This window comes from Notolabrus celidotus, chromosome 19, assembly GCF_009762535.1.
Source record: "Notolabrus celidotus isolate fNotCel1 chromosome 19, fNotCel1.pri, whole genome shotgun sequence".
Lineage (NCBI taxonomy): Eukaryota > Metazoa > Chordata > Actinopteri > Labriformes > Labridae > Notolabrus > Notolabrus celidotus.
Genome location: NC_048290.1, coordinates 14,081,118 through 14,593,589, shown reverse-complemented (window position 1 = coordinate 14,593,589; position 512,472 = coordinate 14,081,118). Strand labels below are relative to the sequence as shown.

Here is a 512,472-nt window from a genome sequence, read left to right as displayed (position 1 = left end):
CTTGGGTGAAATGCATTCAACTTATTTGGTTTCAGTCACATTATTGCATGTAGAGAAGTTCACCTTTAAATCGTTGGGGATTGAATGTTATCTCTATTGTTACTGTCACATTTTAAACTACAGAATAAAAGTGCTACACCTTAATTAAATATCAAAATCACTCAAATGATTTATTGTTGATATGAGGAATCTGCTTTTTAGGTACCACTCAGATTGACAGACACACAGACAAACAGTGTCCCAACACTTTATCTTTAATTTCTCTCAAGACAAACTTGAAGAGCAGACAAAGGTGCACTGTGTTCAACTCCCTTGATGCCTTTATTATTTCCTTTCTATGAGCTCTTGCACCTTGTTGTTCTTAATGACTGGTCCATGATAAATATTTGATGAGGTATTGTAATCTGTTGTGGTACTAAAGAATAGCCCTCTTAGTGCTGATTCATGTGCAGCGGGGTACTTCTCAGCTCATGTGTTTACCGCAGCCGGATTATCGACAGGTGGCATCACCAGCAAATGCTGAATAAACAGCCGTCAGCCTTCATATGGTCCAGGCCATCTCCTATTTATCAGACCTGACATAGAAAACAAACAGGGCTACAGGAATGCTTTAAAGCAGGGCTATTCGATTAAATATTTGGTCGGGCTGCATTTCAGACTAAGGACATGAGCTGGGCCGGACATTTTTAGATAGGTAAAATCTAAAAATGACAACAACACACTGGATGTTTATTAATGTATTGCCACATCCAAAAGGGCATAAATACAATCAAAGAGCAGTACTTAAACTAAACTAATGCTGAAATACTGCTTCTTTAAATTTTACATTACAGTTGCTTTTGGGCCACTCAAGGGTTGCTTCCTGGCCACATGTGGCCCGCGGACCGCTGATTGAACATCAACAGTGGTTCAGAGATGCAGTTTTGAAAGGAAAGCTAAAAAATAATCAATAAATAAAAATAGGATTTAAAAAAGAGTCGACAAACTATGAAGGATTTGAAATATGAATAGGAAATAATGGAAATAAATAGGATTTAATCATTGAAAGAAGTCCAAATAATTCACAATATAAATATTAAATATGCTGTTACAGGACTCTATCAGATATAAGAATATTTGAATATATATTTGATGAATCTATTTGTAAGAGAAACTCGTAAATTAAACAACGCTTTGATTTCATTAAAATAATTAGAAGTCCTTAAAGGTTTATGAAGCCAACAAAACCAACAAATCATTCAATACAAATAAATTCAGGAATATGTTTGAGTTAAAAAACAGAAGGAGGAGAAAGAAGCAAGGGTGGGGTGAACCTGAACGCAACAAGTTTGATTGACGGGTTTTCCTCGCCCGGTCAACAATAGAAAGGGGAGTGGCTTTCTTCAGTAGGGGGCGTGTCTGTAAGTGATGATAGCCAACCAGGTGGAGGACCATAGTACCGAATGGGCTCGTGCCGCGGCGGAGAGGCGGGGCCGCGTTCAGGGGCGGTGCGGAGAGAAGGAGCTCGACAGTGAGGCAGCAGCGGAGGGAGAGGAGAGAAAGAAGAGGCTGAGGATGTTTGTGAGCGGACGGTAACGTTGCTGCAGGTACAGTCTGATCCGGATACAGGTTTTAGAGCCGCACCGGACCCCGGCAAAACCGCCTCAGGGCCTTCCTCCCTCCTCTTCATCACAACAACCCTCCGCGATGTCTGGCGGAGGAGATGTACGCGTCCTTCGCCAAGAGGCCGGACAAGAGAGCCCGAGGATGCCGGCCTGGAAGCGAGAGATCCTGGAGAGAAGGAAAGCGAAGGGCGGGGGGTCGGGGGTGTCAGGGGGAGCCGGTTCCTGCGAGACCAGCCCCGGTGGAGCAGGCCCGCAGCGGGTTAACGGAGAGCTAACGGGGAATGTGAACGGGAGCGGCGGCAGCGGCGGTAGCGGCGGGAGCGGCAGCAGCAGCGGCGGCGGCAGCGGCAGGAACTACAGCATCTCCACAGCCAGTCAACACTTCAGCAACAACAAAGAGCCTCGTCCAGCGGCCCCGGAGAGGACGTGTTCGAGGGAGGATGAGGGTTCAGAGAGTCTAGTGCTCCAGGAGAGTCTGGGCCCGCTGGAGGAGAACCCATTCATCAAGCTGGAGAAGGAGCGGCGGAGGCGGCAGGACCGAGAACACGCCGCGCGTCCGGTGCAGCACATCCTGGAGCTGTACGGCAGCGTCCCCGGCATCCGGACCATCCGCGCAGACAACATCATCATCATTGAATCAGACCCGGATTACTTCCCGGAAGCTGCAGGGTTAAAACCAGGGTCACAATGGCAGCAGAACGGAGTCAGTGGGTACAGCTCCCTGAACGACCTCCTGGACCGCAGAGGGAGTGCTGTCACAGAGATAAGGGCCAAGGAAGTGGTCATTTATGACACCACGTTAAGCAAGAGCGAGGAGAACTTGAGCACCCTGGGCCGCCCTGACCATGAGGTCTCATCATATGAGACCGGTCAGGGCCAAGGCCGGGTGAGCCGGATGCTGCAGAAGTTTGACAGCAACTATGGTAAGCTGCAGAAGAAGTCCCACAGCACAGAGAACCTCCTGGACCTGGATTGTGGTTCCAGCAGTAGGACAAGACTCTGGGCCAAGCAACAACCAGATCTGGTGCCAAAGCCCAGGCAGGGCCAATCGGTCAGCGGCCTGGGCAGCAGCCAACCATCCTCACCCGTCTTCCAGGGTTCCTGGTCTTCCAAACCAAAGACACCGACAGCTGTCTCTGACCCCAGTAGCCCGAAGCGCTCTGCTGCACACGCCCAGTCTGTGTCTTCATTCAGACAGCGGTTCGAGGAGAGTGGAGGTCGTGGAATGGCTGTGACCACAAGAGATGAACCAGACAGGGGGCAAACAAAGCCCACCAGGGAGAGAGACTGGGAGGGCGCAGAGGTGCCACCCAAACCCAAGGTGCCATGCTCTCCGGAGACCCTTCTTACTCGTGCAGTGTCCCCTTCAAGCCCCGTCTCTAAGGTGTCACACTCCTCACCTGACTATGAGATCCGTCCCTCCCCAAGGCCAGACCTCTCTAGAATCCCTGATGGTGATGTTCAGGCACGGGCTCTTGCAAACCTGCGCCTGCAGTCCAAAAACTCCTTCCAAGTGATCCCTAAGCGGCGTCCCAGCCCAACGCCTTCAAGCCCTGTCAGGTTGTCCCCCTCCCACAGAGTAGCCACGTCAGGAGTGCCAAACTCCCACCCCCCCATGCCCAGTTTGACGCCCTCAAAGAGGAACGAGGAGAAACTGAAGGAGGAGAAGGACGTGGAGAGGCCAGGGAGGCCATCTAAGGCAGAATTATCTCCTTCTGCCACCACAAGTCCTGTGCCTCCTCCTATCTCAGAACCTTTGTCCCCACCTCCTGCTCTGACCTCAGTCCCCTCCTCTCCACCTGCCCCGACTTCACCTCCATCTTCACCTGCCTTCTCCCCTGTTCCTTCTGACTCTCCTGCCCCATCACCTGTTCCTTCTTCCCCCTCTCTCCAAGTTCTTGAACAGCCTCCCACAGATCAGCTTCCAGTCACAAACATCGATGACATCGAGGTGGATCCTCCGCAGCGAGTACCGGTCCCCAGCCCCATGGTGCACAGGAAAAAGGGTAACACCTTCACTGTGATACCTAAACGCAGGTCGGAGCCTGAGGCTCAGCCGGGCTCCCCTGAGCCCCAGCAGGAAGCCTCCAGTGAGGGTCCTCCAGGGTCCACACCCCCACAGGCACCCTACGCTCAGCTGGGCTCCCTGCTGAAGAAACGCTACCCTGCTGTGGAGGAGATCGAGGTGGTTGGTGGATACCTGTCCCTGGAGAAGTCCTGCCTCGTGAAGACCGGCTCCACAGGCAAAAAGGTGAGGACAGAAACTAACCTGATGGTCTGCTTTGTTTAAAGGTTTCACAGTCCTGCTGAAAGTGACAACACTTTTGATATTTATCTAATAATCTAAATAATTTGTCAAGCAAGTTGCTCCAAGACAACTGGCAAAACAAGTGATGAAACTTCATCTGCTTCTGGATAAGACTTTAAAAATCTTTATTGATATTTAAAAGACCAACATGCAATCACATGAATCAGAATGATAAAATTTGATTAATTAATACTAGAAATACTCATTTTTTGAAGCTGTTTTGCAGCCTTGAATGAAAATAAACATGTAGACTCATGAGAACAGACGGAGTATGTAAATTATTTTGTTCTTAAAATTCTTATGCATAACGTGTGCCAACTCTTCCTGAGGGGATCATTACCGTTCCCTCTGATCTAAATTTAGTAGTGAAGCGTCACACAGGAAAGGCTCTGTGACTGTTTCCTTCTTCACGTCTCTGCGTCTGCCTCGTTTCTGTTCTTTATCCAAACCGGTGCACTCCAGTCACCTGAGCTTTTCAGGTATTCAGGCTAGCGTTTCCACTCATGGCTAATCCCTGCAGTTATGTTCCTGATCTGTGTTGTGAGGGGAATGTGTCTGCTGCTCTAAACATCCCATCACTCCACCCTCTCTCAGACCTGACGGTTGGATTACAAGCATGTGTTTACTCAGCCCCTTGGACCTGATGCAGGGCTTTTGCCAGTGAATTGCCGTCCCACAAAGGCATGTTATTTGTCGCAGAGCGCATTATTGGGTTAGGTGGCCCTTCAAGCCTATTGACTGAACAATCTCATCAAGGCTGTATTCAGTGCTGAGGATTTGGCTGGGGGACTCGGAGCCAGCTCTGACCTGTCCTGGACTTTCAGGAACAGATTCTGGTTCCTAAATCTGAACTAAACGACAGCAGAGTTTGTTTTCAGGGCGTCGTAGTAATCTTACTATTATGATCAGATATCTGCTGCTCATTGGCCAAGGTCTCGCTGCAGAGTGCTTCTGTTTTATCTGCACAGGGGATTAAGTTAATATCAGAGAATGTTTCTAATTAATTTGCTGCTAGCTGCAGGCTGCTTTCAGACTCTGCACACTGTCACACATTATTTTCAGTGTGCTGGTGTTTACGTCTCTCTTGACAGTGAAAGATCTCCGCCTGTGGCTCGGATTTTTCCTTTAAAGCTCCTGCAAGTTTTTAGCTGGTTAGGAAACAGACTTTAATTGATAATGATGGCTCTGTGTGACCTACAAAAGCAAACCAGACCGTCAGCGAGTCTTCTGACTATTTCTACAAGCTGGTTTTTAACTGGATCTGGCAAAGTAATTTATCTTCTATATAGACAGAGAAGATTCAAGACAGCAGGATTTCTTTGCTCATACATGTGCAGGACAGGGGTGATCAAGATCCACACAAAATAAAAGTTCCTGCACAGACACTTAAAGTACAAAACTACATTTCTGGCTGCATAGTTGCTGCTCAGTGTAAAGCATGTGACCCCCCCATTAGGACTAGGGATGCACCGAAAATTCGGCCAATGCAACATTTTGGCAGAAAATGGCCCAAAAGTGCGTTTTCAGTTGTCTGGATAAGTCATAGCCCCAAATACACTAGGGGAGACCGGGGACAGTTGTAACATTTTTGACATTTCTGTTTATAACTTTGAGCTCTTTTAACCCAGTGTGTTCAAACTGCTGTACAAACTGCCTTCAAGTGTCTGCTCATAAATGGCCTAGAAAATGCCTGTGCACCACAAACAGAAAATGCATGGCTTAAATCTCAAATCCAAGGAATGAAATGTTACAACTGTCCCCAGTCTCCCTACTAATAATAGGCATATAATTTATTTCAGTTTTTGGTTTCGACCAAGAATTTTCATTTCGGTGCATCCCTAATAAGGACGTCTCCTTTCCTCTCCCCGTACTCTTCTTTTCATTAGGTTGCATAAAGCGACATCACAACACTTCCCTTTGGGATCTTCAAATCACCATCACCTCTGATGATGATGATGATGATGATGATGATGATGATGATGATGAGTGTCTTGGCAGCTCTTCAATGTAGGCCGTTGCTCAGCCTCTTAGACCTTGGCCTGCAGTCCCCTTTCCTTGACCTGGTCTGCTGTAATCTTCTGCTCTCTAAGTAAATTCATCCACCCTTAATAATCAGGGCAAGAAACAGAAATGCAGGCCACTCATGATTTTGTGGAGTGGAAACGGTGACCAACTGATCCCCAGACTGCTAGTTCATTCTCTAATAAGCGTCTTGAATCCCTCGTTTTTGACTGCGTGAACAGGAACCATCTTATGTGTAAGATGAGATTTTCACAATGCTCACGGTGGACATGGACGTGTTGGAAATGCACACCCTCATCCTGAAAGTATATTTAATGAAGTGTATTAACACCGAGTCGACACAGTGGTGAACAAAGACTCTGCTTTGAGTTGCTAGGTTTTTTCAGAGCCGATGTCGCTCGTTTCAGCTGTGTTTACATTCTGCTCCAAATGTCTTTAAGCCCCGCCCACCTCTCACCCTGCGACATGATTGGCTGTTCAATGCCGTCTTCTTCTTCTGTCTAATGTTGAGTGGCAACTAGCATTTAAGGCTCATTTTATCAAACATTTGTCATATTTATATCAAGATAATTATTGTTATTGAATTATCGCCAAGCCCTATTTGAGAGCACTCTTAGATTGCTCTGCCCCTCCTGCTCCTCACTGTAATACAAACACTGATGATCACAGGTAGCCACTGCTTGAGTTCACAGCACAACATTTGATGACAGGTAAAGAAGAATTAAAGCTCTGCATGCTTTGTGGTTATTTGTTGAGAAAATACTGAAACCAATGTTTGAAACCTGCAGGATGAGCCACACATGCTGTGTGGGTGGTGAGCTCCCGTTTTCCGGTCCATCTGGGGACCTAGGATTTGAATCACTGAAAGTTTTGGACAGAACTCTTTTGGTACGTGTCTGCACAGAACTGAAAGTGTGAATACATCTACCTTTACTCCTACTGACAGCTGTTTCCTTATTGAGCTGCTCCTTTGTTAGAGGTTGAGGTTGAACACTATTTTAAAGTCTTCAGCAGGTTTTATTTGTGCAGTAGGATGTGTGCATTTTTTCAATCATGGATGCGTTTCTTGGGTATAAATCTGAAATTCAGGAGCTTCATGTGACCCACATTTCTCATGGATGTCATGCAAAAAAATCCAAGGACAGGTGGCAATGAGCTGTTTATTGAAATATGAAGAATGTTGGACATCCACAGACTCATGTGTGAGTTGGTTGGTAGTCAGATTTAGATACACTTTTTGTTATACCGGTTAAAATGATCTTTATGTCCTGATGGCAATCAATACATAATGTGTTCCTAAAAAAGAGTGAAAAAAAGCTGCTATCTACAGCCGGAGTAAACCTGGGAAAACAACAACCAATCACCGCCTTTAGGGTCCAATTTATTAAACCAATCCAATCCTGTCCTGCTGTTCTGCCTGCCTCCTGCGTGTACATTTCCCCAGCCTGCACTCCGAGTCCCCGTCCCCTGTCTCTGCTTCCCCTGCCTCTATTTACTGCCCCTCTCGCTCGACCTGGGGCCTGTCCCCTCTGACCTGATGATGTGCTTTGCTCAGGACTGTAGTTCGGATCAGAGTCTGAAAAAGCTCTCACCACGGGGGCTCTGACAAGCAAAAGAATGAATGACATTTAGTAAGTCCTACAGAAATGTATATGTACTGTAGCCGACCAACAAAGCAACAATCAATGTTTGAATGAATGAAGAACTTCTCCTCTTGTCTCTCCTCTCTCCCGCTCGCACACTCTACACCTCTCCTGATGCCTTCACTGACTGTCAACACTGTAGGAATTAAGAACATCTACAGTGAACACGTTTAACAAACAGTAGAGCTGTTACAGTATTATATATGTGTTATAACTTTTCCCCTGATATCGTGTCACCGGTACAAATGGATCATGCTAGCATGACAGTTGTGAGTACTAACAGCAGCCATGTCTGTTTGTGTTTTTAACTTTCACTATGATAATGTTTTGGTGAGGACCGGTTTTGAATCAGTCACGATCATATGGTCCCGAATCAGTGGTGCTCGTGCATGTGAGCGGGGGCGCAGTTTGGAGGAGCTCAGAGGGGAGGGTTGGAGGGGTTAGACGGAGTCCTGAGGAAATGCTACATGCAAATTCATGCTAGTTTTCCGTGACTACCAACCCTAGCTTTCATAATGATAGATTATATGGCCATCAGAGTTGCGATGTGCACATGTCTGATATTACTAAAACATGCATTTGACTCTGCTGCTCAGTCCCCTATCAAACCCATGATGAAGACTCTGATTCCTGCTCTGCTTCTGTTAACAGAGGTTTGTCGATGTCTCGTGCAGCACTTTCTCCACATCTCCTTCTTCAGTGACATATTTTCTGTATCACGGCAAACTCTGGGATATAGACCACTATTTAAGCTCATATTCTGCAGGCTGGAGAGATGCTGGCCTGCAGTACATGACATCATAGTACCAGATATTTAGGCTGCTGGCTTTTGAGAGCAGGCCTGACCCATGAAAGCCGGCTGTGGTGAAAGCGCTCTTATTGTGTGCATGTTCATGTAGCCTGCCAGTGACTGAGGCCATGAGACGTGAACACATCCTGCCTTTTGTCCTCTTAAACCAAACACTTTCTCCTTTTGTTGTTCGTCTTCTCTTCTTGGTCATCATCAAGGCCCAGATTTCTTTCCTCTTTTATTTTCTGGGCAGGGCCGTGTAGGCAATTACAAAAGCATCGAGGCTTGGCCTGGCCTGTATAATTTGTGTGGAATTTTTTGTTCAGTGCCGCGTCTGTGAGAGAGCAGCCTCCGAGAATGGCCCGGGCCCAGCGTTCTGGTCTGGGATTGGGTTTTTTAGGAGCTCTTTTTCCGACAAACCCAAACCTTTTTTATGAGGAAGTCGGCTGGAAAAGAATGTTCCATATATACGTCAGGACTCGAGAACTTCACTGGAACAGATCATCAACTCTTCCTTTAGATTTTCCAAAAACAAATCACTCTTTCGACGCTTTCTCGCTGCATGTTCTGATTTTTAAACTTACAAGAGAGCTGCAAGCTGGATCTCATCCAGCACAATCTCCTGCACCCCTATCTCTCCACAAGCACCACTCTGCTTTGTGTTTTCCCCCCTCTGCCCACAGTGTACTGCTTTATTCTTGTGCGGTGATAGTTAATAAGGCCTGTCCCCTTGCTTCCAGCTTCCTGTGATCTCCTCCTCTCTATTGGGGAAGGAATTGTGGAAGAGCTATGTAGGTCAAGTGCAGCTTCTTGTACCGCATCACTCTTTCATTTGCATAAAATCGACTTGGGCTTTCTAGTGAAACACACAGGCCGGGATTGACACAGTTTTCACTCGCAGTTTGATTGGACTGAGCTGTCTTGATTTGACCCGAGCAGAATTGATGGACGGACTCATTTCCTCGTGGTAGACAACACCACTCTTTGTGGAGGAGAGACACAGCTGGCAGCATGACAGGGAGGGAGGCAGAGTGGTTTGATTTTGAGGTCTCTGCTCTCTGTGACCGTTTATTACAGGGACAGGGAGACGGACCCATGTGCTGTCAGAAAAACATTCAAGGAGGGACAGAGGTGGAGATTTTGGGCGCTACTTAGTATGGATTATCTTTAACTTCTGCGTGTTCACATGGTGGGAGTTACCCAGATGTGAATTCTTTAAACCGCAGCATAGATGTGACTGTAATTATAACCTGTGAAGCTCATTTTTAGGGTACGCAGATATTTTCTAACCTATTTTAGCCGACACTGATACTATTACTCTGCAAAGCCAGTCCAAGTTCATCATATCTGCAGAAGTTTACGTCTTCCACCACGCTGAGAGGCTGGTTATCAAGAACAAAGAATTCAGTGATCTTCTTGTTGCGCTCTTTTAACCTTTGGGTTGTTTTTGCTATATTGCTCATTGAAATGACAGAGGTAAAGGCTTTTGACAAGATTCTGCTGGCTCCCATGTTTTTTTGTGATGACTTCTCAGAAACTCCAGGGGCTTCAGGGTGTCGGTTCTTGGGATGTTAAGTTGGTAGAGTTGAAGGGGTGTTGGTTTAGCTTCTCTTCACATCACCTATAGAAGCTTAGTCTCATACTAAAGCTGCCGGTGTGTTTTGATATCTCCCGGGAATGACTTGGCTGACGCGTTGTACTGGTATATGTTTGTCCATACAATACCGTTTACTGTAGTTGTTGAAATCACAGGTCTTAGGCGTAACTTTGGCTTGCAGCACAAAACATTCCATTTATTGCATCACCGTACGCACAGTTAGACAGCGTCCACAAGTTTCTCATTTCGTTGCACGAACAAACATTTTAGACGCGGTCCTCCATGCCGCCTGTCGACGCAGCGTCACAGCATCCAACGTGACGACGTGACAACGTAACAGCGTGACAAGGCAACAACGTAACAACGTGACAACACGACAACGGTCAAAAACCAACTGCCCTTCCGGGTCAAGACACACATCTGATACCTAGGCGGTGCAGTACCTTTATACCTGTGCCCTCAATCAGCAAAATGATGACACCCAGTGGCACAATAAACAATGTGTTTCAAAGCTTGACCCAAAACATGAATATGGCTCTTACACTCCGGCCCCTAATTGTTAGTGACAGGTGGAGCTAACAATTCACACAAACAAACAAAGAGCCATAAACACAAACAACGTTATTAGTGCATCAGTATTAAACCTCTTCAACTGCATTCAATAAACAAAGTTTAGTGACAGGTCTGTCCAACATATTAGACTTTGTTTTCAGGCGAACAGACCGAACAACACCATGTTTGTCAGGGAATGTTTCGATCACTCGGCCGAGCAGCCAGGAGCCACGGGGGGCAGTTGAATCCATGACAATGACAATGTCTCCAGACACAAGACTCCTCCTTTCTCTGTTCCACTTCTGCCTTTCTTGAAGCAGAGGGAGGTACTCCTGAACCCAACGCTTCCAGAACAGATCCGAGATGTATTGAACTTGTCTCCACCTTCTTCTTGCATACAGGTCCTGTTTCACAAACAGCCCGGGTGGTAATGCAGGTTTGCCTTTCAGAAGGAGAATATGATTCGGCGTAAGAGGTTCAAGATCGTTAGGATCCTCAGACAGCTGGGTGATGGGGCGGTCATTCAATATGGCCTCAACTTCACAGAGAATTGTGTGAAGGCTGTCATCATCCAATTGCTGCTGGTGTAACACAGATTTGAGAACACGCCTTACTGTTCGAATCATTCGCTCCCAAACTCCTCCGAAATGAGATGCTCCTGGAGGATTGAACTTCCAGTCCACTCCAGCTGGACTGAGCACTCTCCGGATCTGGTCGTGTTTAAGTGCAGTGAGAGCCTCCTTCAGTTCTCTATTTGCTCCAACGAAATTGGTGCCATTGTCGGACAGCATCTGAGAAACCTGGCCTCTTCTACTCATGAAACGCCGTAACGCGTTTATACACGCATCCGTATCCAGTGAGTTAGCAACCTCAAGGTGAACAGCTCTGCTTGCTAAACAGGTGAAGATCACTCCATAGCGTTTACACAGGCTTCTTCCTCGCTTGACCTCGATTGGTCCGAAATAATCAACACCAACACTTGTAAAAGGAGGGAGATCAGGCAAAATCCTTTCCAATGGAAGGTCTGCCATCTTTTGCTCGCCTGCTTTCGCTGCATGAAGTCTGCACATCCGACAGTCGTTTATGACTTTCCTTACTGCTGAAGGAGCCTTTGTAATCCAATACTTTCTCCTTAGCTTGGATAGAGTGTGGTTTCTACCACTATGCCCCAGTTGCTGGTGGATATGCCTCAGAATAAGTGTGGAGATGCGCTGGTCTTTTGTGAGGATAAGCGGATGCTTGACTTCTTCGGGCAAGGCTGCCCTACTAAGTCTTCCTCCAACTCTGAGCAGGCCGTCCTCCAGGCACGGATTCAGTTTGTAAATAGGACTTTCCTTCCTGACTGTCGACTTCCCAGATGAGAGCGCATCAATTTCCGCCTTAAACTGCTGCTGCTGAGCAAAGCGTACAATTGCAATTTCTGCCTCACATAGATCCTCAGCTGAGACACTCTGACATCCAAATGATCTTTTTACCCTCCTCATCTCCAACTGTACATGAGTGGGTTCATTTTTTGCATCAGAAGCTTGCAGCTCCTTTCTTCTTTGACATAACTTCAAGAGAACTCCTTTGATTTTGAGGAACCAAGCAACAGCAACCTTGAGCCTCCTCCACTCTGAGAAGTATGCAATTAGTTGATCCGTCGCATTAGACAAATCTTCTGAAATAACAGCATTCACAATGAACTCATTTTTGACTTCCAGATCATCCAATGGAATGCTGATCTCCACGATATTTTCTGGCCAATACTTTTCTGGCTTCCAAAGAAAGCTGGGTCCTTCAATCCACCTGCTACCGGTCAGCAGGTCATTGACTTTACTGCCTCTAGACGCATCGTCTGCAGGATTATCCTTGGTATTTACATACCTCCATTGGGACACCTCTGTAGCATTTCTGATGGTTGTCACCCTGTTAGCCACGAAAGTATGAAAGCGTCTGTCTTCATTCATTATGTACTTCAGCACTGAAGTGCTATCTGTCCAGAAAAATGAATCTTCCAACTGCAGCTGCAGCTCCGCTCTCAACATTCTCTCCACACTAACAGCAAGAACTGCGGCAGTAAGCTCCAAACGTGGAATGGTGACGGGCTTTAGTGGTGTAACTCTTGATTTGCCAAGCAGAAATGCAACATGAACATTGTCGTTGTTCTCCAACCGTATGTAGCTCACGGTGCCGTACCCTCCTTCACTTGCATCCGAAAAGTGATGCAGCTGGGCTTTTGTGGGTTGTTCAAACTCCTTTGGCTTAATGCACCTGCTGATGGTAAACTCTGGCAACCTGTTGAGCTCCTCCAACCACTTTCTCCACTGCTGCAGAGTGTCACAAGGCAAGCTTTCATCCCATCCAGAGTTTCTCCTGCAAAGCTCCTGCAGCAAGACTTTGCCAGGTAAAGTGACTGGTGCAATAAACCCCAAAGGGTCATACACCGAACTGAGCATAGACAGCATGCCACGTCTTGTGTAAGGACTTTGTTTCACCAGCATCTTAAACTGAAAAACATCACTCTCTATGCACCACTGGAGACCTAGGGCTCTCTCCAAGGGAAGATTGTCCCTATCCAAATCCAATTCCTTTAAGTCCTTAGCTCTGTGTTCTTCTGGGACTGTCCTCAGCACCCTTCGGCTGTTACTGACCCACTTGGTCAGACAGAATCCTCCTTTTTGACACAGAGCTGTAAGATTTTTAATCAGCTGAATGGCCTCATCTTCTGATGATGTGCTCTTCAAACAGTCGTCGACGTAGAAGTTTTGGTTTACTGTTCGAACCACGTCAGCAGGGAAGAATGCCTGCCCATCCTCTGCTGTCTTCCTGAGTGCATAGGAAGCACAGCTAGGGGATGACACTGCCCCAAACAGGTGGACAGTCATCCGATACTCTGCAATTTCTTGACTCAAGTCGCCCTCCGGCCACCACAAGAACCGTAGAAAGTCTTTGTCGGTTTCTACAACGTTGACCTGATAGAACATCTGCTGTATGTCCGCCATTAAAGCTACAGGCTCTTGTCTAAATCTTGTCAGCACTCCGATTAGACTGCTTGTCAGGTTAGGTCCCTGGAAGAGTTCGTTGTTTAAAGATCTTCCTTTAAACGTTGCCCCGCAGTCAAACACAACCCGCAAATTATTCTTCCTGGGATGGTAAACGCCGTGATGCGAGATATACCAAACTTTTCCATCTTCACCGTCCAACTGATGCTGAGGGATTTTTTCTGCATATCCTTTTCCAATTACACCATTGAGGAAGCTTGCATACTCCTGATGAAACCGTTCATCCTTTTCAAATCTTTTCTTGAGTCCAAGAATCCTTTGCTTGGCCACTGATACATTATTTGGGAGCATGGGCTTCTCTTTCCTAAAAGGCATTTTCAGGCTGTAATGCCCATCCACCTGCTTTGCTGAATGACTGACAATTTCCAAAAACTTCATGTCTTCTCTTGACATTTGTTCCTCCTCCACATTCTTGTCACTGAAGTCGTGGTTATACTGGGCAGCCAACATTTCTTCCAGTTTACACACAGCGATCCTGTTAACCATTGCAGAGGGAAATTCTGCCTCCATGGTGCCACCATTTCCATTCAGCGGACCATTTACAGACCATCCCAGGACTGTCCTGATAGCATATGGGCCATTCCCGCAGCTGTTGACGACCTCCCATGGTTCCAATAACTTGGGAGCATTGGTGCCAATCAACAAGTCGACAGTTTTCTTGACGCTTGGGATGTGTACCTTTTCCAAGTGTGGCCATTTATCCAGATCTTCCTGTGTCACTACGTCTTCAGAATTCACAGGCATTTTCTCCTGTGTGAGAACATCTGGAAGCACATAAAAATCATCGCTTTCAAGACCCGCAACCTCCAAACCAGTCAAGGTGTAGGCAGTCTTCACTCTTTCTTGCCCCATTGTACGTAGCAGAAAGCTGGTTCTTTTACCTGCAGCATTCAACTTCTTCATGAGATTTTCTGAACAGAATGTACCAGAGCTACCAGGATCCAAGAAGGCGTACGTTGTAATGAGGTGATTTCCCTTTGAAGTCTTCACCTTTACAGGAAGAATAGATAGGGCATATTGGTCCTTACCGGCCCCTGTATGTCCACATGTTGTCACAACAGTAGGCTGTGCATTGAACGCTTCTCTTTGCTGCTCTGGAGCTGCTTGCCTTTCTATATGAAGCAAGGTTGGGTGAGTTTGACCACAGGTTTTGCATTTTAACCGTTTTTCACAGTCACGGCTCATGTGACCCACAGACAAACATGCAAAACAAACTCCCTTTTCCCTCAAAAAGTGGATCTTGTCTTTGTGCTTCTTTCCATTCAGCTCTTTACACTCGTCCAATGAGTGCCCACGAGCACAGCAGAGGCATCCAACTTTCTCCATCTTACTTTGAGGTTCAATTCTTTCAGGTAGGTTTGTAGAAGTTACTGTGGTAGCGACAATTCTTTCTTTTACTCTTTCCCTGGGCTGAGTTTTAAAGCTGGTGAGAGTCTTTGTCCCCGAAGCACCAAATCCAGGGTCCTGTATGTTTCCAAACAGCGGGTCTGAAATAATTCTGACATGGCGTTCAATAAATGCCACTAAGTCCTTTATGTGAGCTCTGTCATTTGTTCTTCCCATTATGTCATGAGCTTTGACTCTCCATTGATCTCTCATTTTAAATGGCAATTTGCTAACAATAGCTCTCATGTTGACCGGCATGTCAAGCTCTTGCAAGTACTGCAGGTCCTCCATTGCATTGCAGCAGCCACGCAGAAATAAGGCATAGGCTTGGAGCGCACTCACCTCTTCAGATTTGATTGGTTGCCAGGCCAAAGCACTCTCCATATAAGCAGATGCTATTTTGTAGTGGTTGCCAAAATGTTCCTGTAACAGACCTTTTGCCACTGTATAGCCACTTTCCGGTTCCATATATAAACAGCTACGCACCAACTCTCGTGGCTGTCCTCTGGTGAACTGCTCCAAATAATAAAGACAATCCGCTTTACTTGCCTTTACTTCCACTCCTTGCTCAAAGGCTTTCACAAATGTTCTGTACTTAAGAGGGTCCCCTTCAAACGTGGGAATATCTCGTGGCGGCAGAGATAGGGAAAGCTGCTGATGCACCAGAGTTGCTGTTATGTCATTTTGTCTGTGCATGATGTTAAGTATGTCACCAGTAGGATTGTTTTGACTCATTGTCAGTTGTCCTGGTCCATCATTTGATTGAGCATCCATCGGCTGGCATTGCACATGTAGTGATGTTGCTGGTATATTACTTCCCTGTTGCTGTTCATTTGGTGGCCACTGGGGGCTTGTAACAGTTTGCAACAATTGTACATTTTGTTTTTGCCACTCATCCATGGATTTTAATTTGTCAGATGACACTGATCCTGTCCATTGTTTTTGTTGAGAAACTTTCGATGCCGGCTTGTACTCTTTTGCCATTGGGTTTAAGGCAGTGACTGATTCCGTCTTCTCCTTTTCCCTTTCAAAATAAGAGTCCATGCCGTTTGAGGCTCCTGAATAACTTTGAACATCACATGACTGTAATATTGCCAACTTAGCATTGAATGCAGCTAAGTCCACTTTCAGGTCCAGTTCCTCTTTTTTCCTCCTCAGCTGCTCCTGCTGTTGCTCCAAAGCGTGTATTTCTTTTAAAGCTGCTTGTCGCGCAAGTAGGGCCGCTCTATCCGCCTCAGCTTTTATGCGTGCAGAGGACGTAGTGCTTGAGTTGCCACTGCGATGGCTCCTTTGACTTGAGCGTTTGCTGCCCACATTTGACACGCTGTCCTCAGGACGAACGTCATCCTCCACATGACCAACGTTTCCATGTGCAGTGGAACCATGATGACCCAAAAACCACTTTTTTCGCGTTGACAATACACTCATCATTTGATATCATGCTTGCTTTAAACCACGTTTCATGTTTTTCCTTTTCGACACAAGGCAATAGGGGCAACAAAGAATCATTAATGAATTTCGCTTCGTTACACACCTTTATCAATTCATCAAGAGCATTCTGTACCTCTGTTTTATCATCATTCAACATTAGACATTGCATTGTTTTCCTAATGACCCTTGCTCTATTGAGCTTGGATTTTCTTTCATTTTGTAAGCGCTCTAATTTACCAGCGAGTGCTTTAGCTGTGAGTTTAATCACCCGCTTTTCAGGTAACCTCTCAGCACCGCCAGATATACTGCTGGCTCTTTGAGCAGCTGACCGAACGTGAACCCTTTCGGTCCCGTTAGCCACGTCCGACGCCGCGTTCTCATCCATAGTAAACACACAGTCACAAAATCAGTTCAATAGTTCGCCACGCAAAAGTCAAGTTGGCGCAGAGTCTTATGTCAGTCCGCTTTGACAACCAATGCATTGGATTTCGACAGAGTCATGTGTGTACACATTTTTAAATGGCCATAAACAGTGTAGCGCTACACATACCTCTCCAAACGCTGCGTTGGGCGCCTTGCGGTGATTTGGGTACGATGCTCCGCATGAGTAGCCGTAGAAACAGCACCGTAGCTTCTGCCTCAGGTCCAAAGATCACTGCAGCCGAAATCCTAGCAGCTCCCCGCTCCGGGTCCGACGATGACCGCAGCCCTCCGGGTCCGACGATTACCGCAGCCCTCCGGGTCCGACGATGACCGCAGCCCTCCGGATCCGACGATGACCGCAGCCCTCCGGATCCGACGATGACCGCTAACAGCTCCACGTTCCTCGTGCCTCCTCCAGTGACGTGCCAAACGCGCCGGAGGGTTTACAAACAAAGTTCCAAATAGCACGGGTTTTTGACAATATAGAAGCTTAGTCTCATACTAAAGCTGCCGGTGTGTTTTGATATCTCCCGGGAATGACTTGGCTGACGCGTTGTACTGGTATATGTTTGTCCATACAATACCGTTTACTGTAGTTGTTGAAATCACAGGTCTTAGGCGTAACTTTGGCTTGCAGCACAAAACATTCCATTTATTGCATCACCGTACGCACAGTTAGACAGCGTCCACAAGTTTCTCATTTCGTTGCACGAACAAACATTTTAGACGCGGTCCTCCATGCCGCCTGTCGACGCAGCGTCACAGCATCCAACGTGACGACGTGACAACGTAACAGCGTGACAAGGCAACAACGTAACAACGTGACAACACGACAACGGTCAAAAACCAACTGCCCTTCCGGGTCAAGACACACATCTGATACCTAGGCGGTGCAGTACCTTTATACCTGTGCCCTCAATCAGCAAAATGATGACACCCAGTGGCACAATAAACAATGTGTTTCAAAGCTTGACCCAAAACATGAATATGGCTCTTACATCACCTTTGCTTTACATGCATTGCAAATAGCTTTTTCAAAATACTTCTGACATGATGAAGCTTGTTGTTGGGGCACTTGACCTTTCATTGCTTGCGCACAGGTATTATGTCACCTTGCGGGCAGAAATGTTCATATATGATACTGATAATGAACACTGATTCCAATATTATGCTGATAATATCATGCATCCCTACTCAAGTTGGTTCCAGGAATCTATAAATCTGCAATATTCACATTAACCTGGATGGGGCATGCTTGAACCCATTTATCAAACGCTGCTTTTACACAAAAATATTGAGCAGGGCTTGGAGGACACCAACTTTGTTCTGTTTTTGTAAAAGTTAAAGGAAAATAATCTGGTCCAGTACTTTGGTCTTTCCCAATGGTTTAAGGATTTATTCACCTCCATGATTTCATGTTTAATATCCAGGGCCTAAAACCTAGATGGTAGTATAAGTACTCCCCAAGCAACGATACTATAGACCAGAAGAGCAGTCTAGGAAACAGAGTGGCTGATTGTGTTGGTGAGGAAATATCGCTCTGTCCTAGAAGCTAACATTAGCTAGCATGCTGCACTTGACAGCCTTTCAAACTGATGGGTAATATCACTTCAAGTTCTGGATAAAGTTTGAGGTTTATCATGTCGTCCCAACTGATTTCGTCCAGACTTGTTTTGTCTTCTGCTTCTGCTTCACCTCACTGCACTGTGTTTGATTTTTGCACATCAGTCTATGTTTTGTCTACAATCTAACCATAAGATCATAAAAGATCATGTGTGATGCTGCATGGCTCCATCTGGCATACATAATAATCTTAATATCATCCCGATGTGAGCGTATTGTGATGGTTATTTTCACATCTTGTTCTGTTTGCATGTTTCAGATGAGAGGCGAACATATCTGTGAAGTGTCTCTTTCTGTGCATGATGCAACACTACTTAAAAACCAGATCGGATATTGAACCTCCTGAGGTCTGAGCCTGGGTTTAAGCACACATCAAACAAACTGCTTCTGTTCATTTAGCTTCTGTGGAAGCTGTTTATCAAACTCTGGGGCAGACTCTGATGAACCAGCCGGACAGGGATAGCCTGAAAGAGTTGATCTCACCACAGCCAGAGAAATACTCTGAACTATTTCATGAAGGCCATCACATCTATCAAATGGAACCAGCTAATAGGGCTGTGGGAGAAAGTCGAACTGCTGTCTGGAACAGTCACTCTGAACACTGTTGCAAGATCATTTTGCAATCCTGGAAACAGCTTCTGTATGTGCATTAGCAACAGAGGGTTGACACATTGCCTGATAAATGAGACAGTGAGTCCAGATGCAATCAGACGTGATAATGCTCGTAATAACTCATGAGTGTAAGAGCTCCTTCTGACACCAGAGAAGATTAAAACATAACTAAGCTACAAGAAGGGCGTTAGAAAGAATGATCTGAATGAAGTTCTGACAACTCGGCAATCATTTTAGGTAACTTAAAGTTCCTGTTAGGGTTACGATGAGTCTGGTGAATGAGAAACTAACTGTGACAAAAAAGGAAACATTTTTTTAATGTTCAAGTGCAACAATAATAGCGTAATCTGTAAAAACATGGACGTAGTCTTTCTGTGACGTCACTCATTTTGCTGCAGCCAGCCTCAAGAGGACGCTCGATGAACTGCAGTTTTTAACACTTCTACATCGGCTTCATATTTTAAGACGTTTGCCGTTTTAATGATACTGACTGGAGTACAATCAAGCGGAAAACCTCCAACCGCAAGAATTGAAGCCAATGCGGAAGTGTTAAGTGAACTGTTTTGTTGCCGCCGCCATCTTTAGGATAGTAGCGCCATGAGACGGCTGCTAGTCCCAGTTCTGTCCTTAATATGGCGCCAGGAATGCCGTGTGATGGCACTTGAAGCCAAGCGGCAACCTCCGGCCGCGAGAATTGAAGCCAATGCGGAAGAGTTAAAAACTGCAGTTCATCGAGGATCCACTTGAGGCTGGCTCCGGGAGTACTGGAAACCACATACACTCAGAAAGAAGATCTTTACAGCAGAAAGAAACATGTTTACAGGCTGGTTATAAAACGAGTGTAGTCTGGATAGATCATTTCTCGATCAGCACACACTGTACGGGGGTGAATCTTTTCATAACGCTGTAATTTCGAAGATATTGAGATCACAAGTTTTCCATTACGAGAGGCACAGCTGACTTGATTGACAGACGGGAACACTGTAGCTGTTGGCGAGGAGGCTCAAAACCCGCCTTTTTACGTCACAATCGCTCAACAGCAGTTGAGTTCAACATTTCCAATATGGCGACGATTGGCCACAAAACAGCGCTTCAGGAACAGATGGGTGACGTCACAGATACTACGTCCATCATTAATACAGTCTATGAGTAGAATGAATACATTGGTAATATGTAATAATGATGTGCATTTATGCAAAAACAAAAGTTACCACCAAGACGCTGACTCGGCTCAGTTGTTAAATCCTGCATCCAATGTACAGAAGCTACAGTCCTTAAAGTGTCCGGCCTGGGTTTGAGTTCCACCTGTGGCTCTTCACTGCATGTCTTCACCCTTCTCTCCTGGTTTCTCACTGTATCTCCTGTCCTGCCTCTCTAGGTAAAGGCATAAAAAGCCCAAAATTCAACTGCTACCTCCCTGCCTCTTCGTGTTGAACTGTTTATAATATCTGTGGTCAAGAGGATTATTTTAAGTAGCTTTGGAACAATAGACTTCTCCTCCATATCCACGTTTTGCAGCGCTGGCCTTTGTGCATTGAAGCGAGTGACATAATCTTCATCTAAGTATTTTCACCTTATGGTCAAATGTTATGCATACAGCACAGAGCAGGTTAAAAACACTCGAACCTCAAATGGTTAAAAGCCTTCTGTAACTCAGGAAGGCCACTGAAAGGGCACACTCCTACATTTACATTGTGCGCCTGGGCTACAGGTGTGAAAGTCCATTGTGTTTAATTATTTACCACCCAGCAGACATTCCCCATCTCTCCTGCCTTACTTCCTGAACACCCACTGCCCCTCCCCATGGCTCAATTTAAAACAGAACTTTTTTCTTTTGCCGGGTACACACTTCCCTGAGTGCTTTCTGTCTGTTTTGAAGCTGAGGTGAAATGACAGGACAAATGTCTCAGATTAGGACTGAGTATTAGTGTTACAGTGTATTTTTAACCATTAACTTGAAACTTCCTACCTCGCTCTAGAATCTGTTTCAAGATCTGTTATGTTGGCTTGTGCTTATCATCTCTGTAGTCAAAGATAACCTCATGATAATTCAGATCCAGGAATTTCCCTCCAATAAACACATACTGCAATGAAAATAAACCCTTATGACGATGAGGAGAGTCTGGAGATAAGCAAGCCTTTATGGTTCTGGGTTTGAAATCAGTTTCCCATCAGTGAAGAGGAAGTATTCAAATAAATCAAGCTTCTAAGGTGCTCTTAAAGAGTATCAGAACTTCTGTTGGTTTCTGAAAAGGTAGCCTTAAGATAGCCCACGCATATTGGAAATGCATATTGGAATACTTCTGACAGATCTAGAAACCGGTAAAGAGGTGGAGATGAAGCCACAGCCCAGCCACCTGACAAACAGATGCAACAAGCCCACCTGTCAGTCAAATCAGCAACATAAATTGAGATAGTTATGTATTACTTTTAGTCTTAGAATAATCCAAATTATAAGATAAATGTATGAAATATGTTTTTTCCAATTAAAATACGTCTGAAAAAAGTGGGACTCTCTTTTATTCAAGGTTTAGTTATTAAATTCTAATACTCGTTCACAGCAGTGGACGGCTCTGCTTATCTGTAAAGCTAGTGTACCCTCATGACTGAGCCCAGCCGTCACTCACAACTACAACAACAGGAGAAAGATGGAGAGACACACTGATCGTCCAGAGTGAAGTGGCTCAGAAGTAGGTCAACTTATTCAACAACTGAGGCTGAGTTATGATAATGATGTGAAGATAATTGTTATCTGTGCAGCAGAAGCTTTAAATAACTGAGAAGCAGTCAGGAAACATGGTGTCATGGAGTGTAATGTCCAAAGATGACGGATTGGAAAACAGAACAAAGGTGTGCTCGTTACAACATGCTTCATGCATGTGTTGGACTGCAGGTTATTTCATCTTCATGGGGTTTAAGTAATGGTACCATAAGTGGTTAATGTAAACACGTGAGCATGTGTCCTTTCTTTTAAACATACAAAGTTAGTCTTGATCAGATGGGGTTGTCTTGTATTTGAGTCAGTATGGGAGGTAGAAATGTCATTTTTTTGTACCAGGTTGTAAATATTGTACGCGTTTTGAAATGAGCTCTATTCATGGGAGATTCTGCATGTGACTTTTTTGTTGTTGCCGCCGTAGTTCGGACCATAGCGCCATGATCTGGCTGCTGGTCCCAGGTCTGTCCTTAATATGGTGCCAGGAATGCTGTGTGATGGCACTTGAAGCCAAGCGGCAACCTCCGGCCGCGAGAATTGAAGCCAATGCGGAAGAGTTAAAAACTGCAGTTCATCGAGGATCCACTTGAGGCTGGCTCCGGAAGTACTGGAAACCACATACACACCAATTCAAAGAAGACGATCTTTACAGCAGAAATAAACATGTTTACAGCCTGGTACAAAAGACGAGTGTAGTCTGGATAGCTCATTTCTCAATCGGCAAACACCGTACGGGGTCTGAATCTTTTCATAACGCAGCAATTTTGAAGATATTAATATTATAAGTTTTCCATTACGAGAGGCACAGCTGACTTGATTGACAGGCGGGAACACTGTAGCTTTTGGCGAGGATGCTCAAAGCCTGCCTCTTTACCTCACACTTGCTCGGCAGCAGTTATGTTGAGTTCAACATTTCCAATATGGCTGCCGCCTCCGATTGGCCTCAAAACAGCGCTTCAGAAACAGATGGGTGACGTCATGGATACTACGTCCATTAATTATACAGTCTATGGTTGAACCTCATGAATTAGGGTTTCCTTGGCCTTTTTTGGCCAGCCTCAAGTGGACGCTTGAGGAACTGCAGCTTTTTGCACTTCACCATTGGTTTCACTTTTGAACACTGGAGGATGCCGTCTGTTTGTTCATCTTTGTCGTCTGAACTTTGTGTTTGACTTTCTTTAGCTCTCAGCGCTCTCTGCCTGCAGCTGAAACTTCATATCACTCTACGAAAGCTTTTTGTTGTATCGTTTAATCAATGTTCTATTGTTCGGCTGTCGTCTTGTTTAAGTGACAAAAAGAAACTTTGTAGTGAAGGATGGAAGATGAAGGTGTCCTTGAGTTTGAATCCCAACAAAAACTTAAGAAACATCGATATGACTTTGTCTCTGTCAGCTGTCACCTGAGAGACAGGTGCTGCTTCAGCTTTTATTATTCATATCACTTGCTGCAAATGTGGTTTCCTCTTGTCATTTCTTTGAGGGCCCTGTGGCGGCAGGATGTGAACAAACATGCGCTTTCTCACACACTTACACACATCCTTCATTTCTGTATAAACACCAGCACAGGACACACGGTCAAAAGGCAGCCCTCAGGCTCATGTGCAGCCCTGCAAAGTCAGTGTAATTAGAATTCAGCCAGCAAAGCCCCACTATCATCGTCATGTTTAATTCAGTGTTTGTGTGTGTGTGTTGAGTGTGTGTGTTTAGAGTGCAGGAGTAAGGAGATGAAGAGACTAAAAGCAGAGGACGTTTGCAGATGGGGTTTTTGAAAGTTTATAAAAAGAAACAGAGTGGGCGAGTGAAGAAAGCAGTTAGAAGCCACTGTTTTAGTGCTGCAGTGTTTTTCCACCACCTGCGTCCTTCATGGACATGTTTGTTTGCTTGAATTGATATTTAGAAAGTCAAATAGCTGCTGTTTGAAGGGAAGGTGGAGTTTCGATCATCACAAATGCAACGCTCTGTGAGAAATCAGGAGCAGGATACGTTGTTTTTTGTGCAAAATGTAAATGTTATTCAAATGGTCTCAGTGTGGACGGCTGGACGCCACGTGCACCTGAAGGTTCCCGTGAATCAGTCATGGTCTCTGTAATTTGTCTTCCTGTTGACATGATCAAAAGCTGACTATCTCTTCTGCTATGTTTGTCTCTCTCTCTCTCGCCCGTCTCCACCTCCACTCTCCCCTTTCCCTCTGTCACATATCCATGGCGCCTGTCGCTGGGGCAACACGAGCCGCGGCCATTCTATCCTGTCATTAGGATTCCAGGATAAGGACACACACTGTCTCTCTGCCTCACACACACACACACACACACACACATTGTTACAACAGCGTTGGGTGTTATAGATTTGTAATTGGTGTATGTAGTTGTTACGAGGAGCACTTTGAACCACACACATCACAACCACCGTCTAATAAAGGTGTTTGAACGCGCTCCCCTATGAGTACGTTCTGTAATCAGCACGGCTAAATCAGTGTGTGTGTGGGTGGGGACCCACGCAGCACCGCGCTCTGATGTCGTAGGGAGGCCTGGTTTGTTTTCATGAGGCACGGTGCAAACCAAGGTCAGCTATTTCAGTGCAGGGTTGAAAAAGTTTGAACACATTTTAGGTTCAATGTTCCTCTTTTTTGTCTTTCACCTGCGATCGGATCATTATCCTAAGCCGTGGCAGAGATCGGCCGGTGTTTTGGTTTAAACAGCAACCCTGTTAACTGGAGACTTTCAGCCGGATGTGTCCCTCATAAAGGTCTTTAGACGATCATTAAATATCTGATGAGCATATTTTGAAATCTTAATAAAAACTAAACTAGTTTGCATTCCCAGGAACTCCCTCTGTGTTTCAACAGCTGTGTAAACTCCACAAACACTGACACGTTCAGCTGAAGGTCTCCAGTTTACAGGGTCACTTTTAAAACCGTAACACCAGGAGAAACGCATTCTCACCCCATCTTCTAAGCAGTTTTAGTATACATTTCAAAATAAGTAGTTAGTTGTCAATTACAAAGTTAGTTATTTTATCACCTCCACTTATAAGTTCTCAGTTAATTGTGTAAAGTATTTCAAATTATCCTGACATCTATTGTATCATGACAAATGTGAAATCATGATGTCCTTGCCAGCATCGTGCGCGATTGTTTAAGTGACTTCATTCAAAGAAAAAAAGAAATAGTGAGCCCTCTACATCGGGGGTTCCAAAACTTTTCAGCCCATGACCCCAAAAACAACGGTGCCAGAGACTCGGGACCCACGCTGTTACTTCAGGTGGCTAAACGTTACAGCCATGGGCAAGCAGGCCAACCCAAAAACAGACATTAGGAACTGAAAGCCAAAATATCATCATTTAGTTTCATAGTTATTTAAAAAAGATTGAAAGCAGAATGTGAGTAATCTTCATGTTTAGTCTGTAGCAGCGACAGAATACAGATTCAGATTTGCATTAATATTAACTAATATCTTTATTTATATTTTTATAAGAATGGATAAAATGTAAAATTTCAGATATTCAGAAAAAAACAAAAGCTTTTGAAAGAAACTTTTTTGGATGGGATCTCGTTACCCCCCCATCACTGCCTCATGACGGTCCTGACCCCCCAGTGCTCTACATCATGCAATCTCTCCAAAGCTCTTGACCCTTTGAGGTGTTCTTCATGCTGTTTCTTTAGAAGTGCAAACCTAATACGTGTGATACGTACCATCTTTTCCTGAAGATGCCCTGAAGTTATTTCAGCCATTTATTGAACTCAGTCTCAAAGTTCACTGAAACAATATCAACGCCTGAAATGCATTTTCAGCCTCTCACTGCCAGTTAAAGAAAGGATCCGTGTGAGTCACACCCTGTGGCTCTTAAAACTGGAGACTCTGCCAATTGGAGCCATTAATGATCCATTTTCAGTTCAGTGCATAAGAAGTTCCCCTTATTGTACCCATGGTTTCCTTCTTAGATATGGAAAATACACCATTAAATACTTTGTGTCCAGAAGAGATTGCCCTCCTTCGATTTCCTTGATCCCGTGCTGGATCAATCCCGTCCTTTGTCCTGATTGTTTTTCCAGACACGCCTCATCGTCGTCTAAACTCCCTAAAAGCTCTAACAATGACAGTGTGTGGATCGCTGATAGGTTTCGATCTCCACCCTGCTGGTATCACCTTTCTTATACAAAGTGTGCACTCATATTCATCAGTGCGGGCTCCTTTCTGATGGGACAGAATGGATTTAAAAACGGCTCCACTGCTCTGATGAAGGTCTATTTTCAGTCTTGTTGATACAAACAAGGTTTGAGAATGTGTCTCCTCTGCTATCTATCCCTTATCTGTCCAATAATCCCACCCTGATAGGACAGGGAGACTTGAACAGACACACACATACTCACACAGAGCTGCAAAGGGCAAACTATTATAGCTGTGACTCACACACTCTGGAGACATGTCCGTGTAAACACAGATTTTCATGTTTTGCGCTGTGTGCAACAAACCACCCACTCATGTGAATATCAACCGTTGTATCAGCGTTGAGATATTTATATACTGATGGATAATACTGTTGAGCGAGCATGAACACTGATATCAGCTCACATCTTTAAAAATCTTCATTTTGTTCTACTTCTGAATAGAGAGGATGGTTGAGAAAGTTTTGTTTATAGCAGAGAAAAGATTGTGCAGTGACTGAGAGCAAACAAGTCTGCATTGAATAATGATTCACAACCAGTAGAAGCCTTTTCCTTCTAAATATTTAAAACAGTCTGCATCTAATTTAATTCTACATAACTCTGTACATTTCTTTTTATTTTTTTTATAATTCACTTTTTTTTATTGTTTTCAAGAAAATGCAAAATTCAGGAAGAGATAAAACAATACAGAAAACAAATACATTTCACATAAAAAGTAGTAATAAGGCCAATGACAAAAGAATACCAAACAAACAGTAATAAAAAAAATAAAATAAAATAAACAAACAACAAAACTAATTTCTCACAGGGAACACTCACACACTCTCATCACACTCATGAACAAAGGTACTTATTCCATATTGTATTATATCCATAAAGGGGCTCCATATGTCCAAAAACATCTCCTGTCTGTTATTTACCTTAAAAATGAGTTGTTCATAGGTAGCTATTGTAGTCATTTCTCCCAGCCATTCATTAAAAGAGATGCTACTTTTAGTTTTCCAGTGTCTGAGCAAAATCCTACATCCTGTGGTAAGAGCCAATCTACACCACAGAGTCTGGCGATGTGATAGTCCAACCCCCTCTGTTATTATACCTAAGATGCAAAGCGTAGGGCTCAACAGCAACTTGGTTTTCAGTACTTGATTGAGAAATGCTACTACATTTTTCCATAAACTCCAACTCTGTACATTTCTAAAAAAAAGTCAGCTGTGAAGGAAAAAGAATGTAATTGACAATATTTAAATTAAAACGTTGAGAGACATCTCGGTAGGTTACCTGAATTTCAAAGCAGGGAATTTTAAAGGGAAAACAATGTTTATACAGTATGCATGTCATTTCATACATAATAATGACTTTATTTGTATTGCACCTTTAAAAACAAATGTTTACAAAGTGCTTTGACAAACAAAACATGGTTCAAATAACAAAGTAAACATTTTGACAAAGAGGGAGAAGGGATTTTAACAAAACAGAATACAACGCAAGAGGTTAAAAAGAATACACGTAAATGAAACAGAGTGAATTGGTGTGACAATAGATCAAAAAATCATTGTTTCAGAGGTTTTTCAAAGATAAATAAAAATAAATAAATGAAAATGGAAAAGGACAATAAAAGAGGTTTTCAGAATGAGAGGACGACATTACATTGGGAAAATTAGTAAAAGTGAAAAGGATAAATTAGGAACATTAAAATATAAATGAAAAAATTTAAATGAATATAAACAATAAATAATCAAATGAAATGTAAAACAATTCATTAGTTGGATAAAAGCTAAAAATAATAATAAATAGAAGTAAAAGCGGTTAGAGGGATGAAGTCACTTAAAAGTAAGTCTGTAAAAATGTGTTTTAAGAAGAGATTTAAAAGATGTCACTGACTCTAGCCATATCTCCTCAGGGAGGTCGTTCCAAAGTCAAGAGGCTCTGATGGAGAAAACTCGATCCCCTTTGGATTTGAGCCTCGACTTTGGAGCGACCAAAAATGCCTCACCTGAGGATCTAAGGCCGCGATATGGCTCACAATTTGTTAGCATTTGTTAGCTCCATAAACACACAAGCATACACAGACAAAGCAGCTCGGACATGCAGCTATCATCTCCTCAGGCAGTAAAGCTGTGGGTGAAATTATTAATGTAAAGATTTTTAAATATGTCAGGGAGGTTTCAATTTGTTAAGTCAAAAATGAGTGGTGTGACATGAAAACACATAACAGGGTAGATTCATTTCTGAGGTCTCATTAGCTTCATATTTCCGTATCACTGTATATAGATGGGGTAAGGATAAAGTCTGTGTGTAGCTATGCTCCGTTAACCAGCAGATATCAGGATACCAGATAAATAACTACGGATGGTAAACACTCGTACTACACCTACACACCAGCAGGTATATTCTTGACCTGATTCTGCTCCATGGATTTCAGCCAGAGGAGTTTTCAGTAGGTGTGACTACGACTCTACCTCCCACACTGCTCTGACCTTTAACTTGATCTGGGTCACTCATCGCCCGAAGCTGTGATATTTGGGTTTGAGCTGGAATCTTCGCAACCAACAACTTATGTAGTTGTAAGCTCGCTGAAGGAAATCTGCTGCCAAGGTGTGTCTCCTTGGCAGCCGGGTGCTGTTGGCGCTCAGTAAATTACTCATAATGACCGTGAATGTGCCAACAGGAATGTTCACTCTGCTGCACCGGCAGCTGATGGTTTTTAACTTTACATCAGGGCTGTGTTTCAGAGAAGCAGAACTCTCTTTCTTTTACAGCAAGAGAGGGTTTTTAATGATCTCTTGATGTGTGTGCAGAAATTGTGCACAAAGTGAATAATAGCCATCATTAATAAGAGAAAGAAGCTCATTTTATGGTGTAATATGTAACCGTTTCTGTCACTCCATTGCACAAGTCCCCAGTCATTGGAACCCAGCTAAAAACATCACTGTCTGACTATCTCCCATTAAAGCACCCATTTAGAGTGATTTATTTATGTGTTTTGGGATTTTATAAAGCCCTAAAGATGAGTTAACAATTCTCTCTTTCTCCAAATATATCCCAGCCCTCCACATGGTGCACATTGAAAGGGTTAGAGTGTGGAGGAAAGTTGTGAGGCTGCTTTTAAATGAAACGAAATTTGCTCTTCCCACATTGTAAAAAAAAAAGCATGAAGCTTGAAGAGAGCAGATGCAGCTCTCAAAACACCTGCAGTCACATCGCCTGTTGAGCATGACACAGTATGTCTTAATGCAGAGGAGGAGTTTCTATTCCTCACCTCCTCATCCTGAATGTGTTGCTTCTGGGTTCGTCTCATACAGCTGTCTGCGGTGTCACTGCAGCTTTGAAAGGTTGGCAAATAATGTGAACTTAAAGTGCAGTCATTTCTTCGAGGCATTTCTAGAACTTCAGCGAAGGCTAGTAAAGCTTCTGTACTGCAACACTTCCTGTATGGGGAAAACTGTGGTACAGGCTCATCATGCTCTGCTTGCGTCATAAAACCATGGCACTATTCTTCCTGGAAAGAGTCCTACTTTCCTGGTTGTTTGTTTCTGTTGGTGTTTGGATTGATGGTAGGGCTGCACAGTGACTGCAATGTGAGCATTTGCAACAAACGCATTGCTGAAGTCTGAATTTATCATAAAATCGTATAAAACGCTTCTGTCATCCAGCATGCATACATGTTAAACCATTGGATTGAGGCTTGTGTGGAATGTTTGTTCTTTCACACCATTTTGATCCAGTCAGATGAAGGTGAGGTGCGCTATATTCCTGTATTAAATCTACGCCATAGTATACAGCGTAATTCTGCACAGCCCTGTTCTATGCAGAAGACAACGTACCTAGCCTGGTGTGCACCTCCTCCAAAATGCAGGGTTGTTCTGCCCTGACGTCATTGGTTCACGGTTCTAGACCAGCAAAGAGTTGGAGCCGCCCTGGAACCGGTTTTCCCGGCCGGGAGCCGGTTCACGCGCAGTCAAAACACGAAAAAACAGTTCTCAATAGGTTGTTTGCATATGACGTAATTTCCATTGTGTGGCAGTGGCGTGAAATGCAGATGGGGGTCAGGAAGTGATTTGCAGCAGTCTGCGCAGACACATAAACACAAAAAACAAGCCTTCAGTTTGTGTTTTTTACGGTTTCCCTAACCATGATAAAACAGAGAGAAGTCAACAAGTGTTTATCATGTCCCAAGGGGAATGGTTCACAAGTGGAGGAAACAGTGGATAGCAAGCCTTCGTTTATGGTCAGGAGGAGCAGAGTCGGATTATGCCCGTGTGTGTGGTGACCACTTTGTCCAGGGTAAGTTAAAGTAATGTATGTATGCTGTCTATATCTCTATGTTTAAGTAAACAACCGTTGACAGGACCGTTTAGCTTGGTTAACCTTCGCTAAGTAAACAAACGTTAGTGTTGATTGCAAAAAAAACCTAACGACAAACTGTCGAGCACCTTGATACCCAGGTCGTGGTCCCAACCACTCAAGAAAATTGTGAGCCTCGAGGCTTTTGAGTGCCTTCATTTGCTCGGTGGTGTAAAATGAAGTCTGGAGGACGAGGTAGTTAGTGATGTCAACGGCTAATAAAGCTGGGGTCAGTTAAAAAATCGGAAGTCCTCATGAGAGGAGGATCTCTTCCGACATAATCCAGATTTTTTTTCGGTACCGGTGTCTTATAACAGTGTCTAGAGCAGCACAGTACGGGCTTTCCTCAGTTGCGTCCAATCCTGAAATTTACTTCCTGACCCCTATTTGAATTCCACACGTCACTGGCATGACGTTATTGCAAACAATCTATTGAGCACTGGCTCCGAACCGGCCCTGAAACTGCCTTTGTCGAAAAGGTGTAATTGGGACTGGAACCATTGACCCTCCAGTTCCAAAGTCAAGTCCCTGTGGACCGAGCTACTGCCACCCAGAAAGAGAAGAAGAAAAAAAGAAAAAAATGAGCTATCCAGATGGCACTCGTTTTTTTAACCAGGCTGTAAACATGTTTATTTCTGCTGTAAAGATCGGCTTTTTTTGAATTGGTGTGTATGTGGTTTCCTGTACTTCCGGAGCCAGCCCCAAGCGGACACCCAAGAAACTGCAGTTCTTCACACTTCGGCACTGGCTTCAATTGGTTCAAGGTTGCCACTTGGGGAAAACCCAAAATATTTTGTTCCCTTTATGCTTTTATATCTCTAAATACTTAAAAATAGGTCCTAGGTTGAAATCTACAGAAAGTCACTTCAAGCCCGTTTTACCATCGCAGCTGTTAAAGTAGTTTGTTGAAACATTTGTATTTGACGTCTTAAATGTAAGACACGATAAAAATGGATAAAAGGAGAAACAGTCTTTTTGAAATCTAACTAGAACAAGTCTTCTGTCTCATCGTTAGTGATGCACTCTCTAGTGAGGTCCTCTGTAGTTCACAGTAATCCAGTCCTTCAGCAGCACAGAGGAGAGGTACACGGCATGTTCTGTGTGAGTACATGCAGGCTTTATTTCCCTCTCTACAGGAGCTAATGCAGCTGCTGCTCAACTCCTCAGTCGGTTCATTGTGGTGCTGTGCTAATATTATCTGCCCGGCTTGAGATTAGCTCTAATCAGGCACCTGCTCATCTCCTCCGAGCAGGTACACACTCTTAGTCCTGTTAGAAGACTTTGACAGGCCATGTGAGGTTCAGTGTCAGCAGGAAATTGCATTTCCAACAGAGTCATCAGGTGCTACTGTTAGTGAGCAGGTGCACACCCAATAACAACACGACCTTTGACACCACGCCTCATACCACCTGACCCTGGTGAGATAAATGTAGAAACACTTCTAGAAGAGACACTCAGTATGCAAACATCAGCGCTCTCATGCTGCTGCACCTTCAGCTGCATGCGATTGTTCTGTAGCTTCACTGTTACTCAGCAGCTTTGGAGTTCAGCGAGATCAGTGTGAGGGAAAACACCCTCTGTGTGTGTTTGTGTGTGTGTGTGTGTGTGTGTGTGTGTGTGTGTGTGTGTGTGTGTGTGTGTGTGTGTGTGTGTGTGTGTGTGTGTGTGTGTGTGTGTGTGTGTGAGATTTGTGTGTTCATTCAGTAGGAACCAATGTTCACCAAACGAGGACACGCTATGCTGGGTGGCCTGGAAACATTCCTGGCAGAGCTCCCATCTCGCACCGTTGGCCGAGGCACAATCATGAAGACATAATCTAATCTGCGGACTCTCCTCTTCCTCTCTCCTCTCCTCGCTTCTTCTTTTGTCTGGCGTCCTCGCGTCCTGTCGTGCCTCATAAACCGACACACAAACAGAAAGAGAAGAAGAAAACAGAGGAGATGAAAAATGTGTGGAGTGCATTCCTGCAGAAGAACGTTTATTGACTGAGCAGGGTCTCTGCCCCCCTCTGTTACCTGAAGTCTGGATGTGTTGAAGGTTGCAGCAGATCCCTTCTCTGCAGGAAACCGCTGCCTCAACAAGTTGTTTCATTTTGTTCGCATGCTTCAAAAACCACTTTTGTCTATTTAGAGCACGCACAAAATCCACCACAGAGCTGAAATGACTCGGCTAACCTCCCTCAACTGTTTGATTGAGGTGCAACATGCAAGCCTTTATGTTCCGTTTAAACCTTTCTTCTCATGTCCAACACGTCTCCCTCACATGTGTTGATATTAATTAATTTGTATAACAAAATAACCTTTAAACACTACCAGTCAAAATTTGGACACACCTTCTCATTCAATGGTTTAAATGAATTAAATTACTTTCAACATTGTAGATTAATACTGAAGACATCAAAACTATGAAATAATCTGTTTTGCCATAATCTGGATTACAACAGTAGTCAAACAGGGCTATCCATTGTGTACTAACCCTACCTCTGAACAACACAACTGATGGTCTCTAACACACTAAGAAGGGAAGTCATTCTACAAATGAACTCTTGACAAGGCTCATGTTAATTAGAAACCATTCCAGGAGACCACTTCATGAAGCAGACTGAGAGAATACCAAGAGTGTGCAAAGCTGTCATGAAGGAAAAAGGGGGCTACTTTACAGAATCTAAAATTATAAAACATTCTGCTTTTGTTTAACACTTTTTTGTTTGTTAAATAATTCCATATGTGTTCTTTCATAGTTTTGATGTCTTTAGTATTAACCCACAGTGTTACAAATAATTAAAATAAATACAACCCCTTGAATGAGAAGGTTTCCAAACTTTTGACTGGTAGTGTATGTAGAAAATGTGTCCACAAACTAACATATGTATGCTTTTAGATACGAATAAGAGCAGTGAGAGTTGAAGGATGTTGAATGAATTTGTTTTCAGTCATGGTTTAAAAAGCTGCTGGTTTTCTGGTGTAGCTTGTATTTTGGAGAAAGTGTGTTCAGGATCTCAGAGGCCTTGAAAGATAATTAAAAAGTATCCATGAAGGCCGGTCCTAAACCATTAAGAGGCTTGTAAACAAGTTAATGAACTTTAAAATCAACCCATTAAACAGTTGAAGCGTTAAGCTAAAAACCTGGAACCAAGTTTAAAATCCTGGCCTCAGGCTCAGAGTCAAGAACAGTTTAGTGTTCAGTCTTATCTTTTGTTCTGAGCAGGATGCATGTTTATAGTGCAGTTTGTGTGTTTTGCATCTTGTGTCACTTTCATGTGGAGCTACAGATGGAAATTCTTCGTATTCATAGTATGAATGATTGATGTCACACTGTTCATTAAGATAAATAACATTCAATGAAAATTATCTGTTATTGATGGGACAGCTGAAGAGCTACAGGAAATGTGGAGGAGTAGAGAGATTGAGGGATGACATGCAGCGACTTAATTTGACAGTAGAGAAAGAAAGAAGACGGAGGTCCAGAATGAGAAGCATGTTTTCACATCTTGTGGTGTGACGTTACATTTTTCACAGATTCACAGATTCCTCTATCTCTGAATCTCAGATAATCATTGATCTTGTTGCTTCTTTAAGTGTGTGTTCATTTTAGTCTCGCTCTCATTGCATCATATTTTAACCTGCACACCTTTAGAGGGCTTTCTTCTTCGCGGTCAATGAGTAACCTCTGCTGCTTTTAACACATCAGTGAATTCTTCTAGTCCAGACTGAAGAAAAGAATAAGAAGGAGAAGAAGCAGCGGCTGACAGTCGAGGAAGGTGACGTTTTGGGAGATTATTTACAGAAACTCACATTTTCTGCATTTTTTTACAGACCTTCTTCATCTTATCTCAGGGACAAAATGCTCTTTACCCTCTTTATGTTGAATGTATTCTTTGAATTAACAGAAAACTGAAGAGAGACTAAGGCAGTGACAGAGAGTCAGGAGAGGTCAAACAGCTGCACAGTTACTGACCCCCCTGTCAAGTGTAAAAAACACTCAAAGTAAGCCAACAATAATGAAAAACAATGTCACACCGATAGTATACATTGGAATAATGAAACAATATCTCATGTACACAGATGTTGTCATTTTATTTAAAGTTTCTCAGCCGTAGATTTGGATTTAAAGTATAAAAAAGAGCAGCTTTAATGGCAGGAAGAACCCAGACATAACTTAATGCAATGTTTTAAGATCACTGCTTGTTTAAAGGTGAGGGAGGTGATGGTTGCCAACTTAGCAGAATCTCTTCCTCCTGTTTTTAAATCTGATTGCATTTGAAAAAATTATTCCAGTCGTCGTTTCACGTAATCAGTCAGTTTCAGTCTGTCACAAAGAGTCAGACAGATCCTAGTCATGACGCACAGTCCCTTCTTGACAAATAGAGTCAAACAGCAGAATGAGTCACTGGTTGGTGGCCTGTCAGAGCTGCAGCTTCCTGCCTGAGCACCTGCGGTGAACAAGAAGGACAGCAGGGCTGAGTCTGGCCTCCGTTGGCCCGTCCCACAGCCCGAGGCCAGAAGACGGATTCACTCGTGTCTCTGTGATTTGGGCTTTTATCAGAGAGATGAAGAGGAGCCACAACTGAAGCTCAAACATGAGCAGCAGCGGGCTGGGGAACGTCCCTCTAACTGTGTTTATTGCTACAGAATCTAAAGTCAGGGAGTCGGTGTCATCTCACCAGAGTCTCTGGAGAGGAGAGAGCTGTGAGACCACACGAAAAGAGGAGAGGAGACAGTGAAAGAGGAAGCGGGCCCAGCAGCTAGCCTGATTTATTGATAGACTTGCTTTTGGCATCCGGAGACTTCCTCTAAGACAGGATGCCAGTTAAACCAGGAAACACTTTGTGTGGTGTAAGGTCTTACACAGGAACTAAATAAGGAGGTTTTGGGGCTAAAAATAGGCAATGGCTGGGACAGAGGCCTTGAAGAGATGGCGATACAGTGTCAGAGCCTGTAGAGATATACAGAGTATGACTGGCTTTGTTTATTGCACGGTTACTTTGGCGGACGATGAATGAAGTCTGGTTTCAGTCTGAAAAAGAAAGAAGAGTGTGCTGTTGATTTGAAATGAATTCAGTGACTGAAAGTAAGATCTGTCAGGGTTCAAACAGGAGCAGTACCACTGTCATTTCATCAGTGTTAGTACTTGCAGGATTGGAAGCTGAATGTTGGAGAGCTTGAAGATTTCTGTCTTGATTTAAGATTATTTTATTGACTTTTTAAGCACAACATGGACTAAATCTGACTACCAAAGTCAGATTTAAAGTTTTGTAAACACTCGAGTAGTTTGCGTCAGCTGGTTGCTGAAAAACAGACTGCAAAGCCTGCAGCGTAATCCTGAAGTGTTAACAGGCCTAAGTTTGTCCACCTGAAGTGCTGTGTGTTTGTTTTTTCCACCAACAGGCCGAGATGTTACGTCGCATGAAGTTCAAATTGTTTTAGAGCTTTTAAAACCAGATAAAGGAATAAGACTCCACTGACAAAAGCACTTTAACTTTCAGAACATGGGAGTTTCTTGTCTACCAGCACTTCCATTGATTGTTGTTGTAGAAATGTGATTTCTTATGATCATCAAGGTTAAAAGACAGATAATGTGGATAAAGTCTGCTGGCTTTGAGGAGAACTTTTTTCTTTAAAGCTATGGATCCTTTTTGTGACACAAGGACTTTCTTTCCAACAGTGTCTCTATAATAAAATATTTTGTTTTAGCTTGTCACAAGGTATATTCCAGAGCGACTAACTTCCTTGTTGTTTGAAAGAAATTTGAATTCCAACTAACTGATAGATAAAAATCCCCTAAACATGTCATGCAGGTTTTACGTTTCAGCTATGACATCCTGTTCAGAGCTGCCTGGCGAAGCAGTCTACTGTATGCACCATCAGTCACTGATATGACTGAAGTGGATAAAAATCCGGCCTCAGGTTTATAATACTGGAGTTCTCCTCTCACACGTAATTGGATGAAGGCTTTCTATTGTGACTGTGGTTCACAGAGTTCACAGACTGATCTGTGACTTCTTCTGGTGCCTGACATGAACATTCATGTTAGATCAGCCTCCTGACATCATTATCTCAATGGATTTACTACTTTAGAGCTTTCATGGGCCCTAAGTGGAAGTCAACACTTCATAAATCATCAAAGCATGCTTAAGAAAGTCGAGTGGATTTTATCTGAAGAGTCCTTACATGCTCTGGCCATTTTAATGAGAGTGTTCCTGATTGATTAGAGGTCCATTAGATCCTGATTTATAGATCTTAAGCCTGCTATAGATCCTTACCCTTGTCCTTAATGTAGAGTCCTGAAGTCCTAAATCAGTCGGCTGTTTGTCCTTCAACTATAGACCCGTGTTTTAAATCCATGACTTTTGTTTTACACGACCAGTCAAAAGTTTGGACACACCTGCTCATTCAATGGTGTTTATATAATTATTTCCAACATTGTAGATTAATACTGAAGACATCAAAACTATGAAATAATCTGCTTTTGCCATAATCTGGATTACAACAGTAGTTTAAATAGGGCTATCCATGTGTGTACTAACCCTACCTCTGAACAACACAACTGATGGTCTCAAACACATTAAGAAGGCAAGTCATTCTACAAATGAACTCTTGACAAGGGCTCATGTTAATTAGAAACCATTCCAGGAGACCACTTCATGAAGCAGACTGAGAGAATACCAAGAGTGTGCAAAGCTGCCATGAAGAAAAAGGGGGCTACTTTACAGACTCTAAAATATAAAACATATTCTGCTTTGTTTAACACTTTTTGTTCATTAATTAATTCCATATATGTTCTTTCATAGTTTTGATGTCGTTGGTATTAATCTACAGTGTTTACAATAACTAAAATAAATACAAACCCTTGAATGAGAAGGTGTTTCCAAACTTTTGACTGGTAGTGTATGCCATAAAATAGTATTTTCTTTGTGTCCTACACTAGAAGAGTCACACTGCTTTTTTTTTGCTATCTGATAATGACATAAGAAATGATAAAATATCTTTTAAGACTTGCAAAAGTTAAAGAAACACGTGGTCTTTAAAAAAACATGAGGCGCTCTGAGAGGACGTCACGTTGTCTGTAAAAGAGAGGGGATCTGTTTCAAACAAGCGGCAACCTCCAGTCTCAAAACGTGAAGACCATGCTGAAGTGTTATAAACTGCAGTTCATCAAGAATCCGCTAGAGACTGGCTGCAGAAACACTGGGAAACCACATACACACCCATTCAAAGAAGACGATCTTTGCAGCATTAATAACATGTTTACAGCCTGGTTCAAAAAACTGCTTGGCTCTACGTAGCTAGTTTCTCTATCCACACACACTGTACGGGGGGGAATTTTTTGTTGATGCGACGGTTCAGAAGATATAAGATTACAAGTTTTGCCCCAAATAAGGAAATTGACTGACTTTACTGACAGGCAGGAACACATAGATGTGGCGAGGAGGCTCAAACCCCGCCTCTTTACCTCACACTTAGGCTGTTTTTCGAAAACCGTCTTCTATACTAGCAGTACGTACTGATTTGGCAAAAATTCAGTAGGTAGTATGTGAACAAGAGTAAAATCTGCAGCAAGTCCAAACTCCCCAGATGTCGTATTGATTTGGGAAAATTTCACAGTATGCATCGGACCAGTCTGCCTCATGTACTGTTTCCCATAATGCACAGTGCTCGTTCCGCTTTTTCTTTCTTCTTCTTTTTTTGACGGGGGAACTCAGTTTGTATGTGCTTGTGAAAATTATTAAATTCCATTTAAACCACTTCTTAACTTTTTAAATCATTAGTGATGCTAAAGAAGCAGTTTTTCTATTGTCCATTGTTAACTTCAGCTTTATGAAACCGGAAATCCGTGACGTCTGGCTCAGCTAACGACAGACCAGATCCAACAGAGCAGGCAGACTACAGACTAAATTCAAATGCAGTATAGGTATTATGTAGCAGGCCATTTTGAAATAGCCTATGGTCTCAAACTAAAATCATGGATCTGAGTGAACTCAAAGGGGTGAGCAGATTTAAAGTCACAGAACCATCTCTTCACTATCACAGACTTAACTCTGAAAGCTGAGAATAGGAAACATCTCAGAGTCAGCGCTGACGGAGGGGAATGAAAGCAGGGCAGTTTGAAATCAAGGTTAAGTGTGAACCCTGACTGGCGCTGCCGCTGGCTCACGGCCTGTGATGGGAGATTACTGCAGATTAGATCACAGTCTGCAGAGTGGATGGAGCAAGGTACAGTACGTAAGAGCAGTCAGCTGAGGGACAAGCCTGCTGTTATGTGTTTGTGTGTGTTTATAGCCCGTCGTCTCCATGGCAGCGCAGGGGAAGATACTAGAAGCATTGAGGATGAAACGGCTGCGTGTGGTCAGAGCACATGAATGCAGATTTTTTAGATTGATGGATATTCTGATTGTTATTTTCATGTCACAGACTTTAAAAGGCCAAACCCTCATGGCACAGCTGCAGTGGTCAAACATTTAATTTCCTTTTATTTATCACAACGTCACATTTAATAGAAATAAATATTCCACACGTCTCTCAAGCTTAGGATTCAATGCTTCCTCTCACTGCAGCATAAGTCAAGTTTTTAGTCATACATTGAATAAATCAGCATAAATACATGTCATTTTAATTTGGTACATCTGGGTGCACAACTTAACCTCAATTTCAATTTGCGATTTTAAACCTTTCAGGCAAATATTAATGATTCTGAAAACAAGTTTATAAACCAGGAGAGATCTTTAGATCTCACTCCAATGATACCATACATCAGTTTCTATACTGGAGCTGTTTACTTATAAGATAATAAGTTTGTAATTTGATTTAACATCACACTTTAACAGATCATTTTCCTCCACACACGAGAAACATCTTTCTTATCTCCCAAACTTCATAAATCCGCTGCTATAGATAGAAACAAATAGTGGTGTGTGATTCTTAAACTGTGTCCATGAGGTTAGAAAGGTTTAAAGTCTGTATTTGTTTGAACTGTAATTTAATTATTTTATTTTATTTAGCGGAGCAGGGTGAGAGCCACTTTACGTTACGGATCTCTACAAAGAAACTTGAGTAGTGGTGATGATAGCAGCAGGGTTCAAGTTGTGACATGCCATCGAAAAAGAACCCCTTTAAGGTGGCCAAGTCCCCTCTGCTTTGCGTCGGGGTCTTGTCTCACCTGTTTGGATTCTGTTTCCTATAACAGACTGCTAACCATACATTATCCCTACATAAAACATGGACATAGACTCTGTGACGTCATTCGTTGGTTTCTGGAGAAGCGTTTTAAGACCGTGAATGGTGGTCAGCATGTTGTAGATGCAAACTCAGCATAACTTTAGTTCAACCTATAAGAGAAAAAGAGGTGGAGATGAAGCGTGCTTAAAGACTCCCTTGTCAACAGCCGCAATACTGCAAAATGATGTAGAACAGTGGTTCTCAAAGTGGGGTCCCTGGGACCCCTTGGGGTCCGTGTACCATAGCGTGGGGTCCATGAAATAATTTGAATACATTTCTAATAAATTATTAATTGCGCTGCGTCATTAAAAACAGCATATACCATTGTTATGATACCATTTAGTGGCTCAAAGGGATATGTGAGTCCTTGCTACTGTTATTTTCTGAAAGCTTTTAAGATCAATTACTTGAAAAGTATAAATGCTGTCATGTTGAGTCCACAAGGAATGAAATGACCCTCTGTTTTGAAGTATACAAGTGGTATTTACTTGATTCAAATTTTAGTATTATCTGTTTATCACTATGGTACAGGTCTGACGTATTTTGATTGATAAGTTTTACAATAGAAATAGTTCCAAGGGCAACTAAGAGTTCAAATGGTAGTAAGCATGCTTCATCTATGTTACAATTATGAGGGGGTCCTTGGAAAATGTTCTCACCTGTAAGGAGTCCCTGGCTCCAACAAGTCTGAGAACCCCTGATGTAGAATTCTGACTCTTATATTAGCTTAATTGGTGCACTATAAAAAATGTACACCTGTACAGTGTGGATGAATAAAAAAAACATGTAATACATTAACCTAATCTTTGAACCAGGTTGTGAATGTGTTTATTTTGCTGTAAAAACAGGCGTTTAATATGACAGTGGACACTTGAGGTACTGCAGTTTTTTTTTTGTTTTTTTTTTTGACAAATGCAGTGGCTTCATTTTTCAACTCCAGAGGCTGCTGCTTGGAAAACTCCTCACATTATACCATAACACGTTTCATACAATATCAATAACTTAAGTTGTTGTAGTTTGAGTCACGATAAGTCTGTATGTAGTTATGTTGGGGGGAAAACAATTTGAAAACCTTATAGCAGTGAAGTTTCCACATTGCACAGTGCTGCTGATGTTTCTTAGGGTGTTGTAAAAGTAAACTTCCACAGAGTTGACTTTGAATGTTGAAGCAGCCATTTCATTGTGGCAGGAACTTCTCAGGGAACGTGCCGTCTTCTTCCTTTAAAGGGCTGAGACGTCTCCTCTGAGAATACATGTCAGTCACTGACAGCGAGAAGCACTACAATCTCTGACGGCAGAGTTCCCCTTCATGTTGGATTACATGGTGCAACAAAGTGTAAGGGCCCGTCTCACCCGCTGGATCTATGTTTGCAGACCACTGAAGCGTCGCCAAACAGACATGTCTTACAGCGGACGCTCTGAGACAATCAATCACAGGCCCTCAGCTCCTGCGAGGCTGCCACCTGGCCCACTCAGAGGACACAGAGTACAGTACACGACGCTGCACACAGACCTTAACAAACTGCAGCCAGCTCTCCAAGAATCCCGATGAAGAGCTCTGCTGAATAAGTTATGAGGTAGCCGGTTCGTTAAACTGGCATTCCTGCAGAGTTAGCATAGAGCAGAGACACGTGATGAGTAGAGATGGTTTAATTACAGAGCAATCAGGAAGTCAGACCTGTTAATGTTTACTGTGCTCGTAAAGTGCAGCCATCTTTAAGAGTGATGAAAGCTGGATGTGAGAATCTGTGCTCAGAAATGTTAGGATGTGTGATACCTTTAAATCTTTGCTGATGCACGTAGAGTTTGACTTCTCCACCAGACAGTTCAGCGAGCAAACAGTCGACAGCAGAGCTTTGTTTTCTTAATCAACATGTCTGAGAGGGGAACAGTGATGAGCTCTGCAGAAGCAATTCTTCCTCTCAGTTTGAAGGCCCCAAAACAGACTGAAAAACAGGGATCAGGGAGTTTAAGTTTGCAATTTCATTCTTTTTTCCTCAGTAACAATAATAACTGTCATTTCAGGCTTTGAATAAAGGTTCTTTGACTTTACTAGAGTGTTCAGAAATAAAAAGAATGGACATGTGAGAGCTATTTTACATAATTATTAGCATCTCTGTGAATTTAATAAATTAAAGCATCAGCGTTCGTTGTGGAACTATCGGTGTAAACTGACAAAAGTGGCAAATTAGTCTTTTAGACTGATTTATATGAAGTCATTTGTGCTTTTATTTTCCTCCTTTTGAGCATCGTAATGCAGTTTTAACTCCTATCTATTTGGGAAAATGCTCCACAAATCAAGCATATTTTTATTTTTTCTGATGTTTTTCTGAAATTTTTTCACCTTTTTTTAATTCTGATATCATATTCACCTTATACTATTTACTATGCACAGATTCACACCAGTCAAAGGTTGTGTATATTTGTACCTGTTTACTTTTCTGTTATGAGTGTTGTGAAACTCTCTTTAATTTAAAAAAAAATGTATTTATTCATTTATTTTTTTAGTTTATCTACTCAGTTTTATTCATAATTTTAGACCTAATTTTTTTTCAACTCTTATTCTTACCCTTTTTTAAAATGTATTTATTTAAATTATTTCTATTCTTTTTTTTTTTTTTCATATATTCTTAATACTAATTTGATGCTTTAACTTATTTTAATTACACATATTTTCTTGTTGTCAGTGTGCATTAGTCTCTATTTTAAAATCTATTTTGTTTTTAATATGTCTTACCATTATTTTATTTCTGCTTCTTCCTTGTTTTCAATCGCTGTAAAACTCTTTGGGTTGCATTTGATTCTTTACGAAAGGGGCTCTATAAATAAAGCTTGATTGATTGATTGATTTAAGAACATATGATACAAATGATATAAATGCGTGAAGTGATAAGGGCTCTGCTTCTTTTCTGCACATCCTGTCAGCTGTTTAATGTCATACTGAGGACTGCGTTAAAATCTTTCCCATGTTGCTGGGGTATAAAAAATGTAATATGAAGACGCAGGAAGCCAGTGTCACTGACTTCTAATTAAACTGTTGGTACTGATTGTGTTGTTTGTTCTTCATTGTGTTATTAATAATGATTATTTCCCAGGACAGCAGAAAGTGATCACTATAACCTGATAATGAATTCAAACAACACATTCTGAATAATCCACAGCAGCTTCATCTGACTTCACTGTGCCTCTCTTCGCAGCTGAAGATCTCCTTCAACGAGTCCAGTCTGAGGAGCACGTACGAGTACCCGTCAGAGACCAGCTGGGACAGCGGGGACGAGGATGAGGTGGAGAAGCAGGATGGTAAGGTGTCGGACGAACAGCCAAGCATGGTGGGACGAATCCACATCCCCCGACCCAGTTTCGCAAACTCTCCAACGCATCTGAACAACAGCAACGGTGAGAACACGAGATACAAGACCATGAGAGGAGACACACTTTGAGGTTTTAGTGGTCAGGCAGGTCAGGTCTCAGTTTGATCTAAATGAGAAGCTTTAAAATGTGTTTCAAACATTGGTTCAGACATCTCAACAGCTGTGAAATATGATGTAGTCCCTAAAGGATGATCCATATGACTTATGGTGTTCCTCTTATCTGCTTAACATCATTTGATATTTCATTCTGAATACATCACCCATTGTAAGACCTTAATAACTACATGAAAAAAGGAATGCTCTGCAAGTCAGTGGAAAAGACGAGGACTGTCTTTATCATATGGCAGCACCATCCACTCTGTCCTTTTGTCTGCCAGCTCTATAATTTATTTTTAATACTCTAGCATCGGAAACACTTGGTCAGTGTCACTGAGATACCTGTGAGGAAATATAAAATAAAGTGTCTTCATCTCTGACTCTTCTTAACCTAATTTCTGCTTTCTTGAAAATGATAAAGATATTAAAAACCTGCCTTTATAGTTGCAGACAGCCTCATTTTTTTTAACTGCTGCAGTCAAAATTAATTCAACATTTGGAATTCCCCGGTGTCCACCAAACCTTTATCTGGTTCAGTGACAGACCTGGTTTCCTACTTGTCAGAAGTTAAGAGCTGTTTTGAATCTGAGACTTGAATTCAGTGAAAAGGAAAGCCCCTCGAGGTGGAGCATCTCGTCCGTGAGCGGGTTTTCTGACTACAAAATATTACAGGGAATTCTAGACTAGATGTCATGACGGAAATAAAGACTGTGAATGGTTTCAGAGAAACATAAGGTATGACGAGAGAGACCCCTACTGGTCAAGTTAGGAAACACAATTAGGAACTAAAATATATGTTATTACATTTTTAATTCAGCAGCTTAGTATTACTATGTATAACATAAAAAGTAGTATGTATGTAAGGGGAAAATGAATAGATTAATTTATGGTGTCAATTGAAATGTGTTTTTTGCACTAAGGGAAAGGTAACAATAGAAACAGGTTATAAAAATAAGCTTGATGTGGTTTAAGGTGGCAACATCAAACAGAAGAAGTTCATGAAACGTTTTATTGAAGTGTTTCTTCATTGCCTTTATAGATCTTGCCAGCTACGTCCCCAAACACTCGGTGGACTACAACACCTGGCAGGAGCAGAAACATGAAGAGAATGTTTACCAGGAAGAAACCGCCACACAGCAGACGGACATCTCAGAGGAAGTTATGGTGAGAGAGAACTCCTCTATTCATTTATTTCAGATATTTAAACTTTATTCAACAATGATATACAACAGGGAACAGCAGTAATACTTAAAGCACAAGTTCAAAGCAACAATCATTTATTAGAGTGACAGCAGGTTCTTCTTGTGTCGTGGTGTAGGCCCTTATTTCCGGATTACAACATTTTAAAGTTGTTTTTGGGGCATTTTAGCTTTTATTGGATATGAAAAGTGGAGAGAGAGGAAATGTGGGGAATAGAGAGAAGGGAAGACATGTAGAAAATGGTAGAGGCCGGGAGTCGAACCTGGGACCGCTGCGATGAGGACTATAGCCTCTGTACATGGGGCACGTGCTTAGACCACTCGGCCAATGGCGCCCCAATGAGAACATTTAAAAACAAAAAATAAGAAATTAAAAAGCTTTCAAATAAAATGAATGAAAACTTTGTTTTTCTCTGTGAGTCACATGGAGGCAGTTGGCCCTAATGATTGTATGTCTGTTAACAGCGATAAAAAAAAACAGGAACAACAATATTGGTTAAATTTAGCATTACATTGCTTCTAGAGCATGTTTTGTTCAGATTAAGAATTAAAAAAAGACAGGTAGACTGCTTTTTACTTTTCAAACATGTAAAAGCAGAAGATTTAAATCACATGTTTAGATTTTGGGGAATTTACTGATGTTGGAAAAACACCTGAAATTCAATCCAATTCATTTCAAACAACTTGATTAATCCCTCTGAGTGCAATTAAAAACAAAATAAGTCAAACACAGTGACATACAGACATCCGTAATTTATACATATGTGTGAATTCATAGAATAAAGTCTGAAATGAGTGCTGGTATTTAACACACTGATAATAGATACATAGACTGAATAAAAACAACTAAAGGATCAGTCTAATGAGAGATAAAGAGATCATTAAATTATCTTATTACAGAGGAGATGATTGATTAATATTAATATTAATAATAATAATAATAATAATAATAATAATAATAATAATAATAATAACGTTTATTTATATAACACTTATCAAAGTGCTTTACATCATAAAAACCCACAATAATAATAAAAAATAAAAATGAATAAAGAAACAAAACATGGGGGAGATATACAGAGCTAGCAAGACAGTTTAAGAGGAACAGCTGAATAAAAGATTAAAAGAGAAACGATTAAAAGCAATTAAAACAATAACAAATTTAAAATTAGTAAACAATTAAAAACAAGGAGTGAATAAAAGAAAAATATTAATAATAGTAAATTAAAAATAAATGTAGTATCGTTGGATAAAACAATATTACAGGAAGGCCTTTGGATAAAATATGTTTTCAGCTGTGATTTAAAAGAAGACACTGAAGCAGCTCTCCTGAGATCCTCAGGCAGGTCGTTCCACAGTCATGGAGCCTGAACAGCAAACGCTCGGTCACCCTTAGATTTTAACTTTGTGACGGGAACTTTAACGAGGTTCCTGCCTGAGGATCTGAGGCTGCCCCCGGGCTGGTAGGGTGACAGCAAATCACAGATATATTCAGGGGCCAGGCCGTGAAGTGCTTTAAAAGTGATAATTAAAACCTTAAAATATATTCTAAAAGCATAGGGGACACTTTTTATGAGCAGGTGAAACGTCATGACGATCTGATGGCAGCAGATTCTCTTGAAAGGTTTCAAAAGGAACTAAAAGCTTTCTATTTGACATCAACAATGGTTTTACAGAAGATATGATGAAGGACACTCTTCAGACTGTTTCTGTCTGAAACTGAGAGGCAGTGAAACCAGCACATTAAAGAAAAACACTGAAGACCTTTAATAAAGGGCTGATAACATGACAAAAGCCTCAAAGCTGATCTGATCATTTAAATAGACCTTCAGTATTTGACAGATTTTACAATCTGAACTTGTCATCATGAGTGATGTCCTGCCGTCTGTCTCTCTAAAACACAATCAGAGGAAAAGTTGTCTCCTGTGTGATCAACGTCTGATGTTCTGATCACATAAACATTCAAACTGTCCTCTCTCCTCAGCTCACACCCGCAGACAGCTCCTCCCTGTCTGACTACAGCAGCGAGCCGGCGCTTTACTTCTGATCAGTCGGACCAATCAGCTGTACAGTAGCATCTCACCTGTGGGACCAGACTGCAGCCAGAGCCCTGAGAGGTCTGCGACACCTGGGCCTGGACTGCCTCCAGCTCTACACTCCAGCCGTCTCTAAGCACATCGTCCTGATCACACAGGAAATACAATATGTTTTTTGTTTGGCTGATTTCCTGCCACGGTACCGCTGCACGCCACATTACCAACTGCATATCAGAGCAGAACAGCTTTTTTTGTCAAGTGGCCTGTGTTCCAATCCCACTTTGTCCCTGATCTGACCCAAAAGCAGCTGGACTGTCTTCCCCCCCACATAATCCTGGACAGTTGATCTGTCAGCCTCCTTCCCTCCTCGTCCTCACTAACGAAACATCTGACAGAAAATCATAGGGATTTTCAGAATCTGCGGGAGACGCATGTTTGCTTCTCCTCACTCTGGGAGAAAGAAGTGAAGTCACATCTATGTATTTCACGTCAGTGTTTGCTGGATGTTGACAAGCAAAGGAGCTGAAACACAGGAAAGCCGCCAGTGCCCATGAATACATAATGCCACGGTGACAGAGTTCAGTGTTATCACGGAGAAGTCTCCAAATGTGGAGGACGTGGAGGAGATATCCGCCTGTGTAGATCGCTGGCAGACTCAAACACAAAAACAAAAATGGTTAAAGGGTGCCACAATCGTAGTTTTGTTTTCTGTTGTTTTTGTATCTGCATGTTTGTTTCTCTTAAACTGTAAAGCTTCTGTATGCCTTTTAGTTTTTGTACGTTTTCTGGCAAACTATGCTGTATCGAAGCTGCTGGACGTTTAGTGAGAGAGTCTCGATGGCAAGCAAACTTCAACCCGCCTCCTTTACCCGTGACGGGGGAGGGAACATTATGCACCCCAGGGAAGATTTTCTGTCAGTCAGCAGCGGCTCTGATCTCTGATTGAAAAGCTTGAAAAAGTGACCTTGGCCAACAATGTCTGTATGTCCCTATTGCTGTTGAAAAACAAAACATCATACTGTAGAATGTTCTGTATACTCTCTCTAATAAGATATCTGTGTCACGCCACGATTATTAAATCAGCTGTATGTAAGAAGTGGACGTAACAGACGTGATGTCACCCCTGTAAACTACAACAAAGAAGTCTTAAGTTCGGCTGTCGCTATATTTTTATGTCTTTAAATGGAGGGGACCAAATTTTGTCAAAAGAGGAGAGCTGGAGAGGAGGGGAGGTTGGCAAACTATACAGTTCTATTCATTAAAGCTCCTATAAGGAGTTTTTACTGCTGTTCAAACAGACTCAAATTAGTTTTGAGCTACAAAACAAACAGGATCATCAGAAGAAAGATTATTTATCTGCAGCTGTTTGTAATCCCAGAAACCACCTCTGCAAGGACGGTGTCAGTAAAGTCATTAACAGCACTTTGCTGAATCAGCCTTTTTGCATGTGTACATGACAACGTCAGCAAAGTGTTAGGAGTCAAAATCAACACAACTAGAAGTTCCTTGTTAGTGCTTAAGGTCTCTGTATCCTGGAGACTGAGATTCTTTTGATTGGTGCTGCAGGGAGGCAGGTGAAGAGGAAAAAAACGTGTCTTCATATCACTAAGGCCAAAGAAAGGACATCAACATCCTGACTCTGATCCATGACCGGCTAAAACTACAACACTGTAGTTCTCACGCCAAACACAGTGACTGCAGACCACCTTGTTAATTCAACATATCAAATAACACCAAAATGATACTGAATTATTGAGCTATGGCCCAGGATTCTTTCTCAGTCTGTTTGATGGTAACAGCAGTCTGAGATATTCATGAAAAAATCCCCAAAAGGATCTCAACAGAGCAGAGATGTCAGATTAGAGGACTGGATTAGCTCAGGGTGATGAGGGTCACTCACATGGCCACGCCCCCGTTGAAGAATAAATAAAAACACAGTTCAAAGAGGTGATGGGTGTAAACACAGAAGCTTCATAAACAAACTTTTTGTTCTGGGCTGTAAACACTTCAATCTGTCGTAAAGTCACAGGGTTGACTTTTTTTTTTTTTACCTCTAGTGGTCATTTGAGGAACTGCAGTTTTTGCACATTGTATTTGGCTTCACTTTTCTGCCCTATAGTTTCCCTCTCCATTGTTACGTTTCCATCCTTCCCAGTAACTTCTCAATCACAAGTACGTAGCTCCACCTGTAAGCATCTTTTGTTGTCTATTAATCGTCTCACGTTGTACGTTTTGCTGTGAATCAAATTGTAGTTTACAAAATGAACATCATGCTGTGTGGCGTAAGACTTGAAACTTGCGATTAAGACAATTTACGCATTCGGACAATGTTTACTGAGCTAACAAATACATTTAGAAGTAGAATAATATCCTTATATACTTCTAAACAATCAGACATCAAAAAATGCAAAAGTCTTAGGTACTCTCCAATCAGCTCCTCCTCCTCTTTTTAACCCCAGAGGCTAAATCCACTTCTTATATACTGCGTCTGATTTTATCAAAAGCTGTTAAACCTTTCGTTCTTGCTTTTCGTGTATTTATTCCTGCTGACAGTTGAAGTTTGCATGTCGCAGACCTGCTTGTGTACATAAGACATTTTTTGTAAAAACAGATTTGCTGGTGTTGAAGGAACCAGACTGGTGCAAACTGCCCTGATGGTCGTTTTTAGTTCTTTCTGTTCCGGTCAGACCTCATGCACTCTCACATTCCACGGAGAAAACAGAAGGTTGGTTAAAGTATGAAGGCAACAAGAAGTATGATCACTTATGATTTAGCATGTTTGTGAGAATGGAAGCAGAACTGTGCGTGTGTGAAAGGATGTGTACTTTTTATTATTAAGATTGTTTTATTCAAGAAAGCATCAAGTTTCAAGATGATTTTTTTAAACTCATAATGCCAACGGATTAAAGTGTTGCTGTGACGGCCTCACAGTCATTCCCCACACGCCCCGGGTCCCCCTTTGGCCAGTATTGTTGTACAGTTTCCACCACGATTCCAGATGTTTCTTACTGCTGTCATTCTGTTCTTTTCTCCAATCAGATGAAAGCGTTCAGTTGCTGTTGAGACCGTTTGTCTTTGTCTGATGAATTTAGGAATTATCTGTTTCGTCTGGAGTCTTCTTGGATGTTAAATGTGTTTGCACTGTCATGCTTTGAGCTTTGTTTTTGCACCTCATGACAGAACAGAGAGGGGCGACTGAGGAAGTGTGCACTCGAAAGTAACAAGTCGAAACGATTACCACTATCAACGCCTGCTTTTTTTATACAACCACTGATTGTACGTCAGATACAGAGGGGGAGAATTTGGAGACCTTGGTTGCCAGAAAACGTTTTTTTAAATGATCACTGATTGAGTCCTGTTCTTAGACGAACTCCTCAAACACATGAAGAATGCACTGCCGCTGAATGCCATGTCCAGTTTTTTACTCTGTTTGCCACAGCCTTGCATTAAAAGTCTTAAGATTGTCGGCCTTTTCGCTGTGACCATTAACTGTAGCCTAAACGTTGTTCTCCACACAGGTCCAGTGCTTCATCTAATCCCTGAAGTTACTCAAAAAGAGTGTGTCGTTTATAAAAACCTGTTGACCAAATGTCAAATATGATCCAAAGGACCGTACCAGTGAGTTTGCATGTTTGAGACAAATATCTTTGTATTACTGCCAATCATTCTGCAAACCGTGCTACTGTGGTTTACACGTTTGAATGTACTTTTCTAACTGTTTCAGGTCTCCATTCATTTCTGCTTAATTCAAATGATATGAATACAAAGCAGAGAACTATTAATACGACATCCCAGGAACATGAAGAGGCTTTATTGTTGCGTTGTTACTCAGTTGGGCTTGGTATGAGCTGAAATAACTGTTTCAAAACCAAAGTACATTTAATTGTTGATGCCTTTTTTTGCAAAAAAATAATTTTAAATAAGTTGTATGTTAAAGTCAAGCAGCCAAACAAGAATTTTACAGTTTCAAACTGGGAAAAAAAATCCCCATTATAATAAGAAATATCAATATGTGCAAGAATCTGTGTTTACGTTATTTTGCACAGTAACTAAATCAGTAACAGACGCCTGCAATGATTGACATACTTGTATTAAGTTTGAATTTTTGTCCCAAGAAGAGACTGACCCTCTGTCTATGCATTAAGCATTGATCTTACTCAAAATGTGTGGCCACTGTATTTTTAAAATGACACCATAACACTTAAATGTTGTTACATGTTGCTAGAAAGGACTCAGATGGGCGCGGACTTAGTCTAATGGTTAATTTGCGCGCCCACATGGTGGGCGGCCCGGGTTCGAATCCAGCCTGTGGCCTCTCTCCCAGTTTCCTACACTGTCCTCTCCTCTACAAATAAAGGTCTATAAAAAAAGCCCCCAAAAAGAAAAGACTCAGATACCATTATGTCCGTCAGAGGCTGGTATCAACCCAATATAACACCCTGTCAACAGATCAGTCAGGCTCCATTAGAAAGCACTACCGTCCAGCTCGATTTCTCAAACTGATCTTTCTATAAGTTCTGATATTTTAGGGTAACTTCATAAAACATTTATATCAGGAGGAAATGAATGGAAACCGATGGCTGCTTACGTTTGTAATTAAGGAGCTCAAACTCTTCAAACTTACTGGTACGGTCCTCTAAAGTCTCCACTGGGCCTGCTGTGGAGCTGTGGCTAACAGTCAGACATGCCTGTGGATCCATCTGTGGGAGCTGATGCCTTCAATGACCCAAACACCAAAGAGGTCTTCTCTTGAGTGGGAATCTGTAACTCTCCGTCTCTCTGTAAACCTGAATGACTCCACTGAAAAATGTTCTGACGGCCGCTGCCGGGAAATAGAAACACACCACTTGACTAGATAAGTGTCCACGTGGCGTCTTAACGCAGTGTTCCCCCGTCTGTCGACTCCTGTTGCAAAGTGAGCCATTCGTATTGGTCACGCTGTAGCAGCTCTGTGGTGAAAGCTCCCTCATGTTCCCCCATTACTTCCTCCTCCGTCTGTAAATTGATGCATCTCAGCAGATGTGCTTACTGTAAAGTTATTGTCAAAGATTTGGGCAAAAAAAGAAACAAAAAAAGTGATGTCATACTTGTACAAATGAAAGCTCAATAAATAGAAGACTTGAACAAACGTCAATCTGTTTGTGTGTCTTTTCTGCCTGAGAATGAGCAGCTGAAATCATGAGATAAAGATTCAAGAGGTCGTCTGTTTTCACAGAAATAGTCCTGGGAGTGATAAGAAACACTTTTATTTAATAAGGAGCTTCAAATAAATCCAATACATATATTACAAATAGTCCAGCAAGAGGCAGAAAGTTCATTGACGGCAGAATAAAGAGTTCAGAAACTTTCATCGACATTAAGGCTCCTTCCTCCGAGGCTCTGTGGCTTTGCTGAGGTTTTCTGCCTCTCGCTTCAGGACACTCAGAAGACTCTGAGAACTCTCCAGGATCTATAGGAGGAAACAAAACAGACGTCACATTAAAGATAAGTGTAGAGAATAAGAAAGTAGAAGTACAGAGACCAGAATGTGGTCTATATTAGAAAAAGGGGGCCCCGGCTCTGCCGATTGTCCTGTTTTTCTTTAATAAGGGCGGCTCTGAGAGTTTGTTTGCAGTGATTAGCGTGAGGGCGCAGGGAGTTCAGCATCAGTGAGTGGGGGGGGCAGCTATGTGAGACAGAGCCTCACCAACTACAAAGTACAAGTGAGTATGAGTATGACCCAGTTTTCATTTTATACCTTGTTTTGATTGTTAATAAGGCCGGACTGTTTGGATCAGGTGCTGCTATCATGTAATATTGTTAGTACAGTGTAATCTGATGGCCATGGTACACTCACCTGAGCGACATGGTACACTCACCTGTCCCACAGCTAGAACTTTTCACCTGATTCCATGAGTCATCAGTGGCCACACGCTAGCTTCCACACGATAGCTTCCACACTTACTGTATATGATGAACTTTTTTATAACACAAAACCAAGACTCATCTGTCTCAAACACCTTCATCTGTCTGTACCTGCGTACACACTCAGTACAGATGTTGTGCAAAAGGTCAGTCTCTCTGAATTCTGCTGCACAAAACCTTTATTTTGAATGACCCACAGTTTGGCACGCAGGAGTCACGAAGCCACATACACACCTCACTGTTCAGAGTGATGCAGCTGGTCGGAGAAGAAGTCTCTGTATTCCCTCACCAAACTCCTAATTCATAGTTGTGTGCGTCCATAAGACTGAACCACACTCAAAGACAAAAGATACATGTTCTTTTTTTTTTTTTAAACACAAAACCTGCAACAATTAATTGACTAGCCATTAACTCTAAAATTAATCACTGGCCATTTAATAATGTGTTTAATCACAGAGTATTTTACAGGCCAATAAACTCATCCATAACTGATCAATTGATCTACAGAACAATGAAAATAACACGTATGTCCATCCCTTACTGAGGTTTCAACACTTCAGCACCATATTCTCTCAAATAAAGTCTTCATAAATACTTTATAACCTCTGTCTGGATGTCTGAGGATAATCTGTCAGTGGAGATCTTTTTACAGGAAACAGATACAAACCTGTAACCTCTGTTAAAATCATCACCTCCATTAAACACTAAGTGGACTAAGATTGTCTCAGACACCTGATGAAAACATAATAATGCAGACAGGTGACCCACCTTGGTGTAAGCAGCCTCGGTCTCTGCGATGGTGCGGTCTAAAGTCGCCCGCGCAGTGAGTCTGTGTGACAGGCTCTGCTCCACTCTGTTCAGCTTCTCTGACAGGATGTGGATGTCGTGCCGCAGCCGCTCCTTCTCCTCTTCCTCCTGCTTGATCTGACGGTTCAACTCGTCCCTCTTGGAGGACATGTCCTCGATACCTGAGGGAGACATAATCACTTATAACACCACAGACTACAAGTATCAGCTCAGGCATGTGAGAGGATTCTGTGCCAGTGTTAGGACTGAATGTGACTTTCTTTACTGTGTTTATGCACTTTAACATTTTATAGATGATTATTATCATTTGTGTTAAAAAAAAAAAAAGTAAAGTATCTGACATTAACCTCAAGAGGAAGAAGGTTTGTTGTTTTTCTTTTTCTATGATAGCATATCTTATAATTACATTCATCTACTAATTGTACACACTGGCTTAGGCTAAGTTAACTTATTTAACACCTTTAAAAGTACTTCTTTACCTTACTTTGTACAGATAGTACTTTTATTTTTATTTAGAACTTTTTGATTTGTGTTTAGATTTATATTGTCCTAACTGTCTTGTTGATAAGTACCAGTGTTCCATTCACCACGTCAAATTCCTTGTCTGTGCGAGCTCACTTGGTAATAAAGCTTTCTTGAATCTTGAGTCTAAATGAACTCAGTATCTCTGTTGAGTTTGTCAATGAAAAAGCTGTTAGAAGACAATAGTGTGTGAAACATTTGGATGTTTTGGGTTGATGATCAATTGAAAATTAACTAATGAAATGATCTGACAGAGAATAATTGTCACTTACACAACTACCATATTGTAAAACAGTATTATATCAAACAGAGAGGAAAGTATATATCTAGTGGCTCTGTATAAAGTTGATTTCTAGCCTTCTAAATATGCTGCAGAGAGAATAAACTCTCTCCTGACCCTGCACAGAGACAGATCAGATGATCTGGTGTGGTGTGCAGAGGCTTGGAGGCTGATTTGCAGCTGATAGAGAGAGAACATAATCTGAGCAGGTTAATCAGATTGAGCTGTTACATCCTGAGCAGAGACTGAGTCTGTTCATATCTCAAACTTTCTTCCTATAATACAAGAAAATTAGATTTTAATCAACTTCTATCAAAGCTTAGTAACAATATAAAAAGCATGAAACTTACACTTGACCAGTTCATTGTTGTAGGTCTGCAGAGCTGCAGCTTGTTGTGTCATGTTAGCTAAAGACAGGATCAAAGTTCTGTTTGTTAAATCCTCTCGGTGAGTCTCTTCTGGTCCTCCTTGAACAGACCCGGGTCAGCGGTTTAAAGAAACAACATTAAAAGTGTTTTAAAGAGAGTTCAGACCATATATATATATATACTGTCTATGGTTCATACATGGAGGTTTCCCAGACAACTGAGCCGAGGGACCAACGCTTCCTGTACGTGACGCTCTTCTTCTTCGTCTGCTGTATTCAGGTCCGTCATGTATCATTTGCAGAACGTACGCCCCCTTGTGGTCGTTACTGTAACACAGTTCATTTTCTCTGAATGGGAACAAAAAAATAATAATAATAAACAAAAAAACAATAAATATTATTTTAATTGTCCATGATAGCGTATGGAAAGATTTGAAGTGTGCACTAACACTGTTAAAGTAAATCATTAGAGTTTAATTTTCACAGAACACAACATTTCTGGTTTCAAATTCACATTTAAATAAAATCCCTGGAAACGAATAGCTAACTGAGCACATTCTTCCCTTTCCCTTCACTTTGTTATTCTATGTACATAGCTTTACCATTTTATTTATTTACTCTTCCCCCTTTCTTTCTTTCTTTTCCCCCTTTATTGAAAAACATAATTAATCTGTGTCACTCGTATGTCTTGCACTCTACCTCTGCCTCTGAAGCTTGGAGTGACTTCCACAATGCACTAGCTTGTTTTTCAAGTAATAATCGACTATTTCTGTGTGATCTTGCTTTCTCTAATGTATTTAAATGATATTGCTCTTTTGTATTTGTTTTGTCTGTTTACCCCTTATTAATGTCGGTATGAATGTGAGGTGTGTGTGAAGTGATCAATGTTCTGGGGTGGGTAGGATCTCAAGAGTGTTTTTGTTAATGTGTTTTATAACATCATCCACAGAACTCTGTTCCAACTACTAAGTGTCAAAAAACCTACTGTGTATTTGTCTGTGCATAAAAAAACAATAAAGAAACTTTGGAATAAATAAAATCCCTGGGTGCATATGCTCCATTTTTAAAAAATGACATTAATTTATTTGCTTTGGTAGTTAAGTAAGGGATAATGTATGGTTAGCAGGTTGTTATGGGAAAAAGAATCCCATCAGGGTGTGACAAGACACAGACACAAAGCTTTAACAACCTGCTAACCATACATTATCCCGCTTATTACACGGCCACTGACTTAAAATAAAAAAGACATTGTCAAAAACATTGATTAAAATATGATTTTATTGATTTGAAATGATTTATGTCTACAGTTTTTTTAAAAATAATCCCAGTGATTCCACATCATTAAGTGTTCAATGGTGATGGATTCTTTTCTGCCTGTTAAATGTGACAGAACTCTTTTCAGTGGATTGTTTTGACAGGAATGCGTGTGATTAGTTTGACTCTGGTGTTGCTCATGGAAGTGAATGTTGATAACCGTTGTCAAGGGGTTTTGACCAATCAGAATCAAGCTTCTTACACAAGAGGAAGATCAGTAAGAAAGCTGGGTAATAAGGGGAGTTATCTTGTTTGAGATATACAGTAGAAATTCTCTTCAATTATTTGCTTGTACCGTGCCATCAATATAGTCTAACTAATCATGTATTACAGTAAAGGCCACAGTTTGGTTATTGCCAAAGTAGAGTAAAAAAAAAAAATTAGAAATACAATAATTATAATAATGCATATTTTCTTCGATTACACGAACATTTCATTTTTTATAATTCAATAGAATGTATCTATATATAGTTAGCCAATACAACACAGTTGATCTATATACACAGATAATTATAACAACACAGTTAAATAGTATACAGTTTATCTAAATGCAGCTCCCTCAGTGATCAGAACTTCTCACAGTGGAGGAGAAAGTGCATCTCTGTTTCTACTTCCCCTGATGATCCTGTAATACATGGATATAGAATATTTGTTGGCACAGTACAGTACAGAATGTATACTGTTTATCACAAATTAAATATCAATTTTGGGGTTTCAAATGTCTGTAAGATTGTTTGTGTTTGTTTATAATAATAATGGAATTTTTCTGATAAATATTTCTTCTTTATTTCAGACAAGAAAGTATCAGTCAGTTAAACTGTTAATGAAACTTTGTCCCATTGACACGTCCATAAATTATTTACAAAGATAACTTAGGCAATATAGAACAACTCAACACGTATGAAACATAAACATTTCTTTACACATTTATTTTATCAGGGGAAGACTGGACTAAGAAGGACATCTACTGGTTCAGAACAGACACCACATCAGACTGAACTAAACCTAACAGGGCGCAGAGAGGGGCTGTAGAGGAAGATTACCAGTTAAACCAGGTTTACCTCAGTAGGTCAAGCCTTTCTTCTCTTTCTTTTCAAGCTGAACTTGAAGAACTGGATACTGCTTCAAAGGAGATGTTTTTATTCATGCCAGAATAGTCTCTGCTAAAAGTGAAGCCTAACTGTTTTTATAGCGTGGAGTTAATTTTTCAAACACTTTATTATGATCAGTTTGTTGAATTATTAAGATAGCTTTAGAGCTGCTGGAGAGACAACTTAACCTGTGATAACAAAAATCTAAATAGCTGTTATTGACTGTGAATAAGAAAGTGTGTTAGAATGTTAAAACACATCCACACTAAAGAGTACTCACGAGAAGCTGTTTGAGATATTAGATCAGTAAGAGCACACATGTTTTAAAAATAATTACTGTCCATTACAGTATGACAGTGAGCCATCATGCACAAAAGCAGAACCTAGAAGAAGAAGGAGCTATAGAGAGTTCAGTCATTAATTTCATTATGTGTGCCTGTGTTTTGCAAATTGCATGTCAGAAAGTCTTTCATCAGAATGGACCATACGTTTAAAGAATGTAATGTACTCCTTAAAACACTCTGATGCACATATACAAACAAAATCCACACCGAGACCAGTATCTACATCATTTTTGTACACATGAAGTCCTCAAGCTGCAGATGGAAACACAATTTAAAATTTCCCCTGTGGTCTCACTTCTTCCAAAAATCTAATTCCAAAAAGGAACAATTTTATCTTGTATGCACAAAATAAGATGTTAAGTAACTTGTGCTCACATGATAACAACTTCTTCCCACAATTAAATGATATTGTGCACACAAGACAATTTACTTGTCCCAAGAGAGTCATTTTTAAACACATGAAGTTAGAGAGAAAGTTTTTTATATCATGCACAAGATAATAACAAGGTAATTACATTGTTCACACAAGTTATCTTGTGTACACAATATAAAAGATTTTACTTTTTGGGTCTTCAGGCACTCCATACAAAACCGTTGATATAATATCACCTTGAAGTAATTTCCTCCATGCTTCCTGTTGTGCAGGAGTTCTTTTTCCTTTCTCTATTGGGCTCTCCTTTTGTTGATGATTTTAACTGCTCTATAAGTAGCATAAACTACATTTTGAGGGTTTTGTTCTGATCACAACATGCACACCATTTCACAAACTTCCTGTTGATAATAACTTGAAATGATCCACCAACTATATAGACTAAAAGCTGTTAGCATGTATGTATTTGTAGTGTAATGAGACTAAAAGGAATACTTTGAATAACATTCTCTGCAGCTTGCTGATAGTATAACTGAGTTTAAATTTACATGATGATTTAGTTTGGTTTTTTTCCTTATGTTGATTTCAGCCATGGCCAAATATCTTGCAGAAACAATAAACTCTCTCTTAATATGACACAAAGATATTGCTCTACCCCAGTTGAGCTAATGTGGTCTGCACAGGTCTGAAGGCTGATTTGCAGGTGATATTTAGCATAGAGGCATCATAATCTGTGCAGGTTAATCAGGTTGAGCTGTAAAATCTCACTTGACAAAGTACAGGACTACTACTACAACTACTACAGGACTTAATACCAGAGCAATTCAAGCTGATAATAGACAATGTCGGACAGTGCTACCCATCCAGGCCTGAGGTGAAAAAGTTATTTTAACCAGTGATCTCATGTCAGGTTCTGCCCCTGTTAAAGAACTGACAGGAAACAACCTATGCTGCTCTGGGAGGATGCTCAGAGGGTAGATACTCACCAGGGAGATACTGAGGCCCCTTTTAGGGACCAGTTATAATTAAAGGGGTTTAGCTGTGGTTTTCAGTGTTTTGTAGTTAAATCAATCTAGACTAAATTGGGTCATTTTCCCATGGGTATTGATATTTCTCAGAATATGTTCAGAGAAGTTGAGCATGTTATGTTGCATTTCTATGCCAACATGCTTTTATATGTTTAGATGTCAACACGCCTTTGTAATATTTCTTTGAGTTTGTGTTAATGTTTGACTTGTTATTTACTCCTCTCTGAATATGGGATGAATGCTGTGGCAATGTTTTGTGATTAAAAATGTAAATGTGATAATTGTTTTCATCAATGTGTAATTCCAGACCCAGGGAAAAGTATCTCGGCTGAGGTTAATAAAGATCTGATAAATAAGAAGATAGACATAGTCCACTTGTACGGAAGAGGATTAAGGCCACTGGAAAAAAGGTAAAAATTAGGTCCACATTTTTTTCTATTATCATTATTCTGAGATTAAAGTCAGAATTCTGACTTTTTTCTCAGAATTCCAACTTTAGAGGTGCTGGTGCCTAGCGGTCTAAGCGCCCACATACAGAGGCTATAGTCCTCGTCGTAGAGGTCGCCGGTTTCGACTCTCGACAGGTCAACCATTTCCCACATGCCATCCCCCGCTCTCTGCTCCCCACATTTCCTGTCTCTCTTCAGCTGGTCCTATCAAAGAAAGGCAAAAAGCTCAAAAATATAACTTAAAAAAAAAAAAAAATCTGACTTTAATCACAGAATTCTATCTTTAATCTCAGATTGTGACTTTAATCTCAGATTGTGACTTTAATCTCAGATTGGACTTTTTTCTCAGATTCTGACTTTAATCTCAGAATTCTGTCTTCAATCTCAGATTCTGACTTTTTCTCATCATTCTGACTTTAAATCTCAAATTCTGACTTTAATCTCAGAATAAAAATATAATAAAATATATCTTGGCCCTTTTTTTTTAAGTGGCCCTTATTTTTTCTATTCAGTTCAATATAATGACTGAAACATGATTTTGTCACTCATACTCTCAGGTGTGGTTTTGGGTTAACGCCTACTGCAAATCAATAAATGTGACGTAATCAGGAGTGGGCGGAGTTACCGTGCAGGCACCATGGCTTCGGTCGGGACCCGAGGTGAGTGTGAGTGTGAGTGAGCCTTGTCTTTACGCAGCTTGTGTTACTTTCTCTCTGTTTTCCGGGGCTTATGAATACCGTCCCTGCTCTAAAGACTGAACCTTGCTGAGAAACATGCGACCTGTCGGTGAGAAGAAGCCGTGTGGTCGTTAACTGCTGCCAGCCTGGAGTCTCGAGCTTTGTGCTGGACCGGAGGGCAGGAAGATGCTGCGCCCCGGAACATGAATGAGTCGTGCGGGGCGCGCTGTCCGCTAGCCTTCGTAGTTTAGTCATTCATGTTCCCGGCTCACGTCACTGTCCTGCTTCTGTCCAGCTTTAGCGCTCCAAAATAAACTGAATAAAGATATGAAGCTGATTTATACCTGATGCGATTAATACTGTGAGCTGTATTCTCTATCACCGGCGTGTTGAAGGAGCATTCAGACAGTGTTGCTGTTTAGCTAGCTGCTAGCTTCCGCGCTGTGCACACTTTCTCAAATCCTCCTAAAAACTGATTCTTCTTCATGATCATGTTTTATAAAGAAGAGAGGATCGTCTCTGTGTGATTTCAAACACTACAGCTGAACACCTCGCTCATAATGCTTTGTTATCATATGCTGTGAAGTCGGTTAGCGACATGATAATTGATGCAGTCAAATGAACACTGGCTCAGCTTCACTGTAAACATATGGCGCCAGCTTCTCTTTCTGCATCACTGTTTTTAACATGCAACTATTTTATTATCAAGAATATTCCAACAACTGCAGGCTTGTCTTTGTTAGCTGTTTGCAGTTCCATGCACAGCTTGTATGTAGTTGGTAAGAACCGGTGTATTGCTGATTGGTAACAAGTTATAATGCTGGTTAATGAAGGCTTCATATGTACAGATCATGTTATTGAATCAGTCTCTTGGTTGTAATGGTACTTGAGTGTGAAAAATGGATCAGACATCAAGTCTTTGTGTCATTTTCCCTTTCCTTTGAGGGATAGGATGCAGGGTTGTTCGGCAGAGGTCGCTCGAGCAGCGTGGAGATGGTTGCAGAGTCTTGAAGAGAGGCTCGTCAAGGTGTGGAGCACTGAGCTGTGCAGACACTTCCCTTTGCACTCAGAACCTTGTCTTGTGTATGCTGACGCATTTGACACATGCTTAGATGGATGACTTAAAAGGGACATTTCACCCAAATGACACAGAGCAATTTCAATGCCTATCTGAAGTGGTGTCACCGTGCAGGTAGTTTAAGTTTACCTGTTGAAATTGTAATACTGTTGAATTTCTTACGTGTATGGACTCCCATCATTACGCTGGCCCTGAAGTGCAAATCACAACGGCAGTTCAGAAAACACTACGACATTAACCAAACCAAAGAAGTAGGTACCTTCAGGGGACATGACTCGTCGCTGATTGGACTGATTTGCTGTTGTATTTTCTGATTTGCCGTTGTGATTTGCACTTCAGGACCACCGTACATAATGCCCAAACCAATCCATTCAGAAACTTGTAAGGTGTTTACCCTTCTACAAACAGAAAACACTGAAGCATTGACAAAAATATTGTGACTGAATGAGTAATCCAATGCAACAACAGACTATCTTTAATTTTTTGCAAAATAATTGAGCTGTTGATCTGTCTGTTGATTGATTCATTGATTGGAAGTGTGACTCTTCATTCTTAAACAACATTTGACTTCACTAGCAAGGACCACACCAACAACAGAAATGAGATTTGAAAGATAGTTATTGATTACGGGTTATTGTATTGATCAATATTGAACTTGAAGTCGCTTTGGGGAAGCCATAGCACCCGGGCACGACGAACCCCCTCAGGGCCCTATGGATAGAGGAGAGAGGAGAAGAAGGAGAAAGGGAAGGTATGGAGGGATTTGGATACGAGAGCGAGAAAGGAGGAAATGGTCAGGTTTGAATTTATGGAAAAACGGAAGAGGGCACGGTTGAGGTGTGGCCCTGCTCCTGAAATTTTTACATAATCACCACTTAAAGGTGTAGTTCCAGGCTTTTAAACCAATACTCACAATCTTCTCCAGTGGATATGTTGCACTTCAAATAACAAACAAACTAAAATGAAAACAAACGGTTATTTGGGATTGCATTTGACAAACAAACACAGTACAAACTACTCTTCCAAGGGTCCACACAAATCACAAAAGAATAGAAATTACAAAAATAGGAAAATAATGAATATTAAAACAACCAATGACAGAAGGCCAAATACAAAGTGGCGTAAACAACTTCTAAAGCACAAACAAGATATAAATAACAAAAATATCTGAAAACAGTTCAAGTTGAGCTCAGTTTGGATCAGAATCTGCAGGTAAACTATCCCGATTGGTTTGCAGAGTATGGAAAATATAAATATGGACTATGCGTCTCCACCTCCTCGCCCTCCAATGTGACATACTCTGTGTCTGGAGCCAGATTATGTGCAGTAGAGATCGGCTTGCGTAGTCGTGGTTAAACTGTCAGGATGAAAGTGTCAGGGTTAAAAATGTAGTCGGGGCATGTAGCTGTCTGTATCCACTCAGCACGTGTTGGTAAACCTAACTTGTAAGCAGATATGTCGAACACATAATGGCGGTGCATGGGGGTTAGTGGATCACCAGTATCTGCAGGCTTCCTCTTCTGGGACCATGAATGCCTTTGCATGATATCCCAGAATTCTCTCTGGTAGTGGTTTGGATATTTCAATCTGGACTGATAATCAGATGGACCTTGCATGGCTGTGTTTCTGCTAAGTAGGACCTTTAATTTGTCTCATATCAATTTTGTTCAGTCCAAGTAAGGAATGAACTTCGGCTCTGATAAGACTCAGATTGGGAGCGATGTGTCCAAATGAGTTGAACGTGTACATGATGAGTCTTTGTCCTTGCCAGTCTACCGTAAGCACCTCTTCCTGCTAATGTGTGGTTTCCATTTGTTTTGCATGAGTAATATTTGTGTTGATCTAAGTCCTCACTTGGCCTCTTTCTGCTTTAAACTAGCCCTGTATAAAAGATATCTGTCAGACTTTTTGTATTTTGACAGTCTAGAAACTGTGGCCTGGTTCGAGAGAAGAATGTATTCCCCTCTTTGTCCGTTGAGTTCTGATGGAGGATAAGACTGAGTCTGCCAGGACGAGGTTGTTCCTCATAGTTTAGTTGTGAAACAGGAGAAGCCACCAATATCTCTGCTGTTGCATTCTCGAGTGTCCGGCTGTCCCTTAAGCCGAGAACAAATTTAACATTGCAACATGTGAAGCCTTTACTATAGTATTCTGACAGCAGTTAATGAATGAACAGATTCATAAGGAAATAAAAATACAATTTTCTGGTCCCAGCTCTTTAAATAAGAGTTGTTAGAGGACATTGTTGTCTTTTCATAGACTATAAATTAACTTTAGAGACCAGATACAAAATAAGCCATATTAAAGATTCTTTACTTATTTACGTGCACATTAAGGCTCGCAAGTACAAACTATTTTGAGGCTTTTGTAAGCTAACGTAGCATTATGAATGTATCATAGACTTTCACATGTACTCGATGTTTTTCTGGAAGTTTTCAGGATTTCTGCCCCAGAAATTTTCCGAAGTCGCTTTATCACACGTCTCTCACCGCATGAATTCTTCCCTGTTGGAAGAATTGGGTGGTGCCATAGACTGTATAAATAACGGGCATAGTATCTGTGACGTCCCCCCGTCTGTTCCTGAGCGCTGTTTTGAAGTCAATCGTCGGCGGCAGCCATACTGGAAATGCTGAACTCAACCAAACTTAGTGTGAGGTAAAGAGGCGGGATTTGAGCCTCCTAGCCAACAGCTATGTCCCACCTGTCAATCAAGTCAGTTACGGGGGGTGAATTTTTTTGTAATGTGACGGTTCAGAAGATTACGAGTTTTGCTCAATTAAGGACATGACTAACTTGATTGACAGGCGGGAACACATAGCTGTTTGCTAGGAGGCTCAAACTCCGCCTCTTTACCTCACACAATGTTAGGTTGAGTTCAATATTTCCAATATGGCTCCCGCCGACGATTGGCCTGAAAACAGCGCTTCAGAAACAGATGGGTGACGTCACCGATACTACGTCCGTTATTTATAGGGTCTATGGTTGTACCAAGGTGACTGGTTCCAAGTTATAAAATGAAAAGTTGAAATGCTGACTGACAGACTAATCTAAAGATACATTGAGTTAACACAACGTCACATCCCAAAGTCTGCAGGTAAACTGTGTCAAATGGTTTGCTTAGTGTGACTAACACTAGCAGAGCTAGCACCATCAGCCTTTGGTCGTCTGAGCAGGTTAATAACAAGATCTCATTTTCCAGATCAACATACAGACAAATCATAGACTGTATAAAATATGGACGCAGTATCCGTGACGTCACCCATCTGTTTCTGAAGCGCTGTTTTGAGGCCAATCGTCGGCGGCAGCCATATTGCTGCTGTCAAGTGAGTGTGATGTAAAGAGGTGGGCTTTGAGCCTCCTCGCCAACAGCTACAGTGTTCTGGCCTGTCAATCAAGTCCGTTGTGCCTCTCATTGAAAGACTCGTAATCTCAATATCTTTGAGATTGCCACGTTATGAAAAAATTCACCCCCCTACAGTGTGAGCCGATCGAGAATGAGCTATCCAGACTACACTCGTCTTTTTGAACCAGGCTGTAAACATGTTTATTTCTGCTGTAAAGATCGGCTTCTTTGAATTGGTGTGTATGTGGTTTCCAGTACTTCTGGAGTAAGCCTCAAGTGGATCCTCGATGAAGTGTAGTTTTTTAGCACTTCCGCATTGGACTCATATTTTTAGACCAGAGGTTGCCGCTTGGACTAACTGTGCACATCCCTAATCTGTTCTGTCATGAGCTAGCCTAACATTAAAGCTCTTTAACTTTACTGATGAGTACCATGGATTCACTTTTGATTACTCTTTATTATTCCCCTCTTTTTTATCCCAAGAGGTGCCTTTTTTAAAAACCTCTTCAGTCTGATTGTATTAGCAGTTCCAGAAAAACGTTCCTACTCCTCACCTGATAAATTATCTCACATGTTCGAAAGCATTTATCTTAGTCCTGTTTCAGTACAGTAACGTATTTATTGTAAATCATGATTCCTTAAAAGCTAACTAGAGATTAAAGTGAGTTTCACTTAACAGATTAGCTACCCTGCTTTGCAAGTCGCAGCCTGAGTAGAAAAGGTTCCAAACTTGAGTCCTAACTCGTAAATGAAACTCTGATGAGTGCTTGAGAACAACACAACATTGAATCTGTTATCTGTTCTTGTGTTTCTGTTGTTGCTTTAGAGCCTTTAATAGGCTTTTATCCTCCATGTGAACTAACCTGTTAGTGTCATGTCTGTGAACTCTATATCTGGTTGCGTGGCCCCGACAGCATTTTGCTGCCATTACCGGTCTGTGGCTGAGAGGGAACAAAAGACTCTCCTGTTGGAGGTTCAGATGTGGCCTGATTGTTTCACTTCTCAAGCTCCTCACTTACTTTCAGTTTGCTTCCAAGGATTTACTCTTCACCTCTTACTCTACATTTCCCCCAATCGTATCCTGATGGGGCTCCTTAAGAAGCTCTGTATGCACCACTGACAATAAAACCCTTTACCTCAAGCTAGAAAACTACACTCAGCATGAGAACCTGAGTTGATTATATGTGGTGCAGGATATTTGAGCATGCCTGTTATTGGGTTAAGATGATCTGTTCAGTATTTCTGCTCCAACGGATATCTTCACTGGCATTGAGGTCGTCCAGTTTATGGAAACTGAGTGGTGTTACTGTTTGAACAGACTGAGCATGCTCTGTGGAGACCCTCTGAAGAGGAGGACCGGCAGAGGGAGCCACCAGGTCACATGACCGGCGAGGTGAATGTGCATGCGGGAAAGAAAAGGAAAAGAGGAACAATCTGTTCGACACATTCTCGCGCTCTCTCTCCCTCTCTCTTTCCTCCCCCCTTCCCTCTCTCTCTCTCTCTCCCCCTCTCTCTCTCACTCACACACACACTCCCTCACGCAGTTTGATGCCTTCTTCTTCTCAATGGAGGCCATGAGGAGAAAGCAGGTATGATGCTTCCTGGAGGGACACAAGGGGAAAGACGTGGTGGCGTTCTGCTCCTCACAGTGACTTGGCTGTGATGGTCTGAGGAGGAGATGAACACAGTGAAGGAAGTTTCCATCAGTGGTTTGATCTGGAGCTTCTTGTGGAGATGGTTTCTCTTGTCAGAGACGGTTGCTAATGTTTGACCGTTAAGTGATTGTTCCTGATTGTTCCTGATTGTTGAAATCGTGGACTCTATCTCCAGGAGTTTTTTCTGATGGCAGGGTTTCTGTGTCAAAGAGATCTGAGTGTGTTGGATCCTGTTGTTGAGAGAGCTCCTCATGGATTAGCTCATCAGCTGTATATAGAACAATCTCAGCATGGGGAATATGTCAACACACAACATGAAGGTCTGATCAGCCCGGGAGACCAGAGACTTGTTTTCATCATCCCTTATCTTTGCTCTCTCATTGTATCCTTCATGGTGGGTCTATAACGAGGTCTCTGAGGACAGGATGGACGTATGTGCAGTCTAGACCAGGTGATCAGTCAAATACTGGAATACAAGTCTGCACTCACAGTCCAAAGGATGCGTGATGATTGAGGATTTGATGTTCTGGCTGGGTGTCAGAGCTTGCATCACTTTATCAGCCCGTTTAGAAAATGAGCCAGGAGCGGACGGTTACATTTTTGGCGCTTTGATGGAGGTTAGGAGTGGATTTTAGCATTAACTGAGATCGATGACAATCAGAAGAGGAACGCGACATAAGGAGGGACAGGGAGGATAACATGCCAGATACAGTCTGCAAATCAAACTTGTATATATCTGGATTGATTTGTAGAACTGGGTGTAAGTATCCCTGAGGTTTCTGAACGGGATGATCGTTGGCCTCCCTGCTTAGGAGAAAGAAAATGTGTTGTGTTTACCTGTGAGGAGTTTGGAGTCTATCCCTGTAACAAAACCTGAGAGATATTTGTGATTGGCTGAATTTGGGTGCTTAAAAGCCTGATTTATACTTCTGCGTCAAATCGACGCCGTAGACTACGCCGGAGGTCTGAGTAGCTCCCGTACCTACGCAGACCTACACACGTAGCTGACGTGCACCTCCTTCAAAATGTAACTACATGTAGAATCAACGCGGACTGCAAGCCCTGTGATTGGTCCACTCGCTGCATTGTATTTCCCGCATTTACAGCACTTTCGGGCTCGCCGCACATCAACCATGTATTTCATCTCCTCCTCTCTATTCTTCATGTAATCATGTCTGTATGATAAACAGTAACATGTATCAGCTGTAGATTAACAACACGCTCTTAATCTCTGTGGAGAAGTAAACAGAGATCGTAGCGTGGCGACCGGATATCAGAAAGACCGCACTGCCCTCAAGCGTTTCGGCGGAGAATTGCTGTGCGACGTGGACACATCGAAGCACAAGTATGTGGTGCTGATGTCCGCGTCAGCCCCTGCTGCGTAGGGGCGACGCAGAAGTATAAACCAGCCTTTATGATAACGAATAAAAAAAGATGGAAAAGTTCCAGCTGTACATTTTGGGGATGAACATGAGGCAGACTAATCAGTAAAATGGAAGCAACAATTTTCTCTAAATCTTATTAAAAACATTTGAAAACCATCGAAACACTTCTGCTGCACACAATCCAATTTAGAGTCGAGTGTACTCCACATGAAGCGGCACATTGTGCTCTACAATGTGACAGGATGTGATCTTTACAAAGAATTTAAACACAAGCTTCATCTGGAGAAGTATTAGTCAGTGAAATACAAAGTATAGGAAGGTAATGTTGAATACTGGTGAACAACGTATATTTTTTAAAGATCAACTGATTATATAGAAAGGGCTGGAAAGAAACCAGAGGATTGGCGAATGCTACTTTTTTTTAGCCTGCATTAATATTACACAGAAGGGACAGAGACAGACGGAGTGACGAAGCAGCAGAGGAAGGTATAGCAAGTTGAAAACATGTGAATATGTTGATACCGTTTCCCTGTATTGCATGTGAAGACAGTATCTAGAACTGTTACCGGTTCACTGAGATACATTGGCAGCCTGTCTAAAGATTGTTTGCTTAATGACTCATATTTGTGTGAACGTCAGAATGTGAGCCTTTCAACAAAGAGAGAAAGGTATCTGAAAGATTGTAGTATAGACTGCTGCTCAGTCAGATGAGCTTACAGTTTGGCCTTCTTGTTGATCCATCTATTAATTTAGCTAAATATGTGTTCCCTTTAGACTCAGTGTTCAAAGGTGTTCTGTGTGTGCTTCATGCCATGTGATCACTGTCTTTGTTCAGGTTAATAAAGTGAAATCGATTGTCAGTAAAATGTGTGAATGAAAGCGTTAAAGGACCAGATGAGCCACTTCACCTCTCTTCTCTCTGGCTGTGTTGTGTACCTAAAGATTTGATCTTATTTCAGCGTCTGCACCGTGTCCCTGTTATTGGAAGTCTCACAGATGACGGTGTAACATCCTCGTCTCTTGTGTTCAGCCGGCTCTGACTTGTATTTCAGGCCTTTGGCAGTGGCTTTAAGTCATGAACACCCGGCCTTTGTTCACATGATGGTGAAGGGACTAAATGCATTTAATGTTAGCTGAACAGAGGAGTGTGGAGCATTTTTGCAGATCCAGATTGGACTGTTTGAGTTCATCCCTCCAAGCCTCAGTTTGTCTGAAGCCTTTGGTCTCTTCTAACATCTCTCCATTTTAATCTGCTAATTTTGATTCTTGGTGAACACATGGCACATTTGGAGCTTCTTTCTGCAGCCCCCATATCCTTTACCACCAGCCTTCAGACCCTGACTTCCTCCATCTAGTGGAAAACCGCTGTAATGGCCACGATGTGTCAGTAAACAATCTGGTTGCGAAATGGCGGAGATCTGCAGACAGCCTTCTCTGCTCCCTTCCCCCCCTCCTCTCCTTTCTGTCTCCAGCGTGTATGTTCCACTTTCCACCACTAGGGGGAGAGAAAAAGCTGGTGTTTCTGTTTTGTGACTGGGTTTCCCCTCAATCCATAAAATAAAGGGACTGAAGGATTCTTCTCATGTCACCCTCACATGTGCTCACCAGATTCCTTGAGACCATACACCAGAGAGGATTGTCCAAGACTTGATGTTCTTTGGGAGAGAAGTCTCCACAGCTCGGCTCTTGGTCTGACCTCAATGCTGTTTGACGAGGTGCTTGGATCAGGGACTCGGGAGCATGAATACGTCTTCATGGCTCCTTCAGTTGGTGTCTCAGTTGTGGTGCTGTCCGTCAAACAGGAGAGTCTGACTGTCAGAGTCTGCTCTGTGCCTCTGACTCCTGCAGGTCTTGAGATTGGGCCTCCTCTGTCTTTGGACAATCACTCTGAGCACATGCTTTCTACTTCTCACTCGCGAGGCCCAGGTCCCCGTCAGCACATATCCCCGTGTGTGTACCTTTATCCTGCTTGGTGTGAGTGTCATATACGGCTCAGGAGAGATTAAACCTTCCTGATGTGTTGCTAATCGAGACCAAACTGACCCAGGACCATGTTGCTTTGACACCTGATCACAGCGACTCTGATTGAAGACTACATTTGTGTTGTTTTCCTCTTGCACCTCTTTTTCTCCTCTGGGTCCATTTTTCCCCAAAGTGAGCTCAAGGTTGATCCTCTGCTCTGGAGGAAGAGGCGCTTTTACAGTTCCTGGTGTTGCCCTCTTCTTCGAATGCTTCCTCCTGTGAGATGTAAAGGCAGTCTGTGGGTGGTTGTGATTTCTTTTGAAGCTCCGGCAGTGCATCTACTGCTCTGCTGGTTGGCTGAAAGAAAGAGGAGATAGACAATGAGAGTGCACGGGGGTCGCCCTCTTTCTCTTGGCTTGCTCTTTGGATTGTGATTCTGACTAAGACGCGTCACTGAAAGGCTCAAAGAGGGAGGTTAGTGGTGAGCAGGCGATGCATTAACGGAAGATTTGACACTCAGGCTGAAACCTGGGAGACATTTGATCTGGTGTGGAGTGTGTTACTCTGGCAGAGCCACCAGGCCTTACCATAGGTCCTCAGACAGCTTCCAGTATTATTCCTCCAAAGACACACCACAGAACAAAGCATGCTTAGGTTTTACACAACACAGGTTATTCACTAAATGAAAACATCTACAGTATGTAGGATAAAGTAACCTGATTCAGAAGGAGAGGGGAAACGTTTGGGTTTTCAAGGAGTCTCTACAGTGCCTTCTTATGGTAACAGGATGGTATTGAACAGGGACATTGTGTCCCACTGAACTGGGTGTGCGAGCTCGTTGTTATTTTGGAGGACAGTTATGTGAGCTAATGATAGATTTATGAGATGTTCATTTATACTTGTAGATCATTCATTTAACTCTACAATTAAACCAGTTAGTTCAGTGTAGCCTTGTTTTTCTTTGTTCTGGTTTTATTTTTACCTTTCATCGGTATAAAAACCTCTTTAAAGTTGTTAAATTTGACTTTATAATATGAAAATATAAAACATTTTTTTTACAATGTTTGGTTTTTCTAAAGGGTAACACAAATTCTCATCAATAAGAAAAGGCCAAACATCTCCATTTTCATTCATGTTGGGTTGCAAAAATACTCTTATCAGATAATCTTTAAACTACTTTTCAACCTAATAAGTGAATCCATATCTATTGATGTCAGTTTTATTTATTTATTGCTAATCAACAGTCTTAAAAATTCCAGTTTTCCATTTGTAATGATCTAAATCCTCATAGAAATATATGTTTCTAATTTTACTTTATAAATTTCTCAACAACAAATGGATGAAAATGAAGATTAAAACTGTCTTTAATTACATTTTGGTTGACTGTCTCATCAGATTATTCAAGGAATACATTTGAAAAGTTTTTGAGTCACTATGGTTTCAGCATGAAGAAGGTTGTTTGCACCATTTTGCATAAACAGTGACTCAGCTTTTATTTTGAAACAAGCATTGTTCAGGCTTTTGCATTTGACTACAAAATATTCATTTTGAATAACGGCTCTTCAGTTGTGTACTCCTTTTTTTTTCTTTGTTCTTTCGAGATAGATTTTTATAAATGGAAACCTTTGGCTTTGAACGATCCGGCTGTTTTAGGATTCATTGAGAAGGTACAACAAATATCCATTAATTTGAACTATAATTTCCACTCGTCTGTTTGTTCTCTCTTCATCAGCCTGCTGGTCTCACCAAGAGCAGTTTGGATAAAGGTGCCTCAGCCAAGAAGGAAGAACTAAACGCTGCAAGAAACGGAGAGAAGAAGTCAGGTATTTACTGAGTGAAGCTTCAAATTTAAGACACTAACCCTTTGTTGCATTATAGTTTGTATCATTCATTCATTTGTTTGTTTGTTTTCTAGATGGAGAGGTAGCAGCCAGACTGGCCTCCTCCACTGCAGCCGAGGCGATGCTGAACGGCACTGAACACGATGACATGAGGCACAAAAGCCCGACACGTGGCTCCACGACAGGCAACAAGACTTTACTGCTGGAAAACGGCATGTTGGACTCGGAGCCGCCGCACGGCTCCGTTACTGGAAGCAATGGATTAATCCTCACCAAGCAGCAGCAGCAGCAGCAGGAAGGCGGTTCCTCCCCTCACAGGACTAACTGGTCGCCTTTGGGCTCAGTCACAGGGGGACACATGGCCAAACCCTCAGCGTCTGGGTATGCGCAGAGTTCAGGTGCACTAAGGACTGATCCCAGTGCAGGAACTACGTCAGGACAAGGAACATCAGACACTAAAAACGGCACAGCCTCACCGCCTGTACCGGCTCCAGCACCGGTAACGATACACCGAGCACGCAAGACCATGTCCAGACCCGCTGTCAGCCCAGCACAAAAGGTAAACCATCAGGACCTGGAGCACTATCATGTGCTGTTACTTTCTGTGGAGCTGATCCAGTTCAAATCACTAACACCTTCATTAAAGACTGATTAGAATAACTCACAATTATCTGTTCACTAAACCTCAGAAGATAAGATGGCGGCCAGAAATCACGCCCACATGTGATCATGGATTATGTCTCTTAAAACCATCAGCATTGATGTGCCTCCATGAGAGCCCGCACAGAACATGATCAACTAGATTTTGTGTCCTGTCTCTAGAGATCTTCTCACATGTTGTCAGGCTGAGCTTAGGTCAGAACTGTGCAGCTGAGTTGTTCCGAATCAAACACAACAAATTCAAAGTTTAATCCAAAAGGTCGCTAGACTCGTGACCTGTGTGTACTTGAGGTGTTATTTTGGTCAATCTGTGTTAAAATCAAGGTTATCTAACATTCTGATGTGACTACCTGATCATGTAGGCTCAAACTAGGGATGTAAATTTAAAGTATTATCCGTGATCCATCTTTGGAAATGTCAACGATAGGGATGTCAACAATTAATCATATATCGATAAATTGATTGTTAAGAACCTACTCAAACACATTTTTTAATTTAGATTTTCCATCATGTGGAACAAACATCATGTGGTCTCATACTTACAGCTGTATAGTTTGCAATTCACTGTGTGCCTGAGTCCAGCAAAAGAGAGAAAAGCTGCGCTGGATTTTACAAAACCATTGCAAAATGCAGGAATGCTGCAACAACTAGATTATCTTGGTTATGTAATCGATGGAAGCCAAAATTGCATTGGAGATAAAATTAGATTTTTTGCCCATCCTTGAGTAGAAACATTTTAAGCGAAACCTACAAGGACATCATGTGCTAACTCCGTCATCATTCATGGTTGTGCTTCTTTTTCACCTTCAGCTTCTAAACAAGGAATTGAGAGAAGCGAGGAACGCCAAATTGGAGAAGATGGACACTCATGCTCCACCTGACACTCCCAAATCCTCACAGCAATCCTCCACTCAGAATCATCTACCTCAGAGTACACCGGATACGCCAGCTTCAGCACAAACAGCTTCATCCACCACACCAGCACCTTCTGCAGCTCCGGCTCCTCCACCTGCTCCATCACCTCCTGCGACTTCTGCAGCCCCGACCGCTCCTTCAGCTCCTGCACCTCTCGCAGCTCCTTCGACTCCTGCAGCTCCTGCCAAGCTCCAGCTAGGTAAGATGAAAAACATATGACCTCCTGCAGCAGAAATACTGACTCCAGAGAGAGGAGTCAGTGGCTTCATCTTTATTTATGGTTTACCTGTTCGCTTATCTGTTCCCTCTTGCCGCAGGCTCTTTCTCAGGAGGTTTGTCGTCCCGTAAGAAGAAGAGGAGGATGGGAACATATAGTCTGATTCCCAAGAAGAAAACCAAAGTGCTTAAGCAGAGATCTGTGCTGGAAATGTTTAAGGAGCTCCAGCAGTCTGCCAAGAGCCCACAGGTCAGTAATCCTCACTTCTACTAAACCAAAACAAACACAAACAACTGGATGCTTTCTCATCTGATGTCTCTTTTTGGAACAATGAACACAAATGTAGCATCACACATTTCAATCAATCAATCAATCTTTATTTGTATAGCCCCAAATCACAACAAACATTATCTCAAGACGTTTTGACAAACAGAGCAGGTCTAGACCGCTCTATGTCAAATTACGAACAGAGACACAACACCAATTAATCCACCATGAGCAATGCACCTCGCAGTATTTAGATAGTTACAGCGGCGAGGACAAACTTCCTTTAACAGACAGAAACCTTAAGCAGAACCAGACTCATGTTAGACAGCCATCTGTCTCAACTGAGTTGGGTCTTGAAAGAGAGCTAAAGTAGAATAAGAGAGAAAGGGAGCGGTGGTAGTGGTGAAACGAGTAGTAGAAGTTGTTGCAGCTGGAGTCCAGCACGTCCGTATCAGCTGGAGTCTGGAACATCTACAGCAGGAGGACGTCTATGGCAGCTCAGAGGAACCTACGAGACAAGGGAGCTCAGAGACTCCAGAAAGGTCTATGGTTAGTAACTTTCAATGGGACAGGGAGAGTTAGGTAGGATGTTGGATCCCAGTGTGTCAATGCGCCAGTTCCCCCGGAAGTTCAAGCCTATGGCTGGTCCAAGCCTGAGCCAGCTCTAATTATAAGCTTTATCATAAAGGAAAGATATGTTGTGATAAATCTCATCCTCTCTTGTCTTTTCATGTCCTGCAGACTAAAGAGGTAGCAAACATTAATGGGGCAAAGGTTGAGAATGCATCTGAGGAGGAAGAGTCCGAGGAGGTGGAGTCTGAGGAAGAGGAGCGACAACATGCAGCTAAAAAAACAGTCAGTGCTGTGAAGGAACAAACATCTGAACCCATCGAACAGGTAGAAAGTTATTCCTTTCCAAAGTGTCCTGACATCACACGGAGCTTTCTTTGTTCAATGCAGAACTGATATACTTTTATCGGGTGCACAAAGTAGCAGAAGTTTACAAAGACTTATTAACCTGTTACTGATGAATCAGAGGCTCAAAGGCAGAGTATGAAGACATGAAAAAATAACTTGATCTCTGTTTTGTGTTCTGGTGGAGGTGGAAGAGGAGCAGGAGTCTGAAGAGTCCGGAGAAGAGGAGGGAGAGGAGGAGGGCACAGAGTCCGACTTGGTACAACCCAGTAGAACCTCTTTACCCGACCTGATTTATCATCTGTTGTTTTAAAATAATGCTCCCTCTGTATTTAATAATGTCTCCGTCCTTGTTTGTCTCAGAGCACAGAGTCTGGTCTGAAGAAGAAGCTGAAAAAGAAAACGAAAGCAGACAGCGCGTGGCTGCGGCCGTCCAGGAAGCGAAAGAGGAGGATGAAGGGCAGAGGTGGCTTTTCTGAAATGCTTTCATGACTGAAACTCACACTTCAAATCAAGTCTATGTTGTAGTAATTTAAGTCCTTCCTACATCCTTAAATATACTTTCAGATTCCATTGAGACCTGACCTGAGTTTAATTACTTCATTTGGAGGTCAAATTAAAACGTCCCTGCAAAACATTTCTAGAACTACTACAAATAAAACATGAGCTTTAAACAGCATAACACCTGAGACAAGTACATGTACGCACAAGGGATACACATTAGATGCAGCCTCTTCATCAGCCTCAGCATCTTCATTCAAAATCTTAAATGTAAAATCCATCAAGCATATCTTTTATTCTATTTATTGTTAGCCCAAGGCCTGAAGAATAAAAACAAATAAGATTTATTTGACTCAATCAAAGTAAAAGCAGGGCCCTCATACCCAGGTCTCCATCCAATAGGTCAAATCTACATATGCTGACTGAAGATGCATCTCACTCATGGATATAAATTCAATCTTTCTGGGTGTGTATCTTGCAAATATTTATATTGTGATAGAGACAAACTGTGATCTATTGTGCAGGCATAGCACTGGCTTTTGTCTCTTTAAAACTTAGGTCCATAAAGAAATGATAAAACCAAACACTTGTTAAAACCTTCTGATAGACTTACAACATTTCTGCTCAAGCTTTCCTTCTTTTCCCCTTTTCCTTGTTCTTCAGTTGTTGGTCAACTCTGAATATTTTCCTCACTGGTTTCCTATCTTTGTTCTCAGGAGCAGAAGGACTGGATCAGCCCCAGGGATCAGCTAGTGCCCAGGCAGGAGACAAGAAGGAGTACACACAGATTCCTCCTGCTGAGTCTGCCAACCTCAACAAGCCCCGAACACCAGCTGCTCCCTCGCAGATCAAAGGTGAGGAAATTCAGAAACGTTGAGTTCCTGTGAGGAACGTTCACTTTGTGTCGGTTTCGTTGCCCCCCGTTGAAAAAGGAGTACCTCTTATCTCTTGACTGACTCTGTTCTGTATTTGTGTAAGAAGCAGTGTTTTTGTGTTTTCGGTAAAATCTCCACCTGCTGTCTGTTAACAATCAAGTGTATCAGTCTTGAGTGATACCTGCCATAAAATGTTAAAAACCTCCCACAGGAGCTTTAAATGTGTTTATCATTAACAAGTGAGTCCATTTGACCCAGCATAACCACTGAAATGTGTCAGAAGCTGAGCATAAGTGACCCCATTGTCACAAACACCTGATCCAGCTATTTCAACCTTCACGTAAATGAGTATGTTGATCCATAATGAATTATATGCAAATATTGAACAGCTGCATGTCAGGAAACAAAGTGTATCAAAAGACTTCAGACTGTCCGCTACCTCTAACAGATCAGGGTTGTCACAATAAAAGAATGTTGAACTTCAATACACCACCAGTACAAAATCAAACAATACTGATATCAGTTACAAGATATTGACACCACAGCAAGAAATGTTGGACTGCAGGTCACCCAAAGTGTTTTTTTAACCACATTGTCAACAGGGCTGGTACAGTAAAATGAGCTGAAGTTCTGAACAACATTTGACCAACATACGGGTAAAAATAGTCAAAGGCAAAATAAAGAGAAGAAGTAGTCTAATGGCCCCAAATTAAAAACTGAATGTCCTCTGACGATTATTATTAATCCAGAGGATGTGTGTGGTGGTATGTGTGTCTGTGTTTTCTTATTTTCTGCAGAGGTGTGGAGCTCACAGCCAACCGTCTGCAGGTCAGGACTAATACAAGATATAGATGATCCAAGTGGCATCGCTGTCCCTCTCCTCTGCTCTCAGTCTATCTGTAACAAACATAAACCCAACATGTGTGTCTTTATCGGATGCTAAAAGGACCAAACAGACGTCCATATTTGCTGACCTGTGAATCAATCAATCAATCAGACTTTATTTATAAAGCGCTTTTTATACAATGACATTGTAACACAAAGTGCTGTGCATAAAAACAACTTAAAATAGAATAGATAAAAAAGATAAAAAGATAAATAAAAAGACCCCCCCATCATAATCCCAACCCCAGCCCCAACTCCAAAACCACCCCACAATCCTAAAGTTAAGAACACAATATATGCAACAATAATACTAATAACAATGAAATTAAAATAAATAAATAAATGAAAAATAAAAAAGAAGTTGCTGAACGAACTGAGGAATCGCTCTCATGATATCTTAATGTGGAATCATTGGAGGTAAAATAAAAAGTTAAAACTCAACACAGGAAATTAAACTCACCAAAATTACAAAATACATTTCTAAGATAATAAAACTGTTATAAGAATAAAACTCAGTCAAAAGTGAGACTAGAAAGGTAGGTCTTAAGTTTTCTTTTAAAAATGTTTGAATGAATGAGAACAGTAGTTAAAACTCTTCTTCTTTATAGATGCTAAATATAGTGATCTGAATGAGATGTGGGAGTACATGCATCAGGGATTTAATCCAAATAAAACCAGAAAGACATGCAGAGTTGTTCTAAAATAGCAGACTAGACTAGAGTGATCCCTCAGTCTGGTCTGCTCCTTTTGCAAACAAACATCACTGCTGCTGCATCATCGTGCACAATGTGAAAAAACAAATTAAGATGTTTCTTGTGCAGCTGCACCAACTTTTGTGCATAATAACTGAAAGGTCTATTTTGATATAACTGAAGCAAATTTTAATGATAAAGAGGAACCTTTACCGAGTCTTTCTTTGTGTCCCTTCAGGGTCAACCATCGAGGAGGCTCAGGAGCTCCCGCTCTGCAGCTGTCGCATGGAGATGCCAAAGAGTCGAGAGATTCTCACGCTGGCAGACAGGAAGTGCATGGCCACAGAGAGCGTGGATGGACAGCTCACCCGCTGCCAGGGCGCCATACTGAAGCATGAAATGATGCGCCCCTCAAACTCTGTTCAGCTGCTGGTTCTCTGTGAGGACCACCGCAATGGCATGGTGAAGCACCAGTGCTGCCCCACCTGTGGCTTCTTCTGCAGGGCGGTGAGTACAGTCACATACCTACAGGTGCTCAGCTGGGCAAATATGTTCAGTGAGCCTCAAAGTCATTATTTCATGTTTGTTTTAGTATCACAGTCTTTTCAGAAAAATTATTACCAAAATGTCTGTTTTTGCTTCCTAAATATAAAGCTTTATCCTTTAACCTTTATATGTCTTTAAAATTAATACTCTAGGTTTCGATTTGAGGAAAGGACCCCTGGAATTAAATATATACAATTTCAATGTTTTAATACATAGCATTTGCTAAAGAATAAACACATGCTTATGAAGTCATCTTTCTCTCCTGTTGTGCAGGGAACCTTCATGGAGTGCCAACCTGACGTCAGCATCTCTCACCGTTTCCATCAGGCGTGTGCCTCAGTGCTCAAAGGTCAGAGCTTCTGTCCTCACTGCGGAGAGGAGGCCAGCAAAGCTAAAGAGGTCACCATCGCAAACGCTGACACCACCTCGACTGTGCCCTCTACGCTCACACATGTACCTGCTCCACAGGGGGTCCCTGAGGGCCGGGCAGACACCACTACTGGCAGGTAAAATAAACACTGACAAAGGTGAAACAAATGTTGTAGGTGGTGACATGTCACATCTCTTCTTGCCCCTTTATTCAGCAAAACAACAGAGAGACAGAAAACAACAGCAATGGTAAAATTATAAAAGGCATGATTCTAAATGAAATACTTAAAAATAAAAGCTCATCATTCTGATGTCCAGAGGCAGAGAGTTAAAAGGTTAGGGGCATAAAAACAGAAGCTCTCTCTCTTTGTGAGACACACAAGGAACATTTAAAAAGGAAGCATTCGAGGACCCCAGTGACCAAGCTGGAACATAAAATGATAAGAAATCTGTGATGTATGGAGGATCAAGGCTTCTTGTTTGCTCCATGAATTTCCCCGTTGTGGGACGAATGAAGGATTATCTTATCTTATCTTATCTTATCTTATCTTATAAGAGCTTTAAAAACAAGTAAAAGGACTTTAAAATGAATTCTAATAGAAACAGGGAGCCAGTGCAGAGTTTTATTTTTCCTTGTTAAAATTCTAGCAGCAGCATTCTGAACAAGCTGCAGTTGGGCTCTAAACATCTTTGCTTCACTCTTGAGGGGATACCATGTCGTCCATCTTTTCATAGATATTATCCTTTGTGTTAATTAAAGAATCAGAAATATAAAAAAGCAGCATCATCTTTAGAAAAATGACTTCCTTTTAAAGAAACGTTTTGCTCATTCATTTTAACAATGAGCTTCAAACAAAGGTCTTTCATGCACTCCTCAATAATCACACATTTCTTTTTTTCTGTAGCTCTTCTCATCTAGCTGCAGGGGTTGATGTTAGCGGCCGTGCTGACAGCTCACTGTCTAATCGTTCTTCACATGGATTCGACACTTCAGCCATTCCTGGGTCATCCAGAACCACCGCAACCCTGCAGGCCGGGGCTGAAACCCCCGCGTCCCCTACAGTCCATCAAGGACCTCCTAGAGAGACTCTAGAAAGTCTCCTGGTAGCTCTAGACACAGAGAAGTAAGATCCACCAGAAGAGTTTCACCGTGATCTTTTTATCTGAAGCTTGAAGAGTCTTTGAAATGTTTTTCTTTTTTGCTCAGGCCCAAGAAGCTGCGTTTTCACCCCAAACAACTTTACCTCTCGGCCAAACAGGGAGAACTCAAGAGGGTCCTGCTCATGCTGGGTATGTTGTGCTCACCTGTGCTCTTATTATTCCTCATGTATCCTAATCTTCATAAGATCTGTTTAATAATCTTGTCTTCTGATCTTCCAGTGGATGGTATCGATCCTAACTTTAAGATGGAATCTCAGAACAAACGAACGCCGCTCCACGCTGCAGCTGAAGGAGGTTTCAAAGACATCTGTAACATGCTCGTACAAGTAAGACTCTCTTACTGATCGTATTCAAGTCCTGCCCTTTTGTAATACTTCAGGACTTTCGTAACCCCTCTCTGAGTCCTTCAATGGCAGAATTTGATCTTGGCTGTGTGATGTGTGCCACTGCAGGCTGGAGCAAACCTGGACATATGTGACGACGATCAGCGGACGCCTTTGATGGAGGCTTGTGAGAACAACCACATGGAGACAGTCCTGTATCTTGTGAGAGCTGGAGCCAGCGCCACACACAGGGTAAACCTGCACCTACTTTCCTATCAGAGCTCTGACTGCATTCTTAAGATGCTATTTTAATTATGAGACGGGTTCTAATCTAGAGGATGATTCTTGACTTTCAGATTTTAAAGATTACTTATTTCATCCCATGTTTGTAGTCATGTTCATATGTTTCTGTTACTCGTGTAGAAAGTTGAATAATGAGATTCTCTGCTTCTCTCAGGACGTTGAAGGGTTCACCTGTCTCCACCTAGCGGCAAAGTCTGGTCATTACGAAATTGTGGAGCACCTTCTGTCCACAGGATTGATCAACATAAACTGTCAGGTCTGTAGAGTTTGACATTTTCCTTCTAGCCATTTCATCCTCTCAGTGTCAAAGGATTTCACCAGAGGCTGTTTAAATTGGTTAATTTGTATGAATATGATTTAATTACATAAAAGGATGCCAGAATAATAATATTAATAATAATAATAGTAATTTATTTGTAGAGCACTTTTCAAAAACCAAGTTACAGAGTGCTTCACATGGGCAGCAAAATAAAACAGGCAGTTCATAAAAACACACAAGGCAAGAAAAAGAAATAAAACTTGTTTTAAAAGACATAAAATTCCACTAAAAGAAATTAAAGGAATACAGTTATTTTAAAATATATTTCTTATGAAGGTTAAAATAAAACAAAATTAAATTAAATTCAGATAAAATCAGAAAAAAAGTATGTTTTCAGAAGAGATTTAAAAGAGCTCACTGACTCAGCAGACCTGATCTCCTCGGGCAGATGGATCAAGAGTGTCGGACCCCTCTCTGCAAACACCCTGTCCCTGTTGCACAATTCTCAATAAACCTCTGCCCGAGGATCTCAATGCACGCATCAGCTCGTAAGGTACTAAAAGGTCTGCTATATAGCTTGGTAAATCCATGTAGAGCTTTAAAAGTAATCAGTAAAATCTGAAAATAAATTCTAAAACATACAGGGAGTCAGTGCAAGGAAGCTAAAACCGCAGAGGTGAGGTTGAATTTTTTAATTCTGATTAAAACCTTGGATAATGCATCACTATCGTTAACTCGAATATGATGCTGCTGTCCAATCACGGTCTCCTCCAGCTGATAACACCTCCAGCTGTCTTACCACACACACACACACACACACACACACACACACACACACACACACACACACACACACACACGCTCATGTCTGTATGAGTAGTTGCAAACATACAGCTAATTGTTATTAATATCTGGGGTGTCAGAGTCCAGTAATTCGCTCTTGACATTTTATTATCAAGCTCATTAAAGAACAGCTGATTGAATTTCAAGGGGCCGATAAACTGGATTTCCCCCACAGGAGCATAATGAGCTGGAGTGCTGACTTCACCGCTCTGCTGTCTGGTTATTAAATCCACCGTGAGCCGTGTTGGAGCACTCAAGTCCTGATTTTTAGGATTTGTGACTCGACTCCACTCAAGGTCTGATGACTTGGACTTGGACTCAAACTCGAGCATTGACTGCTTTTGGTCTCAGTAGATGGAGAGGAGACGGTTTCAATGTTTCAGCTAGTTTCCTTTTCTATAGGGAGGCACTACTGACTTATTTAGTTTCTAGCAGCTGGCACATGTGTTCACCTGCCAGCATGTTCAGATGCCATCTGGTTCAGCATCAGTTCATGTCAGGATACTTTAAGGGGCTCCAGTAATTTTTGTTTTGCTTTCAAAGATTTTACCGTAAAATCGAGGAAGAGCAGTGTGACATGTGTTAGATTTAAACAAACAATCCAGGAGAGCCAACAAGGAGACATATGTGAAAGTAAAATTCTGATTAAAAGCAGGTGTTGCAGGTATTTTTGAGTTTATTAGACACCTGCAGCCACAGCCCCCAGCTGATCGTCTCGACTGTGTGCAACACCTTCAGTCAGCTGATTCACATCGAAACATGCTTTAGACTGAAAACGCCTCCCTGATAGCTGAACCAAATATGAGGCCACATGATGTTTGTTCCACGTGGTAGAAAATCAAAACAAAAATGTGTTTGAGTTAACGATAAATATTTTACCTCACTGTGCAGCACTTTGCCAAACTTGATTTTTTTTAAATGTGCTTTATAAATAAAGTGGATTGGATTGGAATAATAGAAGTTTTACACCCTCACTCAGCGACCAGTTTGTTCTGAAATTCTCTTTTTTTTTTGTTGGTCCTCAGGATGATGGAGGCTGGACAGCAATGATCTGGGCGACAGAGTACAAACATGTGGACCAGGTGAAGCTGCTCCTGTCCAAAGGGGCTGACATCAACGTCAGGGATAAGGTGTGATAAAGGCACTTCCTGCTCTGTTTGAAACATTTTACACAAACAAGAAAAGAAAAGTGAGTAGTTGTTGTCTGTTCTTTTGTCCTCCAGGAGGAGAACATTTGCCTCCACTGGGCAGCTTTTTCCGGGAGTGTTGACATCGCTGAGCTGCTCCTGAACGCACACTGTGACCTGCAGGTTGTGAACATCCACGGAGACTCTCCTCTGCACATCGCTGCTCGGGAGAATCGTCTGGATTGTGTTACGTGAGTCACTGCATCAAAGAAAAAAAAATCCACGTATCAAAGTTTCTTTTTCAGCTGTGGTTAAAAACATGAAACAGATCCAGTTGAGTGATTTAGGATGTTCTGTAGAAGTGGCTTGTTGTTGATGATCAGTGTCCCCTCAGGCTTTTCTTGAACCGGGGAGCAGATGTGTTTCTGAAGAACCGCGAGGGAGAGACTCCTCCTGACTGCTGCAGCCACAACTCGAAAGCTTGGGCGGCTCTGCAGGCCAACAGGAGGGAGAGGGACAAGAACAGCCGGCTCACCAGACCAGAGGAGAAAATCCTTCAAAGGTACAAAATATACTGTTCTTTAGGTCTCACTTAAAGGCTGGACAAGCGAAGTTAGAAGAAGCCTGGGTCACATTGTTATCAGCATGTTACAGTGGATGCATGTGGAGATAAAATACCATCCAGAAATGACAGTTTGAGTAACACTGATGCAGTTTTATGAACACAGTGCCTCTGCATCAGTTCTCTGACAGCCCCTAAACCAGTGTCTTCTCCCCTCACAGTGACATCGCTCTCGGGCAGGAAAGAGTTCCCATTCCCTGTGTCAACTCTGTGGACAGTGAAGCTTACCCAGACAGCTACAAATACATCCCTGAAAACTGTGTCACCTCCCCGATGAACATCGACAGGAACATAACACACTTACAGGTGAGTTAGAAACAGTTTCATCAGCTGCTCAGAAAGGAACTATATTTTTTATGTGCTCTGTGACTGATTGTAAGTGTTCTCTTTTTGTTCCACAGTACTGTGTTTGTAAAGAAGACTGTTCAACAAGTATCTGCATGTGTGGACAGCTGAGTTTACGCTGCTGGTATGACAAGGTAAGGACAGATTTCTATATTAGACATTCCTCTTTTTATGAAACTTATCCTGTAGAATATGAACACCTGATAAAGTTAGACGTTACTGGAACATCAGGTCTTCACATGCCAATCTAACGTCAGAGTACTGGCAACGAAGAGGGACAATTTACATGTGTCTGGGCCAAGAAGTTGCTAAACCACACCACAAAGATATAACCAAATGACAGACTTGCATCTGAGGAGAGCAAAGTAACTTTACAAACTAACTAGTAGCTGTATTTGGTTTACTGCTCTTGAATTCTTGGTCTTGCATGACGAACACAGGACAGGAGTTTGAAAGCTGTTGATATAATTAAGAAGACTTTACCTTGCGTTACACACCTTTACCTCATTGCTTACCACTTAGATAGATCTATAATTTAGCTGCTGCCTTTCTGGGAGTATAAAAAAACATATGTGTCTCTCCTCATGAACTGATTCATGTAATTGAAAAGCCAAAGAGACAGAGAGAGAGAGACAGAGATATTTCTGTCATGAACAAGACGCGACTCTTTCACATGTTGCCGGATACTCTTCTACATTTAGGACCTTGATGCTTAGTGATGACTTCATCATCATTAGCTGAGTTCAAGCGGTAACTTCCGGCTGCGAGATTTGAAGCAAATGCGGAAGTTTTAAAAAACTGCAGTTCATCGAGGATCCTCTTGAGGCTGGCTCCGGAAGTACCGGTTCAAAAGACGAGTGTAGTCTGGATAGCTCATTTCTGGATCGGCACACACTGTACGGGGATCGAATTTTTCCATTATGAGAGGCACAGCTGACTTGATAGACAGGCGGGAACACTGTGGCTGTTGGCGAGGAGGCTTAAAGCCCGCCTCTTTACGTCACACTCACTCAACAGCAGTTATGTTGAGTTCAACATTTCCAATATGGCTCCCGCCGAGGATTGGCTTCAAAACAGCGCTTCACAAATAGATGGGTGACTTCACGGAGACTACGTCCATTATTTATACAGTCTATGGCTGAGTTTTGACGTTTAGCTCTGCATGTCTCCGTCCTGAGAGACTTCGCCCCAAAACGGCAACAGACCAAAGTATAAGAGCAGCGTGTCCACATACCGTGTAGTTAGACTGATCAAATAAAGAATATAGACTTCTTAACAGCTATTAAAGGTGTGTTTACTGTTCTTAAATGTAACTATCTTTGGGTCCTGTAGGGCGGCCGTCTCCTCCCTGAATTCTGCCACGAGGAGCCTCCTCTCATCTTCGAGTGTAACCATGCCTGCTCCTGCTGGAGGACCTGCAAGAACAGAGTAGTACAGAACGGACTCAGGTACTCAAAGACTCAAAATGTCCAAATATCTTTAGTAGAGAAATGTTGGAATCATGAGCTTCTGCTTTTTGATAAAGGTATCTTAATGCTGTTGTTAACAACTCTTGTGGTGGTGGAAGTGTGTGAGGAAGCATGGATGCTGTTTTGAGGAAATAATCTGCTTTATGAAGGAATAATAACTCACTCACACCTGTTTTGGACCATGCAGGACCAGGCTGCAGCTCTTCAGGACCAGTAAGAAGGGCTGGGGTGTCCGTGCACTACAAGACATACCACAGGGGAGCTTCATATGCGAGTAAGCCTCAATTACAAAACACTGTTTGTGCATGCTGCTCATTTTAAAGAACTCAACACAGACACCACAGCTTGCATCCTTCATATTTTCAGTTTCAAAGCACCGTCCCCTAATTTGAAAAGCGTTTTTTGTCACTTTCCCATAATTTGAAAAACCTGCAGCCCTCACATATTCAGAGCGTCTGGATCTCCTGCCAGATGGTAGCAGCTCAGACTGAGAGACAGAGTTTTCCCTTCTGCTTCCCTGTGTTCAGAAGTGCAGACGATGTCACTGATACTGATTTTTTGGTGGCTGCGAATAAAACCTGTAACAAGTTTTTCTCTAGCGCTGAGAAGTGAGCTGCAACGATGCCCAGATAAATGAGAATGAGCCGTCAGTCCCAACACTGTTTTTTCCAGCCTAAGTTACCTTCTGCCAATACAGCTGAATATTTGGGCATTTCAAAAACATGTGAGAATGGTCTGCCAGCTGTTCTCCACACTTTCTCCAACACAGACCTCTCCCGACCTCAGCTGTCTGTACACATTTATTTTATTTTATTTCAGGGGACCTAAAAGAGACTTTTTATTCACATTCTCACCTTTCACTGTGTCCGTCTGGGACACCTGTAGAGTTTAATTTAATGTGAGTTTATTTGACGAGAACAATGCACATCAATCAACATTTCAACAGTATGCATCAATGTAAATATGCCAGAATTAGCCCAATAGCTAGATTTCATCCGTAGTCCTCTTTTTTTTTTTCTTTTATAGTTTTTATTTTTCAAAAAGCAGATAGAAATCACAGTGTAGTTTCATATAATGGTTTTTGTTTTTCTTAAACATACATGAACAGGAACATCCCTCCCTCCCCCTCTCCCTCCCGCAAACCTGTTGTACAGTGAGACAGACAAGTAGAAACATACATATATACATAATATCCACAGTGACAGCGACTACCAAAAGAAAAGAAAGAAAAAAAACAAAAAAAAAATAATGTGCAAATGGTAATGCCTTGTGCAAAGTAGTTGTGCAAATACAAAAAGTTTATCCGTAGTCCTCTTAAGGCAGGTACTTACATAAAACATAAAACAACAAGATTTAAAATGACACAATGTCACAAGACCGTTAACAGGACACTACAGGAACTGATTTACAAACACATTTTACACACACAACAAACACTTTAGTGACATTATAAAAACAGGATGATTTATTCCCATAAATTCCTGTTAATTTCCATGGAAAGTTTCTACTTTGAATATTTTGCAACCCTAGGAAAACACATGCAGACACAACAGGACATCATTTATCAGCTACCTATTAGGCATTAGCTATTTTTACATGACCTGCTGTTAATTTCACTCACAGCTTGTTGCTGTTTTGGGTCTTTTTTTGTTTTTCTGTTTTCTTGACTCTTAGTGTGTTTGAGTTTCTGGTATGTGACGATATATGACCAGTCAGGTTTGAAGCACACCTGCAGAGAAATAAAAACTATCATCCAGTGCTTTCTGTATAAGAGCAGCAGTGGTTCCCATATGCACATGCTAATACTTGACTCTGTTTCTCACTTGAAAAGACTCAGAGGATGTTTTTCTCTAAAACAGAATAAATACGAAAATAACCTTTTGGGTGAAATATTTGAAAAGTTTTCAAAACATGAAAGGACTATGAAATCTTTGAAGCTCAGTATCTTAGATCTTCAGTCTCCTCAGATGAAACCTTTTAAATCCACCATCATGAAATCTTGACGTGTTTTAAACGGCATTAGCAGAAACAGTTTCATTGAAGTGTGCGGCTGCTGACGGCTCGTCTGCTTCTGAACAGGTACGTTGGTGAGATCATCTCTGAGGCAGAGGCAGAGATGAGGCAGAACGATGCGTACCTGTTCAGCCTGGATGATAAGGTAAAGTACACGGACACACACCGGACACAAAAAGAAACCTTCATTATGATCCATCTGTAACAACACCTTCACTATAATAAACTCCTTTACATCCTGATTTCTTCCTGTACGAAGTCACCTCTGAGCTGTGCTCTCACTGCTTCTTTCTCACTTTGACTCTTTCATTTATCTCGTCTCTCAGCCACAAGATCAATACTGCATAGATGCCCGTTTCTATGGAAACATCAGCCGCTTCCTCAATCACATGTGCGAGCCCAACTTGTTCGCCTGTCGAGTGTTCACGACTCACCAGGACCTCCGTTTCCCACACATTGCCTTCTTTGCCAGTGAAAACATCACGGCTGGAGAGGAGCTCGGGTAAGAAATGTTTTAACACCAGTTCAGACATCATGTCTCTTTTTACTGGTTTATCACGACGGATGCTGGAGCTGTTTCTTTCATGAGAACATTTTATTGACTGACATGTAAAACAAATGATAAATGAGATCTAACAGATGATCACTGTCCGCCATGATGATGTCTCAAAACGTCTCATTTCACATTCATGCAGTGGCTGATGTTACAACATGACTCAAGAATCATAATTTATGACAAATTATCTTTGCAATGATATTAAAATGCTTGAACTCTTGCACAGACTCGGATCAATACATGAAATATTTGTGCATACATTATATATGATGGGCACCAAAAATAACTTTGTGCCCAAACGACATCTAGCATCATAGAATCCCAGATGATGGAAACGGAGTATAAAGAAGGAATTGTGTCATCTTGTTTTTAGTTTACAGTGGTTTTAATTTCGTTAATGAAAATTATGAGGAAATATGTTCATCAATGACCATTTTTTCATGACGAAAACGAGACTAAGACACGCTAAACTGCATCACTGATAATAAAAACTCTCACGAACGTATGCATCTGTCACATCTTCATTGAGGATTTTTACCCCCGGCGTGCGTTAGTGACAAAGACACAACCGTAGTGTAGTGTAGTGTAATAGTCTGTTTACTATTTGATGTTGTTGCCGCTATAACCGTAAAAAGCTCCCGTCTTCAGCTTGATTTAATCCAGTTTGGGAATACACCAGACACCTTCAGTAAGTTTGGATCAACTCCTTGTCATCAAAGATGTAGATGCATTTCTGAATACTGTGAACTCCTTTTGTCGCTGCGAGGTGCATTCAGGGACCGTCTTAAAGGTGCAATACAGCCCTTACATTGTGTCCATGGCTTTTTTATTTGAATAAAGAGAATCAAAATATCTTCATAGTGGTCACATCAAGAATGTTTTCTTTTTACTTTTTAGCAGGCTAAATCATATAACTTAAGATATTACCCAAAAGTGTTAAAATAGTGAAATATTGACTATTTGAACACTTGGTAGCCCTGATACTGATATCTGATCGACTACATGAATTATTTTAAAGACAGAAAATGTTTTGGCAAAAATCAAAGACTAAAAACTGACTAAAACTAGACTAAAATGTTTTGAGTTTCCGCCAACTTAAACTAGACTAAGACTATAAAGGGCTTAAAAAGACTGAAATGTGACTAAAACTAACAGGCATATTCATCTAAAGACTAAGACTAAGACTAAATCTAGAATAGCTGCCAAAATGAACACTAGTTTACAGTCACTATTTTTTATCTTTTGTTTTTGTTAATAGTTTATCATTAAAAGTACAACACAACCACAAAATTAACAAGCAAAGCTTCAGTCTGAGAATAGCATCATTTACAGTCATTATTAAACAGTTTTGCCAATCCACTAGTTCTTTGTTGCACTGAATTTTGCATTTTCACAACATTGCTATGAAGATATCACAGATACAAAACAAGTAAAGCAGAAAACAAACCTGGAATTAATTAAAACTCATTTAAGAGCTACCCTAAAGAGTGTGAGATACACAGAGACTATAGCGTTTATTTTAATTCAGGCTGTAAAATAAAGGCAGGTTAACATCAAATAGCAGTTTAGTCTCTAATCATGTGATCTCCCTCTTCTCACCCCCCTCAGGTTTAACTATGGTGACCACTTCTGGGAAGTCAAAAGCAAGCTGTTCAGCTGCGAATGCGGCTCTTCCAAGTGCAAGTACTCGTCAGCCGCCATGGCGTCTCTGCAGGCTGACAGCACACCGGAGGACCAGCAGCAGCCCAGTGCATCACCCGACACCAGCTCTTCCAACAGCCCTTCCAGTCCCTCATAAAACCCCTCCACACACTAAGCGTCGCTGCATGAACACGGGACTGACGGACACACAGGGGTGCCTGTCTCCTCCTCCTTAGACTTTTATCAGAGAACTTGTACTGGATCTCTACTCCTGATAAAAACAATGGACCACTGACCTTTGTGAAAACCTGTAAAACGCTGCCACACAGAACCAGATGCACAATCAAATCCTGATAAACAAACTGCTCCTTGATTCCACCTGGTGTGACATGAACAGCAGGGGGCAGCATCATCACGCACAGCGAGTGTCAGAGGGACAGTCTTTACATTTCATACATAACTTTACAGCGGAGGAGAAGAACAGGGCATTTTGTCGTCTTTTACTTTTTTTAAGATACCTTGATGACGTGTTTGATGGCTTTTCCTACTGAGTCATGGTCATGGTATTTTCTGATCGGGGACGAAAGTAATGTTGTCTTTTGAAAAGACAACCTCAGCTCTCAGCTGGGTTTAATTTGTTTGACCTTTTTGGTCATTTATCATGAACCATTCCAACCAAACTAGCTGATAAATATTGAATTATGTTGCCACTTCTTTGTGTAAATTCATTTTTGCTGCAGAGTTGGAACAGACGCTCAACCTTTGCCACCATAGTTTAATATCAATTAAGGATTTGTGAAGACAAAAAGTGGACTGTTTTAATTACAGCTGGAGCGAGTTTAGGTTGCCTGATAGACAGATGCTGAACCATTCCTCAAAGAAGAGGGGATCCTAGTCTGAGTAAATTGGCTGACTTTTTTTATTTAGCATGTTTAAGGGGATTTTAATGTGTCAGATATTTTGCCACACTTGTTAAGAAATGATTAAAGTAAAATGGCGTTACAAAAATCCCATGAAAATGGTGCTGAAAAGGGTTTTTACGTTTGTTTTCATTTTTATTACAGACGTGAACATAGTTTGTAAAATAAAATAAACATTTTAAGTTTTTTTATGTTTAATTTTAACTCGTTTTCTAATTGTAGTTACTGTACTTAGGCTGTTTTTAATTTTGTTTCATGATTTTGCCGACAGAAGCCAACTTGTCTTTTTAAATGTTGTAAGTAAAGCAGTGACTGTTGTGCAAAGTCTTGAAAGATATAATTGAAAAAAAAAGGTTAAAAATGCACTTCCATAACTTTCTGTTACATACTTCTGGACCGTGATCCATCCATCTAATTGGTTGTATCTTTTTCAATAAATTTACTACTAATGCATTTTTCCTCACATGCTTCACTTGTTCCAGTTTCTCTTCATAGGCAGGTTTTATAGAAATGGTACAGCAGACTTTACATTTCTCATTGCTTATATCTGCAGCTCATGCATTTCTAATCTTGTCAAGCACAAACATCCCTGAAAGAACTCCAAACTGAAGCCTGCAGACAGCCTGACCCTGCACAGACTGAGCAGCAGCACCGTTTTGACAGCCCCAGAGCCCGGCGCTGAGATATGCAGCTGCTGACGATTCTTTTGGCTTAAATGAGTTCATACTTTCAAAGCTTCTCATTTTTGCTGTGATTTTACAGCTCAGTTCAAACATTTCAGAGCTCCTGTGGAAAAGCTAGTTATACCCTATTAGAGTCATTCAGATGCAGGACAAATTTTGCATTCAGATTTCAGTTTTAATTCAGAATATTTGGATTAGGGCGCTGGTGGCCAAGCGGTCTAAGCACCCCAAATACAGAGGCTACAGTCCTCTGTAGGGGTCGTCGGTTTGATTCCTGGCCGGTCGACCATTTCCTGCATGACCTCACCCGCTCTCTACATCCCACATTTCCTGTCTCTATTCAGCTGTCCTATACAATAAAGGCAAAAAGGCCAAAAATATAACTTAACTTAAAAAAAGAATAATTTGATTAAATTCAGTGAAAATTGTACACAGAATTTAAGAAACAAAACATGCAAAATCAAGAAGAGAAGATGCAAAATATCTGCTCTTGCATGAACAAACAACCTGTGGATTTGTACCTGAGATTTTCACTGTGGTGCCATTATGCCAAAAAAGCAGGGAGTGAGTGTATGTGTGCATCTGCAGTCCTTTTAGGCCTCATAATCTGGACGGTGATTGCTCCCTTCCTGGCTACCAGGGCGGACAGCAAAAACACAGTCAATAATTAAATCAGAGAAAATTCTCCGCGAGCCCTGAAGACGTTCGGCCTGATAACGGGCTCTTAACTGGCCGGACAGGAAGCAGCCTTTCCGCATTCCAAGGTGGGGAAAACTTTGTTTTAGTCTTTGGTGCCCGGGCCCTGGTGGCTTTCAGGAGAGCCTCTTTCAGACAGACAGACAGACAGACATGAACTGTGAGGGCAGAGTTCTTTATCACTCCTGTATTCAGCTGGTTATGAGCCGTTAACCCTGAAGAGCAGTCATGAGGAGAAATGTTCCTCCTTACTCAAGATGGGCCGAGAGAAGATCCACCGTGGTTTATGGTACGTATATTTATTTGTTCAGATATTGTTTTATATGTCTTCATTTCAGACATCTTGAAGGTAGTGATGCTGAGAGAAGGCTCTTTGGTTTACCTGTATCCTTCATCCGAGGTTCCTTAACTTAAGATCAGGGGCCTCCATCAAGGAGTCAAGGTGATAAACAGAAGCTGTATAAATATGTTTCTGTCAGTTTCTCTCTAAACACTTTTGCAACGTGAGTGATGTACAGGGAAATCAAATTCATAAGAAGATTATTTTTTTAAAGTAATAACAAAAGACTCTAACAACAAGATAGTCAGCAGCAGGAGGACCACTGAAGAACTGATCAGGTGTTAATATTATATCTTACCTATGTTTCCCACCAAAACTACTATAACAGCAAAGCTGCTCTGAAAGTGTGAAAGAGAATAAAGTAGTGTCATGAAGACAACAAGTTTTTTTTTGTTTAACTTTATTTCAATATTGAATTTGAGAAATAAATTAGAAATGATCAGAGGAGATTCAGATGAATGTGCCTGATGCTGGCTGACAGAAATCAGAGGGCAGTTTTATAATTTAGAGATCAAGGTTATTCATCTATTTTCAGAATTGCAAGTTTTATCCACAATAATATTTGACATTTTTTACTGAACATGAACTTGTTCTCAAAAGGCAAAAGATAAGAAGATATATTTTATTGGTCCCCCATTGGGGGAAATTATTTTGTTACAGCAGCTTACAACACGGGACAGGGGAATACAACAATGTACTAACATAGTTGAAAAATATAATGACAATAACAATAGCAATGATAAAGGTAAAATAGAATAAAATAAATAGAATAAAATATGGCAACTATTAAAGATGTATACACACTATGTACACTTCTATCTGATAAATAGATAGGAAGTTGAGGATCCATTATATGGATCGTTGTTACAAAGAAAGTCAGTGAAAGAAAGCTCAAAAGTATAAAAAACACTAAAAACACAGAAAAAAAGAGAAAACAAATTCATAAGAATGACAGTTTTATAAGACTGTACCTGTGCTGCTCATCTGTACTAGAGAGGAAACATTGGAAGAGTAGGTGTAAATATGAAGATAGGATATGAAGATTTGTTTTGTGGGAATGCACTAATGCCAGAAAATAGAACTTTTAACTTCTTCCTACTCCTTTTTGCACATGTAAGGTAACATTTTTCAGTGCTTGCTAATGGAACTGATTGATTTGTTTTCTTTGTTGTATAACTCTTTCTTCTTTTTTACTTGTATGTTTTTTTTCTATATTACTTTTACATGATCGAAATAAAGACATCAAATAAACACAATCAAATCAAAAGTGACAGGACCAGGCTTAAGAGAAAACAATGAGGAGAGGATGACTTCTTTATATGTATTATCATATTCTCTGGCGGTTCTGGGGAGGGGCCAACAGGGGCCAGTGCCCCTGTAACCCCCCCCCCCCCACACACCAAAAGCTTTGGTATCGCTTTTGTGTAAATGTGCATAGATGTTCAGAAAGGTGCTAAATTTTCCATTACACTGCTATCTCTCCCAAAACACAGGTCAGCAAATATTACTTTTTTGTTCAGTCTTTAGTGTCTCATAAGTTGCACACGTTACATTTCTGTCTGTTGCAGAGACAGACAGAGAGTAGAGGAGACAGACCGAAATGTTACCTGGTCCATGTATGACTTTTATTAGTCCTGGCCTGCAGACTGCTGACAGGGAGCTTTACAGCCCCGCACAATGATTAGTACAAAATAAGTATGAAAATGACAGAGACAGACAGAGAGCACCGACTCTGCAGATACAAACACCACTAGATGATGAATGCTCATTTTGAGACTTTCAATGACTTTTTCTGTACAAGCACTCATGTGATATCAAAGCATTATTGTTAAATTTTCTCTGAAATGTTGTTATTGTGACAGCTCTATCCATGTAGTAATTAACAAATTTAATAAGCACTGTTAGCTGAGAAAATACTATGCATTTTTAATGGCTAATAAAACAATTCTAAATTATTTCTGCGTAGCATTACCTAGTTCTAAGTCATTACAAAGTCAACATGCTCATCAGCTGCCCTCAGTCTCTTTTGTCAGGGTTGAATGTGTCCCTCTGACAACACCTTTGGGCCCAGCCTGCCCCCCCCCCCAGTAAAATTGGTCTAGAACTGCCACCGATCATATTTTGAGAACAAGTTTAAAATGTTCAGTAAAAAAAAAAGATATATATATATATATATATATACGTATATCATTGTGGGTAAGACTTGCAGTTCTGAAAACAGAATGCATGAATTCATGGTGTCTTTTAAGCCAATGATATGCATGGCACAATAATAGAATAAAAACTTCAAACTATGACGTTACTAGTTTTGGTGGGAAACACAGGTAGGCTGTAAAATTAAAGATGGAACAGTTCTTCAGTGTTCCTGGTGCTGACTATCTTGGTTTTGGAGTTTAATAACTTTTAAAAAATACGTCTTTCCCCCTCCAGCGGTCCGCTCAGCCACACTGGGCTCCTGGAGGATGCTGACCTTGGGGGCAGAGTACGAGGACACCTGGACCCCCACACCTGACAAGAGCCGCAGCCCTGGTTCGCCCTCAGAGGCGGGGCCTGAGGGGCCTGAGGGGGCGGATACCTGCACTGGAGACCCGGATGAGCCCTCATGGAGGACCGTGGACACAGTGCAGAAGTATGACGTAGTTTTCCACCTGGACGGGCTGAGCCAATCAGGAAGAAGAGATGGAGTACGTCATGCCGTCAGGAGGCACGAGACTCTGAATCACACGCCATGGCCTCGAGGGTGAGACTCAAACATTTCAACTTTCTGTCTGATTTAAAACCTTTAAGTCTTTCATCTTCAGAGGGCTTGTTTGAAATTATGACAGTAAAAAATGACTTCATGTTTCTGACAGACTGACAGTGAAAAACTGGACCAGATATAAAGTGATTGATTCATGAACACGAGGTCTACTGACTGGACTTTATTAGTTCTAGAAAATTACCTGGAGACAATCACAGGTACTTCTGGAGTCTTATTCTCAGAACTGGGTATTCTGTGGATAAGAGGGTCGTCAGGTCTGCAGTCTGAGAATACAGACACCTTGACATCACATGTTTTGTCAATGATCTGGAATTGGCATTTTGACTTTAGACATTTTGTTTTTTGGAACTATAGCTGGACATATTTGGACAGTGGACAGTTAAGTCCCTATTGGTTTACAGGTCCCTTTAGCAGCTTGTCGAGCCCTTAAACATGTTGTATCCTTTGCATCCAATGGGACCATGCAGTGATGAGCATCACTCACTCAAACATCATGGTAGGGGAAGACTAAACAAAAAAAAAATGTGCCCACATCACCCCCATTTAAGCTCAGACCTGCAGTCAGTCCTGTGTTTTATGTCATTACTTAAGACACATTTTTACAGAAAAGCTTTATTGTGTGATTTTATTTAATTTTAACTTTGTTTTTAAGGGTCTGTTTTATAAACTTGCATGCTTCTTAGTTTTTATTTCATTTTATTTTGTATCGCTCCATTTTGCTTGGCACTTCTTGCTTTTATTGCCCACTGTGAAGCACTTTACCTGTATTGAGAAGTGCTATATAAACCAATTAAATAAAGTATTATTAACTCTAAGACTAAAATCAGATTAGGAAAATGATTACTGAGGTAGGAGACAGCTTCAAAGTGCTTATTCTGTGAAACACAGGGTTTATTTTGACTTTTAAAGCATTCTGAAAGCAGTCAGTATAGTGTGCAGTTACTCTGAGATCATTTGTATTACTCACTAGATGTCCAGTGATCCCCGTTTAATGCCACAACAGTTTTCAGGAGCTCCAGTTTGGTTGTTTTCTCTGTTTCATACAGATCCTGTGTGCATGAACTACGGTGGACAAGCAGAAAGACAGAAAGACATGAAGTTAATAAAACCCAACTTTCACCTCAATTCACAGTAAACTCCAAAAAACCAATTTCCTGGATGATTTCAACTGGATATTGTCTTTCATAGGAAACTTCATTATTTCCACGATGGCTTACTGATCAATATGACCAGGAGACGAGATAAACAGTGACTCATGTATTCTTGTGTAGTACTCCAGCTGAACCACTAGGTGGCTCCTCAGTCATATCAAAACACTGATTTAGCTGTAGATGATGTGAACAGAGAGCTGAGTCAGATTTCTTTTCATTGCTGATTAAGTTATAAAGGAAATAATGAAGACAAGATCAATAACAGATGATCTGAAGCTGTATGGTCTAATCTAGTTAAATTAAGGCTGACATTTTAAAAAGATACTTTTAGATAATGCTACAGGTGTGTGCAGTAGTGTTTAATCTGACCTCAAAATGGAACAGATTGAATCAGAAGAGGAAACTTGTCCCTGTGTTTGATCAGAGTTTACACTGTTTGCACACACTGCTGTTCATGAACCTTTAGTTTGTATTTGTGTTCATAAGTTGTAGTGTTACTGTGCTCATATTTGGCTAAATGATGCAAAAATCAACAGAAAGTATCTGTTTGACTGTTTATTTATTTCCATCATTATAATAGGACAACCTCTGAACTGTACCAGGTAATTGTTCACAGCTGGAAGAAGCTCATAGTGTGATATTCAGTATTTTACAGCTCCTTGAAATGAAAACAGAACAACAGAAGTGGCAAATAAAATCAAGTATTGGTCCAAAGGAAAACATGTTTGATGTTGCATGTAATTCATTTTCCTAAATCTAATTTAAAAAAAATAGACATCATCTTTGGGAAATGCTCCACAAAATGTTCCCCATAAAAAATGATTAACATTTACCTTAGCAGACAATCAGCTGCATGTAGAACTGTCTCTGAATCCCTGACCACTCTACTTTATTTCCTTTCTATGATAAACAAGTAACCACTGGCAGCAATGAATGTATTTTAATTTAGTTAAAAATAAACACAGCACATAACACTCACTGTGTAAACTTCTGAAGTGATAAAATACATTAAAACCAAGTGGACAAAAAGCTCCTGGTCAGAGTTTCCTGTGGGATGGATGAGTCATCTTCACTGAGGCAGGACTGAGGATGTGAAAAAGATGAACTGCAGCAAATTAACTGAGGGAGCAATCTGCTTTGGTTATTTAAGGTAATCATTAAAGTTAAGACTTCTCTCTAAAAAAAAATCAGAGTAAAGGCACGTTGAGGAACTTTGATGCTGTGTTGATCCTGGTGACCCCTTTGGACGTAATCTGTCGTGTGTTTCAGGATGAAGACTGCACTTCACTGCTTCTTCTGCACAATCACCCACTGTGCTAAAGATGTGTCTCTTGCCAAGGCTTACATTTGTTGTGGAAACAAATGAATACAGATCTTTTTAATCCTACTTTTCTTTGTTTAACACAATTTTTGCAGGATGCAGAGTGATGAGGTCATGTATCACTAACTGGAACATAACAAAAAAAATGTGTGTAGCTTACAAAAGATGAGCAGACGTACCGGTTTAAAGCTACCCATCACAGCCCCGGCAGTGGCGGTTCTGGGGAGGCGCCAACAGGGGCCAGTGCCCCTGTAAAACTGAACCTGGACCCTCCTGTGTGCAATTAAAAATGCTTCGGTATCGCGCCGATGTTACAGGCGAAACACATGCGTGTGGCACTTGGTTCCAGTCCCTTGGAGCGCTAAGGGACTCAGGTTGAGTGTAAACAGCCAAACAGCTGCTGTCAGTCTGCATTTTGATCTAGTACACAGTAGTATATATGTCTAGTATATAGGGATGCACTGGTGTTTTGTCAGTTTGTTCTCAGACGATCCTCGCCCTTCTCAGTCTCTTTTGTCAGGGTTGAATGTGTCCCTCTGACAACACCCTTGGCCCCAGCCTGGCCCCCCTAGTAAAATTGGTCTAGAACCGCCACTGAGCCCCCGTGTCATGATGTGAGCTCCAGTGTCCCAATAATAACAAAAATGAACTCATAGATAATTTGGGTAAGATGGAGAAAACTGTTTGAGATCCAGACAATCATAAGAGGTCGTGTTTACAACAACACACTGGCACACCATTAAAGCTTGGTTTGAGCAAGATTATGTCACATGACTTCTAATAATAATAATAATAATGATAATACATTTTATTTATAAAATCGCTTTAAAAGTTTCTCTAAGACACTTTACAAAATACATTATACAACAGATATGCAAAGGTTGTAATAGTGGATAAATAAATACACAGAGACATTGTTTAAGATCAATTATACGTTGAGAGCCTTTCTAAATTGGGTTTTGAGTCCGGATTTGAAGTTGGTGAGTGAGGGAGAGAGTCTGAGGTGTTGGGGGAGAGACTTCCAGAGGGTGGGGACAGCGATAGAGAAGCCCCTGTCCCCCTAGATTCGGGAGGGACAGGGGTTTGTATTGCAAAAAACTACATCTGAGCTATATTAACTTTTACCTTTCACACAACAGATGTTTGGTTCTGCAGACAGGGTAGGACTGTGAACCAGTGGAATAAATGTGCAGCCCTCATTTTGATGGTGCAGTTCTTTGTCACTGATTTAGAGAAATGGGTTCATCTTTGTACGATAAGCATTTCTTTGCACAATGTTGAACGCGCCGTTTTATAACCTGTAATCTCCTGCACAGACGACATGCTCTCCCCCTGTTGACGCTCAGAGAAAGATTGATCAACGCTCATGTCGAACCCTCGGGGCTTCTCCTGAACTTCATTAGTGTTTCAGTCTCCTGGAAGCAGCCAACAGACGGAGAGCGCGTCTGCACGCTCCACTCCCCGATAGGCTCCTGACGGTCACATGCGCTCTTCCTTATTCCTCTGAGGACTCTCTTTACAGCCCTCAGCCCCCATACAGAGACGATCACACACACACACACACACACAGGACTACTGCTGGTGTTCGATTGGCTTGTTTTATCTTTGTTGTAGCTTCCAGAAGAGAACCGAAGGATCTTATTTTCTGTTTTTACACTTCTTCTCCTTCTGACTGACACCCTGAACGTTTCAACTGGTGTCTGGATGCTGGCACGATGCTGTCAGGGCTTTGGACAGAGGCAGGGTGGTGTGATTTCATTACAGCGTGATTTTTTTTCTCCCACTCGGAGGATGCAACAGCCTGCAGTGAAGTGAATCATTTCTCAGCTGAAGTGTTTGCGTTAAACTTTCATCTCTTTAATCTAACTAAAGATGAATGAATGGAAAGGATCCAGAGAACATGGTTTCCAATGATGCCACCTTATTTTTCCTTTTTCCAAACGCAGCGCTTCACTCTCTAACGCTACAGCTGTGGGTTTGGATGAAGTGTGTTTGTTGTGATGCGTCTGCCCCCCATTTCAACTGATACCACTTTGGATTTCTCCTTTTGGATCTGTGCGTTTCCAGAATGGCTCGCTTTGCAGAAGATCTCCCCTCCCGCTATGGAGGAGGCGCAGGCGGCGGAGGAGGCAGAGGAGGACCGCCGGGCGCCGGGAGAGGGGGAGCCCGGGGTGGTGGCGCTCCGGGGGGCCAAAGGGTCTACAAGCAGTCGATGGCCCAAAGAGCCCGGACCATGGCCATTTACAACCCGAACCCTGTCAAACAAAACTGCCTCACTGTCAACCGCTCCCTCTTCATCTTCCGCGAGGACAATCTCATCAGGAAGTATGCCAAGCGAATAACAGAGTGGCCATATCCTTTCTGACGCACAGGGCAGGTGCAGCTGCAGCCAGGAACAACACACACACACACACACACATGAAAAGCAGCAACAAATGAGTACAACTAGACCTGTTTGCTAAGATATTTGATTCAGGTTCTGTGTGGAGTATACTCTGTTAGTAGTGTTTAAATGCTCCTGGTTGGTTAGATGTTCACAGCCGTGTCAGTCTATATGTGTCTCCGCGCACCTGTCGCTCTGCTTCTTATCTCCAAAACGACAGAAAGATGTTTCCTCAATAGGTGCGGGCAGTGAAAAGACTTAACAACCGCGTTTTGTGTTCCCAGCTCAACATAGGCGTCTACATCGACTGATAAGTTCTTTTGTGAACATTTCAACAGTAAACTGTCAGGCTGGCGCGGACAGCAGACTTAGCGTTAGTTCAGAACCATCAAACATCGGTTTTGATTGATTGACGCAACAAGAAGTCAATAACAAGCTGCGTGCGTAAAAGTGCGTGACATGGCTGCGTGCGCTCTCCACACTGTCTCCACTAAGGTGATTCTTCTTAAGATGAATTACAGTTTATTCTGATAGATGGAGAAAGCTGGTTCAGAGTTTCAGCACCGCCTCGTTGTCTTAGTGAGGAGCTCTCTCCATGGTGCTGAACTCGCCCACGCTCCCACCGCTCTGCAGAAACATGCCCACTCTGATGAGTCGAGTCATGGTGTCTCTCCAAGTCTTCGTGATTTCTTTTTTTAATTGAAATGATAGATCCTGCAAGGGGGGCAATTATTTGGCATTCTTTAAAGCAACTTGAATTCAACTTAAAAAAGTGTCAACGTTTAAATTAAAACGAGTATAAATGTGCTTTATCTGCTCGTGACATTCAATACAAGAAACATCTTCAAACATCATTCTGAAAATAGGTAATAAAGGTCTGTCTTAAGCATTGCTGCATTTGTGATGCATACAAAATGATTTTTGACTCAGTTGCAACTCGATCCCTTTGCAACAACATGAAATATAGAAGGTTACAAAGTCATACATGCAGTCAGAGTCTATGAGCAGATGACTTGTAGTAAATAAAAGTACTAAGCATTTTTTCACATTGAAATAGATGAATATTTTCGCAGGAAATTGGCTGAGGCTTGAAAGCAGAGCTTCTCTGACTCAAAACACAGGAAGACAGCTGGATCTGCTTAGCTGTTGACAGTGAGATCATGAGCTGTTGTCAATAATAATGGACTTCCCATTCCATCAAAACAAGGAAACCAACAGGACACTGATCCAGAGTAAATTGACCAGTCTAATAAATTGGTTGTAATACTTCCAACAGTGAATGTTTTCATAAGCAGGTTTCTTATGGGAAACATTCTGCATCTTTGCTCTAATGGTCATGAGCTGTGTATTCCCTTGCGATTCATAAACCCTCAATAGGCCCTGACCCGCAGGCACTGACCCAGTGAAAATGGATTGCAGAATGAGCCGACCATTGAAAATGGTTTGAAATGGTCAACCATCTGGAAGGATCATGGGCGCATATATAGGATGCTTTCTTTCTAGAAAGCCTTCAACAACAGCATGATGGGAGGTTTATGCTTTAGTGGACAAAATGTGTGCAACCTCAAGCATAATGGCATTTTTTATGCAGATGCATGCAGGATCATTTTCTCTGGGCTTTCCATTTTTTTGTAGTTTGCTTTAAGTAGGCATCTTTTATTGTGATTCAATAAAATGAGTTCCTGGCTGAAAAGCAGGTCCTTAACCAAGCCAAAGAAAAATATAATTCATGAGTAAAGCAGAGGATTTATTTTGTGAGCAATTTAGTTTGACGTTCTCCAGTTTGCATTTAATCTGTTTAAATCCAGTGATTACATTCTGACTGTATAGGTTAACATGCCTGTCTGCCTTTCAACCTACATTCAGTCTGCAGCTGCATTCACTAACCATGAGCTGTCCTTTACCAGCAAGAGCTAGGGAGCTAGCCTCACAGGAATGACAGAGAATTCAAATACAGCTAGCTTTGAATAGCATGTGAAGTCTGTCACTTTCATGTGTTTGTGGGGAATAGCTTTGATAAACTTCAGATTGGATTATTTCAATATCTAGCTAACTCTTAATGTTTTTTTCTCCCTGGTGTAATGAAACAAAATGCACCTTCTCTTTTAACTTCTCCTTAACCCTCACACTCCATTTGAATACATGATCCTGGCTACAATCATCGCCAACTGCATCGTCTTGGCCCTGGAGCAGCATCTACCTGCCAGTGACAAGACGCCCATGTCGGAGCGCCTGGTAAGTACTCCATCATTGGTGTCTTGAAGGTTACTTTCTTTATGGAAGGATATGTAGAAAGCAAAAAGCCAATGACTGAAGGGTTGTGTAATCAAGGTAGCACTTAAGCTTTGCATGCCTAACTCTTTTCAGAAGAGCCAGAGGACCGGTGTTATGAGGCATGGACCTGCAGCTTATACTGTGTACAACAGCACTTTCACTCATTTGGCTGTTTGTCCCTGATTTTTCTCCTTGTGTTTTTTAGAAAGATTTTCTATATTTATTCAGAGGATAGGAGAGTCCACAAAGCAGGAAATTGTGAAGAGAGAGCAGGGGGTGACATTCAGCAAAGTGCTGCAGGTCAAAACTGAACTCGAGCAGCTTCTGAACATGGGGTGCACCACTCAACCTCAGCTCCCCATCCCCACCAAACGTCTTAGTGTGCAGGCTTTGATCCCTGCTCCGCTCCCTGTTCCCACAGCTGCTCACATATGCTCTCAGTTTAAACCAACATTTGAACTCTGACAGTCACTCAGCAAACCAGCCTCAAAGAGGAACCAGAGAGACTGTAGCATGTTGAGGTCAGATAGCATATCCTGCCCTGTTACAAAGAGGAAAAGAACCGAACAGGACAGAAAAGCATGTGGCTCCATGGCTCAACACTTTTTCTGTTCGTGTTCTGCGGGGTGCCGTAACTCAGGGGAGTTTGTCTTAAAATAGAGACTATAACAAAGAGCAACAGCTTGATGTGAAAGAGTCAATGAATTCCTCTCAGATTCAACCACCTGCTCCTGTTTCAAATAGTCTGCACGACTGCGATGCAAAGTCAGCTGTGAGAATGTTACACCGAGGGAAACAAAAAGGAGCGTTGAGCAGCTGAGAAAGTGATTACAGTGGTTACACAAAGGAGAAAACAGCATCCTCCCCCTGCCTCCTCCACCTTGAGGATGTAATACAACAAGAAGCCTTTTAATTAGAACAAGGGATCAGCTATTATTTATGAAGCTCTGTCAACAGAGTAGGAGGCGTGCTGTAAGCGGAGGCGATGATAGAAGCTTTTCAAGAAGAGTGTTTCAGATTCATTGTAGGTCTTAAGCACTTGCTGTTGCTTGGGAATTTTCCCAGCTGTCTTCTGGGAGAGTATTTATAATTGAAGAGTATTTCAGACGTATGTATAATCGATGTGAACACACTACCAGCATTAGAAATCCTCCTGGCAGCCCTCAGGACCTGTCATTACATAAGACACTATATAGTTTGGTTTATGGATCTCGCCTTTTTACAGCATGCTTAGATAAATATTCTGTAAGTCACTTTGAATGGCTGTCATTGTTGCTGAAACCTTGCAGGCTCTAACATCTCTTACTGGCTACGGGCAGCTAATCTGCTTCTGCACAGCAACAACAGCTGCTACCACAGCTTTTGCACTTGATACAGTAACTCTAGTTCAACATATCCATTAACACTGATGTTCACTGTATCCAGCCTATGCAATAGAAAAGGTCACTTTTCCTACAGTGCAGGCCTGTCACACCGCTTTTACATGATTATTTATGTTGGAGGCTGGGTGATGCTGGGGGTTGGGGGCACTGTCTGTCAGGTTGTAGTATGCTGGGAGCGAGGGAGAAAAATGGAGGGGAAGAGAGGTTAGTGTAGGCGTGAGATATCCTCTGCTCATGCTGTGCACATTGGCCCCGGGCGCTCACAGATATTAATGGAGGCAAAGGAAAAAGTGTCATGTCATACAGCTTGATCCAGCTGGCTTAGTTAAAGCAAGGCCCAGGGTTAACGAAGCCACATAGTGCAAATTATCCCACTGTGACCTGTGACACGCTGCTGGTTTTTTTTCAGGGAATAATGCAGTGGCTAAATCAATAACGCACAGTGATGTGTGTTGTGCTTGTGCTCTGAGTGCCAGAGTGCTCTGTCGTTGGAATAATGTGCTTTTGATTTATCAAGTTAGAGGAGCGCTTGACCAACCAAAGTGATAGTCTGCAAACTCAAGTTACCCCCTACCTTTAGTCTTCTGTTCTACATTTCTGCCTGAAGGTCACACCTAGTGTGCCTTTCTGGCTGGGCGTGATGTAGGCTGAATGCTCCTCTGTTTCGCTCCTGGTAGACCCGACTTTTGTTATTCTGCCCTAAATGTTGTACCTGTAGGCTCCCTTGTTCCATTGTTGTCACTAAGGTTGCAAAGCGGTGGAACATTTCCGGAAAGTTTCCAGTAAATTTCCATGGGACGTTAAGCTGGGGAATTTGGGAAATATTCCAAATTGGAAACTTTCCATGGGAATTATGGGAATTAACTGGTAATAGATTTAATGGAAAGCATATCCAAGCATAAATATTTGTTTTGTACCATACATCAAATTTGTTAAATATATTACCACATAATATCATCTAAACTTACTTCACTCTGTGTAGTCCACAGGCTCAAATGTATGGCTTCAATAGTCTTGTGCTCTGGGCTCAAAGTGTGGTCCAGGATTCCAGAAATCATCTGTGCATGTGATGGAGGAATGCACAGTGCATGTAGGGGGCGTGGTCTCAATAGCCCTGCAGTAAGCAGTGTGCTATGTGCATGTGATTGAGGAGTAGCATAGATATTCAACTGTACTTGCATGAAATCTGGTTGTTTTAGTCAGGATTATGTGACAATATATTTTCCCAAACTATATTTAGGTTCTCTATTAAGAGCCAACCTTCAATTTAGTAAATTACTGGTTTATTCCCGTTAATTCTCATGGAAAGTTTCCAACCCTAGTTGTCACTTCTATCACTCCCAAGGTCCATCCTTCATTGTTTTTCGATCACTCCAAATGGGCTCCAACAGATCAAGCACTTCTTTTCTTAGCCCTAAGAACTAGCTTTGGTTGGCCCATGTGCCCCTTTTGATTGGTTCACATTTCTCCCAGGTCAGCCCAGATGCCTCTGTGCTGGACCTGAGTACCCTTATCATTGGCCCTTTTAACCCCCAAATGCCCCCCACTTGTGATTTCTCTCTCCCTTATGTCATGCTAGAAGACTTATTGTCTCGCCAAAGTGCCCATTTGGTTATCCTCCTGGTCAGTCAGTGCCCTTTAGGTGGGCTCACATCCACAGTCTTCTGCTTGCTCCCTTCTAATTCAGTTCTTAAGCTTGCCCTCAGAGATGCCAGGAATATTTAAGTTCCTTTGTTGTAGTGCTAATGGCCATACAGGCTGACGCTTCTGTTTAGCGACCAGCGGTCAACCAAAGAGCCTCTCTGCTCTGTCCGAATGTCCATTCACACACTCCCAGCCCCACTTAATATATGATTTGTTAATGGTGGGACAGAGGAGATTGAACAACCTAAACAATGACTTGAAACTATTCTTAGTTGGGATGCCCCCCAAGTCAGCCAACACATCCCGGTACTTGGCTTGAGGCCATAAGTACCTCCTTCTTTCATCATATGTTTTAGTCAAAATGGCTTCACACTAAAGGACCACTGATCAGCCTTAGCTCCCTTTATAGGTGTCAATCTAAGAAAGTCGGATTCTATATCAAGTGCTAAAGCACAATTCAAGTTAGTTTGAGTCTGTCAGTTTGCCTCCATATGCCCACAGTGATTTATTTTACCCTACTGTTATACACGGAGGGATTCATGTGCCTTTGTGGTTGCCCCAAATGCCTCACTGGTCAGCGTAGGCATCCCATCTTTGTGTTGAATGCCTCTCTTTTAATCTCAAGTATTTATCTGCAGGACCAAGCATGCACTCTGGTTCATCTGGCACATCTAAGCATCCTTTTGCACAGCCTCAGTCCTCCTGAAATCAGCCTCTATGTTCTGACAGTGGTCCATAAATGAAGCCCAACTCCTACCTAAATACATGTTGATTAGAGATGTCTCTTTCTTCAGTCTGGTATTTGCTCACGACTGATCATACAGGGTTAATAATGTTGACATAATACACTATTCATGGTATATTTGTATCCCTCATGTAATTATCTGCTTTAAGTTGAAGTTAAATAGTTTGCATGCATTAAATGAAGACGCCTGGGGCTTCATTGATTTACAGTTTCCCCCATGCTGTGTTTGTGTGTGTGAATATTTGCGATCAGTGTATTTACTCCCTTTTCATCCCCTTCCTGCACTCCTGCTGGTGTGAGAAGTGAATGGAGCCATCTTTCTTTCTGTCTTACTCGTCTCCCTCTCTTTCACTTAACGCTTCATTTACCACTCTCTTACCTCGAACAAAAAGATCTTCCTCTGCCACTCTCATCCTCTCCCTGATCCTCTCTGTCTTTCTTTAGGACGACACAGAGCCCTACTTTATTGGAATATTCTGTTTCGAGGCAGCCATTAAGATCATCGCCCTGGGCTTTGCATTTCACAAAGGCTCCTACCTCCGCAACGGCTGGAATGTAATGGACTTCGTTGTCGTCCTCACAGGGTAAGTCTGTAACCCGCTGAGTGTCAGCCAGAGATGAAAGTCGTAAGTGAGAGAGTGGTTTCTTTTGTATGGATCTGTGAGATCCCTGAGAGACTGTGTCATGGAATCACCTTCTTCCGGGCTCAGCGTCTGCCGACAAACACCCAAATGTTTCAACAAGTAGAATCCTGGAAAAGATGAGAAAAGAGACACACATTCATTGTCTTTCTGCTTTTAATATTACTGCTGGACTACACTTCGCTTCATGAACTATTTATGTAAACACTTTGTGGCTTCTGACTTTGTGATAACAGACCGGGGAAGGCCTGTTCTTTCTGAAACAATACACTGCTATCATGCTGAAACCATAAGTCTATAAAGAAATGTTTATTTCTTAGTGATGTGGCAGAAAACCTTTGGCTGCTTGTTCGTTGGTATTGCAGACACCTCATGAAGAAACTGCAATCCTTGATGCACGGGTTGCAGGATCGACTCCTGGGCCGAACATGATTTGGTGCCGGTTGATTTGAAGGCAGTACTATGATGCAACAAAAAAAGGAAAGAATTATGTCTCAGATGGCTCAAATATAATTAATCAGGCCTGATTTGAACCCCTGAAGGAGTGGAAAGTAATAATAACCTTTATTTATAAAGTTCTTCTAAAATCTATGGTGCCTGTTGTTTCAGAAAGGCATCTTATTAAGTTCTAATATCATAAAGAAAAGGATAAGAAATTAGAAACATTTGAAAAGACATCGACCTCAGGGTGCCAGTTTAGCTCAGTGGTTAAAGCACACGCCCCGTATACTGAGGCTACAGCTCTCTCGCAGCAGTTCTTCTTTGTTTCCAGGAAATGATGGACTCTAAGAAAGCATTTCAATAACAACAAAGAGACTTCTCTGTGATTGTTGGGCCTGACACACTGGAGACAATCAGTGAAACACAGACAGTATCTGTTAAAAAACGTGAAGAAGAAGAAAAAGATTTGTAAGGAACTTTAATGTCTGGGTTTGGGAGGTCCAACATTTTGGTGTTTTGTTTGGGTGTCTTTGTGCTTTTTTGATAAATGTTATTAATATAAGTTTTTGTTAACACAGAAGAGAAACCAAGACAAAAAAGACAAATGAATCAACAGCAACTGCAATAAAATTCAAAATGAATGTGACACCAGGACTGAGATCAAGAGAGCCTCAAGGTATAAAAAAAGAGTCAAGCTATGCATGCATCAAAACACAACACAGTCTAATATAGTAAAAACAATCCAGTACAGTATTTACCTAGTTAGGCAACTACTTCTGAATATACTCAGTAAGAGGTCCCGGGATCTTTAGAAACTTGAACCAAATCTCTGCAAGACAAAGGGAGGACACACTCTCTGTTCACCATGTTTTAAAAGTAGGGGGGGTGCCTGTGGCTTTGGGATGTAGAGTTTTAGGTAACGTCCAGACTTTGGACTTACTTTAAAACATTTGACTTTTGCTACGTTAACCCCGAGAGTCTTACCTGGTCATGCCTCTGTCTCTTGACTTTCTTCCTGAAGAAGACTGTCATCAGCTCTGACTTTCAGCTCATCACTCAAAATGAATAACTAATCACCGGCGCTGTTGTCTAAGCCTGCTGCTGCTTAGCAGTTCAATTTAGCATTTTGTAAAGCTGTTGGTGCCAAAATGAGCCAGAGGCAAGATATTTTTCAAGTGAATCCTATGTCAGGCTGCGAATGGCTCTACATGGAGCAGCATTGTTTCAGCTGACAGAAACAGTGTCTGTTTAGAGTGGACCGTTTATGCCTGCATGTGCATGACCAGTGTGTGTGTGGTCGTGTAAAATGTGGTTTGATTCATGTTATTATGGACAAACATTAGTTGAAACATGCTGCAGAAAGCCTCTTTTGGACTGAGAACAAAGCGCTGCACAGAAATATGTATTATGGATGTGGAACATAAGGTTGATGATCTAATGGAGCCCCTGCGAGGCAAACAAAAAGAACAAATGTTGAAGTTGTATTGAGTTTAAGAAACAAAGTACATGTCTGGACTGCACGTTGTTAGCTAAGTGGACCACAGAGCTCTTTGACTGATGCTTTTATATAAGAAAGTCGCGGAGTAGTAGTGGACAAGAGAGGCTGCCTGGTTGGAAAGCTGTCAGACTCCTGGGCCCGTATGCATGTCCAGCCATTAGTGATGAAAACGGGCCGTTTGTACTAACGGTGAAAAAGAAATCTATTAGCGGTATGCATGAGCCAGGTTAACACCCCAACAAAGCATTACTTTCCCTTTCTCCTTGTTTGTTATCTTTGAGGATTGACTTGCTGATAATCGCTGTTTGTTCATTCTGTATTCTTGTAATAAAATGTCCATTTCTTCTTCAGCTGAAAACTTGTTTTTTCTTGATCTTCTCTCAGTCACACTGGTACCGCTCGTCATGTTTGTTGTTGTTTATGCGTAGTAGGCATGCGCATTTCCAATTTGTTGGATCGGGGTTTTCCAGGAGGTTCCCTGGACAGATGACGTTTTGCACCAGCCTTGCTTTCATGGCGCAATTAATTAATTGGCCAATTATTTGCAGTCGTGCATGCAGCTAATGCTAAGGGCTGTTCCATAACGGTACGTTAAGACTAATGGTCCCATTTGTGGAATGGCTGGACTTGCATACGGGCCCTGGGCTTTTGGGACGAGTAATGGCCTGTGTGTCTTATTATCAGAAAGGAGTCAGTGACAGAGCAGCAACCTGGTCAATTGTTCTGAGCGATCACTGCTGGGAACTCAACTCAGGCTGCACTGACGTTTTGTCTGTGAGGAGGTGTGGCGCTCCTTTTCTGCTTAAAGGTGGACACTCAGGATAAAGGTGATGGTTTTGCTGGTTTTGGATGCAAGTTCATATTTAAAGCGATTTTTTTTTTTATGCAAAAGGATGAAAGCTAGCATCTGTGAGCATTTATACAAGCATCTTGTGGTACATTTTGTCAAACACCGCCTTAAAAGGGACACCTCATGTGTTGGTGAATTGGCCCCCCCCAAAAGAACGCACTTCACTGGAGAGCATGGCGTTCATACTACAACACACAAAGTGTTGTCAACGTAGTTTGTTATTAAGCTCCATTGGTTTTGATCAGTGTCAACCAGCTGACTAATAAGTTAAATGCTGCAGCACAACAATATAATGCCTTAACACCAGAGTCTTAATATGACAGGCTCTTTTTTAATGCAAGTTTACTTAACGTGGAAGAGTTATCCTTGTAACTTGTTAATCTTGCAGAGGAAGGATATCTTCTGCATTTCTGCCGAGGTCCTGATGTGTTTGTGAGTGAAATTGAGGCTATTTCAGAGAATCAATAAAAACAAACACCAAAGGCAGATACTGAATGAGGAGCAGGAAACAGATTGCAGAGAGAGTGACCACAAGTGTTCGAGGTAATGAGAAAACAGAAGTGTGACGAGGACACAGGAGTCTTTTGTGAATGATAATTAGACTTTGACTTAAAACGTCTTCTTCTCCTTTTAAAGCCAAATTATAGATCTTTTCATTTTCTGTCACTTGTCACATTATTGGGAAGTTTTTAGTTTGGATCTGTGGTGGATTCAAAGCGCTCCTGCAATACCTACACAGTTTCAAAATTCAGAATTCCAGTAAGTTAACGACCATGAGTTTAATTTATTTTTCACCGTTTTTGTCCTGTCTAGAAATGCAACCTTCAGTTTCCTTTTTCCATTTATGTTTCATGTGGGTGGTACTTTCCATTTCCACTTTTTGACGTCACACATGTAAAATAATAACAAAAAAATGTGTGAATATTAAGTATTTCTCAAGCTGCCATGTGCCAAAAATCAGCGTTTTGTGACAGATTTCTTCTCTTCTACGACCAAATCTTAAGACATAGCTCCTCAGGTTTGGCGTCCCGTTGCTGACACAGCTGGATACAAATGAACCATTATGTTGTGTATGTGTTTGCCTGTGGTCCGTTGCCAAGCAACCACAGTAGATAATCTGCCTCGGCGCGATCGGGGGTTTGTGTGAGTCTGTTTGTTTTGTGCTCTACATGCTCCTGCGGGATTGGGGAGGTTGGTTTGGACATCAATTCAGAATCAATCGGATCACCTCTCGGCGTGTTTTGGCTCACTGGATCACAGCTTGAGCTGAATCTGATCCTCGGAGAACTTGTCCTGATGACCGGGATAAAATACCGTGTCCTCAGACGGACACGCTCTCTAAGTGAGGTTAAGCAGATTAAACAAACACATGGGTGTTCAAATCTGGTCTGCTGTGTTTGTCCGCAGAGAGGAGAGCAGAGTAAGAGGTGGAAGAATGAAGCCTGTCACAAATTATGTGATGATAACTTGCAGAATAACAGTCATATGAGTCCAGATATAACGTCTTATTTCAAAAACTAAAAATGACACAAAACCCCTTGGTGGCAATACTTGGAGTGAGCCCGTTGGCCAAAAAGTACTTCTTTAATAACTTACAATATACTACATATATACTACAATATATGGATCCAGAAGGTTTGGGACATTTTTCAAATGGAGTAAATTACATACCAATTAAGACTCCAAAGAGAAACTTTCACAACAAGATGGAGACCCATACTGGCTTTACTAGTGCAATGGAGAGTGATGTTTAATTTAGGCGCAGACAAAGATCATGTTTGTCTTCGCACCTGTACTCTGACACGTGATATATCTGTGTGGATTAGAATTTATTTCTTTATGATTACAATTTTTATTATTATTATATTATTGTTTATATGTATATTCTTTGGAGTGGACATTTGGGTTTTTATCTTGCTTTTGTAATCTATTCCTGCTGTCTTAATATCCGAATCTAACTATATAGCTGGAAAAAGAAAAAGAAAAAACATTTTATATTGAACTGTTATGGTAATGAGAAGAATGAATGTAAAGTAAGTTAGCCTGAGTTCTGGTCATGAGAGGAAATAACAGCCGAGTTTTCTTGAAATCAGTCACGACATCATTCTGAGTAGAAATAAGATAAATCCACTTGATGAGGTTTTTTCAGTGTTATATGAGTCAATAATTCACCTTCTTCTTCTTCAAGTTCTCTCACTCTCGTTATTGGTTCCCCGCCTTTTGTACAATCCTGCAGCCCAGTCCTTAGGATAATTATATCGATACAGCCATCAGCGCCTAATGAAAGGATCTAACTGATAGCGTAGCCAGAGGCCGAGGCAGACCTTTAATCTAGCCTGATAAGGCATTAGGAGCCTAATAAGGGAATGAATCTGGCCTTGTTGCCAAAGGCTTAATCAATAGAATGCTGAGCAGACCAGCTGAGGAACACAGATCCCAGATGATCAGGAGCCAGACACGGCCAATCACACGCTACACGACAGAATCCATGACAGGCAGAGAAAGAGGGAGAGCCTGCTTTACTTAGAAAACCATTTTCTCCTGAGAAACATTTATAACAACATCGTGCTCAGAAAGCAGAGAATCATGACTCAGCTGTGGCAAAACATAAAGAAATTAAATAATCCCAGAAGAACGGGATTAAATGACACTATTATGATTCTAATTTCAGAGGCTACACTCAGAATCCATTTGTAACCACACGTTTTTTCTCTCCTCCTTTTAGGATCAGTTGAGGTGACATCACTTTTAAAGCCACAGAGAGTAGAAAAGTGGTTCTTTACATTTTGAAGTGTAGCCATTGTGGCTTTAATACCGTCTGCCATCTGTGGCTCTTCACAAGCTTTGTGAAGTCTGAGGAAAAGAAACGGCGATAGCTTGGAGACGACAAAAAACAGAGAGCTGGCGTCACAGTCTGAGAGTGTGGAGTGTAACTGGACAGGGAGGAGGTAGAGTCTTACTAAACTCATTTTCAACTTGTCCTGACTTTCAGGACTTTCACACGCGCTCTCATTTGACGATTTTTCAATCAGAGCTGGAACCTGCCTGATGAAGTCTTGAGGACTTAGAGGGTATGAATAAATTCACGGTAGGATAAGGACAGTATGGAATTTTGTTTTTATTCCAAGCTTCCTTTACACGTTCACTCCTGAGAACTGCCAGCTTTATCTAGATGGGGAGTGTCTTCATTCAATCTCATTTCTGTCAGCCCCTAGTACAAGAAGCTGAGGGGAGTGGATGTGTGAACGCAGCAGGTGAAAGTCAGGAAAAATCCCTGCGAGCAAGTCGAGGAGATAACAGCATTGTTGAAGATTAGCAGAAACGTTCTTATTCATGATGCCTGGTGTCCATTTGCCTGATATATTGACAGAACCAGATACTAACCCCCTAATTTTTTTAGATATGTTACATCAATGTATGAGCTTGTATATATTAGCATATAGCAGAATCAGAATCAGAAATACTTTATGTATCCCAGGCAGGGAGGGAAAATCAGTCATTACAGTTGCTGTATACACAATAAGTTATACAAATACAATCATAAGCTATGTAGAAAATAAATACATGGTTGAAGTCCCCGAAGATCAGGAAGAGGGCACTCTGGTGGTCTGTCTGGAGTCTGGCTATGGCAGCATTGAAAACGTTGTACGCCGTAGTCGGGTTGGCAGAGGGGGGATGTAAACAGCTACCAGTATGACATGTGAGATCTCCCTGTGCAGATAATATGGTCGGAGGCCCACAGCGCTCTCAGTGCTATCCCGGTCTGCCCAAACAGTCAGGAAGCCGTCAATGGAGACGTTGTGGTCGGGAATATCCTGATGCAGCCACATTTTCGTGAAGCACACCGTGCTGCATTCCTGAAACTCTGTCTGACTCCTGGTTAGTCCTGTTAGCTCGTCCATCTTATTATCCAGAGATGTCAAGTTGCCTATGATGAGAGAGGAGAGACACGGCTTCTATCTCCTCTCCATAAACCTCCGTCTTCATAACCTCTGTAGCTCTATGCCTAAATCTCCAGAGTTCTGCAGGAATATCCAGCAGTTCGGACTATGAGCCAGTTTGAGTCAGTTTATATATGATGTATGTACATTCTGACCTTTAAGTTTGTCTTGTGCATTGAAATGCTTCACTTATTGCTCGCCTGGCTGTGTCTCTTTTTAAACTTTTAAGTGTTTTAATCAATTGATTGATTTATTTTGGGCAAGGCTTGGGAAGCTTATTAAAATGCAAAAGTCCTCTTTCAAATGAGAACATGAAGAGACTCTTAATCATTTAGATCTGATATTTGAAAGAAATAAAAGGCAGAAGGATAACTAATGAAAGACTCAATGAGCTCAGGGAAATGCTGATATTTTTTATTTCAGAATAAATGCACTGCTTGTATGATAATATGCAGACAATGTGATTATGCTCTTGATGTGAATGATTGTCAGTAACGACTGAAAGGTTAGTGCTTCTCCATTTAACCCTCACCGCCTCTTGGCCTTTGATAGCCAGTCTTTTATTGACCAAATCCTCAAATGGCCTTTTACTGCCTGTGGAAACTTTTATGGAAACCACACTCTGAGGCCCGGGTCAAGTCGTGGAGAACAATATTTCTACTGTCAACCTCAGGGAAACAAAAGCCAGGGCAGTTGTTTTTATTTATTTATCAGTATGTTTGATTTACTCGTCTCATCGGTAAGTGGACGGGGCCAGAGTCTGTGCTCGTGTGGACTTCAAAGTTCTGATGCCCTTTCATGTGCCTCTCAGGCCACGCGGCTAACACAATAGGAGGCTTCAAAGTGTAGTTGCAGAGACTACAGAGGTCGGGTCACTTTAGCTTATGCTCGCACCCGGCAGCATGAATAAATGTTGCCTTTGAACGTGTGCCAAAATGCTGCTGTCTGATCATAAGTCCGGCTGTCTGGCCTCTCTGAGGTTACAGGTGGGACTGATCTGGGCTGGGTTTGTGTCTGTGTTTGAGCTCGATAGCATTATATCGTATTTAACCTTTAGGGGTGAGTCCTAAAGCTAAACCTCTTTCAGTGCTTCTGTATATTCTAGCTGTGCAGGCAGCATCCCTGGCTTCGTCCATGGTAATGTATGTCTGTAGTCCAGCTCTCTGATCCAGACTGGAGTATTTCAGCAGCTATGTGGATGAAGGGTCTGGAAGTTTTTCCACAGCCTTTTATTGTCTGTGGAGAAGCAATTCTCCGGACTTTGGCGATCCACTGATATTCCTCCAGCACTACCGTCAGGTTTAAGTTAATCTTAACTTAACATCTAAATCCATTGCATGTTCTCCGTAGGCGGATTGTAAGAACATTGGTTTAGAATCAATAAGTGGTGTCAATTGATTTTGCCGTTACATGCTGTCATTAGATTTGACCTTTTCACCGTATCGTCATTGTTGACCGGGTCTCTGATCAGCTGAGGTCAGCTTTGAAGGAGTTTTCTCTTTGTTTTCTCTCATCTGTTGGATCTGATCTGCAGGATGCTGAGCCAGACGTCACTGAATTTCCGGTTTTGAAAAGTGGAAGTAAACTACAGCCGAGCTCATCACTTATGTATAAAAAGTTAAGAAGTGGTTTATATGGAATTTATTAATTTTCACAGCACCTAAAAACTGAGTTCCCCTCAAGAGAAAAGAAAAAGTGGAACGAGCGCTCTGCATTGTGGGAAACAGTACGCGAGGCAGACTGGTCCGATGCATACTGGGAAATTTTCCTGAATCAGCACGACATCCGGGGAGTATTGGCATACTGCAGATTTTGCTCTTGTTCACATACTACATACTGAATTTTGGCCAAATCAGTACATACTGCTAGTATAGTAGGCGGCTTTGCGGTTTCCCTTACACAACCAGCTTATTTTGATGCATTTTTAAGTGTTTCTTGATCCTCCCTGTGTGATTTTTACTGATGTACAGACATTATTGCTTATTAACCTACTTCTTATTTTCTTTCCTTGACGGCACTTTTAATATGAAGACGTGTTCTGTCAGATGGGTTTCAGGTTGCTAATGAAGCAGCCCTCTCTGTAATGTTATTGATCCTTTTACCATTACCTGATGAACTGACAGATGAGATCTTTGACCTGACAGCTGGGAAGTGTTGTTGCTGTCTGTATAAGTGTGTGTGGTTATTGTGTTCTTGGTACAGGTTGTTCTGCTAAATGTCTTCTCGCCAGTGAGCGATGCCTTTCATAAACAAAGTGTGCTCTGTGAGGCCGGCTGAGTGCTGCTGATGCTGAGGCTGTGTTGTTCACATCCAGGCAGACTGAATCAAGCTCTGCTCCGTCTGTCTGCGACAGGAGCTCTGAGCGGCGGCTGGGAAGCCTGTCAGCTTGTTCTCTTCCCGCTCACGCTCACGCAGGGATGCAGCCAGGAATACAAAATGAAAGCAGAGATGCAACCAGCAATTCTCTGCCTTATTGGCTGTTATCTTGTAATTAACCCATTAAAAATCATGTTTTACAAGCAAAGAAGTAAAAAAAAATCACAGAGGTCATGAGTGACCACTGAGATTGCTTGTTCTATCCAAACCCTTGACCTCCTAACAAACTAGCTGTATCCTGTATTTTATTACCATCACTCTAAATGCAGATGATTTTACATCAAGGATAATAAACCAATTCTTCTATTTTTATGATGTCCAAAAATAGATGCTAATGTTGGGCTTCACACCGCTGGTGTAAAGTGTTACAGCCACAGATTCACTTTCTGTGGCCACAGTCCAACCCAGACATCCGGCTATTTGAATCCAGGAGCCCATGATAAATATCCCAAAAGTCAAAGTGAATCAAAAAGTTTAAAAAAGCACAAACTTCTAATTCCAATAATCTCCTTACTAAACAAACAAAAACTTTGGTCTCTTGTTAATCTGTTGACCGCGTATTATGTAACTAATCTGTCTATGCAAACAAACAAACAAAATAAGCGTGACAATCATAACCTCACTCTAACACTGCCTTAACAGATCGAAGTCTCATGCTCCTGGGAGATCTGATTGATCCTCTTCATACACTGCGCCTCTCAGATTACTTAAAGAAGCCGTCAGCAGTGTTGTTACATCCCTACTTGCTATTATGAACCAGTTGCTCCCATCGCACTGTGTTACCTAATACCTCAAAGGGGCCGCTGCTTGACCTTTGCAAGAAAACACAACTTTGTTTAAGCAATCACGAGCTTTCATCAGAACCATGACATCAAGACAGCTCTGCTGAGAATCACGAATACAGTATGATGCTGCCAAGAACACAGAAAATACCATATTAGTTATTTCAATTTGTCGGCAGCCTTTAACACCATACTACTACTACTACTACACTACCACTACTACCACTACCACTACTACTACTACTACTACTACTACACTACCACTACTACTACTACTACTACTACACTACCACAACTACTACTACTACTACTACTACTACTACTACTACTACTACTACTACTACTACTACTACTACTACTACTACTACTACTACTACTACTACTACTACTACTACTACTACTACTACTACTACTACTACTAATAATAATAATAATAATAATAATGCGAATAATAATTTATTTGTATAGCACTTTTCAAAAACCAAGTTACAAAGTGCTTCACATGGGCAGCAAAATAAAACAGGCAGTTCATAAAAACACAAGACAAGATAAAGAAATAAAACAAATTTTAAAATACATAAAATTACCCTAAAAGAACTCTAAGGGAATAAAAAGTGTTTTAAAATATATTTCTTAAGACTGTTATAATGAAATAAAATAAAATACAGTAAAATAAGGGCGCTGGTGGCCTAGCATTCTGTGCGCCACATACAAAGGCCACAGTCCTCGCCCCAGGGGTCGCGGGTTTGATTCACGGCCGGTTGACCATTTCCTGCAGGTCCTCCCCCGCTCTCTGCTCCTCACATTTCCTGTCTCTCTTCAGCTGTTCTATCTAATAAAGGCAAAAGGGCAAAAAAAACCATAATGTTAAAAAATAAATAAATACATAAATACATAAATAAATAAAAATAAAATTCACATAAAATCAGGAAAGGCTCTACGATAATAGTATGTTTTCAGAAGAGATGTAGAAGAGCTCACTGACTCAGCAGACCTGATCTCCTCGGGCAGATGGTTCCAAAGTGTCGGACCCCTCACTGTGAACGCCCACTATTGATCATATTGATAGGTTAGGTACTGCGATGGGACAGCTGATGTAGCAATGAACTGTTATGGCGTATGGAAATCTTCTGGGGTAAATTTTTGGGCCCACTGTATTTTAATTATGTTTGTTCTAAGGTTGTCAAAATGTAGTTTTACCAAAATAACTTGACCCTGTTTAAAAACACACCTCATACTTTCAAACTAAAGCTGATGTGAGCAGAAGAAAGACGGCATCATTAATGAAAACAAAGTGGTGAAACAGTAAAATAAGACTTCATTAATAGACTGGAAGGAGAACTTGAAAACATGTCCACACCTCTGCACAAACTTTCTGGAACAGGCTGGTGTTTGTCTGTGTCCACCTGAGGTTGCTCTTCATCCACCTGCTGTGTGACTCTGCTCTGCTCTCTGTCACATCTGCAGCTTGTTTACAGCCACAACACAGCAGTCTGTTCTCACTCACAGGTTGATCAATACTGATGTTTGGCAAGCCTTTTCTGACACAGACAGAGAGGAGGAGCAGAGGAGAGAGACAGTCATGCCACCTGGCTTTTATATGCTTTCTTCTGATTCACCAGTGTCCAATGACTGACACCCATGAAGTGTCCAAAAACAAAGACACAGAGCACTATCTCTGAACAGACACCACCACAGACTTGTTCTTGGATATGAATGATAATTAGAGGGGACATTTCAATTCTGGGTTATTGATTATATTGACAAAAAAATCAACTTATTTTGTTTTTCATTACTATTGACAACAAGTTAAATGTTGGGTTTTTTAAAGTCAATCGTTGACGGGAGCCATATTGGAAATGCGGAACTCAACCAAACTTAGTGTGAGGTAAAGAGGCGGGATTTGAGCCTCCTCGCAAACAGCTATGTGTTCCTGCCTGTCAATCAAGTCAGTCATGTCCTTATTTGGGAAAAACTAGTAACCTAAATATCTTCTGAACCGTCACCAATCGAGAAATTAGTGACGTAGAGCCAAGCCGTTTTTTGAATCCGGCTGTAAACATATTTATTAATGCTGCAAAGATCATCTTCTTTGAATGGGTGTCTATGTGGTTTCAGGTGTTTCTGCAGCCAGCCTCAAGCGGATTCTCGATGAATTGTAGTTTATAACACTTTCACATGGGCTTCATGTTTTGAGACCGGAGGTTGCCGCTTTGTTGGTACATGTTCAGAGACTCAAAAACAAGAACATTACACAATTTTGGTAGCCAGGAGTTAATTTCATGCTGCTGTGGTATCGACACAGACAACAGTAATTGTTTGGCTTTAATAGTGTTGTGAGGAAGTTTAACAACCTCAGTGTGTTCCCCTTAAGGCATGTGATGTATCACTTTGGTCGTGTGTTTTATCATTGCTACTGTGATTAAAAAAAACAGCTTAACCTGTCCTTGAAGGCCTCTCAGATTTTAAGTACTCTTAACAAGTGCACCATGTTTTTAACTGGATGTCTCCTTCAATTTAATAAGAGTTTAACTGAAGTTTTTGTGTTCCCCTCAGCCAGGGCACTGCTGAAATCCTCTTACTCTTTTTTTCTTATTTCCTTTTAACAATTTTTCTAGAGGTCTGGGAAATATTGTTGAGTAGCAGCTTAAATCTGACGCTGATGTCAAGGTAGTTGTTTAGTGCCGACACTTTTATCAAACAAACACTGCAAAACACATCAACTGAGTGTTTCCACAAGTACAAAAGGCTGATTTATATTTTGTTCTGTGCTGCTGTGATGCTCTGTAACCCTGCCTTTCCAAAGATGCTGTTAACCCTGTAGGAGTCTGCTGCGGGATTACGTACTAAGACCTCATATCCCTCTTGCACCAGCTTCCATTTAAATTTTGGATCCAAAAAGATCTATCTCATCTGGGTGGCTTTAAATAATCTTTCTTAAGAGTATTGGTAAACTGAAAATGCCTCATACCTCTGCAAGGCCCTTCTGAAAATGCAAAAGGCCTGAACCTCATTTATGTACTTAATCTCTGGGTCCCTGCTGTGGGGATTTGTCTTCCTGTGCAGCAGGTCTGCAAACTTTTTGCATGACTCAGTCACAGCTGAAGACCCTTTATCATGATGTTCTTTTGTGGAGTGTCTTTGAGTCGTGTGCAGCGTCATTGTGATGCTTTACCTCTATTTGTATCTCTCTGACTTATATTTTTATAGAAAGCACTGAATACTTTTACTCATACTTACTTATCATGAACTCTAAACTACATTGTGATGTAGATTTGACACTTTGTTACATTAGAATTAGAATTAGCATGTTTGGACTTGAGAGCTGACTTGATAAACTTCCTAATCACGGCTCACGCCAACCAGCAGGCAAGCCCCAGTTCATGAATATTTATAAGATCAGAAATACAGTGAGCCAAGGTGACTCAGTCTAACACGGTGGATGTAACAAATCCAGCTCGCATCTCTCTCACTGCCATCATGCCTATTTATGCCTGCTGACTGAGATGCCTGCTTGCTGGAGGGCTTTAGTGGCTCAACCAATAATCATAATGACATATATTTGGCAGGTTCTTGGCAAGACTGTCACATTTTGCATTATGTTCGCTACTTATGAAAGATGACCCCATGTAGGAGGGCACGGCTCATGATAAAGAAGCTGAAAGGGAAGTTGGCACGCGCACAAAAGCATACTATAGCCCGTATTAATCATGCATTTGTTGGACTAATTGATGCTAAATGACACATGCATTTAAGTGAAGTGTGCACAGACACTCATACATGTGTAAAACACATCATGAGTAGCAGAAAAAAAAACGTGAGTAAGCCGCACTCTTCCTTGTACACACACTCACACACACAACTTTGTCTCAGCTGCCAAAGATCCAGTCAACTGTGACTGAAAATGATGCTTGTCATTTCCTGTAGGCAGAGGAAGTGGACCACACCACAGCTGATGTGGCAGACTGGCAGGTTTTCCTCTTCACACATGATTCAGTGCAGAGATAATTACAAACAACGTGTTGTTTTCTGGCAAAAATCCTTGATTTTACAGATACTCCCACTGCTTTTAGAAGGAAGAGGAGGAGAGAAAGAGTGACATTTATGGAATAAATTTATTTTGTCCTTTGCTGATCCACACAGCACCAAAAGACATGAGACATACTGCATCTAAGCCTGAGCTAGAGCATGTATTAATTATAATGAAATATGTAAAATGTCTTTGTTTTTCTATTCATTTAGTTATTCAGTGTCAGAAATGTATGCCCACAATTCCTACGTTTCTACGATGGTGCATTGAGTGTGCAAGCTTTGTTAAAAAACACAAGGAAACTTCAAAGATATTCATTTAGAGATGACATAAAATAAAAGAAAGCATTGCATCCTGAAACCCTGTGATTGGCTGGTGACACAGGAATGGGCTCCACCCCCTGGAGCCTGAAGTGGACAAGCAGGCTGTTTTCGAAACCCCCTACTACACTAGCAGTACGTACTGATTTGGCTAAAATTCAGTATCTACTGTAGTATGTGAACAAGCGCAAAATCTGTAGTATGCCAAAACTCCCCGGATGTCGTACTACAGTATGCATCGGACCAGTCTGCCACGTGTACTGTTTCCCACAATGCACAGCGCTCGTTTTTCTTTATTTCTTAATTTTTTTTCTTTTTTTGACGGGGGAACTCAGTTTTAAGGTGCTGTGAAAATTTCATATATTTAAAGTGCCGTCAAGAAAAGAAAATAAGAAGTAGGTTAAGCATGTCTGTACATCAGTAAACATCACACAGGGAGGATCAAGAAACACTTAAAAAATGCATCAATACTGGCTGGTTATGTCAGGGAATTAGCCCCAGAGTCTGGCTGTTTTCAAAACCGCCTACTATACTAGCAGTTCGTACTGATTTGGCCAAAATTCAGTATATAGTATGTGAACTAATTTCTTTTTTCTTCTTTTATGACGGAGGAACTCAGTTTTTAGGTTCTGTGAAAATTATTAAATTCCATATAAACCACTTCTTCAGTTTTTAAATCATAAGTGATGCTAAAGAAGCAGTTTCTCTATCAGCTTGGCAGTTGTTTACTTCTGCTTTCTGAAATCGGAAATCCAGTGTTCGAAAACAGCCTTAGAGATGATATAAAATAAAAGGAAGCATTGCATCCTGAGGCCCTGGGATTGGCTGGTGATGCAGGAATTGGCTCCACCCCCTAGAGCCTGAAGTGGACAAGCAGAGTGGATGGCTGGATGGATGGATGGATGGATTACATTGATACATTTAAGAGGCTAAAGTTGGGTGGTCTTTGGTGTTTTTGGTATGATATGGGCCAACAGACTGGTCTCTGTCAGTTGATGAATTAACAGCTATTTAATGGATTGCAATGGCACTCTGCACAGTCATTCATGGTCTCCAGAGGAGGACTCTTGCTAGCCTTAAAGTGAGTTTTCACATCTGTGTGGTGTTTCAGTACCTGGTGTATCCTGCACAGATGGGGCAAAGTGGAACAGCCATAATGTTCCTGGGTCATTTTGACCCAGGGCGTATTCAATTATCCAAAAGTGACAGAATCCCCAAAAAACCCAATACACATTTTTTTAAATCTAATTTTTAACTCCATTACTTACCATTTAAATCCAGATTTAGTCCATTGGTGTTCTTTAATTCTCACAGATCATGGTTCAATGAGGATAACTCACTCGTTTTTTAATGAAAATTTGTGTTAAAACTTTTTTTTAATGTACATTGGAAAGCCCTAAATATAAATACAATAGTTTTACATGACAGATTTTTGTTTATTTTTTTTTAAATTTGTATTTTTTTTTTTTTTATGAAGTGATGTTGATAAATTAACACGACTCCTCTTCTGTCATGTGCTGCCCAGATTTTTATGCAGCATTTAGCTGGTTTGGAAGGCATATATTGCCTAGACGAGACTTTATAAAGGGTCAGTTTGACCCTCAACAGAACAGGAGGGTTAAATGAAGCAGTGTAGGGGTGCCATTGGCCTAGCCGTCTAAGCGTGCCTCCATATACAGAGGCCACAGTCCTCGACGCAGAGGTCGCAGGTTTGATTCCAGCCAGCCTTAACCATTTACTGCATCTCCTCCCCCACTCTCTGCCCCCCCAGTTCCTGTCTTTCTTCAGCCGTCCTGTTCATTAAAGGCAAAAATGAGTGTAAGACATTGCAGTGAGAAGCTTTTATCCTGGCTAATACTGCTGTATTTCTGCGTTGAACCTCATTGCATTCATAAATGTAACTTCAGGTCACGGCAGAGCAGACTTTAACAGCTGTGATCAGTTCAGTTGGCAGAGAAGAGTCTAAACTAAAACAGACGCTGTGCTTGATGCCAGTTTGTAGTTTGATGTTCAGCCTGTTGAATGGTGCACACACATTTAAGGGCATGTTTTCTGTGTTTCACTTATTACAGTAAAATTAGCTGTTGGTCAACATTAATTAACTTCAACATGATCCATTCAGAGTCAGGCGCCTTTTTTGGAGTGCATAAAGACACTCAGTGCTTCTGTAAGCAGTTCTTAGCCGATTATGAAACAGGCTGACGTTAACACTGATGTCTTTATGTCACCTGCAAACGCAAACAAGACTATCTCTGAGAAGACTGATGATTTCCACATAAGTCTTAATGCATATAAGTACAGCTGCGGGGTAGGAGTCAGATGAAGTGAGTAACAGTACTCAGCCAAAATAACTCCTACAGTTTCCCACAGCAAGGGTTCAAAGTGAGCGATATGTGACCGTCAAATGAAAGCAAGGTGAGATTTCTGTTTTTAAAATCTGACTGCACATGAACAGAACAAGATCAGCAAAATGTATGAGGTATTTGTCCACATGGGGGCACCACATTTGAAGCTAACCAAAGGTTCCTTAAGCTTTTAAGAAGTAAAAAGTTTGTAAAGATTGTTCCTGTTGCCACACAGTGAATTAGATAGACAGAAACACCCAGACACTTTAAAAAAGAAGCGTTGAGATGGCCACAACAGCCGCGTATTTCTATAAAAAGCACAGATTCTCAGGAGAAAGAAGCTGAGCACAGCGTCATTGAGACCTCTCGAGTGATGCAGACACACCAGCGCATGAGTACAAGTTCTGCCGTTGGTGTAGACAACAGCGTAGGCTCAGTTAAATCACATGTAAACAACACCAGGCTGGGACAGAATGAACACACAAACCTCTACACACATCAGATGAGTCAGCATGCTACTGTGCATGAGGGAGACATCAGATTAGAGGAGCTCATTAATCCGGTGCATCACAGCCTTGTTCCACCCTATTTAGAAAATTGCTAAGTCATGTTTTCAGGTGATGGATTATGAAGCCCATGCAATCTGTCATATTTAAAGGTACGATGTTGAAGTTTACAGCGTGGAATGTTTTGGATTTACACCTAAAATGTAACATAATGATGCATCATACAAACTGGATCACCAAACAAACCTTTAAATGATTGTTTTTTATGTTGCTACTGTTGAAATTAACCATGCATCATCTGCCATTGGCTGCTGATTTGTAGTGCTCTGCAGACCTTGGCTGTTTTCAAAACAGCCTGCTACATACTACCTACGAATGTAGTAGGCGGTAGCTACTGTATACAGCGTTTGAATTTAGTATGTAGTCTGACTGTTCTGTTGGATCTGTGTTGCAGTGTGCTGAGCCAGACGTTACTGGATTTCCGGTTTCGGAAAGCGGAAGTAAACAACGGCCAAGCTGATAAAGAAACTGCTTCTTTAGCATCCATTTATGATTTAAAAAGTTAGGAAGTGGTTTATATGGAATTTAATAGTTTTCACAGCACCTAAAAACTGAGTCCCCCGTCAAAAAAGAAGAATAACAAAGAAACGTAACTTTAGCAATGTGCATTATGGGAAACAGTACATTAGGCAGACTGGTCTGATGCATACAGTACTGTGAAATTTTCCTGAATCAGTAGACATCCGGGTAGTTTTGGCATACTGCAGATTTTGCTCTTGTTCACATACTGCTTACTACATACTGAATTTTGTCCAAATCAGTACTTACTGCTAGTGTGGTAGGTGGTTTCGAAAACAGCCATATACCTGCTCAACACTATCCTGACTTTCTAATGGAGCTGGATCTTAATTTGATGAGCTGGTATCATGAGTCACTGTAGCTCTTTTCACACATGTACTTCAGGCTCTGATATTTTTAGGAACGTGCTTTTCGCACATGCACATGTATGAAGATTATCTGTGTCAGACATATTCACACAGCTTGGGGTCACATATATAACAGTCACATAAGACAAGATAAGATACTCATTTATTTTTCCCACAACGGGGAAATTCATGGAGTTACAGCAGCAAACAAGAAGGTGTACAGTACAAGATTTTCATCAAGAATATATATATATAAAAAAAAAAGTCCATCAGAGACGACAGCTTGGCCATAATTCTCCTGTCAGCCACCACCTCCACAGGGTCCAGGACTGAGCTGGCCTTCTTCACCAGCCCGTCCAGTGCCGCTCTCCTGTATCCTGTCCGCCCACAGCAGGTGAAATCCTTCAAATGTGGCTTTCGTGTCCGGTGTTAGCTCTGTTAGCATGATGCTACTCTGCCAGTATTCCTTCTGGTGCTGGGTTAGCTCGTCCACCTTATCATAGATAGATCTTACAGTCCATAACGGTGGGTGGAAGAACAGGTTGATGTCGTCTTTTTTAAGCTTGCACCTCAGTACCAGCACATCGTCCTCGCCTCCTTCTCCTCAGCTCGCAGGGAACATCGGGCCTAGCATTGTTTAGCATCGACATGCTACGGGCAGCTAACAGCTGATCTCGTATGTAAACAATGTTACCTTAGTTATGCGCAGGATCTCCGGACACACCAAGCGGCAACCTCTGGTCTAAAGATATGAGTCAATGCGGAAGTGTTAAAAGCTGCAGTTCATCGAGGATCAGCTTGAGGCTGGCTCCGGAAGTACCGGAAGTCACATACACATGAATGGGAAAAAGACGATCTTTACAGCAGAAATAAACATGTTTACAGCCTGGTACAAAAGATGAGTGTAGTCTGAATAGCTCATTTCTCGATGTCCTCTTACTGTGAGGGGGGTGATTTTTTTTCTAACGCAGCAATTTCGAAGATATTGAGATTACCAGTCTTCCAATAAGAGGCACAGCTGCCTGTGGGAACACTGCAGCTGTTGGCAAGGAGGCTCAAAGCCCGCCTCTTTACGTCACACTGGCTCGACAGAAGCAATATGGCTGCCACTGCCGATTGGCTTCAAAACAGCGTTCAGAAACAGATGGGTGACGTCAAGGAGACTACGTCCATATTTTATACAGGCTATGGGACACACACAGGAACAAAAATAGTAAAAACACCATTGCAAACATAGCCAGTTTGGTATCCATGGCCAACAAATGAGTCATTAAAAGACATGTCAGGCTCCAAATACAAAGATAATTTAACAGATATGAAAAAAAAGTTGAAAAAAGAACAACGAAGAGAGAGCTGCTGCAACAAGCAGCCCCTCGAGCGGCACTAAGCAACGGAAAAAAGTGTGTCATGTGTCACACAGTGAGAATCTTTTGCATTGAAACTGAGAAAAAGAGGCTGTTTTTACAGGGTGCTGTAAATTTCTTCCATGCATACTACATATCAGCTGACTCAAGCATTAATGATACGCATATAGAAATGATCAGTCATGTCCCTGATGGTCTCCTTTGGTATCGAAGGTCATAAAGAGACATCAGCAGTTTATTCAGTCTGCTTCATAACCACATAAAAACTCCTCACTGGAGTTAGGAATGGTAAAAGCACATGTGTTTGTGGAGCTTCACCGTGCCAAACTGTAAAAGTGTCCGTCTAGTATGTTCAGGGTCAGCCCCCCAACCTGCAGGCTGGGTCAGCGAGGCTCATAGATTATAACTGAGACCCATGAATCCTCAAGCTTCCAGCCAGCAGCAGCAACAGCGAGGAGAATGTCAGCGTTTATCCTGTTGAACATGTTGGCTCTCAAAGAAGTGAGGACGACACTGCAGCCGGCAGGATGTTTATGTGACGATAACCTGTGACATGGGCCCACACACGACTTACCCTTGTAACTGCAGCACTCCTGAAGTGTCGCATCCGTCTGTGGAGAAGCTTGCCCTTAGGTTCAGGACGATGAGCCACAAAGTGAAAAACACACTTGTTTACAGGGAAACACACCATAAGTGTGAATAAAGTCATTTAGCTTTAAAATGTCAGAGTTGTTTCGTGAATACTCATCGCTCTTTTCCACTTTGACTTGTGATCCAGCTCGGCCTCTTCTTTCCATCGGTGGTTAGGTAAAATGTTTTTGTAAAAGCTGCACTCGCCTCTCTTTGTCTTGCCTCGTTGTGCAAACTTTGGTGATGTGTTGGGCCTAAACAGAGTTTTTTTTTTGGTGAGGTTTATTTATTTATTGTATTTGAGAAAATTTAAAATGTCAAAAACAAAGTGAAGCTTTCAGAAAGAGAAAAGACGAATAAGATGAGGTGTTTTTGGACATTTCAACTTTACTCTCAACTGTCAGTTCCTCTTCTGAATCATTTCTTTCTTCTAATATCCAGAGTGTTCTTCCTTTGTGGCAATATTCGTCATGTACAACCCCAATTAAAAAAAAAGTTGGGCATGTCTGGATTACCTACTTTGAATTGGGGCTGGTACATCTTAAAATGTATTTAATGTTTTCAGTCTGCGCATATGACGTATGTTTACCACCTTGCGATGGACAGTTGAGTCTTTCTCATGAAGACGGCAGAAGGAACTTATGTAACGAGAGGCTGGATGTCCTGAAGCTCCATAAGAGCTGGTTTTGGAACAGACACAGCAGGATTAAATCCCACCAACAACAACAGATGGTAAACAATGAATCAATCATTTTAGATTTTGCATTGCATGACAGCGCCTCTTGCCACATAATTATGCATAAGTTATAGTAACCCTCCAACCTGAGCCCCAAACCCTAACCCTTGATGATGATGAAGGAGATTGTTTGTAAGTTTTAGTCCTTTCATTTTTCTCTCTCCGTTCTAAATGTAAGAAACTGGAACAGTGCAAACGTTGAGTTATCTTACTGAGACTCCAGTCAGCCTGCTGGCGTCCCTCTCCTCATTCCCTCCACCTGCAAGTGCACCAGCTGCACCACAGAATGAGTCCCACTTGGACATATTGCCGGTGTAATGGATGAATTGGCTCCCGTTGTTTTCTTCTGAGTCGTATCACGACCCCTTAAAGGACTGAAAAGTGGCTTTCTGCGGTGTCTCCCCCTGTTCCTGAACATCTGCATAATGGAGTGAATACTGGCAAAGAGAACATCTCTGCTCATTGCCTGCTGTCTCTGACTGAGTGGAGGGCGTTGGGGGGTTCTGTTTGCACTGTGGGCTGAGAGAAACAGCATTCCTCTTTCAGTCTTCTTCCTCTCTGTCTTATTAGATCTACCCGGAGGATGCTGCCACTGCTTCTGAAGCACTCCCCTCTTTCTCCTCCCTCCCTCCCCTCCTCCTCTCCTTTCCACTTTGTCTTTCCTCTGTCTCGCCTCAGTGGAGAGGTGCTCTGTTTGTTTGTCCTCCCCGGCTCCCTTGTAAGCTCTCTCACTTTGGAATAACTGACGGGGTGACACACAGAGAGGTGCGGGGCGCATCAGAGACGAGGAAAATTGAGATGGATAAGAGCGTCTGGGATCAAAGGGCTGAAATTTTAGTCCCATAATAAACTGTCTACATAACCTAATGTACGTCATGTCTGCTGACAGAAGGGCATTTGAGCCTCAGTGTGCATCCTCTCTGCAATTTTATTTTCCAGTTTCTGCATCTTTGTATTCATCTGACAGTTAAATGGACTTCAGAGTCACATAACGGACAGTGTGCTATACTGTCTGCGGTAATAGTCCACCGTGAAGGCAGGGAACAGTACGTTCTGTACTGTGCCCCCCTGTGTGTTCATGAAGAGTTTGCACTACAGTCAGTCTTGCCGTCACACATGTGGTAATGTTTGTTTGATCCATTGTTTTTGTCCAGATGTTAATGTTGTATAAACATATTTGTTAGACAGTTGACTCTGTTTACAAAAGTGCAATCTCAGAAGCGTTCATCTAATTATCCAGATGAAGAGCCAGCGTTACAGAAGTACAGTATAGCAAGGACTGTTTTATTTATTTATTTATTTATTTGACAGGGACAATGAATTGATTACATAGTACAACTTCTGCCGGTGTGCATGAGCACAGTTAAAACATGCCGTAACCACTACTATGACATGTTTATAGAGTATTAGTCAATTGTTTAACACACAATCAATTGTTTTATGAATAATTTAATCATGATGATTCTCTCAGCAAGATGACCTGATGATTGAAAAATATGAAAAATCATTACTGATGATTGTACACCAGACAAAACACTTCAGTTGGTGACTGATTGGCACATGCAGGTGGGTTTTTCTGCACAGTGCACATAGGCCTTTGGACATACAACCTGTTCAAATACTAAATGCACGCTGAATTTTGAGGAGAGAATATGTTGACAAACGGAGAGGCCGCCACCGGGCATAAGATTCCAGGCACTGGACCAGACTACAGCAAAAAACACGGTGCCTGTTTCCTCCTGTTAAGGATAATGGACTGCCATTTTATTTTGACTGCAGTAGTAAGACGAGAGATAATTCACTGTGCTGCTGTCATGCAGTCTGTGGCTGCTATTTGACAGCTGGACGTATTGCATCACTGTTGCTGTTGTGAGGTAATTAGTGGCCTGGTTTAATATAAAAACTGGAAGTTACTCAACTGACAGAAGTCCTAAAAACACCTCTCAAATTGTGGTTTGTAGTTTAGAAGAAGTGTATAAGCATGTAATCACCAAAGGCCATGAAAGCGGTTCACCTGCACAGTTAGAGATCTGCAGTGTGTGAAGAGAGAGTCCTTCCCACTACATCTACAACCCTGCCCTGCCCTTCTCCTGCCCTCCTCCTGTCTGTGGTCGCTTGTTATGCTCTTGAGATATTGATCCTGGCAGTTTATTGATAGGATAACCAGCATGTGCTTCCTCTGAAGAATCCTTGTTATTCATGCTACAGGCATCACATCGCTGATTTGGGGGCTTTCAGATGAGTGTCTGTGTGTGTGTGTGTTTGTGTGTATTTAGATTCCTGTTGCTTCTTTGGTTATTTAAGGGCCATAAAAGTATACTGTAGTGGGTGTGTTTGTCAGCCTACAGAGCCTAGAATAAGACAACTTTTTGAAAATGTTGGAAGTATCTCAAGTTGCTTTGTTTATTTTTATTCATTCATATATTTTTTTCAGCATTGTCACTTTAATTTGCATAAATAATTAAAGAGGACTCCTAAACTGTGTTTCCATAAATAAGCCGGGTTGTTGTTAGAAATTTTACGGGTGTGAATTATCTCCTCAAGTTTGTCGTCCTCACACTCATTCATTCTGTGGGTGTTTGCAGCATTGCACTGTACACACATTATTACAGTTTGAGTGCTAATGTTTCCCTGCTGCTAATTCAATGTACTGTAACACCATCATTATCCCATCTCTTATCCATGCAAATTGAGCAAATGCAGAGAGCTCGTACCCTTTAAGGAAAACACAACCTCATGGTCCTGCAGCTGATTCCTTTATCAACCTACTGGGTGGTTATCTGAAGATCGACTCATTTCACAATCAGTTAATACTGACCAGAGAGAATGAGGACACTGGGATAAGGCAGGTAGCAGCAGAGAATTGGTGATATTATCCAGAGCAGCCTGCCTGCTGGCTCTGTCTGTGTATTTTTTTGGTCCTTATGATCATGCAGGCCTCTAGGCAGAATGTCTACTCAGCAGTGAGGCAGACTGAACAGCCCTTTTAACGCTCTGAAAGTGACGATACTGAGAATCGATTGGGTCCTGGATATCATTCGTCCTTCACAGTTCAAGGACTCACAATGCTGGAACCACTGGATTGCTAGTTGCTTTAATTATAACATGTGCTGTACATTTCAGACTCTGTATTTCTGTTCTTTCCACATGATAATTAGCTGATATAAAATAGTGTTATAAATGGAGATACATTTTGTGTTTATTTTGAGGGTGGTGTTAAAGAGAAAGGTCTTCAGGACATAGAAATTAAAACTGAAAGGATTGGATCAACATTGTTATTATTCTGGCCTGATGGTGTTTTAAAAGGAACGCTCCCAACGGAAAGATTTCATCTGATGTAAGTCTGAACGAACGAGCAATATGACACAAACTGGCCCCGCAGATTTAACACATTTGTAATTAAAGCCATTGAAAGGATTCAATGTGTACTGACTTTTGCTCTTGCGTTTTTAAGCAAAACATCCTGACAACCAAAGATTAAGATCAGCTGTAGAATGAACTTGCAGCTTGTCACGGCGGAGAGTAAATCTTGTTAATGTAAAAACAAGATTTGCAGTCTGATAGGATCTTATCTATGCTATGTTGCCTCTGCAGCAACTAACTCAGCCTTAGTAACCTTATTGCATGTAGTTTTGTAACCAAGCCACATGGATGATTCAAGGTTAGTTTTTGGAACGACTTTGAAAATACAAAAATTATTGATTTTTTTCCCCCTGACTTATAATTTATGAAACTCTGTGAGCTTTTATTGGAAAAAATGTTGCCTCATTATAGAAATTATTGGAGAGTTCATTAACCCTGTCTTGAGTTGGATTGATGGGATGGCGATCCAAGGATTGCAAAACTCTGAGGACGAATAAATGTATGACGTTAAATGAAAATGCACCTCTCAGTCTTAAGACTATGATACTGACAGGTGAAGTGAATATCACTGATTGGTTTTGTCAGTGGGTGGGAAACTTCAGGCAGCAAGATTACATGTTGTCCTGTTTGGAAGCAAAGAGATGCGAGCAACTTTCACAAGATTCACACTGAAATGGCTTTCTCCAAAACTGCTGCTCTTGTTGGGTATTTCCAATCTACAGGGGTCAGTACCTACCAATTGGTCCATGGAAGGAAAACTGGTGAAAGGCCACAATGGGCACATGAGCATTAAAACCAGACCATCTAGCAATGGAAGAAGGTGGCCTTAGGGGACCATGGCAGTGTTGACATGGTCCCCAAATCCTCTCATATCTCAATCCAGTTGAACATCTGCATGATGTACCGTACAAGCAAGTCTGATCCCTGGAGGCCTGACTTCACAACATCCTGGACTTACAGGATCTGCTGCTTACACAGATACCACAGCACTCCTTCAGAGATCTTGTGGGGTCCATGTCTATTGAAGGTCAGAGCTGTTCTGGACCTTACCTGACACTATATTAGGCCGGTTGTCATAATGTTATGGCTGACGTGTATGCTCATTCCTACATCTAAAGCAGGCAGTACTTTAATGAGCTGAATAATGCTGACATGCCTTCTCCAGTCCTTCATGGAGTTAATTAGCAAATCATCTCTTACCGCTGGCTTTGGTTTCAATTCGTTTGAGATAAAAATGGACACGGACAGAAAGTGAACCAGGATACTTAATGGATGAGGGTAAGCTTTCATTATACATCACGGTCACAGCAATTAGCTAAGCTATCAGCAACACCATGTACTCTCCGTCTTATCTGACCCTGGTGCTTTACCTCTGTTTGACTTACATAAGACTTTCCTCTTGATGTTTTACAACCAATCAAAATGATACATGATGACCTATGACTGGGCGTCTATAATGGAACACAGGATTGTGTAAAGGAAACTGATTTGGCATGTAAAGAGTTTGGAAGGACAAAAACATATTCGTCAACTAAAACAGAAATTAAAGACAAAGAAGAAGAAAGACAAGTACTGATTACTGAAACTATAGTGTGTTTATAAAACCTATGAAAATAGAATAAAATAGAGAATATGACTTTGGTTGTTGTTGTTTTGGGGGTCAGGAGAAAAACAGAGCTAACACTCAAACTAGGAAAAACTAGACTGAGACAGAGGCGCCAGTTTGGCCTTGTGGTTAAGTTGCTTGCCCCATTTACAGAGGCTACAGTCCTCAAGTGAGCGGCCCCGGTTTAATTCCAACCTGAGGCCCCGTATCGGCCTGTTGTTCCCATAGACTGCATAAATAATGGACTTAGTATCCATGACGTCACCCATCTGTTCCTGAGCTCTGTTTTAAAGCAAATCGTTGGTTGGATCCAAATTGTAAATGCTGAACTCAACTAAACTTAGTGTGAGGTAAAGAGGCGGGCTTCGAGCCTCCTAGCCAACAGCCATGTGTTCCCGCCTGTCAATCAAGTCAGTCATGTCCTTATTTGGGCAAAAACTTGTAATCCTAATATATTCTGAACTGGCGTGTTAGAAAAAAATTCACCCCCCGTACAGTGTGTGCCGATAGAGAAATTAGCGACGTAGAGCCAAGCCGTTTTTTGAACCAGGCTGTAAACATGTTTATTAATGCTGTAAAGATCGTCATCTTTGAATTGGTGTGCATGTGGTTTCCGGTGTTTCTGCAGCCAGCCTCAAGCAGATTCTTGATGAATTGCAGTTTATATTTATAACACTCCCACATGGGCTTCATATTTCGAGACTGGAGGTTGCTGCTTAGTTGCTCCCCTCTCTCTCTCTCTCCCAGTTTCCTGCTGCGGTCGTTTCCTCTCAGAATAAAAGCATAATGCCCCCAAATTAACTATAAAAAAATATATAAAAAAAACAAACTTTGAACTAAAAAGAGCAGCATTAAAAACTAATTAAAACTAAACAGAGAACAAAAAGTTGAAATTAAATTAAATAAAGCTACCAGAAATTTCTAAACTTTGCTCCAGATTAATCAGAATTTATTTTTGCTATGAATTTCTAGCCTAATAATTACAAGAACAGACCAATTAATTAACCATTTTTTAATCCTTGCTCCTACACTGTGTGCAGCCAGCAGGCAGTGCTCCATTGAATAACCAACGATTGTAACTGTTATTATTTCCATTTCAACACCTCTCTATACCAATCCCCACCGTCCCTGACCTGTGTCTTCTCCGGTCCAAAGATAGATGTGGTATAAGAGGAGGAAACTAGTTGTGATTCTTTGCTATTTTGAAGTGAGACTGCAGGTCACCAGAGAGGCAGGTGAGCTGTGTGTTGTGTGATTTCCAGCTCATCTCTGGAGAGCTCTGGTAATACTGGGGTGTGAATGGAAATGGAAGTGGCCCACCCTCCCCAAAGTGTAGAAGCTGAATGTTTGTCCTTCAGAAATCACAGCCCAAGGTTACAGCTGGTCGATATGACAGAAAATATTATTATAATGAATATCTCTGCCTTGATTCACATTGTTTATCTTTATCAGAATCTGTGGTTTTAAAATGCCAACAGTTGGTCATAAAAAAATCCTTCATTGCTCTTTGGAGAACACAACCCGACAGAGTTGGGCTGTAAGCTGAGCTAATATAAGTTTGTTTCTAAGACCTTAGCTTGTCTTCTGGTTGGATTTAATCACTGTGTGTTGTCTTCATGTGTTTAATAGGGGCTACAGTTGCAAGAAAAAGTATGTGAACCCTTTGGAATTACCTGGATTTGATCTTTATCCCGCAGTGCAATATTCCACCCTGCACTGTGAATGTTTACATGGTGTGGTCAATAAAAACATGAAAACATATAATTTTTTTGTGGTATTAGTTTGAGCAGACTGTGTTTGTCTATTGTTGGGACTTAGATGAAGATCGGAACATATTTTATGACCAATTTATGCAGAAATCCAGGTAATTCCAAAGGGTTCACATACTTTTTCTTGCAACTGTAAGTTATTCTTAGGCGTCTCCTCCTTTGGAGATGGAAGGACTTTGTCATTTAAATCAGTAAAATCTTTTCAATTTCCTTGATACATAACTCTGATGGAAGCAAGATGGCGTTGTGCATACATGCAGCTGTTTGCTCTCTCTGAAGTAGTTGTTGTGCAATATGCATAACCCTGCGTACTGCCTGTCTTTATGACCAATATTTTCATATTTGATATTCATTTATATGCTTGAATACTTCATATGTGTTGGTTTATTGGTTGATCTCCGAGATCTGTTTCATTTAAAAAAAACAACAACAACAAACTGGATTTCAAAATCTTAGTTGGACACATTGGGGGGCTGTTTATTTTTCTGCCACTATTGTTCATATAACTCAGCTCATTTTACCATTTTCCTCAGCTTTTGAAGATAAAGAAATACTCCCACCTTAGTTTTTTTTAGTGCCCACTTTTACCTGCTTATTTTCTTCACTGAAGCGCTCCATCTCTCTCTTTAGCAGCTCATGATGATGCTGTACGGTTTTGAAGTTATGCATACCTTGGTTTAATTAATTAATTACAGTAATATTTAGCGTGTTATAATTTTTAATCGTGTTAATCTAATTTTTAATCTCTAACTTTACTGTTTCTGTATATAAATTGCCTTTTTTATAAAATCTGTTTTTATGCATGGGGCTTCTGGTGCTTGAGTTGTTGGGGGTGTCAGTCACATCCTGAAGCTGACATTGATTGGCTGTCATTGTGTTTGGGCTTGTTTATCATAAGCTGATAGGCTCCCATTGCAGTTGGGAGGGCAAGGTGAGGAGCGGAGAGGACAAGTGAAAATGGAGGAGCATGTGAGAGTTGTAGGTCCAATGAATGGGAAATTTACATTCCAAAAACGCCCTGACGGCACCATTGCCTTTGTAAGAAGGAGTTTTCTTACCACCGAAGCAGCTCAAGTTTAGCCTACCACATCAACTCAAAGCACCCAGTCGCGAGTGCAGCCACAGCTGACGTTAGCAGCGAAGACGTTAGCAATATAACTGCAGCGCTACAGAGCAGAGCCCAGCATCAGTGTTGATGACTGTCCCCTGCAGTGGTGGTATGCACACTCAGGAGCCTATGAAAAGCTGTCAGCCCTAGCACGCAAGTACCTGGCCTCCCCGGCAACCTCCGTACCTTGTGAGAGACTGTTTAGCCTTGCAGGCCACATAGTGCAAAATAAAAGGGCAGCCTTGCTCCCAGAAAATGTGACCAAGCTGGTCTGTCTCAGCGACTGGCTTAAAAAGAAGAAATACCTGAAGTTGAGGGCTTTTCTCAGCAATTTTTAGGTGAGATTAAAAAAGAGATTAATTAGATCGATTAATTACAGATCATAATTAATTAATCTCTCATTTTTTTAAATCTCTTGACAGCACGAGTTTAAACATCACAAGTGTATCAACATTATGGAAAAAAATGTTTTTTGTTATCCCTTTCAAGATTGCCTTGTCATGCCATGTCCCTTGCAATAGGTGTGCAGCAGTTGGTCAACATTAAAGAAAACATTTATGTCAAAATTAGTTGCCACTTCTTGATTTATTGATGAAGATTTTTTTCATGCTGTGAGTGGACATGACGATGTTTTCTGGAACTGAGTTGCTGAGAATTGGACCATCTTGCACTCTTGCTATCTCTGCAGAGAGTTGCGCGTCCAAAACAGCGACCTGAGAGTGACAGGTAAACAAATAAGAGCAAAATGGCGGCTGATGCAACAACCATAGAGTCCTTAACCTGGTAAAGTTTGGGAGCATTCCACACTTAACACCGTAAAGAAAAGTGCTGCCAGAGAAGTTTTTAAAGCAGACTTTTCTTATCATGGGAGCAGGTTGGCATGTCTCTCTTTTTAACATAGACCAACTGGGACATTCAAGTTTCCCTGAGAACACTTCTCTCTCCTTCTCTTTTTCTTCCTCTTCTCCCCTTAAACAGTGGAGGAAACTCTTTCTTCATATACCAGCAGTAACTACACTCCACATAAAAACAAAATCCTCCCTCTCACATCAACTCCAGTTAATCTAAAAGCAAAGACTGAACATGACCTGAATGAAGATTTTTTAACGACACGTTTTGAGTTTTAATGTTAATCTAACATTTAAAAACTTAAAGCTAAATTAGAGCCATTGAATAACTGTGCCAGTCATTATCTAAGTAGTCAATCCTTTCAATAATGGATGAGTAGTCAGTTCCCATAATAGTTGTTAGTTTCAGCCCCATATTGAAGGGACATCTATATTGATTCTGTTCTGAAGTACATACACAATTAAGCCACATGGAAGGACCGGGATGGCTCCGTGACAAAGAGCCATGGAGAGCTTAAGACAACATGCACTGCTTAGAATGACGGTGTGGATCTGGAAATACTTAGATATTAATAGGCAAAGGGATTCAACAGTCCAGGCAGTTGATAGAGGTGGACAAAAGAGCAACAGGGAAGATTTAACTAATGCTGCAGGGGGTTGACTGAAGGAGAAGGGGTCTTGATTTCCTTTTGCAGCTTGGAGGTGTTACACCTGAGGCTGCAACCTGCATCTTGATGCAGCGAGATGAATGCAACACAAGGAAAGAAACAGCAACTTTGTGTGATCATTGAGATGCATTCACCTCATCTCCATGCCAACTGGTTTGAGTGTCTTTTTTTCAACCTCCTGCACAATTTGGATTCTCTTTGAGCGATGCTTCCTTGAACACAAAGGATGGCTCACGGGGTGCAGCTGACCACACTGTGTGTTCCTTTTAATCAATATCTTTCTCCTCTGCCTCCCATTTGTTCCAGCTTCCCACTCTCATAACAATATCTGCCTCCTCTAGATTTTTAGGAAAAGCTTTTGAGATAGTGCAGAAGCCTTTCAGTCAACATGACTGATTTACTGCTGTGTAGCCATGCTACGTAAGAAAGGGCTGTAAAGAGACAGATGGGAGAGGGGGAGGGCAGTAATGAAGGAGAGAGAGATATCAGGCAGAAAGAGAGACATCCTTGAACAGAGAGGAGCAGAGACATGAATCAAATACAGCCTTGCATCATTTTCACTTACTGCAGAGATCAGCAGCAGAACGAGGGGAGAACGGCCGCTAATGATCTCCAGATTAGGTTGCAGGATGTAACACGGTTGCTGATGTAAAACATTTGTTGATGCAAGATTGCTTTTACACTGATCAGCCAAAACATTATGACCACCAACAGGTGAAGTGAATAACGTTGATTATCTCATTACACCATCACTGTCAGTGGTTTCAGCTGACGTGATTATTATTTTGATCCAACAGGTGCAGCGTCCTTTACAGCAGCCTCACCATGACCAGATATATCATTTACAGTCTGCTTACACATTAACGAAGGCAGACTAATGACATCCACTTAAACAGCTGTATATCATTTGTGTAGAAATAGGGCAAAGGATTTTTACTTTTGCATCACAGAGTAATCACATGGGGTGCTGGCGGCCTAGCGGTCTAAGCGCCGTGCATACAAAGGCTTTAGTCCTTCTAACAGAGGTCGCCGGTTGACACCCGGCCACGACCATTTGCTGCATGTCTTAACCCGCTCTTTACGCCCCACGTTTCCTGTCTCTCTGCAGCTGTCCTATCCATAAAGGCAAAAATGTCACCCCCAAAAAATATATATAACAAAGTTATCACATAATAAGCCAAGCTACCTATTGGCCCTGTCACACCTTGACGATTTAGCCAGCGTATGCCGGCGTATAAAAAATGTAATGAGTACGCTGGTGTACGTCGCATAAGTTATAATTAAGTTTTGTATAAGTTAAGAGCACGCTGAAGCACGCTGGTATTCGTCATAGTACGTCGAGTAAGTCAACGTATGGATCATACGTCCGGCATACGCCTACCATAAGTTGTAGGTAAGTTCTGCGATGGTTGACACACGTTCACACACGCAGAGATGTGTGTCTGCGTGTGTGTGAGTGTGAGAAGCCTTGGAGCCCTCACTCAGTGTCAAACAGCAGAGCCTCTGAAACAGAAGCTGAAGCCAGCATGTCGGAGTCTGGTGGTGTGCAACGATAAATCTGCTGTTGTTGAATTCAATGAAGTTCAAAATGTGACGTTTTTTAAAGCGCAGTCAATAAATGTAACTCCTTGTAAAGAGCAGAGGCTGTGTTCCTGCTGGTTTCACTCCTCTGACACTCTCCACGGCTCATCAAGTTCTTACAAAGAGAGACTGCAGAGATTTTAATAACACACGTTTTTAATCACCAATGCAAGTGAATCAGCGCGCTTCACACAAGTGGACTATAGTTGGTTAAAGTTATGAATATGCCATGTATACGCCCAAAACTGAAAAAAAAACCATGGATAATTCAATGTATGTCAGCATTTTAGAGGCATTTTGATACGTCGGGAAAACCCTGGCTTAATCGTCAAGGTGTGACAGGACCATATAGGAAGTGGTTTATAAATCCTGACTCCAAAGTACGCTCGTTCTTGAAATTTAATTTTTGAAGAGACATCGTTCACACTGAAGAAGGAAACAGATCTTTTGTATGAGTATGTTGTTGAGCCAGGAAGCCTTCCTAAGTGGTACTGGCAAGTGCTGAAACCCATACAGAAATGTACTTTATACATTTCTGGCTCGCCTCAATAACTACTCAAGGAAGAGCTCTTAAGCGATTTTAAGAATTTGTCTACCTAATTGCTTGGGCAGCTCTTTCTTATCCTGAGGTATCATTTATTTGACAGATGCACCGTGTAAAATTTCTTCTAACTTCCCTGTCTCACCTGGACGTTACAGGCCAACATATTGACATATCCTTCTTCTGAAAAGCAGATATTTCCTTCAATTATAATCACCAGTGCATCGTAGGATTACCAGAAAACCCCCTGATGACAAAACACTGTAACTTACACTTCTGTGTAAGTGTTATATCATTAATTAGAAACTGTGAGACTCATGTAAAGTATTTAATATCCTCAGGAAGGGGAAACATTACAAGAATGGAAAGGTGTCAAAGTTGTGTGAGACTTCAGGGCTGGAGACTAACAACAAGGTGTTTGCGTTTATGCAGATTTGTCATGACATGCATCAAAGTCTCTTTTGATATTTGAGATTCATGATCAGAGGGATGCACAATAAATGGCAGATAAATACGCCTAACCATTTAGTTTACTGTGCAGGTAATGTTCAGGAAAGCTCTTATATTTCCTGTTATCTTTAAGCAAAGGCTCTTAAAATCTAAAGTGTTTTTCATGGATTTGCATAGTCATCCTCCTTGTCGTCTACAGCCTGGTAAAGTGAGCGTCATATATATAACTCATAGAAATGCTGTAATGTCAGGTCCACGTAGCTTTGCAGACGTGTTCCTGCAGAGAACATTATTGGCCCGTCTTTATTTCATGCTCAGGCATAAATCACAGTTTGTGTTGTCAGTATGGCTCCTGTGGGGAATCAGTCCTTATTGCTCTGTTACATAAACATTATTGTCTTCCGTCTTTGTGGAGCATATTCTTTCTTTCTTTTCATCCGCTACTGTTCCTTTAAATCTTCATGAGCAGCAGAAACAGCTCTGCTCATTTCTTGTGACCATGATGCAATTAATCAATCAATCATTTATTTAGGTTAAATGTTATCTAAAGGCACCTTACATGGGCTGGAGCTTATCCCAGTCATCATGTTAGAGGCAGGTACCATGGACTGGTCACCAGCCCTTCACAGGACAAACATACAGTCAATGATCTGCAGCATAAATACATTTCCTTTAACCTGTGACAAACGTGTTTATTGCAAACAAGTAGATGTTACAAAACTAGTGTGCCAAACTAAGCTACTGACCATCTGCATGTTGACATTGTGTGTTTATACACTGGTGAACTCAAACCTTATTCCAAACCGGGACGTGCAAATCTGTGCACCACCCCAACCAGGCAAAATAAACCTTTATACCTTGAGGACGTGGAAGACTCTGTTGTCGCCTTGAGAATATGAGCCACATATTAAAACTAGGGCTGGGTGATAATTCATTAACGATAATTATTGTGATACAATTTTTCTCAATATAAATATAACAAATGTACGATATAAATTTGATAGATTTAAACGCCCGTAATCCATAGTTACCTAAAAAGGGAGTGCACTGCTCGCAACAATACTCTAGAATCTGATGCATAGTATACAATGTGATATATCTTTGTTGTACGTTTAAATCAAATGATGTAAATTACCTCAACCTGAGAAAAATAAGAATAACTAATAACTGATAACTAAAACGTCACAAAAATCTCATGTTCCACAAAAAACAATCAACAATGAGGGATTCAAGAAACTGATCAGAGAACTAAATCCAGATACAAGCGAACAAACCGTCTGAGTTCTTAAACTTTCAAAAATCTGCGTGAAATAATTATTTGATATTTATCGTGATAATTATAAATATCGACTGATATTGAAAAAGATGTTATCACGCTAAAATGTTTCATATTGCCCAGCTCTAGTTAAAACCTTGTTCTCCAGTCAGGTATATTCATGTTTCTGTTCTCTTGGTGTTTTTGTTTTTGTCTCTATTTCTTTACATCATTTCTTTCCCCTGAAGAAAGGATGTAGAGAGAGTAAAGTGCAGCCAACAAGTCCTCCCATCCTAGTGAATAACATTTAAATGTTAACGCCGCCTCAGGTGTCCTTAAATCCCCCAAATAACCTCACATAACCTCTCATGACCGACCGCCCTCTCTGAAACCTCTGTTTTCATTGTGTTAGTTTCTTTTCTCTGTTTCATCTTTATTTTAAAGTTTTGTCCATATATGCTAAACAAATAGTTCCTTCATGAAACTCCCTCTTAAAACTGACTTTTACATTTCTATTCATGTTGGACAAGCTGGGCTAAAGCTCCTTCCCCTTTGCTTCCAGATCTGCCACAAGCTTTGCAAAAACATGGGACTGAAATTCATATTTTCCTTTATGATATTATGAGTGTAAGATCATCTTGTATCTGGTAGAGAGATCTGTGTCACTGTGTTTTGGTGTTCTTTCCAGTATCAACAACATCCGACTGCTCTGATTTGAGCTGTTGGGAATCCCTCGACGTCCCTGTATAGAACATAAAATAAAAATCTCTCTGTGAAGTTTATCGCCACATTGGGCCTAAAGGGAATTTTTCCACAGCTATGCTTGTCACATGAAGTAACAAGGATGGATTATATTTCCCTGCCTGTATTCATCAACACACATCATATTTGAAGCCATGACAGCAATTATGCTTGAATATGTATATGTGTGCGTGTGTGTGCGGCTCCTGATTCTTTCTATACTATCTATTACAAGAAGGATTATGGATACATTTAGCTCACAAATAGGAGAATTCATGAGGATTATAATCCCCTTTCCAGTCATTTTTTACAATCAACATCTGAACAGAGGCTTCCTGTATGTAAACATCCTTTTCAGTATCATAATTTTTGTATGTCTCATCTTGCAGCCATTAAAAGAATCCATATGTCTGAGCATCGTGGCAGAGAGTGGAATTAACAAAACAAACAGAAATATGTGATTCATCACTCCAGCCCCTCTCCCACCTCCTCTCTCTCCCTCCCACCCACGTCACTTTCTGACTCCGGCTCTCGTACTCGCTCCCCACCACTGCCGCCGCCGCTGTGTTTTCCTCCACGAGCCCGATAGAGCCATCCCTGCCATGTCGCCTTCCTGTTTCTATGGCGACGAGGTGCGATGTGTCGCCGGCGAGTCTCTCGCCTGGCTCGGCGCTCCTCGCTTGCCCCAGTGACTTTCAACCATGTCCACTTTCTCATACATGACTGGCGGATCCAGCAGGCTCATGTGCTCCTCTCACACTCACCCACTCAGAAACATTTCATTCTATCTCATGCATGCTAATTATTCTTATTGTATTAGACACACTTAGGTGCAGTTAATCCAGATATTGTTGCATGAAAAATATCATATTGTAATGTATAGTGAAATGGTAAACTGAAAGGACTTGTTAGAGAATCAGTTCACTCTCAAAGGCTTTGAGCTCAAAACACAGAAACAGTGAAATATATTGACAAAGTTGTTTGATCTTTTTGATACTTAGATTTTTTCTTCATCCTCCCTCCTTCTGTTGATCAGAGTCAGGTGTTGAAGATGCTCTGGTACTTCTAAAGTGGCTCTGCTAGTTTTTCCTAAGGCTGTGACACATTTTGACATTTTGATTCTTTGTTGAGTCAGTTGTCATTTTTTCCCCACGGTAAATATTTGATTTTGTTTTGTAGTGATACGTGCCGGTTCTCTCCTCTCTCTCTCTCTCTCTCTCTCTCTCTCTCTCTCTCTCTCCCCCTCTCTCTCTCCCCCCCCTCTCTCTCTCTCCCCCTCTCTCTCTCCCTCTCTCTCTCTCTCTCTCTCTCCCTCTCTCTCTCTCTCTCTCTCTCTCTCTCTCTCTCTCTCTCTCTCTCTCTCTCTCTCTGTTCGTCATTGTTAGCTTAACTTTCGCTTTTGATCAGAGTTAAAGCTGCGTTTTCTGTTGCCTGTGATCTCAGGCAAGGTAGGTGGTCCTACAGTAATGCCAGGGACACAGAGAGCATCGGTGGTGGTCTCGACCGGTCTTGATTTAAAATTCGGAGTCCAAGATCGAGACAAGACCGAGTAAAAATGCTTTTGATTCTGAGACTAGATTGAGACCTTAAATATGTGGTCTCGAGACCAAGACCGATCTCAAGTACCACAAAACTACTAGCACCACCAGCCTTCGGTCCTCCCTGCAGGTTTATATCCACATGCCCGTACTTAATGTGTTTTGTAAGCTGTGTCAAGATAACCATTGTTCATCTGTGCTTGTTTAAGTCTGTAAAGTAGAGCATTTCTGCATCATGGCAGAGCTACAGCCTCAGCTAGTGGTGGTTAGCTGTGCTACAGCACACAGCATGTGACTGGCACCTCTGGCTTACCGTTATAAGATGTAAATAACTTGTTTAACTGAGTAGTAATTCTGGTGCTAACTTGCAAGGCTGATTTCATCTTTAAGTCGATGATCAATGTCAGATAAGTCACAGAAAAAATGTGGACCTCCAACTGAAACAACAGACATGTAAGTGAAAAACATTTCACCATAGAGACACTTACATTACATACCTGATGGTAACATTTTGTCCATTAAAATATAATACATGAAGGAAACAAGCTGGGACAGAATCCCATTATAGCACAAAATTAACAACAACACAAAAGCAAGATCCCCCCATGTCACCTGAGGCTGAATTCAATGCACTGTATTGAGTGTTTTCTTCCCTAACAAAGAGCTCATTAGGAATTAACTGGTTAAATGCATTATTATTGGAACAGACAGAAAAACGAGTGCATGCTTGAATAATGACTCACAGGTTGGCACAGAGTAAAAAGGGATTTCTGCTGTTGGATTAATATTTCACACGTCGTCACAGGATTAATTTTTTGCTAAAATGAACAGAATATTACACAAACACAGCAGACAGCAGTTTGTAAGAGCCTTTGAATGACTTTATGTAATTTGAAGTTAAATGAATTGCATGAATAAATTCAAGCAGCTCTGAAGAACAAACTGTACGTTCCTTCTTCTATTTGTTTAAACAACATTTAAAAAAAAAAACACCAGGTTTCTAAAAATGTGTCCCCCTCTGATACCGTCTCTGACAGACTTTCCCTCCATCCTCTCCCAAACCTCAACCTGTCTCCACCTCTGATCCACCCCAGAGTTCCCTGCTCACTGATCATTTCCTTTATTGGTTCAGTAGCTCATCATAGTTTCTACGTGGGTTGTTGCTGTCTTGCTTTCTTGCTTTGTGTTTTGCCTCTTTGGACTTCTTGGTTCACCTCAACCCGGATCTGCCCACCTACCAGCCTCTCACCAGTCTCTGCTCAGGCTGCTTGCCAACCTGCCTGTAACTGCCTGTTAGCTTTCCTTTGCACAATAAATCATTGAATTGCACCATTCTGGCTGTTCCTAGTTGCATTTGGCTGCTGCACTCTCAACCACTCTGCAAACTGATAAGACGTTCATTTTTAAGCATAGTTTGGACTGGTCGGTTGGTTTGTTATAGAGGTTGACTGCTTTCACTTCAGCCTGATTTAAATTTGTAAAATATATGACAATCGGGCTAAGATAGAGGATCACTTTTAATGTCTGGACTTTCAAAATATCACAATCCTGACATGTAGAGTGAAGTTTTTAGAAGATTTCTTGATACACTTTTTCTTTATTTGGTCGGTCCAGATTGTGTGAGCGCTGTGCCATATGACAATTTATCTGAGTGAGCTTCCCTCACTCTAACATGGGACTTCTACCAGATCCCTGTCTGGTCTGTCTCTGATCCGCTGCGGTCTGGCTCTGTGCTCTCTCGTTCGTCAACAATCACTGGTTGCGTTTTTGGAACACAGCACGGAGCAGGACCTCCGGACAGCTGGAGTCATGTGACCGAGGTTTTCCCGTGGCAATCACTGAATCAAGGATTCTCCTCCTCTCCTCGTCCATATTGTCTTTCTGGTCCTCTGAAAACCTCTGACCTGTTGACTCCAGGCCTGGCTCTGCTCATCATGACGGTTTGTTGTTGTAGTTAAGTGAAATATGATCTGATGATAACACAGAGTGTTTTATTCTGAAAATTAACCGGATGTTTTCATTTTGTTTTGGTGCCTGACTTCCTGTCCCGCTCCATCTGCTCTGTGGAGATTGATGCATCGTGCTCCGGCATCTGCCAAAAATAGAAGTCTTGTGTATCTGATCCGGAGGGCTCCGACCTGCCGGATCTGAGACGCAGCCGGAGTGCAGTGGAGCGGATCCAGTGGAAGTTAACACATTGACTAGAATAGAAACCTATCAGATCCGGTGCCGTGACGGATCAGAGACGGACCGGACACGGATCTGGTGGAATTTGGCCATTTGTGTTAAAGATGATGTCACTGTTGTTGGTTATAGATGTGCTCAGTGGCTTTAAGATGTGTGTAAGTCGAAGTATGGCTTGATTTGTTGAAATTTGCCTAGTTTCAGTGTTTCTGTGGAAGCCGTGGATAATTTGTAAATTGGGGGTTTCAGTCCCTCTCTCTCTCTGCCCATTACAAAGATACTCTGCAGAATCTAATGACCAAACAGGCGTTTCTTTAGCTGGAGGTACGAGCCACACCACACACCTGCTCTCCCTGCTAGACGTGAAGCTGTGAAATGACTTTGGAGCATGTTACGCTGTCACTGGGCCAGCTGGTACTGAACCCCAGGCAGCTGTGAGGAGACGTGATTGGCAGCTTCACATGTGTACATGTTAACATACCACTGTGAAGCCCGTGAACACACACATGCACAAAGCCCCCAACAGAGCTCGAGGAAGCAGCACACCATGATAAATTACATCTGCTTACACATGCTCGCACTGACACAGCGAGAACACATATCCACCTCCTACTCCTTGTATCTTCTGAAGAACAGATGTGTTTGTAGATGGGATATAAATGTTAGATATGAGCGGTGTGAAGGCACCAGACTGTGTGCAAACCTGAGAGGGCAAAAGATTCACATACTTTGAAGTTTTTAACTTCAAAGGGGAACTAAATATACCTTGAACATTTACACTTCAAACCTGTTTTGATTTTGATATTAAATATATATTATCTGACATTTATTGGAAACATGCAAATATGTGTTCATTTAAAGATGGGGTAGGGAAGTTTGGAATAATTAGCATCTAGCTTTGAATTCATCAAAAAAATGTGTAAACATCATCAATACATAAATCCTCCATCTGTGCTAGACACTCTACTTCAATTTAAGGTTGTCACAGGGCTCACATGTCCAAGGTCAAGCTGTCCAGTATCTACCCTGATATAACTCCCACCTGTGACAAGCACAATTCTAATGATGCTTCCCAGATACACTTGTATTGGCTGTGTCCTAAGTTGCAGAAATTCTGGCATGACATCTTCCACACTTTATCTAAAAAAGTGTAAATCTTAGCCCTACTCTTGGTATCGCTGGTGGAGATAACCCTCACCTCACTCCTACAGAACATGGTCGCCTTTGCCTTGCTCTTGGCCAGACGTGCAATCCTGCTAAAATGGAAGGGTGCTGCCCTGCCCACGCTTGACCAGTGGCGTCATGATGTAATGTCCTGTCTGAATATATATATTAGCTATATGCACTATATTAGGTATTACCATCACTGCCGACTGCCGCAGAGACCTGTTCGTCCTCCTTGTTTTGCACAATACTGTACCATCTGTGGCAATGTAGAACATTACCGCCCAACCCTGGTGTTTTCTATGTCTTATTAGTTTGTATTTTTGTGTGTTGTTTTGTACTTTCATATGTGATGGAAACTCAATAGGATATTTGAAATATAAAAAATTTGTAAACATGGCCATAAGACCTCCACCCATCAGGTATACATTAGGAATAAAAAACTATTACTCATTTATTATTAAAGTGATTGTTCTCATTTAGGGCAATACATTCAGACTTTTGAGATGTGTACGTGTATTAAAGGGCTAATTGTTTGGTAATGATGAAAGCACTTTTAATTGTGCAGCCCTCACAGTGAGCTGGTATGTACAGAAAATGGACAAAACTACACACAACACACACACACACACACACACAGACATGCACACGCACACAGCGATGCTCCACCCTGCAGGCTCCTCACCCCTGCCTTCACCCCACTCCGCCTCTGTTACTACCTCCAGGGGAGGATCAGAGGGGGAATGACTTCGCCCCACCATCACGCCTCTGTGCATTACACATTGCAGATGAGATGTAACAGCAGCATTAATATCCTGCCTTGATAAAGCAGTATATAAACGCCTTAGGATGACAGGCTGATAAGCCATCCGAATAATTCACTTGATCATAATGTAAGGATTCCACAGGCATGTGAAACGCCAGAAACGTCAGCATATATTTCTCTTCTTTTGTGTCAAAGCATTTGATTTACTAAAAGTTGTCGTACTGTAAGAGTAATTTCATCAAATTTAAAGTAGAATTAACCTGACACATATCCATGGGATGGGATACATTTCACATTCATGAGGGTAACATCCCATGACGGTGTTTGGGAAGGGATAACAGGAGCTCGACAGGCAGCTGTTGTCATGTGAAAACATGATTCTTGCAGTTTTTATGTAGAAAATGCTCTCAATGAGGTCCTTTGTCCTTTAAGTGAAGATGTGTTGACCAGTTCAGATGAAACTGCTGCAATGTCTGCATCCACGCTGTTTTCTTCATTGTTTACAGGCTTGCAGTCACTTCTTGCTTACGCCACAACCATAGACTGTATAAATAATGGACGTAGTATCCCCATCTGTTTCTGAAGCGCTGTGACGTACAGTGTGTGTGCCGATCAAGAGATGAGCTATCCAGACTACACTTGTGTTTTGTACCAGGCTGTAAACATGTTTATTTCTGCTGTAAAGATTGTCTTTTTTTAATTGGTGTGTATGTGGTTTCCGGTACTTCCGGAGCCAGCCTCAAGCGGATCCTCGATGAACTGCAGTTTTTAACACTTCCACATGGGCATCATATTTTTAGACCGGAGGTTGCCACTTGGCCACAACTAAACTAACTGCACCTGTAGCTGCCGCCTCCTCCTCCTAAAACGATGCTGGTTGGTCCGGCCCTTCTCTCACTGGGAACAAGCTTCTCAGTTTGAAGCTTTGGAGAATGAAAACAACTGATGACAGACATAATCTGGCCAATCCATTGGCTCTTAAGACATTATGTTCAAACAAACTTAGAAGTCCAACTTGTATGTTTTAATCATCATTTTAGTCAGACAACTCACGTTTACTTAAGATAAAGTTTATTGCAGCATGCAGTATTGTGTTTGGCGTATGGGCTCCGAACCTCATTAATCCTCGTAGATTATTTAAATGCAGACATTTAGGAGTAATGAGATAGGACTAAACCCCCTCGGAGCCTGCAGGTGGATGCCGGGGAGGAGGTGGGTACAAAGTTTGCACACAGCACTGAGCAGGACAGCAGGAGCAATTGCAAAGCAGAGGCAGAGACAGGGAGACTTGCAGCTTAAATAGACTGCCAAATGAGGGTGTTGAGATCAGCTGATAGGGAGGATGATGAAGAAGTGTCAGTATGAATGAGTGCAGCTCGAGTTGTCTGCCTGAACTAGCTTGCAGGCGGCGCTCCATTTGTGATGTCAGAAAATAAAAAGCATGCGTCCTGGTAAAGTAATGAAACCAAATGCAGTGTGGAGTGACTGTCCTGCGTGACTCCTGGCTCTGCTGTCTGTAAGCCCACAGACACTAGTGGTGGATCTTGTTTGTTGGGAGGTTGGTGGCTTTTTAAAACTGCACTCTCCTTCCTGTAACACTTGTTATTCATTTAGAAGAAGACACTTCATCTCATTTATCGCAGTGCGCTGTAAATCACGACACTGAAGTGAAGTCGGTGAGTGCCTTTCCCACAAAAATCCTTTTTGATGCCACACTTCACGTTCCTGATCGGTCCACAGCTCCATGGAGAAATGAGACATCAGGAACAAGGCTCATAGAGAAATGAGAAGAAAGAAAAGTGGCAAGAGAACAAAAGTGAACAGAGATATACCGACATCAATGAGGTACATTAACACTGATATGCCGATATGGAGAACTCCCTGCAAGTAATTTAATGAAGTTCATTATCCCACATCAATATTCCTTGTTGAGTTATAAAAGGTCAGATTTGTAAGAGTGTTGGCAGACAGAGTGATGTCTCTGTAGTTAATTTTACTGCCTGTATATATTTCCTATTTCATGTTTCTTTATGGTTTAAATTCAGTGACAGGCCGCAAACAGAGTGAAGCTAACACATTGACTCTGTGGTTCAGTGCTGGCTGGTCAACCAGTCTAACAGATGTTCCATGTCACACCACACCTTTGTTAAGGAATCATCACGTCTATTAGATCTGACTGTAATAACTCCTCTTTATTCCCTGAAATACATTTCTGCTCTGATTTATTCTTGTGCCATGAGTGACAGTTTTAGATGTATTTCAGCTGCAACCTTGTCTGTATCGATGATTCAAAGCAAAAAGCAACTTTATATCTGAGTGCAACAGCTTAAAGGCGCTGCTTTTCACCTATTCGAGTCCCTGTTGGAGTATGATGTTGGGAAAGCACAGTCGATAACTTTCATCAGTGTTTTCCACTTCTAAAGTCATACACAAAATCATACTGGTCTCTCGTCCTCCTCCCCTCATGATCAGCTCACAGAGCGTCATGATCAAGCGCACTGATTGGTCGGTAGGCGGAATTTCAAACAAACTTCCTGTCTCTACATTGGCCTACACATATTAGCATCCTCCCCCTCAGACAACCTTCTGTCAGCCAATCAGAGCAGCTCCTACTTATCAAAGCATCCCCGCCCACTCAAATCACAGCATGGGTAGTGATGTCAGAAACTGAGAGGCTGCAGATGTGATGCTTCTGCAACTGAATTTGAAACCCTGTTTGAAAGATAACTATACATGTTATAAACAGCTGAAAGTGCCATCATATGGGACCTTTAAGCATCATGTTTGTGAAGGGTTTTAACTTTATGGGCCACCTTAGATTTCTCTGCTGTAGCCTCCAGTTGTTGTGTCTCTAACCTCTCCTGTCTTGTTTCTGCCTGTTGCAGTCTCTGTTCTTGCATTTTTCCTCCATAAATCCACCAACCTGATTTCTCTCTTTGCATTGACTCCATTATCTCCAAAGTCTGTGATTAGCTCAGCATCCCCAGCAATGGCCTGTACTTCAATGTAACAGTCTGCTGCTGAGGAATAAAAGTCCATTGCTTTGAAATGTTGGTATGCAATGACCAATCAGAATCAAGGACTTAACACAGCCTTGTAGTAATCGTAACTGATGGGCTGTGATAGCTGTCTTTATCAGAGGTTCTGGATACGCTGTCTCTGTGAACTCTTCTTTTCACTCTCATGTGGTGAAATGTGCGTATTAGCGTAGTTGTGTTGATATTGTCTATCCCTCACCTTCCTGTAGATGTTGTCCTCAACCGTGTGCACAATGTGTAAGTGTAGCTTTTCTGCATTAGCAGCTCTGTGTCAAGGCTTCCCGCTTTCTCTTCAGCTCCAGTTCACCAACATAATAGCCAGACATCAAGAGTGTAAGAGGGGGAGGGAGGGAGGGAGGAGACGGGATGCAGTCGTTGACAAGTTGTTTTTGTGCATGTGTAGATAATGTTCTTATGCGTTTGTGCTCGTGTATGCATGTCGCCCTGTGTGACGCCTCCCTCGCTGTTTTTATGACACAAAGCGCTCGCAGCTATCAGAAGATGGATGATTTATTGCTTCAGTACTGCTACTGGGGTGTAAATAATAGAGGAGTATTGCACATAATTAATCATGACGAGACTGGAGTCAGATTGTACAGCAAACATTATGACATGAAGCTGTAACTGAAAGTGTGTGTGTGTGTGTGTGTGTGTGTGTGTGTGTGTGTGTGTGTGTGTGTGTGTGTGTGTGTGTGTGTGTGTGTGTGTGTGTGTGTGTGTGTGTGTGTGTGTGTGTGTGTGTGTGTGTGTGTAAGTGCTTGTGTGGGACTCCTCTGGCTTTGTACCACCTGTCTGGACCTGTGGGTTTAACATAGAAGATGCATAGGTGTGAATTTCAGGAGTATACAGAAGAGAATTTGAATAATTTCCACCTCATTTATCACAACCTCAAACCACAACCCTCAAAATCCAGCACATCCTGCTTTTCTCTTTTTAAAGGCAATCTAAGTGAAGCGTTATGATATTGTTTTGTTCTTCAGGCAATGATATATTTCCTGAATTCACAAAGTCTGTCACAAAATGATTGACAAGGACCTACGATCGACACCTTGGTTTGAAGGGACTGAGTATTTTGGCTCCAAAGTATGGAGTAGCTCTTCAAGAATGTTGTTTTTTCTTTTTGCACATTTATCTTTATTACAATTTCAGGTTCACAAAAGGAATATAAAATAAAATAAAAGGGAGGTTGTTCCAGGCCATTCAATAGTGCAAAACAGCATATCATTTACACAGATGAAGGGTTACAATCGCTGGTCTATGAGTTCCATTTTTTCTAATATAGCATCCAAAGTAGTTGAAGAGGATGAGTGAGTTTTTAGGGAGGGGTTTGTTGACAGATCCTCATTATTACATTACAACATGTCCACATTTATATATGTTCAAACCCCTTCGACTGTTGGAGACTAAATCACATGTGAAATGCGCATTCCTATCTTATTGAATATTACACGTGATCTCTTTTTTTTCTATCACTCATTTGAGATGGATTTGGTTCAGATCTTTGATTCGAAGAACATTCAATGTTTAGAGGATTAAATCTGCTCCAGATGATCATCCAAATATACAGTAGTTTGTTCTTTTACTCCAGGCTGTCACTATTGTTTGTATGAGTAGTTTAATGGAGGTGTTGAGTCGTTTTTAGCTCTGTTACTCCCTCCACAGCCTCCTTCACTGACCCGGCCTCCTGTGATAAGGGCTTCATTATGTAACAGTCACTGTGCTGATTTATCTTCAAGCTGTTAATGAGTTGAAGGCTGATTACTGCGTGGTTAATAGCTCTCAGTAATGGCCTTGTATAGACAAGGTGATTTATGGGTAATGGTGCTCAGAACACAACCGGCCACACAGGTTCATTTTCAACATTGATTAGCTATAGCCTGCATCCATAACTTTATTTCCCCCTCTCTGTCTCTGTTTGTGTAACAAGATGTGAAGGGTGCAGCATGAATAGTAATGAACCGACAGCAAAAAACAGAAGGAAACATTACAGATCATTATGTTTCTGCTGTTTGCATCTCACAGCTTGAGAGGCTCTGTTCTCCTGCAGACGTTTGTTATTTATGATTCATTACATTGTTTGCAATGTATTCAAAGTTAATTTACCTGCAGACACTTACTCTGCTAGTATTTGCCACAATACACTTATCATAATTGTTTAAAATGTATTGTTAACAAAAGTACTTGAAAAGAATAAATTTGCCCACTTAGTTCTATTTTCACTCTTAATACTTCCTGCAATTTAAAGTAGTCCGTCCTGTCATTTGTGAAGTATTTGCACTCAGCTGTTTTGCAAAGGTCATAAATAATGTATGATGTAATTGTCCTAATTAATACAGTAATGCTCTGTGAACGCTAATATGTATCTGTCTGTTGCTAAACTGTTGCACGCTCTGACAGCTGCGTGACTAAAGAACCAAAATATTCAAACTCACTTCCAATCTTGAGTTTTTGGATGATCTCATTTTCTCAAAGCCTTCCTCTTTTTAATTTGTGTATGTAATATAATTTGGCATTCTTTTCAGGATTTCTCTGTACTTTTTCTGCTTTTTCTGCTTTCGTTATCTATAATATATGAGGAGAATCTGTGAATCTTTTATACAAACAGCATAGAAGTCTGTGACATAGAATGAAAAGTACAGGACTTTTGCATTTAGGTTTTAGAAATAAAAGATGGTGTTTCAAATTCAACAATTGACCTCAAACATTTACATGCTCTAACAAAGTGAGGAGGCACTCGGTGGGGTCAACATTTCAAAAATATTTTACTGAAAGTGTGTTACAATGGGATTGTTGCATTCAGACTGGCTTGATAATGAGGACATTTGGTCCAAAATAAACTTGGCAAAACATCAACAATCACAACACTCAAATATTTCACTTTATACATGTGATGCATCTTTACTACAGCAATGAATTTATTTGATCTTAGGTTGTTTTTTCATTCATACGGTGTAGGTTAGAATCACACTAAAACATATTCTGTCCTCCGGCCTGCACTCTATAATGAAGGGCTTTAATGTTACTTTATTCATGGACTTATTTTAATTTCCATGCACCATCTTACATCAATATTCACTTTCAATTGAATTCTTGTTAAATGTTAATGTGTGAAACTACAATTTATAGAATATAGCACTCATTAATAAGTTCTTTATATCAAACAACAGGACCGTAGACTGTATAAATAATGGACGTAGTATCCGTGACGTCACCCATCTGTTTCTGAAGCGCTGTTTTGAAGCCAATCAGCAGCAGCAGCCATATTGGAAATGTTGAACTCAACATAACTGCTGTCGAGCGAGTGTGCCGTAAAGAGGTGGGCTTTGAGCCTCCTCGCCAACAGCTACAGTGTTCCCGTCTGTCAATCGAGTCAGCTGTTCCTCTTGTAATGGAAAATTTGCAATCTTAATATCTTTGAAATTGTTCTGAAAAAATTCACCCCCCATAAATTGTGTGCTGATAGAGAAATAGGGTGTTAGTTTCAACAGCCATGTATTTTGTCTTAGAAAAATGCAATGCAATTAAAGTACTACAGTTTTATAATCCAAAGCTTGATCCGTAAGGCAACTGGACTGGTAGAAATTCTTGAAGACGTTTCACCTCTCCTCCGAAAAGCTTTTTCAATTCTGACCAGACTGGGGAAGAGCTCGTAGATATAAGCCACTAACAGTCTTGGGTGTGTCCAGGAGTCACAAAGGGTCCTAAGTGGGGTCGTTAGTCTAGTTTCTGGCAGTCGTTATGTACCTCCTGACAATCGTTAACCTAGTTCCTGACAGTCGTTAGGGTGATAGGTCAGCTGTGAGTCGTTAGATTCACATGGCCTCAGGTGTGAGTGTGGTTTTATTGTTTTGACAGAGAATTCAAAACAACATTGGATGTAGGATACAAATGGTGAATTAGTCCACCACCTCTGTTAAGAGAAGGGTGTTCAAGCTTAACATAGATGGCTTCCCTCACCCCTCTTTCATTCCAACGCTCTTCTCTGTCCAGCTTCTGAACCTTGCTGCCCTCAAAGGAGTGCCCCTTGTCTTTGAGGTGCAGATGCACGGCTGAGTCCTGGCCTGAGGAGCTGGCTCTTCTGTGTTGGGCCATGCGTCTATGGAGGGGTTTAGTTTCACCAATGTACCGTTCCCTGCAATCTTTGTTACACTGTATGGCATACACTATAGTATAGTATAGTATAGTATAGTATAGAGTTGCCTTATGGATCAAGCTTTGGATTACCATAACCTGGATGACTGAGAACATTCACAGACATACAGTTTTATAACACTTGTATTGCACTTGCAGTCAGAGAGGTATAGCAGAGGAGATCCATGCTCATTGGATGATGAATAAAAGCTGAATCACTGTCTGAAATAAGGTTTAATATTTAATACTCTTAATAAAATAAGACACAGCCTTAATTAACCTTTAAAACCCAGCTGACCTATAACTCAAAATTCTTGGAACCCACATACTTTGTTTTAAGCTCAAGAGATCCTAATGTTTCCAAAGTTAGCAAATATGTCAGGATTAGATAAATTGAATAAGTGGCCCCAAAAGATGTAGAATATTTATGGAATCATGCGGCCATAAAAACCTCACCTGCTCTCATAAGTGATTTGAAATCAGTAGATGCTGTGAAATGTATATATCTATATTTTTTTGAATGTCAGCTAAAGTTTTGTCGTTTTTAAATTGAAACATCTGTTGATCCAAAGTTATACTTTATCATTTTCTCTCTGTTATAGCGGAGATAAACAAATTATGTCACATATTTCAAGCAATATCTGTACTGTCTGGCTCTATATTAATCTTACTTTTTATGAGCGTCTTTGTGTGTGTGTTTGTGTCTGCACTTATCCTCTATGTTGTTCTTTATTGGCTTTCCTCCTAAGCACCCTGCTCTGAGAAACACAATAAAGATGAAACTCGTCTTACTTTGTTTGAAATACAGTGAGCGCATGAAGTGCACAGACAGAGGTGACAGACAGGAGACTTGTTTTATATGATTCATCCACTGTGCCTCAATCCTGGAGATGCTCCTCATGATATATACAATGACAGTCGATATGCAGAGCGACGTGTGTGACAATGTCAAGTCTACGCCGCTCTGCAGAAAGGGTTCAGCTGACGGGGACTGGGGTTGATTGCCTTCTCACACATAAATCACAGCACATCCTGTCAGTCTCCTTGGAGAGACGTGTCCTCTAACAATATGCTCATACAGGGACCATATGGTTTCCATGTTAATCAATGGCTGCATTACTCTGCATACACGCGGTACACCTGCTCCAAAATATGTTATGATCATAATATTTCACCTCCAAATTATGCCTCCCAAGTATGCACGCTCAACCACACATTAGCAGGCCTGTCAGGACTTCAAACACACAGTAAATAGACAACAAATCAATCGTCTCTACTGCGGCTGAATGCCAAATTTAAATAACAGAAATCTTCCTGGGTTTCTGCTTCTGACATATTTGACAGCCACTCTGACTCCCCGCTGCCTCTGGTTGGATCAATGGCGTAGACTTGTGTGTACGCATCGTGGCTTAGCTCTCTATTTCGCTTGCAGGTTTCGCCAGTGTTGGTGGTGCACTCGTATCTGAGGATGTCGGCAGACAAGAAAAGAAAGATGGACATTAGATATTTCAACAAACAAAGTTTAAGTCACCAGAGGAGAATAGTCCCCCCTCATAGGCAACCGCTAATGAATGCAAAACATTGTTTCTGCAATGTTTCTTGCAGCTGGATACACAGGCGGACACTGGGAGGATGTTTTCCTTCTTTCAACTTTATTCATGTACTTAACAAAGATGTACATTACACAAAAGTCCTTCTCGGCTCCACTTCTGGCCTGTTTGGGATACTGATGCTGAGAAGGCGGGGGGCTATGTCCCTATCAATGTCAAAATCAAACCTACGCCCTTGGTTAGGTTCCATGTGTGATGATGGGTTATCTGGTGTGTGGGGCTGTTATTGGAACACCTGGACCGTCTGGTTTCAGTGATTTCAAACACAGTCTGATCCCTCCAGGACACCAGATTAAAGCAGAACTAACTGCTTTCCATTTCCACTCTACATACTGATGAGACGCTGAATGTGCTGCATTTAAATGTTTCCTTTTCTCGTGAGCACACAAGAATCAATATTGTTTGTTTAAATGCATAATCTAGGAGATCAGATCAGATGTTGGCTTTAATCTGCAAACAGAGAAAGCAGAAGCTCTTCTACAGACTAAAGTGTTTTCACTTTTATTGTACTTAAACCCGTATTTGTACGCACACTGACACCTTGGAGTAAAGGTAGAGTGAAAAACTACCAATATGTCCATGATGAAACTGAAAATGGTCTCCATAAAAAGGCCTTACAGTTGACTTTAAACTCCATGCTCAGCAGAACAGTGTATGGTAAAGCTGCAGCTCAGCACAGTGGATCATTTATCAGATAAAGGGCCAGATATTTCCCTCAGGGTAGAGACTAAAAACAGAGCTCCAGAGGGTCAGTATTAGATCAATATAGGAAAGAACCTGACTCCCAATAAAATGCTTTAGAGTTGAGTTGAAAAGTCACTGCTTAAATGCAAATGATGCAATAAATGTTAATATTCAACTGCATGATATGGATTTTCTGGAATCAATACCAATAACCAATAATGACCTGCTCCTGATGGCCGATAGGGATAAGATTACAGAATGCACACAAATATATTCATATGTTTCATTATGTTTTAACATGTGTAATTAAATAACGCCTAAAGGGAAAAGATACATTATTATTATTATAATCGTTGCTTAAACATTTATTTATCTTATTTAATTATTTATTTCTTGTAGTCATTTGATCTTGTTAACACTACCTTATGTATAACTTTTCTTTTCTTTCCACTCTTACCTTTTTTATTACTTTTACTGAATTTTACTGAATTGATTTTATTTTATTTTTGAATATTTCATTTATATTCATGCCTTTTATAATTTTACCATTGCTTTTGTTTTATGTCTCTGTTATGTTGTGAAGCACTTTAGGCTGCATGTTTATATGTATGAAAGGTGCTACATGAATAAAGTTGAGTTGAGTATTGATATTCTACCAATTCTAATTAAAAACAACTTTGATCTCAATTAAGTTTTCTTTTACATGATTCATTGTATGTAGACCTGACATCTGATGAATGTTTCAATGCATCTCCCAAATTATAAACACTTGCAAAATCTGATTTTACTGAAGCACCAGTGGAAGAGTGTGAAACTGTTTGCAGGGATGTGCAGCCTTGTGCAAACAGGGGGTGCAAACTTGGGACCAATGAGGGTTGTATCACAGCATTGGCAAAACATCTGTAACACACACCCATTATAGTATGGCTAAATAATTTATCTGACGTCCTTCACAGAGAGGGATTCAGGTTGGCCCTTACATTTTTGATGGCTTTAGGGGAAAAAATCCATATCACATCCATGCTGCCTGAATCCTAATTCCTCTATCAGAACAAGGATCAAAAGAGGATTTCTGAAGTGTCATGGCCGACTCAAACCAATGACGATAATGTGAGGAGATATACAACACATTGTTATTCCCAAGCGGCAACCTACAGTCTAAAAATATGAGTCCAATGCGGAAGTGCTAAAAACTGTAGTTCATCAAGGATCCGCTTGAGGCTGGCTCCAAAACTACATACACACCAATTCAAAGAAGACCATCTTTACAGCAGAAATAAACATGCAGCATAAACAAACAGCCTGGTTCAAAAGACGAGTGTAGTCTGGATAGCTAATTTCTTGATCGGCACACATTGCACGGGGGGTGAATTTTTTCCTGACATGGTTATTTCATAGATATTGAGATTATGAGTCTTCCAATGAGAGGCACAACTGACTTGATTGACAGGCTGGAACACTGTAGCTGTTGGCGAGGAGGCTCAAAGCCCGCCTCTTTACGTCACACTCGCTCGACAGCAGCAATATGGCTCCCACCAACGATTGGCCTCAAAACAGCGCTTCAGAAACAGATGGGTGACGTCACGGGTACTACGTCCATTATTTACACAGTCTATGGTTATTTCACATGTCCTTTTCATTTATTTACATTTACCAATCCACAAACATCATGAGGTGTGAAAGTCTGTAAGTCAGTAGTGTTAGTGTTCATGCATGGGTGAAAGTGTGGAGAGTGGATGTAAGGAGAGTGCTTTGGGAGCAGCCCTTCCTCGTCTATCTGACTCTTGACAGTAATGAAGCGAGGCATGCTCTTATCGATTGAGAACATCGGGCCCAATCCACAGCAGCCTGGCGCTGCCCACTGGCACCTGAAACGTGAGTCTCTTGGTTAGATAACCAGGCTGACTAACTTGAAATCTTATTTTTTCTATTGCCAGAGAGAGACAAAGAAAATCTCTTTGAGGCAGATGTAGATTGTAAACATTGGAGAAGTAAAAATTGACAGGCACTGCTGCTCTTCTTGATCCAGCTTGGAGCACGATGCAGCTGCTGCTGCTGTTAATGCCAGACTCTCTCTATTTGAGTCTGTTTGCATCCAACACTCAGATCATATATTAATCATCATGGCTTTATTTAGACTGATTCTGCTAAATCCTTGTACCCCTTCTTAGACTGGGTCACCTTTTCTGAAAACTCAATTATGATTCTGTGTAATCCATTTCTGACTCAACCCTCTGCTCTTTTTTCTGCTTGGACTGCTTGGCTGTTTCGTGAGGTTGTGAGCCTTTTAATTATGGCTCCTTGAGAAATGTGTGGAATGGGTTTGCAGGAATACAGAGGATGCGGACACAGCTTATGTTCTGAATGCAGAGAGGACTGAGGATGTTATAGGAAGAGGCTTCGCAAATGTATTCTCTTTGGTCATGAGTTAGTGGGTGAGGCTCAGACTAGCAGGTGGCCTGGCAGGGGTGAAAATTAAAAATGAGCAGAGTGCAGAGACCCCCTCCCGTCTGCACCACTGGACAGCTGTCTTTTACTTTTTCTAAGTCAAGAATGTGTAAAAAAAAAAAAAAAAAAGTTCTAACCAACTCAGCTCTGTTATGATTACACCTCACCCTCAACTTATCTGGCACCTATAGGATCAGCTTGTGTGTGACTTTTCACAACTTGGCATTGATTGCTGGGGTTTAATCACCAGCAGATGTAGGAAGAGAAGTATGGTTCAACACTGTGTGCACATTACTGTCTGGCTCATCAATGTAGATGTTTGCGTACAGATTTCATTGAACAAGGTAGCCAAAACTTTAAAAACAGTCCCAGATGCTTGCATGATTCTGGGCTAGCAGTTTCCCCCATCTGTGCTAAGCAAGGCCTTAAAAACAGCATGAACTCATTTTTATTGAAAGTATAAAATTAATTGATACCTTCTCATCCAACTACTATTAAAAAAGGATTCAAATGCAAACGAGGAACATCCAAAAACATCCACAACAGACAAACCATGAAAGATGTGTGTCAGTTAGCGAGCTTGAGCCAATCAGCAGTAAAAATCAGCAGGACAGTAACCCACAGTAACCCACAGTATTGATCAGTGGACTTCAGGCCTAACCCGAACCACTCAGGGTTCTTGCCTAACCCTAACTTTTGATCTTTGTCAGTGAACCTTATTCCTAAACCTAACCTTTGGAGATGTCTGTAATGGAACACCTCACCCACAAACTTTCCCTAACCATAACCACTCGTGTTTTTCCTTGTTCCTTTTACTGTTAGTTTTAGTTTATGATAATAACTTGGGGTTTCTTTTGTCATTAAAAGGCTTATAAATGCAAAAAGACAGATTTGGAATAGAATGGAAAATACTTAATTAACATCATGTTGTATGCAAAAATAAAAATAAAAGCCAATTTTAAAGGTGACATATCATGCAAAATCGACTTTTTAATGGTTCTCTACCTGAAATATGTGTCCCTGGCATGTCAACAAACCCCCGGAGAATGAAAAAAATCCATTCTGCCCCTGTTCTGATTTCTCCACCTTTCTGTAAATGTGTGTGAAACGAGCCGTTTCAGACTTCCGTGTTTTTGTTACGTCACAACGACATCCGGTCTGTAACGGAGTCAGAGCTCGGAGCTTGTTCAGCCCATAGACTGTATAAAATACATCTCAACCCCTCCTCCGTTTTCATTACCTGCACATGTGTGCTAACAAGGAGCTTAGGAGGGAGGAATGCTAGTTGTAGGCTGTCTTAATAAACACAAAGGTCGGTTTTACTCCCCACGTCTGCAGATTTAAAGATCTAGTGGATGATTTTTATTTATCATGGATAGGTGCTAGCACTAGTTAGCATAGCCACATAGCTACATGTTTGTAGCTGTGTACCAAGACACACGTCTACATACTGATAAATAAAACAACAAGAAACACAGAATCTGTGACCAATCCTTCAGAAAGGTCCTGCTGCAGGCGCCTCTCCGTCAGGATCAGATTCTGGATCAGATTCAGAGGGTTGAAGTAGCGCGGTCTGTGAGCAGCCGTGTATATTCAGCCAACATGTAAACATTAGATCAACGTGCTGGACAGCGGAGGCCACATCCACTTCCTGAGGGGGCGTGGTCAGAGGGAAAACAGACTGTTCTGAGGAGGACTGAAGAAGAGGGCTTTTCAGGCATTCCAAAATCTGATTTTAAAGTGTTTTTTTTTAGCACAAATTTTAAAGACATGTTTTGGGGACCTCTTAGACCAATATATATTGATGAAAAAAGGGTGATATGTCACCTTTAAAGTGCAATTAAACAACATTTATAACACACATTTACACCAGGTAGGACATTTAAAGAAACCATTGACTGTATAGATAATGGACATAGTATCCATGACGTCACCCATCTGTTCCTGAATGCTGTTTTGAAGCCAAACGTTGGCGGGAGCCATATTGGAAATGCAGAACTCAACCTAACTTAATGTGAGGCGGGGTTTGAGGTTTCTCGCTAACAGCTATCTGTTACCACATGTCAGTCAAGTCAGTCATGTTCTTATTTGGGAAAAACTAATCTTTATATCTTCTGAACCGTCGCCTTAGAATAAGCTTACCCCCTGTGCACTGTGTGCCGATAGAGAAATCAGCAATGTAGAGCCAAGCCGTTTTTTGAACCAGGCTGTAAACATGTTTATTTCTGCTGTAAAGATCATCTTCTTTGATTGGGTGTCTATGTGGTTTCTGGTGTTTCTGAAGCCAGCCTCAAGCGGAAGTGTTCACATTAGCTCTCCACACTGTTTTACCATTATTGTTGTAGTTCAGGTGTGTAAAGTTTATTCTTACCCCAAAGTTGAGAACAACCTCTTCACTAACTGTCGGCTGAAACAATCTCTAATTTCTTGTTTTCTGTTTTCTGTGTAAATAAACCAGAAGGGTGTTAGATCTGAGCTGATCCCAGCCGCAGGATATGAATACTTGTGCTTTTTTTTGGTTGTATCTTGCTTTTTAGTATTTCACCAGTCTAATGGAAGGTGTGTGTGTGTGTGTGCACGTGTGTGTGTGCATTCATATAGTGCTAATTTAGAACCACAGCACTACAGCAGCGGCCATTTTTGACGTCAAGTGGCTCTGGCAGCCAGGATGAGTTCATGAGTACCCCCTTCTGTTCTCATGTGCATTGTGGGAAATGTTTGCTCTCCTGACTCTGTCACAGCTGTCCACTCACATCTTATAACATCACGGCGATCCACACCATCGTCATTCAGACACATGTACCCGCACGTGCACGCTGTTTTGGTACACAAACAGGATGTGACACAGTGAGACTCGTTAATGATGGCTGGCTTGTTTCCTGTTAGATGAGATCGTAGAAACGAGGTTTAATTGGTAAGAAATGACCTGTGTCAATGATTTGGTCTGTTTGCTGGAGTGTGTTTTGGGTTGTGAGTGTTTTTCTGGCTTCGCATGCATTCGCTATTGTGAATGGAAAAAAAGGAATTTCAAAAGTCATTTTGGTTCATTTGTAGAGTGCCAGCTCTGACAAGGAAACAGAAAACATACAATACACCTCTGACAGAACGAGTGAAAAACAGGTAGGGTAAAAACACTTACCACGTTCTTGATTTGGGACAAACAGATAGAGTCATCTCTAAACTCTCTGTGTCCCCATATTTGTTGTAATACATGCTGCATAAAATTAAGTTTTGTCAAATTTCTGACAAGGAGTCCATAACTCCCCTCTTTGAAGAACTCAACACCCTGATAGTGAATATATCTTCCGGGCTTAGAACTCTCAAGTGTTGATTTTGCTGCTTTTTCTGGCAGAGACCAAGTTCATTTTTTTTATTGGATATTCCTTTAATAAGTTATAATTTAAGAGTTTTTTCTTGTTCTCTAACACGTGTGAGGAAGCTGTTGTCATTCCAAACTGTCTCCACTTTTTCTGTGATTATATCTTGGGAGTTTTCTGCATTTTGTGACGAATGCTCATTAATTCTTGTAGTTCCCTCAGTAGCTCGGGATGTGCGCTTTAAGTTGATTGAAGCTCGACTCTCGTAGCATGGCATGATTTGTCAGTATTTTGATCTTTTTTTATAACTAGTAATTTTATTGAGTTTTTCTTTTTTAACAAGAATGATAAACAACAAAGAGAAAACAAATAATATGAACAATGACAACATCAAATAAAATAAATAAATATGTAGAAAGGAAAGAGGTTTGCAGGAAACAATAGGCATTTACCTTTACATTTACATAAATACAAATTTACATATTCAGGAGAGTTACCTTACATTCTTTGCAGGGTTACGTTGTTCCCCCAGTCTTAAAGTCCCTGAAGCTGTCCCATTCTTCTTTAATCATATCGTTTCTGGAGTTTAATTTCCCCAACATGTTCTCACATGCAGCAATTCCTGTCATCTGCTCCCTCCACATTTCACATTTTCAGTGTTGGAGTTTGAGTCTCCTTCCAGAATCGTAGAATTAGACTAGTACAGGTTATGAAGCCAGTTGTTAATATTTGAAATCTAGATTTCAGTATTTTGATCTTGAAAATGGATATAAAGCTGTGTGTTTGATGTGTCAGGTTAACAGGGGCACCGCCAGGGATTTTGGGCCCCATGAAAAAATATCACATTGGGCCCCATATATGTCTTGTAATATACCATTTATAATAACATCATAATCAAAGTTACAATATGAATTTGCCCAAATAAAGTAGAGATCTCTGATACACATTTTATGAAGACATCAGGGCCGTTTTTTTAAATTACCTTATTCTGAATAAAATATTAATTCTGATTATTATTTAATTTTTTTTATTCAATGTCCTGTCAGTCAAGGGCCCTTAGAATCATCCTAACTTTTCCCCCCTATACGGCGACACTGCAGTTTAAACTGACATATAGCCACTCGACTGGCACAATGAGTAACCAGCACAAGCATGTGGACGTTAACCACAAGAGCCTACCCTCAGAATCTATGATCCCATGACTGACTGTGTTAACTAAATAGTGCTCAGTTTTGACAGTTTTCTGAGTGTTTGTGTAAAAGAAAGGGAAAGAAAAGTTAGGTATATGAGTGTCACAGCCACATGTGTACCTGCATCAGTAGTCATAAAAAGACAGATGATTGAGTTGTTCCAGAGGAAAGCAGGAAAGCTTCAAAATAAATCAGCAGAGACTGAGACTTCCTCAAGGATAATAATTTAATAATAGCACTGAGCTGGAATGATGGACAGGCAGACATACTTAATGAAACAGCAGCAGCTCAGAAACACTTTGTGACTGCAAAACAGTCAGAGGCTGGTTCTGTTTGAATGTGAGGCAGACAGACAGACAGACAGACAGACAGACAGACAGACAGACAGACAGACAGACAGACAGACAGACAGACAGACAGACAGACAGACAGACAGGCAGGCAGACAGGCAGACAGGCAGACAGGTGGCGTGACCAGCTGGGAATGTTCAGACACACAGGCAACCAGTCATTCAGTCAGGTTCTCAGCCCCTTGTTCTCTCATCTGTCCTCTGGGAGCCTCCGTCTCCTCTTACCGGGATGTGTGAAAAACTCAATCCCACCCTCCGGCCCCCAGCTGTGCAGGCTCTCCGTAATTAAACTACATCACTCAGCCTCACGAGAAACGCTGTGTTTCCTTCCCTCTCCTTTCCTCAGCTAGACCTTTCTCTTTCAGACTACCTCTGGGTTTATTTCTCATCTTTTCCCTCTCTGACTAGTTGAACATTTTTAGTAATTCTTTTTTCTCTCATGTCAAAAATAAATCTTTAAACCTCACAAATCCACAATGTGTTATTTTACACTGTGGGTTTGGTGATTAAAGATTGAAGATACAACGTGTTAATTGGTGCACTAAAGAGGAGGGTTTGTTTTCTTTCTTTCTTTCTACAAAGAGCAGAGTTAGGTTAGCTGCTTGGCCCTGTTCCCAGTCCTTCAATGCTATGCCAAGTTAAATGTTTGCTGGCAGTCGCTTTACACTTAATGTACAGACGAGCGAAGGGTATCCAGCCTCTCATTTATCTTTCTGCAGATATTGAATCCTTCAATGTTGAACTACGCTTTCCAAACTGAATTCATCATTCTGTGAAGCAAGCTGCCAAACAAACGCCCCTTTTTAAGCTTTCTAAAGTTGTTATGACTAACTCTCTCAGGGCAAAGGACGCCCACTAAAAGTGCTCGCTTTTGTAGCTGACAGGCACTCAGATTGTTATTCAAACTTTCCAACCACATTACAGAAAGGATTGCACCAGATAGAGGTAATTTAGTCCAGGTAAGATCCTTTTTTTAAACCACAAACAGCGACACTACCAGTCAAAAGTTTGGAAACACCTTCTCATACAAGGGTTTGTATTTATTTTAATTATTTGAAACATATTCTAATTATTATAATGTCAACCCCAGCCCATCCCCAAACCCACTCCACAATCCTAAGGTTAAGAACACAATACTGTATATGCAACAATAATAATAAAAACAATACAAATAAAAAATAAAATAAAATGAAAAATAAAAAAGAAGTTGCAGAACGAACTGAGGAAACGCTCTCATGGTATCTTCATGAGGAAACACTGGAGGTAAAATAAGATGTTAAAACTCAACACAGGAAATTAAACTCACCAAAATAAAATACATTTCTAAGATAATAAAGCACTAAAATATTAAACCATTAAAAGAAAATAAGATGCTATACTTAGAAAATAAAATAAATAAATACATAAATAAATAAAATAATATAAAATGGACAAAAAAACTAGATAATAAATACATAAATAAAAAAATAAAACTGCTATAAGAATAAATAAAACTCAGTTAAAAGCGAGACTAAATATGTTGGTCTTGAGTTTGCATCTTCCCCCTGGCGAGCAGGTCACCTGTTGTATTCCCTCATTGGCCGCTATCCACTTCCATTCATGTGTAAGAGAGCTCATCCAGTGAGGACACATGGATAAGAGTAATTCATGTTAAAAGCATATTCCTTTACTGAGGAGTAATTATTTCCTTTTTTGCATAGAGATCTTGAATTGACAGCTGTATGGAGGGAAGGGTTTATTCCCGCCTACATATTGTTATGGGCAGCATGAGTCACTCTCATCTCTCCGTCTTGTTCTGCCATTGTTTCTTCAAGGTTGAGTCTGTATCAGTTCTATTTATATTCCAGCGATAAAAGCAGAATCACAGCAACCAGATATGTATTTGATTAACCGCTCAGGAAATTGGTACTTCAGTCAACGCATCAATCTGAACACCTCTGTGGAAATCAAGTATGGACACTTTTCTGAATGAATTTATGTCAGCAAAGAAAATATTTTTCTTGTTTGTCTTTATTTAAATTTGTAACACTTTACCTCCCCAAACCTGCTTAAACCGCCGTGTGTGACCAAACAGAGGAAAGTGGCATATTTCTCTGTGTGTGAGCGAGTGACAGACGATAAAATCTCCCTCCGTATTTCCTGTCCCAGTGTCTGGGGCCCACATAGATATATTGTGGTGATGATAAAGGGATATTAAAAGTCAAAGCTTCTTCTCAGCCTGCTCTCCCTGCCCGACTGTCTGTCTACACAGCCATCAGACCATCCCTCCACTGCGCGCGCGCGCACACACACACACACACACACACACACACACACACACACACACACACGCACACGCACACGCACACGTGCAGATTTTTCAGAACAAAGTGAGTTATTGATTGTGGAGGACATAAAAACAGCACAGAGGGATGATTCATGTGTTTTATCTCCTGCTCATTCTCTTTCCTCAGGTCACTGTGGCTTTATGGACTGAATAGACTTTTCCTGTTTGTCCATTAACATCGTACTCGTCATTCACTTTGTCTGACTCAAATATTTTTAGTAATTAGTTGCACGTAATGCATTTTTTACATCACTAAAACAGCAGGATATCCTTTCATGTATTTTAAATGTAGACAGGTGAACAAAGAAGAAACGCCATTAGAGGATATTTTATAAAGATGGATGAGCTGAGGAGTTGAGGTTTTTGGTAAAGCATTGCTACGTGGTTGCTAGTTTCTCAGTCTTCCAGGCAAAGTGATGGTTTCTGTGTTGATGCATTAAAGTAACAGCAGGGACATAGGTCTGTCTGCTGATTCTTGGGATCTTTAGCCCACAGGTTGAATGATTTAATCCTCAGATTCAAACACTTATTAAATTGTGCAGGTAAATTCTTTCCCCCTCAGTGTTATCTTTAAGTCACCTCTCACCTTTGCACTCTTGCTTTGTGTTACCCCAGCGCAGTGTTGGGCAAGTTACTTCTAAAATGTAATACATTGTATATTACTAGTTACTGTCATTTGAAAGTAATTAGTTACATTACAATATTACTGTCTCTGAATTGTAATGCGTTACACTACTCGAGTTACTTTCACCAAAATAACTGCAGAAGCTTGACGAGCATTATAAAATGCTAAAATATAGTTTATTGAGCTGATTATAAATCCAGTGAAGGGTGATGTGGTATAGCATGATGACTGTGTAGGCCCTAAGACTACTAACAACTTAATATAATAGGCACAGTGAAGGCTCATGGCGCAATACAATAAGTAACATCACGTCAGAATCACAAAAGCAGACAAAGTCAAAGTCTGGTAAGTTATGATAAAGATATTGTGAATATTTAAACTTAACTTCAGGTTAAACCCTTTGAGGTATAAGTGATTTTCTCTACTTTTGAAAGTCTGGATTTTTTGTGTTATAAGGCATGTATAATCTCATAGGGTTTTTTTTTAAATCTTTTTCTCTTGAAGTGAGAATCTCAGTCTCTTCTCTCTTTCTCTCTCACTCTCTTTCATTGCTCGCTCTACCTGTGTGCGACATCTCTTCCTACGTATGAGTGCGCTGTAACTGCCTGCCCATATCTGTTATTGGTCTGAGACAGCCCCAGGGGTCATCTGATCACAGTCACAGCCATTGATTGGTTGGCTGTCCAAAACAAACATGTCAGCCTTCTATTAGCTCCGTGAGCTGTAGGAATAATCATATTTCAATCAAATGTATCCACAAATCGCTCAGGAACAGATGGGTGACGTCACGGATACTACGTCCATTATTTATGCAGTCTATGGTTGCAAGGTTATTGGTAAAGCATTGCTACATGTTTGCTTGTTTCTCTTTCTTCTAGGCAAAGTGATGGTTTCTGTGTTGATGCAGAGTTCTGTCTGCTGATTCTTGGGATTTTAGCCCACAGGTTGAATGATTTATGATAGTCCTCAAGATTCAAACACTTCTATTGATTTCTAAGGTTAAACTCTGTCCCTCTCCCTCAGTGTATCATATTTAAGTCACCCCTCAGCTTTGCTCTCTTGCTTTGTGTTACCTCTCAGTCACAGCTCATTCTTATCTGAGGTTCCTGCATGAAGCTGAGAACGTGTAAAACTGTCTTATTTATAAAAGTCATAGTTTGTGAGTGGAAAAGAAAAGGGACATTAAGTGTCTGAGTTCGATTAAGTGCAATGCCTTGAAATACATAAAATTATATATTCAATTTCATAAAGCCCTTTCATCCTAACAGACAGATTTCACTCATAATGATAACCTCCACAAAGCACAGATGCACTTTGTTTATTACCATGCCAACCGGCATCAGGGAGCATTAAATGAGCTCTCCTGTTTTGTACTTCTTCCTCTCTCTCTCTTTCTCTCTCTCTCTCTCTCTCTCTCTCTCTCTCTGTCTCTCTGTCTCTCTCTCTGTATGTGTGTGTGTGTGTGCGTGTGTGTGTGTGTGTGTGTGTGTGTGTGTGTGTGTGTGTGTGTGTGTGTGTGTGTGTGTGTGTGTGTGTGTGTGTGTGTGTGTGTGTGTGTGTGTGTGTGTGTCTCTCTGAGTGTGCTGGATTTCTTTCACTCAAGCATTACCGACAAGTGTGCGCTCCCTTCCACATAAAAGCTATTGTACCCTTGAGGATTTTCTGCCTGCTTTGGGGCTCTCGACGGTACTTAACAGAGGAGAAAAAAAAAGCATTTGGGATGTTATAAATAATATCACTTATTCTCAGATAAAGAAAACACATCGTGAAGGAGAGAGTTTCCATTAAGGTCGAGGTTCTCTTTCACAGGAGGTGTGGATGAAGTAAGGGAAGGATTCAGGTGAGTCAGGTTATTGCTGGGGAAACTTAAAGATCCTGTTCTCTGACGATATCATTTATGTAACATGAAAATAAAGATACACAGAGCATCATATCAAAATATGTAAAAGAAGCTATGAATAAATGCATAAATTAACTGCTTATGGTTGTGTCACAGGGATGACTGTTCCCAGCCTTGATCGGTCTACTGATATACTTTTCAGCATGTGAATTACAACTTAAACCTATTTCATATGTTTTACCTACCGTCAGGCTTCAATTAAAAGCCTGGGCTTTTATTTACTTAATTATTTGCCTTAATTTGAGACAGGCGTCCATACCACACAGAACTTAAATTACTTTACTAAATATTGCTCAGTGAAGATGAGGAAACTTTAAAATCACTGTAGTTTACTTTCATAGTTATTCAAAAATCTTGATGCTGACTTTTAAAGATACATTTCAAGCAGTTAACTTCTCATAATCTGCTGTCTGTGTGTCTGAATGAGGGTTGCATATAATGAGGAAAATGTGTGATGTGCCATTGCACTGTTAAATTCTGTGATGATGATATGAAGAGATGAGAGAATGTTAAAGAGCCTCTTAGCTATAGCTCCATTCTTTGTCCGTCTGCTGTTCTGCTACTTACTTTACACAACTCCATGTTTGAAACATGACTCTCCTGAATCCATACAGATCCAGAAAGCAGTTTTTCACAAATACATTGGCTCAGATTAATTAATGGGAAGCTGATAGCTGATAGCCTGAGTGGTTTGAAAGCCTGGACATTACACCCAGTCCTTTATCTCATAGTTAAGATGTACACACACAGAGAGAGGAAGCATTGCTTGTTTACATAAATTACTTTTTATTATATGTTTCAATAAATTACAGAGTCCTGTGATGTGTTTTGTAGCAAATGTTGTTTTTGTCATAAAGATGAAATTGTGATTTGTTTTTGTTTGCTCTAGTCTGTATCACATTAGAGTATGCTGTGGGATCAGTGTCGCCCGTGAGCTAAATGTGGGATCCAAAGACTGTATAAATAATGGACGTAGTATCAGTGACGTCACCCAACTGTTTCTGAAGCTGTGTTTTGAAGCCAATCGTCGGTGGGAGCCATATTGGAAATGTTGAACTCAACCTAATTGCTGTCGAGTGAGTGTGACGTAAAGAGGCGGGCTTTGAGCCTCATAGCCAACAGCTACAGTGTTCCCGCCTGTCAATCAAGTCAGCTGTGCCTCTCATTGGAAGACTCGTAATCTCAATATCTTTGAAACTGCCGCATTAGAAAAAAGTAACCCCCCTGTACAGTGTGTGCCGATCAAGAAGTGAGCTACCCAGACTACACATGTCTTTTGACCCAGGCTGTAAACATATTTATTTCCGCTGTAAAGCAATTTTTGAATTGGTGTGTATGTGGTTTCTGGTGTTTCTCCAGCCAGCCTCAAGTGGATCCTCAATGAACTGCAGTTTTTAGCACTTCCACATTGGCCTTATATTTTTAGACTGGAGGTTGCCGCTTGGTCATAACCTGCAAACATGATGAAGAGGAATGGACTTAGTACTATCAATCAGCTGGCACCAGTGAAGTCCAACTTCTCTTCTTCTCTTCTTAAGTTGACTCACATTAAACGTAATAATCAGGCCGTATCCAAACCATTTGGCTCGTCAGACAGCGACCACTGGACTGAGGAACCCTGCTGCAGCTCTTATGACCTTTGCCTCCATCTGACCTTGTGCATTAAAGGGATGATGACATAAGAAATTATTGGTATTGAGTGACCCTGTATATGTGTGAAGACTTGACCCACAGAGGATGCTGGTTTATAAGACTGAGACAAAATGTTACGGCCTTTTCTATCCTTTCCGACATAAATCTACACTTTGGTTCTGAGACGGTGTAGGAATGTTTTCAATTTAGATTCCAGCTCAAGTTTATTCTTCATGCATCAGATTCTTCTCTTCCTCACTTCCTTGATGACCTCCCCCTCCTCTCCCCCTCCTCTCTCTCTCCCTCCCTCTCCCTCCCTCACTTGGCCTGGAGCATGTTTTTTCTTACTCTATGTTTCAGTGGAGCACTTAAGTCTCCCCCTCTGTGTACAGCCCGTAATGAGGGCTGCCAGCTGTGGCTCAATGGTCAGAGCGTACACACACACACACACACACACACACACACACACACACACACACACACACACACACACACACACACACACACACACACACACACACACACACACACACACACACACACACACACACACACACACACAAATCATTCCACTGTATGTCACTGCTCCACTTGTAGATAAAAGTAGATATACATGGTTCAATCATTCATGTGTGATCAACATATTCGGCAGCTGTGTTTGTGTGTAGAAGAAGGCAGAAATTCAAATTGTGGTGATGCTAGAATGATTATTTCCTGATCATATCTATAAGGCCGTATATTGTATGTCTGTTTATACGGGGAAAAAAACTATTAAGAGATGTCACATTGGATTCCTGAGACTGTTTTTGGTGATGTGATGTCTAGCAAACCATGAAATGGTTCATTTTTAGGAAATCTATCTTTCTGATGTTCCTCAGTTTCCTTAGAAAAGTGCGATCAGTCAGTTTATGTAGTGGTAGAAAAAGAATCAACAGTGTGCTTGGTTCTGATTATTGACACATGTACAAGTAAGCGATGTTATGGAAAGATGAGAGAACAGGTTGTAGTTTCAGCTGTAGTTCATGTACTGAAATATCGTTCATTTGTAAACCAATAACAAAATAAAACATATATTTTGTTATATTCAGTCTTTGAAGTCTTGAAATGATCATTACTTAAAAAATATTTCAATAAAAAAAGCATTGATCTGGAATAAGACAATATATACTTGCAACTGTATGTTTATGTACAGCTGTGTAATAGTCTAATATTCTGTCACCATGCTAAGTCGTGTGCGTCTTTGTGTATTTCCAGGATCCTGGCCACGGTGGGCTCAGACTTCGACCTGCGAACACTGCGAGCTGTCAGAGTGTTGAGGCCCCTGAAACTCGTGTCAGGAATCCCAAGTAAGATTCTCCTCTTTCATTTTAAACACCGTGAAAGTTTCTGCTCTGATTTTCTCACCTGTAGTTTAAGCTTTGAGTGGAAATGTCAGATCCACGTCTTTTCTGCATCTTGTGTTTTATGCTTTGATATTTATCCTTTATTTGATATTTATCTTATCTATCTCATTTATCTTTCTATATTCATTTATTTATTTATTTAGTTTAATATTTATATTTATTTGATATGTATTTTATTTCTTATATTTATTTTATTTTTATTTTATTTATTTTTTCATTTCTGTATATATATTTATCATTGATATTTATCCTTTTAGATCCTTTAGTTCTATTGAAATTAAGACTCAGACCTTAACTTCAGCAGCCAGACAAGACAATTACAAAGTCAGCCTATTATCACCTTAAGAATATATCAAGGATTAAAGGACTTATGTCTCAGCAGGATGCAAAAAAACTTGTCCATGCATTTATCTTTAGCAGACTAGACTACTGTAACGGGGTCTTTACAGGACTCCCTGAAAAAATTGCATCAGACGGCTTCAGCTCATACAGAATGCTGCTGCTCGAGTCCTAACAAGGACCAAAAAAGTAGACCACATCACTCCAGTTCTTAGATCTCTACCCTGGCTTTCTGTCTGTCAGAGAATAGACTTTAAAATCCTGCTGATGGTTTATAAAGCACTGAATGGTTTAGGCCCAAAGTACATTACTGATCTGCTGCTACTGTATAAACCACCTCGACCTCTTAGGTCATCAGGTACTGGTCTGCTTTCAGTCCCGAGAGTCAGAACGAAACATGGTGAAGCAGCGTTTAGTCATTATGCACCACATATCTGAACAAAGTCCCTTTACAGCTGTAGGTCTGCTCCAACTCTCACCTCTTTTAAATCAAAGACTAAGACCTTTTTATTTGCCAACGCCTTCCTATCTTAGCTTATTTTAACTTGCTTTAAATGCAAATTTTAATTTGATTTTTAACATATTTCTAATTTTCTTTTTTTTTCCGGCTTTATTATATTTGTCATTTTAATTGTGCTGTTTTAGCTTGTCTGAATGTTTCCAATGCTTTTAATGTTTTAATGTAAAGCACATTGAGTTGCCCTCGTGTATGAAATGTGCTATACAAATAAAGCTGCCTTGCCTTGCCTTCTACATTTTATACACAAAACAACATTATTAAACATGTGGAACCTCTCAAAGTATATGGGATGATACTGTAGCAGCAAACAGCTCTCCCATGTTCTACACTTGAGAGGCAAGTGAGAAAAAAAATCTAGTCTGAATTAGATATGTGCTTTTCAAAATTTTTGTGACTTAAGAACAGGTTTTAAAGCAGCCTTTTCCCGAATAAATGATCTCATATTACGGTTTATTTGGGAATCAGATTAAATCTGAATGTTTCACTGCTTAAACTTTTTCAATTTTACTGTTTGCACAGAAGGAGAAACCTACCTAGTAGAACCTTTTATTTCCTAACTGTGTCGCAACAAAGCACGATGCTTAGAAAAGTTATGCTGTCACAAACTTTTTCTCTACCTGTTCTCGAGTCACAAACAAAGAGAACAAATGTAGACAATTTTTCTCACTTTACGCCTGCACACTTGTGATTGGTAGAATCTGTAAGCATTAAGAAGGCATAGTACTTACTTATTGAACAGCTAAGCACTGCAAAAAGAAATCAGAATGAGCATGAGAAACGAGCAGAAGATCAGACAATCACCTGAACAGAGATAAACGGTGTCTAAATCAATCAATTTAAGATCCAGGTTGTAATAAAGCTTTCATTTTGTCTTATTGTCTCTATAAAAAAGAACGAGCTGTGCTAACACTTCTTTCCCATCCCTCCTCTTTCCTCTCTCTCAGGTCTCCAGGTGGTGTTGAAGTCTATAATGAAAGCCATGGTTCCTCTGCTTCAGATTGGCCTGCTGCTCTTCTTCGCCATCGTCATGTTTGCCATCATCGGGGTGGAGTTTTACATGGGAAAATTCCACACCAGCTGCTTCAGGATAGACACTGGTGAGAGCGACAGCTTGGCTGCGGCTTGTTTGTTCGACAACACTGATTATCAGCTGAGTTCACGCCAGGAAAAGTTCTTTCCATCTCAGCTGTTTTCCTGCGTCATTTATAGCTGGAAACATATATTGCATTACATATTCATGCAGCCCTGCATAAATAATTCATAAGTCATGCATGTGCATGTTGCTTATGAGGAGCCAGCTGTACGTTCACAGTGCTGGCTGGCAGTATGTCCATATTAGCGAAACGAACTAATGCATGGCGATTCTTTGACAGCCATTTTTCACGTCCTGATTTTGATAAATGGTGTTTTCACAGCGCTCAGGTTTGACTGATAGCATCTGCTGAAACTCAATAGAGATGATTATGTCCTCAGACTCCTGATATTGAATTCTACCTGAGACCATGCTAATGAGGTTGCAGTTTACTTCTCCCGTCTTCTCTCTGCTTTAGAAGTGGAGCTTGTAAAGATATTGAAGCAGTTCTACCTTACAGGGCATTCCTGGCTGTGTGAATCAGAGTTAAGAAGCTTCTCCATAACAATGTTTTGTATGATTTATCTCCGTAAGTGTTAAGTATGTGCACTTCACCTCTCCGCTTGCTGTTTCCAGCTCATGCATCGTCAGACTTTTGAGGTTTCTGTTCGTTTTAGTAGAAAAAATTCAGGCTTCAAACTTTCCTCTCGAAACTTCCTAAATACAATCAAACAATAATTAATGCAGCATAATAAGAGTTTTTTTTAAAGTCTACACTTCATTACATCATGAAAAAAATACACAGAAAAACTTTGTTTAATGAGCTGTGAATTTTTTTAATCGTTTACCTGAAAGTTTCCTGAACAGGCCGAAGTAATTAGGTAATAATCACCGGGGAAATTAGTAAGATATTCATGCGGTGCACCTTCACTAAAAATCCAATTAAGGTTTAACTGAAGCTTCTGTGTCCAAAGGTGTCTGTTCTTGAGTCAGCTCTACTTCAGGGCAAACAAACAGGTGTGGAAATTAAAGAAAGTCATACAATCCAAATAAGCATTCGCTTTTTTTTTTACATTGAACTGTGAACTTTGTCACAATGTCATCAACCCCTGCAGACTGGGTCAACTGTACAACGGAATTTAGATCGTGTCTATTTAAAATGTTTCAGTGCTTTACTCTGACGTCAGAATCCTATTTTCACTCTTCTCTGAGGCGATGCATACGTGCTCTTCTGCCTTACTGAGGACACAAGGAAACCTTTACAGAGGAAAAACAAGACGCAACAGACTGGAGGAGAGAAACTTCTGTGCTAATTGGAGGGCAGAGAGATCCCACGTTACCTGGCAGTTACAGGCTACTGCTGTCACTGAGTAGGATTTCAGGACCTTTCTGAATCAGAGGACACCAGCAGCTCACATACAGCTGTAGTCTGCATCACTCACCATCAGAGTTCCCGCCGTACTGAACATCTGAAAACTATCAAAATTCTCAACATCAGTGTACTGGGCAAAAGTCAAGGTGACTGGTACATCATGGACCTGATGCACTGCAGGTGGAGGAACACTTCTGTGTCACGTCCATGAAGAGTGGAACATTCTGAAGACAAAGTAAAGCTCTGAAAAACTTCAAAATAAAGCGTACACTTACACGACATTACTGTTTCTAAAAATTAGCTAAATTATGCTGTGGCATTGGACACGTCTGTAGCAGCTGATAGCTTAGCTTCGATTATGGATCTCTTCCAGGTTTTTTAATCGAGAGGCCGAGCTGGGGTGCCGTTAGCCTAGTGGTCTAAGCGCACGCCCAATACACAGAGGCTACAGTCCTCCTTGCAGCAATTGCAGGTTTGACTCCCAGTCTTGAACATTTGCTGCATGTCTTCCCCCGCGCTCTACTCCCCACATGTCATGTCTCTCTCCAGGTTCGAATCCAACTGTGGCCTTTTTCCCGCATGTCAATCCCCCACTCTCTCCAGTTTTCAACACTATCCACTGCTCCCTCCTCTATAAATAAAGGTGTAAAAGCCCAAAAATATAACTTTAAAAATAAATAAATAAATAAATAAATAAAGAGGCCGAGCTAACCTAGATCCCCAGTAAGTAATGCATTTATGACTGAAAACTACCTCAAACAACCCCACTTTAAAAAAGAAACCAAAACAACACATCCCTAATTCATCTTGTGAGGGGTGGTTACATCTTTACAAAGCAAACTCAGTCAAAAAAGAAAAACTACATCTGTCCTTCAAAAAAAAACTTCATGCTCACTGTAGGAATTGTACAGAATTAAGAAAATATCTTAAAATAGCAACTTGAGTTCACTTTTTGCCTTTGCAACCATTCCACAAGATGAATGAAGCACAGCAAGCCAGGAGTATCCAAAGAGTAGTACCAACATGTGATCAATACAAAGACACAGCAGCACTTCTACTCCTTTGTCTCCATGAAGTTCTTACTTTGAGTGTGTACAGTGAGGATTAGGTGAGTTTGATGTTTACAGGCTGAAACAGTTTGATAAATACAGAATGATGCAGAATGTGTTTTTAGTCTGAAAGTAAAGTTGAACTTACGTGAGCTCCAGCCACATTACTGTTCTCATTCTGTACTGTTTTTGACTAAAGGGGGAGAAAGGTGGGAACAGAAGCGCCCTCCTTTAAAGGTTGAGTTGGTTCAGCATCCACTCCCTGTGTCAGGTTGCTCTGACAGTCTTGTTATTACTCTACAGCTTTACAGTAATTACAGAAAACATTGAGACTGCTCAGCTGAAGTTTCCTCTGTAATGATGTTATAAAAATTATGAGAGGGCTTTATTCCCTGCTGCTGCTGTCAGACCGAGTGTGAAGACGTAGCTTGAAGATCATCAGCTGTAAAATATGTGCATCCGTCTATCATTGAGTGTGTGTGAGTTTGTGTGAGTTTGTGTGCATGCTTCAGCTCGGTCAGGGTGCTGGTAGCGGTGTGAGAAGATGTGACAGCCTGTTAATGTACAGTACATGTGTTATTGAGTTATTTCAGTCTCAGACGCAGCAGGGTTTGATTACACTGTGCAGCACTGGTAACATTTTTCTACATGAAAGCTGCAGTGTGTGTTGTTTCCTTTGTGTGTGCTTAAGTGAGTCATTAGCAGGTGATGCTGGACCTTGAGTGTCATGTGTCTGATTATAACCACATATCTGAATTAATTCTAGTATCGTTTTTTTTAGTTCACTTGAGCACGTTGAAGACGTCAGAAGTGATTCGTTGCAGCGTTTTCTTTAAAATATTGAAATGCATGACCCAATGTTGCATCATGTCATCCTTAGATAAGATACTATTGATTTATATCAATTCAGCTTTGCTCTTCAACTTATTTAGTGTGTTCACAATCTTTCTCTATTTTTATTTGCTCGAGTTATTATTCTCTTCAGCTCTTTGTTCCCCCCACCCACCAACCTACCAACACAGACACACACTCTACTTGCAGCCTTCCTCCCTTTATGCGCACAGCGGCATGTCCCGCCCCACCTCCTGCTGTCTCTCTCTGTATGTGTCTGATCTTTTGACCATATTAACAGCAGCACATTTTATAAATACACCCAAATAACACAACTTCTGTTTTGAAACATTTCACTAAAAAGTACATTATCACAGCAGGTAATCTGCATGTAGACGACGCAGGATCCAGGATCCATGAATCTTGAATCCAGGCTTGGGTTTTAATTTTGTTTAGCATGCACGTTCGATGGTTTTGATGTTGCAGAGGAAATAATTGGTTACTGTTTTGTGTGTGTTGTAGTAAACTTCTTGTGTTGATTCTTCAGCTAAAAGATAAATGTGTTTTATGTTTGGTAATATAACTGTTGGGAAAAGTTGCAGTTATCAGATGTTAAGAGAAGACGGCGGTGGTATTTGCTGCTGGCTGTGTGCTCCCGTTGAGGAATCAGTGATTCTCTGTTGGAGCATTCCTCTCAAATGTTCAGCCAAGCCTCAGAGCGAAGCTTAATTTACCAGTCAGTCTTTGTACCAACCTTCACCTGTGGACTCCAGGTTTATGTTATGACTGACAGAATGAGGTTGCAGCTTCGCTGTGTATTATAAGGTGAGAAGTTCAATGGTTCTCAATGTGAGGAACCAGTTCAGGTGGATGGGGAGCCTGGGACCAAATGTTACTGATGATTGATGACTAATTGTTATGAGACGAGAGCAGCGTGAGGCAGCTGGGGAAACTCATGGGACATATTGGCTGCTCTGCTGTCCTTACAGAACTGACCCTGATTAAACCTGTTAGTATTTGGGGACATCACGATCATTCTGTCATTGAGGAAGAAATCTACATAAAACTGCTCAACGTGCTTCTAAAGTTCACAGATTATAAAATGCATATACAAACTCATTCCCACCTCTCCTCTCATTTCTCCTTCGTTTAGGTGAGAGAGCTGTTGATTGGCCTTGTGGTATAGAGCCTCCGGCCAGGACGTGTCCTAATGGGACCGTGTGCAGAGAGTACTGGACTGGACCAAACTTTGGCATCACCAACTTTGACAACATCCTGTTTGCAGTGCTGACTGTGTTCCAGTGCATCACCATGGAGGGCTGGGTGGACATCCTCTACAGCGTGAGTTTATCTTTTCTAAAGACTTACCTTGTATCATGCTCAGCTTTTTCTGACCCCCTGGTGATGGTGCTTAAGAAAGTTTGTGTTGATCTTGTCTTGAGACACTTACAGGAAACAGTTTCTGGTCAGGTTGGTATGACTATACCCCAAAGGACCCTTTTTGATAATAGAGACCCCTTAAAATGTTTTCCGATGCTGCCAACTGGTGAATCATGAAGTAAGATATTAATCAGTTGTACTTATTTTGAAAACCTTCTGATCTTCGCCACCCTAAGGCCTGAAAACCCAATCCCAGGACTGAATAGATTATTCAATGGTGCTCTGTTGGTCAGGTTTTTGAAGAAGCATCATGTCCCTCAGAATCAACCATTTTATACCTTTTTCTTCTTTCCTAGATATCCTCTTATGTACCGAGCAGACTGTTTGCTGTCATTCCTAAGTTTAGGTTAACAGAATTAGATTTATTTTGCCATCCTTCACTTTGACATGGTTGATAGTAATGATGATTTCAGCCCCTAAGAGTATGTGGGGTTATTATAATAATAATAGTAATAATAATAATAATAATAATAATAATAATAATAATAATAATAATAATAATAATAATAATGTTAATAACGATAATAACAACAATAATGATAATTATAATAATATAATAAAGTAATAATAATAATAATAATAATAATAATGATAATGATAATGATAATGATGATAATGATAATGATGATAATGATAATGATAATGATATAATAAAGTAATAATAATAATAATGATAATGATGATAATGATAATGATAATAATAATAATAGTAGTAATAATAACATGTCGCTGCAGGTCACAGTCAGATCTCTCTCCCCTCTGATATTATTCAGCCTGAAGGCTAAAACCCCAAAGAGTTCTTGAACAGTTATTTAGCAGCCTGTAGCTGGACACAGTTCAGAGACATCTGGGTCAACGGGACACTTGCCCCCACCCTGGCGTCTCAGTACTGGTCTCTCTGTTGCAAACCCAAACAGTTTTGTTATCTAAATGCAGCACCTCTCTGTTTTCTAGAATCCCAAAAAGCATCATAGTGCCTTTTAAAAACACAGATTTTCAGAGCACAAAGAGAGAGACAGGAATCCCTGAAGGACGAGGGATGTCCAGCCAAGCAGAACTAAAAATGTCTGGGACAGTCCCACAATGGCTTTCTGACTCAGAGCGTCTTCTGTCATATTCTTTTTTTTATTTTTCAACATAAAATGATGTAATGCAATATTTTAAAAGGCACCACATGTTGGAGTGGCAGTACATGCAAAATAATGACATACAAAGATGGTGTCTGCTTAAAGGTGCAGTGTGTAATCTTAGCGGCATTTATTTATAGAAATTGAATATTATATTCAGAAATATGTTTAAACTAGTGTATGACCACCTGAGTATAAAAATAGTTTTGTGTTAGTAACTAAGAATGAGCCTTTTAGATCTTCACAGGAGCAGGCAAAATGCATCGTTTGGATGACAGAAGAAGAAAATAGTTGATTTTGTGCACAAAATAATGTTTGATAGACATTTTTGATGGTAAAACCTTACAAATAGAGGACCATACTTATCATTCATCACAGGGGCTTCTTGTCCTCGATGGCCACCGTGGCTTCACCAACAGGACTGATGAGTATAGGAGAGCATTTCAATCTAGAATCTGACTGCTGGATATCGCTAAATGTTCACATTTCTACTCACTGTGCTGAAAAAAGACAGCTTTCTCTACTAGCTAACTCGTACCTTACATAAAAGACACTGAAATTTCCTTGGATACTACAAAACCTCAGTTAAGTAGGAAATGCATGCTCCTGTTATCTTGAGTGCATATAAGTATCATCATTTCAAAGTGTGGATTTGAAAATGTGTGGTTAAATATCCATGGCATACCTGCTTTTTGTGCAGTTTTCTGTGTAAGTTAAAACATGATTAATCAGTCTACGTACAGCCTAAAGTCATGATCTAATATTCTTGATCCATTGTATTTATCTTGGTAAATTATGAATGTGTTGCAGTATTCAAACTAGTATCCACTCTTATCCACCTTTTCTTGTTCACTCGAATCTTCTTCTTTTGTCTCCTAAACACCTCTACTTTCCCTTTTCCTGCTGCCTTCATTCCTCTTCCTCTATTTCATCTCCATCTTACCCCGGAGATAGCAGTTAACTGACAATACACAGTGAGCCACTTACAGTGCTTTTCTCCTTCGTCTTCGTCTTTCTCTTCCTCCAAACATCTCCCGTAGCTTTCTCCGTCTAATTATCCTAAGCGCTGCAGACTCTCTCTGCTGTGATCTAAGAATGCCTTTTCTCTCAGTTGGTTCTTTTTCTTTGTATTTTATGTCTTCTGCTCAAAATCACTTCTTTTGAACCATCAGTTATTTTTACTCCAGTCTTTTTTTCTGTGGTTTTATTACCATATTTCTTCTTCCTCCCCGCCTATTCAACCAGGACTCTCTCTCTCTGTGCTTCTGAATTTCACCAGTCGTGCCTCGTCTTCCTTTTTTTTTAACGGAGGCAAAGACACCATGAGATTTCTTTCTTCTTCCCTCCTAAAGAAAACACATTTGTTCCTATCTTACATGACCAACAGGAACACTTTCTAATGATGGCAGGCAACATGTCCTCATACCCACACATCCACACCGGACAAACACGTAAAATAAGGGCTAAGATTGCAGTTAGTTATGGCCATGAAAACTACTTGGACAGGCTAAAGATACAAAACTTAAAATGAATGAAGAATCAAGTCACTCATTTAACGTTAGTGAAGATAGCGTTAACTTTGCTTCATGCTGGACTTAACATCAGTGCTGCTTTACACTTATTCTTCAGGGGTTGAGATAAATTCCTGCAAAGATGAAACGTTTCTTCTACCTATGTTGATTGACAGCACATCCTGAAAGCACCAGTAATCCTCCGTCTTAGCAGGGCCAAAATGTTCCACAAAGTTTCCCCCACAGAACGCAGCAATTAAAGGAGACTATGGTGCAGAAACATTGTCAGCATTATGTCATGTAAAGAGTGTATTTGTGTAAATGCAGCAGAGCGTGCGTACATGTCATGTTCACATTGATATCTACATTCAATTCTACGCATTTCAACGCAAACCTTCACTAAAGCAGAGAGGGGTTGGGGGTTGATGTCATCATGAAACCAGAATAGCATCCAGGCAGGGACTCTATTCTCTGGATTATATACGATCCTGTAACCCAGCATTAACCCTACAGACTGATGACTATGCCTCGTCTGCCCCGGGGGAGATCACTCTGACCATCTTCTCTAATGGCGCAGAAGAAAATGCAGAGTACTTCACCCTGTCCCATCCGTCATTACCATCCTGCTCCTCTTTTTTTTCCTCTCCTTCATCCCTGTGCCGTCCTTCCGACCTCTTCTTCATATCTTCACCTCCCGAGGGGAGGCCATGTCCTGGGATCTCCTTGCAGCTGATACAGTGGAATAAAGCAATTCAGTCCGCCATTATATCCCTGAGCTGGAGGGAGCGGTGACAAAATGAGCCTACGCATAGTAGCGCTGAGATGGAGTGTGTTGTTACAGGTGCTAGTGAGGAGAGGAATTATAAAGCAGGAAGACCTGTCTGAAAACATTTTAGACAGGAAGACATCTCAATTCTTAATCAATAAAATTTTAATATTTTAAAGACCTGAAAATCGACTTTATGTGCATGATGCAAACTCAGTGTAAAGCATAAGAAGAGTTGGCTGTGTTCACACTGAGAGCATCATTCCAGTAAAACTTTTGCATTGGTTCAATGGCACAGAGGGCTCCAAAAAAAGGTCTCTGGAAAAAAAAAGTGCTGCAATACATTGCAATATCATTAAGCAATGCCCTGCTCTGGCAAATTGAGTCAATGTGAGAGGAATTAGTAGTGTTCATTTCTTCAGAGTTACACACTCCTGTCTCATAGTATTACATTTATTTCATACTCCTATCTGGAACCTGTGCAAATGTCCATATCAAAGTGCTGTTTGTGCTTGATCTCTCTCTAATGTCAACCAAAAATGGCACACACACACACACACACACACACACACACACACACACACACACACACACACACACACACACACACACACACACACACACACACACACACACACACACACACACACACACACACACACAAACACAACAGCTAAATAACTGAAACTATGTTGTGGTCATAGACTGTATAAATAATGGATGTAGTATCCGTGACGTCACCCATCTGTTCCTGAGCGCTGTTTTGAAGCCAGGCGGCGGTGGCAGTCATATTGGAAATGCTGAACTCAACCAAACTTAGTGTGAGGTAAGAAGGCGGGGTTTGAGCCTCCGAGCCAACAGCTACTTGTTCCCGCCTGTCAATCAAGTCAGTCATGTCCTTATTTGGGCAAAACTGGTAATCTTAATATCTTCTGAAATGTCACGTTAGAAACAAATTCACCCGCGTACAGTGTTTGCCGATAGAGAAATTACTGACATAGAGACAAGCCGTTTTTTGAACCAGGCTGTAAATATGTTTATTCCGGCTGTAAAGATCGTCTTCTTTGAATGGGTGTGTATGTGGTTTCTGGTGTTTCTGCAGCCAGCCTCAAGCAGATTCTCAATGAATTGCAGTTTATAACATTTCCACATGGGCTTCATATTTTGAGACCGGAGGTTGCCACTTGGTTGTGGTACGTTTGGCATGCACAGCTTTTATAAGACTTAAAGGTGCCATACGAGCTGTGTGGCGTGCTGATGAGAGCAAGGTTACTGTGGCTGATAACTTTCCTTCAGTCATCTCAGTTCTTTGTGGAAGCTAGGTCAGTTTTAAGGCCCATCATGTATGTGGATGATTTCGAGAATAGTATTTTCTCGGCGTTTTGGCCACCTGTCTCGGTTAATGGAGTTTTAAGTCACACAACAGAGGTTTTGGAAGTGCAGCATTTGCTTCAATGAACTACTGAAAAGTTTGTAGCAGAGAGAAGTCAAATGTCTTGCTAGTGACCTATTGGTCAAGATGTCCAACTCATGTTAGGGCTTCAACCACTGCACGTGCAAGTCAATGCTCATGACAGAGCAGCTTTCTGTCTCGTATTGTCTGGTTATGATTGTTCCTCAAAGCTATTAGGTCTGATCCTAAATGTCTTTCACAGCAGTGAACAGTTAGCATATCTTATCTATTTACACTACCTTCCTTCATTTGGTCATGTTATTAATTAAGTAAAGCAGATGCAACACCTTTAGAGGACCTGATGGTGTGTTTTATGGTGATTTAGTATGTCAGCTTGTTAATGTGAACTCCACATATAAGAACAACAATTTGACAACCAGATTTTCTTCACCGCCAGGTAATTAAGCTGCAAAACTGACATTGAAAAAGAGGTTTGGAAATGCAAATACCATCATACACTGAACATATACTTCAAACATACATCAACACCATAATATTATGTAAATCAATACAGCTGATACTTAATTTGAACAAAATGCCAATCCAAGTCCTCCCACATGATGAAATCCACGTCTCTAAACACACCAAGAACGCCAGGGAAGGAGAGGATGTCACCAAACTGAGCTGACGCTGCTTCTTGATGTTTTAATCATGAACAGAGCACAGGAAGAAGGAAGGCAGTGCAATGAAAAGAGATTTCAGCTTATGCTAATGATCCTAATGTTGCCAGCTGCCGCAGAGCTGTGCATATGACTCGAGCAGAGCATCTTCCCATCAATGTCATCTTCATCAGCTAAGCCAGAAAGTGGATGGCTGGATTATGGTTGAGTCTATACATCCATAAATATTCACCATTTTGTCATTGTCTTCCTCCACTCTTTGATTTCTTCTTGAGAAGGATCTAAATTGCTTGTGGGCAAAAACAGAATCATCTTATAAATCATCTTTCTGAAGCACAAGACTTTGTTCACCTTCATTCTCACCTTCAGATCCAATTTCAGATGTTGTTGCTTTATCACCGTCCAGCAGTAAGTAGATCAGATCTAACTTTTTAATTTGGAAATCCTTTTCTCTTTGGAGTCTTTCGACGCCTTCTCAGATCAATATTTTGGGAAATTTAGATGTTTATTAAAAAAAACTACTGCTGCAAAGTCAGGACAAGATCATGAGGGTAGGAACCAGGAGAGATTGCACTACTGCTGTTTTTATTTTTAGAATATTATCTGCCCTTTACTTTGAACAAGGAACTTTGACAAACTCAGAAACTATTCACTGTTTGAAGAGAAAATATAAATGTGCACCCAACACTAATAACTGTTTGGCTTAGCACTTACGGCCAAATTCCACCAGATCCATGTCAGGTCCGTCTCCGATCCGTCACGGCACCGGATCTGATAGGTTTCTATTCTAGTCAATGTGTTAACTCCCACTGGATCCGCCCCGTCTCTGATCCGGCAGGTCGGAGCCCTCTGGATCAGATAAGCAAGAATTCTATTTTTGCCAGATGCCGGAGCACGACGCATTTATTAGCACAGAGCAGATGGAGCGGGACAGGAAGTCAGGCACCAAAACAAAATGAAAACATCCAGTTAATTTTCAGAATAAAACACTCTGTGTTAAAACCAGATCGTATTTCATTTAACTACAACAACAAACTGTCAGAGCCAGGCTTTGAGTCATCAGATCAGATGTTTTCAGCGGCAGATAGAGACAACATGGATGAGGAAAGGAGGAGGATATTAATTAATGCAGTAATTACCGTGTGCAAGCCTTGGTCACATGACTCCAGCTGTCCGGCGGTCCGTGCTGCGTTCCGAAAACACAACTGGTGGGTGTTGACGGACAAGAGAGCACAGAGCTGGACCGCAGCCGATCGGAGACGGACCGGACACGGATCTGGTGTTAGTCCCGTGTTAAAGCCCTTGTTGCAGAAGTTGCTAGTTACACTCCCAGTATCAAAACATTTCCTGAATATCATCCACCCACTCTCTGCTCCCCACATTGCTCGTCTCTCTTCAGCTGGCCTCTCTAATAAAGACAAAAATACTCCAAATAAAAACTTAAATAAAAGACAAATTAGAAGAATCGACCAATATGAGGCACCGTTATGACACGATCCTGTGGTGCACCTCCCGCTCCACTAGACTCTCTTTTCAAGAAGATAAACGATGACACTGATCTTCAAAAGACAGCACAGGCTTGCATTGATTCACACTGTAAATGCTGCTTTTGCTCCAAGCCCGTCAGCGGGGAAGTGATACTGTTGTAGCAGCAGGATGTGTGGGTGGTTTCTCAGCGTTGATAATGTGGCAATCTTCGTTTTATGCCCCATGATTTTATTACATTTCCTCTGTCTCTCCCAGCAACCCAAAGGCTGCCATCAAATTAGAGGCAGCCCTAATTACCCCTGCTGTGTCATGTTCAGGCTGAACAAATGCAAGACGTACTGTAAATGCTCTTATTTGTGTCTTCTACTCAAGGCCGAATTTTTAAAGCCTGGGAAATTTTCTCTCAGGCAGTTTCTTCAGACAACTTAAAGGAGCATAACTCATAACATTTGTTTCCTAGATCTTGGTGGAGTGTTTGTCTGGCAGTGCTTCATGCTCAGTGTACACTATAGGTCATGACAGTGCTTATGCAACATGTTAAAATAGTATATAGCTTGCTAGGAAGTAACCTACGACAAGCTTCCGTTGATTTTGCTTGTTACCCGGATGTGTAAAACTCTTCACTCTTGTTGAAGGCCTTCAACAATGAGAGTTAATCTTAAAAGCAAAAGCAACACTTGGGACAGAATGATGACACACTTCGTATCAAATCATTAAAATGAGTTTGGCACACTGTGGTAAAAACGATAGCTTCTGTTAGTATTTTAGATCTGTAAATATAGCAAGAAACATCACAAGATGACCCGGAATTTGTCCTGTTCTGTGTTTTGTTGTACATAAAATAAAAGTATATATTATGAGTATATAATATCTAAAGCCAGATATAGCATCCCAATTGATGTCACAGGTACATTGAATTATGAGTGCACTTTGCTAATCCATGCCAGCACTTACTGTTAGCTGATAATTTGGTGTTTGCTAATCTAAACCCCTCCTGTACTCCATTTTGTTGCTCAAGTACAGTCACTTCAAAATTGAAGTCTTCAAAACCGAATGGCAAAACGCTGGCAGTGGCTACAGTAATGTTCCTCTTAGCAAGTCCTTTATCATAAGTAAATAGTCTCAGGTAATCACACTCGTCTCTGAGCAATAGTCATTTCCCTGCCCAGTTCAAAAACTAGGTCAATTCTCTCAGTACATTAACTTTCCGCATACAAGCTGAAGCTAAAGGTCACATAATGGACTCTGTGTGCTCCTCAGGTATTTCTCTTTCAAACCTACATGGTTTGAATTTGAAAAGATCTCAAGGCTGTCCTTCTATATGTAAGAATCCTCCTCTTACATCAACTGTAATCATGTCACTCTGCCTGAGGAGTATTATTATACCTCTTCCAGTGAACATGTTGGAGACAGAGCTCATTTGTGATCATTCATTTACTGATGATTGTGTCTCTGTTTTGCTGAATAATGTACGTCTATCTGATTCATCTCATCAGGGAGACTGGCTTCAGTTTCAGACAGAGTCTGTGTCAGAACCTTCAGAGAAACAATTAACACAGCATAGAGCAGACTTAATACCATGATTCTCGTGGGAAAGCTAGCCTTAGGGCCTTTTTCTGAAAGTCAACAAACTTCTTTAGCCAGATAAACATTTTCCTCGGGCTAACTCCACCAAGCTGTGATGTGACTTTTTATTTATGTAGTTATTTTTTTTTACAGATAATTTTCATCAGCAGCTACATCATGTGTCCACTCCACTTAATGTTATCACCAACACCCCCTCCTTTCCCTCTGAGCTGTTTTCAGTCAGAACTACAGACTGCCTCATTGACCCAGTGCCAACTCCTGCGATTAGCTCGTGTCTCCCTCCTCTCTGTTATTAATCCAGTCCTAGAACTAACCCAGGAGGGAAAATATTGTTTCCAATCCATCTTAAATCTTGAATATACTTTTTCCAGTGCAGCTTCATCTCAGTGTGTGCAACAGCAGCTTATATAAAGATTGCTGCTTCATGGCACAATGCAATACAGAGACAGTCTTGGCGAGGATTATGAATTACCTGCTAATAGCTGCTGACTCACCATCAGAGTCTGTTAGATCTCACTGCTGCTGCATTTTCAGATGAACCACTTGGAAGAAGTTCTTGGTGTTTGTGCAGTTCATTATGCCACTTCACATCATAACAATATTATATGTCCATTTGAGTCATATTTCAAGGTACACTACTGTATCATATTATATCTCGTTTGGAAACCCTCTGGTGATGTTTGGTGGAAAGAAAATAATGGGTGTCCTCAATGCATGGCTGCAAGCTAATAATGGTTCACAACCCTTGATCGTCACTGTGAATTATCTTACTAAACATGCTCTCACTCTCTCATGCTGCCAAACTAGGATAAAAAGAGACTTTGCCACGATGCTACTGAAGTAAACAGATGCAAAACAAATAGCAAACTTTAAATATCAAACTGATGTCACCTCAGTTGCTGGCTGTGTCTTTGTCACTGACATGCACCGGGAAAAAACCCTTAAGGAAATGAGAAAGATGCAAGGAGGCAATGAGAAGTTGCTCCCACGTCACACTTGTTACAAGTTAGAGACAAAGCTAACATTGAGACCCTAAACTAACTCAGCCTGTTATGGGAATTGCTTGTATTTTGACTATATTTTAATAGTTGAAAAGCACAGTGGAAGAAAATATCATGGATTTTTATTTTTTAAGTTAGATTTTTGGCATTTTTGCCTTTTATTGGATAGGACAGCTGAAGATAGACGGGAAATGTGGGGAGTAGAGAGCGGGGAAAGACATGCAGGAAATGGTCAACCGGCCGTGAATCGAACCGGCGAACCCACAACGAGGACTGTAGCCTCTGTATGTTGGGAGCTTAGATCGCTAGGCCAACAGCGCCTGATGGATTTTTAATATCCCAAGTTCCACCACTAATATTTGAGTCCCATTTTTTCAAAACATCTACATGCTTACAACACCTATCATCTTGAATGCATTCTTATCATTGCACATGTGTACTTTCTTTTAAGTCACAAGATCCCAAAAAATATTTCATGGTGCTATAGGCACTTCTCTCTCTTAAATTGGCCATTGTTAGTGGCAGATATTTACCAAAATCTTCTGTTGTTTCAAATAAGAAGGTGTCTCAGGTTTTTATTTGTTGAAACATTATTGATGAATGCATTTTAGATGTATAAGACTTTTTATGTTATGTGCAGAATATGAGAGGTGTTAAATCCATCACTATGGCATTTATTTTGGTCTGTAGGTGATCTTGTGATGGTTCTGTGTTTGAGATGATTGGGATTACAGGCACCTTTTCCTCTCTCTTCATTAAAGCAGCCTGAGCCACAGAGAGGTGCACAAGGTGCACCTTGACCTCCTCAGTTTGACGTCCTGTGCCGTCCGGGCTGTCATGCTGCTTGTCAAATCCTTGTCAAAGTAAAGCAGCACAGACAGTCAGTCAGAGACTGTGGGGACATAAAGTCATGGCTGTGTTTGAGTCCTTCGGTGACAGCAGATGTGGCTAACTGGATATTTGATATCACTGACAGAACATGGTTGATGTCAAGTCTGTCAGTGTGAGTATCCATGTGTGTCTGCCTCTTTTCATGAACTTCTACATCAAATCCTTACAGGCTATTGGAAGAAGAGGAAGCCCTAAACTTCCTAACAGACTCTTATATTGTAGCTGTGGCTCATGCTGCATTCATGTGCTCCTCAGATGGTCACAGTTTTGGAATTGGACCAACTTTGATGTGTTCACGTGCTTTCAATAAAGTTGGAAAGCCAGATTTAACTTTACCTGACTGTTTAATCAATAACTAATGCTAATAAATGCTGAAATATTTATTTAGCTTGCATCCCATACTTGTTATTACCGGATAAATACCAAACTAATGTTGATAAATAACTTTCCCAGAGTCTAGGTCACTTTAGGTGGACAATAATTAGTGGTGAGAACATATTACATGTTTTATTTTACCAAAAGGTTGATGTGCAAAAGGTGAATTAACCAAAAGTTTCTTAACATTAGCAAAACATTGTTTTCCTGCCATTTTGACAATGAATGTGATCCAAAGTCAGCAAGTCAGGCACCAAATTCTTGTCAAAGCTTCCAAGTTGTGATTTCAGATTTAAAGTTATGTTTTTTGGGACTTTTTGCCTTTATTCATTTTTTTTTTTTTAATATTTTATTTGTAACTTTTGTAATATAACAAGACAAAACAAATACAATCAAACAGGGGCTCAGACATGTGAAATGAAATAAAATAAAATTGGTAATATGAAAAATAAAAAACAGACAAATAAATTAATAGAAAACACGTCAAGAAAATGTTAGTTAAGAAATGATTTTAAATAACAAAATAAACGAAGATAAGTAATAAAATAAATAGAAATACATGTATACACATAAAAACACATATGCACACACATGCATATGTATGCATACACATACATACACACATAAATAATGTAGAGAGAAAGCAGAGAGAAAAAACAAACAAACCATAGAAAGACCATACAAAGCTGCCAATTAAAATGCGTACTCTGGAGTGCTATGTGTCAAGTCTGCATATGTATAAAGACATACTCCACTTCCATCACACGTCAGTCTCATCCAAAAAGGCAAGGAACGGGCTCCAGATAGCTGAGAATGTCTTCACAGAGCTAGATTGCAGGAACCTTAGTCTCTCCATTTGTATGACTGACATCATGTTAAAAATCCATTCCTGAAAAGAAGGAGGGGATGGGGACTTCCATTGCTTCAAAATAAGTCTCTTGGCAACTATCATCCCCAGTGTTAGTGATCGTCGCACAGAGGAGGAGAGATCCTTCGTGGACTGTGAACAGCCAAAGACTGCAAGTACTTTTTGCCTTTATTGATAGGACAGCTGAAGAGAGACAGGAAACGTGGGGAGAAGTGAGCGGGGGAAGACTTGCAGCAAATGGTCACGGCTGGGTGTCGAACCGGGGACCTCTGCGATGAGGACTACAGCCTCTGTATGTGGGGCACTTAGACCACTAGGCCACCAGCGCCCCTGTTATTTCAAATTGAGCAAGACTTGATGTACAATTTCCAACTCAGACAGCCATTTTCGAAGTGTCTGACAACCCCACACTAATGTTTGTGTGAACTAGATGAGTTTAAGCATGGAGATAAAGTATAGAGAGAGTTCACGTCATCTCCATTCAGAACAATAACATCATGGCACTCAGCAGGAAGACGAGAAAAAAGGTGATTATTTTCTGTGCATTGATTATCCTTTGGGTGATATGTATTTGAACACAGCAGCATTTGATTAAGCAGCTAATTGTTTGATATAAGGTATTATAATGGTGTACATTTTTTTTAAAGGCATGAAAAGGAACACACCAGTCAAGCTTATAATGAACAATAAACCTTCTAAAGCTGTGGTTTTCAGTGTCTCCTGGAATAAGACCTTTTTCTAAATGTGATGGTGCTGCTTAGGAATCGGAGCTGTTCCTAATGAGGTAGAAGACCTTAAGATGCAGTAATATGGGTACCAGACTTCAGGCTGTGAGACACATTGGGTACTTAATGTGATAGGAACGTTGTCTTCTCATTAAGTGCTCTGACTTCTGAAGTCAAACTGCCTGATTGAATATCTCTAAAATTAGCCTGTAGCAAATGATTTCACAGTCAAAAAAGAGGGAAAAGAGCACAGACTCTGAGAGGAGGATGAGGGTCTTCAATTCAGTTCAACTAGAAAATTGTAATGATGTATTCTTCTTCCTCTCGGAGCAGCTCTCTGAAGACCTTTTGCTCTCAGTGCCATCAGAGCTGTTGAGCACAGTCACTGCTGCTTGTTGTGAAGGTTTCAGGACTGTGAGGAGCTGCAGATTCAGAGTGGCTGTCTTCATCTCAGCAGGCTTCCTTCTCATCAGGGGAAAGTGTGCATGTTTGCACGCGTGTGTGTGTGTGGTTGTGTGCGTGTGTGTGCGTGCGTGTGTGACAGTACAGTAATCTTAGAGTGGGAACACACTGTCATATCGCAACTGTATGATGCACAAATGATGTGGAAGCTCTTGCTTTTCGCTTTTTCCTCACTGATCATTCAGAGCAGTCAGCCAGCGATGAGTCACGGAAACAACAGAGGTGGAATAACAGTATCAAGTGAACTCATATGAAAACATCAGACTCAGAGGATATAAGTCATTACCTAAAGTTTGTTTTCAAATATCAACAAAATGTGGGAAGAGACTTTTGGTGCATCATACTTTTACCTAAAGCACGTGGACTCTTATACCTTTCTTTTTTTACACGGGGCCATGTGACTTATTATCAATACGAGCACCTGTAGCGAAGGAGGTAGGAAGAGACGAGCAATCTCTGTGATCATCAGCTGATGTCTGTCGCTGCAGTATCAGGGGAAAATAGACTATTTCAAAGTATTACTGTTAAATAGATCAAACTGCAGATTTATCTGTTTGAACATGCAGATATGTGTTCATAGTAGGGCTGTCAGTGTTAAAGCATATTTGCGATCTGATTAGGGTCAGTAGTTCACTTATTTTTGTTCCTTTCTGCACACCGTGGTTAAGTTGTGGCAGCGTCTAATTCGCATTTTTAAACTTTTTTCCCCCTGAACGTTATTATTAATAAAGTGTACCTGCTTTATTCTTCCTCGATGTTAAATTATGTCAAAACAGCAGTCTTTAACAGCACGTTACACTTAAAAAAAACCTCCCAGACGGCTCTGTGGACCAAGTCAAAATGAATATGCACTTTGTGTTTAACAGAATTAAAAGATTACCCAAGCACTGTGATTGGCTCAGCTTGGAAAACTGTCACCTGTGTACAGAGGCCATGGCCTTCATCCCACTGGTCACAGGTTCAACTCCTGCTCCTGTTACTGTTTGCTGCATGTCATCACCACGTCTTCCTCCCCTCTCTTTCTATTTCTTTAGAGCTATTCTATGAAATACAGGGAAAAAATCTCTGAATAATCGTAAAAAATATACACATTTCCAGAACATCTTTGCAGAAATATGGCCCAATTGATTGTCTCAGCAAGCCCCTTATAATAAACAACATAATGCTGACATTTGTTGTTTGACGTCCTCTCCCTGTGTCTGTGGTGACTTTCACAGCTAGGGGAAAATCCGATGAAAAGAGAGAATGTCTACATAGTGAGAAGATAGTCGTTAGATGGCTTTCGGTAAGGAGACTAATGTTCATGTGTGTCATGTTTACAAAATGTCATCTTCTGGAGCGCGTTTATGCCTAGCGGTTTAAGGGCAGCCCCATATCGTTGTCATAGTGGTCGCTGGCTCACCTCCCTGCCACAGCCATTTGTTGCATGTCTTCCTTCTCTCTACTCCCCACATTTCCTGTCTCCCTTCAGTGGTCCTATCCATTAAGATGCTCCCAAAAATAACTTAAAAAAATAATGAAAAATTGAAACTTATTTTATTTATTTAAAGGACAGTTAATGAACTTTTCAGCATCGCATCCATGTAAAAATGCCAGAGTTAGCCATAAGGCTAATTTTCATCCGTAGTCCCCGGCAGGTCAAAACAGAGTTCACAACAAACTCTCAAGATAGATAACATGTAGAAACAGCACATCATGATAGCATGACAATGAAAACAACAATACATCACAGGAGCAAATATAAATTACACAAAAGTGCATTAAAGTGTCGTTTAGCATAATCGAGGGATATGTCCAGATTTGGACCAAATAAACATGGACCAACATATCAGAGTATCACACAAGTAAAAATGCATATATTAAACACGTAAAATAACACACACGCACACACACACTTCACTGACTTACTTCCACATTTAACTAGTCTTAGTATATGGTATTTAATAATATTACGTAGCAATTTATTTACCTCTATACATTCTCATTTGAAGTGACCAAAATCATTTTAATGCAAAGCTAATCTTTTACCTAAACCACTGATTTCATATTCTAATCAAAACCAACTGTGTCACCTCCACAACGTCAACCACCAATTTAATATGTTTATCCACTTCCTCTACTCCTTTTACTGGTTTTGTTCGAAGTTCAAAGTGTTTGAGAATCGCCATGTTGAAGAGTCAGATGTGTTTGGTGCGAGTCATTGAGAATCTTCTGTTGTTTTGGCGTAAGGACTGACAAAGATTTAATTCATTGTTGGTGAACCACTTCAGTGTCTCTGAATAAATGGACCTTTGGCCCATATACTCATAACCACATTTTAATCTGGTCTTTGTTTTCCTCTGTTATCACATTATACTTCTCAAACATATGGGGTCATTAGGAGGACCTTGCTAACGGCAGCAAAAAGCATCAGCAGTTTTGTAATGAACTAACTTGATATAGCCAGTGGCATTGATTGCCATATGCTCTGTATTCGCTCCCATACCGAGCATGCAGCACAATTTAATGTCATTGCGTAGCTCCATATGTAGCACACTCAGCCAATGCATTTAAATTACACATATATACTGTTAACATATGTTCTTATATTGAGAAATGGGTACAGTTTAAAAATGAGGAACTGCATACTTTGATTAAAATCCATGGGTTAGCAGGAAATAAATTAATATATTAATTGATTGTAACATAAATAAAATATAGATGGAAACACAGATGTGCTTGTCTGATGATACCTGAGGCTGTTTATAAAATGGATACTTGAATCACACCCTCCATCCTGAAGTGACATATGATAAATCGAACTGATGGATGTCCTTCCATTCAGCCCGGAGGCCAGAATACAGGTCCATGCTTCTCCTCCTTTGTCTTGTCTTATCTTCTTTCCAATTCCTTGATTAGACTACACCACAATATGTTTATTGTGAAAGCTTTCTTAGTCTGTGTAATGTCTGAAGGTGATTGTTATCGATCGGTCAGTCGGAGATGTTCAGAATCAGGTATTTTAAAACCAATCTCTGTGGTGTCCTCGTTCAAATTTTAAGGTACAGTACGTGTTGGTCTTTCAAAGAGCCTTCTAGGCTGAAATAATCATGCCTAAAATCTGATTTCAGCCATTAATTATCATGGGAAACCTCAAAACAAAGACATAACTTTTCTAACAAGTAGTGTAAAAGCATATTGGTTTGTGCTTGGTTGTGCCAAGCTTGTACAGCCTCTTAAACTATAGTAAAAAACAGCGTCCCTAGCAGCAGCTTCCACCATAAAGACCTTTCGGTGTTACCGAATCTGAAAAAGATTTGCATAAGCTTAACTTAACTCGGCTCGTCTGCCTGAGCAGTCAGCTGAAGAGTTAAGGCCGTGTCAGCAGGAGAGAAAAGTCTTCCCTGCTCACCAGCTGACTGTGATACTGAAAGCTGGTGAGACAGAGTGCATTTCCACTTCATCTCCCCCTCCATAACAGACATCCAGGGATCCCCAGAGAGAGGAGTGGGATGTCTTTTGTTATTCAAAGACAAAACAGAACCGAGTGTTACCTAATTCTAAGCAAAGATACAACTACGGGAAAACCTTATTTACACAGATGACTAGACACAGCATCAATATTTAAACCTGCAGATCTTGACCTCTCGAAACACGCTAAATAAGCTGTGAACTGAACATTAACCTATAGAATTGCTGTCTAACAAAATAATGTTGCTTGAGGATTCAGGGTTGTGCAGTGCATTAATAGTATTCTTTTTGCTCATCATTATTGTGTAATTTGTGAAAGATTTGTAGCATGTGCAGTATGTGTAAAATGTATTCTGAGTTTCTTAGTAATGATTTTCATGTGATGCTTGCTTACTGTATTATAAAGTACAGTAGCATATACCATCATACTGTAATGTGTCGCATCACATCTTCATATTGTATCGTATCACCACATCATATCGTAACGTATCGCATTGCATCCTATTGCATCAGATCGCATCGTATTGATTGGATCACATCGCATTGAGTCCAATGCGGAAGTGCTAAAAGCTGCAGTTCATCGAGGATCCGCTTGAGGCTGGCTCCGGAAGTACCGGAAGTCACATACACATGAATGGGAAAAAGACGATCTTTACAGCAGAAATAAACATGTTTACAGTCTGGTACAAAAGACAAGTGTAGTCTGGATAGCTCATTTCTCGATGTGCTCTCACTGTGAGGGGGTTGAATTTTTTTTCTAACACTGCAATTTTGAAGATATTGAGATTACAAGTCTTCCAATGAGAGGCACATCTGCCTTCAGGAACACTGCAGCTGTTGGCTCGGAGGCTCAAAGCCCGCCTCTTTACATCACACTGGCTCGACAGAAGCAATATGGCTGCCGCCGACGATTGGCCTCAAAGCAGCTCTTCAGAAAAAGATGGGTGACGTCACGGATACTACGTCCATATTTTATACAGTCTTTGATTGCATCGCATTACATCGCATCCTATTGCATCACATCGGATCGCATCGGATCGTGTCGTATCATATCGTCCTTTCACAAGGAGAGTACAGCATGCTCTGTACATTCATCACTTGTGTGTGTGCATACTCATGTAGATTGGATTTTTCAACTGCAGAAAACATTTCCAGATAGGGACGATAAAAGTTTTTCCTGTATTTTCCAGTCCCTATCCCAATAGTTGGCTCTGTGATAAATAATATCTGACCCTCTCAAATCAGAATCAGAATCAGAAATGCTTTATTTATCCCGGAGGAAATTCAGCTATTACAGAATGCTCTTATACATAGTATGAAAAAGTCAAAATATGAATAGAAAGAAGGAATAAAATAAGATATGAATAGAATAATAAAGTATATGCAGAGCGCAGAATAGTTAGAGTTAGCTATGTACAAAAGCACTGGGAATGAAGGTGATATAAACAAGGATGTTAAAGTGGCAGGGATATTGCACATTGCACAGTATATTGCATGGTTATTGTTCAGTTATTGCACAGAGTACAGGTTATTGTTCAGTGATCATAGGGAGGAGTTGTCTGATGGCCACAGGCAGGATTGACTTCCTGTGGCGTTCTGTGGCGCATTTAGGGGGAATGAGACTAGCACTGAATGTACTCCTGTTTGACAGTGTAGCTAAATAGCTAGCTAATTATTTCATAAGTTTTACTTTCACCCGCTGGACAGGAATCGTACAGTGAGCTGCTGTGATTCTGATTAAAGAATACGACTGAACTAAAAAGTGAAGTTGCACGCTGTGAGCCAGGCCAACTTTAGATTGAAACTACATACAGGTACCACACATTAAAATATGTATAAATGGTTAATCTAAGAACTGAAAAAATAAAATAGGTGTAGTAGTAAGTGTTGTATATGGCAAACATATTTTTGAATCTTAGAAAATATGCTAAGCTAGCTGTTTCCTCCTGCTCAGTGAGACTAACATCTGGCTCCAGTTTAAATGCACAGACGTCAGGATGTAATAGTTTCTCGTCACCTTTAAGAAAAAGAATGCATATTTCAAAAACGTTTAACCTTGCCATCATAATTTATTGAAGGGAGCTTAACTGAGGAATTGAAAATATGAAAGGATTGTATGTAATATTCATAGGAAGAGATACAAACTAAATATGAGAGGGAAAGGGCGAGACCGACTTGAAGGTTGAGTGATGAGATGATGAAACAGTGATGAGATTTGGACACGTTAAAAAAAGACATGACGCAGAGCAGCACAGTGAAGCTTCTGCCTGCCATTTATCCCGGTGTGTGTGGGCCGCCGTTTCCCTGACAGCTGAGACAGAGGATGTGCTTCTGTATGTGTGTGTGTTCATCTCACATTCTTGGATGCATAATACAGATTTCCAGCCTGCTGAATCAGCCGCCCTGAAACCTCCTATCACAATTACAGCCAGCATGTGGCAGGGCCCCGACACTGGCGTCGGCAAAATGTCACTGTACTTCACACACCCCATCAGTCGGCAGGTCTGTCCCCCGCTAACAGGCCCCTGAGTGGGAGCGCTCGCAGACATGGCGGATGCTGACTCCCTGAACCTCCCGGCGGGAACTCAGCAGGAGTATTAGTCCCGTTGCAGCTCAGTCTGAATTAAACCGTCAGTTGGGAGACATAGATATCAGAAAGTGTCGAGCCAATCCAGTTTCCTTTGAATCAAATGAGAAGTTTTCATTTTGTTTGATCGCTTTGTCTGCCATTTCTTGCTGGTCAGGTTTTACATCAGCAATCATCGTCTGACGTCAAGAGATGATATATGCCTCCAGGTACAGATAGTCTGTCAGTAATCCTGGTTCAGCCAGCAGTTACAAAACGACTTCAAGCCAAGACTTCATTTTCTGTGGGGCTTAAACTGTAATTTCTTGGTCCATTACAGCCTCAGGGAGAGTGTCCCTTCATCCGTTTCAAATACTGGTAGGTCTTAGTTCAACAGTAGACACACAGGTGCTTCAATCTGACTATCTTCAGGGGTATGAACCTTATAAGACATCTATTTTCTTATGATTTACTTACTATAGTGGCCAATTTTCATAAAAGCTTAACTCAAAAGCATAATCAAAATATCAACTCAAACTTTAACTAAACATAATCAAAGGGTCACTGATGCACCGTGGGGATGTGATGTACACAGGCAAAAGAAGTCCAATGTCCATGCAAAAGTTCAGCGGTTTCCAGTGATTTATTTGAGGGCGGGAAAGCAAACAAAAAGACCAAAGAAAACCAGATCTCCTGCTGCCTCTCTTGCGCTGGTAAAAACACCATAGGCCCACCCAGGTGCATGCTGGTCTTCTGCTACCTACCTACCTAAATAAACTCAGGTGCCCACAGTACTACCTAATCACAAAACAAACAAACAAAGAAAAGAAATACTAAATATACAAAAATCTAAATAAATTAAACAAATGACTAGAAAAAATATATCCCCAAACTCTAACTTAAATTAACTAAAAAAATAAATAAAAAACTTTAGCTAAATCTATCAACTAATACTACTTGTTATTTCCAAACTTTAAAACAACTCAATACAAAAAATAAAATCAACAAATAGCTCCAACACTTAAAACTTACAGGCAAGATACGATAAGATAAGATAAGATTAACTTTATTGTCCCCGGGGGGAAATTTGTCATGGACGTAAGTGCAGTGCTGCTCATAGTCATTCATCATACCAATATTACAATAACATGCCCACTGTCAAAGATGAAAAAACCATGTCACTGTGGCATACAATGACACAACAAAATACCGTTAATACAATAAAATACCAATAAAATACCAATGTGGCAGTAAAAATGGCATTATGTTAGTGCTGATCGTTTGGTGAGTAGAGTGATGGTAGTAGGGAGGAAGGAAAGCTTGTGTGTTTGGGTTTCTCTCTCTCTCTCTCTCTCTCTATGTGTGTGTGTGTGTGTGTGTGTGTGTGTGTGTGTGTGTGTGTGTGTGTGTGTGTGTGTGTGTGTGTGTGTGTGTGTGTTTCTCTCTCTCTCTCTCTGTGTGTGTGTGTGTGTGTGAACAGGCTGCATTGTTTACTGTAAAAGTAGTTGTCCAAACTATTTGTGTCCATGGTCATTTGTGGGGTTGTGTGGTATAGAGAAGTTATATTTTGATTCAAGTTGGCAAAAGTTTTGTTGTAGTTGAAGAAGTTTATAAAAAGTGTTTTTCACAGTTGTGGTTGGAACTGTGAAATCTGGAACACAGTTTGCTGATTCTTTCAAAATCCCCTCAAAAATCTTATTTACTTTTTATTTTGAATGCTTTCTTAACTTTTGAGTGTTTACCCAAATGTCCAATTAATATAAAGTATAATTATGTAGTAAGATAAAACCATCAGAAAGTTAAGGAATTAGTTTTTTCTGCTGACTTTTTTAGTTGGCCCTTATATGATTACAAACTTAAAGCTCCTGTGAGGAGTTTTTAGCTGGTTATGGAAAATATTGAAATGTATACTGATTATCTTAAATGAGCTGCATAGGTAAACAAGACTATCAGCGACTTTTTGAAGCCTTAAACTATACTTGAGGGTCTGTGTGAGACAAACTTATTTTTTGTTTACATAGATTATTGATGAGTGATATGATGAGAGAAGTTAAATGCTTAAATGAAAACAAATGAGAACTTTTTGTTTAAACACAAATTACTCCTGTTCAGCACAAAACCAGCAAAGTGATGAGATGTTGCTTTGTCCACATAGTGCCCCAATATCAACACAACCAGAAGTTCCTCTCAGGATCTTTAACCTGTTTCTATTTTCCACCACACAGAAGCAGCTGAAAACTGTCCAAAAATAAAACAATCCAAACATGTTTTCACACCAGCCTGTTGGTGATATTTAGAAACCGTCCTCTGACTTCCTTTTCTGTTGTTGTTTTTTTTCTCCAGACCAATGATGTGGCAGGAAACGCCTGGAACTGGCTCTACTTCATCCCCCTCATCATCATCGGCTCCTTCTTCATGCTCAACCTGGTGCTCGGTGTCCTCTCAGGGTGAGTCATCACGTCCAAGCACAGTATTCCAGATTAGCTTGATGCTGTGGTTGTTATATTTTGTTGCTTCAGTTTTAAAAGACAACCTTGAAAATCATTTTTTACACCCGCAAAGTGTTGAGAGTTGACTGACAAAATCAAGGTGAACATTTGTGAACGCTGTGTGAACCCTCAGACGGTTCAAAGACTGCTGTGTTGTTGTTTTTTCTTCATTGCACTCCCAGTTTTCTTTGCTTTTTATTTCCAGGAAACATTTTCTGTTTGTTTCGAGTCAACCTCTCACTGTGAAACACTCAGTAAACACAACAGGTTTTTGGTTAACGGGTTTATTGAACAACTTCTTTTCAAAATGTTGTTTTTCTTCTTTGGAGATTGTAGAAATGAAAAGCAACAATGAAAGAATCAGACAATAGGACATATGTGTTTCTTTGTTTTGTGATTTGAGATCCTGTCAGCATATGAACTGTAAATGTAGGATGCAGTGTGATCAGGTCTCTCAGTCAGTCTCTTACCTCTGTGTTACCTGTAAAGAATTCTGAGGTTATAAAACGCTGAGACAAAATGAGTAAAATCAAACTGATTATTCAGCTTCCCGTGCTTCTCTCTTGTCTCTGATCTTGTGTCCCTGTTATCCTCCTGTGTCATGTTAAGGCCTCTCGCTTTAGCTTTAATCATCACGGCTCTTCATTGTGGCCGTGGTCTCAAAGAGTCTCCTCTCACCTGTCGAGACTCGCCGCCGCTCATTGTCTCAGTGAAATCTGGATGAAAGCAAAGACTTGTGCGATCATTAGTCTGGAGATCATACGGGAACCCCTCTGTTGGAGGGGCATCACTCTGTCTCTCTTGTTATGCTCCATGTTTAAACTGTAACCCATGATAAGGAGTTTCATTTTTCTTATCTCTTATCTTTCCCTGCAGTCGTGTTTCGACTGTAAAGTTAGCCTGAGGCGCGGCTAATGAGGAGATGTTTACAAGGAGATGCTGTCAACATCAGAATCCTCTTTGACTCTTGAAAAATGGATAATCTGAAGTTGTCTGATCAGTTAAATAATTAATACCTGCATTAGCTTTGTCACTTTTTATAAGTAGTTCTGAGAGAAAGTGAATATAACATTCAGTGTGACAGAGTGATAGATTATAGGAACAGCACATGCACAGTGTCTTCCCCTTTAAAAAGATCTACTTGGACTGTGGTTTAATTACACCCCGTGCGATAACAGCTGTCTCGCAGGTTCAGTGCATGTTACAATGTGTGAGATAGAAAATCTGTGTTGCAATGCGCCACAGTTATGAAGCATGTCAGACGGTGTGATGAATGCCTGTTTTTTGGTAGACTGCAGTATTAATAGAAACTCCAAACATCTGAGGATTTAAAAATGCTGCAAAACCAAACAGGCCGAAGAGGTTTCAGAGATGAGATAGAAGAGAGGACCAACACTTCTCTTATCTCTGTGTATTAAATATGAAGATAAAATAAGGAGTGTAGCTTAACTTAGCTTGAGGACTGAAAGCTGGTCGAAACATCTGGCCTGGCTATTTTAAAGAGTAAATGTTAGTCTAACAAGGAACACTTATGCTCATGAGTTATCATCCTTTGTGCACACCTTTTCTTTTTTTGGTCATTACTGTTAAGTCATTAAAGGAAAGGTTACAGCTCCCAGCCAAAAGTGGTCCTCTCATAAAATAATGAACTAAAATTTGTATGCATATGTTTGTCCAAACATAAAATCAAGTTATGGTGTTTCATAAGGTCATTGCTGAAGTTGCTGTTAGTTTATTTTCACCCCGTGGATAAAGACAGGCTTGCTGTTCCTACTCTTGTGTTCAGTGTGGCTCTTAACCTGCTGGCTGTAGTTTCATATTAAAGCTGCAAGTTCCGACTGCGTCTCTTGACTAGAACAGAAACCTATCAGATCCGGTGCCGTGACGGATCGGAGACGGACCCGGATCTGGTGTAATTTGGCCATAACTGATGCTGCATCAAGCCTTATGTGTTTGACACTTAAGTCGCAACTTTTTGTGGCAGGTTTTGCAGACAGGTGCTTCATTGTCAGTGGTTGGATTCAAAACTTTTCTGCTTGGCCCTTCTACCACAGTTAAGCTAATGTAGGGTAACCTCCATGTCTATTGACAAGCATTGCATATTAAGGAGGTGCAGCTCTTGTTTTTGTTACATGCAGGTTGCACTGAACATACCGGCCCATTTTGAGGGTGACAATGGATACACTGAGTGAGGCGGCACCTTTATGATTCAAAAAGCGTGACATTTTATAATGAAGTTAATAGTGAATAGTTAATCACTGCATCTCAACCTGTAACCACTGCCATAGGATAGGTGTCAGATGAAGTGATTTAAAGTAGACTACAGGAACAGCCGTTTCTTTACATTTCAAAAACAACTAACACATGTAAAGGATTTATGCAGAGGGGGCGCCAACAGTGATACAAACTCAAAGTTCCTTATCAGAGCTTTGTGCATAATGACATGTGAGTGATATAATTATACTCATCTAACGTAGAAGAGAAGTTGAATATGTGTATTTATGATTTGTTGAACAATTCCTGTAATTAACTGTAGGGTATTTAGAAACTAGAAGAATTTCTCCTTTCGGTTTATATCCTGTTCTTATGCATTCTGTCTACCTCTGATATATATCTCATGGGGAGCCATGAAACTGCTTTATGGTCCGTCATGCCCATACGTCACAGTTTTTGTTCTGCATCAGCACATTTCGATTTTCATTAATTTCTGAAGAATCTGCACACACAGCTGCAGCTTTGCCAACAGCCTATTCCCTTTCTCATGCCCGCAATAACTGCCCACTGTCATCGTAACTCCACTGGTTATTCTTCCTTCGGGTGAACACTTGAATTTGCTTTGTGTGGAGGTTAGCTCACAGCAGATGCAGAGAAAAGACATTTCAAACATGATGTTATATTTTTTTCATTTTGTCGTTTTAACAGAGAATTTGCCAAAGAGAGGGAGCGTGTGGAGAAGAGGCAGGAGTTCCTGAAGCTTCGGAGGCAGCAGCAGATCGAGAGGGAGCTCACAGGATACTTGGAGTGGATCTGCAAAGCGGGTCAGACTCATCTCAGAAACAGCATGAGAGCTGGCGTGTATGTGTTTGTTGTGTTAGAAAACATGAGAAATTGATTAGAAGTCCCTGTGTCCTCTCTCCCTCTCCTCTTCCTCTCTCTCTCTCTCCTCTCCTCTGCTCTCTCTCTCTCTCTCTCTCTCTCTCTCCTCTCTCTCTCTCTCTCTCTCTCCTCTCTCTCTCTCTCTCTCTCTCCTCTCTCTCTCTCTCTCCTCTCTCTCCCCCCTCGCTCCGGCGCAGAGGAGGTGTTGCTGGAGGAAGAAGATGAGATTGCTGAGGAGAAGTCCCCGATGGATGGTGCGTGGTACAAGAGGAAACAAAACCTGCCAGGTGATAACAGGGCTGAGTCTCTGCCGCCTGCTTTCCCTCGGTCCTTCGATGGTAAAGCAGGCACAGAGAGGAACAGTTCATCAATCACATGCAGTCTTTGACTCTCTACAACATTTACATGCTGAGCATGAATCATTTGCCATGAATGTGATCTTCTGACCTGAGACTGGAGAGAAGGTTTACCTGAAACTCAGACTTATTGATATGATCATTGACCAGAGAAATGTAAGGCTTTTACAGATCTTACATTAAACAACCTTTCAAAGTCATAAAAGTTGGTCAGACCTGTCCACAGTCAGACTTCTGTCTTTACTTTAAGATGAAATCCAGTATATTCAAAAGTTCTCAGTAAACATTTAAATGATGTGAATAATAACAACATCTCAAGTTCATTCTCTCAGAGAACAAACAGAGAGCAGTTAACAGGGTAGAGTGTGTATAAATGTTCATGCAGTGGCGATAAGCTTCGATAAAAGAAGTGCTTTTCTAAAAGTCTGCTAGCTTGCAATGCTAACCAAGATAATGTTCAGACCACAATCACTGCAGTTAAACAAGAACACTGAAACATAAGAGAAGCTGTTGCCAAGAGCAGTCTCTGCAGCTTCTTGTGATTTTTCACCAGGTGCAGGATGGGAAAATAATCTCACAGGAATCTAGTTTTAGTCTGAAAAATGTGAACCCAGCCAGATCTCAAAATCTGATACTAAAATGTGAAGTGTGTAGTATTCAGTGGCATTCAAAAGAACAGAACATAATAATATAAGTAAGATGTAATTACTGTGTTATCACCTGAATATAAAAAATGCTTTGCTTTTGGTAATTCAGAACAAGCCTTTTATATCTACACAGGAGCAAACCCCTTCCATCTTACACTTTTAAGTTTCTACAGTAGGACAGAACAGACAAACTACGCTTTTGTATTCAGTGAGAGGCTGAAGGAAATGCACTGGTTGGAAGATGAAGAAGAAGTGAGTGGTTGTTGTGCAAAAACTAATTTGTATTGATAGACATTTCTGATGGTGAAACTAGACGAATGGAAGGTCATACTTATCACAGGCTTTCTTGTCCTCAAAGGCCACCGTCGCTTCACTGACGGGCGAGGTTTGCAAGGGAGCGTTTCAGTCCAAAATCTGAGCACTGAATATCGCTAAATAATCCTGTTTCTTTACACTGTACCTTGAAATGTCTTCAGAAGTAAAAGGGTGTTGGACTTTTATCTTTCAAAGTCTGAAATGACACTGTTGTAGGTAAATTTAACTCACTGTTGGCTGGCAAATTAAAAACCTACTGGAGTTAACTCGATGCAGCTTTTTTGAGATACATGTTACACAAATATTCTTACAGATCAGCTTTAAAGTGAAGAAACTGTTTGTTCGTTTGGTTGCCTGACGATAATTTATAAAATTCAATTTCAATTATATATCCATTTATATTTATAGATGTTATGTTATGGTGTCACACAGCACGTCTTCATTGCATTTATCTCAATGGGAACACTATAATGTTCATTTCTCTCTGTCTCTCTCCCTCTATCCTCTCTTTCTGTTTCACTCTTTGTCGTTCTCTTGCTCCTTTTCTCTCTCTCTTGCCCGTAATCCCAGTTCATTAGGCCTGGTGTGAAGGCAAAGGGGCTAATTAGTGGGATTTACAGCTTGGGTCAGATTGGATTTGTTAGAATAATAAAACTACCACACACACACACACACACACACACACACACACACACACACACATGGAAGCCCATTTCCAGTAAATAGTCGCATACTGGAAACACATCCGGGCTGATGATTGTAGTAAAGTGACAGCTGCCAGCGGCCTGTTTTCCTCAATTAGTTCCATATCAGGGATTAGAAAGTCTGAAACCACAGCCGTAGTAAAAGCACTCTGATGTTGTTGGAGCAGAAAATATGGAGTTGGCGACTGTTGTGTGAATGACAGGTATGAGTAGTGGAGAAAAGAGCCAGTCATAGCCGACTGACTCAGTCGAAAAACATTCTTTGTTGTCGTACAATTTATAAGCGAGACATTGGAGGATATATCCTTTAGGGTAGATATTTCATTTTCAGATAAAAAAGGGTTCAACAGTTGTAGTCTGTGATGATGTGCAAATACTTTTACTATTTTTTTAAAGAAAAGAAAAACACGAGAGAACATTTAATCAATCTCCTCTCTTGACTTTTAAAGGTCGTTTAATCAGTGGGTTTCCTCTGGGCCTCGACGCCAAAAATCTGCATATCCAGTTATTTTTGTAATTTAATGCAAACTTTAAGGGACATTAAATGATATTTGTACATACTTTATGTTCTAAATATCTAATGCATATAAAATAATGAAGTAGTTGGTGTAATTGTAATCTTTTTTGCACATTGCCTGATCGAGGTATGTCCACTGAAAGTATTTTGCATCTCACAGGCCCAGATTGTTTTTGAAGTTATCAGAACAGGAAGAATGACTACGGGGATTCAAACTAGAAATAGCTGTTTCATCAGTCTGCCCAGAGCCACCAGACTCTATTAACAGAAACAGTCATTTTCCACATAGAACACAGGATTAGCTTGTCTGATGCGGCCTCAGTGTGCTTGCCACAGATCTAACCATTCAAAAAATTGAAACTGAATAAGTTTTCGGTGGTGGAGTCTGATGTAATGGTTGTTTTTTGGTAAGGAAACAGGATCTCATCAGAGTAAAACAGGTTTACTCCTGCAGAGCTCATCAGGGGCTTGTGAAAGGGGGAGTGAGTACACAGTAGCTTTATGTGAAATGAGCTCATAATGAAATAAAGAACTGATGTGGAAGAGTGAGGCGACCTGTGGAGAATGCCAATGTTTGGAGCCTGAAAGTTTGTGCAACACCCAGGGGGACATTTGTTTTAACAGTCCGAGCTGTCAGAGGCAAAATCATGCACTGTTAACCAAAGTGCTTTGATCAGACATATTTGCCTACAGGGATTTATTGGAACCATTTCAGCACATTTATGCTCAGGCAAAATATACTAGAGTCAATTCTTAGCTGTTTGTACAATAGACTGTATAAATAATGGATGTAGTATCCGTGACGTCACCCATCTGTTCCTGAGCGCTGTTTTGAAGCCAATCGTCGACGAGAGCCATATTGGAAATGCTGAACTGAAGAGGCGGAGCTTGAGCCTCCTAGCCAATAGCTTTGTGTTCCCGCCTGTCAATCAATCAGTAATGTCCTTATTTGGGCAAAAACTCGTAATCTTAATATCTTCTGAACTGTCGCGTTAGAAAAAATTCACCGCCGCACAGTGTGTCTTGATAGAGGAATTAACGACGTAGAGCCAAGCCGTTTTTCCACATGGGCTTCATATTTTGAGACCGGAGGTTGCTGCTTGTTTTGTACCTGGTCATTTAGAGCCTGAAATCTGTGAATCAGGACTCAGGTTATGAAATACTACAATCTACCTCATCATTATAATAAAGTGTATGAAATGTCAATGCAGAAGAATCAGTTGAGATGAGCCTTTAATAATCTAATCCAATTACCCATCATCAGGGTCATCTCTTTTGGCCCGGCTCCTCCTCATTGCAGCCCTTTGAGCTAAGTCACACATTTATAGGTCTCCAGAGTGAGCCCACCACTCCAATGACAGGGGGCTGGACATGTGACGATCACATTCATGTTGTGCCGGCAGTTTTTCATTCCAAGGCTGACTTCTAACAGGAAGGCAGAAAACCTACAAATGAGAACATGATTGATGCCTGCTATTCACTCCTCCCCTCTCATGCACATGCACGGAAACAAGCTCACACATGCACTTTCTACATTACTTCTTTTGGATCAGATGTTTTTAAAACAAGTTTAATGTTGCATGATAAAGAATTCTGCAACAGGTTCATTCATATATTCATATATTTTACATCCAGACTCATGTGATCTTTTCCTTTCCAGTCTTGAAACGAAGCAAAGTCAAGAAAGGTAAAAATGACCTGATCGGTGCTGAAGAGGGGGAGGATCCTTTCGCAGACATCTCCTCTGTCGGTAAGTCTTGCATCTCCTTCATGCTGGGCCACCTGCAGGTCACCTCTGGCCTTCGCATGCTTTCTGCTCACAGAGTTGACCTTTACCATAAAAGCCTCTCCTCTGTGGACATAACTATGACGTCTGACTCTCTGATCTCCATTTATCAGGGCAGTACTTCATTGTATGTCAGCACTATAAAACATTAGTTAAGATCCCAAAGCAGCCTTAACAATGTACATTATAACTGCAAATTCAGCACCATCTGGATCCGGAGACCTGCAGCTCCTTTTTCTCCTGCCTGTAGAAGCATATCAGCTCCAGGGAAAAGAAGTATAATTAACTTTTCTAATTAGTCTGTTAAATTAAAATAGAAGGGAATCACCTGCAGCACATTAGAATTAGACTTTTAATATTAATTGACTTTATGGTGACAGACAAAGACAACATGTAATTGCTTTTCTGTGGGGTGGAAATGAGCGTAAGCAGGGCAATTGAAACCATTTTGTTCACTTCTTTACTTTTGTTCTAACTCATCTGCTGACTGTTTTCCATAAATTGAGATGCCAGGGGAATAGATGCTGCACAGCCAGATATCAGCTCTCATCTGTCTTGTTTCACATCGTGCCTGCAGTTTAGCATAAGTGTTTGCTGCATATTTTTAATGAGCAGGACATTCAGTATTCAGGTAATTCTACTCTTTTCTGTCGGTCCCTCGGGAAGACGCTGAGACTTTTCTCAGTCTAAGTCTTGGCCACAAACACTTTTTGGTGCTTGTTAGGACAGAAGACAAATGGGTCCCTGCTGAACCCTGCTGAACCGTGCTGTTACGATTCTGTCATTAAAAAAAAACTTGAGGTCTTTCAAGCTCCGATTTCCTTTCACAAGGTAGTGGCACAATTGTGGTGCAAACTTTGCTCTCACCTCCCACACTTGTGTGTAGGTGTCACAAACAAATTTAGCAGTTTTGCTATCTGGAGGCTGAGAGCAATCCTGCCAAAGATTGACTAAACCGGAACAGAGACATGTTTCCTCATTAGGAGGAAACAAGTGAGGCAGGAGAGCTGTTCATTTTTGTGACACTAAACATTTTAAGTCAGAATAAATGTACAGCTTCCCAAATAACCTCTGAAATGGATGGGTAAAATCATAGACTGTATAAATAATGGATGTAGTATCTGTGACATCACCCACCTGTTTCTGAAGCACTGTTTTGAGGCCAATCAGTGGCGGGATCATATTGGAAATGTTGAACTCAACCTAACTGCTGTTGAGTGAGTGTGACGGAAAGAGGCGGGCTTTGAACCTCCTAGCCAACAGCTACAGTGTTCCCGCCTGTCAATCAAGTCAGCTGTGCCTCTTGTAATGGACAACTTGTAATATTAATATCATTGAAATTGAAAAATTAGCTATCCAGACTTCACTCGTTTTTTGAACCAGGCTGTAAACATGTTTATTTCTGCTGCAAAGATCGTCTCTTTGAATTGGTGTGTATGTGGTTTCCAGTGTTTCTGCAGCCAGACTCAAGCGGACGCTCGATGAACTGCAGTTTATAACACTTCAGCATGGGCTTCATATTTTGAAACCGGAGGTTGCTTCTTGAATGCTGGCACCAACAGCCAAGGAATCCCCATTATCACCCATATAAGAAAGCCAACTTTTATGGGCTCAAAGGGTTTTCTCTGTACTTCATTTATTTCTTGGTAGAAGCTGTACAAAGGTGTAATTTTATTTCATAACTTATCTGTTTTGATAACATTTAGTGTAAGAGTTCTGGACAATCAAGCATAGTTAGGGGTGAAGTGATTTCACTCTGCCTGGCAGGTAGGCTAATACTTTTATCCCCGCCCAGTTTCTAAATTATAGGAAGTTAGTTGGGGTCAGCATTCCAATATGGCGACCGCCATCTTTCATAACACCTCTTTAGAAACTGATGGGTGACGTCACTAAGTCCATGTTTTATTCAGTCTGGGGTTTCTGCTAATGAAAAGGTATTGGTTCAATGTAATGCATTTGTGCTTGTTTGCTATCCATACTATTTTGCAAAAGAGATAACATGGGATTACATCCAATTTGATTTAAGAGCTGCTATGCATATATATTTTATTTTGACACAGCCAGGCTAGTTGTCTTCCCCTTTTACCCATATTTATGCTCGACTAAGCTACATGCTCCCGGCCACAAGTAATGAAAGTCAAACTTCTTTAATGACTTAGGTTTCCCCAGCTGAACATCTTTTTTTTTGCTACTTTAACTTTATTTGCAAAATAAATGATGTGTACACATACTCAGGTGTAGCCATTACATAGTTTTAGGGTGATTCAGCAGTGCTTTGAAGGCCAGATGATAATATGAAAGTCACTTGGAAGAACCAAAATCAACTCTTCTCTTCTTTTGCTCTGGAGCAGTCTGATGAATCTCTTCAAACAACTTAATCGTCACAAAATGGCGTTTCTTTGTGTAATGTTGCTAACAAAGTGCAAATTAAGTCCCTAAGAGCAGCAGAAAGGGACCCCCAACTTGTTCTATAACAACAAAACCTGAACTGGATCAATCAGCTGGTTTGAAACCAGAAAATACTGAAACATTTTTTTGGTTGATATTTTTTTCACAGGGTATCTAAAACTGTCCTGATGAGTTGTGTGATTTTAGAGATTCTGCTGATCACAGTCGCAGGAAGGAGACGGGAAATCACACACAGTGATTCACTGTGAAAACTGTAAAAACCAGTGACAGAATTCTGACTGCAGCACACTCACACTTTCCTCTCTCAGCTCCTTCGGGCTCTCCTTTCGGTCGCTCCAGCGTGAAAAGCACTGGAAAGCTGGACAGCTCCACCTACTTCCGGCGTAAAGAGAAGAGGACCCGGTTCTTCATCCGCCGCATGGTGAAGGCTCAGAGCTTTTACTGGATCGTTCTTTGTCTGGTGGGCCTGAACACTCTGTGTGTGGCCATTGTGCATTACGACCAGCCCGAGTGGCTGACAAGGGCCCTCTGTAAGTCTCTTATTCAGAACACATTCATACTCCAAACACTTGATGTCCACAGTATTTCATGTTGATGGCGTATATAATATGTTTTTCATGGTGTTGTTATTTGTCCACGTTAATAACAGACACAGCAGAGTTTGTGTTCCTGGGTTTGTTTCTGACTGAGATGAGCTTGAAGATGTACGGCCTTGGAGTGAGGAACTATTTCCACTCTTCCTTTAACTGCTTTGATTTCGGGGTGAGTCACTGATGACAGTCAGTCACAACTCAATACTTACAGCCATAAACGATCAACCAGGCCCTGTTTGGCTTGTAGAAGCAGAAATAAATGCAGCATGGGATAACTTTGCTCTCTGCTCTCCTTTCAGGTGATCGTTGGAAGTATTTTCGAGGTGATCTGGGACATGATCAAACCGGGGGCATCATTTGGGATCAGTGTGTTGAGAGCTCTGCGATTGCTCAGGATATTTAAAGTCACCAAGTAAGTTCAAATCCAAATGCACTTGTGTACCAAAATACAGTTTGTACTTCAGGCTTCCATCAAAAACAATCTTACTATCCATTTACCACCGGGAAAACAAGACCCTGTGAGAACCAGCTTTTGTATCTTGAGATTTGGATTACTCCCAATCACAGGACAACAGAGTAAATAAAATGTATGAATACATGTCCACTCAGGTCTTCCATAATACGAAAAATGAAATCCAGACTCTATTTTCAATCCCTCATGAGCGGCTCTCTGTCTCAGGGCTTTCTTGAGTTTTTTTCCTCCTGATCTGATGATCCTGTTAGAGTTTTATTTCATTAGATAAGCTGTAATCCTGTGATTCACTAGAACTGCCAGCTGTAGACCCTGACACAATGATTTGTTTTTATGCCACCTACAGCTCAAACTACCATTTGCTCCCTTATTCTGTCTTCGAAGCATTGTTTGGTTGTTTGTTACAGGATGATAAACAACATCTCTTTCTGTGTTTGCTTCTTCCCTCCAGGTATTGGAACTCCTTAAGGAACCTTGTGGTCTCCCTCCTCAATTCCATGAAGTCCATCATCAGCTTGCTCTTCCTCCTCTTCCTCTTCATCGTGGTCTTTGCTCTGCTGGGCATGCAGCTCTTTGGAGGACAGTGAGTAATCTCTGTAACATACCCCGCTGCTCTCTGACTGCTCTTCCCTTTCCTTCCCCTTTTCATCACAGTCACACCCACATACACACTATTATTCCTCTATCTCATCCCTCCATCTGACCCTCCTCCCTGTGCATGTGTGTGCGTGTGTGTATGTGTGTGTGTGTGTTTGTGATCTCTGTCTTGGTGTGGTGTCGGTGACAGACATGTTGACGCAGCAGGTAGCTGGCAGAACAGCAGCCCAGACTGGGGCCCTTTGATATCAGTCTCAGCAGGAGCTCCATGTTGTCTAATGACAGGAACACCTCCTGATTCTTAGCTGACTGCAGTTAATCAAAGGCCGGTTATCCAGTGCTGTCTGACTCAACTTAAACACACATATCTTACTGTCTGTTTCCCTACATGTCACCTTATATCACACAGACTGAGCTAGATTCAGGTCCACTGTGATCTATTTTTCAACATTATATTTACTGCTCTGTGTCATCCAGTCCGGAGGAAAATGAAACTCCTTTTACTTCTTTCATTCTGAGATAATTCATACTTCTTATAACTTGAGGTCTCCAATGAATATTTAGGGTTTCTTACAATCTGGTTACCCAACACCTGTCCTTTGTTGATGATATGAACCTCTGGGAGTGACTGTGAAGTATTCAGTGATTACGGTTGATGGAAAGTGAGGGAAGCTTTCTACAATGAGGACAACTTTACTACTTTTGGTACTTTGGCATTACTAATCTTCCATGCCCCCCAGGTTGAGTGTGACTACGGCTGTTTTTGAAACAACGTTCTACATACTACCTACGAATGTAGTAGGCAGTAGCTCTGTGCTCTCTTGTCCGTCAACACCCACCGGTTGCGCTTTTGGAACGCAGCCGGACCACAGTGGATCGGAGACGGACCGGACATGGATCTGGTCGAAGTCCCATGTCAAACCCCCCAAAAACAAAGTGGGATAATCCATTTCTCTTTAATACCTTTGGTTTGGGGTCAATGCTACTAATTATGACGAACGTGCTCTGAAAGCGTTGACCTCAGATGGTATTCATGTAAAGTCAGGATTGTGTTGTTATTGGTTGACACCTCTCAGTCAGGCAGCGTTCACCGTCAGATAAAAATGCTACTCTCACATGAAGTCACGTCTCCTCTGACTGACGGCCTTCACAAACACCTCGCCGCGACTGGATGTCTTTGAAGCAGCGGGCTGTTGCCATGGCGACTGGCATTACAACAGCCTGTGCCATCATTAGCATCACATTACTCTCCGGTGATGGACAAATGTGAGATGAGTCTGACATCCACATGGTGCTTCCAGCCAGCCCAACACATCAGGCCTCTCTGCAAATATTATCTGTACTAATATTGACACTTCTGTCGGGCCCACAGTTTACCCTTAATGTCTGAACGTGGATCCAGGGGGTCCAATCAATTCTGATTTTCACTTTTTATCAAGTCAGGAATTCAAAGTATGTTAAAAAACAGTCACTCTTAATCCTGTTATTCTTGAGTGTAAGGTTATGTTATCATTGAAATTAAGGTCACTTGTATTGAAGTAAAAACAACCAAGTCTTCTGTCGATGGCTTCAGCTGGTTGGTCCAAAGTAATCCTCAAAATGGATTGAGTAATGTTTTATAAAGTAAAAGTAATTTGATTTTTCAAATTAGTATTTTCATTTGAGAGATTAAGCCCTCCACTCCAAACAACTTAAGTAACCTCCTGGTTAAACTATGAGAATTGAAAAATGGAATAGCTTTAGGCAGAGGAACATTCCCCTGCTGAGACATCCTCAACACAATATGTCAGTGCCCATTATGGCTTCACTTTTTTACTAGCAACTTTCCATATTAATATAAAGTCAGTGCCTTTTACACATTTACACCCGTTTGGACTATTGCAACTCCCTTCTATCACACACACCGCCTCCATCCACCACATCACACCCATCCTGCAACGGCTGCAATGGCTCCCCATCACAGACCGGATCAACTACAAAATACTTCTCCTCACCTTCAAATCCATACACAACCTCGCCCCTCCATATCTCTCTGACCTCCTCCATACTGCCACACCTGTCCGCACCCTCAGATCCTCCTCCTCCATCCACCTCACTGTCCCCCCTGCTCGCCTTGTTACCATGGGGAGCAGAGCCTTCAGCCTCTCTGCTCCCCAGCTCTGGGACTCTCTCCCACCTGACCTCTGTAATACTGACTCTCTCCCACATTTTAAATCCAAACTCAAAACTCATCTGTTTAAACTGACTAACTCCATCTGACCACAACTCCACTGTCCATTCACTTAAAACTTTTTAAATTCTCCCAATGTGTATACTTGTTAATTTCAGGACTTTCAGACTTGATATTTTCAGGAACTTATCTTTCACACACACGTCTCACAGCAAAGGATTCTCCGTGTTGGATGTGCTCTCATTACTTGATGTACTGCATTTGGTTTTGGTTTTGGTTGATGTTGTGTGCTATGTCGTCTTCCATTATAGTGACTGTGTTTGAGTTAATATCACTACAACATGTACAACGACATTTCAGCAAGACAAACACAACACTGATAAACATAATACTGAGAACTGAGGCAAACAGTAAAAAGTATGAAGCAGCAGAACTCATCTCAACATGAATCACCAAACACACTAGCTTGCAGTAGAAGTGTCTAGCTATTACTGCTAACCCACATCAGCTCCCCCTACTGCAACCTGGAGGTGAAAAATGTGCCTGTTTGCATTCACACAACCACGTATTTCAGGATTCACACAATCACGTATTTCAGGATTCACACAACCACGTATTTCAGGATTCACACAACCACGTATTTCAGGATTCACACAACCACGTATTTCAGGATTCACACAACCACGTATTTCAGGATTCACACAACCACGTATTTCAGGATTCACACAACCATGTATTTCAGGATTAGTGTGCTGTTTGAAAGGGACTGTAGATAGTGATAACATTGCCAGTGTTGTTTCTTTTTCAAAATGAACAAATTAAGCCTATGACGAATGTTATTACAAACCAAATTTGGGATAATTTGAACTTAAAACATGATGCAAACATCAGTGACTTGCAATATATACATATTAGATATCAATACATATTGCAGAATTTTAAAAAGTAAGCATATTTAAGCATTTTAGTTTCAGCCATTTGACAGTTGTAAAACTTTGTCTGGGATTAATGAGGCACTGATGTGTTGCAGCCTTCATTACACAGTGGTTGTCCTCTCATATTCAGCCTCTTCTTCATCAAGTAGAAACCAGTTTCATTTCTTATGAGACTGCAGGATGCCGCGAGTGTCCTGATTCAAGTCACAGTCCCAGTGCTCTGCAGCTGTTGTTTTCTAATATCACACAGCCGCCATCTCCAGTTCACTGGTGTGCTCTCAGAGTGCGTGTTGCTTTCACCCACACAATGTAAACCTGCTGCTATTATCTGAAGGATTGATACGGGGGTTTTAGGGCATGAGCATCCAGGCAGGGAGTTTGGCATCATGTGACTCTTGTTTTCAGAATTGATTTAATGAAGTCCCCGTGGATGTTGCTCGGAAGCTGAACAGCACACTCCCAATCCCTATTATCAGAGTAAACAGAGGTCGGTGCACACAGGCACAGCGGCAAAGCGCCACCACCGCTCCCTGCCATGGGCCCACTAATCCTCGAGGAAGGAGGAAGGGGAGAGGAGAGGAAATAAAAAAAGAAAAGGAATGAAAAGAAAGAAAAGGAAGAGCAATGGGTGAGGAGAGGAGGGATGCTTCTAGAAGGAGAGTATGATGACATACCAAGGGAGGAAAGGCTTATTTAATTAGCTGCCCCTCCCCCATTTCTCTCTTTCCCCTCACTCCCTCCTTCCCCCTAATGTATCTACAGTAAATATTAGAGCCAGACTGATACAGGTGGCTTTTATTATTAGCTGATGTTTGGTTTTCAGTGATTCATCACCTGTCTTAAGGAAGCAAACACCTGCAGAATAACAATGCGTCACAGTTCTACGACTCTGACTTTAAACCTGCTGCTACGAAACCCTCTGTTCTTCTTAAAGACTTTGTAGAGCACATGGTGGCTCAGCTTTGAGGTTTTGTTCCCATTCAGTTGTTGGACAGTAAGATTAGTTTCACAGTCAGTGTTCAAGCTCATCTCAAAGGTGTTGGATGAGGTTGAGGTCAGGGCTCTGTCCCGGCAAGTCCATGTCCTTACTTGAAAGTCCCCAAGTTTGAATTTGAACCTGATGGCATGTGTTTTAAAGATTGTTGAGCCGTTTTTTAAAAGATAAGCGACAGATACATTGTGAGTCCCTGAGATTCCACGTTGATGAAGCTCATTTTTTCAGACAATGTTCCCCCTTCCTTCCTTTTCCTTTGTGTGTCTGTTTTGTGGCTCTTTCTTTTTTGATTGCTTTGCGTGACACATCACAAGCTTTGTTTATAGAATTGGGAAAGACATTTTATTCGTTCCATTTGACAGAAATAATGACAGATCTGAATTTAAGGAGATTTAAGGGCCTTTCATGTGTGCTGATATTATAAATTAAAACATTTTGCAAGAACATTTATGTATTAATTTTCATTAAAGCTGTTTAACGTCATATAGTGAGCTTTATACCCAGCATGTTTCATATATAAGTCAGTCAATACAGTCTTATATATGGTTTGTAAAGTTGTGCACACCGAAAATAAAAGCAACCTTTCTACACATTTAGCTCCAAAACGTACGAAAATATCACAACACGTTTTTAGGTTACATTTTTATCACATTTAGAGCAATATTTGTATCCTTTTTCACATTTATGTTTCTCGCCACAAATATATTAAAGATAATAATACTCTTAAATCTAAATGCTAAATCTAAATCTAAATGTTCAACTTTAAATCTAAATTTTAAATATACATCTAAATGTTAAATATAAATATCAATATAAATGTTAAATATAAAAGTAAGATCTAAATATTAACTAGAAATATGAATGTTAAATGTTAAATATAAATGTTAAATAAAAATATTACATCTAAATCTAAATGTTAAATGTAAATGTTAAATAAAAAATATTAAATTTAAATATAATGTTAAATATAAATATAATGTTGAATATAAATATAATATAAAAACTAAATATAAATGTTAAATCTAAATGTTAAATATAAATATTAAATATAAAACTTAATGTTAAATGTTAAATCTAAATATTAAATATAAATATAAATGTTAAATATAAATGTTAAATCTAAATCTAAATGTTAAATGTTAAAAATAAATGTAAAATATAAATACTAAATTGAAATCTAATCTTAAATATAAATATAAATATTAAATCTAAGTATAAATGTTAAATGTTAAATCTTAATATTAAATTGAAATGTAATGTTAAACATAAATCTAATGTTAAATCTAAATCTAAATGTGAAATATAGATATAAATGTTAAATATAAATGTCAAATATAAATATAAATGTTAAATCTAATTGTTAAATGTTGCTCTATGATCCTAAATATTTAGCTAATATTCAAATTCACACTGCCGCCTAGCAGAAATACCAAAATAAAAGCTTTTGTATCGCTTTATGATGCTTTTATTTTGGTACTCCCTCTAGGTGATAGTGTGAATTTGTATTTGGTGCCGTTAGTACCAAAATAAAAGCTTTTCAGTGTGCACAACTTTACAAACGACACCCCGTACTTATATCTACTCTCAGATATCAGTTTTACGAGCACTCTATATAAACTCTATAGAAGTGCTCCACTCTCCCTGCTGCTGTTTGAGGAACTGGAACATTGACACTCCAGAAGAGAAGTCTGTTTTTCAGACTTACCTGCTCTTCTCTCTGCTACATCCAGTCTACCTTCATTTTCCTCTCCTGACAGCTGACGAATAGTCTTCTTCTGTGGTGTTGAGGCTGTAACTGCAGACAAAGAGAGACTCAAACATATGAAACCCTACAACAAACAATATGCATATTGTTCAGATATTTTCTAGTAAGCAGAAGCAGGAGGAAGGAGATCAAATCACTCCTGGAATCAGACTTCACTTGTTATTTACTATATTTTATTTGCTCAATATTAAAGGGTTAATAATCTCTGTTGATTTGATGATGTAATGTATATCAGTGCTGAATGTTTGACTTCTTGTAATGTGATGCAGCACGTTACAAGTGTTGTTGTACTTTAAAGTGTTCTGCAGTGTGTTTCTCTTCTTCTTTGTTTCATATTTTATTCAAACCCGACAGCTTCTTTTATCTGAAACACTTTAACCCCTCTGATGCTGCGAGTCTTTGAAATGTACCCCGATACAGGCGTCAAACTTTTGACTCTTTGACTCTATGTCCCCGATCACCACATGTCTGAAACATTTACAGTTTATAAAGACTGGGGTCTGATTTTCTTACAGGTTCAACTTTGAAGACGAGACGCCAACAACAAACTTTGACACCTTCCCAGCAGCCATCCTCACTGTGTTCCAGGTAAGGCCTGTCTAAACCAATGCGTACACACACACACTAACACACAACCCCAACACACTCTTTGACACATGCAAGGCGCACTTCACACCATCTTAATAAATGAGGTAATATTGGAATAGAGAGAGAGAGATTACAATCAGTCCTTTTAATTAGAAGGAATGACTGGTGTGTGTACCTTTTGTGCCCTAATGAGCTCGCAGATAATCCTTCAATTAGTCTGCGCTCATAACCCTTCACTCTGTACGGTAATTTAAATCTACACTCAGTGAGATGAGCACGGAGCTGGATAAGACGTCTGCGGCTCATTTGTCTCCCTCAGATTCTGACTGGCGAGGACTGGAATGCCGTGATGTACCACGGGATCGAGTCTCAAGGAGGCGTCCGACGCGGCATGTTCTCCTCCGTCTACTTCATCGTCCTCACACTCTTTGGAAACTGTATCCTCTGTGACATCCCTGCAGTGTGTTCAAAGAGAGCAAAGTGAGAATGGAAAGATTGATTTAGGATGGATTTTTTTTGCTAAGTAATCAGCTCCACATATGTCTATATTTACTGATGCTTTAGTGATTGCATTACATCGAGGAAGTGTGTTGTATGACACTGAAGAGCAAACTAGTTTCAATCTGTAAGTGTACCTAAGTTTGAAACTTCACATGAGATTGATGCTTCACTTTGAAATTTTAATAATAAACTAAACTAGTATGCATTCCCAGGATCTTCCTCTGTGTTTCAACAGCTGTGTAAACTCCACAAACACTGACACATTCAGCTGAAGGTCTCAAGTTTACAGGGTCACTTTTAAAACCGTAATACCAGGAGAGACGCATTCACGGTGGGCTGAGAGAAGACTACTGTTACAAGCTGCTCAATCAAGTGAATCACAGCTTCTTCTTTTGAAAAGTACACACACATACAAAAAAGATAGAACAAATAAAAACCAATGAAAGAAAGAGAAATCAAATTAATCACTGATGTGTGTGTGATGTTATTGTGGACGACGGGTAGAATAAAAACACTGTGGTTAATCTACCAATCAGACACGCCCCTCGAAAGTCCAGGGACCTTTGAAAAGTACTACCCCCCCAGCAGGGGCTTTTCAGGGGGAGATTATCTACTCCTGAATTAAATTTAGACCCTGGGTCAAACCGGTCGAAACACATATAGTTCAGGGTTAAAGTCCCTCGAGTCGAAAAACACCGTTAGAGGCAGCAGTGATCATTACTTTTTTATTTCTATTGACTTTCTCTGACTAGAAACAAAGTACTGGTTACATTATGAAGATTAAGTCATCATGAACAATCAACATATCTATCATTTTTCTGAGTCTTGTTGTTCAGACACTCTCCTGAATGTGTTCTTGGCCATCGCTGTTGATAACCTCGCAAATGCACAGGAGCTGACTAAGGTAGGCTGGGTCATATATTAATATATACTGTAATATAGAAGCATCTACAGTGTGCAGTGCAAGTGCTTTCTTCTTCTTTGAGTATCCACATGCATAGGACATCAACACATCACCAGGTATTTTCATTCTGCATCATTTGAAGTGTTTGTTTCCCTGGCTGTAGGATGAAGAAGAGCAGGAGGAGGCAGCCAATAAGAAGCTTGCCCTGCAGAAAGCAATGGAGGTAAAGGAAGTCAGCCCAATGTCAGCAGCCAACATCTCCATCTCTGCGTAAGTTTCTGATAGTCTCTTTCCCCTGACAGCAGCTCTGTTTATCCACAGTGGACAGACTTGTCCCTCTGTCACAGTTTGATCCAGCTCAAGCTCCATGTGGGCTCAAATGTGAATATAAATAACTTGTGCACACACTGGAATTCCTCTCACCTGCACCCACTTTGAGAGCACTTCTTCTGTGTTGTTGGTCACTGAATTTTTAATTTCATCAGAACTAAAAGAAATCAGGTCAGCTATAATCAACCTCATAGATCCATCATCTGAATCCTCGGACATGTTTTGCCTTTTGCTTTTTTGGAAAGCGTTCAAGTGATGTCAAAACTCCTGTGAGGAATTTTTAACTGGTTATAAAACAAAGTAATTTTTTGTCTTTTTATGAGTTCCAAAAAGCAAACCAAATCATAAAAGTAAAGGATGATTACTTCTGCATAGTTATTTTCAAAGTCTGAAAACACTGCTGCAGGCTGGCACCAGACGAGAATATTAACAGACTTTTTTCTTCGTATTCCACTTCAACTAATCTTGATAAATAATACATTTGACTGTTAAGGCTGATTTATACTTCTGCGTCGCCCCTACGCAGCAGGGGCTGACGCGGACATGAACACCACATGCTTGTTTGTCGCTGTGTCCGTGTTGCGCAGCAATTCTCCACCGAAACGCTTGAGGGCAGTGTGGTCTCTGTGATAGTCGGTTGCCTGATTCCGGCCCTGCTACGATCTCTGTTTACTTTTCCACAGAGATTCAGAGCGTGTTATGTTAATCTACAGATGATACATGTTGCTGTTTATCATACAGACATGATTACATGAAGAATAGAGAGGAGGAGATGAAATACACGGCCGATGTGCGGCCGATGAGTGGGGATCCTGGAAGTGCTGTAAATGTGGGAAATACAATGCCGCCGAGTGGACCAATCACAGGACTTGTCGTCTACGTCGATTCTACCCGTAGTTACATTTTGTAACTACGGGTACACGTCAGCTATGTGTGTAGGCCTCTGCGTAGGTACTGAAGCTGCGTGGACCTCCGGCTTAGGCTACGCGGTAGATTTGACGCAGAAGTATACATCAGGCTTTAGAAGAAAGCAGGAAGATATTTCTAATTAGATAACACTACTTACAAAATCAGTTAGTAGAGGGAAAAAGTGACTCTTTTCCATAGAGGGCGCCAAAGTGACCCAAAGTAAAAGTTCAGTGAGACAACTCACGTTTAAATTGTTATTGTAGCAGCAAATACATATTCATGTTTGGCGCCCAGGCTCCGGCCTCATCACTCCCTGCAGATAAGTTTACATGCAGACATTGAGGAGTGATGAGCAAAACATACTGAACACCCCCGGAGCCTGCAGGTGGATGCTGGGGTGGCGGTGGGGATGAAAGAAAATTCAGCAATAGGCATGCAGGCAGCAGAATCGTTGACAGGCAAAGGGAGAGATGGGAGATTTTCCCAGTTTAAATAGACCGCCAATTTGAGAGGCAGAGGGCAGGATTGGATGATGGTTATGCCTGATCTAGCTTGCAGGCGTCGCTCCATTTCCTCACATGAGCTTTAAATGATCACAAAGATTTGGGACTCATGGTACATGATTGGTAACTTTAATCCAGCATAATATGTATTAACAGTTCATCGAAGATCGTACACTTCTATTAATGCTGCCTCAAGACATTTCCTTTCAGAGACATGCAGCAAGTCATAAAAAAAACTATTGGACTGCTTCATAAATGAGTCCAATGTCAAAACTAGAATACTTCAGCTCAAAGAAGCAGCTTTCTATCTACACAAGGGCGTAAAAAAACGTTTTGAAAATGAAAAGAGGAAAACAATTCCCTTAACATTACCTAATCCTTATTGTTTCATTTCCAATTAGACATGTCAGTACAGATCTATCTCATCATCACCTGCACTTATTTGGAAAGTTTGAGTCAACAGACAAACACAGAGAATCAGGAAAGGCAACACGAGTGGTTGAATACAATAAAAGAAAACTTCAATCTCAGCTGTCAGAAGTCCTCATCTTCTCTTGTCTGATAATGACGGATGTCTTCATGCACCTAAATAGCTCCTGTCAAGCTAAAACTTTGAACCCGCCCCCCCTCCAGCACCAGCCTTTGATTGACAGGTCAGGGGTTTTGGAGTCAGCGTGGTAATTAATTTCTCCTCCAAATTCTATTTTTAGATCCTACATGAACAATGAAATGATGAGTCTGTCAAGAGAAGGCTGGTGTGAAACACTGGAACATGTTCACCTCTCACTGATTCAGAGCTGCAATATGTAAACTGGAGGTTCCTCTGATTCCCATCTGCTCTGTTAATGTGGGAAAAACAATAATGCACACTGTCTAGATGTGATTGTGTGTTTTATATTCCCTTGCAGAGTTATGTAACAGTTTTTTTTTTTATTTGAGGAAGTGATCATCTTCACACGCTGCTTAGATCTCATCGTCCTCTTTAAGAAACAGATCAATTAAACTGTAACTGATCAGCTCGACAGATCAACATGAAACTGATTTTCAATTTTTTCTCTCTCACTGTCATCACTGTTGTTATGTATTTGGTTATTACTTCAGTATTTTCAGAATCTTTGATATTGTACATGAACAGGTGGTTAATCTCCACTCTTCAGCTGTTGTTTGTGTATTGTGTGTGCTGTTTCAGAGAAACGGGGTTTCATTACAAACTAAATCACTCTTTTAAGGAAAAACAACAAAACCAATAACCATTTATTATGTAACACTGAGTATATCTTAAACTTACATTTTGAGTTGTAATCATTCATGTAGAAGAAACTCTTGATTTTCTTGCTTTGGAATGAAACTCTTGAACTTTTTTTCAGTTTCTGTCTTTATGAAAATGTCTGAGCACTCTTCGGTTGCTGTTGTGTTATTGAAGTAGTTGCACTGTTTAGTTTTGTACTGTTCTCCGGAGGGGACAGGTGGACATACCTGCAGACAGACAGACAGTCCACCTGTCCCATCAGATTTGTGTCTCATTTTTTCTTTTGTTTTTGTTCTGCATGTACAGTTTTGTAAAGCAAAATCGAGATGCAATCTCTCGCAGGTCGTCCATCAACAGCATTCAGTCACCGTGAGTTCACTCTCTGTTACAATATTATCCTCCTAGTCTTCTCTCCTCTCCTTCCTTGACTCCTCTGCTCTCCTGTAGTCTCTGCTCTTTGTGCCCTCAGCATCTCTTCCAGTCCTCTCCTCTTTTGTCCTTTCTTTCCTCTACTTGTATATTATCTTCTCCTCTCCTCGCCTCTCTCCTTCTCTTTTCTCTTCTCTCTCCAGTCTTCTTTTTCTTCCATCTCCTTTCCTCTTTTCTCTCCTTTTTTCCTCTCCTCTATTTGTCCCTCTTCTCTGAACCTCTGTAAACAACATTGTAGTAAATCATGTCCCCAGGTTAAAGTGAAATGTACTTATGCTTCTTTTTATTTTATTGCATGATGTATTAGAGCCTCATTCAGTGTTTTTGTTCCTTTTCCTAAGGCATGAAATGTAAATTTGACTTTATTTTTCTTGTTCAGTTATGTCTAAATTAATTTTAAAAAGAATATAGATACATATTGACGACATACAGTATGTGAAAACTAGACAAAATGTTAGATTTCTTACGTAAACTAATCAACAAAAGATAGTATTTTATTTTAAAAAACAAAGCCGCATTCCTTCTTATGACCAGCAGGGGGCGACTCCATTGGTTTAAAATAAAGTCTAATGTGAGTGTATTAGAAACTGACGTCACTCCTCACTTAATCTATTACCTGAGTAAAGAAAGGATCCACTACGATCCCACCTGGAGCCTTTCTGTGTGGAGTGTGCAGTTCAAAGACATGCTCATCAGGGGAATTCTTGACTTTAAGTTCTCTGCAGGTGTGAGCGTGAAACTGTCTGGTTGTACGTATAAATGTTAGCCCTGTTATAGACAGGCGACCCGTTCAGGATGTGTACCCTGCCTCTCATCCAATGACAGCCAGGACAGGCTGCAGCCCCTCCCCGCACTCAAACAGGATAAGTGGTTTAGAAAATGAATTGATGGTTTATAATCGCTAGTTTTAAGCCTTTTGAAGAGCATGATGTCCACTTTGTCAGTTATAGTCCTATTGAGAGCAGTCTCAGAACTCATCGGCCATCATCTGAGGACAATGCATTCTCTGGGAGCCGTGGTCAGCTTCAGGTGAACTGATCAGCTGGTAACGAAGAGTTTCTGGACAATACATCCTTTTCCATGTATTGTCTTTGTTTACAGTTGAACTAGCATTTTCAGAAGTGAGACTGAAGTTGGAGTTCATTTAGCAGCAGAGCTAGACGATGGATGCACATGTTGCCGAGGTTTATTTAATAAACCTCAGACCACAAGGACCATTTTCCTGCTTCCAGCTGATGCTCCCTGGAAAAGCAGTTATATCTGACTACAAAGAGCTGCTAGAATTTTTCTAATATTAGCATTTAGATGTTAAGTTTGTAACACAATGTTCAGAGTGAAATTAAGGATAAGTGGGAAAAAAATTTTTTGTTGCTTTTATGATAGGACAGCTGAAGAAAGACAGGAAATGTGGGGAGTAGAGAGTGGGGGGAAGTCATGCAGGACATGGTCGTGGCTGGGAGTCGAACCGGCGGCCTCTGTGACAAAGACTATAGCCTCTGTATGTGGGGTACTTAGATCGCTAGGCCACCAGCATCCCGGGACTATGTTTTAAGGCTACCTTTCATGACCCGGCGGCATGACAGAAAGTCCAACAAACAGTACGATTGCGGTCTTTGTGTGATCTATGGATGACACACATTGTTAATCACAAAGGGTTAAAGTAAAATATGTTATTACAAACTCCTTTATAAAACATAGAAAGAAACTGCACGTAGTTATCACAAACAGATTTTGGCTTTGAGGCCATTGAGAGTGTAAAATGTGGAAAATTAAACACAAATATTCCTCCCTCTGGTCGTCACCAACCATTATGCACTTGGTTGATGGCTGCAGCTCTGTGCCGTCAGTAATCCATGTTACGCTTTGTGCTCCCTGATGTGAATAATTTGTGTATAAATGTTTAATTTCTCTGAGTGTTGCTTTCACTGCAGGCAGTTTAGCATTCTGTTTGTTTTCATAGACCCCAAAGACAGCACTTAAACAGACAATATGAGCCGTGGCCAAAATTAAACAGCCAGCTGTAACTTTGCTCCCCTGCCCTGTTGTCTCAATCGATTAGAGTACAGCTGGAAGCCAAGAGACGCTGATTTAACTTCTCACCTCTTTGAGAAAACACAACTTATCTACGAGAGCAGACTCTAATTTTTTTGACATCACACCCCTAGTGTGTTTTCAGTCTGTGCATGCACTTTAGAAATATACCTCACAATATAATCCCCTACATGTTACTGTCTCACTTTAAAACACTTCCTGTATGTGTGTTGCTCACCTGTCTGTGGGTACTTGTCCTGTGTCTTCTGTGTTTTCTATCTGTCTGTGTCTCCTGTCTGTCTTTCCTTCAGGATGTATACTGTCTACTCCTCCCCTACCAGACGAATCTTGAGGTACAGGTGACCAGATGGAACAAACTAAACTAACCCATAAAGCCCCATGTAAATAAATCATACTGTGCAAAGACAGATACAGTATGAAATGTGGACCCATCAGAGGACTTTCTGTTGTTTTGTTTTGATTTTTATTCTTCTCAAAAATCTCATTTCACTCTTACAAAAACTCCTCTTAATGCAGGAAGCAGCTTGTTGTCTTCCTTAATGGAGAAACATGTTGAGGATGGCCACCACCCACAGCACCTTACCCGCCTGCCCCATCTGCACATGATCCAACATCATTCGACCAAAAACCTCTGTTTCAGTTCTTCTGCATGCCAGATCAGAGAAGTTTGTCACATTACATCCCTGACAATTCAGTTTTCACTGCTGATTTTAATAGATAAAGGTCAAAGACATTACACTACCAGTCAAAAGTTTGGAAACACCTTCTAATTCAAGGGTTTCATTTATTTTAATGATTGTAAACACTGTAGATTAATACCAAAGACGTCAAAACTATAAAAGAGCATAAATGGATTTTTTTAATGAACAAAAAAGTGTTAAACAAAGCAGAATATGTTTTATATTTTAGATTCTGTAAAGTAGCCCCCTTTTTCCTTCATGACAGCTTTGCACACTCTTGGTATTCTCTCAGTCTTCTTCATGAAGTGGTCTCCTGGAATGGTTTCTAATTAACATGAGCCTTCAAGAGTTCATTTGTAGAATGACTTGCCTTCTTAATATGTTTGAGACCATCAGTTGTGTTGTTCAGAGGTAGGGTTAGTACACAATGGATAGCCCTATTTGACTACTGTTGTAATCCAGATTATGGCAAAACCAGATTATTTCATAGTTTTGATGTCTTCAGTATTAATCTACAATGTGGAAAATAATTAAAATAAAATAAAAACATTGCATGAGAAGGTGTGTCCAAACTTTTGACAGGTAGTGTCTCTACTGAAGTTTTTTTATGTTCTTTAGATGTTGAAGGCTAATATTAGCTTTATATTTACTTTACATAAACAGTTTTTACTAACAGAAGCTGCTGATGTTGTTTTCAGTCTGATTTCTGAAAAGAATATCATTAAAAACATCCAAGGTTACAATTCCATACTGTACAGTTTTGTTGTTTATTTGCTAAGATAGCTCGATTCTAATTTGTGAAATACCCGATATAGAAAAAAACTTACAGTCCTCTTGTGAGTCAGACTCTGAAGTCTTAGAGATTCAACCTTCAGTTCTTTTAATATAAATGATACACCTACGTGCTAATTGGCCGAGGCTACATCAGTTCATAATAGGATTTTTTTTTTTACCTTAGCGAGAAAAACAAACATTTCATTTCAAGAAGTTTGAAAAATATAGTTTTTATAAGCACTAAATAACAGCCACAGAGTAAAAGATTAAGTGGATGACACTAGAATTTCATGACCTCTAGAATATAATAACCCACAGCACTAGAAATCCCTGCCATCTGAGGTGCTGGGAATCAATAGATTGTCTTATTTTGCAGTGGAAATTTGAACTTTACCCCTTTTAACACACAGGCATGGTAAGTGAAGGCTCTACCATGGTGAACATTTGTGCTGACGCATCCATAGACCACCTTTTGTCTGCTTCTTTACTTTCTGTCTTTATTCTGGGCGTGATGCTTAGCATTGAATAATGAAACAGTTGAGTATCAGCAGGTGGTGTGCCTATGGATGAAACTGTGGATGCTGGATGTTCAACTAAACCCTCTTAATAAAGTTAACAAAGCAGACATCAAAGTTTTGATTGCTTCTCATGTCCCTGTTGGTTCCTGTGTGCAGTAAGGAGCAGCAGCGGTCAGCTAAGGCCATGTCAGTGTGGGAGCAAAGGACCAATCAGCTGAGGAGGCACAACTTGAGGGCGAGCAGTGAGGCCTTGTTCAACGAGCTGGACCCTGAGGAACGCCTTCGGATGACCACTGCTCTGCACCTGCATCCCGACATGATGACTCACCTGGACCGGCCTCTCGTGGTGGAGGCTAGAGATGGGGAGAAACCCGGTAAGCCACCTGATGGAGGTTGGGAGGAGGAAGGAGGCGGAGTGGGAGACAACTACCACATGCACGCCAGGAAGCATCACCGACACCGCGACAAGAATGGGGAGTGCAGGGATGGAGGCGACGGCCGGGGAGGGAGGCACCACATCCATCATAGCAGGACCAGAGATCCAAACGGTAACGGCACCCACATGAAGAAAGGGGAGCGGAACCAGGATGTGAATGGAGGGCAGGGACACAGGCACCACTACCAGGCTGGCTCGCCTGAGGAGGAGGCAAACGGCCTGCGAGGAGGAGAAGAAAAAAGCCACCGCCACCATCACTCCCATCGTTTATCCAAAGAAGGAAATGGAGTAATAGCTAATGGTGCGCAAGGAGAGCGCAGGATGAAGGGGGTGGGAGGAGGAGGAGGAGGGGACAGTAATGGAGAGAGGAAGGCACGCACACGGATGGTCAGAGCTCAGTCTACTCTGGATGGAGACGACTGTATGAGGAGCAAGAATGGAATCAAAGGTCACTGGTAAGACTGCAGATATTCAATTATTTAAATGAAGATGTTTTGTACTTCTTACTCGTGTTTTTCCATAATGAACGTTTCTCTTGCTGCAGACTAAACCTTCAAATGAAACATTTCAGACATTTTACACCAGAAATCCAGCTGTATTGTGTGAAGAAAACAGGAGCATTATGACAAATAGCTTGTCATGTTTTGAGTAATTTGGATCTCTTACAATAGGACACTTGTTGAAGGATTTCAGGTTGAGGTGTTTTTGGTAAACAGAGGGCTAGTAAGAAAACAGTCCATCCTTTGTTGTAGCATATTCTCAAACAAAATGACAGAGTCTGGTCTGATGCTCTGAGGCTCGTTTAATAACAGATCACACTCAGCTTTTATACACTTCACAATGGTGTCACAGAATCTCTGCTACGTGACGGTCTCCATGAACACCAGGTCAATATTATGCAACATCCTGGTCCAGGTCGGAGTGACCTAGCACTACTTTTAAACTCCTGGGAAGTTCTAACATTTCTAACTTTCACAACCTCATACGGTTACACAATGATAACAGCTGCACAATGCCTTACTGCCCAAGCTTATGGCTTATACGGATCTGATGCCAAACCTCCCAATAGTATTGATTTTCCCAAATTTCTTCACCTGATTGGACAAACACATTGTCTTCGTATTTATCAGCCCTGGGTGTTTTTTATGATGTTTTTTTCCTGGCTCATCCGGAATCATCAGATTTCTTCTCACTAGACAGACTTGTGGTTGCAGAGTGTTGCTTCATTTCATATCTTTGCTGCTGGTTTTGAATTTTCGCTCATAAGGGTCGAGGCAATAACTTGAAATGTCATAACATCTTCTGATCCCCGGCTTCAGCTCTCTGGTCGGCCTCTTCTGTGTTGGACCAGACTTAATTTATTCCCTGGAGGATTTATTTAGACTAAAAGGTTATTTTTCATGAGAGCCTGTAAGTCACAGTAAGATACATACAGGATTTTATTAGTTCAGTTAAACATAAACACCACGTCTGAGTCCAATTCATTTCCCTGCCACATATATTGTGGTCTGTTCCCCCAGGAGGACTAAGAACTTCAGTGCATGGCTCTAATTTGGCAGAGACAGCTTAAAGTACCCTGTGAGCACAGTATAGTGATACCTGTTATGAGATGCACATCTCTTCTTTCAGGGACAGGCATCCAGATGCTGAAGAAGACGGCCTGGCCTCCAGTCCTCTGCAGCTGATGCGGAGCAGCCTGAGTCTTGGAGAAAAACAGGAAGATGCTGACAACCAGAAGAACTCCACCCGGGCCAGCCAGGCCGGTCTCAACAGCAACGCCATCCACATCCCTGTTACCATCACTGCCCCGCCTGGAGAAACCACCATCATACCCAGTGAGTGCAGCATATCAGAGTCACATATAGTCAGGGATTACTTACATGCTGAAAGATTCTTCATTCATTAATATAGTATCACCTCTAGTCATTACTCTGTAGCAGAAACAATGAAGGTTAAAAGGCTTATTTAGATTATCACTGCAGCTCTGGAGCTTCTCAAAAAAATTACGATTGCTATCTTTACACATACAAGAGATATTTAAGAGGCCAAAATAAGCACAGTGCTTTTTAAAGCAACAATAAGCTCTTGCATGTTTCCCACAATAAAAAAGGAGCAGCCGTTCCTGCAGCTCTTTGATGCTGTACTTACAGCAATGCCTTTTGTTTGATACTAATGTCAGCATGCTCACAGTAAAATTACTAACATGACGATGCCTTGTAGTAATAATATTTTCTTTTTTCGCCATCTTAGCTTTGTGCTAAAGCATGCTGACTGAGTTTGTAGCACACAGGACACCTGAGGGAAAGGGATTAATATGACATTTGCAGTAACTTTTCTATAAACCAAAATATTCAGCATTTAAAATGTAAACCTGTTGATGGCACTGGAGAAAACTTGTAATTAATTTGAGATTATTTGATTAAGGACAATGCACATTAATTAACATTGCAACAGTATGCCTCAATGTAAACATTGCAACAGTATGCCTCAATGTAAACATTGCAACAGTATGCCTCAATGTAAATATACCAGAATTAGCACAATAGCTAGGTTTCATCTGTAGTCCTCTTAAGGCAGATACTTGCATAAAACACAATACAACAAGATTTAAAATGACACATTTGTCACAAGACAGTTAATAGGACACTACACAAACTGACTTACAAACAAATTTTACATACAAAACATACACTTTAGTGACTTTATAAAAACAGGATGGAAGGTGAGGACAAAGCCCTCGAGAACGGGCATCAAATGAGGAAACATATTATTCATGTGTACATGACTGGTTTGTTTTTAACCAATGTTTAAATTTGAAGGATTCCTTATCAAGTAATAATCACTCCTTCAAAAGCATGCATGTATTTATTCAAATTCACAGTATTTCATCCAGAATTTCAAAAAATATTTGAACTGACACTCAAGTTAACCTCTCAGTTGGCTCTGATGAAAGTGATTGTAAATTATTACTTTTTCTCCACCAGTGAACAACATCGACTGCGACAACTTCACGCTCAATGAGGAGAAGAAAGATCTGGAGGAGGAGGAGGCAGCTAACGGGCCTCGGCAGATACTCCCCTACAGCTCCATGTTCATCTTCGGGGTGACAAACCCGTAAGTGAGAGGAGTGATGTGGAGTACCATCCATAGTTTTATATGTGTAAGGGATAATGTATAGTGAGTAGGGTTGCAAAGGGGTGGAAATTTTCAGGTAAATTTCCATGGGAAGTTAAGCTGGGGAATTTGGGAAATATTCCAAATTGGAAACTTTCCATGGGAATTAATGGGAACTAACTGGGAATTGATTTAATGGAAAGGTATCATATCCAAGCATAAATATTTTTTTTCTACCATACATCAAATTTGTGAGATATATTACCACATAATATCATCAAAACTCACTTCACTCTGTGTAGTCCACAGGCTCAAATGTGTGGCTTCAATAGTCTTGTGCTCTGGGCTCCAAAGTGTGGTCCAGGATTCTAGAAATCATCTGTGCATGTGATGGAGGAATGCACAGTGCATGTAGGGGGTGTGGTCTCAATAGCCCTGCAGTAAGCAGGGTGCTATGTGCATGTGATTGAGGAATAGCATAGATATTCAACTGTACTTGCATGATTTAGTAAATTCCTGGTTTATTCACATTAATTCCCATGGAAAGTTTCCAACTTTGAAAATTCCTGGAATTTTGCAGCCCTAATAGTGAATAGGTGAGAATCCCTACAGGGTGAGCCAAACCCTGAAGTGAAGCTCGGGAGTTGCAGTATGTTTATTAAAGGACATCTTAAACTCAGGTGAACCTGCATCACATGGTTCCCTGAGGCTGATGCGTGTCCACTCATAATGTCAGGAAAGGAGATACAAGTTGTCCTGTTATGGAGAACTTCACCTGAACAGACCAGTGAGCTGTCAAAACTCTGTGTGTCTTCTACATTTCTCTGTGTGTGTTTATGTCGCAGGGTGCGACGGCTGTGTCACTACGTGGTCAACCTACGCTACTTTGAGATGTGCATCCTGATGGTCATCACAATGAGCAGCATCGCTCTGGCAGCAGAGGACCCTGTGCAAGCCAATGCACCACGCAACAACGTGAGTCAGCTGACATCTAGACTTAATCTGAACACATCTGGACGTACACAACAAACACACAGCTCGTCAGAGGTGTACTCACATGGGAGGGCACTCACACAAGAGGATGAGGATTGTCTTGATGTTTCAGACAGATATAGTAACGTGTATCTTAAAAGTTTTGGATAAATGGCATTAAACATAAAACATCTATTGCCTGATAAGTGGATGACTGGATAATCTACTTGACAAAGTTTTTTAAAAAGCAGCAAAATGTTTCTCTTTATTTCCAAGACAACACATAAGTCTATGTAGACAGATAGGAAGTAACAAACAAACACACACACGCACACGGCTTGAGTTTTTGTTTTGTGACAGACAAGCACGACTAATTCGTGCAGGAGTCAGTGGCACTGAGGGAATCTGAGGTGATGTTGTGCCTCTGTGTGGTGTGTTTGAGAGGCTTGTGTGGGTGAGCAGGAGATGTGTGTGAGTGCAAAGCTGACAAAGCCTGGGAACCCTGAGAAGGCTGAGGAGCACGTGGTGCATATCTGATCCACTCACACACACAAACACATATACCTTATCTTTAACTGAAAACATCTGTCATGCATCTGTGGACTTCATCTCACAGGATGTTTTCTAACTCTTCTCTCAGGTTCTCAAGTATCTGGATTACGTCTTTACTGGAGTCTTCACTTTTGAGATGGTGATCAAGGTAAGGGACTGTCGAGATAAAGGTACGCTTTGATTTGATCCCTGGAAAGCAAGCTCAGCAAACTTTGGTAAACACCTGAGATCCTAAGTAGAATGAAAAGTCTTAGAAATGTGAAACTTTTTCAGATGTTTAGCTTCACAACTGTCTGCTAGAAATTAAATCTTGGATGTCAGACAACTTTTTAAAACTGATGGTCTCCAAATCTGAAGTCATTGTGTTTGAGAACCTTTGAGAACCTCTGCTTTAAATGATGAATGCTCTGTGTCAGTGAAAAGACAGTATTTTGTATCATAAGCAGGGTTTAGACATGTTAATGAGCAGAGAACTGACAGGTTTAAAATATCATTTTCACAAAACAAAGGGTGTGCCTGTGTTATCTTATGAGATGCTTTGACATTTCTCTGGTATTTTCTGTTCTCCGACTCAAGATGATTGATTTGGGACTGCTCCTCCACCCTGGCTCTTATTTTCGTGACCTTTGGAACATTCTGGACTTCATTGTGGTCAGCGGAGCCCTGGTGGCCTTTGCCTGCTCGTAAGTCAGCTTCTCTTTTGTTCTTGCGGTGTTGATGTCCACTTTCACAGCGGAGCTTTAGATATAAGGTCTTATATAAATAGCTACAGCCACACTGCAGGATGTTGAAACAGCAGTTGATGTTCACTGCAGCTGAGCAGGCCGGCTCTGTGTGACCCCGCTCCAATGATTTCGCTCTAGCGAACAATTTCAGAGCATTCATTCGATCATTCCTCATTAATTTTGTGGCTTTTTTGGCTCTCTGGGGTCTTTTGGAAAAGATAAGTAGAAACGTAAAAAATGTCGGATGAAGGTCTACGTCTGAAACGTTGCAAATGAATAAATTCCTGCAGGTTAGACAGTGTGCAGAATTTTGCACTTATTAGGGTTATTTGGCTGACATGACTGTCAGACTCCTCTATCACTGCTATTTTACCTCTCCACAGTGTATTGCTGTAGCAGGCTAATGGTCTACTGTGTGCTCGGTGTAACTATTCAAAGGTCCAGGAGGGAACAGAAGGAGTAGAGGGAGAGATTTGTTGGCACATAATTGCAACACATGCAGCTCTAAACTTTGCAGAAATAATTGCTGTATGACTTCAGAGAAATGCCAGGGTGACATGTTATAATCAATGCATTACAGTTAAGGATACACCCCCTGACATTTTGCATGTTTTAGTTTAACACGTGTGTTAAGATTTCAGTGTCTGTCTTAAATTAAAAAAGACAATGTGTGTGAAATGTACAAAAAACTTGTACGGCACATTTTGATGACTATTTTGATCATTAATTGGCCTATTTTCACCTGGCAAATACAGTAATTATATCAAGAGCACGCACGTTCATTATAAAGTAGTGGGAGGATGTAATCAGTAATTAAAAGGTCACATGATCTCCTCTCATCTGACCCTGTTCCGCCCCTCAGAAGGTCGATTTTATCAGTGAGTGTAAACTGTTCGCAGAAGAGGAAGCAGCGTTAATGATTCTGTCACACAGTGAAGAAACAAAGCTGACCACATCTGCGTTTGAAGTGTCATGTTAGATTATTTTAACAGACACCTTCCAGCAAATTGGAAATGTTCTCCACAGCCTCAGAATAAAGACAGTTAATGAGCCCCTGAATCTCCAGACCTGTATTCTCCCTCCCTGGAGAAAGAAGAGTAATTACATATTCTGTTTCAACAGCACTGTCAGTTATTCTTTGTCCACCTTTGTTTGATACCGACTCTGTCTCGATAGTCCACGGTTAGTCTCCTGTGTATTTTTTACTTGTTCTCTTTTCTGTCGCTGTGATTTTCTTCTCTTTGGCCAGCTGACGTTTATCTGTCGTCTATCTGTTGCTGACACTGTATCTGTCTTCTCTCTTTTGCACTTTTCTTTTCCTCCCTGCTTTGTTTGCTTGCTTGGATTGCTTTCAGGAGCCTTATGGGGTAATGCCTCCTCTCTCTGTCTTTCTCTCTCTGTATCTCTCTCTGTCTCTCTCCCTCTCTCTCCGCCTGTCCAAGTGCTCATCTTTGTTTGTTTGTGTCTCCGGCATCTCTTCCTGTCCATCTCAGCCAGTGTCATTTTCAGAGTTTGGAGACGTGTCGGCAGCAGCCTTCCCCTCTCTCAGCTAAATGTTTGAACAAATGTCATATTTTGTCATTTGCTATTCTTATCATCTCCACCACAGTCACGATCAAAGATACTGGCATTTTCTCTGTTTGTGTTACGTAACTGTGTTTGTGTTTCATCTGTGTTCGGGCTTGCATAAGTGCAATTACCTGTTCTCTATTTATCTGATGCATTTAATGTGTATTAGACGGAACAATATACATAATGCACAGAAAAATGTGCAGCCATAGACCGCAGTTTCAAAGGTTCAAGCTTTTATGAGAGTGAGAGGTTTTTCGTGTAATAATGGAGACAAAGGATGTAAGTGCTGCTGTCTGTGGTAAGCACACAATTAAAAAGATGCTAATGTAGAGTTAATATAAAGCATCCCTCTCATTTTCAGACATAATGACTAAAAGTATAATAAAAATGTGCCTCGATGTAGCTCTCAGCATTCTGCCAGTATCTTTCAAACCGCTAATGCACGGCTCATTTATACACATAAATCATAAACTTGAAGAATGTAACGTCCTCATCGTGCTAACACACTCAGGCAGTGTGCTGTGTTCCCTGTCCTGGTATAGGCAGAAGGGATTATCACATTCAGCCTCATCCCCCACATCTCTCCCTCTTTTGTACACTTTCTGTCCATCTGTTTGTTTCTCCTTTCATCTTTCTCATGCGACCGTCTTCCCAGTAAGTTAGCCTGTAACATGCTACGTTCACACTGTGAGGTTAACAGAGTAACTGTGCTTCTATATAGGTAAATATGTTGCAAAATGCACCAGCTTGTAGACTTGATGTGAGAACCTGCAGAATACAATTTGAGAACTTGTGGATCAAACATTTGAACTAGTATGTTTCATTTTTCACTTGTAAAAAAAATCTCCGCCACCACGGTGGTAGGGGGGTCATACACTGGGGCAATTCAAAGTGCTGTGCAGAGCTTAAGTCACGATTGGAAAAATTCAAAGTCAGTGTGAGAGTTTCATCTTTAGGAAGCAGATCTGGTCAGAACTTCGCCTGGTTTGCTGCAGTGTGAATGTATCGGTAAAGTAGATCATTCTCATTGAGCGCCTCCTCTCGTCTTTGTGTTTCCTCTTTGAAATACTGTCCACAGTGTCATGTCCGTTGTCTTGCTATAAAAGTGATTTATTTACATGTTTTGTAATCTCTCTAATATTTGATCAGACTTGTCTTCCACAGGTTAATACGTTAAAGTGCTGTTATTTGTCTCTTGTCCCTGTATCCTCACGCCGGTGTGTTGTCAGTTTAAAATGTGGATTCTGTCCTGCTTTCCTTTTCTGCTTCATTGGCTCGCTCTATTTCTGTGGGTTGTATTTGTGTATTTAGTGTTTGTACGCTTATCATTGCTTTTTTTCATCAGATCGCAACAAAGCGTGGCCAGGTGGGAACTGTCCCTCTCTATCTTTTGGTTTTGATCCCCCAATCCTTCTTTCCAAACACAGAACCCCTTCCTGTCAACCCTTCAAAATAAACTTAATCACCCTCCATCCCATGGTTCTTAACACCATGACTTCCCTCCCTACTGCCTCCTCTTTCACTTTGAGAAAAGTTCATCCCCATCCCAATATTGGGACATCTGGATGAAAAGACAATATTGGGAACTTGTATAGCTTTCAGAAGATCAACATACACAGCTGCATGCATACACACACACACACACACACACACACACACACACACACACACACACACACACACACGCCCACGCGCAGGTATAAATTTGCTTTGACTACCTCTCTGCATGAGTTGTATCAAAGCTAAAAGTACTTATCGATCGTTTCACCTTCATGTTAATCTCCTGTAATCTTGGCCAAAGTGTTTTTAATTGGTTGAATCACTGAGGAATTATAGCCTGCAGTTTAATCACTTCTCTGCCCTTCACCTACATCTTTCCTTCTTTATGCAGTGCAGTGAACTTAAAAGGAAATCAATAAAGGATTACAGCTTTCACCTGAAGTCACCTTGAGTGATTATTTCCCTTTAGAGCAGGTGTTTCTCAAGGCTGCAGGTAGTGTAAGAATTAGATCTAGATCCTCTTAAACACCAAAATCACATTCTTAAAAGATGAACTACTAGTTTATTAGTGCTGCCCGTGATATGTCATTTCAACGGAAGTTTAGTTTCCAACTAACCTCGTAGTCCAAAGGTAAGAAGCACCATTTATTAAACACAGTGTCACAGAGGCTGCAGGTGAGCTACGTCGGATTGTTTTACCGAGTGTGGCTAACATAAGCAGAGCTAGCACCACCAGCCTTAAATCTTACTTGCAGGTTAACATTCACATGCCTGTGCTGGTTACACATTGCTCTGGTTGAGTGGTTAGACTCCAGTTCAAGCAGACTTTATCTCTATTTTCAGAATCACAATACAGCTACCGCACTACGAGAGTCTGTCGGTTGTACACCACATCATGTTTATGGCAGTAGTCATTAGTAACCGGAGTCACAGCTCTGGCTAGTGGTGATTTTCTGTGCTACAGATTCAATACAACATACGATCGTTGCTTCAGGCCCGAAATGATTGAGATATTAATGACTCGATGAGTAATTCTGGTGCCAACTAGCAAAGGTGATGATTTTTAATCATTTAGTTAACTAAGCGAGCACATCCCTATTACATACATTGTCCAAAGTTATAAAATGTAATCAAAACCTCCACTAAACATGAAACCACAATACCAAAGCAGCCTTGTGCATCATGTAATAGCGGGGTAATAAAGTGCGTCTGATAGGACGTCATATCTTGCGCCCATAAACAGGTAATGCTCCTGAGATTCTGCGACGACCACCGTCATGATGTACTATTAAACTGATCTTTATGCCTGTCAGCTGAGCAATCAGCACTGATCTGCACTACACTGTGATGATCACAGGACCACAAACACACACACACACACACACGTTCCCTAACCACGGTGCTTCTGAAAGCTATTGGGAGTCTGTTCGTGCCGTCTCCATGTGTTGAGGTCCTTGAATACAAGGACTGGCATTGACTTTGCAGATTGCATGCCAGGGTAACCGAGGCATCCGAGCATGACAGCTGCATGCCGTGTTGGTAGATATAGAGTTTTATCTGGAGATTGAAAAAGGCCAATGAGCCTTAACTATATGGAACCATGCTTCTCTCCTGTCATCACAATGTTTTACACCACACGAAGAAGAAGTGTTTTATTTTTCAGATTGTTTTTTTCACCAGGAAAAAACTACTTGAACCGTTTGTTTTCTGCGTCCCTCGGTATCTGCATCCCCCTTCAGTGACAAGCAAGGGTTCATTTAGATTAGTCGTAGCAGCACTGACACACTGATCCAATGAAAGTGTGCATCTCTGTGTGTTTGGGGACAATTTCATCAAACGTGAAACAGATTGGAGCAGCTGTTAATCTTTTTTTTAATACAGGTCTCCCTGTTTTCACTTCTCTTCCTGGAATGAAGGTGATGTGAGCTTGATTTTCCTGGAAAGGACATTTTAATTTAGTGCCAATCAAGGAGTAACACAAAACATGTTCACTTACTCAGGCTCATTTCTTTTTGATTGGTTCAACACAGAACCAGGAAATGAGCAGCAGTGGTTGAATATGACATAGAACAGCACAGCTGCAACAGCTGGCGTTTTATTTATAAGTTTATTTCAGAGGGAGCTGCTAACGTAAGATTAATTTGAATTGCCCGTGGCAATTGGAAACTCATTTTCCCTTTTAAACTCTCTGGACTACAATATGAAGTGATTACTCTTTAATGGTCAGCTGAAAGAACAAAGGTCACTCACTCATACTTACTGAGCTCCATTTTTAACCTGGTGAGCAGACGTATTTGGCTCGTCTATGAGGATAATTGAACTCAAATATTTTGGATAAAGGCTATAATCTTGGTTCAATGGCCTTTGGGTGCGTTTGCATCTTTTTACAAATGTTAGCTGGAGTGAGGAGCTTCCTGCTCTCTGTTGGAGCTGCTCCCTGGGGATGAAAACACTGGCTGGTTTGTAATCGACTTCATGCTGGTGTAAGAAGCAGCAGGGACTCTGGGGAACACTAACAGGGCTTTTAGACTCTCTTTTCTCTTATCATGCTTGTGTTCTTCTCCTCTTCTTTCACACATGATATTATTGCTACACACACATAGAAATACATACAAACAAACAGACACACACACACACACACACACACACACACACACACACACACACATTTTCTACTTCTCCTTGTTTTTTAAGAAATACAAATGAGAAACACTTTTCATGGAGAGTGACAGCCACATTGTGTGTACGTGTGACTGATTAATTAAGAATCCCTCCCCCGCTGCCCTTGGCCAATGTCAGTCTCTGAGTGAATGATGGCTCAGCTGTATGTTATTAACATAACAGCGAGTTTTCAAACCCCCACACCCCACTCCCACTCTGTGCCTGGTTAACAAAACCTGCGGCCCTTCCAGTGACTGACAGCAGTGGTTCCTGCAAAGAAGCTGCCTCTTTCAACAGGGGCTGATTCTTTGGGCATTTACTCCAAACAGTATTAAATGCTTTTATGTTATTCTGCAGAAACGGCTTACAGCTTCATGTGGCTGCATGTTGGGAGTCTGATAGCGACACAGTGAGATAACACACTAACGAGGGCAGTGATGAAAAAACTGCACAAGTTTGTTTCTGAGGCTTGAGAGGAAAAATAGACTCGAAAGTAAAGTGAAAAATGATTTTTATAAACACAAACAGGTACCAGCAATTGGATCTTTAATCAATCAATCAATCAATCAGACTTTATTTATAATGCACTTTTCATACAATGATTGCAACACAAAGTTCTGTACATAAAAACAACTTAAAATAGAATTTAAAAAAAATAGATATCTGTAAAAATAAATATTAAAAGACGCTTTAAAAAAATTGAAAGAAAAGGATGGAAGGAAGGAAGAAATAAAGAAGGGAAGGAGGGAAGGAGGGAAGGAAGAAGGGAAGGAGGGAAGGAAGGAAGGAAGGAAGGAAGGAAGGAAGGAAGGAAGGAAGGAAGGAAGGAAGGAGGGAAGGAAGGAAGGAAGGAAGGAAGGAAGGAAGGAAGGAAGGAAGGAAGGAAGGAAGGAAGGAAGGAAGGAAGGAAGGAAGGAAGGAAGGAAGGAAGGAAGGAGGGAAGGAGGGAAGGAAGGAAGGAGGGAAGAAAGAAAGGAGGGAAGAAAGGAGGGAAGGAAGTAAGGAGGATTAAAGGATGATATCAGAAAAGAAAGAGGAAAAGGAAGGAGAAATAAGGACAGAAAAAGAGAGCCATGAATAAAAATCTTGGAGGAAAACATTGAAGATAAGAAAGAAAGAAAAGCCAGGAAGAGGAAATGGAGGAATAATACGTGGAAGGAGACAAATGAATAAATAAAGACTGAGATAAATGGAGAAAGATGGCAGCAAAGACGGGATCATAAAGATTAAATGGAAGAGAAAGTTTGTGGAGATATAAAGAGGGAAGGTGGGAAAGAAAATGGTTGCATGCAATGACAAGTTCAATGTAAGAAAGAAAAGAGAAGGAGAGAGGAGGACTGAGGGGAAAACTCATTAAGAAAAAGAGAGAAAAGAAGGATTGGAGTTTAGTTTTTACTTTTATTTCTTTTTCTTTTGCAGTTTTTTTGCAGTAAAACGTTAATTTTAAACATTTGAATGAGAAAGAAGACATCCCAGAAACTGTACACAAACCAGTAGATCTGTAATATCTGGTATGTGTAGTTTTGAGTATTTCAGTAAACACCATGCTCCATGTTTCTGTAGAATAACATAATGACGTCACGTGCATGTTCCCCACTAACTTGATTAACAGGTATCTCTATGTGTTTAAAAGAATCAGCTCTTGTAGCCGGCGGTGTCATGACATCACCCGGACTGACTTTACTTTCACTCTGCACAGAGGGACGAAAGGCAAGGATATCAACACCATCAAGTCCCTGAGGGTCCTCCGAGTCCTGCGGCCCCTTAAGACCATTAAACGTCTGCCCAAGCTGAAGGTACAGTACTCCAGTCTGTTACTCATGCAGTCCTGACTAAACACAGAGCAGCTGTGGACCAAGGTGGATGTAAGTCATGTTATTCATCATGAGTCAAATGCATTTACAGCACATGGAGTCTGATTTTAAACAGGATATTAACTCTTTAGACCCAAACACTATTTGACATCAGGGTCTCATGCAGACTGGAGAAGGTAAAGTCACACAGTTTGGAAGTGACAGAAAATTGCTTCCTACTGCATTAGTTCTGTGAAAAGAGGCAATGATGGGCAGGATTTCCCAGAGTGTACACTTTTCAGGAGACAGCACACAGGGGGGGAGACAATAACAGAAACTTGGACGTAATCACTTAAATTCAGAAGGTGTGCACTCAGGAGTATGTAGCTGCTCTTTTCTTTAAGAACAATGGTTGTTGTTAGCATGAATTCACAGCAGTCACAGTGGATTTACAACCAGAAGCTGAGGAGCTGCAAGTGTTTCCAAAAGTTAAGGCCAAGCAGATTATTAATGACAACTTTCTCAAACTAATTTCAACTTGCACCCAAGCATCAGTCATTTCTCTAATATTCCTCAAACCTTCAGTTACACTTATCTGACTCCATCTTATCTCTCTGAAATCAAATGTTGGCTTTTACTTTATTGCTTTACTTAAAAGCTTTATCATAATGACAATCACTTATACTGCAAATCCTGGTTAATGAATTTTGCTTTCTTATCAATGATGGCATCTCTTCTAGCCTCTAGTGCCTGATGACGGCACATAGGAGGCTCTCACGCCGGCCTGTTAACCCTTCCACTTATCAGTGCTGCCTCCTTTGCTTTACTTTGGTGGAGTGAGCAGATGACTTTGCATAATTATTTGACGTGTATCGTTTGACCAGTGTCCCCAGTTCAACCAAATTTGATCCATCTTAGTGGTTGTGTTTTGGGATGTGACTTCAGAGGTGAAGTCCATTTCTGGGGAGTTGTTTTCATCTGCTTTTTTTCTCTTTTAGATTAAAATATGATGATTATGTGTCCCTGTTCCATATCATTTAATGAAAAATAAATATCTCAAGCAATATAAGCTTTCAATGTTCAAACTCCAACCGCTGTACAAGTGGGCAGAAGGCTGGAAAGAGGGGAGAGGCCAGTACATCAGAGTTAGCCTATCAAGGATGGGGCCAGGTTTACAACAGAGGGGTATAGAACCACTTTTAACCTTTAAAATGCCAGTTTTAATTTACCTGGCCCGGCTCTCTAATGTGTAGAGTGAAAGTGGAGTTGTATCATTTGGTTTGCAGCTTCAATACCAGGCTGAAGTGTGCAGAACCTTTTCTAGAGATTAGGAAATATGAGTACGTTTCTGTCCTTTGATACTCCTGCTGGAGGGAGTCCAGGTTTGCGACTTTAAAATTCTGCATGGTGGCTTTAGGATAATTAATCGAAAGCACTGTGTAAAGAGTGTCAAGAGGAGAATCAGTATAAATTGATCCTGACATTTATAAAGTTAAGACCCTCAAAAGTTTCCTCTCATGCAGTAAACGACAGCATCCCTCCGAAGCGTGAAGGCAGCTGATCCTCCAAAAGTAATGGCACTGACAAAAAGTGATGGGAGCAATAAAAGGGATGATTGAGACGGATGGGAGCCGGCAGACGGACGCTCGGACAGAGCGGTTTGACGGACAGGCTGGTGGAGGAGGAGAGAAATAGGCTCCGTCCTTACTCTGGAGACAAAAAGCCTGAATGGAGATCAGTCATGCAGCAGAATATTCATTGGATGGATCGCAAACATGTCAGAGTAGATAGACAAGGCACTTCATCTCAGAGAAAGATATAACAGCGCAACAGCTGGTGAGAGAGTGACAGGCAGGAACACACTCTTACAGACGTTATCTAAAGGTGTGTTCATGTTCTTACTGAGCATTGATTTGGATGTTTGCAGAGCATGATACCAGAAGTTTAAACAAGGGATGTGAATGAATCTTTCTTTTGTAGGTGATATGCATTTATTCTACTAGTTTACTTGCCCCTCTGCTTTTGGCTGCCACAGAATTAATACAGAGCTTCTGCTAGGGGTAGCAATATCTTTGAAGTCCTTAAACCTTTGTTTTAAAGACGGAGGTTCAGTAGAGAACCAGGACTGTATCACGGTCTTCTTAGCAGCAGTTGAACTCGCAAATATGATTTTCCTTAAGGCCAATCTGGCTGTATCTCTGAGAGCAGAGTCATCATTAAATAACAGTAATGATGGTTGTTAAGGGATTGGAAGTTTTAAGATATTTTCAAGGAACTAAACCCACCTTAGACCAAAGAATAAAGCGTCTGTAAGGTGTTGCATAGTATTTATGGACAAACTTATAATGAATGAGTTGGTGGGCAGGATTTCTTGATGTCTTCAGTGATACTTTTGGTTCAATCCACACCCTGGTTTCCACTCAAATAATTGTTCCCCCCTTTAAGTCACAGCTGTAACCAACTCAAGAAGTCAAGTCTGATGTATTTACACTGTTATTTTGTTGTTTGCGTGTTATTATTTTCCAGGCGGTGTTCGATTGTGTCGTAAACTCTCTAAAGAACGTGCTCAACATCCTCATCGTCTACATCCTCTTCATGTTCATCTTCGCGGTCATCGCTGTGCAACTCTTTAAGGGCAAATTCTTCTACTGCACTGACGAGTCGAAGGGTCTGGAAAAAGACTGCAGGTACATCATCCTAAAATATCACTCCTCAGCCTGAGTGTCTTTTTGAAGAGGCTTTATTTTTAATGTCTTAAATCACAGATGAGTGAACACACATCTGTCCCGTGTCTCTCTCAGGGGTCAGTTTCTGGACTACGATAAAGACGATGTGGCAGCTCAGCCCAGAGAGTGGAAGAAGTACGAGTTTCACTACGACAATGTTCTGTGGGCTTTCCTGACGCTCTTCACTGTGTCCACTGGAGAGGGCTGGCCAATGTAAGTCAGAGCAGCTTCATCTGTATTATTTCACACACATCATTTATATCAAGAGGCTTCCCAAACTATATTGGTCAGTGTGTGTGGTCAGCCTCAAGCGGATCCTTGATAAACTGCAGTTTTTAACACTTCCACATTGGCCTCATATTTTTAGACCAGAGGTTGCTGCTTGGTTTAAATGGGCAGAATATTATGTACTGCTTTCAATATTTTCTATTCCACTACAACAACATCATCAATAAGCTGTAAACAAAATAAAATAGAAATATAACCAGTCAAAAAATGTCTCCAAAACTGTAAAAACATGCATTTCATAAATGTAGACTTACACAGAGCTGTTGTTTTCAGATAGCATTAGATTGCACTATCTGTGTTGTAAGCCACTTGTTGATTATTGACTCATTAAATCATGGACTTAATGATTATTGTCCTTGAGGCACTCAGACCACCAGGAGGCTGATAGTAGAGGAGCCATCTTATTTCTCCCAGGCTTAATTACTGTCTATCCTCTAAAGATGCAATCAAGGCTCATTGCAGAGACAGCTTCAGTATGCCTGAGCCGAAGCAACATGGCAGATTTATCATCATCATCAGACTGCCAGAGACTTCTGATGGCTGTTGGCTTATTTCATTCATCATTCTTCCTGAGGATGAAAGTAAATGATCAAATTTAACAAAGTGTCATGGGTATCTAAAATCACAGACTCTTAAACAAACAGAGGCAGCACAATGACACCAAGAGAGGAGTTGCTAATTGTTTTACATTCAAATGTTAATGACTTGATTTACATGAGACATTCTGCTTTCTAACCTTTACCATTATCAGAATCAAGTCTTCTAGCCAGAGAAGCATTTTAATCAGTCATCCAACAACAAACTGAACCAACTAAGAGAAACACGCACACAGTAGAAGCATGAATTGCTCTGTTTGTAAAGCATGATGTGACTGGGCATGATTGATGTGAGCTTCTTACAGACCCAGTAGAAATTTATGATTATGGATTTCCCTCAATCTAACTCTGTTTCCAAGTGTGCTTCTGGCAGTCAACATACCAAGGCCTGAGTCCAGTGATGGAGAATGGAGATAGTATTTCTATTTTTATGCCTTTCAGGCATCTTTCACCATCCTAGTAGGCAATCAGCACGGCTGTGTGATTACAATGTTGGTCACACGAGGCTTAGAATAACTCTATGCATGGATGATAATAATAATAATAATAATAATAATAATAATACATTTTATTTATAAAAGCGCTTTAAAAGGTTCTCCAAGCGCTTTACAGGAAAATACAATTATACAATAGGAAAGCAAAAGGAAAACAGTGCAAAAAAAGCAAAGAAAAGCAAGGCAGCAAAATAAAACAAAACAAGAAAAAAATCAATCAATTATAGTTTAAAAGCCTTTCTAAATAGGTGTGTTTTGAGTCCGGATTTGAATTTGGTGATGTTGTACAGTGTCCATTACACTTTAATGTCATTACTGGAAAGAGGAACTTTGGCGAACATGATGCACTCTAGTTTATTTGCTTTTCAGGCCCTCACAGAAGTTTTCTTCAAAGTCTGTTTACAGACTTTTGGGAGTTATTTTGCTTTAAGGAGAAACTTTGCATGAAGCTGTTTGTGTCTCCTGAGTGAGCTGTGTGGTACCTGATAAATTGCCTCACACACTGTAGATGGAGTTAGCTTGATGTTGCCTTGACTTCTGTAGTTTCTACATCAAATGTTGAGTCTGAACTTGATGGATAACAGTACAGGAAGTGCTCTTGTTTTATGTTTGTTGTGCATGTTGATTTATCATATATGGGGATGTGAAACTAGCATAAATGGTTTGTTTCCTGGGTCTGGGTATGCTGTTGTGCTGTTATAAAATTGCATCATCCATCCCTCCATTATCTTGACCGCTTATCCCGTTTGGGGTCACGGGGGCTGGAGCAAATCCAAGCTGATTTCAGGTGGAAGGCAGGGCACACAATGGACCGCTCAACAACCTACCACAGGGCAAACATGGAAAGACAGACAACCATTCACACACACACACACTCACATCTACAATACAATGCAATTTAGAGTGATCAATTAACCTGGAGAGCATGTTTCTGGACTGTGTATGAGGAAGCCAGAGTACCTGGAGAGAACCCACACATGCACAGGCAGAACATGCGAACTCCACACAGAAAGGCTCCTGCCCGACCGGGGACCTCAACCAGGAACCTTCTTGCTGTGAGGCAACGGTGCAGCCCAAGATTGCATCATAATGTTGTCATTTCTAAAAACTTAAGAGCCATCAATTTGAAGAAAAATCATGTTCTTTTTTCAGTTCATTTAGCTGAAGTCAGCCAGAAGGAATATCAGTGTGACTATTTACAGTAAAACTGAGACTCAGACGTATCTAAAGGGGCAAGTTTTAGTTTTGCTTTGGTCTAAACACAGGGGCCACTCAGTTGGACTGTTAAGACTGCAGTGCACAGAAGAGGAAGTCTTAGTTGGAGGGTCTTTACTGCTGGCTGGAGGCTCAGTTTGTCCCAGAGGCTGTCAGTCTATCATTAGAAGATAATAGTCGGAGGGAGATGGCATCGTTGGTGGTCTTGTTTCTGGGTTTCTACAACTGAGAGAAACATTTCAGAAAGCTAGTAGCAAGTCTCATTACAATGACATTAAAAGATCATTACATGTGCCATGAACCTCTCCCTGACTCTCTCAGGAGCCTGCCCTCAGGTCAGTCATACATGCTGTATGTCAGTTCATCTCCAGAATGACGACGCTGTGGACTCTGTTGTGAAAACAGTTCCTAATTCATCATAATCATCATTATTTGTAGAGCACTTCAAAGGCCACAAAGTGCCTAGCACATGGCGTCATTATAACAAATGCTCTCAGCTGCTCTGTTGGTTGTCAATCATTTGATTTCACAGCAGGAGACGTGTGAGCTCACCAGAGACACCTGGAGTAACCGATGAGTCTGGAGGATAAATATTGCAACCAACAAGTTCATGGCCATATCTCTTGATCAAGAGGAGCAGGGCACCCATGACTCATCCGTTTATTTATAGCTGTCCTCTGTGAGGATTGGTAAAAAACCTCTTCAGGCAGGATGAATGGATATTTTTGAACAGGCTTATTTTGGTATTTCAAGTTGGACTGATTTCATTTTATTATTTTATGAGGCTTGTTTGATTCCACTTCCAGGATTTGATTGTGTGCTTTAGGGCGTCCTGGGATGAAGGTAATGGGAAATGTCATCTTTTAAAGCTTCAATAGGACGTTTAGGAGAGCTTCTGTCACTCTGAAATATATTTGCATTAAGTAATCGTTCATGAACAGAAGGTTTTGGATTAAAAATGTCAGGGTTGACTTTATTGATTCAGAGATTTCAAATATACCTTTGCTAGATTTATTCATCTTGCATTATTGTGAATTTAATATTTTGTGGGTTTTGATTGCCATGAAAGCAAAACTGCAGACTGTATAAGATAAGATAAGATAAGATATTACTTTATTGATCCCGGGGGGGAAATTCAGTTGTTACAACAACCCAGACATAAGTACAATCAAGAAGTTTCAATAAGTAAAATACAATAAAATAAGATAAGTAAAAATAAAAATAGATAAATAAAGCTAGAATACAATTTAGATATATACAATGTTACAAATGGAATTAAGATTAAATAGCAGTAAAACCATGGATAGTCTCTGTGCCATCACCCACTGGTATCTGGAGAGCCATTTGAAACCTGATGATGCCGGTGGCCATTTTGGAAACGCTAACTCAACCTAACTTTTGGTCAGCTTAGACAAAGAGACAAAGCTGAGGCAGGCTTTTCTGTACCTGGCTTTAAGTTGTCAGCCTGTCAGCTAACTCAGCTGTGACCCTGATTTTGCAAATGTATGTATAGCATCTTAACTGATGTGTTAACTCCCCACGTTTCCTGTCTCTCTTCAGCTTTCCTATCAATAAAGGCAAAAAGCCCAAAAATATAACTTAAAAAAATAAAATTATGTCATAGAAGCTCAATGGGACCATTTATGAAAAACAGTTTTGACATTGGTGAAATAATCAAACAAGGCCAGAGAAAAAGATTCTGAACACCTCTCTGTACTGTCCTGTATTCCATCTTCTCTGTCTCTCAGGGTCCTGAAGCACTCTGTGGATGCCACTTACGAGGACCAGGGCCCAAACCCAGGCTTCCGCATGGAGACGTCCATCTTCTATGTGGTCTACTTTGTGGTGTTCCCCTTCTTCTTTGTCAACATCTTTGTGGCTCTGATCATCATCACCTTCCAGGAGCAGGGAGACAAGGCCATGTCGGAGTGCAGCCTGGAGAAGAACGAGGTGTGGGAGTGGGGGAGGAAGTGGTGCACTTTTCTCTGGGGGAGAATACACACTGATCATTTCTGCAGGGAACAAGTTTCTGAAAATGTTTGTCTTTTTCATAACAAATATTTTATTCATTAGCAGCATAGCACATGCTGATCTGCTTCTTAACATCAGTGCAAGGCAAATTAGATCTAACATGACAGAACAAAGTCCTTAAAAAGAAAGCAGGGGTGTTATCCTCGCCGCTCTTTTATCTCCACTTCATACAGACTTTGTTAAAATCGTGCAGTGTTCACTTGTAAAGTATTGGCTACATTTCAGAGAGCTCCAATTTGTAGTCTCATCTTTGAATATTAAGAAAGGCTTAGAAATTCTCTTGTGGTGAGCCAGCTGTCTTTCAATTTTTCAAATGAGTTCTTTCAGCACTCTTCTCCTCTGTGATGAAGGGTGTAAAGTTCTTGTAGAGGAGAGGATTCATGCACTGCCTGGTTTTGTTTTGTTTTTTCATCTCACAGAGGGCTTGCATTGACTTTGCCATCAACGCTAAGCCGCTGACGAGATACATGCCAGAGAACAAGCAGTCCTTCCAGTACAAGATGTGGAAATTTGTGGTGTCGCCTCCGTTTGAGTACGCCATTATGACTCTAATCGCTCTCAATACAGTCGTGCTGATGATGAAGGTCAGTGATTCCTCCTGCTAATGATGCAAAGTGCTATTTCCTCCCACAGACCTCTCGGCCAGAAGAAAAGCTGTGCTTCGGCTCAGTGATGCAGCTTTCACCAAGATCCTGCTGAAAGATTAAAGCTGCTCTCCTAAATGTGTACCATTAAAGAATTTACTTCTTAAGGCAGAGATACAATTACAGAGACAGCTCTGGTCGAGCCTTGAGACATGATCAACAATTAAAACTGAATCACCAGCCGCAGCAGCACACCCCAGTGACACTAAACAGTACTTTGCTGATTATCAGAGAGGGGTGCTCGAGTGTCTTTATTCATCTGCTCCGAGGAGAAATGACTGAGGAATTAAAGTGCCTGTTTGTGTAATAATGCAGGCTGGTGCCAGAGCAGAGCTCACTCACTCTGCACTGTGTGGTGTCATTTACATCATTGCATGTTTAAAATGTGCCTCCCCTCATCAGGTTGTGAGGAAAACATTTAAAGAGACAGTATGAAAGGCTCGCCAGATAACCTGTTGATCCTGATTTTAGCTTGTGTGGCTCAAACATGTTTAAAATCTATTTAATAAATACACTCTTACATAATATTAGCCGAGCCATTTGTTAATAGGCACTAACCAGCCTTTTAAGACGTCTATGCTCAAGCTTTTGCCTCTCTTGACCCTGTTGTACTGATGTTTGGATATTTCATCACCATGTAGCAGGCGTTCAAAGCGGGCTTGTTAGCCATACCAGTGTTTGTCATTCAGGTCTTTATTTGCCATCAGGTGTTTAGGATTTAGGTTCAGGCTGCAGTACTAAGAGGATAAGTTAATTTCATGTTGTTCACACTGTTCCTCTCTGACAATGAAGCAGGTGGTGAGTAAGCTTTGTTCACAGCGTCACGTCTCCTGGTTAGATAAGTCACACGGTTTATATTCTGTTTCCTGTTTTACTTTGTGCCTTTCCCTGTGTTTAACATCCCGTGATCTCCTCGTGTTTAATGCTGGATCTTCATTATTACCTTCCCTGTGACTTTTTGGTTTTCTTCAATGTTCTTGGATTTTGAACTGGACTTTATGGTTGGCGTTTTTTGTTTTGTCTTTTGGGTCTTTTGTTTTAGATTTTTGAAGGCCCACCTTAGAACCATCTACCCCCATGTATGCACCCTGGAAATGCACCTGCTCTTTGTTTTTTTTATTTAGATTTAAACACATAAAAATTGACATATACTGCATAAAATACAAAAAAGGAAGAAACCCACTGTATTAAAGAAGTTAATATTACAAAATAAATACAGACAGTAGGTAGTTCCAAAATAACAAAAAATATAAAATATGTGAACAAGAAAAAGTTACAAAAATAGACGAAAGACAAAAATGAATCTTCCCCTCAAGGTGATATAGTCAAGACATTCTCAATACAGTTTTGTTATACAATGGGACAGTCCATCATGTGCAGGTTTTCAGATAGTCCAGATAGGGTTGTCGTATCTTATAAAATGATTTACTCCTATGTCTCAGGCATAGGCATTAACACATTTATTGATTTCAGAGAGCCAGAGTCCAACAGGAATGTCAACATTTGATTTCCATTTTAAAGCGATACATTTTTTTGGCAATGATCAGCAAGATTGCTGTAAGCTTGATAACAAAAATAAATTGAAATTAATATCAGCAAAGTTGCCCAGAAAACAGATCTCTGGATCCATTGGAAGAATTTCATCATGATTTGTTTTGTGTGCATCTGACAATCAAATCTGTTTTTTGAAAGAAGGTACCTGTGCAGTGACGCAGAGTTTATAAAATTAATGTATGATCCTTTTTTCCAGATCTTCACCTCACATATTCAATCTGTCTTGTGTTCTGTCTTTAGTTCTACGGAGCTCCAGACCTGTACGAGTCCATGCTGAAATACTTGAACATCCTCTTCACAGCCCTCTTCACACTGGAGTGCATCCTCAAGATTATTGCCTTCGGTCCACTGGTGAGCTGTGAAAACCATATGCTGCACTCTGCTCCACAAACAATAGACAATTATTCATTGTTGTGTTGTTTTGTGTTTACACAAACGAGGGAAAATCTCTCTTTTGATATGCAGATCAGGCAGAGGAATCAAGCTGACAGTGGCTTCTTCATCGAGCTGCATCACGTTTAGGGCTCAGTTATTTACAGAATAACAAGATGTATCTCATGAAGAACCTCATACATATAGTCAGACTGAGGAATGTAAAAGCATGAAGGGTAGCGATTCCATTTAGGTAAAGGTATATAAAAATCTGTCACAGAGGATGTATGAAATGTCACACAGCAGTAAAGAAAAACGGGTTCCAGTCTAGAATTGAAGCTCTGGGACGGGGAGCAAGTCACGAAAAGAAGGGAAGAATGGTAGAGAGCTCAGAAGGAATAAATCTCCCCCAACATGGTGCCGTCTGGCCTGCAGCGAGGCATTTCATCTCTGGCTCCGTTCCATTTACCAGGCCCATTTATTAAATGGCTTTTCTCACACACCACTTGCCTCCACCTGTTTAGCTGTTAAGCCCAGACGGATAGGCTCGCATCTGCTGGTATAAACACTCAGCTGCTGCATCTCTACGGTCTGCAGCTGCAGGGCCTCAGGAGCTGGATGATTGACCATTCTGAGGAAAGATCCAGACTGTAGACAGCAGCTCAGCATTTAGTTTATGCAGGAGAGTGTGTCAGCATTTGTGCAAGTGCACTGAATATGCACATATAGATGCATGCACCCAAGGGTGTGTTTTCCTGTTTTCCTGCTCTTTTTAAGAGATAGCAGTGACTTGGCGTGAATATGTCTGTTGATATCACCGAAAACACTACTGGACTCTGCAGAAATGTATCTAAGCTCCTGTGCAGGTTGTGTTACAATATTTCAACGAAGAGATTTAATTGAGTATGCATTTAATTTTAGGACTCTTGTGTAATACTTAAACAGTTTATTTTGAATTTCTTTTTTAAGAAGGGATCAAAAGCTGTAGGTTTGAATGACACTACAGCTGCAGAACTTCTCTTTATTGATCAGTGGAGAGACGGTGAAATCACCTGCAAGGATTCTGATAATAGTTCAATGAGTTGTTCGGGTAGTTTTTAGGCAAAATGTTAATACTAACATAAAATGAATTTGTCAAACATTCTTTTGACCTGATATCTAATAATATATATATTTTTTTTGAATTAAAACATGTGCAGCTAGTCAAAGTAACAAAGTATTTTTTCAGAAAGTGAAGAGGTACATAAAACAGGTATAAGACATTTGTCTAAACATTCTTATAAAATGAGGTGATAATAGTGGTGAGAGAAATAAATATTTTGTAAAAGAAAATTCAAAGCTTGGTAATGCCATTGTGAATAAAGGTAGTGTGCCAGGATTGGTAAACAAACGGGATTGTTGTCGTATACATCTATATAAATTTATACACCCTCGCCTACAAGAAAACATTTAGAAACATATATCTGCACACGTACATACCCACGTACCCATTCAGGGTGGCGATAAATCAGTGAAGGAATGTAAATAAGCTTAAAGTAAATAAACTCTCACTTAAACTTGTATCCAGGCTTACAGATTTAAATCATCACATACTGAGAAAATAAAATAAAATAAATAAAGAATCTTGAAAAAACTTGATCAGAAAAAGTGATCAGTGAACAGATGAATTAAAATCAGCTTTGTCATTTGTGACGCAGTACTAACTCAAATTAACACCTTGGGACCCTAATATTACCACCCATAGTGATATATAAAACAGAAAGGGAAACATGGGGAGGACAGGGTCTAGGTCTAGCTGCTTGCATGTGTTCCTGAATCATGAAATCTTGTATTGACAACAATGAACTATGTACGATTTGATATCTAATAATTTGATACATAAAAAATATAAACTCATTTAGAAATAATATCAGAAATAAATCTGCTCTGCTTTGAAGAGTAATATGATGTAATAAATCCAATCCAATCCATTTTATTTATATAGCACATTTTAAAAACAACAAGGTTCCCAAAGTGCTGCACAACAAATACCAACAGTAGAAATAAATAATAGTAAAATTTAAAATACAGTACATTAAAAGACAAACATAAACTATCATGCTGTATTAAAAGCCAAGGAGTAAAAATTAGTTTTGAAACGTGATTTAAAATTATCCAGGGTGGGGGACATTTTGACTTGGGTGGGTATCTCATTCCACAGTTTAGGAGCTACCACTGAAAAAGCTTGGTCCCCCCTCGTCCTTTGTCTGATCAGCAGACCTCAGTGCAATGAAAATACCCAACATCCATTAAAAAGTAGAATCTGAACATATTAAAGTTGAGTTCCTGTCTTTGTCTCGTAGAACTACCTGAAAGCAGCCTGGAACGTGTTCGACTTTGTGACTGTGCTCGGAAGCATCACAGACATCGTAGTCACAGAGGTCAAGGTAAGAGCTGCTCATTATCATGAGTGATGGGTCACTTTCTACATGAATATCAGGGATCAGTGCATGATCACAAACACTCTAACTGTAGGACTGTGGTCTCTCTGCATGCTGGGATAATAGATTTATATAAGTCCTCTTACGGGACCTGTGCCTTTGGAAAAAAGAGGGAGTTATAATTAAGTCGATGCATGTCGATTATGCAGGGAATATAATTTACATACTACACCTGCTTGCAAGAAATTTGTATTTTTTTGTCATTCTATTTTTTGTCTATTGATGAATTATTAGACTATGCTATTTTCATTTGTTGTAACGTTGCTTTGTATGTAGTTGTGTACATTAAAAATGTGTCTATATTAAACTATGTTCGTAACAAACCACCGTCTACCTCCTTAATGTAGACACCCTGCTGTGCTGTCTTTAACTCTCTGACGTTGAACAAAAATGTAACTTTAAGCACAAACACAAAAATCAATGTGCAAAACAAAAGCAGCCTGAGAACAACAGACGGAGTCAGACTGCATTCAAGGTCTGCAGTATATAGTTTCCTTTGTGACGTTCAGAAAGCTGAACACTGAAGAAGTTATCTGATTGTGGTCGTGGCTCATTAATGTGCTTTCTGTGTGGCAGAGTCGGGTCGCTCTATTTGTCTGACTTTGTTCCCTCATGTGATCATTAGCGCTTCTTTACGGCCTCTTCTCTCTCTTGCTTTCCCTCTCTGTGTTTTTTTTTTCCTCTTTTGCTGTTTCCATCCTCTGCTGTGTCTCTGCTGGTGCCTGTGCCCTCACTCTGCCCCTTCTGTCACATGTGACACTTCTAGACGGTAAGTGGCTTTTCTTGTCTGCTGCTGATTTTGTCAATACCCTCTGTCAGTGTGCGTTTTTCCTGTCCCACAGTCTACCTGCTGAATCCTCAGTGTGACAGGATATAATACCTGCTATCAGGCTGTGAAACAATCACTGTGGCGATATTTAGTTGCATAAGATCTGATGTTAAAATCTGTGCTGCAAAAAAATGTCCACCAGTGTATAATTTTGTCTCATGATAAACCCATGCAGATTATCTGCATTGCATAAAAGATCTCTTCTAGGACAAGCTGAGATGAACGAGGATGAGCAGACATGATGTTAATACTTCCTTTAAATCTGACGGTTTGCAGCTAGATTAGATGACGCTGTTCCCTCTGTGGTGTTGATGCTTAGGACAATAGCACTCTTAATCTTGTTAAAGTACGCCTGAATTATTGTTCTCTATGAAAAGTAGAAGTACTCAAGTAAACCTGAATGAAGACTAAAAAAGATAAAGAAGAAATAACACAGATTTTAGAAAGCAATCCAGGACTTTCTAACCTTGCTGCTTGAATTTAGAAAACAAAGAAATGTTTCATTTAGCTGAACAGACGCCTCTGTGGCTAACTGTGAGAAACATCTGTTGCACAAGTTGTTAATGTCCGTCTCAGCGCTGTCATTCCATTTATGCATAAAATGAGCAAAATAAACCATCATGATGTATTGATAGCACCAGACTGAATAAGGTGTCCGTACTTGAACCACCAAGTCTGAAAACTCGTTACTTGCACAGCATAGATTTAAATCTTTTGATTCTGTCACATTGGGGGAAAGACTTAAGGAGGACCCAAGTGCAGATATTCAAATAAAAAGGTTCTAGTAAAAAAAAGGTACAAACAAAACTCACTTAAATGTCCAAAAACTGAATCCAAAAGGAGACACTGGGGAAGCACAGAACACAGGAGAGATGGACACAGGGAAGACGTACACACCGAACTCAAGGAAGACGTACAATGATCCAACAAGAGACAGGGGAAACAGGGGAACTAAATACACAGAGTAATTAACACAGGTGAGACTAATGAGAGTTATCAAAAAGGAGGGAAACACACAAGGATAGAAAGTAACTAATCTGTAAACACGTGGATAAGAACTACAAAACAGAGAACACAAGACTAGACTAAGAAACACAAGAAAGTACAAGAGACATGGATCACAAAACACACAAGGGACACAAAGGATAACTAATACAGAATAAACACAGGAGAAACTGAGGCATGAAACACAAGGAACAAACTGAACTAAACATTGACTCATGACAGAGTCTCTTTTTTTATGTCTCACTGAGTCTCTGCTGTCTCTTCCAGGATAAGATGATCAACCTGAGTTTCCTGAGGCTGTTCAGAGCTGCTCGGCTCATCAAGCTGCTGCGACAGGGCTACACCATCCGGATCCTGCTGTGGACTTTCGTTCAGTCCTTCAAGGTAAGTTTGGACTCGCAGTGAGATAAAATATGCCTCTGGACATGCTTATAAAAACATACAAGTAAACTTGATCAATGTAGCACATGTCAATATGAATAAACAACAAGTGTTGTACACAGAGGGATGGTAGAAATGCCCTCAGATATGCAAATGTTGGTTCACTCAGTTACGTTTCATGTAGATGTGTAGTTGAGCTAAAGGATAACACAGAGAAGTCAAACAGTGGAATGATAGGCCTAAAAGGAGGCAGAGGCAGACTACAGGCTTCTTGTGTAAAAATCGAACACAGCCGCTCGGAGCAGACAGCAGTTCAGATCTTCACACAGTGCTGCTTTGCTCTCTAAATCCCCCAGGACAAGTTGAGTTAAATGCAGAGCGCCGCGCTGCAGCCGAGGGAATTTATAGCCGGTTTAATGTCGGTGGTGAGAGCTTTTAAGTCCAATGAAAATGGACAGTATCTGCAGTGTGTTAAAAGGTGGCTATTTAATCATAACAAATGTTCGCCGCCTCCTTGCAGCGATATAAATAGCTGGTTAAAAGAATCAACGCAGCTGGTCAGGTTGGCTTCCATAGTTCTTAAATAAGGCTGTAAAATCTCACACAGGAGCTGCTCCTCAGAGTCAGATCTGACAGTGTGTATGAGTGTTTATGTACTATAGGAAGGAGCATATGTGATGAGATCTATCTGAGTCTTTATTTGCTTGTTTTCAGGCTCTGCCGTATGTCTGCCTGCTCATTGCCATGCTGTTCTTCATCTATGCCATCATTGGAATGCAGGTGAGTCGTCACATGACTAGGTGGACTACAGGAAGTAGGACCGTTATTCTTCAGTGACAGATTCCCCCAACAGAGTGGATTTGTAGCTAACCAGTTCAGGGATGCATTGCTAAGACATGTGAAAAGAGAGTTACAGTAATGGACACTAAAGGTCTGAGTTTGGCAATGGTTTGGCTGGTCCAGGCTCAGACTCTGGCCCATGTGGACCCCTAGATTGCGTAGGGCAGGTTTAACAGCAGAGGACAAAACCCCAAGGCTTCTCCTCACCTCTGGAACAACACGGTCAGGAGCTGAGATAAGAAATTCAGTCTTATCTGAATTCACCTGAAGGTAATTCTCTGCCATCCAACGTGGTATACAGTCCATGCTCAACAGCTTTCCTGCAGCCACATGATATAACCTTAGAAGCTTTTTTTTTTTAAATCTCTGGCATGCTTTTTTTAAATGCAAATTTCTTCCTTGCCGAGTTTTAGTTAATACAATTTAAAAATCTCTGATATAACAACCAGGAGTTAGTTAGCTTACCCTGGGTGAGCGTAAAGATTTGATGCAGGTTTCGTTCTGTCTAAACATTAGAGAGATTCCTGCCCACCTCTAAAGCTTTATAAATAACACATTATATATTTATATCTTCAGCAGATTTGAAACTGAAGTGTATAAATCAGTATTTGTGGTTTTTGTCAGCACTCACCTCCTAGAGTCTCTTTGTCAACCTGATGTTGCTAGGCAACCAAAGCAATAGAGATGCTCCTGTGTGATTTTATTTTGGCTTTGGAGAGAGTCCAAGGTGAGCTGATTAACATACTTTTACCAACCAGTCAGATTTGTCAGCTGTGTCTGATCTGGCACAATTTTGTACTGTGTTTGTTACTGAATTCAAGACTTCATGATGTAATAATTAGGTGACAACCAATGCCCAGAAACTGGGCTCAAATATCAGCCAGGCAAACAAGCTGATAGTATCCCATTTGTAGAGACAGGTGAGGACAGAGGACGATTTTTTACCCCGCAACCCTGGACGGGATTAGAAGTGAAAGATAAAGGATGGATGGATAATTGACAGTTTTAGAAACAGTTTCAAATCATCAATTTAATACAACAAACCTTCAATTTTTATGATCCAGCTTTTAAAAGCTTAAAATGTCTGACCCTTTTGTGATTTGCATCTTTTGTGAGAAGGGGCTGTGAATTAAGGAGGATTGTGCCAGACATTTAAAGGAGTAGTCATGGATGCAGCGAGAGGCTATGGACAAATCTTCAATTTAGCGCCCTGCTACTCTGTGGTTTGTCTTAAACTGCAACGCCTCCAGCATCACCATCTCTAGAAGAGTCCTAAAGAAAATTTGATGTTAGACGTTTTAGAAACAAGCATGTGTTTTTAAGCAGTTAGCTTTGATTTTATTACACTTAACATACGTTTTTGTTATGATATATATCCTGTTTTTTCTATTCCTGTGTGTTCGTGAAGAGGCAGTGAAGTGCTGTTGTAGTTGATGGTTAAAGGGACATACATATTTGACTGCTGTCAAAGGTCTCCTGGGCCCAGCAGCCGGTCTTTACAGGCCACAGGCTGGACCAGCTGAAGGGCAGATGAATATTTCAGAAGAGACCTCTGGGTTCTTTCACTCCGCTCTCAGTTCACTCTCAGTCTGTCTTTCATTTCATTTAAACTCAAATGAATATGAATAAAAACATTTTGACTCTCCACATTCATCAGCTGAGTGTCAGTGAAGATAACGTTCAGTTTTTCACACAGTAGCAACAAAGAACAAAACATTAATAATTACAGATAAAATGCATAATTTGGAGTGCATAGGTATGGTTTGATCACATTTAAATGAATGTATCTCCAAGCTCAAATACAATTCATACTTAACAGTTGAGAAATCCTGCACAGAAGTAAGTTTCACTCAGACTTTATGACCTGCTCACTTCAGATCAGTGAGATGAACATGGAGGGAAACAGATATATTAGACTCACAAATTTTTGTGCTCTAGTTTCTTACAACAGCAGTCCTGAGGAAACTAGATAACTGATGATCTCACACTCTGTCCCATTGTTTTCAGTAATACTACTGTTGAAAACTTTACTTCCACTGGTCAGCAGCTTCTTGTGGTCCCTAAGACCAAGCTGAAAAGCAGCCTGCTGCACCAGCAGTGTGCAAGTTTAGTCCTAAGTTAGAGTGTAAAGTCATCACTAAACCATACATTGAAACTAGTTAGTTTGTAAATTAAGTTGTGTCATTGTTTGGTTGCAACACAGGGAAAGTAAGGTTCATCTTTACTAGTAGGCCGTAATGTCTAAACTAACCCAAACATTGTTGCAGACATGACGTTTACACTTCCAGCAGCCAATCAGAGGAAAGCACCAATTTTGATGCAGGGATTATATGTGTTATTTTTCGTGCCTAATCTTCTCGGAACTGACCGACAGCTGAATCAAACTAAAGTAAGGTGATAACTATAGCCTAAATCCTTAATCTGCAGTGTCTATAATAACAGTGACTTCAAGTGGTAAAATGATCAACTGCAACATATGTTAATACTCAGAAGTGCAAATCTCTCTCTTGGATATCGCGCTGCAGACATAATCTAGCTGGGAGAACCCTCTGTATCTCCTCATCCTCCAAATCATCCTACCTCTCAAAACGACGTGCCTCGGCAGCTGATATACTCTACGGAGGACTTTACACCTACTATGAGCCGAGTGTAAGAATTAAGTTGTAACTTAGGCTGACGTTGGAACTATCTCAGCTGGTGCAACGCCCAAAACGTTAGTAGAGGCCCCCTTGTTAGATTTTCCCCAACATTAACGACTTTTAAATCCCGTCTTAAAATGCTGGCTTTTAACCCAGCATGAGACTTGTGTGGTCTCCTGTCTGTTCTTTTATTGAGTTTTTATTTGCTCTTAGTGTTTTTATTTTATTTTGTATTAATTATTTTATTTGTTCGTGTTTTTTTATACTATTTTTTTAAAAGTGTTTTATGTGTTTTATTATGATTCCTTTATTTTATTCTACTTTATTCTCTGACAGCGTTTTATGTTCTGTGTGTTTTAACTTATTTTATCTCACTGTGCAGCACTTTGCTAAACTTGATTGTTTTTTTATTTGTTTTATATCAATAAAGTGGATTGGATTGGATAATTTTGTACTCTGTGCACACCTGAGGGAGAGTGCAAAGGTGTAATGAGTAAAAATGTTTTCATATAATATTCCACGCCTCTCTATTTCAGATTGTTTTCAAGCATATCCTGCAATAGTTGTAACTCTGTGAAGACAAACGCTGGCTAAAGTTTAAAGAGGTGGTCTCTGTTGTTGTCTCAGTGCAGCTTGTATTCTTAATAACAGTACAGTAAGGCTTTAAATTTGGATTTTTTTTGCATCTTAAAAACACCAGCTGTATTTCTGCTGCTTCAGGTGTTTGGAAACATCGAGCTGAACGAGGACACGGCAATAAATCACCACAACAACTTCCAGACCTTTCTCCAGGCCTTGACCCTTCTCTTCAGGTAATCCTGCATCATTAGTCTGATACCTAATGATCCCTGTAAGACCTGCTCCTGTCACTGCGGATCACAGTTTGAGGTCACTTTTCATACATATGTGTCCCATCACTGAGATTTGTGTGTTTCAGGAGTGCAACAGGTGAGGCGTGGCATGAGATCATGTTGGCGTGTCTGAGTAACCGGCGGTGTGACATACTCTCAGGAACAGTGGGGAAGGAGTGTGGGAGTGACTTTGCCTACTTCTACTTCGTCTCCTTCATCTTCCTCTGCTCCTTCCTGGTCAGTATGATGGTTTTTCAGTGTAAAAGAAAAGAGCAGGGTGGGGTGAACTTGTTTACTCTCAGGTTTTGAGCCTTCAAAGTCAAAAGGCTGTCAGGTTTCCTGGTGTGAGGACTCCTGTTTGATGTTTACAGTGAAGAGAAGTATATTATGCACATAGCACAGCTCAGAAATGCTGATGGTTACAGGGGGAAAGGAAAACATGAAAAGAATATGTGAATTGCCTGCTGCTTATCGGACTGAATCTCTTCAAGTAAAGGTAAACAATGAATTGTGCATCATATTTTCAAAATCACACCTCTAGGGCCTGTGTCCACTGACAACATTTTTCACACAGGCAGCACCCAGGACCTCAGTTTCAGTGTATTTCAAAAGTTGTCTTTCAGCACTTCCGCTTCCCTTTAAGATCTTCCTGATTATTAAGATCAGTCTACATTTCTTTATATGCTTTATTCAAATAATATTTCACAAAGAAAAGTTAAAGCAATGGAGAAGAGCAGCTCAAGACCAGGAAATTGTGCCCTTAAAAAAGAATGTGATTAGTTTTCTGCTGATATCAGATTTTTTTTTTTGGATTGGTCAGTGAGGAATAGTGACATTGACGAGCATTGATGTGTTTAAAAAGTTGAACTCTTCTTACCTGAGAGCATTGGTGCAGACACAAAACACAACTGACATTAAGGCAATTTTTTTCTGAAAACTCAGAACTATTTTTGTTTCGTGTAGAAATAAGATGCTGCAAAAAGCAGAGGCTCCACCTGTCAAAGTATGCTTAGAAGAAATGGTAAAACTCTCTCATATGGCGAGAATTTGGCTCTCACTTTCAAATAATCTAGGGCAATATGGCAAGACTTGGGTTCCCCTTCTTCAATATATTCAATATATTGAAAAAACAAACTAAACTAATTACGATATAACATTAATGGCCTCCTCTGGAGTGGCAGGAGGTAAAGTCCCGACAGGGTGGGTGGGTATGGTGGAGGTGGGGAGGAGTGGGCGGATTTGAGTATTATTTTCCCTCTATGTTGTTGTTGTTTTCTTTTAGTGTTACTCACTACATCTGTTGACTTGTATGTTTGTTTGTTATAAGAGTGGTTTTAAAAAAAACTACAGGTAGTTTTAACCCTTAGATAAAAGATAACAACAGATACAGGGTGACTCTCCTCACTGTCAGATTTTTATATTAGTTAGGGTTAGGGTAGAGTTTTAACCCTAACCCCCTAACCCTAACCCTAACCCTAACCTTGTTACTCACTCATCTGTTGACTTGTATGTTTGTTTGTTATTTTTGTTTTTTTTCATTTAATTGAAAGGAGGAAAATATCTGTAACATTGAATGTTTTATTATTGCTACCTCAATAAAAAACATTTAAACAAGAAATAAGATGCTGCCAACAAAAAACATCACCAGTGGACTGAGGCCCTTAATTTTGTATTACCAAATTTTGAATAAAGTTTAGTAAATTCAAATCAATGAATCTCTATTGCTGCCAACAATATCAAAAAAGTGCAGTCAGTACTGATGTAAATCTAAATAAAAGACAGTACAGGAAGTGAATTAAAAGTATTCTGGCAAAAATTCTGAACCACCAAGATTTTCATTTAAATATATAACTGATAATTCAAAATAACTTAAAGTAGCTTTAATCTAAAGAAAATGTAGTTTTTTATTATTTGGCATTGCAACAAACATGTTTAGGTGTAATCTAAACCCCTCTGTTTTCATTCACCAGATGCTGAATCTGTTTGTTGCCGTCATCATGGACAACTTTGAGTATCTGACCAGGGACGCCTCCATCCTCGGGCCTCATCACCTGGATGAGTTCATCCGTGTGTGGGCAGAGTATGACCCTGCTGCCTGGTGAGTGTTCCTGCTGTTTCTTGACCCATCTGGCAGCTGCAGCAGAGATCCTGAATGTCATCCAGTTTTCATATTAAAGAGGAGGGAGGCAGTGTTTAAGATGAGGGGTGGGCTTACAGGAAACTCTAAGAATGGTTCTGAGTTCTAGCTGGTTGATTCTTTGACGGGAAATCCTATCTTAGCAGTGAATTTGGGTGAATGACATTAAACCTGAACCGGCAGTTGACTTATGCTGTTGTCAAGCCCCCTGTCGGCTGGGCTGATGCATGTAAATCCAGCGTTCCTCTTGGTGTCCATTCAGCCCTCTTTGCCTCTAAGCTGGTGGGCTCCAAAACTCCTGAGCCTGCGGGGAGAAACCATTCCTATCTGTCAGACGGAGGATTCAAGTTCATATCTCTGCTGCTCTGCCCCTTACACGCCTCTGTTTAACTCAACTAAAGCACAATGGAAACTGTGGAAGAACCAGAGTGAGGTGTAATCTGTCTCAGATTATGCAAGCCTCATTAAGTTTTAAAGAAGGCTTCGCAGGAGCCGTGTCAGTGAGTCAGGATTCTGGGAGAGGTGTGCGATGTGAAATATGAAACTTCCAGCCCTTGACAGACATTACGGGGGAGGAATTGTTATTTATTCTTGTGAATATAGATAAGCTGCTCTCTGGGAAGTGCCTACAGTCACACTGAGCATATTTTCAACTGCTTTAACTCATTTTTATTTCAGGCTGGAGCCGGCGTATGTTCACGACCTATCATTATCTCTGTTTGTTTGACAGAGGGTTTGAGACCACTTAACTTCACAGGGTGGATCCTTGTTGCTGTTTTGTTTCTGAATTTTGGGTTGTCAGAGGACAAATTACCCAACAAATGTTGAATTTCCTCATAATAGTTATTACTCATTCTGAGTCCAGTGCTTTTACACTTTCAACTCTATTTATTAGACTCCTGAACTTTTGGTTTGTGCCAAATGTATTTGATTTATCTCTGATGATATCATCCTGTAGATCAGGGGTTCCCAAAGTGTGGGTCGGGACATCCTGGGGGGTCGCCAAACACAAATGGGGGGTCGTGAGATGTCCTCCAGAATGTTTTTTTTTTAAATAGTAAATTTTACCCATTGTAGTAAAAAAATATCGACAAAATTGGAGCTAAACCTGAAATAAAACCTTGATGAAAGAAAATGTAATGAGTTTTCTGCCTTTCTTTGTGCCAGATGACTCCTAAGTTTAGGGTTCGTGAACAGTTAATTATCGAAAGCATCCGTAGCAGTAAGTTAATTCATAACCACCCAGGAAACACAGCTACATGCTCATATAGGTAGGGTCATTTTCTGCAGACCAGCTAAATGAAGCCATATTAAATCACTCTGAGGGACAGTGGGGGTCACAAGTCTTTGGCACCTATATTTTGGGGGTCACTGGCCGAAAAGTTTGGGAACCCCTGCTGTAGATGTGTAGGTTGTAGTTTCTGACAAGAAAACATCAAAGAACTATCTTGCTTTCTTTTGACAGTCAAACATGTCACTTAACATTAATATTTGCTAAAGTAAGAGTTCTTTTCATGAGAACAGTGTGCCTTTATTCCTTTTCCTTGACATGTTTTGACTACAAACTTCCTGTAGTCTTCTTCAGAAGAGTCAGTTGACTTTTCTGAAGAAGACTGCAGGAAGTTTGTAGTTGAAACATGTCAAGGTAAAGAGTAAAATGAACTGTCTTCCTGTAGTGTACGGTGTCAGAACTATGGCACCTTTTTGGACGATCAATATTTGCAGGGTAAAATGTTAATCAGAGCAGCTTCTACAGGCATTATGAATGCTATTCAGACGTGATTAAACTCAGTGATGATTCTCTCTTTTGCCTTTAAAGATCATAGAGGGGCATCAGTATTCATTTCAATCTGTTTCATGATTTCCAAATAACTCCTCACAGGAGCTCTAGAGAAAAAACACTAGAAGTGATTTTGTATTTCCCTGGTGTAGTTGTATTCCCAGGACTGTAGCCTCTATGTACGGGAATCCTGCTCCACAGACTGAGCTGGCACCTAAAGCTTTTTTCTTTCCCTTTTTTTAACAAAAAAAGAAACAAGAAAGAAAAACATCTTCCAGCTTTTTTCGGTCAGAGAAATAAAAACTGAATCTTCGCCTGCAGTTTATTACAGTGTTCATGCTGCTACTTCTGAAGCACTCTTTTTGTTTCTGGTATCAGAGAGTCATTTATTTTAGAGGTGTTGAAATAACCTGTGACCTAACCTGTTGAACGTGTTTTATCTTTTTCAGCGGGAGGATATGCTATCAGGATATGTACAAATTGTTGCGTTGTATCTCTCCCCCCCTGGGCCTGGGGAAGAAGTGCCCTAACAGGGTGGCTTATAAGGTTTGCACTCCCACACAGTCCTTCTGTTTTTTAAAGGGGGCTGTGCTGGTCTCAGACCATAAATGTCTGTTGTCATTCCCTACGGTGGTGGAGAATGACCTGGCCACACATGCATACAAACACACATCGATCCCCCACTAACCAGCTGGCAGGTAACCATGGAGAATGCAGGAAACAAAGCTGCAAGTGAGGCTCAAACAAAAGGCATCAGATGCCATGTCTGCGATATTTCCTTACTTCTAAACACTGAGCGGTCAGTAAGGAGAGCATTGTGTGCTTTGTTTCCACTTTGGTTACTGCTAATGTCTCTTAGCATGCAGAAACAGAGGGCATCTTAAAGGAATACTCTGCTGTAAATCTACCTTTTGACTCTGACAAGTTTGTAGCTGCTGCAAGGTCTGCATCTCAACAAAGAGGCTATTCAAATACTAAACAGGGAAATAGAAGCATTAGGATTACATTATAAAACAACAAGCAATACAATCCACAGTTAAATAGTTTGTACCACAAACAACAACTTAAAAAACACAAAGAAACCACAGCCACAATAAAACAACAGAAGAATTAAAGACGTCATAAAATTAAATGTGAAGAAGGGGACAGAAAAAAAGATCGAATGTGGTGAGATCACAGGGAAGCAAACATTTAAAAGCTGCCTGAAGTCAAACAAAAGAGTAAAAGACCAAGAAGGAAAACAATCAATTAAACATCACAAGAGATTAGTTTGTGACTTTAGATTTAAAGTGGTTGCATGAATAAGAAGATACACAATCACTGCAGTCAGGATGAACTTAAGTCTTACAATAAATCAGTGTTACTCTACAGAGATAAAAAAAACTGAAGTAGACTGTAATAGTACTTTTTTCATGTATGCATCAAAAGGGACCTCCAAAGTATGCGTCCAAGTGTGTTTCCAGGTGTTGAAAACTATAACTGATAAGAAATACTGGATACAAAATGTAATTTAGTGAGCACCCAAGGATGCCTCAGCCATGTTCAGAGTTAATTTGACATTTTATAATGGAGCACAATGTGTGCGCTGTGTTCTGGGGCTGCATACAACTCAATCACATAAGAAGTAAGATTTATGGATTATAACCTACAGAACTAAACCTGAATTAATGAAGGGATAGTTCTTTTCTGTAAGTCAAGTTGCAGATACTTGTCAATAGTAAGTGCGTTACCGACAGGGGATCCCGGTCAGCTTGGCTCGTTGAGAAACCAACTGGAGCAAATGGAACGATTAAGATTTGATTAAAACAAACACTTGGTGGACTTTTCTTTTCATTGATGGCACAATTTCAATACCTAGCGCAATGTTTTATCTCTCTGTGGGTAAAGGGATATAAAACATTTCAAGAAATCAATAAATATTGAAAAACAAATGAAGCGTAGGGAATGGTTGACCTCTTCTGTTGCAGAGCTAAAGGGTTAATACTTCAGCTACAAACACTTTAGAGCATCTTTTAAATCCCCACATTGTTAATATCTGATTCTCAAAAGACAGATATGCGATGGAGTAATCCTTTAACATAAAATGCACTCTAATTCCCAAATACATGTCCTCTACCAAGATCCCTCCATTCAGCTTTTCTCTGCACAGGGCATCCTCTGGAGTCTCCTCCCCTCCTTCCTTCTCTGGGATCCATTCCTGAATCCTTAACCCAGCTGGGAAGGCATTCCAGATCATGATATCCTGGAAATCTTATTAACAAGGATTTCTGTGTTCTCCTCTTCTACCCCCTCCCATTCTCTCTTTTGTATTTTACCGCTTTCTGTTGTGCTCGAACTCCTCCCACACCCCTTTTCTACCATAACCTCCTCACCTGGGAAATGTCCATTCCTCCTTCATGGCCTCCTACCATCCTTCCCCTGGGAAGCGGCCGCATGTCTTACCGTGACATGTACGAGATGCTTCGAGACATGTCTCCTCCGCTAGGTTTGGGGAAGAAATGTCCTCCCCGAGTCGCCTATAAGGTAGAATCACCCCCTCCTCCTTTGCTCCTCTCTCTGCTGGTTCCCTCCTTCCACCTTTCAAACATCCTCTGCTTTCTATCGATGTGTCACAGCTGGTATCATCTGTCCTGCTGCTGTGTTGGTCTTTGTGTTTAGCTGTGAAGCTCTGTGGCCTTGTTGTGCACTGAAAAGGATTGCTGCACTGAGTTCATCTACAGGAGAAATCATGTCAAACTGATGAATAAATACAGATCAGAGAGCTCTGCAAAATACCAGACCATGTCCACAACTCATCTGAGAGGGAAAACACAAGTCTCAATGTGAGATGGCATCTAAAATAAAAAGGAACAAGGGGAGATATTAATTCAGTAGGATGTTATGTTGGTTGTATTTATTTATATACTTTATTTAGATATGAAAACTACAGTACATAAAAAAATGGAGGATTTAGTTTTGTGTAGCTTTTCAGCCTCTTTTAGCTCATAGTTTTGATGCAGCAATCTCACAACCCTAAGGCCAGAGATATACTCGCTGTTAGCTATGCAAACACAAATGCATGTTGGCTGCCTCCCGTTTCCACATGTTGGTTTGGTGCATCGGCTGTGCATATCTTCAAAAATCAATGCGACAGTGCAAGGTGCAGTAAGTAAATATAAACAGCAGGGGCAGAGTAGAGGCAGAGCGGATATGACAGAGTAAACAGCAGCAGAGATTTCAAGTGTTGGAAATCTTTGAGGAAAAGCTGATAGAGCAAGTGTGAACGTAAACACCAGCAACGTTACTGCCGCTGGCACTTTTTCCGCCATCATCTCAGCCTTAACATAGAATAACTTCCTCAAATGTCGCCATGTTGTTTGAACATCCCACACATCAGGTAGTTGTATATGACATGAGCTTCATGCTGTGCCCTCTGGAGGCATCCCCCAGTAACTTTCATTGTCAAGTATATTTACAATTACGCTCATGATGCAGCCGGACGTTCACGTGAACGCAAGGCAACACAGCAAGTGTATCTCAGGTCTAATCATGCCCAATTTGCTGCAGCAGGCAGCTGTTTGCAGCAAATAACTCCTGAAAATCCACAGCATGTTTCCCACTCAGAACCAAATGACAGACACACAAGGTGTGGACTAGCTCAGGAATAAAGTGGAACATCTAAGAGATCACATTTTAGCCCAATCTTGACCTCAAGAGTACAAAAACTCTGTAATTTGTACATCTAGTGCTCCCAATCCAAGCAAGGGGGGTAAAAATATGTAGTACCTACTTTTAACTGACTCTCCAGCATCAGATCAAATGTTTTTGTGATTTCAAAGATTTCAACAGTCTGCCTGAAATGATAAAATATATGCCAAGGGCAAAAGCAATGTTTCCACAAAGTGCCAAGTACTGCTCCACTCTGTCAATGTCTCCTGTAGTGAGCTTAACATCCAGCAGAAAGGAAGGGTGGGATCAGACAGATTCTTACAACAGGAATATATTTCATTATATTGAGACAGTGAACATCTCTGAGATCCAGAATATGGCTGCAAAGATTCAACCTGCTGGTTATCCGTTAAACAAACTACTTTAGTTTTATTGCCATGTGACAGGCAAACCCCCAGAGGAGGGTCTTGGATAAATGCCATACAATTTGTCCAGGCATTCAAGTCCCAGAGGACGAATGCTGCCGACTTTGGTGAGATTTCATCTTCCATCACACTCAGGTTGACATATTTGGTTCAGAGTGAGACGTCGTGACAACTATTTGATGGATAGCCAAGACATTTGCAGCTGTTATGTCTGTGCACCTCAGTCTCATCAGACCATTATCAGGTTGAGATTTGACTGTGGCCAATAAACACTGAGTGTGTTACCTGATGTATTTTTTAGAGCGACCTCTGTTAGATGTTCCCGTCAGCTTCAGATTTAGTCGTGTTGTGTTTGTAGCTCATTAGCATGCTCACACTCAAAGCAGTGATGGAGAACGAGGTAAACATAGCATCAGCATGTATACAAGCTAATGCAAGCATTTTATCATTCTGATGTTTGCATGTAGCTCCACTGTGGAGCACAGCATATCTGTAAACTGAGTCCCCTGAGGATTGTTACTGACACATGGAGTGACACATAGAAAGCTAAAGATGCACATGGGGGGAGGAGTCCAGACTATAAAGGAGAGTGCTTTTTGGAGTGATTAGAAGGAGTAGAAACTCAACACAAAGATAAAGTTGCAAAGGTAAAAGCTGCTTTCTGCAACTAAAACATTAACTATCTGATCTTTCTCTTGCTCCATAGAGGCCAAAAAGCATAAAACCAATCCGGGATATCTCAAAACCTGATAAAAGGATTTCAGTGAAATGAGATGCAAGTTCTGGCACAAGAACAAGAGATTTAGTGCCGGATCTTTGGATTTAAATGCAAATCAAGACCTCCTTTCAACACTTAAGAGATGGCACCTTTAAAAAACACTCTCACCATTTTCACATCAGCTCCTGGCAGGAGTACCTGGCACATTAATCCACCATCATGATCATACGTACGGCTTGAGTACTTGTGAAGTGAGAGTCAAGAATATAGCCCAACAATCCTCAGGTAGTCTCTGTGCCAGCTGCTTACCTTTTAGCATGCAGACTTGATGGGAGCAGTTCCAGCACAAGCACAGCTGTCCAAATGAATCACATTTATAGCAGCCCTGCCCCAGTTGTAAATGTCTGGGTCTGACGTGGTCACATCTCCAAATATAACTCCTGCTCTTGTGAATCGAATGAAAAAGATGTAAAACAAAGACACATAAAGAGCTGCAGAGCACTTTAAGGCAAAGATGTGTTATTCCACTTCTCTGTTTTTCTGTTATTCTCCATCTCACTTCATTCGAGTTGATCACACTCCTTGTTAACCTCCTCTCTAATGATCATATCATCCCCCTGATACTCACAACTGTCCCTGTTACCCTCTCATTTCCAGTTTTATGTTCTGTCTCTAGGCTAAGCTTCACTCTTCCTTCTGAATGATCTTTCTTTCACCCTCTCTGGAGACTCTGTTTTCTTCTCTACTCCCTCTAACATCACCCTTCCGTACCCATTCGTGTGTGTGTGCATGAGTGTGTTTAGTCTTTATCTGCGAGCATGTGTCTTCTACATTTGTGCTTTTTGATGATGTGTTTCTTTTTCGTCTGGTGCTCATGACTGCAGCCTCCGTTCCTCTGCTCGCGCTTTCTGAGAAAAAGATGCAAGACTTTGCACGCCTAGATGCTTTCCAGTTGAGGCACTTACTCTCTCTCCTCCTCCTCCTCCTCCTACTCCTCATCCTCCCGCTCCTGTTCACTGCCTCTCATCTTTCAATCTCTCTCTCTGCATTGTTATTCTCCCAGAGTGAATATAATTTAACTTTTTGCATGTATTGCCTTGAAGAAAATGGGAACCATCACGCACAGTTTTTCCTTTTCCAACAAACGTTTCTGAAGCTTGATGCTCCAGCCTTCCACTCCTTTTTTTATTTTCCTACCCCTCCTTTAGCCTCACTGTGAATGTGGTGTACTAATTCAATCATGCATGTGTGTACAAGTGATTGAAAATGCAGCATTAATCCAGATGTTCTTCATGGTTGGATTCTGCTGATCACTTTCAACGTTTCAAAGCAAAAGCCTGATTAATTTCAATTCTAATGCAACTTGATTGCTGCCTGGTATGTTAAAAACGACCAGCGTTAAGCACTGAATAGTTTGCTGCAATCACAGACTGCTAGTAACAGTTTGGAATTCAACCATAAAATGTTTAATATGTTATTGAAAATGAGCTCAAAGTGACATTTTTACATTGAATAACAGTTCAAACAGAAACAAAGCAACAAAGCCTCACATCCGAGAAGCTAGAACCTGCAAATGTTTAGGTTGTCCGACTTCAGGGGCTAGACTATTCATCTTTTCAATTAAAATATTCATAATCAATTGAATTCTAATTTCAGCAGGTAGGAGGAAACTAAGGTTTATTCTTCTTGACTCTTGCTGTAGCTGACAAAACTGCATTGTTAGCTGGAAGTCCTGGCTTACTCGGGTCTCCCTGTTGCATTCAGAGCAATCATCCACTCTTGAGCCATTGTATGATGTAAAAACAAAAACAACTTTATTCTGGTGTTCCTTTAGTGTCACAAAACCAATAATCTAGCAGATGATGCTTGATTCCATTCTAATAAACAATATTCCAGACAGACATGATAAAAAAATGTGCAACTCCAAACCAGTCTAGCTTCTACAGTCCGTGCCACACACCATCCTTTATTAAAGAGACTGTGTCTTCTCATCAAAAAAGGAACCTAAATAGTATATAAAAAACAAAATCCAATTATAATTTTTACATGCTTCACCACAACAATTTCTTAACTATACTAAAGCTAAATAAATCTTTAAACAGTCATTAATAGCCTGTAACGTTACTTTGCCTCATACAGTAGCGTTATGTTCTGTCTTTTTCTAAGTCACAGGCACCAAAGCAAATGTTTTCATGGTGTTGTTAGATTTTTTTTCCATAACATCCCTCTATTTGAATTGAGAGTATTATTGTCACTGCCCTTTTCTCCCATCCTGTCATGGCTGCAAAGTGATCCAGCCTTCTTCAATTAGGAAACTTAGTCTCAGCTCTGTGCATAAATGCATCCTAAATCCAGCCAAAGTTAATATGAAGCCAAAGCAGTCTGAGCCAGGATTATTTAAGGGGTATATTTCAAAGTTTTCACCCATACTGGCTCACTGCGTGCAAGGGTTTAGAACAAAATGCCACAGGAAGTGAAGCCCCCTAACATCGGCCATCATCCATTCAAATACCAGCTGTGGCCCCTTTAAATTAAAGTCCTGGATGCTCTCTTTTCCTCTAGTCCAAAGCCCTCACTTCTATTTACTGTAGGTCTATTTGCCTGGATGTTAGACACCACCAATAACCCTGCATAACTTAGAGATACCCTGATGGCTTCAGCTGAAATGAACCCATCTGTTCGTCTCTTTTTAAAAGGAAGTATGATTACAGCAGGCGAACGACTTCTCTGCCAATATTCAAAAGATAGATCTTATGATTTATAGTTTTCTTACAGTTTTATGTTCATCAGTAAACCCTCTTTAGTCTTCAGGTTTCTAATGCTCATTATTTGTACAATAGAGACAGGCTGCTGCATGTGAGAGCTCAATATGTTCAACAAGTTAACAATGCTCTCAGTGCTGAGCCTCTGAAGTTAGTCATATTCAAGCTTTAAGCAGACGTGTGCTCTGCTTGTGGTGGGTTTCTCTGTAGTCTCATAGCAACAGCAGAAGCCATAAACAGCACAGAGCTCCCAGCATTCATCTGTTCAGTGTCGTTAGCTTAAAGAAGCTGTGTATGGTGAGTACAATGGCTTTGTATTGACAAATCTGCATCAAAATGATGAGAGGTTTCTTAAATAATGATTAGGAACAACAGCTGTCTTTTATTTTAAAACAACCACATTTACAGGCTCCAGCTTTTCAACATGAGGACTTTGTTATGTCATTGTTATAGTAGATAAAATATCTTTGGGTTTTAGAAAACTCAGACTTTTTATTCTAGGCTAATTATATTAAACAACACTCCTGGAATTTAGCGAATAGCCGTTTCTCTAACTTCATCTGCACTGTTGATTGATTGTTCCTGGTTCATGGCCCAACCTCTTTGACTCTTCCCTCTCAGCGATTGGTGAGAATGAACATGCCCATAGCAGAAGACAACACGGTGCATTTCACCTCCACTCTGATGGCACTGATCCGCACAGCCCTGGAGATCAAACTGGCATCCGGTGAGAGACTAAAACTACAAAATCCCAAATCCCTCGCGGCTGGACTAACAGCTCGTATGTTAATGTGATTGGCAGTGATCGCTGTGGTGCAGATTTGATGTGACATATTTCTTGTGGGCGTGTCCCCAGGGGTCCTGGCACAGCATTTGTGCGATGCCGACCTGAAGAGGGAGATAAACCGAGTGTGGCCAAGTCTGCAGCAGAAGACTGTTGACCTGCTGGTGACACCTCCCAAATGTGAGCCATGGTTTTTAATAAACTACCCAAACCTAGAAGTTTGCTCATCACTCAACTTCCTCTTGTATCTTTCTAAAATATGCATTTCATTTCTTTTTTTTATTCATCATTCTGACATATCGTCTGACTGCATTAAGAAAAGCAGACTTTCAGGAAGCAGGGAAAGATTCATATTTTATGAACACTTCATGTCGAGGTACACAGATTTCTATGAACTAAGACTAGATGTATTTGGGTGACACTCTTAATTACTGCATATTTGTAAAGATCAGTAAGTGATCTAAATTTAAGAAGTTAATATGCTTTGCTCTGAAGGAGCCTTAGAAAACTGAAGTACCATTTTACTAATACGCTTAACTTATGAGTTTGCTGAGGAGTTAACAGCCTAGTTAAGTTTTGCAGAAAAAAGAAGAAACATGGTATTACGTTGACTAATGAATAACTAATATGGTGCAGATAATAATGCTCATTAGAAACTAGTAAAAGGTGAATTTGTGTAACATAAAGTGTCAGTAAGATGTAAATGATTCTCTCTTTTTGTGTGTTATTGAGCCTCAAAGGTCCAAAATTGAGTGTACAGTGTGGTGAAGTCTTTACAGCCAGCTTATAATACAAATCTACAAAGCAGGATTCTTTTTAGACTCTAAAGAAGATTCCTGAAAAGAGTTTTTTTTCTAAATGTCATATTAATGATATGCATTATTGTGTCTTCTGTCAAAATACCAATATTTTAAAACAACATGCTGACTGATAAGGATTAAGAAAAGTATGACAAGCCTAAAAAAAATGGGTTAAAAGATAGTTGGGTTTTTTTACAGTGTGCTGCTTTGCAAACTTTCTAGTAACCATTAGAAAACAAGCCCCTGAGTTGTACTTTGTTCATCTGGCTCCATCTACTGCTCACACGGAGGACTTGTCCCTCATCCTCCTCTCTTCTCCTCAGACAACGAGCTGACTGTGGGGAAAGTCTATGCTGCTCTGATGATCTTTGATTACTACAAGCAGAATCGAGCCAAGAGGCTCCAGCAGCAGAACACTCCAGGAGGAACTCAGGTACGCCAGGTTATACAGAATAGGGAGTGTTAGAAGCTCATGCCTGGTTGAAAAACAAAACAGAACTTAAGCCTTAAGGGAGCAGTGGAACAATCAGACAGAACCAATATAAAAATAAATGAGACAGAAGACTTTTAAAATGTATCTATATTTTTAATCAATAAAAGACAACCACATATGATTTTTTACTCTCAGATGAATCCATTTTGTTCTCATTAGAATTCATGCACTCTTTTGGTCAGCGTCACTGTTTCCTCTCTTATTTTCTGCAGAGTAAACTGGGGGCGTTGTTCCGTCCGGTGCTGCCCCTCACTCACATACTGGAAGTAGAACCTCGGATCTCCAGCCCCAAACAGCCCCTCTCACCCCAGACTGAGCCAGAAGTCAAACCAGAGACTATTCTCACCATGACTGCTATCACCGCCGCTACCACTGCCACCTCCTCCACTACTAGAGACGCTTTGTGAGTGATCATCTTCTCTGTTTTATACAAAAGCTTTATTGATACATAAGTATTATGAAATATCTACAAGTCCAAGGCAAGGTCATTTTATAAAACACAATTCATTCACATAGGTTTCAGTGTGCTTGAAGTAAAGGTGTGCCATTTATTTTAAATGATTTTCAAGATTCTTTCAAACTGCTGAAAGTCAATGTTTTAAGGAAATAATGCCTCAGAAATAAAATGTTAACCATCTTTATTGCTTTAGGTAAACACACTAAATTCTCATACGCATGTCAGTTAGATTTATTTTAATCTTACACCATTTTAATTTTAGGGTTTTTATGTTTGTATACATGAACAGCCACATAAGTAACTTCTCATTGGTCCAGTTTGTCTCCCTGATGTTTTAATATTACATTATTTGCATAACTTTCATATTGGAGTTAAACATAATGATGAGTTCTAATACAAGGTACAAAGAAACAAGAGCCACATATCCTTTAGATCAGGGGTTCCCAAAATGTTCAGGCCACAACCCCCAAAATATAGGTGTTAAAGACTCGCGACCCCCACTATCCCTCAAAGTGATTTAATGTGGCTTCTTTTAGCTGGTCTGCAGAAATTAGCCAACCTATATGAGCATGTGTCTGTGTTTCCTGTGCTGTTATGAATTAACCTACTGCTACTGATGCTTTTGATCATTAACTGTTTACCAACCTAAACTTAGGAGTCATCTGGCAACAAAGAAAGGCAGAAAACTCATTACATTTTATATTTTCAAAGTTTTATTTCAAGGTTAGCTACTGTTTTTGTCCATATTATTTACTGTATTGGGTCAAATGTACTATTTTTTAGATAACTTTAAAAAAAACAGCGTTCTGGAAGACATCTCATGACCCACACTTTGGGAACTCCGGCTTTAGATGATTGTAGTAACAGTAAATGCATCTCTGCTGAACAAACAACTTGCAGGGTTTTTTGTATGGATAAAGCTCCCACAGTGCTTTGACTTTTCTCTCTAAGGAGCTGAGATAATAGTATGCAGTTTAAATTTGGGTTACTAGTGTTGTCTGTAAATGTGGGTCAGCTTGTAGAGTGAAAGTGTTCGGGCCTGAACTGCTGCAGGGTTCTTAGAGTGACAGCAGGGAGTCGTAGTGAACAGAGAGGAGGACTGGTGTGGAAAGCCTGTTATGCAAACTCACACAATCCATTGCTATTCCAAATAATACCTCACTTCACATTTCATCCTGCTCACTGAGCTGCCAGTATTACACTCAGAGCCTCTGTGTGTTTTTATTCAGACTGAACCAGAGGAGTGGAATAAAACATTCCCAGTCCGGAGATGTTTCTCAGACGGCACAGAGGCCCAAAGGCCGGAGGAAACTACAGAGAGGCCAGTCAGAAGATGTGCCATACTCAACCCGACCTCAGGTACACCAACACTTTGCCAACCTCTGAATCTTGTTTGTCGTTTGTCAAGACTGTGCCACCTGCGTTTCCTCCATACAAATAACTACTTCTCTTTCTTTCAGGAGCTGGTTGAACTGAAGCAGGTGGAGAACATTTCAGACACAGAAGGATATCCAAGTCTGGAAGGCCACTGCAGGGCAGCCTCTCTGCCCCGTCTCAATGCTGAGTACTATGTAAGCTCTGCAGGGCTCATGATCACATACATACTCTTCAAATGGCTTATTAACACGTTTTAGCTGTATTCTTGTGACTGTACCAGGTTTTGAAATGGCAGACACTGTGGATCCCTTAGATTTAACTTGATATAATTACAAACAGTAGATTCTGCAGCTTAAAAGAACTATACTAAAGGATGGCTTATTGTAGCAGAGGGGGTAGAAAGGAAAAAGGGCTGAAAAAACGGATGCAAAGCTGAGTGATAGCTGGTCATTTAAAGCAGACATGAGCTAAATGAGGCGAAGTCCCTTTCTGTCAGTCCACATCAGTTCATCCTGCGAACCCCGACCTCACCACTCTGATAATATTGCATATTTAACTGTGGAGGAAATTCAGGAGAGAGTCAGACTCAGAAAAGTGGTCAAAACAGATCTGATGACCAACAGACCAGGCTTAAAGCCAACCTCAGCTCCATCTCTTTGCCCGGGTTGAGGTTGTAGTTGAGTTAGCTTTTCAAATATGTTTCCTGCCATTGTTGGACTTAAAATGCCTCTGCAGAAACCAAAGGGGGATGATCTGTGGATGCACCTAAATCAGAATAAGATCCACAGAGTTTGTAATGTCATCTGGAGACCTAAATATTAAACTTTATGTTCACACAGTTAAAATAAATCCACACTTTTTGCTAGAGAGAGAAATTATATTCTGTAAATATAGAGATAACGTGTAATATTCTAGGATTTATATTTAATGTAATACTCAGACTTACCTTCAACAGGCTCTAAACAGCTGCTCAGTTTGTGTGACTGAAACAGTCATTTTGCGGCTATAAATATGAACTGTCATTCATTCATGCTGATTGTTTTCCTGTCACTTGTGAGTAAGAGGATCTGCTCTTGTCTGCAGCATATGGATGTTATGTGAATAATATTTTACTGTCCATCATTTTCCTGTTCCCGGATTGTTCTGCTTGTCTGATCATGTCAGCGTTGAGCTGAGCTGTTTGTCTGTCTCTGTTTTTATGTCTGTCTGTCTGTCTCTCTGCCATCTTGCTCTCTCCCACAACACTGAACATGTGCTTTCCTGATGTTTATGTTGCATTTTGATCTCTCTCTCTCTCTCTTTTTGAAAGGATAAGGCTGGAGTTATTCTGTAGTTTTGTTTGTGTCAGCAAATCCCATGAGAAGACCAAAACCAACAATGCAGTGTTCCATCTCGAAATGCTGCATAACTGAGGATTAAATGATGTTAAAACATGAACAAATATATAGGTATATGATAGAATTAAATACACAAATGTATTCCATATAACAGCTGGTAATATAGTTTTGTAAATTGAGTAGGAATAGTGCTCTTTTACCTGCAGTTACCAAGCAGCAACCTCCGGTCTCAAAATATGAAGCCCATGCAGAAGTGTTATAAACTGCAGTTCATTGAGAATCCGCTTGAGGCTGGCTGCAGAAACACAGGGAACCACATAGACATCAATTCAAAGAAGATGATCTTTACAGCAGAAATAAACATGTTTACAGCCTGGTTCAAAACGGCTTGGGTCTACATAGCTAATTTCTCCTTCGGCACACACTGTACGGGGGGTGAACTTTTTCTAACTCGGCGGTTCATGCGGGAACACATAGCTGTTGGCTAGGAGGCTCAAACTCCACCTCTTCACCTCACATTAAGTTTGGTTAAGTTCAGCATTTCCAATATGGCTCCTGCCAACGATTGGCTTCAAAACAGCGCTCAGGAACAGATGGGTGACGTCACGGATACTACGTCCATCATTCATACAGTCTATGGTTGTTACACATCTGTGGTCCAGCAAGTATTGACCGTGGACTGAAAACAAACTTTAACCACACACCTGGGGTCTGAAACTCATGTTAGTCTAGAAATCCATGTCCTTTTCTTAGAAACTCATTAATGTACCTTTTAACATTATTAACCAACAGATCTTAGTAGGCCTCTTATTTAAACCCAAACTATGATCTATTCTTGACCAAATAAAGTGTTTTTTAAGCCTCAAATCTACAAAACTCTCCTTTCACAATGCTGACCACATCTGCTTTTATTCTTATACTTCCAGACGTATAAATTAGGAAAGGTGTCTAACTGGTGTCTCATTTATTATTGCTAACCTGACATTGGGGTCATGCACTTGCAAAACTCATGCTAAAGGGAGACCAGTTAATATTTTAGTGCATACAAGCTTCTAATCAGGTGATAGCTTCTGATCTGCTCCTTATTGGTGGTGTTTTAACGTTAGTAAGTAACAAGTAGTAATAAGATGTTTTAGACTTTGGCTGCAAACACATCACTTAAAGGGGGATAAGGACATTGTTGATTTTTTGGTTTTTAATGGTTTTTATTGACAAGAAAGAAAATACAAACTATCCTCAGCCTTGTCCGCACTCTCCTCTTCTGTTTTCCCTCTCTCCTTTTTTGATACCCACTGCTAATGTTTTGCCCACCTCCCCTCTTGTGTGTGCTGTCTGATAGCGGAGCCACCCACGCCACGCCCCTGGGACCCACCTGGCAGTATGTACCACCTGTTGTGCCACCTCTTTCAATCTCTTCTTCCTCTTTTTCCTGCTCTCGTCCTGTCCATCCTTCATTTTTGTTCTCTTGTATCTGTGTTTGGCTTCATGAACTCTTCTCATCCTGGTGCAGAGTTCACACAACATCCCACCATCACGAACACAGTAACACTCCGACATATACAGTACTCACCACTCATTTCATGACATTACTGACGAAGACATTACATGTTACTAAGAAATTCCTCTACCTCACATTCGACCCAGATTACATCTTTGAAAAAGAGATGTTTGTTTGTGTATCTGGGGTAAGTCCAGCACTCTGCCCTGCTTTCAGCCTTTAACTACAGCAGTGCAGTTCTACACTTAGTGAAATGTGATTGTGTGTACCTGAGTGTTGTTATGTAGTATCTTAGTAGTGTTGTAGTTCAGTAATGTGTAGCTTTTTTGTGTGTGACTGTGAAGCAAGGCAGGGACAGTACTGCTGCTTTTGTGCTTTTGAAATAACAAGGTTCTTTCACCACAAAATCTCGTCCAGCCTTAAGTGTCATTTGATCTTTTATTCAGTCTTAAAGTCTTTTTAAGTAATTACCTCTTTATTAATCTCTTACTGAGAGTTAAAGACTTCATCAGTCATTCGGTAGAAACACAGGGGGTCTGTTCTTTTTATATCATAGCGTCTATGTTAAAAAGTAAGATTTTAAGACTGCATATTAGACAAAATATGATATAACACATATTAATATTTTCTGCTTTGTGGTGGTATTGTATTCTGTGACTGTAGCTACAGTTCAGACTGTGTAATGGGAACAAAAGTGACAGCACCACCACCTTAAACTGTCTTGGAGAGATTAACTATAGTAAATAATATCATCATGGTCTGAAGGCTTTGTGTTTTAGTTAAGTGTAAATATTTCTGGAGCCTGAAGTCTACAAAAACTTCCTCTTATTACCTTTTATGATCAGACGTGTTCCTAGGCAGTCACCAGCAGGTGGTGTGGTAACTCAGCTGCTGTTTTAGTTCCCATCACATCAGTTTGTCGCCTGATAGCTGTACTGGTCAGAAAGATAAGAATGAGGTGGGGTAAGTGTCCTCTAAGCATTTGATAAAGTGTAAATAAGTGAATGTAATAACAAAGAGGCCTTAAGTTAGTTTTAGAATGATTCCCAAGATTAAAAGTCGGATTATGAGCCTTTCTCAAACCAGCCCATACACCCTCTCCTTACGTACTTCCTCTCTATGCAAAAGGCCGCTACAGTGACCGCTGTCCACACCTTTGAGCAGAGGTTCCCAAAGTGTGGGTTGGAATCCCCTGGGAGGTCGCGAGACACACTTTGGGAACCCCTTTTAGGAATTATCTAAAAATAGTACATTTTACCCATTACAGTAAAAAATAACGACAAAAATAGTAGCTAAGCTTGAAATAAAACCTTGAAAATAGAAAAATATAATGCATTTTCTGTCTTTCTCCGTTGCCAGATGACTCCTAAGTTTAGGGTTAGTGAACAGTTAATCATCTAAAGCATCAGTAGCATTAGTTTAATTCATAACAGCACAGGAAACACAGCCACATGCTCATATAGATAGGCAAATTTTTGCAGACGGCACATTAAATCACTTTGAGGGACAGTGGGGGTCGCAAGTCTTTGGCATCTATATTTTGGGGGTCGCGGTCTGAATAGTTTGGGAACACCTGCATTTGAGTGTCGAGTGGGTTGGTGGGGTTAGAGCCCTCACTGTGCACTGGTACTGGCTTAAATACTGCAGACCAGGATAATGTACAGTGAATGGTTAGTTGATTTAATAAACATTACGTTTATTTAAATCTCTGCAAGGTGAGCAGAACCTCAACATGAAGCAGATCCCTGCTTTGACAATTCAAGCCAGGGTCCTGCTAAAACGCTAAGCCTGCTTATTTGTTGTCATTCACATTAAACTGAACGTTTCCACTGAAGGCAACATTAGACACAGAGAACAGGACTTCTGCAGGAATATTTATGTTGACATTTAGCTCTCCTTTCTTCTTCTCAGAGCTCTGCAGTGACACACCTTTAAACATAAATGAGGCAAATGGTTTAAGTTATTTTATAGCAAAAGTTGCTGTCTGCTGCCGTTGCCTGGATTGCAGGACAGGATGTTGCTCCACTTTGCCCTCTCTAAGCTTGTTGGGGTCCAGTAGCTCCTCAGGCTGCTCTCATATCTGTGCACGCTAACTGTCATTATTTCCCCTCTGTGTGAGAGTAAATTTTAAGCTGCACCGTGCTGCGTGCAATCTTTAAGATCAGTCCACACCGTCAGCACTCAGCAGGGAGGTTTGAGTTTGAGAAAGGCTTGTTTAATAAACCATATATGCCATAAAGGACATTTTACTAGACCCCACCTCTTCTTTGTTCACTAGCAGAGACGACTGCTAGCTTACAAATCACATGTAAGTTCTGTGAGTGTAAGTATTCAAGTTCTGTCCTGGTTTTATGTTCATTCTCAAACGTTTCTGACATCTGTGCTTGGAGATGAACAGGTAGAAGGTTGGTCTTTAAACAAATGTTACTATCCACTTTTGTTAGATTTGTGTGTCGTGGATATTTCTGTGATCCAGTAAACGTGGTTTGAGTGAAACCACCAGAGTCATCCCTTCTTTCTCTACTCGTTCCCAACACCTCTGAACTTTGTTTCTGTTCCCTCTCAGCCGATTGTTGACCTCAGCCCGATAAGACGCTCAGCATCCTCACTGACACAGCACCACCACCAGGAGGGCGGGCTGAGGGGGTATAACCTCGACCGGACTGGCCAGTCAGCAGGACCAGGACAAGTCCAGGACAGAGCCCACCACCATCATCACCATCACCGCTGTCACCGACGCAGGGACAAGGACAAAGATAAGAAGCAGAGGTCTCTGGATAGAGCTGCTTCAGTGCAACCGTCAAGCACAGTTGGTAAGACGAAATGAAACTTCTTTGGTTTCATGGGTGAATATTCTATTTTGCTCCCAACACTTTAGATATCAGAACACAACACTGAACTTTAAAACATGCAAAAAAATAAATGCAGCAGCCTGATTAGTTTCACTTAGAGAGGGTTGCTTTCACAAGGGAAGAGCTAAACATAAACGTGAGTCAAGATATAAAAAAATACCTTGATCAACTTTGTCTTAACTAGTTTTGTAAACTGCTGGATACAATAAGCCAAATATAGTAGTTATCAATGTGTAATCCTATTATGATAACCCCAACTGTCTCTTTCAGTGGTCACCAGCTGATTTTGGTGAAACAAGGCATCGATATGTTTGTAGCTCCCTGCTTGTAGTGTGTTTGACTTGCTCTTGGTCATTGCCCGATGACTGCATCATAAAAAAGCTGAGCAAAAAGAAAGATATTGAATCAAGGGAATTTTACTGGAAAATTATGTTACCATGAATGGACACATAACTGTTTTTCAGTGGAGGCTACACAGTTGGGTCAAATCCCCTTGGACTTCACGGCTGGGTATTTTCCACAGCATCACGATATACATGTTATGATCCATATGTCAAAAGTGAGAAGGCTATGTCACGAAACATCTTACAATTCACACTGATTTTGGATAATGACTATACCTTACACATTAATTACTACTAAAGGCATAGTTTGGAGAATCCAAAACACTAAGGCCCTGAAAAATTCTAGATGTAAATCAAAATATTCTGTTACAATCCCACAGAGGTGTGGACTCGAGTCCCGTGACTTGAACTCAAGTCAGAATTTTGATGACTTTGGACTCGAGTTGACAATATCATCAAAGACTTGGAACTCGACTTGGACTTTGGCATCAATGACTCTGTACTTGACTCGGACTTTAGTGTGATGACTTGAAAATACTTGAGACTTTGAGCATTAGATGAGTTAAAATGACTGTACAACGTCTCCAGAAGTCCATTTGTTGTTGCACCGCTTAGCACTGAGTATATCCTGAATGCTATGTCAGCACTCTTCTTCTGTGCGATTAAGATCTGTCACTCGCACTGGTCTTATTTAAGTTTTCTACCTCTTTCAACAAAATGTCAGTAAGAGTCAATGTAAACACTGAATGAAGACCATTTTCTCTTTTTCTGTGACTAAGTCTTGTCACACTGGTTTTATTTTATTTAGAAATGTCAAATTTAATAGATTGTTACATTGTTAAAATGGCATTTAACAGTGCTTATGACTTGTAAGGACTCGAAAATTTCATGCTTAGGACTTCGGACTTGACTCAACTTGTCTTGTCTTAACTTAAGACTTGACTTGGACTTGCACATCTTTACTTGAGACTTGACTCGAGACTTGGGATTGAAGACTTGAGACTTACTTGAGACTTGCAAACAATGACTTTCTCCCACCTCTGCAATCCCATAGCTAATATTAAATGCAAGTGAAATATTCTTTATTTCCAAGCATTCATAGCCTCTCCTGTTCTCTCTTTTACTTTTAGTTTGTTGCTGCAGCAATAATATCCTGGTTTCATTGGACTTTGAGTCCACTTCTGTTTGCTGCAAGAATGTCCGCTGTTTTTGCTCTACATCTGCACACAACTAACGTACCACAGTTTCTGTTATGAACCAACGAGTGGGGATTACATCGCTCAGCTCACACTGATTAAGCTGCCTGAAGCCTTCGATATAAACAACTCTGAAATTGTGCAAGTCTTTACAAATACGCATAAAAATTCTTTTGTGATCTGAGCCATGTTGAGGAGGGAAATTTTGATTTGAAAGCTTCATTGAGTGCTTTACTTTGAGTAGTTTGCATATTGCATCACTTACATCCGCTTTTCAACTTTGTGGTGTTAAAAATCCAAAACACTCCCTATCTTTGCTTTCAGTTTTTCAGGCCGCAAGTTTCTTACTCCTATTTGTTTGTTTTGAATTGACATGTGCCCTGAATCATGAGGTTTGGGTTTTGCTGCCACAAGGTTGGCTTTATATGTCTTTCAAAACATGTCATCTCAGCATTTGCTGCAAAATTGATCCTGTAACATATGTATGGCTGCTTGGATTGGCAAAGGGGTACATGACAGTATATTGCAATATTGGTTTTTTTTAGCACAGCCCTACAGTACTCATCAGCACAACCAATACAATCTAAGTGTTAAACAATTTAGTGTAAATATGTCATCACATAAAGCTTCCAAAATCATGGACAAGTCCAATAACAGGGCATATTGTAGGTTGTTGAGGGATTCATTTATTTCACACTGGGACATCATTTCATATATTACAGGGAGAATGATATCAAAAAAGAAAGTTGGCATCACCTCCACAGAGAGACGGTGATAGCAGACTAAGCTTTCATGTAGGATCACTAAATGTGTTAAAGCAGCTGCAGACATTCTTTGAGGGATTAAAGTTCCATGATCGGGTTTGAAGGTGAAGGGGTTTCTGCTGAGCTTCAACCACAGATTGTACATGTCAGGCTTTCCATCTGATTAGAGAGAGTTACCAGCTCTCAGGGGAAAATCTGCTTTGCTGGGGGATTTCATTCTCGCTAATGTTTTGCCATTTGCTCCTTTTGTTTCCTCTGACCTTTACAGTTACATTCACAGCATTTTTATTGAGCTCTCAAACAGGAGTTTGGGTTTCTGATTTGACCACTGACATCAAAGTAGTAAGTTGTCTTGTTTATGTTATTGCACGAAAAATGGTGACAATCACAAGGATAGAGATTTGCTGATTAACCTCTTTAAGGTAAGTTTGAAGTTCTTCCAGGCTGAAATGTCAGACAACCTTTGAGTTCAGACTCTTTGCAGCATACTGAGTCGTGGTCTCAGTCTTTGTTTGCCGTCTGTTAGAGCGATTAGAGCCTGAGAGCCGGTGGCAGGCTGGACTTTGTGTTGACACTGGAGGGCAGCAGCTGGGCTTTATTGCTGACATAAAAGGCCACAGTGGACAGGCCCAGTGCAGGGATTTATGGACCCTGTGTGATGAGATAGCAGAACATCCAGTAGCCCAGTCTTTATCTACAGAACTAATAGTGAGAGTGGAGAAAAAGGCATCTTGTTAGTGTTGGTGTCCTTGGCTCATAGATGGAGCTTCAGATCTGGTGTTTATGATGCTGGAAGGCACTTGCATTTTGCAAAGTCCCCACCATGCAGCCACACAAACTGGATGCTTTGTTGGAATAAATCCTCTGCTCAGATCTCACATCTTGTCAAAGTGTGTTTCAATGCTGGGTTGAAACTATATCCTCTATTTTTCTAAAAAATTAACAAAATATTGTTTTCAACATCAGATGATCAAATGAAGAAAGTAACATCTAATCTATAACCTTCTCTTCTAGATTCATTCACCGACCCTTCAGCTGAAGGTTTGTCCAGAGAGCGAGCGAGGGAGCGCGACCGCAGCCGTCCTCATGAGAGGAGGCACCACTCCTCGGCAGGAGAGAAGCAGCGCTACTACTCCTGTGAGCGATACGGCAGCAGAGAGCAGGGTCACGCCAAGTCAGCCGGTCCAAGTCGATCCACCTCCCCTGGAGAGGGACATGTGAGTAACCTCTTGTATTTGGCTCAGTAGTTAACACACAGCTTTACTTGCACAGCCTGTTAAAAGTATTGTTCAAGAGGTGCAGACCTCTGGCTTAAGTTGTAGAGCATTCATACTCTTTTAAAGGCAAACAGCGCTGTAGTTGGTGCGTCCAAATTTGAGAGACATTTTGAAAGACAACCAAGAGGTTTTTGAAAGGTCTTTGACCCGCTTCTTCAGTTACAAGAGCTGATCTGCAGGTTTCCTTCTCCACATTCCTACATTACATTTCTGCAAATGTTACCAAACTGAGGCTTAAATTAACCCCAGAATAAGAACCAATACTAAGTAAATATTAAAGGCTCTTCCATATCAGTATGTGTGTGGTCCAAAAAAAAAAAACAACGCAGACTCTATCTGGAGTTTGTGTCTACATCACTGATTCAAGGTAAGAAGATCTTCAGGGCCTGTTATATCCAGTGAGTTGAAGTTCAGATTCGACATTTCAGTCTATTGTCAAGTCCAGACCTCACCTCAAGTGAAAAAAGGCTCATGCAAAGTCTTAATCCAAGTAGAGGTGTCGTTTGCCTCATTTTGCAAGAGTACATACTCCTAATGCCTTGGGAGTAAACACAATAGACTCCTATATATTCTGTCCTTTATGTCTTTGTGTCCACAGTATGGTAGCACTGTGGGTAAATCTGGCCTTGTAATGCTCCCCTCTGGTTCGAGCACTCCGGGCCGCAGTCGCAGGCAGCTCCCCCAGACGCCCCTCACCCCTCGTCCTGCAGTGACCTACAAGACCGCCAACCCTTCACCTCTCCCATCCGGTGCCAGCACTGCTGCAACAGGGCATCAGACTCGCTTCAGCCGTGGCCTTTCGGAGCATGATCGCTTATTCAGGGGCCTTGAGGAGACTCTGTTACCGATCACTCGCATCGGTTCGGACCCAGATTTAAACCGGCAGCAGCAGCAGCGGGTCGCCTCTCAACAGGCCCTCAATGAGGAGACGGAAGACTTCCAGGACACTGTGAGCAGCCTTGGAGGGGGACGCTCTGCCAGAACCACTGCTTCCACCACAGCCTCAGCCTCACAAGGGACTGCAGCTACGCCTGCCACAGCGCCTGCTATGCAGGGCCGGGCGGGACCGGTGCCCAATGGGTACCACTTCACCCTCGGGGTCAACTCTGCATCCGGGCCCGCAGGCCGAGGAACAGGAAGTCTCAGGGAGAGGGATGAAGACGACTGGTGCTAGCATGGTATTGAGCTGTTAGTTGAAGATGGGGAAGCTTGTCAGAGTCACAGAGAGCTCATGTCAGGTCTGATGAGCTGATATGAAACCCTGAGGATTTACTCAGAAGGAAAGAAGTGAAGGAGAAGCCAGGGGAAAGTGCTGTAAAAGGGGGTCTAAAATCATTCCAGATTTGTAGTCTTACTCTTCATTTTTATACAACAAACTCTGTAAGGAAAGTACTCACTGATGACTTTTCTACCCCCTTACTTGCACTGAAGTTATAGCACAAGTGAAGACCCTTAAGAATTTTGCCTTTGCCAGTAAAACAGTGTTGAAGTCAAAAGCCAAAATCTCCAAAGTGAATCAATGAACTGTGTTTTAGATGGATCTGAATGCCTCACTCCTGATATAACTATGGCTGCTCACAGCACTGCTTTGATTTTCAGATGTTTTATTGTTGTTTATGTTGTCCATTTCAACTCGATCAAAAAGATGCTATCACCAAACTTTGTTACTTTATTTTAATTTTTCCTCATCTGCTAATTTTCAGGATTATCACCAAATTCTTAGGAAACAAAGAAACAAACTGATGTTCTGTAATGACTCAGTGTGTAACGTGACAGAAGGTGAACTCTGGATGGGAGCGAAGAAGTGGAGGGTTGAGTTTTTTATGATTTTTTGTAAATGTACCACGTGTAAATCTTCTGAGTGCAAAAAGGGACTAGATATATCTCTATGTGGTTGAATACTAAGTGCCTCGTTTTCCAAGTTGAATCCAGTCAGATGGGCTTAAAAACAGTGCAGGATGTAAGTATGTAAAAGTATAGAGAACAAAGTTTGGATCTGTATAAATGAACAGAATGCAAAAAAAATACAGTTTTGTACTCGTGTGGTAGGTAAGTCAGGACTGCAGATCCAAAGTAAGCAGTGTAGTGCATGCAGGGTCTTGAACTTGTCAAAAATAGTGTCTGTACTTTTGCCTAAGGGTGTGTGATAAACATTTCGCCTTTCTCTTTCAAATATACTGCCAGTCCGTTGGTAGAAATGGTCTCTGAGTGGAGAAAAGTGCCATTTTTTTTATTCTTATCAACAAAATGATCCATATTCAGAATCATTTGCCTCCTCAAGCAAACAGTATACTGTATATCTCATCTCTGCCATATGTGCCCATACTTCATGGGTTTCCTTATCTCTTTCCTCTGAGAACAGTATCGTGTGAAGGTGTGTAGATGAGGTTAGACGTGTACAACAAAGAGTTGTGTTGTTGCTGCAGACTGTTGACTCAAAGTAGGGCTATGCAACAAGACGACACTTCATCTGCCCTGTAGCTTTACCCTCTGGATTCTCCAGGTTCAGGCTTTAGTGTGAGTGCGACCAGATTTTACAATTAATGTATGAAAAGTTGTAAATTTTAGATGTATTATATGATGTACAGTGAACTGACAACACACACTGAGTCACATAATGTAATCAAAGCTAATATTTGTGAACCACAGGGCATTTTTAAAGGTCGGCAAGTTGACTGCATGACGCCTACCCAGATAGAACCACCCAGAATATAAAACTGTGTTCCTCTCAGACTTGGGTCAAGTTTTTTTTCCAAACAACTTTAACGGTTATAAGACTTTCTTATAAAACCACAACTAACATTATTAAGTTGTCTTTGGAAAAACTATCTTCTTTTCAGTGTGTCTTCAGGATTTCTTTTAAGAATCAGTCAAAATTTGTCAAAATTAACAAATAATTATCAATTTTTTTTACAGTTTCAATAATTCTACTAGTTTATTTGTTCAAGCCTCTTGGTGCTGTTGGCTTAACTTTCAGAAATTGTATGACCATGAAAGTAATTTGCAAATATCAGTTGATCCAAGTCTGAGTACTTCATTGTGCATTAATTTAAAAACCTGTTGTCTCATATTTGTGCAATCTACTTGATGTATCATCTAAAAGGAGACGTTTTTGACTCTAATCATTTGGGTCCAACTGCAGGCAAAGCTCTGCATCTATTATTTAACACATCTTAGATTTCTGTTACATATTTCTTTGAGTTGCCACATGGAAGCAGAGACGTGTTCAACTCCACGGTATACTTTCTCAAAGATCCTTCTTCTTCAGACCTCCAGTGAGCCCGCACTGAACAGGGAGCCATGTTTCCTTCTACAGGTTTTCTCCAACTGCCCCCTCTGGACATGTCCTGTTTGCATGAAATGAAATGTGCATGTGCAAAAGAAAAAAGAGGCATTGTTTGACTCCATTCAGTCCATGATTTGTACAATTTGTTTCCTGGTTGTATTTTCTGATTATCTAAAAATCAAACTGTATCTGTTTCAGGTAATGAAAAGAAAAAAAATCAAGCTTGAATAACATTTTATCACAAAACCACTAAAATAGAGCCAAAACTCTTTCTTAGAAAAGAGGCTCTGGAGTGGTTGAATCCTTCGCTGCCTGATCTGTTACTTGACTGTGTCACTCACAGTCTTTTGGACTGTACCTACAGATTTTGTATGAATATAAGTCCTTAAATAAAGAGGTATGGTATGAAATTAACAGAAGCAGATCCCTGGAGATTACACTGTGACTATATTTGGTTTGTTGTGTGTCTTTTTGTGAAACTGAATTGAATCTGGTTGTAATACTGTGAATATGATAGTCTACAGACTAAAAACAGGTCACATGACCACCTGCAGGCCTGTGGGAAAAGGAGTTGTAACATTCAGAGAGGGAGAACAGCTCTGAAGCTCTCATTCCCTTCATTGAGTTTTCAGTTTCTCTCTGCTTAGTGTTAGCTTGTATTTCTTTCGCTCACTTTCGTTGCTGTCATGGGATTGTTATTGCACTAATCAAGACGCTGTTTTCAGAAAGTGTATGCTACATATCCTCCAAACTGCAAACAGAGAAAAAGTTAGTTACTCTCTGATGAACATGGGGGAGCATTTAAAGGGGAGGAGTCAGTGAAGTCCAAGAGAAGAGCCCGTGAGAGAGGAAATAATGGACTTGCATTGATCAGCTGGACAGAAACTCCAAATGGAGGGTAATACTGTGGACGCTTCTGTAGTATTGAATTGAATACAAGTTCACATTTTGCATTAGTCAAGCTGTGTCTGCAGCTTTTCTTCTGTATAGGCCAAAAGATAATTTATTGCACATTTAATTGCTGTGTAATAGCTACTAAATGGAGGGAGAAATCCTTCAAGTGGAGTAGGAAGAATAGGCACAGAAAAGCACAGTACAGTAGAATGGGCTTGTGTAACACTAATCCATTGAGGTATGCAAACACCAACAGTATGCACTACTTATGATTGGTACTTAACCTATGTCATAAGTTTGAGGGCTTTTTTTAAACTGAACTTTCTTACAGACTCTGAGCTGCAGTGTATCCCAAACTGAGTGATGAGAAGTCCAAATGTGCCTGACAGACAAAGAAAGTGGATCAACCTTTTAAATGAAGACTGAAAAATGTGTAAATTACTTGCAGACATGCCATAAAACAGAATGGGCGGAGGCCCTGCAAGATTTTAATTGGTCCAGATTAGAAGAGAGGGGCGGGGCCTCTGCTCAGTGACGTGATGCAGCTTCAGGAGGAGGACAGGCTTCTGGTGCATGAGCAAGAGGAGGAGGAGAGGTGAAGAGGATGAAGAGTTAGTTTTTGTTTAGGTTGAAGAGTTAAGTGCAGTTAAAGAATGTTCCTGAATTTGACTTCTGGTGAATGAAAAGTACATTAGAGTAGTTGTTTGTTCAGACTGCAGCACATTGAGCTGCTCTTGTTTGCATGTCGTCAGATAACCACACAGGTGATTCATTAAACCGGTAAGATGTGCTCATTCATGTTTAAATGGACCGTTTGTCTACTCGGGCTTTTAACCTCGACCTGCGCCTCACCTGACGACGCACCGGGGGAGTTTGGAGGCGAGTCCGGGTCCGGGTCCGGGATGCTGCTGTCAGGTAAGAGAGTGATGCACCTGCGCAGACACTTCTAGGCTGATGGACTGCACGAGCGTGCTTCTTTGTCTCACGACATTTAATACAACATGTGTTTTATAATTTTTGGAGAAAAGGAGATAATTTATATTTGATTGACTCTTTACACAGGGCTGAAACAAAAGTCCCCTTAGAATGAGTCACTTAATATCAGCTTGCCCATCCTCAAACTGTACCTTTCTTCCTCATGCCAGTATTCCTACATGTGCTTGCACGTTAATTACAAATCAACATCACCTGTTGAAGCTGTTTAACAACCAATCACTGCAGCAGCTTATGTGTGAGTCAGATTCTCTCAGCTGCAGCTCATTACATCATTTGTTCAGAGCAATCTGTGTCCAGATGACACTTCTCCACTTCTCAACAGCCTCTCCTCCAACACTCAGCAGCTTCAATCCAACTCTGATGCATTAAGTGTCTCTGTATTTTCATCCCATAACCAAAAACACTTGTAGGCTGAGTGGATAACTTTGTTTGGCAAGGGGTGAAGACTCAATCCGGACCACAAGGAAACAATAAGGCTTCAGCTATTTTTACAACATGCCAATCAGACTTGATGGCTTTTTCCTCTGTAATTACTCCAACAACTTCTCAAAGTATAAAAACAGTAATTAAAAAGAGCTTTTAAATCACATTTGTAGCTCAAATTAACAGCCTGCTGATGTGCTTTCGATGTTAATAAATCTCCAATAAATCCTTCACGGTTAAAACCAAATTCTGAGGTGTTTCATTAATGTGCAGTTCATGCTTCAAGAAATTTACAACCTTAAATTTCTATTGTTATTATCTTCAATAAATGAATATGTTTACTACTAATTGTCAAAACCACTTAGACATTGCAAAAGTTGCCAAATCCAAGATACAATCTTAAGTGGTGACTTCACATCTGGACCTACAGTCATGATGCCCAGAGGAAGTAACATTTTGATTGACTGATTGATGATTGAAGTTTCCTGTTACATTGCCAACAACGATCTTTGGAAACGCTGCATTAATTACGCTCATAAAATGTCTTTAGTTAGCAGAAACACATGTGAAAATTGAAGCCAAACTCATGCACGATAATTAAGTCTTGTACAATGCTTTAGTCTGTTGGTTACGACATGATTTTTCATTCTTGTATCTGTTGTCTCATAAGAGTCTTCAGTGTGTGAACATCCTTTATTTTATTAGCTCTGTTAAAACAGTGACACCGGCGTATTCATGGTGTTTTAGAGCTGTATCGGGCTTTGTAAATCCATCGGTGAGACGGTGACCTGTTGAAATTGATCTTTAAATTGGAGCAGTGCCAGGCGCCTGAGTGTGTCATGTCTGGATTCCACAGCATCAAACACTGTTTATGTTCCAGTGTGGGTTTTATCACATGTCTCATTGCTATCATCTGTACGTTAGAGCCACACAGGAGAGCCAAACAGAGATGTGAGATAGCAGGGCACAGGCTGAGAGTTTGGATTAGACCTGTGAGGTGACAGATGAGTCCAGCAGTGTGTTGATTGAACGCAGCCTGTTGAATGTTTTCATTGTGTGAGTAAGCATAGATGGCAGGGCATGAGAGCCTTGTGCAAACTTTCAAGGTATATCACTGAATAGGCTGAGGATTGTATAATACTGCTGTAATAATGTTGTGTTTATTGGTGTTTTCACATGTTTCCCCAGTGAAATCTTGCTCCTTCCAGAAAGAGCTGTGCACACTTAGGAATTTGTGATTTCTGTAGATTTCTGCAGTTTAGGAATGCCACAGTAGGGACATGTTCTCAGGAGTTTTCCTGTAAGTAGCAACACATGGACAGATTCATGTGCATGGTTGCTGAAGATGCTCAATGTCTGTGTCAATGTTGGATATGCTGTATTTGAATGGATTTAGCAGACCATAGACAGCAGACTGACATAACCTGTAAAAGAAAGGCATAAGGTTAACTTATAAGCTTCTGTTTGTACATTTGCTTCTGTGTAACATTTTTTGTTAACTCTTTAGCTGAAGACAGCAAACAGAAATAATCATTTTTTAGAGTCTTCAACTCAACATGCTTTAAAATGATACTATATCAATTATTTCTAATCTATCTGAATTAAAGAAAGGGAGCACTAATACAGAAAACGGAGCAGTAACGTAAAAAATGAAGGAGTTATATTCTGTGTTTTTGTTTTACAGTACAAATAACTTTTATACACACCTCCACAGAACCTGTGCAGGAAGGTGCAGGATTTTGTTAATTTGCTGCTGAAGTTGCACTCCTTCCTGCCTGCTGTGTGTGTCTCTGCTCTGCCCTCTGTCAAGACCAATCCAACATTAACTGTTTCATTCACAGGTCGGCACATATGCACACATTATATTTGTCTGTTGAAGTCAGACTGAGAACAGAAACAGCAATGTCACCTGTTCTCTGTATGTTTTCTATTAGTGTAGATGCACGATGATTCACGCTAATAAAACAACCAAACATGTAGGAAAGTTAGAAAATACAGACAGAGCCACTCTCTCTGTAGAACAACCTCACACCTCTGCATTAAGGAGCAAAGGAAGGTTTATAAAGAGTTTAATGTGGAGTTTGAGTTCTATGTGGTGAGTTCTCTGTCTTGTAAACTCGAAATGAATAAAGTATTTTGGGCAAAGATACAAGCTTCTCGCTCTGTATTTGCTTGAATTTAGAATCAGATGTTTGTCATTTTTAATCCATTCGCTCATCCATCCTCCGATGTAAGACATATTTAGCTGTGATATGTGACTCCTCTGTCAGGTTTAGCTTTCTGTAGCCTCTGACCCTGTGAGATGGGTATCGCTGTAGCGCAGTATGCAGACCAGCTGTAACCTGTAACAGGAATTCTGTGATGCTTCAAGGAGGCGGGCCTGTGTCTGAGTCCCTCCATACTTCTCAGCATCGCCCGTCCACTCGTCTTACTGCAAACCCAGCACTCTCTTAAGAAGTGGAAATGCTGACTAACCTTCTTGACCTCCACTGTGAGCGTGTAGGTGCAGTTCTTTTATGTCTCAAGCGCTCTGGAAATTTAAGAAAGAATCATGTCACAAGCAAATGCTATGTTTTCAATCATAAATATCTTAGTTGACTTAAAAGTGTTCTAGATTTTCCGACTTCAAAAGCTTCAGTCTGTCATTTGACGGGCCACAGAAGACAACGGGAAAACTACTGACAGGATCACCATGAAATTTAATGGGGTTCATGCTTCAAAGATGATTATTTCCTAAAAACACGTAGGTAGGGTCCTACTCTGAATTAAAACATTTGTATTCATTGAGAAGTCAATTTCTATTAATTTCTCCATTCATGTTCCCAAATTGATGAGTTTCTAGTGACCCTTTGACCTTTCTCTAATGCTCATGCCCATGACAGACCTTGAAAATCGAAGATGGACTGATTTCAATTAAAAAAAAATAGTCATGGTCCCAAGAGGATGGATCCTTTAGTGTAATGATCCTCTTACCTTTATCTCTCTGTGACCATTGTAATCTAAACTTTTCCCATTTTTCCACCTCTGAACAATGTCATCAAATAAGTTGAATTTTCTAACATTTTCTTCACACATTCCTGCTCACTGGAGGATAAACTATGGAGATTTGTGGACCTACCTCTATCTCTATCTCTATTATCTTCATTTTTTTTCTTTCACCTGTAATTTTAGTATTTTTTGTGAATGAACATTGTAGCCTGAATGTTTTTTCAATGAGTGATGTTTCACCTTAACTGTCCATGTTGATGGATCCAGAGGGAATTTCATTGTCTTCTAAAGTCATAATCAGATTAGGATGAAATGCTATTGTTAATAACAGAAATCCAGCAGGCGCACATTTTTCATGTAGAATGAATTCAAATGAATGTGGTTACACTGTGACTGTTGTGTCACATCACCAAGCCCTTGAGCAAAACCACATCAAAAGTGACAGCCGTGTCACTGCCACACTCATGTTCCTCCAGCAGGTTGAGTCCCTGATGTCATTACCAATATAATGCCAGATCCATAACCAGGCATCTGCGTCCAATGAAACCTGATCTGGGCCGTAGAGCTTGGTGAACCGAGATCTGGAGCCCATTAGCCAGCTTTAACCAAACAGAGGCCCGCATGCTGTGGCGTGAGTGGTGTAACATTCCCTAGAATATACACAGGGTCATCGGTCTGGTTCTGGGTGTGGAGTGGGTTACAGCTTGTGGTTAGCTTTGTGTGAACAAAAGCGGGTGTAGAGGGCTAGGTGCAAACCACATGTTGGGCCAGAACCCCTTCCTCGTCTGTAGTCTCTCCTCAAGCCAACGGGATCCAGATGGCAGATAGAGAGGCTGATACTGTTCAGACAAAGTCCCTCAGATGTTCGGCATTAAAGATGGATAAAAGAAAGAGCTTTTTATTTTTATTTTTTTTAACATTATAGCATTACCTCAGTGACCACTTTGTAGTGTCGTTCTCATGTGTCTTCAATCACTGGGTCACCACAGAAAGTCTGCAGACACGTTCCAGCCTGCAGGACACAAAGACACAGATTTATGTGGAAAGGCCAATTTCAGGATCTGGTTGTTTTGTCTCAAACTATTCTGTTTGTGGTTCCACTTCAGCTCAAGTGTTGACACACAATGTTGTGCCCATTCTCAGAACTGATCGTAAGTTTCCGTGCTGCCTGTAAATCACCTGACCTGTGGTGTTGAATAAAGCTGGTGGTGACATGTGCACCTGGCGTTGCAGGTAGCACCTGCAGTAATGTTCATTTTTATTTCAGCTCTAACTGTTTGACAGCTGGAGTGAGTGTTGTGATTTGAGACTTTTGCAAATCGTTTTTGGAACTGTGGGGCAATGGATTGGGTTTTAACTGTAAGCATGTAGGGTATTTCTTATTTAAATAAAAGTGTGAGAGATCATGATAACAGTATCCTTCGCTGAGAATGATGGTGCACTGTCTCTTACTGTCTCTATTTGCTGTTAAAAGCTGAGCAGTAACCGAAGGGGGACAGATTGTGATGTGTAGATAAGTTCACTGGCTCTGAGTAAAGCAAAAAGGGAGCCCTCAAAGAAATCATTTGTTGGGTGAATGTAATAAAAGTATGGAATTAAAATGCTTTCATTTAGCAAGACACAATTTTGTTGAACCAATAAATTTTAAATATGTTGAGTGAACACACTGTATGTGAGTCGAACTGGCGACCTCTGCGACGAGGACTATAACCTTGATACGTGGGTACAATTGCAGTCAGTCCCAGGCGATCCCTCCCAACTCCCCATAATGGCTCTTCTTTGCCAGAAGCACGCTACCTTGGCTGATGAATAGGGCCTGTCACACGTTACTGCCACCTCCTGCAGATGGGATTCCTACCTAAACCCACTAGGTTGTGTTGACAAAAGCAATCTTGTAGTTTTAAGGATTCAGATTCAGATTCAAAGGTTTTTATGGTCAATTTCACCATATATACAAAGACATACAGGAAAATTGAGATGCTGTTTCTCTCTTCCAACTCTTAGCAAACATTTAAATATAAAATGCAATAAAATTACAATGAAATACAGTTAAAAACAGCCTATGTGCACAGTGCAGGCAGTGCAGTGTCGTGAAAACTTATAAATGGACAAATGAAAATGGATGATAGTGCAAATGATATTAAGGTGCAAACATTATTGGAAATAAAGTATATAGTTTAATGTGCAAAAGCAGCTGAGGTACAGGTAGATTTTGCATGTCACGTTAGAGCTACATGATTTAAAAATGTTTAACCACTAAACATGAATTAATATAATAGAAGCTGCATGTTATACTTATGTACATAAAACAGACAGCACTGTTGTTTTTTTTTGAGTGAGCAGTAACGGTGATCAAAATAACAAAGTAGCAGACTGATGATCATTTTTTTAAATGCTGTGAAACTCTGCAAAACCAAAAAGAGCAGCACGTTTGTGTGGTTATTCTCCAAAGAATCATCATACTGTGCATGTTGCTTTCATTTGTGTAATGAGGTTCAATGTTAAAATAAGAATACAGATAAAGCCACTTTACGCTCTGCAGTGCTATTACTCTGCTAGATTTGACTTAATGATCTGTTGTGTCGTTTTGTAACATCAAACTGTTTATCAAGGTGGAAACATTCCGCTGCCTTCAGCCAAGAGTTCAGCTTGAGGGTTCAGTCACAGCACTTGGCATGACTTTGGCTCTGTGTCTTCAGTCCTGGCAGGCGTGCAGACTGAAATCTGGTGCAGATTGGTATCTAATAGTAGTGTCTGACTTTATTTGGCAACCATTCACCCCTTGGGACACATAAAAACTATCATATTAATGTAATTCATCATGAAAGAAGTCATGGTAGAGCCAGGAGGCCAGTTTTACTGCTGCAGCTGTGACATGTGTAACTGCCTTAATATGCTTGTGTTCCACAAAATAGATGCCAGGTGATGCAATGTTGTTTTATACCAACGAGACACGCTTAATTCCCATTCTTCCCACACTCTTCTGTTTTTCTTGTGTTTGCACTTTAGACTCCATCACCTTTTAAACATATACTTTATATGTCATTAGCTTTTACGATTACTGTGCTATATGTGGCTCTTACATTGATTTCCTGATCACTTACAGACATACTGTTCCTTTGACTGTATGCATTTTTCTTGACCCCTGTTTGACACCCAGATGGTAAAAGAAACAAGGCAGTGATGGCTGTCCCTGTAGTGTTGAATATTTCACTCACAGAATCTCTTGAAAGGGTTATTTTCTAAGTTGAGAGTGTGTCTGTTAAATGGCAAAAAAAAATGAATTTTTTGAGTATATGTTCTAGGTAGAGATTTAATTTCATGAACTTTGTTTCCAACTTTAAATATGTTTCCCACAAATGGACCAATATATCAGCACTGACATTACAGGGCTCAAATGGGCCCGTCACAGACATAACTGTATCAGAGTAATGCGATTTTTGATACAAGTGGTATGTTTTTTCTTACTTTCTGAAGGACATGTTATGCAAATAATGCTTTGGTAGATATAGAAATGGTGTCACTATATCTGACTTTCATGGACTCCCAGATTCCATAGAATAAAATACTCAGAGCTCAGTCTGCATCACAGAGAAACAGGGCATCTCAGCAGATCGAACAGTTTGAAAATAAGTCTTACTTTGCCTAATTATTCGTGCCAAATTGTTGCACAGTTTATGTAGAAGATTATTTTATTAGCCTATCCTATACCAGAAGGGTGCCCAGCTGCATGGACTTCAAAAACTCTGGTAAGCAAAACAAATTAAGCCCCGTTCCACCAAGCGGTTCAGTTCGGTTCGTCTCAGTTCGGCACGCATTTTGTCCCAAATTACTGAGCCGTACTGTCCCACTTTTTGGTACCCTTCTGTTGGGGTGCCAGACATACCGATCCGACCCCAGAAGGTGGAGCTAGAAACACTGCAGTCAGTTGATTGGTCGAAAGAATCGTCACTTCCCATGCGACAGCGGTAATAAAGAACAACACATAACCCCGCCATGTTTAAATCTCCAGTGGACTTCGGGAAGATAACTTTTTTATTCTGTCGTTGCTCTTTGTTTACAGTGTCGCATTTTTCTTCTCCGTTGCATTTATTAGCGGAGTACACTGTGTTGCGCTGCCATGACGTCACGCTATTATGTAGCTGACGCAGCTATCGGCAACCGGCTTACACGCCGCCCACCAGGTAGGGCACGGTTGGCTGTGGAAACGCAAACAGGATCAGACGTTACCGATCCGACCCGTACCAAACTGTACCAATCCATACAAGACCGCTCGGTGGAAACGAGCCATTAGAGCAACAACATAAAGAGAGGAAAGAGCTAATGCATCTCTGAACACCTCAAACGATGTCAGACCAAAAATTATAGATACAGAATTAACCTGATCAGCCAGGCTCTTTGTTCATCTTCCTTTCATTTACAGGACAATGCTTACATGTTGTGCAGGCTACTGTACTTCAAAGTTAAGTTGAATAGATGCTTTTTGTTTTGCTTTCTTGAGCTTATTCTTTGACGATCTTAAAGATGACATTAGATCAATGTTCTTTTGAATGTTTGCCCAGCTGTGTGAAACATCACAGAGTGGAGACTACATACTAAAGTTTGTGTTTCATTAACTCGCCTCACTCTTATCTCTGTGTGAGGTTGATGTGTGTTTGTACGTGCTCCCAGACAAATTGATGTAATAAATTAAATTGAATGGCACCACCGTTAAGTTATGTCCCTGTGGCGTACATATTATAACCTCCCTGCTATTACTGCTGGAGAGCCGTCCTGCTCTTTGAAACCTGGTCTCTGCAAAGAGTGAACTTGTAAACTTGCCAGTTGAAATGAATAAGTCTTAGGTTAATTGAATAGTGTGATAGCTGGAATGAATAGCCCTTGACATGTTCATAAACGTCCTCTATGGTGAGGAACGTGCTGATGCTTATCTTTATTGGTTTGGCTGAACTTGACTGATGCAGGTCCTGAGGTGACAACTCTATTATGACTAACAGAAATGGAGCAGATCAGATGTGGGGCAGCCAGAGGGAGAGACATGAAATTAGTTTTGTTTCCTTTTTTATCCTCTTTGCATTTCTGCGGGTGAACTGTGCCCTCACCTTCAAACTGGGTTCAGTCGCCGTCTGTTAGGACCCGTTCAACCCGTTAAGCTTTTGTTTACTGTGATGTGATTGATTTGTTTTGAAATTTAAGCTTTGTGAGGTTTTTCCCCGTCACTGCTCACATTTCTGCACAGACTGCTCAGGTTTTGACGGCCCTCAGGGATTTGTTTCTGGGGACCAAAGGCTGGGTTTATTTCTTGCCTGCGTGTGCAACTCTGACCAGCACAGTTTCTTGTGTGCCTAAATATTTAAAATTGGATATGTTGTTGGATAAATGTGTGTCTGATCCTTGCAGAAATGCAAAATGTGCCAAACGGATGAGCAGTGCCATTGTACACGTTAAAGGAATACCTGTGTCAAAGTTTTAAGAAAACCTGAAGCACAAATGTTTCTACCTGCATGTAAACCTTCCCCTGACTGTTAAAACAAAGTCAGAATATAACTACATTTCCCTGAACATATAAATGCATATGCCTTGTTCTCATTCGTGTTTAGAACGTGAGCACTCAAAACAAACAAATGCTAGATTTTATCCCTCCGTTTGAGAAAACAAGACTTCAAAGTCTGGGACAAAAATAATTCCACAGGAAGTCGTCTTTTATTAGCATGGACACACATTACAATGACATCCATTTACTTCAGTAATTGCATACAAGCTAACTGGTCCAGATGTCATCATGATTACATCTCTCATCATTAGATGTCACCTACTGCTGATACTCTATTCATATGATTATCAACCAGATTCCTCACGTTTGATCTCTGCTGTGACCTCATGTAATAACAGTCTCCTCGGTAATGTGAGACATTACAGCAGCATGCACATGTTGACAAAAGGAGCCAGTGAGCAGTGAACAAGGGAAGCACAGAGTGGGTGAACACAATGCAGCTGATGGTGCTTCTTCATCCTCTCAGTCTGCAGAGCAGGCTCAGAGATATTACGTCTACTGATCGATTTGAACAGGTTTAATCTACACACATGTTAACATGTTAGATTTTTTTAACACTCAATCACACCTGGAAAAAGGAAAGGTGTCAGTGATGTGAGCCAAACCAACCTGCAAAAGTCTGGAAAACCTTAATAGAAAGGGTGCAAGGCATCACAGATTTCATTTTTTTGGTTCAGTTCTCGGATCAAGGATTTATAGAGATATTTATAAAACAGTTTTGCGCCTCTCAAAGCCGTGACCTGCTTAAAGACAAAATCAATCAAAACGCAGCTCTGTGCGTCTCACTCCATGTGTTCTGAATGCACAGTACAGTAGTCTGTCCTGTGAGGGTTGATCAGTGGATGTGTGTGGACTCTTTAATGTTGTGTTTTGATTTGACTTTAACAAAATTAGGAGATGCACATGTTTATCATTTCCGAGAACTTTAAAGACGTTACTGTTCTAGAGTTTGTCTGCCTTTTAAACTAGAAATCTCCTTTTTTTCACCTTATCTGCAATTCATAAAGCCAAATTAACCTCTTAAAGCTCTCAGTAGTTTATCATTGGTTTCATTGTGGCTGTAGACAGAGAATTATGTCTACACTTGTTTGTGTTCATTCCAAGTGGCATCTAAAAATATGAGCCCAATGCGGAAGTGCTAAAAACTGCAGTTCATTGAGGATCCGCTTGAGGCTGTCCAAATACACGCCAATTCAAAGAAGCCAATCTTTACAGCAGAAATAAACATGTTTACAGCCTGGTACAGAAAGCAAGTGTAGTCTGGGTAGCTAATTTCTCTATCGGCACACACTGTACAGGGGTTGATTGTTTTCATAACGCTGCAATTTCGTAGATATTAATATTACGAGTTTTCCAATGAGAGGCACAGCTGACTTGATTGGTAGATGACCAGATGCTGCCTGGATGCAGAATGAGAATATGAGCAACACATGCATATGCTAAAAAGAGTATTCAATTCTATCTGTCTTAGTTAATGTTCATAAAATCCTCACCCTTTTTTACTTCAAAATGAATGAGACTGCTTCTGAAAATGATATCCTCCTCAGAGCGCTAACAGATCTGTAGCATATCTTCATGTCTTTTATTTTATTTTGGCCTCAGGTTCCTCTTTAAGTACAGCAGGGATAACCTGGATCCCAGGCTCTAGCAGTGCTCTCATCCCTGCTGATTAGGTGAGAGTGATGTAATCTTCTGCGGTCACTGGTGCAGACAGATGTGAAGAGAAAACCACCGGTATCTGAGCTGCTGGCGCCCTTACAAACAGACACATGCCTGTCAGGATGTCTTAGTGTGGAGTTCATTACGGTGCTGCACGGCTAAGACTTGGCACAGATGAAGTTTTTGTCAGCCTATAGGAAATGGGTCAATCTGGGGACAACATGTACATGAGAAGTTATTTTCCAGCATTTATGTCTGTCAGAAAAACAGACAGATACATGTCGCACTTATTCAAAGCTATCAGTCTGGAAAACAAGCATTTCCAGCAGGTTGACACAAATCTGACGGCAATGACAAACAACTTGTAAATGAAGAATTCAGATGTCTTCACTGCTTCACTATCATAACACAGTGTATGACAGAAAGAGCAATGGGCTTCTCTTTGGGATGTTGTTGTTTCGCCGTCACTCTGTCACCTGCTCAGCTGTCCTGTGATTAATCTCCTCTATGATTAATATCCTCTGTACTGAAGTGACTTCCCAGAGACCTAAAGAGTAACTAACTGGGCTGTACTTGACTCTCAGGGTCAGGATTCATACAACACAGGGCCATTTGACAGACCTGCTGGAGTCTTGTAAAGCTTTTAACAAGAGTTTTTACAAGCACTTTAATGACTTTGTCAATATAACTACGGTGTTTTCTTACCCCATCCACTGTGGCCTACGTGATCATGGTGACCTAACAAGACAGGCCGGTGGTTATGAGGGCGGTGAAGACTCTTGAGGTCTTGAGGTCTCTCTTAACCAAAGTCTGGCCAATCTTTCAGAGAGTGACTTTGAGTACAGTGGTCAAAACAGTACAGTGTAATACAATACAGTTTATTGTGAATGTCAGCAGTTAAAGCTTTTTCATTATCAGCTAATCTCTTAATCCTTTAATCTACAAATCTAGAACAAAAAGCCACACTGTTGAAACATTCACAACTTTAATTGTCTGAAGGTCTGTGGGTGAAGTTTGACGGTCTTCACACCAAGGTGTATTTTAGGAACAAAGTAAATACAAGTGATTAAACAGTGCAGAGATCACAGATGTGATCAATTGTCTCTATTGTTGTAAAGTTTTGTAGTGAAAAGCTAAATGTTAAAAATATCAAAGTTAAAACTGGCCTTGACAATTTTCCGTCCATTAACAAGGATAGACAATATAAAGATAGGTTATTGGCCCAATGGAGGATATATAGTAGCATTATTTATTATCCAAGGGTACAATCTTTACCGGTAAATGTTGGATCCATCCATCCATCAATCCATTCATTCATTCATCCATTCATCCATCCATTATCTTGACTGCTTATCCCGTTTGAGGTCACGGGGGGGTGGAGCCGATCCAAGCTGACTTTGGGCGGAAGGCAGGGTACACCCTGGACAGGTCACCAACCCATCAAAAAAGTTGTTTTCATTAACTTATTAATAAGCCAACACATTCAGTCATGGTTGGTGAGTGAATGCAATGCCACGACATGCAGAGAAGAAGAAGCTGACAGGAGTGAAAATGGCATCACCCGTGTGGATGTTCATCAGAGAGATAACAACTTGCGAAACATGTGCTGCAAGTTTTCTGAGAGGAGGAAAAAAGTCCTTAAGTTCTAACACAAAAAATATTTTTTACGTCATCTGAAAAGTCGTAATTGCAACAAAGATGAGAAGCAGCTGCAGCTAGCGTAAGCAATTATAAAATGAAGAGTGCTGTGAGAACAGCAGAAAGTTTGTCAGAGACCTTCTAAAGTTAAAGCAATTAATGACAAATTGCTGAATTTACAGCACTTGATGACCCACCATTTTCTAACGTTGTCATTGGATCAAGTTTTTGGGTGAGCCACATCACTAACACAGTTAAAAAGAAATTCTAACAGTGAGAAAGTTATACCCTGTAATCTTTTAAATAAGTTTGTTGCCTCCTATCTCATTAAACGTGCGCTGGTTGGAGAGAGACGGCTGTTTTATGACTATTTGAAACAAAGTGGGTCAATTTCCCACAATATTGAACATGGCTGTGGAGTGTTTGCTACATGAACACAGACGCGGTGCTGTAAAAATGTTGTACTGTTTGTTCAGAGGCAACAACAGCAGCACTCCAAGTGGAGCTCGGCCAGTTACATGGTGCAGTTTCGATACAGTGATGGATCTGGATCTTATTTATAACGTTGATCTGAAAACACATTCATGTTAGAGCTTTAGGGAAAGAGAACTACATCAGGCTGCTGACATGAAACATGGAGTAGATACAGAATCAGTTATGTAATTTGGAAACTCTGATCTGTTTTTCAGTGCTGGCTCATGGCTCGGCTTCACAGGTAACAACAATCATGGATAGAAATCAACAAACTAAAGAGGCCTGGGAATTATATTTGAATCTCATCCTGTGGAAGGAGTGTTTGTAGCTGATGGTAAAGTTTCCTGTGGAAATAGAACGACCTCTTGTAGCTCTCTTGTTCATCTCTGTGTTGGTTTGCTTCGTTCCGACAGACCTTGTTTTACCTCTGGTTTCCACTCTAGAGATGTGTTTCTCCTTCAGTGTTCCAGCAGGCTCATTACCTGACTCACCAACTCCCTCGGCCATCTAAAATCCCCTTCTCTGCTTTCCTCATTTCATGTGAAACACTCAGTTACAGGCCGTCCTGCCCTCTCCGCCCTCTGCAGCTTTGTTTTGTCTGACTGGTATGTAAGACACATGTAGCACAAAGGCTTTCTCCCTCCATCTGTTTGCATGTTCAGCCGACACATTCCTCATCTGGCTGTGTGGTTCGTGGAATTACAAAAAAGTACATTACAACATGAGGAGGAAGAACAATTAATTAGAGCGTGTTAATGTGCATGTAATCACAAATAGCTGCCTTATAGTCCTACATTCATGTGGTTCTGAAGCTACAGCCTTTAAATAAATCTCCCTAAATACCTGACTCAACATAGTTAAAGCACTTCTCATGTTGCTCATAGGACACAGACCAGTGGATTACCACAGGTGCTGTTTATGTGTCTGGTCAGAGTCCAGCTTGGGGACTGACTGTTTGCAAAGTCGACTTCTCCAGATGTATTTGCAGCTCGTCCGCTCGGGCCCTTTCACCTTTTTCATCTGTTTTGCAGCCCCCAAAGGTGAAGTCCTGCATGGATCCTGTCCCATAGCTGGATGTGCATTGTGCCAGAGTGTCTGCTTTGTGAGAAATGAAACGTCTCTCATGCAGAGCCAACTGTCAGATTTACATCTGTGAAAACATGCAGATTATTTGTTTTAGTTAGAATCGGTGGATCTCTAAAAAGCATTTGCTGACGCTTTAAGATAAATGTCTGACTGCACAGCTTTGTGGCTGAAGCTGAAACACAGAACAATTAATGATTCAAGAAATGATTGAGTAAAAAGAAACAAAGGAGATCAATAATACATTGTCATTATACATTTCAAAGTGACACAAATAAATCACATATTTGACCTGACCTTTGGAGGACTCAGATTTACAACGCAAACAAGACAGGTTTCCTGCTTTTTGGTGGAGGTTTAGATCCACCGAGCATTGAGAATGACTTTAGGTAACTGCACCAGGGGAGTTATTCAGCTCTCACTTTTATTTGATCATTTGGAAAAAATGTAACAAGAAACCATACCTGCAATGAACCGTTTAGTGCAGACGATGTGTCGATTCAAAGTGGCTCAGTTTGAGTGAAAGAAATATCTAGTTATTGAAATACAACCGTCTCTTGACATCTTTTCAGGCACTATTTGAACTACTTTTTGAACTCAGACAAACTTATTTGGAATAATTTTTGGGGCTAACATATAGCACTCCATATTGCATCGCAAATAAATATGTTTTAAGTGAAGTTCAAATCTGCTTAACATTAAAATACAGTCATATAAATGCTCTCAATACAATATTATACATGTTCAAGTTGTCCAGATTATCTCTCTCTACCTTAAACAGCTTTCTACTGAGACATCTAAGTATTTTTTTAACTATAAATCCCCAAACAATAGCCTGCAGCATCCAGTAATAAAAATACCACTCATAGAGTGCTTAATCTTTTCCATGCACAACAAAGTCTGCAGACAGCTGACATCATATTATATGCTAACGATACACAGTGTGTCAGGACTGGATTTAAAATGGAGGACTAGGTGAAAGTACAACTGTCATGCTGTAATATATCAACATATCAAGCCAGGTTTCTCCATTAAATCTAGAATCCTCTTTGCTTGTCTGTTTAGTTACTCTTCCGTTGACCTTCACCTCAGAGACCTAAGGGCCATCATGCTGAGGGGGGCAGTGTGTCAAACAGTGGAACAGTCCTGTGATGGATGGTCAGGATTCCCCTCAGTCTGACTGACCCTCTGCCCTTTTGTCATTGACTGAAGATGAGAAGCTAATGCTACCCTGCCAACACTTTCTCATTTGGCTATTAAATATTTCAAGTTCAGCACCTATCAGTGCAACAGAGAAACAGGAAAATGAAGATTGATATGTGTCATCAGTGATACCCATCGGCTGCACAGCTCTGATGTTCAGAATACCTCTGGGCTCTGCAGTGCCGTAACCGTATCATTAGTGTTTTTCTCTCCTGCAAAACAGCAGGGAATGTGACCTGAGGGCATGTTCGTCACTCCATCCACTTCCCTAGGTGTCTTCTGATGAATTTTTCAGACTTAAAGCAGACCAAGGCAAGTGTTGACTGGTGTTCTTCGACGTTTTGTCTCCCTAAGAGAAAACTGTCCCAAGGCCATGCATGCTTTGTCTTAGAGAGTCTGTTGTTGAGAGTTTTATCAAATCCTCAGAGTCACCTTAATACCATGGAGTTCAACAGTTAACACAACTGTGTTTACATTTGCTGCAATCTTTGGCCATATTTAAAAGTTATTTGTGTAGGTAGGTAAATGAAAAATGTTTAGAGGTCTCAGCAAAATGTTAATTATTTCCATTTTGGTACTTTTTTCACCGCAAGTTTGTGATTTCTGGATATCCTTTGATCCTTTTTTGAAGGAAAACATTTCAATCTTCATGCTAGATGATAAAAACTCTGTCTTCAAAATCTTAGCACGTACTTGTCTTCTGTACTTCTGCTGTTTTTGAGACATCAATAGAGGCGTTTCAGGCCCAGTGTTGTAGTCAGTCCTCTCTCTATGGATCCCGGCTCCTGCAGTCCACATGCTGATGTGTACTTGGGCAAGACGTAGGAGGACCCCAATTTGCTCTTTGTGACAAAGCAAGCAGCGTATGAATGTGTGTGAATGAGATTAGGTAATACTGATAGGCACTTTGGGTTGTCTCTGCTTGTGTATGGATGTGGGGTGAATGTGAGGAGGAGTGTAAAAGCTATTTGAGTGGCCAGAAGACACAAAGTATTGAAGTACAGTCCATTTACCATTTCACACCACATACAGCTTCAAATGTGGTAAAACATGCACTCAGTCAGTGGTGATGGTTTCCATATTACCTCAGAAGAAGCTTGTTTGCATATTCATGTAAAAAAAAGATCCTCAATTGAACCAAACTGGCTAGAGTAGAGTTCTTAGAGAGCATGAGTTATAAAAAGTTTGGACACACCTTCTCATTCAATGTGTTTTATTTATTTTAATTATTTTCAACATTGTACATTAATACTTAAGAGCTTCAAAACTATGGAATTATCTGGTTTTGCCATAATCTGGATTACAACAGTAGTCAAATAGTGCTATCCATTGTGTACTAACCCTACCTCTGAACAACACAACTGATGGTCTCAAACACATTAAGAAGGCAAGTCATTCTACAATGAACTCTTGACAAGGCTCATGTTAATTAGAAACCATTCCAGGAGACCACTTCATGAAGCAGACTGAGAGAATACCAAGAGTGTGCAAAGCTGCCATGAAGGAAAAAGGGGGCTACTTTACAGAATCTAAAATATAAAACATATTCTGCTTTGTTTAACACTTTTTTGTTCATTAAATAATTCCATATATGTTCTTTCATAGTTTTGATGTCTTCAGTATTAATCTACAGTCTTACAAATAATTAAAATAAATACAAACCCTTGAATGAGAAGGTGTCTCCAAACTTTTGACTGGTATTATGTAAAAATATAAATAAAATCGCTGCATTTCTTTTGCACATCAAACTATTTTATTCTGCTCAAAATTTGGTTTACAGTTTTTAAAACTAAAAGACAAAAAATTAACATGAGGATGAATTTAACGGCCGTCTAATCATCTTTCAAATATTTCAGTCTGGACCAAAGTGATGGATCGACCAAATGACTCTTTCCATTCCCTGAGACAGACCACAAGCATGACAGAAACCAAACACTTATCCTCTGAAGTTTCTCTGGGGAACATTTCATGATGGTTAAAAAGTAGTAAAGAAATCTATTGCACTGAATGATGATGATTCTTGAGGGGAAGTCCACCAAGAAAATGAATCATTCAGATTGATTTAATAATGGCATTTTCAATAGTTTTTACATTTAATACATAAACCTGCAGAAGTAATGCCGCTTTAACCACAAAGTACCACATCGGGACTCTTCCTCTCTTTATGCCACCATAATGTTTAATTTAGGCCACTGATGACTGGCTCCACTGTTCTTAATGCCCTCTTTGAAAGGATTACAACAGCAGTTAAGTGAGGGAAAACCAGCACAGGAAGTTTTTATGCTGCTTTCAACTGAGTGATTAGTTGCTGAGGATAACCATTCTGAGTACACGCAGGAAGAGAATCAGTCCTGTGGTCGTAATGGTCCATCCTGCAAGGACAGAACCCATGTTGAGGTTTATTTTACCTTGAAAACAAATATTATGTGGGCATGTATCATGAAGCATGTTTTATTAGTGGGAGTAGGCTGGTGTAAAGCAGACGTAATCAGGATTTACTGGTTCCAGAAGTTTCCATTAAAAAAAAATATTATAGCGCACATGCTGAAGGTCTTTTCCTCGCTACTGCTCGATTCTGGTTTCAATCAGATTCCTCCTGTTCCTCTTACTTTACCTGCCCGACATCATTCCTCCTTAACACGCTTTATGGTCCTGTAATTCCCCCTTAGGAAGGTACATACGTCCTTATTGTTCAGATGAGGAGAGGTTGAAGATGAAGGTTAATATCCTCCGTGCTCTGAGCTGGTCACTGAGCTTTGTAACACATAACTAACAGTAAAGCTGTTATATCCATTCTGTCCTCTGAAATCCCTCCGTGCCCTGAATAAGGCTGCAGGCTCCAGTTAACAAGCCCTCCTTCACACACGCACAGATTTCACTTAAGCTCAGGGATCCCCTCAGTATGGGACACCTCTTGAAATAGTATCCGATCATCGGATCTCTTGACCTCTAATAGTGCTCATAAAGACAGGAGTCTGAGATTGTACTGACAGAAGGTATTTCCATTAGAGCGCTGCATCTGTGAGCGTTTCACATTCTGTGGTCACTGTGAAGCTTAATGTGGTCGAAGGTGTGCTCATCACTAAAGCTTTGTTGATGGCTAACTGATTGAGATGTTTAGGAACATGGAGTTTCTTCTTTCCTGTCTTCACCCAACTTTCCATCTCTCATTTCCTGCTTGTCTGGCCCGGTGATTCCCCCCTTTGTTTTCACAAGGGCAGGTGGAAGTCTTTAATCTTCTGCCTGTTGGGGCTGCCTCTCTGTGGCATAGCAGAGCTAGGTAATTGTACCAGAACATTAACGGACCTATCAATTGGTCCGTCTCAGACTATTAGAGTAATGTGATCCCTCTGCAGGACGGCGTAGCGGCCGGCTCCACTCGGCCTGATTGCAGCTGCTGGAGGTCCGCCAGAGCAGGAGGCCATGGTGTGCAGGCGGGGTTTGTTTTAGATTGGGAGGAGGATGTCTTATCAGGCCCGGTGGTTATCACTGCTGAACCAGCCATCATAAACCAGTGGCTCTCCTCGGACAAAGAAGTGCTTTCTTTGAGCTGCACGAGTAATATCACAGTGAGATACCAAACATAACGTTAGAAAAAGGTCACACACACAAAGTTGGAGAAGTTGTTTGGCTTTCGTTTTTACAAAACACATCCAGCACTCAAGAAAAACATGCATTGTTAACAGTCTGTGCCCACATGAATGTAGCCCACCTCTGGTTTGATCTCCAACTCCTGATAAGAAAATGTCACTCTTGAGTTGTTCATTTCTTCTCTGTGAAATTATTACTTTGTTAAAGTTGAATGCTGCCAAAGTAGCTTACAGTGAGTTTGTCTGAGCATGTTTACAGAAAACCGTTGTGTGAAACTTTGGAGTTGATTGTTAGCTAATAATTCACTTTGAGTTCTTGTGTATAAGGCACTTCTTTCACATTTCATGCATGTAAATTGAAACAGTTTTATAATCTTCTTAGCAATGATTCATAATTTTCATTTCTGTTTTCTGCAGCAGAACAAATTTAACAGACTTCACATAGGTATGCCATAGATCCACTTTCATATGTATTTTTCTGGAGTAGAAAGAGTGGACCAAAGTGTTCACACCAATTTGTCTTGTCCTGCTGTTTGCTTCTTGGAAATGACAGACTGATATCTGCAGAATGCTCTTAGACTGTTTTAGCTCCCCGACTGGATGGGATCGACTAAATAATTAGATTTCACCCCAAAATAATACATTACAATTAATGAGCAAAGAAAAATCAATATATTCATCTCTAATAACATTTAAATCCAACATTAACCTTAACTGGGTGTGTCCACAGCAGAAGGCTTCATACCGTTTTCAGAACAGTTAAGCTTTTCTATATTTCTTTTAACTTTCATTGTTTTTTAATTCCAATACTAGAGATAAATTGAACATGACATTGAACATCACCTTTGATGTTCATACTTGTCGGCCTCTGGTATTTAGCTGCAAGGCCTCTAAAGGCTGAACTTTCTGCAGCAGTAAATCAGGCTGTGTAAACAACTGACAGGTATCACACAATAGCCGGTTCAGTGAAAGCGTCAGTCAAACTCTCCACCTGTGCCCTTTTAACCCTTTAAAAGCCCACTGTCTGCTCCTACACAGTACTGTAAACACCTAAGTTAATAAACTCCACTAGCTCAGTTTCCTCTGTCTCCCTTGAGGTTTGTCACGGTGCCCACTGCAGGGTAAAAAAACTATAAACTGTAGAAACGTGCCTGTCAGTGTTTGAGGAGGAAACGTGCCCCCCTGATTGGCTCACAAAGTCAGCGTGCCGTAAAGACGCTGTGGTCAAAAACGGGAGAACGTGCAGAGTTTGTGTCCTGTATCGTTGACCCTCAGTGACCCCTGCATGCCATGTGTGACCTTCAGTGACTGAAACAGCTGCCTGAGCACCTTAACAGCTCCTGAATCCTCTGGAGGAACTCTGATGTGTGGATATGTGTGATAAATAAGATTCTTATACTGCAAGGCTTTGCAATTCATATTTTTATAGAGCATCAGAGGATGTGCAACAACCGTCTGTTTTCCAGATAACTGCACCGCTCTAAACGTGGTGGCCTTGTCATGATGCCAAAAGTAACAGCTGGAGGGCTGCTCATTTCAGCTCTCACTCCTACTTTAAGTCTTTAATGCACTACTGTCCATGATGCATGTCCCAAACACTAGCTGGGTAAATGTATACTATGGTTGCTTGAAAAAACGATAATAAAAAAGAGAGAACACTCTCAAACTGTGGTTTTGGAACATTCCTATCTTCATTTCCATACCTTTGTATGTTTTCTGTTTATACCCAGATATGTTAAAGACTAGATTCTGATTGGTTGGAGCTCCATAACAACACTGATTTAATTCTCAACAGCAAAATTGAGTTAGCAAGTCAATCCACAGAAATGAGTCTGTCCATTTTACCACTGCCTGTTGACACTGTGGCAAAACATTAGTTTTTTATTAGTATTCTAAATCACTAGGACATTATTTTTAGGACATTTGTCATACTACTCTTAGTTCATTTGGAGACAACATTTTAGATTGGTGATTAATTGCTGACCAGAAGGAGAGAAAAGAAGGAACAAGAAAGGAAGAAATAAGTGAGGCTGATTAAAAAAACAGAGAGAGCTGAATGAAAGAGAAGAGACCAAATTTAAGAAGGCAGACAAAAAATGAAACAGAACACAGTGTCGGCTCTGGCATTGTTAAAGGACTGTTTGGGTGATAAGGAAATTACTTTCAAAGTTTCATAGCAGAAGGCCTTAATCAGGTGCTGCAGTCATTCTATGCATCATCTTTAAATGCCAGCAGAAAATGCTAATGTTTATCATTCACAATGAATAATAATGCTTATGTTAACTTGCAAGAAAACTAACAATCATGCAATAAAAGCATATTTGTCACAGGCCACAGCTAATACACTAAAAGTTTCTGAATATTAGAGGATGGATTTTAAACTGAGTTGTCATCTGGAGGTTTAAATGGCAGCCTGTGTACGATGCCTTTGGCCGGTTCCATCTGACTGTTGGTAGATTAGTTTGACTCTTTTATCAGAGGCTGGACCTGGCACCTTCTTTCTCCTGCAGGCCAGTTTTTCCTCCTTTTCAAATTACCCGCATTGGACCGACTCAGAGCCTGGGAATCAGCCAGGCCCCATAATTGCTGCAACTCCAGAGAGTTACAAAAATAGAGGAATTGTAGACTGGCTTTACTCTGGCCTCATGCCATTCTCTATTGTTGGCTCACGGTGAACCTGAGCTTTGGTACCCACTGTAACAGTCTGCCATAAAGTCTATAAGCTCTTTACATGCTCCACTGATGTCTGAGCCAAAAGAAATTAGTTCAATCATTAGAGGTGTGTCCAAGGGTAAGTGCTTTGGGAATGTGGACTGTAGAGGAGTGTGAGGATTTTCTTTTTGGCCTCACTCAGCTCCAGAGTTAAAGTCAGTTTCAAATAAACTCCTGTTTTCATGTTCACTCTGAAGCTTCATCTCTGCGGAGTGAGAATATTTGAATGTCTGAGGTTTTCACCCCTGAAGATGCAGAACATGCTCAGAGCCTTCCTGCTTTTAAATCACTCCATATGTTGAGCACTTCCATTACTCATTTTTCATCGCTGTCAGAGTGATTTTTATCAAAGACCGTGTGACAGCGCTGTAAGAGCGTATTCTTTTCTTGAGGTTAATTAAATGAGCACGGCCTATTGATGATTTATGTGGTGGGGTTACTGGGAAATTGTTCGATGGATGCTGTTTGTAGCCAGCAGCTAGTATTCTCATTTCACGGCGGGCCACATCCGAAAACAAACAAATATGCAGCAGCACTGCCAGACTACAAACTGATGCTGCTTTTTTATTAGTCACTGGATATATCTGACTTTTTTCCATTAATCTCCTGTGAATATAGGATATGTGTATACATCTGTTCAGGCCGTATATCTAAATAAATCACAGATCTGAATTCCTAAGAGCGCATTTTCAGTCCAATGTGAATTCTGATATTACAGAATGAAACAAGAGGACCCTGTGGAAAAGGAATTGATACACAGTCTAGCTCTGAACCTCACACATTGATAGCAAATCTCCAAGACTAAATGGATGTATCAGGTTTTGTTGTGTTTCATAAACCAAGAGTTATTATCACTGCTTCCCACAGAACGAAGGGAGAAAGGGGAACTTACACCCGTCACCTGTCGATTAATTCTAATGAAACATTAGTTTATACATTCATTGTGCTTTATTCTTCAACTTTTCTAAACTTGCATAAACACACTGCACCTACAGCTTTCTTATCTTCTTATCTCACTCATTATCACGTTATCATATCAGGTGATCCTGTGCGTGGTCAGAAACTACGAGAGTGCAGAATGACATGCGTAGCTACCAGCTGCATAAAACTTTAAAAACAGCAGTATGAGATGTCACACTTTAGTTACTACATGTGCTGTTGGAGCGCTCTCTCTCTCTCTCTCTGGTCACCTGCTGAGCATGTGCAAGGTGCTGAAGGTTATCAGACTCAAGGGGCAGAAAGCAATGACAGATTGTCTAAATCATCGCTCAGATGGCAATATCATATGGATACGATGAATATTTGTTTCTGAAAAGTGAGAGAGAGTTGGTTAGCAGGGTTACAGAGAGCGTAAACCCTCCTATATACACTACCAATCAATAGTTTGGACACACCAACTCATTCAAGGGTTTGTATTTATTTTAATGATTTGAAACATTGTAGATTAATACCAAATACATCAAAACTATGAAAGAACATATATGGAATTATTTAATGAACAAAAAAGTGTTAAACAAAGCAGAATATGTTTTATATTTTAGATTCTGTAAAGTAGCCCCCTTTTTCCTTCATGACAGCTTTGCACACTCTTGGTATTCTCTCAGTCTGCTTCATGAAGTGGTCTCCTGGACTGGTTTCTAATTAACATGAGCCTTGTCAAGAGTTCATTTGTAGAATGACTTGCCTTCTTAATGTGTTTGAGACCATCAGTTGTATTGTTCAGAGGTAGGGTTAGTACACAATGGATAGCCCTATTTGACTACTGTTGTAATCCAGATTATGGCAAAACCAGATTATTTCATAGTTTTGAAGCTCTTAAGTATTAATGTTTAAAATAATTAAAATAAATAAAAATCATTTAATGAGAAGGTGTGTCCAAACTTTTGACTGTTAGTGTACATGATAGAAAAAGAGGATCTTTCTCGTCTTGGTGGATAAATCTGTATCCTCTTCAACAGCCCGGCAGGAAATTAATCGCAACTGACAATAAAATAAAAAAAGCTGTTTTGTATGAAAGTCTTCCAGATATTGAACTTACTTCAAACTTGATTTATTGCCTATAATTTCTATTTTAAGGCCTATATTTAGGAAATGAAGGTCCCATTAAAGTAGAATTAATGATAAAGCAGTTTTTGCTCCAGGACACAGCCTTCATTGGTCGACAGATACCAAAACAACCAGAGAAAAGGCACCACAATGATTATTAACCATTCTGTCAAAATGTGAACACACATGTCTGACTCCAGGCTTCATAAATTTAACCAAAACCCAAGGATGTCTTCAAAGTGGCTGTGTACATGAGCTCTTTACTGCATTCACATCTAAATGATTTCTTGATGGTAAAAAAGAACAAAGACATCTCTGCATGTTTGCCAACTTGCAAACAGAAAACCATGGACACATGGTTTGACATGTGTAGAAATCATGAAGAAAGATAGATATCATTCAGTTTTGCACTGCAGAATGCATGAGAACCATATGTGTTCCTCATAAACATAAAACCACTTTGAAAAAGATCACAGATGAGTTACAAACGATCAGCCTGTCAAAGAGCGATTCCCAGATTGTTAACTCTGCTTGTGTTGAAACTACAAGCATATACATTTCTGGATGATAAACAATAAGGACAAAGGTTTTCATTCTCATCCAAACATTTTTATCCATTGTCATCACCAACTGAAGAGTCACAAAGCGTTAATCTCTCCAGTGAATCAACTTCGATCTGTGCAGTAGCCATTGAAGCAGAGTAAACACAGAAAAGCCAAGGCCTTTTATTGTCTGTTCGTGTTTCTTTCCTGGGGCTTTTGTATTCTTTTGCATGACAATGGTGGATTATTTGATGCACAGATTATCACTTTGCCTCATCAGATGATGACTGCAGAGATTTATGGAGAGGATCAGGACACGCCGTGATGATAAAGACGGTATGCTGTACAATGATTGGGGAATTTGAAGAAATCCTACACAGCTGTTTGTGATTTTCAGTATCTTCTCCCTCTTGCATTATGCTCTGTTATGCTCATCTCTCTGAGTTAATGGATTTGGCTTGTGCTCATTCTGTTTCTTTCACATAGAAACAGTTACCCATGCAACATATGGTGATATTATTATTACAGGTTTTAAATGATTCCACACAGCTAATGTAAAATAAGAAGAAACTATCAAGTGCTTCTTCTCTTAGTGTAAAACATTTAGTCTGCGTGGGTTCAAAAGGAGGAAGCCTTATAATCCAAAGACTAATCTTACCCTGAAACCTCACTGTTCACACGTTCCCTCCGCTTTGTAGGACTCTCACATCTGTTTTACTTTTGCCGGAAACAGAACAGGCATGACTGGCAGCCCCCCCTTTGTAATGACTTGATCCTTTGATTATAGTGTTGGGAAAAAGGACATGAGTATGTTCCTAACTTTCCTTGAGGGCACAGTGTTGGTGCATGAAATGTTCCTTCATGAATTCTCCAGAACGAGTGAGCCTTAATGGAGACCATCAGCATTGGTGTGTGAGAACATTTTCCAGTTCCTGCGGCTATAAATTACCGCTCATTTAGATGTTGTACCATCAACAATCTCACACACTTGCTTCTTGACAGACAGTGGAGTCTGCACTGTGTGATTGATGTTAATGTTGTTATTATGCTTCACTGCAATTTGTAAATTGTTAGAAGCTTGAGTAGTTTTTGGGTCCAAACAAAGAGTAAAAAATGAGGAAAGTTCTTATTCACTGTAGAGAAAAGACATCTGAGGCAGATATAAACAAACAGTACCTCAGACTGATCAGTTTGGTTTGCTGGAACATAAACAGAGTGGTATTATCAGGGTTGTGGCTGAGGTTTAATTACAGAGTTCTTCTTTGAATGTTCTGATTAAAATTGATGTTTCCTTTGGAGATTTCTTTTTCACAGAAATAATCAAGTACTAATGCTTTATTTTAAAGTTAATCTTTGTCAGTCCAATAAATATCTTAAATATTTAGTATGTACTTTGGGTCTTGGGTTTGAGAACTTGTGATGAACTTTTTCACTTTGTGTCTGTTTAGTTGATCAAACACAAATCTGGAAACTCACCACTGATGGAGCTTCATGCTTGAACTCTACTGATTTCTTATGCTTTATGCAGTAGCTGATTTATCCTAATCATACAGGTGGTTTTCAAATGATTCAACGTTACTTGCATCATTAGTAGGAAGATTGTTGATATAAGTATGTGTCCTTTGATTGCACAGTTTGTGTTTTATTACATGTAGCCATTACTGATCTAGAATATACCTTATTTATGGCTGACTTCCTAAAGGTTGACAGTTTGATCCATCAGTTGAGAAGGTCAGTATGGATCAGGGTTTTATCAACAGAATCTCTGAGCTTTTGTTTGATTTGCTGTGTAATTGTACGCGGAGAGCAATGCAGGAGCAGCAGCTAGCAGGATATACAGACTTAACAAAGACCAATGCTCAAACTAAACTGGATTAATAAACCAGATGGTTATTTTTAAACCTTTAAGGACAGTGAGCGCTGTTGTTATGTTTTGTTTCTATTGTACTCTCAATCAGGATTCAACACCGAGCGGCAACCTCCAGTCTAAAAATATGAGTCCAATGCGGAAGTGCTACAAACTGCCGGTCATTGAGGAAATCACACACACCAATTCAAAAAAGATGATCTTTACAGCAGAAATAAACATGTTTACAGCCTGGTTCAAAAGAGGACTGTAGTCTGGTTAGCTCATTTCTTGATTGGCACACACTGTACAGGGGGGAATTTTTTTCTAACACGGTAATTTCAAAGATACCGAGATTGCAAGTCTTCCAATGAGAGGCACAGCTGACTTGATTGACAGGCGGGAACACGGTAGCTGTTGGCTAGGAGGCTCAAGGCCCGCCTGTTTAAGTCACATACTGCAGCAGCAGCAATATGGCTGCCGCCGACGATTGGCCTCAAAACAGCACTTCATAAACAGACGGGTGATGTCACGGATACTACGTCCATTATTTATACAGTCTGTTCAACACCCAGTTGTTATATACTGGCAGGGAGTTCAGCGTGTTTTTTTCAATATTATTTTTAAACCATTTTTTAATTGAATGACTAAACAATAGCAGGATGAAACAAAATGTCATTCTTGGCGTTAGCAGTTAAATCATGTGCTGCAAAATGTAGTCCTGGGGTTGGATTCCAACCTGTGTTCCTTTGCCTGCATGTCATCCTCCACTCAATCCTTCCCATTGTTACTGTGTCCACTGTCCTATCTCTCAAACCATAAAAAATGAAATACAATAGCATATTCTGTAATGAAAAATGTTAGTCATATTGCCAAACCTAAGATAGCATCCTCCTATAGATCTCACTTGATTGGTAAATAGCCAAACCTTCTAGATTCCAAACCTTAAGTATCTGAAACCTCCTATAAGGAGAGTTGCCTCTAGTTAAACTCAAATACAGAAATCCCCCCCTGATAATGTCATCGTTTTTCCCCTCATACTTGGAGCATATTTCATCCTTAAAATGAAACCTCCCCAGCAGCCGAGCCAGAATTAAGTGGAGTCAGTCTGCATGTCTGTATAAAAAGCATCAAATCAGCAAATTTTGTGAGATTGATGTCTGAAAATCGACTGAGCAGATGTTATGTCCGTCATCTGGGTTCCTCGAAGATGAAAATGAATAACAGCAGTCTCATTTATTTATAATTGTGCCTTTAAGAGTGTCTTGTTTTGCTGCTTAGCAAACTGTTTGACCTCACACCCCTTAGGGCTGTTACCTTCAGGTTAAAGTACAAAGAAACCCATTATTAAAATAATTTCTCCTCTCCTCTAAGTGCTTCTCGTCCATATATCTTGGAGGATTCCTGAACAGTTGGTATGCTGCAGTTTTTAGTGCTCAGACACCAGATATGTTTCCTTAGTGCCATTCCTGGAGGCAGCAGAGTGTGACCGCTCGGCTCTCTGCGGACCTGTGATTCGTCTGGCACTGCTGTCAGGAAGACTGTAAAGGGAGAAAGTGTCACAAAGGAGCTGACAAACAATGGTTCATTCAATAACATGCTGCAGTAGTGAGGTTTAATCTTCTCAATCAATCTCATATATATAAGGCAGCAGTCCTGAGGCGTGAGGGGGCATGTTCACAGTGATTAAATCCAGGGGCTCATGTTTCAGGGCTGCTATTAAAACTGAAACCCTGCTGATCATGTGCATCACTCTGACATTACTGCTCTTAAATCAAATGGATTGTTTTCTCCTCCAATTTACTGGAAGGAATCTTCTCTTAGCCTGATGAGTCTCAGCTCCATCTCTGACGTAATGCTACAGATATTTAAGGCAGGAATGATCTCAGCTCCCAGGTTAGAGTGTGATCAATACCCGACTGTACCAGCCTTTGAGTGGTGACTCATGCTCTATGATGAATGGCTCTGTTTATAACCCTCTGGAGAATTTACTAGAAAACCCACCTGTGGGGAGGGCATGACGCACGGCGCTTTACCTGCTCCCATGATATTAACATTTAACACCGTCATAACCTGCATCTAATGATGCAAAGAGCCGGTTAGTGAGAGTTGAAATGATGTCCGGTACTTGAAAACGAAGGGAAATACTATAATAAAGGGTTAAATGTAGGAGTCCTTTGCAGCTTAGAAAGGCAGCTGCCCTGTAGGTGGTTTCCACTTCACAGTATCTCCATCAGTGCTCTGTTCAGTGTGCTAGATTTTTTACAAGTTCCTGTTCTCAGCATGTAATGTTATTTTTGGGGTGCCTGCTAAAGAATGTTTGGTGTGGTTGCTCAGATGGTCACTACTCATACTCTCTAATCTTTAACTTTGCAGAACATACACTACATGTGTGCGTGAACATCCATCATACCCTCATTATTGAGCATGCTGGTCTACATCTATGGCTTTAGTGCACTGCTTAAATAGCCTTGGATCTGGTGGTTTTGGGCTTCCATGAGATTTTGAAATATGAATGCTGAAATAGTCCCTGAATATTCATTGGCAGCTGGTAGTGTACCTGGGCAGCCTGCCCAAGTAAAGTCTGAGTGAAATACTGTTATGGTTTTTCTGGTTGACTGGGGGTGTTGCCATGTTGTAACAGGAAAAGGACTTTCCCCAAAAGCTGCCACACAGTTAGATGCACATGGTTGCCTTCAATGCCATGCTGTAGTATGAAAACTTCATTTTATGAAGGCTGCATGCAGTGATTCCCAAAGTGGGGGGCTTGAAGTTATGACAAGGGGCCACTGCGGGGCTGATCATAAGGCTGACAGGGAATTTACACTAAAGATCACAACTACTAAAACAAAGACAAGATGCTGAGGAGTCAGCTCACCCTTGGTTGATCTCCATCAATGTTGGGCCACCCAATCATTCAAACTGTGGAAGCTGCGTGTTGCTGGGTCACATTTAACTACTACCTTTGTAAACAGGGCTTGTTGGTTTATCAATTTTGAGGTTGCAATTATCTAATCTCTGCAGATATGTTCAAATGATTCCTAAGGGACAGAGATTTGTTAGCAAAGGTTTAATCTGATGATGGATTTCAGTGTATAAGACCATTACTCCTATATTTATGTGCCAATATGTAAGTAATGGGTGACGGGTAGGGGGGAGTCTGGAAGATGGAAATACAACCCTCAACAGGAGGTTAATTCTTTTTAACTACAAGACAAAGGAGGCCTTAGCCTTTTGTTTTTTATGCAGCAAACATGCTGAGACTTGAATGAAGTCGATGTCCCATTATGTAACAAAAAATAGTTTGAACTGCAAAATGCTATAAATTACACATGAAATGGTCATTTTGTTAAATATTAATTTAAAGGAGGTGTAATACTCATTTACATAAAACAAATATACAATTAAATGTGAAGACTTTTTTAACTAATGAGCAAATGTTTATTACTTTCACAAGATTGCATAAAAAATATGTGTTATTATGTAAGATATCACAGGGAATCTGATAAATTACCTTACTATCTATTCATAAGAATGAAGTGTGAATAAATCTGTAATATTTCCTACATTTGGTTTTATTTTATTCTATCGTTTAGTTTTAATTTTAACTTTATTATTACTATTATTATTATTTTTTATATTATATTTTTAACCATTTAAGAACAATTGTTGTATTCACTGTCCCTTGTTGTAATCTGCTGGAACAAAAGAATATCTCCCAATAGGGGATCAATAAAGCTCAACTCATCTCATCTCATCTCATCTCATCTCATCTCATCTCATCTCATCTCATCTCATCTCATCTCATCTCATCTCATCTCATCTCATCTCATCTCATCTCATCTCATCTCATCTCATCTCATCTCATCTCATCTCATCTCATCTCAAACGCAGCTCATGCACAATGATTTATTTTTATTTTACTATGACAGTTTTCATGATCTAGATGTAAAAATCCCAGTCTGTCATCATGCTCACAATTAAGCAACATATTGAACCCTGTATTAAGATCAGAGTCCTGCCAACACACAGCTCTATTAAACATCTTGTGGGTGTAGCTGGAGCTTGTGGTCATGGGAGCACGTTATACATGTTTGCTTTTCTATGCCTTTTTGAATTTATGCCAAGTTGTGTTCTTTTCTAAACTCTCGTCACAGATGAGGTGAATGTTCTGCTGGAGCTGTCGTCTCAGGTGTCAAACAGCAGTAACGCATCCATGACTGTAGATGCCAGCAGGTGTCCAGTGCTGCAGGTGGGACAGTACTCCACGTTGGCTGTCCCGCTTCAACAGCTCCTCATTGACGGGTACGGTTTTGTCTATTCAATGCAAGTTTTATAAAATCATCCCTGTGTAACTTAACTGTATATTTCATTGTGTGATGCCTTAATGAGTAGTACCTTTGTCCTCCCTGGTGCTTACTGTACAGTCCCGCTCCACAGAAAGACCCGGATGTATTCTGGATGTCTTCAGAAGATGTAGAGCTAAATGATGAGTCTCCACGTTTGTGTTCAGATTTGCAGATGAGTTCAGTTTGCTGGTGCAGCTACGGAGTCCTCAGAGGGATGAATACAGCGTCTTCACCATGCTCAGTCCGGACAACCACATTATGCTGCAGCTGCGGATCAGCGCTTACGCCGTCATCTTCATAGGAACACAACAAAGACACTACGAGTGAGCTCCCTTTTCTTTTCCTTTTACAATAAAGAAATGTGTCTATTGAGAGCTTTGAAGGCCTTTCAGCAGATTTTAGAAGCTTTGATTTATGAATTGTTCAAATGTACCAGCAAGAAAAACAATGGCATGCTTTTGACTTTTAAGCATTACCCATTATCCAAAAAATCCAGTTGTCAGCATGTGATTACAACATCCATCTCAGGTAATTGAGGCCCTCTCATGCCCATTCCTGCTTCTTGGCAAAGTTCTTTGCAAGTCTGTCAGCAAATTGAAGGACAGTTCTGTGGAAGTGTATTTCTTTGTAGCGTGTGTGTGTGTGTGTGTGTGTGTGTGTGTGTGTGTGTGTGTGTGTGTGTGTGTGTGTGTGTGTGTGTGTGTGTGTGTGTGTGTGTGTGTGTGTGTGTGTGTGTGTGTGTGTGTGTGTGTTTGTTTGAGTTTGGACTGTGTTTGGCTGTCTCTTTGGTGGGATGATTTATTAGCAGTCTTTTGGCAGGTTTCTCCCCTTAAGGAACCTGAGCTTGATGCAATACATCACTGCAGACAGCAGACAGAACTGGGCCAAGAGATTGACACACCTAGATACTGTATTCTCCTTCTACTGTTTGCACATGGTTACTTCAAGTTTTTAAGAAAATAGGGTTTCAAAGCTCCACTGATTGGTATTTCAGATATTAAAGGGCAATTTTAGAGGTGTAAGGGAGTACTACTGTATGCATGAAAAAGTTGTAATAATCCTTTGATGGCTTCATAGGAAACAAACTGTAATATATTTGAGTAATATGACAAGCAACTCTGCAAATCATCACCTCAAAAAGACTCAAGAGGATGCAAAGAAGAAAACTTAGCCAGGCCAAAAGACTCTATTCAAACTCAGCCCTCTCTTCATCTGTGCTCAAGGTCACTAGCTTAAGACATCCACTGCCATTCATCCAACATGTCTCCCTCCAACCAAAACTTTGGTTGAATTATCCAGCTGCTAAAGAAAAATAAGATCATACCTGTCCATCAAATGCATTGATTTTATAAAGTTTTTTAGAAGGATAACTTTGATGTAGTCCATAGGAGGGCATTACCAATTGTTGCTGTGCACTATGCAGTGTCTGTGCTGTAAAATAAACAAATACGAGTCAATCCGAGTTCTCATCCCCCCCCTTTTTTTTTTTACAGCACCAGCCATCTGTTTAATCAAACATAAACTCTCTGAACATTTACCTGGAGAAAACATCAGGGGATAACTTGCTTGTGTCAAACATTTAGCAGCTAAAGCCAGATTTCTTTCTCACAAGCCTTCAGGCTACTGTTGAAAGGAGGGTGATGATATGTCATTAGTTTGTTTAAGGGAGCTTGTCAGGAATTATTCTGCATCCCCACTGACGCATGCTTGAATTCAGCTTTGACTCTAAAGCTCTGTCAGCAATGTTTTCTGATGGAAAAATCTCACCCTGCTTTCTCTACCAGACAAACATATCACTAACTGGGAACTTTTGCAGTATCTAGTTTAGCAATTTATCTTACACATGCCTGATGGCAGCAGGTGTAGGCATTAAAGCTTCTCACTGATTGGCCTACTTGCTTTTTAGCTTATACGAAGGTATCAGCATTCTCCTCACAGACGCTCCATAAGACCTTTGTACTGTTATGTTAAATATTTTATTGTCTTTCTTTTCCAATGTATGCATACTCAAGCCTTGCTGTCATGAGAGAGATCAGCAGTGTTTGCATGTTTATTTATTTCTGACAGGCCATCTGAGAATCAACTTTTATACTCTAGGCACCCTAAACTTTGTTAGGCCAACTACATGGACCTGAGTCATTTATTTAACCAGTCCTCCTCATCTACATCCCCAAACCTGCATGAAGCATTTCATCATTTAAAAGAAGTTATAAAGTTTTGAATCTGGCTTTGAGTTTTATTCTTATCACAATTTTATTTCACCTTACTTTATTTATCTATTTATTTATTTATTTATTTAAACTATTTATTTATTTTAATTATAGTATCTTATTTTGTTTAAATGGTTTAAAATTTTAGTGTTTTATTATCTTAGAAATTAATTTTAGTTTGGTGACTTTCATTTCCTGTGTTGAGTTTTAACATCTTATTTTACCTCCAGTGTTTCCTCATTAAGATATCATGAGTGTTTCCTCAGTTCATTCAGCAACTTCTTCTTTATTTTTCATTTATTTATTTATTTATTTTATTTTCATTGTTATTATTAATATTGTTGCATATATTGTGTTCTTAACCTTAGGATTGTGGGGTGGGTTTGGAGTCGAGGCTGGGGTTGGGATTACGATGGGGGGTCTTTTTATTTTATTTTTTTTATATATCTTTCTTTCTTTTTTAATTTATGCTATTTTAAGTTGTTTTTATGTACAGCACTTTGTGTTACAATGTCATTCTATGAAAAGCGCTTTATAAATAAAGTGATTGATTGATTGATTGATTGATTGATTGATTGATTGATTGATTGATTGATTGATTGATTGATTGATTGATTGATTGATTGATTGATTGATAACATTACCCATGTGTCTCTGTGTCAGGTTTCCAGTCAGTGGTCTGTCTGATGGAGAGTGGCACCATGTGGCCATCAGTGTGTCTGCCAAGCGTCTGGCACTGTACGTGGACTGCTCTCTGCTGGAGAGTGTGGACTGGGTGTACCACGGCATGGGGATCAGCGCTGACGGGCTTCTCATGGTCGGAGGCATCATTGAGGGCTTTGAGACGCCCTTTGAAGTGAGTGTTTTCTGTCTGGTTTTATCCGTTTCGTCCCGCTCTGTTACTTTTGTTTTCTTTCTTTTAAATTTGACAATAAAACAAACATTTAAAAGGTCAAACTCACAGCCGAACGCCTTAAAAGCCCCAGATGTTTTATTTTGCATGTGTGTATAATAAGATATGTTATATTACAAGATGGTTTATGCAATAGCCACATGATATTTCAAACAACTGTTCCTGGGTTATTGGCCACATGTGTTTTGTCCAGCATATGTGAAGTTAGTCATGCTAAAAAGACATGCTTGCCTGCTCATCCATGCACACATACTCTCAACACACTGAGGAAGGAACACACAAGTAGATATTTAAGCCCATTGGCTCTATTCAACCATGTTTCCTTTTCATCACAGACACAAAGAGGTGTAACCTGTAATCCTTGGAAAACAACTGTTTGTTTTTATAAAGTATGCTTAGAAATCCTGTAACCTGCTCTAACTACAGCCTCTGTTACCCCCCAAGCACCAGTGTTACATAAGATTACAGAGGAAACACTGATGACTGTTTGGACAGAGGATGAGTTCAGTAACCTCAAACCTCTCTCTGAAGACATCTCACTTCACTTTATTGTCTTTGGATCACGGCAGGAATCCCACAGAGCAGAGCTTCTATGAATCATAAGAACTTTACATCAATCCTGAACATTTGAACTCTAACTCTGTGTTTAGTTTAGTTAAAGGTGTGTTATTGTTTCAGAGTAATGCAGTTAATGTACTTATAAGTCTAAAAAACTAAAATGTATTACCTTGGTTACTCCAAGTTTTCATCCCAAGTGCAAGAAGCATTGCATTGTGGACTTGCTGTCCAACAATCAGTCATGCAGCCTGAGGATCAGAAATGGCAGTGTGACTGTATCGTGATGGGGTTAGGCGGAGCGCTACAGAAACAGCATCTGGATTTGTTCTTAACACTAGATAAAAAATGGATTCTCCGTTGCCTTGTTTCCTCTGATGACAGATTTTTACTGCGCTCCAAGGATGGATCACGTCCACACCAAGAGGTGGTGACAGTCTTGTCTCTTGACAGTCTCTTGTGTTATGCAATGTTAGAAATACTTTACTGTACTCTTCTTTTATCTATAACTTTAACTGTCATCCACTCAGCTACAAGTCGTCCTAGACTCTCTGCATTTTTATCCCAAAGTGTGATAGAAGAAGACCCTTTGTGTATTCACAAGGCCAATGGATTCATAGAAAGGCATCTTCATTTATGTGCTCTCGTGTTTTTATGGGTGTTATATTATTTATGTGTTGTGCTACATAATGTTTCCACATTTGCATCCAGCTAAACATATTACCAGAAAATGTAGTCATAGTTCATGTTTGCACTGCACACATGTTTAGTTTGAGACTCTCATCTGAGGTTAAAGTTCAGAGTTATGAAGTAAGACGTCCAACTGGTGTGGTGAATGTGGATGTACCAGCAGTAAAGAAGGCTCTCAGTTTTCAGAGAGAGTGGATGAAAGAGTTTAAATGGCTCCACTACAGTATTTTTTTTTTTGTTTAACCTTTATTTAACCAGGTTAAATATGAGATCTCTTTTCAAGAGAGACCTAGCCAGTTAGACCTAGACAGTTAGCAGCAAAGAAACACAAAGTTACAGACATAGACACAGAGATAACCAAAGTACACTTTACAAGCACAACATTTGTCGCAGAAAGAACAATTACCTAGGAGGCAGTTGTAGCAAGACATACTAGAAACAACGACATCCTAGATTCAACTTCAAGGTCTTTCATTTTAGATTTAAAAACATGAAGTGACACCAGCTCCTTGAGTTTCAAGCCATTCTGCAATAAATTCCAGGCTGAGGGTACAGAATACCTAAAAGCCTTTTTCCCAATTTCTGTACAGTCTTATTAAAAAGTCCTGGGAACACAGTGAGTACTGTCCAGCACTTTTCTGTGTGATAAAGACACAGAGAGCAGACCAAGAATAGCCATTTAAATGAAAGTGCACCAATGTACCAGTGTTGAAATGTATGTATGAAAATGTAGTGGAACCATTGCATGAAAAATCCATGCATTTTAAGTGTGAGAGCTTGGCCAAACATAAGAAATACCAGAACAAGAGTGTGGTAAAGAATGTTTCAGAATCCATCTTTTCTTGCTCATTTGTCAGAGCTGATTGTTAAATTTAACACTAGATCAGGTGATCTGTGAGTTGAGACTCAACATTTTCAATAATTGAAGACCCTGCGACTGATGTCAGTTGAGGAGAACTTCTGAAATGTAGTGATGTCATACTCAGCGTGAGCAGCTGAATAACTCAGTGGATTAACTCAATATGGCCAGCGTGCAATTTGTTCAGCCTGTGGTCTGCATCAGAATGCAGGACATTTAAAACATGCATCTGCAGGTAAGCAAAGAAATGCAATTGATAGAATGTGCTAAAAAAAACAGTCTCTCTTTATTGGAGGATCTTTGACATATTCTAATCCTTCAACATCTAATATCACCTTACAATCTCTATAGTATGCACATCCTTTGTCTTTAGACCCTCAATGCCTTTAAGGAAAAACTCCCACTAAAAGGTTCTCCTTTAAGGTGGTGTGTGTTTTTGCAGTGGACAAATATGAAAAATCTTAACCTATCAGGGTGTGGCAAATATATTCACCTCAGAGAGTTTACACTAAGCTATGTTTTATCATTTTAGCTGTTACCTTGGTCAGAAAACTGTTAGTACAAATGAGGTAGAAATATATGATGCAGAATTTGAAAAGGGCCAGTATCCGTACTGCTACAGGGTTCAGAGGTCATTACAACTGAGCAGCTCTTTTTTAATCTCAGGAAATAGCTCTCATAAAGAATTTTGACAGCTAGATATCTAAGACTTACCTGGAATTTGAAGATTTGTTCACATAATCTCCCTGCAGAGAAACATCCTTGTCATTCAGTGGGAGGTAAAGATGCTGAGTCATGCTCACCTGCGATGAAATAATGCAGTTTATCTTGACTGCGTTTCTTATGTTAACATCTGTTTATTGCATGCGTTGTAAGAACCCATTAGTGCATCTGTGTTTGTTTTAAGACATCTGTTCTTTAACTCATCATCAGTCAAAATTTAAATCACTAGAAATGGTTTCCTAACATGAAAGTTTACAGCAGACGTCTTTGTTTAGCGGACATATGTGATGTGTGTATTTTTAGGGCATTATGGGTTTCCTCTGGCGCAGATTGAGCTACTCTGGAGAAAACATGTGAAACAAAATCTCTGAAACAGCATATTTTCATACACAGTGACGTGTGTATTCATTAAATAAATGAACAAAAGTTCAATAGGTTCCGTAAAACCTACCTTCAACACTTCTGCAGTTATTCCTTTCAAGCATTTTCAGGCAAATGTTCACACCAGGTAATCCCTCGGATGTGTTAGAGCAGCTTAAGAAGCACTTTAAGGAGTTGACGTGACCCTGTCAGGTTACTCAGGCTTCACAGCTGTGGAGGAGGCCAGAGAGAAAAGCTACTCCTGATTCAGGGACAAGATTCTGGAGGACTTTGGGTCTAATTTTCAGCTCTGCCTGTCTGGTTGTAGTTGTCTATGCTGTGATCCTAAAAAAGATACCCAGGTGTTTGAAAAATATCTACAGAAACAAGGTCAAGATTTGAAAGGGTAGATGGTTAAAGATTAAGATGAAGGTTGGCTATATAATTCAGAGTCAGGAAGATGTTACTGAAAAAAGTTAGATTGTTAGGAAGAGAGGAGAGGGGATAAAGAGGGATAACAAAGAAGGTAACAGGGGAAGAAATAGACATGTGAGATGTGTAAGGGAAATGAGAGTGAGGTTAGAGAAGTCACAGATGGAAGAAGATTTCTTTTCCTATGTGATCAGTGGAGTTTAAGGGAAACAGGAGGTAGCAGAGAGTAATTCTCTCTTCCTTCTCTTTTGGAGCCAGTGGCATTGAAGATTTGTTTTCCTTGCCCTCGCTGTCTGACTTCCCTTACTCTCTGAGGCTCCAGACTCCCCTATGAAGTTTTGGCCTGGCTTGTAATAAAAAGCTGGACATCTTGCTGAGTGTCTGATATCCTCAGCTGAGTCCATTTTCCTGCTGTGAGCTTCCTTCCCTCTCTCCTCTAATAACATGCTGCCTCAGACTTGAGTCTGATTTAAGGCCTGTGTCCTTAAGTGCTGTTTGTTTTGTGCTGGCAGCATCCACAACCTCAATCTCAGAGCACCTCTCACTGGTGCTTAATGCTGCAGGGTCACAAAAGTTGTCCTGCAGCACTCTCGCTTCCTTGAGTGGCAACTGTCAAGTCTGCTGTGAATTGCTCTGTATGCTCACATTGAATGGAGTTTATTAAGACAACAAAAACGGTTGCTACGGGCCATTCAATCTGTGTATTGTCGGAGCCAGAGTTTTGTTTGTATTGCCGGCAGTAAGTTGAATTCGTTCCCAGTTGGGGTTGGACTCCGCTAGAGCTGCCCTTTGCAGCCAAGTGAGTTCAGGTCGTTGACCTTAGGATTCCATTAATGCTCTTTGCAGACGATGTGGTTCTGTTGGCGTCATAGTACAGTGACCTCCAGCTCGCACTGGGACAGTTTACAGCCGAGTGTGAAGCAGCTGGGATGAGGATCAGCACCTCCAAGTCTGAGGCCATGGGGCACAGTCAGAAAAGGGTGGCTTGCCCACTCCGGCTCAGAGGAGAGTCTTTCCTCCAAGCGGAAGATTTTAAAGTCACTATGAAGACACCCTTAGTCAAATCTAATCACTGAAGTCTTTCTTCTCAAAATTCATTCCACAGAGTCTCAAACTCAGTTTAGGATCGAAAAGGGCAATAAAGAGAGATATGATAAAGAAGTGAGATATGAGAACATGTCACACACTCACTCAGCTGCTGTCTCTGATAACACACCCTGAGGCTGAGGGTTTTAAATGTCTTGATTTCTTGTTTATGTTTGGCCTGATGCCAGAATCAAAGGTAAAGGAATTCATGAGCCACTTTGAGATAGTTGTCCTCCACTAACCTCATATGTGTGTGTTTGTGAGAGTACATGCATAGACTAAACTTCCTGTATTCTGTGTTCTGTGCCTGCTAGCAAAGCACGTCTCTGCACTAACAGAACTAGAATAACAAACGTATTGTAACTGACAGATTTCTCCCAAGGGTTCTCTTTGATTCTGTGATTTTGTTTACCCTACAGTTTGCAGGTTAGGAAGACCTCAACATGATGATAGTCGGTTATGTTTGAGAAATAAACGGCTGCTGATGTTTTTACGTAACCTTCAAACACTTATAAATGAATGATTAGGGCAGTTTAACAGAACATTAAATCTGAAGTAGCAGATTTTCCCAATAAAAGGCAGGTCAAAAGTTGAGAACAAAAACTAAAATTTTGTCACTACTCTGCAAAATTGAATCAAGTGCAAACTGAAACATCTATTCTGATTTAAATGTCCTAACCACCAGAGCATAATACACCCCATAACTCAACATCACTGCACTTGCTTTTAAAATGCTTTTAAGTTGTTCACTGCTGTCATATTTTTGTATTGTATTGTTCTGTCTCTAGGTTTCTATGTATGTCCTCTCTGTTTTTTTGTTTTGTCTTTTATATATTGTCATGCCACCTGTGTTGCCTTTTCGCCCAGGTCGTTATTGCAAATGAGAATTGGTTCTCAATTAACTCACCTGGTTAAATAAAGGTTGAATAAAAAAATAAATGATTAAGCCAGCTGCATAGCTGTTATTTTAATTAAAGCTAAATTTGGAAGATTAACAGTGACTACTAAACTAAACTCGACTCTCAAGTAGGTTTTACGTCTAATAGTGACCTATATTCCTCAAATATAACTTTAAATCTAAAAGCACATTGGTACATTCAACTTTTTATACATGAAACTATTTGTGTGTCTGTGTAGGGTTATCTCCGGCAGCTGACCTTCCTGATGGGTGACCCGGACGCTGCCAAGCAACACTGCAGCCACCACCCACCCCGCTGCGGTGAGACCGCCCCCAAGCCTCCTCGCTCCCCACGCACCAACAGCGCCCTGGAGGTGAGGAAAGATGAATGGAGGAGCGAAAAGAAAGGGGATCATTTTGTTTTTAAGCATTGTTCCTCTAAGTTGTGTAAACCGCACGGCTCTGACATGTCGCTTAGGTGTTTAAGGTGAAGCCAGATGTCTTTTGAAGCCCACAGACCAGACACCCAGACTCCTGCAGTTAATACTCTGACATACTTATATACAGTGAAGCATAATAAAAGATCAGTGGAGGATGACAATAAGAACTCCACAGTCTCCACTGGGTTTTGATCCAGTCTGGTGAATTTAATAACAGCAAGTGTTTGCTTGTTCATCAGTTTAACCCTGAACCTGTTTGTAGTTCTCAACTTTAGAAACTATCTCTACTGTTTCCATACAGAATATACTGCTGGCCTCAAATGACCTTGAAGACCTGCTGGGGGAAGACGAATCATTTTTCAGCTACAGCAGAACAGTAAGTTTGATGTTTTTACTTTTCTTTTATTGCTGTTTTAAGAATTTCCTCTTTATTGAGCTGTTAAAACATCTAGAAAATCATGCAGTGTTTCAGTTTGCTGCTGTTGTAGTAGAAATATGTAACCCACTGACCGGTCTCTGACAGCTAAAGTCACTAACCAATCGCTGCTCTGATGTCACCAGTCTGTGAAAACGGCGTCTGGCATTAATTACTGCTGCGGTGCAAAGCCTCAGGCGTCTGAAGCAACAACCAGCCGGCCCACCTCTCGGCCTCGGCTGACTGGTCCACTTTGCACATGTGTTTCTGTATATATGTGTGTGTGTCTGTGTGTTCCATGAGACGCCTGTATGGCTGACCTGTCTGTGCTCCGGTACATCAGTCTCTGTCTGCTCACAGGTCTTTGTAGAGCACGTAAAGTCGTTCATCAGCTCTGTTTTGATTAAATGCAGCTTGTGCTCAGATTGTATGGTTTTTAATCAGAATCACTGTCCAGTGGTTAATTGGTGTGTGATTTTGAGGAAAATGGAGAGCAGGACTGCCTGTAATCTGTGGTTATCATCAAGGTCTTTTGGGTTTCATGTGTTGCAAATTGAGGCCAAATCTGGCCCGATTTTTAAGTCACACGACTGATTTTGAAGTTTAGACTAATTTCGTCCTGATCACGCGTTGTTTGCCGTGCAGCGTACAGGCAGGGCAAGAGAACCAATCATGGCAAGATCAGCTGCTCCCGGGTGGTCGGAGTATTTCTGGCACTTCAGAAATTTTGGTGAGCCGACAGCGTACTCTTGCACAGTGAAAGCAGACCACAAGCTGATTGCCCAACTTCACGACTTAGTTTCTGCACAGAATGGCAAATAGCACCTGAATGCACCATGACATCGTGGGATGTGGATGACTGAAATAGACGTAGATTGGCCATAATATTATGACAACATGTGTAATCTGATGCAATCCAATACCACAAATTATAGGCAGGGAAAGGCAAGACAAGGCAAGGCAAGTTTTTGTATAAAGCACCATTCATACAAAGAGCAATTCAAAGTGCTTTACAGAGTAAACACAAAACAGTAACAATCAACAAAAACATACATCAAACATTTCAAACATTTAAATTTTATATGCAGCCAGTTATGTTTGATCGACCCTCTCTCTCTTATTATTTATTTAAATTAGGAGGGATTATTCTAAATAATCAGCCCCCCTTTGCTGCTCTGAAGTCCGTAACTTGCAGAGTCTTACTGTCCCGCCGGACACAGAATCACAGCAGATCTTATCTTAACCAAAATTTACCTTTAATCATTTGCTTCACCTCAGAACTTCTCCCCAAGGATTAAGACTCACACATTGAATCTGTTCTGTGTCGAGTTGCATCCTGAAGCTGGCTCAGGCCTCTTGACACCCCCGCAGGTTGCCCGTATGCCCAACATCTTATCATAGATCCAATATCAGGTTAATTCCATAACGCCATACCTTGTCAGAAAATGTCAAATTTAAAATGTGACATTAAACAAACACAAGCATGAAAACACAACATATTTTAAAATCTAAGATCAAGAATGAAATAAAGTAAAATTGTTTAATGAAAATGTCATTAAAACTCAGTTTGTTCAAATAAATTAAAGTTTGTAGTTACAGAAATAAAAACTAAGGTTGAAAAATGAGTTTGCATCCATTTAAGGGGAGGAGTAAATTATACTCTTCTTCATTTTCATCCTCACCTGAAAAATGTCAAAGCTCTGTCACAATTTAGTGCCCAAAGTGTGAGCACACTGAGGTCTTACTTGATAGTTGTGCCATACAGTGTGAGCTTTGGTTATATGTACTGCTCAGATACAGCTCATAACAGTGAAGTTGTTCAGTTTTATCTCTTAACAGAAACAGTATAAGCAGCGGGACCTGCGCTGGTACTCCTCCCATCATGGTCTAACAATCAGGGAAGGTGTCAGTCATTCTTGGCAGCATCTCCATGTTCATTGTGTTCAACTATCACATTAAACGGGCCATTGAACTCCCTGGCACAGTGTCTCTTCAGCGATGACCTCATGTTGAAGTTATGGGTGTGATTAAGGAGTCCAAGTGAAGCTGGCCAAACACAGTGTGAACCCAAAATCAGCTCCAAACTGATCAGCCCCATCTGAGAGCTCATTAATGAAGTAATGACAACATAACATTCAACATTTAAAACTTGTGCTGATGAGGGTGAATATTCAAACCCTTGATATATCCACTTTGTACCAGCTTGTTCATTCAGGAATGTGTTTGTTTGGACTGTACACACTGTAGTTTAATCTCCTGGACCGGACAAAGTCAAGTACCTGAAACATATTATTGTTGTTTACATGAGCACTTAGAGAATACACCTTGTATCTGGAAACTGTTTGAAATATAAACAAAGCAAAGACTGTGCACCTTGAGTCAAACAGCTGGAACAAATTTACATTTTCATGTCCATGCAATGAGCCAGTATAGAAGCAGCAACATGTAGTTCTCTTTACCGTATGTGGTAGTGTACTGCCTCAGCATGACAGCAGACCAGACCGTGTCGTGCCAGCTCCACCGTATACAGTTCTCCCAGCAGGCTGGCATTGAGATGCCTTTGTGATGATGTGCTCGATGTGTTCTCCTGCTGTTTAGTGCTGTGGTGGATTTATGTTTGCTGCAACAAGCTGCACCAAATCTGTCTTAATAGTCACTGAAATTCCTTCAGCTGGGTGCATCTCTTTCTCATTATCTGTCTCTCTCTCTTCATCTGTTTCTGTTTTTCCCTTTTTTATTGAGTCTGAATCTTCTCTGGCTGTTTGTCTGCACCTCTCTTTCCCTCTTTATTTTTGTCTCTGTATGTTTAACTTCTTGTCCTTCTCTCCTGGTGTCTTTTTCTGCACTCCGAAACAGTGCACCCATTCAAACAACCAATCTGATTATTTACTTTACATCATGTAGTCACATTTATTAAACTATAATGGAGGATTGTTGATTGTTGGAGCTTTGCAAAGAGTTTGCAAATAGATTTTGAAGTTTTTCACAGTAATACAAATTTTTAATGTAAAAATGAGTCTTGGAATAAGTGCCAGGCTACATTATATATTTAGAAAGTAAAATTCAAATCATTAACTGGGAGTTTAAAGTTCCTGATGGGCAGATCTGCTTACAACGAGAAAGAGCCTTGATCCTGCCTGCTTCGTTCATGCCTACCTTTATGGTGAGCTAAGCTAACCAGCTGCTAGCTCCAGCTTCATATTTACTTTAAAGACATGGTCCTTAAATTTCATAGATCTTCTTATTCTATCTGTCTCTAAGCTTTCTCTTTAAAGCCAACATGTTTTCTTCATCATAACTGATCGGCCAGACAAAATATTTAATTCAAATATGGTTTGCTTGTCGTCATTAAAACCTGTGATGACATTTTATAAACAAAATAAAATAACTAACAAAAAAGATCTGCAGATTAACAGTAAGAGTAATTTTAAACTGCAGCTTAGCGAGTAGTGAACAGTGAATGGGTTAGCAAGCAGTCTGCAGCCTGTTCCTCATTAAAGCCACACAGAGCAGACCGGTGGAGGTACAGCCGTCATGTCTCTGGCTCGCCTCACAATCTGCATGTTTAAAAGAAAAAAATTCAAATAACATTAACAAGATCTATTTCTCTTTCACTAAGGTCTGCTGCTGTCGTCTTTGAAGCGTAACATTACTGACTGTGGGGCTACGTTGTAGGGGTTTCCTGACTTTGATGCATGTCCTGTCTGGGGCCAGCAGCTCCCTTGACAGGTGCTCTCTTTGGAGACATGGCACTCCACCAGTTAATCTGCAGCTCTTCCACCGTGCACTAAGATGTTAAACACTCCTGGAGGTCAGAGACCTTAGCTACATGTAATCACAAGGCCAGAGTTATGAACTTCAGCGTATGTTAATGGCTTTGAACCCTCTTCTGTGAAATGCCCTGCTTCAGTCAGAACTCCTTCCTTTCTTTATTTCAGTGTATTTTAAGATATGAGTGAAGTAAATTGAAATACACTTGTTGCTGTTGGGTGTTTGACAGTGAACATGTTATTTTTTCATCAGAAAGTAAATGTTGTGGGTAGAAATGTTCTTGTTCTTAAAATAAAGTGTGTGTTAGAGGGAGAGACGGAGCATGACAGAGCCTGAGTTTGTTTTTTCATGACTTAACGTCAGCACGAGAGTGAATCCAGTTTGTCTGAGGGCTTTCAGCTTTATAAATAGTAGTACCACAGTGTATGTCAGAGAGAGAGAGGCAGACACACACACACACACACACACACACACACACACACACACACACGCAGGCATAAATACACACACTTGTGGTCGTTATAGTCCTGTTCCATGTCCTATCACGGCCAAGTGTTTCCACTGGGGTCCCTGGAGAGGCCGGCTTCATAAAACTTGTCAAACAAAAGCTTTTTAACAGCCAGCTGAGGCAAAAACAAAGAGGTGGAAAAAGCTATCCATTATTTTCACACTTCTCCGTGACTCTGTCAATCCACCAGGGTCTGTGAAGTATTTATGTAGAGCCTGGCAGGAGTTACTCATTAAATAACTTAACCAATGATTGAATTCTTGTGTCTGTAAAGGGTTAAATGATAGTAAAAGATAAGTTCTGTTAAACTAAGAATATATTGCTGCTAATGAATAAATGTCTCATCAGATCTGAAGACCCGTTCTGTTTTTAACTGATTCATATACAAGACGTGAATCAGCACGGGATAATCAGCCGTGTAAAGATTCAGGATTCATGAAGGACAGCAGCTCTAAACAAACTTTATGCACTGTTTGCAGTTGACTGACTTGTTTTCTTTTCATGTTTTTTAATCGCTTCTTTCTCTGATATTCTGCTTCCTACTTGGCCAAAAGCAGCAGCTGAATGAAGCAAAGGTCAGGGGTCAGAGCATTGACTGTATATCAATATGAATGCCATGCCTCCTCCCATTGTGAGGTGTGAAGCCAAAATACCGTCCTGATCATCTCTCTTTAGACAATGTAAAAAATAAATGAAGGAAACATGACTATTAAGCCTGCATTGATGTTATAAGTGCTGTAATGCACGTGTTCCCTGGTTCAGTATGGAAGAGACCTGAACCGAAAAACAACTCAAGCTATACAAGCTTAGCTAATGTTAGAGGTGGCTCAGACCTGTTGACTGTATAAATAATTGAAGTAGTATCCGTGACGTCACCCATCTGTTTCTGAGCGCTGTTTTGAAGCCAATCGGTGGTGGCAGCCGTATTGGTAATGCTTAACTTAACCAAGCTTAGTGTGAGGTAAAGAGGTGGGGTTTGAGCCTCCTAGCCAACAGCTACAGTAGACCCAAGCCGTTTGTTGAACCAAGCTGTAAACATGTTTATTTCTGCTGTAAGAATCGTCTCTCTGAATTGGTGTGTACGTGGTGTCCAGTGTTTCTGCAGCCAGCATCAAGGGGATGCTCTATGAATTGCAGTTTATAACACTTCCGCATGGGCTTCATATTTTGGGACTGGAGGTTGCTGCTTGCTCAGATCCCCTCCTGATGTCCATTGTCTGCTGAGGATACTCAGAGATGCCCTGTATTTGTGTTTGTCAATATATGAAGCCAATGCATCCATCCACAGGAACCACTTCATGTTTTAGACTGTATTTATTTACTTTGTGGCAAATTGCTGCAATAAAAGACAAGGTGTTATCTATTAGCTTGGCACTAAAGATGATTTAAAAACATGTTGATTCTTTTTTTTGTTCTGGAGTTGTAGGGATATTTTCTTCCATTGTTTTTAGACAGATTTATGGATGTCTGGACACTCCTTCAAAGTTCTGATACCTCTGCATTAAAGGGCAGAGAAATACATGGTCACATGGGCATCAGAAGTATTTGAGTGTACAGTATATATCCCCCCTACAAAAAGAGATAAGAATCAGAGCTTACATGTTCGCCCTCATCTTCTATCTGTCTTCGAGCTCTGTGGAAACTGAAGTGAGCTATTTTTAAAAGATCAACATAATCAGTTGGTTGTCTCATAAAACACTTAAATTAAAGAGCTCCAAGCATTAACACAGCTCAAAGTGTGTGTGTCATCTTCCTGCAATGCAGTACAAGATGACATACTGCAGCAGGAACATGTCCGAGCAGCATCAGAGAGAAAAGCAGCAAAAACAGAGCTCTCATTTCTAAGACGCTTATGAAGACTTATACTGAAACAATCCCAACAGTACATCTGGTGTATTAGAGTCTGGATCCAAGACAAAGACTCAGTAAATGATAAACATAAACTTCAAGCAAACAATTGACTTAATTGAAGCACAAAGACGAGGAAGTCTGCTTTGTGTTTGCTGTAAAAAGTGTCAGAGAATGCTTTTGTTTTGAAATGAAAATTACATTTCTGCTAACTGTCAGATGAGAAGTATCTTTTCATCTGCTTGGCGAGGTTTGTAACAGTCTCCAATATAACAATAAAGAAACAATAAAGAAATTACAGACAAGCTCGGTGTCCCTCAAATCATGGAGCACATGCAAGATGAGCTCTTGCACAAGTTGTTTCTCTCTTCGTCACTAAGAGACGCTGAATGATTCTCTCAAAGCGAGAAGCCGCAACATGCGCCAACTTATAATTTACCTCTCCAAAACTGTAATTTAGTACAGAAAATGTATACACTGATGATAAATCAGCTGTGTTAATGCTACGGGATGATAGACACCATAACTGTGCTACATCAGCAACCTGTAGTTTTCACAGTAATAAAGCAAACCATAAGAGCCAACATCTACACACTACAGGTCCCCCTCTGAAATGCAGAACGGATTGTGTTTCCAGCACAGACAGCGGGGCTCTCTGGAAGCTATTATGTGGCAGTGAGACGTACCGGGAAGTTGTTTAAAATTAAAAAGAGATCATTGATTTCCCCCACACATCTGCCCTGCAGCTCTTGAAGCGCCCGCAGTGCCCTGAATCAACCTCCCTCTGCTCTCGTTTATTTTTATTGCAGTTAATGCTCGACCACCTCTCCTTTTGTTCCTAAAAGAAATGAAGTAATGCTTCCTGTGGCAAGAAGCTGCTCCGCAATTCTCAACTTTTATGCAGAGGAGGTCTCCTCTCAGCATCAAACCCAGTCGAGTAAATCAAGCTGACCTCAGACAATCCTCCATCAAAATGTACCCTCAAATTTTCCCTCAACTGTGGTTGTTTTGCTGAATCATAGCACTGCAGCCTTCCCCTGTTTTAATTCTTCTCCAGAGGCTTGTGGTTTCCTTTAGGTCTAGCTGTGTGCATGTGTGAAAGCAGTAGGGATTCCCTTGTATCAACCCTGGTTTCTTTCGTTCTGCTTCCCTCAGTCAGAGAGAGCATTTATTCACTGCAGCAGGTTTTCAGTTGCCCATGTAGTTGTGGTTTGTGTGTTATGCTAACAGTTCACCGCGTTTAGCCGTTCACTTGCATCCTCCATATAGTTCAGTGAGTGGACCGCTGGCTAACAGTTAAAGACATTGATGTTAACATGACTGGAACATGTATTGCATGCTCTGACTTTTTGCAGCATGTCTTCACCGTGTAAAAGCCTGCACATCTCCTCTTGTCTTTCTCTTTTTCAGTGTTCTCAGAGCTGCCTCCACCCTGAAGGCTAATGGGCTGGGCCCAGTCTCCTACATATGCCAGATCAGATGTATTGTCTTTACAAGATGTATGGTTGGTACATGTGGAAGGGTGTGTACCCAGTAGGTGTGTGGGTGTGTCTGCTGGGAGATGGATCAGCCTCCTGTGCAGAGGTCTGCCTTTGGGTACAATGTGCACAGAGTTAAAGTGCAGACAGACCTGAGGTGTCTCCTGCAGTCATGCTCCACCATGTTGGATGGTACTTGCTGCTGGGTTGCCTGCTGCTGTTGCTGGATTTGGACAGGTTGCACGTGCAAGGTCAGAGGCAACGGAAAGGGAAGGTACTGCCTGCTCTAACTCTGTACAGACACCACGTCTGTCTTTACTTTCTCTTTGATGACCCTCATGCAGCAGGGTGGGAAATGCTCTGCAAACCATTGTAATGAACACAATGCAGAGATTATTGTTTTGACTCTAGATGGGAGAGAATTGATTTTCTTACAGATGAGATGTTGGTTTGATTAACACAAAAAAAACATTTCAACTCTCCTTGAGGTTTGACTGTGTTAGTGGAGCAGAACTGTTTTGATGACTGGTTATTTATTCACATATTATTGAAGCAACAAAATCTACTAATGTAAGGACTTGATGTTATTCCTTTTTGATTTATGATATTTAATGAAGATCCTTTTGGGTTCTGGAAAAAATAAAAATAAAATTGCAATGAGAAACAAATTGTAATTTTTTAAAAGCTACACGATCAATGAAATGAATCATTAAAATGTTTAGCTAATAATGACTTCTGGAAATTGCCATTCTAATTAGCAGTCCTCCATTAACATATGATGGAAGGGGCTTATGTATAGATGTAATTTGTCTGTGTGTGCACAGTGTTATATCTCTGGCTGCTGGTGTTTGTGCTGCAATCACAAAGCATATTTGTTGCGGTATACCAAGCAAAATGGTTCTGTTCAGACCGCCAGACACTGTTTAGGATTTTTGACTTCATTATTAGAGATATGAAAAAATATCGATACAGCAATATATCGCTATACGTTGACCTCCGATATAATATTGATATTTTAACTCTTGATATTGATTTTTTTTTTTTGTAAAAATAAAAAATTATATTTTAGTCGAGTTGGCTAAAATACGACTTCAGTATTTCAAAAACAATAAAGTGCAAAGGTTGTTTTCAATCAAGTAGTTTTGACTGTATTTGTCCTTTCAATTTTGAGTAATATTGTGTGATTTACATAGACACCATCTCTATTTTTTTCTTAGTTAACTGTGTTGAATATCCCAATATGTCACAATATTGTGATATCGTGATACTATCGTATTCTGACCCAAGTATCGTGATGCGTATCGTATCGTGAGGTTCTTGCCAATACTCACCCCTATTCATTATTATACATTATAAGACAATACAACAGCACACCTCTCATGCAGCATATGTATTTGAACATTGCAGTCGTGTGGCAAAGCAAGACATCAGAATACAGATAACAGTCACATAAATTGAGTTACCACTAGTGTCCAAGACAATCTCGTCCAATTATAACCAATCATTCCAGTATAATCTTGCTGATTACAGGGTCCTTCTTTGTTCCTTTTACATTTATGACCTCCTATCTCAGGATCACTGTAAGCGATCGGGTTGGCGCTTTGATCACAGCCACCAGTGGCATGTGGGTGGTCCTGCTGGGAACTCAGTCCAGGATCATGGAGGTGTTTTGAGCTCCTGTAGGAATATAAGATCACATGTTTATAGGCGTTAAAATACACCCACATGTATAACCTGCATTCTTGTTGTGATTTGATACTGTTCATTGGTCATGATACCTTGGACAGTGCACGTTTTTGGGGGTTCCAATTAGGTGTCCCCTTACTTAAGAAGGCTTCTGTTGCTGATTTTCAACCATTTGTTTTCAGTTCCTGGGAAAATCTAATATTTTTTGCAACATTTTACTCATTTCTTCAAACACTCCAGTTTGTTTTTAAAAACTCAAACACTGCCATGTGTTTCTGCCCTCAGTCTTGAAACATCAGCACACTGTCGTCATTTTTCCAGACAAAATCGCCTTCTGCTGCTTGCAAGACCAAGCCAGTCTGAGACCGTCTGCATACCTGTGTCTTGGTTAGATTTACAGACCTTGCAATTTGATTAGCCCTTTGTAGAAGTAAGTGTTCATTGTCTGTGTGTGTGTGTGTGTGCTGATGATAGCGCTGTAGCCTGCAGCTCTTTGTGTCAGGCTGAGAGGCCTCCAAAGATTTCTCTTTGCTCTTATAACAGAGGATCTGTTCGCTGCACACGGACACAGCTTTCTGAGCAGGCTTGTGCTGATGGAGGGACACAGTGGTTTGTTATAACCATTAATTTAGTCCAGGTGTGCTGAGTCAACATCTGCCCTAACTTTAATTTATTTACTTTGTTTTACTGTCAGTATTTGTTGAGAGTTGAGTCATGATGTTTAAATGATCTTTCATTGGAAGACAGATTCACTCATAAATACTTCCTGGTAAATGGGACCAACGTGATGGCATCGTTCTTTGTCAAATACATGTGATAAACAACAACCTCATCTGTCAGGTATTTTAAATGTCTTCTCTTTATTTAGCACAGTGTGAAGTCACCGGAGCTTCATTCAAAGCTGTCATCTGCAACATATCCCACCACTGTAGCAGCAGCACAGACACTGAATATTAAGATAACTTTTAACCTCTTATCCTCACAGTGATTCTGCAACTGAGACAATAATAGAATAAGCCCATGTGACAGTGTGATGGATTATTAAGAAGCTTCAAGTCTCTGCAAGTCCGACCAGTGGCTGCTTCAAAGGCTGGAAAGGCTTCCAAAAAAAGTAAAGGCAGAAATGTTTCTATGGCCTTTATACATGTTATGCATTAGCTTACACATTCAATGCCACATGAAATGTAAATGTCTAAAAATAAAAATATGCCAAATGTATAAAATGTTGATGAATTAGTTAGTCTGATAAAAGACAGACCTGAGTTGTGGAGATGTTCAGTACTAAAGCAAACACTTAATACTTTCTTGCAGAAGCAGGATGATGGTGTTTATGCTCTCCAGCCTTGTTTTCTTTGTGTTTACTGTCCTGTTTTCGGACCTTTGTATTTTGATTTTGTGGATTTCCCCTTGCTGGATTTGTTTGCCTTTGCTGACCGACTTGCTGTGTGCGACCCCTGGACTGTTTGTCCTGGACTTTTCTCTGCACACGAGTCCCTGGTCTGTCCATAAACTGTCACAGTAGTATCTAAATTGTTCTTTCCTTCAGCCTTATGATTCCCCTTTCACTTAAACATTACTGCCAAAACCATCAGAAGTAGCCACAGATCTACACTTTGCTGGCTTTGGCTTTATTATAGGGGAGCAGTTGTGCTGTCCATCTTGTTATACTGTCTATGGACTAACACATCAACAGAAGAACAGATAAATAATATGATCCTGTGGCTCAGAGGTGTGAGCCAACTTATCAGAAGATCCATGATTTGATCCCAGACTCCTTTAATCCACGTACGTGCATAAGTGACTTAAGATACTGTACCTGACTTTGATCCAAAAGGCTGTTCCATCAGTGTGAGAATCTGAATTAGGTTAATTACTTAATGATCCTCCACCATAAGTGTATGAATGTATCTGAATGAGTTGTTTTTGAATGTTGTGTAAAGAGCTTCAAGTGGTTGAAATATCAGAGATCAAAGATTAAGTGCAGCCCATCTACCACTGACCATTATAAATGTGGTTTAAGAGTCCCAGGGGTTCACACACTGAAAAAGAAAATACTTGTGGCCTTGCATGTTTTTATTTCAAGGGAAAGAAAACCAAGAGTCGTGGTCTGCCAGGAGAATTAAAAAGCATTATGAGAGCCTGGGAAATTATTCTGTCTGTTCTTCAGCCTGCAGCCATTGCAACCTGCCAGAGTCAAACACTTGATACCCTGACTGTCAATTATTCACCTATAGACCTGGGCTGGGCAAAGACCTTTATTACTCATGCTGTGCCTGTGCTAGACGGTGTGCTGACAGCATATTAAGGCCAGAACACACACATTGAAAAAGCACAGTGTCCGTGCTTGCTAAAGCCTGCTGTTTCAGACTGTAAACACGGTCTTGGCACGGGATGTAAAGGTTTTAAGAGTTATTATTGAAGATATTTTTGACAAGATAACTACTCAGATGCATGCTTTGGTGTGTCTGCTTTGTAGAGACTCTTAAAAGTTAAGTTTGAGAGTAAAGGACCTGAAGGGCTTTGGATTGTGAAGTTTTATGCTCCAGCGTGTTTAATTAGAGGTCATAATGATTAAAGGTCCTTTCACACAGTGTATTTGCTATATCATAGGTATCCCTATAGCTGACATTTACCAGCAACATTAACTTGCTTTTGTTCGAGCCAGCCATCTTCCCCTGACACAGATGTGTCTTCAGGCCTGGCTGTCATGACGGACCCTGCAGGTCTGAGTTCCCAGTCTGTACTGGGACTGGATTGGGTAATTCTTTTTGAGGTTAAAGGTATATTTTTCCACATCTTTTGGTTTAAAGAGATTGTTTGGTTTTGGAAATGTGGTTTTATAAGTGTCATGTCAATAGTGAGTGTACTGCTCACAGGATATGCAGGCAGAGTAACATGCATGTGTCTGCCAATAGTTATGAAACAAAGAAGCTTCCTGGCAGCAAAGTAAAGAGCTGAAAATTGTCTCAATCGCGTACTTAATTTACCCGCATTGGTGTTTGGGTCGGACCTCTTTAAAGTTAGCTGAATATTGTGGTAAAATTGTCCCTGTCTGTTTCTCTGTGTAACCTAGCATCCGTGCAGGTTCTGCAGGTGGTTGCTAAACAAAGAGGCCAAGCTGAACAGCATCTTTTGTTGATATTACACTTACTTTTGACTTTTGACCTCATGCAACTAACGATCCCTTTCAGTTTGGGACTGATGTAACTTACAATAAAATGGAGAAATAGCATCTTACTAAGGTTTTTTAATGCCAAACTGTTCTACTGCTACTAAGCATCACCAAGGTTGGTGTTTATAGGGGAGTTTGTCAGACTGCTGGAGAGAAAAACTGAGGATAAACTGATGCTGATCCTGTGGCACAGTTTGGTCTGTCGCCTATCTCCACCCTTCATGGGTCTTTGTTTACTCGACTAGCTCTCAATCAGGGGCTTGGTTTCCCTTCAGATAACATTTAAAGACCGTCAGCTGTTCTTATATTTCAGATTTGATTTCTGAAGGTTCAGTTGCTAATTTAATTTCAACTTGTGCGAGTAATTAATTTTGATAATTCAGTCAGACCTTGCTCAATTGAGTTTTGCTGTAACAGTTACCTTAAGCCGATTGGGTAAGTCTTACAGATGGGATCTCAAGTTACCAGAGTCACTAATGTAGGTGATGATTCTACAGATAGATATATATTATGGTTTGAAAATTACTTTAACCAGACGTTCTTAGAAAATACTTAGTTATTAGTATTTGTTCAGGTGAGATGTCAAATCATTTGAAGTATGGCATATCAGAAGGAGGCTGGAGTCATGGAGTGTGTTAAATGTTCATCATCAAACGTTCATACGGCTGGAAAAGCATCTGTAAAGTCTGGGTGAATTTATGCCAGAAAGAATTCAGATAATGGGCCAAAAGTAAATCTTACCTTGGATTAAGCAGACAAACATTTTGTATGTCGCTCTTAAAAACTGATTGAAAGTAAAGCTCTCTCTCTCTGATACGTTCAGTATGTTTTCTTTATCATCATCCTCCATCATTATCACCTTCAATCAAAAGTCAACAGCCATGTTCACATCTGTGTGTGGTTGTCATTAAGCACAGCTGGGCTTTGATGCTGACTTCAGGATGCAATCACATCCATGATCACAACGCTGACATGCTAATGTTTAACACTGAATGTTAATCATGTTCAACTTTGCAATGCAGCCTGTAAGTTTGCTGATCAGCTTTAGACACAAGGAGCTGCTGAAGCTGACGATAAGACACCACAGCTTAGACACAAAGTTTGACTGTTATTTTAGGGCATACATTAATTAAAGATATTAATGGTTCATATAACTGCCAAGCAATTCTAATGCCGAGGGAGAGTGATAACGTTCAGCCTTTAGCTGACGAAACGCACACCTCCCTACTATTCAGACACTGTCATATTTTTATGATGTGAAGCAAGAGTTTAACTTTTGATGTGCGCAAGAGAAAAGGGAAAGTGACATATCTAAATATATAGGGTTTTTTTGTTCAATGCAATGCCATAACTTACCTGTATGACATGTTGTTCTCTGCTCCACTCTGAGCATATATCTGGTAGCGTGCAGACTCCTGCTCTCCATATGACTCTCAGCTTCACTTTACTGCTCTCCATCTCAGCCCATAAGGGTCATCAAACTAAATTTACAGTCCTCTGGTCCCTGTCCCTCTCAGTAAGGCTTCTCTCCCTGCACCACTGGTCCCTCAGGCCCAACATATTGATGTGTTTTGTTGTGTGTTTGGGTGCATTTAATGCTTCATGACCAAAACGGAGGGATGGCTGGGTCATAGTGCTGAATGTTGTTCATTCTTCTGTTCCTCCTTTCACCTCTGGATCCCACAAAACTTCCAACTATTGTTTGTTTCTCTTGAAAGCAGTCAATAATAATTACTTTTTGTTCCAGCTCTTGCTATTAACCAAACTGAGGACAACTTTGGTTAATTTTATTGTGAGTTGGTTAAATTTTTCTTGGAGAATCTTTGGAGGAAGGGAGGCTGCTTTCTCCTGTTAAGGACATAGAGAAGTCAGAGACAGGTGATGCATTAGCACATTTCCTAAAAGCTAACACAGTTGGATATGTCAGATGATTCCTAACTTAAGATGATGGAGGTCCATTGGAGTCCTAATAATCAACATGTTTGCTGTGGTTTGGCTCCGTCAGACATCTCAGGAAGGACCATGGAAATGTTGATTGTAGACACTCAAGTGTTGGAAAGAAATAAGACAAATTATTTGGAATGAACAGATGTCAGACAATCCATGGGTTAAGTCCAGAAAAGAGAAACTAATAGATGTAAAGGATGCAGATCATTCCATATGTCAGAGAGACGATGACAGCTATCAGTAAGGGAAAAAGTCTCAAGCTGGGTTTTTAAATTGATGATTTAAGAGAGTTTTTGGACCTTTATGAAGGGATAGTGAAATTACAACAACAAATGATCTGGTTTTCAAAATGATTTTTTCATCCTCTGACAGATTTTCCGTGCTGGGATAGTGTGGCACTTTTTCTGCTGAAATCTGTAAAGTAGTTTAATGTTTTGTGTAACACAGATCCTCTCCTATACTTTAAAAGTCTCTGGAGGTCAGATTGTTTTTGCTGCACTCAAGAGCAGATAAACTCTCTCCAGCTCTCAAGCTATCTTCTTCTATTGATTGACTATTGTTATGTCTAAGTGAAGTATTTGTGATCAAATTACAAACCACAAACTCTTGTGTAAGTAATCTTTATTGGCCCTTAGACGGACTCTCTCACACAGTAACACATCCACACATCTGCAATCTTTCTGCTATTGACATGAAAACATGATACAACCCAGGAAACATCTGTTGGATTATCTGGTAGGCTATTCTTGAATAAACTCCAATAACTCTTTTCCTTCTCCACAGAATGGGTTTCTGCGGCGCGGGAGTCCTCGAGGGGATGGGACGGTGCCTTCTGGATCCAATCGGAAAGGTTCAGTAGGTCGTGGGGATGTCTTTTTGATAGATGAGGACACTGACTTGTTGGATCCAATCTTTCAAAATGGTGGACAAGTCAACCCTCAGTGGAAACCTTCCAGAAATGGACTTAAGGGAAGCCAAAAGGGGAAGCCTGAGCTGTCCTCCAAAGATTTAGAGGAAAATATAACCACTGACAAAAAGACAGATACCAGTGGGAGGACTTCCTCGCTGTTCCCTGGAAAACCATCTGATGACATAGTTGATCCGGACATCGGAGGTGCCACCAAGAAGCCCTCAGTGGGGTTTCCTGCACTTCCCAAAATCCCTTCAGATCCAAGAACAACCACAGACTCTTGGACGGAGGAGGCTTATGAAAGGTCCAGTTCTGTCTCACCCACACCTCGTGATATCGACCCAACTCCGTCTACAAGAGCTGAAGTGGAGAAGGGAGGACCCATCACCACTGATCGAAGAATCAAGATAACTGGTAAACAGCCAAGGAAAGAGAGTCCTGGCACTGTGACCATTGTGTCCAGAGAAGGAGACCTGATCCTGGGCTCAGATGGCAAAGTGTACCGGATCCAGAGAGGACCACCAGGCAGAATGGGTCCACCAGGGCCAGAAGTAAGTGGTCTTCCTGTTGATACAATACCCTGGTTCAATGCTACTTTATCAGTAATCGGTGCTTGTTCCCAAATGGCTATGGAAAGTAAGAAGTCATCCTCCCCGATGTCAACAGCTCAGTGGGAAAATTAATTTTTTGTAGTTTGTATTGTAGCAGATTTTTGGACGTGTCTTGAGACGGAGCTGTGGCTTGTTTCACGCTGATTTATCTCTGTTTTATGAATCATATCAGAACGATGTGATGTTAGATAAGATAAAAGAATAAGAACAAGCTTTTTGAATGGAGAAAGTGTGATGTCTGCTTATGCTTTACAGCTTACAAAGGCTGTTCCCCATCAGAGGCCATCTGAGTTTGATCAGGAACATTACATTGCTCAAACATATGTTGATCCACATGTCTTTGATGCTGGGATCTGAGCTCCAAGGGAACCACACATTTAAAGGGGTCTGAAAAGTTTGTCATAGCATTACTCAATTTGACAATAGTGCCCTCTGGCTGAAGAGTTATCTGATTGGTGCAAGGGAGCAAAAGTCTTTGGTGCTATCCAATTAGAAGTCTTACCTGGTGTAAGAGATGGGTCATCACAGGGACTTCAAGGCAGATAGAACCAGAACCAGACCGCACATCTGGTCACATCTGGACCAGTCTCTGGAGTCGCACCGGCATTAAATCCGCAAGATCACTCAGCACGATTAGAGTGATTGAAGACGTCTGTAGGGAACATGAAGGAGGACCTCCTGTTGGCTTACAGGACTACTTTCTCCTCAGATCTTGCTTTACACAGCCTGGAGCATCAGCCTCAGCGAGAACTGTGTCAAACTGAATGTTGGAAGTTTTGGAGAGAGTTTTGGGGAAATGCAAAAGGGTGTTACTTTGACACAGTCATAGGAAACGCACTTCTCTGATTGGCTGGTGGATGCATTTCCACAGTATATTAAGATTCCTCATGAAGTGCCATGCCTTTGTTCACCTCTGCCATGTCTCTTGTATTTACACATTAAGACACATATTCATTCATACTTTTCTCGTCAGTAATCAAACTGTTTTTCAATCATTTCATCCAAGTTACAAAGAATCCCCTATAACTATGGACTTGTAAGGATGCACTACGCTTTCCCAATTCTGCTCTTCCCACTTCTTGCTCTCTTAGTGTTATAATTTAAGGTGTTGGCAGACCTTATAATAAGTCGTATGTGTTTCAACAGACTGTCAAAGACTATAAACAACCATGGTTGCTTTGTTTGGCTCTCTTTTTTGATGACTTAAGGCTGAAAATCATTAAAGATACAATTAGTGTTGAACTGTTTTTTGAGGGTTTTATTTCTTTCAGTAATCTTGTTTCCTTTGACTGTTTCTCAGGGCTGTCCTGGTGATCCTGGCCTGCCTGGGTTTAAAGGTGATAAGGTAAGACTTGTGACTTGTTTATGACTGTATAGCCTCTGATGATGTGTTAAGTTTGTCCTCTGGTTTTTGCTTGTCTGGCACTGAGGCCACATCTTGTTTTATAGCTTAATTTCACCTTTGACGTTTTAATACCCACTGCTATAAACTCTTGTCCTTTTTCCATTAAGCCCACATGTATGTTATGTATACCAAAGCCCCAGTGCTTCAGCAAATCACAAGTGTCATGTAATATTAGAAAGCAGGCTGGGCTGCACCAAGTAATAAATTGATTTGTCTTGCATTAACGTACCATTTCCTTTTCGTCTTATAGGGAAAGACGGGCCGTGAAGGGCATCCAGGAAAAAGAGGGGAACCAGGGTCTCCTGGCCCTGCAGGTATACCAACCCTGTACCTGTGGAAGAACACAGCTGAGGAGTGGGCTGCCTTCCAGGTAAGACAGACTTACAGGGCTTATTTAAGGCAATGTGGTAGAGTCACGGCCAAATTCCATCAGATCCATGTCCAGTCCATCTCCGATCCGTCACGGCACCGGATGTGATAGGTTTCTATTCTAGTCAAAGTTCAACTTCAACTGGATCCGCTCTGTTGGGTTCCGGCTGCGTCTCTGATCCAGCAGGCCGGAACACAATGGATCAGATACACAAGACTGCTATTTTTGCCGGATGCCGGAGCACGACGCATCAATATGTGCAGAGCAGATGGACAGGAAGACGGGCAGCAAAACAAAATGAAATCATTAGATCTTTTTTAACTTAACTACAACAACAAACCGTCATGATGAGCGGAGCCAGGCCTGGAGGTTTTCAGAGGACCAGAAAGACAACATGGATGAAGAGAGGAGGAGGAGAATCCTTGATTCCGGGAAAACCGGGAAAACCTTGGTCACATGACCCTGGCTGCCCGACGGTCCTGATCTGCGCTCCGAAAATGCAACTGGTGGGTGTTGACGAATGAGAGCGCACGGATCCGGACCGCAGCAGATCGGAGATGGACCGGACATGGATCTGGTGGAAGTCCTTTGTCAGATGTCTTTTAACTGGAAGCTCCAAAAATATTGGAGTGTCCTTGAGCAAGACACTAAACCCAACTTGGCTCCAAATGTCAGTGGTGTGTTGATGCATATAAATGGCATCTGTTATACTTATAGGCACTTTCATAGCAGCCTCTGCCATCAGTTGATATTGTATGAATGGGGGAAAGGGACATATAGTTCAAAGCACTTATGGTCAGAAAGACAAGAAAAGCGCTTTATAAGTACAATCCATTTACCATTTACAAACTGAGTCCTTATGGCAGTGGCCCAACCAGCCATACTACCAGCAAGGCTGTTTGAACAGCAATGGGGTTCTGTTATCTTTGGAGAATTTACATTGAAGTAAGATTCAGACAAACCCTCAAACGGTTAACTTCCAATTGGATGAAATAAAAGGATTCAGAGAGTTTTGAAGTAAGGCTCTATGCCAATGACTTAATCATTGATTTCAAGGCAGCAGCTCTGCTGTTCCTGCGTCATGATATCCTCACGTATGTCATATGACAAGGTAACAGCAAGCTGATGGGGATGAACTGGGTGGGTCACCATGCGTATTATCAGATTCAGAAAAACTTGCAATTGCAATGCGGTTGTATGAGTTTAAATCACTCGTAATTGTACTAGCCACCACGGATGCTGCTGAGCCCGCCGCTGTAATGAGAAACTCCAGGCAGCAACAGCACGCAAGCTAGGTTACAGATCTCTGCAGACGGAGCAAATTCTGCCACATGATTTAACTAATTTGAGTGTTTAAAAATCAAATTGTTGTTTAATGTTTCTTTTTATAGAGCAGTTCTGGATCAGCATCTTTGTAATTTAGAAAAAAAATAATAACAAAAAATTTCTGCTTTTAAGAAATTCTGATCAACTTTGCCAACTTTATGTTTTGTTTGCATATGTTTTAGGGGTGCAAAGTTACCTTGTCTCAGGACTTATATCAAAAGCAAATAGATGTCCAGTCTCTGGTTGTCTTCTTTTATTGCAGAGTTTTAAGGATTTAAAGACAATTGTGTCAATAAAGGCACATATTACAAGAGGCTAACTGTTCCCTCATGTTAGCTCGTGTTTGAGCTCAGCTGCACTTAACCCATCACCGGCTAATCTCACCACGGAACCAGAGAGATGATAATATAATCCATCTTCCATCTAAGCCCCAGTTAGCTAGCACATGGCTTTCTTTAAAACATCTTTCTTGTTGATATTCATAGACAAGATGGCCTTCCCTCTCCTCGTTCCTTTTAGTGAAATTTATTATCAGTTACCTGAAAGATATCAAATGTTCAAAATGACTAAATCATCGTTCCCTGACCCGTAGATCCCCTGACTATCTGTGAGACCTTGTGACCCTGCAGCCAGAGTGCGTGCAAGCTGATGCTCTGTCCTCATCTGTTTAATATCTCTACAGTGGCCACAGCTGTATGTTGTAGAGCACACCCAGCAGTATGTCAGCATGGTGGAAACTGCAAGTCTGTTCTTAAATAAGAAGCCGGAAATAAAGGTCTGGTAGTATTTTGAGCAGGCGATTTGTTTCTGCAAGTGCTTTGAACTCTCAGTGGACAACCTGCAGAGGTCATTCACATACTTCCATTTTTCTGAATGAGTGAGTGATGAGCCAATGACAGATCTTTAACTTCATTGAGTCTGAGAGTAGCTTATGGTTTTCATTGTCAGGTTTAAGTTCCCCTGACAGAATTAGATCAGGCACACATCATTTTATTTCCCTTTATATCACTTTATGTCCTTTTATTTTTGCTTCTTGTTCTCATATTATACGCTGTTTTCATTCTCCCTGTAGCAAACCAATTTCTACCAGCTGCTCCGCTCTGGTTGGCCTGTAAGTATACTTTAGCGTTACATACTCTGCTTGTTATGGGGTCAAGTTTTTTCCTGGTTCTTGTTGACCTGAGGCTGGTTTCCTTTCTGTGAGCTTGCAGAGTAAAGAAGGTCCTGCAGGTCCACCTGGAGAGGATGGCGGACTGGGCATGCAGGTAAGAGACTAGCTGCCTCATAATAATACATGCAGATGATGAACCTTATTTTATAACAATTGGAAGATTCTCTGTAATTATTTTCTGAACTGTTGAATGTTTAATGCTTTTTCCTGATCCTTTTTTCTCAGGGGCCTCGAGGTGAAGCCGGAGATCGAGGACAACCAGGGATGCCAGGAGAGATGGTGAGCATCCAAACCGCACTTCCTGACCTACAGCTTACTTTAGAGCGGTTTCAGATGAAAACTGTGATGGGTAAAAGGTGATCTGGTTGGTGTCTGACATAGGGGGATTACAATAATTGGGTCAAATTAATATTGTAAGCATTTTCATCCATATTTAAGTCTTAAAATTAGCCTACTTAACTATTTGATATCACATTATGCTTAACATTTTTATTTACGTCAAGTCAGAACATTGACATTTCTCTTTACTTGTCCTGTCGCACTAAGAAAGCCTGTACCATGCTGCAGTTGTGGTTACTCTGTGTGTTGAGTGTTTTAACAACGATTGCTTGTCTCTTCCTCTTGCCTTGTTTTCTCTGGTGTTAGCTGCTCAGCCATTAACCATGAATCGAAAGTTTAGTGCTCTAAAAATAACCTGACAATAGTATTAAAAATATCCTCTAAGTTGTTAACCGATTCTATAGGAAAGTAACATTTTTGCAAAATTTCCTTCCAACAGAGGTGAAATTGTGAACTTCTAAATGGGCCGAACTCTTATTCCATATGACTCTTGTGATTTGAAATGACACGTGTGCTGTTGCTGGCTTTGTCCTCACTCTTTTTATTCAGATTTATTTGCTGTTAAGGAGTTTTGACCAATCAGAAACCAGTATCAAGTATAACTCAGCTGGTTGATCAGTAAGAAAGCTGAGTAATAATAAAGTTTAATGATGTTTTCACTTAAAGTTGGTCACTTTTATTTTTGGCTGCACCATCACATTCATTCAAATTATAATAGATATGAAGTTGTTGGAAACCTCAAGTATTCAGCAGGTTTAACATGAGCTTCTGTGAGACTGAACAATGATGTGCCATGTAGTTAAAGTTTTTTACAATAGGCCCACCAGTGGATTCAGGTTCAGAGAGTTGAACTCTGAATATTAAGTCATATGAAGGGTAACGGAGCTGGTGGAGCAGAGTGAGTGTGGTTAAAGGGAGTGGGTGTTTGGAAACCCTCTGCCGTGAACCTCCCTATGATGTAACCTTTCTCATTTTGAGAGAATAAGCAATGAAATTATTTTTATTGCTAAATTAAGAAGTTCCATATTTTTGTAAATTCGATTACACTGAGGCGTAGTGACTTCAGCTCTAGTTTTATTTTGAGTTGTCTCATAAGTTTCACATTCTTTCCCCTTTTTGTGAGGTAGTGCAGGCTTCCATCAGATTTCAAAACCTTTGACTTCATTTGTTTAAGTGAACAGCCTTAAATGGTGAAGGTGAATTAAACTGTGTTAGATCCATGTCAAAAACCTTCTTTAGATACATAAACACGTGCCGGTGAGCACACTGGGGGCATATGGAAAGTGTGAGCCTGATGCCATATATTGTGTGAGGTTTAAACCGGGTAATGAGTTGGTACTGAGGACTAAACAGTGTGGTTTGATATAGATGGAAACACTCATGTAACCTGGACACAAGCCTTGGGTCTATTTGAAGCCTGTGTGGTAAGGAATCTACGTAGATCCAGTTTGTGTGTGTTTGTGTTGAGTCACTGTGTAGCCTACATGAACGAGAGTACATTTGATTTCTTCAGATGTAACTCGAGGTCATCTTGTTTGTAAGGTTACATCATATATACATGCACTGCACATATATACATACATACATACATTATGCATGCATAGTTTTCTGCATTATGTGATGCCTGTGTGGTCCACAACCGTTGGTTTCCAGCCTGAGACACTGAACCACAGAAAAGAGATCACAAGACAGGTCAGTGTTTTAAAGTTTATAAACTGCCAACAAGACCAGATAAGTTTTCCTAAAAAAAAAAAACACCCCCATACATTAACGTATCTTTTCTGGTTTTGCATTTCTGAATAGTTTTATCTTTTCATAATTTTTTAAATGATTCAAACGACTTCATGTCCAGGAGAAAAGCTTCTCCGTTGTTACAGGGGAGTGTCCGGATATTTTTGACTGGGGCGTCCCGACTGGGGCACTGACATGGGCATAGGTGGCACACACACAAATTAATAATAATAATAATAATAAATAATTGATAGGATTTGTACTCAAAGTTGCTTTACAGGAAAAATAAAAATAAAAATGAAAATGAAGCAAGTAAATGAAATAAAACAGAACAAAGACAGAGGTGGGGCGAGAGTAGAGGTCATGTGTTGTATGCTTTGAACAGGAAGGTCTTGAGGTGATCTTTAAATGATTGCAGTGAGTCAGAGTTGAGGATGTTTGGAGGGAGAAAGTTCCAGAGAGTTGGGGCAGCGATGGCAAAGGCTCTGTCCCCCAAAGTGCGGTGCTTGGACTTGGTGATAGGGGACAGGAGATTGGCATCTGAGGATCTGAGGCGGCGAGATGGGGAGTGACGTTTGAGTAGGTCAGTCAGGTATGAGGGGGCGAGGTTATTGAGGGCTTGAGCAGGATCTTGAAGTGGATTCGGTGCTGTATGGGGAGCCAGTGGATGTGCTGAAGGATAGGTGTGATGTGGGTTCTATAGCGGGAGTGGGTGAGTAACCGGGCAGCTGAGTTCTGGACGTATTGGAGTTTTTGGAGGTCAGTGGAAGGAAGCCCGTTAAGGATGCTGCTGCAATAGTCGAGTCTGGAGGTTATGAAGGCATGTATGAGTGTTTCGGTAGCCTTTACCCTCTATGCCTTCACCATCTACTTTAACTGTTATCATTCAAAATAAATAAAACAGAGTGGTGACACGTAAAGAAGAAAAGATTTTTTAACAAAGAAATTGTGCTACAACTTTAATACAAAGAAAATGCATCCCAAATAGTTGCTTTTAACCAAAGTCCTGCCTCTGACAAGGCAAATAACCAATCATGGTCCAGGACTTTGGGGCAGGCCAGATTTCATATTGAATATTTCATATCTTTGACCTTTTGACTGACCCCAAAGATTATATTATTTTGACTACATTTTTGGTAATATATTTGTTAACAGAAATGTTACTTGGAAAAAAGTCCATGTGAGTGCGTAGCAGGGCTTTCCCTCTGGGTGAAACAACCTAGTTAATAAAAGTGACAGTATAACATAACTCACTTGTCATGCCTGTCTCTTAATGTGCAGCACTGTATCCATCATCCTCTGTAAATATAACACTATGAGCTACCAGCACAGGTGGTTTAGCCATCCTCTCTGAATATATTTTCCACCTGTCTGCAGGCCACAGTCCTCTCGACACTGTGTTGATATTCAGGGGTGTCTTGTCTCTGTGATGGATGGCTCTGATGAGTGGTGGAGAGGGTCAGTGTCTCCACAGTTCAAAACTCTTATTTATGATACAGTGTGAAGCCCACCATGTCAGTAGATCACTGTGACTTCACTCGCTGTGTTTGATATCACGAGTTTTACTCAGTCAGTTTTCATTCATGTCTTCCTAAAGTAACATATGAGGATGTCATCGCTGTTCATAGAGGGCATCAACAGTCAGAATGATACATGGCGTCTGTCTTGTAGGGTGAGCGGGGTCAGCGAGGACCTCCTGGACGAGCCGGGGCCCCGGGGAGAGATGGTGAAAATGGAGAGGATGGAGAGCCTGGGTCAAACGGGGGTCCGGGATCACAGGTGGGCAGATTTTGTGAAATAAGTCACCTTACAACATGACAATAATAATGCATGCATGGCATGAGTGCATTAAAGCGGCTATACTGTAGTGTTTGTTCTATTTGAAACATTTCTGTCACGCCTCTGTTTGACGTCAGGGCCCGTGGGGATTCAGAGGAGAGCGAGGCTCCAAAGGGGAAAAAGGGGACGAGGTGAGTAGTGAGAGAGGGCAGCTGTGTGCTTAAGTTAAAACACAGTTAATCTACTGTTTGCTAAACTGGAGCCATGCACTGTTTACTGTACTGTATGCAGTTTGAGCTCATAAATACAATCTCTTTAAATCATTTTACACACATAAATAATGATTTTCCATGTGACTGCTATAACTGTCTCCACTGCTAAATGCTTATTTATCTTTCAAAATGTTTCTTTTCCTCTGGTTGGTGTGTAGCAGGTAGTGTATGGATAGATTCAGAGCTGTATGGGTGAAAACCGCTGCTGCTAACATGATGCTTTGAAAGAGATGAGAGATTAAAAGAAAAATAGACATTTACAGTTTTGCATTTTAAATGTATTTTTTATGAACATCTTCAGGGACTCGTTGGCCTCAAGGGTCCAAGAGGGGAAGTTGGGGAACCCGGTGAGAAGGTACTCATCAGTACGATTTGTTGACGGATTTTTTTCGGGTGTTACAAATTGTTCTAAAAATCACTGACACACGATGCCTAACTGAGGTATCAGAGCATTCTGCATTACAGCACAGAGCACATTCTACAGTGTATTTTTGTTTTGTTTTACAGGGCTCACCTGGTTTACCTGGCCCACCTGGTTCTGTTGGAGCCCCAGTAAGTTTTCTTCTCTTTATACACAACCCTTAGCAAGAAATGTGTTGTTCCATAAGGCAGGAGCATATCTCTGTGACTTTAGCCCCTTATTTAAGAAGAAATGTTATGTACAATGTGTTGGGGAAGTTGCCGAAAACATTACATGGTCCATTCAAACAATAAGATGTGTGTGTAAGATGAGAGCAACATGCAAACAGGCATCCTCTAAATCCTTTAAATCCTTTTAAATGTTTAATCCACGCTCCCTTTGACCTTGATCGGCTCCTATTTTCACTGTGGTCTTTTCTCAGGTTTATTAAATTGGCATGAAATAAGAATCTCTGCCTCACAGTATCAGCACAGGGACACTGGGAATGTTATCTTTTTGATTAATCCTCACTTTAAATACAGGGTCCTCTATGTGCTATACTACTATATAGTGCTGTCAGGTTAATATTGAAAACTTCAATCTTCTCTGCAGGGGTCTCGAGGGTTCCGAGGTGTGGACGGGCCAGAGGGGCCTCCCGGGCCTGATGTGAGTGATGTGCTGTCTGACCTAGTTTGCTTTCTATCTTTCCTAGATCTGAAGATTTGAATGTAGTAGTTTCTTCGTTTTGGTTATTATATCTTTCACTATTTCCTACTGCTCGACTGCCTTGCTGTGTCTTCATGTGGTCATCATCATGTTTAAAGGATTAGTTTGAGAAATAAGCTGGAAAATATTCATCCCAAAGCAACTATATCATCTTAAATTTTAATGAACAATAAACAAACTCCTGTAATTATAATAAACTCTCATTCCAGACTATTGAGTTTGATTTCTTTATGTGGTTCAGCCACAAAGAATGAATCCAGTATTTGCTCGGCTTGGTTTAAGCCCATATTAAGAGAAATATTTAAGAAATCAAAGTTTTGTGCAGCTTTTCTGCAGCTTTTCTGCAGCTTTTCTGCAGCTGCAGCGTAAAGAGTGACTTACTGTACATGAGCTGTGTTTGGCTTTTATTCACATTCATAAAAGTTAGCATACTAACTTGGGCTTGGTAAATTAATTACTGTATTTTTTTTTTATTATTTACCCCTTTGAATCTTTGATACAGATGTTTCTATGGTAAGTGTGTGATAATTTATGCTGTTATGTACTTCCTGTCATCAGGGAGAGAGAGGACTTGATGGCCCTCCAGGTCCGCCTGGACCATTGGTGAGCAGTTGAACATTATAAGTCACTACACATTAGTCAGTGCTGTTGTGACTGTGTGTATGACTTGTGTTTGTGTGTTTCACAGGGTGCGGCAGGCTTCACAGGAAGAGTTGGCGCTCAAGGAGTTAACGGCTCGAGGGTAAGATTGTTCCACTACAAGTATTTATTACGATTCATTCTTGTGTAAGATAAAGCTGCTGTGAAAAAATATCAAAACCCTCAAACATGGTCAGATATGGTTACAGTGAAAACAAAAGGCAACTTAAGCTTAAATTGCAAGAAAATAATTGTCATGATTATTAAATGTTATGAAACAGGCTAATTGCTTTAAATATTTAATGAGCTCTGATAAAGTGATCTGAGTGTCAAGTCTCTGCAGCAGGTGACTTCCTGTGTATAAGCGGTTTATTGTTTCTTTCAGGGGGACGTCGGCCCTGCTGGCAGCGTCGGCCCCAAAGGCCCACAGGTACACATTCTGTTTGCTTTCATACGCTACAGTTATTCCACTTTCAGGAAATGTTCACACACTTTGTTTGGTGTGACTGTAACCTTTCTTTTTTTTTTTTTAATAGGGGCCTCCAGGTTTAGAGGGGCAGATGGGACCTCCAGGACTTCGAGGACCCCAAGTAAGACTGAATAAATACTTTTCACTTGTTGGAGTGTTGTTTCATTCATTTTGCAGCTGGAAATACACTACCAGTCAAAAGTTTGGAAACACCTTCTTATTCAAGGGTTTGTATTTATTTTAATTATTTGAAACACTAGATTAATACCAAAGATATCATATCATCATATCAATGAAGTGGTCTCCTGGACTGGTTTCTAATTAACATGAGCCTTGTCAAGAGTTCATTTGTAGAATGACTTGCCTTCTTAATGTGTTTGAGACCATCAGTTGTGTTGTTCAGAGGTAGGGTTAGTACACAATGGATAGCCCTATTTGGCTACTGTTGTAATCCAGATTATGGTAAAACCAGATTATTTCATAGTTTTGATGTTTTCAGTTGTAATCTACAGTGTTTCAAATAATTAAAATAAATAAAAACCTTTGAATGAGAAGGTGTGTCCAAACTTTTGACTGGTAGTGTATGTGCAAGGTTTTTAACTTGATTTGTGCATCTTAACAGGGACATCTAGGACTGATCGGGGCTGCTGGACCTAAAGGAGAATCTGTGAGTTTGTTTCCATCAAGTTAATGTTCACTTCTCTTTATCCTCACTCCGTTTCTTTATCAAAGAGAACCTTCAAAAAAAAGTGTAGGATTAAACATGCAGTTCCTACCATGATAACTGTTTCAGTGACTGTGATATAGTGTAAAATTAAACGTACAAGACATAATTCTAACGCCTTTGTATGTCGTCAAAAAAGCAAGCTGTTTCCTATACTCCGGTGGGTTTAATATACGAGTATAAAATGCAGAGAGGTATCTATTGTGTGAAAGTATTTTCCCCAGAAGATGGCGCTCAAAGATGCAGGCAGAGAGCAGGCTGGATACACAGGTGAGGTGTTAGGATTGTGGATAGAGCAGGAAACTGAGCAGAGTTGGAATTGAAGCTGGTCCACATGAACTGGCACCCCATAGTTTATATCTGTTTTGATGCTAGTATAAAATATGATAGTGTACAGTACCTCTTACCTTCTTAGAACAATACAGTATCTCATCCCCGTCTTCTTTTTCTGTGATGTTTTCTTCTTTTCATATCAGGGACCTGTGGGGCCTGTGGGTTCCCGTGGGGATCCTGGCTCTGAAGGACCCATGGTGAGTCGCACCTGAACATGTTCTCCAGAGTTTTACATCATCACGTCACAGTCTAACACATCATAAGAATGGCCTCAGTGTTTGTCAGCATGTTTAAAGCATATTTAACAGTTAGAGTCAGTCCCACCTTCCTGCAGGGGTTGTGGACGGATCCTTTTGTTACCATAGCAGCTTCATATCACACACAGACTATAAATACTTATAGTCTCTATAATCACTCCGTTGGTCGACAGCACAGTGCAGCCTGTTGGTGCCCCCTACTGGCTGTAGTATCCTAGTGGACTATGATATGACTGAATGTATCCTTTATTTAAAACAGGCAGTCTCATTGAGTTCAGGGATCAATCAATCAGATTTAATTTATAAAAGGCTTTTCATACAATGACATTGTAACACAAAGTGCTGTACATAAAAACAACTTAAAATAGAATAAATTAAGAAAAAGATATATATAAAAACAAAAAGACCCCCCATCCTAATCCCAACCCCAATCCCACCCCACAATCCTGAGGTTAAGAACACAATATATGCAACAACAATAATAATAATTACACTAAAAATAAAATAAACGAACTAAGGAAACGCTCTCATGGTATCTTAATGAGGAAACACTGGAGGTAAAATAAGATGTTAAAACTCAACACAGGAAATTAAACTCGCCAAAATAAAATACATTTCTAAGACAATAAAACACTAAAATATGAAACCATTAAAAGAAAATAAGATGCTATGCTTAAAAAATGAATAAATAGATGATTGAAATTTGAACTTACTGAAGCGTATTGAGCTCAAATGAGAGAAGAAATTCTGCTCAGTTTTTCTGAATTAATGAGTTAATTATCTCGGAATTATGAGAAAAGTGTTTTTCTGAATAAAAATAAAATCCGCTCTGTTTTTCTCAGAACGGGCCTTACGTCTGAACAGCTGCAGAGTCCTCAGGTGCTTGACAAGCTAATCATAATACCATCTATGTTACTTAGAGGCACTAGTATCTCCCAATGTCTTAAACCCAGAACAAAACAAAACTGGATTACACTGAACAATCGGGGAATGTTTAAGATAAGATAAGATAAGATATTAGTTTATTGATCCCCCAGGGGGGAAATTCAGTTGTTACAGCAACCCAGACATAAGTACAACCAAGAAGAAGTTTCATTAATAAAATAAAATAAAATAAAGTAACATAAAATAAAATAAAATAAAATAAAATAAAATAAAATAAGTAAAAATAAAAATAGATAAATAAAGCTAGAATACAATTTAGATATATACAATGTTACAATGGAATTTAGATTAAATAGAAGTAATTACAGGCAGTATTAAGAATGTTTCAGTAGTGACAGATTGACATGGTGTGATTATGGTTGATAATGACAGATTAAGCAATAAATAAAAATAAATATGGGTATGTAATATGGCCGTGAGTTGTAGTTACAATAATAATGTAATATAATATAACATGGCAAAGATAATTATATAATACAGTATATTATGCATTTACTTCCTCGTGTGGCCTTGACATGCTATTGGGATTTTACTATAGAGGTATATCATTAATTCAGGAAATGGAGACCTCTTTTTTTTTTTTTACAAAAACTTTTCTCATAATTCTGAGATAATTAACTTGTTGATTCAGAAAAACAGAGCAAGTTTTTTTTTAATTCAGAAAAACAGAGCAATTTTTTTTTTATTCAGAAAAACAGAGCAGAATTTTTTTCTCATGTGAGTGCAATACGCTTCAGTATGAACTAGATAATAATTAAATAAATGAATTAAGGTGAAATAAAACTGTTATAAGAATGAAGCTCAGTTAAAAGCGAGACTAAAAAGGTAGGTCTTGAGTTTACTTTTAAAAATGTTTATGCTCTGTGAGAGTAAACATGCAAATTTATGACAGACATATATCAAATACTTTAACAATATATACAGCATGTGCAAGTATGATCCCAAGCATGAAAGCACAATGTTCAGAAATGTCCGAAAAACACAGCTTCATGTCCGTCTAGAGTTTATTCACTGTGTGCACAGTAGAGTATATGAACGTCATCATTAAGCTCAGTGTGAGCAGGAGGTACAGCTTATGTTAAAAAATCCTGTGAGCTGACATTTTAAGCACTGTGTAACAATGGAAGAGATAATGATGCATTTGACCCTTATAAAGCCCAGCCCACATTCTTATATAAGAAACAACAGTGAGTTAGAGATGAAGTGTCTGAGCACAGTGCACTGTGACAGAGAGAGACACTGCAGCCAATGTGTTCTCTTTCTTATCTTCACATTGTCGTTACACTCTTTCAACATCTTTTTATTTCTTATACATTTATTTTAAGTTCATTACAATAACTCCCAACTTAATATCTCAGTTTAATTATTTCTCCAAGGCATGAGGTCATTCGTTTGCAACAATTTGCTTCACGGTCCTTTGGCGCCTGAGCGACCATCACTTACTTTTGTTTTATCCACAGGGTCCAGTTGGGATACAGGGTCCTGCTGGCCCACCTGGGGCAACGGTATGTGCTTTTGATAGATTTAAACTTAAAATAAATTAACTGCACACAATAACTGACTCACCATCCTGTTGATCATTTACTTTGTTCACAGGGTAACAGGGGACCAGATGGAGACAAGGGAGATCCAGGACCTAAAGGCGACAGAGTAGGAACCATCAACTTTTAGTTGCAACACTCTCATGCCTCTTGTAGTCTCTGCTTGTTGCCTGATAACCTCACATAAACACTCATGTGCGGTATCATTGAGAAAAATCCCCACTTCCTGATTTCATTTAAATAAGATGTTTCTGTTTTTATCTCAGGGTCTTCAAGGAGCAGCTGGTATCTGGGGTCCTCAGGGAGAGAGGGGCACTGCTGGCTTCCCTGGTTTCCCAGGCACCAAAGGCCAGCCTGGTTCCAAAGGCACTGAGGTACAGTGAACCGATTTATAATCATCTGACTGACTGATTAATTAAAGTAACTTTTAAAAGTACAACAACCCTCTTTAAAGTATTCTTTCTCTATGTAAGCTAAAATCTAACCTGATGAGGAAGTTTAAACTTGTTGGAGATATTTAAGTTATCATGGCGAGTTGATTTACACAGGCAGTAAGAAAAATAAGCTCCCCTGCCTGATTTTGAGTCCATAATACAGTCTAGTATTTGCAGCATGATATTGTATTACATGCCCCTTTAACCAGCAGAGAGAAGCTGCCTGGTGAAGGTAAAGAAAAAACACAACACAAACGCTTGACTGAGTTTTACATTTCTTCATTCAGGGCACAAATGGAGAAACAGGCCCTCAGGGAAAGCAGGGCAGCCGCGGGTTAAAGGTCAGTGATGATTTGTGTTTGCCTGAATGCCTAAAATATTTCTGATGACTTCATATGTTGATCCAAACTTCACAGATAACTGTGAAACATTCGAGCTTCTGGAGGCTTTCTGCATGTACGTTTTACGATCAAATAAATCAAGACATAATGAAGCCTTTCAGCATGAGGGGAAGATTGTATGCAACCAAACCGTGATTACAACGCAGCCGTAATCACTGACATATTTGAAGAGCATTTCCTCACTTTTACAGAACTGAACATCAATGACAGCTCAGAGCTGAGGGCCTCGTTTGCAGTTGAGGGAGAAGCTCTTTGATTCATACAAACGAGACTTATATTGAAAAGAGAAAACCCTCCCTGTCATCTTAACACACTTGTTGTTTTTTCAATGTCTATTATGACTAGTCTGACTATACAGACTTACACTCACTCCTTCCTAGGCGTGGAAGTTTCACTTAAATGCAACACAAACAGATCCAGTTCTGACTGGTGCACACGGCATAACTTTAAGTTGGTTTAACTTTCAGATCTACAGTATCTCACAAAAGTGAGTACACCCCTCACATTTCTGCAAATATTTAGTTATATCTTTTCATGCGACAACTCTGAAGAAATGACACTTTGATACAATTTAAAGTAGTCAGTGTACAGCTTGTATTAACAGTGTAAATTTAATGTCCCCTCGAAATAACTCAACACATAGCCGTTAATGTCTAAACCACCGGCAACAAAAGTGAGTACACCCCTAAGGGAAAATGTCCAAATTGGCCTAAAGTGTCAATATTTTGTGTGGCCACCATTATTTTTCAGCACTACCTTAACCCTCTTGGGCATGGAGTTCACCAGAGCTTCACCGGTTGCCACTGGAATCCTCTTCAACTCCCCCATGACAACATCACGGAGGTGGTGGATGTTAGAGACCTTGCGCTCTCCACCTTCCTTCTGAGGATGCCCCACAGATGCTCAATAGGGTTTAGGTTTGGAGACATGCTTCGCCACTCCATCACCTTTACCCTCAGCTTCTTTAGCAAGGCAGGGGCCGTCTTGTGGATGTGTTCGGGGTTGTTATCATGTTGGAATACTGCCCTGTGGCCCAGTTTCTGAAGGGAGGGGATCATGCTCTGCTTCAGTATGTCACAGTACATGTTGGCATTCATGGTTCCCTCAATGAACTGTAGCTCCCCAGTGCCGGCAGCACTCATGCAGACCCAGATCATGACACTCCCACCACCATGCTTGACTGTAGGCAAGACACACTTGTCTTTGTACTCCTCACCTGGTTGCCACCCCACATACTTGACACCATCTGAACCAAATAAGTTTATCTTGGTCTCATCAGACCACGAGACGTGGTTCCAGTAATCCATGTCCTTAGTCTGCTTGTCTTTAGCAAACTGTTTGCGGACTTTCTTGTGCATCAGCTTTAGACTCACTTTTGTGAGATACTGTAAGTCTAAGCTATGTGCTATTTTTTTTATTGTTTTCTTATTTCAACCTTATTGAAGGGCAATAGAGGACCAGATGGACGTAAAGGCAAACCTGGACCTCGAGGAATCAAGGTACGAACTACTATTGAAATAAAAGAAGATTATTACGCTTTTAGAAACATAAATATTTTGCCACATTCCAGCTGCCTATTCATTTTCAGTTATCTAGAAATGGCTTTCCTTTGGGTATTTGCTTTGTAATCCACTCTTTAGTATTTAATGTGGTTTTCTTTGTCATTATTTTTCTGAAGGGTCGACCTGGACAGCGAGGAAACACTGGCCAACCGGGTCCATCGGTAAAGTTGTCTTGCATCAGAAATTATTCAAAATGCTTAAAACAGATCTTCAGAAACCAAAGTCTTAATTTTCCAGTAATATTCCAGTAGAAGTCTATCAAATGTCAGGAGAAATGTCTGTTAAAGTTTGGAGCTTTATAAATGAATATTGATTAATTTATTGATTTTTTCATTTACCTTGAGAGAAGTTTAATGATTTCAAATTTCAACACCTGTTGCCTTTATTTAAAAAATAGATTCATAATGAGATTTTGTAACCCTGGAGAAATAGTTGTTAACTGTTTGCATGTGTGTGTGTTTGTGTGTTTGTGTTTGATCTTTTCCAGGGTTTGACGGGGCCACCTGGACCAGAGGGAGCAGAAGGAAAGCCTGGTACACAGGTTCCCATTCTCTATCATATTTCAATCCTATCAACTGTAAATGCTGTGTGTGGGTGTGTGCTTCTTTGTCCTCCATTTCCTGCCTATTTTAATGTCCAAATACTGATGATTCTGTGATCAGTGATTGTCTTCTTCTTCCATTGTCTTTTTTTTTAGATGCATCTGTTTACTTACTGTTTAAACTCATTCATTCATTCATTCATTCATTCAGTGTGTAACAAGTTAACCAATACTACACACCACAGGGTTTTTTAAAAATGATTACATTTCAGTGGATGGACCTTTAAAACACATTATAATGAACAAAGAATACACAAAGCAACATTTCAAACATAACTCTATGTGCATTTGGAACACAGAACTCTCCATTTATAACAACAGAGCTAAATCTGATGAGTATAGCTGGCTAAGACACCTACACATACTGATATTCCTCAAACTGTCAGAGCTCTCACAGCATGTAGTAATACTGAGTTCAGACGGCAGGAGGCAGTCTTGTGCAGTGCAGTGTCTGTGGAGAACTGCTACTAACTGTAGTATCTTTATAGTAAGTGCTGTGTAGTTCATGCTGTCTCTCTGTCTCATTCATCTGCACTGTATTTTAAACCAAACTGACAGACAGCTCTTCCTATGAGATGTATTTTATTCTAAAAAGAGAACCTTAATTAGCATTTTTTTACATTTGGGTCCTGAATTTGTGACTGGGTTTAAAAAGTATCCTCAGTTTCACTTTCATGTGGTCAGTATCTTTATTTTAGAAAAGAATAATGTGTTGAATGTCTAAAGCTAATGTGTGGATAAAATTTATTAGAGATTTTATTTGATATTTCACAATACGTGCAGTTATGGGCTGTATCGCTAAAAGATTGGCTTAGATGGCCTGTGCTAATCATTTATCTGCCTGGTGAATATAAAGCTACACTCAGGAGAGAGTAAGCTTCAGTTAGCCCTGAAAATACAAGAGCTCTGCCTGGAGGTTATATAACCCACTTTGCTTCTACTCTTAAAACTTACTTTTATCGGAGAGCCTTCCCGGATTTCATCTGAATTTTATTTTATTTTAACCGTCTAAAGAAATATTTTTTTTAAAGAATTTTGTTCCTTTTAGAGTTCTTTTATGGGAATTTTATTTCTTTTAAAATATGTTTTATTTCTTTATCTTGACTTGTGTTTTTATTAACTGCCTGTTCTATTTGGCCACCCATGTGAAGCACTTTGTAACTCGGTTTTGAAAAGTGCTCTACAAATAAAACTATTATTTTTATTATTATTACTCTTCGGTAAACCAAATTACCATATTTAAATCTGGATTGTTAAATCTGTATATGCGTTTGAGTCTTACATTAACTCTGAGGTTGTTAGAATTAATAAAGTCCTGCACATGAATCCTCAGGTTAATATACGATCTGGAAAGAAGCTGCTTTTAAGAGATCATGTTTAAACCTGCTATGAACATGCTCTGGTTGTCAAGTCAAGTCAAGTCAAGCTTTATTTATAAAGCACATTTAAAACAACCTCATTTGACCAAAGTGCTGTACAGTTATGAAAATACAATATAATCATAAACAAATATAACAATAAATAAAAACAATAAGATAATAGTAAGAGCTCAATTGTGATCTGATCACTCAGTGGACAGCTGAGGCAGGTCACATTTGAGCTGATGATAGCTATATTTATGTATGTAATTATTAATTTGACTGCTTTTCTAATGATTTATGCATTTAATTCTAATGTCATCTAACTATATCTGTGTTGTTTGTTTAAAGAGGGTTATTGTTTCGCTGTGTAAGTGCAGTGCTATGAATTGTGGAAAAACAAGCAGCTAGATCTATACAAGCGTAACACCTCTAATGGAACACCTGTCTCCTCACTTTGCATTAAGTTAATGCTAATGGAAGCTAACGGTGGGTCACATCTCTCCTCATTTAGAGGCTCTGTCGAACCTTCTTCCCTCGTCCCTGAACATAATTGTCCTGTCATGCAAAACAAAACACAGGGTGTCTTACAGAATGGATACAGGATGCAATTTGTCCTGTGATTTCTATAAAGCCCAGCCTAATGCATAAAGCATGTCTCTTCATAGAGCATGACATGAGTAATATTTAAACTTAAGCTTCTCTGAATACAACAATGAATTACGTAAGCTGGATAAAATAACAGGCAACTGTTTTGTGCCTCAGCAGAGATAGAGAGACTAGGCAGTTTTTTAGTAATGTGTTCAAGGACACATTAGTTCATACACTGCTGCAAGAATATGACAGCATGTATCTCACAACACCTCTAAATGTAGCCTGAAGGAGACTCTTTGTATCTTGTGGGATAAACCCTTTAAAATGTATGTAAGTTGAGGCCTGTAGAGCACAAATAGCCTTATTATTTGTATCCATATATCACCTCACGCTGAACCTTTTTGGAAATACAGTCTTTACTTTTTATTATGACCAAAAAATGTACTTTACCCAACCCAAACAAAGTTGTTTCCGATGTCTCTGCTGAACTTTATTGTAATATTTCGAATTTCTTTATTCAAAGGGAAGATACTGTATATGAGCGGCATCAATATTTGCTCATGATCCTATCTCTGCATATGTCACATTTAATCTAGAGAGTAAATGACTTAATACTACAGAGATAAACATGAAGTTGAATTCAACTCATGTGACGATATTTACTATTTGCACCCTAAAAGAAAATCTGTCTTGTTATTTTTGCTTGTGTTTCAGGGTCACTCGGGTGCAACTGGCGGTGCTGGCAGTAAAGGACTGACGGTGAGTTTGTTGACTTCATCATGACCTCAGTGTTCAGTTTATGTCCTCTTATGGAGGATTTTATTGATTCATGAGCAGGGAAATAAAACATAAGTTTAACAAGTCAGAACAGCTAGTTAAAGGTCTCAGGTGTGGTTACTGAACATCTCTGGGGCTTGTCAGACTTCTGGTGAGAAAGTGTGTGTGTATATTTCCAACACGGGCTTACCAAGCTGCCATAATCTCCTGAATCCATAATTCTTTTTTTGATTTCCAGGTCACGTTTCAATGACATGTTATTATAGATACATATACTTTAATTCAGTGGAGACACTTCTACAAGACAAGTTAGTATCTCCAAAGATGTTTCTCCAAGCATGTTTTTTCTTCTGGGAATGCATCCAAAGAGCTAAGCATAAATTTCATCTCAAATATTCAAACACACAAACAGAGGAGAGCCACTGGATGGCAGAGTGGTGCTTATCAACCTCAGCTTAGTTTTTTTAAACCTGCAGGAGGCATCCAGATACATTAAGTAAAGGTTTCCTCTATTTGTTTATTTGTTTATTTAATTATTAATTTATAAACCCGACCACACATTTGCATATCTGAGACGTTTAAAATGTCACCACACTTGCAGCACCAGGATGCTTTTTGAGTTCTAATGGATTTGATTCTGTTTTTCTGTTTTGTCTGGGGTTTTTTTGTTTGTTTGTTCTTGTTGTTTCCCAAAGTGCATTTAAAGACGACCAATAAGCTTGACTCAGATGTTTTTTCAGTATTTTTATTTTGTTATCTGTGGAAATGCACTAGATGTGTGAGAAGGAGCGGAAAAAAACATGCTTTTGTGCTTTTGATCATTCTTTTGATTTAAGATAAAAAAAATTGTATGCATGGATACTCAGTTCAAATCAAATGCCATCAGGCCCCTGATGCTCACACTTAGGCATCAGTGTGTGTGACTTAAAGATGATGTAGGGAGACAATTTGGCACAATGTATGTGGATACCTGAACACTTCTCTTACATAATAATAATAATAATAATAATACATTTTATTTATAGACACCTTTCTGGATACTCAAGGTCACCTTACAACATACCAAGAGTAAAAACAACAGTCAACAGTAAATAAATACATAAATAGAACAGAATAACAATGCAATACTAGAAAAATGAAAGTGGAGTCATGATGAAAGTGAAAGTGAAGTCATACCAGTCCTATAGAGACAGATCAAAGCGAGTAGGCTTGGTGGAAAAGGTGAGTTTGAGGCAGGATTTGATGGTGGTGGGAGAGGTGGAGTTTTGTAAGTCCTGGGGAGAGAGTTCGGGAGCGGCTGAAGGCTCTCGACCCCATGGTGGTCAAGCCAGCAGGTGGGAGGGTGAGTTGGGTTGAAGAGGAGGACCTGAGACTACGGCTGGGTATTTTGGTATGGAGGAGCTTTGGTTGTTGATGGCCTCGAAAGTGAGAAACAGAATCTTTAAAATGATGCAATACATGACAGAAACATAAAGCATCACACTTATTCTGCAGCTGTACATCCTTCACTCCTCTTGGACGGCTTACACAGTCAGTTTTCTGTCCTTTTGAAGGTGTTGGATGGGTTTGAGGTCAAGGCTCTGTGCAAGCTTGTCCACAGAATTGGAGAAGCCGTTGTTGAGAGAGTTAGCTTTTGTGAGAATCAGACTTAATGATTTTGTGCGACACTGACCTTGTCTGAAGAACACGGGAAACCAACAACTAAATAACTCAATTTCTGCTGAAGCTGAGGACCAAGTTTTAACTATGAAATTAACAGTCTCCAAATTATTCATTGCTCTCTGTTAATAAAGACAAATGCTGCTATTAAAGAGTCTTAAATTAAACCCTTAATCACAAATACATTATCCGTAGTGACACATAGAGAGTAGCCTCATGAATCTCTAAATGACCAAGACACAATTAAATGGAAGATTAAACAACTATTTCGTGAAAGTATGAATTTAACAGCTCAGTTTGTCAGCTACTTTCATAAATGACAGTCCACTTTGGCACTTCAGTATTTCTGGCCAGCTTTTTGACTCCCATCATCTTTACTCTCATCCCCTCTGTCCCTCTTCACTTCTGTTACATTTCCTTGTGTCTTAATAAACTTTTCATCTCTCTTGCTTCCTTTCCAGGGTTTTCAAGGCACGGCTGGAGAGAGAGGGGCAGATGGCTCACCAGGTTCTCTGGTAAGCTTCACCCTGTGGTTGTTTTCTCTTTCAGACAAAGGATTGGAAGTACTGCAGCGGATGTTATTTGTGTGAGATTGAGTTTCTGAGGCAGAAAGTTTGTTGAAGGTGAACAGATCCTCAGAAGTTTACAGCTGGCAGATGTTTTGCATCTATTCCCTGTCAGACAAATGTTCAAATCCACAGCTGACAGGTTTTTCTTTAATATGTAATCAGATAATATCTAAAGTAAGCCAAGCAAAATCATTGCAGTGGAGCAGTCCTTCAATCTAACCACACACAGACTGCAAACACAACGTTTGTGTATCAGTGGAGGTGATCCGCAGTGTCCTTGTTTACTGATGGAGTGTCACTTCAAAGGTCAGGTGTTTGAGCTGATGAAATGTCTATGCAGCTCTGCAAATTGAAGTGGCCGAGCAGATAATCAGATGGTACAGATTGGTATTTTGGACTCTGGTGATGATTTTTCCATCTGACAGGGGCCGCCAGGGAAATCAGGACCTCCAGGCCCACCAGGACCCCCAGGAGACAGGGTGAGTCCTCCTGCTCAGTGCAGCCATGACTTTCATTACATGTATACTTCGATGCATGCTTCTTGTGTGTCACTTTGTGTTACGTAGACGTGTGTTTCGTATGTTTTTTTTCTCAGGGTTTCACAGGGAAGCCGGGCGTGGAGGGACCTCAGGGCCCAGTAGGCATGTATGTAAGTGATTCCTGAGAAGGGCACATACAAGGAATGCACCTGCACTCCCTTGTCACAGCTGAAACAGAACAGATTAATATAAACCATACTGACAGAATACTGTTTTTATTTGTATATAGATACAAATTTAGATTTTTCTATTAAGACATTGTTTATTGAGTTTATTTTGAAATTGTATTCTACTAAAGTATGAACAAATCAGAGAGTTATTTGAGTTGTAGAAAGGGAAGAGGAAATTCTGGACCAATTGTAGATTAATTCATGATTGAAGACCTACTTAAAAGCCAATACTGAAGGTACCAGCAGCCTAAATAATATAATTTATAATATAATATATACATTTTTATCTTTGGTAACCTGCTAATGTTGAAGGGTTGAAACAAATACACCTCCCTACATCATTAAACTCACTAATTAACTTAATTATTACACTACCAGTCAAAAGTTTGGAAACACCTCCTCATTCAAGGGTTTGTATTTATTTTAATTATCTTAAACACTGTAGATTAATATGAAAGAACATATATGGAATTATTTAATGAACAAAAAAGTGTTAAACAAAGCAGAATATGTTTTATATTTTAGATTCTGTAAAGTAGCCACCTTTTTCCTTCATGACAGCTTTGCACACTCTTGGTATTCTCTCAGTCCGCTTCATGAAGTGGTCTCCTGGAATGTTTTCTAATTAACATGAGCCTTGTCAAGAGTTCATTTGTAGAATGACTTGCCTTCTTAATGTGTTTGAGACCATCAGTTGTGTTGTTCAGATGTAGGGTTAGTACACAATGGATAGCCCTATTTGACTACTGTTGTAATCCAGATTATGACAAAACCAGATTATTTCATAGTTTTGATGTCTTCAGTGTTAATCTACAATGTTGAAAATAGTTAAAATAAATAAAAACCATTGCATGAGAAGGTGTGTCCGAACTTTTGACTGGTAGTGCATTCATAAAATGAAGTAGGACTACAGCAGCAGAAATCCTTTGAATCCTTTCCAATAAGTCCGGACACTGAAAACAAAGTGGACAAAGACTCACCAAAAGAGTGGAGAGTGGTGCATGGAAAGAAACCTTCTCCATTTTCTGCCACAAAAAACTGATACAACAGAGAAGTACACTGTTTTTTAGATTCACTTGGAGTCATGTACTTGGAGTACCGAGGTTAGCTCTTCCCTCCAGTTCTGGAGTCTTTTCATCATGCTCTTGGCTAGTAAGCATACCAGTCCACACTCTACTGTGTAATCTTCTCTATTTGCAGTGTGAAAGACTGGAGCTGAGTGCTGAGACGCATGAAAGCTTTGATTAAAAATCAGTGTTAGTCCACCAGATATTGATTTCTGAACTCGTCCTGAATTCTGTTTCTGTAAATAAATATTAACTTGATTTTATTTGCAGTTTGAAAAATACTGCAAATAAAAGATCTAAATGAGAAGGATTTATTTGGAAGTTGGAAAGTCGGGAGAAATATTGTTTGCAATAAAACAAAACTTTCATTTCACTCAAAGGGAAACCTAAGGGTGAGAAGCAGAACCAGGGGAAATCTATTTTTTGCAGTGGTCTCTTGGTTGTTTCTGAAGCTGTACATAGATCCAGTCAACCTTCTTCTTAATGGTCTTTTTTCAGCTTTTGTAGATGAAGAAGGCTCATCACACAGTTTCATATCCAGCTGAAACCTCCTCACAGGAGCTTTAAATGATCCTTGATTAGCCATTGTGACATGAATGCATGATTATGTTATTCTTTCGTTTGTTGTTCATCGTACTCACAGGGTATCCAGGGGAACGTGGGCATGCGTGGGATTCCAGGCTTCATAGGAGAACGGGTAAAGTCTTCCTCTCAGTCTTTAACGTTAAAGCTGTGTAAAACAGAGTTTTTATTGATCAAGGATCAGGAGCAAAGCATCAAACATGTTGCTGTACATGAGGACGATCCGGCGTGTAAAACTGTGGAGGCCAGAGTGAAAATCCATTTTTCAATAACTCTAATGATCTCCTCTTTCCTCCCTGCACCAGGGTGAGCCAGGTTTACGAGGTTTACCTGGGCCTGTCGGGAAACCAGGACCTGCAGTAAGTCTTCTGATTTTTATTTCTCATCTCATGACCCCTTGGACCTGTTAAGGGAATACGAGAGGAGAGCCGGGATTGTTCCCGGAATTTGATTAGGACAGCAGCAATGACGGGGTCAAACCAAGGAGGATTTGGTAAATAAAAGTAAAGCAGTGAAGTGTGCAGCCAGTGTGCAGAGACTTCCTGTTTATGGAAGTGAACAGGCCACAGTGATTGATTTTGTTTGGAGCCTCTGGTGGCAAATCTAATGGCAGTGAGACAGAGGAGAAATATATTACTCCAATCACTGCCCTCTGGCCTGTCCCTGCTGCCCTGCAGAGCGCTGGGTGACATCCTCAATGATGAAACATGTTTCTCTAAATGTTAAAAATCACTTCCACTGTGCAGGCTTCACTAATGATCAGGAAGACTGGAGCCAACTTCTGGCTTTGTCTCAGGGAGTTAACTTGAGTTAATATTGTGCTGAATTTAGTTGAAAATAACAGTTTTCAATAACTTACTCATAAAGTGTATAACCAATGTTTTGTCAGTATTTTTCGTATCTTGCACAAAGTTACACCTCACTGTTTGGCATGAGTAGTTTTCCTTCCACAGGTTGTATATTGTACAGTATGATAATGACGTTAACCTGAGCAACAGGTTTTCTGTTAATTGGGAGTGAAGTGAGATGAACTGTGAAGGTGGGAGACTTCTAATGAGGAAAAGCACCAGGCAGCTCGCACAAAACACATTAACACTGAACAAATCATTACACTCCTGCAGAGAGTGTTTTTCTTAATTGTCTCATAAAACACACATGTATGCGCCGGAGCGCAGACACTCAGGTACACTCTCAGAAATCTTCATACAATGAAACCACTTTGATATGATACTTTTAAGACTGAGACATTTGTCATTGTCATTGTCTCTGCTTTATTGAACACAAAGCGGGAAGGTGAAGTTTCCTTCCTAAAACGTATAAAGTTTCCACGCCCCGTTAATCGATCCTTCTCTGTTGGTTGGTCACGTTTGGGAATAAGAAAATCCATCTTCCACAGAAAGAGTCACTTTCAGGAACAGAGCCGAGACTGTTTTCTGAAGTTAACTTCTATTCCACACTGCTCCCCCCAGTATCATCGAACACATTTTACACACTCACATGGCTGCACACTGTTGTGGTGAAATCCATCAATCTGTCATGAAGTAAAGTGATGCAGCGATGAGGAGGAGGAGGATCTATCAGCTGCTGGCCTGAGCACCGAGTACAGCTGAAAACTAAAGTCTCTTGTCCACATCACTGATTACACAGAGAGCTGAACTCATTACTGTTGGGAACTGGACTTTCAACTTCAGGAACAAAAGAAAAACCTGACAGACATACTACAGTTTAAAATTATTTATTGACGAGTGAATAAAAACACGGTCTGCGTAGTTCTTAGATATATAGATTATGTTCTTTAAAAAGATGTGACTATCTGACCTTACTTTCCTCAAGACACACTACCTACTGAGACACTTTTAGGGTATAGGTTTTAAAGTTCAATACTTTTTCTCTTAGGCCGGTGTTTTGGTTTAAACAGCGACCCTGTTAACTGGAGACTTTTAGCCGGATGCATCCCTAATAAACGTCTTTAGACGATCATTAAATATCTGATGAGGATATTTTGAAATCTTAATAAAAACTAAACTAGTTTGCATTCCCAGGAACTCCCTCTGTGTTTCAACAGCTGTCTAAATTCCACAAACACTGACACATTCAGCTGAAGGTCTCCAGTTTAAAGGGTCACTTTTAAAACCGTATCACCGGGAGAGACGCATTCGTGTTGGGCTGAGAGAGGACTACTGTTACAAGCTGCTAAATCAAGTGAATCACAACTTCTTCTTTTGAAAAGTACACACACATACAAAAAAGATAGAACAAATAAAAAAAAAATGAAAGAAAGAGAAATCAAGTGAATCACAGATGTGTGTGATGTTATTGCAGACAGCGGGCGGAATAAAAACACTGCGGTTAATCTACCAATCAGACACGTTTAGCATTGTAGGCCCTGCCCACTGAAAGTCCTGGGACCTTTGAAAAGTACTACCCCCCTAGCAGGGGCTTTTAAAGGGGGAGATTAACTACCCCTGAACTAAATTTAGACCCTGGGTCCACCGGTCGGAATGCACGTAGTTCCAGGTAAAGTTCCTCTGGTCGAAAAACGCCTTTGTTTTATGTAAACAAAATGAATTATAGGAAGGTAATAAGGTCATTAAATATGTTCTAGAAATGTCAAAAGAATAGTGGCAGCCGTAGAACCGGCAGACCAGATTAATGATTAACGAATAAAACTAATTCATTAAATCTCATTTTAATTCACTAAAGATATCTTAACGAGTAACTAACTACCATCTCCATTCTCCAGGTGTCAGCTAGTTTAATGCATGTGTCCAAGGATGTTTTTAACTGAAAATTAAATTCTGACTAATCGATTTGTCCAAAGGGAAGAAAAAACTTGGATTGCAATTTTATTAACACAGCAAAAAACTGACCGCCACGGAGTGCCTTTGGTGACATTTGAGGGAGAATAAATAAATTGAATGTGTCCACAATTGAATAATTCATGGCCACTAAATAGTTATAGACGATTATCTTAATGCAGAGATTGTTCATTGTTGCTTCTGTTTGCAACCAGGCTTTGATTATTCTTTTAAAATAACGTCTGAAAGAGAGAGTGATTGAACAAGCTCAGACAGACAAGCGAGAGTGAGGGTGTGTCATTACGCTAAGAAGTGGAAGGAAAAGAAGAAAAGACTTCATTTGGACATCAGACTGAACTTCCCTCATTAGCATGGACAATGGCAGCCTGACATTTTGTGGTCCAGCCTGTCACAGTGAACAGCCATTGTTTTGTTTCCTCACCAGAAAATGATCATGAAAGAAATCGCTTTGTCATCCAGAGATAAAAAGAAAAAGAAGTCAAGATCTCGAAAACAACTTCAACTAGCGTTATTACTTTTAAACCAAAACACAAATAAGTTGAGATCTTGAGAAAATTAAGAAAAATACTCATTATCACCGGACTGCTGAGCAAATAAAATACACCAATGCATGTCTGCTCAAGCTTCAGTATCATTTTATCCTTCAGTAAATGTTTTAATTTAATGGAGTTTTTGTGAAAAATTAACAACACCAAGAAAAGAGAGAGGAAACATTTTCTTGATTTAAAATAAGCACTTCTTGTTATGTAACCTTATAACTCTGTTACTTTAAAGAATATGTAGTTGTGTTGTTTAGTTTCTGGAGCAGCATTTTGTTCTTTGACTACAACAGATTCTCTTTAAGTTGTGAAAATGTTCAGAGAGACAAGGGCACGTCTTTGTGCTTTCCTCACACTGTGCACAAACTGATGTGTGAGCGGTGGTTGTGATGATCGTGTCCTGACTTGTCTGTTTTTACTTTTCAGGGTCTACCAGGTCCCACCGGAGAGAAGGGACCCCGGGGACCTCAGGTGAGAAAACCCTCTGATAGCAGGAGATTAGCCCGAAATCAGGAAGGGCTCAGTCTTTGTTTCTCCTGAATCTTTTTTTTTGGGGGGGGGAAGGGAGGTTTGGCTTTATTGATAGGACAGCTGAAGAGAAACAGGAAATGTAGGGAGTAGAGAGTGAGGAAAGACATGCAGCAAATGATTATTTGGCCGGGAGTCAAACCGGCGACCTCTACAACGAGGACTATAGCCTCTACGTGGGGCACTTAGAGCGCTAGTCCACCAGCGCACCGTTTCCCTCAAATCTTGTTCGTAGACTCAAACTATGATGCCAGAGGTTTTGATTCATACACACGATTTGCTGTCACTTATTATTCCTTTGGAAATTCTGTTTTTAAAGCATACAGTTCAGCTTTAAGAGGCACAGAGAACTGATCATCTTTTCTTTTAATAACGCTCAAAGAAAAGTCAGAAGATATACCAATCACTGGTTTTCAGACTCAGAGCTCGTCCATGTAGAAAACTGAGGGATTTTTAATAAAAAAATTGTGAAGGATATTTAAAGATCAAGATCAACTAATGATTTCAGTGGAAAACCATCAGAAACATCAGACTGTCTTTTAATGATTTGTTCTGTAACAAACCTGTGTTGTCTCGCTCTCAGGGTCGACCTGGAGACGAAGGCTCAAAAGGGATACAAGGCCGACCGGTAAGTTTTGGATTTCATTAAAGTTAAGCAGTTTGGCATTTTGGGTTCATTATTGTGTGCTACAGGCCAGCGTGACACTTTAATTTGACGTACACTTTTTTGTGCCTTGTTTTTTTAATGTCACTTGTCATAAAGTAACATGATGTGCACAGCGAGGGGTGTGTCAAGCAGCAGGTTTGTAGTCAGGCATAATAAGTGTTTATCCTGCTGCTGTCAGGAAGCCTGTCAAAAGCCTGGTGTTGTGTTCTGAACCAAAAAAACAAGTGATTAAAGTTTGAGTATATAAAGTATTCTCCAAACCAGTCAAGAGATTTCACATGCTTGATCCACCTCAGGGTCTGCGTTTGAGTAAGAAGATCTTTAACAAATTTACATTAACCGTCAGTGGTGGACAAAGTACACTTCTTCATTACTTAAGTCAGAGTATAGATCCTCCTGGTTAAACATTACTCCAATACAAGTGAAAGTTGTTCAGTCAGATTCTGACTTGAGTTAAAGTCCTGGAGTACTTGCTTTTAAAAATACTGATGTATTCAAAGTACTTTTTAAATATCTCAAAACGTATTTTCACAAAGCATGAGTGCAGTCAAGAATGCATGGGTGTACATTCTGCTCTGTTCTGTTTATCTAGAAACATGATTTCATATCTAAAAAGTCTACCATGAAATATAAACTAAGTTACTACAAACAGACAAGTTTCAAATGTTCATCTGGAATCAAACCAGTGTGTTACCTACAGACCTTCACATGCTTTCTCAGGTTAGATGCTGATGTTTTGTAGACTGTGATGAAGTTTGTGCGGTAAACAGATCAGAGATTTACAACAATACAAACAATGGTTCTTTATTTCAAAAAGCTCAAATGTGGGTTTAAAATATGGCCGTGGTGCTCAGGTAGAGAATCATCATCCTTCTTAGTCATAGCCATCATCACCACGACTAAATGAACGCACTGATCTGAAGAACGTTTGAGCTACACTCAACCGAGGTCCGGCTACACCACTGAGACAAACCAAACACAAGTACACCAACAGTTTACTGTCTTTGGGATCTGATTTTAGAAAAGAAAATTCATCAGCTGACTTCAAAGCTAAAGTAGTGAGTAACTAGAGCATTGATGGAAATGTAGAGGAGTCAAAAGGATGATATTTGTTTTTCAAATGGAGTAAAAGTAATAAGTTCCCCATAAAAATAATACTCAAGTTAAGTACAGATACTCAAAAAAATGTACTTAAGTAAATTTACTTTGTTACTGTCCACCACTGTTAACCGTACATTATAATCAATCAGAGCAAACAAATGTTCTAGTTTCATTGTAAAGGAATTTAATTTAATGGATACATTATCTTTCACGTCCCTGTTTACAATCTTTAACAGAGTCACAGTCCACAAAGTTATTATCACAAACCTTTGTGAAATACCACCTGTCACTCTCTGACTGGATTTGTAGATGTGGATCACTGATATGTGTCTGTCTGTTCCTCCATCTATTGTGTGAAGCGCAACAATCACAGAGTGACCTGCGACGAATCAGGAGACGCACAGTCTTCAGAATAAACATTGACAGAAGAAATCACCAATAGAATCTTAAATCTGTGCATTTTAAACAGTCAAATGAAGTCAGTGTGAATGTCTTCTGATGTTTAGGGCCCTCCAGGTCTCTCAGGGTCTAATGGGGCTAGTGGAAAACCTGGACCCAGGGGAAGCCAAGGCCCCCAAGGACCTCTGGGGCCACAAGGGCCAGCAGGAATCCTAGTGAGTGGGTACCTTCAATCAAATGCTGCTTTTACTTTTACGCATAAGTCTCCTTGATATCTGAAGAGATGAGAATCGATCAATGATTTCATTTGAGTCAATGTGTGAAAACCTGGTTGACCTGCTGCAGCAGAAACCAGCCTCTTATTTATTACATATAATCTGAACATGTGTTTGTTGGATGTCCTCAGGGCCAGCAGGGTGCTGATGGGTTGTTAGGAGCAGTAGGGGAAAAAGGAGAAAAGGTAAACTTTAATATAAAGAGTATGTGACAGAAGTGTTTCAACATGAGAGTACTTTATAGGAACCCACTTACTGAGGAAATCCACTTACTGAGCTACACTGTGACCTGCAGGGTTTAACTGGCTCGCCTGGTGATGCTGGCCCCACAGGACCGGATGGACAACAGGTTGGTTTAGATTCATAGTGGAGCAAATAATGCAACATTTTTGTATCACATTTCTTCAAGCATTTTTCAAGTGCTCTGTTTATTATAGCATAATGTAATAGTTCAGTATTTATCAAATGAAAATAATGTGACTGTAAACTGTTTTATGAAACAGCCAAAAGGATACGATAAAGCATAATACTTCATTGGAACTGATAAAATGTGAATAAACAAAGCTGTTACTGATAACAGCTGTAAGCCCTAAATGTGATGAGCAGGATGTTAAACTCAGTCTGAACTTTATTGGCAATAACTTTGGATGTTGAAAACAAATAAGAAACAACAAGAGACACGACATCAGAGAGCAGGAGGTTGGCTTTTCTTTTTCTTTTTTGATCAAATATTTTTCTTTCTTTTTAGAAAAAAGACAATTAGTGTACATTGTAATCATATTTGCAGTATATACTTATACACAAATGTACACACACATAAAATAAAGTAAAATAAATGCATAAATAACTGAACTAAAATAATACAAAATTGAAATAAATAAAAACCCACCCAAAACAAACTGAGAGGCTAGATCTGTTCTTTCAGTTTTTCAGTGAATGAAGCCCACATTTGAATACTACACTCTTTAACTGTGATCATCTGAGCAGTGGAAAGCTCTAAGTAACATATATCTAGGAAAGTGAGGATCCAACACTTGACCTTCAGCCTATCCGGGTGTTTCCACCTCATCGCAACCAACTTCTTGGCAGCAGTGATGCTGGTAAAAAAGAAGGTATTTTCTGCTGCACAACGGCAGGGAGCGAGGATAGATGACTCAAGAGTGGTGGTTGGCTTTTCATGAGTTTGATACCATTTAAAAAAAGGAATGGATCGCACCAAACAGGCAGATAACTCTGACTGAACGAGCACAGAAGCTTTCCTGAGTCTGCCTTTTCTATATAACACTCACTAACCTTACATGGCAGCAATGATACTATTCAAAAAATAAATCTACAATGTTGAAAACAGAAACTCAAAAACAAACAAAGAGTACATCAGGTTGATATCACTTTTTTATATGTGTCTTTGGATGAAACGTTGTTCACCTCCTCTTTTGTGTTCTCCTCAGGGTCCTCATGGCCAAACAGGCACTGAAGGCCCTCCTGGACAGAAAGGAGATCAGGTCAGCGATCAGTCCTTATGGATTATTCATACCGCAGTCATCTTAAGACATCACTCTACGTCAGTTTGTTTTGTGTGACATCAGGTCATGTTGACCATGCCAGCCTTCAGCCTCAGGAGGGATGGATGTAATGACAGCTGAACATGTACATGCATTCAAAAAGTCAATATCTGTATCTGATTCCTGTCTTCTTACATTGCTGTGTTTGACAGGGGGACAAGGGGCCGTGTGGGCAAGCTGGCCCTCCAGGGCCCCAAGGAGAGATAGGTCTTGAAGGCCCCAAAGGCTTACAGGGACATTCAGGACCTGCAGGCAAAGAGGTGAGTGAATCCATCTGCTTTTAACAAACATGATTACAGACTCACATGTTCAAATGCTGCCTCATAAATGACCCAGCAGCTCTACAGGAGGTGATTTTCCAATCCAGTAAAGAATTTAAGGACCTCATCTCATCACCATTACCTCCAGTCTGTTTGCTGCTTCAACCACACACTGTGTTTTGTTATGGTGAACAGATGTGCTTGTTGTATCTTTTTATTTCTTGTTAGCACTTCAGAATGCTGGCAGACTACAAATACTTCAGGTGCTTTATGAGATATGTTTCTAAAATAGTTTAAGCAGAAACACAATCACTGTTTCTTAAACCGTGAAATTAAATTTCCCCAATGATGCAGTGACGGAGGCTCTTAAATCAGATTCCAGTGAGGCTTTCCAAACCTTTAATATACAACAACAGGATGAGCAGAGAGCTGGCAGGGCCTGTAATTTCTGTTTTACCTTCAGAATATCGGGTCCACATCCTGGAAACGCACCCTCTGCTTTGAAAGCATTGGTAAATAAAACATTTATAGAGTCCAGCAGAGTCCTATTAGACTGTGTAATTGCTTTTTAAAGTGCTTATGGGTATTTTTTAAAACAATTTTCCAGTTTGGGCTTTAGTGGTGAACCTTTTTTTAAAAACAGCAAAAACTCAAAAAGAATAAAAAGCAATAAGACACATGACACAGGAGAAAATGATCATATGCAGCTTTGGCATCCACAGGATCACAATATGGCATCAATCTTAAATTGAACTGGCTTACTTCCCAAAATATGGTAATCCTTTTTTTCTTGCTAAACTTAAGACTACTCTTCATTCCTCCTCTGCAGGGTGATGTCGGACTTCCTGGTGAAGCTGGAGGTCCTGGACCCAAAGGGGAGAAGGTCAGTCTCTTTCAGTCAGTCAACTTTGTTGAAACTGTGTTAAAAATAACAAGTTAAAATGTATCCTACTTATGTCTGTGATTTGAAGGATGATAGTGTTGCTGTGGCTCTAACATGATGTTCACTCTGCAAGCTGTAATGCTAGATTCAGATTAGGCTCTTTGTTCTTCGTTTTAAATGTAGCCTGTAGCAGATTCCTGTGGGAACTGATCACAGTCCTGAACTGACCCACATGCAGTACACTAATTGCTGAAGTAAACATGGCAGCCTCAGAAGTAAAGGGGGGGGGGGTCTGAGCAGATGATTGTTAGGGGGAGAGAGAGGGAAAACAAGATTCAACATTTTAATCATGGCTTTTTGAGTGACTGACTCCTGCCCTTGTCCTGCCAGCTCAGAGCTGTAACGAGTGACGCTTTGCATGCATTCTGTCCTGGTTGGTCAGAGTGAGGTCACATTGCAACATAGCTGACCTGTTTCAAAGTAAGGACCTTATGTGCAGGTTGCTAAAATCTGATTTGAAAAGATCAGACGCAATGTGAACTGGGCTTTCAAACTGTCAATAAAAATGTGATCTCAGTCACATCTGAGCAAAAATCTGATGTGGGTCATTTCTACTCGCAGTGTGAACACAGTTTAAGGAATGTGTGCAGGTTGTGATCAGACTCTTGTTTTTCTTGCAGGGAGAGGTGGGACCTCTCGGTTTATCTGGTCGAGAAGGCCCCTGGGGAGCGCCTGGAGATAACGGAGAAAGGGGCCCAAAGGGAGAGAAGGGCCACATCGGACTTATGGTGAGCACAGATTTGATAGATTTTTAAAACATCACGAATGTATATATTTTTTTTAAAGAAATGTCAACTGATTTATGTTGGGGTTTTTTTGTTTTCCTCTGTGCTATTCAGCTCTGTCACTCCATCATTTCCATGAAAACTGTGGCACACATGTTTTATATCCTTCCTGCTGTGCTAATACTCTCAAAAGCATCAAATGTGTATTTCCATGCCTGGAAATATTGCCCGAAACATTCTCCATCCAGTAACTTTAAAGTAATGTTTTTTAAAAACTATAGAGACCAGTTATTGTAGACATTTATTGAATGTTTCAAATATAAAAACATACTTAATATTCATAAAATCAGCATCTCAACATGAATGGAAGCAATTCTGTTACAGTGTCTGTTGAATTTCAACACAGCAGGCAAACTTCATTCGACCTAATCTTCACCTGATAAGACATCAGATGAAGCCGAGCTGCAGAATTTTTGTGTCGAGTAGCAAAACTTCTCTCAACTGCCCTGAGAGAGGCTGGTGAAGGGCATGCAGACTCATCAAGGCTGTAAAATCAGGGTCATTCAACTAAATACTGATCCCTGAACTCTTAAAACATCAGTCCTCGGGTGTTTCATTTCTGTTCTGAAGAATGCTTCACCTTTTTGTCATTTTCTGCAAATAAAAGACAAAATAAAAATGAAAATATTTTCTTTGGAATTGGAGAAGTTTGTAAAGATGTTGTATACAGATAAAAAAAAGTTTAAAAAAAGTTAATGTCTCTGCAGTACAAAACTGTAAAAGGTAGAACCAGAGAAAAACATTCTGCAGTCGCCTCCTAATTTTTCTGGCGTTGTGCATTTGAAACGGTTGAGTCGGAGTGATGAGGGAGAATCAATAAGATGAAATAAGATATTCCTTTATTTGTCCCCCAACAGGGACATTTACAGTGTTACAGCAGCAAAGTAGATAGTGCAAACAATAAAGAGCAAATGAAATAGTAATTATTAAAAAAATATTAGCAATTAAAAAAGTAAATTAGCATGCTCTAAGAAAAGTCTAATTATTTCTAAGAATCTGCACCTCTTCTTCAACAGGGTGAACCAGGGCTGATGGGTGAGGTGGGACCTGTAGGTCTGACGGGCTTACGGGTGAGTATCTTACAATAATGTATCAATGCTGTCGATGACATGCCATCGATGATGACATGCTGCTCAGAGTGACCTTTAAATTAACCTTTATTGAAGTGTTCACCGCTGTGTGTCACATTGATTGATCACATTTGACAGATACAGCTTGTTTTTACCTGAGTCCATACACCTGCAAACTGATTTCAATGTTCATCATCTTCTGTTTTGTGTTTGGGGATATTGTAGGGAATCACTGGCCCCCGGGGGTCCCCAGGTCCTGATGGACTTCAGGGCCAGAAGGTAATAACATTTTCCTTCAGTGACAACCTGCTGGACTGTGTTCAGTGTTAATAACTTTTTGTATTTAACAGAATCAAACTATGTGTTCAAACAAATATGTATCTTGTTGCTGACATTTATCTCTAAGAGAACTGATGGTAGCATGAATGAGTGGTTATAACAACATAATCCTCACTTGATGGTTAAGTAAGTGTTTATTTTTTTACGAAATGTTTTTCTAATTAATAAGTGTAAATAGTTTGTTGTCTGTTTTTATTTGAGTTTCACATTTCTAATTCACATTTTAGTTCAGAATGGATTCAATATTTAATTTGCGAGATACGTGATCTTTTCACCAGACTGCAGCAAAGGTCCATGAGATTATTGTACTTAACTTCGTGAGAAAAAGAAGAAATCTTAAAGTTAACTCTCATCATATCATTCTACATGAGTTGAAATAATCCTCAGAGTAACTCTCAGCTCAAGGTCATGATTTCGCTCTTACATTTGGACACCTGCTGCCAGTTTTATTGAAGCCTCAAGCGGATTCTCGATGTATTGCAGTTTATAACACTTCCGCATGGGCTTCATCGTGTCAGACCAGAGGTTGCCGCTTGGTCACAACAGGCACTTACTGTACTCCCTCTCATACACCTGTGTTATCTTCAGCACCTCCCCTGCTGCTTTCTGCTTGAGTCAAATCAGTGAAATCAAATAATTGCCATCAAAAGTGTTAAAGACCAGTATTAAAACATATTCATCTGTCTCTCCAGGGGGAGTCTGGACCTGAAGGAAGTTTTGGACCTGTGGGGTTAGGAGGCCCTGAGGTAAACTCTGTTTCCATGAAGCATTTTGTAAAGCATGTTGAACATCCAGCTGTGTGATGAAAGTCATCTTTATGTTTTGTGTTTTCACATTTACAGGGATTAATCGGTGCAAGAGGAGTCAGAGGAGACACAGGAGGACCAGGACCACCTGTAAGTATTCTCCAGACTCAGAGAGCCACTCACTTTTATGCGCTTTGTTTTCCATGCACATGATGCTCAAATATTCCATCATGTGCTCTGAGGTTGTCTTCTCAGCCTGCGTTTTTTAATCATATCTGCTTCCTGACTGTGGGGCAGTCTCCCAGGTTTGTTACAGCAGTTCAGCTAATTAAGGCAACGTTTTAGAGTACATGATTTCCCTAATATTCCATTACAGGAAATCATCACTTAATTAAGTGCTCATACGGGGAGTGTAATTTAATTTGATTTAGAGAGAACTCTAGCTAATCACTGTGGAACATTTAATGTTTATATCAGTGTGTTGAGCACATCTACTGGGTGAATACAAAGAAAATATTCTGCATTGGTTTGTCTCAAGACCAAGATCTCCAAGTGCACCGGCTTCAGCGCATGGTTTTCAGACATGCAAGTACCTCTTCATAATCAGACATACTCAAACACAGGCACACATATCCAAGAGGTACATCTTTTTATTATAATTAATAATAACTACCCGAGTCACCTTCAATAGTGTCCTCAGATATGAATACAGACTGTCTGTCGTCCATTACACCTGCAGTACAGAATACAGCCATGTGATGCAGCAGTAAAAATAAGAAAATTAATGTTGTGAAAGTGGAAAGTGTTTGATAGTTTCTGCTGATGATTTCGGATTTGTCTGTGTTGAGTTGGAGAAAATTGTGCGACCGCCATCTTTTAACTTCATTCAGACAGGAGTGGAGTGAGGACAGTTGGTTATGATTAGACAGATCAAAGGAGAAGTAGAGCTGTGTGTCATCTACATAAAAATGGAAATTGATATTGTGGTTACGGATTAAATGACAAAGGGGAAGCATGTCAATTGTTAAAAGCAAAGGACCAAGGACTGACCCCCCTTAAAACAAAGATCGTGTGATTGGTCTGATTCAAAGTCTCAAACACTCTGATGAACAGTTATCCAAACTCTTTGTGCCCTGTGTCTCACTAAGCTCTCAAATTGGGTACTGAGACACATGCTGATTCACTTCTCTCCATGTTCTGTAGACGTCTGCTTGAGACCACTAAAAATAAGGCCCTTAAGTTTGGCATTGGAGATTGTTGGTAGGTCACTTCTGTTGGTAAAGCCTGAGGTTTGCCTGAGTTTGTCTTGAAATATGTGCAGATATGGACGGTGCCTAAATGACAAGTCTTGTACTGAATCCTTACTCTGTGCTTTGGATGGCCTAGATGTAACACAGTATTAGATATCTGCACCTCTTCATTCGAGAACTAGCAGTTGAAGCTCGTCACTGAGCGCGTCACACTTAAAGCTCACTTTGATTTTTCTTTTACTCGAAGTAAATCTGGTTTTAAATAACTAGACCACTCAATAACTCCTCACAGATAATTCTATTACATTTTCTCAACCACTGTATGGCAGGGCTCAGAAGGGCAACATGGACCTGAGGGTGATCAGGGAGCTAAAGGGGAACCAGGGCCACAGGGACATAAAGGAGAGCCAGGAGATCCAGGCCCACAAGGGGAACAGGTCTGTAAGGATTTCATGTATACATTTACTGTATGACATTATTAAACCCTCAGCTTATGATTTGAGTGCATTTTGGAATCAGTTTTAATAGTAAGATATATATTTTTATTGTGTGAGTGACCCATAAAACTACATCAGTAATGTGATTACTCATGCAGGGTGAGGAAGGTCTGCCTGGAATCCAAGGTCCTCCAGCTCTGCCGGGATTAGAGGTGAAAACTAAAACTCTGTTGAGTCTCTTCAACAAATCATCTTTGTACTTTTACGTACCATTCCTCACCTCCAATTAACAAATCCTCTGACTGGTTTATTTCTTTGCGTAGGGGCCTCCAGGAGAAATGGGACTACAGGGTGATCCAGGTCCCAGTGGGGCTCCCGTAAGTCGATCTGTGGATGATGCAATAATTGTCTTCAGCAGCTGATCTATAATAATTTGTTTGGTCGTCATTAGAGCTTGGTAAAAAGGTTAACTTGATGAAAAACTGTTCCTCCTCTGCAGGGAGCGTATGGAAGACCAGGACCTGAGGGGAATCAGGGCATGAAAGGGGAGAAGGTGAGATCTTTATAAACCAGTGAGCTTTGATACCTTTAAAAATTGTGCAATTTTGTATTTTGTTCATGGTTTAGCTTTTAGAAATATTTAAGTTCTTGAAGTTTTTCCAGCTTCAATAACATAAAACAAATTGTAACAGTTCAACATTTTGTGAAATACTTTCATTTATTATCTGACCAAGAGTTCGATTGTAAATTCAAAACCCTTTCACATCTGTCTGTTACATATGAAGCTCCAGATAGAAACCATTAAGCTGAAAGAGTTAAGCACAAAGACTGTTTTCCACCCTTGTCCTAACTTCATGTTTATCCTGCAGACATATAAGCGTTGTTGTGATCTTATTATCCAAAACACATATTTTCCAAAATATGAAACCATCTTTTAATCTCTGTCCCTTCGTGCCATCTGATTTTGAAATCGTATGAAAGAACAATAAAGGAAACCACGCTCACTAATCCTGAGTGCTAACACTGGATGTAAATGGATTTCAGCTGCTTAGGTCAGGCAATACATCTGAGACATCAGTTTCATTTTCAAACCCATTAGGGACGTCCAGTTTTTAATCCCCCAAAATAAATTGTGTTAGCAACAGATGTTCATGTGCTGTCCATATTGTGTTTTATTTCACTTCTCATCATGTCCACACACACAAGTTGGCACACACTGCACGTGTTTGATTGAAAAAATCCCTTTTTTCCTCCATAATGTCACTGCAGCTCAAAAATATGCCTCACTTCTTGAGTTAATGGTTTTAGAAACAGAAGTAGAATAATGTTTTTCACTGATGAGTATAAATTTTACCTCTCAAGGGAGACGACAGCAAGGTTGGACCACCAGGGAAGACTGGTCATGTTGGACGGAGGGTAAGCAGGTCTTGGTAAAGTAATGATAACATAAATAAAGTATGAATCATGCTGTTTGTTATGCTAATGCTTATACTTGTTTACAACTCTTAGAAGGCTTTAATTGAACAAAGTATTTCCTGCAGATAATGTTCAGCATGTGCATGGAATAAAAAAGGACATGACCAGAAACGGCCACTGTCCTTGCACAGCTTCATACATAAAACATGAGATTGTCTTGTGCATCTCCTCTCATTTAAAAACATGGCAAACTTGTCCACAGGGGAAACGGGGGAAGGCTGGAGTCAGAGGGACCAGGGGAGACAGAGGACCAAAGGTTGGATATATGAAAACAAGCTGAAGGCAAGTCACATTTCATTATAGTGTGAGAGCTAAAAATAAACATGTGTTTTGTCTTGAAGGGCGAAAAGGGAGACACAGGACTAGCTGGCATCCCTGGATGGCCGGGGCTCATTGTAAGTCAGTTTATTTACTCTGTAAACATCCATTTATTGATGTCTATGTCACAGCTTAACATATTGGCACATTTGCTTCCTGTTTGTCCATTCATAAATCTGTCCAGTTAATGATTTTTAGATAAAAGGTCAGATCTTTTGAATGAAAAGTAAATGTCATCAGTCAGTGATTTTAAGTCTTTATTTTTGTCACCAAGGGAATCCACGGCGTACAGGGAGAGTCGGGGGATCAAGGTGAAAAGGGGAAAGAGGTAAACACAAATGGATGAACCTGACACAGATTTAGAGACTCTGAAACTTCTACTTCAAATCTCTCCAGGTAATCAGAGCAGTTTGGAAACACAGAGGTGGTGTTCAGATGTTTGTTCATTTAGAAAAGCCTGTTATAAACTTTCACATCTGATAGACATCCAAATATTCATGAAATCAGGATAAATCAGTTATGATAAGGTTAAAGATATAAAGATAATGACGTTTCTAAATACTCTGTTAAATGTCTTGCACACATCCACATATAGATAGATGTATTATTGAGCTGTTTTTGAAATGGGATTATAAAATGCTTTCAGCCACTGGTCTCAGCTCAAGCTCTTTCAGAACTTTTCAGCTCCAGTGTGCTTAAATTTTTCATAGTGCAGATCTGCGGTCTGAGTAGAAATGAAGGCTAGACTGTATTCTTTGTGTCTTTAGGGTGAGAAAGGAGACATGGGACTGCCTGGACCACCTGGGGCTGATGGCACAAAGGTAAGAGCTGTCAAGACTTTCATGGCACACTTTTTGACACCTCAAAGATAAAACGCAGATGTGAAGTTAAAGCAGACGTAAGATGTCTTAGGAAAGACGATCAGAGCAGATAAGACTCACAACAACAAGATTTATTATTTGAGTAACAATGTTTTTTGACATTTTCAAAGGCTGAGATTATTGATGAGTGATACATTTGACTGTAAAAGAAAGCAGAGTACACATGTAAGACACCACTTCCATGTTTACAGGATAAAACCAGCAAAGAGTTGAGAGGCACTTTGTGCACAGGGGCGCAAAAATGTACACAAAACTGAAAGTTCCTCACAGGAACTTTAAGACATCCTTGAAGACTGTTCCTTCCAGTTTGCCAGTTCCAGGGTTTAGTAACAACTCACAGAAGAGGATCATTTTTTATAGCACAGTTTTCTGGCACTTCTGTAATTCATGTCCTGCAAAAAGTTGTCTTGTGGGACAACATGTTAGTTTCTCTTAGAGGCGAGGAGTTACCACGAATAAAGACAAAGTTTCTCAAGTGCAATTTGGCTTGCAACTTCTTGCAAAGCCCAAACCCCTCACAGTTCATGTTTTATTATTCCATAGTATATGAGAGTCAGTGGAAACATTTTGTCTGTCTTTTAAAATAAAAATGATCCTTTTCTTTTTCAGGGTATTCGTGGTCCTGTTGGGTTTCAAGGTCCAGAGGGCCAGAAGGGCGAGCAGGTACGTAGATTAATATCCCTACTTTTGTATTTTGTGTTTTAAAACTCAAAGTTTTTACTACATTAGAATATTACTTCATGGCATCCAAGTTTGACAAATGTGTACTTTTTCTTTCCCTTCTTTCTTTAACTTTAGGGAAATATTGGTCTGCTTGGACCGAGGGGAACACCAGGGATGCCGGGCCTGCCTGTAAGTTCCTTTTCTGTAGCTGCTGGATATTTTATCCCTCTCTCTCTCTCTGTTCATCAGTGCTTCATTTTTATCCAGTGTGTCTTTTATCTGTTAGTTATTATTTTGTATTTCTTCTTTATCTTAAATTCCCTTGAATGTAAACGTTTATTCAGGCCGTACATCTGTTCCTCTGTCCAGGATGTATTGTGTTTTGAATTGAAGCATTTCATCTGCTCTCCAGATATTTCATCCCATTGTATCTGAAAATGGAAACAGCACAAGAGTGGAGTATGTGATAGAAATGCTATTGTTTTATAATAACTCGACTCAGTCCTGTTGAGTGCCGTCTGTTCTGTCAGCCAAGTAATCTTTCCTTGAGCTCAGACTGTTGAATCATTCACAGCTCAGCAGCACGTAGTGATTGTGTTCAACCTGCTGGTTCCTAAGGGGGAAAAATCTGATGGCTGAGGTTATGAAATCTGTAACGCTGTGTCTGATAGGGTCTTAATATAGCAGATAAAAGCCCTCAGAAACTCTTTGTTCAGAAATCCACTTAATACAGAACCCTCATACTAATGCCCTTCTCTTCTCCTGTTGTCTCCTCTGTTGCAGGGTCTGTTTGGATTAAAGGTACGTTATCACCATCTCAAGCACTCCTGTCCCGGTAGATCAAAGTCGCATCTGCTCTTTTCTGGCCCTAATCTCAGCCAAACATCCCCCGGGACAGTTCTTTACATTGAGATTGCTCTGCTTTGTGTTGACGGCACATATAATCATAAAGCTGTCACCCTGAGGAGGTGGCGTTGGGATGTAATGGGATTTTGCTGCAGATTTTCTTTAATCTACAACAGTGTGTTTGTAGAAAATGGTGTGGTATTTCCATTTAGAGCTGTGTGTGCTTGTAATTTATGTCGTAGTTATCATATTTTGTCCTCCCTGCAGGGTTTTAAAGGCTATCAAGGTTTGCCTGGTCTGCCTGGCAGGAGGGGGCTCCCGGTAAGTACTGCAGAGTGATAAAGGAGGCGATGAGACAAATCAAATATTGATCATAGGAACAAAAACACACCTGATAGTGTATTTATGTGTCCAAATCTGACGTCATTGTAGTGTGTATCTCCCCCATGTGTCAGACAGTTCACTTTTTTCATTGACTTACTGTTACATGAAGTGTGTTAAGTGCTTTATAAGTCATTGATTTTGTGTCAGTGGCAAAATTATTGCAAATGGTCTGACTGTATCTTAACACCAAGTTACTTTATTTATTTTAAGAGCTGAATCTTTTAAATGTTTGCATTTTTCAGTCTACAGTGCAAGGGTTTATACGGTCATGGAGAACCTGAAAAATTCACGGAATTTGAAAATAGCAATTTGTGGGACTTGAAATGTTTTCGAAAAACAATCAACCCCAGATGGTTTTAGGAAAGTTTTGTACTTTTGCTTCATCAATACCTGTATAACAGAGTACATGTAGTTCATAAATGTCTTAATGTTGTATTAGCATTACTTTAATGATTGTTATTTTTGTATGGGAAAAATGTTTATGAACCTTGAGCGTATGTTTATACTGAAGAGACAGAGCAAGAGACACATTTTTATTTAACCAGATAAAACCCACTGAGATCAAGACCTCTCTCACAAGTGTGACATGGCCAAGAGGTCGGCAGCACATGACAAAATAAATAATACACGGTATAGAGCAGATTTACAGACAATGAGTCAAAAATAATCAGTAATTTTGTGCAGATGGAGATCACAGACAACACATTTTTAAAAACAGAGGGACTGTTCAGTGGCCTCACGCTGTCTTTCTTTTAAACTAAAGCCAAAGGCTTCAAGTGAAATAAGGTCTTTCACCACCAATTTTGCATCATCTTTGGGGGACAAAGAAGTGCGATAACACTTTGCATGTATCAGGATATTCATAGTCATTTAAAACATTCATTAACACGATGCATTTTAATAAACTATAAATGCCTCTGAACGCACTCCCGTAGCTAAGTGAGACCCAAAGTTTTCAGACTCTGAACCTTGTGTTGATATTTTGATTTGGTGTAATATCTGAGCTACATTGTGTTGTAGGGTCCACCTGGTGTCCCTGGACCTCCAGGAGAGTCACTAAACATGACGTTGTCTCAGCTTAAGGTAAGTAAGGCATGAAATGAATAAGTTATAAATCTGGAATATATTTCTACCTTTAATATCAGGTAGTGTAATTTATTTTAACTCTTTGTATGCCCATGTGCTCTTTGATTCTCTTTCCATGTACAGGGCCTGATGTATGTGTCCGATAAACCCAACTACCCTCTGATCCAGACTGTGTTAGACTCTCTGCAGCAGGAGCTTCGGCTGCTGTTGGATCCTCCTGATGGCAGCAAGGAGCATCCTGCCACCAACTGTCTGGAGCTGTGGATCTGTCACCCTGAATACAGCAGCGGTCAGTAACTGAAAATAATGAAATGTCAGTCACTCCATCTAAAGTATTCAGTCAGTACAGTCCACAGAAGGAACAGAATCTCCGGTTTACAATGCTTTTCTCTCCATTCCTCTGCTACTCTGTAATTCAGTAAAGAACACTTCTGGAGCTGCATTAGTCAACAGTGCTGAGTCACAAAGTCACTGACAGTCTTTATAGCATCACTAGGCTTTCATTACAATATGTCATGTGTCGTCTATTGATATGCAGATATGATTCTCTTCATGGTGATCCCAGCTTGCAAGCCCCTCTCTTTGCATTTCAGCCATGCAACCATAGCACTTCGCTTTGTGGTGTCGTTTTCAGTGCTGATACAGGTAGCAATGATAGCAATGCATGTTCTGCACCTGACGCTCTGCAGCATCTTCTTTTCTTAAAGCCAAGTTAGTTCCACATAACCAAACGTTGACCCTAAAGTTTCTGCTGTGCACGGTTCTGTGGAGCCTGAGGACTTTGTACAAGAGGTCAAAGAGTGGTGTCAAATTTTAGCCGACTGCTGTACTCTAGCTGGTGTGTCGCATGATGACCAGAGTGTTATCTCTGTCTTTTCAGCTGGAAATTCTTGTTTTATCACATTGGGATGCAATTGCAAATGCATTTAATCATTCGTCCCTAATCAGTGTCTTATAAAATGTATCTTCTACTTTTTTTGTAATAAAAGTCAATTCAAAATCATAACACTTAAGTCTCCTCAAAACACAGAACATATATATTAAAATACTGTTTTCAAAGTACTCCTAATAAAGAATTGATCCTCGTATACTCTCATAAGATCTAAATTCCCAGTGTATCCAGCAGGATCAATACCTCATTACCTTTCACACTCTGCTTTCCTGCTCTTAAATAATGCAGTAAAGGGTTACACTCCAGTATAGCTCAGTGGTTTTGTAAATGTGGATTGTAACGCTGACCTTACTGAGCTCCTCCTAACCTTTCTCTGCAGGAATGTATTACATTGACCCCAACCAGGGCAGCTCAGGCGACGCTCTGCTGGCATACTGCAGCTTCACCTCCACATCCACACAGACCTGCCTTCATCCTCGAGACTCACAGGTATAAAGACATCCCGACAGAAAGGCTGCAGGGAAAACAAAACCTCAGGATTAGTGACTCAATGCGAGATTTATATTGTGTTGTTTTCTTTTAAAAACTGAATCTCAATTCTCACACTTTCCTGTAGGGATGAGTAAGAGGCTCTCAGTGTTGACTTTAACCTGAAATAATGACACCTCAAGGGGGAATTATTTTACTAGTTTGGACATCATTCCGGCATCAATTATGAAATCATTTGATACACTAATTTAAGAGATGCGATGTCTTTCGCACACACAGACTCACACACTCATCCACCCTATTGTTTTTGTTCCTATCAATATAATTCCCTCATTCTCAATGTAACATTTTGCGGACGAATAAAATACAAAACCCTTCATTTAAAGTCAAATCTTAGAAAATCATGAGCAAGCGATACGTCAAATTAGAGTATGACAAAAGGAATCATGGACATAATCAAATGCTGTGTTTGAAAGAATCAATATTCAAAGCACTTTTATAATAACTTAGAACTATCAAATTATACTTATGTCCCTTGTGACAGAAAAACAAGTGCCACATGTATATGAACACATATTAAAGAAAATTTAAAAATAGATAAAAAAAGGGGGTGAGGGGTGGCTGCATTGGTAACACTATTAAACACAAAGAGCAAGGCACAAGTTAGAAAAGGGGCTACTACTCCCTAATGTTTTCCCTAAATTTAAAGGAGGTATTTATCCAACCTGTTGAGCAATGAAAAAGAAGCCCGTTCATATGCTGCCACCTGAGCGAGAAGATGACAGATGGTGTGTGGACTGACTTCCATTGTTGAACGAGCAACCTTCTACCCAACATGATAGCAGTCTGGACCCATTCTGTTTAAGTAAATGAGAGTATTTCAATCAGGAGCGACACAGTTTGAAGATTAAAGGTTATTTATTACAACTTAATGAATAATGAAACTTGACAGAAATCTTTGGCGTAAGGACTCTATTGGGATACTTTTGTGAGCATAGGATCTGTGAATTTGGCAGCAGAAGAAATCCCCCTAGAGTCCAGACACTGGTGGTGGTGGTTCATGAATCCTAGGAATTGAAGACTTGCAGAGGCCAGGTGGAGATGGGGAGGTGGAGGGGTGCGCACAATCAATGCAAGAAGGAACTAGCTGAGAGAGCGAGACACATTTAAAAAGACAGCAGAAAGCTGATAGGCTGACGATAAGGGCGTGCCACTGAGCTATTAGATGACAGCCACCACTGATTAACCAATGACAGCTCAGGAGCATGCAGCTGGAAGCGGGTGAGCTATTGAATGAGGGAGAGGAGAGTTAAACAACTGCTCTGATTGCTTTTATAGTCCTCCTGTCTGAACTTTCGCTAGTGCTACATATCTTGATGGGTTCCCTAGAACAAATAATCATATTTGCATCCGCTTTGCACTTTAAAAAAAAATTTGGTTTAACTTCAAATAAAATGAACCCCTCTTTTCTATTACAAATGGATGGCTTCTCTCTCATACTCGTCTGTGTTCTTCCTCAGTGAATTTGGTCCCTGTGGTGCTCTGCTCAGACAAGAATACTTAATGTTTGGAGAAGAAGTACAAATTATCTCCCTTGAAATAAGAGGTTACATACATGAAGACTAAAACAAAGCTTGATTTTTAAAAGGTATAAGACACGTTGCTCAAGTCCCAAGACTGAGGGCTTTTGCTACTACTACTAATATAAGCGACTACGTGTTGTGAAACTAGCTTTGCTGAGTCAGGTCATCAATCTTTACTCTCCTCTAAAGGTTCTACTCGCAGGGGATGTTTAAAGATGATCTTGTACTTACCAGTGTTTATAAAAAAAGGTCAATAGTCTTGCTTTGATATGAATTAGATGGAGACAGAGGCCATTAATCATAGATATAATAATATAAAATACATGAGAGTAACGATATATCACCTAACAAACATCTGTCCTGAGTCTGATTGAATAAATCAAGTAAAGCTGATTATTTGGTGAATGTATTTGCTGTATTACCTTGTATAAGCTCTTAAAGGAGACAGTATATAACCATGTTAGCTTTGTGTATGAATAATGAAGCTCCCTGTGGAAAGGAGCAGAACAATGTGTGACTAAATAAGGCACAACATTCATCCAAAACAAATCAGCACAATCAGGACACAGATTTATTCTCTCATTACCCTGAACTGCAGTCTGCATAAAAACAAGCGCCCTCTCTCACCTCACCCTCCACACTCTTATACAGTAAACACAACACGAAACACTGACTCACTGAAACAAAGAATAACAGGGAATGGTCTTGAGCTGTGTGAAGCGAATGCATCTCTTACTGAGGTATCCAATTTATCTCTGGTTCATGCTTGAGCAGAATGCTAATTTGGAGCTCATCAGCAGCTGTCTGGACATCATTGACCTTCAAAAGTCTCTTATATGAAGCGGTTACACAGGTTTGCATTCAGATCTGCAATCGTTTGCCTTTTCAGCTGCCCATAAAACCGTGGATGGAAGATTTCTCTGAGGAAGGAAACTATCAGTGGCTCAGCAGGCTGGAGCAGGGGTTTCAGGTGAGTCAGTCTAGAGGAAGAACAAAAAGACTAAACATTCACCTGAGTTTTGATCATATCTGAAATCAAAGTGTAGAATGGAAATGAACTGTTTTACTTTGATCTAATTGAAGATTTTGGAGCAGTAGAAGTCCAAAGCTCTGACTCCTTTATATATTTAATGTACTGAAACCAGTGACTGATTAAACCATCCTTGTAGTCAAGTGGACACTCAAGGAACAGCAGCTTTTTGCGCTTGTGTTCAAAAGCAGTTTCGCTAAAAGTCCAAAATGGCTTCACAGTTTGAAGAAACCCAGGAAACACTGATCAACATGAACCAGCGGCCATTACTCATGCATCACCTTCTTATTTCTTTTCACTCAGTTTTACTATCCAGGTGCTAGTGTGGTGCAGATGCGTTTCCTGAGGTTGCACAGTAGCTCTGCCATCCAGAAGGTGACCTACTCCTGCCATCCAGGACACAGACTGGGCCAGACAGACAGAGACATCAAATTCCTCACTGACAGCAGGAAGCAAAGTTACCTGGGAGCACTTAAAGATTGTGTGGTACGTTAAATCTTCTCTATGCAGTTTATTATGAGAGGCGTTTAATTCCCAGACACACTAAACCAACGTGAAAGTTAGGTACTCTGTTGAGCTTCCACACTCATCAGTGTGATATTTTTTTTAAGGAAAAAAACCTAATGTATACAATCAGATACCTGCAGTGCATGGATAATCCATCTGGTGTGAGTAATTCATGCTCCAGAGGCATCCAAAATGTCAGCTGTGGATCAGAGACCCACTCAAGGTTTTTCAGGGACATTTTTAACAATTTTGAAAAAGTTTGGATGAAAAAACTTTCAAATTGTTCCTGAAACTTCAAGAGGAATAGTTACTGGATTGATGCAATGTAAAATTAATTATTGTTTCATTACTTCATTTATAGTCAAACCGTGTTGAAAATGTGTGTATCAAAATTGATACAGCAGGTATTTATTAGCATACCTGTCAATCATAATTTTATTAAATTTCATACATTATGCATTCCATAAAGCAACATACAGTCTTTTTATTATTTAAGAACATGTTTAAATGACATAATCAGGTATATTTAGAGTCGAAATTGAGAGATCTGTAGCGTATGTTGTAATTTTATATATGCAAATCTGCCCTATCATGATGATTGAGGACTAGTTGAATGTTGCAATGGCTCCCTAGTAAATAATTGTCTTTTGCTCATTGATATCCACTAAAAATTTAACAATTCAGAGAAGAAATATACAATGAATTAGGTTTTTTGCTCCAAAACATGTATGACATTGTTGTGCAATATGGAAAAAAAATATTTCTAGGTTTGAAATTACTTTGGGAAAATTTTGAAGGAAACTCAAAGTTTGATATTGTAAAAATGTTGTTTTTATATGTTTTAGTTTGTTTGAAAAAGAAGAAACTTTGAGAAAAAAATGTATACCAAAATATCTGATGTATCAAATATGATACAAATTAAAACTCATATGAAAATTGCTATTTAATTTTTTATTATTTGTCAGAAGGTCCAATAAAAACTTCATTTTCAAAGAATTAGAATTTTCTGGCAATTAGTTGATGATTCAGGCTATAACCAAAAGCAACCTGTTACTTAAGCCATGTGGGAAAAGGATTTGACACTCTATGCCAGCAGGCGACATCAGTCAGTATTTATCCTTCATCATGGGAAACGGGAAAACCGGGAACCGCAATAGGTTGTTAGGGTAAAGGAGCTTTTGTCTACTGTTTGACACAATGCTTACTCACCACTCAGATGATTTTATTCTATAGATACTTCCATCAAAGAATAATGTCCTTGTATTTGTCCAACCTTTGTGTGAGGAAGAAAGGGTTTGTCGTTTTCTTGCTTTCTTGCCTTTGTTTTTCTTCTTGTACATTTTTTCACTGAGTTGTACAGCCAGTCAGTTTGATGTCTTTTACACAGCTGACCAAAAAGCTGCAGGCAAAAGCTGACCGAGCCAACATATCAGAACACTGCCAAACTGAGGGCCGCAGATGCTCTCTGGCTGCCTGACAAAGGCCGCTGCCTGACTCCCAGCCCAGTATGTCAGGACTAAAAAATGGTCTTTACTGTTATTTTTTAATCATTTTTAAAAGGTTTAGTATTTTTTCTTGCTCTAAGAGTTGGATGGAATAACTCAGCAACCATGCATGTGGTGTAAATGGCCTACAAGGCAAACTTTTGAGAGCCAAGACATCGTCGGGGAGATTTGGCAGTGAATCTGGATGCTGCTCACAGCCAGATATAACTAAGCGAAAAGATCTAGCATCCTGAAATAAGGGGAAAAAAAGAAGTTGAAGGCATGCTTGAGACAAAACAGAAAGTAAATATCTGTTATATAAGGATTGATGAGTCATACAGATTAAATATAAACAACATTTTTTTGTTTCCTGTGTGTCAGCCTGGAGAGGAGAGCCTTTCTGGACCTCGAGAGTCTGTGTTTGAGTTTGAGGACCTCCAGCTGCTTCCTCTGAGGGACCTGGCACTGATGGGATCTGTGAACTTCACACACCCATTTGGCTTCACTATCGGACCTGTGTGTTTCAGCTAGAGGTGCTAGAAGCTGAGCTGTCGTAGGACTTTCAGGTCCAGGACACAAACCTCTGTTTAAATCCTGGACTCAAGGACAGCTGGAAAGTCTTTTTCCTTTTTCTGAAGATGTCCCTTCTTCTCTTGTTTTTTGGAGAGTCTTCCTCGAGTTTAGTGACTTTGATTTCATGAGTTTGAGAGGACACGAGCATCTCCAGGCATTTCTCACAGAGAAGTCACTTTTGTTTACAGAGACATTTATCTTGTATTGAATAATTTAAAATGTATGTTTTTATCCTTTTATATACGTTGTGCTTTTCTGTTGGTTTGTAATGTATTTTGGGCGTCTGGCATAGCTTGCCCATCATGTATATAAAAGTCAGATTGTCCGGACCGACCTCTTAACAATGTGTTCTGCGTGGAGACACAGCTACTGTCGTCCCACTGGCGGTATATGACCAGGCCAGTGAAGTCATTGACTTCTTTACTGTCAGTGAACTCAGACGGGTCACTTAATCAAGGTGCTAATCAACTTTCTCTTCATTGCCCAACTTCAATGGTGTTTTACCCCAATCCATTTTGTGTTGTGCACACTTCATGCAGTTTGCTGTCAACCAAACCAAATTCCCTCATCCTGTCAAAGTAAAAAAAAAAAAAAAGGTTGGTCATTTTTTCATTACTTTCTTGTTATTTTCTACATCTCAGGTATGATGCATTAATGACAAACTCATAGGTATTTATGCTGCTATTTGTGCAGTATGTTGGTCAGTCTGTTTTTTATTGCATTAAAAAAGTCTTAAAATGTTACGATCAGAAATGTTGAATTTTTGCAAAGACAATAATTGTAATTGAATTAGTTTTACTAACAAGCATGCTATGTGTATCCATCCTAATGTCTTCCCTCTATGCCAAAGACTGCCATTGTTGTCAAAAATGGTTGAAACAGTTCTTTCATCACCATGAACTCTTATATTTATTTGAGTACTCCCACACGCCATCTTGCTGCTGTCCACACATCCCGGAACAAGAAACATGTGTTAGTCTGCCCCTGAAAATAGTCCCCAACAAAAGCACTCTAAACTTGTTTGACAGACATTTGCTACAGCTAAAGGGCAAAAAAATCACATGAAACAATTTATTTTAAGCTTTTTTAAGGAGCTAATGAAATTGCAAAAAAAGTACCACTGACGGGACAATAAAACTATTGAACCGGCAGAGTACATTGTCATCAAAACATGTTTAAGAAACCTCAGATTTAGGCTTTATCATCCAGTTACAAATAACCTGATCATAGCATCATATCTTCACAAATATCAACATGCAAACATTGAAAGGCTAATTATTGTGTCATATTAGAGAGAGCATGCATGAAAGTTGGACACTAAAAATGGGGGAAGTATTTAATTCCTGTATTGTATCAGTTGTACTGTACTGAGTTGCTTTGAATAGCTTCCTGCAGAGGAGCTGCAACTTAGCTTTATAGCTTACTCTGGAATAACACTTGTGCTGGGAATAGTCGTTTTAAAATAAACTAAACAAAAAAAGTTTGATGGAAAACCAAAGACTGAAGTTTAGCAGCTAGAGCTTACAGATCCACATATTACACCAATCATTTTTCCTTTCACTGGACTCTAAAGGTCATGCTCAAGTTTGGAGGCAGCCTTGCAGAGTTTCTTTGGCACCCTGGTTAAAAGAAGTGCCCATCACATCAACCCCCTACTTAGCATTGAGTAACTGCTGTCAACCTGAATTTGTGCTTCATTCAATCAAAAAGTGCTTGGTTCAAGAGAAAAGAATCAAGCCATGTTGTTTCTCAAGCAGAGTCAGGATGTGTGGTTTGTGCCCAGCCGGAACCAGCAGTGACTGATGAGCAGTGTGCAGTGCACTCTGCAGGGAGTACACATCATACGACTGAGCTCTCAGGGAGTTTGTGATGAGTGTGTAAGTCTACCTGCTCAGCAAAGACAAAAGCATTGCAGTTTGGAAAAATAAATACATTTAAAAAACATTATTGCTAATACCAAATTCATAGCTGTGGAAAACCACAGCAACTGTGTTTATCATATCACTGCTTTATAACGAGGAGTACATGTTCTTCTTCATGATCTCAACAAGGCAAGTTGTATTTAAAGTTGTGCATGTGGACCACTGGTTTGCATCTCTGGTCTGGTGTTCATTACAGTGTATTTGTTTTTTGGATTAAGAGTATTCATATCGTTTAACCATTTGATTGCCTTAGCTGGCTGAGACAGATAATTGTTACTCCATTTGCTTTGTAAAACTACCTTTTTTTTAACATTTGAAATGGCATGCTGGACATCTGTCTCCTGTGGTCCCTCCATAAGCTCATTCAATTGTGTCAACTTAATTAAAAAAGATGTACATAATCCATTGTTTGACTGGCTGTATTTTGCACATTTAGTTATTTATTTATTGATCTTAGTTAATATTATTAATAATAATAATAATACATTCTATTTATAATGCACTTTTCATTTCAAGAAATCTCAAAGTGCTACAGGCACGCAGTAAAAAGGAAGGGAACAAACTTGAAACATTAAAAAAAGAGTACTTCAATTAGTTAAAAGCCTCTTTAAAAGGAAGGTATTTAAGTGTTTTTATAAAGCAGCCACAGTCTGTGGGGACCTGAGGTTGCTGAGCAGGGAGTTCGACAGAAGTGGTGCAGCAGCACAGAAGGCCCGGTCACCCATGGTCCGGAGCTTGGTTCTGAGAGGGTGGAGGAGGTTTTGATGTGCAAACAAACATTCAAACAAACAAGCAAACAAAAACAAAAAACACACACATCATCTATGTAGCACTCTAAATTACATATTGCTATGGCCATTGTTTTGTGCAATTATATTGTGTGATTAACCCCTCCTGTTATGTTCGTTTCTTAGGGACAGCAATAATGTTCGTGGGTCAACTTGACCCGGGGCATGTTTAATTATCCAGAAGTGTCAGAACTCAAAAAAATCCCAATAAACATTTTTTAATCTCATTATTAACTCCATTACTAACCATTTAAATCAATATTTAGTGCAATGCTGTTCTTTAATCCTCACAGATCATGGTTCAATGATTAAATTCATGTTAAAGCTTTTTTTAATGTTCATTTGAAATACCTAAATATAAATACAATAGTTTTACATGACATAGATTTTTATTTATTTCATTTTTATTTATTTATTTATTTTTTTTGTATACTAAGTGATGTTGATAAATTAACTGGAGACACCTCTTCTGTCACATGCTGCCCAGATTTTCATGCTGTATTTAGCTGGCTTGGAAGGTATATATTGCCTTAAATGGAAGGAACCTCTGAATGCCTCTAGCCTTTCCTCCACTGTGACATTAGGGCCTGGGTTATAGAGTAGTGGAAGTTGCTCTACCCACTTGTCCCTCACTGTTCTAATGGCTGACAGCTTGTCTCTATTAGATCTCAGATCCTGCAGTCAAATGCCAAAGTGTCCTTGGGCAAGACACTGAACCCCAAACTGCTCCCTCAGCTTCTCAGTGGTGTATGAATGTCTAGAATGAGATTAGTTAATGCTGATGGTCCCTTACTATAGCAGGCTCTGTCTTTATAATGTTTTCTGTATACAGGTTTGCCTGACGTATATTTGGGGTGAAGATCGCTGTATTTCCCCATTTTTGATAGGAATGTCTGCTTGGAGGAATATGAATATCTGTTTCCTCATTTGGTTCATAATCAGAATCATCAGACTCAGACAGTTAGGGTTTTGATTAGGGTTATGATTAGGGTTAAGATTAGGGTTATGATTAGGGTTCAGATTTAGGGTTAGGGTTATGATTAGGGTCAGGGATAGGGTTAGGGTTTTGATTAGGGTTAGGGTTAGGGTTCATATAAGGGTTATGATTAGGGTTAGGGTTCAGTTTAGGGTTATGATTATGGTTAGGGTTTTGAGTAAGGTTATGATTAGGGTTCAGATTAGAGTTAGGGTTAGGGTTATGATTAGGGTTAGGGTTAAGGTTAGGGTTAGGGTTAGGGTTAAGGGGTTGAGGGGTTAGGGTTTGGGTTAGGGTTAGGGTTAGGGTTATGATTAGGGTTAGGGTCAGGGTTAGGGTTATGATTAGGGTAAGGGTTCAGATTTGGGTTACGGTTCAAAAAAACTGCAAACCACACATAACAGAACCAAACTCAAGCAAACAGAACCAGAACCAAACCCAAGCAAACAGAACCAGAACCAAACTCAAGCAAACAGAACCAGAACCAGTACCAGAACCAGAACCAAGTCAAGCAAACAGAACCAAAACCAAACTCAAGCAAACAGAACCAGAACCATACTCAAGCAAACAGAACCAGAACCAGAACCAGTACCAGAACCAGAACCAAGTCAAGCAAACAGAACCAGAACCAAACTCAAGCAAACAGAACCAGTACCAAACTCAAGCAAACAGAACCAGAACCAAACCCAAGCAAACAGAACCAGAACAAACTCAAGCAAACAGAACCAGAACCAAACCCAAGCAAACAGAACCAGAACCAAACTCAAGCAAACAGAACCAGAACCAGTACCAGAACCAGAACAAAGTCAAGCAAACAGAACCAGAGGCAAACTCAAGCAAACAGGACCAGAGCCATACTCAAGCAAACAGAACCAGAACCAGAACCAGAACCAGTACCAGAACCAGAACCAAGTCAAGCAAACAGAACCAGAACCAAACTCAAGCAAACAGAACCAGAAGCAAACTCAAGCAGACAGAACCAGAACCATACTCAAGCAAACAGAACCAGAACCAGTACCAGAACCAGAACCAAGTCAAGCAAACAGAACCAGAACCAAACTCAAGCAAACAGAACCAGTACCAAACTCAAGCAAACAGAACCAGAACCAAACCCAAGCAAACAGAACCAGAACCAAACTCAAGCAAACAGAACCAAAAGCAAACTCAAGCAGACAGAACCAGAACCATACTCAAGCAAACAGAACCAGAACCGGTACCAGAACCAGAACCAATCCAGCAAACAGAACCAGAACCAAACTCAAGCAAACAGAACCAGAACCATACTCAAGCAAACAGAACCAGAACCAGTACCAGAACCAGAACCAAACCCAAGCAAACAGAACCAGAACCAAACTCAAGCAAACAGAACCAGAACCAAAACCAGAACCAAAACTTACTCATGCAAACAGAACCAGAACCAAACTCAAGCAAACAGAACCAGAACCAAACTCAAGCAAACAGAACCAGAACCAAACTCAAGCAAACAGAACCAGAACCAAATTTCAAGTAAACAGAACCAGAACCAACTCTGGCAAACAGAACCAAATGAAACTCAAGTTAACAAAACCAGAACCAAACTCAAGGAAACAGAACAAGAACCAAACTCAAGCAAACAGACCCAGAAGCAACTGGAGCAAACGTCATTAATGTCCTCAGCGCAGGTTGGCATTGAGAAAAAATTCTGATACCTTACCTCCATCACCTGTATCCTATATCCTCACATGTGATTGGCCGCATGGCCGCCATGCTGACCAATCAAAACAAAGTTCTGCTGTAAGCAGAGCTGGGGCTGGGGCAGATTAGGGTTATGATTAGGGTTAGGGTTAGGGTTAGGGTTAAGGTTAGGGTTAGGGTTAGGGTTAAGGTTAGGGTTAGGGTTAGGGTTCAGATTAGGGTTAGGATTAGGGTTAGGGTTTAAGGTTAAGATTAGGGTTAGGGTTAGGGTTCAGATTAGGGTTAGGATTAGGGTTAGGGTTTAAGGTTAAGATTAGGGTTAGGGTTAGGGTTCAGATTAGGGTTAGGGTTAGGGTTAGGGTTTAAGGTTATGATTAGGGTTAGGGTTATGATCAGGGTTAGGGTTAGGGTTCAGATTAGGGTTCGGGTTAGGATTAGGGTTAGGGTTAGGGTTAGGGTTGGGGTTAGGGTTCAGATTAGGGTTAGGGTTATGATTAGGGTTATGATTAGGGTTAGGGTTAGGGTTATGATTAGGGTTAGGGTTATGATTAGGGTTAGGGTTAGCGTTAGGGTTCAGATTAGGGTTAGGGTTAGGATTATGATTAGGGTTATGATTAGGGTTAGGGTTAGGTTTAGGGTTATGATTAGGGTTAGGGTTATGATTAGGGTTAGGGTTATGGTTAGAGTTAGGGCTCAGATTAGGGTTAGGGTTAAGGTTAGGATTAAGGTTAGGGTTAGGGTTAAGGTTATGATTGGGGTAAGGGTTAAGGGTTAAGGGTTAGGGTTATGGTTAAGGGTTAGGGTTAGGGTTAGGGATAGGGTAAGGGTTATGATTAAGGTTAGGGTTGGGATTAAGGTTAGGGTTAAAGTTAGGGTTAGAGTTAGGGTTATGATTAGGGTTAGAGTTAGGGTTATGATTAGGGTTAGGGTTAAGGGTTAGGGTTAGGGTTAAGGGTTAGGGTTAGGGTTAAGGTTAGGGTTTAGGTTAGGGTTATGATTAAGGTTATGATTAGGGTTAGAGTTAGGGTTAGAGTTAGGGTTAGGGTTAAGGGTTAGGGTTAGGGTTAAGGGTTAGGGTTGGGGTTAGGGTTAGGGTTAAGGTTAGGGTTAGGGTTAGGGTTAAGGTTAGGGTTAAGGTTAGGGTTATGATTAAGGTTATGATTAGGGTTAGAGTTAGGGTTATGATTAGGGTTAGGGTTAAGGGTTAGGGTTAGGGTTAAGGGTTAGGGTTGGGGTTAGGGTTAGGGTTAAGGTTAGGGTTAGGGTTAGGGTTAGGGTTAAGGTTAGGGTTAAGGTTAGGGTTAAGGTTAGGGTTATGATTAAGGTTATGATTAGGGTTAGGGTTAGGGTTAGGATTAGGGGTAGGGCCAAAACATATGGGCCAAGGTAAGGTCTTGATGTGCAGAGCTTGTGTAATGTCCCACATTCTGGTAGGAAAACATTGACACATGTAAATGTATCTTCAATGAAGAATCAATTTGACAGAGTGAATCATTTGCTAAATCAAATTATTATATCTAAAGTTCATCATAAGGTAACTTTCGAAGTTTTTGATCAATTAAAAAAAAAGCCAGATTAAAATGAAAATGACTTTCTGTCAGTATCAGCCAGGTACCAGCTGGGACATTATGACCACGGCTTGTTAAGGGTTAAACGCAGTCTCAATACGTGCCTACGTCATGACGCATTACGCCCCTCGCCGTCAGCTCTCCGCCTCTGTCTCAGCTGGCAGTGGTTCCTCAGTGGCCAACTTTAGCCTTATGTTTTAGCCATGTTTCTCCCAGTTTCCTCTCTTTAACATTGTCTTCGTGTTGACTGACAGCCGGACTAACTCCTCTAGGACTTTGTGGTTTTCCTCTCAGCCGGACTTTGTCACCTCGCTCCACCTCAGCTAACGAGGGAGCTTCCTCTCGTGGCTAGCTTACAGCTGTTTAGCTCTCAGGATAAAACGTCGCTGTGAAGAAGACAAGCAGGCAGACAGGTGAGAGAGAGACACCTGGAGGTTTATTTAGTCACCTGTAAATGTGTTTGCCAGCATGTTAGAGTTCTGAAGAAGGCAGGGGCGTCTCTGAGGTGATAATGAGCCTAACTAGCCTAATTAGCTCGTTGCTCTAATCTACTTACTACTGTTGCTTCTTCTGGAAACGTTACAGCAACTCACGTGCTGTGATATTATTCATGCATATTTAAAGATATTTATATACTCAACCAGTACAGAGACACGACATAACGATAATCATAGCTGCACATGTGAAAGCCTGTGCTGTACCTTACATTATCAGCATTATATCTCATACAGCTTTACTTCACACTTCTCTGGTCAAAACGCCTCTGAATTCTTGTAAACTTTTGATTTGATTCCGGATAAAACAGAGCACTAACAATAAGTGATATGTGTTTTCAAAGAGTTCTTCTCTGAGTTCAGAGTGCTGTCGAACCGTTTCACAGTTGCGCTTTTGAGCATGCGCAAGACTGTCAACAAATACTTCCTGTAAGCTGTCCATGGTCCTGAAACATAGACGCATACACTTAAATCTTAATGCATGGTATCAGTTTGATGTGAGTTACATCATATATATTTTAAAATTGAGAGTCTGCAAAGCAAATTTAAATGTAATTACACATATAGCTACTTATGCATGTACAGTATGTACTAAAGCAGGGGTTCCCAAAGTTTTCAGCTCGTGACCCCACTGTCCCTCAAAGTGATTTAATGTGTATTCATTTAGCTGGTCTGCAGAAAATGACCCTACCTATATGAGCATGTGGCTGTGTTTCCTGTGCTGTTATGAATTAACAAACTGCTACTGATGCTTTTGATAATTAACTGTTCACTAACACTACACTTAGGAGTCATCTGGTAACAAAGAAAGGCAGAAAACTCATTACATTTTATATTTTCAAGTTTTTATTTCAAGTTTTGCTACTATTTGTGTTGATATTTTTTACTATGATGGGTACAATGTACTATTTTTAGATCACCTTTGTCATTCAACTCTTTTTATTGCATTTTTTATGTATTTCTTTGTTCACCACAAGTTAACAAATTAAATAAAAGTAATACAAAACCAAAAAAGAGAAGAAAAAATAATAAATACAAAAATATATAATAATAATAATAATAAAGAAATAATAATTAACAGTACAAACAAAACCCCACCCCATTTGTGTCTCGCGACCCCCCAGGGTGTCCCGACCCACACTCTGGGAGCCCCAGTACTACAGTATATCTAGCTGCGTTTAATTAATTGAACATTTATTGGATTTAAGTAGCTTGAAAAAGCTGATTTTATGATGCCCTTCCTATAAAGAAAAAATCAACCAAACAGTGTCCAATCCTAGCGTCCTCTCTGTACATTTAATACAGTTACTGAAATGTGTTAGCAAATTACCATTGTAGCAAAAAGAAAAACAACTTGCACATTAGGTTTACTTTTCCTTTTCCTGACCTTGTAATTTATGTTTTTAAATATAAGATCACTCAGACTCTGATTCACCAACAAGCATGGACTCTAAACTCCATCATGCCATATGATTCAAGATTGCTTTATTATAGTGTTGACTAACTCCTGCCACAATCTTGCATTATCCTTCCTTGAGCTATCCTTGAATTATGGAACATTTTTAATGCTGATATGATTGGATGTTAATACGATTCACTGAAAGTTGATGTACAATACTTTATGAAACTACCATGGTCAGGCTAACCATGTTTCCTTTGTTTCTTTCTAAGTGCAGCTTCTATGACCTACAACTGTCTGCCCCGTTCAGAGGATGTATCCACCTTCAAGAAAGGACTTCATCTCTCTGACACTCAGTGATCCACACAGTCACTCCTACAACAATGGCAAACACCGGAGACAGTCCTGCTGGAGGGTGAGTTCTCCTGTGGCTGTATGCAGCAGAGCTCATCTCTTAATAGAGTTTTACTAAATTATCATAGAAAACCTGAGTTTAACCCTCCTGTTGTTTCTCAGGAACAGCAATAATGTTCCTCAATTTGATCATATTTAATGGGCATATTTAATGATCCAAAAGTGTCAGAATCGAAAAAATTCCTATAAACTTTTTTTTTTAATCTCATTATCAACTCCATTACTAACCATTTAAATCAATATTTAGTGCAATGGTGTTTTTCATTCTCACAGATCATGCTTCAATGAGGATAACTCACTCGTTTTTCATGAAAATTCATGTTAAAACTTGTTTTAATGTACACTGGAAAGACCTAAATATAAATATAATAGTTTCACATGACAGATTTTTGATTATTTTGATATTTTACTTTTTGAATGTTTTTCTTTTTATGAAGTGATGTTGATAAATTAACATGAGACACCTCTTCAGTCACATGCTGCCCAGATTTGTATGCTGTATTTAGCAGGTTTGGAGGGCATATATTGTGAGAAATTGACAGAGTTGCAGAAACTTCTGACCAGTAGGGGTGACACGTATAAACCAGCCTTAACAGTCTCCCCTAATGAAACAAACTGACTCTTGAAAATACGTTTTTTTTTATTTAGATGTGAAAGTTGTTAACATGTGGGCTCATTTAAGATCATCACAAAGTCATCTATTTTCAGCCTAGGAGCTAAAATCAGCTTCACCTTCTTTGAATATGACCTGCTCACTACTTCCTCGTGATCAATGCGTCCTTGTTTGTGTTTATTCGGTAGAGCAGGCACGTCCAAAGTACGGCCCCGGGGCCAATCACGGCCCAAGGTCCATTTATTTATGGCCCCAAGCCTCTATCTTAAAACATGTAATTTATAGCACAGAAATTAATCACATTCTGAATCATCTGTACATTTGCAGTTTCTTTGAAGCGCACAAACAAAACTAAAGTCAATCCAGAAACATCTTGAAAATCTTCACATGGACTATTTGTATAAAAGCCAAAGCTCTGGGAATTCTGCAAGACGGCAATAAAGAAGAAACACAAGAACTGTTAAAGTTGACAGGTTTTCAAATTAATGTTTTCATCATGATGTGAAAATGTTCTGGATGAACACTAAAAGTTCAGAAGACACAAAAGATGACACAAGACAAGATCAAAATTATGAAATTGTTCAGAAAAGGCCAAATGTGGTGCATCATATGTGGCCCTCTTTAAAAAAAATGTTTGGACACCCCTTCTGTAGAGAGATGGAAAGTATCTTTCTATGTGATTATTGAGTGGTTATAGAAAAGCAGCAGCACTTTAAATCTAGAGAATAAGTGCAGAAAGAAAGTGTGATCTGAATGAGGAGACAATGATGAAAGTAGTCACCTTCAGGAAACAAAATCATGAATGAGTTATTTCTGGATCCTCTCTGGATCACTTTGTGTTCATCTCTGCATTAGCCTTGAATTCATTAATTAACTGCACAATTAAAACCTTAACAGGACTAAATAATGCACTCCCTGTCAGTTGCCGCTCAACGTTGTTGACAGAAAATGCATGGAGCAGAGAGCGGGGGAAAACATGTAGCTAAGGGTCGTGGTTAGGAGTCGAACCAACTACTGCTGCGCATTTTTGGAGATTAATATGTATAAATTTTGTACTGCACTGCGACTTAATTACAGATGATTCTTTATCTGTTGACTGTTTATGTTATCATATAGCTCAGTCCCGGTTAATGGTTTATTCAGGTCTGACAGAGATTGTACAGAAAGCTGCAAACATCCCTCTGCCTCGTTCTGCGCCTGATCTCTTGGCTGAGATAGATCATCTCTGTCTCTGAGACATGTTCCTTTTTTTGTAACAAATCGATCCCATGCTTTCACTCTTCCTTTCATACACTTCCTTTGTTGTGAAGCCGTCTGCCCTGAACTTTCAAACTCCTCTGATAAAAGCCTCTCCTCAGCACATTATTTGTCTGATTACTACAGAGAGATAAAACAAACTCTGCTCATCTCACCGTCTCTCCTGTGCCTTCTTCACATTTTCTTTAATCTCGTTATCTTTACTTTGAAATGTCTTCTGCCACTCTTTCATCCCCTCGCCCTCTCACGGTGAGCCTCCCTCGTCTCCTTTGTTGGTTTTGATCTTCAGGTTTTGCAGGAATATTGTGTTGCACTTCTCTTATCATGTGTCATACATTGCTTTTCCTTTGCTCAGGGGGCTTTCAATGTTCCCACATCTCCTCTTTCATCCCTCTACAACTGTGTGTACAACCTCACTGCTTACATATGTGTGACTGTTTCATAAGTTAAATGCATAGAATGTGTAAAATGGTAATATCACTAAGTGGTTTCTAAAGGGGCTCTATGAAGTCTAAAGATGGCGGTCACCATATTGACTCCAACTAACTGTTGGCTGATCCAGAAACAGGCAAAGAGGTTGAGGTGACACCAAAGCTTGGCAAACAGCTGCACTCTGCCCCCAATTCTGCATAACTATACACAAATCTGAGCTGTAATGTAATCAGAACAGATGAGTTATAAAAATTGTGAACCTGTGCCGATTTTGGGAATGAAGACATGAAGTATAGAATTCAAAACTTTGTTCATACCAGGCTGTAAACTTGTTCAACTGTACTGTAAAAATGTGCCTTCTGATGTGGGCTCTAAAGCCGGATTTATACTTAAGGGTCGAATTGACGGCGTAGCCTACGCCGCAGGTCTGTGTAGCTCCCGTACTTAAGCAGAGGCCTACGCACATAGCTGACATGCACCTCCTCAAAAATATAACCACGCATCGAATTGATGCTGTCCACAAGCCCTGTGATTGGTCCACTCGGCAGCATTGTATACCCTGCATTTACAGCATTTCCGGGATCCCCGCTCATCGGCCACACATCAGCCGTGTATTTCATCTCCTCCTCTCTATTCTTCATGTAATCATGTCTGTATGATAAACAGCAACATGTATAAGCTGTAGATTAACATAACACAATCTGAATCACTGTGGAAAAGTAAAAAGAGATCGTAGCGGGGCCGGAAGCAAGCGACCAACTCTCAGATACACCACACTGCCCTCAAGGCTTCTTTGACTTTTGCACACAGCCTCAAGTGGACACTTGAGGAACTGCAATTTTACACTTCCTCATTGGCTTCATTTTCAACACTTGAGGTTGCTGCTTGGTTTACTGGCCTAAGTTCAAATCTTTCAAGTACCAAGATTGAAAGTTTATTCATTCATCAATTGATGATAGGTTCCTTCACTTGAGACGTTCACAGCTTTTAGCGTGCAGTGTGACATACACAAGTTGCGTCATTTAACACCCTGCAATTCATCATCATGAACAAAATTTGACACCTGTCGCACACACCCAGTGGTAGAAACCAGGGAATGGGAGGCAGTACAGCTCTCTCAGGGGAACAAACATGATCAGGATCTGTGCTGACCAAAGGCGCAGTGGTGTACCCTGATGTGTACACAGAAAGACACTCCAGGTAAATGTGTTTACTCAACAAACACTTCGCCTCAGTCTGAATGCTTTGTTTAGTTTGCTCTAATTATTGCTCCTGCTCAAAGCAATATAAAGAAGTTCAGGAAATCGTCTGAGGAGGTTTGTAATGTGCGCTGACAACACAATCTGTTCTTATCCCTCTGAGTATGTTAATGAATTGTGTTTGATTTTAAATTGGTGTGCTTGCAATCCCAATCAGGAGATGCCCCAATGAACCTTTTTTAATGGATGCAGATATACAAGTGTTTCAGTATACAAACAGTGTCTCAGTCACTGAGTGAGTGCACTTCACTGTCTGATTATAGACCTCCTCCTGAGGCTTTGTGTGGTGTTTTCATTAGCTGCACTTGTAATAGATAGTCCCAATCTTAGATAACAAGTTTGATGCATGTTGTAAGATTATAATGTAGACTTCAGAAAGTTTATTAGATTGTTGCGCTGGCTGATGAGCTACTCCTCTGTAGTAGAAGAGATTGAACCGCACATACACGGCGAAACAGTTTAATAGCAGTGTTTTAACTTTTTTAACGTTTGCAAACACACTCTGACTTTTCCTCCAATAAATGTATGTTCCTTCAGAATTATGCATATTAGTTTAATTTCAAATGCTGTTATAAAACCACAATTTTCATTTGTAACATTATTTTAATGTAACTTTAATCAGCAGATAACATCAAGAGTGTCAGCAAAAACCTCATTGATTATCATTTCCACATGATTTACTCAGCCAGCTATTCTTTCTACGAGCGAAACGGCTCCGTCAGCAAACATAAATGTAATTTATTAGTTCCATTGAATTGAAAAGGCATACCAGTGCTCTTATCGACTGATCTGTAACGTTTTATTTCAGCAGTATATCAGGAGATATTTTTCTCCATAGGGCCAGGTTTATAGTAAAGACCTCAATCTGGCTCACACACCCCCCATCCTTGGTACACGTGGGTCGTCAAATTTGATGACGGTGTACGGATCCTGAGACATCTGCTCTTTGCAAACCTTTTTTTGTAGATTGGCTTCCTGGCTGAGTGTTTTCCTCTTACACAGCAAAAACTGCACACATATATATAAAAAAAAAGGACTCCTCTACATGTTTTTTTTCGGCATTTCCAAAGAAATGCTTCAGTGGTTACGTGCGTGTGAGTTGCAGCAAACCTGCAGAGTGAGTTTCCCTTCCTCCACCTCACCACCTCACTGCAGGTTGAGGGAATTAATCATTGTCTGTAACCATCCACCCTGAAAGTTCACCTTATCTCACAGGCTCATTCTGTAAATGAGACCTGCTCTTGTGACCATGCGACACTTGACATGAAACCTGTCACCACATTATTGTAGAGACACTTACTGCTGCGTCATGAGACCACTCCTGGGCAAATTCCACCTTTGTAAAGAAACCTGTGGCCCATTGTGAAGTTATGAGAACAGCTAGCTAACATACCATAAGTGTTGAATATTTACCAAAGATACAGTGTGTTTAAAATGTTAAGACTGAACCTCAGAGCTTAAAAACATATATTTATAATTTGTATACCTTAGATTTCATCAAGCTGGAACTGCATTAGATGATTGTTTAGTTTTTTGTCAAGTGACTATATCAACTAATAACTTTAGTTTAGATGAAAAGGGAATGTAGTTCATCCATATTAATAAAATAGTGAAGGAAATGTAACAACTGTATATGTTTATGATAATGTCTTTTGTACCGTCTGTAATCTCAACAGCTTTCTCGATAGCAGAGGATCTGATGGTTTTCTTTGGGTAGAGCAGGGGCACTTAAACTTTTTTGGCTTGTCTACCCCTTTTCAAAAACAGTTTCAACCAAGTACCCGCAGAGGAAAAAAAAACAGGAAATAATACGCGAAAATAACATGAATAAATGTATGCATGTGGTTTTACAGTGCCATAATAACATTGAAATGAAAGATAACACAAATTCTGTGCTTTTGTAGTGCAATATTTTTCAGAAATAATTAAAGATTGAGGCAGCTAGTAGGGGAGAACAGGGTTGGTTGTCACACTTTTTTCTGTTTTGATGATTGCTCATCATCAAAACATCTTTCAAAAGTCATTCCTACATTAAATTGAAGCTTTAGGTGTTGGCTTGAAATGTGTATCCCTCTCATTTTCCAACTCATTGTAACAAAGAGGCAATTAACTATCAAAGACACTCTGACACTTTGTGACAACCAACCCCATCACGGGGATGGTTGTCACACACTATGGGGTTGGTTGTCACAATTTTAATGGGAAAAATCTTTTAAAAAAGGCAAGAAGGCAGAACTAAATTTGGATGTTTAATTGCACTGACAAGTGACAGGCCTACATAACTTAATGCATTTTAACATAAAATGAGCAAGGAACATGAACAGGAATCGATCTTTAGGCCAGCCTATATAGCAACATAAAGAACCAAACAAATAGGCCTAACAATAAGGGCCTACTCAACTAGGCTACATGCAGTCACTGTCTGAGTTACAGTGATGGCAAATGTAGGGTCTGCGCACTCCAACTAATTTCACCATGCATGACAACGAGTGTGCCAATCAACCCTTGTGACAATTTGTAAATAGTGCCCTATTTCATGTTCCATGAAATAAAAATGAAATGCTGTTGATAAAGTTGTTTGTATTTGTGTTTTACATTTGTCACATAGCCCTTGCAGAACTCCCATGTACCCCTAGGGGTATACGTACCCTCATTTCAGAATCACTTGGGTAGATCAAGCAGCAACCTCCGGCCTCAAAATATGAAGCCCATGCGGACGTGTTATAAACTGCAATTCATCGAGAATCCTCTTGAGGCTGGCTGCAGAAACACCGTAACCTCATACATCTTTGTATGACGATCTTTGCAGCATTAATAAACATGTTTACAGCCTGGTTCAAAAATCAGCTTGGGTCTACGTAGTTTATTTCTGTATTGGCACACACTGTACGGGGGGTGAATTTTTTTCTTTTACATTTAATCTTTATAGAGGTACTCTGTTGTCGGAGTTGTTGAAGACAAACACTCCTCCCTTGAGTCGATGCATTTTAATTAAAACTTCATAACCTCAGTTTACCTCTAACTTCTAGTCCTCGTGCAATAATTTGTTCTAAAAGCTCCTCCACAGCTGACAGTCAACATCTCCTCATTTTCTAACAGCTCAATATCTGACTTACCCTTCATGCATTTAAACTACATCTCCTCCGCCTCAGTCCGAGCTCTGTTTTCTTAAAGCGATGTAAAAGGTTTGAAATGAGAAGAAAGTCCCATCCTCCCTAAAGGACATTGGTAGGTTTTGCAAAAAGTGTCTTTTAGCCTGCTTTAGAGATGTACACCACTGGAATTTTAATGCAGCATCCACTACGTTTAATACAACAACCTCTACAATAAAGTGTGTTCACTGCCAGACCACTCGTTCTTTTGGACACACCTTGTGTTACAACGCTAGAAAGCTCAGGGTTTACTATTCACACCACCATGGGGCTCATATCATTCATGCATGTTTGAAGTAAAGCCTCAAATGTCACACCCATTTACGAAAAACATTCTGGGTCAATAATAGTTCCCTACACATTCTGTAAAGATGCACCATTGGACTGAGTAGAATGTATTTGTGTTGTTTTGCTGAATGAACTTTAGCAAAGTAAAATGAAATCATCCCCTGAGATAAAGTCTGCTGTGGGCTCCGTCACAGCTCGCAGGCGATGGCTCAATAGTTTCTCGGTGTTGCACAGGTGTTAATTAGAGCAGGTAGCAGAGTCGTACCTCACTGCCTGTTAGCATTCTCCCCTGAGAGGCCCCAGCTCCGTCCTCCTCTCTGCATCAACACTGGAGTTGGTTAGATTGTTTATTTGTGAGCGGTCAGGAGGAGCGAGATGTTGAGTTTGTACCGGGTAAGCCTAATGAGGAAGGCCAGCGGGCGTTTCCTTTCACTCAGCTATTAAAAGAAGGCGTTAAGACGTTCTGAAGATATTTAAAGAGTGAGGAGGACATTTAGATCTGCTGACAAATGCTCATAATCTGAATGTAGAGCCATTAGACGTGTTTCTGTGTAGTGAGCTCTGTGTTTTATTTTCTGCCTGCAGAAATGGAAGCAGCTGTCTCGGCTCCAGCGAAGCCTCATCCTGTTCCTGCTGGCCCTGCTGCTCATATTTGGACTGCTATCTTATCCCAGTCTGGCAGAGCAGTGGAGAGGTAAACAATGCCCACATGAACTGTAAGCTCTCTCATACACACATATAAATGCCACCACTGGCAGGGACAAAGTCTGTCATTACTTTAATGGTATTGCTTCATGACTAGTTGATTGGAATGAGTTGGACTGCCTGTGTGTTGTGTTTGGCGGTGAGGCTAAATTGCAGTAAAGTAGTAAATCTCTGCGTGATGAGACGCTGTGATAGTTTCTCTTTGTTTAGATTTGTTTTAGCCTCATTTTCGTTGTTCACACCTGCTTGCTCTAACAGTTTTATACCTCTGTGTGTACCACATTTCATATTCAGACCACGTCCACACTAAGGTAGCTGAATCCAAAATGGTTCTGTTTCTTTCCCTGTCGGGGCTTTCTCGCCACTATGCTAGCATTTTGTCACAGCAAGAATCTGAGCTCCCTGGAAATCTCTCTCCAGAGTACATGAGTCTGAAAACAAGTTGCTTTTAAATTTGACTAAACTGTTTGAGAGGACTCGGTCAGGGTGGCTTTTTAAAAAAGTGGAACACAATTCCCTGCAGCCTTTAGAAGACTCTGTTTTAATGTTTGTCTTATATTTTGTTTGACATCATTAGTTTTATTTCTGAACTAGAAGAATTATTGTGGACTTACCTTCTTGTCTTGTTCACCCTGTGTGTGTGTTTGTGTGTAGGATTGCCTGACAGGGATGACTGGCTGGAGCTGAATGACAGAGAGCTGAAGGCTGCTCCTCCAGGTGTGAAGCCTGTGTTGGGTGAAGATGCAGATAAAGCTCCGGCTCCTGTGGCAGGGCCACATGTGGGGCCAGCTCTCGGGCCAGCTCTTGGTCCAGATCTTGGGCCAGCTCTCGGGCCAGCTCTTGGTCCAGCTCTCGGGCCAGCTCTTGGTCCAGATCTTGGGCCAGCTCTCGGGCCAGATGCAGGTCCAGTTGTTCTTCCAGATGCTGTGCTGGAGCCCAAAGGACCAAATGTGCCCATTTTGCCTAAACCTCCCCTCAAGGTTAGATTTGTGTCTGTTCTTTATTTCAGCAGACCCTAACATCAATCATGAAATTCTTTAAAAGACAGAGTTGTTTGTCTTTCTCACTGCACTTTCCGTAGTGAACCAAATATAAGACAGGGTTTTGTTCATCCAAACACATCTGCAACCGTGAGATCGTCTTGTATACAGATTAACATGAAAATATTCAAGACAACAGTAAGCTCTACTTATCTGTGAGGTGAGTCAGCTAGCCGTCACTTATGGCTATGGTGTCAAGGGGGAGAAAGATGAACAGACATGTGTCCAGAGAAAAGAAGAACAAAAGTAAGACGGAGTATCCAATAAGTGAGGAAGAGTCATGATGCTTTTTTTTAGGAAAACTGTTTCAAATGCAACAAAGACATTAAATAACTGTCAAAAATTTGTTATGATAAGCGTGATGTCTGAAGATAGTGGGCACAAAGAGGCCGTCTTTAAATGTTCATACAAGTATGTTACTGAAGAACAGATGGAAAGTATGCTGCTAAGCAGGCCAATCATCCATCCAACAGACGTGACCATGTTTAAATCAAGCAGCAACCTCCGGTCTCAAAATATGATGCCCATGCAGAAGTGTTATAAACAGCAATTCATCAAGAATCCGCTTGAGGCTGGCTGCAGAAACATCGGAAACCACATACACACCCATTCAAAGAAGACGAAATGAACATGTTTACAGCCTGGTTCAAAAAACGGCCTCGGTCTATGAAGCTCATTTCTCTATCGGCAAACACTGTACGGGGGGTGAATTTTTTTCTAAAGTGACGGTTCAGACGATATTAAGATTACAAATTTTTCCCAAATAAGGACATGACTGACTTTGGTTTACATTGCGCCTTAGGTTTGTATTTACTGGACTGGAATAGACCCTTATGATATAAAACCCTTTCTGATCTTATGTCTCAATACACATGAGTCATCTTCCATGGAGGGTTGGTATTGTTCCCTGTGTTTTAACACTGACCATTGTTTGTTCTTGTTTGTTTGTTTGTTTTTGTTTTGCACAGAAAAAGCCTTTCCCAATCAAGCGAGGTCCACCAATCCTGCAGAAAGATGGAAATATGTCAGACACAGTGGGTGGAGAAAAGAAAGAGCAAGAGGTGGCTCAAGATGAAGGAGAGGAGGAAGACAAGGAAAAGAAAATCATCAGGTGGTTTATTTGTTCTTTCTATTTTAACCCTTTGAAGACCTGTGCAGAAGGTGTTTAAAAATTTAGGTTGTCTCTGTGAAGATGCTCATAAAAGCATTTCTAGCTGCAGCCCGGCCCTCCAGTCTTTGTTGCAGTTTTAAAGTAGCAGTTATTAATATTTCAGGTGAGTGACAGGTTTCTGCTTTTGTCAAGCAGCTGGAGAGGAGCAATGATTGAAGCAGACCAGGCCTCTGAACCTCCACCCTCACCCAATGAGAAAGAGGCTGCAGCACCTCCAGCCCCAGCCGACCCTGCTGACCCTGTCCCACTAGAAGGTAAGTACTGGACTTAACTCATTAGAATTTGGCCAAAAGGGTGCTCTAAAGTGGGATAACATTACAGATTGAATGATTGATGATTTTAGAATCATAATCCACTAATCCTGCAAAAATTACCCCCGACTAGCTCCCACAAATAAACAACAGGACCTCATGTGTATTGTTTTGTGTGACCACGGTGTCAAACAAAGAACTGTCTTCCTGTGTCATTGAGAAATACCAGAAACTTGTCCGACCTTTTGGTCCACTGAGAAACTTTTCTCCTCAAACAGACTCCTTAACATAGTGTTATCCAGCTCTGTAGCTGTACTCCGTTTAAAGCCCAACACCTTTTGATTTTTACGCTCAGTCTGAACAGATGAAGGGTCACACCTTGTGCTCAGAGGGGCATATGACACAGAGTATTCCCTGAAGAAGGACCTCATGATTTGAAGATCACACTTTCATTTCTGATTCATTCTTTTGTTTGTAGTTTCAACTGGGATAGTGGACAGAGTGGAGGCGGTACGGGCCGCCTTCAGACATGCATGGAAAGGTTATAAGAGCTACGCCTGGGGTCACGATGAGCTCAAGCCCATCTCCAAATCCTTTGGCGAGTGGTTCGGTCTGGGATTGACTCTCATTGATTCCCTGGACACCATGTGGATTTTGGGTCTGAAAGAAGGTACTGTTTATCACAAATAATCTGATACTAGTAATAGAGATATGATGCAGAGCTCTGTGCATACTAAGGATGTAAATTTCAAGTATTTTCCGTGATCGATCTTTGAAAATGTTAATGATCGATTAATCATTAAAAAAAGGTGAAAGTTTTCAATGTGAAAAATTATGCCAAATGTGTTTTTTTTTTCCCTGAATCAAATTTTCCTTCACAACACAATGTATATAACTGACGGTATTGAATATCTACGGATTGTATTCAGGTCTTCAAAATGTTAAAGACGCTGAATATCAACATGTGGAGCAGGCTCATGATCTCTGCGGACACACAGTCATAAAAGTGAAGGCTCAGACTTCAACAAGGGAACTGAACAGAAACATATTTCAGACTCACAGTGTCCAGTTTTCTGTCTACTCCTTCTTATTGATGATAAAAATAAGCATGTGAACGTGGTCAGGTGTCAGCCGGGAGAGCAACCGGGTCATAATCAGTCCAGCGGCGGAGAAAAAAAGCGCTTGTGGAGACCTGTCACTCAGCCGCAGCCCCCAGCTGAGCGTCACACCTTCAGTCAGCTGATTCACATCGAAACATGCTTTAAACTTAAAACACCTCCCTGATAGTTGAACGAAATATAAAACCCTATATAAATGTTTGTTCCTATAGGGGCCTGTTACTAAAAGATGAAGTTAATGTCTCTTTGCTCTTATTTGTTTTCACTGGAGCAAACGTTCTTTTTTGCAGTTTTCTGTATCCTTTTTCTTGGCTCATAACGTACAAAATGTGACATTTTTAAAACTGAATTTGCATAAATAGACAGAAAAAGTTAAATCCAATAATCATTTTTGGTCTCATGACAAGGATGGAGAGAAGTGAGCTTACATAAATCTCTTAAGTCAGTCCTCACATCTGCTTGGCGTCAGCAGCTGAGAGCTAACAGATGATATCTCTTGTTGCTCTGCATTAAATAATATATTGTCTCCCTCTTCCTCTCACTTGTGTCATCGCAGAGTTTGCAGAAGCGAGAAACTGGGTGGAGAATGATCTCACCTTCAACAAGAACGTGGACGTGAATCTTTTTGAGACAACCATTCGTGTCCTCGGAGGTCTGCTGAGCACTTACCATCTGACAGGAGACCAACTCTTCTTTGAGAAAGCTGTGAGTCACACAAGATGCTGTCAAGTGTTCTGGGAGCTACAGTCTGTTCAGCTTTTCTATAAGTTGGATTAAAGCAAAAAGCTGTAGTTGTGATGAGGTGAAAGGTACCTCCTCTGATTTATTTATGTTGCAAGTTCTCGGCTGACTTCAGATTTGCTGTGATGAAACGTTTGAAGCAGTTGGATTTTGAAAATGTATTCCATGATGCACAGTGGTCAGAAAGAGTTATTTTCCTCTGTAATTTTGTTGGTTTTCCTCTCCACTTGAAGAAAGATCTCGGGTCCAGGTTGATGCCTGCCTTCAAAACCCCCTCAAAGATCCCGTTCTCAGATGTCAACATTGGAAGGGGAACGGCTCACCCCCCTCGATGGACATCAGACAGCACTTTGGCTGAGGTCACGAGCATTCAGCTGGAGTTCAGAGAGCTGAGCCGCATCACCCAGGACCCGCTGTACCAGGTACATGGATCATCTCTGGGAGCTAAATGTAGTGTTTGTGTCACGTGATTCTGATTCGACTTAACGTCCAATTCTGTAAGATGGAGCAGGGAAAAAGATGGAGGGAGTTAACATCAGCATTATCCTTTTGACTGGAGCACAAGTACCTCTGTTTATTTAAAATCCTGGCTCTCATTCAGTGAAACTCAGACATCAAGAAATATAAATAAACCAGTGTTTCTGATTGAAGTGACAACAATGAGCTTTGGTTTGCTTTGTTGTCCTCCATGTTTTTAGTTAATCAGTGATTTATTCTCTTTTCAGCCTCGTCTGAAATTAACTTAAAAATATGTCTGTCTTTGTCTGAGTCAGCCAGACATACTGTGGCTTTGTAAGAGCAACATAAGTGTGAAATTATGTCTAATTGTCCTGTGATAGATTCAAACAAATATCATTCATACATATCAGCCCAAAGAACAGCAGTGTATGAAGCGAGACCGCTTGGTATCTCATTCATAGATGGACTCCCAATGTTTTTCTTTTCATAACCCTTCTAGGATGTTGCAAACGAGGTGATGAGGCTGGTCCACAAGCTTCCAGGCAAACACGATGGCCTGGTGCCGATGTTCATCAACACCAACAGTGGCCAGTTCACCCACAAAGGGATCTTCACACTCGGAGCCAGAGCAGACAGCTACTACGAATACCTGCTCAAACAGTGGATCCAGGGAGGCAAGACGGAAGACGAGTAATTACAACAATTACAATTTTTAGGTCGTTGGTGATTGTGGGAGAAAAAAAGGGATTTAAAGGTGTAACATCAGAGCCATAAAACTGACTGACTATCAATCACCTCAGAGGCAGAAGAGAAAACACTGATGCAAAGATGTGATTGGAATGTTTAATGTTTAAAAGCACAGAGACAAGTGTAAGAAAGTAAGCTGTGTGGCTGCTAAACCAAAGTTACAGGTTTCACTTCAGACCAGAAGTTGAAGTTTTACTCAACCACTTTTAATATTTCATTTCATCCATTTCATCAATCAATCAATCAATCTTTCTTTATTTGTATAGCGCCAAATCACAACAAACGTTATCTCAAGACGCTTTTACAAACATAGGAGGTCTAACCCCTCTATGTCAAATTATGAACAGAGACCCAACTTTAAGACAGGGTAAGACTCAGTCTGACCCCACCCTAATCTATCATGAGCATTGCACATCGCAGTATTTAGCTAGTTAAATGTTCAAATTTCGGTCTATATTGACATGATAGCATCACACAGTTGCTGCAGATTTGTCGGCTGCACATCTATGACGCAAATCTCCCGTTCCACCACATCCCAAAGAAGCTCTACTGGTTTGAGATCTGGTGACTGTGGAGGCCATTGGAGTACAGTGAACTCATTGTCATGTTCAAGAAACCAGTTTGAGATGATATGAGACTTGTGACATGGAGCATTATCCTGCTGGAAGTAGCCATCAGAAGATACCGGGTACACTGAGGTCATAAAGGGACGGACATGGTCAGCAATAATACTCAGGTAGGCTGCAGTGTTTAAACAATGCTCAGTTGGTACTAAGGTGCCCAAAGTGTGCCAAGAAAATATCCCCCACACCATCACACCACCAGCAGCCTGAACCGTTGATACAAGGCAGGCTGGATCCATGCTTTCATGTTGTTTACGCCAAATTCTGACCCTACCATCTGAATGTCGCAGCTGAAATCGAGACTTGTCAGACCAGGCAACGTTTTTCCAATCTTCTATTGTCCAGTTTGTTGAGCCTGTGCAAATTGTAGCCTCAGTTTCCTGTTCTAAGCTGACAGGAGTGGCACCCGGCGTGGTCTTCTGTTGCTGCAGCCCATCTTCTTCAAGGTTGGACGTGTTGTGCTTGCAGAGATGGTATTCTGCATTCCTTGGTTGTAACCAGCGGTTATTTGAGTTACTGTTGCCTTTCTATCATCTTGAACCAGTCTGCCCATTCTCCTGCGACAGAAGTCCTTCACACAGACTGGGCTAATATGTGTAATATAATAGAAATTGATGTTCAGATCTACAACATGTTCTGTTTCTGTTTCCTGCAGCCTGTTGGAGGACTACCTCCAGGCCATAGAAGGAGTGAGGAAACACCTTGTGAGACAGACGGGGCCCCACAGTTTGACCTTTGTTGGAGAGCTGAACCACAACCGCTTCAACCCTAAGATGGTAGATCTGCAATTAATGTTACAGAATCACATGGATGATACTTTGAAACCCATGTATGTTTGGCCTACGTAGATCTCCTGTTGTTGAATTAACACACACAACACAAGACTGCTGACTGTCAGAGGATATTTCACACGCAGTGCCAAAACTCAATGAACTCACACGCACAGACAATGACTACCTTGTAAAGTCAATAAGCCTTTGTGCTTTGTTTGATCGGTCCCTGTGCGAGCTTATGTTCAGTCTGTCTTTTTCTCTATTAGCCAGTCCAATCAATTCCAGCTCTTATCATTATCTCTCATCATTTCACAGTTCAGTTCCCGTCGATTGTATCTCTCTTTCCCTCTCTTGTCTCCGATAGGACCACCTCGTGTGCTTCCTGCCAGGGACCTTGGCGCTGGGAGCTCACAACGGCCTCCCGGGGGACCACATGGATCTGGCCGTGCAGCTGATGGAGACGTGTCATCAGATGTACAAACAGATGGAGACCGGACTGAGCCCGGAGATCGCACACTTCAGTCTGCAGCCCAGTGACGGACGTGATGTCATTGTTAAGGTGAGGCAGATGACAGCAGATACTCTGCATGTTTTCTTGTTGTGTCTTTAGTTTTATACATCCTTTTTCAGGTATGATATCTCTACCTATAGATGTACTGTTGGCTCATAAATTCCCTGATCTCTCAAAAAAGGTGAGGTCATGTGAAAAAAGGTGAAACTCTCCTCTCATTCAAATCTTTGTCTACGTTGAATGGATGTGTAGGCACTGTTTTACTGTCAGTGTCCTGTATTTATTCTGTAATAGGAAATAAGCTCAATGAGTGAGCAAGCCCGGCACTGAATTGTAAGGGGAGCTGCTGAATTAAATTTTAATCAGCTAATCTAAATTTGTCATGGGATTTTTGAGCGTAACCCTCCTGACCCTCCTCAGTCAAATCAGTCATTTGATTTTAAATTAAATGCTCCGGGTATTTTAAAAGATCCAATATCTCTGTGCTCATCTCAACTGCTACCTCCATTAACCTCCAATATGAGGAGGAAATATTCCAAACATTTCAGGAGCTCAATCTAAATTAGGACTTCAAACTAAGGAAATAATTGTTGGATTAAAGAAGGCTGCGTTTATTTATTTTCTAGGAGTATGTTTAAATCAGTGTTCATTTTGGCAGCTATTTTAGATTTAGTCTTAGTCTTTAAACGAAAATGCCTGTTAGTTTTAGTCACATTTGAGTCTTTTCAGCCCTTTATAGTTTTAGTCTAGTTTTAGTGGAAGAAAACTAAAAACATTTTAGTCTTTGATTTTTGCCGAAACATCCTCAAAACATTCAAATCCCAGCTCAGAGCTCACCTCTTCAGAACTGCTTTTAACTCTTAATGTTTTATATCCACTGTGTTTCTAGTTTGTGTCTTTTATTCTGTCTTTTATTGTGTGGTATTTGTAAAGTGCTATATAAATAAAATGTATTATTATTATTATTTTATTTTATAATTGATCCCTCCACTTAGCAAATCTAACTGTCTTTGTTTTCTTAAGAGTGAAAAGAAGTATGTGTACGAGTCTGTCTGTTACTAACAGCTGTACTTTTAAGTTCTGTAGTCTCCTCTTGTTATCTTCTGTCTTTTATGTTAATGATGCTTTTTTGATTTGATGTTTTTAAAGATTAACTTCATTTTTTTGTCGGATGGAAGTAAATCGAAGCTGAAGAAGTACTTCTCTCATGATGATATTCATTGATGATTTTCCTCTTGTTTCCTCCAGCCTGCAGACAGACACAACCTGTTGAGACCAGAGACCGTGGAGAGTCTGTTCTACATGTACAGATTCACCAAAGACACCAAGTACAGAGACTGGGGATGGGACATCATGCAGAGCTTCAATAGATACACTAAGGTACACACAGCAGACCAACTTCAGTGCTGTTAAAATCACCATCACACCTCTGCAGTTTGTCTGTGATTAAGTTAATTAAAATGTTCTGTAGAAGTTTTTAACTGCTTATGAGACTTTCCTATAAAGTCACAGTTCGCATTATGTAAGACAACTGGCCCTGTTTACTTTGCTTCTGTGATATCTTGCTGACAGATTATTATCATAAAGATATAACATTATAGAGATAATGTTGATTACATCAAAACATTATGATTACTCAGTAACTAAATCTGTGAGCTGCAGGCTGAATGAACGGTACTTAAAGTCCTAAGACAGTCACTGTCATCATATTACAGTTATTTATACCACATAGAAACCTCATCTAAACAGGTTCTTCAAACCGCTGTGTTAACACTAAATAGGTAATAATAAGAAGTTACATATTTCCTTAACTTGCCTCTAAATGGATCTATTTCTACTTGCCGGTTCAAGCCCTTAACACATGAGGTGTGGGCTCCTCATAGCTGCCCCCTCAAGGCTGATTTATACTTCTGTGTTGAACCGACGGCGTAGCCTATGGAGGTCCAGGTAGCTACCGTATCTACGCAGGCCTACGCGCGTAGCTGAGGTGCACCTCCTCCAAAATGTAACTACCAGTGGAATCGACACAAGCCGCAAGCCCCGTGAATGGTCCGCTCAGCGGCATTGTATGTCCTGCATTTACAGCATTTCCGGGATCCCTACATATCGACCGCACATCAGCCGTGTATTTCATCTCCTCCTCTCTATTCTTCATGTAATCATGTCTGTATGATAAACAGCAACATGTATCAGCTGTAGTTTAACATAACACGCTCTGAATCGCTGTGGAAAAGTAAACAGAGATCGTAGCGGGGCCGGAAGCAGGCGACTGGTAATCAGAGAGACCACACTGCCCTCAAGCTTTTCGGCAGAGAATTGCTGCGCAACACGGACACATCGACGCACAAGCATGTGGTGCTCATGTCCGTGTCAGCCCCTGCTGCGTAGGGGCGACACAGAAGTATAAATCAGCCTTTGGTCTGTTTAGAAGCAGGACTCGACTCATGGTCATCCACAAGAGCTTAGAAGATATTTTCCAAGAACATACTGCATGTAGTGCCAAACCATCAAATCCTTAAATCACTTGACCTAACCTCCATCCTGCAGGTGCCTGATGGTGGCTACACGTCCATCAGCAACGTCCGAGACCCCACCAACCCCGGACCCCGAGACAAGATGGAGAGTTTCTTCCTTGGAGAGACCCTGAAGTACATGTACCTGCTCTTCTCTGATGACCTGGACCAGCTCAGTCTAGACAAGTACATTTTCAACACAGAGGCCCATCCTCTCCCTATATGGCCCACTCCACCCAAGTGACATTCTCTATTCCAGAAGCTGTGTGTAAAGATCACTGAGTCCTTAATGAGTCAAAGGCTTTTACTGGCCCTCATTCTGGATCCACGTGCAACAACCGTCCTAGCTGGACTGCCGTACGAGCAGAGAAGCCGATCTGTGCTGTCTACCTGTGCCGTGATGTTTCTACATGGTGATTATTTTCTTCATTTTTTTCCATGTTCTTAATTTTTCCTAAGGAAAATGTTTCTGTAAGAGCTGGTCTCCAATGTAAAATACACTTTTTAAAGATCTGGTCTGACGAGCAGCAGACTGGAGAGGAGATACAGGGAGGGTTCTACTCTGTGGGTGGCTGGGTTGGTTCTTGTATTTATGTTTATGGAAACAACAACAATGTCACAACAACAAACAACAGTCGCCCGTCACGGCTGGGGTAACCGTGGTAAAGATACTTTAAATTAATTCAGATGATTCAGCGATGCGTTTGGTGCAGGAATCAATAATGGAAATCTATGGAGCATGTGAAGCTAATTTTATATCTGAACTGATTGCTCTGGTGGAGGGATCACACACTATTTGTAAAAGTCTTAGCTATGGCGACACCCTCTGCACCTGCTTGTGCACTGAAGTGATAAAAAAGACGACATATTTGATAATCAGATAATTTCAGGACGTCTGTTTTGTCCCAGCCGGAGTGTGAAGAAGCGGAGGGTGATGTGAAGTCGAGGGACGGATTCAGCTCTGAAGCAGCTGCCTCGTTCAAAGGGAAATGAAGAGTTCCTTAAATCTCTTCTGCACATCTCAATGAAGACTTGGGACTTAAACCCTAATCCAGAGTGTACACAAACATAATGATTTAAGACATTGTTGGTGAAGTTTAACGCACTTAAGTTCTGCAGTTTCACAGATGAAGGTTATGTTCTTTTGAAATCCAGTCTGTGATGCTTATTGTCACAGACATTGCTGAGTTATCTTTCCATGAAGTGCAGCAGTGACAGAAGTCAAGTAGTTCATGTCCCAGTTTGAAGGCAAAGGATAAGAGTCTGAGTCAGTTAGTCCTGGATGATGATTTCTTTTTGTCCAGGTTGTTCACAGAAAGCATTGTTTCAGTGATGAATGTATACTTCTGTTGTGTCACATTATTTGAACATGTTTCAGTGAGTGAGTTAACATTCACTTTACTCGCCAACATTTAATTTTTGCACTTGTTTGACTTCACATGAAGAGAAAGTAACTAAAGCTGCAGCTCAGACTTTAAAGGGAAACTCCATCAATTTCAAACAATTGTGTGTGTAAATGTTTTCTACATAATACACATGCTTTCATTCTCTCTGCTTTCACGTGCAAGAACTGAAGTTGAGTTATTGTCTTCACTTGAAGGAGTTTGAGTCATTGCTGTTTAGCGATCCCTGACAACTTGAAGGATGTATACAGTTACGTCTTCTTCTACTTATTCCATCACTTCCTGTTCTTCCGCCCGAAAGGCTCCGTGTGTTTGGATCATCTTTACTACAAAACCAGACCGTCATCATTTCCTCAATGAACTTCTGTCTAACAGAGAGCCATATACTGACTGACCCACATCATTGAATGTGCACTACATTTGCCAATGCTCTGCCGTGCCTATTTAACTGTGTTGTGCTACAGTTGTTTGGTTCTGTTCTTTTAACTGCTGCTGTATCAGTGGTGTCTGTTTGTGAAGTGAGTGGAAGTAAGATTTAAGAGGTTTATTTTAATATGGATGACTGACAAATCACTTTGGTTGTAAATATTTTGGGTCAGTTGTTTCTAACTTGTCTCCTGAATCAAACCTTCTGGTCTTAATATCCTTTGCCATCATGTCAGAGAGTTCTGTCATAAACAGGATGGTTTTTTTATTTTTACTTTTCTCCTTAAACCCTTTTTTAACTTGAAATTTCATCAAACATGAGCTTCATGGCAGCACTAAATGAAATGTCAGGGAGTGGATCAGAAAAGTGATGAAGTTTCATCCTCTGGAGATCGTTGTACACAATTTCATGGCAATCCATCTGATGGTTGTTGTAATATTTTAGACAGACATTTGGTTCTGGCTCTGTCCAAAATATCACAATCTTGTGATGCTGAAGTTCAGTCCTGTATGTCACACATTTAACGAGATGGATCTCTGACAACTGAGATTTTTTCTCCATCTCTTTTGCTCCATAATGCATGTCCAAAATTGAATTTCCTAATTAGAAGATTCATTTAAAGGAAGCCTGACATTGATGTGAAGGGAACATCTGTAAGACAACCTGAAATTGGCCCATTTAGGATATTTCACGGTTTATTAAACCATATTAACGCCTGGTTCATCATTAGGAATGATGATTAAATGAGGGATTTATTTCAGTGCTGTGTTAAGAAGGTGGAAGAAGACATGCATTTGATATGTTTCTCTATTAACCTTCAGTGTTAATGCGAACACTTTCGACAGATTTCATCTTTGAAGCAAGAGTTAGAGCTCTCATTCTCCTGTCGTCTGATGGGGATGACTTTAGGGACTTTCAGAGAAACACGTTTTCTAATATCAAGGAAAAGGCTAAGAAGAAACTACAGCTGCTTTCTTAGACATGCTTGTTAAAAACTAAAGCCATCCAAAGAAATGGTGAGAAACCAAGCTGGCAGACATCAGCTTTACCTCTAAACCTTTTGAATTCAGTCCTCTCCCTACTTTAAAGGTCAAATCTGCAAAAAAAAGATGATGTTTTTTGTCCATACTTTTCTTCACTAGGAACAAAACTAATGAAGTAACACGATCAACTATGTGTTTATTCTTCTCAATACTTTCACTTACCTGGCCTGTTCGAACTTCTCACTCAGTAAATGCTTTTGATTCTGACTAAACACACGCTTCATTTTACAGGAAGGCCTTAACTCTGCTGTGGAAGAGGATTAGTGCCACAAAAAAGGGAGGTTAAGCCATTAACAATTATTTTTCCTGACATAATTTTTTTTTAGAAATCTACATATTTTCTCATCAGTCTGACTTTAAAGTTAGAATTTGCTGGGGGTTTTTTCTTCCTTTTTTTCTGGACCATTCTCCCAAAATAAATGTTAAATTAAGGTTAAATTATATTTAAATTATTATTATTATGAGAAAAAAGTCATATTCTGACTTTAATCTCACAATTCTGACTTTAATCTCAGAACTCTCACTTTAATCTCACAATTCTGACTTTTCTCAGAACAATAATAATTATATTGAAAAAAATTGGACCTTAATTGAATTTTTTTCAGTGGCCCTAATCCTCTTCTGTACTCTTCGGTACTCACTGACTTAACAGCTGGGCTCTGTTGCTTTTAGAAGACGTCTCTATCAATAAAGGAACCAGTAGATTTGTTAGGGAGGCTTTGCAGGGGTGGATCTTTCCATGTTGTGTGTGTTAATGAGTGTGTGATGCAGTGGAACAGTTCATGTTGGAATGAGGTGAGATAAAATAAAGAGTGTGTGTTCATGCCGATGAAGGGACACGTCGGCCAGAGTTGAACTGCTGCTGTTTGGAGACGTATCAGGGTTTTTAGTGGACTTGTGATATTTGATATTGATGAAAATATTGTGGTTGTATAACTCAAAGTTTACTAATGTAATCTCCTAAAATGCATTATTTATGATTCAAGTGGACAGATTTTTATTTTCTGAGGGGCTTTGAAAAAAAAACACTTAACATAATCTTCGAAGATCTGTATCCACAGAGAGATTTAAGAGTTTTCACGTTAAAATACAAACAACATTTTATAACAGACTCTGTTCCATCCAACAATACTGACACACAGACAGAGAGTGCAGTCCCCGTCACTGACTCATACTTTCATTATTTATTTTCCTCTTTTATTTTTGGCTGAAATCAGTGTTTGTGTCAGAGAGTCATGAACAATATTGTGTGTTATGAGGCTGATGCTAACAGAGGAGATAAATGAATAGAGAGGACTCATTAGGCTTCTCTCTGAGCTCTAATGGAAGCTCATAAATTCACTGCTCTGTTTTTTTGTCATTATTTCCCATTGCTGCCTTACTATTGATTTTTTTAAGGAAATTGTGAAATGTTATCCCTTTTTCTAATTTTTAGAATTGTTCAAGTAATACATTGGGATTATTGAGGTCGTATAAGAGAAATAATGCTTGGTAGTTCAAAGTTGTTTGAAACAAACAGAGGTAGCAGGGTTTTTAAGTAAGGTATCTGTCTTGCTACAAACCTTTTTAACTTTCTCTTCATGGGCTTATTAGCCAAATGATGAAATATAACTATTAGTGTGATTTGTATTCAATCAAAGCCATAGCAAAAAACAACTCAACTCCTGAACATGGAGGCCAACAAAAATCAGTGTCTTTCCTGCAGAGGATCCAGCTTCAGCGACTGTGACCCCGTGTCAGGGGCCAAAGACACGGATCAATACTGATTTTGCTGGTTTGATCGATTCATTGAGCCAGAAGCAAAAACACATCTTGATGCAGCAAGTCCCACGTCAATAAGTCATCATGACATGCAAAGTATTTATTTAAATTAGGATACTTAATGTTTCTCATTTTAATGCAAACTCGTGATTTCAGCCTCAGAAGCTTGAGCACAAAGCATTTCATGGTTTAGTGTTTGTAACATGTTGTCTTATCTGTCATGATGTTCACTGTACAGGTGACTCAGAGAACACTTTGTAACACAAGTTGTGGCTTATTGCAATATTCACCAATTCAACTTTCTTCCTGCAAACACAGTTTTTAAATAAAGCTTTTCAATGAATATTTTGGACTTCATCTTGTTAACACTGGATTTGTTTTTTTTTTTTAATGAAAGCCTGAAACTTCACAGTATGCTTTAAACAAAGACGCCTCCTGGCTGCACATTTACCTCTCTAAGTATTGAATGTGTCATCTCTTCACAGTAGATCAGACAGACGCTGAAGACAGAGCATACTTTATGGTAGTGTGTTCTTGAAGGTGCTCATGGGGTTGCATTCATTTCTTCAGAACCAGTGTGACCGTAGAGGCTTGGGGAAGATATTCCAACCCTGCAATATTTCACTCCACTGAACTCTTTGTCTGCAAGGGAAGTTGTAGTTATGTGTGGACATGAAGACCCCAAGGTCCAGTTCCTTTGTCAGAACTTGTGCAGCACTGTCACATGAGTTAAAGGGTTACTTGTTGTGAAACTGAGCCTGCAGTCCTGACTTCAACCCCCTTTTGGATTGATCTGAAACACTGACAGAGAGCCAAGCCTCATCTCCCATCATCAATTTGTGACCTCACTAATGCTTTAATATGAGCAAATCCGCAAAGCCAGGTTTAGAAATCATGTGGAGAGTCATCCTGACATTGAAGGATCTAAGTGGACATCATTAGATTAATGCACGTGGTTCTTTAATGACATTTTTTACAATCCCACACCCAAACCTTCAAATCCAGCTGACTTTGACAGATAGTTTCACATAGTTTATTTTCAGTTACCCAACAGCAGGGGGCAGCAGAAGTCATCCATCTCGGTCTGCACCAGAAACCCTTCTTAATGAATGATGGCTTAAACTTCTTTAATAATGTACATTACAGAGCAATCAGTCTTTAAAAGTACAGTCACATTATGCACAATTTACAAAATAATGGATTAACAGTTAACAAGAAGACTGAAGCATTCGCTGATCTTCCAATAGCCTACAGATTAGTGCAGCACAGCATGAGATCCTGTTTTTCTTCAGGAACTTTTTATTGTTTTCACAGTTTAACAAGGAAATAATATTACATGTATTCAACACACATAAACATATCAAATCAAACAGAGGTCAATGTATTATTAGTAATTTACAATTTTTAAGTCCATAATTTGTTTTGAATTGATTACTGCAGAGGGCTGCTATTTATACATCCTCGGGCACTTCCATCATATGAGTCAAGTCTGTTCCTGTTATATAATTAATGAAAAGGTTCCAAATCTGGTGGAAATGATGCTGTTGATTTTTTATTGTATACGTTAATTTCTCTAGAGGCAGCGTTGTATACATACAACCATCGGCCCACATTAGGTCTCCTGATGTTTTTCCATAAGAGAGCTATTGCTCTTTTTGCCAATAGTATGCTTAAATCTACAAATATTTGTTGATTAGTTTTTATATGCAAATTATCTGGGAATAAACCTGATACAGTAAGTTCCCCTCTCCACACCTCCAGTCGCTCCACAGAAGTCTCTGTACATCCATCTACCATGCACTTATATAATTTGGAAATGAAGCCCCTCCCTAAACAATGCATGTTCATTAATGTTTATATGGTAGACATTAAAGGGATGCACAGCATTTGGTTTTGTTGTGTTCTAATAAAGTTTCTTAAAGCTGCTGTTGGTAGTCACAGAGTAAACATCTGTTCATAGAGAGCCTCCCAACACAGATCACCGTATGCAGTCATGATAGTGCCGGACTCATAACCAATCGGAGGACGTAGTAGGGGCCGCCCCTTAACCAATCAGGACAGAGGATTGGAGATTAACTCTAATTGGTCCATCATAACGGGTATGAGGGGAATGATAACATTGCTTGATACAAAGGCATTGGAAAACGCAGAGATTTCGCAATAGTCTCAAATTACTCCACTTACCGATGAGTACCGATGGGTATTATGACCTTTCCTCTAAACCCAGAAGAAAAAAAGTAGCATTTTTACACCATTACTATCAACAGCAGCTTTAACTACAGGTATTTAAAGATTGATTATGTGGTAGGTTAAATTTATTCACTATTTCTTCATCATCAGAGCTGTTGAAGTGTGTTTTTTTCAATGTTCCTTTCATCACTTGACCACGTGTCATTGTTTACCTGCCTGACTGACATGCTGTTACTGAGGAGACGTTTTAATCCGAATCATGACTGACTTGCCAAATAGGACAGCAGTGTTTCCACAGCAGAGTGTTGACATGTCCTCTCTCCTCTCAGAGACAGCTGATCTTAATAAGCACACACTGCAGTCTGAGCAGCGCGTGACGGCTGCCTCGTGCACAGGTGAGGAGCACACACAGGTGAGAGAGCCATCACGCGCTGCTGTGTGCAGCGTCATGATAACCACAGGCTGCTGTTCTAACACAGATTTGATGCGTCACTGCATAAAGAGAGTTTATTTTTTAATCAAGTATGTTAATAGAGTTGAATAAAATATGAATACTGATTGATTCAGAATTTAAAAAAGAACTGGTTGCTTTCATTAACCTGTTTTAAGGAACAACCTGCTGATTCACTTGAAAATGATAAGCGACAGAAGAACATGTAATGATACAAAAAGCCAATATAACATTCAGACATGACATAACATGTACATACATGAACAGATCTTCTCATCTTTGAATTAAAGGTCCATACACATAAAATAGGATTACTTTATTGAATAATCCAATTGAAAATATATGAAAGAACTGGAAATCAAATCAGATAATGTCATGCCGACATATGATTTATTCTGTAGCCTATTTAATGTAATGCTCTTTGTCTGAATCCTGGAAGCCAGGGGCGATTCTAGGATCACATGTTTAGGGGTGCTGAGCCGGGCAAGATAAATTTCACTGTTTTGTACATTTTAATGCAATTTCATTCCCACATTTGTGAAAGAAAAGTACAACACTTTTTGGGAAAGTCTATGTCTAAACCATAAAAAAAAAGGTAATTTAAATGCTGAGCCACAGCAAAAGAGAAATGGATTGGAATCATAAAAGAAACATGGTAACCCTAATTTCTGGGGAAAGACAACTCATTTTGATACAGCAGCTCCTCAACATATGCATTAACAGTATGTATGTTCCTGGAGTAAACCAGCCCCCTATAGTGAGTACCAAAAATACCAAAAATTGACATTGGAGTTATTTTTTTGGGACTTTCGAATGCAATTCACAACATGTAAAACGTGGTGGAGCTGCTCTATTTTTGTTGTTAAAATAGTATGTTTCAACCAAGGACTATATGGTTTTGAAACTATAACAGTAAAACATTATTAAAAATCTCTCAAATTTTAGGGTGCAGGGATTCAATTTAGAGGTGCTTCAGCACTCCCAAAATTGGGCTAGAAACGCCCATGCTGGAAGCCAAAGCTTCTTCAGGTTTCCACACAGTGGTGTAGGGGGGCCATGCACATACACACCCTCATGTCTAAAGCAAAGAAACCAGTCAATATTTGTATAATGTCAGTTCTTAACAAATGATGTCTCAAGACAATTGACACTAAGAGCAGGTCTACTGAACTCCCTCTTTTTTATATCACTGTCATAGACCCAGCATGAAGTTGAGCAGAGTACTGCAGCATTTAGCGAGTTACAGAGTCATTGAATACTTCCTTTAACAGGTAGAAACCTCGAGCAGAACCAGACTCATGTTCGACAGCCACCTGCAGAAACTCTGCTGGGCTTGGAGAGTGAGCTGGAGGGGGAGTAAAGGGACAAAGGGAATTTACAGAGACGGGAGGAACAGCGACAAAAGCTCATACAGACTTATGGCTACATGCTGATAGCCATGGTAAAGTATTCATATAGGAACAGCACAGTAATGGTAATAGGCTGATTTGATATTAATAACAGTTAAAGTCAACAGATCCAACATTGACAGCAAGTGTTTATTTTTTACTCTACGGGTTTGAATCAAATAAATCATTAAACTTGCATAGAATAATCTCGCTGTTAATCACCACTTAAGTTTAGATATTCTCTATCATCTCATAGCCGGAGTCCTTGTGTAAATGTAGGTTTAGATTATGATCACAGCCCCTGGCAGGATCTGATATCATGTGCTCTGAAAGCTAAATCATGATTAGACCACAGTTTGTGCCTTTGATGATGATGTTAAATATTTTAACTGAGAGGCGTCCTCTGTTGTAAAACTGTTGGTGGATTTTAATTAAATCCAAAATCGAGTCACCATCAGAAGAGCTTCATGTGAATCAAATCCATGACTGTGTTCAGCACACACCCACACAGGATCATTCTGCATAGATCCCATTACAGTTTTAAGCTGTTTGCAGAGTGGGATTTACTGCTTCAGCCAAATGATTTAGACTCCAAATATAATCCAGCATTTTTAAATCCACTGTGTATAATTAGATTTGGGTGTTTCAGGTTTACACTCTGCGTCTGACTGCAGGGACACTGTGTGAGGCTTTATTGTAGATTTCTGTGATTTGGCTCCCAGAGTTAGCCTGAGGCTCAGCGCTGCACCTCCACCTGAAAGAATACGAAGAATACGATTTTGGGAAACTAATCGTTGCCCGAGGGAATTTTGAGAGATTTTGCCGCTGTCTGTGAGCTTTTTGCCAACAAATGGGGACGAGAATGTTTATTGAATTATTCACTTCTCATGCAATGTATTCAGGCTGTCATAGTGAGGGTTGCTTTCACAATTTAGCATGTTGCACGCATCATGTGTGTAACCATCTGCCTGTGATAGATGTGTTTCAGTAAAAGTTTGGATTTGAAGCAGAGGGACAACCATGCATCTCTGTGCAGCTGTTTCTGAAGATAAAAACAGTTATCTGATTTATCACTGATATTCTTTGACTTGATTCTTCAGCTATTCATCATGAACTTGGCACCATGAGAGTCTGGGACGTCATGTGGGGTTAAAGTCCCCGGATGAAGTGTACTCTTATGTTACACTCCGACACATAGGCGGCGCCAGGGAGGAGCTTGGGCTCAAACTCCCCCTGTATTAGGCACAGCACCCTTAAAGCACCAAGACATTTTTAATAAAGTTATCTTTCCATATGAGTCCCATATTCTTCAATTTAAGTCAAGACCTCATAAATACCATTTTTCCCCCTGACAAAATATAATGCAAAGCCGAATCAGATGATTGTTTTCAGATTGAACCTTTCACCTTACGTACACTCACTTCGTCTTTGAGTGCCAGTTTCGCTTGTTTAGCAGCAGTGTGTATCACAATGGATCGTTTTGTACTTCACCAACGTCCTTTTGTACTTCACCTTTACTGTTTAAAACAGTAAAGGAGAGAAGGTGATCGATGGAAGGTTTATTCTTTCCGGGACTAAGAAAAGTCTGAGGACAGGGACGAGGAAGGGGACCGGGATTTTCTGTGGAGGAATCAGGCATTACCAAAGACACTAACAATTTTCCCCACGGATGTCCAAGTTCTTCAAAACTACTCATGCACTCGTGGTCAACCATGGCAACATACTGTTTAATAATGAAGACATCAATTGGTAAGTGCGTATTTGTGTTGCTGTTGTGCGTAAATGTAATGCATTTGGAGGTTGAGGTACATTTTAAGAATTCCTGGAGGCCTGCTCATCCTGGGCGTTGCTCATTAATGTAATGATGAAAAAATGGAATACTGTTGATTTTCTCTGACATTAGCTTCAAAGCAAAAGTGAAATGTGTACCTTGTTGCGTGTATGCAGGCCCTGTGACTGGCTCAGGTGTGCAGCGCGTAATTCTGTATTCATAAATTAAAAAAGGCAGGCTTGTTTGTTCACCTTCAGCTGAAACATCAAGACATCATAAATGTCACGGGGCATGCGTCTATGCACCAGTCTGTGAGCCAATGTGCGTGTGTGCGCAAAGGTACATTTGTGCAGAAGTGTTTTTGTGCGCATGGAGAGAAATGTGACTAACTTAGTCAGAGTAATACCTTAACTGTCTGTGGTTAGAGGTTTATTGAAACAACAGTAACATGTTTCAAACTCTTTGAGATTATTTGTTTTTAGGGGTGTCAGGTTTGGGAACAATATATGAAATTAAAAACTTTGCATGTCAAGAGTTTACTCTGAAATGTATGAACATCATCTTTTCCAGTTAAGTGTCATTGCTAGCTCAGCATCATGTTAAGTGCAAGTTACCACCTTTTTTTAATTCCTATAACAAGTACTGCTGTGGCTTCTTGTCAGAAAAGTCACTTTTGAGTAGAAGGAGATTTCTGAACAATCTCAAACCACCCCTCTTTCCCTGCGGGACATTGCATTTGTTGTTAAACTTATAGTAAGAAGCAAAATGTGCATCGTTTTTATCCTCAAACATCTTTTGAGGTGATCTTGCCATATCTCTGATATGTTTATTTCAATCAGAGGGTCTAGTTTAACCCTTTCAGGTGGGTGTGAAAGGTGTGTGTTGGATAAAGGGGTGTAGCGAGGCTACAGCTGATAGATAACTGCCTCCTTCACCTCAATCTTTCAAGCATGTACACACTAAAGGTGCCTCTGCAGCTTGTGTATGATGTGTACTCTGTGCTGCTGTAGAAATACGCTTGTGCAACATTGAAATAAACTTGTCTTCTTGGATCTCATATAGTCATCCTCCGAGGGCATCATGTTGACAGCTGGTTGTGCTTGCTTGCTTCAGAACACAATGTGACATTTAATTATAAATTTTACTCACAATTCAACTCCTCAGTGAGTTAAAGGTGGTGCCCGAGGTTTTGCCAATCTCTCTCCGTAAGAACTAAAGAAGCTTGTGGCATGAGAGGTAAAAAGTCTCTGAGGAAATTTCTAGAATGTCAGTGTTAGGTTATGCTTTGGTGAAGAAGATCAGAAGTCCAAAAAGGTTATGAATGAGTGGAAAGATTTTATTCATATTTTTCATTAACATAACGCAGATAAACTGAGAGAACAATCTGAAAATGATGACAGTTAAAAACCTGCAGTGTTTCATTTCAAGTGCAGGTATGACAGCCTGTTTAGCATCCTTTACCTGCAGGCTCTTAAAACAGGTAGAGTTGACAATGTTTCCTCTCCTTCTATCCTTCCTGGGGCTTCTGCTCTCCTCTCTTCTGCCTCAGCGTGGAATGATCCATGGGTGGTGCACACACACAGAAAAGGAAAACTCTGATCTCTGGGAGCTGAATTCATCTGAGCAGTCGGAGACCTTGGCACCAGGCTGAGCTGGGAGCTGTTATCTATCAGCAGAATGTCAGCTGCAGCCCTGTGGTCTCTCAGATGAGAAATTAAAGGAAAGACAAGCAGGAATAAAAGAGGGGAGGGAGAGAGGAGCCATGAGAGTAGCTCAAGTTGCCGTTTGCCAAAATCAACAAAATCTGATTACCTCAGGATCTTACACATTAGAGAAGCAGACCAGGATGCTTTCAATGTATTACCTTAATAGCGTTGTGTAATGTGAGCAAGGGGCAACTATACTGTGATTACTTTTCTATCATGCAGATAATCCCCACCAACATGAAGATAGCTCTGTTATTGTGAACGTTTATTATAGTAGTTATTTCTAAACTTTATAACAGTTCCCTTAAGAGGTTTCTTCCTTCTTATGCTCTTAATTTTTTTTATTCTCATGGTCATGTTTTATGTCAAAACCATAAAATCTGCTGAAAGTATTTCATTTGAATCAGAAATCCTTCAAGAACGCTCAAAATCAGACCGTCTCAATGCACAGATTGAACTCGCTTGAATCCTTGATCTGTTTTTCTTGTGTTTTGATGTCTAACAGCATCTTATTTCATTAGAAGTCTATGTTTAAATGCACAGTTTTTAACCGCCACTCTTTGATTTTTGCTTCAACACATACCAGTAATTGCTGCAGCATGTGTGTGCAGCTTATAAGAGTCATAATTCTAGTAAATACTCACCCCTTTCAAACATGCATAAAACTCCTGAAAACTCCCCAACGTTATCTGGATGGAGTGCATGTATGAATGGAAACAGTTTAATTTTTCAACCTGACTTTATTTTTCCCCGACAGCCTCCGGGCAGGATTTCCCTATAAGTCAGGTTGAGCCCACATCTGAAAACATCAGGTAATAGTCTGGAAAATTCCCCAGAGTGAGTGGGCAAAGTGATGAGGTAGATCAGATTGAACAGATTTACTGCTCTCCCTCAGCTGTCAGTACTTTGGTTTTCTAATATTGTGATTGTGTTGTAGGAACATACTTACACATTGGGCTGGGCGATAAAATGATAACGATTATTATCGTGATATTATTGTTCTCAATATAAATATAACAAATTCGTGATGAAATGTTGTACCTGTAATTACAAACCTCAACCACTGGAAAAGGAGGGGGCGCTAGTGTGTCTTAAATACTGGTTCACACCCAACATTAAACAGAAGAAGAAGTCGGCATGGATAAGCCAATCATGTCGCAGGGTGAGAGGTAGGCGGGGCTTAAAGACGTTTGTAGCAGAATGTAAACACAGTGGCCCAATATCAATGTCCTCCCTGAGCCCTTCTTGACTTAATTGACGTCAGCTGGAAAGTGATTGAGGGCAGGAGGCAGTAAGGGATCAAACTGTAGAACTGGGAATGGGACATCACTTTGAGATGTCTCACGTGACGTGCATAACGTCATGTAGCTCACCTCAGTGATACTAAGGATTTTGTATTGCAATTTTTTTACTTTCCTCAAATTCAAGGCGCTTAAGGGATTACTGACTGCCAAGTGATCGGACTCTCAACATACAGGCTGCTTAACCACACAATTTAAAACATATAAATAGGTTATATAACTACAAACATATAAATTAAACTGTATACAAATATTTGTGAAGATAAACAGATTATGGCTGTTTTCTATATTTATACTTACATTCAAACTTTTCTACCTGTAAATTTCATTGCAACGTTCATGCTTCTTTTTTACTGTCACGCTTTTTAAAATGTCTTATTACGGTGTTTGTTTACCTTTCCATGCTCGCTGGCTTTCCCTGGGAATCCCGTGTTTCACGTCACAATGCTATGAACTCTGGTTAATTCCCTTACGCTAAGTCTGCAAAAATGCCCACTTACAGAGAGAGGGCATAAAGGGCTCAAAAAGTCTGAGAGAGATCCCTCACACACTTGATGATTTGACAGTGGGACAGCCCTGAGCCCTCACAGACTTGGCGGGAACGTGCCTCAAAGTCAGTGAGTGCTTGAGGGTGGACCTTGAGACTGGGCCAGTGACAGTAAAGAAAACTCAAAACCTAGCATCTCAAAGCGGAGTGAACACATGCTCGACAAGAAAGGCCACTAAACTTGGTGATGAATTGATAATTATTGTGAAAATAATCGATATCGAATGATGTGAAAAATGTTATCGTGGTTAACATCTTTTTCGATATCGCCCAGGACTACTTACACATAATGTGAAGCTCACAGATCAGTCACCATTATGGAAGACCCTCTCCTCCTCCTCCTCCTCCTCCTCCTCCTCCTCCTCCTCCTCCTCCTCCTCCTCCTGCATGCACTCCCCAACTACTACCCCTCTCCTAAACCAAAACGAAGTGCATTGAGTTGTGAGAGCACGTCTGACTCTGATCACCCCCTGGTGAGGCCCAGGTACTACCAGGCACATGTTAGCACCCAATGTTCCTGGTGGTTAATTTCTGCTTTCATGCTGCCATCTGTAGGACGACCATTTACCTCCTGTATGTGAACCACTTCCCTCAGCTGGAGAGCCTCTCTCTCTGTTTCCGAATGGGACTGTTTGTTGGGTACATTATGGAGCTCTCATGTGTTTTATCCTTTTTAGAGGTGAAATATAAACTGCCATGTGTGAGTGTTGAGAGTTGATAGATTTGCTGTTTGCTGCTGTGGAGGGTTTCCGGCTCCATCACTGTAAACTGAGGGATGCTTTTAGAAGATATGCTGATTAGCTGTAGTCAAAAGATACATTTAATGCTCTGTGGAGAGAGAGGTTGAGGGCTAGCTTTGCACGAATACTAAAGCAAGGAGCATTTACTAAAGGAAAATCGTTGGTGTCATGCTCTAAATTTATACGGTTAATAAAAGATACAAGAAAATAATGCAGATTTTCACAACATGCATTTATTGAAAAACTCGTTCAGTGTCACACAAACAGAGAACCTTTTCATGCCTGCATCACTCGCCGATCAACGTCTCCATCATGCTCTATAAACTACACACTATAGGGTTAGTGTGTTGTGCTGCTGGTGCAAAGAAGTCATCAGACCTTTACTGCAGAAAACAAGTTGACTCCACTTCCATCACACAACAGAGGCGGACAGAGAGAGGAGAGGACAGAGGCTGGAAGAGAAAGAAAAACAAAGGGAGGAAAGGAGTTAGCTGAATGTGAGGATAGATTCAGAGAGGAAATCATGTAACAAGATAAATGAATTTTTTTTTTTTTTTTTTTTTTTCCCGAAATAAGGAACATCTACAATGAAGCAACCAACCAATTTAAGACCTTCCATTATCATCATCAACAATAAACATCACCACAATAATGACCAAAGTACCAAGTGCTGGGTCCCTCAAGAGCTGAACACTGATTCCCAGAGTAGAGCAGGACAGTGCGAGTCAATCTGTGTCATCATCACGCTCTGCTCTGGTGTGTGTCCTCTCTGTTTCCTTCAAGAACTGTCGTCTCCTTTTTACTCACATTTTACTAGTTTGTCCAACACTGTACAGACTTAGGAGTTTGCATTCATTTGGTGTTTATTGACATTTTGCTAAATGTGAACAACACAAAACCAAGACAGTACACAGACAGAGTGATATACAATAACAAAAACAACAACAACAACAACAACAATAATAATAGTAATAAACAGCAAAATAAAGTAGGAAATAAAAAAGTAAATACATAAATAAATACAATACATAAATAGATTAAATAAATAAAAATAAAAAATGAATAAAAAATAAAAACAAGAGAATGAATTAATAAATAAATAAATAATTATTATTTGTCAGTCTGCCGCCCAGAACATAACTTACAAAAGAAAATTTGGTGGAACTCTGAGACAAGTTTAACGCCCATGAAAGGACACAAGTGTCTTATAGTGCACCATGGGTAATGTATTGTAGGTGCTAGTATGAATCGCCATGATACACCGTGCTATAGAGAGGACAGGAAAGGGGGCTGTCAGCTGTTACGCTAATAAAAGTCCCGGCATGCCAAGCAGTCAAACTCTGAAGCGCTCGTACTTCAGACTGCATCCGGCCCTCTAAAATCACCTCTTTAAGCTCTCTTTTATTATTTATTGTTCAATTTATTCCTAGAACTTTTTAATGAGGGCAGAGTTATCAATTTGTTAAACTGTGATTTCCTATTTGTCGGTTGTGTTTACTTCTTGAATGACTCGCTGATAAATCTTTAATTGTCTTCCCTTCTTTCTGTTGTGATGGTAAACATCGTCTGGACCCGTCTCTCTGCTCAACACACTATCTCATTCCAACCACCACAAAGACGCACCTTCTCTCCATTCCTCTGTTTGATTTATACTATATATCCACTGACAACGCTGAACAATAACATGTCAAGTTTGATAAAGTACCTGTGTTTAGAAATCAGCTCTTCTCTCCAGCTGTGAAACGCACACTGTAGGTATTCCTGTCTGTGTTTGCTGCTGCAGAGTTCTGTCTGTCTGCTCTTTGCTCAGCAGATCAGATCAGCTCTACACGTACACACACACACTCTCACACACACACACACACACACCACACACACACACACACACACACACACACACACACACACACACACACACACACACACACACACACACACTCTCATGATTGATGTCTGGCTTATCCCAGCAGATTATCTGACTACTCATTTGCAGTGAGCTAAATAATAGGCCTGTACACTGCCTGCGTGTGTATGTGCCTGTGTGTGTGTCTGTGTGTGTGTCTGCATACGTCAGTGTGTGTGTGCACTGTGGAAGTGTGTCATCCCTCCATTAATGCAGCTGCCTTGCTAACCGAGCTCCACGTCAGAGCTTTTAATCAATCACAAACAAAAACAGAGGGACTATTTTTAGATATGGATCAGTTCAGTGTTGTGAGAGTCTGAGTGTGATTGTTGACATTTTAATAACATGATGACTCCAGCGCAGACTGGTTCCTTTTGTTACTCAGATCTATCTGTACATTAAAAGTTTCTCTGTCGACAGACATCACCCGACTTTGACAACTGAAAACTTTCCTCGCATGAAAGAACTACGTCAAGAAATCAAGCACCTTTATTAAATTATAGCACTAATGTTAAAAGCTATTCAAGTATGAGTCATGCAAAATAAAAATGATTTCAGTTTTTGATATTACTGAATATCAGAGAGGCTGTTTGGGGGGACTTTTTTGACTGAAGTGGCCTTACTGGGGCACTGAATCACAGAGGGAGGCATGAAATATGAGAGGGATGGCATTTCAAGACAAAATATATATGATATTCATTGGCATCTATTCCACGATTATTTAAATAATCTTCGAATAGATTATTCATACACACAGCACACACACACAGACACACACCTGTCCCATCTGTCCCATTAACAGCCTGTTTGTGTGGCAGTTTCGTTACCCAGCAGCAGGACAAGGTGCTGCTAGTAGCGTCGAGAGCGACAGCGTCTGTCTCGAGCTTTATGTCGGTGTTTCTGTGACACGGCGTGGCGTGTGTTTACATTTTAAAGCCATGCTCAGTCTCTGGAAATATGTGTTTAGGAGTGTGAGATTCAGAAACAGAGAAAATCGTACCTAATGTTTTCTTCTTCTTTTGTCATTTAAGATGCTCTGTAGTCACCGTTTGGCGGGAATACTGTATTACAACCAGACACCGGTAAAAACTATGAAAAATTGTACTTTTAAAATGAGAGAATATTCAAAGTAACTCTTTGATTTTTACAAATCCAACGAAAATTTGAAAATCATTGCCCATCCCTACAATATGAGAGCATGCACAAACTAATAAAGAGCATTTACAGTGGTGGAAAAAAGTTTTCGGACAACCTTAAAATTTGCATCTCAAATATTGTCATGAAATATTTTTACAAGAAAAACTAACAAAGCTAAACTCTTGACAGTTTCAATATGTCAGTTCTCAACATTGTCATTATCAGAATCAGAATCAGCTTTATTGGCCAAGTATGCTTGAACACACTTGGTAAACTGTGCTCTCTTTGTACAAGGCATAAGAATAAGACATACAAATATAAATATAAATATAATAATAATAATAACATCAACTATAAATACAAAAGAACAACAAATAGGTATGACTGATATGTACAGGCTAAACATAATATGATAATAGTGCAGTGGTGAGTAGTGCAGAGGTAGTTTTACATTAAAAGTAGATGTGGATGATAGTTAAATAATAGAATAAATACAAATATGTGAATTCTGCTTGGAGAATTGTTGCATTGTGTATATACATGTATATTTACAGAGAGTATTGATCCGACAGGTATGACACTGTTATGGTTTAGTGTTCATCAGAGTGACAGCCTGGGGGAAGAAACTGTTCTTATGGCAGGTTGTTTTGGCGCACAGTGATCTGTAATGCCTGCCGGAAGGGAGACGTTTGAAGAATTTGTGTCCAGGGTGTGAGGGGTCCCGCGGTGATGCTACCTGCCCGTTTCCTGGCCCGGGACCGGTACAAGTCCTTGATGGGGGGCAGGTCGTCACTGATGATTTTTTCTGCAGTCCTTATAGCCCGTTGCAGTCTGTGTTTGTCTAGTTTGGTTGCAGATCCAAACCAGACAGTGATGGAGGTGCACAGAACAGACTGGATGATGGAGGTGTAGAACACAATCAGCAGCTCCTGGGGCAGGTTGAACTTCCTGAGCTGACGCAGGAAGTACATCCTCTGCTGGGCCTTTTTCCTGATTGTGTCTATGTAGAAGGTCCACCTCAGGTCCCGGGAGATTGTGGATCCCAGGAACCTGAAAGAGTCCACAGGAGACACAGTGCTGTTCAGAATGGTGAGGTGGGGGAGTGAAGGGGGGCTTCTCCTGAAGTCCACTGTCATCTCTACCGCCTTGAGTGGGTTCAGCTCCAGATGGCTCTGACTACACCAGAGAGCCAGCCGTTCCACCTCCTGTCTGTATCAAAGTCAACAAATAAGAGAGAAAGTAAATACACCTGGCTGTGACTGTGTTAAAAGAAATTGCACTTGAGGACCTAAGAGTGATTCTAAATGTAATATTTGGGGTGTTCAAAAAAAAATTTCCACCACTGTATCCTCCCTTTTCAGTCTGCAGGACAAGTGTCCTTGGGCTAGACCTTAAACCCCAGATTGCACCTGGTGGCATAGCCAGCGGTGTGTGATTGTGTGTGAATGACTTTAGTTAGCCCTGATGGGCACTTAACATAGCAGCCCCTGCCACCTCATGACAGTGTGCGAGGATGGGTGAATGCGAAATGTAATGTAAAAGCACTTTCATGATTTACCGGAACAGAAACTGTTCTTTATGTCTCTGTGACTTGTATGATTCTTCTTTTGTTGGATGCTCACTCATCATTTAAAGCCACTGACCTTGTTGAAACATAAAATGCTGTGTGAAGAACTTATATATGTTGTGTGCACACTCGCAGTCAGTGCTGCTTCTCACAGTCTGCAGACAGTCTGCCTTTAAACACCATAAGAGCGTCTCCTCAGGGAAGATTCTTACTAAAAATTGGATACTGAGCAAATTCACACGAGATCTGCCCTCCCTTCTCGGTCTGTTTATAGCTATTTAAACTCTGCTTTATATTGGAGATATTTGTATTCGGGTCAGGAAGGACCGACCCCTTTTTACTCCTCCTCAATCAAAACGCCTGCTCTTTAATTTCAAAAGCACTTTTCTTTAATACCTGCCAAGGACGCGTGTGTCATTCACATCCGCTTATATCTGACCCCAAATGTTATAATTCACTCTTTTAAAACAACATTAATAAAGAGCGACACTGCTTGTAATTCACTAGCCTTAGCTGCATTGTGATTGAGCTCATCAAGGTGACACTTTAACAGGAGGGGGAGTGCAGAAATGTGGAACTGATTAAATTAGTACTGAAAAGAGCATTGATCCCTGAACACAGAGAGAAGAAATGATATGTGGTTGATTTGTTTCTTTATTTTTTATAATCATGTTGATCTAAAGCTTTTCTCTGAGCTTGAATAAGAGGAGGAAAAAAAAGAGAAATTTGTGTGTGTATGTTGATGCAGACGGTAACAATGAAAACTTTGTGAGTGTATTGTGTAGTGTTCAGTTAGATATCATTTAGCTCAGTCAGGGTAATAAACCTTTAATCTTTTTAAAATCCTGGCAGATTTTTCCACTGAAGTGCAGTGACATGAAAGTGTTTGTTTCCTCAGTTAAAGCAGGCTCAGAACACTGACCGTGTTGTTCCAGAGGTGAGGAGAAGCCTTAGGTTTTTGTCCTCTGCTGTTAAACCTGCCCTACGCAATCTAGGGGTCCACGTGGGCAAGGGTCTGAGCCTGGACCAGCATGTGCATAGTTTGGTTCGTTCTTCTTTCTATCACTTAAGAAATATCGCAAAACTCAGACCTTTTGTGTCCACAGCTGAGCTAGAAATGATTATTCACACATTCCTGTCATCTGGGCTGGATTACTGTAACTCTCTTTTCACACGTTTTAGCAATGCTTCCCTGAACCGCCTACAAGTGGTCCAACATGCTGCTGCTAAGACCAAATCATCTAAAAGATCTCATGTTACTTCGATCCTCATATCTTTGCACTGGCTTCCAGTTAAACGTAGAATCCAGTTTAAAACTCTTATTGTGTACAGAGCGCTCAATGGTCAGGCTCCAGTCTACATCAGGGAGCTGCTGAAACCATAGGACTCCAGCAGGACTCTGAGGTCCCCTGATCAGGGTTTATTGGTTGTGCCTCGTACCAGGTTAAAAACTAAAGGTGCTTTCCAGGTTGTTGGTCCTAAACTCTGGAACAATCTCCCTCTGAAGCTGAGAACTGTGGACACTGTTGACAGGTTTATAAAGCACATTTCATCACTTTGTATCACTGCATTGAATAATTGGTCTTCATTATTTGTATTGAATCATGTACGTGGCAGCAGTTCTGTTTGTGTCATTGACAGGTTAAAGTCAAATGAAACACCTCTCCTTCGATTTAAAGCATCAGAGTTGTATTTTAGAGTTAATCAGAGGGAAGAGGGTAATATAGCACGCATCATTAAGGTGAGTCTCCAGCGTGAGCGTTTTAATGGTTCCAGTTTCTCACTTTTACTTCCTGCAGTCTGTCTGCTTTAACACACTGCTCAGCCGTAGCCTGCAGACTTCACACATCCAGGTGAGGGGCAAATCGATACACAGGTTTGTCGTATATCCAGTTCAGTGCTCAGCGTGATGTGGTGATACACTGTTCAAGTGCAGTGATCCTAAATTCAGATACACCACCATGCTAACAGAAGAAAACCCACGTTCTGAGGGGGTCCAGATCTATTCCTTTCTGTGTTACCTGAAGGGTTACAAGAAACTTAAAATGAATCAAAAATATAACCCACAAGGGTTATTCATGTCCTCATCTGAAAGTATATGAACTTGGACCTAAGCTGTCTCTTAGCAACACAGGCAGATTGAATGCTTATAGGTAAGATCGACCACATTGCCACTGCCGGCACTTTCCACAAGAGAAACCTTTGCAGGAACTCAGCGGTTCCTGCTGCAGGGATCAGAGCCTGCTGAGTCAATTTCCAGGGACAATATTTTACAGCTCAAATAAGTACATCTTAATAGTTTGAGGTTTCAGGCTTGCAGCTGAACCCTCAGAAGAAGGCTCAAGGAAAAAGGGTAACGCAAAAAATAAAATTTTTTTCTTTTCATCTTTTCAATACAGTCACAAATCACACAGCTGTGGCAACAAATCTCTTTAAATTTTACATTAACTGAGAGAAAAGAAAGGAGACCCACCCGCCATCCCGCCCAAAACCCACAGACTTGATTGTGTTCATTATTAAAGAGCGTATACTGCAATTACAACGGATTCCCGACTAAACAAAAGCTGCACATCCAAATCTTGGATATCAAGACTATCAAAAAAGGCACAAACAGACAGGTCGCACAAAGAACTCAGCAGAAGCTTTTGTAACTAATCCCAGTAAGGTTTCCAGTGCCCTAAATGTTCAAACTAAACCCCCGAAAAAGTCTATCTACAGGTAAGTCAAGTCCCTGCAGGCACCTCGGATTACAACTCCCATCCCAACTACTGTAGAAGCAAGTGCATTTAATAATCGTAGATGTGTGTGTGACAGACGGGTGTGTATGGAGAATGTGAGGGCACCAGAGGTTTGGTTTGTTTTCAAATGTCTTCAGGTGATTTTGATCTTTGTCATCATTCAGAATCACTGATTTGAATATAACAGCTGATTTCCATTTTAATATTATTAGCATTTTATTTCAGAGCTACTTTTCAAACTGCAGCCTGAAATATTGTTTCTTTATCACACTGATATTTATGCAGAAGAAAGCCAATCATTACCATTTATATATATCTTACTACCCAGCTCTCTTACTTAACATCCAGATGTGTTAAAGCATGGATTACTGTAACCATGTCTTGTGGTCTATTGAAGATACATTTATTTGGTTCAGATGGTGTCAAGCGTGTGTGGTGGCAAGCAGGTGATGAGTACAAAGACAAGTGTGTGATGCCTACAGTCAAGCATGGTGGTGGGAGTGTCATGGTCTGGGTCTGCATGAGTGCTGCCAACACTGGGGAGCTACAGTTCATTGAGGGAACCATGAATGCCAACATGTACTGTGACATACTGAAGCAGAGCATGATCCCCTCCCTTCAGAAACTGGGCCACAGGGCAGTATTCCAACATCATAACAATCCCAAACACACCTCCAAGACAGCCACTGCCTTGCTAAAGAAGCTGAGGGTAAAGGAGATGGAGTGGCGAAGCATGTCTCCAGACCTAAACCCTATAGAGCATCTGTGGGGCATCCTCAAACGGAAGGTGGAGGAGTGCAAGGTCTCTAACATCCATCAGCTCCGTGATGTCGTCATGGAGGAGTGGAAGAGGATTCCAGTGGCAACCTGTGAAGCTCTGGTGAACTCCATGCCCAAGAAAGTTAAGGCAGTGCTGGAAAATAATGGTGGCCACACAAATATTGACACTTTGGGCCCAATTTGGACATTTTCACTTAGGGGTGTACTCACTTTTGTTGCTGGTGGTTTAGACATTAATGGCTGTGTGTTGAGTTATTTTGAGGGGACAGTAAATTAACACTGTTATACAAGCTGTACACTGACTACTTTACAGTGTATCAAAGTGTCATTTCTTCAGTGTTGTCCCATGAAAAGATATGATTAAATATGTGCAGAAATGCGAGGGGTGTTCTCACTTTTGTGAGATACTGTGTATCAGCGAAACACACAAACACATATTCCCAAGAGTCATCCCAGTTACCTTTCAATGTTCCTAGCAATAGGAAATGTGACCGTATGTATGTATGTATGGATGAATGGAATGTGTCTTAGAGAGAATCACTGAATGCATACATAACTCTTTTTTTTTTTTTACAAATCAAACAGCTGAGTTCACAATGGAACAATTACACTTCTATCAGTTCAGCACTCATGAATGTGTAGAAATGTCATTTATATTGTTGGATTTTGATCCACTACAACAAATATCTGTTCAGCTTTCGGCTCTTTTTTTCTCTACACAGCCGAAATGATGATGGAGGTGAGAATGAACCAAAACATGTCAGGTCTGAAGGATGCTAAATGCTCTGAAGAGGAGCTGCAGTGATACACTGTGGGTTTACTATGACCCATATCTCGCGGTTTCACATTTCGCTCAGTCATCTGACCGGCTGCTAATGTAGAAATATTGATTTCTGCAGCTTTAAACATAAGTGGCTTTTGTTTTGAACACCCACCTGTTCAGAAACAATTTATCTTCCATTTGAGGAAAACTGATGACTCTGTTAAGCTTTTAGTCATACGCAGTTAAGCCTATTTAGTGGAGTATTTAAGCCTTGTTAAGCCTTCAAAATGATTACAGCTAACCATGAAACGTGGTAATTTAATCTGGAGTAGGTAGCCTCATTTATAGAGTAAATTCTTTCCTTGGGGGAGGTGTCTCTGTTTTGTTATTAGTTAAGAGTAACTATGAGATATTATCATTCTGTCAGTCTACCTTATTGTACACACAGACACACACAGAGCTGTTATCTCAGTGTAGCAGTTAATTTCACTGTGGTTATCTCTTCATTACCACTTTAATTGTTCTTCCACCATAAGGGGATGCACCTCTGTCCGTCCCTGTGTGGGATTATAGCGCTGGGCATTCAGATGAAAGCTTCTGCAGTTCAAATTGAAAACAGAGATGATAAACAACATAGTTAGCTCTGTGGGTGATCTTCAAGAACCAATAATTGTCTGCAGTGCCTCTCTTCTTTTGTCCCCCGCTCTCTAAACTCCCTCATTTAGTGTCTCTTTCACACAACGGACCGGACTCTCTGCAGCTCGGTCCTCCGTGCTGCTCTGTTTGTTGGTGTCTCTGTTCATTATAAAACTGGACTGTTTGGCTTTTCACTGTTTCCCACCGGTGAACTCCTTTAATTACTGTCATCAATCAAATGCAGAGACACACACTCACACAAACACTCACACAAACACACACACGTACACAGTGTCTCTTTGACCTCCTGCTCAGCCACACATAGTCAGGAGAAATATACCGTCCCAGTGTTTGCTGTATCATTGCTTTGCATCATTGCTAGCAGAGCTGAACACAACCTCTCAAAGTATCCGACGCACAATAACAAGTGAGTGATTGAAAGCCAGGTGAGCTGATTCTTCTGACCCACATAGATTAACTTGACATTTATTGTTTTACTATGGAGGCAGAAATTCCCAAAGAGGGTGACTCAAAGTCTCAACAATATAAACCAAAACTGTAAGTACTGTAGAATTTTATTTTTTGATTTAACCTTTATTTAACCAGGTAGGTCATTAAGAACACATTCTTATTTCCAGTAGTGACCTGGCAAAAGGCACAGCCTTTTGAGGGGTAAAGGATCAGGGATAACAGTAATGAAACAAACACAAGGGTAAAAACATAAAAGACAAGTTAAAGATGACAGGACAGAACAGAGCAAACAACGAACAGCGTCAGCAGGAGTCCAGGATTAAAAGGATTAAAAGCAGGTGCAGGTGTGTTTAAGAGTGTCCATGAGAGAGTTCCTGAAGGCTGGTTTTGAGATGTAGTGGACCATTTTTAAAGTTTCCTGTAAATTGTTCCAGTCTGTGGGCGAAGCAGACTGAAATGATGACTGACCGATGTCTGAATGTGTTTTGGGGATTTTCAGCAGGGTCAGGTCGGCTGAATGTGTGTTGTCAGTGGCAGGTGCAGATTGTAACAGGCTACATAGATATGGAGGTGACAGTCCAAGGAGAGTTTTGTATATGAGCATGTACCAGTGTATTTCACGGCAGGTGTATAAGGATGGCCAGTTTACAGAGGAGTTTAAAGTGCAGTGGTGAGTTCTGAACTGGGCATTTGTGGCGAAACGTATGGCAGAGTGACAGAGAGAGTCCAGCTTTTGCAGAGTAGATTTGGAGGCAGAACGGTAGATGGTGTCACTGTAATCCAACATGGGAAGAACTGTCATTTTAACCAGGGTACAACATTTAAGTTCTGTGCGAAAAGATAGGCTGACTTAAAGCTAGGGTTGGTAATAAGATTTAGATACACTTTTTGTTATACTGGTTAAAATGATCTTTATGTCCCGATGGCAATCAATACATAATGTGTTCTTAAAAAAGAGCGAAGAAAAGTGGCTATCTACAGCCTGAGTAAACCTGGGAAAACACCAACCAATCACCGTTTTTTGGGTGCCAAAATTTTAAACCATTCAAATCCCGTCCTGCTGTTCTACCCGCCTCCTGCGCGTACATTTCCCCAGCGTCTACTCCTAGTCCCCGTCTCCTGCTTCTGCTTCCCCTGACTCTATTTACTGCCCCTCTCGCTCGACCTCGGGCCTGTCCCCTCTGACCTGATGAGGTGCTTTGCTCAGGACTGTAGTCCGGATCAGAGTCTAAAAAGCTCTCACCACGGGGGCTCTGACAAGCAGAAGAATGAATGACATTTAGTAAGTCCTACAGAAAATGTAGATGTATTGTAGCGTCCGTTCGGACGCTGTAGGGATGACGAGCCGATTCGTGAACACGTTGAGTTTTACTAACCGTTCACTGTCGGCCGTGATCACGACAACCAACAAAACAACAATTAATGTTGGAATGAATGAAAAACTTCTCCTCTTGTCTCTCCTCTCTCCAGCTCGCACACTCTACACCTCAGTCTCCTGATGCCTTCACTGACTGTCAACACTGTAGGAATTAAGAACATCTACACTGAACACGTTTAACAAACAGTAGAGCTGTTACAGTATTATATGTGTTATAACTTTTCTCCTGATATCATGTCACCAGTACAACTGTATAATGCTAGAATGACAGTTGTGAGTACTAACAATAGCCATATTTGTTTGTGATTTTAACTTTCACTATGATAATGTTTTGGTGAGGACCAGTTTTGAATCAGTCACCATCATATAGTCGCAAGTCAGCGGCGCTCGTGCATGTGAGCGGGGGGGCGTCGTTTTGGAGGAGCTCCGAGGGGAGGAGGGGAGGTGTTAGACGGAGTCATGAGGAAATGCTACATTCAAATTCATGCTAGTTTTCCAAGACTGCCAACCCCAGCTTTAAAGTTCATCCTTGAAACATGAGCCAGAGAAACTGTTTGACCTTGCAAAAGGTCAAAGACTATTGCAACTAAAAGTCTGAAGACGTGTTTGTTCCTGCTTTTCCAGTGTAATAATTGCAGTACATAAAATGCATTTTTTCACAATTTCGCTCTTACAGATACTTTTCTTCTTTAAGCAACATTAGCTTGAATTGTAAACAAGCACACATGGGTAGCTTTCGCCAAAGAGAGGTAAAGAAAAATTCCTAAAATCAAATATAGTGTAGGCTAATATAGAACTTACACTGTACTCTCACTCCTTTACTCTGAAATGTCAGATAAAGTCTGGCCATGTAGGTTTAACAAACTCATTTGATACAGATCCTGTGAAATCTTTCCTGTTGGACTCACAGGGAATGTAACAGTCTTTCAATAACATATATTAGATCATTTCTATCCATTCATCAATTGTTGGTGGGTCAGATTTCAGTCAGACATTTGCTCACTGTCAGAAGAAATAATGCCTGATTCTTATCATATGTAGTCCCACTACCAAATAAATCTCCACACATGTAGACTGTCACATCAAAAAGGGATGTTCTCTTTAAATACAATATTAATATGCTAATAGACTTCCTGCCAATAAGGCACAATAACTTGGCAACTCCAGAAAGCATGGTAATGTATCATTTATCCCACATGCTCTATTCATGTTTGTTTTTCAGTTAGATTTTAACAAACATGAAGAAACATTTTTTCTCTGAATCTGAAAATAATCCACATTTTAATCGATGATGGGAATAAGAAATAGCTGCTGCCCTCGTTTCTAAAATCAATCACTCCATAAGAGCTGAAATGAGCTCCCACTATTTAGGACAGAGCTTTGAATTCTTATTCATAAGAAGCAGATGGGAAATAAAGAATTGGCATGGGAAATCATTAACTGATAACCAAGTCCTCTGCAACCATGCTCATGCTATCAGATGCTCCAGCTTTTATCTCTGCTGCCTGCGTTGCTGCTCTGCTTACAGCTTTGCTGCGTCACTTTCAGGGAGCAGAGCGCTGACTTCATCTGTGATTTCAGTCCCCTCTGCTTAGACCTCATTTGCTCCTCTGCTTTTCAGCCCATTCTCTATCTTATTGATTCATTTTCAAAGACTATTCATTTTCCAAGTCTGTTTCAATTTTTCCGAGTCTTGCGGTCCATTTTTGAACCTCGTTAATTACTTTGACATTAGTAATTCTATCACACCACACACACTCGGTCACAGTTTCAAATTGAAATGACACAATGGATCTTTTATTGTGTGAGCAGACAGTCCTCAGTTTGCTCAGGTCAGCCTTTTAAATGCTTCAGTTACTGTTTAACAAAGCAGAAGGAACAGCTCAGCTGCTGCAGATTTTAAAGAAGGCTCAGCTGAGAAACTCTGCAAAAATCGCACCGAGCCATTTGTCAACCCAGCAGCCTCAGAGCACAGGGCTTTATTTGAAGTTGATATTGTCAATGTTTTGTACGTGTGATTAATCACTCAGATAACTCGGAGCTCTACTCCACTTCGCTACTTTTTAGTTACAGCTCAGAGGGTTGGAGTAAGAGATAAGGCTTCTGTGGAAACTGCACTAAAAGGTTAGTGTGTAAAAACAAAAAAGCAGAGGGAAATAAATACAACGCACTAAACAGAATCTGTTTAACAAATGATTTTAGATTGCACTGTAAAAGTGTGCTTTTCTAATTAATTATTAAAAGCAACCAATAAACAATTGTTATCACAGTATAGTGAAACCTAATGCAGCAAGTTGAGATACAGAGCAACAAAGAGGCTGAACACAAGTTGAACATGTTGAGGTTCATTGTATTTTTGATCCCTACAAACATTTTTAAAGAGTTCAGCGTTGCAGTGAGATAAATGTCAGCTTCCAAATAACATTGTTTTGGTCATCGTTGAATTAAACCCATTTTAAAGTATTTCTTTATATGCATGTAATTTAATTACACACCTTAAATTATTCTCAAAGGATATTAAAGTTTCCTACACTCAGTGGTGGAAGATTATCAGCCAGTGGAACTATGTTGTGCCAATCTGCGGTGATTTAGTCATACACAAGTCAGATTGGGTCTGGAGTGTATCGTAGCTGAGAGATGTTAGAGATAAGACCAGCCAGGGGCACGTCCAAAGTGGTGGCCAGGGTTGGCACTCCCCCTCTCCCCTCCTTGAAATCTGATTGGCCACCCCTGGTGTCACCCCAGTGTGCTGAACTACGATAGGCTATTTGACTTGTCTTGGTTTCGACTTATTTTAAACTCTATTGGTGTTGCAAGAGGTTGTCTTTGCTGTCTTTGCAGTGCAAAGTAGCACATATTCCTTTGTTAGTGGCCTAATTTGTAAGATTGGATAATCAATCAATCAATCAATCAATCAATCAATCAATCAATCTTTATTTGTATAGCGCCAAATCACAACAAACGTTATCTCAAGACGCTTTTACAAACATATGAGGTCTAGACCACTCTATGTCAAATTATGAACAGAGACCCAACACCAAGACAGGATCAGACTCAGTCTGACCTCACCTTAATCCATCATGAGCATTGCACCCCGCAATATTTAGCTAGTTACAGTGGCGATGACATCTGTCTTTTGAGTCATCAAATGAATATGTTGAGAAGGTATCACAACTCTGTTTTGTTTCTTTTCAAATTTAAATGATGATACACAGGAATATAAAAATGTTTGATGCTTCAGTGATAGTAGTTAGTGAAGACAGGGAGGGCAAATGTTATTGATGTATGTGTGCACATGGTTGTTTTTGAATGATAGATCTGTTTTTCATCAAGCCACCTTAATATATAATTGTTAATCTACTTCCTAATTTGCCTATCAAATATATACAATACAGTTGTAGAGCTATTGTGCATGATCATTTCCAAAGCTCAGGTCTTCCTATATAATCAAAGTAGATGTTAGAGAAACTTGACAGCAGAGCCAATTTTAGAAAATGAATTAAAAAAATGTATTTGTATTGTGTAACATGTGAGCTTTAAGATATGTGAGACTTTAAGGAACAATTTAAACTTGCAAGCTGCACAGCAGAATTCAGGCCACCATAATGTGTAATCAAACTCCTGTTCAGTTATTTATTGGTGGAGAAAGTGCCACTGGCAGCTCAGAGCGCGTGTTGGTGGTTGGCTGCACGTCTCTGCGTCACTTCCTGATGGAGGAGGGTCAGAGAGGAGCGACAGTCTGCAGCAGGTCTGAGCACTGTCGCTGTAGTAACGTCTGAAGCGCAGACACAGAGCAGGAGCTCCACTCTGATACTGGACGGATATCAAGAAAGGAGACTAATAAACAGAAAGAGGGCTGGAGGAACGCTGCTCGGTGCGTGGAGGGATTTTTTTATGGACTTTTTGTCGTTTGGAACTAAAACCGAGACCTGAGCGGGATATAGGAACTCAACGGGACACTGAGCAGGAGCACAGAAATAACTTTAGAGCTTCTTTTACCTGGACGAGGAATTCTCTTTTCCTTCTGCGTGGACTGGACCGCAGAGGACAAAGTCTGTGACGCTCTGAGTTCTGGTGTTTTATTCCGGAGCTGCTGTGCGTGTTGGCGCTGAGACACCAGAGACGCGTCGGCTCGGCGGCCACCTGACCTCCTGGAGAATAAGAGCGCAGCTAATGACACGCAGGCTGAGAGCTTTACTGGATCATTATTGAGCTCCGTGACGAGTTTCCACGAGGCTGTTGAATGTCCTGACGCAGCATTGCGCGCTTGAAGTTACCAGAATCCAATTACTCATATCTAAATTGCGGTAAGTGTTAATTAATTTGTGTCAAGTGTGAAATTAAATTAGTTTGACTCTATTGATATCGTATTAAGTGGATATACAGTCTGAGTCAGACATCATGGATAGAACCAGAGTCCCCCCCCGGTCGTGATGCCAGGCGCCGGTCTCATCCCGAGCAGCCTGCCCGTGATGTCTGCTCTTTAACCCGCCCCAGTGTGGCGCCGTGTCCCGGTCACACCGCCAGGATGAGCAGCACCGACCTGGAGCGCATGTCCCTCAGCTCCTCGGCCAACTCGGTGGCCTCCAGCGCGCGGACTCTGTCGGCCAACGTGAAGAAACTGCACAACGCTCTCAACCTCCTGCTGAACGACTTCGAGAGGGAGCAGTTCATCCACTGCCTCAACGTCTACCACTCCAAACGGAACGTGTACGACCTGGTCCAGACTCTCAACGTCATCCTCAACGCGCCCAGCAAGAGGCAACTTCTGCCCATGCTACGGCTGGTCATCCCGCGCTCGGACCAGCTCCTCTTCGAGCAGTACACCTCGGAGGGCCTCTACTTAAAGTCGGATTCAGCTGCAAGCAATGGCAATGCGGAGCCCCCAGCGGGTGAGTTCCCCAGCGCCAGCCCGACTCCTCCAGGGCATTTCTCCCCAAACAACCCGCCTGAGTACCAGGTGGCGCTGCGGGGCTCTCCGGACAGCTTCAGCACCAGCAGTGAGGGGACCGGTCCTCTGGGGGCCGCTCCTCTGGTGCCTCTACTGGGGAGAAACTTTATCCACGAGCCGCCGGGAGAGATCCGACAGGTCACCATGAAGCGGCACAAGAGCAACGAGGGCCTGGGCTTCAGTATCCGCGGGGGCTCGGAGCACGGGGTCGGGATCTATGTGTCCCTGGTGGAACCGGGGAGCCTGGCGGAGAAAGAGGGGCTCCGGATCGGGGACCAGATCATGAAAGTGAACGACAAAGTCTTCGACAAAGTCACTCATGCTGACGCTGTGAAGGTAAGTTTCTGTTGTTGAAACATCAAACCTGCACAGAGCATATTTATACTGTCACACCAGGATCCCAAATCAACATGGGGATCTGACACAGCTGTGGAAATGACTGAACATACAACCTGTTGTGTTTGAAATCATCTGCTGCACATCATTTAGTTTTGTTTGGCTTTGGTGTCTATAATTGATCTCTTGAAGCTTGCTTGGTATTTTTGTCTAGAGGCAACTGTGACGACGAGTTTAGCAATGTTTGGCATCGATAGGTAGAATGATTAATCGATCAAAAGAAGGTTAAATGTCAGAAATAGTTTTTCTTACTTGACTCTGTTCTCATTGTAGCTTCTTAAGTGAAGTATTTTGCGGCTTTGTCATTTTATAAATGAACAGTCTGAAGGTTGTGAACTGCCTGTTTTATAAATTAAGCAATTTAAAGACTGAGACGAATGTTTGGATTACAAAGATAATAATTTGCTGCAGCCCCAGTTATAACAGAAGTGTGCACACTAAACTCTGCAGTAGAAAGCATGCATGTAAATAGACACCTTCAAAGCAGCTGGCACATAGGGGGTGCGTGTGTAGTGTGGGTGGAGCTATAGGCATTGGCCTCAGTGCTCACATGCTCCACACTCAGAATTAAGACTGTGCTCATAGTGCATTATTGTTAATGCAGCAGAGTGTAAAGAAAGCCTATTAGCAAATGGGGTGATAAAAGAGCATGTCTGATTTGTGCACAGTGAGGATTGATTTAGAGGAAACCTTGTTCAGGCCTTGGCTTTTATGAGCTCTCTGAGCTGTCCATGGTGCTGAAAATACATCAGTGTTTCATCTCTGTTTCAAAACTGCTCTCTGTTTGTTTTTCTCTCAATGTTACACAACATTTTTTTCAGATCGATTCTATGATTGCACTCGTTCTCGCTCTTTGGGTCTAACATAACAAGGATTCATATTGTAGTTCTGTGACAAGGTTCAAGTTAGCTTTAAAGTGTCTTTAAAATCACAGTCATACTCAATGCTCTTGCTCCTCATATGTTGCTTTTACACACAATTTTATATTTTAACAAGCTATTCCTGTAAAATAATCTTAAATCAATATGGTTCATTATCTGGACAGTACCTGGCTTTTTATCTGATAATGTCAGTATTAAATAAAGTGCAGTATTCTTATGATGCCCTCTTGGTTAAGTCTCTCCTGGAAAACAGAATTTTAAAAGTTATTTTGGGTGAGTTTTTTTCATCCTTATTTGATAGGACAGATGCAGCAATGGGTCATGGCAGGGGATTGAACCAGGGACTGCTGCAACAAGGACTTTAGCCTTTGAATCTGAGGTGAACACCTAAAACTGTGAGGCCAGCTGGCGTCCCAGGAAAAACAGTTTTTATCATTCCAATAAAACAAATAAATAGAAGAGAACAAAATTTGATTACCATGTACTCAGGCAGCTCCATCTCTCTCTTACATCTGCTAGTTTTAGAAAAAAAAGGCGACTCCGCACTCTTTGGATGGAGAGAAATAGTCAGAAAAGTGAAAGGTTTCTTTGCCTGTTTAATCAAAGTAAATGTATGTCTTTAGTTTGAAAGGTAACCACTTTGTTCCCACTGACAGCTGTAGCTTATAGCTCATATTAAGTCCTTTCTAACCCTCACTGATCTCAAAAAAAGTCGTCCTGGCTTTTATCTCTTCTCATGGGGATTTTTGTAATTCACTTGATGCTGGGCTCAGCCATTCGGGAGACATCTACCTTTAAAAAAAAATCTAAATCCTGCACCTGCAGGCTTTTAAGTAATGCAAAAGGATCAGAACATGTTCTCCTGATTTGCCTTCATCCCCTCATTGCCTGTTGTATAATGCATAGTAGGTTTTACCAGGTCAAGGTTCCTGGTACAGTAATAGGGAGGTATATTATATTTATGTCCTGCAGTACAGGTTCAGTGTGCATCCTTAGTCCAGTCCCACTTTTTACTTTCTGATGTTATCTTTGTATGCTAAGCTGTTGTTTTTTTGGCTAAAACATGAAAGGAACTTTAAGTGCTTCATCTGTCTTGTCTCAGAGGAAGATTTATAACCCGAGGATGCATGTTGGAGTAGTTTTATATTGGTGACTTGTTTAAATCTTCTCTTTTAGACTAAATTCCTCACATGACTGCAGCAGAGAGTCTCCGGACCTCTGACTGAATGTGATCTCCTGCTGCGTCTGAGGGAATACGAATGACAGAATTAATCGTCCATGATTTTTCCAATCAATTTCCTTCACATATAACGCTGTCTCTCATCTGCAGAGTAAAGGCTATTGATTGCTGTACTGTAAATGAACAACTGGAGAGTTTTGTTTCTTTAAGACAGGGAGTCATTTCTTATAAGAGTGGTAGGCTTAGTTTTAACACTAATATGGAGTGAAAGCAAAGGTGGATACAACATGCAGCTTGTGTGTGTGTCTTTTCCTTTCTTCTCTTTATCTTCTCTTGTGTCAGAGCCAGCAAGTCCTCATTCCACAATTATTCTGCCACTTATTCTACTTTGAACACAGCCATAATGGCCTTTGTGTGGTTCTAAGCTATGCCCACTAGTTATACTGCTTCCACTGCTGCTCAGCTGTTATCAGCCTGACATGGCAGGCAGGCAGCCAACAGTAAAGAAAGCCTGTCTGAGATAAAATCCCTCCTGAGGTCATTAATGGTAGCGTCTGTTATTTTTGTACCTTCTCAGTTTAGTCTAAATGTTATTATGGGCTTTTCAAACTGTAATCACTTTAACCTTTTTAAGTTCACCAGGCGGGGTGAGTCCCTCATCACAGACGTACTTTGTGTGGCCAAACATTTACAAACCAGCAGGATCCAATTTTGTTTTCTTCCTTTTCTGAGAAGGAAAATTATGTCTGTTGTGTTTCTGTTTGATATAAAGCTTCTGAGGTTTTCTTACTTTAACTCGGTGTGGTGAATTACCCTTCAGCGATTCTGACAAAAGCAGAACACATGATGCTGTCTGTAGTTTGAAAAGTCTTGACGGACAGAGTTAATTGATGTGGGAACCCAAGATTTAAAAAAAATCTTGAAAGACTTATTTGTAGTATGTTGTCCACGTGCGCTGTATTTGATGTTGTCCCATATAAATAGACACAAGAGCCCTTGTACTGGTTGTAGTAAATACATTCACAGGACAACAACAGAGGGATGCTGAACATTGACTCATTATTTGACCCAAATCATCATCTTTTATTAACCCTTACTTAACTCAAGAAACTCACAATACTTTTAACAATCTGATGCTTTATTGTTTTATATTTTGCCTGTATTATACTAAGACTATACCCACTGAAGCACCAAATATCAGTAGAAAAGGAGGCATTGCAAAGACAGCAGCATGAAATGTCTCACATAAAACATGCTACAAGAAGTAAAAATATCATCAGTCAATAAATGAACTGCAGTCAGCAACAAGACATGTTCATAATCAGGTAAAAGGATCCTAAACTCTTGAGTTAAACTGTACAAGATAAAACAAATGCTGCAGTTTAAGGTAAGAGCGGGAGTTGCTAGGTGACTCACGATACGATACAATTAAATGAAATTTGAAATGTGTGCTATTTGAAGTGTTTTTTTTAAAAATGAGAATAGGGCCAGCAAACACATATTTCTTATCACTATGAATTCAGGTGCATTTATTTGTGACCAATATTTTGTTATGTCCTTTGGCATAGTTATTGACCTAACAGTCGTTTATTTCTTAGAAATCTTTGAGATGAATACTTCAACAGTGATGAATACAGATAATCAATTTTCGCCATGTTATACAAGCATGTTTCACCTCAGGCAGTTGTAGACAGACCATTGAACTGCTAATTGACCTTAAAAGCATGTACTCCTAGTTTGAAGAGTGTAAATGCCAAATGTAAGCCAGTGAATCAGTATTACCCAGTACTTCATCAAAACAAAGCACAACAATGTGAATCCTCATCGTGTTTCAGCGCTTAATTTTTGAATGTTTGCTTTTGTATACATTTGATTTCCTTCATGGTGTGTTCTCTCACATTAACCCTTCTTTAATTGTAAAAGTCAAAGACATTGTTAGCTTCAGGGCATATCTGGAAACAGCTCAGTGACTTTCAGCTCCTGGCACTTTTGACAGATGAAATGTCACCTTTGAATATGCCGCCGTCTGGACACTCTTTTGATGAATCTCGTTGTGACAGCAATCACATCTGATCCAGTCTCCTCACCTCCATCTGAACTTTACTCCAGCAGAATCTCCAATTCAGAATCTGGTTTGTTCAGTGTCAGCACTCTCATTACCCGTTTTTAGCACATTAGGCTACTTTTTGTGCAAATAAGCTCTGATGAACCTGCAGCATATCTGTCCCTTTAAAAAAACATCAGACAGTAAAAGTTTGATCAGGATGAAAGAAGAACATTTAGCAGCTAAATAAATATCTTAATGAGGAGTCACTTGAGAGCAAATCATAGAGGAAATTTAATTTTTATTTATCAGATGAGCAGAAAAATGACCAAAAATGAATGATAATGTTGATCCATCTCTGCGGGAGGTGAACATAAAGGTTGTAACAACCTTTATTTATAGAGTGCTTTTCAAAATCCAACATACAAAGAGTCTGAGAAACACAGGAAAATAAAACAGACAGGTTATAAAATGTGCAGATTTTAAAAGAAATTAGATATCAGGACAGTTTGGGGACAGATTAGGAGATAACTTCTTAAGAGACGTATAATTAAGTTACTTTTTTTTTTTTTAATAATCAAGTAAAATGGGAAAAGTAAAGGTTTACTCTGGGCATTTATCTGACAGCGATACAAAGCAGGAGCCTGGAAGTGACTCAGACTGTGATAAGAACTCAGTCGTAAGAGTACTTACCCTAACCTGTGAGACACCAGGGCGCCCCATGGAAGGCTTTTTCCTTTCCCGTTACGCACACACACCAAAAATGAATCACTAATCCTTCACAAACAGAAGGTTTGTTTAAATAAGTCTCTGCAACGTATTCTGTTCCTGGCATATTACTCATTCACAATGTTTTCCCTCCGCTGCATACCTCTACTTAAGCTTAATCCGCTCCACTTTAGCAAACCTGTGTTTCCTGATGAGTTCAGGGATGGTCGCTGAAAGCAGCAGATTGTTGTTTGGCTCAGGGGACCCATCAAGGGCTTACAGCTGTATGTCTTTCTGTCTCTGACTCTCTCCTCTTCCTAAGAGCCTGCCTTGGCCTCAGTCCCTAGAGTCACTGCCAAGGTTAGCTTCCCAGTCAGCATTTAGAGTTATCTTTTACTTGTGCTGGACAGTCAGGAGATGTGATGGGATGGCGATAGGGACATAAATCTTGTTGTTTCGGAGCCAGAGCCACAGCAGCAACAAAAACAAGCAGTTTTCACTTTCCATCTGCCTCACACTGCTGCTCTCACTGAATTCTTACTTTAATTGGTTTCAAGGCAGAGAAGCAAAGGCACAATGATTGTGTAGGGGACACTTAAGGACAAACACCTAGAGAGAACAGGAGGAGGACAAGAAAGTTTGGGATGACCTTGTTAGCGAACATCCTTGTCTTCCTCTTGTCTTGATTTGCTCTTAAGATTTACTTCAATAATCCAATAAAAAAAGTGCAGTTTTGTGTTTTGGGGGCAGCTTATCCAATGAGAACCCTGCATCCGGACCAGACGGAGGGAGGATTAAAAAGCAAATGAAGTCCTGACTGGTCTAAATTCACTGGGTTGACACCTGGGATGCTGCCAGGCACATTGACATGCAAAGACCTGGCCACAAGTCATTGAAATGGGTGCTGATTGTCCTGGAGCACCTCTGCAGCCTAATAGTTGCAGTGCTGATTAGATGGTGGCAGGCAGATAGAAATCTCATTAAACTTGACGAAGGTATTAATTGATTCGTTGCTTGGAGCTGATTCTGCAGTCCTGAAGGAAGTTTGTATTGCTCCATGTTTTCAACACCAAGACCTGCACAGCATTGTTTACTGTAGGAAGTTTGCTGAAAGAAAAATCTCTAATGTTTCTATCAAAAGTTGTTTTTAAATGAAATAAGAAGTGTTACTTGCTACTAGGGATGGGTACCTTTCACATTTGAACCGATACGGTACCGATATCCGGTACCTGGGAATCGGTACCGGTACTCAACGGTACCAATTTTCAGTACTTTTGTGTTTATGTGGTAATAAATGTTAATTTAAAAAAAAAATGAAATCTCAAATTTCTTTAATTTAACATATTTATTTAATTTAACATGAAATTAACAGAAACATGATTATATAGGTGATTAGATATATAAGCTGACACGTGCTCGTGGCGTCTAATTGATCTTTCGGGAGTTTATCAATGAACACATATGAATGCCTGCCGACGGGGAAAAGTCAGTTCTCCGTCTCTTTATAATAACAGGACACACAAGTTACTTGTTTGGCATTCACACACACAGGAACGGTTATAAACAGGGCAGGAAATCAGAGCGAGAGGGTCAGTCTCAACCATAGACCGTATAAAATAAACTTAATCTGCCTCGTGGTGAGTGCGCGTGCCCGTCAGCTGCAGGCTCCATTTGGCGCGCTCCCGTGCAGATGCAGAGAGCAGAGAGCAGAGACGTCCACCTGATCAGCCTCTGACTTTATTACAGGGCGAAAGCTGCATTCAGGTACCGAAACATGGTACCGTTTGATTTTACGTGAATCGGTACTCGGTAGTACCGACGGAATTCGGTCGGTACCTATAAAAGTACCGAATTCGGTACCCATCCCTACTTGGTACTTTATTTTCACTTTATGCAGCCCCTACGTTGGTATTCTTGGTTCCATGCGTAATTCTTTTGATCCTTGATGTCACAGAATCCCAAAACACGCAAAAAAACATCTCAGGTGTGAGGCTCAGGAGGTGGCAGGTTGTCACAAAAACAGACGACTCCATCACTGACTCCTCCAGCCTGCATGTCAGAGTTTCAGGGAGGGAAAGTGAGCCTCAAGTTGCTCCCAAAGGCTGTGCTACTGCTTTTTTAATGTTGTGCCTGCACAGAATGCATGAAGGCATGAAAAGAGTTCAGAGGTTCGTTGCAGGTGCAGTCTAATTAGCATTTACCATTCTCACCTGTCAACAGACTGAATATCATTAAGTAGTCGGGTTGATCTTCATAAAGCCTCAGATACTCTTTATAACTTCCTTTTTTAGAAAGGTTGAGCTGCAGTCTGACAGACATCCTACCTTCCTTTAAGCCACACCCTCCTCACCACATGCCTGCCCATGTAATAGTAGTGATTTGGAGCCTAGACCTAAGGAGGCTGTCATGTGTAAGACCTGTTGTGTTGTAATGTGCACTGTTGTATAAAGGTGCATACACTCACTAGCTGTCTTTGCTGTTGAAGCGAAAACAACCTGCTCTAAATTCCTCTGTAACAGGTTTTTATTTTCTGGTGCAAGTCTTCAGGATATCACTCCACTTAAGATTCACCTGCCATGGTTTCTGCCGTGCTTGACATCAATCTGATCTGGCTCTCCAAGAAGCTTTAATAAGAAGAAACTGTCTCTTCAGTTCTACATCATGGCAGTATTAGCTCAAATCAAAGACTGTGTTTGATTTTGGAATCCATGTTGAGGAAATGTCAGAGTTAGTCAAGTCCAGCTGAGGGAAGCTTCTGACAGCTCGTGGAACATCTTTGGCTACGACTGAGGGAAACAAATTCAAGATGGCTGATATTGATTTGAAGGTTTCCTTGATGTGTTTTTTCTTCTGTGAAGACAAACTGACGGCCAATCATTTCTGCCAACGTTCGCCCGCTCTCCCACCACGTCATGATCAGGAAAAAGGCTGAAAATGAAGGAAAATGCAAACAGATGAAGAAGAAGAAGAAAATGAAGAAGAAGAAAATCATTTCAGAGCTTGACAGGTGAACGTTTGAGTTCTGCATAAGTCTGATAGAGAAGCATTACAAAGGAATTACACTGTGCCATAAATGGAAATATTTCATGTTTCTTTTTTAACTAAGAGAAAAGGCTTCACAGAGGAAGACTCGTATCAAAGCAAACTTTCTGAATGAGATTCAAATTAAAGTTTTTAGTATCTTCAGTCTCTTTATAAACAGCTGTTGAAAAAGGTTGCTGGAGGAATCAGCTTATAACCAGAGTCCTGGAATAACAAATAAAGTAGGGTATTATCTTTACTGTAGTTTTTGTTTAGTATACAAATTCTGAGTTATTAGTGATTTCATTCACAAGCTTCAATCTCATCCAATCTTATATACACCTACCAGCCATAACACTATGACGACTGATAGGTGATTTTTGCATTACAGTGGCACCTGTCAGTGGGTGGGATGTATGTGGCAGCAAGTGAACATTTTGTCCTTGAAGCTGACATGTAGGAAGCATGAAAAATGAGGCTGTGGGCGACTTCTATAAGGGCCAAATTGTGATGGCTTGGCGACTTGGTCAGAGCATCTCCTAACTGTATTAACTGCTTGTGTTATGGGTCTTCGGTGGTCAGTACTAGGAATGGGAACTGAAAACCGGATCCGACTTAGAACCGGTTCCAATTGATCAATTCCATCGGAATTGTACACCTCAAATGTTATCGACTCTTCTTAACGACTCATTTCCCAGCACTACGTCATGTCGTGATCCCGGTACGTTACATTACGTTACACACTCTGCGATGCAGAACTCCTTAAACAAAGAGGAAACATGGAGAGGAAGAAGCGTTTTTCCTCGCCAAATTCAAAGTATTTTCCTCCAGGCTCCAGGACGTCCAGGGCGCACGTCCAGGGGACTCACACGGCCGAAAATGAGGCACCGAGAGTTGGTAAAATACCTCCGCGATGACCCCCGGAGGGAAAAGCGATTTTCCTCTCCAAATTCAAAGTCTTTTCATCCAGGCTCGAGGGGCCACGTCCGGACTCACGCGGCCGAGAATGATAAAATCTTATCAATTCCCACACCTAGTTAGTACCTACCAAAAGTGCTCCAAAGATTGAAAATCTGTGAACCAGCAAGGTCATTGGTGGCGAGAGCTTATCCATGGTTGGAGAGGGAAGCTCCCATCCAATAAAAGAGCTACTAGAGCTCAAATTGCTGCAGAAGCTAATATATAGGTGTCATGTTGACATCTATCCACCAACAAAAGTGCCTATAATGGGCATCAGTTTCAGAACTGGACCAGTAGCGTTGCAAAAGGCTGGCCTGGAAGAACACAGCAGTGTGGACTTGGTCTCCAAATCACCCAGATCTCAGTTTAATCCAGCATCTGTGGGCTGGGCTGGACAATCGGGTCTAATCCATGGAGGCCCCACCTCATAACTTCCAGGACTTAAGGGATCTGCTGCTAACGTTAGAAAAGACAGCCCCTTCAGAGGTATAGCAGAGTCCATGACGTGTCAGTTCAGGGCTGTTTTGTCCCTGACCTGAGGGGAGGGGGGTTCACACAATACCAGGCAGGTGGTCTTGATGTTATGGCTGATCGGTGTAACTTCTCTGGACAACAGTGTCATATTGGCCGGTATCACAAAGTCAACTACGAATGATAGAAGACGATTTTATAAGAAGCAGAATGGAACAGTGGCTCACGTAAACTGGACTTTCAAATAAAGGTGTCCTTCATCATTCATATTGAGTACTGAATGTCTCAGATTATGCATTCAGACTATCAGTGGTTTCAGCGATATTCATCTTGTGGTGTTTGGTAGACTGAGTGCACACAGTGCCGCTGAACTACAGCAGCTCCAGCTGATTCAGCACTGTGTGGAGCAGCCTGGAAAGAATGTGGTGCGTTGCCTCTGGGCCTGGCCTCTGGGCCTCTGCTGATGTTCTCATGTTGATACTGTATGTATGTGATAGTGCTGAGCAGCAGATTTGTCTACCAGGTCTTCGAAGTTTGGAGTGCATCTCTTTGTAAACACAGAGCTGATTGTTGCCTAAGGCGCCCCGAAGGTTAGACAGCTCAGCAGCACACAGCACAAATGTCAGGCTGCTGAAATCACAGAAAAGGTGAACTGTTTCCTTTATCATTCCCAGCTCTCAGCAGCTTCTACTAACACGCCTTTGAGCTAAACACTTAACCCTTGATTGAGCAATTGACATTTAACAGAAGTTATTTTTGTCTTCTAGCGTGCTTTCAGCTTTATCGTTTAAGTATCTGAATACAAAAGAAGCATGCTCGCTCAACAAACCCTTTTAGTTTAAAAAATGCTAAATAGATCAAACTGTTGATTTTATTGGCTACAATCCCTTTTATTAGATTCTCTGAAACCCTATTGGACTACATAAATACACGTTGTATATCACAGGTGCCTCGTTTATAGGTGAAAGTGCGCACTCATACGTTTGATTTATGTGTATACAAATCATATTGGTGCCTGCCACGCTCTGATTTGTGTGAAAGGTGCACCTTGTAAGTGGCAAGGAGAATGCAGTCTTTATTACGAAACGTCACCTCTGTCTTCTAATGGATATATCTCTTTCTAGTGAACCGTAGACACTGCAGAAACAATCTGATGAATGAAGAGAGCCTTTGGCTGACTCCCAAATGTTCCTTATTGAAAGCTACTTGGTGGGTTGTGTAAATTATATAGCTAGAAATAAATAAATACATAAACATATAAAAGAAAACCATAATCTATACGTTACTTCATCACTCTTACTATCTTGTAAAAAGCAAGACTACATCAAAAGGGATCTGCACTTCATTCATGTACTTTCACAAAAAAATGCACGCTTTGGCAAGAGCCACATCTTTACCACAGAGGGTGATGGTGCTCATGGGAAATGCAGTCTTCATCTTGGAAAACACAGCCATGTCAAAAGTTCCTCCCAGTGCCTTCAACCGCTTCTGAACTTGATAGTTAAACTTCTCAATTTGTTTTACTGAAATGTCACCGTCCCTGCAGGGCCGAGCCTCAGTGGTGAGATTTTAAAACAGAAAATAAGCAGAATGCAATATTTCAATTTCAATGTCTGTGATGAATATTGATCATTTACAGACATGAAAATACATAAAATATGAGTCAGATACAATTCCCTTTAAAGACTGATGAAGGAGCCGAGTGTGCCATTCAGAGGTTCTTTGAATCATGATGATACTGTAGAGAGAGAGAGAGAGAGAGACATTTTCGATGACTGTCACCATGGCCAAAAGGGAATAACAACTGGCCTGACCCTGTTTAGAACAACAGTCAACTTGTCATGGACAGATGCTGATGTGTAACATTAAGTGCTCAGCAGAGGCCCCAGTGTCGTTAATGTGGCTGAAGCTAGAGACTGCTTTGATTTATTTTTAACTTTAGTGCAACATTTAAGTTGTTATACAAAGCATTTATGTCCACTGAAGTGATTCGTATAAATTATTGAATCCCTTGAATACCCCAGATTTCCTCTTACTTCACCACTGTGTTGGAACTCAATTTGAAGTGTTGGTTTGGGGTTTGGGAACAAAATGAAGCACTGCATCTGTAATGTAACTTTGAGTATTAGACTCTTTAAATGTTATGTATTCTGTTGGGGCAGCAACAGCAGTGGCCTCTAATGGACGGGAGCAGAATGAGTTGTTGGACTGGCGTGATAAATCTGATTAAAACAAAGTGCACTGGTGCCACTTTGGAAACTACCCTTGCAGTGCCCTTGTGCAAGACACTTAGCACCTCTGTGCTCCATCGGCCAAGAATGACTTGGCCACCAGCTTGAATTGGCCAGCTTCCAGTTGTGAATGTGTGTTTGGCTGTATGAGTATGAACTCAGTCATGGCTGAAGATTGGAGGGTCAGCGCATATTCCTTTTAAATTCTTGGCAGCTTGAACTCTCTGCCTCAAGGACAGAAGAAAATTCCCATCAACTGCACAGATTTAGTTCTGTGGTGTGAGACATCTGACCCAAGCCAACAGCCAGCTTTAAATAACAAATCTTTGCCCACATCGGCACTGCAAAATATTCTACACCTTTGTTTTTTTACTCACCAAAAAACAATCCAAAAGTGTTTTGTTGAGTGCAGGTTGAGTGCAACTACTTAAAGGTGAAGAGTGCAGGTCTCTTGAGCTTTGATTAAGAGGGAGGGTGGGAGTTGGAGTGCTCTTAGATTCTTTGGCCGCAGTATGATGAGGAGTTGGCAGAGGGAGATGTAGGAAGCACAAACAAGATGGATGGATGTATAAGACAGTTCTGTCTGCTATGCATAACGGAAACACAAACTCATATCATGAAAAAGCAACAGATCAATGATCTTAAGCCCAAGATCCACAGGATGCGTCGCGTTACGTTACGGCTGCGCCGCGCACGTCGCAGCAAATAGGTTCCCATTCAAGTCAATGCTCTAGAGTCCACAGGGCGCGCTGCGGCGCGTCTCAGCTCCGTCTCTGGAGCGTTCCGCCGCGCCGCTCTGCCAGAGATACGCGGGGAGTCTATTTTCGCCGCTCCCCGCGCCCAGCACGCGTCAATCGACACAGAAATGATCGAACTATCCCGGAAGTCAGGCACGAGGATCGTATGCAACATCCGCTCACTTTCAAAATAAACACCATGTGCAAACACAAGATCGTAAATTTCACCACTTCTTCAACATTACGTCATAACCTGTGGCATCGGGCCAGACGTCAGTCTCAAAAGATATCCGACACCATGGATGAGGAAAAGTTTATACTGTGTTGTTCTCGCGCGTTTTGGAGTTCTCGAGGGATCTTGAGTTTCCTGCTCCGGAGTGCGCGCCGCTCCAAACACGCATCCTATGGTCCAGGGCGAAAGCCCCGGGACGGAGCAGAGCCGTGTCGCAGCCGTAACGCGGCGCACACGCATCCTGTGGACTCCCCGAGTTACATGTGATTCTTCTTACATTGGTTAAAGTATGATAAATATTGATTATAAGATGTTACTTGATTGATTGAATCCATATTGTTTAGCCATCTTTAAAAATGCAGAAGATACACCTTCTTTTCTCTCTTTTGTTTGTATATTGATGCTTTAATTAATTTAGTGAGAGATAATCATGTCCAGATTTCTGTTTTGGAATGCCGTACAGATGAATACTGAAATGGTTTGGAGGATCTTTGTGGAACCTGAGCACTGGATGATGGATACAAACTGTACATTTCTCATTGGTTGTAAAGAGTCTCAGTCAGGGCACGAGCTCATGTCATTTGAAGCATTTTTACAGGCTTACTATAGACTGTAAGATGTGGACATAGCCTCCAAGATGTCGCCAACTGGTTTGTTGACTTCTGTTTTGGCCTTGAGTTTGACATTATATCCTGTCATCACTATACATTTTTATTTTAGGTGCCAGGAGTGACTGAGAGGGTGGAGCTGGAAAACAGCGAGGGGTTGGCAAATGCCAAGTTATCAGTTATTTATTCTGTGCCCAAGGCTCATTTATGAGCTGGATAAGTAGCTTGTTATGAATAGTGTTTCCCACAGAATTAAATACTATCTGTCCAGGGGTCGCTGATGGAAGTTGTTCATTAATTAGAATAAATCAGCAAAAATAACTTGTGGCAAGTAGCAATCTGCCACTTCTTCACTCACACATATCACTGGTGGCAGAGCAAGCAGATAATAAGAAAGATATGTATATAAAAAACAGTTGTATGAAAAAGCCACTGTTCTTTTATCTACAGCCCGCTGTCTTTACAAGAGGAAGTTAACTTCAATCCTAAAACCCAGGGTCCACCACAAATAAATCCACGGATGAAAGACACGGCCTCCAAAAACAAAACGGCTCAGATTGTATCTGTTTGCACAGTTAAGCATCAAGCAATATATCAGATCCATCTATTATAAAGATCCTCTGAGGAAGCAAAACCTCACATATAGCTTGTCAAAGTGTTTGATACTTCAATACTTTTTAATACTCTGTGCTTTGAAACAATCTCCGTTGTTTTTATGTGCGATAGTATCGAGTGCACTAAAGCTTATGAAGAAACAGACAGATCTGCGGTGGCTATGTGGCAGCGAGAAAAGGACAGAGAAGCAGCAGAATGAATGAAGAGAAAAAATAAGAAACATTTAGAAAATAATGAAGTTAAGAGAGAGAGAGCTGGTGAAGAAGATACAGTGGTGAAAAGAGACATTATTTTAGAAGTATTTTTAAGTCCTAAAAAACTCTGAAACCCTTCCACATCAATGCCTAAAGTGCAAGAAGATGCCAGATTTCTTTTATTTTCTGCTCATGCTTTTCCTGCCTGCTGCTGTGTGTCTCTCTGCTCTGCAGTCTGTCACAGCCACTACACCACAAACTGTTATTATCACTGGCTGGCAATGCTAACATTTTGTCCCTTGGGTGTCTCATAAAGAGGCCGAAATAGCATGTCTACTGCAGACAGAGAACAAAAGAAAGGGATGGAAATTTCACCTGGTCATTATGTGTTCATCAGTCCCAACCCGCTGTCTGCTCACTGTGAGTTCAAAACCACTGTACAGAAGCAGACACCAATAAATATCCAAAATGAAAAATGTGAAAATGTGGAGAGCTCCTCTTGAGATACACGTATCACCACGCACTCCTCCTGGATTATTAATAATGATTCAGAGGAAATACGTTGCTCTGGGTCTCCACATTGTTTTGAGGAAAGTCGTGTGTAGTTTTCCTTTCAGCTTTATTTACAGGATATAAAATGTTAGTCAGTCTTCAGGGACTGTTTCTGTTCTAGTGCAATGTGCAGATTACAACTATTCATTTTGCGTGCCCAGGAGTTCATTTTTGTTGTTGTGGTATTGAAACATTTCTTCTGGTATTGAGACAACTCTACCTCGCACGCTGCCAAGATGTTTTGTCAATTGTCTTAAATTAGCTGAGCTGGTATCTGGTAGACAGCCAGCAGCACCAACCCATCACTGAAATCATCCATGCCCGTAATTATGCATAGCTTGGAGCCTTGATATAATGCAAGCAGATGAGTTATAAAAATAGCATCCTCATTATATCTGTCTTACAAGGGTCAAATATCTAAAGAGGTCGAAGCTGCCATTGTACCGTGCTGGAAACTTATTTGTTTCTACTGTGAAGTTGTTTGTTGGCACATGGGTGTCTATGGGGACTGACTCACTTTCAGGGTCAGCCTCAAGTGGCCATTAATGGAACTGCAGTCTTTAAAACCTCCTCTCCAGCTTTTGTTTTGAGCTCTGAAGGCTACTGCTTGTCTTCATGGAGCAATTCTCCTTTCTCTATATATCATACTTTTGTGTTAATAAAGACTCACCTTCAGATGTCCAGACAGAAAATGTTAGCTTTTAACGTTTTGCCCTCACTTGCTTTTAAAAGGGCGTGACCCCCTCGGTATATTTGTGTGGTCACACAAACACGCACTTAATTCCAGCCTTGTGAGCAGCTCCTAGCACTAAATCAGCTCCAACCCTCCTCTTTCCCCTCCTCTGGTGTCAAACAGCTCATCATGTCCATCTTAAGGCAGAGCTTTTATTCTCCCTTGGTTAGCCCACCTGGGGTCCCATGGTAGGATCTGCTGCCAAAGCCACTCCATTGTAACGGTCTAATTGCTTTAAAATAGAGCCGCTGAATGCTTCAGTTCACAAGGAAGGTGTCCCCGATCCATCACCTGGTTTCTACGGCACTTCATCACCGGAAGCAGCCATTAATATCCAGTCAATGAGCTGAATCCTTCTTTCCTGGTCACTTCTATCTGCAGACAGGAAATGACTTATTCTATTAGTCCCCGGGGTGCTCTGCGTTTCAGAGATATCAGATTTTATTATTGAAAGCCTGTGGTTAAAGCACTGAATGCTTTCAGCTTAAGAAGCTAAAAGTATGAGCCAAAACTATCACAGCTCAAAAGTCTAGAAGTAAAACAGAACTTCATGAAGGTTAGAGTCAGAATTTGCTATAGGGAGGTGTTGATGGAATTTACACTTGTATTTGGAGAGTGTAGTGTTTGGTATTATTATTGCATTTTGGCGGACTCTGGTTGAAGTCTGATGTATTAGACCAGGGGCTTCCAAACTTTTCAGCACATGACTCCCAAAATATAGGTGCCAAAGACTTGTAACCCCCACTGTCCCTCCAAGTGGTTAAATGTTGCTTCATACTTTAAAATGATTTTACCCACATGTACATGTGGCTGTGTTTCCTTTGCTGCTGTGAATTAACCTGCTGCTACTGATCCTGTTGTTGAAGTTCTGTACTTTTTCCACACTATCTTTCAACCACATTTCCTGCCTCTGCTCTCATTTCTGAGCCATCATGCAAACCTTGCAGCACCACAACATGTACCATTAGTCTGAGGGTAGACCAGAGCTCCTGTGACGGGTTTTCAGCTGCTTTTTAACTAACACTGATGCCTCTTTATACAGAAGCAAACCTGACCATCATCAAGAAACTGGATTATCTCTGTTTTGTTATTTGAATAGCTGTAATGGTTACCAGGTGTCAGGTGTCTGCTGGGAGAACAGCATAGCTCCTCAAAGTAGCTCAAAGCTAACTGGGGCATAATTTGACTGACCAAATGGGTAAATGCAAATCCAGGTCTCATCAAATATTAGAGTGGTAAGTGTGACTGAATGCTTCTTTCTTAATTTTGGGATTCATGCATCCTTTGATTTGTAATTATTGCAAATACTCATAACAACCATTAACTGTTAGTTATCATGCAGCACATCTAAGAGAAGGATGTGAATCTGGTTACTTACATTTGGCTGTCACGGCTGTTGTTGCCTGAGTTTGATCTGTTCTTCTGCCAACAACATCTCTAGTATCTGTTAACTTGTGTAATGGTCTGTTGACATCCGGCCAAAATACCAGCAGGCATAAGACATATTGATCTCATAACCTTGAGATATTCTCTAACACTTGACTTGAGATAAACTATTACATTTGCATCGGCAATGAAGAATGTTAAGTGAAGACTGTGCAAGAATGGAGGCAATTGACACTGCACTTGTTGAGGGCGAGGATATAAGTCAGGCAGAGTTATCAGTTCTTTCACAGAGGCTTTTGTCAGTGGGTGTTGATTGATGGAGGCTTGATGCCCTACAGCCTGTAAGCCTTTTTTCTACAGTGTAGGATGGTGACTTTGATCCGAAAGTTTTAACACTGGCACACAGCTGCCCTGACCTCAGAAGGAATTTATGGTTGATTTGAGCTTGTTGGATTTTTTTCTCTCAGGCTCCTTTTTACCCACCGTGGGAGTCATACAACGCGTGAGGTCTGCTTTGAATATCAATGAGGATTTGGAAGGTTCGTTGTTACTTTGGTTTTGTCTGTTGCTCACTGACAGGTATAATCATAAGCCAGGCACAGGGACACAAAGATGTGTATACTGTAGCTTACACACATACACTCTCACACACACAAAAGCACAGTGGTGATAACTATCCGTCATACAGATTAGGTTACAGTAACCTAGGAAAGAAGGCTGAGAACAGGCGCGATCAAACAGACTTTAAAATCGTCTTCTTTAACTTTGTCATCTAAACAGACGACTGTGACTTGGACAAAAGCACACTTCACTTACCTTACTTCCAGAAATCATGAGCACTGGGTGTCTTACAGTGCAGTTAAACGAAGGGTTGATGGATTTAAAAATGAGGGATGGATTGTGTGAAGTTCAGTGTGCTTGACCTCGTATCTCAGTTACATTTTTATCACATAATGGCTTCAGCCAAAGTGTGTTTTAAGTGGCAGTTTTACCTCAAAGGATCCTGAAATGCACTTATATTTGTATTCTTTATACTACTTTACTTTAGTTTTTCACTCTTGGCCCACAACCTTGGCATCTATGATCAAAAGCATCATCAAGACTTATTTCTCAGTCACACTCTGCTCCTCCTTCACGCACATCTGCAGGTTTGTGTAGAGTATAAGTGTTGTGAGTTAAACTTCTGGCATATTTTTCTTAAAGATCATGATCAGGCACACTAAAATTCATCCTTGTGTAAAACCTGTTTGCTTTTGTAGGAGTTACATTATGGGCTAATCTCACAACCAATGTGTGTGTGTTAGTATGGACACTGCACCTTTATCTGTTCCCTTTCCAAAATACTTTCTAGATGGGCGTTCATACACTGAACAAAAATATAAACGCAACACTTTGGTTTTTGCTCCCATTTTTCATGAGCTGAACTCAAAGATCTCAGACTTTTTCTATGTAAACAAAAGTCCTATTTCTCTCAAATATTGTTCACTAATGTGTCTAAATCTGTGTTAGTGAGCATTTCTCCTTTGCCCAGATAATCCTTCCACCTCACAGGTGTGGCATATCAAGATGCTGATTAGACAACATGATTATTGCACAGGTGTGCCTTGGGTTCACCACAAACAAAGGACACTCTAAAATGTGCAGTTTTACTGTATTGGGGGTCTGGAGGGTTCAGAAAACCAGTCAGTATCTGGTGTGACCACCATTTGCCTCACGCAGTGCAACACATCTCCTTGGCATAGAGTTGATCAGGTTGTTGATTGTGGCCTGAGGCATGTTGGTCCACTCCTCTTCAATGTACCAAGTTGCTGGATATCTGCAGGAACTGGAATACGCTGTCGTATACGTAGATCCAGAGCATCCCAAACATGCTCAGTGGGTGACATGTCCGCTGAGTCTGCTGGCTATGCAGGAACTGGGATGTTTTCAGCTCACAAAAAATGGGAGCAAAATCAAAAGTGTTGCGTTTATATATTTGTTCAGAGTATATTGGGCTGGTGGAGCATGCACAGAAGCAACCTGGCTGGTGAAGCTGCAGGACCGATATCAAACCCCTTCATCTAACCAAAGCACACAGTTAACTTACTGAAAACACATCAAAGATCCCTCAGGCGGGTTCAGTCTACAGCAGATGATATTCTTCTGTTGATCTGAAGAAGAGACTCATGGCTGTGGAAAGTTAAATTACTCTTGTGTTAGTGATCCTATCTTGCAGCAGCCTGCAATGTCAAAAGAGCTGTCAATCAATCATCAAAATCAAATAACTAATTCAAACGGGGGGCTCTATAAATTCTGGCTTAACTCTGGGTTGCTGCTGTTTTGTCCTTGTTTTATACAGCCTTTGCTCAGAACCTATCGGCAGTCATCATCCATCAGTGTCTGAAGACAATAAATGCCCCAGGGAGTGGATGCCAACTTCTTTTTCATTCTTGTGCAGCCAGTGGTGAGTTCAATAACCTCTGGCTAAGACCTCCTTTTGTATGTGCTGTAAACAGTCCAACTACAAGCTGGAGGAGTCACTGTAACACTGTGGGAAACATGTTTTAATTAAGTTGCACCAATTGTACTTTAATTCATTCATTCACCAGTTGTAGGATTTAATAATCCATTGTAAAGTGATAATCTATCATGATGACATTTTAGGAACTTATTCAGACAGATCTGTGCACTTCTCATTTCATACACACAAGCTAAGCAGCGGTCGTATTCATTTAATAGTCTGCAGAAAAATTGTTTCACCATCCAAGCTGTGATACACAGAGGTGCAACTTCACACTCCAGAACATGCAGTGTCAAGCGTTTGATGAAAAACATGTGAAAATGACACTTTTTGGTGCCTAATGGGAGACAAAAACTTGCCTCTGTGCTTGTCCAATTGACAAAATAAGACACAGATATCACCTCAGTGTATTCACTGGCTCACAGAGTGAACTGACCGCTGTGCATGCAGAGTCAGGATGAATGAGGCAGACATTCAGTTACGTAAGTGACTTTTCCATGAATGTAATCCCATTATCAGCAGCACCTCCCACCCGATGCTCATCAACACTGAGGCTGCATATTCTGGCTGTTAACAGAGCCGACATAACGCCTGCGTTTACTTATAGTGACCACACCGATAGCACACATATGGTGTAATGTGTGAGCCACAGGCAGAACTAGACGCTGAGCTTGTGCCCAAACACATGACTGTTACTGAGCTGGACACATTTAAACATTGTTGAATGGTTGAAGTAACAGAACTGTGACACACATCTACACTACCAGTCAAAAGTTTGGACACACCTTCTCATTCAATGGTTTCTATTTATTTTAATTATTTTCACCATTGTAGATTAATACTGAAGACATCAAAACTATGAAATAATCTAGTTTTGCCATAATCTGGATTACCAGTAGTCAAATAGGGCTATCCATTGTTTATTAACCCTACCTCTGAACAACACAACTGATGGTCTCAAACACATTAAGAAGGCAAGTCATTCTACAAATGAACTCTTTACAAGGTTCATGTTAATTAGAAACCATTCCTTGTTATATGGATGTCAGAGTTCATAAAACTGAAATGATTTTTCTGTGAGCTGGGTCGGACTTATTTCAGGCGGTACCATGAATCTGTTGTAATATGAGTACAAATTGGGAAATGTTCATACATTTTGACTGCACAGTTCTTTATTACCTCAGCAGGTTTGGTTATTGTGGGAGCTGCCGGGAAAGAGTTTGGCTCTCTGTGGTTGAAGCTCTGTGGTTTGTATGTTCACCTGCAGCAGCAGAGAAACACGCTCAGAATGAGCTACACACATTGTGGCAAATTCTACTACACTGCCTGATGCAAGCAGCCATTCAGTGATTGCTCCACCAGAGAAGAAGGAAAAGAGTGATTTAATGGAGTTGTGTAAGCACATGAGAGGACGATTAAAATAATCTCCTGGCGTGAATAGGTCTCGCTGCGAGGTTGTGAAGTCCTCTGATGTGTGAATTATAAGAGAAGGGGAGGAGAGTTAAAACACCGGGAGAGTGATTGGCTTGTGTAAATCACACCAGTGTAGTTAAGATCATTATATCTGCCCCAGTTTAATCGTCAGCATATTGAGATAGCGACCACCAGCAGAAAGCTAAATCCTACTTTGTTTGTCGGATTAAAAAAAAGGTCCGTCACAGCTCTGAAAGCGAGGGCCGCCACCGGTCTGTGAGCCGGCACAGATGTCTCCTTTATATTCGGGACAATCTGAGAGGAGCCTTGCAGGTCACCTGATACTTTGGAGCTGCCTTACCTATCTCCTGTCTACTACACACACAACCACAAGCACACGCACACACACCCACATCTAAACACCTCCTTCCTCCATCTGCTGTCTACCACTCTCTCAGCACTCTGAAGGAGATGCATTAACGTGGGGAATGATAAATAAGAGGAGAGGAGAATGTGGGAGGAGGTGTGAAGGAACGATTGGAGTTAGCTGGAGCTCTGTCATGGCGGGTTGCACATTTTAAGTGACGTATGTAATTATCAGGTGTTGATTCTAAGCCCAAATTAAGCACGTAATGGACATTGGACATGTCCTCTCATCATTGGCTGGAGCGGTGTGATCGTCAGCTGAGCCTGACGAGGGTTCCTGCCTCTGAATAATTGAAGAGGAGAGAGTGTTGTCACCTTGTGAACACAGTCATTGGTCGCCTGTTTCATTCTTGCACTTTTCTCTATGCAGACTCTTTAAAGTTGTGCCTCACCACGCACACTTTAATCACTCTTTTTTGATACTTCCTCGCTTTTTGCTTGAAGTGAAAGTTGTACTGGATCTGTCACCTTGCAGGCTGACACAAACTCATTGTCTCTTCTTTCTGCTGTGTGGAGCCGTGAGTGAGGCTACATTATGCAGGCTTCACGAGTCTTTAACTGGTTTATTTCCTTAATGAATATCAGTTATAATTGATAGGATGCTGCATTTAAAGCCCCCCTCACATGTCTACTGCGTCCCTGTAAATGTCCTGACGTCAGTAGGGAGCATGTGTGAACTTGAAGATCTGAATCTGATTACCCTTTCATTCGACTTTTTCCTGCCAGCCCTCTGGTAACATATCTGCATGAAGCCAGTGTGTAAACACAGCAGGTAATAATCTGGAATATTTACATGGAGTGAGGAGGTAGGATAATATCATGTTGTGTGAGCACATTCAGAAATATCACAGTGTGAATGCCTTGAAGCTATCTCCAAAATGTCACAGTTCATGTGTCACATGTGCTCATTCTCAGCTCTGTACGTAGTTCAGATTAAACTCAGGCCACTCTGCAGGATTCCTCTGAAAACACATTTCCTCTTTTCACATGGATTACTACGTTCCTCCTGAGAGAGGTGCTTCCACAGGAGGGAACAGATCCCAGTAAAGGCTGATTTATACTTCTGCGTCTCCCCTACGCAGCAGGGGCTGACGCGGACATGAGCACCACATACTTGTGCGTCGATGTCTCTGTGTCGCGCAGCAATCTTCCGACAGCACACTTGAGGGCAGTGTGGTCTCTCTGATAGCCTCCTTCCGGCCCCGCTACGATCTCTGTTTACTTTTCCACAGAGATTCAGAGCGTGTTATGTTAATCTACAGCTGATACATGTCGCTGTTTATCATACAGACATGATTACATGAAGAATAGAGAAGAGGAGATGAAATACACGGCCGATGTGCGGCCGATGTCCGGGATCCCAGAAGTCCTGTGAATGCGGGGAACACAATGCCGAGTGGACCAATCACAGGGCTTGCCGTCCGCGTCGATTCTACGTGCAGTTACCATAGACTGTAAATAAAAATGGACAGCGTTGCTCCGCCTCTTCCCGTTGTACGGTTCTGAAGCCAAAAAATCCCGCTCCTGGGCGCCACCATTGTGCAGCCAGAGCCTGCGAAGCCACTGTAATAAGCTCCGCCCTACAGCGTAACGTCACAAGACGATGTTTGTGCTTTGAAGTTTCACTACATGGTGGCTGTGTATCAAAGGAAACCCGGAAGTAAAAACCCCGTTTTTTAAACTCTAATAACTAACAAAAAGAACATTTTCAGGAAAAAGAGGCCTTAACACAAAACAGTCAAATACTAACTACACATCACCACAGCATACAGATGGGAGAAACATTTGTACGATGTGTATTTATTTTTTAAAGTTTGACTGCTCCCCCATTCAAATGAATGGGGGAGACGGATTTTTTTACCTATACTGCAGCCAGCCACCAGGGGGCAGACACACTGCTGAAAGCCTCACCACCAGGGCCGTATCCGGCACGCTTGGTAGTTACATTTTGGAGGAGGTGCACGTCAGTTACGTGCGTAAGCCCCTGCGTAGGTACGGGAGCTACGCTGGCCCCCGGCGTAGGCTCCGCTGTCGATTTGACGCAGAAGTATAAATCAGCCTTAACCCACAGAGGATTGAGATGTACTCAGCACAGCAAACATCTGTCAGAGGGCTTGGAACAAGAAAACAAGGACCCTTAACCTGCAGGTGTATTATGACTCTATTGTGATGTATGTAACTGAGTGGAGGTGCAAAGATTCAGGAGCAACAGTCAGTCTCATCCTGCTCGGTGCTTGTTAACTGACAGTTGGAGTGCTTCAAGGCTTGGATGGACATGAAACTGTCTTGTTGAATCATTGATCCAAAGGAGAGCTGCTGTCAAAGTGTTACACAATATCTGCTTTTCAGTCAGATACAAGCCTCTGTAATAATATGCTGTGTGGCCTGACTTCTCAGAGTTTGAGGTTAAAGGTCTGGCTCCACACGCATTGAGCTCAGAGCTGAAGGTTATGCTTTTACTACATCTTTGATTCCCATCTGTGACTTACCTCTGAAAATACAAATCTATTCAAAATGTTTTGGTTTTTTTTGTGAAGGAAATAAGAATACTGGAAAAAGCTAATTAATTGAATGTGGCAGACATTTAAAAGGACCTGCATTATGTAAGAACAATATGTGACCTATAGGTTAAGGTTGCACAAGTTTTATCAGCTAAACGGTTTCAGATAAAGAAGAGTTTATTTTTTATAGTGCAGAAGAAGTCTAACCTGACATGGCAGATATAGACAGTTCCACAGAACATTTTGTATGTCACATTCATTCTGGACCAATCAGAGCAACACAACATATAGGCTTTAGACTCGCAGTCACTTCTAGCTAACACAATTAAACTGCGCTCGTAGCTACCATCCCTTCCTCCTAGGGTTGCAAAAAGGTGGATATTGTCCGGTAAATTTCCAGGAAAGTTAAGCTGGGGAATTTGGGAAATATTCCAAATTTGAAATTTTCCATGGGAATTTATGGGAATTAACTGGAAATTGATTTAATGGAAAGGTATCATATCCAAGCATACATTTTTTTGTTAGAAGCAGACATCCATCCAATATAATACAATTAAAACAGATTTACTTGTAAGTAGAACTTTATCAAGTGTTTTATTGAACAATCAATTTTTTCATTGAGGAACAAAAATATGAATGTTGAGTTAAATATTACTCATCCCCCCGACCCAACCTATTCATAAAATTAACAAAAATGCAATCCCAACAAAGTCCCATTCATTCATTGTTAAATGAAAAAGCGTTTTCCCTCAAGCTTCTCAAGCCTAGCCTCTGCAGGATTCTAGAAATCATCTGTGCATGTGATGGAGGAATGCACAGTGCATGTAGGGGGCATGGTCTCAATAACCCTGCAGTAAGCAGTGTGCTATGTGCATGAGATTGAGGAATAGTGTAGATATTCAACTGTACTTGTGTGTAATCTGGATGTTTTAGCCAGGATTATGCTAAAATGTATATATATTTCCCAACTATATTTGAATTTCCTATTACGAGCCACCCTTCAATTTAGTAAATTCCTGATTTATTCCCATTAATTCCCATGGAAAGTTTCTAACTTTGAAAATCCCCGTAATTTTGCAACCCTACTTCCTCCTGAAATGACTCTGATTGGTCCGGTGTATCCGCTTGAAGCTTTGAAAGATGGAACCGCCTGATGACAGACATGGAATCTAGCCAATCCATCTACTTTGCAAGGTTAGGAAAATGCACCTGTCGGACAAACTCTGATTTGTTTTCCTGTCAGCAGTTTGTGAGTATTACACCGTCTCTGAGATGGATCAGCAACGTTCCACTTGTAAGATAAGTTACAGTGACATTTCAAGAGCAGGGACTACTCAAGCACAGCAAATCTCATGGCTCATTTTGAAAAACAGACATGAATCTGAGCCAAAGTGTCATTTAAACATTGGTATCTGCCCTGATTTTCACAATCAGAGCATCTTTAGTGCTGAATGTTTGCCTGAGCTTTGGTATGCTGGGTCAGCTCAGCAGGTAAAATGCAGGCCATAGCTGTGGCTCTGGGTTTGACTCCCACCCTGAGTCTTTAGCCCCACTCTTCCTTCCTGTTTCAGACATGTCCGCTGTCCTCTCTGTGAAGAAAAGCTTGAAAAGCTAAAGTAATATTGAAAAAAGTTTTCTCTTAGTACCTTTTACCTACCTTGCCTCAGAGGGAAAAAGCCTTTCAACTCTGGAGTTGCAGATATTGGTCAGAGAAAAGAGGAATGGCAGTCTTTGTGTATGTGGATCGAGTCTTTTCTCTCTGGGTTATTTGGGAAAATTGCTCTCTCTGGTTTTTACTTGCTCTGTCAGCCTCTGTCGATAATCTTAACATGCAAACCTTCACATTTGTACCTATAGAATACAAGCAGGATGTTTCTACCTGTTCTGGTTTCTTGCGTACAGACATACATCAAATAAAGAAGCACAAACACACTCACTCTCACACGGACGAAAGGCATATATTGGTGCACGTCAAAAAGGTTTATGGAGTCACAAACTGCAGAGAGTGCAGTCTTGTGATGTATTAAGAGTGGATGTTTTGTAATGTACTCAGGTGGAGCTCCATTAGTGTGACGGCGGGTGGCGTGTAAAGATGTTGAGGCAGGATGTGGATATCAGTATTCTGGCTCAGTATTTCAGAGAATGCCAGAACAAAATCCATGTGTGATTGTGAGAATGCTTTGTGCACACATCGATTGTTTGGGATATGAACCACTGCTCTCCACTGTTGTCACAGGCATGCTTTATGGGATTGGCCGGTTCTCTCAGAGTGTGAAAGGTCTGCATTATGTCTGAAGCCTATAAATCCCACATCGAATACATCACACAGTTCAAATCTGTTCTTTAAAATGATGCCAACTTAAATGCTTTAAGATGATGATGAAGCCTCAGCCTGAGTCGTATTTAGACCAGTTGATTCCACATATTCTACTAAAACGAACCATTTATGAGGGATGTTCCTAAGTGACTAGTTTCTGAGACACACTCAGAGAACAGTCCAAATTTGGCGTGTAGCCTGTTTGAGTGCTGTTTGGAACAGTTCATCACTTAATTCAATGAGGATATGGATGACTATATTAAATGTTACTGAAATGTGTGGCTCTTTGCAACATGCATTATGGACGTGTGCACATTCTCACGCAGAGTAAACCAGCAAATACTGATTAAAACTTAAATAAGATTTAAAATAAATACATTGCAACCAAGCGGCAACCTCCGGCCGCAAGAATTGAAGCCAGTGCGGAAGTGTTAAAAACTGCAGTTCATCGAGGATCCACTTGAGGCTGGCTCCGGAAGTACCGAATACCACATACACACCAATTCAAAAAAGCTCATCTTTGCAGCAGAAATAAACATGTTTACAGCCTGGTTAAAAAAACGAAGGTAGTCTGGATAGCTAATTTCTCGATCGGCACACACTGTCCGGGGTGAATTTTTTCATAACGCAGCAATTTTGAAGATATAAAGATTACGGATTTTCCAACGAGAGGCACAGCTAACTTGATTGACAGGCGGGAACACTGTAGCTGTTGGCTAGGAGGCTCAAAGCCCGCCTCTTTATGTCACACTCGCTCAACAGAAGTTTTGTTGAGTTCAACATTTCCAATATGGCTGCCGCCGCTGCCACCGATTGGCCTGAAAACAGCGCTTCAGAAACAGATGGGTGACCTCACGGATACTACATCCATTATTTATACAGTCGAGGGTTGCAACTGAAATGTGTGGCTTCTTGCTACATGAGCAACATACTATGGCACATTTTCCCACAGTTAGGACACTGAATAGTTAAATAAAAGTCACAGTTGTAAATACTGTAGTATAAACATAAAAATCCTAACCACTCATCAGAAAAAACACAGATAATAGAATTAATAACAGTCAGGCCCAGATGAATATTTTTAGACTGCTAAATTAACATTAAACTGCCAGGACACACACATTATGTGAACCTACTCGACTGATGAAACACTTTTGTGAAATCAACATGTCATCATGCCCTGGTGGGAGTCTAAGTCCTCAGTCTGAGTCCAGCAGCTGAAAACAACCCTCTCAGCTGGCACAGAGATAAAGACATTCATGTCACTGTGGTTTAACAAGTTACCCCGTTAACTGCTGACTTTCAGCAGCTGTATCTGTGATTATTGGTGTTCCAACAGCTGCTGAAAATGGAGAGAGTCCTCATGGATGCCTCTTTGATTAGTTATTCATTAAAGGCACAGCTGATGAGTCAATTTTGACATAATAACGACACAGGACTCTTTCCGTTTTCAACAGCTGTTGGAACTACTGCAGCCACACTCATTTAACCTCATTTAGCTGAGGTTTAGAAACCTCTCCTGGTCCCAGCATTGTGACCTCTATTAATAAATACGTCTATAACTCATTCAACTGATTAGTATTTCTTCCCTACCTGCTAGTGGCAGAGAGGAGTCACTAACAATGACTCTCAGGTCTGCCAGGATAACGGCCAAATTCCACCAGATCCATGTCCGGTCCGTCTCTGATCCGTCACAGCACCAAATCTAGGTAGATAGGTGTCTATTCTAGTCAATGTGTTAACTTCCACTGGATCCGCTCCGTTGTGTTCCAGCTGTGTCCCTGATCCGGCAGGCTGGAACACAGTGGATCAGATACACAAGACTTCTATTTTTGCCGGATGCCGGAGCACGACGCATCAATCTCAACAGAGCAGATGGAGTGGGACAGGAAGTCAGGCACCAACACAAAATGAAAACATCCGGTTAGTTTTCAGAATAAAACACTCTGTGTTATCACCAGATCGTATTTCACTTAACTACAACAACAAGCCGTCATGATGAGCGGAGCCAGACCTGGAGTCAACAGGTCAGAGGTTTTCAGAGGACCAGAAAGACAACATGGATGAGGAGAGGAGGAGGAGGAGAATCCTTGATTCAGTGAATACTGCGGGAAAACCCCAGTCACATGATTCCTGCTCCGTGGTGTGTTTCCGAAAACTGTCCAGTGGGTGACGGACTCAACACGGATCTGGTGGAAGACTTGAGTAAGCCTCCATGTAGTAACACAAACCTAACACAAAGTACATAAACCTTTACAAGTGTTTCAAGATTATCTTTAGTGTTTTTAATGCCTTTATTTGGAGAATAGTACAGCAGATAGAGAAAGAAACAGGGCAGATGACATGATGCAGAGGATTGTGGATTGTGTTTGAACCTGGGGCGCCCTCTTTGAGGACCTCAGCCCGGTAACACGGGCTGCAAAGTTTAACCGCTGAGCTAAATCTGCGCCCCATTAAGAGTTTGTTTTTAAGCCTAATTTTGAAATATGCATTTTAAATTATTTATCAGACGTACTGCTAGCAAGCATTTTAGTATAACATCGTTTAAAATGAACTTGTGAAACATTTTGAAAAGGTTGAATTAGTTGTCACCAGTTTAGCTCTGCAGTTAGATCCTGTGCACAGTATTTAGAGGCTAACTGTTGAAGCTGCAGCCTCACCCGGCTTCAGCAGTGTCATACCTCATTCTCTCTCCCTTGTTTCTGATTCTGTCCACTGTCTTGTCCTCTGAATAGAGACATGAAGAGGCCAAAGTAATCTAAGAAAGGTTGGATTGGTACGAGTGCTTCACCGAGGAAATACTGCAAGGCATCAAACCAGAAGAGCAGAAATAGAATCCTGTCAGTTTTATGTTTTCACCCTCTGCAATGCTCTCTGATCCAAGGAGAGAATACAGTGAGGCAGTTATGAAGGAAGATTTCAGCGGTGAAGTATACGTTCACTAGACTTTGAGCAGAGACAAAGTTTCTATAGTTTCTAAGGAGGAGGAGGATTTGTTATGTATGCCTGAGGAGCATGATTCAGAAAAAAAAGTGAAGGTTAATGGATACAGAGCGTCTGCACAAACACCCTGTCATTCTTTTTGTTTTATGTCCAGCTGTTTAAGCACAGACAGCATCGATTTATTGCTCCAGACCAAGCATGAGGGATTGGATTTTGTGCTAATTAAAGGTTATAAAAATAGAGCTGGGTGTCTAACCGGTTTTATCTTTTCATTAAAATTTATTGTTAAGGCAGATGTTCTAAAAACTTCCACTTCCACTCCCCCAGCTCCTATAGTTCACAGTATATATCAGTTCTCTTAGTTCTCTTCAGACACAGGTAGAAAGATATTAAAGTGAGGAGCTCTTTCTCAAGAAGGCTCCTCAGTCTTCTGGAGGATCTCTTGTTTTGCAGCGTCCAACCTCGAGTGAACCACTGTCTGCTGTCGAGTTTGTTTAAAGTCTGCGGCGTCTAAAAGCAGCAGCATGATTAAATTATTCCAGCATCTCAAGCAGAGGCACGCAGCTGAGCGGAGAAGTGTTGCACTGAGAGTTGCACAAGACCGCAGCAACACAAAAACACCTGCTAAAAAGCAGCTAACATAAGCAGCATAAAACTGATTTCAATAGTTAATAGGATGCAGCGTGGAAATCTGAGATTTTACATTTAGTCTACATCGTCCAACTCTAGTTAAAGTTTCACAACATAGCTAAACTTCTATTTTAGGTAGCTACTTATCCATAAAATCCACATCTTTCCCTCTCCTTAAACCATGGGAGTTGAGTCTGCTCGGTGAAACAGAGACAATTACCCTGAGAGAAGAGGGCGAGCAGGGACTCGGCAAGAGTGAAGACTGAAGGATAATACAATGTAGGCTGGCATCACATATTTTACCCGTATGCTTTAACACCATCTGCTTATCTAATATCTCCAACATGTCCTCTATCAGACAATCTGACATCAAAGCTCTGTCCTGATTGGTTCCCGGTGGCTGCAGGAATACGAGGGGCATTCATTTTCCTCTGACATTCCCAGGGTCAGACTAAGCTGAAACGCTGATTCTGAATGGATTATGTCTCTCAACAAGGTGGCAAGACTTTAAACCAGACGGATAATTGACTCCATGTTGAGGTGAGATGATTGCTTCATCTCTGGATTGTTTCTGCTCCAGATGCAGCGGGTTGTGTTAACAGATGGAAGCAGAGGATCGAGCGAGCTATACTGGAAAGAGTGAAAAAAGAGGGATGAGAAAGAGGGGGAGGTAAAGACACAGCAGGAGATTGAGCCAGATCTTTTCCATTTGTCCACAGCTGGCGAGTTTTGTCAGAATTCAATACACAATTATCACCAGTGTCCTGTTCAGTCCTCTGTGTGCCCTCTACTGATGTGATCCATCTGACCTGTGAAGGGGAGAGGAGTAAGAGAGTAACAGAAAGACAACACACGTGTCACTGAGCACACAGAAAGGTCAATACACAGTTCAATGCTAACATTGAACTCTGTGCAGCCAGGTTTCTGAGAACAAGACTTTATGACAGGGCGACCAACAAAAGGCCCGTTTTAGTCTTATTTTTTTCATGCACACACAAGAGGCTTCATATATTTTTTCCCCAAGAGATGAGGCAATTTCCGCTCAATTACTGACTGCAAACTCTGCTCATTCTCCTCCCACTCCTTAATGTATTGGATGAACACACCCATGATCACAGATAACAGCTGTTGGAGCAAAAATAATTCAAACTCTGCATGTTTGGAGGTGACTTGTTGAGAAAGTCACCGTGTCGAAACCAATGTTTCTATAGCAAGCACGAAATGGGCTACACCTTGTAATGGCCAAATTCCACCAGATCCATGTCCAGTCCGTCTCCGACCCGTCACAGCACCTGATAGGTTTCTATTCTAGTCAATGTGTTAACTTCCACTGGATCCGCTCCGTTGCGTTCCGGCTGCGTCTCTGATCCGGCAGGTCAGAGCCCTCCGGATCAGATACACAAGACTTCTATTTTAGCCGGATGGAGCAGATGGAGCGGGACAGGAAGTCAGGCACCAAAACAAAATGAAAACATCCGGTTAATTTTCAGAATAAAACACTCTGTTATCACCAGATCGTATTTCACTGAACTATGACAACAAAATGTCATTTTGAGCGGAGCCAGGCCTGGAGTCAACAGGTTAGAGGTTTTCAGAGGACCAGAAAGACAACATGGATGAGGATAGGAGGAGGAGAATCCTTGATTCAGTGATACAGTGGGAAAACCTCGGTCACATGACTCCAGCTAACCCAGTGGTCCTGCTCCCTGCTGTGTTCCGAAAACTCAACCGGTGGGTGTTGACGGACGAGAGAGCACAGAGCCGGACCACAGCGGATCAGAGATTGTACCGGATAGGGACCGGACACGGATCTTATGGAGGTCCCGTGTAGTGGTGTGCTAACGTTTTTCAAGTCAGTGTGAGGATGAACATGTCTGTGCAGCTATGTGGCGGCACAGTACAACTCTGAAAAGTGTCAAGATAGGGCGGACTCTCACACAGAGAGCTGTGCTTTTGTTAGACACTTGGTTACGTGGCAGAGCTGTGCCCATCTGTTGTGGCTGATAACCAAGCTTCTATACCACTTTTCAAGCCGCTTTCATAATAAAGGGAGCAGAGCTGACCAGGATCTTCTGTACATAATACTTGCTATTGACTAGTACCTCATCCAACCTCACTTCAGAAAAACTGAACTATCCCTTTAAGAGCTTTTTTTGTTCCTCTTGCCCTTGCAGACTAAATGTGTTCTCTGATGCATTGAAATGTTCCTGCCGTATTTCAGAGGAATCCCTAAACATAAACTGATTTCATAACAGCTTCTTAGAAACCTGTCACAACCAATCAATGAGACGACTCCAAAAAAGAAGTTTGAGCCTCTCAGCTGAGTTGAAGTACGTATCCAGTTATTATCAGTCATTCTTTGGTTTGTTATCCCATGAGAAGTGTGCTGCTTATTTGAATAAATGAAAAGAACAAACACAGCTGTTACAGCTGTGCCGACTGAGAGACATGCCAACTAGTTCAGTGAATACTGTATTGTGTGTACAGCTGATGTACTGAATCCGACAAGGGGCTCAGTTTTATATTTGTGTCATTTTTCATTTATTGAAAAGATAAAAATGGCTGAAAACTGATAAGAAAATCACTTATACAACACAACCATTGATATAACTCTTTATTTGAACAGTTTTTTGTTGTGATTCATTATTTTTTTATATAACAAGAACACATTATGCAACACTTCTGTAGACGTGCCAGTGTTATTCAGCTGTCAAATCTTTATTGCAGTCATTTGGCAAGATGTAATAAAACCAATGGTACAGTTCTACAAGACATTCTGGGAGAAATATCCCGCTTATTCTGCATTTTCTTATAGATTTCCTCAACACATTGTGCAACCAGAAGGGGCCTTTTTTAATTTAAACAAGCAGTAAGAATATAACTTGGCTGGAGTGAGAAAAAACAGAACAAAATCACTGTTAAAAGGACACTCAGTGAAACTCCTTACATGCTCTTGCAAAAACAGTTAAAGTTGCAGCATTAATTCATTTTTGGAACAAAGGATAAGCTCTTTTTTTTCTCAGACGTGTTGATATCAGCGTTTTCTTTCATTTCTTCTATCCTTCTCTTGTTTTAGAGGAAGCTGAAACTCTCTTCTCCCTGCTACAACATAACTGTGTTTTCAAGTAGGTGCGTGTGCAAGTCCAACATGGCGGGGAGCCCAGGTTGTAATGCAGGTCCTGCCCTCAGCACATCACCCCATTAACCCCAGCTGAGTGAGTCTGGTGTCAGGCTTAGTCAGCACGCTGGAGTGTACCTGTAGCGTTGAAGCACTGTAATTGTGCAAATTTTGTACAAGAAGTGTGTGTGTGTGAGTGTTTGGAGGAGATTGGAGTTCAGGTTGCGGTCGGGTCAAGTGTCGGGGAGATGTAACCGTCTCTTTGGTGCCTCTGTCAGAACTGGGTGAGTGCTCTTATGCTTTATTACCTTCACTCTCCAAACTCAAGGCCATGAGCTCACCCAGAGTTATTGCACCTCACCTGGACTAGCACACACACACGCATACGTAAACATGCATAACAACACAATGCACTCACGATACAATGGTGTGAGATGCTGACCCACTGCAGGGAGCCCCTAAACCTCCATTAGTGGTCGACCTGCTTGTGTCACCGTGGGATATTTTCTCATTTGCATCTGATATGTTCAGTCAGTGTTAAGAAAGCAGCTGGATGTCTCCTTCACTTTGTGTTTTAATACATCAACGCATGATATTCTGCTTTGACCCCTCTGTCATCTGCTATTAGTCCCTGCTAGTCTGAAGAGCCCATCACACAGTCAGAGGGCCGGGCCCTTCTGTCAGCTTGCGGTCTCAGTATTAGCAGAGAAGGAGAAGAGGTTTCATGGGACGAATAGCTCTTAAAGAGCCTCTCATAATAGCTTGTTGGACTTCTGATCATTAACTCCCCCAGTGGACCAATTACACCACTCACTGCCCGTTACACCCTTTCTGCTCCACCCAGTACGCACGCACTGTGGTAATACACACACACACACACACACACACACACACACACACACACACACACACACACACACGCGTGTTCACAAAGATGTTAGCACAACACATCGCCACCGTTACAACCAACTCAAAAAATGTTTGGGCCCTGTGTAAACTGAAAAAAAGAAAACATGCTCCAAAGTTTGATGCTTTGTAGAATATTTCAACCCTATATTTAATTGAAATATATGTGAAATTTTATGTTTTCTGAAACATATATCCCCTTTTTTCCCCAAAGTTATATTTTTGGGCTTTTTTGCCTCTATTGATAGGACAGCTGGAGAGAGAGGAAACGTGGGGGAGTAGAGAGCGGGGGAAGACATGATTCAGCACATGGTCACGGCCAGGAGTCAAACCAGCGACCTCTGCAACAAGGACTGTAGCCTCTCTGCCAGGCCACCAGCGCCCGATATATGATATGCCCATTTTTAATTTGATGGCAGTGTTATAATGTTTTAGATAAAGGAGATGGTGGCATCGTTACCTTTTGTGTTGCATCACCTCTTCTCTTGACAACACTCTGTAACCGTCAAACTTAGAGATGAGTTTCTGGAGTTTTGAAAGTGAAATGCTGTCCCACTCGTCTGATATAAGATCTCAGCCGCTCAACAGTCTCCACAGGTTTTCCTTTGTCATGTTTTTGGCTTCATGATGCAACAAATGTTTCAGTGGGTTACAAGTTGGGACTGCAGGCAGGCCAGTTTAGCACCCGGAGTCTTCTACTTCCAGAGTCATGCTGTTGTGATCGATTCAGAAGAAAAAAAAAAACAGCATATACGATGCATTTTGTCCAATCTGAGAACAAATGCATCCATTGTTTTCTCTTTGTCTTATTTCCCAGAGTCTTCTATCTGCTGTACTTGTGTGGATATTGAAGAGCTTTCAAAAGAGCTCCTTCTGACCAGCATTTGAGACCAGACTCTACGCTGAAGAGGGAACTAAGCTGCAAGGCACAGCTTTCAATTTACAAGTCAATCTCTATTCCCACCTGCATCTATGATCGTGAGCTTTGGTTAGTAACTTGTTGTCTTGGCTCCATCTCAGAGAGAGTAAGGAGCTCTGTCTTCCAGAGGGAGCCCAGAGCACAGCATCTGCTCCTTTGAGTCAAAGGACACTGCTGAGGTGGTTGGAGCATCTGATAAAGATGCCTCCTGGGTGCATCTGTTGGGTCGGACATTCTCCTTGCATGCCCGCCCAGGAGGACACCCTTGTGGCCCCGGAGCTTATTATATCTATAAATCTGGATCTCCCAGGAAGGGCTGGGAAACATTTCCTGGTAGAGAGAGATCCAGAACACCTTGCTCAGCATGCTGCAGCCAAAAGCAACCCTGGATACAGGAAGGAGAACAGATTGATGGTCAGTCTGTGTTTACATCATGTTGATAAATGCCATTTAGAGTAATACTGTGTGTTTGTGTTGCTACTCTACACCTGCAGTGTCAGCAGTGTGACAGCAGTACATCAACCTTTAGATCTTCAACCAGTACGCTAGATGCTCACAAGATGCTTTGGGTCCCAACTGTGTGCGTGTGTGTGATTGAAACATGGGCTGATGTGTGTGATATGTGGCCGGTGTAAACAGCTGCAGTGGTTTAAATTGAATCCTTGCTTTTTCTGCAGGGGTGCACTATCTGTACAACTGGAAATGATAAAAAGAGTGTTAGAAAAGCCTGCAGGTCTACATTATCTCAAGATGTGTTCCTGCTGCTAATATGAGCTCAAACCTCCAAGCTTTTCTCTTTACTATGTCTATGAAAATAAATCAGATAGCTCTGTATTTAATCACAACCTTTTTTCTTTTCTTTTTAAGAACACATAACAGTTGAATCAGATTGTGATAGAAAAGCTACATTGCTGTTTGCAGCCTCAGGAGGAGTGTGCAGCGTGGCTTGCAGAGACGCTGCTAACCTTTTGTGTGGTCGTAGTTTTCTTTTTGGCTGGATGCCTTCATCACGCTGCACCTGAGGGAGAGCAGAGACAGCTGGGTAACGGAAGGCAGGACGAACAGGCAGCTGTGAACTTCTGTTTGTGTGTGTGCTCAGATGATTTTGTAGGCAGGTAGCAAACACGCACGCACGCACGCACGCACGCACGCACACACAAACACACACACACACACACACACACACACACACACACACACACACACACACACACACACACACACACACACACACACACTCACACACACACGCACACACACGCACAAACACACACAGGGCGAAACACCAGCCTGGAGGCATTTATAAATGACACCTTTGGGAGAGAAAGGGGACGGAAGAGGAAACGTTTAGTCACTATCACTGGGACAGCTCTGAGAGGCTTAGCTTGACTCATGCCTGTTGTCTGACCCTGCTTACAATCCATCTCTTTCTCACACACACACACACACCTCACATTATAAGACTGACAAAAAGGCAACAGCGGCCTGATGGATACTGTCTTCAAAGGGAAAAGGATGAACATGGAGCATGGAGGAGGAAAGAGGGGATTTATTTTATTTTATTCGCTTAAATGAAATGAAAGAATAAAAGAGGCAGAAAGATTTTATTCCCATCACTGCTCTCTAATGCAGAGTTACACAGAGCAACTTATTGTCAGGGAGTTGAAGGAGTCGGCACAAGGCAGGCAGAACCTCTCACCAAAATATTGATTGTAATAGACCATGTGATTTCATATCACAGTCACAGCTCAGATCACAGTAAAGAAATGGTTTGATGTACTGAGTAAGGATTTGAGATTAGTTGACCAAAGATTAAACATCACCGCCCTCGCTAGTTTGCACCAGAAGTACAAGTCAGTTTAAATAGTTAGCAAAGTTTTTGTGATTGTAGGTCTGAAATGTTGGTCATATGTTGTCTTAACAGTAGCACAGTCACCTGCCACTTGCTGGGCCTTTAGATCCACTTAACGTCTATCGCCATGTTGCTGATGCTCTACTACCTGGATGTAAACAAGCACAGATGCCAGATGGCTCCTCTTAGCATGGCATGGTTTGGCAGGATTTTTATTAAGTGAATGGAGATAAAGTTGTATGTAGGCTGTGTCTGGTTAAACTGACATATAACCACTCGACCGGAGTGATGTGATGACTAGCACAAGGAGCAGCATTTGGATGTTACCTGACGCTAGGACTGAAGGCTGGTGGTGCTAGCTCTGCTAACATTAGCCAGACCAATCTGTAGACCAATTTGACTTTAATGTTTATGATATAGCAATATGTAAGACTGATTAACTCTCATAAATCATTTGTCTTATTCTCTTCACTCATCATGTAGGGTTGTGGTATAAGTAAACACTGTTTTGGCCACTCAGCTTCAGTATAAGTAGATGTTGTGTAAATTCTTCAGTTCAGGGCTTATGCTACGAGGTGAGTTGAATGCACCTTAGGTTAACTTTCCTTAGCGGTCACACAAAATCAACTCGTCAAATCAATTCCCAGCAATAAAGAACAGAGCAGGATTATTCTGTTTGGTCAGTGTTACAGTTATCACGCTCTTTTTAGGGAGACTCACTAATCTGTGACGTCACGAATTGAGCAAATCTTTTGTCACCCTCGTTTAATTCTCAGGTGACTTTTTGAACTAGAAGTTTAGAGCATACTGGGATTTCTCTAACACACGCACAATTCGAATCTTTACCCACATTAACATTTTCAACAAAATGTTTTGTCTCTTTTAAATATGAAGAAACATAACACCAACTCTTTAAAGTGAACATGACAACTAATAAGCCACTTCTCTAACTGATTTATCCAGCATCTATCCTACACGTCTAGACGTCTTTTGACCTGTAAGGCACTAAATACATGTTTACTTGGAAATGGCAAAGAGATGCTGGAGCACAGGAAGAAGACCCTGGAGAGCCAATTAGACGGTCACTCTGGCTGCTGTGTCTCACACTCTGACTCAGAAAGAGCTAAGTTATGAAGCAGAAATGTCATATGGAAATAAAAACAATTACTTAAGGCAGTTTTGAATCAATGATGAAACTTGAAAGTGAAGTTTGGAAATAATTTATGTGGTTTTTCAGACAAAGTGTGAATAGAACTGCAGTGGGACAGAGTAGCTGTTGTCTGAGGCATATAATGAATGCAAAGTGATGCAGACATCAGGTTCATTATATCATTAAAGCCCCTTGTTGGTACTTGGCACTGTTGTCACCAACTCCACATACTGACTCATGCGGTCTGTCCGTTTCCCTGCTATCAAGTACAGTAGCTGTGTTTAGCTTTCATTGAGCGCTTCACATGTGAGTCATGAGTTTGAACGTTGTGGGTGTTTTTTCTGTCACAGAAAAAAGTGGGGAAATGTGAAGTAAGTCCGGGAGCTGCCGAGCAGGTTACCTGAGGATACGGACTGTTTGTGACTGACAGGCTGCTGATGAAGTGTGTGGTCATCTTTTTAAGTACACCTCTGCTTTTCAGTGCCAACGTTTCTGTTTCAGAAAGTCACACATAACACAGTCAGTTTATTACTCACTGTGAAGACTCCATACAGAACGCTTTGAGAAGAAACCAAAGACTTGACTAATGTACTGGACCTAGCCCCTATCATATTCCCACTTTGAAGCCTTGAGTTTGGCATTGTGGAGCCAGAAGTGAATGCTACAGAACCACAGGAGATCAGGTCTGCTGAGTCAGTGATTCTTTTAAATCCCTTCTTAAAACTTACTTTTATCGCAGAGCCTTTCCTGACTTTACTTGAACTCTGTTACATTTTTTTCTTCAATCAATCAATCAATCAATCAATCAATCAATCAATCAATCAATCAATCAATCAATCTTTATTTGTATAGCGCCAAATCACAACAAACGTTATCTCAAGACGCTTTTACAAACATCAGAGGTCGAGACCACTCTATGTCAAATTATGAACAGAGACCCAACTTCAAGACAGGGTAAGACTCAGTCTGACCCCACCTTAATCCATCATGAGCATTGCACATCGCAGTATTTAGCTAGTTACAGTTGCGAGGTAAAACTTCCTTTAACAGGCAGAAACCTCAGGCAGAACCAGACAGCCATCATGCCTCGACCGAGTTGGGTCTTGAAAGAGAGATAGATGGGAGTAAGAGAGAGAGGGGATAGTGATGAGACGAGCAGTAGAAGCTGTTGCCACTGGAGTCCAGTACGTGAGTTGAACCATTTAGAAATACATATTTTAAAATAATTTCATTAATTTAGAGTTCTTTCAAAGGGATTTTACATCCTTTAGAATATGTTTTATCCTTCTGAGTATTTCTGATTCTGGTTCTGATTAAGATCTCACTTTTAAGCTTCATATGCAGACAAACACAGAGTCTCGTTCAGCCTCATTAGCCTTTAAATTGACGATTACAATCTGTGAAGCACAGAAAGTGGGAGAACTGTGATCACGTGACCGAGCAGAACAGAGGAGTGAGCCAGTACAGACTTCAATGATCTGTTTTAAAGAACTAAGTTTGATCGTGAAGCCTGATGTTCCTTTATAGTTTTGTCGTTCATTATTGACTTAAAAGGAAAACTCAGTGGACTACAGTACATGGCGAAAAAAGGCAAAAAATCAAAATGAGGAACACTCAGATCCATAGTATAGAACTCTTGTTTCATTACTGCACAGCTGATGAGCGGCTCATGTTCTGAAAACATTCGAGATGAAGATCGTGCATGATGTCAGATTTTGCATGGAGATAACATATCACATCATGCAGTTTGAGCAGTAAGGGACAACGCTTGAAAAAGAAACAAACGGATTGTCTTTATATCTGCTCGTCTCCTCTCATTAACATGAATCACCTGCATTCTGTACTAAAACACAAATGAACCAGGTTACGTATATAGATATAAACTACATCACCACATGCTGAGAAAGACACAAGCAGGAGATGTGACTCATTGTTGATCAGCTGCAGAGTAATGAGACAGGTTTCAGAGCATAGATCTGTGTGATCACTGGAGACAACCTCACCCCTCTCTCTCCCCCTCTCTCTCTCTGAGTTGGCATTGAGGATGCTGCGACAGATACCATGTTTTAACTTCACTTTTGCTTCCTCACCCATCTGGTTGTTTTCATGTCAAGAGTTACTTAGTTATAATTATCCTCTTCACTTACTCTGCGCTCATATTCAAATTGAAGAGGTTCACTTACACAGGATGTTTTGGAGGCTAAGACAAAAGTCTGGTTGGATTTCAGATTTTAAAAGCATGCTTTGAATTAAAGAGTGATGTTGAATCTAAAAGCTGGTTCCTAATAAGAACCATTAAGTTATTGTAAATGAATTATCTGCAAAGTTGGGTACTCACTTCAAGTCAAGTCAAATTTATTTATAAAGCACATTTAAATACACCGCAGAAGCTGACCAACGTGCTGTACAATACATGAAAAAAAAAAAAACTATATAAAAATGTGTTGTGAGGCGAGTCTTAAAAGAGTTGACAGAGGGGGCAGCTCTGATTGAGGAGGGGAGGCTATTCCAAAGACGCAGGGCCTTTACACTAAAAGCACGGTCGCCCTTCAGTTTATATTTTGACCGGGGAACTGCCAGGAGACCCATGTCAGAAGACCTCAGAGGCCTGGAGGTTTTGTAAGGGCTCAGGAGGTCAGTTATATAGGGAGTGGCCAGACAATTCAGAGCTTTAAAAACAAAAAGCAAAATCTTAAAATCAATCCTAAAGCGAATTTGAAGCCAGTGGAGGGAAGGCAAGACGGGGCTGATGTGAACCCTCTTCCACTTCAATGATCGATGACGTGTCCACTATCAAATAGTTGTTGGTTGCAGGCCTAGACTTCTTTGAAGGCCTGTTGATACCAGGTGACAACTTCCGGTCTCAAAATATGAAGCCCATGTGGAAGTGTTATAAACTGCAATTCATCGAGAATCCGCTTGAGGCTGGCTGCAGAAACACCAGAAACCACATACACACCCATTCAAAGAAGACGATCTTTACAGAAGAAATAAACATGTTTACAGCCTGGTTAAAAAAAACGGCTTGGGTATACGTAGGTAAACTCTCTTTCGGCACACACTGTACGTGGGGTGAATTGTTTTCTAACAAGACGGTTCAGAAGATATTAAGATTACGAGTTTTGCCCAAATAAGGACATGACTGACGTGACTGACAGGGTTGAGTTTGGTTGAATTCAGCATTTCCAATATGGCTCCCACCGACAATTGGCTTCAGAACAGCGCTCAGGAACAGATGGGTGACGTCACAGATACTACATCCATTATTTATACAGTCTATAGTTTATACAATAATCACACAGAGTGCTAAGTTATGGTTCTGACACTTGCTTTATCAATAGTACCAAAGGCATCGACTCTAAAAACACGATGCAGATATCTAGTTCAGTGCAGCTGAGGTGAGGCCTTACACACAGCCAGCAGGACCCTCCTGTCAGTCAGGACAGCTGTGCTCTCACATGCCCTCATTTAGACATTTGAGTTGTATGTAAAATCCACTCCCTCAGAGATGTTAGGGTTGGAAAATGAGCTACAGAGCTGCTGAGACTGAATAGGTTTTGGAAGCAGGCTGTTGAACTGCTGTAAAGATGCTCATTTCAACGTTTGGATCTCTGGGTATTAGGTCGTTTCAGGGAGACATTGTTGGATTAAATGTTGCTGCGGTGCATTCAATTCTTCAACAGCTGAGGGAAACATTCAAACGTCTCATTGCCTCTCAGTATGAAAGCTTAGAGTCCTAAAAACTGGAACAAGTCAACTTAAATGAATCATTTAGTGACTACAACGTTACCCACGGGCTCTATATAAAGTCCGTCTGAGTAAGGCTCACCTAGGGTGATCTCAGCGTGTGAGTGTATGTGTGTATGTGTGTGTGCCTTTAGTGCTCGTGGTTTAAGAGCCACTCAAAGTTAAATGGTGCTGTGTGAAGGGCCTGTGGGGCGATGGAGACCAACACACACACGCCATGCAGCTGGTCCTCCTCTAACCAGCTGTCTGAGAGACAAACACGGAGAACGAGGACGTGTGAGTGTCAGAGGCCAAGAGATGGACATACAAGTGTGTGCCGGAGAGAAGCACAGGCAGGAAGGGCTTTTGGAAATGCCACCCACACATCTGTCTGCCCTTTTTTTCCCACACACTGTCTGCTGTGACAAAGTGTTGGAGGGTTTTGAGTTAATTAAACCAGATTAGAAAAAAAGGAACTAGCTGCTTATTTACGTCTCGGTTTACCATCTCTTTTCGACACAAACGTTCGTGTCTCATTTTGTCCCTTTTCCTGCCACATTATGTCAGTTTGTTGTAGCTTCTCAAGCTGCTGGATACTGATAAGTCCTTACTTTTAAAAAACACATTATTCTCAGAGGGGTTTCTTTGTTTCCTTTTTACAGTGGTTTGTTATCTGTAATTATATCTCACTATTTGAAAGTGCAACCAATTATGACAGTATGTTTTGAGGTAGGGATTTCAATGTTTGATAAAAGAAGAGCTTTCCAGAACCGTGCTAGGGAATACTAATCAACTATAAAATCCACCCTGACACACACACACACACGCACACACACACACACACACACACACACACACACACACACACACACACACACACACACACACACACACACTAGCATATTAGTAACAGCCGGCAGCTAATCAGATTAACTCTTAAAGAAAAACAGGCTGGGAGAAGCTTTTGTCTGGGACATATTTTAATACTGTGGAATGATATGAGCTGTGGGAATGTGATGATTCCTTTTTCAAGCGATACCTTTCTACTTTCACAAGAATTACAAATCTGAAACTGATAACTTTGTAATTTATAGTCCTTTTTATCACGGCTGGATGTTTTGTTCTTCCACAGTTGATCCGCACACAGAGAGGGATTAAGAAGATGAGTTTTAAACCCTTTATCCTACAAACACGTGCATATTCTCAGACACATCTTAAAGATGCCATGAAATGGGGGATTCACAGAACACTATGATTTCTGGGAAAACACTTAATCTTATATGAATCCTGTTCAAGTAGATGATCCTTCTTTCTGTCCATGACATCAAATCAACAGCATTTTCTTGTTTGTAGATTATGATGATTTCTGTTTTATGCAGAGGTCTGATTGTTAAACCTTATTTCTGTTTCGCAGACTCCTGCTGTGTGTAACAGATTTTGTCTCCAGATGCATAACTGATCACAGCTTCTGAAGGACTTTGTCAGGATGCAGAAAGAAGTCAAGGGAATTTAATGTCAGCCTTTAAAGAAATGAAGCCACCACAGAAATGGAAATAAAACGACATTAAGAGCCGATGAAAGCAAAAAACCCACAGAAGACGGACATGGAGTCAACATTAATTGGAACAGAGTATGAGCTGTCCTCAGCTGAGCAACACCCACGCTCTCACTGAAGCTGTGCTGTGCAGCAAAGGAGCAGTCTGCTGTTTTTAACTGACTGTCACACCCCTTTAATTTTCACCTCACTGTTGAAATGCATTCAGCTTTACTATTTCGCTGTCACCACTCATCAAGCTGATTTTGCAACACTACACAAAGCTATGTTTGAATTCCTTAATTCCTTACATCACATGTTCAGCACCAAACAGCACACCGAGAACGAGGTATTGACTAGCTAATGTAAAAAAAACTGGAGCAACGCCCTAATTAGAATCATCAGGGGAAAAGAGACATGACTGTAATGAAGGATGATGATACTTCATGCCAGTTGAATGTGCAAAGAGACACCTGTTTACTCACAAGTTATCTGTGTCATGACATATATTATTATATTTATCCTGCCTAATTTATTTACGGCTTTATGTTTGTGCTGTTGTTATGAACAGGAAGTGACAGACTAAAGAGAGGCTGAATCAGGAGGGTAACACCATTTATTAAACTCCAGGGGGACACACTTTGTAATTGAAACACACAGGATGGTGCTGCATTTATAGGCACAAGCAGGGTTCTATGGACATGCACTGATGGAGAGATGTCGCTGAGCAGGCTGCACATCAGGCACCCACAGCCTTGCTAAAAGGCGCCATGTCAGTGCCCAGGAAGTCAGCCGGCACCTCTCCAGCTACAAGTCCTACTTTTCATACTTTAGTATGTACCAGGACTTGAACTTAGTTTACCAAGCCAGTATGTCCCTCCAGAGTGAGCTACAGCGGGCCCAAAGCTTAAGCCCCTGGTGTTCGTCACCATCAGCTATCCAGCTTGTACAATAATTGATGGAACACAGCTGGATTCAATCCCACTACCATGTCTACTCAGGCCCGTCACTTCCAACAATCCATCCTGCAAGCTTTAGCACAGCTTCTCTAATGCTGGAGAGGCTGGACTCCTAAATGAAGTGCCTGCTGTTGTTTATTTTTTGTTCTTTTTACTTCTTTCTTTGGTTCCCTTTTTTGTTTATTTGCAATTCAAAGTGAACAATTTATTAAGGAAGTGACATTTTTTTCCGTGATGTGGACAGAAACCCCCAAAAGAATACAAATTCAGTCTGTTACCTTCTGAATCAAAAGGAGGACAATGTGTCCATGCATACATGTCCTTGCATGTTAAAAACATGTGGGTGCACATGCGTGTATCGATGTGTCACAGACCTGTTTGTTCAGCGGAGGCAGTCACACGCTTTGTTGTGTTTTTTTATTGGCGTGCCTCCTAAGCTGTGGTGTGTCTCTCTAAATGCACCCAGGAGAAGTAGGCCAGGCTCTCAGGCCACAGTTTGTCGATGAGGTCGATATCTGTGCCGGGGCAGAACACCCCCAGCACACCAACCGTCCCGCGTTGGGCCATTAGGATCCACCAGCAGGGTAGGAATGGATTAGGCTGCGGCAATGTGGGCCATAAAATTATCTTCAGCTCACCGCAGCAGGGGCCAGTTGTCAATACAGACAAACGCTCACATCACAGAACGGACACATTTGGAAGCACACATGCACAATGCACTCTCCCAGTCTATAAATGACTCAGCCTGGAGCTTTGTTTTAGTGCAGGAGAGCAACAAGGTGTTATATGAGCTCTGTAGTGTCAGTCAGTGGAGTGTACTCATAGCCTAATTAGTTTTAAACAATCACTGTTAGCAAACTGAGTGAAAGGGCGGGCAGGAACAGTTTCATAGCCAACAGGTAATATGACCAGATTTGTGTTACACTGTCTCGCAAGTTTTGTTTAGTGCAAGTTCCCATGGTGCCATGGAACATATTCAAATTAACATTCATTTATCTCGCTGTAGGGGAAGCTAATTTGGTAGTCCAGCTCTGCAAGCTGCCAAGAAATTCACACATAAAGAAACTCCTTCTTGATCACAGGTCAAACATACATGTTAATAAAGGAGGAAAAACATTCATGGAAAAGTAAAGATGATGCATGTTTAGGTCTTGTTTTTTCATTGTCTAACATTTACCTACCTTCAAAACCAAGTAGGAATCTTGCACCATGCAGGGTTACACAGTTAGCCAAGTCACTTCCAAACTAGCATTAAAGAGCTCCCGTGAAAACATCCTGAGCATCGATCAAGATGAAGGAAAAAAGAAAGGGATGACTCTTTCATAATAAGTGAGAAGTTTAAGTTGTGAAAAACAAATTAAATGTCTGAAAAGTCACAAATACTTGTAACACTGTGCAAATATGAATGTGTTCAACCGCCAACAAGCTACTGAAAAATGTATCATGTGTGTAGTTCTGATTATCAAGAATCAAGAAAGCTTTATTGCCAAGCAAGCTCACACACACAAGGAATTTGACAGTCCGTTCAGGTTCATACAGTCATACGGTTGTAGGGATGACCACAATTAATCGATTATCGATTAATTGATTGTTAAGAAATTACTCGAAACACACATTTTTATTATCAATTTTCCGTCATGTGGAACAAACATCATGTGGTCTCATATTACATTCAGCTATCAGGGAGGTGTTTTAAGTTTAAAGCATGTTTCGATGTGAATCAGCTGTTAAAGGTGTTGCGCACAGTGGAGACGCTCAGCTGGGGGCTGCAGCTGCACGTCAGGTCTCCACGTACGCTTTTTTAAAGAGGATCTATACAAAACTGCTGCCAACAACGACATGGACACGAAGGTTCATAACTATAAACATGACATTTCCACCTTTGGATACGAAGGCAACAGACAGGTGGGAAATTCAGATACGCTATGTTTGCAGAGCAGAAACATCAGAGCCGTCTGAGCTTTTCTGCAGCTGGACTGATTATGACCCGGTTGCACTCCCGGCTGACACCTGACTGAATACACATGATTATTTTTCTCAATAAGAACGAGTAGACAGAAAACTGGACACTAAGTCTGAAGTACTTTTCTGTCAGTATTATGAGCCTTCACTTTATAAGACTATGTCCGTGGAGAATATTTCTATGAGCCTGATTGTTGATATTCTGTGTGTCAAACATGTACCTGTATTCAATCCCGATGCATTTTGTTGCTGTAGAAAATAGAATTTAGGGGTATAACAACGTATTTGGCATTGTTTTTGACGTAAGAATAATAATGGTTTATTTTATCAATTAATCGATAATTGATCGTTAACATTTCCAAAAATCGATCACGGAAAATACTTAAAATGTACATCCCTAGTCGGTTGTTTGGAGTGAAACAGAGGTCCTCTTGGTAAATCCTCAGGTGATGAGGACTCGACTGGGACTTGTGCTTTGGTAAGAGGCACTTGGACTCCGACTCAACTTGGACTGGACCAACATTCTCCTCTGATTACTCAGAATCGATTATGACTTGAACACTAGGGACTCAAGAATTAACTTGGACTTCAGATTTAGAGACACGACTACATCACTGTACTGTGCTCGATTCCTTGTATTCAAAATCTGAATTTGACCTTAGATTTTTTCTGCCCTCACTCTTTTTCGTCATGATACATACACTTGTTTTGATCTGAGCTACTGGTGTAACAGTACCGGACTCACCCTCAGAGATAACCTCTCTGTGCCTCTCGCTCCTTGTCTGAATTTATTTGTTTACCTCGGATATGGCCCCCAGTTATCTGACAAAACAGATCCCCGTGTACAGTCTGGTCTCAAGTGTATTGTAGGAAAGCGGTATGGATGTTTTTATTCTGTATTTGTTTCAAAGATTTTTCTCAGTCTGCTGCACAAGTTCCTCTGTGTCCCTCTTGATCTCACTCCACATTTTTCTACGCAGCAGAAGAGGGGTCAAGTTTGAGGTCAGGCAACAAGCCACCTTTTAAGTGAAGAATCAATGTGTCAAAAACTGAGTTTAAAATGAGAGATTGCCTCTAAAATGGTTCACTTAGCAGATAAATTCAGAAACCTACCTCATATTTCTTCTTGCAGTGTAATTACAGCCTTTTAAGTTTTTACAGATAAGCTGGACGAGCATCTTCTCTGGCATGAAGCCACATTTTAGTTACTTTATTTAGAGTCTGTAGAAGATTGGTGTGTGCATTGGTAAACATTATTGATTACCAGAAGAAAACAGGGATCACACTTAATGTAGTTTATTATTCTGCTTACTTAAAACCAGGCCGTGTTGAATGGTTGATTCTGATTGGTCAAAACCCCAGAACAACGATGACTAATCCTCAACAACAAAAGCTACGCCATGGACAACCTGATCACACGCGTCACATCAAATCAGTCCGTGAAGAGGAGTTAATTTCAACTCTGCTTGTTGACACTGTGGCAAAAATGTTAGTTTACACTGATCATGAGAGTGAGGAGATATGACAGTTAGCGGGCAATGATGTGAAGTAGTCCAGTAAATGTCTAGTAAGGATTTCATATTAGGATACTTTGGTGGTTTAAGCATAAAATTACATATAAATGTATTCACTTCCTGGTTTCTCTTCGCATCTTGACAGACATATTTTGAAAACAACCTTCCAGCCTCCTTCCTTCATTTTGCAACCTCTGATATAGTTTCCAATTAGTAATTCATGACTTGACTTAGTGAAGATAATTACTAACTTCTGGTTCAGTGAATCAACAAATTCTACACAAGCAACATAAATAAGAAACAGCATGTCTGACAGAAGTTCAGCTCCTCACAACTGATATTCCAGAAAACAAATCAATCAAACTTATTTGATGTTGCATGAAGTATAGTGTTATGTGTTCCCTGCTGCCTTTGACTTCATACTTGTCCTTATTTGACCTACCTATATCACTTCACGGAACACTGCAACCAGTGCCAGGTTAAATGTTTTGCAAGATTTGTGTAGCTATCTAGCTGCAGGGCCTCCTTTGGCTTTGGCAGTCGCTCTTAATTCCTTGTGTGGATCACTGAGGTTTAATTTGATGAGTAAAAGCGTGCATGGCAGTGCTCCAAAATGATACATAATTCAAAGCCATACATCGAATCACTATTACAGGAAGACATTAAGTTCAAAACCCTTTGAGTTGAGACTGAAGAGGATGGTTTAAGTTAAGAGTCATCGTAAAATCTCAAATATTGGAAGTTGGACAGCAACTTTTAAACCTTGTCCTCAGTTATCTCAGTAAATACAGTTACCCTCGTGTCATTTTTCACCCTGCCTCCCATTGTTACTGAAAAACACAGGTTTCATCTCAGCTGTTCCACTTTCCTGCACCTGCTCCCATTTGCCTGCAGACAAATGTGAAGTCTGGCACTAAGCTACAGAGACGTGTTCGATTCAGTCACTGCTACAAGGCAGCGTGCTGATCTGCGACAAAAAACTTTCTGCAGTGATTCTTGTTTTCCTCTGGGTCCAACAGAGCTGACACCTCCTTTTCAGACAAAACAAAGAAACCCTCTGTGAGTTCCTTACATTACACATGACAGGCATAGAAAATACAAAAAAAGACAACGTTGGTGTTTTGGAAAGAGCAGAAAAAAAAAGTTCACTCTAAATCACAACTATATTCACCGTCCTGTCTCCTGAGTGGAGGATGCAAGGATCCTGTTTTAGTAATGCCACCAAGCGAGATCCTCCAGCCTATCACAGATTAGATCAATCCATAGATCTTTTCATTAGTAGAAGAGCTGTCTAATGACTTTAATCCACCTCTCTCCTATCACAGTCATCAGGCAGCAGCACACACAGAGTTGTCATTGCTGTAATAGCAGCTGTGCAAGATGGCGTAACACAAATTGCTTGTCAAATTTGTCTATAGGTAGATTTGCTGCCACACGCCTCATTTGTAAATGAGCTTGAAAGCTTTGTCAAATATTACATTTTATTTCCTTCCTACATCAAACAGCTGGAAGGCAGAGAACATCTCAACATGTCAGATAGGTTATTAACCATGTGTCACATCTCTATCTTATCTACATGGAGATTTTTAATTTAATACATTATTTAAATCAGCTGAATTCTGTGTACACAGGTGTGTGAGAGCATTCACACTATATCAGTGAGCATGCTCACACACTCACAGAGATAGAGGGAGGGGCAGAGAGAGAGAGAGAGTGAGTGAGTGAGGGAATCTGAAACAGCAGAAGCTCATTAAGACATTTTATCACTCAGCGTGATATACATTAGCGTAGCCGGCCACATTGTTCCTGATGGGAGAAATGATCCTCAGCATTCATTTGAGTTGTTTCAACATTATGATACACTGGAAACAGAGTCTGTTTGGAGCCCTGCTTTAATTTATTCTGATTAAAAGCACCACATTCACAGGAAAGTGCTGGATGTGGCTCGTTCTTTTGAGCATCTAAAAGGACCAGAGGTTTCCGCAGTGCTGACCAAAGGACGAACAGCTGAGTCGTTAATTAATAACAGCTGGCTACTTGTTTTCTATTGTTGATTTTTAAATTATATTGTATAACCAATTGCAACCTGCTTCCCCTTTGGTGTGGGGAGGCGGGGGCTCAGTGGAAACAAAACTTACCCTGGTCCAAATGCTAGGGGGGGTTATTGTCTAGACATAATTATTTCACTCTTCTTTGTTTATCCTCCTGAAAATCATTTAGACATTTGTACCACAGCAGCGTGTACATTATTGAAAGGGATAACTTAGCTTTTTACTGGTTTAACACTAGGGATGCACCGATCCTACTTTTTAGGTCACAATACCGATATCGATACCTGGGCTTTGGTATCTGCCGATACCGACACTAGCCGATCCGATCCTGGTATTGCTTTAACAATCTCTATTCCTTAATGTGAGGATAGAATCATCTTTTGGAAACTTCAGGCTTTTCTGACTTGATGTTGAACTGTACCTGGGTTCCAAGTGCTAAACCAGAGGGTGGAATCCCTTAATTTCAAGGATCCGGAACAATTAAATCCAATAACCTGTCCGTTTTTTCACACTTTGAATCCATTAATAGAAGGTTTCTTGCTTCTTTGCAGTAGGCTACAGCTCACGTAAACTTCCTCCTTTGGGCTCCCATTAAACTTTTCAGTGCAACTGCCATCCGTCAAAACATTACTGCTGCACATGTTACAAGTTTCCGGCTGAGTTGTTAGCAAAAGAAGCGTGACATGCACCTAAACTGCAGAGCCTCTGTAGTTATCCTCCATCATGCTCCACCGGGCAAAAATGCACAGACCGGCCGGTGCTGATGACGTAGGAGACGCACATGGCTGTTGTAAACACAGAAAAGGATAGAACTGAGATGAATAGATCTGCCATATGGATCAGCACTTTAAATCGGCCCCTTGTCACCGAAATCTGATCTAGCTTTTTGAGCCCGATCTAGCCGATATCCAATACCATGATCGGATCGGTGCATCCCTATTTTACACATAAACTGTGCTGCGGTGTCCCTCTCCTCCTCATAACAATACAGTGGATTAATGATGCCCCTTCAACCTGCTGAGGATTGTTCATATGAGACAGCTGTCGCTCTGTCACTGTGAACAGAGATGTCAAACCTTGCTGGAATGTGAAATTCATGCAGGAAGTGGAATTCATACATTTTAAAATTTTATACATAATTTTGAATTTTCCTTTACCTTTATTCTATAGAGGAGAGAGCAGTGGATAGTGTTGGAAACTGTGAGAAAGGAAGGGAATGACATGTAGGAGGGAGGTCGCAGGCTGGATTCAAGCCAGGGCCATCCACTACATGGCAACTTAACCGTTAGGCCAAGTCTGCACCCAGAGTTTTCCTTTTTGAGATGATTGAATCTCCACCACAAACTGATGCAGAAATATTCAACAGAATGCTTGCAATGAAGTGTCAGAAACCCAAAATGCTCCCACCTGACCTTCCCTCTCTCCCAAACCCCCTCTGATTCTAAATGAACAATATACTAGGAAACACTTCTGTGACCTCTGGGCTGCAGCCAAGGTTTCCAATGATCTTTTTTTTTTTTTAACATGCCCACCCTTATTTTAAAAAGTTAGAACTGGGGCGCTGGTGGCCTAGCGGTCTAAGCACCCCACATACAGAGGCTATAGTCCTCGTCGCAGGGGTCGCTGGTTCGATTCCCGGCCGGTCGACCATTTCCTGCATGTCTTCCCCCACTCTCTACTCCCCACATTTCCTGTCTCTCTTCAGCTGTCCTATAAAATAAAGGCAAAAAGGCCAAAAAAATATAACTTTAAAAAGTTAGAACTTGTGCAGACAACAGGCTGAATTCTCCTCTCCAATAACTCAGTAAATGTTTAGAGGTTAAAGAGCAAGCTCATTAAAATATGCAAAATGATAATAATACCCCCCGGGCCCTCAGGCTGTTTGCTTTTCCCCTCTGACTCAATGACTATATGTTTGTGGAAAGCCCTGGTACCATACTCTGGTCTTATAAATTCAACCTGTTTTCTTCCAGCTTGAGTTCATTTTAAGAATAATTACATGGTGCAAAGATGTTATCCTGTGTAAGGGTGCCATCCTCCTGTCACATATTTAAACAAACTTAAAGTATATCAGGTAATTGCAATCTGTTTACTTTTTCTGCACATCTTATCCCATCAATCATATCGACTGAGCAATTACTTTGGGGCTGAGCCACTTACAGCTGCAGGGTTAGAACACCTTGTTAAACCGTTTCCTTTTTACAAACATTGTGCTTTTCAAAGGACACAGTGTTCACATCAATCACATTAAAATGCATCTTAGTTTACTGAAAGCCTCGTTTTTGGAAGAAGTCCCTGTGGCTGATTTTGTTATGCATCCCAGAACAACCAAAATAATCTATATAATAAAGTAAAAGACACAATAAAGTGTATTTCAACAAATAGCAGATGATACTGAAACTGTCATTTAAAGGTGAGTATGTGATACTGCCAGTTGTAAGTAAGCCAATTTCTTTACATTGCACTTAAATGAGTAATATAAGTGGGACACCCTTTTTCCATCACACCGATGTGACGCTCTGAAGGGAAACACAGCCTGATGCAGTTTCCCTGATTGTGATTATGCAATCTTCTTCCCCGTGCTTCTGGCAGCTCTGTTTACAGTGGATCTGAAGTAAATGAAACCTGACAGAGGGGGAGGAGTTAACCATGCATTATCTCACAAACTAGGCAGACATTTTTGTATTTGATGAGGTTTTAATCTGTTATGTCAGCACAGGCCTGATGTGAGCACAGGAGCTTTCTTAAATGTCCCTCAGGGAAACTATGCTGGCTGTGCTCTGACCTATCTGTGGGAAAAAAGGTGAATGAAAAGAAAATCTCCTTAATGGTGTCACATCAATTATCATCTTTAAAACAGGACCAGGTCCATCCTTCGTGAGATGAGACTCTGTTATTGCTACAATGAGAACTCTAGCCTCTGTACATGGGGTGCACGCTCCAACTATGAAGCCAAACCAGCACCCCAGGCAAGGTAACTAAAGAAGTGATAATCAATCATAAGGGTTGTAAAAATAATTACATGCAACAAATGGAATGAAGGCTTTTTATGTTGATGTAGAAAAATACAAAATGATCCTGACTCCGCTGCAGGGTGGATGTCCTGTTAGTTTGCAGAGGACCTTGCAGACCTGTGGTGTACAGGGCAACGACAGAGAGAGAGGGGTCGTTTCAGAAATCATTGTTTTCTCCAGGACTTAGTGAGCTCATGTCAGCTCCCATTTGTGAGAAAAGAGTCTCATCACCTGTCATTGACTCGGACGGTTTATGAATTGAAGCTTAGACAACAAAATTTATTGTGCTGTGAGGGCCGCCACACTGCCAGCCGAGTGGCTCCTGCACAAGCCTTGGTTGTGTCAGTGCAAAGATAAGGTCTTCTAAGCCTCAGAACAACATATGCAACATTTGTTAATGGCAGTTAATGGAAAAACCTGGGTAGAAGAGTCTGTCAAAGACAAATCACATACTGTGAAACTTTCTACGATGGGGAGGAGAGTTATTTTCCATCAGCTGATTATGTGACAACTCTGTTTTTATTATCTTTTTAATCAATCATTCTTCAGCTCTTTTCTATTTTCCTATTTTAGTTTTTTAAAGTATATATTTTTCTCTGAACAGAGACTTCTTAATCAGCCTCATGAAAACACACAGGTGAAAGAAGAACAGTTTTAAAAATCAGTTGTTTGGGCTCTTTTGAAAAAACATTTGATAAAAACACAAGGTACACTACCAGTCAAAAGTTTGGACACACCTTCTCATTCAATGGTTTTTATTTATTTTAACTATTTTCAACATTGTAGATTAATAATGAAGACATCAAAACTATGAAATAATATGGTTTTGCAATAATCTGGATTACAACAGTAGTCAAATAGGGCTATCCATTGTGTACTAACCCTACCCTACAACACAACTGATGGTCTCTCACACATTAAGAAGGCAAGTCATTCTACAAATGAACTCTTGACAAGGCTCATGTTAATTAGAAACCATTCCAGGAGACCACTTCATGAAGCAGACTGAGAGAATACCAAGAGTGTGCAAAGCTGTCATGAAGGAAAAAGGGGGCTACTTTACAGAATCTAAAATATAAAACATATTCTGCTTTGTTTAACACTTTTTTGTTCATTAAATAATTCCATATGTGTTCTTTCCTAGTTTTGATGTCTTTGGTATTAATCTACAGTGTTTACAGTCATTAAAATAAATACAAACCTGTGAATGAGAAGGTGTTTCCAAACTTTTGACTGGCAGTGTAATTGTACTCTAATAAAAAGGATAAGTTCTCAGTAAACAAACCCATCCCATTATGCCCTTGTCCCGATATTCATGCTCTTCTGATACGTTATAACCTCTGGCCTCTGATGTCTCCCACAAACCAAGCTTGAAGATACACGGGGATGTACTGTATGAACAGCAAGAGCCAGAGCACTACAGGTGTCCCTTCACCAATGTTTGATGGAGTCAGGTACACGGCACCTTGGGGAGATCTAACATTTAGAACCAGCGATCCGGAACAACCCCCCTCTATGCTAACTCTCATGGCCCATCATACCCACACCAGAAGAGAGAGAATAAAAGAAAAAAGGAAGAGTGTGAGATGTGATAGTAAGAGGACAAGGAGGGCAGACCCAGCGTAAGAAGCATATTCTGTAGTTTTCCTTTCAGTTTCTATGACCGAACATTTTATCATCACGTCGGTTTGACACTTCTGTTGTGTGCTGACAACAAAAGTGTCATGATCTGTAAGAAAACAAGAAACAGTCCAGAGACACACAAAGGTGGAGATTTGTGTTCTGCAGTGTCTCTCACTGTGAAAGAAGAGGTGGAAGCTATGTAATGAAATTTGGATGTTGAAGGACTTTCATTATTGTGTTCACATTGTTGGATAATCCAAAATCAGACTTTAATCTGCAAATACTGCTTCGGTTGACCTCCTAGGCCAGACGTACTGTATGCTGACATCTCCTACACAGAGATATTTGTTTCTACCTTGGTCTGCTTATTGCTTAGCTCAGTACTTCAGCAGAACAAACTATTATGTTGAAAGTCAAGAAGCTGGAGATAAAAAAGATCAAACTTTACAAAAAGTTTGAGGTTAGGATATTTGTTGCCAATTACAGGCTGCATTTCAATGTAGAAATATTTCCTCTGAATCTCGGGCTGAAGTCTGCGTCACACGGTTAGTTGTAAAGTGAAGCAGCGAGGCTAGCACAGGTGTCTCATTAAAAACTCTGTCAGAAGCTCTTTGGACCAATTATTTCAAATATTCACAGAACATGGTCTAATATTCTCATAACAGGAAATCAAAGTGACATATTCACACATTGATTCTTAACAGCATTGCTGTGCTTTGCAGGCAGGATGACGCTCATATCTCTCCCTCTACTGATCAAACGCTGGAGTACGCGATTCAGGAGATGTCATGACTTAAATTGAAATGTCTGAAAGAGACTCCCACAGGGTATTAAGGTCGCTTTGAACTGACTTTATGATCTTTATTATTGGTGTTTGCACTCCTTTCCTTTTTGTTCCACCTTTGTCTGAAGTGTTTGTTTCTCTGCAGCACTTTTTCTTTCTTCATTGTTTTTCTAGAGAACTTAGAGCCTGATACATGCTCTGCAGTCGATCTGAGAGAGAAAGAGAGAGCTCCATCAGTACGTTCATGAATTGATTGAGGTGCAGAGTCTCATGTTGAATATGAACCCTCTCATACCGCTGTTGAAAAGGTATGTGCAGCTGAACTTTCATATCGGATCAGTTGAGTGAAACATTTCAGAACAGAGTCGTATTATTTGGCAGTCTTTATAAAACATGGCTCTGATGAATGTTAAAGATCAGACTGATTCAGAGAAACGAAAGAAGGCGGGGCGGGATGCTGTGTTTAACGAGAGGAGAGACGTAGTTGTGGTGTGTGTGTATGTGTGTGTGCTGGGGGTGTGTTTGCTATTTTGTAAGTGCAGAATATATAAAGGCTTTCATGTCATGTTGTGGTTGATAAGCTCATTGCCCTCTCACCTTGACTTAAAACTTGCCCCATGTATCAATCCAGAAAGTGATGAGCTAATCTGGAAAGGCATGTCAGCAGCTGGCTGACATTACTGGATCTTTGAAATGACTATTGCTCTTGTGTTTGATTGAATGAACACAAACCACATTTGTCTTACCTTGGCATGAAAACTTGGGTGAAATGCCAAAAGAGGAACTGCCAATACTTTGAAATGTGACCGCCACGCAAACTGGCCAAAGCACTGACAACACTGTCGACAGGATTCCAAACTGAAGCATTAGTTATTGATCACATGATGCCTCTAGTGGATGATATACAGGAGTAAGAAGTCCCTCGTTAATGAATTGAACAGTAGAATAAAAAAAAAATTTAAATAATATACAGCAAACATGAGAGGCAGTTGATCATACAAGCTCAAATTTGATCAGCTTGTGTTTATTTCAGAAGTTAGTCACAACAACGATCCTTCAAGAACAACAGTATCAAAGTAGTTCTAGTCGCCTGTGGGCGGCAGTTTAATGTAGTTCTGACCAACCACAGACCTATTGTGTCATGCAGGTCGGAGAACTCTTATTGTACAGTTCTTAAGAATTTGTGTGTAAATGTCACGGTGTGCGTCCTCTGTGCAGTCTTGTTGTATATACCGTGACTTGTCTTTTAGCTGGCTGGGTTATTTAATTGGCTGTGATCATCCTGCAGTGAGTCACACTGGATGACATGTGTCCTGCTGAGTCACATGGATGCAGTCGGTAACCTTATTTCAAAAGGGCATCACCGATGATTGCACAGTTTTAATGATAAAGTCACAGTCTTTCTGGCAGCAAATTTTCTGAGCTGCTCTGAAAACGAGAGCTTCCCTTTGTACATTTAACCTCACGATCTGTGCAGAGCAGATTTCACAGACATTATACAGACAGACAGTTACTCCACAGAACTATAAAACTAAGAGCTTCACTAAGTCAGCAGCAAGTTCTTTCATTGGCAACGTTTGCATTAAAAATTATCTAATTTAGTAAATTCAAAATCCTGTTTTAACCAAACCAAGCAGGAATTTGTTGGTGACGTTACCGTCATCATAAGTTTTAACATCTTGATTTGTCCTTTCACCTACTTTAGTGACTCACTCAGCCTAACAGATTAACACTCAGCAGTATCTGCAGCACCTGAGAGCATTACAGCAGTGAAAATTAGTTATCAGTTTGCAGTTCAGATTGGGGCAGTCCACTCAGAAATAATCCAGTCTCTAACTTCAGATAATTCATCTCCTGTCCATGATATCACAATAATCACAGAATTTCCCCTTCTTACTGCAAAATATGGAATATAAGTTGCACTGGTAAACAAGACGCACAAGTTAATGTCTGTGTTTGGGGGTCTCAGGAGGGAACAAGGTTTGAACTGTCTTCCTGAGTGATGATTTCTATTGCATCCAGCAAAGTCTACAATGGGTGGTTTCTGTGCAGAGTCTAGCTCTTTCTTGAACTGTCTGTTTATTCCATGTGGAGTTTGCAGTCCTGCTAGTTACTCATAGAGTAGTTGAGCTCAGCCTGTGGTGTAAATTGATACTTGTGAGGCACTGCAAGAAACCAGTTTACCTGGAGTCACTCCACCCAACTCCACCCACCACCTTTGATTGTCATCTTAAGGAAAGAAGTCTTCGGAATCAAACCAGCCTTCCACAAGGTTTGATTACTTAATACATTACTATTTTGCTTTACATGTGGTCATGACCGCCTCATGCTTTTTAGAGCACCATGCTTTTGATAAAATACAGTCTCAAAGTAAGATGCCTCTCTCTGGATTTCATACCGGTATGTTGGTTGCACCAGTGTTAAGGCTGATTTATACTTCTGCGTCCAATCGACGGCGTAGCCTACGCCAGAGGTCTGCGTAGCTCCCGTACCTACGCAGAGGCCTACGCACGTAGCTGACATTCACCTCCTCTAAAATGTAACTACCCATAGAATCGACGCAGACCGCAAGCCCTGTGATTGGTCCGCTCGGCGGCATTGTATTTCCCGCATTTATAGCACTTCTGGGGTCCCCGTTCATTGGCCGTGTATTTCATCTCCTCTTCTCTATTCTTCATGTAATCATGTCTGTATGATAAACAGCAACATGTATCAGCTGTAGACTAAATATTACGTTCTGAATCGCTGTGGAAAAGTAAACAGAGATCGTAGCGGGGCCGAAAGCAGTTTATTAGAGTATTGTACAGAAAGTATCAATTCCTGTTAAAAATAATGGTGACAATGAAGTGACACTGATATAAGTTGCAGACACCTTTGAATTGAACTGTCTGAAACTCTCTGTATAAAGAGTGCTGAGACTAATATCAGTTAATTTGATCTCCCACCCGGCCTCTGTGTGGTTAGATTACCAATTTAAAGTCAGATTAGGCCCACTCAATGTTTTCAGATGAAACAGTGATGAGATGCAGGTGTCAGCCTATAAACAAAGACTGATATTTAAGTTTGAGTGGATTCAGTTTACTCAGCAGAACCTTTTTCATATCATTGCACTTTTAGCATAAATGATGGCTCAGCAGTTCATGTGCGTTTGTAACTCATGACGGTGTGACAGTGAGCCAGCTTGCACAATAACACAACCTTGAAACTGATGAAGTTGAATGGAATTCAGCCACCTTTACTTTCATTGGTCACCCACTTTTTTGTCTTTCTGTCTCATGTGGAAATGATGACCTGAACTGCAGCTGTTTAGAGTTTTGCAGCATTGTGGTTTCATGAGCTGATTTATATAAACTAGGATTTAATAGAATATGATTTTGGGGGGATTTCAGTGCTGAAACCATATTTTCATCTCAACAGTTTTAGGATGGTATCACTTGGGCATTATTCCTGACTAAAGGAGTTAAGCTTCAGATGTATCTTCATCTATTCTGATTGGATGATGACATCTGGAGCATGATGAAATCACCTGACATGGTGGAAATCCAAAGTTTTTCATATGAATTACTCATCCCTCTCTTGATGAGATCAGCTTCATTACTGACTCACAGATTTAGACGGAAATGAATAATTCTTTCTGAAACGGTGATGTTGAAGTTGATAAATGTTACAGCAGCAGAAAGTGTCCCTATCATAAATCATCTTAAGATTAATGATCAAATCCCTCAGTACATAGTGATCGCATCATCATGTAAAATCACAGAAGAATGGATGCGCTTCACATTCATGTGTTAATGAGGAAAGGTATCAAAACATCTGTAATATATTGAATTTCAAAAACATTACATATTAAGGTTTTGTTATTTAATCCTTTATGTCTCTGCCTTATAAACACTTCTTCATACACATACAATCTGTCAGGGTAATAGCTGTTGGCAGAGCAATCTGAGTGATAAACTGCTTCAAAGAGCTTTTAATTTGGTGTCGGTTAATTACGCCTGCCAACTGGATTTCATCCTTTGAGTTAATGAAGCTGTTGGGAGGTTACGTTTCATACGTGGTAATATACTGTTGATGACAAGTGAAAGAATAAACAATGTGTATACTTTTAACTAATTTATTTAAATAAGTATTTATTTATCTGTCTGGAACAAAAATAGTGTTTTTTGCCTGAATTGAATGTGCCAATATTTGTTCTGTGTCATTTTTTAAATAGTCTAATTAAATGAACACTGTCAAGGCCTATGGCAAATTAAATTTAGATGTTAATGTACCTGTTGTGCTGAAAAGGCAGCTTTATGCAGGAACATGTTTTACACTATTTTTTTTTTTTTTTAACTTTTTATTTATATATATATATTTATTTATTTATTTTTTTCAATTGACACACAACAAGCACACATACAGGAGATGTATTCCCTTTACACTTAATCTTTACATATTAATGAGACAATTTCCTATAACTAAAATCGTTGTCACTACATTCTTATCTTATTTCTCAATATAGATTCATTGGTTATTAAAATGTATAATTACACAAGTGTATTTAGGGGAAACCTGAACTGAAATCAATAAACCAAATCAAATGAATAAATACAATTGAAGAGGTGACTAGAGCTCAAGCATCGCCTGTATCACTGGTGCCCATGTACTGAGAAATCTGTTTATTTTCAACTGTAACCTTGCTGTGAATTTCTCCATTATAAGGACAGCTTTAACTCTGCCTCTCTATTGCGAAATGTTGGAAGCGGATTCGACCAGGACAGTGTAATTTTTTTTGGCTATTAAAAGCAAAATTCTTAGTAAGGACATTAAGTTTCTATCATTAATATTATCAGGGGTTATGCCGAATATAAAGAGAGATGGATTTAAAAGAAATTTGATACCAAAGATTTGTTGGAGTTCTTTTTGAATATTTTTCCAAAAATCACTAAGTTTTGGGCAATCCCAAAATATATGGGTGAAGTCCCTGATTAACCCACATCCCCTCCAGCACAACTCAGATGTGTTACTGTATTTGGAATTTATAGAAGGAGTATTAAAATACCTAATTTTGACCTTCCAATCAAATTCCCTCCATGCCGGTGTGTTAGTCTGTGTCCTGCTCTAAATGATTCCATCCAGTCTTCATTCGTTTTACACCAAGTTTTGGTTTAGTAAACATTTGTTGACACCCTGCAGTCTCCTTGGTCTTCCTCCATTAAGTTTGACCTTTAGTCTGCAGAATCTCTTCATGGCAACCTTTTTAAGGTTTTTAAGATATGCAAATTAGTTATATTCACTATTTAAAGGTGCAGTGCATTTTATTAGCAACAATTAGCAGAACAGACTTGGTAGAAATATAATATAATATTCACAAGTACGTCGAAACTAGTGTTAGATTCTCATTTTGTCTTTGTGAACTTGGAATAAAACTTATACGTTTACATAAGAGCAGGTTCATGGTGATATCATGGGAAGTCCAGTAGGAATGAATGGAGTTGTCTCACATCCATGCACATACAACAGTGGAAACAAGGCGTTAATGTATGTTTTTTTTTAACACACAGCCTCTGAAACCGGGGTGTGTCAACCAGCAGCAGAGCCTGCAGCAGAGCCAAACATTCACTCATCCAGATTACTAAACTAACAGTAACATGTTTTGTGAAATCATATTGGAGGTGGAGACTTCCCTGTAAATCAGATCAGGTGCTGCAGAACAGAATCTGCAGCCAGGAAATGTTATTGTCGTTTTCTAAATTTGTGTTTTGCTGCTGGCTGGATTAGCACTATCAGGCCCAGATGGGAATGCTCCTCTCCGTCTCTCTTCAGGCCCATTAGTGTCAGACTTTGGGTTTTCAGCTCTTGCCAGCACCCATCTGTTTCTACATCCCCTGTCCACCCACCTCTTTTTAGACCTGCCACTGCCGGGAGTGTGTGTGGAGGAGGAGGAAAGCAGCAGCTCACAGTGACATAGACAGCTGAAGACTGAATGAAGTAGCGAGTGTGTGCGTGCACATGTGTGTGTGTGTGTGTCAGCCTGTCAGTGAAGACCTGCCTGGCATTGCTCTCACCGCTGTGGCAAAGTGTTTCAGAGATGATGTTTAGCAGCAGAGTGGGAACTGGGGCTGTGCCCAAACTGGAGTTTCTCCAAAGCTGAATGTAATTTTATGTGCCAGTGGTTCCTGTCTTTAGTTATTTATCATTATTTTAAATTTAATGAATACACTGTACCTTGAGGTAAAAACAATATTATTCTTGGCATCCATCTCATTACATTACAGCCCGGTGCAACAGATGCCCATAGCTGCCCAAACTCCTAAAATAGTCGAGTTGTGTGAGTAATGTTTCTGTGCTTTTACTGCTCAGAGGGCAGTTGGAATTGTGAGAGGAAATGAAGCGGGAGAGAGGGAGCATGACCTGCAACAGAGATGTCCAGACAGATTTAAACCCAGGATATTGCACTCACATGCTCAACAGCTCAGGCTGCAGCTTTTTAATATTTCTAGCTGTTCTTAATTTTAAAATAATGACTACATTAGAAGTCTCCAAACTTAAAGTCCTTT

General features: G+C 40.7%; 7 protein-coding genes and 2 long non-coding RNA genes across 12 annotated transcripts in view; 6 read left to right on the top strand and 3 right to left on the bottom strand.

The window, feature by feature from the left end:
* Positions 1-1,465: 1,465 nt before the first annotated feature.
* Positions 1,466-51,305, top strand: tprn (taperin). The gene is made up of 4 exons (XM_034709250.1): positions 1,466-3,855; positions 42,672-42,870; positions 43,981-44,105; positions 46,125-51,305. The coding sequence occupies exons 1-4, from the start codon at positions 1,687-1,689 to the stop codon at positions 46,185-46,187; spliced, it is 2,556 nt and encodes an 851-aa protein (XP_034565141.1). The 5' UTR covers positions 1,466-1,686; the 3' UTR covers positions 46,188-51,305.
* A 98-nt stretch (positions 51,306-51,403) lies between these two features.
* Positions 51,404-54,372, bottom strand: ssna1 (Sjogren syndrome nuclear autoantigen 1). Its single transcript, XM_034709251.1, has 4 exons — positions 54,256-54,372; positions 54,040-54,156; positions 52,849-53,048; positions 51,404-51,625 (listed from the first exon to the last, which is right to left on the bottom strand). The coding sequence occupies exons 2-4, from the start codon at positions 54,089-54,091 to the stop codon at positions 51,533-51,535; spliced, it is 345 nt and encodes a 114-aa protein (XP_034565142.1). The 5' UTR covers positions 54,092-54,156; positions 54,256-54,372; the 3' UTR covers positions 51,404-51,532.
* A 4,827-nt stretch (positions 54,373-59,199) lies between these two features.
* Positions 59,200-89,470, top strand: ehmt1b (euchromatic histone-lysine N-methyltransferase 1b). 2 transcript variants are annotated; one of them, XM_034709584.1, is made up of 26 exons: positions 59,200-59,311; positions 70,485-70,575; positions 70,668-71,152; positions 72,064-72,367; positions 72,486-72,634; positions 73,394-73,549; positions 73,755-73,826; positions 73,931-74,033; positions 74,785-74,922; positions 76,759-77,027; positions 77,340-77,572; positions 78,341-78,559; positions 78,643-78,725; positions 78,816-78,922; positions 79,049-79,171; positions 79,377-79,478; positions 81,350-81,454; positions 81,548-81,702; positions 81,846-82,013; positions 82,235-82,379; positions 82,475-82,552; positions 83,751-83,866; positions 84,075-84,161; positions 85,967-86,045; positions 86,227-86,402; positions 88,065-89,470. In XM_034709584.1, the coding sequence occupies exons 3-26, from the start codon at positions 70,715-70,717 to the stop codon at positions 88,252-88,254; spliced, it is 3,795 nt and encodes a 1,264-aa protein (XP_034565475.1). In that variant the 5' UTR covers positions 59,200-59,311; positions 70,485-70,575; positions 70,668-70,714; the 3' UTR covers positions 88,255-89,470. The 2 variants fall into 2 exon arrangements, with proteins under 2 accessions (XP_034565475.1, XP_034565474.1); XM_034709583.1 differs by lacking the exon at positions 59,200-59,311 and adding an exon at positions 65,156-65,339.
* Positions 89,471-90,624: 1,154 nt separating this feature from the next.
* cacna1bb (calcium channel, voltage-dependent, N type, alpha 1B subunit, b) lies at positions 90,625-285,437 on the top strand. Its single transcript, XM_034709309.1, has 50 exons — positions 90,625-90,685; positions 93,167-93,476; positions 98,037-98,321; positions 100,482-100,587; positions 104,842-104,981; positions 169,870-169,961; positions 171,822-171,974; positions 176,355-176,542; positions 197,875-197,978; positions 200,943-201,058; positions 201,314-201,403; positions 205,316-205,405; positions 208,159-208,380; positions 208,500-208,612; positions 208,743-208,855; positions 209,367-209,498; positions 215,892-215,964; positions 216,284-216,401; positions 217,302-217,369; positions 217,533-217,639; positions 220,667-220,729; positions 224,970-225,704; positions 226,879-227,084; positions 228,234-228,363; positions 229,209-229,338; positions 229,976-230,035; positions 230,464-230,570; positions 238,045-238,141; positions 240,665-240,825; positions 240,940-241,077; positions 245,206-245,407; positions 245,908-246,072; positions 247,927-248,037; positions 250,401-250,484; positions 252,640-252,756; positions 253,468-253,533; positions 256,953-257,044; positions 257,170-257,320; positions 259,054-259,181; positions 263,427-263,523; positions 269,175-269,280; positions 269,410-269,517; positions 270,461-270,570; positions 270,843-271,033; positions 272,317-272,446; positions 272,548-272,658; positions 275,141-275,179; positions 277,866-278,112; positions 281,470-281,672; positions 282,331-285,437. The coding sequence occupies exons 1-50, from the start codon at positions 90,625-90,627 to the stop codon at positions 282,904-282,906; spliced, it is 7,542 nt and encodes a 2,513-aa protein (XP_034565200.1). The 3' UTR covers positions 282,907-285,437.
* On the bottom strand, positions 252,570-254,257 carry LOC117830943. Its single transcript, XR_004634870.1, has 2 exons — positions 254,225-254,257; positions 252,570-252,749 (listed from the first exon to the last, which is right to left on the bottom strand). It is a non-coding gene; the product is annotated as an uncharacterized LOC117830943 (long non-coding RNA).
* Positions 285,438-286,352: 915 nt separating the features above from the next.
* Positions 286,353-395,522, top strand: si:ch211-196i2.1 (collagen alpha-1(I) chain). Its single transcript, XM_034709677.1, has 69 exons — positions 286,353-286,547; positions 286,665-286,827; positions 316,824-316,971; positions 317,180-317,338; positions 319,889-320,081; positions 325,981-326,115; positions 326,483-326,557; positions 341,790-342,467; positions 343,828-343,872; positions 344,183-344,302; positions 346,701-346,739; positions 346,840-346,893; positions 347,025-347,078; positions 350,541-350,648; positions 350,786-350,839; positions 351,222-351,275; positions 351,428-351,472; positions 351,933-351,986; positions 352,605-352,649; positions 352,735-352,788; positions 353,071-353,115; positions 353,222-353,275; positions 353,777-353,821; positions 354,355-354,408; positions 356,874-356,918; positions 357,010-357,063; positions 357,221-357,328; positions 357,676-357,729; positions 359,235-359,288; positions 359,468-359,512; positions 359,839-359,892; positions 362,619-362,663; positions 364,802-364,855; positions 365,335-365,388; positions 365,505-365,558; positions 367,329-367,382; positions 367,573-367,626; positions 371,052-371,096; positions 371,737-371,781; positions 373,428-373,535; positions 373,727-373,780; positions 373,891-373,944; positions 375,044-375,097; positions 375,310-375,417; positions 376,247-376,300; positions 376,981-377,088; positions 378,162-378,215; positions 378,441-378,494; positions 379,247-379,300; positions 379,397-379,450; positions 380,880-380,987; positions 381,146-381,199; positions 381,311-381,364; positions 381,487-381,540; positions 382,350-382,403; positions 382,666-382,719; positions 382,805-382,858; positions 383,056-383,109; positions 383,549-383,602; positions 384,272-384,325; positions 384,461-384,514; positions 385,109-385,126; positions 385,439-385,492; positions 386,576-386,638; positions 386,765-386,930; positions 387,913-388,022; positions 390,495-390,575; positions 390,939-391,121; positions 393,008-395,522. The coding sequence occupies exons 2-69, from the start codon at positions 286,698-286,700 to the stop codon at positions 393,155-393,157; spliced, it is 5,490 nt and encodes a 1,829-aa protein (XP_034565568.1). The 5' UTR covers positions 286,353-286,547; positions 286,665-286,697; the 3' UTR covers positions 393,158-395,522.
* On the bottom strand, positions 286,371-287,040 carry LOC117831152. Its single transcript, XR_004634931.1, has 2 exons — positions 286,765-287,040; positions 286,371-286,478 (listed from the first exon to the last, which is right to left on the bottom strand). It is a non-coding gene; the product is annotated as an uncharacterized LOC117831152 (long non-coding RNA).
* A 4,726-nt stretch (positions 395,523-400,248) lies between the features above and the next one.
* man1b1a (mannosidase, alpha, class 1B, member 1a) lies at positions 400,249-425,078 on the top strand. Of its 3 annotated transcripts, XR_004634913.1 has the most exons (15): positions 400,249-400,540; positions 402,298-402,435; positions 410,021-410,129; positions 410,795-411,120; positions 412,149-412,291; positions 412,487-412,605; positions 413,081-413,272; positions 414,277-414,425; positions 414,695-414,883; positions 415,420-415,610; positions 416,946-417,066; positions 417,428-417,622; positions 418,823-418,954; positions 420,122-420,500; positions 420,997-423,088. XR_004634913.1 is itself a non-coding variant. In XM_034709646.1 (14 exons), the coding sequence occupies exons 2-14, from the start codon at positions 402,334-402,336 to the stop codon at positions 420,329-420,331; spliced, it is 2,178 nt and encodes a 725-aa protein (XP_034565537.1). In that variant the 5' UTR covers positions 400,249-400,540; positions 402,298-402,333; the 3' UTR covers positions 420,332-425,078. The 3 variants fall into 3 exon arrangements, 2 of the variants coding, with proteins under 2 accessions (XP_034565537.1, XP_034565538.1); XM_034709646.1 differs by having other exon boundaries at positions 420,122-425,078; XM_034709647.1 differs by having other exon boundaries at positions 402,293-402,435; positions 420,122-423,088.
* Positions 425,079-449,914: 24,836 nt separating this feature from the next.
* The window catches only part of whrna (whirlin a), a 177,329-nt gene continuing 114,771 nt past the window's right edge, over positions 449,915-512,472 (top strand). The window contains 1 exon segment of the mRNA XM_034710311.1: positions 449,915-451,475. Coding sequence (XP_034566202.1) covers positions 450,717-451,475 — 759 coding nt within the window. The 5' untranslated portion in view covers positions 449,915-450,716.

Bases quoted from the DNA above. Each gene is read 5' to 3' on its own strand.
- tprn (XM_034709250.1), top strand. From the start codon at position 1,687: ATGTCTGGCGGAGGAGATGTACGCGTCCTTCGCCAAGAGGCCGGACAA. The intron at 3,856-42,671 runs GTGAGGACAGAA...CTCTCTTCGCAG, and splicing joins CCGGCTCCACAGGCAAAAAG to CTGAAGATCTCCTTCAACGA. The intron at 44,106-46,124 runs GTGAGAGAGAAC...CTCTCTCCTCAG, and splicing joins ACATCTCAGAGGAAGTTATG to CTCACACCCGCAGACAGCTC.
- ssna1 (XM_034709251.1), bottom strand. From the start codon at position 54,091: ATGACACAACAAGCTGCAGCTCTGCAGACCTACAACAATGAACTGGTC. The intron at 53,049-54,039 runs GTAAGTTTCATG...TGTCTCCCTCAG, and splicing joins CAACAATGAACTGGTCAAGT to GTATCGAGGACATGTCCTCC. The intron at 51,626-52,848 runs GTGGGTCACCTG...TTCCTCCTATAG, and splicing joins CCGAGGCTGCTTACACCAAG to ATCCTGGAGAGTTCTCAGAG.
- man1b1a (XM_034709646.1), top strand. From the start codon at position 402,334: ATGTATCCACCTTCAAGAAAGGACTTCATCTCTCTGACACTCAGTGAT. The intron at 417,067-417,427 runs GTAGATCTGCAA...TGTCTCCGATAG, and splicing joins ACCGCTTCAACCCTAAGATG to GACCACCTCGTGTGCTTCCT. The intron at 418,955-420,121 runs GTACACACAGCA...TCCATCCTGCAG, and splicing joins GCTTCAATAGATACACTAAG to GTGCCTGATGGTGGCTACAC.
- si:ch211-196i2.1 (XM_034709677.1), top strand. From the start codon at position 286,698: ATGTGCTCATTCATGTTTAAATGGACCGTTTGTCTACTCGGGCTTTTA. The intron at 351,276-351,427 runs GTACTCATCAGT...TTTGTTTTACAG, and splicing joins TTGGGGAACCCGGTGAGAAG to GGCTCACCTGGTTTACCTGG. The intron at 380,988-381,145 runs GTCTGTAAGGAT...TTACTCATGCAG, and splicing joins CAGGCCCACAAGGGGAACAG to GGTGAGGAAGGTCTGCCTGG.
- ehmt1b (XM_034709583.1), top strand. From the start codon at position 65,316: ATGGAGGCCATGAGGAGAAAGCAG. The intron at 71,153-72,063 runs GTAAACCATCAG...TTTCACCTTCAG, and splicing joins CTGTCAGCCCAGCACAAAAG to CTTCTAAACAAGGAATTGAG. The intron at 82,380-82,474 runs GTGAGTTAGAAA...TTTGTTCCACAG, and splicing joins GGAACATAACACACTTACAG to TACTGTGTTTGTAAAGAAGA.
- cacna1bb (XM_034709309.1), top strand. From the start codon at position 90,625: ATGAGGAGAAATGTTCCTCCTTACTCAAGATGGGCCGAGAGAAGATCC. The intron at 169,962-171,821 runs GTAAGATTCTCC...CCTCTCTCTCAG, and splicing joins ACTCGTGTCAGGAATCCCAA to GTCTCCAGGTGGTGTTGAAG. The intron at 171,975-176,354 runs GTGAGAGCGACA...TCCTTCGTTTAG, and splicing joins CTGCTTCAGGATAGACACTG to GTGAGAGAGCTGTTGATTGG.